This window comes from Budorcas taxicolor, chromosome 6 (genome assembly GCF_023091745.1).
Source record: "Budorcas taxicolor isolate Tak-1 chromosome 6, Takin1.1, whole genome shotgun sequence".
NCBI classification, from domain to species: domain Eukaryota; kingdom Metazoa; phylum Chordata; class Mammalia; order Artiodactyla; family Bovidae; genus Budorcas; species Budorcas taxicolor.
Window position 1 is genome coordinate 99,304,311 of NC_068915.1, and position 576,716 is coordinate 99,881,026.

Consider the following 576,716-nt stretch of genomic DNA (forward strand, 5'->3'; position numbering starts at 1 on the left):
CAACCAAGAATCAATTCATTAAAATTACTTTAAAAAGTTCAATCAGAGATTCCTTATGAGAAGTTCCAGCACAGTTCAGTTCAGTTCAGTCGTTCAGTCATGTCCAACTCTCCGCGACCCCATGAATTGCAGCACGCCAGGCCTCCCTGTCCATCACCAACTCCCAGAATTCATTCAAACTCATGTCCATCGAGTCGGTGATCACATCCAGCCATCTCATTCTCTGTTGCCCACTTCTCTTCCTGCCCCCAATCCCTCTCATCACCAGGGTCTTTTCCAATGTGTCAACTCTTCGCATGAGGTGGCTAAAGTACTGGAGTTTCACTTTCAGCATCAGTTCTTCCAATGAGCAACCAGGACTGATATCCTTTAGGATGGACTGGTTGGATCTCCCTGCTGTCCAAGGGACTCTCAAGAGTCTTCTCCAACACCACAGTTCAAAAGCATCAATTCTTCGGTGCTCAGCTTTCTTCACAGTCCAACTCTCACATCCATAAATGACCATGGGAAAAACCATAGCCTCGACCAGATGGACCTTTGTTGGCAAGGTAACATCTCTGCTTTTCAATATGCCATCTAGGTTGGTCATAACTTTCCTTTCAAGGAGTAAGCGTCTTTTAATTTCATGGCTGCAATCACCATCTGCAGTGATTTTGGAGCCCAAAAAATAAAGTCTGACACTGTTTCCACTATTTCACCACCTATTTCCCATGAAATGATGGGACCAGATGCCATGATCTTAGTTTTCTGAATGTTGAGCTTTAAGCCAACTTTTTCACTCTCCACTTTCACTTTCATCAAGAAGCTTTTTAGTTCTTCTTCACTTTCTGCCATAAGGGTGGTGTCATCTGCATATCTGAGGTTACTGATATTTCTCCTGGCAATCTTGATTCCAGCTTGTGCTTCTTCCAGCCCCGCGTTTCTCATGATGTACTCTGCATAGAAGTTAAAGAAGCAGACTGACAAGATACAGCCTTGACATACTCCTTTTCCTATTTGGAACCAGTCTGTTGTTCCATGTCCAGTTCTAACTGTTGCTTCCTGACCTGCATATAGGTTTCTCAAGAGGCAGGTCAGGTGGTCTGGTATTGCCATCTCTTTCAGAATTTTGCACAGTTTATTGTGATCCACACAGTCAAAGGCTTTAGCATAGTCAATAAAGCAGAAATAGACATTTTTCTGGAACTCTCTTGCTTTTTCGATGATCCAGCAGATGTTGGCAATTTGATCTCTGGTTCCTCTGCCTTTTCTAAAACCAGCTTGAACGTCTGGAGAATTTTGAGTATTACTTTACTAGCATGTGAGATGAGTGCAATTGTGCGGTAGTTTGAGCATTCTTTGGCATTGCCTTTCTTTGGGATTGGAATGAAAACTGACCTTTTCCAGTCCTGTGGCCACTGCTGAGTTTTCCAAATTTGCTGGCATATTGAGTGCAGCACTTTCACAGCATCATCTTTCAGGATTTGAAACAGCTCAACTGGAATTCCATCACCTCCACTAGCTTTTGTTTGTAGTGATGCTTTCTAAGGTCCACTTGACTTCACATTCCAGGATGTCTGGCTGTATGTGAGTGATCACACCATCGTGATTATCTGGGTCATGAAGCTCTTTTTTGTACAGTTCCGTGTATTCTTGCCACCTCTTCTATATCTTCTGCTTCTGATGGTCCATACCATTTCTGTCCTATATTGGGCCCATCTTTGCATGAAATGTTCCCTTGGTATCTCTAATTTTCTTGAAGAGATTTCTAGTCTTTCCCATTCTGTTGTTTTCCTCTATTTCTTTGCATTGATCGCTAAAGAAGGCTTTCTTATCTCTTCTTGCTATTCTTCGGAACTCTGCATTCAGATGCTTATATCTTTCCTTTTCTCCTTTGCTTTTCACGTCTCTTCTTTTCACAGCTATTTGTAAAGGCCTCCTCAGACAACATTTTGGTTTTTTTTGCATTTCTTTTCCATGGCTTTAAAGAGCCCATGTGGTCAATTAACCAGATTTTCTTTGCAAACTAATTAGTCTTAATTTAGATATATTTGATAAAAATGAGAGTAATGATAGAGAAAAAAGATTGCGTTTCAATGGATATTAGATTCTAGACTTGTGACTTTTCTTGTTGTATTTTGAAAATTTCATACATTTTTCGTCATCCAGTGATTCTTGCAGTTGATTTTCAAAATTTTCGTGCATGCACTTATCTCATATGTGACAGAAATTCAGAATGTCAAATCTTTTCAATGTTCCTGCTTTTTTAAAAAATCTTTTTTTCTTCTGCTTATGTCTATTTTTGCTCACAAAATTGATTTATTTCAAAAATTAGTATATGCTTGGTGTTCATTCCTGATTATTTCAGCCTAATATTTTGAAAGAATAAAAAAATGTACTATGGGTATATTCGATGCAAATGTAGTGTGCTGTGGTTCATTTTTCATACTATGTAAACCATAAAGTGGTCCTGGATGTAAAATATTTAGCAATGTAAGCAACAACATCTTTTAGCTTTTAAACAAAGCTTCTTTAAAAAAAAACAGTTTTTTAATTTGAAAAATACATACATGTTTTTAAAAAATTAGTCACAATTGGAGCCAGAGTATGAACATTAAAACTCTAATGTCGAAAAGATTGCTTGTCCACTCTCAGCATTTTTCTTTTTTAACCACAAAATTAAAAATGTATATGTTGATATTGAATAGGTTATTTCTAGATTTTGAAACCAAACTTTTCTCTCTCCTCCTCACCCCTTTCTCTCTGTTTTTATGTATTTATCATTGTTGGCTGCACCGGGTCTTCGTTGCTGTGTATGGGCTTTCTCTAGTTGTGAAGAGCAGGGGCTTCTCTAATTGTGATGCACAGGCTTCTCATTGCAATGGCTCCTGGTCGCAGAGCCCGGGCTCTAGGCACTGGGGTTTCAGTAGCTGTAGCACACAGGTTCAGTTGCCCCACAGCATGTGAAATCTTCCTGGACCAGGGATTGAACCCACGTCCCCTGCACTGGCAGGCCGATTCTCATCCACTGGACCACCGCGAAAATCATCTCTGCTTTTGTTTTTGTGTTTCGTTTTGCTGCTGTCCTAGCTGAAGTTTTCACTTACCTACTGCAAAATCCTTTGTTTTCCATGGTCTCTCTCCTTCCCTTAATAAATACATGTTGAGCATATACTATGAGCCAGGTATTCTATTAGGTGCTAAGACTACAATGATTAGCAAAAGAAAAACAGTGGCTGTGCTCCTGGAGTTAATGCTCGTGTTTAAAAAAATGATCCATAAACAAATAAGAGAATTTCATACTGTGATAAGTGCCTTAAAGGAACAAGGTAGCTCTGAATGAGAGTTGATACCCCTAATTTAAGGGGATAGGAGACTGTGCTCTCCTGAGAAGGAGATATATTTGAGCAGAGATCTTAATCTTAGGAAGGAGTTAAAGGGAGGCACTGAGAGCAGTCCTGCCAAAAGGAACAGCATATGCGAGAGCCTGGAGGCATGAAGGCGCTTGCTGCCCTTGATAATCAGAAAGGAGGCTGCGGTGGTTGGAGGACAACGAGGAAGGAGAGCTGGAAAGGCAGGTGGGGCAAGATCTTGCACAGCTCTGATGTCTCCAGAGAAGTCTTGGTGCTTATCTTCAGTTAACCATTAGGAAACCTCTGGAGGACTTTAAGTAGGGCAATGGCGATAGTTGTGTTTTTAACATATGCCTTGTGTTCCAGCGTCACAAATGGTTTGGAGGGGAGAGCAAGAGTGAAGCGAAGGGACTGTGGAGGCCGATATCGAGCAGATGGAGGCAGCTTGAGCTAGGAAGGTGGCCCTGAAAGGGAGGGGTGGGATGCTTGCTGCGATTTCAGAAGGTACAGCTGAGTTTTCAGGAAAGTGAGTGACTGCATATGAAGACAAAGAGGAGAAAGGAATGGGCAAAGCACAGAGTCGTGCGCTGGTCAGCTGAGAACAGAATCTAGCGAAGAGTCTGCGTATGTAAAGTGTCAGTCGCTCAGTTGGGTCAGACTCTTTGCAACCCAGGACCGTAGCTCCCATTTTGTCCATGGGATTTCCCAGGCAAGAGTACTGGAGTGGGTAGCCATTCCCTTCTCCAGGGGATCTTCCTGACCCCGCAATTGAACCTGATTGCCCTCATTGCAGACAGATTCTTTACAGTCTGAGCTGCCTGGGAAACCCCGGTGTATGTAAATAAAGCAATTATTTGGATGTCAAATATTTGTGAAACATTTTCTCAAGTATTTTACCACCTAGGAAAGTATAATTCATTACCTCTATTTCATTTTTTTTCTTTACTATTTATTTGGCTGTGTTGGGTCTTAGTTGTGGCATGCAGGATCTTTCATTGCAGCACACAGACTCTCTAGCTGCGGCACACAGGTTCAGTAGTGGCAGCACGAAGCCTTAGTTGCTCTGAAGCATATGGGATTAAACCCATGTCCCCTGCATTGCAAGGCAGATTCTAAGCCACTGGACCACCAGTGAAGTCCCTCATTATCTCTGAGTCTTAAGAGAAGAAACTGAAGCTCAGGAGGTTTTGTGCTATCCAGTATAGTAGCTCTTAGTCACATGTGGGTATTTATTTTTAAATAAAATGAGACTAAAAATCAAGTTCTTTATTCATCTAAGTCCCACTGCGAGTGCTCAATAGTCCTATAAGACAAGTAGCTATTCTATTTGACAGCACCTAATTATAGAATCTTTCCATGATGGCAGAAGTGCTGCTGGACAGCCTGATCTAAGTAACTCTACCTGATCTCATTGCTGTCATTCATGGAGTGGTGGTTTGAAGGCAGATTTGTTTGACTGCAAAGCCTGCTCTTTCTACTAGCAGGAGAAAGACATGGATACCAAGAGTGCTGTTTGATTCAGAGCCAAAGGCGTCCTACCCAAGGACTCACTGAGGATGGCCTGACCTGGCCAGAACCAACCTGAGAATGCAAATGAACCAGCCCTTAAGGGGCCAAGCAGGTTGTTCCGGATGAAATAGGAGCTGACGTTGTAGAAGACAAACAATGACTAATTCGTTGCCTTAGTCCACCCACAGTGAGCGTATAAGGCATAGTCTACTTTTGACAATGAAAGGGCACCCTACTAATAGTTACACCAGACAACAGGCAAAAAGCAGGACGGTGCTGAGCACACTGGGTCATCCTGCTAATGTAGCCCCATGTGTGGTATGAGTACACAGAAGTCATTTAAAATTTGCCTTCATTTTCTTGCAATTCTTATGTAATTATTTCAGAATAAAGACTGTAGAAAACTGAACACGCACCAGTCCCTCAGTGTTCAACAATGTAATTTTACAAGTTAAACATATAGCAAGAGTCTTTTATTTCATTAACCCAAACAAAAATATCTTCATAAAGTGACCAAGAAAATATGCCACTGATGAATGATGTTAAAATGAGAAGATAGCACAATTCGGACCTTTACTCAGCAATACCACTTGCCTGCCGAATGTTCTTGGTTAACATACTCAACTTTTCAGTGCATCAGTTTCCCCATCTGTAAAATTAATTTCTTATTGCTGCAGGACAAATTACCCTAAAACTTAAAATGCTGTTTAACTAAGTAGACCTGAGGCTCAGGGTCTCTCCTGAGGCTGCATTTGGGTGTCAGCCGCTGCAATCATTTCAGTCTTGGCCGGGCTGGGGGATCTCCTTCAAGTGTACATGCACACTCAGTTGTGTTGACCATGATCCCCTGGACTATCGCCACCCCCACCCCCAGCCAGGCTCCTCTGTCCATGGGATTTCCCAGGTGAGAATACTGGAGTGGGTTGTCATTTCCTACTCCAGGGGATCTTCTTGATCCAGGGATCGAACCCCTGGCTCCTGAGGCTCCTGCATTAGCAGCAAATATTTACCACTGAGCCACCTGGGAAGCTCTCCTTCAAGCAGGAGGCCTCAGTTCCTCCCTCTCTGAATCTCTCCATACAGTTTCTCCTGACATGGCAGCTGGCTCCTCCCAGAGCAAATGATCTGAGAAAAAACAAAGGCAGCCTGCACTGTGGCTTCCCAGGCGGCACTAGTGGTAAAGAACCCACCTGCCAATGCAGTAGACATAAGAGGCACAAGTTCGATCCCTGGGTTCGGAAGATCCCCTGGAGTGGGAAACAGCAACCCGCTCCAGTATTCTTGCCTGGAGAATCCCATGGACAGAGGAGCCTGGCGGGCTACAGCCCATACAGGTGCAAAGAGTCAGACACCACTGAAGTGACTTAGCATGCATGTGGCTTTTATAACCCAGTCTTGGAAGTGATAAATACCACTTCTGCCATCCACCATTGGTCACAGAGACCGACTGGCACAATGTGGAAGGGAACCGTAGAAGGGTATGAGTGCCAAGAGTCAAGGACCGGGGTCCCACTTTGCATCATGGCTACCACAGATGCAAATTATTTTGTTTGGCCTTTTGTTTCACCTCAAAAGTATAATAAAAGCCGAGGAATTACCAAAAGGTTGACAAATGGACTCTAGATAGACATTTGCTTTAAGAACAAAGAGTCCTGATGAATTATACATTGCATTATGCTTCTGAAATCCTAAAGAAAGAAGACATTGTATGAGAACAAACTGCCCATGATGCTCAGTTATGAATCATTCTTTGAGGAACCATTTGGGGATGCAAGAAGGAAACAAAAGAAGTAAGCCAATATGTACTACATGGACGCATTCCATTTAGTTGAAAAGATAACAACACTCCAGAAGCGCTTCATTGAAGGCTGCATATGTCTCCTTTTGAGGTGCCTCTTTTTTGCATGAGCATCACAGAAAGAATCACAGAGCTGAACAGGAGCCAGAAGATAATCTAGTGCTGGTCCAACCCTGTGGCCTGCAGACCCCGGGGAGTTTGTGAGGCTTATTCAAGTTACGGAACTGGTTTATAGCAGAGACAGCAGGAGAGCATCTCCTCCCAGTTCCCAGCCTACAGTTTACACACCTCTTACCAGCAGGGCTTCCCTGATAGCTCAATTGGTAAAGAATCCACCTGCAATGCAGGAGAACCTGGTTCAATTTCTGGGGCAGGAGGATCCCCTGGAGAAGGGATAGGCTACCTACTCCAGTATTCTTGGGCTTCCTTTTGGCTCAGCTGGTAGAGAATCTGCCCGCAATGCAGGAGACCTGGATTTGATCACTGGGTTGGGAAGATCCCCTGGAGAAGGGAAAGGCTACCGACTCCAGTATTCTGGCCTGGAGAATTCCATGGACTATATAGTCCATGGGGTCACAAAGAATTGGGCGCGACTGAGTGAACAGCAGGGCAAACTTGACCCACTTACTTTCTGTTACTTCAGTGTCCCTATCTATAAAATGGAGATAACATTAAAACCTACCTTGTTGGGGTTTTCCCAGCAGTCCAGCGGTTAAGACCCCACACTTCCACTGCAGGGGCTGAAGGTTCAGTCCCTGGTCCATGAACTAAGATCTCACATGTCCAGCAGAGAGGCCAAAAACACACAAATAAAATCAATCTTTTTAAGGTTGTTCTGAGGATAAAAATAGGCAAGTCATGTAAGTTAACATTTTCTTTTTGAAAAGCTGCTTCTTATTATGTTACCCATCATTGAAAAGGTAAAAAGAACAAATTTTAAACAAGGAAATATATGACCTGGATTATTTCTTTTCTTTTTTCTTTTTAATTTTATTGGAATAAAATTAAACATTGATTTACAATGTTGTGTTACTTTCAGGGGGCTTCCCTGGTGGTTCAGCAGTCAAGATTCCACCTCCTGTGTACAGCAAAGTGAATCAGTTATACATACACATATATTCATTCTTTTTCAGATTCTTTTCCCATATATGTTATTACAGAATATTGCGTAGAATTCCCTGTGCTATACAGTAAGTCCTTGCTGGTTAGGTATTTTATATATAGTAGTGCATTTATTGGAGAAGGCAATGGCAACCCGCTCTAGTACTCTTGCCTGGAAAATCCCATGGATGGAGGAGCCTGGTAGGCTGCAGTCCACGGGGTCGCTAAGAGTTGGACACGACTGAGCAACTTCACTTTCACTTTTCACTTTCATGCATTGGAGAAGGAAATGGCAACCCACTCGAGTGATCTTGCCTGGAGAATCCCAGGGACGACGGAGTCTGGTGGGCTGCCGTCTATGGGGTCACACAGAGTCGGACAGGACTGAAGTGACTTAGCAGCAGCAGCAGCAGCAATGCATTTGTATTAACCCCAAGCTCCTAATGTATCCCTGCCTTCAATGTTTCCTTTTGGTAACCACAGATTTGTTTCAAAATCTATGAGTCTGTTTCTGGTTTGTAAATGAGTTCATTTGTATCATGTTTTAAAATTGGAGTCCACATATGAGTGATCACATATGATATTTGTCTTTCTCTGTCTGATTTACTTCACTCAGCATGACAATCTCTAGGTCTATCCCTGCTGCTATAAATGGCATTATTTCATTCTTTTTTATGGCTGAGGAATGTTTTGTTGTATATATGTACCACGTCTTCTTTATCCACTCCTCTGTTGATGGACATTTAAGTTGCTCCCATGTCTTTACTATTGTAAATACTCTGCTGCAATGAACATTAGGATGCACATACCTTTTAAAATTATTAATATCTTCTTCTCCAAACATATGTCCAGGAGTGGGATTGCTGGTTCATATGCTGGTTCCATTTTTAGTTTTTTAAGAAGGTGCCATACTATTCTCCATAGGGACTGTTCTCCATAGGGGCTGTCCCAATCTGCAGTCCCACCAACAGAATAGAAGTGTTCCCTTTTCTTAGCAACCTCTCTAGCATTTATTGTTTGTGGCCTAATTTATTTGTAAGCCTGATATCTTTTCCTCTGCAGGGACAGTTGAGCAAGGGCCTTAACCAAGTCAATCACCTAGAGTGGAGGCTTGCAAAGAGGATTAAGGTCAAACTAGAAAAGCAAGTTCTATGCAAGTCTCCAGTTGAAAGGAGTCTAAGAGAACATCCTGGGAGGTGAAAAGAAAAACAGACTCAAGTGGGCAAATATGAGATCCATTTGTATTCGTCTCTAAGATGGGGTATAACTCTCTAGGATGTCGTTGTTTAGTTGCTAAGTTGTGTCTGGCTCCGTTGCAACACCATGGACTGTATCCCACCAGCCTCCTCTGTTTGTGGTGTTTCCCAGGCAAGAATAGTAGAGTGGGTTGCCATTTCCTTCTCCAGGGGATCTTCCTGACCCAGAGAATGAAACCATGTCTCAGGTTGACAGGCAGATTTTGACCACCAAGCCAACTGGAAAATCCACTCCCTAGGATCAGTTCAGTTCAGTTCAGTCTCTCAGTCGTGTCCAACTCTGCGACCCCATGAATCGCAGCACGCCAGGCCTCCCTGTCCATCACCAACTCCCGGAGTTCACTCAGACTCACGTCCGTGGAGTCGGTGATGCCATCCAGCCATCTCATCCTCTGTCATCCCTTTCTCCTCCTGCCCCCAATACCTCATCAGGTGGCCAAAGTACTGGAGTTTCAGCTTTAGCACCATTCCTTCCAATGAACAACCAGGACTGATCTCCTTTAGGATTGACTGGTTGGATCTCCTTGCAGTCCAAGGGACTCTCAAGAGTCTTCTCCAACACCACACTTCAAAGCATCAATTCTTCGGCTCTCAGTTTTCTTCACAGTCCAACTCTCACATTCATACATGACCACTGGAAAAACCATAGCCTTGAACTAGATGGACCTTTGTTGGCAAGTAATGTCTCTGCTTTTGAATATGCTGTCTAGGTTGGTCATAACTTTCCTTCCAAGGAGTAATCTTTTAATTTCATGGCTAAAGTCACCATCTGCAGGGATTTTGGAGCCCCCCAAATTAAAGTCTGATACTGTTTCCACTGTTTCCCCATCTATTTCCCATGAAGTGATGGGACCAGATGCCATGATCTTAGTTTTCTGAATGTTGAGCTTTAAGCCAACTTTTTTACTCTCCACTTTCACTTTCATCAAGAAGCTTTTTAGTTCCTCTTCACTTTCTGCCATAAGGGTGGTGTCATCTGCATATCTGAGGTTATTGATATTTCTCCTGGCAATCTTGATTCCAGCTTGTGCTTCTTCCAGCCCAGCGTTTCTCATGATGTACTCTGCATAGAAGTTAAATAAGCAGGGTGACAATATACAGCCTTGACGTACTCCTTTTCCTATCTGGAACCAGTCTGTTGTTCCATATCCAGTTCCAACTCTTGCTTCCTGACCTGCATGCAAATTTCTCAAGAGGCAGGTCAGGTGGTCTGGTATTGCCATCTCTTTCAGAATTTTCCAGTTTATTGTGATCCACACAGTCAACAGCTTTGGCATAGTCAAGAAAGCAGAAATAGATGTTTTTCTGGAACTCTCTTGCTTTTTCGATGATCCAGCAGATGTTGGCAATTTGATCTCTGGTTCCTCTGCCTTTTCTAAAACCAGCTTGAACGTCTGGAAGTTCACGGTTCACGTACTGCTGAAGCCTGGCTTGGAGAATTTTGAGCATTACTTTATTAGCATGTGAGATGAGTGCAATTGTGCGGTAGTTTGAGCATTCTTTGGCATTGCCTTTCTTTGGGATTGCAATGGAAACTGACCTTTTCCAGTCCTGTGGCCACTGCTGAGTTTTCCAAATTTGCTGGCATATTGAGTGCAGCACTTTCACAGCATCATCTTTCAGGATTTGAAATAGCTCCACTGGAATTCCATCACCTCCACTAGCTTTGTTCGTAGTGATGCTTTCTAAGGTCCACTTGACTTCACATTCCAGGATGTCTGGCTCTAGGTGAATGATCACACCATCATGATTAACTGGGTTGTGAAGATCTTTTTTGTACAGTTCTTCTGTGTAGTCTTGCCACTTCTTAATATCTTCTGCTTCTGATGGTCCATACCGTTTCTGTCCTATATTGAGCCCATCTTTGCATGAAATGTTCCCTTGGTATCTCTTTTTCTTGAAGAGATCTCTAGTCTTTCCCATTCTGTTGTTTTCCTCTATTTCTTTGCATTGATCGCGAAAGAAGGCTTTTTTATCTCTTCTTGCTATTCTTCGGAACTCTGCATTCAGATGCTTTTATCTTTCCTTTTCTCCTTTGCTTTTCGCCTCTCTTCCTTTCACAGCTATTTGTAAGGCCTCCCCAGACAGCCATTTTGCTTTTTTGCATTTCTTTTCCATGGGGATGGTCTTGATCCCTGTCTCCTGTACAATGTCAGGAACCTCAGTCCTCATTCATGCTTTTACGGGAAAGCCAGGTTTTTAAATTTTTATTCTATTTACATTCTTTTTATTTTTACATAAATAAATGTTATGTGGCAAGACGTTGATTTTAGTTTTGAGTCATAATCTTAAAAAGTGATTTTTGATCACAGACATCTATATGAAGTTCTGGAAAAGGCAAAACTACAAAGAAGGTAAAGATGATTGCCAGAAGTTAGTGGAGAGACATGAGTTGTCAGAGCACCGAAGATTTTTAGAACAGTGAAATTATTCTGTATTGTATTATAATGGTAGATATGAGGCATTATACATTGGTTCAAATTCATAAAATGTAGACCAAGAGTGAACCCTAATCTAAGTTATGAACTTTGAATGACAATGATATGTTGAAATGGGCTCACTGATTGTAACCACTCTGCTGTGGGATGTTGACTGTGGGGGTGGCTGGTGGGAAGGAACAAAGCATATATGAAAACTATTTTCTGCTCAGTTTTATTGTGCTTCAAAACTGCTCTAAAAAATAAGGTCTATTTGTTATGTGATTTCTCTCCTCTTAAGGTTTTATTATGAGTTTTTTTCAAAAATAACAAAAGTAGAAAGAATAGAATGAACCCATCAAGCCAGCTTCAGTAATTATCAACATGTAGTCAACCTTATTTGTACACCCATTCATTTCTCTCCACCTGCTCCACTGGGTTGTCTGGGAACAAATCCCAGACATCAAACCATCTCATCAAGCCAGGTGAGAAAGACTGAATCAAGTGTAGCAGAGACGCACTGTAACATAAGATTTCAAAAGTCTTCACCATTTTCCTCATTATGCAGTAACAGCTGAAAATGGAAAGTTCAAAATAACTTCATATTCAGTCATCTAAGCTAATCATGTGTACTAGTTCAATATGAATTGTTTTCATGTGTTTTGCCCTTTTAAAAATTGAACTATATAGTTGATTTACAGTTTTATATTATTTTTAGGTGTATAGAATAATGACTCAGTATTTTTATAGATTATACTTTTTACAAAACAGTGGCTATAATTCCTTGTGCCATACAGTATATTCTTGCTGCTTACATATGTTAGGTAGTAGTTTGTATGTGTTGATCGCATACTCTAAATTTGTCTCTCCCTTCTTCCATTTCCCCTTTGGTAACCACAAGTTTTTTCTATATCTGTGAGTCTCCTTCTGTTTTGCATATACATTAATTTGCATTATTTTTTAAAGTCTATATATAAGTGATATCACACAGTATTTGTCTTTCTCTTTCTGTCTTATTTTAGTAGCATAATAGTCTCTAGTCCCATCCACATTGCTGCAAATGGCAGAATTTTATTCTTTTTTATGACTGAGCACTCTTCCTTTGTAAAACTGTATACCACATCTTCTTTATCCATTCATCTGTTGATGAGCACTTGGGTTGCGTCTACGCCTTGGCTTTTGCAGATAGTGCTGCTATGAACATTGGAGTGCACATATCTTCTCAAATTTGTGTTTTTGTTTTCTTTCAGTATTTACCAAGGAGTGAAATCGCTGAATCATATGGTAGTTCCACTTTTAGTTTTTTGAGAAGCTTCCATACTGTTTTCCTCAGTGGCTGCACCAGTTAACATTCCCACCAGCAGTATACAAGGAATTCCTTTTCCCCACATGCTCACTAACTTTTGCTATTTGTAGGCTTTTTGACAGTAGCCATTCTGACAGGTTTGAGGTGATATCTCCGTGCTTTGGTTTGTGTTTCTCTGTGTGTGCTTAGTTGCTTAGTTGTGTCTGACTCTGCAACCCCATGGACGGCAGCCTGCCAGCCTCCTCTGTCATGGGGATTCTCCATGCAAGAATACTGGAGTGGGTTGCCATGCCCTCCCCCAGGGGATCTTCCCAACCCAGGGATTGAACCCAGGTCTCCCTCATTGCAGGAGACTTCTTTACCATCTGATCATTTCTCTAATAATTAGCAATGTTGAACATCCTATGCCTATTAGCCCTCCATATATCTCCTTTAGAAAAATGTCTATACAAATCTTCTGCCCATTTTTTGACTGAGTTGTTTGGGTTTATATATATATATATACATTGAGTTCTATGATCTGTTTATAGATTTTGGATACTGACCCCTTATTAATTATATTATTTGTAAATATTTTCATTCAGTAGGCTTTTTTGTCTTGCCAAGACCTTTGCTGAAACATTAAAAGCAAAAACTTTTAAGTTTAATTAGGTTGCATTTGTTTACTTTTGTTTTCTGTATTTCTTTTGCCTTAGGAGACACATGTGTGTGTGTGTGTGTGTGTGTGTGTGTGTGTGTGTGTGTGAAAGAGTGTTCTGCCTATGTTCTCTTCTAGGAGTCTTATGGTTTCAGGTCTCACATTTAGGTGTTTAAACTGTTTATTTTTGTACACAGTGTGAGGGAATGTTCTAATTTCATTCCTTCATATGTAGTTGTTCAGCTTTCCCAGCACTACTTCTTAAAGAAACTCTTCTCCATTGTATATCCTTGCCTTCTTTGTCATAGATTAATTGACCATTCACACGTGGGTTTATTTCTGGACTCTGTATTCTGTTTCATTTATCTACTTGTCTGTTTTTGTGCCAGTATTTTAGATTTTTTTCTTCTACATCTAAAATTTTTTGGATCGTTTTTACCTAAATCTACAGTATCTCCACCTTTCCCAACCTCCAAATTTAATTTTTTCTGTAACTCTCAAGACAAAAATCTATCTGTAAAAATTGGGAAATGTTATGACCACTGTAATGACAAGAACTCTGAAAGAGAAAAACAAAACACTATAAAATAGTGCCTACGTTTTGTTATGATCCTTAAAAATGTTTTAAGAAGTAAGTAAAGCCCAGGCTTTTATTATCATATTTTTTTTGGCACCAGGATATCTCTTTATGGGCAGAGTTCTTATTTACCACTTAAGTAAGCTGTTATGAAGCACTGCTGCTACTGCTAAGTCATTTCAGTCGTGTCTGACTTTGTGCGACCCCATAGACGGCAGCCCACCAGGCTCCCCGTCCCTGGGATTCTCCAGGCAAGAACGCTGGAGTGGGTTGCCATTTCCTTCTCCAGCACATGAAAGTGAAAAGTGAAAGGGAAGTTGCTCAGTCGTATCCGACTATATCCGACTCTTAGCGACCCCATGGACTGCAGCCTACCAGGCTCCTCCATCCATAGGATTTTCCAGGCAAGAGTACTGGAGTGGGGTGCCATTGCCTTCTCTGGTTACAAAGCACAGTTTGACCAAAAGTTTAAAATGCCAAGGTCAGTGACCTTAGCTTCTTGGAGACTAGCTAAGTAGCTTCACATGATATGCTTAGGAACCCACTTGATAAATCAGGGCAGGGCTGGAGATCCTCTTTTCGATAAATATTATATACATTATATTGTTATAATGATCTCCATTTAAAAATGGGTGTGTGCTTAGATGTTCAGTCATGTCTGACTCTTTGTAACCCCATGGACTATCGCCTGCCAGGCTCCTCCGTCCATGAAATTTCCCAGGCAAGGATACTGGAGTGGGTTGCCATTTCCTACTCCAGGGGACCCAGGGATCAAACCTGCCGCTCTTGCATTGACAGGAGGATTCTTTACCGCTAGCACCACCTGGAAGCCCTTAAAGTGTATTTAATACCATGTTTATCAGCACTGCCTACCAAGACTCACTAAAACTGGGGTAAGGAGATTTCAAAGATATAAAGCCAAAGCAATAAAGAAAAATGGAGACTGAAAAAAAGAAGAGGATTTCTCTGGTGGTTCAGTGGTTAAGAATCTGCTTGCTAATGTGGAGGACAGGAGTTCAATGCCTGGGCCAGGAAGTTTCCACATGCTGTGGGGCAACTAAGCTCGCGAGTCACAATTACTGAGCCTGCACTATAGAGCCCATCTCTGTAAGAGGAGAAGCCACCACAATTAGAAGCCCATGCACCAAACTAGAAAGCAGCCCCCCACTCACTGCAACTAGAGAAAGCCCAAGTGCAGCAACGAAGACCCAGTGCAGATATAAATAAATAAATATGTTTTTAAAAGAAAAGAAAGGGGAAATGAGAAAAGAACAGATAAAATGTCAACATTTTAGAAACTAGAAAGTAGACAGATGAATAATCACCGATGTAGAAAGCCGAAGTCAAATTGTTACCAGGAGAAAAGCCAAAAAAAGTAAACTATTTCTCATTACAATACACCTCCTCCTCTTCCTGATGCCACTGGGAAGTTGAGGGAACACCAGGCCCCTCTGCAGGTGGATGATAGGAGTAGGGCTAACAACTGGAGGATTGACTGAGATTTAATTTGTGAAGCAAATACACTAATTATAATGGTTTTGAACCCAGGTCTCCTGCATTGCAGACAGATTTTTTTTTTTTTTTAACCAGGTGAGCCACAAGGAAATCCCAAGAGTATGGGAGTGGGTAGCCTATCCCTTCTCCAGGGGCTCTTCCCGACCCAGGAATCGAACTGGGGTCCCCTGCATTGCAGGCAAGATTCTTTCCCAACTGAGCTATAAGGGAAGCTATTATGAGAAGCAAATACTCTAATTATAAGGAGTTCAAGATCCCCACGCACACCCTGTATAGCCAGGGTCGTTCCTCACTCTGGCAGAAGACAGGTTGATTCTCTTTGAATCGTGGAGACCAAGTAGCTAGAAACACTGTAAGAGAGAAGAACAAACCTGACTCCATATTGAATCTGCTCCTTAGCTCTGACCTTTGTATCCTATTGCCTGTGCTTAGTCAATTTGCTGTGTAGCTGAGTAACAAAACATTGCCTGTAGCCTGAGAAATACATAAAAGCCTTTTCTCAAGTCTCTGCCTCCCAGGCTTGACCTTTAAAGGTACAACACTTTCTATTCATATAGAGCTAAAAAGTTTCAGGACAGAGATTAGAGATTTTCAGGAACATAGTGACTAGACCTACCTGGGCAAGAACAGAGGATCATCACATTCCCCTTTCTTTTTAGTATAAAACAACTCTGAATTCTAACCTGAGTAAGACGGTTCTTTGGGACACCTAGTGAACCATCTTCTCGGTCCACTCACCCTCCAAATAAAGTTGCTATCCCTTGCTCCAACAAGGAATTCCTTGTCCCTTAATTTATTGAGCTGTCATGCAGTGAGCAGTATGAGCTTGGATTCAGTAACATTACATGGAGCTGAAACTGGTGGTGAAGGACTGAACTGAGGCAACTGTAGCAATCAATTCCTCAAAAGTGAGACTTCCAAATTCACTCCCCTCCACCGCAACCTCCATATGGCTTCCTGAGCATGAGCAATAAATCCTTAGACAGAAAATTGAAGAATTTCTCTCTAGGGAAGCTGACCAAATCAAGAGAAAAAAAGATATTGACCTTCAGGGGCCTCTAGTTGATCAGACAATGATGACGACCACCAGTCTTCAAGGCCTACAATGCACAGGAATTCCTAGCAGCTTTTCAGGGGTCATACTGCTGGTTGCAGAGCCTCAGATAATGGCTTTCTGATTGTCCCAGAGATTTCTTAAACTGTGCTCTTATGTTGAAATCATCCAGAGGAAATTCTGTTGTGTACAACTAAGAATCATAAAAATTGTTATTCAATGAAAACCGGAATGCTATTCAACATAAAAATTATGAAATGCATTGATGTATCCTCATATCCAAAGAGTTCCAAGGTATATTGTTAAACAACAAAAAAGAAAAGATGCAGAACAGTGTGTAGTATTCAAAAATAAATACTATGAGACATATAAGAAGGGTCCTTGCATTCAGTGAAATATATTAACTTGATAGGATGCTGAAATATTGCCGTATGTTGGGACTCAGATCATCACTATGGAAAGAAAGAAATCTTAATACAGAGTAGACCTATGTTCAAACCCTAGTTTTGGTGATGAATGCACATTTAGTCTTTGACAGATTTCTATCCTTATCTTCTCTGAAGCTTAACTTGGTGGTGGTGGTGGTGGTTTAGTCTCTAAGTTGTGTCCAACTCTTGTGACCCCATGTACTGTAGCCTGCTAGGCTCCTCTGTCCATGGGATTCTCCAGGCAAGAATACTGGAGTGGGTTGCCACTTACTTCTTCAGAAGCTTAGCTTAGAAACATGTAAAATATTGAAAATATCTAGTGCTGTCATTATAAGAAGTAAAAGAGAATATAGGAGGACTTTCCTGGTGGTCCAGGGGTTAAGACTCCACTTTTTCCCTGCAGGGGGTGCAGGTTCCATCTCTGGCCAGGTAACTAAGATCCTACATGCTGTGTGGCACAGTCAAAAATTTTTAAATTAAATATATATATATATATATATTTTTTTTTTTTCATAGAGAATGCAGGTAGAGCTTTGAGTGTAGTATCTCGCCAATTTCAGACTCTCAATAAGTGGTACCCACTTCATGTGTTTGTCAGTCACTCAGTCATGTCTGACTCTTTGCAACGCCATGGACTGTAGCCCATCAGGCTCCTCTGTCCATGGAATTTTCCGGGCAAGAATACTGCAGTGGGTAGCCATTCCCTTCTTCAGGGGAGCTTCCTGACCCAGGGATTGAAGCCAGGTCTCCTGCATTGCTGGCAGATTCTTTACTGTCTGAGCCCCCAGGGAAAAGCCCCAGGGAAGGTAGCTAAGGTACCCACTTACTGATATTCCCCCCTCGCTTATCACATGGATGGGAAACCCTAAACCCTGCTTTGGCGTTCATCACGTGGTGTGGGAGGGATTCAGAGGACAGCTGGAAGAGGCAATGGACTGGTTATCTATTTTACATCAAAGCAGAGTAGGATCATTGGCAATTCCACATTGAGCTAAAGAACCTTCACATTATGAAAACAGAAACTTGGCTGGCATCCCCTTTCTCTATTTCCCTCATCCCTCAAGAAGGTCTGGCTGTAGAAATGGACATCCTAAACAGTGGAGTGGGTAGGCATGGGGGACTTGGAAGATTCAGATTAAATAGCTAAGCCATCCAGGCTTGAGGTTGTATGAGGCTAAATGCCCCTTAGGATGGCAGTGTAGTAGACATGCTGGGAAACCAGCAAGGAGTAGGTACCCCCAGACTCCCAGAGCCTAGTCACAGGTGTGGCACTGCCATCTTAAGCCAGCTGTTGGAGAGTCTGCTCCACAAAAAGGTAGAACTAGAAGAAGAAACTCCTGGGTAATTCAGGCCTTAAAAGTTATGCTTGGGAAATGCTTATACTATTAAGTGAAGGGAAAAAAAAGACTAAAATGCTGTATACAGAGATACTTGTGTATGTGTGTTTGTGTGTGAGTATGTGTGTGTGTGTAGCTGTTCCTCAGTATTTTTGGAGGATGGATTCCAAGACCCTCTGTGGATACCAAAGTATTTGTATATTACCTCTGCATATCTTTCCATATACTTTCTCAACCATCTCTAGATTACTTATAATATGTAATACAAGGTAAATGCTATATAAATAGTTGCCAGGCATGCAGCAAATTCAAGTTTTGTTTTTTGGAACTTTCTGGATTTTTAAAATATTTAATATTTTTAAATATTTTCAATACATGGTTGATGGAAACTGTGCATACAAAACCTGCAGATAAGGAGGGCTGACTGTGCTCATGTGTATGTGTGTATACACATACATCCAAAGAGAATATGCCAAAAGATCAGTAACAATTTAAAGTTTAAAGCAAGATTTCAGAGAAATTCAAAACCTGGAAAAATAATACAGCCATTTTAAAGGGTAAGAGTTAATAAACAAACCAACCCAAACCTCATATAATTCACTTTAGTTTTGGCCAGAAAAAATAAATAAATAAAGGTAATTATTCTAACAACATGAAATCAATAACTCAGGCTGTTAGTTGCTCTGGAGGCATGCTGATTTCTGGGCTTTGAGTCTTGGTTTAGATAATTATCTTTAAGATCATTCCTGGGTGTGTCTGAAGAAGCCAGCAGGATAGTGAAAGCCAGAACTTCACAGCCCTGCAATTCTTATTTTTGTTTCCCCTTTGCACAGAAAGCTGATACTCTGGGTTCAGTGTTTTCCTTTGAATTGCAAAACAAAGAAATCTTTTCCTGATTAACATATTGAAATAAGCTTGGAGAAGTTAGGCTGTCATTACCCGCTTTCAACTTCCTCCTAGAAAGAGACACTATTTGTGCTTAAGGCTATTTCAGAGCAGCAAATAATTTTCAGCATGGTAAGCAGTCTATGAAAACAGGAAAAACATGTTTAAGTGGTAATGTTCTGCTGCTGCTGCTGCTGCTAAGCCGCTTCAGTCGTGTCCAACTCTGTGCGACCCCATAGATGGCAGCCCACCAGGCTCTCCCATCCCCGGGATTCTCCAGGCAAGAGCACTGGAGTGGGTTGCCATTTCCTTCTCCAACGCATGAAAGTGAAAAGGGAAAGTGAAGTCACTCAGTTGCGTCCAACTCTTAATGACCCCATGGACCGCAGCCTAACAGGCTCCTCCATCCATGGGATTTTCCAGGCAAGAGTATTGGAGTGGGTTGCCATTGCCTTCTCCAATGTTCTACTAGCTATAATTAAAAATAACACTTCTTGAGCAAAATATAAAATAACATTTGGTGTTCCAGCAGTTAGGATTTGGTGCTTTCGCTGACATGGCCCTGAGTTCAATTCCTGGTCGGGGAACTAAGATCCCACAAGTCATGCAGCATGACCAAAACAAACAAAACACACACAAAAAAGCCTCTTTTTTCCTTGCCTAGCTGAGCCAATGGTTTTCAGTAGCTGGAATGGCTGAATAAAATTGCTAATTAGAATAACTTGTCATCAAAACTAATGAAAATAGAAAGTATTCACTCTTTTATAAATTTTGCACCAACCTTGTGAAGTGTATAGTGTTACTTGTTCAGTTTTACAGGTGAGGAAACAGGCTTATGGAGAGATCAAATAGTTGGCTTACAGCTATTCACACGTCGGGTTTAAAGTGAAAGAGCCAGAATTACAAATTAGGACAGCCAGCCTGGGAAGCCCAGGCTCCAACCCGATGGATAACATGGCCTTGCCATAGCCAGTTCCCCAAAATAGCTTAATTGGCAGGTCCCCTCTCCTTCTCACCTCGCCATCTCCCAGTTCCCTCCTTCCATTGCCTCCACCACTGCCTACTACACTCTGACACTGACTTTGCCAGGACAAGTCTAGAACTATTGACAACTCACTCCGTGGATAATTTTTATCATAAATGGATGTTGAGTGTTGTCAAAAGCTGCATCTATTGAGATGATCATGTGACTGTTATCCTTTAATTTGTTAATGTGTTGCATTAACATTTGTGTTACAGCCTTTATTTGTGGATATTCAACCATCCTTGCAGCCCTGGGATAAATCCCACTTGATCATGGTGTATGATCCTTTTAACATTCTGTGGGATTCAGTTTGCTGACACTTTATTGAGTCAGCAAACAGAACGTTAAGTCAGGGAACTTTGTTCATAGGTGCAAAAATGATATTGGCCTATAATTTTCTTTCTTGTGTGATATCTATGTCTGATTTTGGCATCAGGGTGATGCTGGTCTTGGGGAATGAGTGTGGAAATGTTCCTTCCTCTGCAGTTTTTTAGAATACTTTGAGAAGGTTAAGTGTTAACTCTTCACTAATTGTTTGGTGGAAATCACCTGTGATACCATCTGGTTCTGGCCTTTGGTTTGTTAGAAATTTCTTCAATTACTGATTCAATTTCACTTCTGGTAATTGGGCTGTTCGTATCTTCTTCCTGGTTCAATCCTGGGATATTGTACATGTCTAGGAATTTGTTCATTTCTAGGTTGTCCATTTTATTGGCATATTGTAGTTCATAGTAGTCTCTAATGATCCATTGTAACTTCTTTTTCATTTCTAATTTTGAGTCTTTTTTTTTCTTGATGAGTCTGGCTAAAAGTTTATCAATCTTATTTATCTTTTCAAAGAATCAGCTCTTAAGTTTCATTGATTTTACTGTTGATTTTAGTCTCTATTTTACTTGTTTCTGCTCTGATCTTTATGATTTCTTTCCTTTTACTAACTTTGCACTTTGTTCTTCTTTTTCTAGTTCTTTTAGGTATAAGGCTATTTATTTGAGATTTTTCTTGTTTCCTGAGGTCAGCTTGTTTACTCTAAACTTTCCTCTTAGAATTGCTTTTTCTGTTCCACATAGCTTTTGGATATTTTGTTTTCATTTTCATTTGTCTCCAGGTATTCATTTACTTCCTTTTTTATTTCTTCAGTGATCCATCAGTTGTTTAGTGGCACATGTGCTTGTATTTTCTGCATTTTTTCTTGTAATTGATTTCTAGTCTCATAGTGTTGTGGTTGGAAGAAATACTTGATATGATTTCAATTTTCTTAAATTTACTGAGGTTTGTTTTGTGGCTTAGCATGAGTAGCATGTGATCTGTCCTGGAGAATGATCCACGTACATTTGAAAAAATATGTATATTCTGCTGCTTTTGGATGGAATCTTCTACATAGATCTATTAATCCATTTGGCCTGTGTCATTTCAGGCCATTGCTTCCTTACTGACTTTCTGTCTGGATGATTTGTTCATCGATGTAGTAGGGTATTAATGTCCCCTACTATTATTGTGTTATTGTCACTTTCTCCTTTATGTCTGTTAGTATTTGCTTACGCATTTAGGTGATTCTATGTTGGATGCATTTGTATTTATAATTGTTATATCTTTTTCTCACATTGATCTCTTGATCATATCATTTGGTAATGCTGGCCTGCTGATTGATGGGCTGGGCCTGCAGGCTGTGGGACTGTTGTCTTGGTGCTGGTGTCTGCCTGCTGGTGGATTAGGCTGTCCCGGAGGTGAGGACAGGCTTTATGGTAGTTGGCGCTTGGTATTTGGGGGCTGATGCCTGCCCACCTGTCGGTGGAGCTGGGTTGCAGGGTCTCTGGCTGCAGGGCCCTAGGGGTCCCGAGTCCAGTGCCTTCATACCAGTGTGTGGGTCAGGTCCTGGACCCTCTGGTTGGCACGGCTGTGTCTGTGGGAAGCTGTGGGCTCAGGGAGTTTTAAGGCAGTCTCTTCTGGAGGGCTGTGAGTTGCTTATTAGTTGCTTGGCCTGAGGTATTCCAGTACTGGGTGTGGAGTTGGGCTGGGTCCCAAGATCAGTAAGCTAAAGGGAGTATTCCAGAATGATGTTGACCAGCCCCAGGGTCCACGTGGGAGAGCAAACTCTCAATAATGGCTTCTTCAGTGTCTGTGTCCCCAGAGTGAGCTCCAGTTGCCTCTTGCTTCTCTTGGAGACTCGTCAAAATTATCTGGTAAGTCTGACCCAGGTTCTTTTCAAATTACTACTTCTGCCCTGGGCCCCAGGGCATGTGAGATTTTGTGCCCTTTAAAGAGAGATGTTTCTCAAATATTATATATTAATGCACATATATGGAATCCAATACTTTGGCCACCTGATGTGAAGAGCTGACTCCATGGGAAAAGACCCTGCGGCTGATAAAGACTGAGGGCAGGAGGAGAAGGGGGCAATTGAGGATGAAATGATTGGAAGGCATCTCCAACTCAATGGACATGGGTTTGAGCAAACTCTGGGAGATAGTGAAGGACAAGGAAGCCTGGTGTGCTGCAGTCCATGGTGTCACAAAGGGTCAAGACACAACCTAGCAACTGAACAACAACAACAAATGGAATCTAGAAGGATGGTACTAATGAACCAATTTGCAGGGCAACAATGGAGACGAAGATAGAACAGACTGTGGACACAGCGGGGATAGGAGAGGGTGGGGCGAATGGAGAGACTAGCATGGAAACATATACACTGCTGCTGCTGCTGCTGCTGCTAAGTTGCTTCAGTCGTGTGCAACTCTGTGTGACCCCATAGACGGCAGCCCACCAGGCTCCCCCATCCCTGGGATTCTCCAGGCAAGAACACCGGAGTGGGTTGCCATTTCCTTCTCCAACGCATGAAAGTGAAAAGGGAAAGTGAAGTTGCTCAGTCGTGTCCGACCCTCTGCGACGCCATGGACTACAGCCTTCCAGACTCCTCTGTCCATGGGATTTTCCAGGCAAGAGTACTGGAGTGGGGTGCCATTGCCTTCTCTGCAACATATACACTACCATATGTGAAATATATCACTGTATGACACAGGGAGGTCAAACCCCATGCTCTGTGCCAACCTAGGAGGGAGAGAGGGGGTGGGAGGTGGGAGGAAGCTACAAGGCGGAGGGGTCATATGTATACCTATGGCTGATTCATGTTGATACATGGCAGAAACCAATTCAATATTGTAAAGCAATTATCTTCCAATTAAAAATAAATTATAAGGAAAAAACTTCCCCCCAAAATAGAATGGTGTTTCTATGTCCCACAGCCCTCTGGGTCTCCTGAAAGCAAGTCCTGCTGGCCTTCAAAGCCAAACATTCTGGGTCTCATCTTGGCACAGGACCCTCAGGCCAGGGAACCCGATGTGGGATTAGACCCCTCCCTCCTTGGAGAGAATCTCTGCAGTTGTAACTATTCTCCTGTTTGTAGATCACCCACCTAGAGGTGTGGGGCTTGACTATACCTCAACTCATCCCACCTATCTTGTGGTTCCTTCTTTTTATCTTCAGTTGTAAAAAGTCTTTTCTGGCAAGCTCCAGTCTTTTTCACTGATGATTGTTCTGTGAATAGTTGCAATTTCTGTTTGCCCATGAGAAGAGGTTCACTCAGGGTCTTTCTATGCTGCCATCTTGGCTGATCCTCTGTAATCACATTTCTTTCTGATTGGATATTGTTTTATAGATAATTAAAATGGCTTGATGTTAATAAGGGCTTCCCAGGTGGCACTAGTGGTAAAGAACCCACCTGTCAATGCAGGAGATAAAAGAGATGTGGGTCAATCCCTGGGTCAGGAAGATTCTCTGGAGGAGAACATGGCAACGCCCACTCCAGTATTCTTGCCTCAATAATCCCACGGACAGTGGAGCCTGGTGGGCTACAGTCCATAGGCTCACAAAGAGCTGGACACAATGGAAGCAACTTAGCACCCACACACAAAGTTAGCATAGTATACAGGAAGTGAGAAAGTGGGTAATGCAGTAGAAAATTTAGGATACCTCAAGACTTAAACCAGATGCTTAGGACTAAAAAGGAGACGCTCTGGAGGAACTACAAATTATTTTCATTTGATTTAAAGAAATTTGAAAATTGCAGAACTGACTCTAATTTTCAATTAGCTAGATTGAGCCAGTGAATGCTCAAATTTGCTGTGAAACCAGAGAGCTGAAAGTCACTCAGATTCAAATTATAGCACAAATAAAATTTCATTCTGTGTTAGCTATGCCTCCTTGCGCCATTGTCTGAGGAACGTGGGCGTCTTTGCCCACAGCCTCTGAGCACTCAGGAAGTATGGTTTATAAATATCTCCAGGTGAGTTCAAATGGAACCGACTTCAGATGCAGCATTTTGCACCATTTCTCATTTCATACTATGAGTTACTGGGATGAATTAATTTGAATTTCCAAGTCCAAAAAAGATGATCTGAATTCATAGTCTGGTACAATTGCCAGATAAAATACAGGATGCCTAGTTAAATTTCAGTTTCAGATATGCAGGGACTATTTCCTTTCAGTATGTTACACTAAATTTTTTTTATTTGTTGTTTACCTGAAATTCAAATTCAAATGAGCATCCTGTATGTTCATTTGTTAAATCTGGCTACCCTACTTTCGTGGCACTAGTAGTAAAGAATCTGCCTGCCATTGCAGGAGACATGGGTTTGATCCCTGGGTTGGGAAGATTCCTTGGAGCAGAACCTGGCAACCCACTCCAGTATTCCTGCCTGGAAAATTCCATGGACAGAGGAGCCTGGTGGGCTATAGTCCATGGGCCTGCAAAGGGTCGGACACAACTGAGCACATGTACACAGACACATACACACACACACCTTCTGCTCGTAATAAGTACATAAAATTTCACTTGAACCACTGCTACCCTATCCATTCATGTGAGTGAAGAGAAACACTAGCTTAAGAGGTGGTGGAAAAATTTTATTTAATATTTGTCCGGGTTTTGATCAGAAAGAAAAGAAATGGAGTTTTTAAAAGTAAATAATACCTATGTGATGAATATTTTTACATTAGAACAGTCACCTGTTTTATAATTGCAACTAAAATCTGACTCAACTGAAACTACTGGGCTCTTCAGGAACTTCAAGTTCCCTGCAGTGACTGAGAACAAAAAGGAGAGGAAGTAGCAGCATCCCATGGAATGGGGGATGTTAGGATTCCTGAGAGGCTCAGCCTGCAAGGTGGGTACCATGCAAAGGAGACAGGTGATATAGGCTAAGACAGTGGTTTCAAAATTTCATCCCATGAAATATATTGCAAAGTGATAAAGGAGTTGATTTTCCTTAACTGCTGAAATGGAATAATGGCTCCCCCACCCTGCTTAACCTTTTTTTATGTAAACTTGGGAATAGACTGACAGATTTCAAATCCTAACTCCATTACTTATCAACCATGGGGTTTTTGATAAGTTACGTGACCCTTCTCTATATTTTATTTGGAGACAGTAGAGCTGAAGAGTGTGGAGAATTCAGTAAGTATATAAAAGACTTCCTGAATACTCAGGAAGTATGGTTTATAAATATCTCCAGGTGAGTTCAAATGGAACAGACTTCAGATGCAGCGTTTTGTACCATTTCTCATTTCATACTATGAATGACTGGGATGAATTAATTTGAATTTCCAAGTCCAAAAAAGATGATCTGAATTCATAGACTGGTACAATTGCCAGATAAAATACAGGATGCCTGTATTTTATATAGGCATATAAAATAATAAGCTGGTACACAATGAGGATTAAACAGTTACATAAAAACTCTGGATTCTCAATGCATTCTGTACAGCAGTGTGTAAGAACTTGGATTTTTAGGGTCCTCCTGGTCTTGATTTGACCACCAGCTCTATGACTTCAGACAAATTATGTGAGCTTCCTAAGTCAGTTTCCTCCTTAATGAGAAGAGGTCTAATAACAGTAAGTCAATCATACGATTAGTGAGAATTTCAGCTGAAATAATGCATGCCATTATTAAAAGCTCATAATGTTTGATACTGTTTTGTTGAATGTTTTCCTTATTTGACTTCTGGAATGCTGTAACATTCTGATTCTCTTCTTACCTCTTTGTCCTTTCTTTGCTAGATGTTTCTGCATTCTTTCCCTTTGCCCTGCCTTCCTCAATCACCTTTGTACATATTCTGTGAGAGAATCTCTGCAGTTTCTCTGCTCCAGCCCCCGCCTCCATGCTGGCAATTCCTAAGTCTTTTACCTTCAATTTTTGATCTTCCACTTATATCACACTCATATGCAACTTCTACTACCTTAATGTTTTACTTCAGAGTATTACTATTGTCTCAAAATGTACATGTCCAAAATAAAATTCTCATTTCCCACCTACTACTAATATCCATTAGGGTTATGGAGGAAGTAGTTGCTTTTCCCAGTCTCCCTGCTTTTGCAAAGACAACCATTCTCTAGTCATCCGCACTGTTAAAACCTTGTAGTCATCCTTGACACGTCCATTTCTATCAGCCTTCATATCAAGTCAATCACCATAGCACTGAGCAACCTACCAAAAACCAGGAAAGGAGAAGTAAAAATCTTTGAAAAACAAAACCAGTTTATTTCTTTTTAAAATTACTTAATTTATTTGCCTTTGTTGGGTCTTAGTTGTGGCAAATAGGCTCTAGAGCATGCAGGCTTAGTTGTCCCAAGGAATGTGGGATCTTAGTTCCCCAACCAGGGATTGAATCCACATCCCAAAATTAATTTCCAAATACATATCTGATAGAAAAACAAAATTATTTATTATTTAAAATTACCTTCCTGCCTCATACACACACTTCCAACCACCTTTCCTAGGAGGATGAATATTGGTTGATAATTGGAGGATCTTTTACTTGTCATCTTCAGGATAAAGGCTTTTCATCTTTTAAACAGTGGGAGTAGGAAATACCACTGAGACAACTAAGACACAGCCAAATTGTACTGCATAAAAAGAAACAGAGGGGAAGGGATAAATACGGTGATGATGGGGAGGTAAAGAGCTGCAAGGGAAGGCTAAGGAGACTACCTGAGTAGCAGGTAGCTGAAGATGGACCACAGGAGAAAACAGAAGTAGTCCTAACAAACTCTTCGATTAAGAGTGAGACCTTGGTTGGGTCCTAGCTGTACCACTGTGATGGTTAATTTTAAGTGGCAACTTAACTGGGCTAAGGAATGCCCAGACAGCTGGTAAAACATTATTTCTCAGTGTGTCTGAGAGGGTGTTTCCAGAAGAGATTGGCATTTCAATCTGTAAAGAAGATTGCCCTGATCGGTGTGGGTAGGCGCCATCCAATAGGGAAAAATAGTGGAGGATGAGTGAGTTTGTTCTCTTGCTTGAGCTAGGACAGCCATCTCCTCCTGCCCTTGGTCATCCACACCCCTAGTCGTTGGGCCTTCCTACTCAGATGGGGATTTACACCACTGGCTCCCCAGGTTCTCAGGCCTTTGGGTTTGGACTGGAACTACATCACTCAACTTCCCTAAGCTTCTAGCCACCAGACATCAGTTAGAGAGTTGGACTTCTCTATCGAACAAAATTCACTTAGATTACCAAGAACAAGAACCATGAGTATAGTTATTAGTTTTCCATGAATTAACTTTCATCCCTACAGAGCTGTAAAATAGCTTAATTGGATCAAAGACAGTTGCTATAGACTGAATGTTTGTGTGTCCCCTCAACACACAAATTCATATGCTGAACCTCTACCCTCAGTGTGATAGTATTAGGAAGTGAGGCGTTTGGGAGGTAATTAGAATGAGATGGCAGGAGGGTGGCGTCCTTATGAATTGGATCAGTGACCTTGTAAGAGTCATGCTAGAGCTGGTTTTTTCTCTCTGCTCTTTCCTATGTGAGGATACAAGGGGAAGTCAGCAGTCTACAACATGAGAGAGGGTGCTCTCAAGAACTTGACCACGTTGGCACCCTATCTTGGACTTCCAGCCTCCAAAACTGCAAGAAGTAAATTTCTGTTTTCTATAAGCCACCCAGTCTATGTGATACTTTTGCCATGAGGCCTGGCCAAAGACAACAGTCAAAGGTGCATCCCTCTTTAGTATCAGATAATCCTCAGCAGGACTGCTAGGTAATACCTAATGCCTATTACAAGAACAGCCAGAGACTTGCTCATTTCTGAAGCTTTGTCAGTTTTTCCTGACATTGGTATATTAATTTTCTTGGTGTTTTGAAACATGTATAAACCTCCTTGCTAATCTATGTTAATGATTGCATAGTTTTCAATGATTTATTTAATCCATATTTACACAGAGTGATACTTTTCATTCATTCTCCTGACAAGTGTGCCAAATGACCAGCCTGTCTAAAGCTGCTTTGCAAGTAAGGTAATTGAAAGTCTTTCCTTTTAAAAATCTCAGTGTCCTTGCATAAAATGTTTTCATTGTACCACTAACTCCTCCTCAAAGAGACTGGAAACATCTTGGCAGAATCAGTTAGTAAGGCATTTTGGCATTTGTTCCCTAAACAAGGCAGTACAATAATCTGAGTGGTGTGTTGCTGAAGCCAGGTTTATTGAGAAAAGCAGAAACACAGGTCCTTCTTAAGCATATTAGGTTAGCAACCTCTTCTGGTGCACCCGAAGATACTCTAATCAATTTCCTACTCTAGGCTGTTCTCAACTGCCTGAAGGGCACAGTGAAGGCCACAGCCCCTCCCCACTCCCATACATCAACCCATCCCAGTTAAATACAGAAAATGATACTAAATGATCAAGGCATTAATTATTGTTAAGAGGATGGATGAGACTGATTTACTTTCCATAATAATTTAGGCTATTAATTTGGGAAGCAAATCAATTAAATCTCTTAATATATGATAAAAATATTTTTTGTAAATCAAACTGTGAGCAAAGAGGGTCAACAGACAGTTCAGCTGAGTTCAGTTGCTCAGTCTTGTCCAACTCTTTGCGACCCCATGGACTGCAGCACACCAAGCTTCCCTGTCCATCACCAACTTCCAGAGCTTACTCAAACTCATGTCCATCGAGTTGGTGATGCCATCCAACCACCTCATCCTCTGTTGTCTCCTTCTCCTCCCGCTTTCAATCTTCCCCAGCATCAGGGTCTTTTCAAATGAGTCAGTTCTTTGCATAAGGTGGCCAAAGTATTGAAGTTTCAGCTTCAACATCAGTCCTTCCAGTGAATATTCAGGACTGATTTCCTTTAGGATTGACTGGTTGGATCTCCTTGCAGTCCAAGGGACTCAAGAGTTTTCTCCAACACCACAGTTCAGAAGCATCAGTTCTTTGGCACTCAGCTTTCTATATAGTCCAACTCTCACATCCAGACATGACTACTAGAAAAACCATAGCCTTGACTAGATGGACCTTTGTTGACAAAGTAATGTCTCTGCTTTTTAATATGTTGTCTAGATTGGTCATAGGTTTTCTTCCAAGGAGCAAGCATCTTTTAATTTCATGGCTGCAATCACCATCTGCAGTGATTTTAGAGCCCCCCAAACTAAAATCTCTTACTGTTTCCATTGTTTTCCATCTATTTGCCATGAAGTCATGGGACCAAATGCCATGATCTTCGTTTTCTGAATGTTGAGCTTTAAGCCAACTTTTTCATTCTCCTCTTTCACTTTCATCAAGAGGCTTTTCAGTTCCTCTTTGCTTTCTGCCATAAGGGTGGTGTCATCTGCATATCTGAGGTTATTGATATTTCTCCTGGCAATCTTGATTCCAGCTTGTGCTTCATCCAGCCTGGCATTTTGCATGATGTACTCTGCATGTCAGTTAAATAAGCAGGGTGACAATATACAACCTTGATGTACTCCTTTCCTGATTTGGAACCAGTAGACAGACAGTAGGTGGTACTAAAAATACATATAATTTTAGAAGTCTTTTGTAATATGCAGGAATAAAATAGATGCTGGCATCATGACTCATGACTCATGGCTAGGTGGACATGAATTTGAGTAAGCTCCAGGAGTTGGTGATGGACAGGGAAGCCTGGCATGCTGCAGTCCATGGGCTGGCAAAGAGTCAGACATGACCGAGTGATTGAACTGAACTGAATGAAATAATCTCTGAAACATGCCTGCTGATGATATTTTCTAAGCCAAAAACTAGGCTTTATAAAGTCTAGCAAAATGTGTCTTTTTGTTTTTTGCTATGAGAACATAAAGATATGGAAAAGATTTTTTGGATGTTGAAAACCATTATCATGGGACTTCTCTGGTGGTCCAGTGGTTATGAATCCATGCTTCTAATGCAGGTGGCACAGGTTTGATCCCTGCGCTGGGAACTAAGATCCCACATGCCACACCACCCAGCCAAAAATAAATAAATAAAATAAAAATAAAATATTAAAAGCATTATTATACATGGTTATATGTTTGATAAATACTCTTTACTGAAAGAAACACATGCAATTTGGGAGGATCTGGAAAAATCCAGGATATGTGATCTTCCTAACCAACAAGAGTCAATCTTTAAAGTGTTGTACTTCATTGCCTCAATTAAGCCATCATTTAAAAAATTCACCATTATTTTGTGTACTGCTAAGAAAAATACAGTGGTCAATTAAAATATAAAACAGCATTTTCTAATTACTTATTATTCTTATTGACTATAAGACACACTATGATTTTAGAGCAGTTAAAATATAAATTACAAGAGTTTCTTAAAGGAGACATGGTATTTGATATGGCTTGCAACAAACAGGAATTGTATTGCTTTTATTTCTCTGATCAGTAAGTCTTTTTCACAAAGAGATCTTATGGCTATTATTGCATATTATAAAGAAATGATTCCTATTGTAAAGTTTAACTAAACAAGAGTTTGTAAGTAAAACACAAGTGGAAAGGGTCAGCTATGGGACAATGGGACCCAGTGGCGAGTGCCCCCACAGTGATGGTGCAGGCTGTGATGGTTTGCCCCAGTGGGTCTAGCAATGTTGGCCATAGGTGGCTGGTTCGGTTTTGACTACGGTCCTAGCTGCTGCTTGGCATCCTTTGTTCCTACCAGTTTTCTATTCTGGGTCGCCCAGCTTTCCAAAGAGTTCTGTGAGTTCCTCATTATCCCTCAACAAATTCTTTGTCTTCCTAAGTCAGCCAGACTTGCATCTAAGAACCTTGACTGATACTTCTGGATTTCAGCAATTAATTGAGCAGAGAGAATTGATACAATTTGCAGCAAATCAGTGATTTAGCTTTTCTAAGGACAGTTACCAATGTCTTTCACTTCTCTAAATGACCATTTCCAAAAAGGATATAAATCCAACCATGAATGCTAAGTCTCTTCAGTCGTGTCCAGCTCTTTGCAACCCTATGGACTATAGCCCACCAGGCTCCTCTATCCTTGGGATTCTCCAGGGAAGAATACTTGAGTGGGTTACCATTTCCTTCTCCAGGAAATCTTCTCCACCTAGGGATTGAACCAGCCTCTCTTGTGTCTTCTGTGTTGGCAGGCATGTTCTTTACCACTAGTACCACCTGGGAAACCCAAATCCGGCCATGTTCAACAATTAAAAAATAGTTGAATCATGCAGTATCAAAAGCACACATACACCCACTCTTTTAGAATGTAATTTACGAAGTCATAGAAGGAATATACTGCCTGTTTTACAAAGGAGTTAAATCACCAAAATATACTTTGCTCAGTTACTATGATTCAGTGGAGAAACTAGAAATGGAAGGAATTCTTCAGTCATAATACATATGCACATTACGTGGTAGTAAATTGATTCCAGTTAATAATAGGAAATGCCAATTTCATTAGTTTTACTGTAACAAAAATTAGTTAATTTGATAGACTGATGATTTTCTTGTACTTATTTGCAAAGTTGCCCTACCCCATTTCATAATTTGTACCCACCTTACCAAAGCAATGCCAACATATCCCTTTTTCTTCAAAGTCCTCTGGGGTGTTGCAGCTTTAGTGAGTTTAAAAGCTGAATATTGCTTTCCTCAAGAAACACAGCTTTTAATCATATAAATGGCAATAATGGGTAACACCTGTAGAGTGCTTCATTAGGACCAAGCATCGTTCTATGTCTTTATGTATGGTAACCAGTTTAATCTTCATAAGAATGCTAGGAGGAAAACATTACCACCCTTATTATCTTCATTTTATAGATGAGGACACTGAGGCATGGACAAATTAAGTTAACTGACTGATGACTGTAGCCCACCAGACTCCTCTGTCCATGGGATTCTCCAGGCAAGGATACTGGAAGTGGGCTGCCATGATCTCCTCAAGGGGATCCTCCTGATCCAGGGATCGAACCTGCATCTCCCCTGGCTCCTGCATTGCAGGCAGATCCTTTAGTGCTAAGCCATCAGGGAAGACCCGAAACCGGGGTTGCCTGTACATAAGATTTGGTTCTTTCTATATAACTGTACTTGCTCCTGTGATAATCAGATGCAATTGATGGTACACTGTTATTTTCCTTTGCAGTTTCATTGAAAATAAGGATGTATACATAAGTTGTCTTTCAATAATTTACCACAAAATGTTTCTCTGGTTGCCTAAAATCATACATTTCTATCTCTGATAGGTATTTGGAGTTTCCCTGGTGGCTCAGACGGGCTTTCCTGGTAGCTCAGCTGGTAAAGAATCCACTTACAATGCAGGAGACCCTAGTTTGATTTCTGGGTGTACCCACTACACTATTGTTGGGCTTCCCTGATGGCTCAGCTGGGAAAGAATCTGCCTGCAATGTGGGAGACCTGGGTTTGATCCCTGGGTTGGGAAGATCCCCTGAAGAATGGAATGGCTACTCACTACAGTATTCTGGCCTGGAGAATTCCATGGACTAAGGTCTGTCTAGTCAAGGCTATGGCTTTTCCAGTAGTCATGTATGGACGTGAGAGTTGGACTGTGAAGATGGCTGAGCGCCGAAGAATTGATGCTTTTGAACTGTGGTGTTGGAGAAGACTCTTCAGAGTCCCTTGGACTGCAAGGAGATCCAAGCAGTCCATTCTGAAGGAGATCAACCCTGGGATTTCTTTGGAAGGAATGATGCTAAAGCTGAAGCTCCAGTACTTTGGCCACCTCATGCGAAGAGTTGACTCATTGGAAAAGACTCTGATGCTGGGAGGGACTGGGGGCAGGAGGAGAAGGGGACGACCGAGGATGAGATGGCTGGATGGCATCACTGACTCAATGGACGTGAGTCTGAGTGAACTCTGGGAGCTGGTGATGGACAGGGAGGCCTGGCGTGCTGCGATTCATGGGGTCACAAAGAGTCAGACACGACTGAGCGACTGAACTGAACTGACTGATACAGTCCATGGGGCCGCAAGGAGTCAGACATGACTGAGTGACTTACACTTTCACTGGTGGCTCAGATGGTAAAGAATCTGCCTGCAATGCTGGAGACCTGGGTTCAATCCCTGGGTTAGGAAGATTCCCTGGAGAAGGGAATGGCAACCCACTCCAGTATCCTTGCCTGGGAAATCTCATGGACAGAGGAGCCTGGCAGGCCACAGTCCATGGGGTTGCAGAGTTGGACACAACCAATCAACTAACACTTCACTGACAGATTATTAATACATCCATATGTATGGCTGAGTCGCTTCGCTATGCATCTGAAACTGATGCAGCATTGTTAACTGGCTATACTCCAATATAAAACTAAAAAGCTAAAACTAAATTTCTACCTCTGATTTACGGACTGAATCGACAGAGGGCAACAGAGAAAGACAGACAGATCAAGCGACACAAGCTATAGTGTGGGTGTCCAAGCAACCAGAAACCTTGGCTGAGGAAGATTTCTTCTTACACTGGCAAGCCGGGGACATTCCAGTTGGGCGCCTCTGTGCCTCTGATGTGGAAAGCAGCTCAAATTCCCACACAAGAGGGGAATGTTTACCAGTCTGGGAACATTCTGGGTACTCAGGGAAGAGGGTGATAAGGGATCCCTTCATCTTTGGGCAGAGGAGAAGGTAAAAGATCTCATAAAAATCATACAAATAGTTAGCACTCTTTCTTCCCCCTCTAGCAAATGCCTCACTCAGAGTTATAAATCATTTCAACATACTAGAAAATCTATAAATCAACCAAGAAACATTGGCCGAGTGTCTCCTGTGATTAGGCTATGTGCTCAGAGTTTACATAATGCCCTTTAGCAGATTAAACTCTTGTAAAACTAACAGGTGAGACCTTAGAAATATTTACATGCCAGAATTTGTACCACAGAACATTAAGTGTAATAAACTTTGAGAAGGTAAGCTCCTTGAATGAAGGAAAACGAAAGATAAAAATGAAAAGACACTGAGGAAGTCTGACACCACAGGGCTCAGTAAGGCCAGTGTGGTTGGTGTATTATGCTATCGTCCAGAGAAGGCAATGGCACCCCACTCCAGTACTCTTGCCTGATTTTCCACTGGAGTAGGGTGCCATTGCTTTCTCCAGACTATAGCATAATACACCTAAAATAAAAAAATGTACTAGTCATTACTATAACCCCCTTTTAATACATGTTAAAATCAATCTTTTTCATATCAAGTGAAAAACAAAGACACGTGAATACCTTTCTAAGGCTAATATAGACTGTTTATTAAAAAATGCAAATACTATATATCTTTCCCTGGTTATGCTGCACCTCTGCTATTCATTCATTTCTTCACTCACTTCTTCCACAAAAGTGTTGACTGCATGAGGGTGAGGGCCAGCACTGTTGCAAGGGATTGGGCTGTGAGGATGAATAGAAAGTCGTTCCTGCTATCTCGGTTCAGTGTAAGCTCTCAATGAGTAGCAATAAGTATACTGAAGACAGAAAGAAATGACCATCTGTGCTGAAACACAGGAAGTAGAATTTAAGGAAGGGCGAGATAAAGTAGTAAACCACTCTGTGCTCAATCGTTGTCATGCCCAGCTCTTTGCGACCCCATGGACTGTAGCCCACCAGGCTTCTCTGTCCATGGGGTTTTGCAGGCAAGAACGCTGGAGTGGGTTGCCATTTCCTTTGGCAGGCTAAATACCTGGGCCCACATTTCCTGGTCTGGGACTACTGTTTCTTCTGGCATGCGCTCCTGCCCGCTATTGTTCCCTCCTGCCACTGTTCTCACTACCTTTCTCATCATTTTTTTTTTCCCCCTCTCCAGCAGCAAAGGCAGAACAAAGTCAAAGGAGCTCTTGTAGGGACTTCCCTGGTGGTCCAGTGGTTAAGAATGCACGTGCCAATGCAGAGGACATAGGTTTGATCCCTGGTCTGAAAAGATCCCGCGTGCTGCAGGGCAACTAAATCTGAGCACCGCAGCTGCTAAGCCTGTGCTCTAGAACCCACAAGCTGAAATAAAAGAAGCCACTGCAATGAGAAGCCAGTTCTCCGCAACTACAGAGTAGCTTCTGCTCACCGCAACTAGAGAAAGCCCGTGCATAGCAAGGAAGACCCAGCACAGCCAAAAATAAATATTTTTAATTGCTCTTGGGTTGATTAGGGGAAGGAGGAAACCATTTGGGTGCCATATCAGCTCCCCTATTCTTGAGCCACGGGAGCAAGGAAGGATTGGCATCTGATGCAGAGAGGCTTTAGTCGTAGAATCATTTGTAAGCTGGAAAGGACCACAAAAGCCATCCTCCCAACTATCGACTTTATAGCTGGGGACACTGAGGCTTAATGACTTATCCAAGGCCACACCTAATTAGCGGCATTGGTGGAGCTAGAACTCAGGCTCCTTAACAAGACCTCAGATGGGAGACTCCATCACTGCCTTCATCAGTCTCTTCAACCTCATGTTCCTGAGAATCAGGCAGTGCTTCATCTCTGGTTCTCCAAAGAAATGAAGAACAATGGATTAAACTAGTCACCCTATAGTCGTCCGTTCCTTAAGGATAATCACACCATGACTGTGACTCAAAGGACTTATTTTCTCATATCTTTTGTTATTTTTGCTCTTCCCGGAAGACTGATTTTCCTCTCTATCCCTTTGAAAATATGACGACCCGATCTGAACTCAGAGCTTTAAAGATCTGTTTGATGATGGAAAATAATGTCTTTGTGCCCTGGTTTCCAGTGCGTCCTACTTTGACTTTTTATTTCTGCTTGTTATTCAGTTTTCAGAACCACATAACTTGTTTTCAATGGGTCAGTAATGACCTTGAGAGATTTTATATTGTTGATTTACTTCTATAAGTGTGTTCTACTAAATGCTGTCCTGTTTGTGTGATGGCCTGTCTCCTCCCTACCCCTCGTCCCATGTGTCAGCTTGTCAGTAATGACCAGGTGGTACATACGTGTCAAGAAAACTAATCACCTTCTAACAGGATTTGGAAGGGAATTAAGGCGGATCCTGTGCCCTTCCTGTTCCAACTTTAGCAGCTCAAGGTCCATGACTGCTTAGAGATTAGCTGGTTGGCAACCGCACCTGGTGGCATTTCAGAGTCCTGGTTCTCTCTCCAGACCCTAGGCAGTGGTTTTTGGAGAGATTTCAGTCTTCGAATTCCTTGGAGAAGCAGTTCATCCCAGGACGCCCAGTGAGGCCGACGCAGCTCCCATTTTTGCAGGTGGTGAGATCGGGCAGAATGCCTCCAAGCCGTCGGGTTCATCCTGCCCGACAGGTTTCTGCTTCTGGACGCCTCCTGAACCTCTGAGGTTTGAACGCCGAGGTGTGTCAAGCTGCCGCGGCCGGAGAGCCCTGAGAAGGGGTAGGGGCCGAGCGCGGTCAATACTGACCTGGCGGCCTTCGAGGAGTTCTTCCGGCCCCCCAGTGGCTCCGGGGCGAGTCCACAAGTTCTCAGCCCTCATTTTCGAGCGAGCAGCTCGACCCTCCTCCACCTCCTTGCTCCTCCCGCGCGCTCCAGCCCGCACCTTGCCTCGGAGCCACACCACCTGCGCGCTCGCAGGAGGCCGGGGCGGAGCCTCGGGTCGGGACCCATGACGTCACCCCGGCGAGGGAGGCGGGGCTGTGGGAACCGCAGTGCAGCGCAGAGGGGCGGGGCGGGGTGGGGCCTGCGGCGCGTGACCTGGCTGCAGGAGGCAGGAACCGGGAGAAAGGTGGAGGGGGCCGGGAGCGGCTGACTCCTGGGGCCGGGGGGCGGGGCGGGGAGTGGCAGGGCCCGGGCGGCGGGCGCGCCGGCGGAGCGCCAAAGCGGGTCAGGCTTGCTCCTGCCCTCCCGGTCCTTTCTCCTCCGCCCACCTGGGCCTCCGCGTGGGGACGCGCACCTGGCAACCAGCGGCCGCCCCCCGCCGCGCCCCCGCCTTCTCCGCTCCGGCCGGGCTCCCCGAGCCGGCCCCCGGCGCCGCGCTCGCTGGAGGCGGCCACGAGCGCTCGCTCGTTGATGCCGTTTTGGGGGTGACCCGGCGCGGCGGCGGCGGCGGCGGCAGCGGCGCCTGCAGGTGGGGTGCGGGGGGGGGGGGGCGCGGTGAGGCGTGTGAGTGGCCGCGGCTCGGCGGGACTTCGAGACCTCGCGCGCAAGCTCGGATTTCGGGGGCGCTGGAGCCGGAGATGTGGGAACTCAGGCACCGGGGAGGCGGCGGCCCGGGCCCCGGGGGAGAGGCGGCGGCGCCACCCCGCGAGGGAGAGGCGGCCGGCGGCGACCACGAAACCGAGAGCACCAGTGACAAGGTAAGTGGAGAGCCCCCGCGTCCCGGGCTGCGTCCCGATGGGGCCGGGACACCTGGGAGGGAGGGAGCGAGGGTGGGGCCCCGCGGAATGTCCAGTGAAGCTGCTGGCCGCGCCGCGCTCCCGCCCGGCTAAATTCAGTGGGAGCCGGACCCCAGCGACGGTGCGCTTCTCGGGCTGACCGCGGCCGCTCCCGGGACGGCTGCAGGATTCAACTTGACTCCAGTTTACTTTCTGCAATTCCAGTCCCTCCTCCCCGGGGTCTGGGGCCGACGCTAGAACCGGGATGGTCCCTCCCACCCTAAGAGTTCGCAGCGTCTCCAGTAGCCGCGCCTCACCTCTTCTCGGGAGAGTTAGGACTAAACTTAAGACACGTACCTACCCTTCTAACCTGTCATCGTACCTTGACGCTTGGCTTCTCGCGCTCCCCCATCAGCACTTTCGTTTCCTCTGTCCTTTCTCAGAATGATAGATTTCAGAGGTTTGAGAGTTTCCTACATTGTGACCCTCCAGCTTCTTTTGAGTCCGCGGCAGACAATGCACTTCTACCAGTGGATTTCATCTGACCTGATAACGTGAATTCATAAGGACTTTTAAAATTTCCATCTCTACAGATTGCCTTTACTTCACCTTGAAGAATAAGTAGATATAATGCTAGTATGCTTTTTAAAAAGTTGGAAAGAGACAGACTTCAGCTTATTTGGTAATACAGTGGTGCAAGTAGAAATTTGGGCGGCGGGGGGGGGGGGGAGTCCAGTTTTACAATTTTTTTTTATCCTTGACCGTTTAGGAAATTGGGCCGGGCAATAAGATTGTTTTATAAAATCTTCTGTTAAATTCCATTTTATCTTAGAAACTCAAAGCACGGAAGGTAATTCTGGACGCATTCTTTTTTGGAAGCAGGTACTGTAGTTTGTATTACAGAAGTGAAGTCGATTGCTCAAGGTCGGGTCAGTGGCCTCTTAGAACTAGAAACTGTTCCCGATTCCCTTTTTTCTTGTTTGTACAGTTGCTGAGAAGGGTTTCCCTGGTGGCTCAGATGGTAAAGAATCTGCCTGCAATGCAGGGGACCCAGGTTCAATCCCTGAGTTGGGAAGATCCCCTGGAGAAGGGAATGGCCACTCACTCCAGTATTCTTGCCTGGAGAATTCCATGGATAGAGGCCACATGCGTCCATAGGGTGGCAAAGAGTTGGACACAACTGAGACTCACAGTTCCAATTTGGGGAGGGTTCCACAGAAACTTGATGCTGATGAACTTGAGGTAACCAAAGTTGTAAAACTTAGGTGGGAACACATCCCACAACAGTGATTGTAGGAAAGAAACTTTAAAATCAATGGGAAGACAGATCCTTTTTTTTTCCCTTGACCCTTGAGAGGCAGGTGGAATAAAGTGATCTATGATAGAACTTGTGTCAAGGGATTACACAAAGTATAACAGTTTCTGGCTACTGAAGGTTGATGTTACAAAGCTAAAAACAGTGGGCTGAGAATAGTTTTTGTGAAAATTGCCTTGGAAACCAGACCAAAAATAGAATTAATTAGGTTGGGGTTTGTTTTGTTTTAGCACTGGTATAGTTTAGAACCAAGGAAATACCAGCTTCCCCATGATCACTTCCTTAACTGGGAGAAAATAACAAGCTTTTAAAAAGAAAAAACATGTTTAGGAAGCCATCCATAAAATAACTTTTGAAGTAATTAGTTTCTTAATGCCCTAATACTACATTTAAAACGAAAACTACTTCTCTGGTTTGATTGGAGCCATCAGAACTGTTGTCTCTAGCTAACTGTGAGTGGGTTAACGCTGCATATTTATTTATAAGTGCTGCACTGTTACGTTTTATTGTCAACCTTAATTTATCCATAAATTTACAAACATGCGAATATGTATGATCATGATGCACACAATATATGTTCTATGTTTCTGTTAGTTTTCATTAATACATAGCTAGCTGGGTTCTCTTTTCTATGAGTAGATGGTGCCATGTGTAACCACTTGTGTTAAGATTTCTAAATCATCAAGGATGAGCATTTTTCAAACCATGTCTAAAATATTGCATCCTTTTAGAGTTTATCGCAAGGAACTTTTGACTTGGCAGGCTCTGAGTCATTGAACTCTATCCTCTCTTCCTCCTTTCTTATCAGGGTGTATATTTGAATGCGGCTGTATTTCCAGGTCAAGGGCCATTATAAAGTCAGCCTGCACATCAGAGGCTGGTTAATATTTGGTTCATTTAAACTCTTCTAAGTGCCTTCTCTAGTCAAGTTACAGTAAAGGCGAAAACCCTTAACGAAATTAATGAAAGAAGTACAGGAAGTGTGTTCTATTCTGCTGTTATTGTACACTCCCATGCCATTTTGTAGTCTTTTTACAGTGGTGTTATTAACATGACCTTCTCTTCCTTCAGGACCTGGAGACTTATTCTGAGAGAAAGCTCTGTGCTCCAGGGCATTAGCAAGTGAAAATGTTCCCTGTTGCTGAATGCTGGAATAATACTTAAGAGATAGCAAGACCACTCCCTCAAGGAACCCCCCCAGGAGCCACACATAATTAGACTTAATAGATGTCTGAAGGAGGCTTCTTTACTTCGCTCTTAGCAAAGAGGGCATAGCTGGACACTATATGGAGACAACAGGAAAGGCTTGAAAGAGGAGATGAGGGTTGAGTTTCGAATTAAAAGATGCCTGGGGACTTGCTAGGTAGACAGGTGTCAGGGAAAGGCATTCTAGGCAAAGGGCACGTGGAACTATTTCTTAAATCAGCATTCTAGGCACAGTGAACTGAGCTTAGTTTGATAGTCCTGGAGTATAAACTATAGTTTGCAAGCAGTGGTTGGGAGTTTAAGGGTCTTGCGAGGGAGGTTAAGCTTTCTTCTGTGGACTCCTGGAAGCCACTGAGAAGTTTTTGCAGAGGCATTAGCCTGTCATTCTAGCAGCAGTCTGGAGAAAGTGTTGAAAGGGGAAGAGAACTGCCACAGAGAAACCAAATAGGCATGTATTGCAAATGCTATACATATGAAATAATGAGGGCACGTCCTAAGTCTAGGAAGAGTGGACAAGTAGGGGTTGAGAGACAGGAAGCATATTTTAGATGATGGTGATGGGACCCTAGACAAGGGTAAGACTAATAAAAGAGCCCGCTGGAGACACATTTTGGTCCACAACTTAAGAGACTTAAGAAAAAAGCAAAAAGGAATGGGCAGTTTTGCAGGGTTTTTGCAGGTGATGCGGGAGATGGGTGAGTTGAGGGGAGATGGGTGAGTTGAGTAGGGCAGGTACGGCATTCTCTAGGAAGTGGCTCCAGTTGGTGGTGGGAATGGGACTGAAGTCTAGAGGACTGATGCCAAAGCTCCAGTAATTTAGCCACCTGATGTCATGAGCCGATTCATTGGGAAAGACCCTGATGCTGGGAAAGACTGAGGGCAGGAGAAGGGGACAACAGGGCATAAGATGGTTCAGTGGTATCACTGACTCAAAGGACATGGGTTTGAGCAGGAGATAGTGAAGGACAGGGAGGCCTGGCTTCTGTGGAGGTTGCAAAGAGTTGGACAGGGCTTAGTGACTGAACAACAATAGAGACTTTTTTTTTGCTTTTATTTATTTATTTATTTTTTAATTTTTATTTTTACTTTATTTTATGGGGCATGTTTACAGTAGGCTGGAGATGTAAGGAAGACGCCAAAATAGAGAGCTCTTGAGAGCTAGAGGAGGAGGGATTGCTTAGAAGATTTTGTCATTAGTATTTAGAAATGAGGAAGAGGTGGAGAACATGGGATTTAGCCAAAGACCTTCATAGAAGCTGAGGTTTAGGCCGAGGAATGTGAGAGGTAAAAATTGGTAGTAATTGTAGAAAGTGCCAGTGAAAGCACAGAATAGCAGCTAGAAAGGACTGGAGGATTGAGTAAAAATTTCCTTTTTCAAACAAGGAAAGACAAGTATTTATATAAAGAAGTCAAGTGGGAGTGAAGATGCTGATGAGGGTGGGCCATTCCTAGGAAAAAGAAAGCAGATGTAGTGTGGAGAATACAGATAATTGGGGTATTCGGGGAAAGGAAAGAAGGAATCGAGGTTAGAAACAGAAACATTTTGAAAAACAGAAGGGGGAAATCAGTGTTTGATGCTTTAAATTTTCCCAATAAAGTACGGTCTGAGAGCTGCGGAGCTTCAAGAGATCTTAGAAAAAATTTAGTTCATACATATGTGTATATATGTGCATGTGTGTGTATTTTTAAATAATAAACTTGCCTTAGACTGTGTGTGTTATTACCCAAAATGACCTCAAACAGGTGCAGAGCTGGAACTAGAACTCAGCTCTGACTGGGATACTGTTGGAATGTCACTTTAGAGAGTGTAATGTCAGATGATCAGGAGGCCAGCGGTGGAATCATCAAACTCAGTGAAGATTCAGTTGAATTAAGATGACACAAATTGGTTTTGTACTGCATTATCATAGTTCCTAACTCAGCAGTGGTAGTAGCAATACTTTGGCCACTTGATGTGAAGAGCCAACTCATTGGGAAAGACCCTGATGCTGGGAAAGAACAAAGGCAAAAGGACAAGAGAGTGGCAGAGGATGACATGGTTAGATAGCATCACCAACTCAGTGGACATGAATTTGAGCAAATTCCAGGAGATAGTAAAGGACAGGAAAACCTGGTGTGCTGCAACCTGTGGAGTCACAAAGAGTCGGACACGATTCAGCAGCTGATCAACAACAAAGCAGTAGTAGTCATGATCGCTGATGCTTTTAGAGTGATTTAGAGAAAACAGTAATTTTGCATCTTAACTTTATTTGCTCCCTAACTGTGTGGGTTAGCAATATTTCCCATTTAATAGCTGAGAATAAGAAAGGGCTTCTGTGGTGGTTCAGTTGGTAAAGAATCTGCCTGCGATGCAGGAAACCCACGTTGGATCCCTGGGTAGGGAAGATCCCCTGGAGAAGGAAATGGAAACCCACTCCAGTATTCTTGCCTGAAAAATCCTATGGAGAAAGGAGCATGGCAGCTACAGTCCATGGGGTTGCAAAGAGCTGGACATTACTGGAGAGACTTAGCACTGGAAACAGTGAAGAGACTGAGAGAAAATGCTGAAATCAGGAATATAAACTACTATTCTTTCAAGTAAGAGCTGTTTGTTGTTGTTTAGTCACTAAGTTGGTTCCAACTCTTTGCAACCCTGTGAACTGTAGCCCACCAGGCTCCTCTGTGCATGGGATTTCCCAGGCAAGAATACTGGAGTGGGTAGCCATTCTCTTCTCCAGGGGATCTTCCCAGCCCAGGGACTGAACCTGTATCTCCTGTATTGGCAGGCGATTCTTTACTACTGAACCACCAGGGAAGCCCAAGAACTGTTTAGATTCAAGATTTTTAAAAGGCTTCCATCCTTTTAGGCACAGAACTCTGTGTCACTTGAGGCTTTCCATATGCTTGTTCGCAGTTTTAATGCTAGGTACAGGAATCTTCTGTAGAAGGAAATGGCAACCTACTCCAGTGTTCTTGCCTGGAGAACCCACGGACAGTCCATAGACTCGCAAAGAGTTGGACACAACTGAAGTGACTTAGCAGCAGGTACAGGGATCAGTGTGAACCTCAAGGGGCCTGTAGTGGAGTGGAGAAGCTGACACTGGTCATCTGACTCACTTTTTAGGGGACTAGATGTAAGAGGGGTGGGAGTTGTGATTGATTTAATGTGTTATCCTTTGTTGCATTCTAAACTGCTGCTTGCTGTCATTAGTTTAGAGACTTCTTTGGAGCCATCATCTTGAATGGTTTTCTTCCTGCCTTTTCAGTCCCCAGTGCCGAGAAGCACTTCAGTTCTCTCTCCCTGACACAGGCTCCTGTGTACTCTTCAGGAGTCCCCATGACCTGTGTGACATACACTAAAGTGACCATGCTTATTACACTGTGCAGTTTGGCATACGCATACGCCCATGAATTGATCACTGCAATAAAGATAGCGAACAAACCCGTCGCCGCTAGAAGTTTGCTCCTGCCCTTTTGTATTCCCCTTTTACCTTTTGATAATCACTGATTGGGCTTCCCTGGTGGCTCAGTGGTTAAAGGATCCACCTCCCAATCCAGGAGAGGTAGGAGACATGGGTTTGATCCCTGGGTCAGAAGATCCCCTGGAGGAGGAAATGGCAACCCATTCCAGTAATCTTGCTGGGGCAGTCCCATGGACAGAGGAGCCTGGCAGGCTGCAGTCCACAGGGGTCACAAAGAGTCAGACACAAGTGAGCACAGTAATCACTGATCTGCTTTCTGGCACTATAGATGAATGTGTATTTTCCAGAATTTTATGTAAATAGAATTCAATACATATATCCATATACCCACATATATGTATATGTATACATATCATATGTACATTTTGTCAGGCTTCTTTTTACGCAGCATAATTTTTTTTGACATTCACCCATATTGTTGCATACATTGGTAGTTTGTTTTGTTGCTGAGTAGTTTTCCATTGTATGGATGTAGCCCAGTTTGTCCTTTGCAACATTTGAGTTGTTTTCAGTTTGGAGCTATTACAAAGAAAGCTGCCATGAACATTGTGTACAGTCTTTGTGTGGACATATGCTTTCATTTCTTTGGGGCAGATACCTGGTATTGAAATGACTGTCATAGGGTGGACGTGTATTTAACTTTTTAAGAAACTGCCAGACTCTTTTCCAGAATGATTGTACACATTCCCACCAGCAGTGTATGAGAGGCCCAGTTTCAATACATCTTCTCTGAGACTTGGTATGTTCAGTTTTTATTTTTTTAGCTATGCTAGAAGGTGTGTCATAGTCTCTTACCATGGTTTTGATTTGCCTTTCCCTAATAACTTCCCTGATAGCTCAGTTGGTAAAGAATCCGCCTGCAATGCAGGAGACCCTGGTTCAATTCCTGCGTTGGGAAGATCCACTGGAGAAGGGATAGGCTACCCACACCAGTATTCTTGGACTTCCCTTGTGGCTCAGCTGATGAGAATCTGCCTAATACGAGACCTGGTTTCGATCCCTGGGTTGGGTAGATCTCCTGGAGAAGAGAAAGGCTACCCCCCTCCAGATTCTGGCCTGGAGAATTCCATGGACTATATAGTCCATAGGTCACAAAGAGTCAGACATAACTGAGGGACTTTCACTTTAACTCCCTAATAACTAAGATGGTGAGCGTTTCTTCATATGCCAGTTTACCGTCAGTGTACTACTGCCTTCAGTGAGATGTCTGTTCAAATAAAGCTTTGCCCATGTATTTTGATTACATCGATTGTTTTCTTATTGAATGTTGGGAATTCTTAATAGATTGTGGATGCAAGACCCTTATTTGACATGTGATTTGCAAATATCAGGTCTTCCCAGGAGGTGCTAGGGGTAAAGAATCTGCCTGCCAATGCAGGAGACACAAGAGTCATGGGTTCGATCCCTGGGTTGGGAAGATCCTCTGGAGTAGGAAATGGAAACCCATTCTAGTATTCTTGCCTGGAAAATTCCATGGACAGAGGAGCCTCTTGGGCTGTAGTCCATGGGGTTGCAAAGAGCTGGACATGACTGAGCACACAATCTCTCTTGCAGATATCTTTTCCCAGTCCATAGCTGTTTTCTCTTTCTCTTAACAGTGTCTTTTGAAAAGCAGAACATTTTAATTTTGAAGTGGTTTTATTTATCAGTTTTTCTTTTATGAATCCTACTTCTTTGTTGTCGTATTTAAGTCTTTGCCTAACCTTAGGTCACAAAGAGTTTATGGAATTGTATCAGTTCAGTTCAGTTCAGTCACTCAGTCACGTTCGACTCTTTGCAACCCCATGAATTGCAGCACACCAGGCCTCCCTGTCCATTACCCAACATTGGGTGAACATGATTTCACCCAAACTCATGTCCATCGAGTTGGTGATGCCATCCATCCATCTCATCCTCTGTCATCCCCTTCTCCACCTGCCTCCAATCCCTCCCAGCATCAGAGTCTTTTCCATTGAGTCAACTCTTCGCATGAGGTGGCCAAAATATTGGTTTCAGCTTTAGCATCATTCCCTCCAAAGAACACCCAGGACTGATCTCCTTTAGGACTGTTTGGATCTCCTTGCAGTCCAAGGGACTCTGAAGAGTCTTCACCAACACCACAGTTCAAAAGCATCAATTCTTCTGCGCTCAGCTTTCTTCACAGTTCAACTCTCACATCCATACATGACCACTGGAAAAACCATAGCCTTGACTAGACGGACCTTTGTTGACAAAGTAATGTCTCTGCTTTTGAATATGCTATCTAGGTTGGTCATAACTTTCCTTCCAAGGAGTAAGCGTCTTTTAATTTCATGGCTGCAATCACCATCTGCAGTGATTTTGGAGCCCCAGAAAATAAAGTCTGACACTGTTTCCACTATTTCCCCATCTATTTCCCATGAAGTGATGGGACCAGATGCCATGATCTTCGTTTTCTGAATGTTGAGCTTTAAGCCGACTGTTTCACTCTCCTCTTTCACTTTCATCAAGAGGCTTTTTAGTTCCTCTTCACTTTCTGCCATAAGGGTGGTGTCATCTGCATATCTGAGATTACTGATATTTCTCCCGGCAATCTTGATTCCAGCTTGTGCTTCTTCCAGCCCAGCGTTTCTCATGATGTACTCTGCATAGAAGTTAAAGAAGCAGGGTGACAGTATACAGCCTTGACATACTCCTTTTCCTATTTGGAACCAGTCTGTTGTTCCATGTCCAGTTCTAACTGTTGCTTCCTGACCTGCATATAGGTTTCTCAAGAGGCAGGTCAGGTGGTCTGGTATTCCCATCTCATTCAGAATTTTGCACAGTTTATTGTGATCCACACAGTCAAAGGCTTTGGCATAGTCAAGAAAGCAGAAATAGATGTTTTTCTGGAACTCTCTTGCTTTTTCCATGATCCAGTGGATGTTGGCAGTTCCTCTGGTTCCTCTGCCTTTTCTAAAACCAGCTTGAACATCTGGAAGTTCACAGTTAACGTATTGCTGAAGCCTGGCTTGGAGAATTATATAGCTTTATGTAAATGTCTGATCTATTTTGAATTAATTTTTGTAAGTAGTGTGAAGTATGGATCAAAGTTTTTCCTTCCTTCCTTCCTTTTATATAATTATCTAATTATTCCAGCATTGTATATTGAATTACCTTTCAACTTTGTTGAAGTCAATAGGCCATATAAGTGTGGATTAATTTCTAGATCCTTTCTTCTATTCCATTGGTCAGTTTTTGTGCCAGCGTCACAGTTACAGCTTAGTAACGTTTGAAAACAGTGTCAGTCCTTCAGTTTTGTTTTTATCTGCAGGTGGTTCTGGCTCTTAAGGTCCTTTTGCGTTTTCGTATCAATTTTAGAGTCAGCCTGTTTATTTCCACACAAAATAAAAGCCGATTGACATGACTGGGATTACACTGGATCTGCAGATCAGTTTGTGGAAAAATTGTCATTTAAATTTTCTTTCTGCCTCCTGGCTACATTGCTTCAAGCTGAGTCAACTTGTGGGGCTTTACTCAATCTTTGTGAGCCGAAATTTTTTCACTTACAAAAAGGATGTGATTATTTACTTAAATCTATAAGGTAATGTGAGATATAAATAAATCGACATTTGTAAAGTGCTTTTGAAGTTTGTTTCACTGTAGGAATGAGATTTTCAGGGTAATAAAGAAACTTTATTTCAACTTCCATTCATCATTTACCAGATACACTTTCATTGTCTTTATATATTTGCAAAAGAACAGCCCATAACCCTTCATAGTCAGAAGCCCTCGTTTCACGAGTGCTAAAAGGAGGTCCCAAGCAAGGTGACATGGCCAAAATCATTCACCTAGCAAGAACGGTTGAGAACTGTTTTAATCTCAAATGTTAGCATAAGTTTACAGACTCAGTTAATTCAACACATATTTACATAGTAAGTGCCAGCCGCTGGGCAAGGTCCTCTGCCAACCTCTAGGGAGTCAAAAGTGAAGCCAGTAGTGTTTCCTCTTCTCACAAAGCTTATGAACTACTGCAGAGGGTTGGGGCACATCACCTTTATTACCAAGTGGACTTTGAGGCAGTTTGTTGGAAAGTGCAGTGCTTTTATTTTTTATGGAAACCAGAGGCTGATTTTCTTTAGGGTCAAGTGTTTTGCCTTTTGTCATTGCTAGTTAAAGTAGAGGTGGAATTAGGACAGTCAGCCCTCATATCTGTGGGTTGTGAGTCTGGATTCAACCAAGTGTGGATCAAGATATTTGAAAAAAAAAAAAAATCCCAGAAAGTCCCAACAAGGAAAACTTAAATTTGTGGCATACTCACAACTGTATTTGGGCTTCCCTGGTGTCTCAGTTGGTAAAGAATTTGCTTGCAATGTAGGAGACCCAGGTTTGATCCCTGAGTGGGGAAGATCCCCTGGAGAAGGAAATGGCAACCCACTCCAGTGTTCTTGCCTGGGAAGTCCCATGGACAGAGGAGCCTGGCAGGCTACAGTCCATGGGGTCACAAAGAGTTGGACACGACTTAGCAACCAAACCACAACTGTTTGCAAGATGCTTCCCAATGGCTCAGTGGGTAAAGAATCTGCCTGCCAATATAGGAGATGTGGGTTTGATCCCTGGGTTGAGAAGATCCTCTGGAGAAGGAAATGGCGACCTACTCCAGTGTTCTTGCCTGGAAAATCCCATGGACAGAAGATCCTGGGAGGCTACAGCCCAATGGGTCGCAAAGAGTCGGATACAACTGAGTGACTAAGCACACACACAATTGTTTACATTGTGCTTACAACTGTTTACATCGTATTAGGTTTTATAATTAATCTAGAGATGGTGTAAAGTGTATGAAAGGATGTATATAGATTGTATACAAATACTGTATCTTCTTGGATTTTTGTATCTTAGAAGGTCCTGGAACTAATCCCCACCCTCCAGCCCCCATCCCCACCAGGTACTGGGTGACCAGTGTACTTGAAACTCCCGACTCCTAGTGTGGTACTCTCTCTGTAACCTGGTGATATACCTTATGGAGCCACTTCCATTAGTCACCATCTCCACGACCACTCACACCACGCTTCCAACACTCTGGGTTATTGACAGGGAAAAAAAGAGTAGCAGAGCAAAGAAATAAAAGTGATGTGTTCCATTGTTCCAGGTGTCGAAAACCTGCTGGCACGTCAGGCTAACCGCAGGTTCCATGATGTTGACAGGAGATGTCCTGCCTGGTGGTTTACTAGTCAACAGCTATTTGTTTAAGCTGCTCTGAGGTCAGCTGACTCTCAGGGTTACAGTGGGAACACGACATTTGCTTTATTTGTCATTTTTGGTATAATGTCACATTTAACTTTGTAATTATTTGATAAGAGATTTATAGTTAGTGATCAAAAGCTTATTATTCCTTTATGAATATTGATAATGCTACCCAAGGCATTTTATTTGGTACCCATTTTATTTGGTAAGCTACTTAATGAGGAATTAGATTTGAAAGTAATAATAATAATAGCTTATTGTTTCACTGACTGACTTGAGTCCTTGACATTAAATATTTCCAGTTTTTTTTTTTTTTAATGTTTCCAGTTTTTGTGGGTAAAGAAACAGTTGGAAGGGGTGATGAAATTTGCCACAACTTTGGTGCTAATGAGGGCTGAGTTTGGTTGGAGATTTCCTAAACATTTAGAATCTCCCTATATACTTTCATTCTTAGGATCAACTTCTGGCCCAACTCTCTGCTCAGTGCTCCTTCTGCTTGTATTCACCCGTTGTGAATATTCTCTTCCTTCTCACCCATTTCAGCTGCTTTCCCTCAATTTCTCCCTTTGTAAACCTCTCCCAAAGCATTTATGTCTGTGGCCCTCTTTAATGAAGATTGCTACCAGTGGTCATTATGGATGTGAGAGTTGGACTATAAAGAAAGCTGAGTGCCAAATAATTGATGCTTTTGAACATGGACATGGGTTTGGGTGAACTCTGGGAGTTGGTGATGGACAGGGAGGCCTGGCGTGCTGCGGTTCATGGGATCGCAAAGAGTCAGACACGACTGAGCGACTGAACTGAACTGAACTGATTTCACTAGGCATAATACCCTCCAGGTCCATCCATGTTGTTGCAGATGGCAAAATTTATTCTTCTTCATGTCTGAGTAGCATTCCTGTGTGTGTGTGTGTGTGTGTGTGTGTGTGTGTGTGCGTGCGCGCACCACATCTTTTTTATAATTTTATTTATTTATTTTCGGCTGTGTGGGTCTTCGTTGCTGCACGGGCTTTTCTCTAGTTGCGGTGTGCAGACGTCTCACGATGGTCACTTCTCTTGTTGTAGAGCATGGGCTCTAGGCACACAGCCTTCAGTAGTTGCAGTTTCCGGGTTCTAGAGCCCAGGTTCAATGGCTGTGGTGCACAGGCTTAGCTGGTCCACGGCTTGTGGGATCCTCCCATATCAGGGGCCAAACTGGTGTCTTCTGCGTGGGTAGGCGGACTTTTCACCACTGAGCCAACAGGAAAGCCCCAATACCACACATCTTCTTTGTCCATTCATCTGTTGATGGACACTTAGCTTGCTGCCACATGCTGCTGGCCATTATAAACAATGCTGCTTTGAACATTGTGGTGTGTGTATGGTTTTGAATTAGTGTTTTTCTTTTTTGTTTTTCAGAAATATACACAGAAGTAGAGTTGCAGAATCATATGGGAGTTCTATTTTTAGCTCTTTCAGGAACCTCCATGCTGGTTTCACAGTGCCTATGCAGATTTGTAGTCCCACCGACAGTGTCCAGTGTTCCCTTTTCTCCGTATCATTGCCAGCATTTGCTATTTGTGTCTTTTTGATGATAGTCACTCTGACAGATGTGACGTGATATGTCATTGTGGTTTTGATTTTCATTTCTATGATAATTAGTAATGTTGAGCCCCTTTTCATGTGCCTATTGGCCATTTTTATGTCTTCTTTGGAAAAATGTGTATACAGGTCTTCTACCCATTTTTTGATTGAGTTTGGGTTTTTTTGATATTGAGTTGTATGAGCTGTTTGTATATTTTGGATATTAACCCCTTATTAGTCATAACATTTGCAAATATTTTCTCTCATTCAGTAGGTTGTCTTTTTGTTTTGTTGATGGTTTTCATTGCTGTGCAAAAGCTTTTAAGTCTCCTTAGATCTCATTTATTTTTGCTTTTATTTCCTTGTTTTAGGAGACTGAGGTAGGCTTGCTTCACTATAATCTTTCCTCTTAAAACTGCTTTTTCTATAGTATGAATCTTGACTGTACCACCCCCACTGCTCCTCCTTTCCTTCTCCTTGTGGATTTTTCCTTGTATCTTTAGTTGTAGAAGATCTTTTCTGGTAGATTCCATCACTCTTTCTCCTCAGTAGCTGTTCTGATAATAGTTGTAAACTTGGTGTGCCCATGAGAGGAGGTGGGCTCCAGGATTTTGTACTCCACCATCGTGGCCAGGATTATCTCTTGAGGATCTAATAAAATGATGAAAGTTTGAATGTTTTGAATAATTATATGTATATTGTCATTCAGTTGCTAAGTCGCATCCCACTCTGCAACCACATGGCCTGTAGCAAGCCAGGCTTCCCTGTCCTTCACCATCTCCTGGAGTTTGCTCCAACTCATGTTCATTGAGTTGGTGATACCATCCAACCATTTCATCCTCTGTCATCCCCTTTTCCTCCCGCCTTCAGTCTTTACCAGTATCAAGGTCTTTTCCAATGAGTTGGCTCTTCACATCAGGTGGCCAAAGTATTGAAGCTTCAGCTTTAGGATCAGTCCTTCCAATGAATGTTCAGGATTGATTTCCTCTAAAGGAACCCCAAGATTGACTGATTTGATCTCTTTTTATATGAATATATATTTATTTATATATGTGTGTGTGTGTGTGTGTGTGTATGTATCTGTATATCTACATATTTATATCTGTCTATCTATTGATACCTAGCAGGGCCCTGTAGGACTCCTTGGTGCAGAGCCTTTGTGTGTCCCCCATTCATCTGATTACAGGAAATAGCCTTCATTCAGCCTCCCTGATCTTCACTGAGTTCCAACAGCCAGATTCAAGCAGTTGTTAATTAGGAAAGGGAGGGGATGCAAGACAAGGGAGAAACAGTCAAGAGAAACAGTAGTGCAGCCTTGGGGCGAGGTTCTGGTCCCCAGTAAGGGATACCCATGGCAATATCTTTGAGCTGTTGTGCACATACTGAAACCCCCATCAGGTGGGAGAAGTTAATGATTAATGAGGGTACGCTGCCCACAAGCACACAGACCCCAGACCAGTTGGAACCTGAAGGTTGATGATGCTGACCTTACTTAGCACCAGCCAGTCTCAAGAATGTCCACAAGTTGATCACACCCCATAACTATAAAACTTCTCACTACTCTAAGTTGGGACACATGATTTTGAGGGCATTAGCCTGCTGTGGCTTCCTTTGCCTGGCAAAGCAATAAAGCTATTATTTTTTAACTTCACCCAGAAGTCTCAGAGATTTAATTCAGTGTTGGGGTACAGAGGTCAGAATCAGCTTCACTATCTATGTATCTATCTAAAATGCCATGCCAATGTAAGATATTACTCCTATTGGAGATGCTTTGATTGCAATCAAATAAAAAAGAGACTATGTACCATTGTACATGAACAGAAGAGCCTGGTAGGCTACAGTCCACAGGGTTGCAGAGAGTCGGATACGACTGAGTGACTTCACTCAGACAGTCACTCATGTACCATTGATCAGAATCTACATTAACACAAACACTATATTTTCTGTTAAGCAGAGAAACAATAAATATTTGATTCTGTGGTAAATTTCTGATTTAGATAATATAGACTTTTCTTTTTGTGTTTTTTGTTTAAATTAATCCTTTAGGTTGATAGACTTTAGCAGGAACTTTACTAACTAGGATGTCCAACAGTGCTTGCATATTCAAGATAAGTTAATAGTTTTTTTTTAAGTTATGGAAATGAGAGTTGGTACTCTGAGCAATAAATAGATGTATTGGCAAGCATGCACTTTTTTCCCTTTTATTTTGCAAAGTGATTTTCTTTTTTCTTTAATTTTAGGAAACAGATATTGATGACAGATATGGAGACTTGGATTCCAGAACAGATTCTGATATTCCAGAAATTCCACCATCCCTAGATAGAACCCCCGAGATCCTCAAGAAAGCTCTGTCTGGTTTGTCTTCAAGGTATGATTGGTTGAAGGTCATCTAAGGGGTGAATAAGATAAGCTGTGAGGTTATCCTGGACCATTTCTTACATTGGTATAAGAAATTTCACTTTTTGTGAGTTTTAGAGCTATGAGAGAAGACTTACATTTTTCACCATACATGAGCGCAGTGTTGGAGGCTTGATATACATCCTTTCATTAATCTTTAAATTCTTAAGTTTCAAAGAAAACCAAGTCTGAGAGGTTAGCTGGTGAATGTTATAAAGCTAATAAGTTATGGACCTGGCATTTCTGCCCCTGTCTACTGGGTTTCTGATGCCAGTGACCCATTTATCACATCAGGTTGCCTTTTCTGATACTGGGACATCAAATAAAGAAAATTCTGTATCCTCAGTCCTGTGTTTTCAAATGCCAGATGGAAATAGGTAATTTTTTTCCTTCTAACGGAATTTAAAATCATTGTCCAGACTCCACAACACTTTACCATTTTGTATTTCTGTTATACCTTTAAATGTCTAATAACAACCTAATTTTATATTGCCCTCCATTGTAATATGAATTATAAAATTTATAAGGGCAAAATAAGTATAATCTGTTACTCAGATGAACATATAAAATCTTAAATATTGGTACAGAACACTCTTTCTTCAATTTCTTAATACTGTGACACACAATAAGAGGTCTTTTTTCCACCATGCCCCAAGAGAGACACAAATTATGTTTTAACTGCTGGAAAAATGGTATGAAGCAATTCTTGCCTCAACTGTGTGTGATGCACTCTGATTTCTCATATTTTTGATAACTGTTCTAGGTTCTTGGACCAAAAAATGCTGGATTACTAAATTGATTTTTGCTACCCATAGGTCATAACTTGAAGTTTGAAAACCACTGATTTAGTCATATCTAGTGGAGAAGGAAATGGCAGCCCACTCCAGTATTCTTGGCTGGAGAATCCCAGGGACAGGGAGCCTGGTGGGCTGCTGTCTGTGGGGTTGCACAGAGTCGGACACGACTGAAGCGACTTGGCAGCAGCAGTAGCAGCAGTAAATAAAATATGAGCTTTTCTGACTTTTAATTTCCTAGAAGATAGCCGTATTAGAATACATCAGTTCAAGACAAAGTTTTCATGTTTTTTAGCCAACAGAAAAAAATTTTGCTATCCTTTATTTAAAACGATTATTGTTTTAATATTTCTTGTTCCCAGTTGTTTTCATGACCTAGTTCACAGATATACCTTTGCTTTAAAATCTCACCTGGTCTATTTTGGATCTGGATTTTTTTCTATGTTGATGTTATATAAGAGTAATGCTGGATTCCTGTGTGTTGTTCATACCAAGATTTTCCTTACTATTTTTTTTTCCTGGCATAAAGCAACAAGAGCAGGTAATAGTAGCTGGTATTTATTGACCATGTATATTTGCTAGGAGCTTCTCCAAGCACTTTACTTGTGTTGACTAGTTTATTATCACATCAACCCTGTAACACAGGTATGGTTGTATTACACCTGTTGTATAAATGGAGAAACTGAAGCACAGGTATGTGTCATATCCAGGGTCATGTAGCAAATGACCTGGCTAAGTGATTAGAGCCACATTCTGAAGCAAAGCATCATACTCTATTTATGAAAGATTTCACTTTTAAAAAATAAACAGCAGGTAATAAATGACTACTTTGAATCTTCTCAAGAAACTTATCTGTAAAAATTAAATGTTTTAAAAATCTATGTTTTACACCTTTTAGCCTCTTTTTATTTAATACCCCAAATAGTCTGCCTTGCAAAGATTTAGAAGTTGTAGATGCAAAGGAGTAAAACTACTAATTTCATAAGAAATGTACCTGGATTGCAGGAAAAAACCCTGTAACCCTCCAGCTGAGACATTACTGATGAAAATACTGTGATGTTTATCTTTGAAACTTTTTTTTGCACTGTGTGCATATGTGTGCCTGTGTGTGTAACGTAAAAGCAGCATTGTACTCCTTTCTGCCTTGGTATTTCCATTTTTATTCCATGGTATTAGGAACAACATCCTTAAATATATGTAAATACTTGAATGGCTGCATGATAATATATTCCTTGTACAGCTATAGTTCAGTTTACTTAACTAAACAGATGTTGCTAGACAGCCAATTTCTAAATTTTCACGATTAAAACCAGCTCTGCTTTAAGTGTATGTTTTTATAGCTAACTTTTATTTAGCATCCATAATTATTTTCTTCAGATACAATTTTTAAATTTTTAATTGAAGGATAATTGCTTTACAATTTTGTTGTTTTCTGACAAATACCAATACAAATCAGCCATAGGCATACACATGTTGCCTCCCTCCTGAACCTCTCCCCCATCCCACCCCTTTAGGTTGTTACAGAGCCCCTGTTTGAGTTCCCTGAGTCATACAACAAATTCCCATTGGCTGTTTATTTTACGTATGGTAATGTAAGTTTCCATGTTACTCTCTCCATACATACCCTCTCCTTCTTGCCCCCCACCCCATGTCCATTAGTCTGTTCTCTATGTCTATTTCTCCATTGCTGCCCTGCGAATAAATTCATAGGTACCATCTTGCTAGATTCCATATATTTCTGTTAATATACAATGTTTATCTTTCTCTTTCTGACTGACTTCACTGTGTATAATAGGCTCTCGATTCATCTGCCTCATTAGAACTGACTCAGAGGTGTTCCTTTTTATGGCTGAGTAATATTCCATTGTATATATGCACCACAGATTCATCCATTTATCTGTTGATGGACATCTAGGTTGCTTCCATGTTCTGGTTATGGTAAATAGTGCTGCAGTGAATATTGGGGTACATGCATCTTTTTCAGTTTTGGTTTCTTCAGGATATATAACTAGTAGTGGGATTGCTGGGTCATATGGTGGGTTTTTTTCCCTAGTTTTTTAAGGAATCTCCATACCATCTTCCACAGTGACTGTATCAGTTTATATTCCCACCAACAGAAGGCTCCCTTTTCTCCGTACCCTCTCCAGCATTTATTGTTTGTGGACTTTTTTATGATGGCCATTCTGACTGGTGTGAGTTGGTTGGTATCTCACTGAAATTTTGATTTGCATTTCGCTAGATCTAGATGTTGAGCATCTTTTTCTGTGTCTGTTAGGCATCTGTATGTCCTCTTTAGAGAAATGTCTATTTAGGTCTTTTTCCCACTTTCTGATTGGGTTGTCTGTTTTTTGGTTTTGAGTTATATGAGCTGCTTGTATATTTTGGGGATTAATCCTTTGTCAGTTGTTGCATTTGCTATCATTTTCTCCTTCTGAGGGTTGTCTTTTCAGTGTGTCTATAGTTTCCTTTGCTGTGCAGAAGCTTTTAAGTTTAATTAGGTCCCATTTGTTTACTTTTGTTTTTGTTTCCATTACTCTATGAGGTAGGTAACAGGATCTTGCTTTGATTTATGTCACTGAGTGTTCTGCCTATGTTTTCCTCTGAGAGTTTTATAGTTTCTGGTCTTCCATTTAGGTCTTTAATCCATTTTGTTTATCTTTGTGTCTGGCATTAGAAGGTGTTCCAGTTTCATTTTTACATATAACTGTCCAGTTTTCCCAGCACCATTTACTGAAGAGGCTGTCTTTGCCCCATTGTATATTCTTGCTTCCTTTGTAAAAATCAGGTACCCATAGGTGCATGGGTTTATCTCTGGGCTCTCTATCTTGTTCCATTGGTCTGTATTTCTGTTTTTGTGCCAGTACCCTACTGTCTTGATGACTGTGGCTTTGTAGTATAGTCTGAAGTCAGGAAGGTTAATTCCTCCACATCTGTTCTTATTTCTCAAGACTGCTTTGGCTGTTTGGGGTCTTTTGTGATTCTATATGAATTGTGAAAATTTTTTTCTATTTCTGTGAAAAATGCCACTGGTAATTTGATAAGGATCCCATTGAATCTGTAGTTTGCATTTGGTAGTATAGTCATTTTCACATTATTGCTTCTTCCTACCCAGGAACGTGGAATGTTTCTCCATCTGTTTATGCCATCTTTGATTTCTTTCATCAGTGTCTTATAATTTTATACATACAATTCTTTTGTCGCCTTAGGTAGGTTTGTTCCTAGATATTTTATTCTTTTTGTTGCAAAACTGAATGGGATTGAGCCCTTAATTTTTCTTTCTGATTATTCATGGTTAAAATATAGGAATGCAAGTGATTTCTGTGTATTGATTTTGTATCCTGAGACTTTGCTAAATTCACTGATTAGCTCTAGTAATTTTCTGATGGTATCTTTAGGGTTTTCTATGTTTAGTATCATGTCATCTGCAAACTGTGAGAATTTTACTTCTTTCCTGATCTGGTTTCCTTTATTTCTTTTTCTTCTCTGATTGCTGTACCTAGGACTTTCAAGGAGAAGGCAATGGCAACCCACTCCAGTACTCTTGCCTGGAAAATCCCATGGATGGGGGAGCCTGGTGGGCTACAGTCTATGGGGTCGCTAAGAGTCGGACACGACTGAGCAACTTCACTTTCACTTTTCACTTTCATGCATTGGAGAAGGAAATGGCAACCCACTCCAGTAGTCTTGCCTGGAGAATCCCAGGGACAGAGGAGCCTATGGGCTGCCGTCTATGGGGCTGCACAGAGTTAGACACGACTGACGCGACTTAGCAGCAGCAGAACTTCCAAAACTATGTTGAATGATAGTGGTGAGAGTGGGAACCCTTTTCTTATTCCTGATCTTAGAGGGAATGCTTTCAGTTTTTCACTATTGAAAATGTTTGCTGTGGGCTTATCATATGTGACCTTTACTATGTTGAAGTAGGTTCCTACTATGCCCATTTTTTAAAGAGTCTTGCGGAATTTTGTCAAAGGCTTTTTCTGCATCTATTGAGATTATCATATGGTCTTTATCTTTCAATTTGTTAATATGATATATCACATTGATTGATTTGTGTATATTAAAGACTCCTTGAATCCCTGGAATAACCCGACTTGATCATGGTGTATAAGCTTTTAATGTGTTGTTGAATTCTGTTTGCTAGAATTTTGTTGAGGATTTTTGCATCTGTATTCATCAGTGATCAGTCAGTTTAGTTCAGTCACGCAGTTGTGTCCAGCTCTTTGTGACCCCACGGACTGCAGCACGCCAGGCTTCCCTGTCCATCACCAACTCCTGGAGCTTGCTCAAACTCACGTCCATCGAGTCAGTGATACCAGTCATCAGTGACATTGGCCTGTAATTTTCTTTTTTTTGTTTTATCTTTGTCTGGTTTTGGTATCAGGGCGATGGTGGACTCGTAGAATGAGTTTGGAAGTGTTCCTTTCTCTGAAATTTTTTGAAAGAGTTTTGGAAGGATAGTCATTAGCTCTTCTCTAAATGTTTGACAGAATTCTGCTGTGAAGCACCTGGGCTTTGGTTTTTTGGGAGATTTTTTATCACAGTTTCGATTTCAGTGCTTGTAACTGGATTGCTCATAATTTCTGTTTCTTCCTGGTTCAGTCTTGGAAGATTGAAGTTTTCTAAGAATCTGTCCACTGCTTTCAGGTTGTCCATTTAGTTGCCATATGGGCGCTCATAGTAGTCTCTTATAATCCTTTGTATTTCTGCATTAGCTGCTGTAACCTCTTCTTTTTCACTCCTAATTTTGTAGGTTTGGTTCTTCTCTCTTGTTTTTTTCTTGATGAGTCTGGCTAAAAATTTGTCTATTTTGTTTATCTTCTCAAAGAACCAGCTTTTAGTTTTATTCATCTCTACTATTGTTTGTTTCGTTTATTTCTGCTCTGATCTTATGATTTCTTTCCTTCTGCTAACTTTGGGATTTGTTGTTGTTGTTCTTTTTCCAGTTGTTGTAGGTGTAAAGTTAGGTTATCTATTTGATCTTTTTCTTGTTTCTTGAGGTAGGATTGTATTGCTGTAGACTTCTCTCTTACAACTGTTTTTGCTGCATTGGAAAAGACTCTGATTCTGGGAGGGATTGAGGGCAGGAGGAGAAGGGGATGACAGAGGATGAGATGGCTGGATGGCATCACTGACTCGATGGATGCGAGTCTGAGTGAACTCCGGGAGTTGGTGATGGACAGGGAGGCCTGGCGTGCTGCGATTCATGGGGTCGCAAAGAGTCGGACACGACTGAGCAACTGAACTGAACTGATAGGTTTTGAGTTGATATGTTTTCATTGTCATTTGTTTCTAGGAATTTTTTTATTTCCCTTTTGATTTCTCCAGTAACCTGTTCATTATTTAGAAACATATTGTTTAATTTCCATGTGTTTGTATTTTTACAGTTTTTTTTCCCTTATAATTGATATCTAGTCTCATAGCAGTGTGGTCAGAAAAGAGGCTCGATACTATTTCACTTTTCTTAAATTTACTGAGGTTTGATTTGTGACCTAAGATGTGGTCTGTCCTGGAGAATGTTCCATATGCACTTGAGAAGAAAGTGTATTCTTCTGCGTTTGGGTGGAATGCCCTGAAGATATCAGTGAGATTCACCTGATCTAGTGTGTTGTTCTAAGCCTTGTATTTTCTCTCTTATTTTCTGTTTTGATGATCTGTCCATTGGTGTAAGTGGGGTGTTAGAATCTCCTACTGCTGCTGTGTTACTGTCAGTCGTCTTCCTCTTGGATCTATCCCTTGATCATCATGTAGTGTCCTTCCATGTCTCTTGTAATAGTCTTTTATTTCAAGGTTGATTCTGTCTGATACGAGGATTGCTACTCCAGCTTTCTTTTGATTTCCATTTGCATGGAATATCTTTTTCCAGCATCTCACTTTCAGTCTATATGTGTCTTTAGGTCTGAAGTAGGTTTCTTGTAGACAGCATGTATATGGGTTTTTGTACCCATTCAGCCAGTCTGTGTCTTTCGGTTGGAACATTTAATCCGTTTACATTTAAAGTAATTATTGATATATATGTTCCTATTGCCGTCTTCTTGATTGGGGTTTATTTAACGTAGATCTTTTTCTTCTCTTGTATTTCCTGACTAAGTCCCATTAACATCTGTTGTAAAGCTGATTTGTTGGTACTAAATTCTCTTAACTTTTGCTTGTCTGTAAAGCTTTTGATTTCTCCAACAATTTTGAATGAGATCCTTGCTGGGTAGTTCTGGCTGTTTGGTCCTCTCTAGGATTAGGGTAGTTTGAATGAGATCCTTGCTGGGTAGCTCTGGCTGTTTGGCACTCTCTAGAATTAGGTAGTTTGAATGAGACCCTTGCTTGGTAGCTCTGGCTGCTTGGTAGTCTCTAGGATTAGGGTAGTTTGAATGAGGTCCTTGCTGGGTAGCTCTGGCTGTTTGGTACTCTCTAGGATTAGGGTAGTTTGAATGAGATCCTTGCTGGGTAGCTCTGGCTGCTTGGTACTCTCTAGGATTAGGTAGTTTGAATGAGACCTTTGCTTGGTAGCTCTGGCTGCTTGGTACTCTCTAGGATTAGGGTAGTTTGAATGGGATCCTTGCTGGGTAGCTCTGGCTGCTTGGTCGTCTCTAGGATTAGGGTAGTTTGAATGAGACCCTTGCTGGGTAGCTCTGGCTGTTTGGTACTCTCTAGGATTAGGGTAGTTTGAATGAGATCCTTGCTGGGTAGCTCTGGCTATTTGGTACTCTCTAGGATTAGGTAGTTTGAATGAGACCCTTGCTGGGTAGCTCTGGGTTCTTGGTACTCTCTGGGATTAGGGTAGTTTGAACGAGGGCCTTGCTGGGTAGCTCTGGCTGCTTGGTACTCTCTAGGATTAGGTAGTGTGAATGGGATCCTTGCTGGGTAGCTCTGGGTTCTTGGTCCTCTCTAGGATTAGGGTAGTTTGAATGAGATCCTGCTGGATAGCTCTGGGTGCTTAGTACTCTCTAGGATTAGGGTAGTTTGAATGGGATCCTTGCTGGGTAACTCTGGCTGCCTGGTCCTCTCTAGGATTAGGAAGCTCTGGTAGTCTGGGGTCTTGGGGTCAGAGCTCTGGCTCCATAGGCTCAGGGCCTGATCTCTGGCTGAAAATGGAGGTACCACGGGTGGTTTGTTATCACATTAAATGGGATTAAAACAAATACACAAAAACGAGAAACAAAAGGCATACCCAAGACAAATGGCAATTACAAAATCAGGCAAATAATAAGTAAAATAATGGAATTTGCACACATACATATACACTCATAAGCAAAACCAAAACAGTCCAAAAAAAAAAAAAAAGTGCAATAGATTGACCCAGTGAACAAAGGAAATCAAAAGTGATATCCACCAGTTAAGAACATAAGTAACTAAAGCACACACTGGAAAACAAAACTAAAGCAAGATGTTAACTGGGGAATTTTTAAAGCAGTGTAAACAAAGCTAACAGATATGGTGAGAAAAAGAGAAGAAAGAACTAATAGAAATGCAAAATTTAATCGAGGTAGCTAAAGATTTATATGTATTAAAGATTAACTGAAACAGGAAAAGAATAGCAGGAAAAAAGAGAAAGGAATAAATGTAGAAAAAATAATAATAAATTTTAAAAATTAAAATTAAAAAAGAGAAAGAAATAAAAGGAAAACTCCACAGAACTATAAAAGGCCAATACAGAGGCTGAAGTATGTAACAAAAATAAAAAATGTGCTTTAAAAAATTCTCAAAAGCTTAAATAGATTGAATAGTACTAATTAAATTGACAGCTACAACAATAGAGGGAATAAAAGGAAAAGAAAAAAAATCCAGAAGCAACTACAGAACAAGTCAAAATATAAAGATAATAAATGTTCAGATGTTTTTCTTGAGTCTCTGCCATCAGTGTCTGTTCCCTCGATGGGAGTCCCAGTTCACCTCGCCTCCCTAGGATGCCCTCCAATACTGCTGGTCTCTGGACCTGCTTCCGGCAGCTCATACTCTAATCCGGTTCTACTCCTGTGTGTTCTTGCCTCTGATGTCCACAGTTGTCAGAACTAGTGCGTTTTCTTTTGTCAGAATTCTCTTTGTCCTTTCATGTATTCCATAGCCGCAGAGTCAGCGTAGTTGATCATGTGGATTTAGTCTGCAGCTTGTACAGCTGGTGGGAAGGTTTTGGGTCCTCTTCCTTAGTCACCCTGCCCCTGGGTTTCAGTTATGATGGTATATCCACCTCTGCATGTGGCTTGTCCACAGGGGTTTGCTCCTAAGGCTGCCCTGGAGGACTTGGGTCTGCCCTAGTGAGGGCCAGGTAGGGGGTGGCGCAGCTGCTTGGGTCATGGGGCCCTGGCAACACCAGGGTACTCAGGGGAGCCAGAGGTTAGGGCAGCAGGAAATATTGTGCTCTAGAAGGATATGGCAACCCACTCCAGTATTCCAGCCTGAGAACCCCCCCCGGACAGAGAAGTCTGGCAGGCCGCAGTCCACAGGGTCATAAGGAGTTGGCTATAACCGAAGTGACCCCGTGTGCACAGACGCAGGACTCTTTCTGGTCTCTGGCACCTCTGTCCCCGTGGGGATCATGCACAGAGGTGGCACGGTTGCTTGGATCACGGGGACCCTGGCAGTACCGGCTATGCAGGAGCGCCGGCGGCTATCGTCACAGGAGATATGGTGCTATTAGGGGAGTCGGACATGACTGAAGTGACTTAGCAGCAGCAGGGCTTTTTCTAGCCTGTGGCAGCTATGCCCCCAGTGAGGGCATAGCTGAGCAGGAAGGTGGTGCAGCTGTTTTGGTCGTGGGAACCCTGGTGGTGCCAAGTGTGCAGGGACATGAACTGCCTCAGCCGCAGGAGCTATGGCCCTCAGTTCAGTCTCAGTCGTGTCCAACTCTTTGCGACCCCTTGGACTGCAGCATGCCAGGCCTCCCTGTCCATTGCCAACTCCCGGAGTTTACTCAAACTCATGCCCACTGAGTCAGTGATGCCATCCAACCGTCTTATCCTCTGTTCGCCCCTTCTCCTTCGACCTTCAATCTTTCCCATTATCAGAGTCCTTTCCAATGAGTTAGCTCTTCGCATCAGGTGGCCAGAGTATTGGAGTTTCAGCTTTAGCATTAGTCCTTCCAATGAATATTCAGGACTGATTTTCTGTAGGATGGACTAGTTGGATCTCCTTGCAGTCCAAGGGACTCTCAGAGTCTTTTTCTAGCCTCTGGTGGCTGGCGATCGGAAGGCCTCTTTGGCTAATGCTTCTCCATTGCTCTGCCCATTCAGGCACTTAGAGGGCTCCCCTGCCTGCGGTCCTCTGTTGCTCAGTGTGTCAGGCACATAAAGGGGCCCTGCTGACTGGGGTCCTACTCTGGTGTTCTGTGGATAAGGCACTAAAAGGGCTCCCCTGGTTGGGGGCCTTCTCCGTTGTTTGGGCATCGGGCATTTGATGGGCCAGCCTCTCTGTTGTTCAGCTGCCAGTGCAGGCGTGTGGAGAAAGAGGCTACGGTGATGGCCCCACCCCTACGCATGACTCGGGAGTATCCGCTTGCCTTCATGGCTGCCTGATTTTCCTCCGCAGGCATTTCCCACCACAGTCTCCTCCCTCACGTCCCCTTGGGCCAACTCCCCACAGTCAACAGCAGACCTCTCCCTGGGATTGCTCCACGATCCCTACACTTCAGCTCCCAGGTGCTGTGCCTTCTGGGAAACACACGTCCTTGTCTGGGGTACCTATGGCTGCGACAAGGATTGTCTGTGTGATTCTCATTCCATTTGGGCTGCCACAGATCAGCTGCTTCACTCTCAGCCTCAGTTGTTTCTCCTCTGGTTGTGGGGATCGGACCCCTGCTTCAGTTCCCCCACTTGCTGAGCTCAGGTCCAGTCCTATTAACTCTCCTTTTTGCCCCCCACTTCCTTCGTCATACCGAGTTTTGCGTGGTCCTATAATTTCTTTCCTGGTGGTCAGTTACTCCTGTCTGCTCTCAGCTGGGGTTCTGCAAGCACTTCTGTGTCTGAAGGTGTATTCCTGATGTATCCATGGAGAGAGATGTACTCCACGTCCACCTACTCCTCTGCCATCTTGTTCAAAGGCCACATAAAATCTTTAAAGTGAAATTCCTTGGGCAAGATTTATGTTCATTTTTAAGACTCTAATATATAATGCCAAAGAGAGCATTAGCCATTGATACTGGAAGGAGCTTGAAAAGTCTTCAGTCCCTTGGCAGGTGTCCCAGTCTGAGTCTTGACCTTTGCGTGGATCTGCGGAAAGGAATATTCATTAGCCAGCCAAGTGGCTGGCTTTCTCCTTTAGTGAAGAGCTTCTTTGGCAATGAATCTAACTTAGTAGTTCTTTCCAGGGGCGATGCCTTGGGTTTTGTACCATCCCCCACAGCCTGTGAACATTTGGCAATGTCTGGCTTCCCAGATGGCTCAGTGGTAAAGAATCCACCTACCTATACAGGAGCCGCAGGAGATGAGGGTTTGAACTCTGGGTCAGGAAGATCCCCAGGAGGAGGAAATGGCAACCCACTCCAGTATTTCTTGCCTAGAGAATCTCATGGACAGAGGAGCCTAGAGGGCTACCGTCCATGGGGTCACAAAGAGTCGGACAAAACTGAGCATACATGCACAGAGACGTTTTAGGTGTCACAGTGAGAGAGGGCGCTGCTAGCACCATCCTACAGTCCACGGAACAGCTCTTCACGGCAGAGAATGGTGTGGCCCAGACGTTGCTAGTGAAGGTTCAGAGACCATGAAGATACCCAGGCATGGTCCTGCTGTGCTCTTGTACTCTGTCATACCATCTTCCTTCTCCCTGGGAGCCTGCACACTTCCTGTCCACTTCCTCCTAAGGCTGGTAGATAGATGGGGTTTCTCCAACACCCTACTCTTTACTAGATGGCCCATCAAGTTCTTGTTTGTTCTTGAAGAGTGCCTCTGTGCTCTGATTGTTGGCTCAGATGAACTCCGTTGTCAGCCTCGGTCTTTGACAACTCATGATGCTTGTACCACAAGGAAAAAAAAATTTGTAGTTTTCTTACTTTTGAAATAAAAACACCTAAAGAGTTGTAGTAACAGTAAGACATTGTGCATCACATAGCTGATTTGAGCAGTAAATGTGTCGTTGCTTTAGATAGTTGCTTTTAAGGACACTGCTTGTTGTGCAGACACTTCAGTCACGTACAGTGCTTTGCGACCCCATGGACTGTAGCCCTCTAGGCTCCTCCGTCCATGGGATTTTCCAGGCAAAGAACACTGCTTAATTAAACACTTTTTAGAAATTGCATTTCTAGCTCACAGAGGTCCTGGAGACAGGAGACTTGAATGAAGCTCTCCTATATTGGTTCTCAGTTCCTTGATCTAAAACAATCTGTGAGGTGATGACTTGGACTCAAAATTAAGGCTTCCTCTAAGGTGATCATGGTGGCATGGTAAAGGAAGTCAAGGATTTTGAGTTTAGAACTAGACTTTCCTCTGGATTTTAGTAACAATGGTACATACATTTTGCATATCTCAGCTCTGTTTGGCAGAGAAGGCAATGGCACCCCACTCCAGTACTCTTGCCTGGAAAATCCCATGAGAGGAGCCTGATAGGCTACAGTCCATGGGGTCGCTTAGAGTCAGACATGACTGAGCGACTTCACTTTCACTTTTCAGTTTGATGCATTGGAGAAGGAAATGGCAAACCACTCCAGTGTTCTTGCCTGGAGAATCCCAGAGATGGGGGAACCTGGTGGGCTGCCGTCCTTGGGGTCACACAGAGTCTGACATGACTGAAGTGACTTAGCAGCAGCAGAAGCTCTGTTTGGAGTTAAGGGCTTCTCCCTTGAGAGGTAACTTTTGGTTACCTTATCAGTAGCTATATATTATGTTTAAATCTGTACTTTTATGTCCTTAACTTTGTATCAGGTTTTCTTGGGAGGTTTGGGGAGTCATTTAAATTACAATAAGGCAAGTAAGTCTTTGATCTTGTTGGGGAATTTTTCTGGGAGGAGTAACATTGGTATAATAAAAGAGAGTAGGTCTCTGTTTAAATCTCTGGTTCTCTGATGTTCAAGGCCAGCCCTTTAGTGTTAGAGGTGCACATGGACCTCGAAGTTCCCACCAAGGGCTGATTTCTGACACTTGGATAGTGTCCTTTGTCTGAAAAATGTTCTCAGTGATTCTGAGTGTGAGAATCAGTTATGAAGGAAGGCTAAGTACCTTTCACAGATTCATGCAAACAAGACAGGGTTATTACCCACAGACTGGCTTGTGGTCCTTTATTTACCTCTGACTAGCTCTGTGACCTAGCTCAGTTTCCTAATCCATTCATTCATCCTTAAAGAGTTCGTTCTATAAAGCCAAATGCAACCTTTCAGCTGTAGCTTTTCAGCACAGCCCCAAAGCTTTCAGTCTCATGAAAAACGTATGAGTCTACATGTGGAGTTAAGCAGGAGAGGGAAATAAAGTTGGGTAAGTACAATTTGACAAACTTGTGGAAAACCTTGAAAACAATTTAAAAGAGCTTGGATTTAATGTTGGCATTTTAGGTCTTGTGTGCAGAAAGGATGTGATCAAAAGGATTTTTGAGGGAAGAGTAGATCTGGGTATCCAGACTATATAGGAGAGTGACTGAAGACAGGGAATGTAATTAGTGTTTGAGGAATGAATGGAATCAGCTAATATTTCTGTTATGGAGTGGAGAATACTTAGAATAGAGTGTGCCTATGTGTTATCATATGTTGGGTCAAAATGTCTGTGATATAATTTAAGTGTTATAATTTCAATTAATAGAAACCAGAATTATTGAGTAGAATGCAAAATGAAGTAGAATGAATAAACTCAGAGGGCAGGAATTTTAGATTCAGAAAGCATTATCTTTCTATGTTGTGATTGTTGTTCAGTCGCTCAGTCATGCCCGACTCTTTGGAGCCCCATGGACTGCAGCATACCAGGCTTCCCTGTCCTTCACTGTCTCCCAGAGTTTACCCAAGTCCATTGAGTCAGCGATGCTATCCAACTATCTCATCCCTTATTGCCTTCTTCTCCCCCTGCCCTCAGTCTTTCCCAGCATTGGGGTCTTTTCCAATGAGTTGGCTCTTTGCATCAAGTGTTAAAAGTTCAGCTTTTAGCATCAGTCCTTCCAATGAATATTCCTTCTATAGGTGTTATTAGAACAGTTTGAGGTGTTTCATACAGCGTCTGCTGACATTTTTCATGACAGCCACAGAAAGAGTGCAGCCATTTGTAAGGTACACTAGGGGTATGTGTGATGCCCCTGTGTGGGGGGAGATGGGTTTCCCAGGCCCTTACTGACAGCAGAGGGTTAAGCAGGTCAAGTCACACTCAGCTACCAGGGACCAGCCAGGTTTTTTTGCTCAGGGGAGCTCTTCTCTAAGAACCAGCAAAGGCCCAAAGAGAAGAGAATACCGCTGAAGGCTCTGTGCTTCAGGAAAACAGGCTGAAAGAAGTTGAGCTGAAAGAAGTGACCTTCTGGTTGACCTTGTCCTCAATGCCTGGCCTCTCCACACCTTCCCCATTTTCCTGAAATTGCTGGTCTCTCCAGTTTCAGTTCTACATTGCCCTTTCTTGACTTTTTCTCATTAGAAGGCCGTGCTCTCTGTTATACCCTACTTTAACATCATTACCGTTTATATCAGCCACCCCGAAGGATGGACATCCTTTGAGTGGGCTATCACCTGGCCCCTCCTTCACTTCTGAATGACCTGAGGTGGTATGTGTAGACATCCTTGTTGGCCACCTCACTTCCCAGCCTCAGAGGATCCATCCTCATTCATGTGGAACATGAGCTGGCTTTTTCTTTTGGCAAACATAATTTTCACCTTTCCTTTAGCCCTCAGTGACTGAGCAATTGCTCTTGGTTTGCTTGGTTGCTAAATGTTGTTATTGTACAAGGCAAAGTAGGTGCATGGGGATTCCTAAAGTGTAGTTAAGGGGAATTTGTTAAATCTGGCAATTTAGTAGTGAAACAACATGCAAACATTTAAGAATACACCGATGCTAATTTTACAAACATTTCCTTTGTAGATGGAAAAACTGGTGGATTCGTGGAATTCTTACTCTGACGATGATTTCGTTGTTTTTCCTGATCATCTATATGGGATCCTTTATGCTGATGCTTCTGGTAAGTGTTTTGTGTTTGCCCAAGTGTCTCTCGCTTCCTTTTACAGCATTAATATTGAACTAATTTGAGTATGTCATGAAAAAGAAGGTGATTCAAGACTTGGTAACCGCAAATTTAGTTCCTTTAGACATTTTCGGGTTTATGAAATGGCCTTGACTAATCTTTTCCACTTGCAAATTGGCTATTTAGTGTGTTCTTTAAGCAGAGACCAAGTACATATAACAGATACACAACTTTGTGTCAGAAACTGTGCCAGGCTTTCAGTAGGAAGAAATACACACACGTCTTCAACATATGTGACTATCAGCTAGATCCCTGACTTCAAGAGACTCAGTCTGATGGCAGAGACATGTAGGTAGCCATATGAATAAAGAGTATAGTAAATGAGTTAAATAAACTCTGTGATCTTATTGGGAATACACAGTAAAAAACAAAAACAAAAAAACAAAATTGTGCCAGGCTCTTCCGGGGAATTGTGCAGTGGGGCCGAGAACAGCATACCTGTGTCTGCCCTCGTGGAGCTTACTGTCTACGTACTAAAGAATTGATCAGCTATATCATCACAGGCTGCAGTAAGCATCTGGACAAAAGAACAGGAAGGTAAGAGAGCAGAGGGGGTGCTGGTAGGCTTCCTGGACTTTATCCAGTTCTCAGCATCAGCACAGTGATTGAAGGCTGAGTAGGAGTCACGGGGTGAAGCAGAGATCTTGGGGGAAGGATCGTCACAGCCAGGGTTTCCCTGTGTATAAAAACCTTGATCACCAAAGAAGCATGAAGCATTTGAAGTCCAAAGTGGTAGAAGTAAGAAGGAGAAACACATTCTGTTCAACAAATTTATCACTTCCCGGGTGCTGAGCATGGTTTAGCAGTGAACTGTGAGGACCTGCTCCAGGGTTATGCATGATGTCCCTTCTTTTTATTATTTGTCTTCATCCATCTCAGTTATCTCCAGCTTCGCCTGCAGGAAGAAACAACCCATGGCAGTATTCTTGCCTGGAAAATTCCACGGACAGAGGAGCCTGGCGGGCTACAGTCCAAGGGGTTACAAAGAGTCAGACATGACTGAGCGAATAAGCATGCGTGCACACATCTCAGTTTAGTCCCTTCTTAGGATCTTACCTCCCTGTTTGTTTTCTGGCTGCCTGGACACCCTAAGAAATATGTTTACCTGCCTTCCCCTCTCCTGTTTACTCATATTCACAGCAATAAAGTTGTAGGAGCAATATGATGATTTTCCTTTTATTTTTGTTAAGAAAGTAAAAGAAGTTTTGAAGTGAAATCAGACACAGTTGAAAAAAAAATCCCATCAACTTCTGAAGTGACTTAGAATACCTCTTTAAAGGACCATGAAGCCCTTTCAGTTTTCTTTTCATCCTCTTGTTAACTTTGTACTTTTTTTGGCATATCCAGGTTTAAAAAAATGCGAAATTACTTTCTCTATCCTGTTAATTTGCTGACATTGCAGCTTTTTCTTACAAAGGAAAGATGGATAATGGACAGGACCAACTTAATATGAGGCTAGAGGGTGCTGAGTGTGAGAGCCAGGTAGGCAGGCGTGAGCACTGTTCAGGTGTGGTGTGAGGGGTGGGCCCCAGCTGCCAGTCCTCTGAGTCTGAACCCCCCGAGGACTCCCAGCGGTCTCAGGATGACATTTCAGGACTGAGTGGCTGCTGAGCGCTTCCCAGTGTTGTGTGGTGAGTGGTCAAGCTGGGGGAGGGAGAGGTGGGGTGATGGCAGAGAGCTCAATAAGGCTTTGGGGATGAAAGGATCTTTGAGTAGACCTTGAGGACCTGTCGGGCTGGAGTGAGCACTGTGAGCAAATGTTCCAGTGGCTGGGTGTGTCAGGAAAGGGTAGGTGGAACCTTTACCAGGAGCTTGGGGCCTTTGAACATGAAAATGTAATTAGGGATCAAATCCTGGAGGCCCTTGAGATACTCTGTGAAGACGTTCAGAATTTATTTTGTAAAGCAGTGGGGAGCCATTTAAAATTTTAGGGACCATTTGGATTGTTAGTCCTCTTTTGAAGGTCGTTTTGATCAAAGATTATAAACCACAGTATCCTGGAGGCACTGACTCAAGTTGGTTTGGTGGCTTCCCAGTGACAAATGACATTACTCTCCAAGCTGAACTATTTGGTGTGGTAACAAGGGCCAGAATGTGTGGCCAATTGAGACCAATTCTTAACCATTCTTTTATGACAACATTGAAAAAAACCTTAAAAAATATCCTTGCATATTTGGATTCTGATTTTTAAAAGAGAATCATAAGCACATTTAAAGTACTTGGGCTTTTTTGTTTTTCTAGTATGAAAGGAAAATGCCATTGTATTACAGGTTATTTCTTTGGTGAGTTTAACCAGAGAAGAATATTAAAGGTCTAGTTAAAATATGTTTGCACTGTTATTGCTGTTAACTTAGATTCACTGCACATGCATGCACACACATGTAGACATGCATATATGCATGCTTTGTATTTATGATATATATGTTAAGGGAACACGGATAGATACATGCATACACACACACTGTGGGCACTCAATCAATACTATCTGTATTTTAAAGTCTTATTTACCTTTATAACCCTAACTAGGTCCTTTATATTTTGAGAAGTACACATTGTACCTAGCTTGCATTTGTCTTATAATACCAGCATTCAAAAATGACTAATTCAGGAGAGTTTTATTAAAAACTTACATCTAGGAAATGATAGCTACTATTTTAAGATGGAACTCAAACTCACATTCTTTAAAAAAAGGCTTTTCCTCTTCAACCTTTATGTATAGTGCTTTAATTGTAGCAGTCACAGCTTGGAATCACACTTTTCAAGTGATGGAGTAACTGAAGCATATATTGTTTAAGAAGGAAATAGAAACGTGACAGATATAAGAGGTTCCCCATACCCCTTCCTGGAAACTCCCATAATAATTATTTTAATGCACATTATTTAAATAGTGCATTTCCCATTGTGAGAGTTATAAATATTTATTAAAATTACTTTGGAAGGACTTTCCTGGTGGTCCAGTGGTTAAGAATCTGCTTTGTAATGCAGGGGATGTCAGTTTGATCCCTAGTCAGGGAACTAAGATCTCACATGCCATAGACCTAATTAAAAAATATTAATAGTAAAGTTTCTTTATAAAATTACTTTGGAAAAATAAATAATTAAAAAAATCACTCCCAATCCCATCATCAGTGACCAAAACTCAATTAATACTGCCATTTGATATATTTCATCTTTTTTTCTTTTAAAAACCATGATTGTAATTGTATATAATGTGACTAAATGCTGTATCCTTTTTAAACTAAATATTGAATGTTTTGTGTTGCTCCATAGTCCTTGTAACCATTAGCTTTAATAGATTCATCTACTCAGGGGAATGCAGTACATCATAAGTTATTTAAAGCAATCAATGTGTTATTTTTAGACATTCCCGTTATATTGTGGTTTTTCTTTATTGTGAATAGTTTTATCCTGAACATATTAAAATGTAAAGCTTTTTCATATGCAGGGCTATTTTCGTCAAACAGATTCCCAGAGTGAAACTTTAGTTTGGATAATCCCTAGTAGGTACCATATGCTCAGACTCAGCATATGCAAATCTGAGCTTGTGTCCTACTGCCAGCCGTTCTGCATACCTCTGTCCCCCTCTCAAGCCTTCGCTGGTAATTACCCTGTGTTCTCCTCTCTCTCTTAGCCCCTCTGTTTCCTCAACCACCAAATCCAGTCAGTTCTACCTCCTTGACGTAGCTGATTTCCTGTACTCCGTCTTCTTCTGCCCCTCATCCACAGCCCTCTGGGTGGTAGTATCTTACCCGCCTTGCTGTCTCTTTTCTTGCTGCGTCTCCCATCGGTTCTTTCCACTTGTTAACCCCGGACACTCAGGTCTGATCATGTCCTTTCCTGATCAGCACCGACTCTTTTGCTCAGCCCTTCATGCTGTCTCCTGTGATGCTGTGAGCAGACTCATCTCTCTCTACTTCTCATCGCAGTGTTGTGTTCCTGCATCTCTGGACTGCTTCTAGCTCTGTCCTCCTCCTCTCCTGTGGACATGGCTCCGTATGTCTCCCTCCTTCCCCCAGCTGACCCCTCCTCACCCTCACCACAGGCTTCTGTGTCTGCCTGTGCTTGTATCCATGTGGCTGTTTGCACATGGTACTGCAGTTGTGTGTGTTCCCCCTGAAAGACGACTCCTCTCTGAGAACAAAAATCCTATGTTATTTCCCTGAATCTTCAGTAACTAACAAGAGTGGTGGTGGTGTTTGGTTGCCGAGTTGTGACCTACTCTTTGTGACCCCATGGACTGTAGCCCGCCAGGCTCCTTTGTCCATGGGATTTCCCAGGCAAGAATACTGGAGTGGGTTGCCATTTCCTTCTCTAGGGGATCTTTTCAACCCCTGGATAGAACCCATATCTCCTGGACTGGCAGGTGGTGTTTTTTGCTGCTGAGTCACCAGGGAAGCGCAGAGTAGGCACTTACGTATCAATTGTTTTTTAATGCTCTTAGCACATTAATTGGGCCAACAGAGGCCTGTTGGTGCATTGCTATCTGTATTGGTGGCGTGGAGTATCAGTTTCTGTGTGGTCACCCAGTTCTTACTCTGTTTTGAATTCTCTGTTTTCCATTTTCCCAGCAGTACCATATTAATTCTGTTGATAAGCTGTAAGTAACAACTATATACATATATGTGTGTGATATTAAAAATTCTTTTTTTCTCCTTTCAGTGAAATTCCATATATAGACCTAATGGTTGTTCTTGAACACAGGTATTCATAGAAATTGCATGAGTGCACTTGATATTTTAAAAGCCCTCGGTTCTATAAATAGCATAGCTTTGCCATTTTATCAACATGGAGCATTGTCCCTGTTCTGTGATTATTTTTGTTAAAAAAAGAAAGACTTGATAATATATGCAAAGGTGATTTGAAGGACAGTATTTAGATTTCCTCTTGTGTTTATAACACATTTATAACTTTTTCTTAAAAGAATTATTTATAGTAGTTTGGCATAATATTTTCTTACCAAGGGGACACAATTACTTTTTTAAGTATGTCATTGGACGTGTAATAGGTATAGTGGGGAAAAATAGCCTAAGAGTATCCTGGGCAGTAGGTTTGGGAAAGCTGATTTGTGGTGATCTTAAAAAGAAATCCCGAAGTGTATTCTTTAGCAGAGTTTGGTTAGTTCTTTCTGGAAAGGCCCAGATAGTACTTCAGGCTTTAAGGAGCCACATATGTCTCCATCATATCATCTTTGGGTTTTGTTTGTAACTGTTTAAAGATATAAACTCCATTCTTAGCTCCAGGGCTATACAAAAACAAGCCCTTGGGTAGATTCTCTAGAGGTGGGAAAAGCTAGTCTGCTATGCTGACAAAGGTTTGGATCTCTTAGTTTCTGATGATGAGTATTCAGCTTGCCCTTTGCTCTTTGAGTCTTGGAATTGACTTCAGCCAAACACTGGTTATGATGCTGTAGTCTCAGAAATTACCTTTATCTAGATTGCTGGACGCAGCAGTTTGAGGGACTGCTGCATAGACCATCAAAAAGGGATTCATGAATATAAACACATTTACTCAGCATGTGTGGGGCTTCCCTGGTGTTCAGATGGTAAAGAATCTACCTGCAATGCAGGAGACCTGGGTTCAATCCCTGGGTCGGGAAGATCCCTTGGAGAAGGGAATGGCTACCCACTCTAGTATTCTTGCCTGGAAAATTCCATAGACAGAGGAGCCTGGCAGGCTACAGTCCATGGGGTCTCAAAGAGTCGGACATGAGCGACTTTCACTTACTTACTTGGCATGTGTATTGGACCCTGTGCAGACAGAACTGCATAGACTCACTTGACTGGCCACTGGGGCTGCAGATGTCGAAGGCTGCTTATAATATGTCAAGGAAGCACCGCTTGGGTTGATCAGAGATGTGTGTTGCTGGCTGAGGGAGAGTTGGCATGGTGGGAAGAAAGAAAATCTCTTGCCAAACCCCTGAGTGACTCAGTAAGGATATTTTAGCCATTTGTCCTGATAGTATCTTTATCCTTGGCAAGAATACCAACTTGTTAAAAATAAACATATACAAGGAAATTTTCACATAGGATCATTTTCTTAGGATAACTCAAGAAACAAAATCGACAGAAGAAGCCACTCAACTTCAAGAAATGAAGCAGTAATGAGGGATTGATTAAGCCTAGTTAGCTGTGACCCCAGCCAGACTATACCTTTCAAGTTCTAAAGTACAGTGCCGCCTCCTACCCTGGGAAGCATCTCTCAAATGTTATGAATAAAACATTGTTTTGCTTACCTCTTTGGGATATCACTTGATTATAAAGAAGTTGAATATTGAATTTTTGCTGATGATCTTGAGAATAACTGAAAGTGGGTAGCTGAAGATTTTTAAAATACATGCGACGTTACTTATTAAATAATTTAGCATAAATATAGACATTAAGAACTGTTTGTTAATGTTTTCTCTTGGTTTCAGGTTCTAAGCATCCAAGTGAAATGCTTCCATGAAATCATCACCATAGGTTACAGAGTCTATCATTCTTATGACTTACCTTGGTTTAGAACACTGAGTTGGTAAGTGACTTAAAACTGTTTCAGATATGAAAATCTGATTCTTTTCTAAAGTTGGTAAGGAAGCATCCTGACCAGTCAGTATCGACCCAGTTGACCTTATAGATTGAGTATGAAGAAATATAAATAAAAAGAATGCAATTGAATGTTGAAAGAATAAAATCACCTTTAACTTTCCATTTCAACATAACTATTTTCAGATTTCATCTTTCACTCTTTGTACAGAGTGACTGACTTATATTGCATATACCCACTATTTTTGTCCTCTTTTTAAAAACTTCAGCACTATATTGGGCACATGTTTATACTCTTTGTAATTACAATGTTAACAGAAAGTTTCATTTTGTGAAGTGTTAAAAATATGTTAATCTTTTGGTTTATTTCCCCTCAGCTGACATGAGACCATACACAAAACCTGATATTTCTACAAAGACTGGAAGATGAGATATGAAAATAGTTGTGGGTTTTCTTTTTTTTTTTTTTTGTCTTTTTTGAGTGACAAGTTGATTCAGGAGAGGAAAGCCCAAGCTGCATGTCTGTCTCCCTCCTCCCCTCCCCACCTCACCCCTGCAGACTGGCCTGTGCTGTGCTTAGTTGCTCAGTCGTGTCTGACTCTTTGCAACCCCTTGGACTGTAGCCCACCAGGCTCCTCTGTCCATGGGGATTCTCCAGGCAAGAATACTGGAGTGGGTTGCCATGCCCTCCTCCAAGGGATCTTCCCATCCCAGTGATTGAAGGCAGGTCTCCAGCATTGCAGGCAGGTTCTTTACCATCTGAGCACCAGGGCAGGTAGGCAGACTGGCCTACCTTCTCCAAAGCACCCATAGGCCTGGGGCGGGAGGAGGGAGCAAGGCAGTGAGAGGATGGATGACCTTACCTTTGCTGCTCCTGGCTTGGTCTCCTGAAGGCCCTAAGATCTCTGACATGCAACAAGGATGGTTGTCAGAGGGAATAGGAAGGCTCTGATGGGGGTCAGTGTATAAGGCACCCTGCTAAACATTTTAGGGCAGTTACCAGCCCCTGAAACATTGCATATAAAATTATTCTATATAGGAAATATTGCATGTAAAATTAGTAAATAAGAATCACCAAACAATTTTGATATTTAATGTTTTATATATAAGTTTTTTCAGGTTTCTTAGTTATCAGGACCTTGACCATGAAACATGGTAATATGATAGTTCGTAGTTAACAGTCCATGTCTTTGAATATATCAGTAGTTGTTTGATTAGTATCAGTGTCTTTTTATTTATTTATTTATTTATTTATTTATATATATTTTTTTAAATTTTACTTTACAGTACTGTATTGGTTTTGCCATACATTGACATGAATCTGTCTTTTTAAAACAGGCATCACCTTTTGGGTTTACAGTAGTCAAAAACAGTTTCTTGGTTTTATGAACACCTAATTTTTCCTTCTGGAAAGTTTCTTCATGAGTGAGTGGCAATGTGTACAGAGAATGTTAGATAGGTAGATTAAGTATTAGTGATTCAGTCACTCAGTCGTGTCCACCTCTTTGCAGCCCATGGACTGCAGCACCACAGGCTTCTCTGCCCTTCACCATCTCCTGGAGTTTGCTCAGACTCATGTCCATTGAGTCAGTGATGCCATCCAACCATCTCATCCTCTGTCGCCCCCTTCTCCTGTCCTCAATCTTTCCCAGCATCAGGGTCTTTTTCCAATGAGTCTACTCTTTGCATCAGGTGGCCAGAGTATTAGAACTTCAGCTTAATCATCAGCCCTTCCAACGGATGTTAAAGTAGTTGGAGAGTAGCTAACCCATGCAGGATTGATTTTAAGTGTAAGGGGGGGAAAAGGTAGGTCAAGATGGGCTCCAGTGATTGTAGAGGCTTCACGGAGAAGGGGACAGAGAAACTGTTACTAGAAGTGAAGACAGGCTTTGGATGGAGAAGGATGTTTTAGGCTGGGGAAGCAGCACCCATCAGGTTCTAGATGGGGGACAGAGGAGGCACCTGCCACAGGTCATGAGATCTTCTTGGCTCTCCCGTGTGGGAGGGAATAGTGGCCCAAAAGTTGGACTGGGGCAGGACTTTCTGGCGGTCCAGCGGTTAGGACTGTAAACTTCCAGTGCAGAGGACATGAGTTCAGTCCCTATTTGGGGAACTAAGATCCCACATGCATGGGCATGGCCAAAAACAAAAAAGTTAGTTTGATGGCTGGATAGGCCTTGATAGCCTTACAGAGGCGTCACAGACAGTTTCCATATAGGAGAGAGAGACATGGTAATCTGGAAACGTGATGTGCTTCCCTTTGGGAACAGTGGGGTCTGATTCTATTCATGAGGACCAGAGGGAACCACCACCCCTCTCCTCTTCTACTGCTGCCTAGGACACAGTCTTTCTAAGGCAGAGTGTGGGAGGAACCCCGAGGCAGTGTTTCTCAGCATGTTTTCCTGGCTTACACACACTCCCATCAGCAAAGTCTTGTGGGTTCAACTTCTGCCTGGGGAAAAGGATAAAGCAGCGCTGGGAGAAGGGACAGGCCATTCATAAAGTTTTTTTTTTTCTTTCAAATTTTACATTCCCCATTTTATTTTATTTTTTTAAATTTAATATATTTATTTTAATTGGAGGCTAATTACTTTACAATATCATAGTGGTTTTTGCCATACATTGACATGAATCAGCCATGGGTGTGTACATGTGTTCCCTATTTTGAAGTTTTTCCCCAGAGATTTTTACCTGCAGCTAGCTCCCAACCCTCACCGCTACCTTTTTGAGTCACTTATTCAACTAGAGTCCATCCAGAGCATTGAGAAAAGGGGACAAGACCCAGTGTGGGCAGGACAGAGTAAGAGGTGAGAGGTCAAATTACTTCTTCCCTCTTTTCCCATTGGTCTTCCTTAGGGCAGGCGGGAATTTGACTTAGGAGCTCTATTATTAAAAAGCATTAGAGGGACTTTGCTGGTGGTTCAGTGGTAGAGGCTTTGCCTTCCAGTGCAGGGGGTACAGGTTCAGTCCTTGGTTGGGGTGCACTAAGATCCCAAACTTTAGCAAAAAACTAAAACATAAAAAAATAAAGCAAAATTGTAACAAATGCAATAAAGACTTTTTAAAAAATGGCCAATATAAAAAAAAACTTAAAGCATTAGGAAGAATGCTAATTCTCCTAAAGCTAGGGAATGCATTTTCATTGTAAACTTAATTCTGTGTGCGTGTGTGTGTCTGAGAGTGTATTAGAAACCGTGTGTGTGTGTGTCTGAGAGTGTATTAGAAACCGTGTGTGTGTGTGAGAGTGTATTAGAAACTGTGTGTGTGTGTCTGAGAGTGTATTAGAAACCGTGTGTGTGTGTGTGTGTGTGTCTGAGAGTGTATTAGAAACCGTGTGTGTGTGTGAGAGTGTATTAGAAACTGTGTGTGTGCGTCTGAGAGTGTATTAGAAACCGTGTGTGTGTGTGTGTGTGTGTCTGAGAGTGTATTAGAAACCGTGTGTGTGTGTATCTGAGAGTGTATTAGAAACCGTGTGTGTGTGTGTGTCTGAGAGTGTATTAGAAACTGTGTGTTTGTGTGTGTCTGAGAGTGTATTAGAAGCCGTGTGTGTGTGTGTGTAGTAGTTTCTACACTGTTTCCTGATTTTCTGTCTCTGGGATTAGATTTTGAGCTAAATAAAGGCATGAACTACTCAGTACATTTTTGTTCACTGGTAAGTTTGAAATTTTAAGTTTAAAACAAGGGGGAAAAAGCATTTTGGTGGAATATATCATGAACCTACCACCCTTATGGCAGAAAGTGAAGAGGAGCTAAAAAGCCTCTTGATGAAAGTGAAAGAGGAGAGCGAAAAAGTTGGCTTAAAGCTCAACATTCAGAAAACGAAGATCATGGCATCTGGTCCTATCACTTCATGGGAAATAGATGGGGAAACAGTAGAAACAGTGTCAGACTTAATTTTGGGGGGCTCCAAAATCACTGCAGATGGTGACTGCAGCCATGTAAAAGACGCTTACTCCTTGGAAGAAAAGTTATGACCAACCTAGATAGTATATTCAAAAGCAGAGACATTACTTTGCCGACTAAGTTCTGTCTAGTCAAGGCTATGGTTTTTCCTGTGGTCATGTATGGATGTGAGAGTTGGACTGTGAAGAAGGCTGAGCGCCGAAGAATTGATGCTTTTGAAGTGTGGTGTTGAAGACTCTTGAGGGTCCCTTGGACTGCAAGGAGATCCAACCAGTCCATTCTGAAGGAGATCAGCCCTGGGATTTCTTTGGAAGGAATGATGCTAAAGCTGAAACTCCAGTACTTTGGCCACCTCATGCGAAGAGTTGACTCATTGGAAAAGACTCTGATGCTGGGAGGGATTGAGGGCAGGAGGAGAAGGGGATGACCGAGGATGAGATGGCTGGATGGCATCACTGACTCGATGGACGTGAGTCTGAGTGAACTCTGGGAGATGGTGATGGACAGGGAGGCCTGGCATGCTGCGATTCATGGGGTCGCAAAGAGTCGGACACGACTGAGCGACTGAACTGAACTGAACTGAATGTTTAAAACTTAGTTTTGATTTGTGTCATCATCAAAAGTAGAAGATAAGTTTTGTGGAGTTTGAGGGGAAAAATGTTTCAAATATAAAGAAGCTAATTGTTTTAACCTTACAGGTACTTTCTGTTGTGTGTGAACTACTTTTTCTATGGAGAGACTGTGGCTGATTATTTTGCTACATTTGTTCAAAGAGAAGAGCAACTTCAGTTCCTCATTCGCTACCACAGATTTATATCATTTGCCTTGTATCTGGCAGGTAAGTTAAGGAAAAGACTCTGTATTGATTTGTAGCCAGTATATGTTACATGCTTATTTTATGTTAAATTCTAACATCCTTTTTGGTTACATTTTAATCCACTTTCTCTTTTTAAATGTCTCATATATAAAACTACTTTAATCACAGTCGAAATAAACTGCAATTTCTCCCTAATGGTTAAAAAAAGTACTTGGTGGCTGAAAAAAAGTACTTGCTTAGTAGTCTGTCTATATATTTGAAAATTTTCTTTGTAAATTATAGTAAAAGAACTTGAAGCATATGGATTATTTACCAAGTAATGATATAATTTACAAAGAAACTTTCACATATATATTGCTTTATTTGTTCCTAGGAAATAGTTTTATGTAGAATTAATCAGGGTACTTAGTTTTCCTGACATTTTTTATTATATAGTTATTTATATATAAATATATATATATGTTTATAGTAGGCTATCACATGATTATGATTTTAGATTAAGAGTCAGATACTTAGGATAACATTAGAATTAACAGATTTGTGGCTGTCCAATAGTTAGGCTCCATGCTTCCACTGCAGGGGGCCCAGGTTTGATCCTTGGTCAGGGAACTAAGATCTCAAAAGCCATGCAGCATGGCCAAAAAAACCAACAAACCAGATTTGTTTTCCATTGAAGTTGACCAATTATAAAAGAAATTTCTTTAAAAATTGATTTAGATATGTACTTCAGTAAAAATTATCTATTATTTTTATTTGGCTTTATTGGGTCTTAGTTGGAGCATGTGAGATCTAGTTCCCAAACCAGAGAGTGCACCTGGGCCCTTTGCATTGGGAACACGGAATCTTAGCCGCTGGACCACCAGGGAAGTCCCTAGGTAGGTACTTGTAAAAAGTCAGATTTCCAGTATGAATCCTGGTTCCACCGCTTACATGCTGAATAAACTTTGGGAAATGTAATTAACTAATCTGTGCCTTAGTTTCTTTGTAAAGCACTTAGAGCAGTACCTGGTGCTATTTAAATATTGAATATTATCATTCTTTTCACTTTTAAAGGCAGAAATGAAATTTATTTGTGAGTTTTCTCTTTAGCTCTTAATGGTTACTGTTTTAGCTCTTAGGGGTTTCCTCATAAATAAATTCTTCTCCAGTGAGTACAATTATGGAAACTTAATACAGTATGGATGACTCCTTTCCATTTCTCATTAAACAAAAATATATACAGAGTGTGTGGGAAAGTCCTTTAAAAGCATGTCATTTTAATTCAATAATTAAAATACATTCTTTTTTATAGCTGAGTAATATTCAGCTGTATATATGTAACACAATTTCTGTATCCATTCATCTGTAGGTGGACATCTAGGTTGCTTCCATGTCCCAGCTATTGTAAATAGTGCTATAGTGAACACTGGAGTACATGCGTCTCTTTCAATTATAGTTTTCGCAGCTTTTGTGCTCAGTAGTGAGATTGTTGGGTCATATGGTAGTTCTATTCCTAGATTTTTAAGGAATCTCCATATTGTTCTCCATAAAGACTATCCATTTACATTCCCACCAGCAATGAAAGAGGGTTCCCTTTCTACATCCTCTCCTGCATTTACTGTTTGCAGACTTTTTTTAGTGATGGCCATTCTGACCTGTGTGAGGTGATACCTCATTGTAGTTTCGATTTGCATTTCTCTGATAATGAATGATGGTGAGCGTCTTTTTATGTGTTTGTTCACCGTCTGTACGGAGAAGGCAGTGGCACCCCACGCCAGTACTCTTGCCTGGAACATCCCATGGACGGAGGAGCCTGGAAGGCTGCAGTCCATGGGGTCGCTGAGGGTCGGACACGACTGAGTGACTTCACTTTCACTTTTCACTTTCATGCATTGGAGAAGGAAATGGGAACCCACTCCAGTGTTCTTGCCTGGAGAATCCCAGGGACGGGGGAGCCTGGTGGGCTGCCGTCTATGGGGTCACACAGAGTCGGACGCAACTGAAGCGACTTAGCAGCAGCAGCAGCAGCAGCAGCAGCAGCAGCAGCAGCAGCAGCAGCAGCAGCACCATCGATATGCCTTCTTTGGAGAAATGTCTGTGTAGGTCTTCTGCCCATTTTTTGATTGGGTTGTTTGTTTTTCTGGTATTGAGCTGCATGAGCTGCTTGTGTGTTTTGGAGATTAATCCCTTGCAGTTGCTTGTGTGTTTTGGAGATTGTTTCCCTTGCAGTTATTTTTTTCCCATTCTGAGGGTTGTCTTTTAATCTTGTTTGTTGTTTCCTTTGCTGTGCAACTTGTTTCTTTTTATAATATTGTATACATGATACCCTCTCAACTGATTCTTTACAGTCATTGTTGCTTCCTCCCCTGAAATTTCTGACTGTCAAATCGGTATTTGTTCATCTTTTTCCAACTGATTTCTATCATTGGCATAGCTCGCCATTGCTCTTCTATAGAATCACAGAAGCTCCTTGAAAGTCATCGTTGTCATTCTTTCAACAAACACTCGAGTGCTTTCCAAGTGCCAGCGCTGTCCATGGTGGTGAGGATACAAAGGGAAGCAGGCCGTTAGCGTGCCTACCAGGGTCTGGCAACTGCTGAGACACGTGTCCCCTTGTTCACTGCTGGAATGTGAACAAGGACCTCTAAGACCGCAAAGAAGGGGAAGGAGGGCCTTGCTTTACTGGGGCAGGAAGGCCATTGAAGGCCTTGGAGAAGAGATGCTTGTTGTTGTTCAGTCGCTAAATCATGTCTGACTCTTTGTGAGCTCATGGACTGCAGCGCTCCAGGCTCTCCTGTCCTTCACTGTCTCCCAGAGTTTGCTCAAACTCACGTCCATTGAGTTGGTGATGCTATCTAACGATCTCATCCTCTGCCATCCCCTTCTCCATTTGCCTTCAGTCTTTGAGGGGGAAGTGGCAAGCCACCTCAGTATTCTTGCTCTGAGAACCCCATGAACAGTATGAAGAGATGATTGGTGAAAAACAAAGAACAAGCAGGTGTTTGCCAGGTGGAGGGTGGGAAAGGGCATTCCAGGTAGAGAAACCAGCTGTGCTATCTTGAGAATGAGAGCGGCATGTTTGGGACCCATGGGAGGTACTGAAGGTTGTGCAAGTAGACAGGAGCCCCATCTTGAGGAGCCTTGTATATCATAGGAAGACTTTGGGCTTTATTCCTAGGAAATTACCAGAGGATTTCAAGCTAAGAGATAATATAACCAGGTTTGTAATTCAATGAATGGTGAGTGGGAGACATTAATAGAGTGACAAGATAGGAAATTGTTGCTTTAATTTATACTAAATATAATGTATGCCTGAGTCATTCACGTTTATACTTAATACTAAGAGGGTCATAATTTTTTAAAAAAATTGTGTTTTTAAAAAATAAAATCTGGACTATTATTGATGGGAAAAAAAAAAATTATGGGACTTCGCTGGTGGTCCAGTGGTTAAGACCCTGTGCTTCCTCTGCAGGGAGTGGAGGTTCAATTCCTGGTCAGGGACTAGGATCCCACCTGCTATGTGGTATGCCCAAAAAATTTAAAACAAAAAAAAATTTTTTTTTTAATACTAAGTGCTGATTTTAGAACCAACTGCTGTTTATGACAATCTATGAAAAATTGCTTTTATATCCTAAATTATTGGCTTAAAATGTACTTTTTGTTGAGATAATTATGCATTTTCATGCAGTTGTAAGAAATAACACAAGATGCCTTATGCACTTTTCCTAGTTTCCACCGGTGGTAATATTTTGAAAAATTACAGTGTAAGATCACACAGGGATATTGACATTATACTAATGTACTTTTAAAACACAGTTTTTTAATTGAAATATAGTTGATTTGCAGTGCTGTGTTAGTTTCTAGTGTACAGTGAAGTGACTCACATATACTTTTTCATGTGCTTTCCCAGTTTGGTTTCTTACAGGATATTAGAGTTCCCTGTGCTATAGAGTAGGCCCTTGTTGTTTATCTGTTTTACATATAGTAAACTATATCTGCTAATCCCCAAATCCTAATTTATCCTTTCCCCACCCCTTTTCCCTTTTGGTAATTGTAAATTTGTTTTCTATGCTTCTGAGTGTCAGTTAAGTCGCTCAGTCATGTCTGACTCTTTGTGACCCCATGGACTGCAGCACGCCAGGCCTCCCTGTCCATCACTAACTCCCGGAGCTTACTCAAATTTATGTCCATCGAGTCGGTGATGCCATCCAACCATCTCATCCTCGGTCATCCTCTTCTCCTCCTGCCTTCAGTCTTTGCCAGCATCAGGGTCTTTTCCAGTGAGTCAGTTCTTCACACCAGGTGGCCAAAGTTGGAGCTTCAGCTTCAGGATCAGTCCCTCCAATGAATATTCAGCACTGATTTCCTTTAGGATTGACTGGTTGGATCTCCTTGCAGTCCAAGGGACTCTCACGAGGCTGCTCCAGCACCACAGTTCAAAAGCATCAATTCTTCAGTGCTCAGCTTCTTTACTGTCCAACTTTCACATCTGTACATGACCACTGGAAAAACCATAGCTTTGACTATATGGACTTTTGTTGGCAAAGTAATGTCTGCTTTTTGGTATGCTGTCTAGGTTTGTCATTGCTTTTCTTCCAAGGAGCAAGCATCTTTTCGTTTCATGGCTGCAGTCACCATCTGCAGTGATTTTGGAGCCCAGGAAAATAAAATCTGTCACTGTCCATTGTTTCCCCATCTATTTGCCATGAAGTAATGGGACCGGATGCCATGATCTTAATTTTCTGAATGTTGAGTTTTAAGCCAACTTTTTCCGCTCTCCTCTTTCACTTTCGTCAAGAGGCTCTTCAGTTTGTTTGCTTTCTGACGTAAGGGTGGTGTCATCTGCATATCTGAGGTTATTGATATTTCTGCCAGCAATCTTGATTCCAGCTTGTGCTTCATCCAGCCCGGCGTTTCTCATGATGTACTCTGCATAGAAGTTAAATAAGTAAAGTGACAGTATACAGCCTTGACAGACTCCTTTCCCAATTTGGAACCAGTCTGTTATTCCATGTCCAGTTCTAACTGTTGCTTCTTGACCTGCATACAGATTTCTCAGGAGGCAGGTCTGGTGGTCTGATATTCCCATCTCTTTAAGAATTTTCCACAGTTTATTGTGATCCACACAGTCAAAAGCTTTAGAGTAGTCTATGAAGTGGAAGTAGATGTTTTTCTGGAATTCTCTTGCTTTTTCGATGATCCAGAGGATGTTGGCAATTTGATCTCTGGTTCTTCTACGTTTTCTAAATCCAGCTTGAACATCTGAAAGTTCTTGGTTCGTGTACTGTTCAAGCCTGGCTTGGAGAATTTAGAGCATTACTTTGCTAGTGTGTGAGATGAGTGGAATTGTGCAGTAGTTTGAACGTTCTTTGGCATTCCCTTTCTTTGGGATTGGAATAAAAACTGACTTTTCCAGTCTCTGTGTTTCTATAAAATGCAACTTTGTAGTAAGCTAGGAGCTGCTGGGTTAAGTGATGAAACTTCTGATATAAATTATGCATGGTATTGTATTGGGTTGGCCAAAAAGTTCATTTGGGTTTTTCATAAGATGTTATGAATTTGAAAAACCCAAATGAACTTTTTGGCCATCCCAGTATATCTGTTATCACTTCACATGTGTCGTAAATATGGTCCTATTAAAGGATCATAAGCACCCACTTTGTGTTTCTCTCGTTTTGTAAATTCCTGGTGCCTAATGCAGGGTCTGGGATTTAGGTTCCTAACACACATTTCCTGGATGAAGGATCGAGAGGCTGAGAACATGCACATCTAGACATAGTGCTTTTTAGAGATAATTTTTTTTTTTTTTTTTTTTTTAGCCTCCAGATTTTGGTGGCTGGGTCTTGAGGCCTCATTGATTGTTTCTTGAAGTGATTAGCAACATTTATGAGCTTAGTCCAGCAAATAAAGTTAGACTTTAAAACAGGAGTGAGGAAATAGAAAGTATGTTCTGTTGAGATAGTTGCGCCTTTCTTTCAAATTATGCTGTGAAAAATGTCTGGACTTCTTCTAGTTGGACAACATTCCAAGAGGCCTGTCCAAATTTTAGTTCTGCAGTGGTCAGATGAGTTTTATAGGTCTTAACGGATATAAAAAGCAGAGACAACACAAGCTTTTTCATTGATGTTGAATTTTATTAAAATAAAAAGTACCTATATCCAGGTCTGACCTACTCACCAAGGCCCAGCAGGTTAAATGACTCATTTAACATTATCCCAGATAACTCACTGACTAGGACCCAGAAGCCATTCTGACACTTTAGATAATTTTGTTGTAAAATGAATTTGTCTCATAGTAAAACGAGTATCAGTGACAACATTTTCTCTAGAGTCTGGATATATTTTTAAAAGATCTCGGTGATTTGGATTTGAGGCTCTTTAGAAACAAGAGCAACCATGTGATTACATGTCTGGTAATGACAGGTGAATAAGCTTAAGATGTTGGACCCGTAATATCGCCTTAAGATCTCTTTAGCCAACTAGTGAGAAGCATATTAAAGGCATATTATGTTTAGTCAGGTCTTTTCCCTTGTATTTGTGCATGGCTAACTAGTTTGACTTCTTTTTTAAAACCCTTAAGGAGAGGTTATGAGTTGAATAGAATACTTTGAATTCAAGAAAAATCACTGGACAGTATAATATTGAAAATCAAAGTGAAAGTGAAGTCGCTCAGTCGTGTCCGACTCTTTGCGACCCCATGGACTGTAGCCTATCAGGCTCCTCCATCCATGGGATTTTCCAGGCAAGAGTGCTGGAGTGGATTGCCATTTCCTTCTCCAGGGGATCTTCCCGACCCAGGAATCGAACCTGGCTCTCCTGCACTGCAGGCAGACGCTTTACCATCTGAGGCACCAGGGAAGCTCTAAGGACAGTATAAGATTAAGTTATGGCTAAAATTAATACATGATTAAGAATTGTTTTCAAACATCCTGTGTATCTTTCATCTCAGAGAGGTAGATGAAATCTTTGAAAGATGTCACAAATCACTGTTCATAAAGGATTGTATCTCCAGAACCACGTCTAGTTTATATTTGTGTGTGTGTGTCTGTGTGTATAGAAAAGAAAAGAAAGCTAGAGCTAAGTCGTGCCTGACTCTTGCGACCCTATGGGTTGTAGCCTGCCTGGCTCCTGCCATTTCCTTCTCCAGGGAATCTTCCCAAGCCAGGAGTCGAACCCCGGTCTCCAGCATTGCAGGCGGATCCTTTACCAACTGAGCTATGCGGGAAGCCATAGCTTGTTTATTTTTGGCTGTGCTGGATCTTCAGTGCTGCGTGGGCTGTCTCTAATTTCCATGAGCAGGGGCCAGTCTCCAGTTGTGGCGCGTGGGTGTCTCATTGTGGTGGCTTCTCTTGTTGCATAGTATTGGCTCTAGGGCACAGGCTCAGAAGCTGTGTCTCATGGCCTTAGTTGCTCCATGATGGCTGTGAGATCTCCCTGGACCAGGGATCAAACCCGTGTCTTCTGCATTGGCAGGTGGATTCTTTACCATGAGTTACCAGGGAAGCCTTCCCACGTAACAGTTTTTTAATTAAACATGATTATAAACTGTCTACATATCAGTCTTGTTTTATACCTTAAACTCACTATGCAGATTAAAGGAAAACTTTTTCCGTATATTAGTTAATGTAATGGTTGATTTGTGTGAATTTCTACACTACATATTTAAACTTCTTTAAAACGCCTCAGTTGTATTCTAGTATCTGAATATGGCAACACATACATAAAGCAGTGTACTTCTGAATTGTTGAATACGATGTTTGGTACGTTTCAAAGTTTTGGTTAGTTAGCGAAGTGTAATGAAAAATACAGCCATGTACAAAAGTAATCGGTGAGTCAGTAACCTCCAGTGTATAATCCTGGGTCTGTCTTTGTTTTTTGAGTTAAGGACTGCATGTGTTTACTGAATCGGTTAACCAACAATAAGAAATTTAAAAACTTTATCATTTCTTTATATTTTCTGTCTCTGCAATTAAAGTATGAGCTCCTTGAGCGGAATGACTATCTTATCCATGTTTTGTATTTTGTGTGTATTGAGCATCTTAAGTGCTCAATAAATATTTTTCAATTGTCTACTTTTTCTGAAATTCCTTCTATCGGATCTTTTGGACTTTTCAATGTCTTTTTTCTTCTTCAATTCACTTGACTCCTTAGACATCTCATTCTTCTTTATGCTTTCTGAATGTACCTCTCTTAAGTCTATTGGGAAACTTGGTCTCCCTAACCTCCTGGGAATTCCTTGATACTGGGCCACAAGATATGTCCATCTTTGCACTGACACCACCAGGCCCAGTGCTGTGTATATAACTGGTAATCAATAAGTGTAACTGAAAATAGTTACATATCAAGACTGTATGTTTAGGAAACTTTTTCAGTGAACATTTTACTTTAACAGATCCTGTGATTTTAATTGGAAATATAACCATAAAAATCTTCTTTATTAATTGGGGAAAAAGTAAAACTATGGATCCAAATATGCAAAGTTATCCTTTCCAAAGATTTGTTGAAATATAGCATGTATAGGATTCTTTACCAGCTGAGCCACAAGGGAAAGCCCCCATTAGCCTCTGAACCAAGTGCTTCATTTAAACAGAAAATGGCTGTGAATGAAGAAGTAAATGCATGTGTCTCTTTTTTAGATTCTTTTTCTTTGACAATAATATTTAACCTTAGATATGCTAGGAAAACAGTTTACATCCTCCTCCCCCAGATTCCAAGAATGGTATTATTTTAATATATCCACGAGTCAGATAGTTATATCCTTTATTAGAGCACCCTAAAATTCTGTGTGTTACTGGTGGATTTAACCATAAAATTGGATCAGGTAAAACTGAGTTGCCAAGACTGTCCTGGATAAAATGATCATCAGGAAAGTATTGAATGAATCTGCTGGTGATTTTGTGTGAAGAAATGCTTAAGGGTGAATATAATTTCAAGAACAAGAAAACCATACATGCTGGAGTAGTATTTGTGAGGAGATAATTCATAATTAATGATGTTCAGAATTTCCCAAGGCTGCGCTGGGAGAGCCAGAAAGGTCTTATTTGCCAGAAGGGGAGGTTCTGGAGACTTTCAGCTCAGTCTTGCTTCTGAGTTGCCTTTACCCCATTAGCTCTGAAAGTGAAAGTCGCTCAGTCGTGTCTGACTCTTTGCAACCCCATGGACTATACAGTCCATGGAATTCTCTAGGCCAGAATACTGGAGTGGGTAGCCTTTCCCTTCTCCAGGGGATCTTCCCAACCTAGGGATTGAACCAGGTCTCACGCATTGCTGGCAGATTCTTTACCAGCTGAGCCACAAGGGAAAGCCCCCATTAGCCTCTGAACCAAGTCCAGTCTACGTTTGCCTGTAACCGTGGACCAAAGGCATAAAGCAGCATAGAAATTTCGTTATTTCTTAAGCCACAAAAGAAATCTCCCTGCTATTGAAGAAAAATTTCAAAGCAGTGATTTTAAAAGAAAGTCTTTTGCTTCCGTTGATTTTAATGCCATGAATTCCGTGTTTTAGTGCCTCCCCCTCCCCCGCTTCCATTCTTTCTCTCAAGAAAGAGACATGTGTCTCAGCTTGCCGCTGCTCAGAAATGTTTCCATATTTCTTTTGCAGTTGAACCAGTCAGGTGGCAAATAGGAAGTGAGATAGGATCTGGGAGCCAGTATGCATTCTCTTCCCTTAGTATCACCCTTTACACTGACATTTCAAATCGGTCATCAAAAAATAGGTGCAGGCAGCTGCTGTTTGATTCCGTGCGCTGGTCAGAGTAGCATCAACCTTGCTTACTCTAGTGGGTAGAACTCCCTTGGTAAGTACATCTTAGATATGCAAAGTATAGTGTTTATTTTACATGGGATAGATTAGTTGACCAGTTGTTTTCTCTCACAGAACTCATTTTCTAAAGATATTGCCAACTAGAATGCATGCATGGCTATTTAGTTGAAATTAAACTTGGTTCATGCATTTCTAACATCTACTTCTGTAAAAAAAATTATCTTCAGAACTTTACTGATGTAGTGGGCAAAAAAGTGTATCATAGTGCCTCCTCAGTATTTAACATAGAATTATTAGATTTCTGCTTCGTTAGTGGGCTTTCCAGGTGGCTCAGTGGTGAAGAATCTGCCTGCCAATGCCAGTGACGCAGGCGCGATCCCTGGGTTGGGAAGATCCCCTGGAGAAGGAAATGGCAACCCACTCCAGTATTCTTGCCTGGAGAATACCATGGACAGAGGCACCTGGTGGGCTACAGTTGATGGGATCGTGAAAGAGTCAGATACAGTTTAGCAACTAAACAACAACAACAAAAGTTCATTAGGTAGAATTTTTATTTAGTAAAATTTTACTGTAATTAATTTATAGACAGAAACACACATGCTGTTTGTGCATCTTGAAATTGTTAAGAGTATTTTGTTTTACTGTAATCATTATAATATGCTTCTGAGAATTTTTGAATCATTCTTAACCTGAATCTTGAGGATAATGGTTTATGGAACCACATGACTCTTAAGGGTCAATAGAATCTAAGGGTTTAACTCCTCCTTAGCGCCACGATCCACAGTAAATTAATAAAGTCCTTTGTATATTTTTCTTCATCTGTAAAGTGGAGATAATAATAGGTAACTACATCATAGGAATGTTGGAAGGATTAAATAGTTAATATTTATAAAAGGCTTAGGCAAGTACATGGAACATAATAAGTGTTTAAAGATGTTAGCTGCTATAATTATTATTAATTTTTATGTAGAGATTTAAACATTCTACGTATGTATACTTGATAGAATGATACAGTGAATACATTTTAGTGAACTGAAATTCAGGGTCCAATTTTCTATGTCTGTACATTAGCAAGGGACTGACTCAATTAATGTAGGAGATGTTTATTGAATTTACGGCATGGACTATATCAGGCATTTTGGAGAATACAGGATCATTTCCCTCAAGAAACTTCTATTTAAAATGCTTGATGTAAGAGTCCTGTCCAGGAGACCAGGGTTTGATCCTTGGGCCAGAAAGATCCCCTGGAGAAGGAAATGGTAACCTATGCCAGTATTCTTGCCTGGGAAATCCCATGGACAAGAGGAGCCTAGCAGGCTACAGTCCATGGGGTTGCAAAGAGTTGGACAAGATTTAGTGACTCAACAATAATGTAAGAGTAGGAGGGATGGCGTATGAGTGAGTAGCCAGTGTATAGCTAGATGTGGTATAGAAATGTGGTTTATATGAACTCATCGAATCTTAAAATTTGTAACAGATTACACAACAAGCACATGTTTTTGTTCTTGAACAGGTTTCTGCATGTTTGTGCTGAGCTTGGTGAAGAAACATTACCGTCTGCAGTTTTATATGGTGTGTATTAACCATTATTTTGTAGTTACTATATGTAATAAAACCTTCACCTTTAGTATTATTTTTTCTGTAGTGAGAAAATAGGATCTAATCTGCCAATTGCCTAAATGTCAGGGGTATTTGAATTTTGGATGACTAATATTTATAAATGTTTGAAGTTGAAAATTTTTTTGAGGACTCAAAATTTTTAACTGTTTCCAAAGTTTCCTAAAAATTTTTCCTTTGAGTATTTTCAAAGGCTGTAAAATTAAAGTCAAGTATCTGGATTCCCTAAATATGTAGAAATTTGAGGTGTTTCATAGTCTCCTGAACAGTTAATAAGTCCCAGAAACATCTATCATATATTTGTATGGAAAGGACCTATGTTTACTTGTGCTTAGCCTAGGCATAAGGGGAACAGAGCTTACATTTTCCGGGTAGCTATGGTTAGTTATACACTTGCATGATTTGTTTTGGCCAGAAGTATTTCCTTCAGTGTATCCTTGAACAGTGTTCAGTGTCTTATGAAATGAATCACTGTATATGATGACCTGTTATTTTCTTAAAAGGTAGCTAATGATGAGAGTGTAAAATGACAAATGTAGTATCTATAAATTCACGTATTTGCTAGGTTTGTTGTGAATTTGGGGTATAATTCCTATTCTTCATGCTTTGCTTTTCCCCATTAAGACATCCTGCTGAGCACCATTGCTGGAAAATTATAGTATTTCTTACATTTCTAATTTCTGGGGATCTTGAGAAAAAAAGAAATAGTTAAGTTCTCAGTGAAAATTTAGAAACCATCATGACAAATTAGAAATAATAGAATCTGCTATGAAAATATAAATGGTACCTATTGGGAAAAATCATTTATGCATATTGAAGCAACTGAGACAGAATTGGGTCACTTAAGCAGATGAAAACAAAACATAACAACCAACATAATACACAGTTTGCTGAAATGAAAGATAGGTTTATTATGAATAAATCAAAATCCTAAGAATTCTGAAAAGTCCTTTTATAACTTTCAGTGAAAGTTATGAGAGACTTCCCTGGTGGCCCAGTGGTTAAGCCTTCACAATGCCAATGCAAGGGTTGCAGGTTTGATCCTTGATTGGGGAACTAAGATCCTGCATGGTGTGCAGCAAAAAAAGAAAAAAGAAAAAAAATTATGAGACTAATACATAGAAATATCAGCCCTTTTTCTTCACATTCTACTCATATTAATGATGCTAAAAGTAGCTAAAGTGGCTGTCTCTCAGGATAGATGGAACTGATGAAACAGAGGCCTTTGGACAATTTAAAATGGAATACTGTCATTGAACAGAGCTCAGCTTTCAAGTATGAAAAGGTTGGATTTAAGGGCAATTGATCCCTGCTGGTTTGAATCATTTGAAGTTATAGACAACTCTTTATGGGAAAAAACCATAGTGAACTCAGGGAAAAATCGTTTTCAGCATTTCTAGTAACTAGAGAATGCATTCAGAGTAAGATTTTAGTTCTCATCTAAATCCATAGCAATACTGCACACTTGTTATGACCACTTTAATCTCATGATTCAAGGTGATGGTTTATTTTTTAACAGATGTGTAGCTCGTTGTTACCAACATTCCATTTTTGTATAAATTAAGGTTACTTTGTTGAATATTTTTCATGGTTCTCAGGTTTCAGGAGGCACCAAAATGAAGGTAATTTACTAATGGCATTTATTTTGTATGACCTTATCTTATGAAATTTGACCAGTAGTTGTGCTAGAAATTTGCATTTCAGAATTGCTGTTGCTTCGTGGCCTGCCCTGATCTCTTGTGCTCATTATTGTTGTGTTGTTGGGCTATTAACAGTTCGCATGGACTCATGTCACCTTACTGATAACAGTTACTCAGTCACATCTTGTCATCCAAAATCTGTTTGAAGGCATGATATGGTAAGGGGACAGTATATGCTGCTTTATATTTATATATATTTATAGCACTTTTAAAGCTCTCTTACCCTGGACAGTGTCTTACGGGGATTTCTACTAAAATGTCCTATTTGTTGTCACTCTATTTCATTAAAGTAAGTTCCCCTTAACTGTTTGACTGGATTCCCTGGTGGCTCAGGCCGTAAAGAGTCTGCCTGCAATGCAGGAGACCCGGGTTCGATCCCTGAGGGACATGACTGAGTGACTTCACTTCTAACTATTTGACAACTGAAGACAAATGCTTTGTTATCAACTGGAAAACTTCTTTTTTCAGGTTTCCAGTAAAATGCAGAAAACCCTCATAAAAGCTCCAAATAATTAAATACATTTTCAGGTGTTACTACACTTTAACATGACTCTTCTCTAAAAACAAAGAGTCGAGTTTAAAGAGTGTACTGTTTATGTGGAATGTAAAAAGAAGGGGAAAGTTTGCTTTTAAGCAGACAGTGAGATGGCAGTGCATTTTCTTTGGGTGAAAGGCGGGTTAGTTCTCCTCTGCCTTTGTATAGGTGTAGAGTGTCCAGGTTCCAAGTATGTGGAGTTACTTGCTAGTAACCTACTTGGAGTGGGTTGCAGATTGAGAAGGCATTTTTATTAGTTAAAAATTAGCTTAAGTTAAAACAATTATTATTAATTAAAAATAAGAGTGGAGAAAAACTTAAGATTTTAAGAAATCTGACCATATTTTTTCCACATTCTTTTAAAACACAGTAACTAAAAACTTTTATAATTGGTAAGTTTAGTCAAGATAAATTTGTTCCCTTGACAGGTTGGTGTTTTTTAATGTATGTGTGTGTGAAAAATTGGAATCATTTTAAGACTGCCTTCCATATACAAACTTTTCATTGATGGGAGGCAATCACTGAAATTAGTAGGTTCTGTACAGTTAGTAGGGTTTAATGCCCCTGTAGGCTAGGATAGAATTAAAACTGATAATTGGACAAGAGTTTGGTGTAACTTTATCAGATTATACTCTGACTGACTCATTTCTATTTTGAAAGGCTGCTTTTAAAAAATTCATTATCCTACTGTAACTTGTTTTTATTGACTGAAAAAAAAAAAAAAAGATGCATGATGTGAGAATTGTGAGTTAAGTTTTATTTGGAGCCAAATGAGGACTATATAGCCCAGAGACAGTTTCTCAGATAACTCTGAGAAAGTTTTTCAGGTAGCTCCGAGGAACTGCTCTAAGGAGGTCAGAGGGGAGGTCAGTATACACATGAGTTTAGTGAAGGGGACGCCTGCCATCAAGCATGCATTTTGGCAGAAGGTTGCTGCTAGTCACGAGGAGCAGCTGTCTCTGCTAGTGATGTTAGTGCTTTTCTAGATACGAAAGTGAGTCTGACATAAGCAGTTGGCCTCATAAAATCTTCTCCTAAAAAAATGTCTAACTCTCTGAGGGCCTGTTCTGCCAGTTTTACCTGGAGCACAGAGTGCCTCATTCCTGACCTTTGCCCTGAACTCCTTTCAGGATGTGTTAAAGGTCAGCAGAGGTCAGCAATGGCAGTGACTAGTGATCTAATCCTTGTAGAGCCAGATGGCGAGTGACAGTTTTTAGCTGGCATTCCTCATAAAATGGAAATTTGAAAGTCCATAGCTATAGAAATTGATTTTTAACTGTCAAATTGATTATTTAATATTTTCCCTAGCAGTAGTCTTCTAGTATGTTTATAGATTTTGCTCTGCCTAACTGCTAAATGGGCAGATTTGGTTGATATTTATTGTGTCTATTCATCTTTCAGCATGTGTTATGTTCTGGACTAGGCTGCAGTGTCATGCAAAGGGTTATTGCATTGGTTCATTGAGTCAAAACCGTGTAAATATTTGCCATTTAATCTTACAGACTTCTTTCTGCTGACTTTTTTTATTTTTTATTTTTTTTAAGGTTCCTTGTTCCAATTTCAAGTGTTATTTGCAATGACATAGCTGCTTACATTTTTGGGTTTTTTTTTGGAAGAACTCCTTTAATTAAGGTAATGGAAAAACACCACAAGCAAGCCCTTACCATAACCTAGATGATTAGCTACTGGAAAAAATTCCCAACAGTTAGGTGCTGTTACATGTTGCTGATTTCTCAGGCGCTTTGACTTTCCTTAGCTACCCTCAGCAGCCACAGTGTTGAGGGCAGAAGTCTGTATTTCCCAATGATTCCACCTGGGCTTTTCGTCAGCTGGTCTCTTGACTCCTCTGTCATTCATTCTCTTCCGTGAAGGCTCCTGTCATTTTCCTCTGGCTTCTTTCCCTTGGCTGTCACGTGTTGTTTTATTCTGCTCCCCAACATCCCTCTAAACAGGCCTGTCCTTGACTCTGCTTTCCTCTCAAGCCATCTCATTTGTCTCCTCCTTTACTGAGTTGGTTAAAGGTGCATAATGTACCAGCATCACATACTCATGTCCATTTGCAAGACTTTTATACTCAAATTCATTTAAAAAAAATCGAGGTTCTTCAATAAAAAACATCGATGAATAATGCAAGTGATAAGGAAAAGTGAAGCTCAGAGTCCAGAAAACACACATGAGGAAACCGTGTTGTTTTGTGTTAGATTTGGTTCCGTTGGCTTCCCAGGTGGCACCAGTGGTAAAGAACCCACCAGCCAATGCAGGAGACTTGAGAGACGAAGGTTCGATTCCTGGGTCGGGAAGATCCCCTGGAGGAGGGCTCGGCAACCCGCTCCAGCACTCTTGCCTGGAGAATCCAATGGACAGAGGAGCCTGGCAGGCTACAGTTTGTGGGGTCACAAAGAGTCGGACACGACTGAAGTGACTTAGCACAGTACAGTAGTCAATGGAGGCAAAGAAGGAAGTGAAGTAATTTTTAAGTTCCCATCTGGGGTTAAAAAAAAGAAATCAATTTCTCATATAAAGACAGGCCATTTTATAGAACTGGTTGCTTCAAAAAATAAACACTTTTCATGTTGGGGCCTTATAAAGGAATTACTTGGTTTATATATTGGGCCAGGTCTTTTGTGACATTCCCACAAATGCATTAAGTGGCTGTTTTGATGTTATGACATGAAGGCATTTTTGGAGGAACTGAGACAATTATTCGGATAGAAAACTTGTTTGTTCAGAGTGATGTGAGGATAGTTTATCATTCCCAGAATAGTGTATGGACTGCTTGTCCTTCAAAAACACCTTCTTTAAATTCTTCCCCACATAGGAGTCTGGTACATAGCATCAAGCTGAGCTGTAGGGACACTGGCCGGCAAAGTACATATTTTTAAAGTTTCTAAAGTTGCTCCAGCACAAGAGTGAGTGGTGAAGTAGTCAAGGCTTCTATACCAACTAAGAGCTTATTGACTCAAGAGCCCTCAGAGGCTGTAGAAGACTTACTGTCTGATTGTAAGCGTCAATTTCTAGTGAATTACCAGGCTGAATTAGTTGTATAATGCAGCCAGGTGTAATTAAGCAAGTTAACCCTGAAATCAATATGATAGGGTCAATTTAATTTGATAAGCTCTCTTTAATCAGCAGGCACTTTCGAATTTGAGTCAGCTGCTGTTTCATGACAACGATACTGAATTATCCTAAGAGGTAGTGTATACCAGTCGCTTACCTATGATGGAATTGTTGTCAGATTGGGCAAGAAAGGCTTTGTGCTTTGTAAACTTCAGGCTGAGACTTCATGTACTTTAGCATATTACCCATTTCTATGTCAGAATCTTCCCTCTGCTAATTTGTTTGGCTTCCGTCCTCGCTGATCCACTGAAAGGATTCTTACAGAGTCCACCAGAGTGCTTTCCTGATGATCAGAACCCTGTACCGAGTCCTTATTTTCCAGAGCATCTCAGCAGTTAGCACTGTCTACTCCTAAATCTTTTTCTCCTGCCCCTGCTTCACCAAGTTCAAGACTTTCCTCCACATTTCTCTCCCTGAATGCTCCAAGGACTAATAAACAATAATTGCAACCTGAAACAAATTGCAAAGATACACAAAATACCACAGTATCCTTAGAAGCACAATATATTTCTTCATAGAGAATGACATATTCTGACCAAAGGAAGGAGGATATGTGCCCACTTGTGGGGCTAATCTGCACCTGGGCTATGGAGTATTTGGCCATTTCAGAAAGAGGTCTGCTGTAAGCCTGGCGTTTGGGAATATGTGACGGTCCGGGGCTCTGTGGTGTCCATGTGTTGTTGTATGCATCCTACTTTTGATCAGTAGGCAATCAACACCGAGCATGTATACTTAGAAGGAATAGATCTCAGCCTTATTTCAAGAACTACATTATTCTGGGAGTTTATATAAGCATGAACATTATGGGACAATTGTTTCAGGATAGAGTTTATAGTCCTTTGAGTGATGAAAACAAATTGAGGCAATTTATAGAAACAGATATTCACAATATGTCAGATGTATGAGGGCCTAATATGTGTTAGACTCTCTAGAGAGATTCACACAAATAGGACACAATCATGGACTGAAGGAAAAAGCATTGCAAAGTCTTTTCAGTATGAGAAAAAGGAGAGGTGTACAGGGTATTATGGGAGTTCACTGAACATATGTATCTGTGTTTTCTGAGTGCAGTAACTCTTTTAAATTTTATTTAATATAAAAAATAAATATCTTTTTCAGTTGTCTCCTAAGAAGACCTGGGAAGGATTCATTGGTGGTTTCTTTTCCACAGTTATCTTTGGATTCATTGTGAGTTTTACTCGGATTTTTATTTTATATTTTGAGAAATGGTAGCAAGTTTATTAATCTATTCTAAACCTTAAGACATTAAACCAGAAAATGCTAATAATGTAGTAACTGAAGCCCACTCAACAGAATCCGCAGTCATACCTTGGAGATACTGTGGCTTCAGTTCCAGCCCACCACAGTAAAGCAAGTAGTGGGGTTAAAGTGAGTCACACGAATGTTTTGGCTTCCCAGTGTATATAAAAGTTACGTTTACATTTTACTGTTAGTCCTTTAAGTGTGGAATGGCATTATATCTTAAAGAACAACGTACATACCTTAATTTTAAAATACTTTGTAGCCCCCCCACCCCCAGCAAAAAGAAAAAAAAACCCTGCTAACTAACCATCATCTGAGCCTTCAGAAGTCATCGTCTCTTTGCTGGTGGAGAACCTTGCTCTGGTGTTGATGCTGCTGACTGAGCAGGATGGTGGTGGTTAAAGGCTGAGGGGGCTCTGGTAATCTCTTAAAATACGACAGCAATGAAGTACACCATGTTGGTTGTCTCTTCTTTCGTGACTGACTTCTCTGTAGCATGCAATGCTGATAGCATTTTGCCCTCGGCATAACTTCTTTCAGAATTGGAGTCAGTCTTCTCAAATCCTGCTGCTGCTTTATCAAACAAGTTTATGTCATAGTCTATAGCCTTTGTTGTCATTTCAACAGTCTTCGCAGCATCTTCACCAGGAATAGAGCTCATCTCAAGAAACCACTTTGTTTACTCATTCATCACAAGTGATTCCTCATCCATGGAAGTCGTATAAGGAGATTGCAGCAATTCCACCCTTATTCAGGCTCCACTTCTAATTGCAATTCTTTTCCTATTTTACCACATTTGTGGTTACTTCCTCTACTAAAGTCTTGCTGCTGGAAAAATGGTGCCATTAGGCTTGCTTGAGGCAGGGTTGCCATAAACCTTCAATTTGTTAAAAACACAAAACTTGGGAAGCACTGTAAAGCGAGTGCAATAGAGCGAGGTATGCCCGTATTCTCTAGCCCAGCAGCTCCCATCCTGGCCTGTGTCAGGATCACCTGGGGAGCTTCTCTAACATTCATGTCCCAGCCCTCTGCCAGCTCCGTTAACTCCCGCAGCTGATTCTCATACACAGGTAGGCTTGAGACCCTTTGTTGTATTCTGGTAGTTTCTAATAGCTGTGCAGCCTTTGGGGGACACAGATCCTGGGAAAGGTGGTGGCTCTAAGTAAAAGCAGAGACTGCAAATGATGTTGAAGACTTCTGCCTCCTTCACACTTGCCAGCTGCTTGACTTAATGGGCGTTTGTGGCTGTGAGCCCAGTTAACAGAAGAAGTTTGTTAAAAATAATTGATGTTCACTTTTAGCTGTGAATACGGATCTTGTTAATGTTTTTAAAAATAGTGTATAATAATTATGGAATTTAGGTTTTTTATTTAAAGGTGTCTTGTGAGAATCAAGAAAAGGTACAGAAAAATGGCTGGATATAAGATAAATATACCAAAAAATTACTGTCAGGAAGTTTAATTTCTAAGTCATGTCCCTTAACAGTTCTAGAATATATTCTGTAGCCAAATATAGGGTACTTACTAACAACATGGGGCTTTGAGAGGGAGCAAATGCACAAATAAATGGAAATGAGCCAGGCTGGATGGGAAAACCATCATAATTCCTTTGTTTATCAGTTTAGTTCATTCTCAGTGAAAATTCCAATAGAATTTTAAAAATTATTCCAGTGTTTATTTGGTAGAATGTTGATAATAATTGATAAATAGGATAATGGAAAGGGACCTGGTCCTATCCAATGTTTATACAGTATGAAGCAAGGATAACTGGAATATTATTAAGTTACATACTACTACAAGAATCTGGTATCATTAAAGACAATTTAGAAATTCTACAAGAACAGCCATATCACTGGATAGGACCAAGGATAGGACCAAAGAAAATAAAGAGCTATCCTATAAGAATGTAATGCATGACAAAATAATGAGGGAAATTATATATATATATATATTTAAATATATATAATATATATATTTAATAAGTAATTTTGAGGAAGCTGGTTATTTGGAAGCAAAATCACTATATATCCATTCCCATTATTATATTTGCACTTCTGTTAACCATTCTGGAGCAGTATAATGGTGTGAGTGTCTGTAAAAGAAAGGAAATGAACTAGCACTTTAAATTTATAACAGGATATTTTGCTTTTATATATCTTCTTCTGTGGCTGAGAACAGATAGCTTTAAAAATTGCAGTGATGCGTCCAGAGAAAGAATAATTTAGTAACCATTTTCTGGGTTTTTCACCTGTGCTGTTTTCTTAGCAATTTTGAATTACTGGTTATTTTTTATTGATGAAATTAATATAACCTTTATGTAAGAAACTTCAGCCCTGTACTGTCCCATATCTTTATAATTCTTAGCTTCTGTTGACATTAAGTATGTTCTTAAAAAAAAGTACAACCTTGCTATAATGCTTGTCTATATGCTTGTCTAAATGCTCAAATCAATTTTTTATCTTTTTCCCCTTCCCCCTTATTGTCATACTGAGATTATGATAACACTGATTTTCAAGAATTTTTGGTTTCCTGATGGCTTTTCAAAGTCTTTTATTATGTCACTTATGATCATTTAACTTTAAATATACACGGCAGAATGAGAATGCAAGGAAAACTTGGCATTCTGTTTCTGGCCTTTCTGACTCATGATATATATATCCATTAAAATTTTAGTATATGCATATTTCTGTTTCATTGAATGTTTTATGAACGCTTGCTTTGTCATTTAGGCTGCTTACCTGTTATCCAAATACCAGTACTTTGTCTGCCCAGTGGAATACCGAAGTGATGTAAACTCCTTCGTTACAGAGTGTGAACCCTCAGAACTTTTTCAGCTTCAGAGTTACTCACTTCCTCCCTTTCTGAAGGCAGTGTTGAGACAGGTAAGATGAACGTGGGAGGGATCCTCCCTCCCGAAGGTTAAGCTTCCTTTAAAAGTAAAATTAAGATTTTCACAAGAAATCAATTTCTACAGAATTGTTAGCTATAGAATACAAAAGCGGTTTCACTGACTGCTTGGCATCAATCGTATATCCTATTCCCTTGGGGTTTCCCCTTCTTGAACATACAATGAATATTGCTATCACAAACTAATTATCTGTTAGAAACTTATTTGGCTAATGGTTTGAATACTGGTGGTAATTTATTTTGTATTTGTCTTAGAAACATTTTTCAGCATCTTTTAGATTTCTACAAAGCAGTGATGAGTTATAATGAGTTTTATGTGTAACTGGTATAAATTGACTCAGTTTAAAACTTTTTTTTGTGGTGCCTCATGGCTTGCTAGATCTTAACTCTCTGACCAGGAATTGAACCCAGGCCCCAGTAGGGAAAACACTAAGTCCTAACCACTGGACCACCTGTTTCAGGGATTCTTTGAAGCATTTAATTGTTAAGTGAAGTTAATTTTTGAGAAAAAAAAGGTTAACCAACAAATTATTTCTCTACTTGAATGCTAGATACAGTGATTCTAAGAATTTTTTCAATGTTCAAGCCATCTGTTATCTGCTAGAGAATGCTCTGATTCTGTCAGTCTTTGATTGGGATGAGCCCATTGCTTAAGAGAACATATCCAAAGATTGGAGTTCTTAGTGATCTTTTGTAAATCACACCCATGATGCACTTTCTCAAATGTGTAATTTCAGTTTATTTAAAGTGGAATAAGAACTAAGAATTTACGAAATTTGACTGTAGAATTCTTCTCGATTTTTATGATTTCTTCTCCACATCTTTTATAATTGTCTTCCTGATGCTCATTTTGGCAGTCTTTTTAAGCATTTTACTTTCAGGTGTTTCCACAGCATTTAACTTAATTTTAAAAGAAGGATCAACTTTCCCCTCATTTTGTTATATAAAACTAAAGTTAAATAAAATGCACAATCAAAATATATATTATATGATTACAGAAACAACTGTAAAAGACGGTTTCAGAGATTAATTGATTTTTGGTAATCCTGCAACCCAAGTGATGTATAAATCTCTAGACAGATTAGAAAGCAGCCTGTTGGATTTTAGTACACCAGGTGCTTTCAGTGTGCTTACAGAGGGAACGGGCCGTGTAGGCTGAATAAACAAAGGATAGTATGAGCTTACAACATTTATTTTTTTCCTGTGATCTTGATAATTTGTGAAATTAATAAAACTATGGCATATGCTCTTGACTTACTGTTTATATCACGGTTCTTAGTTTAGGTGGCATGCTCAAATACATTTCTCACGCAGTTAGCTCCAATCCCTCTCCTTTTTTTATCTTTTAACCTCTTTAGGAATCAGTGAGCATGTACCCTTTCCAGATACACAGCATTGCTCTTTCCACGTTTGCATCTTTGATTGGTCCATTCGGAGGCTTCTTTGCCAGCGGATTCAAAAGAGCTTTCAAAATCAAGGTGTGTGTTTAGATTCTTTGTTAGAGTGTTATAGAATATAATTAGAGAATGTGAGAGGGTTGGAATTTGGTTCTCTTTTGGCCTCCACATTAAGCCCCTGGGCAAAAACGTTTCCACCCTCTGTGTGTCAGCCTCACAGAGTCCCTTCTTTCTTGTTAGGTTTTGGTCGTGCCGTGCCAATGCATCTTAAAGTTTCACGTCACCCTCTCTTCTTGAAATGGCACGTGTCACTTAATGTTGGGACAGACACAGAATCTTGGTCCTTCAGGTGTTCATCCAGGAATCTGGCCATGAATTGTGTTGAGTGCAGTGTCCGGTCACCGTCTCATATGAAGGGACGTGCAGGAGAATCCTGGGATCTGTGTCTGGATTCTCCAGATCAAGGGGCAGCAGACTCTTTCTGTAAAGGCCAAGCCATATGTTAATAGTAGTGCTGTTCCAAACTGCTCAGCTCCGAATTCTTCCATAGTGAGAGAGCTCCATGGACAAAATGTCAATGAATGGGTGTGGCTGTGGTTTAATAAAACTTTACTTACAGGAAACAGGCAGCGGGCTGGATTTGGTCTGTGGGACATAGTCTGCTGGTCCCTGTTCCAGATACTTAAAATCAGCCCTGTGTTTTAAGTTAGAATCTCATAAAGTGAAATAATGGCCTCTTATCTCAGCTTTCCTCACGTGGCTTCACTAAGACTGACTGTTGTGCCTTTGGGAGTTAGAGTGGCTTCTGAAGGTGGGGCAGTCAGGGCAGGCTTCTCTGAGGAGGTGATGTTTGAGCAGGGATCTGGGGAAAGGATGACAAGTCCTACAGAGAAATTGAAGGAAGGGAGTTCCAGTGAAAGCGCTGGAGCAGAGGAGCCCTCACAGAGGGGAAAATGAAGAAGAAGAGCATGGCCACGGTAGAGAGTAGATCAGGCTACAGAGTGGATGGGGCCAGATCCCAGGGAAATAAGTACCTGAACTCAGAGCACTTCCAATGGGGGACATCCTACCTTAGGTGCATATAATATACAGAAATGTGCAAGATGTTGTCTGCACTGATGCTCACCACCTACTTGGGGAGATTATTTATACCCACAAAGGACCACAGCAGTAGCTGTGCAAGACAAGAGGCCTGAAAAGTCTGCAAACAGTAGAGCAGGGTTGAGTCACCACGGCTCTCCTGTGCTTCGGTCAGCAGGGGAGAGATGGAAGGAAATGTGTTGGCAAAAATTAACCCAAGAATTTTTCGATCATTTTTTCAAAGAGAGAAATGTTATGTTTAGAATGGTATTTTCATGTATTTATTCATTGGATTGCCACTCCAGTATTCTTGCCTGGAAAATCCCATGAACAGAGGAGCCTAGCAGGCTGTGTCCATGGGGTTGCAGAGAATTGTACATGACTGAAGTGACTTAGCACGCACGCATAATTGCTTTACAATGTTATGTTAGTTTCCGCTGTGCAACAACGTGAATCTACTCTCTGTATACATATTTTCCCTCCCTCTTGAGCTTCCATCCAGCCACCCCCACCCCCACAATCCTACCCCTTAAGGTCATCACAGAGGATAAACTGAGTTCCCTGTGGTATATACAGCAGCTTCCCACTAGCTATTTTATTTGCTTTAATGGTCTCCAGTCCAAGGTTTCTTGTTGAATGATGAGATTTCTTTTTATGTCTGAAATGAAGGTATAATTGCTGTTACATTTTAGAGGTTTTTCAGGTTGCCTGAGTAAATGAGAAGAGCACTTGGTCATTTCCGTTCCCTGGGCACTGACACGTTTCCATTTCCTGGATAGATCTGTTCAAGGTCAACTTGGCAGAGGCTGATTAACCAGTCCCTCCATTTGGCCATTTAATGGACTAACATGTCCCAAATGAAGTAGCTGTTTTGATTTTCTTTTTTACCCCAACACTTTAAAAAAAGAAGAAGAAATATTCGTCACAGTAGTAAAATATTTATTTCAGCATAAGAACTATTAGGATAAACATGAGCTAGAACCAGTTGTGCATCTGTCGACAACACTAAAATAGCACCCTCCCAGTAGCTGCTGATAAAACAAGAGCAGGATATATGATTAGTATTAGCTGATAGCGGTTTTTGTTTCGAAAAAATTTTACTAACTGAAAAAAGTTAGTACTAGATTGAATGAATATTTAAATAGTGTTATTTGAAAGCTTTGGCTTGGGACTTCCGTGGCCGCCCAATGGTTAAGACCCCCCTGCTTCCACTGCAGCGGGTGTGGGTTGGATCCCTAAAAAGGAAACAACAACATAGAAAGCTGTGGGTCAGTTCAGTAATCACTCTAGCGTGATTCTAACATATTCCAAAGATATGGTTTAAATCTGTTGGATAGGTTCTAATAAGTTTGTGTTTGTGTGTGCTTAGACGTTCGGTAGAGTCTGACTCTTTGCGACCCCATGCCTGCCAGGTTCCTTTCTCTGTGGGGATTCTCCAAGGAAGGATACTTGCAGTGGGTTGCCATGCTCTCCTCCAGGAGATCTTCCCAACTCAAGGATCAAACCAAAGTCTCCTGCATTATGGGTGGATTCTTTACCGTCTGAGCCGCAAGGGAAGCCCTTATATTTAATAGGAAAATCCAATACTAAAGTATTTTCTTTGAAGTCCATGATGTCAAGGAGACATTTACAGATAGAAATTTTATAGCAGGTGATTTTTGAGAATTTACTAATATGTTTGTTGTTGTTGTTGTTGTTTTCTGAAGGATTTTGCAAACACCATTCCTGGACATGGCGGGATAATGGACAGATTTGATTGTCAGTATTTGATGGCAACTTTCGTGCATGTGTACATCACAAGTTTCATAAGGTACTTTTAGATTTTTAAAAAATGTTTTATTAGATGATTTCTTTGAGTGTTCATTTCCATAGGCATTAATTTGAATTAGCTACTTTTTTGTCATTGGTATTCCATAATAGTGAAAGGAATGGTGGCCCCTGGAACCGTGTCACACTGTTGCCTTGGGCTGTATGATTAAAGTATAATTATTTTTCTTAGATTTGAACAGCTTAAAAAATAGTATATGTCATAGTCTAATAGGACTGAGTTAACCTTCAGTCAGCATGGATGCATGGTACTGGGTTTGGAACAGGAGGAGATTTCATTTCTCAACTGTGGACACTGTGGTAGTGGTCAACACTGAGGGTTAAAAAGGACGGACATACTTCATCCAGCCCACTAGTTACTGCTGGAGTATCTGTTATGTGTTGGGGCATGTTCTCGGCACGGATATAGCAGAGGACAAAACAAACCAGTGCCCGTCTTCAACTTATTTTCTCGTGGGGGAGTTGGAGGGAGGAGGGGCAGGAGTGGACAACAAAGAGAGCTTGTTCGGTGGTTGTGAGAACCATGGAGGAAAATGAAGCAGCCTAAGGGGTTTATGGATGTGCACGTGTGTTGAGGGTGGGAGTGGAGAGGTGAGGCAGGGTGACTGGAGAGTGTTGCTATTTTATATGGGTGCTTTATTCTCATCATTAAACTTTAATGTTTTGGATCTGCCCTAAAATGCCAGTCTGGCATGTGAAGGCTAACCACATCAACCACATGATAACTTTTTAAAATCATGGTCTCTACTGGTGTCTGAGCCTAGAAAACCTGTAGGTTTGAATATTCCTAAACCTAGGAAATCTGTTATTTGGAGGAAAACTCACATTTATAGCCCCTAAATATGCATTGTAAATCTATACCCATAGTAGTGTGAGCATTTTTGTATTAACCTTTATTTTCCTTGAGCAGTTTTGTTAGGAGTTTATTTCATTAATCTTTTCAAAGAGTCAGATTCTGACTTGAACTTTCGCTGTTGGGTGTTTGTTTCCCATTTCATGATGTCGACTCTCACCTTTCCTTCATCTTTTAAAAAAAATTTTATTGGTGTACAGTTGCTTAACAGTGTTGTTAGTTTCAGGTATACAGCAAAGTGAATCAGTTATACACTTATTCATACGCTTTCAGATTCGTTCCCTGTATAGTTTATTATAGAATATTGAGTAGAGTGCCCTATGTTATAGAGTAGGTCCTAGTTAGTTATCTATTTTATATGTAGTAGTGTGTGCATGTTAATCCCACACTCCTAATTTATCCCCTGCCTCCAGCATTTCCCTTCTGGTAAACATAAGTTTGTTTTCAAAATCTGTGAGTGTTTCTGTTTTGTAAATAAGTCCATTTGTATCGTTTTTTAAAATTAGATTTCCCATATGAGTAATACCATGGTATTTGACTGACTGCACGTAGTGTGATAATCTCTAGCCATCTGTGTTGTTGCAGATGGCATTATTTTCTGTTTTATGACTAATATTCCATTGTATATCTGCACCACATCTTCTTTATCCATTCCTCTTTTGATGGACATTTGTAAATAGTGCTGCAGTGAACATTGGGGGTGCATGTATCTTTCTGAATTACGGTTTTCTCTGGATATATACCCAGGAGTAGGATTGCTGGATCATATGGTAGCTCTATTTTTAGTTTTTTAAAGACTCTCCATCCTATTCTCCATAGTGGTTGTACCAATTTACATTCCCACCAACACTCTCTCCAGTATTTATTGTTCGTAGATTTTTTGGTGATGGGCTTTCTGACAGGTGTGGTATGATACCTTATTGTAGTTTTGATTTGCATTTCTCAGATAATTAGTGATGTTAAGCATCTTTTCATATGCTTTTTGGCCATCTGTATGTCTTCTTTGAAGAAAGAACTGTTTAGATCTTCTGCCCATTTTTTGATTGGGTTGTTTCTCTTTTTTTTGGACCTAGAGCTGCATGAGCTGTTTCTTTATTTTGGAGATTAGTCCCTTGTCAGTCGCTTTGTTTGCAAATGTTTTCTCCCGTTCTGTGGTTGTCTTTTTGTTTTGTTTGTGGTTTACTTTGCTGTGCAAAAGCTTTTAAGCATAATTAGGTCCCATTTGCTTATTTTTGTTTCTATTTTCAATAGTCTAGGAGGGGGATCCAAAAAGATCTTGCTGCAGTTTTATGTCAAAGACTGTTCTGCCTATGTTTTCCTGTAAGAGTTGTATGGTGTCTAGCCTTACATTTAGGTCTTTGATCCATTTGAGTTTATTTGTGTGTGTGTGTGTGTTAGGGAATGTTCTAATTTCATTCTTTTACATGTAGTTGTCCAGTTTTCCCAGCACCACTTATTGAAGAGACTGTCTTTTCTACGTTGTATATTCTTGCCTCCTTTGTGATAGATTGGGTGCCCATAGGTGCATGGGTTTATTTCTGGGTTTTCTATCAGTTCCATTTCTGTTTTTGTGTTCTTTATCTTCCTTAAGTTTCAATTTTCTGTTCCTTTTCCAGCTTCTTGAGATAAAGCTTAGGTTACTGATTTTCAGCTTTCTTGTCTAATATATTCATCTAACACTATATATTTCTTAATAACTACTGCTTTTTGAGTGCTCTTTTTTTAATACTCTTTAAGTACTGTCATCCCACATTTGTATTTTCATTATTCAGCTACAAATATTTTTTGATCTCCAGTATTATATCTTCTTTGACATGGGATTATTTACAAGTTCATTGATTCACCTTCAAAGAAATGGAGACTTTCTCATTCTCCTTTATTGATTTTTGCTTTAATTCTATGACCAGAAAACATACTGTTATTTCAGTATTTAATATTTATTGAGACTTGCTTTGTGCTCAAGCCTATGGTCTACTCAGATATACATTCCATGTGTACATGAGACAAGTGCTGTAAGTCCACTGGGGGGAGTTTAGCTAAATCTTCTGTACTGATTTTTTGGTTTGGTTTTCCATCTGCTTGCTCTGTCAGTTATGAAGAGAGCTTTGTCAGAATCTTCCAGTTTCTGCTTTATAGATATTGAAGTTGTGTTAGTTGTATACACAGTGTATACACTGTTGAATCACTCCTAATGTCATATAATATTCATCTTTATATACTACCTGTTTAAAGCTTATGTTGTTGAATATAAGTATAGCTACATCAGCCTACTTTTGATTAATGTTTGCATAGTATTTCTTCGTCTATCCTTTTCTATCTTGTGTGCCTTTTCCCTTATATTTAAAGTGTGTTTTTCTTCTCACAAGTGCATAGCTGGGTTCTGTTTGTTTTTGTAACCCAGCTGACAGTCTTTGTCTTTTTGATTGGGGCGTTTAATCCATTTGCATATGACTCATTCACTGGTCCATTTGCGTGTCAGTGATCGGTGCTTAAACCCTTGGGGCGCTTTCTTTCCTGAGGATGGTAGCTTTTAGAGCGCTAACTCACACTTGCCTGCTTTTGATCTGCTGCTCTCTCAGTAGGAAAAAGTCAGGCTGAGCCTTGTTGTCCTCCATTTGAAAGTAGATATTTAGAGGATTAGAAATACAGTGCTAGAGCCAATGTGCAGCTAGCTGGGAGCACCTGAGGACAATTGTGCATTTAGCTGAACTTGCTAGAATAGCCTTCCCTTTCTCTGTGGGGCCTTACTCTGGGTTTATGTTATTAAGTTGCTGAGTCTTTTGAAGAAATATAAGACAAGCTGTGTCTTGACGTGAGTAGGCTACGGTTGTGGAAGACTTAGGGTTTCAGGGTTTTGGGAAATGATTTGAGCCACGTGCACAAAGGTGTGACCTATGAGACAGCTAATTCATGCTATTGTGCAGTTTTTTGAATCAAAGGTTTTCTCTGTGATATCCCCCTACAGCAAACATTTCTTGGTTGCTGGGTTTTCTACTTCTTATAATTCCATCTGAACTGAAGTTGTTTAGTCACAAAGTCATGTCCGACTCTTTTGGGACTCCATGGACTGTATGTAGCCCACCAGGCTCCTTGGTCCATGCAATTCTCCAGGCAAGAGTACTAGAGTGGGTTGTCATTTCCTTCTGCAGGGGATCTTCCTGACCCAAGGATGAAACCTGAGTCTCCTGCATTGGTAGGTGGGTCCTTTACCACTGAGCCACCAGAGAATCCCTTGAACTGAAGAGCCCTTATCATAAGTCATAAATTTAATTACCCACGTAAATGTCTTTCTCAGAATTCTGTGCCATTCTCCATCTATTACTTGTGTCTTGCTTCTTTTTCCCATTGGATTTCCTGAAAAGTAAACCTACTCTGCTTTTCCTGTTCAAGTGAATTGTAGGAATTGCAAAGAATAGTACATATGCATTACGGTCTGAATGAGGTGCATTCTGAAATTGGACAAAATAGCACTTTAGCAGAAAGTGATCTGTAGCTTACAAATGGATTGAGTGCTAGTCCAAAAGGTAGGAAATTGCACTCCCCTGCCTGTCACAGTGTCTCAGGATAGAAGAGTGTGAAGTCCTGGTTGGGACCTTTTCTGACTCAGAGTGCACCAGGGGAGGGTGCAGAGAGAAGGGCCAGTGTAGGGATGCTGGAGAAGCCTAGGGAGAGGCCCCTGCCTGGTACCTGGTGGAGAGCAGTCACAGCCCAGTGGATACTTAACACTGCCTGGGCTTATTTCCTGCCCAGTGGGAATGGGACTGCTGGGTAAGGTGGATAAGGCAGGCAGGGTTCTCCAGCTCCCTGTCCTCCTTTCAGCTAAAGCAAGGTGGGTGCGAATGTGTGTGTTCAGTTGTGTCTGACTCTTTATGACCCCATGGACAGTAGCCTGCCAGGCTCCTCTGTCCATGAAATTTTCCAGGTAAGAATACTCCAGTGGGTTGCCATTTCCTACTCCAGGGCACCTTTGCAACCCAGTGATCGAACTGGAGTCTCTAGCATATCCTGCATTGGCAGGCAGATTCTTTACCACTGGCACCACAGCTGGAGCAGAGCCCCTTTTATTTCGTTCCTGTTGTTGGGGTTTACCCAAGACCTTTTTTGAACAAAGGCTGTTGTTCCCACTGCAGATCCCAGGTGGCGGCTTCAGTGCAGGCTCAGCACTTTGTGTATTCTTTCAAAACACCTTCCTTGTCTGATGTTTCTTTGAAGCAAAAGTATTTATGTTTTCATGTTCTCTTCTAGTTTATCTTCATCTACCAGGAACTGTGCTCCTTTTCTTACAGAATGGTTTTTGTGTCTTGTCCAATCTCAGGTTTTGTTACCAACCTTCACTTCTCACTCAGGTTGCCCTTTTGAGAAGTTTTGTGGAATGCGTGGATCTGCACTCCATCGGTGCCTCGTGTTGACCCTGTCTTCTGTGTTTGTGCGTTTCTCTCATATCTATACTCCACGCCTCTCAGTGGAGAGTTCTAGGTTTTTTTTCCCCCCCGTGACACTAACATTAAAGTGAGCTCTGAGTAAGAGCTGTTTCAGTTAAGAGTGGTCCTTTGCACTTAAATGCATGACTTATTTTATCTTTTAAAAATACTTCTCTGTGGTGTTGGGTCTTTGTCGCTGTGTGCGGGCTTTCTCTAGTTGTGGTGTGTGGCTTCTGATTGCGGTGTCTTGTTGCAGAGCACAGGCTCTAGCGTGCACAGGCTCAGTAGCTGTGGTGCACAGCTTTCACCTGCTCCTTGCCATGTGCAATCTTCCCAGACCAGGGGTCGAACCCATGTCCCCTGCATTGGCAGGCGGATCTCTATCCATTGTACCACCAAAAGGGAAAGTGTTGGTCACTCAGTTGTGTCTGACTCTTTGCGACCCCATGGACTGTAGCGTGCCAGGCTCCTCTGTCCATAGAATCTGGAATAATGATGTGGGGAGCCATTCCCTTCTCCAGAGGATCTTTCTGACCCACGGATCAAACCCAGGTCTCCTGCATTGTAGGCAGATTCTTTACTGTCTGAGCCCCTGTTGTGCCACCAGGGAAGTCCTGAAGGCATGGTTTATTTTAAATACAAGTCTATGCTGCCTTCAGCTCTCTCAAAATAGTGTGAACTTTGTCTTTTCTGCTGTTTCCAGGGGTCCAAATCCCAGCAAAGTGCTGCAGCAGCTGTTGGTGCTTCAACCAGAACAGCAGTTAAATATCTATAAAACGTTGAAGACTCATCTCATTGAGAAGGGAATACTACAGCCCACCTTGAAGGTATAATTGGAGCCGGAGAGGGATGGACCAACAATAAAGAATTCTACAGGAAAGCACTGACAGATGACATTTTTGTAATTGTACAGAGAAACAGTTGAAAATGCAATGGATTGAAGTTTTGCAGACATGAATATTTCCTCTCTGAAGTTACTGTGAATATTTAACATTTTCTTGATCTAAGTTATGAAATAAGTAGCAAATGGAGGGCAAAATGTCTTATACTTTTCTAAAGTGTATTTTCTGATGTTAACTTCCTTCCCATTACTTGCTAAGTTTCGTCACTTAAAAGACTTGTATTTTAAAGAGTCACACACTATGAAATGAGTACATTGAGGATGTCTTGCGGTTGCACCTGGCGGTGTGCCCTTTTCACAAATATTTGCCTTTGTAGTCGGAGCCGTTCTTCATTTTCAGCAAAACATTTTATGTAAGGCACAATAGGAAGCTAGTTCTCCTCCACTTCCTCCTCTTTCAGTCTGAAGTATTTTCTGAAGGGCTGACTTGGATCCAAAAAAAGAATAACTGTCCACTTTTCAAAGAAGTAATTATTTGCCAGGGGAAAACATTCCACTTTTAGGTAGGTTTGAAATTCAAGAGAGAGGGGCTGAAGTTTCTACCACGATTGGTTTGCTCGAAGGAGCCGACATCAGACTACTTTCATAAAATGGTTTGGAAAAAAACAGGATCTTCTCAAAAGCTTTCAAGAGAAATAGGAGAATTCCGCTGGGAAGAACGGATATGCGCATGCTCCACCCGTCATCTCAACAGACAGGCAGTCAGGAGGCAGCACTGGATGATGGCACGCACAGCCTGCCTCTTGGTTGACTTCTCTGCCTTCGTTTCCCTGTGAGCTGTTCTCCGTAAGTTCTGTGCCCACGAACATCAGTATATAAGGTAGTGAGGAGGCGTGGTGATCGAGGCAGAGCAGGGGGTGCTCTGCTGAGTGAGAGCAACGCCCCCACCACCAAGATGCAGCCCCACATGCCTGGGCCCCAGGTTCCTGGCTCCTGGTGCCCGTGTAGCCCACCGGACCCGCCCCTGGGAAGAAGCGAGATCTGCCTGGAAACCCCATCCCAGACAGGCTCCATGGTTAGCAGCTAATTTTTGTCGCATTCCTTTTTCACATCATGTCACAAAACCCGAGGTCATCAGCTGGTGTTTTTTCCTTCCAACGACGAAAATCAAGCGGAAGTGATTCCCACCAAGAACAAAAAGCACACGAATGCCAAACCTTTCTTTCAGTGGACTGGACACTGGAACCAGAGGAGGATAAATTTCTTCTCGGTGGATGTCAGTAATCTACTGTTGCTGTGTGCTCACTACAACCGTATTTATTGTATCGAACTGTCAGCACAAAAACCTTCAAAAATTGCCGAGTGCTCCTTGGCTAAATGTTCGGAGAGGAGAAGTTGATATATTTTAAAGAATGTTTTGTTAATGAAAAGAGTACATATTTTTGTTTAAATCAGAAACAAATTTCAATTATTTTATATTTCTCTTCTACAACTCTACTTAAAATAAAAAAATTGCGGATATGCCTGGGTTCCACAGATGTAAACTAAGCAGCTTTATCCCGTGTACTACATGACTGTGGTAGATATAAACTCAGTCCCAAGAGTCTAATATCTTGGTTTGGCATGCACTCAGTCAGTTCATCACCACTGAATGTGTGCAGTCAGCGTTATTCCACACTATTCCATAAACACCTAGAACTGGCCCTGGAGATGTTATTACAGAAGGAAGTGATCCTTTTTAAAATCAGGTTACCTTCAGGTTAATTTTCAACATCGCTCTTTTTTACTTGCTGCATTAAAAGCCCCAAATGTGGATCATAAAAGAATTTTACTTACCAAGGTTTAAAAAATATTGTAATAGGAACTTCTGTTGAAAACTTGGTGATTTGCACAATAAGAACTTCTTGGAGAAAATGCAGTTTCCTCTGCATTTTTCTTTAGTGATGAGTGAAGTATTGCAGTATAGAATTATGAGAGCATTACTGAATATATGTATTATAAAATTGATACTATTATAAACAAAATCTGAAGCTAGAAATATTTGGGGTCACAGTCATAGCTATCCTCAAATATACTTTTAGAGTTGGGTGTATATTATTCTATATGTAAAAAAAAATTCTTAATTTTAACAGAGCTCTAAAGATTGACCTTTTTAGTGTACTTTTATAGCATGTATATTAAAATAGAATATATTTTAGCAAGAATAAAGTTTGGCAAAGATTGCCATAGAACCTTGACTTTGATCACTTTTATATTTGCACTCTGAAGAGGGTTTAAATTCCAGTGTAGCAAATGTGATGACAGAAAAAATGGAAGACTAGGAACTTCCTTTATAGTAATGGCTAACTGTTCCAATCTGCTGTTTGGAGAGGTACTCTGAGGGTCCTGACTGTTTAGTACAAATGTTTCCTCAGTGCTTTTCCCCTCGTGGTGATAGGTATACATTTACTGTCTGAGAATAAAAAGGCTACACCCACACACCCTTTTATTTTTATAGTATCTCTTCATTTGTAATTTGGTTTGAACAAAGAAAGTGTCACCTATCAGGGGAAAAGAAAAAGTAGAATCAGTGTATACCTACTGTATATGGCTGGAAGGTAGCTTATGATATGTGTTAATCCATTCTCTGAACCTCTTACTCAGACAGGAAAATAAACAAATCACGTTTGAACTCTGTTGTGTGTTTTCTCTTTGGAGAAGAAACATTTCATTCAGCAAATACAGAAACTGTGTATACTCCGTCACCAACACCTACAGTGACATCTTCAGGGCGGGGGAGTAAATAAACTCTGCTGATCATTAAACTTGGTTGTTGAGAGGTGATATCCTCTTGATAGAAAGAGGACTGAATGTCTTGGGTATGTCTTAGTTTGAAATTGCTATTTATTTTTGTGAATCTTTATTCATCATCACTAGAGCTCTAGGCTGCATGGACAGTGAGTGGTGTCTGTCTTGATGGCCACTGTGTTACCAGGGTCTGGCTCAATGCTGGCATCTCCCCAGGTCCTCAAGCTTCACATCCCCATTTGTGTCTCTTGAACAGCCTCTCCACTCTCATCCCAGTTTTTATTTGGTGTGACTCTAAGATGGGCTTCATTACTCTTAGTTCCTATGGTTAAGGGTTAAGTGAAAACTCCTATGAATATGTTGTGATTTGGGTTCAGCATAAAGGAGCTGAGCCTTGGTGTCCTTCCTTCTTCCTCTCTGCTCCTCTCCTGTTGGCCATCTCTGCTGGGAAGTGACTGTTTGGTAGGACTGAACAGAATGGTGTCCACATGTCTGGTCTCATCTGGTTTAGGTAGTTTTAATGTAAGTGGGAAGATTCCCCTGGAGGAGGGCATGGCAACTCACTTGAGTAGTCTTGCCAGGAAAATGCCATGGACAGAGGAGCCTGGTGGGCTATAGTCCATAGGGGTGCAGAGTTGGCCATGACTGAGTGACTTAGCAATGTAAGTGCTCCTTGAATGGACACCATCATTCTGACCTCCATGGACGAGCTGCTGCCCTGCACAGAGTCCACAGCCAGTTCTCCTTACCAGCTCTGAAACTTCAAGTTTAAAATTCACTCCCTGAGCAGGGGCTGTATTTGGGAATCTTCATGCAGTGGCTGCAAATAAAGGCAGATCTAGACAATTTAACCAAAATCAGAAGCCTGTCTCACCTTAATCCCATTGTCTTCCTTTTCCTGCACGGAAGGGGAGAATATTCTTGAAACATCAGATAACAAGGAGAGTCATTTAGTACGGGCTGATGAGTCGAATATTATCTGTTGATGGTGAAGTGAGTTTCCAAAATGAACTGAGAGAATACTCTGGTCCTTAAATGTGTACAGAGGACACGGGTGGGTAAACCAGCAGTCTTGTTGCCCAGAGAAAGAGATTCATTGAAGGACAGTCCACCTGAAGGTGTCCTCTTGGAAAAAGAATGAAATTTCAAACTGCTCTGTCAAACTTACAGGACAATGGGGTATGGATTTGGGGTTTAAGCTCTTATAGCCTCCTTTTCTGCTGTGTATTCAGCTGGAGTGTAGTGGATCCAGGTGGTCTTTAATTCAAGCATGTGCAATGTTCAAACTTCAGACAGGACCTAGAAAAGTGGTAAGTTTGGAGAAGAGTCTTGAATAATCTATTAAGTATATTTTTGATCAGTTTTAATCTCAAAACTTTGTGAGGGAACCAGAGGCTTCAACAAGTACAGGTAAGGTAGACACATTTGTATCATTAGCAATTTTGTTTTTCCCCCCAATATTGATACAGTTTATGTACCATAATACTGTGCAACCATTACCACCTGTGGTTTGAGAACATTCCCATCACTCCAGAAAAATCCCTGGTGCCCATTTGCACATAATCCTCACTCCAACCTCCAGCTTTAGGCAACCACTGGTTTGCTTTCTGTCTCTAGGAATTTGCCTTTTCTGGACACTGCATATACACAGACTCATACACTATGCGGTGTTCTATGTCTGGCATAATATTTTTGCATATATCGGTACTTCTTTCCTTTTTATTAATACTGTAAATGCTGACTCATTTACCTGTTGATGATTTCAGTTATTTCCAATTTTTGGTTCTTATGCAAAATGTTGACGTGTTGTGTGGGCATGTCTGCATTCCCTTCGGATTTCCAGGGTGAAATTGCTGGGTCATATAGTAAGTTTATGTTTAACTTTTAAAGAAATGGCCAAACTGTCCAAAGTACAATCTTATATTCCTACCAGCAGTGCACAAGTGTTCCAATTTACCTACATCCTCACCAAAACTCAGCATTGTCTTCTTTCAGAAATTTTATTGGAGTCTAGTTGATTTACAGTGTTATGTTCGTTTCAGTTGTACAGCAAAGTGAATGTTATACATATACACACTTTTATTTTTGGTGGTGTCTTTTTAAAGATGGCCATTCTGGCTGGTGTGCCGAGGTATCTCAAGGTGGTTTTAGTTTGCATTTCCCCAGTGGCTAATGATGTTGAGCATCTTTTCATGGGCCATTTGTATATCTTCTGTGATAAAATGTCTATTCGTATCTTTGCACATTTTTACATGTGATGTTTTTCCTAAGTTGTAGGAGATTATTATGTATCCTAGATACAAATCCCTTATCAGATATATGACTTACAAATATGTCCCAGCCACCTGGGAAGCCCTGAAGGCTGTTGAAATAACACCACAAGATTTAAAACATTAATAAACTTAGTTTATAAAGCAGCAGCAGAATTTGAGAGGATTGACTAATTTTGAAAGAAGTTCTACTGTGGGTAAAATGCTGTCAAGCAGCATTGCATGCTAAAGAGAAATCGTTTGTGAAAGCAAAAGTCAATAGTTGTGGCAAAATTCATTGTTGTTTTAAGAAATTGCCACAGTCACCCCAACTTTAGCAACTACCACCCTGATCAGTTAGCAGCATCAACACTGAGGTAAGATCCTCCACCTGCAAAAAGGTTATGACTCATTGAAGGGTCAGGTGATGGTTACATTTTTTAACAATATTTTAAAGTTGAGATATATACATTATTTTTTAGACATATTGCTATTGCACACTTAAAAGACCACAGTATAACATATGCCTTGAGAAACCAAGAAATTCAGGTGACTTGCTTTTAGATATTTGCTTTATTGAGTGGAAATGAACCTACAGTATCTCTAAGGTATGTCTATATAAAATCTTATACTCATTTTCTTAACTTTATACGTAAGTATTTCATTTTTGGGAATGATAATGTAAATGGCATTGTTTTTAATTTCAAATTTCACTTGTTCATTGCTGACATATAGGAAAGTGACTTATTTTTATAATATGAAAACTTTCTATTAATGCTTATTAATTAAAGGAGTTTTTGGTCACATTTTGAGGGGGTTTCTACATATAATCCTGTCACCTGGCAACAAAAAGTTTAATGTCTTTCTTCCCAGCTGTATACTTAATTTTCTTGTCTTACTGCATTAGGCAGAACTTCCAGTATGATGTTGAGGAGTGATGATGGACCTTGCTTTGTAGCTGATTTTAGTGGTAAAGCTGTAAGCTTCTCATCTTTGAATATCATATTAGCTGTAGATTTTTTGGTAGAGAGTCTTTATCAAGTTGAGGTGGTTCTCCTCTATTCCTAGTTTAATGAGAGCTTTTAGTGAATGAGTGTTGGACTTGGTCAAATGCTTTTTTTTTTTTTGCATTTGATATGATCATATTTTTCTTTTTCAGCTAAATGATGTGATGGATTACATTGATTTTTAAATGTTGAGCCAGCCTTGAACACTTGAAATATATCTCACTTGGTTATGGTATATAATTCTCTTTATGCATTGCTGGATTCGATTTGCTACTACTTTGCGGAGGATTTTGCACCTATGTTCATGAGAGAGATTGCAGTTTTCTTGTGATGGTTTTATCTGCTTTTGGTATTAAGCTAATGCTGTGTGCATAGAATGAGTTAGGAAGTGTTTCCTCTGCTTCTGTCCTCTGAAAGAGACTGTAGACAATTGGTATCATTTCTTCCTTTTTGATAGAATTTTCCAGTGAATCCACCTGGGCCTGGTATTGTCTGTTTCAGAAGGTTATTAAGTATTGATTTAATTTCTTTGATAGAAGCCTATTCAGACTATTTCTTGTATGAGCTTTGGCATATTATGTCTTTCAAGGAATTGGTCCACTTCATCTAGGTAGCAAATTTGTGGGCATAAGAGTTATTTATAGTGTTCCTTTATTGTCCTTTTAATTTCACAGGATCTCTGGTGATAGATTCTATTTCTTTTCTAATATCAGTAATCAGTGTCCTCTATTTTAAGGTAGATTGGCTAGAGGCCTATTGATTTTTAGTGATATTTTCAAAGAACCAGCTTTTGGTTTCACTGATTTTTTGGTACTGATTTCTTGTTTTCAACTTCACTGATTTCTGTTCTCACTGTTTCTCTTCTTATGCTTACTTTGGATTTACTTTGCTCTTCTTTAGGTTATTGGTTTTCGGTCTTTATTCTTTTCTAATATATGCACTCAAGTGGTATAAATCTCCCTTTCTGTTCCTTTCACTTACAAATTTTGGTAAGTTGCATTTTCATTCAGCTCAAAATATTTTAATATTTCTTTTGAGATTTCTTCTTTGATGCATGTATTTAAGCTCCATGTATTTTGGAATTTCTGGTTTATTTCTTTGTGGTCTGAAAGCAGACATTCTATTATTTCTTTTTTTAAGTTTAGATGTATTTTATGGCCCAGAATATGGTCTATTTTGGTGAATTCCATGGGACTTTGAGAAGAATGTGTATTCTGTTGTTATTGGGTGTCTGTGCATGTCAGTTTTACCCAGTTGAGTGATGGTGCTCTTAAGTTCAGCTGTGTCTACTAAATTTCTGTCTCCTGCATCTGTCCATTTCTGATGGCTGAAGTCTCCACCTATGACAGTGCATCCATCTGATTCTTTTTCCATTCCCAGGGTACTACTGCAGGCTGTCACTCTCAGCTTGAAAGTACATTAGAAAGTGGCCTGTCTCTAAATCAAAGAGACATTTTAACGAGGGCTCATAGGTGACAGAGAAGGGACTGAGGGTTGGCTGGTGCTGTTCTCTGAGAATAAAAAAGGGTTGGACACATTGCTGGAGGGAATGTAAAATGAGAGAACTGTTTTGGAAATCAGGTTGGCAGTTCCTCAACATGGTAAAGCGTTACCATATGATCCCAATGTAAACACAAATGTTTGCAACAGCATTAATCACAACAGCAAACAGTGGATGCAAACTACATGTCCATCAGGTGGTGAATGGATAAATAAAATGTGATATATCCACACCACAGACTAAACTACTTGGCCATAAAAAGGAAGTTCTGATACATGATACAATATGAATGAAACTCCAAAATATTATGTTCACTGACATAGGACAGCCCCTAAAGAGCACATACTGACAATTCCATTCAACCAAATGTCCAGAACAGGCAACTCTATAGACAGGGAGTAGGTCAGTGGCTGCCAGGGCTGGGGACAGGGAGGAGAATGGGGACTAATGGTGTGAGATTTCCTTAGGGGTGATGCAGATGTTCTAAAATTAGACGATAGTGACAGCTGCACAACTCTAAACATGCTAAACTCAGAGAGTCTTATTTGATGAATTTTTATAGGATGTTAATTCTCAATAAAGTTGTTAAATGACTAGACAATCTGTCATGGTAGATGTACAGGGGAACGTATTCTGGGCCTGGAGAGGAGCAGGGGAGAGCTGCCGATTGTCTGCACAACTAGGGGCCCCACGATGTGTTCAGCCTCCCCTCCTTGCCCACATGTCTGATGGGCATCATTGAGGGGTCGGCTTAGTATTGCCCGGAGGTCTGGAGAGGCCTCCCTTAGAAGGTGACGGTTGAGACATGACTGAGGCAGGGGAGTGAGGAAGTGGAGCACAGATGGGTTAGGAGCCTCAAGGCAGACGTTACAGTTCGGGGGAGAGCCTGGCAAGTGTGCAGAATGAAGGAGGTAGGAGGTGAGGAGCCCTGCAGGTTTTAAGAAGGACTGACAGAATCCAGCGTCTTAGTGGGCTTGCCTGGCTAAGAATGGACCATGAAATCCCACAGCTAGTCCCCAAAGTAAGGGTGAATTTACTCACACTGTATGTCAGCAAGTGCAAACTCTGGGTTGGAATACCCACGTTTAAAAGGAGGAAGATGCAGATCAACGCTATCACACCTACACAGAACAAAGGAAGACAGGCGAGCAGGCACACACGCCCAGAGCCCAGTCTAGGGGGCGGGGGAGGAAAAACCACCCTAGAGAAGATTATTTTCTGGGAAGGCTTTGTATTATGTAGTTCAGTGAAAATATGAGTTCAATGAAGGATCAGCGATGAAATGAGAGAATAATAGAATGATGTGAAAATGAAGATCGAAGAGTTGAGAAAACCAACTGTGATGAGATTGTCATTCTTACTGAATTAGAAACAGTAAGAAATGGAATAGACTCACTGAAAATACAACTATAGATCTTACACCGACTTGAAGGCAAGCCTCTCTATAGGCTAGAAAGTTCTTGAGGTTAGTTATGTCATTTTTGTATCATCCACAAGGCCCAGTGGAATATGTATCATCATGGACATAGAGATTGCTACCTTAGGAGAAGGAAAAATCTATGTGGATGGATCCACACTTGAGCCACAAGCATACTTGGTCACACTGCTGGGGTAGGTCTTGGTTTCTTTCTCTTGGCAGAACTGGCCTGCAGGGTCACACTGAGATGATCCTTGAGTTTATAGTCAGGCTGCTTAGGTTGACCTTTGCTCCCTGGTTTATTTCTTCCTAATCAGTTGGATCATAAGGCTGAGCACTGAAGAATTGGTGCCTTTGAACTGTGGTGCTGGAGAAGACTCTTGAGAGTCCCTTGGACTGCAAGGAGATCAAACCAGTCAATCCTAAAGGAAATCAACCCTGAATATTCATTGAAAGGACTGATGCTGAAGCTCCAATACTTTAGCTACCTGATGCAAAGAGCTGCCCCACTGGAAAAGACCTTGATGCTGGGAAAGACTGAAGGCAAAAGGGGAAGAGGGTGGCAGAGGATGAGATGGTTAGATTGAATCACTAAGTCAATGGACATGAATCTGAGCAAACTCTGGGCGATAGTGGAGGACAGAGGAGCCTGATGGGCCACAGTCTATGGGGTGGCAAAGAGTTGGACTCGACTTAACGACTGAACAGCAACAAATCAGGTTGCAAACAGGTGGCTTGGCTTTTATGTACAAAAAATATTTTAGGGTACAGGTTTTGTTTGAAATGTATAGGAGTGCTTGAGGGCAAAATCATGAAGGAATTGTTTTCCTATGAATAATAGTTCTGTGCTCTGGAATGCAGCTTGCAACTTACTTGCCTTTGCCTTTGTTTAACAGGAAGTGTGATAGTTGAAGGCCAAGGTTGAAGTTCCAACCCTTTATCTTTATGATAAAGCTGGGCATGATAGAAATAATATCCTAGTACGTTTTCACTGAGGTCAACACCACTGCCCCACAGCACCCGCCCCACCCCCACCGCCCAAAAGAAAGAGAAAATGGAAAATGGAGCCTGGAAGCCATTTGTAAAGATCACTGGCCTTGGAGTTGGGAAGTTTAGGGGCAGAGCAGGGAATTAGATTTAATAAGCAATAGGGCTTTGGGAATGTCAAAGCTTTCTCTGAATCCCTTTCTTCTTGGTGCTCAATGAAGGTTTGGGCTGCACGATTTCTAAGGGCTCTTCCTCAGCTGGCATTCTGCCTGCTGTGAATCTGCCTGAAGATGAACTTGCCATCAGTGGCTTTAGATATTTAGGCTTTGGAAAATGCACCACACCTTTTACATTCGTATTTCTAATTTTTTGTTGTTATTGTTCAGTCACTAAGTTGTGTCGGACTCTTTGCGACCCCATGGACTGTAGCACACCAGGCTCCTCTGTCTACCATCTCCCGGAGTTTGCTTAAATTCATGTCCTTTGAGTTGGTGATGCTGTCTAACCATTTTCTCTGTCCATGGGATTTTCCTGGGAGGAATACTGGAGTGAGTTGTCAGTTTCTCCTCCAGGGGATCTTCCCGACCCAGGAATTGAATCCACGTCTGCATCTCCTGCACTGTCCGGCAGATTCTTTACCACTGAGTCACCTGGGAATCCATTTCTAAATTAATGCTACACTATATTTAGAACACCTGGTAAAGCACTACACGTCCTATATTGTTATTCAGTCTGTAAGCTGCGATCCCATGAACTACAGCATGCCAGCTTCACGGTCCTTCACCATCTCCTGGCGCTTGGTCAAACTCATATCCACTGAGTCAGTGATGTCATCCAAACATCTCATCTTCTGTCGCCCCCTTCTCTTCCTGCCCTCAGTCCCTCCCAGCATCAGGGTCTTTTTCAATGAGTCACCTCCTCACATCAGGTGGCCAAATTATGTGAAGAGCCAACTCGTTGGAAAAGATATGTATTACCCAATTTAGTCTCTGTAACAATTTCAAGTATCATAATACAAAACTGACTTATGAGGAAGCTCAGATGTGGAGAAGTGGCCTAATGTCACACAGTAAGTGGCAGAACGAGAACTTAAACTTCAGACTGACCCTCAGTTGTCAAGTTCCTGACCAGCTCACCATTTTAGGCAGAACTATACTCCATAGGAAGGATTACAGTGTTTTTCAGTTCAGTTCAGTTGCTCAGTCGTGTCCAACTCTTTGCGACCCCATGAACCACAGCACGCCAGGCCTCCCTGTCCATCACCAACTCCCAGAGTTCACCCAAACCCATGTCCGTTGAGTCAGTGATGCCATCCAACCATCTCATCCTCTGTCATCCCCTTCTCCTCCTGCCCTCAATCTTTCCCAGCATCAGGGTCTTTTCAAATGAGTCAGCTCTTTGCATGAGGTGGCCAAAGTATTGGAGTTTCATCTTCAACATCAGTCCTTCCAATGGATATTCAGGACTGATTTTCTTTAGGATGGCCTGGTTGGATCTCCTTGCAGTCCAAGGGACTCTCAAGAGTCTTCTCTAACACCACAGTTCAAAAGCATCAATTCTTTGGTGCTCAGCTTTCTTCATAGACCAACTCTCACATCCATACATGACCACTGGAAAAACCATAGCCTTGACTAGATGGACCTTTGCTGACAAAGTAATGTCTCTGCTTTTCAATATGCTGTCTAGGTTGGACATAACTTTCCTTCCAGGAGTAAGTGTCTTTTAATTTCATGGCTGCAGTCACCATCTGCAGTGATTTTGGAGCCCAGAAACATAAAGTCAGCCACTGTTTCCCCATCTATTTGCCATGAAGTGATGGGACCAGATGCCATGATCTTAGTTTTCTGAATGTTGAGCTTTAAGCCAGCTTTTTCACTCTCCTCTTTCACTTTCATCAAGGGGCTCTCTAGTTCTTCACTTTCTGCCATAAGGGTGGTGTCATCTGCATATCTGAGGTTATTGATATTTCTCCCAGCAATCTTAATTCCAGCTTGTGCTTCTTTCAGCCCAGCATTCCTCATGATGTACTCTGCATAGAAGTTAAATAAGCAGGGTGACAATATACAACCTTGACGTAATCCTTTTCCTAACTGGAACCAGTCTGTTGTTCCATGTCCAGTTCTAACTGTTGCTTCCTGACGTGCACACACATATCTCAAGAGGCAGGTCAGGTGGTCTGGTATCCCCATCTCAGAATTTTCCAGTTTATTGTGATCCACACAGTCAAAGGCTTTGGAATAGTCAATAAAGCAGAAATAGATGTTTTTCTGGAACTCTCTTGCTTTTTCGATGATCCAGCAGATGTTGGCAATTTGATCTCTGGTTCCTTTGCCTCTTCTAACACCAGCTTGAACATCTGGAAGTTTACGATTCACGTACTGCTGAAGCCTGGCTTGGAAAATTTTAAGCATTACTTTGCTAGCATGTGAGATGAGTGCAATTGTGCAGTAGTTTGAGCATTCTTTGGCATTGCCTTTGGGATAGGAATGAAAACTGAGCTTTTCCACTCCCGTGGCCACTGCTGAGTTTTCCAAATTTGCTGGCATATTGAGTGCAACACTTACACAGCATCATCTTTCAGGATTTGAAATAGCTCCACTGGAATGCCATCACCTCCACTAGCTTTGTTCGTAGTGATGCTTTCTAAGGCTCACTTGACTTCACATTCCAGGATGTCTGGCTCTAGATGAGTGATCACACCATCATGATTATCTGGGTTGTGAAGATCTTTTTTGTACAGTTCTGTGTATTCTTGCCACCTCTTCTTAATATCTTCTGCTTCTGTTAGGTCCTTACCATTTCTGTCCTTCATTGTTTTTACATGATCAAAATTTTGGAGTCTTGACTAGAAGAATGTGACAAAAAATGGCTGTCTTAGAAACCCCAGCACTCCAGTGATGCACTCTTGGTCTGTGTGTGCTTTGAGCTGGGGAGGCAGTTTCTGGCAGAGGGCTGTGGCCCCAGCGGTAAGCCCAGTGTGGCAGGGCCTGTCTTGCACTTGGCAGGCTTCAGAGCGAGCCCCACTGAAAGCCCCGGGTCTGTGATTAGAAACCTGGCTCCAAGTCAGTTTCAGACTGGTTGCTTTAAAATTAGGAACACCTCATGTGTCTTCTCCTTGGACCAGTGCTTCTGCAATTCAGAGTTCCAGACCCTTGGGATTCCTAAAGACCCTCTCAAGGGTCAAAGGCAAGATGAAGATTATTTTCATGGTAATACTGAAATGTTTGCCTTTTTCAATGCATTGATATTTGTACCAAACTCAGATGTGAAACAACGGTGAGTATAACTGCTAGAATTCAAGCATGCGATCGGGCAGCAGTACCGAACTGCCACTTGTTATGATAGTCTTCATTGTCAAGCGCTCCCAGTAAAAGTATATTTCTCTTAAGAATGTCTTTGGAGAAGCTGTGAAGTTACTACTCTTCTTAAACCTTGAACCTAAAGTTACATGACACAAAATGAGAGGTACCCAGAAGGTGCCAGGTGCATCGGGTACAAGGTTCATCTTGAAGAGATGCACTTGCAGTTGAGTTGTGGCTGGCCTGTGGCTTTTCTCCTGGCATATCTTTCCTCCCTGAAAGAGCAGTAGACAGACCTCAGTTCTTGGGCAGCAGTGTTGTTGGGATTAACAAGGTGAGCCTATTGCTTCAAAGAAACAACAGTGACTGGTGCCAGTGAGAAAATTCTAGGTTTTAAGCAGAACTTAAAGAATTTTGGAAAACTTGTGATATCCACTACGGTGAGCTTGACTTAGAATTTCCTGAGACGGCTAGAGATGTTTTGATATTATGTATGACATGATTTGGGGGGATATATTACAGAATGAAACGCATCCTGGAAGATCTACACACATTGTAGCAGTGGTGATAATAGTTCAAACGGCCAGTGTTGTTTAGTTGCTTTGTCATGTCTGACTCTTTTGCGACCCTGTGGGCTGTAGCCCACCAGGCTCCTCCAGCCCATGGGATTTTCCAGGCAAGAATACTGGAGTGAGTTGCCATTTCCTTCTCCAGGAGATCTTCCTGATCCAGGGATGGGATCTGAGTCTCCTGCTTAGCAGGCTGATTCTTTACCACTGAGCCACCTGGGAAGCCCTCTAAATAGCCAGTGAGTGCTATAAAATTATACATGGGTAAAAGATCGATTCAAAGTACAAGACAGACTAATGGATTTTCAAGCAATGGAGTATAAAAAGTTCACTGATAAAATGGGTTGGCCAATAAGTCCATTTGGGTTTTTCTGTACGATGTTGTGGAAAAGCCCAAACCTTCTGGCTAACCCAGTAGTTTCAAATACCATATAGCAATCAATCTTTAAGAAACTTAAAGTTATTCAGAAACAATGACTTGAAAAGGCTATTAAAATACCCCTCCCTGCCCCCCTTTTAACCACATACCTGTGTGAGGCTGGATTTCCCTCATATGCTTCATCCAACATGAAGAATCACAAGAGACTGAACGTAGAAGAAAATGTGAGAATCCACCTGTGTTCAATTAAGCCAGACATAAAAGGTTTGCAAAATTGTAAAGCCATTCCACTGTCTTTACTAATTCTTTTTCTCTCATGGTTTGGAAAAGTTTTTTTGTTTTTTCCATAGACATATGTAATTGATGTTACTACATAATAGTTTCATCATTGCTATTTCTAAATAATATACATACTTTTAAAATCTCAGTTTTGATCTCTAATACAACGCCTACTAACAGAGACAGCTCACACAAACAAAAGTGATAGTTTTAAGGATCAAAATGGTTTGAGACCAAAGAGTTGGAAAAGCGCTACTTTAGACTCATCCCATGCTCACAGTCAGTGTTGACACAGGAAAGGCTGGTGCACCAAGAGGGATTAAATGCGGGGCTCCGGAAGTCACCGTCTCTGAATCCCAAGCCAAGGCTCTCCCAACACCATGGTATCTCTGAGTTCAGTAGCTGAGCTTGGTGCACTTCTAGCAAAAGTCAAAAGAACAATATATAAATAAAAAAGGAACTTTGCAAAGGGTGGGGGAAAATGAGAATATTGTTAAAGCAAAAGAGTCTAAGCCAGTGCTAAAGCAATTCCATCTCTGCTTCTTCAACATTCCAAATGGGCCGAAATGAGGGGTGAAGAGGAAATTTTACTTGAGAATCAAAAGGCAGACATGGGACTTACTGAAGATCATTTGCACATTTTCCTTTAAACCCTGAAAAAAATTTTTGCAAGTCCGTCCTTGACAGCAACTCTTCTTGAGGTCATTAGAATTATGAATGGTACTACATTAAAACAATGAGAACTGCTCTGGGTTTTCTCTTATCACCAAACTATTTTTGAAGAAATATCTATTGTCTTAGAAATTCTTAGCATTCCTATATCTTTTGGCTCTACACTGGAGTTGCACTGGGGGGTAATTTGTAATAAGTACAATATCCTCAAACGTGGACTCTACTATTTATACTTAAGATGAAATGGAAATTTTGTTAGTATATTTAGAAAGAAGACATTAAAGCAGCCTAAATAAACGTAAGTGTTTTCTACATTCCCCCTTTCTGGGAAGTCAGTTTTCAGACCAAATAAGCTAGTAACTATAAAAACAGATGTGAGTTGCTAACAATCTCAGATCAAAGGCTGAAATGGAAAGTCTAGCTGATGACAGAGGGCGCCGTGCTTCCGGAAAGAGAGCAGGACAGCAGAATATTCCTGATGTGAATATAGCAGGGGCTGGAGATAGACAGATATAATTTATCATTGCTTACATTTCACAATATGATGGATAAGAGAAAAAGCTCAGAGAAAAGGAGCCGAAACCATGAGATGTAGTCCTTTTCCAAAGGTTCATTCAAGTCTGAAGGTCATGTCTCCCAAGAGCCACTTGTCTCTCCCTGCGGCTGTGCACACCGTTAGCCCCGGGAGTCCAGAATCACTGAGAAACTCAGAATGCGGAAAGCCTGATTTTAAAACGTGGATTGCACTAGAACGGGAGCCAGGTCCTAGCAGCCAACACCTCTGCAAGCAGAGACTTTAAGCAGGCGCTTCTGAGAGATATATTCACAACTAGAAAAGAACTACACACAAGCTTTACTGGACCTCAATTTTGTTTTTCATTCTCTGAAGAGCTGGCTCAAAAACTTTTTCTTTTTTTCCTGGGGGTGGTAAATAGGAGGTATTTATCTGAAATGAAAAAAAAAAAAGTATCTGGACTACTGCATTTAATCATGTATTGTAATTGTGTTACTCTACCTTTTTGCATCAGAGACAGATATACAATGAACATTCAGTTATCACAGGTTGCACACTAAGATAGTAATTCTTCAGGCCTTTTACATAACCACCAAAAAACAGATATTGGATTCTGCAATATAGTACAAAAGTCCACAGTCAATCCAGTCTTAGCCAGTATCTTCAATTTACTTCTGTTGCTGTACAAATAATCGGCCATTACTAGGGCTTACAAGTTAATAACAGGACAAAAAAATATACATTGCACTGACACAAAAAGTCAGCTGTGTTAATAGTCATGCAACAAGTAACCAAACTTGCTGAAATTAAAAATACTTTCTAAAAACAGTTTTAATGGCATAAATATTTTATACACAGTTCATTTACCCAAACAAAATGTATTTAAATGATACAAAGCAAAAATAAGTTTCTACCAACTTTATACATAAGAAAGTGCAAAATAACTTATCTAGAGTGTTTTGCTATTATCCAGACGGATGGCTGCTGTGGGCAGCTAGTCTCCTCTTCAAAAGCATGACATTACCATGCCACACTACACACAGATGTTAGAAAACAGGGATGAATGAATGGATGGATGGACAAACCACTACAAAGATCAGGCAGAAGCCCTGTGAGGTACTCTCAGAGAAAGAACATGGACCACACAAAGGTGGGTGGGTGTACATGCTGAGAATATATGTTGATAAACAAATGTGCATGGAACAGAAAGACATCCAGAGAAACGACTAGTTTATGTGAGTGAGTGTACTTGGGTGTGTGAGTGATTTGTGATTTCTGCATTAAAAGCAAAAAGGAAAAGAAACCCCACTGAACAAAACGGTTGCCCACAGCACCAGCTGCCAGAGGAAATACTATCATGAGGGTTTTGGTTTCCACCTTCTAGTTATGGAAGTTGTGTCGGAAAGTTTAAAAGTGTTCATCTCATATAATTTCATATTACACAGAGGAATAACCTTTAAGTAACTACGTTCAGACATTCATATATTCAAGTCTTTAAAGAACATCTCTGCCGCTGGGTTTGGGGTAAACATGGTTCGTGGACACAAGGAGGACGCCTCTTTTAAAAAGTGTAGAATAACACTGCTACAACTCATCTCTAGGTCTGGACAGGGGCAAAGCCCACGGCTAGGTGAGAGCACAGGTCCTGCAACTGTTGAACACCCAGCATTATTTATTAGAAAGGAAGTTAGAAGGTTGGGGACGGAGCGGGGAGGAAGGTGGGAGAGAGGGAGACACAGGAAGGAAAACAGAACACACTTTTCTTCAAGTTAAAGTATTAATGCCAATAATCCTTTTATTAACAAGTATATTTGAACTTTTAGAAATGGAAGTGTTTTCCTCAATTTTGATATGTAATCATAAATAGACGGTAGGCTCAGACCTAAGTAAATAAAGGTGTAAATTTAGTAAGCATAAGGCACTAAAGCAGCCTTTATATTTTTCTCTTGGAGACCTAGTTATCAGGAAGAACAAATTTGTTCTTAAGCTGGTTTCAGCCCATTAGGTACAAGGTTACTATTGTACCAATGCCTATGCTTGAATGCATGTGCATATATGTGCATTTTAGTGCATAAGTGTGCCTGTCACCAGGGCCTAAGGATGAAAAATTGGGAACGCCAAAGCCGCTGTCCTTCGTATGATACTCCGAGAGGTGTGAAGGCCTGTCCTTCCTTTCCTGGGCCATAAATGCTTCAATGTTTTTCAAATCACAGGGCTTTTAGATTTGTTCATAATATTATCACTAAATATCTGAAAATGTTAAAATCTAGATTAATCGTTTCATTTGTTTTATATATATATTTATATATGTACATAACACACATTTAAAAAAATCCCACCACCAAAGCCTTTTTCTTCTGTAAACGAAACTTATCTCTTCGCCCCCACCAGCTTTAGTCTCCCTGGATTTGTGTGTTCTGTATCCAACTAGTAGAACAAATTAAATAACTAAATATTAAAATACTGTACTTATATTCATAGCAAAAACAAAAAAATAGACATTGATACAGTATAAATCTCACTGTTTTCAGGTAGATGGCATTAAATGGTAAAGGTTAAATATAAGCAGTTCTGACATGATCCAGTTTTACAACAAGGTTTACATGTTAATTCTGTACACTTTTTTCTTTTGTTTTAACCCTTTTTTGGAAAATAAGCTATAGTAGAACATTAGTGTCACCAAAGACACATACTTCTTATGTTCTATGCAAGAGAAGCTAATTTGGGTTACATGCAAATATATTTCCATCAGTTGAGGCAGGGCTGTTTCCTGCACTGCGTGGATTGCCTGACCATCAGGGCGCAGTGCTAAGAACAGATGCTTTGACCACAGGGCAGTCCAAAGAGAAGTCTACGTGGGGCCTTGTGACATCAGAACAACACCGAGGTGGTGTGTAGCCATGTGCAAGATGCCCAAAGATTGCCAGGGTATCTCAGGGCCAGACTCCTATTCTCCCACACTGTTTCCTAAAGAAGGTCCACATGACATTGTTTTGGTTACTAGCTTAGGTTAAGTGGAGATACCGTGGGCAACTTGAGAGAAAGGACATCAGGCACACGAGCTGGGCTTGAAAGGGGAAAGGAAAAAAGACCACAGATAATGTCTTTGAAGATTTAAAAAAAAACATATTTATAATTAATTGGTGAGCGATGTCAGACAAACCATAAGTATTTCATTGAATTAGTGGTTTAGTTGGAAGTCTCATGTTACAGGCTGTTAAGTCCTTATTTAGAAAAAAGGCCTTTGTACCTATTTACAATATACACAGTTACTTGCAAAGAAGTCAGATTTACAACCATTTTCTAAAAGCCTTTTTTTTTTGTAGTTGTTGATTTTTCCAATCGAGGATGAGTAGCTCTACAAAAATGAGACGCAAGGAAAGAACAGGTAACACGTGAGGATTTTCTCTTGGAGACAGCGATTGTTAAGGGAGAGTCGGATACTGAGATGTCGCTCCTGGGAACCACCTCGTCTTCTCAGCAGGTGCTGCTCCCCTGCACAGTGCCTGCCCCGTGACTGGACTCTACACCCGTGTAGTCAGTGTTCCCTTTGAATCCCACACTTCAGACGCGTGGTGTGAAGAGATGTGTAAACGGAGACTGTTTCGATGCCTTCCAAGCTGCGAGTTGTGACGGGGGAGGCGGGAAGCGGGGTCTCCAGACCGTGGTCTCCGATCAGCTTGGTGAATCTTCAACAATTCCGGGGCCCGTCTTCTGAACTCCTCTCATGCTGTAAGTTGTAGTAACAGTTCTGACAGACACGTACTGGGGAGGAGATTTTCAAGCGTTTGATTTCTGACTGAAATCGGCTGCACCTAAAGAAGAGGCAAAACCAGGTAGTTATGGATTTTTTCCCACATTGGACCATTGGGCCCCGAAATGCTCATTTAAAAACAGAATGGACAGCCTACAGTATAACACTCAAGACCATATTGTGTCAGAAGAATGCCAGAGGCTGTACTGGTACGGGTCATGTGGTTTTTGACCAAGGACCACGAGGAATGCTGTATTCCTTGTTTCATTCTATGAAGAAATGTGCTAATAAACCAAGGCAAGGCATTTATTTGACAAAAGAAGATTAAAAAAAAAGTTAAGATTCTGCTACAGGATGAAGCCAGGGGAACTGAACAGCTCTGAGGCCGTTCTTCCTGTGCAGGACGGAAGCAGGGCATTCTTCCTCATGTCCTGTAACCTTGGGCAGTATGCCAATGTCTTTACTTGGAGCCTGACTATTTTCCCTGGGCATTAGAGCTCTCACTACTCATTTTAGAAGATACTTTGGTCACTAAAGAGTTCTTCTGAGCATTTAAACACTTTGACTCACTCTTCAGTCATTTCTTAAACACGTAGTTTGACTTTTCTGTCAGGTCCAAATGTTCTCATTTTTTGTTTATCTTGACAGAATTTCTTGAGGTGGAATACACACTTAGAGATGTTCTTTATAGAAAGCATTCTTATTCCTGGCATAAAGCAGGGTATGACCCTGAATGTGGCACTCCGTCACTTTGAGCTTGGCTTTTCACAAGACTGAAAATTTTATTTCCTCCATTAATCTATCAGTAGAAGTGTCCAGAGAATAAGTGAAGCACCAGCAGCCTCGGGGGTTTAAGGGACTGGACTTTGAGGAGACCCTTAGGAATGCTGGCAAGCTCCCTTAGCAGCTCAAGGGTAAAAGATCATGGCAGGGCTATGCCCTCTGGGACAGCATTCCTTCCATGCTCATTATGTCATCCTCTGTCACTTGTTTGGTTGGTTTTTCAAATAAAGCCTCCATTCAACATTTGAGGGCCTGGGATAATTTAAAGAATCACCTACATGTAAACAGTACTTTGAAAATTAAACACTACAAAGAACAGATGTATGTCAGCAGACATATGGAGCAGCAGATGACCAGAAATTACCAGATCACTAGGCTTCACAGAGTGGGTGTCTCAAAGCACAGAAGCTCAAGACAGATACCTCTGCCATCATGGAAATTCCTGTAAGAAGTGGCTGGCAGCAACTTTCTGCTACCTCACCTTGAATCAGGCATCTCAGGAGAAAAGGTTTAAGACATTAATCTGAAAACAAATTTATAATTATGATAACACTTTTTACTAAACACCTATACTGCCAGACTTTGCACCTGGTGCTTTACAAAACTCATATGTGATTTCAGAGAGGGCTAGTAATGTGCTGAGATGACGCAATGGACAACAGCCCAGTGAGTACCCGGGCAGTGTAAACCCAAGACCATAGCCTTTCCAATAAGCCAAGGCCCTCAGTGACTGGCTCAGGAGCAATGATACACTTTGTGTTTTCTACGAAAGCATCTTTCGAGTAAGGCAATATACATATTAGTGAGTACTGCCTGGGGGATCTTTTCGGTTGTCTGCCATGAAAACTAAGGACTGGGGCTTCCCTGATGGTCTAGTGGTTAAGAATCTGCCTGCCAATGCATGGGACACGGGTTTGATCCCTGGTATGGGAAGATCCCACATACCTCGGAGGAACTAAGCCTGCGTGCCACAACTACTGAGCCCACACGCCCTGAGACCTGTATTCCACAACAAGAGAAGCCCACGCGCTGCGATGAAGGGGAGCCTGCACTGCAACTGGAGAGAGCCCATGAATGGCAATGAAGACCCAGTGCAGGCAAAAACACATGCATGCATGCATTCCTGCCTGGGAAATCCCATGGACAGAGGAGGCGGACAGGCCACAGTCCAAAGGGTCACAGAGAGCTGGACACGACTGAGAGACTAAGCAGGCAAATGTGTAGGTAAATGAATCTTGAAAAAAGGAAAGTAATGCGTGAACATGCGTGTGTGGGAACCCGGTGTATGACAGAGATGCCAAGGAGTCAGTGCATATGGGACAGCTGACTCTTCATACCCGGGAAATGTAAGTGATCCCCACCTCATGTCGTACCCCCAAATAAATTCCAAATGGATTTGAACCTAAAGACCCAAATGGGAAAAACAGAACTTTGAAACTTTTAAAAGAAAATGAACAAGGCCATCTTTATGACCTCAGGACAGAGAAAGATTTTTTAAGGCCAAAAAAAAGAAGCAAAAGTAATAAAAAGTAACACATGCTACTACATCAAAATCCTAAACCCCTGTGCCAGAAAAAGACATACATCAAGTTAAAAACACAAGCCATGGACTGGCAGAAGATATCTGCAAGACATATATAAGGCAAAGGATCAGAGCCCAGGATACAAAACAACTCATGTAGGTGGAAAAAAAACAAAGAGCAAACCCAAAGGGGAAATGGGCCAAGTTACCCCAGAGGAGACTCAAAACTGCCAATAAGCATATGAAAAGATGCTCAACCTCAGAGACGCTGCAAGCAGGAACAACACAATCTGGCTCTCAGATTGGCACAAGTGGAAAAGCTTGGCAGTTCCAGGTATGAATAAGCACTGCAAGAACTGACATATCCCGCTGGAGGGAGAGCAAACTAGCACTACTGTTCTGGAGAGTAATCTGGCAATAGCTAGTTACGCTCAGGGCTATGTCTGCCATCTAGCAATTCCTTTCTGAGGTATCTCCTCCAGGGAAACTCCAGCTTGTGTATGAAGAGGGCATTTATAATGGTGTGCATTGCAGTATTGCTTATCGTTCTGATAAAATGAAAGAAAATCCCTTGATTTTCAAGGACCTCCCTGGTGGTCCAGTGGTTACGAGTCAGCCTGCCAAAGCAGGGGACACAGGTTCAAACCCTGGCTGAAGAAGATCCCACCTGCCACCGGGCCACTGAGCCCATGAATCACATCTACTGAAGCCTGTGTACCCAGAGCCCCGCCTCTGCAAGAAGAGAAGCCACAGTGAGAAGAAGCCCGAGCACCGCAACTAGAGTAACCCGAACCCTCACTGCAACTAGAGGAAAGCCTGTTCACGGCAATGGAGACCCAGAGCAACTAAAGATACATAAACAGAAATTAATTTCTTAATTAAAAGGAAAGAAAGCTTGCATCTCATCTTACTTCTGGCAGAAGAGCTGACCGCAGTTCCTGCAATGGTGCCGTCTTTCCGTGAGAGAGAACCGCACGGAGCAGCCTGAACAGCTGTCCCCTCCTTCGTCCTTCACCCAGTGGTCAGCGGCGGAGCGGCCGGGCTGGTCGCTCACAGACCAGCTGAACACCCGGCCCCGACTGTCGCCCACGAGGATCCTGCTGTGGTCCCTGCAGGAGACACGGCAGAGTTACCGCCAGGCGGCCGCAGCTCCCTGTGACCCTGGTCCCCAGTGGATGTGTGTGCTGGGGAGGGGTCGAGCGTGGATAGGCACAGAACAGCATGGAGCCCGAATGCACACTTCCATCTCAACCCTCCATGCATCAAACCGTGCTATATCTCTGAAGAACAGAGAAGGCAAAGTTTTTTGGTTTTTGAAATTCACAAGTGAAATCCACACACTGGCAGGTGTCCTGGTGTGTCTGGTGCAGCCCCACAGGATAATACAGATGAAACCTGTGCTCTCCAGAGGTGGCTTGAGTGTGGGTGCCCAGGCTGGGCCCCAGGAGAGCTGGCCACTTACTTGGAGACACCCAATGCGGTGATCTCGGCAGGGTGAGCGTTGTCCTTCCGGTCGAAGGCCGTGTGCATGGTCAGCTTACTCCTGAACACCAGCTGCCGTTCCCAGCGATACCCTGGGGCAGAAAAGGGCAACGCATGACTGACGAAGCGAGGGGAGCCCATGTATGGTAGGTGGCCCCTGACAAAGGGCTCTCAAACCTCAGGGTGCTGCCGAACACAGCTCTGGCAGCCTCTCTGGTTCTCGGTCGCTGCTGCCTTGGTTATTAAAGGTCCAGCAGTCTAGCCTGACACTGACCATGGACTCAGGCCTTCACAAAGACAAACACGGAGAGGGGAAACCCTCAGTACTAGACACAAATTCTCCAGTTGAGGACCTGGCCCCTAACTCTATCACAGGTAAAGTTCTCTGTGAATAGAGTTTTATCTATTTATCCATAATCCATAGGCTACCCATTTTCAAAAGCTTTCATAATTTGTGAATGAATGAAGTTTTGGTTTGAGGTTATTTTTCCTTACAAAATGCCCAACACATTCCAAATGCTACTGTAGGATAGACTCTCCAAGGGTCTCTAGCTCCACTTTACACAAGAAGAAACGTGAGGCCCTCTCGGCGGGCGGCCTCGGTCACAGGGATGGGGCAAAGAGGAGCTGCAGCACTCTGCCTCAGTCCACCGACCCTCGCCAACCCACAAGGCTTGACAAACAGACGTGGGACTTCTGAGTTACCAGGCTTCAATCGGCTGTAATTCCGCGCCTCGATGGGATTGGGGTGGGGGTGGTTAAGGGGAGTCTGAAGATGAGGTCTGCTCTGGCCCTCTGAATAGTTCACAAATATGAAGCCGTCTTTCTCATCGAGGCTGAGCTGATCGGACCAGCGCCTGGAGTCGTCGGAGCCACTGTCGTTATACCAGGTGGCTGTGGCTCGGCAGGAGGCTGCCCGGGGCCGGTGGCTGGTGCTGCTGGGCTGGCTGGGCGTGTCCTTGGGGTCCTGGCTGACGCTCTGCTCGTCGGCTTCGGAGTCGCTGCTGTCCTCATCCTGGGCTTCTTGCCCTGGGTGATGCATTGGGGGAATTAGAGAACACACACACATCATGGTTAGATCCAGCTTTGTCCCACTCGTATTCTTCCTCTAGTGGTTAAGACACGAGAGACAGTATTTTAAGCTCAATATTACAATATGCAAAGTCGCTTCAGTTGTGTCCCACTCTTTGTGGCCCTGTGGACTGTAGCCTGCCAGGCTCCTCTGTCCATGGTATTCTCCAGGCAAGAATAGTAGAGAGCCCTCCTCCAGGGGACCTTCCTGACCCAGGGATCGAACCCACATCTCTCATGTCTCCTTCACTGGCAAGAGGGTTATTTATCACTAGCTCAACCTGGGAAGCCATAAAGGCAAATGAATTGCCAGAATTTTCAGTTAGGTATGATAACAAAATGGCAGAATTTCAGAGTTTATAGACTGTTTTGGCCCAAATCCTTAGATCGGCATTTATTCTTTCACAATCTGGCCAAAGCCTGCCTTTATGAATTTCTCACCACCCGCACCTGCCTCACGGCCACAGCTCAGCTGGACGTACCCACTTGGCTCTCCACGCAGCCCTGCTCCTCCTCGCAGCTAGTTTTGCACACGCGGGTTGGCCCTGCTTGGACCCATCTTCCCAATCTCTGTGTGTTCCGGTGTGACCTATCTCTCAAGACATATCTTAAATGCTTCTTTCTCTAAAATCTTATGTGGTTCCTGCAACAGAAAGTTAACTCTCTCTTCTGGGCTCCTTTAACAGCTGTATGGCTCTCACACATTTAAAATTATCACTCCAAACTATTACTTTTGGTCATTATTTCTACAAGACAGTGGTCAGTTGCAGAGCAGGAGTCCCAGCATGGTGCCTTCCACATAGCAGTCAATATAAATGACAGCACAGATGAGCAGACCATGGATAGAAATCTTAATTGAGAATTTCATTCCTCCTCCTCTTTCCATTGTTATTGTGCATTTCTTCAGCTCAATTCCCTTGCAACAGTCTACTGGAGGGAAAACCAGCTTTCCTGGTGGCTCAGATGGTAAAGAATCTATCTGCCCGTAGTGCAGGAGACCCGGGTTCAATCCCTAGTTCAGGAAGATCCCCTGGAGAAGAGAATGGCAACCCACTCCAGAATCCTTGCCTGGAGAATCCCGTGGACAGAGGAGCCTGGCGAGCTACGGTCCACGGGGCTGCAAAGAGTCAGAGCCTACTGAGCGACCAACACTTTCACTTACTTTCAAACATATGTAACTGGAACAAAGGAGAGAGCAAGTCCAAGTGAGCAGGGACCTCCCTGGTGGTCCAGTGGTTAAGAATTCGCCTTCCAATGGTGGAGATACAGGTTTGATCCCTGGTCAGGGAACTAAGATCTCACACGCCACAGGGCAACTAAGCCTGCGTGCCTCAACTACTGAACCCATTTGCTCTGGAGCCCATGAACCTGCGTGTGTCAATGAAGATCCTGCGTGCCACAACTACAACTTGATTCAGCCAAAAACAAACAAACAAACAAGTGAGCAAGCACCAGTCCACTACGCATATTTTTTAACTAGACGAATACTTAATGTGCCTGTGGTAAGATCCAACCAGTCCATTCTGAAGGAGATCAGCCCTGGGATTTCTTTGGAAGGAATGATGCTAAAGCTGAAACTCCAGTACTTTGGCCACCTCATGCAGAGTTGACTCATTGGAAAAGACTCTGATGCTGGGAGGGATTGGGGGCAGGAGGAGAAGGGGACGACCGAGGATGAGATGGCTGGATGGCATCACTGACTCAATGGACGTGAGTTTGAGTGGACTCTGGGAGTTGGTGATGGACAGGGAGGCCTGGCGTGCTGCGATTCATGGTGTCGCAAAGAGTTGGACACAACTGAGTGACTGAACTGAACTGAACTGAAAGAGTCTGCCTGCAATGAAGTAGACCCAGGGATCAAACCTGAAGATCTACCCAAAGGAGGAAATGGCAACCCACTCCATTATTTCTGCCTGGGAAATCCCATGGACAGAGGAGACAGTCCATGGTATTACACGGAGTTGGACATAACTGAGCAATTAACACTACTACTAACGTTAGTAATCTGGTTGGCTAATTTCAGAGCTTTTTTTTTTTTTAAACCCAATGGCTTATGATCATGAAAGTCTTCAAACAGTGGTCTTTGACACAGGTTTGATTTCCAGAGAGCCACTAGCTCTCTCTTTCATCTGGGGCCCTGCCCTTGAGTCCTACGACTCTGACATGGTCCCAAGTTAACCCTTGCTGTAGGCTGCTCTCTGCCTCTGCCACTCTTGCCTAACTTTGTCCACAATGTGAAAACATGAAGAGGACAAAGACATACAAATGTCTCTCCTCCCTGAATCTGACCCCTTCTTCTCTCCTTATTCGTATTTTCCTGTTTTTCACTTACAAGCTTTGTTACAAGGGAGAGGGACACACTTCTCATTAGACTGAACAGTCGATGTCTGACACACAACAGTTATTAACTCTCAAATACTGACTGAACTGAATTCTGAGTGTAGGTCTTCAAACACCCAGATGACTTTCTTCTTAGTGGAACTGCAACTGTATGTGGAAATTTACACGCATTAAAGTAACACAAGCATTACAATGTCCTGTTCATCGGTTCTGGCAAAGAAAGTAAAAGCTGCTGTCAGCTTACAAGGAGAAGGATTTGTGTCTTTCTGATAGTAAGTCTTTTCCCTTACAACTTCCTCATATTGTCAAACTCATGCTGAATTCTCAGTGTACAAAAATTAGATGATCTAGAGGTTGAACTTAAAGCCCCGTTCCTTTCTATGAAGAGTCTTGGACCAGTTGATCTAACTCAGCAAGAGGTATTTCTCTGGAGACTCAGTAACCCAAAGCACACCTTAGCTTGATTCTTTGGTGCCATTTCCAAACATTCTGTGTGTGTATATATACACTGTGTATATATTTCACTGGAAAATTTTAAAGTGCTTCACAAACAGCAGATACAGAACAAAGATCGGGGCTTCCCTGGTGGCTCAGTGGTACCAAGAACCTGCCTGCCAATGTAGGAGATGTGGGTTTAATCCCTGGGCTGCGAAGATACCCTGGAGGAGGAAATGGCAACCCACTCCAGTATTCTTGCCTGGGAAATTGAGGGCCAGAGAAACCTGGTGGGCTATAGTGCATGGGGTCGCAGAGTCGCACGTGACTTAGCGACTAAACAACAAGAATACAGATCAGCAGGCTCCTGTCTGATGAAGGCCCCTCCTGAAGGGGTCTAGGGCATGGACTCTGGTCTGTCTCTGTGAATAGTTTACAAACATGATGCTGCCTTGTCCCTCACATGGAGCTGTTCAAGTGATGGGGAGGACTGAGGTGTGGCCCCGACTCATCGGACAGTGGACTCTTGCACCTGCTTTGTATTTCTCAGAATGGAAAGCCCAAACCTCTGGTATTCTGGGAAGCTTGCAACTGTATTTATTGTGGGATGCGAAAGCTCACCATGAGACACTACCACATGGGGTGTTGCCTGATGAACCAGAGAACTCTGTGAGCCTGCCAGGGTGCTTTGCACACCAGGTGGTTAAGACCAACCTCAGGCTCTTGCTTACCTTGGTTGATGTAAGTTTACTCATAAGGATTAAAAAAAAAGAAACATGAAAATTACTGCAAAACTTAGAAAGTATTCAATACCGATTTGTGCTTCTGGACAGTCTTCCTGCATTTCGAGAACTTCAGCAGGCTCAGGGGCTGGTGTTTCAGGAACTTGCAAAAATTCCATTCTCCAAAACTGAATTTAAATAAGCATGGGGAAAAAAAACAAAACAACACAGTTGAACAGATTACAGAAACAATTTATGAGTTACTCCATGAAGATGGATTCTCAGGGTTAAATAGGTAACCTGATTTCTCTTATTATGTACAGTCAGGTTTCCCTGTATCTTGAAAAATGTGGCAGGGACTGCTTCCAGATTAAACAGTTCTCCCCAAACTGTGTTGCATGAGATGTCAGTGGGTTTTTCATGGTCAAGGGAAAGGAATGGGGTCAAAGAGATTTCAGAAACACAGTTAAACTATGTACACTTCCTTATTTCCTACAAAACCCCTGTGAGCCTTGCATACACTGATATGTACTTTACACCTCCAAGAAGGTGTACAGGAAGTAGGAGCCCCAGACGTGTTTGGCTAGGGTGCTCTTCATGATGCCTCACAGATGGAGTAATCTGGAATGCTGCTCTGCAGCCCTGCAGCTTTGGGGGTGTGCCCTTTGGGCGAGTGGCCACAGTCTAAGAGTAGAATGTGGCCGGGGAGTGGCCGATGGCCTCATTGTGTAGCTCTGCTTGTGACTGTGATTACAAGGGCAGCAACCATCTGCTCTCTCCTTTCACAGAGCACAATTAAAGAAGGACATAAAGAAAAATCTCCCGAGAGAAACACCCAAGTATTACAACAGACTAAAAAGGTAAACAGTCCGTGGATTCCATTTTTGGTAGAGGCCCAACGCATGAATGCATCGGCTTCCCTGGTGGCTCAGACAGTAAAGCTTCTGCCTACAATAAGGGAGACCCGTGTTCAATCCCTGGGTTTGGGAAGATTCCCTGGAGAAGGAAATGGCAACCCACTCCAGTACTTTTGCCTGGAAAATCCCAGGGACAGAGGAGCCTGGTAGGCTACAGTCCATGGGATTGTGAAGAGTCAGACACAACTGAGTGATTTCACTTTCTTTCTTTTCTTTTCAACACATGAAAACTAAGAAAAGGATAAATGGATCTAGGATTCAGGTAAAATCACCCAGGATCTGAGACAAGCAAGGAATGGATGACGTGAGGCCCCTGGAAGCATGATCGAGCTCTGTGATTCTCTGCAGAGAAGAGATGGTCCCCATTTTCCCTAAGAAGCCATCTGACGGGCTGAAAGGCCAATACTTGGGCAGCTGACATTTCTAGCAATCCCAGTGCGACAGGGAAACGGTGTCTCAGTGATCCTGTATCAAGTGGTCAATGCACTAACACATCTACTTAATGGGGGGAAAAGAGGCCGAGTCACTGACGCTCCCCACATCTGATAACCCAGTGGCCAAGGTCTACATCTGAGTGCCAGTTTGCTAAACAGCAGGACAACCTCCAGGTGTCTTCACCTGAGGACAGCTACAGAAGCTTTGGGTGAACCAGGGCAGCAAACACCCTGGCGCATGTGCTCACAGAGGACCTACCCGGACCACGCCATCCGAGTGTCCCGTGACGATGACGTTCTGCGTGTCCCACTCGTTCATCTCTGACACGCAGCAACAGACGATCTGCTGGCTCCTGCCTGTGAACGTGTTCACACTTACGACGGGGTTCCCATTGATGCTCCACACATGGATGTACGTGCCAGCGCAGGACACGATGTCCCCCTGAGATGGGGAAGAGAAACGTCACTCCCAGCAGAGGACACGCTCCTTTCAGAAGCAACTGAATCTTTGGTCTGGCTCTTGAGAACTCTCTTAAGTGCTTTGACTAGTGACTGGGTAGTTTCTGAGGTAGCCTGGAATCCAGAGCTTGCTGACTTAAAAAAAATACCCTGAACAGAGGCCTCTTTAAGAATGCAAGCTGGCATGAAGACTGGCCAAGGTGATCTGGTGATGGATTTGGAAGCCCTTCCACACACTCAGCAGAGCCCTGCTGCATTCCATGTCAGAGCTATCTGTAATCTGAGGAGGTGATAACCACTCTCTTACTGTTTACAAAATCTATACCTTCCACCCACTTAATTTTACAAAATGAGCCCAATCATAAAAGCCACGGGGTAGAAGCGAAATCTTTTACTTTGGTGCAGCTGGGACTCTCCTTCAATAAACGAAAAGATGAAATCTTGGTAACACTGTAATATCCTATTACAAATTTGTATTCACAGTAGAAGAAGAAAGCTAGTATGTAGGTCATTTCTTGGCACACGGAATTAAACCCTAAGACTCCCTGAGCAGAGAAGTCAGTTTTTCATGAGTTCCAGAGATAGGAAAAAAAAAAAAAAGGAAGCTTTTCCTTCAAATTCTACCAGTTTGGTGAAAAAACAACCCACTACCGTTAAAGGAACTAAGATACTTCCTGAAGCATCAATAGTGTGTTGGTTAGTGCGCTGGGCCCTTTAGACACCCCAAAGCTTCTACACCATCCCAGGCAGCCTCTCCTATCCCTGAGATAGTCTGACAGGCGTGATGCTAGGTCTGACTTCAGAAATGATCTGGTGGACACAGCCAGTGGGCGTAGGACAACATACAGGAATTGGAAGATGGTCATCAAAACAATAAATATGCCAGCAAATCTGGAAAACGCAGCAATGGCCACAGGACTAGAAAAGATCAGTTTTTATTCCAATCCCAAAGAAAGGCAGGGCCAAAGAATGCTCAAACTACTGCACGATTGCACTCATTTCACAAGCTAGCAAAGTAATTCTCAAAATTCTCCAAGCTAGGCTTCAACAGTATGTTAACTGAGAACGTCCAGATGTTCAAGCTGGATTGAGAAAAGGCAGAGGAACCAGAGATCAAATTGCCAACATCCACTGGATCACAGAAAAAGCAAGAGAATTTCAGAAAGACATCTACTTCTGCTTCACTGACTATGCTAAAGCCTTTGACTGTGTAAATCACAACAAACTGGAAAATTCTTCGAGATGGGAATACCAGACCACCTTTCCTACCTCCTGAAAAATCTGTATGTAGGTCAAGAAGCAACAGTTAGAACTGGACATGGGAAAATGGACTGGTTTCAAATTGGGAAAGGAGAACATCAAGGCTGTATATTGTCACCCTGCTTATTTAACTTCTATGCAGAGTATATCATGCAAAATGCTGGGCTGGATAAAACACAAGCTAAAATCAAGATTGCCAGAGAAATATCAACAACCTCAGAAATGCAAATGACACCACCCTTATGGTAGAAAGTGAAGAGGAACTAAAGAGCCTCTTGATGAAAGTGAAAGAGGAGAGTGAAAAAGTTGGCTTAAAATTCAAAAAACTAAGATCATGGCATCCAGTCCCATCCTTTCATGGCAAACAGATGGAGAAACAATGGAAACAGTGACAGACTTCATTTTTTTGGGCTCCAAAATCACTGCAGATGGTGAATGCAGCCATGAAATTAAAAGATGCTTACTCCTTGGAAGAAAAGCAATGGCCAACCTAGACAGCATATTAAAAAGCAGAGACATTACTTTGCTGACAAAGGTCTGTCTAGTCAAAGCTATGGTTCTTCCAGTAGTCATGTATGGATAAGAGAGTTGGATTACAAAGAAAGCTGAGTGCCGAAGAACTGATGCTTCTGAACTGTGGTGTTGGAGAAGACTCTTGAGAGTCCCTTGGACTGCATGGAGATCCAACCAGTCCATCCTAAAAGAAATCAGTCCTGAATATTCATTGGAAGGACTGATGCTGAAGCTCCAATACTTCAGCCACCTTAGGTGAACAGCTGACTCATTAGAAAAGACCCTGATGCTGGGAAATGATTGCATTCGGGAGAAGGGGATGACAGAGGGCGAGATGGTTGGATGGCATCCCCGACTCAATGGACATGAGTTTGAGCAGGCTCTGGGAGATAGTGAAGGACGGGGAGGCCTGGCGTGCTGCAGTCCATGGGGTTGCAAAGAGTTGGGCATGACTGAGAAACTGAACAACATCAAGAACAGAGGAAAGCTAGAAACAAAACAGCAGGACCCATGCAAGAGAGAAGGGAAGGGAAGGCAGGTGTGACCTGGTGCTTTTCCAAACCACTGTCTGTGGTGGTCTTGCTACTGTTCCTTCCCCTTCTCCCCCAGTCTACCAAGGTGGCAAGAACCAAACCAAAACCCAAACAAAAACCACACCGAGCAAAGCACTGCTGTGTCTACCTCTGGAACCACCTCTGACGACGAGTGTCAGCAACTGAGTTTTAATTAATGGGTTCAGTCTCTGTAGGAGACGGGAGGCTGCCACCCCATGATGCACTACACAAGACATTCTGCAATTACTCCAGGGCACCTCAATTAAGAGTGCATTTGAGCAAACCCTGTGGTTATGAGGGTTGAGAGTAAGGAGAATTAAAGGGCAGCTGCAAGGCAGCTTATGCCCAAAGTGTAGACTGCAGTAAGGCAGACTTGATGATGGCTACAAAAATGTAACAGAAATAGAAATCTTCTCATGAGTGACGGAAATGACAAACGAATCTTCAAAGGTAAAAATCTAACATGTCTGTAGTGTCTGCAGCAACTACTGCAATCCAGTGAGTGTATGCTGGCCCCAGTGACAACTAACTAAAATAAAATCTTCAGCATTTGAGAACAATCAAAAACTAAGTGCCTGAAATAGTGCAATTATGCATTTGACTCAGAGCAACACAGTGAAGAGCAGGGTGGTTCTGCTGCATTGACATTTCCATAAACCTCCTCTTAGATGCCTTTGCAGGAGCAACCGAAGGTGCTGTTTTAAAAAACATTTTAAGCCTTTCAAATATATATGAAAACAAATTTGACTCTCTTATCCCCACACGCTCCCCACTCATTCCTGACTCTAATACTCTTATTATTATGAGACAATCTAAGTGACATTAACTGGCCTTCCCTGGTGGCTCAGTGGTAAAGAATCCACCCGCCAATGCAGGAGGTGCAGATTCGATCCCTGGGTCGGGAAGATCCCCTGGAGGAGGGCCTGGCAACCCACTCCAGGATTCTTGCCTGGAGAATCCCATGGACAGAGGAGCCTGGTGGCCTACAGTGCATGGGGTCACAAGAGAGTCAGACGAGACTCAGCAAGTCCATGGCACAACTGCAAGTGCCATTAAGTGGGAATGAGTAAATTTCCTTTTCTTCTTTTTCTCTGAGTGACTGCAAGGTATTTGACTGAAAGCACAGTACTCAATACTCAGAATCTTCTGGTATAAATTAAAGATATGCCTCCTTTGAAAGGAAAGCTGCCCGTGGCTGATGGTATGACAAAGCTAGGACCACTCTGTGTCACTAGCATGATGCCTGGTGGGGCTGACAGCAAGGGTGGGAGTGAATATTTACAGCTAAGAAGTGATGAGCTTGGGGGTTCTCATTAACTGCAGACTGACTTGCACATGTGAGAATTTGTCCCCTGGACACAGAGACCTCATTCTCTCTAAACCTACCCCGAATGTTCCTTGCTTCCCAACACCCCAAACCAATGACTTTTCCCCCTCCTTGCCTAGTCTGCATGGAGGCTCCTATGCCAGCAAATTTCTTTTGTTCTGTTTCTGTGTATTTTTGAGGGCCATTTTTTTTCATACCTTTGGAATCTGTTTTGAAAGCCGTTTTACAACAATTTTTCTCTTGTTTGGGTACCCAAATATTACTCTCCTCACTTTATAAACACTTTGTACATATTTCATCAAACTTCAACAATTTTAACAAATCCCACAAATTCCTTGCTTTTAAAAAAGCGCATTCTACACTGTTTTATTTTGAACCAAATCTTGCTCTTTGAAGTATTGCTGCAGTGATTGGATTTTAAGACAGAATTGTTTCCTGGGTTACAAACTTTAATATCCATTTGCTTTTGCAAACAACATCTAAACCAAGTGGCTTTTATAAGATGTATGTCCATCAACTTGGAAAGCAGAGTTATTTTGTATTTATGCTGGCCAGAGTTATGTGTTCCTACACACAAAACAAGTGAGCAATTTATGACTTACGGTTAATTCATTGATACACAGAGCAGACACGGGAGCCCGGTGGCCTCGGAGCTGGGTTAGGAACGACAGCTTGTTCAGGTCCCAGATGATGCAGGTTCGGTCTCGGGACCCGCTGACGATGATGTGATAGGCTAACGACGCGGTGGCACAGGTGACCGTATCAGTGTGGCCAAGTAAGGCCTAAAAGGGGAACAGATGAGACCTGGTCTCAGGTGGCTGTGCTCCTTACTGGACTCCAAACAGCTGGGTGCGCTGTGAACTGAGAGGCGTGCAGCTAGCGCGGAGCGCCTTGCGCAAGCAGCACCTGGAAGGCCCTCATTCTTTTCTCACCACTGTCCCTGCCTCCCCAACCAGGGGTAAGAGAGAAGTGTGGAGGACTTGGGAGACGCCACTCTCCATTAGTATCTTACTTCTCTCCTGGCCTCAGCCCAGGATCTCAGAAGGAAGGGAGAGTCGCAACTGCAACCCAGCTGGGGTTTTCTCACACTTTCCGTCTCCACACGGAGATGTGTCGATCATAGTCCCCCAATTCAGAATTTAAATTCTGAATCTATTCTTTTCTGCTGTCGATTCCTCGAAGTCCATTCTACAGAACTACAATTGGATATGTTTTTTAAAAATGTAAGTGTGTGGTTGTAATACACGGTCCCAGGAAGATACAGTGAAAATGCAGCTCTGACGTGTCTGCTGAGCACCTGTTAAGAGCTGGACACACCTGGGTGTCTCCTGCACCCGAGAGGGACCTGTTCTCAAACCAGAATAAACACGTTTCTCTTTTGCTGGGATATGAAGAGAAACAGGATCAAGGGAAATGGTAGTGCATGAAAACAAACATTTTGAAGGAAAAGATTCAGATGACTGTTAGGAATTTCTGAGTATTTACTATTTATCAAATTTTGGTGATACACACACCCTTACTATATACTTAGCAAACCCAGAAGGCTGTTCGAAGTGAGAAGTACTTGGCACTGAGGGGCTAACAGGCATGCTAGCTGGCTGCGAAGCCCATTTTCTACACTGAAAATATCGCAAGCAGAAGTGTTTGGACCAGCAAACTGCACTGACAGCCTTGCACCTGCTCATGTGGAGACTGTCTCACAAGGACTCACCTTTAGACCCAGCAACCACTGAAGGTTCTGGACAATAGGGATGGTCACTGGAGTAAGCAAGAGGGGCTCAATTCTTTCTATAGGTATTGAAAACAGCACTGTTTGTCTGAGGCTGGTTTTAAAATAGCTTTGGAATCACACAGAACTGAATTTATATCCTGGCTTTACCACAAGGTGTGACATGGGCCTGTGTATTAAGTTCCCTAAGCCGTGGTTTTTCCAGGTGTTAATTAGCTCGGGCTGATAATGATCTTGTAGAAATGTCAGGATTGCAGTTTTACATTTTTTAAACTCCCAGCACAGTGCCCTGAACACGGCAGGTGTTCAGTAAATGTCAGATATTACTGTTATACTACTTTTAAAATGTGTTATCACAGAAAACACCTAGATGTAAACTCCATTAAAAAGAAACTTACAGTAAATTCACTTATAAATCAAATATTAAAAAGGTGATGGCTTCATGATAAAAGAATTCTTGTTTTGACTAAACATTTATGATAGAGTCACCTCATAACAAGTGATCAAAAATACTTGTTAATAACATCACCAATGGTTTTTCTGAATACATTTCATGAATTTGCCATGTTCTTAAGAATATTATAAATGAAGAAACAGAAAACCAAAAATCAACAACTTAATGGTATAGATGAATGAAAAGCATCCAGAAAAGAAGTTATGAATCAATTGCAAATATAACTGGTTTGCAAGAATTTAACCTACACATAACTCTGAGAAACACTGACATTACTTAAATATATTTTTAAAAAAACTGTATCACCTAAAGATATCTTGCTTCAGATTTTATAAAAGGATAGCTTGGATCATCTTCACAAATAGTATCCTCTAATTTTTCATTTACTTTTTTTAAGATCCGTTTCTAGCAAAAGAACATACATTTTTTGGTCTTGTCCATTAATGTGTAAATTGCCTCGGAATTAAGGAAGTTACTCAGTTTCTCTAGAGCATGAGCGGGTGGGCTGGAAATAGGTCCACCATCTCACATTCTGTTACCTGTTTGAGAGTGAGAGTCTTAGCCTTTTCTTTTGAGGTACTCATCTCCCAAACACACACGACCGTGCTTGTTCCACCCGTGATGACCAGCTTGGGGTTGGGGCAGATCGCACAGAGAATCTGGCCCCACTCCGACAAACATTCATAAACAGTCACTGCCTGTAAAATAGAAGAGATGTGAGACACACATGCCATCAAGCACTACAAGCTTCTGAGACACGACGAGCATACCAAATAAAAGAGAACCTCTGTTTGGGTCCCTCCTGGGCCAATACCTGCTGGGCTGGTTCCCTCAAGGTCTACTCTGAACTACACCCTACAGCCTCCTAACTATAGATGCTGTTGAAAATCATAAGAAGCACTTTGTTCATATTGGGGTCTCCAGTTTCTCCAGTCAGGGAAAAAGATGTTTAGATTGTGCGATGGAAAATGACGTTCAGGTTGTGTGATGCCGTGTGAGATGCAGGGGGTGATCTGGTGAAAGGATGCATTCGCTGTAGCAGGCAGAATGTAAAAGGAACCCATGAGTGCTGCTGTTCATGACAATGTGACTAAACAAAACTGTGTTATAGACACAGACTGTGTCCCTCATGCATTCAGGAGAGGACTGTCAAGGGGCAAATACGACCCCAAAGCATCACTTATGTATTGCCTCTCCAAGAGATGCTAATGGGACTCAAAATGGTAGCCGCAACTGCTTCTTAGGGGAAGGGCGGCAGGTTTTCTGCCACCAAAATGGTAAGTGGGACAGTGACTCAAAGGGAGGCTCTTCTGGTTGGCAGAAATATTGAACACCTGGTTGGCTAGGGCCCCCTGGAGGAGTTCTTAGAGTGGAAGGCAAACTGCTAGGTCCTGGTACACAACCTTCCAGGAGAGGCTTTTCTGCAGGAAATGGGACTTGTCCACTAGCTCCTCTATCCTGATCGGAGGCAGTGAAGCTCTCCCTTCCTCTGGGCTGGGGAGGAGCAGCGGAGAAGCCCTTGGCTTGAGCTATCCCCACCCCCATGAGGCAGGATGACATAAGTGAGCAAGCAACAGTGCAAACCTTGTCTGACTCATAGGTCCCCAGCCTGCAGCTGAGGTCCGCGTAGCCCCAAGCGAAAGTCTTGTTCCACGTTGGCGGGATAAGAACCTTATTCTGTTCTACCGCAAGAATGCCTTTGTCTGTACATACGATTTGTCCCACAGGCTCTTTGAGTTCTACAAAAAATAAATCAACATGTTAGAACCAGTACAGGGAAAACTAACCTCCTTATCCCACAGAGGAGGGTAGAGAGTGTTAGTTGTGTCTGACTCTTGTGACCCCATGAACTATAGCCCACCAGGCTCCTCTGTTCATGGGATTCTCCAGGCAAGAACACTGGAGTGGGAAACCATTTCCTCCTCCAGGGGATCTTTCCAACCCAGGGACTGAACTGGCATCTCTTGCATCTCCTGCCTTGGTGGACAGATTCTTCACCACTAAGGCTACCTGGGAATCCCACAGGGGAGGGTAAAGGGATCTCAAATATTCATACAAATCAAGCATCTTGACACCCACATTAATACAAAATGACCTGAGAAGGAAGTAGGGCGTGGCTTTCGATGGAGTCTTCTGCAGACCAACTGGGCAGATATCGACCCCGACTGGTGTCTCCAGCCTGCCTGGCTATGGACACTTGCTTGGGTTTGGCTCCCAGCCACCAGGCCCACCTTTTGATCCCGAGGACTTCCAGAGTGTTCTGGGATGCCCCCCAGAATGCCACACAGACCTCCAAACGACCTAGGCCTTTAGCCCCTCCCAGCCCTAGACTTCCTGAAGGAAGGCCAAGAACCCCAGCTCTGACCCAGGACTCTGTTGACCACACCAGTGCTCCAGAGCCATCTCTGGGCAGTGGCTGGAGCTGGCACAGGGCAGAGTCTGTGGAATGAGACAGGCGGCAGAGAGCTGGGCACCCATCCAGACTTTGATGCTCCAGTTTTTGGATTTACGTGACAACTTCAAGACTCTGCAAAACATTTTTTTTTTTTTTTCATTCAAAGGGGAAAAAAATCTACTTGGAAAAGTAATTTAAAATAACTTACAATACCAGTAGATGAAAGAAGCTTTTAAAGTTGGCATGTTAAAAATACAAGTCTTCTTACTGCTATTTCTAAATTGGCAGAACATGTGTAAATGAAGATGGCAGAAGCTTTTCTACAAGTTGAATTACGAGATTTGGTATCCTAGTTTTCAGTACCCTAGCAGAGAGGAGAAACCTGTTGGGTTTCTTTCGGATGCAAAATCCAACAGGCAGAAAGAAGAGAAGAGAAAAGGAAAAGGAGACTCTGTATTTGATGGTTTAAGCACTTACTACAAATGACACTGTTGCTGAGAAGCAAACTTGTTATTGCTTAACTAGGATTATTAAACAGTCCCACAGAATCATCCATCAAAAGCCCATTCCCTGTCATTTTACCTTTTACAGGTGTTAGCGAAGGCCTCAGGTTGTCTAGATGATGAAAAAAGATCTTGTCACCGGCAGACCCTGGCGGGACGGAGGCCCCCGCATTGTCTCCATTGAGTCGACTCCTCACTCGCTTGGGTGGATGAGGTTTTTTAAATAACTGGTAAGAGAGAAGACAACACATTTTATAATGAAAGCTGACATTTATTAATCAACCCTTTTATTTGCCAGATATTTTGTTGCTATTTCACTTAAGCTTCACAACAGCCATTAGGTATCACATTGTCACATTGTATACTTGACGAAAGAGATTTAAAGAGGCTCAGAAGGTTGCCGTCTGAGATCTCATACCTCAGTAAGTGGGGACAAGACTCTGATACTAAAGCTTGGGTTACCATCAAGCTCTATGCTACACTGATTTCATGATAATTTTTCAAAAGTAAATTAATCTCTTCAAATAACAGTCAGTTGAAAATTATTTTTCAGTGATGTTTAAAAATGAACCCATCCTTTACAGATCGATACCGTTCTGGGCAATGGAGAGCAGGCAGCCATTCTAACTGGGTTACATCTGGCGCCAACATGGGCTTTATGGATGTGACATCATTCCTATCTCATTTAGGTGCTACTAATTTGCTCAGTATGAATACGGCTGCCTTCTTTTTACTTTGTGATGATGTAAGAGAAGAAAAGATCTTTGTCATTTCCATTTAGTATTTCTAAGGGATTGAAAAGTATTAATGTACATTTAAGATGACTGTCTTTCAAATACTGTACGGTTTCTAAATAGGCAGAGTCATTTCTGTCAGAAAACTGATATTTGAGGAAGATATTTGGAAAATCTTAAGATGAAATGAGATTTAGGATGACTACAGCACCATCACAGTCTATTTATTTGACATTTTGGGTTTCCAGGAGAAAAAATAGGAAAAAATATGTTTATAAAGATACACATCTGAGGCGCCCAAAGCTTTAAAGATGTAATTCCCATTTTGTCTACATACATGGCATAGGATCAGGGTTCCGTTATTTTTTATAAATGTCTTCAGAGACAAGACTCAGAAGCTGTATTAAAATACCCACATACTTTCAAATATGCTCATGAATGAACCTTTACTGAAGACCTTTATGAAGTACCTGAGGATAGAGCAGGCCAGGCAAGCATATATATAAGGATAAATTAACATGACAACGATGACAAAGCTTAGCTATTTTGAGGGATGGTTACACTTGGAAGTACTCTCCATTAGTTCCTGGAATGTCCTAGAAATATGTTAGCATCCAAACCCTATCTCCCAGACTATCTTCCTCTTAAACTCAAAAGTGGGGCAAAAATCCTGCAACAGGGCATGTGTGTTCAGAATATCTGTTTCCCAGAAGGTTATGAAAAATGGTTCCTGCACATGTAACCCTCAAAGAAGGGAAAGGCTTAACTAAGGTTCTTCTGCTGTGATTACAGCTCATCAACAAATGTTCCACTTTGGAAGTAAACCTGACTCCTGCACTGGGGGATCAGATTGCACTGTGAGCGGCAGAGTCACAGGCGGTGACTTTTCCATATCGCGGCTTTTCCATAAACAAAGACTTATCATTGTTCTGTGTTCCCAGCTGTCAACTGTGGAAACCTCAAAGTCGGTTAACCTACAGAAAGGGAGTCCAGGAAAGATGTCCGAACAGAGAAGGACAGCCAGGGTCAAAATGCAGAGGCCAGGGCACTTGGGGGAAAGGCGGTGGTCTCAACAGCCGGCAACGCGAGGCTTCTGCACCGTGTGGCTTCTGCACCGTGTGGCTTCTGCACCGTGTTGTGGTTTCTTCTGGCACACCCTGCCCTCGTCGTGGGCCCGGAGCAATGGCGATGAAGGATGGGATGAGTTCCCTTAGTGACTCAAAAGGAGCCTCTTCTGGTTTGCAGAAACACTGAATACCTGGTTGGCTAGGGCTTCCTGGAGGAATTCTTTGAGTGCAAGGCAAAGTGCTAGCCTCTGGTACACAACCTTCCAAGAGAGGCTTTTCCACAGGAAACATGACTTGCCCACTAGCTCCTCTATCCTGATCGGATGTGGTGAAGCTCTCCCTTCCTCTGGGTTGTGCAGGAGCAGTTGAGAAGCCAGTTTCCTGCTGAATCGCGTGTGGGGACAGGAAAGCATGCCCTGCCACTAGTCTGTGAAGGAAAATCCTCTTTGACTAACACAATTTCTATTTATCTGGACTGTAAGAGGAAGGAGAATGTAATAATCTAGGGACCCACTGCAACTACTGGGCAATATTCACGGTTCTTAATTAAAAACTTGGTCCAAAGTTAATTACTATATGGTCATCTACCATCCATAGATATATTGTTCAGTCGCTAAGTTATGTGTGGACTCTTCCATGGACTAGGCCCGTGGGATTCTCCAGGCAAGAATACTGAAGGGCTGCCATTTTCTTCTCCAGGGGATCTTCCCGACCCAGGGATGGAAGCCGTGTCTCCTGCATTGGCAGGCAGATTCTTTACCACTGAGCCACCAGGGAAGCCCACAGACATAAGACAGAGCTTGAAAAATGTAAGAGAAAATATCGACGATAAGGGAAAAACAGCCATACCTGTTTAGGGATCTGCCCAAAGTTATTAATGAACCCTATGGTGGCTGTCTCCTTGAGGGGGTCATTTATGTTGTAGATATCCACTTGACCCTCATAGAAAAGGTGATGGAAGACATTTACAGCTTCTACCGCGGCAGGACCTTGCTGCTTATAGCCGAAGATTAAGTCGATCCACTCATGCAGATGGGCACTCACGTAGTCACATTCCAGAGCCTGCAATTTCAAAACACAGGTTCAGTCACTGGCTGACTTGTATTACTAACGTGGAAAGTAAAAGAAGTGACCACTGGCCAACTGGAACTAAAATAACTAAAAACCATACAAATCACATTAGTAACTTGAACACACGGGGAACAGATCGCTCAAGGTCCTCTCTGTTTTGTGGTCAGTGAGCCAGTGAAGCCTCAGTTCCACCGCAAAGCGCGTTCCCATTACCTCACGGTGCACCCGGATGAATTCTCGTGGGTCCCCTTTTGCCCAGGGTGGAAGGATAACGTCTCCAAGCTTGGTGCCGTTTTGTTTACAGCCTGTGAAATTAGACACATTAACAAGAAAATAAAACAGTGAGATAAATAGTAACATCCTATTAAAGTAACAGAGAAACAGTGGGCTAGATTCATTACCAGAACTATACAATGTTACCACCAGAAGGGACCCTCAGAGATCATCTACTCTGGTATTTCCCCAAAATTCCTCCTTAGAGAGATTTATTGAGCATTCGCAAAACTGTGGGGCTCCCACAGTCAAAGGGCTTCAGGAAATGCTGAACTATGCAAGGTTAAACATGTTTCTTTTCTATAAGGCTCCTCGGAGGTACTGCTCTTCTCTAGGAAGGGTATTGGATACAACATTTCTGCCATTTAATTGACCACAGGACTCCTTCATGAAGCATTTTATGGGGTTACTGTTTTGAGTTTGGAAGAAACTGCCTAAACCAATACAAGCTCCTTAAGACTGCTCATCTGCAAGACCATTAACAATTTCTCTGAAGCATTCATGCAGGCTTTTCCAGAATGCTTAAAGCTTGGTGAGTCAACAGCAGTGGCCAAGCACTGAATCTCTTTTCTGGATGGTTTTACAAAATTCTGCATTCACATGGAAAAGGTTGCTGAAAAAATACCTAACTCCTCGAGCCAATTTCAGTCTGGATTCTATCTTGGCCTAAGAGGACATAAAAGTATGAGTCATCCAGAAATATTTGCAATACATGTGGTTTCTCATATTTCTGATTCTTAAATTCTTGAGAAAACTCTGTAGAACCCACATGTATTTTGCTGCATTAAAAAATAAAAGTAAAATCTGAAACAATGTGACTTTTTTGGGACTGTTGTATCTTTTAACAGAAAAAACACTTGTAAAGACTATAGGACCACCTTGCAGGAAAAGAAATCAAGTTATAATAATTCATAACCATGCCATATTTATTCCACATAAACTGTTATTTTAAGTCACAGCCAGATAATCCCTAAAATAGTAAAGGTTGCATTTACTATGAGATCTATTGACAACAAAACACATTAAATGGGACTGGCATCTGAGGAAGTGGGTTCTGTTTCTTCTTTCAAAAAGTTAACTGAGCTTACAGAGCTTTCCTAGGCACAAATCGGATAATCATGGTAAACAAGGACTCTATAAATGATAATGTGGACTCCCTAGTTTCATGCAGTTGGTTAAACAGCTGCATTATAAATTTTCATAGAGAACTGTTCAAATTTCAGGACACAAAAGGCAGGTTCCAAGTAAGGGCCAGTAAAAAAACCTTTCCTTTCATCACTGAGACTTGATGGCTTCTTTACAATGTGATACAAGTAAGAGATTAAAAATCCATTTTATTGTTTAAAGGAATGTTTTGATTTAGTTGGAAAAATTTTCATGTAACTTAAGAAAAGAAATAAAACAATCAAGTTATTACAGCCTCTCTCCCCTCTTTTACACCCTTTCCCCACCCTCTCTGAAATGTCCTGTAGGCCTAATAAGAATAAGAAGTAAGAAATAACTTTTTTTGATAATAAGAAGTAATATTCCCCTAACTACCTGATAGAATAGTAGATGGAATCTACTTTCCCCAATTTTGCTCATAATCCCTAAATACTGTGTGATACAATGTTATTTTATCAGCACTGTCTGCAATTTTAAAATGTCGTTTAAAGGGGACAGTCTGTTGAAAACTCTTGATCTAATTCTGCTACTCTGCAGTTTCCCTCCATGTTTATCCAAGGGTACAAGAATAAGACCAGAAAAAGAACCTACGTGCTCCAGAGCCAGGGAAAAAACCCCAAGTGTTCTTTCTTTTGTATTATTAGCTCTCTTTTCTGGATGGAGAGACAAACGGTTTTGTTTGACTTCCTTTATATTGAGGTAAAGTTCACATAACATAAAGTTAACGATTTTAAAGTGAATAATTCCGTGGCATTTCATATGTTCGCAGTATTGTGCAACTATATCTAGTACTAAGACATTTTGACCACCCCAGAAAGAAATCTTAAATGTAAACAGTTGCTCCCCATCCCTCCCCTCCACCCCCGCCCCGATCCCCTGCCTCAGGCCCTGGAAATCACCAATCTGTGTCCTGTCGATCTGTATTTACCTGTTCTGGACATTCGGTATAAGTGGAGTCATTATGTGACTTTCTGCATCTAGGTTTTTTTTGCTGTAATGTTTTTGAGGTTTGTCTATGTTTGTGTGTTTACCATTACCCTGTATCTTATAATGCCTGAGTGATACCCCATTATATGTATATTCCACAGTTTGTTTATCCATTGATATATATGTGGGCTGTTTCTACCTAATGAATAATGACGTTGAGCATCTTTTCATATGCTTATTGGCCACTTGTATAACTTCTTTGGAGAAATGTCTATTCAGGTCCTTTGCCGCTTTAATTGGGCCACTTACCTTATTGCTGTTGAGTTGTACGAGTTCTTTATATTCTGAATACTAGATCCTTACAAGATATATATCATTTGAAAATATTTTCTAGCATTCTGTATGTCTTCTTTTCACTTTCTTCATAATGCCCTTGTATGCAGAAGTTTTCAAATTCTGATAAAGTTCAATATCCCTTTTTTTGTTGCTTTTGCTTATGTTTATCTAAATCCAAGATTATGAGGATTTATCCCTAAGTTTTAAGAGTCTTATAGCTTTAGCTCTTACTTGCAAATAGTGTTGTTTTTAAAGTGTGTGATTTCAAGGAGGGAAGGGGATTTGTTATGAAGGTGAGCGTGACAATTATACATGACCTTTCTTTCATTTACTTATTTAAAAGTGGATGATTGGGTTGGGTCTGTAAGTAGTCTGGTTAGAACATTCCTGCAACATAGATATTATAACAGACTGAGTATTTCTGGAATATGTTTTTGCACTTTTCCATATTTGTCTCTTTGAAAGTGGTATTCCTAGGGAAGACAGTAGCATTCTCCAAAGGTGAATTATAAGTAAACCTAATAAAACCCTAATGTGCATTCATATGCAAATGCTGGGTTCAAATGTGTTGTTTTTTCCTGTTTACCATCTACTCTTCCTTTGAGGAACTGCCATCCCTCCAAACTCTAAGTACTAGAACTTGGTGTCTTTAGCTGCTCAAGGTTGAGTTCCAGGTCCAATCAGAGATATCAGTACTAAGACAATTTTAGGACTTTTGCTGGGGCTACTGAGAGAGTCTTATTATCTTTCCTATTTCATCTGGAGCTACAATTTCACAAGGTTTGAGCTGCTGAATGGATGATTAAATAAATAAAAATTATAATACTCAATAAAATCAAATCACTCAAATATATTAGATGTGACAGTGTTGGAGAAGACTCTTGAGAGTCCCTTGGACTACAAGGAGATCCAACCAGTCCATCCTAAAGGAAATCAGTCCTCAGTGTTCACTGGAAGGACCGATGTTGAAGCTGAAACTCCAATACTTGGCCACCTGATGTGAAGAGCTGACTCATTTGAAAAGACCCTGATACTGGGAAAGATTGAAGGTGGGAGGAGAAGGGGACGACAGATGAATGAGATGGTTGGATGGCATCACCGACTCAATGGATATGGGTATGGGTAAACTCCAGGAGCTGGTGATAGATAGGGAGGCCTGGCATGTTGCAGTCCATGGAGTTGCAAAGAGTTGAACACGACTGAACTGAACTGATTCCCTGAACTACCTAGTAAGTTTTATGAGATAGTATAGTAATGGTTTATATGTGGAAGTCTTAATATGATACAGGGCATGAAAACAATATGAAAACAGAACAATACCTGGCATGAATACTCTAAGTAAAACAATGAAATTTTGATATGTTGTAAAAATAAATATTCAAAACACAGATCAGCAAGCTGTGTTCCAAGAAACTATAACCAAAGTCAAATCTACTTCCTGTAGCTGCTGGATAATACAAAGAGAGCGAAGTACCAAGGAAATGTCTCTCCTTTTTAGAAATGTTGATTTGGTTCTGTTTTTTTAGTACCCTAACGAGACGAAAAAAGGGGTTTACTTAGAGTTATTCAGAAATTCTAGTTTTAAAACTTGTCAGCATGTAAGCTGAGACAATACGGAATGATTTAAACTATATGTGAAAAATGTGGATATGCCACTCTTGGCTGTTAGCTTCAATCACATTAATTTTAAAATAAAATTTTACCTCACTTTCATTTTCAATGAAATAATGATATTCTGACCATTAGATATAATCTCTGTTAATTTTTTCATTTTCCCAAGACTCTGGATTGAAACAGCTATTTGGGGGCACAGATCTATTTTTCTTTGTTATATTTACTCTCATATACCCAGTAACCCAGCTGAATTTAACAGCAGCTATAACCATGAGGAAATAGTAACTGAGAAGGACCCGCAGGGCCTTTCCAAGAACAACCTGTCCACCCCAACCCCGTGCATTCCCCCTCCTTTGTCTGTAGAAAAGCCTTAGTCTCCCAGGCCTCCCCAGAGTTCCAAAGAGCAAATGTAATCAGAGAAGAGAGAAGCTGCAGAAACAAAGGAAAACAGCCCAGCAGCACAAAAATCACAGTTTAGCCAAAAATAAAGTCCAGGACTTTTAGTTTCTCCTCAAGGGCTATAAGCCTGAGCCACATCCTTGAGTTGTTTTGCAGATATTAAAACCCCCACCAGGTGGAGGAAGTTACCTGCATGCTGACCACAAGCTCATAGACCCCAGACCAGCTGGAACCAGAAGTTGATGACCCAAATTCCTGAAATACCACTTTGTTAGCACATCATCAACCAATCACAGAACTGAGCACAAGCTGATCACAAAGCCTGTGACCCTCTCGCTTACACGGACTCTTTAAAACTCTCCTCTGAAAGCTGTCACTGGGGGTGGTTCAGGCCTTTTGAGCATGAGCTGCCCATTCTCCTTGCTTGGCCCTGCAATAAACACTGTTCCATCCCTTCACCACAACCCAGTGTCAACAGACTGATTGGGTTTGCTATGTGTCAGGTGGGTGGACCCAAGGTTGGTCTGGTAAAAAAAGCTTTCCTTGTCAGTGTCTGCTACAGACTTCTCAGAAAAGTGACATTTCTGCTGGTCTTTTCCTGGATACCGTTCCTAAGACAGTGCCATGGTGCTACATACCAAGGTCAAAGTTGTTGGAATTGAACAGGAACTCAGGTAAGTAAAAAAATTCTGGGATGAGTTCCTTTACATCTGCCATGTTGTGCTTCGACGCTGAGTACCAGGCCTCGCGCACACTGTGAAACATCCGGTCAGCCAGGTCAAAGTGGCCTCCCTGTGGGCAGAACGAAAAGGCACCTCTGTGAGAGAACTGCTCCCACCTCAGCATCCGCGCTCAAGGGCTTGGAAACCCCAAAGAAATACATTTGCTGAAAATTCAGTTTCCCATTCTCCTATGCCAAATACACAAAATTTTAAATAATGACAAAAAAGAAGAAGAATTCTTTTTGGGGTTCTCCTTACAAAGGGTCTCTTGCTTTGTATCAAAGTGAAATCCAAGTACTACAATTTTAAAAGATTAGATTTTAGAGAGAGGGCAAGACTATAAAGAAATAGTTCTTCCATTGTTTGATAATGCTCTCCTAAAAAAAAAAAGAAAAGAAAGGATTCTTACTTACAAAGCAGAACTAGAGACGCAGACATAGAGAACACATGTATGGACACCAAGGGGGGAAAAAGGGGAGTAGGATGAATTGGGAGACTGGAATTGACATATACACAGGATTTACACTATGTATAGGGCTTCCCTGGTGGCTCAGATAGTAAAGAATCTGCCCACAATGTGGGAGACCCACGCTGGATCCCTGGGTCAGGAAGATCCCCTGGAAAAGGGAATGGCAACCCACTCCAGTATTCTTGCCTGGAGAATTCCATGCACAGAGGAGCCTAGCGGGCTACAGTCCATGGGTTGCAAAGAGTCAGGAACGACTGAGGGACTAACACAGACTATGTATAAAATAGGTAACCAATGAGAACCTACTGGATAGCACAGGGAACTCTACTTAATGGACTGTGGTGACCTGAATGGCAAGGGAGTCCCAAAAGGGAGGGGATGTATGGCTGACTTATTTTGTTATACAGTAGAAACTAACAACATTGTAAAGCAAGTACATTTCAATAAAAATTAATTTAAAAAAAAACTAAAAAAAAATTAAAAAGGCTGCTATTATCATATAGCCATTTACAGTTGAAAATATTCAGGTTATATATGTATTTGACTAATTTTATAAAATAACATGACACTGTTATTCTTATACCCATGAGAATTAAGAGGAGAACTAGGAAGGTGATCAAAAAGTTATAAATTGATAAAACAAACTCAAATATAAAAGGAATTTCTTTTGCTTACACGGCCTCACAGATACACCACTGCCTTCCCTCAAGCAAACTCCCTATGCTGTGTCTGAGTGAACACAGTGTGTTTGTCTTTACAATGAAGTTCACTGTGTGAAAATGCCCAAGTCCGTACAATGGCCACCAAGGCCTACCACCCTCTGGCCCCTGCAGCTCTCTGACCTCATCCCCTGTCGCTTTCCCCTGCAGTCACTCTGCTCCAGATACTGGCTTCCTTGCTGTTCCTCAAATATCTCAGGCACAGGTCTGACTTAGGGCCCGTTATGGGCTGTTCTACCAGCCTGCAGCACACTTTCTCCAGATATCCACACCAGTAACTCCCTCACTTCTTTCCAGCTCTGGTTCAGACGTCTCCTCTCCAAGGAGACCTACAGTGACCAGTCTTTCTAAAAATGGCATCATGTCCTTCCCCACCTCACATTCCTGTACTTCCTATCCCCTTTCTCTGACCTCTATTTTTCACATAGCACTTATCATATTCTAAAATATTTTACTAGATAATTATTTACTATGTTTGTCTGTCTCTCTCAACCAAAAGATATAAATTCCATCAGGCAGGACTATTGTCTTTATTCTCTGATTCCTAGGTCCTCTAAGCACCTAGGATAGTGCCTGGCGTTCGGTAAGTATTCAATAAATATTTGCTGAATAAATGAAAGAGAATTTGGAGAAAAGCAATTATAATAGGGAAGATAGCAAATGAGCTAGACAGACTTTTTACAATGTCTGATGAATCAGTTAAGGCTGAATTCCATATATGTGGCTGGAAAGCAAATGCTACTTGCTTATTTGACTAAAGGACCGTGGCACTTGTTTAGTGTAAACAAATCCTAGCTTATTTATCAATTTTGGTCCAGTGAAATTCCACTATCATTATGTTTTGACTACTTTTGTGACTAAAACTTCACAGGGCTTCATGTCAGGAGATAAACAACATTAAAGAAAATAGCAAAAACGATCTTAAATAGAAGGCGTGAACAACATGCAAAAATTCTAAACTTAAGAGTTTTACCTGTAGCCTTAGGAATATCTGTGTGAAGGGCTCCATTCTGACAAGGTATGAAGCCACAATCATGGCTGACGAATAGTGGGTCCCATAGTGGTAGGCTGGAGTTTCTCCTGGCCAAGAAAATAAAAGCACAATTGAAAAGGATGAATTGGGTATTGGGACTGGTATATATATACTATTGATACTATGTACAAAATAGAAAACTAATGAGAATCTACTGTATAGCACAGGGCACCCTACTCAGTGCTCCACAGTGACCCAAATGGAAGGAAATCCAAAAAAAGAGGACATATGTTTACGTATAGCTGGAAGACTCTGCTGTACAGCGGAAATTATCAACACTGTAAAGCAACTATGTGCCAATAAAAATTTAAAAAACAAGAAAAATGAGAATAAAAAAGAAAACAAAAGAGTAACATGAAAATAAAATTAGTGTTAATCAATAGACTTTGAAATGTTAATGTATGTGATAACTGCGACATGAAGTTCAGTCAGTTCTGGCAGTTGTAGAACAAAAACTTTTATGATGACGCTGAAACACATCATTTATGTATCTGGCAACTATCCATTTTAGTATAATTCTGTGACTTTCCCCCAAATTGAGCACATCCAGCAATTCATGTTTTGAGGCTAACTGTAACAGATAAGCCTTTATAGCAAGCCACCTTCAACTAAAGCAGGATAGTGACGTACAGTAATTCTTTAGTAGGTTCTGGCTTTGCAATAGTATACATTTCTCTGAATTGATGTTCTATGGGTATCATGCAATTTCTGTTACATATTCTCCTTGGCAGGGGGAAAAAAAAAGATTTCACACAGGGAATATTGTTAGGCTTAATTTTTTTCCTCCTTTATTTTGCCTATTTGAAGGGGTGAACATTAAGCAATAAATCATGAGTATGTAAATTGTGGTATTTTAGAAGGGACTCAATTAGTATTTTTTTTAATGCAAAAAGGTTGTAAAAAGTGCTCAATAAAATTAAAAGAACATATAATGGAAAACAATCTGAAAAAGAAAAAAAAGTATATTCATATACACATGCAAACTGAATCACTTTTTATATACCTGAAACACTAAATTAACTATACTTCAATAAAAAATATTAAAAGAGTCGATAAAGGAAAGCATAGTTCCTGGCCTAAACATGATTAGAATAAAGGCATATTATGATGGGAAATTTCTACCTTAGACAAAACAGAAAGACTTAGTTTTCTGCCAATACTTTACAAGCTACCAAAAAAAAGCCTTCCAAGCATGGCTGTCAGTTGGCATGCAAAACCTGATTTTTCTCCTTTGATGGTTGAGTATATGCTTGCATATGTAACAGACGCAGACATAATCATATACAAACAACTTGGGGAAAGATGGAAGGGCATCAGACCACTAAATAATGGCTTACTTTTGAAACCTGGGTACCAAGTCCTGTGACAGGAAAAGTTACTTACCATTAGGATCTTCCCAGTCTTTATATCGCTTCTTATACTGAGCTAATCGTTCATCTGTCTGTGCTCCCATAGGCTTGGCCAGGTTTCTAAATGTCTTGGGATTAGTAAGATCAACCTCCTAAAATACAAAATGAAACCCGATTACAAAATTACTAAACTCCCTCTATTTTTACCACTGTAGACAGAATGGCTATAGCCACGATGCTTTGTCAATGGGCTAGTATCGATGGGGTCACACCAGCAGAGCTGGACTCCAAGATAACGCCTTGCACCTATTGGCTATCCATATTTCTCAGAGAGGCACATGGCAGTTTAACTGATTCAGTATGAAGACGTCTGTTTTGGAAATTTATTTTTGCACAGGAGAAGGCACTTGGAACTCAGGTTTGGAGATGAGGAATAAGAGGGAAAATCCTTCCCAGTCTTGCAGGAGACTGTGGACACAAAAGCTCCAATTTGTCTTTACCCTCTGTCACCCGCCAAACCTGAGGATCGAATCTGCCTTCTACTCTCTCCCCCTCCTCCCATCTTTCACTCCAACTTCACTTCTGAGCATTTTCTTCCTAGAGTAAAAGCGAAGTGAAATAAACTAGAGCACTCACTAACATGGTCACCTCCAAAAGACAACATCATACCAGGCCGTGATTCCCAAATGAGGTGGATTCCTCTGGTCTACCAGAGATCATTTTAAAAGCTCATCCTTAGGTGACTTAATTGATATACTTAAAAGGAAACCAACATTTACCTCCTAAGTGTATTAAAAGCAGACATTTGAACTATGTACCCACGGGACACCTAATTTGTGTTCTTTTTATTTAAAACTCAACATTCAAAAAACTATGATCATGGCATCCGGTCCCATCACTTCAAGGCACAGATGGGAAACAAGTGAACACAGTGACATTTTATTTTCTTGGGCTCCAAAATCACTGCGGATGGTGACTGTAGGCCATGAAATTAAAAGACACTTACGTCTTGGAAGGAACGTTATGATAAAACTAGATAGCATATGAAAAAGCAAAGACATCACTTTGCTGACAAAGGTTTGTCTAGTTAAAGTTATGTTTTTTTTCCAGTGTTCATGTAGAGATATGAGAGATGGACCATAAAGAAGGCTGCATGCTAAGTCACTCCAGTTGTGTCTGACTGTTTGTGATCCAATGGACCTTAGAAAGCATCACTATGAACAAAGCAAGTGCAGGTGATGGAATTCCAGTTCAGCTATGTCAAATCCTGAAAGATAATGCTGTGAAAGTGCTGCACTCAATATGCCAGCAAATTTGGAAAACTCAGCAGTGGCCACAGGACTGGAAAAGGTCAGTTTTCATTCCAATCGCAAACAAAGGCAATGCCAAAGAGCGCTCAAACTACCGCACAATTGCACTCATCTCACATGCTAGCAAAGTAATACTCAAAATTCTCCAAGCCAGGCTTCAGCAATACGTGAATCATGAACTTCCAGATGTTCAAGCTGGTTTTAGAAAAGGCAGAGGAACCAGAGATCAAATTGCCAACATCTGCTGGATCATGGAAAAAGCAAGAGAGTTGCAGAAAAACATCTATTTCTGCTTTATTGACTATGCCAAAGCCTTTGACTGTGTGCATCACAATAAACTGTGGAAAATTCTGAAAGAGATGGGAATACCAGACTACCTGCCCTGCCTCTTAAGAAACCTATATGCAGGTCAGGAAGCAAGAGTTAGAACTGGATATGGAACAACAGACTGGTTCCAAATAGGAAAAGGAGTATGTCAAGGCTGTATCTTGTCACCCTGCTTATTTAACACCTATGCAGAGTACATCATGAGAAACGCTGGGCTGGAAGAAACACAAGCTGGAATCAAGAATGCTGGGAGAAATATCAATAACCTCAGATATGCAGATGACACCACCCTTATGGCAGAAAGTGAAGAGGAACTAAAAACCTCTTGATGAACGTGAAAGTGGAGAGTGAAAAAGTTGGCTTAAAGCTCAACATTCAGAAAACTAAGATCATGGCATCTGGTCCCATCACTTCATGGCAAATAGATGGGGAAACAGTGGAAGCAGAGTCAGATTTATTTTTTTGGGCTCCAAAATCACTGCAGATGGTGACTGCAGCCATGAAATTAAAAGACGCTTACTCTTTGGAAGAAAAGTTATGACCAACCTAGACAGCATATTGAAAAGCAGAGACACTACTTTGCCAACAAAGGTCCATCTAGTCAAGGCCGTGGTTTTTCCTGTGGTCATGTATGGATGTGAGAGTTGGACTGCGAAGAAAGCTGAGCGCCGAAGAATTGATGCTTTTGAAGTGTGGTGTTGGAGAAGACTCTTGAGAGTCCCTTGGACTGCAAGGAGATCCAACCGGTCCATTCTGAAGGAGATCAGCCCTAGGATTTCTTTGGAAGGAATGATGCTAAAGCTGAAACTCCAGTACTTTGGCCACCTCATGCGAAGAGTTGACTCACTGGAAAAGACTCTGATGCTGGGAGGGATTGGGGGCAGGAGGAGAAGAGGACGATAGAGGATGAGATGGCTGGATGGCATCACTGACTCGATGGATGCGAGTCTGGGTGAACTCCGAGAGTTGGTGATGGACAGGGAGGCCTGGTGTGCTTCGATTCATGGGGTTGCAAAGAGTCGGACACAACTGAGTGACTGAACTGAACTGAACTGGACTATAGCCCACCGGGCTCCTCTGTCCACGGAATTCTCCATGCAAGAATACTGGAGTGGGTTGCCATTTCCCTCTTCAATAAAGAAGGCTGAGTGCCAACGAACTGATGCCTTCAAATTGCAGTGCTGGAGAAGACTCTTCTTGAGAATCCCTTGAATATCAAGGAGATCAAGCCAGTCAATCCTAAAGGAAATCAACCCTGAATATTCGTTCGAAGGACTGATACTGAAGCTGAAGCTTCAATACTCTAGCCACCTGATACAAAGAGCCAACTCACTGGAAAAGATACTGATGCTAGGAAAGACTGAAGGTAAAAGGAGAAGGGAACAGCAGAGGATGAGATAGTTAGCATCACTGACTCAACGGATGTGAGTTGGAGCAAACTCTGGGAGATGGTAAAGGACAGGGAAGGCTGGCGAGCTGCAGTCCGTGAGGCCACAAAGAATTAGAGATGACTCAGCGACTGAACAACAACATGGCCCCCCAGTTTTGCCAACTTGTATTTTAAAAGTCTTGGACAGGAGAATCTGATCCACACTTACAAAAATAAGTCAAGTTAGTATTTGTCCTCTGAAATTCTATATGCAAAACACCTCATTTGTAGTTTGATTATTTCAACGAAGATGAGTAAAGCATATATAAGTACCAGGCCCTGCTCTAAAGATTGGGCCCTAAGAGGTGCCTAAGTTGGTCTTTGAGTTCAACATCCTCACAGCTGAGTAAGGTCAGACAAAAACCATGCTTACAACATGTTAAAGAAGGCAGCATAATACAGCTTCAAGGTGGTGTGGGAAGAGAGGAAAAAGAAGAAGAGAGAAAGGACAGAAGGTCCCCCAGAAGTGTGAGTGAGTATGTCCTGCTGGATGAAATACAGCTAGCCAGAGGAACCTGGCAGCAGGAGGTAAGGTGGGTACAGCCGTGGGGAGAAGTCCAGGCAGGGAGGGCAGCACGTGCAGAGTTGCTGAAAGAGAACGGGGTGGTCCAGACGGCAGTCCTGGGAGTGCAGCAGGGGCACCTAAGGAGCAGCTACTCTGCAAAGGGTACTATCCTGACATTTTAAAATTCTCTCCAGAGGCTTCCCTGCTGGCTCAGTGGTAAAGAATCTGCCTGCCAATGCAAGAGACATGGGTTCAATCTCTGCTCGGGGAAGATTCCACATGCCTTGGTGGAACTAAGGCTGTGCATCACAACTGCTGAAGCCTGTGCGCCCTAGAGCCCTGCTTCATGACAAGAGAAGCCATGGCAGTGAGAGGCCCGCACACTGCAACTAGAGTAGCCCCTGCTTGCCACAACTAGAGAAAATGCTGTGCAGCAATGAAGACGGAGCTCAGCCAAAAATCAATCAATCAATAAATGAAATTATCTCCAAATTGTGATGAAGATTCATGCAATACTTTGTTAAACAGAGAGATGACTCAATTAGATTTATTTCTGAAACTGGCTGCAGTGTAGAAGACAGTGACCTCCTCCAGTAGATCCAAATTTATTGGCACTTTAGGAAACTGAATGGATTATCATGAATCCAAGAAGCTGGCTAAGCATCCAAACTTTGTCCAAGCCTAAGCTAAAGCTTGTCTCATCTTCTTGGGAATAAGTGCCTGTTGAGAACTGAAAACTATAATGCATATAAATCACTTAAGCCACTGCAGCATCATTTAATTACTTTTGACAATGTGTTCCAATTTCACAGAAATGACGTGACATTTACCTCCGAGTCGTAATCCGCAAGGATCCAGGGGAAGACAGGATACTGCATGAGGTCATTATATGATCTTCCAGCCAAAGTGTTCAAGTGCATCAGATACTGAAAGTTGCTGATTTCACCTCTCTTGGGAAAGATAAATAAAGATTCATTTTAAAGCGATCAATTATTTCCACTATGTTTGCTTTTAAAAATTTATATGCAAAATGAGGCAAAGGATAGTTTCTTATAGATTTCAGAATAACAAAACACTTTTTTTCCTAAAAAGAACAAAAAACTTTTTTGTCTATGGTATACATTTTATAAATTATTAAAGTGCTTTTAACTGAATGACTTATACCTTCTGACTACAAATTATGAAGGATGCTTACATTTTCATTGAACTTACCTCCCATCTCTGAGTCACAGACTTCTCTCCAACCAGAGTGCTAAGCAACCCAGATCTACAAATGATAAATAATTAAATGAACTGCAGGCAACATACTGTTTTAGCAACATATTAATAATTTTAAATCAAAGTAATTACAAAGCTGAAAATTTTAAGTCAATGGATCCATGAATTTTTCAAACTATGGAGGACAACCTACTGGTAGGTCACGAAATCGGTTTAGTGGATTGTGGTCAGCATTTTGAAATATGAAATAACAGAACTGAATTGAAGAAAATAGAGAACAGAACAGTGGAAGGCAGTACACATAGTAAGGGAAAGTATTTTCAGAATTTTAACTAATTTTGTGTTACTTGGAATGCAACGTAGTGTATATCTTTTACTGTGGATCATAGCAAATGAATTTGAAACAAACACTGATCTAGTTCAACTTTCAACCTTTTACAATAATTCCTATGTAAACTGATTTACTGTTTATTTTTCACAATAAACTGTGGAAAACTCTGAAAGAGAAGGGAATACCAGACTACCTGACCTGCCTCTTGAGGTCAGGAAGCAAGTTAGAACTGGTCATGGAACAACAGACTGGTTCCAAATAGGAAAAGGAGAACGTTAAGGCTGTATATTGTCACCCTGCTTATTTAACTTATATGCAGAGTACATCATGAGAAACACTGGGCTGGAGGAAGCACAAGCTGGAATCAAGATTGCCGGGAGAAATGTCAATAACCTCAGATATGCAGATGACACCACCCTTATGGCAGAAAGTGAAGAGGAACTAAAAAGCCTCTTGATGAACGTGAAAGAGGAGAGTGAAAAACTTGGCTTAAAGCTCAACATTCAGAAAACGAAGATCATGGCATCTGGTCCCATCACTTCATGGGAAATAGATGGGGAAACAGTGGAAACAGTGGCAGACTATTTTTTTGGGCTCCAAAATCACTGCAGATGGTGACTGCAACCATGAAATTAAAAGACGCTTACTCCTTGGAAGGAAAGTTATGACCAACCTAGATAGCATATTAAAAAGCAGAGACATGACTTTGTCAACAAAGGTCTGTCTAGTCAAGGCTATGGTTTTTCCAGTAGTCATGTATGGATGTGAGAGTTGGACTGTGAAGAAAGCTGAGCGCTGAAGAATTGATGCTTTTGAAGTGTGGTGTTGGAGAAGACTCTTGAGAGTCCCTTGGACTGCAAGGAGATCCAACCAGTCCATCCTAAAGGAGATCAGTCCTGGGTGTTCATTGGAAGGACTGATGCTGAGGCTGAAACTCCAATAATTTGGCCACCTCATGCGAAGAGTTGACTCATTGGAAAAGACCCTGATGCTGGGAGGGACTGGGGGCAGGAGGAGAAGGGGATGACAGAGGATGAGATGGCTGGATGGCATCACTGACTCGATGCAGATGAGTTTGGGTGAACTCCGAGAGTTGGTGATGGACAGGGAGGCCTGGCGTGCTGTGATTCATGGGATCCAAAGAGTCGGACACAACTGAGCGACTGAACTGAACAGAACTCAAATTGCTTTAAAGAGATTCAACTAGAATAAGTGATATAGCAAACAATATTTTGTCCACAGTAGGTACACATCATTCCTAAAAGAGATGTTGAAAAAGTGAATGAAAATATAAATATTTTATGACAGGAAAGTCATGGCTTTTCACAAAATTATGGACTTTTTTTTATAGCAGACTTTTCTAGAATGCTATAAAACCCTTAAGGTTTAACAGCTTTGTAACATGGATAATTAATAATCTGAAGTTTGTGAATTGGTCACAGAACCAGTAGTAAAGCACTTAACCATATATTTTATCATCCGAAAGGAAATAAAGAGAGGTGTAAACCTGAGTTCATAAACATTTCTAGCTCAGGAGTACATATACCACTTTTCACTTCCAGAACAATTCTTCTTTTCAGGTAAACTGAGTGCAAAGGATACTAGGAGGTGCTAGTAGTAAAGAACGCGCCTGCCAATCAATGCAGGAGACAAGAGACTGGGGTTCAGACCCTGGGTTGGGAAGATCCCCTGGAGGAAGTCATGTCAACCTACTCCAGTATTATTGCTTGAAGAATCCCATGGACAGAGGAGCCTGGCGGGCTATAGTTCACAGGGTCGCAAAAGAGTTGGATACGACTGAAGCGACTTAGCACTAAAAAAGAGCTATGATCATTTCTCAACTTTGTAAGAAAGGGAATAACTGAAAAGGAGATTAAAGTTGGAAATGAATTTCTGCTTCTTGCCTTTGAGCTTTGAACAGTTCTTTAAGAACTGCCAACTCAGCACAGAACAATGAAATAGCAAGTTGGAGATTATCTAGGCAGGCAAAAGGACTAGTAAGTTGCTTAAAGTAGAAAAAAGGCTAAATATGCTTTATGAGAGCCTTTTGCTTCCTGTATTTATCGTAACAACAACACAAATGATTAGGACCAGAACACGTTTCTGAAGTTAACAAAAGCATACATGCAGTATCTGTATTTGTTAAATGTTAGCTAAAGAAAAATAAAAAAAATAATTTAAAGAGAAATACACAAATTTAATATGTATAGATGCAAACAAACTCCAGTGTTCTTGCCTGGAGAATCCCAGGGATGGAACCTGGTATGCTGCCGTCTATGGGGTCGCAGAGAGTCAGACACGACTGAAGCGACTTAGCAGCAGCAGCAGTAGCAAACTGGTATCACATTTTATTTACAAGTTTACAGAATGTCCAATAACGTTTTAAGATATTTTTCTGCATCCTGTAATAATTAATTTGTAGCCTCAAAGCACTGCTTCTTTTCCAAAGGATTATAAAGGGCTACTAATACAAAAGGAAATGTATACTTACAAACAAATCATTCAAAAAATTAAATTAATTAACTGATTAAGTTAATCAGTAAAAATTAAAAAGTAAATATAGAAAGCTGGTATCTACTGAGATAAGCAAACTTATCCACTAATAAAAGAATACAAATGTGTGTAATTTTTATAACAAGGAAACCTGATAAAGATAAAATATCCAGAAACAAGAGAATGCCTTATATGTAATGATGAATGGCTAGTAAATAAAGGCAAAGTTTCTAAAGAATTTTTTAAAAACAAGAGGAAATATTTATATATAATATGAATAGAAGATGCAGAGTAAAAGTGTCTATTTATACGATGGACTCAATTGGGCACAACTGTGCATATTCTCAAAACATTAAAGGAAAATGATCAACATGTGAGACATCTGACATTGGTCTGACATGAGTGATCATGCATACATTCTCTTATTTCTAATTTTCAGTACTGTCAAATTGTTCTACAAACCACTGGGGGTTGGGGTGCAGGGATATTCGTTAAAATGTTAAATAATACTGTCCAGATATAAATGATCCGATTTCAGTATTAAACTATAATGTGCAAGAGGCACATGACCTACCCCTGCTCCACGCTGGTGTTCGGCCGCTGCCCAGACACAGACTCTGAACTGTCAGTGAGAGATGGCACTACAGCCAAAAACCTGGAAGATTTAAAAATAGCATAAAATTGGAAATGCCGTGTCAGTCAGGATCTAATAGGAGCATAAGAAAGAATGACTCATTTAGGGCTTAACTGCTTATTTACCACCATCACCTCGACTCCTCAGTAAATGGCAGGCAAAGGAAATATACGGTAATTAGAATACTCTAACAAATAAGGGTAAGAGGATGGCTTCTAAAGGCAAATATAAAGACCCACAGCAAATTCTGACATTTTAGAGTTTTACGTATGTTGCCGCGTTACTCAAAGAAAAAGCCTTGACACTGATTCACAGAACTGAGTTAACTTAATGATGTCCTAAAAGAGTGACTGAAGCTAAACACTCACATGACAGCAAGCAGCGCTAATAGCTAAACAAATGACAGGACAGAGACACCACTGACAAATGAAAACACATATACGAGAAAAACCTTTATGTGACACTGTTATGATTATTTTCAGAGTTGCTCCTAATGTCAACATATATTTCTTAAGGGCAACCAAGAATTGTGGGAAAATCCTTGGAATGAATGTGGACCTTGAATTTGGCACACACGCAGAAATCTCTCAGCTAAAGACAAACTCATCTCCTTGTAACAACTTTTGGTTGGGAAGAGCAGATAATTTACCCATGTTGAAAATGATACCACCCTTAGAAATGAATAAGACAGGCAACTAACATTTCAATCGTTTACTTAGTTCTTCCCAATCAACATCCACAGGGACTTTATCTATTTCTCTCATGCTCACAGGTAGTACTGCTGTACTGTAGTGATAAACAGTGTTGCTTGGTATTAGTCACTCCTCACTGGAAACACAAAGCTTCCCTAACAGAGGGACTGCCAGGATTTATATTATATTATATTTATATTATATTATAACTGGACTTCTCAGGTGGTGCTAGTGGTTAAGTAACCCGTCTGCCAGTGCAGAAGACAGAAGCGACTCGGATTCCATCCCTAGGTCGGGAAGATCCCCTGGAGGAGGGCATGGTAACCCACTCCAGTATTCTTGCCTGGAGAATGCCAAGGACAGAGGAGCCTGGCAGTCTGGGTTGCAAAGGGCAGACACAACTGAAGTAACTCAGCATGCATGCACGCATACTACTTTTCAAAGAATAAGGGCTCTCTTATTACCTACCATCAATTCATAAAAGCTTTATTATTCACACATCCAACAGAAGAACTTTCAAGCACATGAACATACACTATTTTTCTTCTAGGTAAACACAGTTTACCAAAAATGAAATATGGTCAGATTAAATCAACTGCTTTATTTGGTTGTGCTACTTTTTCAAGGATGAAGGTATCCAACTTACCTTCCAAAGTCAGAAAAGTCTCACAAGAATATAAATTCTAAGGAAATTCAGGCTCTGCATTCAATAGCAAGGTATGGCACTGTCTTCTTTTTGGTAAATATGAACAAAGCCTATTCTGAACCTAAAGTCTTATTTTTTAAGCTATAGTTTCATCATTCCTTTATACTTAAAGAGATATTTTGACGAAGTCTAGTGTAAGTTACCAGAAGGAGAAAAAAACGTTCTTTCAAAAGAGAAGAGCATCAGAAGAAGCATGTTTCAAGAGGCTGGCAAAAATGAAACATTTTCTTCAAAGAAGTTAATTCAAGTATTTAATTGATTTTTAAAAAACAAGCTGAACTGGTAATGCTTTACACCTCCCATTGCTTCCCATAATATAGCATTATGAAGTAGCCCTAATAAACTATACCTTTGATAAACTTTGTTTCTGATTCCTTTCTGAAAAGCAAGGAGGTAGTTTCGTCCATCTCCAGAGAAAACTTCCACAGCAATAGGCTGAAGAGATCAGAGGGAAAGACATTAAGAAAAAATGCAAGTAAAGGTTACATATTAACTTTTACACTATGAGTTTCCATAACACTGAAGAAGTTAATCTGATGACTGGAAAACATTTTTTGAGTCATGAATTCCTAGCAGATTAAACTACAAAACAGATGGAATTTGTCCTGCTTAAATTGTTTCTAAAATCCTTACTAGAATAATGGTAAAATAATTACAAAATTATAATTTTGTACATTTATAGCAAATGCAATTTTTATGCAACAAATATAAATCTGGATATAGGGAAAGATGGGTAACAAAGATATCACTCAAAGTTTTAGGATGCTTTTTTTTTAAGGGATGTATTATAAAGCTATGCCACATGTGACACGAGCTTGTCGATATACAACCAATTCCAAAACTCTAAGGAATAAGGCGGAGCCTATCATGTATACATACTCTAAATAAAGGAACATGACAAAATGTTTATTTCTACTAAATCAACCAACCTGCAGGAGATATCTCCGTTTATGCACTTCCTTGATATCTTCATATGCAAAGATGCTGCATGTTCTCTTGAGCTGACTGGGGCCTTGCCTGGCTCCTCTAGGGATAATCGGCTCATGCATACTAGAGGCAGCCCGGAAAAAGGAGGCAGCAGAAACAAAGTAAGAGGTAAACTCACTGTTCGACAAACGGGGGTGCTATTTTCAACATGTGAAAAGAAGCAGGACACACTATATCTGAATATATAGTTAAAAAAAAAAAAAACTTTTAAGAGAGTAATTTGTTAGCAATTCAGTATACATTGTCAACAAAGGTCTGTCTAGTCAAGGCTATGGTTTTTCCAGTAGTCACGTATGGATGTGAGAGTTGGACTATAAAGAAAGCTGAGCTCCGAAGAATTGATGCTTTTGAACTGTGGTGTTGGAGAAGACTCTTGAGAGTCCCTTGGACTGCAAGGAGATCCAACCAGTCCATCCTAAAGGAGATCAGTCCTGGGTGTTCACTGGAAGGACTGATGCTGAAGCTGAAACTCTAATACTCTGGCCACCTGATGTGAAGAGCTGACTATTGGAAAAGACCCTGTTGCTGGGAAAGATTGAGGGCAGGAGGAGAAGGGGACGACAAAGGATGAGATGGTTGGATGGCATCACCAACTCAATGGACATGAGTTTGGATAAACTCCAGGAGTTGGTGATGGACAGGGAGGCCTGGCATGCTGTGGTTCATGGGTTCGCAGAGTCAGACACGACTGAGCGACTAAACTGAACTTTAAACCAACACAATCAGAAAACATCACTTTAAATAATTTTATTCGCAAGAGGAGGCCCATAAAAGTCATCATGTGGCCCTGATGGCTGCTAAAAATGATAATGTGAAACTATCTCCTAGGAATGAAGATGACCGTGTCCTCATTCACCATGTACATTAGGTGTTCAAAATGTTAGAGGAAGAGAAGAGCACGTTGATTTTCTAAATCTTTAGCTTTTTATCTTCCTTCTTGTTTTGCCTGCCTCTGGGTTTTCCATTACCCAGTATCATGTCTATCAAGGGACTGGCAGAAGAAAAGGAAGCTGGATCAACTCAGCCAGTTAATTCCTGCCTGTGCATAGGTCACACTGCTTCTAGGGTACTCAGAGGACATGGGCGTGCTTACATTTGTTGGAGTTTTGTACAGCTGCCTGTGTTTTTGCTATAACAGTGTTTGCACTGACATTTGAAAAAAGAACACTGTACACATTCAGAATAACTTATACAGATGAAAATATCAGGAACTTGTATTATATCTAATGCTGTTAGTGCATAGCAATAAATTTTATTTAGTTTTCATTTTGATAAATAAGGCAAATTTGCCCCTTATAGCTTTTTTTTTTAAATTTTCCCTGCTTTTTTTTTTAATTTTTTAATATTTATTATTTTTTTAATTTTAAAATCTTTAATTCTTACATGCGTTCCCAAACATGAACCCCCCTCCCAGCTTTTGAATATGTAATGACAGATGCATACAAACTGAGAGATAGCATTACTTAAAACATAACTTTTCATTAAAAAGACAAAAAACTATGCAGGTATCTTGTTTGCTAAAGACAGCTATACTTTGTGTTTCTTCATCCATTTACTTACTTCGGAGGTAAGGTTTCAATATCTCTTATTTCTCTGGTTGCTGTCATTGTAAATCCATCAATCACATAGAAATGCTCTTTACCAAAGAGGAGTAGCCCCTCACTGGTATCAAGGCCCTGGACTCGAGCACAGCGGTACATGTGCTGGATCTATTAAGAAAACCAGAAACATTCATTAGTATAGTTTTTAAAAACTCAACTAATTTCTTTAAAAAAAAAGAATACAAAGGAAGCAAAACGTTTTTAAACATGGATTTGATGGGCAAACAAAATTTTATTAAGATGTTACTGTGTGATGGCACCCCCTGAGCTAAGCATATTAATCTGAGAACAAACATAATAAACAGAGTAGCTAAGATTGCAGTCTTGCGTTGCAGTTTGACTTCAGTAAAAGGAAACAACCTTCTATTCACATCCATCCACTCAATCCACTTATCCCAGGATTCACTGAGTACTAACTCTGTGCCAGACACGTGTGTACGAGGTTCCAGAGTCAGCGAACAAGTTAGAAGAGGAGGGAGACAGACAGAAACTTTGCAGGAAGGGGAACTGAGGCACATATGTGGGGAGCTTCCGACTGAGCCCTTGGCCAGGCAGGACACACAGAGTGAGAAAGGTATGCAGAGCCTGACATTCCCGAGTGACTTTCTAGTTTTGTCATTTAACTAGAGATTTGGTCAGATTTCTTCATGTCTCTGGGCTTCTGTATCTTCAAGTAAATTTCAAATATACCTCAGTGGCATGTTGCAAGAGTGAGAGAATATATAGAATCATGTTAGCAACTGCTGGCTGTCTTCTCTTCCACGCAGCTTCCTTTCCTCTTCTTCCATAACAGCCTCTGGAATTCGTCTCTGTTCGCTCCCCACTGGATTCCGCCTGCCTGGCAGACTGTGGTGCCATTGTAAAAAGCCAAACTTGGAAGAAGCTGTATTTTCCTCATAGAAGGACGGACTTGCTAAAGCCCTCAATGTTACCATTGTTTTCGTTCCAACAGGCAGGATCTAGTTCTTAGCAAAAATTCCTTCTTGCTTATACTTAGTTTAACATGAGTCAAGGAAAAAAAATCAGCAACTGAATCAGAGTCAAACAACTGTCAAATGAATGTCAGTCTAAATGCACTTCCTGTACTATTCAAGCTTAAAGCAATTAGAGCAAAGGCTGTACTCACAAGATCAGAAGTTTAAAACATGACAGTATCAGAAAATAAATTTTCTAAAATATACAAATATAAGTTTCAACACCACATGTGAACTACAATAAAAATTTAGAATGTTACAGCGAAAAAACCTGACATACTTCTAAAATAATTCTATTTTAAGTAAAACAGACACAAAGAAAATGCTATTTCCTAAGTGCATATCTTAAAGAGTTTTCAGATGCTTAAAATATGATGCAATCAGCATCCAGAACAAGAAACAGAACATTCCAAAGCTCCCAGACGCTTATCATGTGCTTCCTTCAGACCTACCGTACTTTTACAGTTACAATTTTTTTTAATGTTTTCATTCAAGATTAATCAGGCTATATATTTGAACAGAATCTGAAAAAAATTAAGCTCTAATTTCTAGTTACTATTTCTTAGTGAGTAATATTTCAAGGGTTATAACACAATCTACTATAACAGACAAACACAATCTTTAAAGACGTGATACTGCACATTCAATTCCTTCATTCTTTTATCCCTTTATTCATTCAACCAAACACTCCTTCATCCAAGGTTTACAGAGTGTGTATCAGCTGATTAAGAGCTGTGCAAGGCACTGGGGTAGAAATAAGAAAACAGTGTCTGCCTACAGAGAGTTCACTCTCTAGGGGAAGAAACAGTCACAGGAACAAAGAATCATAACACAATAAAATGAGTGACAGACATAAAAGAAAGTGAAAGTATTAGTCCCTCAGTCGTGTCTGACTCTTTGTGACCCCATGGACTATAGCCCTCCAGGCTCCTCTGTCCATGGAGTTCTCCAGGTAAGAATGCTGGAGTGGGTTGCCATTCCCTTCTCCAGGGAGCGATAGATAAAGGATTTTTATAGTTACAACTTTTTTCTCTCTCTCTTTATGTTTTCATTCAAGATTAATCAGGCTACATATATTTGAACAGAATTAAAAAAATTAAGCTCGAAAAGAGCGAAAGACATAGGGCTTTATAAAAGCTTAGAGGAGGGTATTTACGTCTGGGCTGGCAAAACCCTGAAGGAAAAGTTCCTATGTGTTGAGTACTAAGGACTCCAGATAAATGAAGCTGTATCAAATGCGGGTTACAGGGATAGAGGTTATGCAAGTGACAGACAGGGGCATTTATGCAGAGAATGCAGTGAGTAAAACGCAGAGTAAAGAACCAACGTCATGGATGGAGTGAACTACAAGGTACAAAGTGCTACAGGGGCTCAGGCTACATGGCAGAGTCGGTAAACTAAGCCTAGAGGGGTCGCAGGTTATAAGAGATTGAGAGCAACAAAGGAAGGCCAAACAGTCTTCTGTGAGTGAAGCTGAGTGTAGGGGTGAAATATGAGGCTGGGGGTGATGGGCTTAAGGCTTCAGGGTGATGGGTTAGTTGAAGCTGCTTGAGTGGTTAGTGCAATTACAGAGGGGTAGGGAAAGATACAGGACCAAATGACTGAACAGGTTGTGTACATGGGATTGAAATAGAATTAAGGGGAGAGATGCAGTCTGGTAAAGGGTACACAGAGGAAAACAGGGAACTAGGTGTCAATGTTAATCCTGCATCTGATGCCACTTCATGCTGGTCGGTGTCCGGAGAGGTGAGAAAGTCCTGCAGATGAGAGTGCTGAACCCAGAAGGGGGCTTAATACTGATTTCACTGCAGAGGCTGCAATATGTCTCTTTGGCTGCCTGATAAATACCCTTCAGCTGTCTTGTAAAAGGGAAACAAACCACTCAGTGCAACCCCTCCTGTCCAGAAGCCCAGCACCTTTTCGCCCTCCTCCAACAGGCGCAGCAGGGTGGCGTTGTCTGTTTTCTCCTCCTCTTCTATCGAGCTGCCCTCAGCTGTCTGGTCCTGTAACTGCTCCTGCGTCTCCTCATCGCCTCCGTCCGGTGCTGACCGAGACCGTTTGAGAGGTGGCTTGACCAGTCCTGCAGGACAAGAGGCAAGAGGGCCATGTGGTCTCACGGGGGCCACTGGGGAGCAGTTTAGTCTCAAGGAGTCCCTCATGTACAATTTGAGAGAATTCAGGAAGGCATGCACACACTTCAGTGGCCAATAGCACAGGCTCTAGGGACTTCCCTGGTGGTCCAGTGGTTAAGGATCCGCCTTCAAATGCAGAGGACATGGGTTCGATCCCTTGGTCAGGGAACTAAGATCCTAAATGCTGGGTAATACCAGGGCAACTAATACCATGAGCTGCAATTAGAGGGCCTGTGTGCTGCAGCTACTGAGCCCACGTGCTCTAGACCCATGAGCTATAACTAGAGAAACTCTGCAACAAACAGCCTGCGTGTCGCAATGAAAACCCACCGCTGACCAAAAAAATCACCACCACCACAAAAAACCCCAGAACCAAAACAAATAAAAACCACCAATCACTGCTTGTCCTGCCCCTGCCAAAAAAAAAAAAAAAAAACACCCCAGAAAACCCACCCCACTAAGCACAGATCTGGTATTAAACACTTGTATGACCTGGGAGTATTATCTGCCCTCTCTGAATCTCAGAGGATTCTCATTTATAAAAACAGGACAAAAATATCATCTCTCCTGGATACCTGGAGGACTGTTGGAGAACTAAATGAGGTAATTCCGATCAAGTGCTTAGGATCGTACATGACAAATAGTAAACTCTCAGCAAGGGTCAGATGATGATGATGATAAACAGAGAGATTAGCAGAGTGAATGGTAACAGGAGTGATGCTAATGGGTGGGTTTTACTGAGGGGATACCATCAATAAATGGTCAGAAACAAGAATAAGGACCGCAAGTTATAAACATGATTGTAAGAGATCCCACCGACATGGAGGGCCCATGAGGGCTATTTTAAGACTCACGTTACAAGTGGCAGTATGGTCATTCAGACATGAATGAATCTGTTTAACTCATCAGATCATAAAGAGTAAGAGCACAATTCTTTTTGATACAGAGCTGGATACTTTAATTTGCCCAATAAGTTAACATTTTACTGCCTATATTTTGATAATTTTATTGATAATCACAGGACATGAAATTAAAATCTGATGAAGGTAACCACTGATATCCCGAAGTATAGGAAACAAACAGGCTCTAGGACTCTATCTCTAAATCTCACATTTAATATTCTTTAGTTTGTTTCCTCAAAAGTAATGTCACATCTATCTACTATAGTTGTTCTAAGAATTTTGGAAAAACATATCTGCTAGAATCCTACCCTTTGAACCCAAGTTATCAGAGGTTCTGCTTTGTCTTGGGAAGAACCTTATTTTCACATAGCAAAGACTACAATAAATAAGCTGGAGAAGGAAATGGCAACCCACTCCAGTATTCTTGCCTGGAGAATCCCATGGACAGAGGAGCCTGGCAACTACAGTCCATGGGGTCGCAAAGAGTCAGACATGACTGAAGCGACTTAGCACGCACACACAATATATAAGCAAGAAAGAGCAAGTCTTGCTGAGGACATCCAGCAGGGGAAAAACTTCCAGCTGCTTTATTTATAGTTTGATGAATCAAAACCTCCAATTCCATATCTATCATAATATCTAGCACGTCACAGTAGTGACACCAATATTAGTGGTTTTAGCTCAATTAGAAATTAGGAAAACTGAGGCTAAGAGAAGCTAAATGCCAATGACCCAAACACATCACCACAAACTCTGTGAATTATATACCTTGGTTATAGCCATTAAACACAGCTTTGGACATATCTCAGTGACTTTGCTGATGTAGTGTCAAGAAATAAGAAGGCTGAAAACTCTCTTTAACTACTAAAAATTTCAAGGATTCTATGAAAATATTAGGTCACTTATGAAATATTTAGTAGTTCATAGTCATCATGAGAGAAAACAGGTATGATAGGAGAAGCTGACCACAACTATAGATAAATGCTTTTTGTTGACATGGCCATATACTATTAGATTTTTATCAATGAGATCTGCAAATAATTTTTTTTGCAAATAATTTTTAACTTACACTTTTATTTCACATTCAAGGGCTTTATCTATAGACTATACCAAGACTTTTAAATTTATGTACTTCAGAGGCTTAAATTCTTGCCTGGAGAATCCCAGGGACGGAGGAGCCTGGTGGGCTGCCGTCTATGGGGTCGCACAGAGTCGGATACGACTGAAGCGACTTAGCAGCAGCAGCAGAGGCTTAAAAAATAACAATGGATTGATTTTACTTTTTCAGTATCAACTGAGTCCCCATTGTGTGCTAGACATGTGCCAAAATCTATAAAGGGATGAGAGAAGTAGTCTCTGCCTCTGAGAAACTGATAATTTAGGAAAACATAAAATCACTGAAGTTGCTGTAAAAGATATGACTAAAGTGCCACTGGAGCCGGGGGAGCTGAACGAGAAGGCTCCAGCGGAGGACAGGTGGATCAGTATCTTAGGACAAAATCGGGCAGGTCCAGCTCACAGAGCAGCTGTAGAAGAGGGCAGAGGGTGCAATCTACAGACGTCCAGAATCAAAAAGCCCACGGCCGTTTTAGTCCAATCCCTGATCATGTGCAGGTCTTACGAGGCTCACAAAGCATAGATTTGCAATAATATGTTTTAGCTCATAGGAGAAAAGACCATTATTTCTTACTGTTGGCTAACATGCACTAATGACACATTTAATGGTTGTTTTAATTTTATAGATCTTCACTTAGTTATTAGGGCCTTAACTTAAAATATCAAGTACCACAGAGAATTCTGCCAGATACAGTGAAAAAAAAAAAAAATCAAGCCAGTGGGTACATGACATTCATCTGTAGGCTATAAAGAAGAGCCAGTCTCTTTAGTTTTGATATAGAAATCAATCTTTAAGAAGGTTGATACACTAAAATATGCATAGATACTTTTAAGGCTGGCCCTACTGTTTATTATATATAAATAGTCGCTCAGTCATATCCAACTCTTTGTGACCCCATGGACTATAACCTGACAGGCTTCTCTGTCCGTGGAATTCTCCAGGCAAGAATACTGGAGTGGGTAGCCATGTCCTTCTCCAGGAGGGTCTTCCTACTGTTTATAGTTGCTAATATTTTTCACATGAATTGAAATAGAAGTGATTTTAATTAAATAGTGATTTTAATTAAAGTCAGAGAGGAAGGCTGCTGACCTTTGACTTTAGCAATCGTGTCTTCACCATGTTCTGGTTCTTGCTGAGCAGCTTCTCCTTCGGAGCTCTCTACGATGGCATCCTGCACAATGGCTGGGTTGCCGGAGGCTAGTCGCATGTAGTATTCTTTACTGTCATAACTTATGGCTCTTCTGTATCGAGCAGGTTTCTATGGAACAGCAAAAGGAAAGTGCTCAGCTAATTCATCTTCAAGAATTAATAGACTGTACATAGTAAAAGCACAGACTTTTGGGTTAGGTTTCTCTCTTTTTAAATTGCACTGACTTTTAGAAGACATATATGAAACAACAATATTAGCAGTTTTGACCTTTCCAAAAAGAGAAATACATCATCTTTTGCCAAATGTTTCCATGTTAGTATAGCACAGTCTTCCTGATGCAGCGGTACAGCAGAGAGAACACCCAGTGTCAGAAAGCATCATGTTGTAAGGGGATGTCTGGTTTGTGGAGAGCCTGGAATTTTGCTTCTGCCCCAAGTAAACAGCTTAGGCCTAAAGGGCCATCCCTTTGGTAGGAACTACCTGTGTGTGTACTGCAGATATTTGGAGGTAGAAAGCCAGAACTGCCCTTTTCCTCCTGGTATTCCCATGTCTCACCGTAACACTGGGAATGGCCCAACCCTCCAGAGTCCTGACCACATGGAATTCACTGGCTTCAGGCCAGATGAGACCATCTGGTTCACCTGCCACTCCAGCTTCTGTCTCTAATTTGCTAAAACAACCCTGTTGTTTGTTGTGTAAAAGAATGTGATCCAGAAACTTAATAAATGAGTGTATCAAGAACATACATAAGTCCATTTTGAAGAAGAAATTAATTACCCAGAAACATCAGAAGAGATTTAACTTTTTGGTGTTTAATACAGAACATTTTTTTTCAGAATATTTAATATTTATCTTAAAAAACAGGTTTTCCAGTTGACCCAAACTTTTTTCTTAAAACAACAGACAATGAGAAATTAAGGTTTAAAATTTCCTATAAAAATGTAAGACCAAAGGGAAAAGTTTATATGTTCCTTGACCAGAATGACCCAGACTTTGAATTAACAATTAAGAAAAAGATAGAGTTTGAAACACGCTTAAAGACCTTCTCTTTCTAAACATTACTTTCCTTCCCCATTAATAAGAATATCTAATTGAAAATATTCTATAGCTTAACTCTCCATCAAATAGTTAATATGTATTGTCTACTAAAATGCTTATTTTAAGTAAACTCTTTTAAAAATGATTTTGAAGTAAAATGGAAAAAAGTGTCCAACTGGATGAAATATTTAGACTAAAATACTGAACCAATTTTGAGGTGAAAAGATACCTAACTCAAGCCACCGTTACCCTTAACTTCAGGTATAGACTTAGTATGAAGAGAGCTGCAAGATAACTGATGAATGATATGCAGCAAATGAAAACTGGACTATGTAACAGAGAAGTATTGAAATGATGTGAAATAATATTACAATTATGGAAGGGTGAATCTGATGAATTAATAATATTGTAGTATTTTTTTAAATGAAAGCAGGGTAGTTAATTTTGTATTATAACAATTCTCTGCACAAGATTTAACAATTATCTTCAACTCAAAATTGTTCATTTTTAAAAAGATGAAAGCATAGTTAGTGATGGGCAAGACAATGAATTAACAGATGTGGGACAACATCTTCTTGGATACTGACTTCATATCTGATTTGGAACTAAAAGGATTCTCCCCCAAATATTTTGAGGTAAATTTCTGTGATGCAAAAGTTCTGCATTTTTTTTTTTTACTGCTTATGTATTGAATATTCCTGCAAAAAGAAAACAATTATATAAATTTAAATTAAAATCAAATTGTATTTAAAAAGTGATCATACATTTAGTTTCCACTTAGTTCCTTCTGATTGAAAAAGTAATTTTAAAAGAGAATACACTGCATTCTCAAAATATATACTGTTTAGTATCTAGAAGAATTAAACGAGAAATTGAAAACAAACTTGGTGGTGTCAGGCTGCCCATTACTAACATGCCTTGGGACTTGTTAGTTTATGTGTGAAGCGGTGCACTTCTCACGGTGAGAGCGATGGGTATTCAGCCTGTTAGTGAGGTGCATAGGGATCCTAGAAAGCTAACTGGAACAAAGCAAGAGAGACGAGACCATCTCTCAGCAGGAATGAAATTCACTTTTTTCAACTCTACGGAACTTACAGAAATAGCACACTGGAAGTTATCCCTTTAGGTTAGTCTAGTCTACCATGCACTAATATAAAATAAAACAAAACCAAAACAAAGAAATTAAAAAAAAAAAACTGTTAAGTATTTTGCATTCTTTTATGGTATTTTGTGGTTTACCTTTTGAGGAATGATATCATCAGGTGTCTCAGGCTGTTTACTTGGGATCTCAGACTGAAAACAGGGTATTAAGTATAGACACATCAGAAAAAAATAACAACAACACAAAAATAAAATACTCTTGAGGATTGTATGAAATATGGAAGATGTACTCACACAAAATTAATATGATATCCTAAGCTGCTTGAAATAATCACTTAGCATCTTGTGATTATTTTCTCAATTATCAAAAGTAGTTTTAAAGTTAAACATAACTGCTAAAATTCTCAAGGTTACTGAACAAGACAGACTTCAAAGTCACACAGACAAAACTTGAGCCAGGCTGCCAGTGTCACGGACAATTTATAGACAACTCTCTATATGGCTTCAAAGGAAAAACAGAGAAAATTGGATAACAGAACCTAGTTCTAGCTATTATTAATATCTTGCATCTAACTTTTACTGTGCTTGTCTCTTGATCTGTTTTGCAACAGAAGCGACTGGTTTGAACTGGTATCTACAGTATCCCAAACCACAGAAATCACTAAGTGCTTGTTAGTGAAAAAACATCTTCCCCTAAAAGCCAGAGGACCTACTTCCTTTGCTGCCTTCATAGCTGAGATTCCAGAGAGGCTGAAAGTGGAAGGAAGCTTGGATTATCAGCCTCCAAACCAAAAGTTTCTCTAAACATTACTTTTTAAACAATAAGGTAGCTGCTTTATATTTTATTCTCAGAATGAAATTGAATAACAAGAAGGCAGTATCTGTTGAGCTGCAGCATGTGGCCTGTGCATGTAAACATACAAACGGATAGCTACAGACAGACAATGACACATCTAAGCAACCTTTCAGTTCTTCTTTTCACAGTTTATATTTGGAGATGACTTCCAGTACCTGGCCTCACAGTAAATATGAGCAGGCAAAATGCTTTCATAAATGCTTGCTTCCCTTGGCAAAACAAACATGGAACTACTGCGCATACTTTCAAATACTTAATATGGTTTAATAAACATCTCTCCTTAAAAGCATACCTTACATTGACAGATAATCTTTAAAACACACATCCATGTTCTCAATCGTGGTAAAGGTTTGGGTTACATGAGTATCACTACGCATTTGTTGAGACTCACTGAATGGTATACTTAGGAGTTATATATTTCAATATATGTAAAATTCATGTCAATAAAAAAAGAATTCTGAACAAATACTGAACTCCATTGCTATACATGTGGAAGTGTTTAGGGGTGAAGGGTACTGATTTCTCCAACTCATTTTGAAATTAACTAAAAAATAAAACAAGACAGACCACTGGAGAGACGTGTGATAAACCAATATAGCAAAATGGGCCAACTGCTATTGTCAAACCCAATTCTGATGTTCACTATATATCCCCAACTAGAATGTGGGCAGGGCCTGACACGTACACAATGGTATATTCCCTGGAGCATATGATGGAGTGCTGGTTTAATACACATTTGCTCACTGAGCCACTAACCGAGGTTCTTATTTTACTAAAAGGTACAGTGTTCAACATCAAAGGTATATGTATACCAATAATTTTCATATATCATAGTTCTATTTAATTTAAAAAATTTATAAATTATTATTATAACTATGTTTATACAGAAATTTAAATTTTTCAATGTCAGAATTTCTAGTAAATAATTTTATAGTTCCTTTACTTCTAAGTTTTCTCTGTTGTTGGCAATGGAATTTCCTGAGCTGCTTAGTTCATACATAGCATATAAAAATATATGCAGAGGAAGCCACAGGAGACTCACTTAATTACAAGAAAAGGAACTTAGGTGAGTTGTTTACCCTTCTGCCCTGAGCAGCTCAACATTAAGGGAAACAGTGAGGGTTTTATCCCAATAATATTTGCAAAGAACAGCAAATTTGTTTGAGACTATTATTCTGTGAAGGGGCTTGCAGAATTAAAACCTGGTTTTAGTACTTAAATATAATTTTTAAGTGGCAAAGTTTGGAATTTTATTCTCCTTTCTCAGGATTCAGAGAAGCTAGCTGCTTAAAAACCACCAGGTTTTGTATTTGCATCATTTCCCAGGCTCACATCTTAATATTTATAAATAATATTACCACTTAAAATACAGAATTACAGTACAAATCAGTATATCTATTTTAGATTTGAAATCGACCCTCTAAGAAAAGTCCCTGTGCAAAGGGGATAAATTACTTTTAAGTGGAATTAGAAAATTTTCCACATGTACATAACTTTTCTCAGGACAAAATTAATTTTTGTTCTCATTAAAATAATTTTAGTTGATAAAACTTCAAAGCTTTTAATCCTGTGGCAAATGAAACACTAAAATATTCTCTACATTCTACAAACAAACATCTAACTTAAAAATAAAGATAAGCTACTTTTTAACAGTATGTAGCTTTTGCCAGGTTTAAGAAACAATGACCAAAGAAATAATCACTTGATTATTTCTAACACATCAAAGATTTTAAAACAAGAAATAACTTTGAAATCATCACTGTATGTTCACCTCAAGCAACAGGAATAAAGAGTTAAATGTTACTTAAAACAATGATTCTTTTTAATAAATAAGGTGAAGATCAAATCATTTGTCCTTACTCCAGGCAGAACCTATTATACCTCTCAAGAGGCTTCAAAAGCAATTTTTAGTACCTGTTATACCTGAAATACCTCTTAGGTTGTGAAAAGTACTGCCTATATTTTATAAAGATGAGTACAAGGAGAAGGGCGCATTTCCACAAGCGTAAAGGAAAGACGTGACTGGTCTCTGATTCTGGGAGGCAATATTCAAAATGGTTCAGAGTAGAGGAGGATTTACTGTGAAACTGATAAAGCTTATACCTCAACAGTCCTCACTTCCCATGGGCTCCTTTCAAAGCCCTGCAAGAGAGGCTCTAGCAATTTTTTATTCATAACACCATACTCTTTTTATTATAGAGCCTCCCCAAGTTACAGAAACTTTACACCCCATAAAATTTGAAAAGCCCTTTGTAGTGCAAGAATAATTAGGAAAATTCTATAAGAATACTGAATGGGAAGCAATGGATAAATTCTAATTTAGGAAAAAAGAGCGCTGACAAGTCCATTCATTGAACACTTAGTAAGCTCTATATACGCTTCAGCATTAGAGAGAAAAAACCTAATATATGGGACTTTCCTGGTGGTCCAGTGGTTGGGACTTAGCCCTATAGTGCAGGCGGTGCAAGTCCCATCACTAGCTTGGGAGCTAAGATCCCATATGACTTGTGGCCCCCCACCCCTCAATAAAAGCCTAAACACAACATGTAGGCAATGTTGTAGCAATATCAACAAAAACTTTAAAAAAATGGTTCACATCAAAAAAATTCTTTGAAAATAAAAAAAGAGAAAAAAAAAATCTAGTATATGGTTTCTCTCTGAAAGAAATTCACTGGATGTTGATAATGTCTCAAAACCACCAGAGATTGGAATCTTTTTTTAAGACTGATTCAACTTCTGAGGAATTATCAACCTATAGTTATTATATCTTGCTCTGCTACTTAGTATTATATTTTGTCCTGCTACCTAGAAGAAATTCCTTAATTTTCTAGGCTTCTATTTCTCATCTGTGAAATTGGGATAATAACATAACTATACTTCAGAGGGCCCTGAAATTTTAAGTAAATGCTCTGCAGAGCACCAAGCTCACTGTGCCTGGTAAGTATCTGTGCACTCTCTCTTTAATATTTATCATTTATTTACCTGTGCCAGGTATTCGCTGCAGCATGTGGGATCTCTTTTAGTCGAGGCATGCATACTCTTAGTTGTGGCATGTGGGAATCTAGTTCCCTGACCAGGGATCGAACCCTGGCCCCCTGCAGTGGGAGTGAAGAGTCTTAGCCGCTGGACCACTAGGAAGTCCCTGCTCTTTTTTATTTTACAATAGAAGTTAGTGAAATAGCATTTGCTTCTACTTTTTGGAATTTTCCTTGATGTCAATATTGCCAGATGGCATATTCCATAAAAAAAGTGGACATTTAATGGCATTTCAAGTCTACAGATTTTGAACTAGCACCACCAAAATCATTATTCATTTGGAAAATTTCATCATAGCAGATTAACCCTGACTCTACATGAACTAAAGCAGCATGAATCCCTCAATCTGTAATTGTCTCCCCTTCCCACCTGCTTTTTCCTTTTTTGTAAATGTATCTCTAACATTTCTCAACTGCCTTGTATTTCGCAATATGTAACCCATTTGTGGGGGTAGAAAAAAGCTCCATATAGTGCACACTTATTTCTGAGACTGTTTATAGATTTCACAGGCTGGTGAACTCCTTTGATAAAGTAAAATGCTAATAATATTAAGGTTCTAAGTGTGAACTCTGAATAGGTTATTATGTTTTTATCTGATATAGAACTTCAAACACACTTCTGTAACTTAAGGTTTGGGGAGGTAAGGAGGGGGCAAGGGATAAACTGAAGATTGGGATTGACATATACACACTGAAACTGAAGTGGCTCAGTTGTGTCTGACTCTTTGCTACCCCATGGACCGTAGCCTACCAGGATCCTCCATCCACGGGATTTTCCAGGCGAGAGTACTGGAGGGGGTTGCCATTTCCCTCTCCAGGAGATCTTCCCAACCCAGGGATTGAACCCAGGTCTCCTGCACACTACTACATATAAAATAGATAACTGATAAGGACCTGCTGTAGGGCAGGTATAGAGTTCCTTGTATAGCACAGGGACTCCACTCAATACTCTGTAATGGCCTGTACGGGAAAAGAATCTAAAAAAAGAAGAGATATATTTATATGTATAACTAAATCACTTTGTTGTACAGCTGAAACTAACTACACTGTAAATTCACTATACTCTGATAAAAATTTTCGAAAATACTTTTGTAAAACAAATGACACTGTTATAAGAAGCAATGGAGTACACATGGTTAAAAAAAAACACAAAAACCTATGGTTATGTAACCCAAAAAGTATATACCTCAGTTATATAGTGAATGGGCTCATATTTAAGAGAGCACATTCATCTTCTATTTTCATATTCTTAAATGTATTCAATTTGAATAAGTGTTGACTTCATAAAAACATATTTTATCAAATTGCTACAAGCTTAAATTCTTATTCAATTATTTACTTTGGAAAAATGGGTGAATAATCAGAGACTGTACTGCTAGTCTGCTCTGACAAAAGTAGGTGCTATTAGAAGGCAGCAAAAATATGGGTGGATTTTTTTTCCATAGAGTGCACTAGTATGAGAAATTATAGTGCTTTAAATTAAAATTTACAAAGTATGGCATTTTTGACAGAATGAAATAGCTTTAAGAAAAATAAACTTTAGGGAGCAATCTTTAAAAAATTGTAAACAACTATATATTAGCAGGTCTAAGATCTATGATATTCTAAGTAGCAACAGGACAAAGTGGAGTCAATTAGCACAAGATAAATGAAGCCAGGGTTTTGGTTGAAAAAAAAAAAGAGGCACTGGAGCAATCCAAGTTGTCTCATGTTACACCATCTTCTCACTAGAAGACACATGTGCCGGGTCTTTTTTTATAAATCTTGGTTTCTTCCATTGTTGAGAGAATCATGTTTGAGTCAAGAATGTGAAAGTACTTAAACTGTGTAGGGGTTTCTCTTCCTAAATTTGCAGTGAAGTAAAGACTGGGGAAGATGGCATTTCCCCAAACATTTTAAAAAAAAAAAAGCATGATTCTTAAATCAAGATCAGTTTATAGACAACATTTTTCTGGTCAGTGCAAAAATCTGAATGAAGGCTTTAGCAAGGGCAACTTGTCTGAATAAAAAGGAACTTAAGGGCAAATGCTGTCTGTTTTATACCGGCGGAACCTGTGATGAAGCTTCTCAACATAACTGGGATGATCTAGACACTTGGGCTACTATTTTTCTTTAACTGCGCTCTGCATTTCTTCAAAGAGTACTGCTTAGTGGCCGTGTTATCTTATTTACTTAACAGTCAGATAGTGCTTATTCTGTGCTAGACACTATTCTGAGTACTTGACTAATTTTAATCACTTTATCCTTCTAATGGCTTCTAAGATGGAACTGCTATTTTTCTCCATTTTAGGAGTGAAGAAAGTAGAAGCTAGGGTTCAAGTGGCTGACACTAGGTTATCAGCTACTGAGCGGGCAGCTCAGGGTCTCCAACCTAAGCTGTTTCACTGTGCTATCTCCCTGCTTGTCTTTTCATTCCATCGCCACCATCCTGACAGTGCCAACGTAATACAGTTCATCGAATTTTCTAGATCAGGTATTTTACATAACTGATCTAGTAAGAGAAAATGCTTGCAAAAAAAGAAGGGCAACTTGAGACCGCCACGACAAACGCTGACTTTTGAGCACTCACCGCCACGTTGGTTTCCTGCTCCGTTTCTGGCACGTAAGGGTAATGGTTATAAAACATATCATTTCGCACCATTTTTTTCCTCATTCTGCAGGGCCCCTCTGTCATCTCCAACATCCACTTGTCGAGATGGGAACCAATGGGGGGGCCCCAGAGCCCCCGCTCCCGCAGCAGCTCGTACTCAATCTGGCACCACTCTTCCGTCACGTACTTCAGGGCATTTTGCTGACGCTAAGGGAGTAGGGGTGGAGGGGAGTCCAGGTTGGTTTTCAAGCAAAAGCAGGAGCAACAATTAAAAGTCTATAAACAGCTTAAAACCAAGTTAGTATTTGGTAACAGAACCCAATTCCATGCCACTTCAGTCAGTATCATAAAAGTAAAATTACACTTATTTATGGCTGAAATAAGCTATTTTGTGAGAAGATGGGGTTTTAGTCATGGCCCAAGGGGATTATTTTAGCGCCAAGTTCCGTGGAAGGTGTGTACAGGGCAGCCTGTGCAGTACACTCGACCAGAGTGTAGAAGAAACTTGTAACTCAAGACACAGGGAAGATGGCAATATTATTTATGAAAATAAAATGTAATGGCTTGTCCAGTGAGAGATAAAGAAAGACAAGAGTTTAAGGCTCAATCCCCTTCCCCACCCCAGATTGTAAAGCAGTTACCAGAACAAGAATAAAAGAAAATCAAAAAAGCCAGGTCAAGAAATACTGCCAACACACTAAGATACCTGCTGATCTCCGTAACATTTCCCGTACTTTTAGGTAAAGAATATACACATGCAGTTCTGATAGGGAACTTAACATTTATATAAGAAGAAAAGGAAAATCATTCTTACTTGGCTACTGGGAGGGATTCAAATCAACTTGCTACAAGGGAAACTTTTGACTTGTGGAATAACTTCTTGCTATTGTCAAATGCCTAAGTGTGTAACATTTCAACAGTAGATGCTTAGGACTAACTTATCTAATGATTCATGAAATATAAGCATATACTTTTAAAGTCTAGGAATAAAGATCTCTTTATATAACTAACGCTAATGGTTATTGAAGAAGTCTTCTTGATGTTATATGATACCATATAGTACTTATGTGTTCCTGACAGGAAAAATCACCTGGAATAACTAAGTATCTAGTATCATGCCCATAAAATATTAGCAGCTTATCATTCAGAAATCCTCAAGGCATACAATTTAGCTGCCATGGAAATAAAATACTTAGAATAAGTTGTCAAGTAATTATGAATTAATCAAGAATATTTCACTGAAGTTTTTAATGACAAAATTACCAAGCACTTATAAAAAAAAAACTTTTTATGTTTTAATTTTTTAGAATTTTAAGAGACTTCTCAGAGACTTTGATGCGCATGTTGATGGTCTCTGTATTAAGTCTGAAAGAGGGATCTTCTGACAGTTTAATTTTTATTAGGAACAAACACAGGAAATATGATGGTCATGAATGTTATTAGGGTTCAGCTGTGCTGATCTCCAGCCTGTCAGTTTTTAATGCAATTTGCCCAAAGATGTTCCACTCTTTCTGTCTTAAAACCAATGGCCAAAGTAGCTGCTGCCAGGAATAACTAAAAGCATCACCTCTGATGATGAATGCAGTTCAGCAACTTACTCTTTAAAGGAGTAGGAACATAACAAGGGGAACAGTCTTTTCTCACGTGAAAAATGCAAAACAAACCATTATTATGGTTTTGACTCTTACCTCCTGATACTCCTTATATTGTGTGTCTACCAAGTCACGAACAACAGCGATGTGTGTAAACATCCACTGAGAAATCTCCTAATAATGGGTGGAAAAAGAGTCTTATTTCATGGATTTTCTGAAAAAGAAAATGTTAACTAGCCTTGAGATAAGGCAGTTAGTTAAAATTCTATTAAAGCCATCACAACAACATCCCAGATATCCCACAAAAAAACTGTGAAGGATGAATTATCTGATGAATCTGATGGAGGCTTATGTGATGGACTCAGACCCCAACACCCCAACCCATACTGCCCCTTCAAGGAACGGCTCACTGCCACAGCTTCTGGGTGTGCTGTCCATACTTCAGGGATCATCTCAGCTGCAGAGAGCTGCGGTGTACCCCACAATCACTGCCTGACTTAGGGGCAAGCGGGCTGAGCCATTTCAGCTCAGTACAAGTTAACTCCGCCAGGTCATTTTGGTACCAAGGCTCCACTTGGGGCTACCTGGTCTGTCACCAGACCTGCACTGTACCCTGACATTTCCCCTAACCAGTCCTGCTTTGTTTTTCTTCCTACCACAAATATCAAGGGCACCCCTAATAAGCAGCCTGCACACTAAACTCTCTCTCAGAAGGCGCGTGCTAGGGAGCCCGACCTGACACATGGAATGACTCATACACATGGTTTCTCCCAGATGCTTTTCACGGCTGCCACTGAGATTCTGAGATGGCAAAGAGAGTATGATGAGGAAGAAATTAATGCTGGGGGTGGAGGAGTTAAAAAAAAATAAAAAATTGGTGTGTCTAATAAAATTATTTAAAAAGTCATTTTGTTATTGATTTAAAATTTATATAACTATTTATAACAGAACTATTGAATGCTTGAAAAAATTGGGAAAAAACTATAGTCTGATCATATATCAATATCTGAATCTCATCTCATATTCATTCATGACATGGATCAAATACACAACATTCATAGTGCAACTATATCATAATAAAATGGGAGAAGACCCTATAACCAGAGTTATCTGTCCGAAAGCAAAAATACTGAGAGTCGATTCAAATCATATGCTTGTATGTGTTAAGTGTATTATATAAAACACTGTAACTAAACCTTGAAATACAAAGTTCTAATATCATTAATAAAACTAAACGATGTACCTGGGTGGAAAGGCTGTGTTTATGAAGCCCACTTTCCTTTCGATTCCTTCTTGATCCTGTTAACTTGGAAAGACCAAAGCCACTGCTGACACGGGACAATTTGGATTGTGTGGTGGGCACTAAAGCTTCTCCTCGACTTATGCACTTCTTTTCATGGGCTACAGAATTAAAATTAAGAGTATTTTACAGTTTCTCCACGTATTTACTTGCCTTACTTTTAATAGTTTCTCATCATAGTTACAAAGCACATTTCTGTAGTTATCAAAAGCATCTGTAAATGCTGTCTTAGATACGACATCTACTTCTCTTGTGTAAGGATAGCTGCTTAGTAATTATTGTACTGGCTGGACTCACATTTGGGTGAAACCTCATAGCTCTGCAATGCTATGCAAATTTATTTTACCTGTCATCAATTTCTATGTTAATAACAATTCACAATGCCCTACCTAAAGTCTATGGTGTTGTGTATACTTTGGAATTTAAAAAGTTTGGGATTTTAAAAGGTGATACGGTATGTATACTATATGTTATACAATACCATCTGAGGATCTAGAGTAATAAACCATAATGAATAAAATAATATTTAATATTTCTGCAACAAAATGTATGAATATTCATGCCTAGTAGGATAAACAAAGATAGGTTAGGTTTTGCCACCAAGTGAGTTCTGGCATCAAATCAATAATAACATTTTGGATTTTTAGGGTTTTGGCACTTTAGAATTACAGATAAGGGGTATGGAGTCGTAGCCAAGATGGTGACCATACTGAAGTTGTGAGCAATATATTATCTACCAAGCTCATAGATACCTTGATGTATAACACATCTCAGATTAAAAAAAAAAATCTAAGAAGAAAAGCTTAATTTCAGCATAATCATTGTGAAAGTGCTCAGTAGTGTCCAACTCTGCAACCCCATGGACCGTACAGTCCATGGAATTCTCCAGGCCAGAATACTGGAGTGGATAGCCTTTCCCTTCTCCAGGGGATCTTCCTAACTCAGGGATCAAACCCAGTTCTCCCGCATTGCAGGTGGATTCTTTACCAGCTGAGCCACAAGGGAAGCCCAATACAATATAATCATTCTAGAATGGGCTATCCTGTATTGATTTTCATTTCTACTGCCATCATAATATTCTTTGGGGAAAGTTTTAATTTCATATCTAAAGGGCACCCATATAGGATAGTCATGTGTAAGTCTCTTGGCCACATGGTATCTGTAAACATTCTTACCCAGATGATTCTGCCAGCACTTCAAACTAGCTTCTTCGATGAGCGGCCTTGCTATAGCTATGTCCACATGGCCTCTTTCATTCACAGGTAGAGTGACTTTGAAAAGCTCCTCCAAGACTTGTTTCTTACTATGAATTAATTCCGTCCAAACTCTGTTGACAGCTTTTATGAGAAGCTGACGCCCTAGGAAATGAAAAACAGCAACTGATCAAAAATAATACAAAGGTAGTTAGTATTTTTTAAATTGTTTTACATCTAAGAATTTCAACTTAGATGTACAGCAATTAATCATCCAAAAAAAAAAAAAAAAAAAAGCTTTACATTATAGCCAGCTCAGTTAAAAACAGAAGAAAGAATGAGAATGATTATTCAGATAACCAAAAACATGGTTGGCTACTTGGAAAATTTAAAGTAACTTTCTATTCAAGAAAAAAGAGTGCATTTTAATTTATAAAACTGGAAATTACATATACATTTTATTATCTAGCTTATTGAAAGGGAAGAGTATTCTCCTCACTTAAAAGTAAATTTTAGATTTAAATTGGGTTGGCTAAAACTTTCCTTTGGGTTTTTCCATACGATCCTATGGAAAACCTGAACACACTTTTTGGACAATTCAATATTTAAGTACACTCACTAATAAGGTAGCTGTTCTTGAATAGTTTGCAAAAGGAAAGAAATAATAAACATTTTTAGAGTTTTTACTACTAAATTCCATCTTACTTTGGACTACTGCTCTAGATCAGTCAATATTTGGCAAGCAGCAGGATCACTTGGGAGTTTGTTAAAACAGATCGCTGGTCTCCACCTTCCAGAGTATCTGAGTACTGCGTACTCAGCAGATCTGAGTCAGACCAGAGAATCTGCTTTTCCAACAAGTTCCCAAATGATGCCAATGTTTCTAGTTTGAGCCCTTCACTTTGGGAACCAGTTTTCTAGAGTTAGTTCCTTGGGAGGAAACAATCACTGGAATTCAAGAAATTTTAGTGAAATAACAGAACAAATTAATGCTTAAATGAATGACAGAATAAGAACTGGACAAAGGATAAAATCATATGTAGAACTACCACACTACATTGCTGGAGAGACAAACACTCCTGTAATTATCTAATCTTTTCAACTGAACATTGTTGGAAATTAGAAATCAATCCACTCGAAGACTTCAGTGCATGGAACTTAACAAAATCAGTGGGAGAACTAGATTAAAAAAGAGAGGAAGAAAGAATAAAAATGGCAGTGCTGACAACTTGTCTCAAGCAATATTTGCCTCTACTGTGACTGGCTGAATACTACCAATAGCTGGCTCTCTTAATGATAAACACCAATTTAATGTTTGTGCTACTACTTGTGCAAATGTACCACCAAGTTTTCCAGTGTTACTATGAAATGTGGAGGGCAAGCATTATCAGTGGTTAGTGGTTTACCCATCCTAGCATAAGGAGATATACAGCCAGCATGTCAGTGTATGTTGGTGGGTGTATTGGTATATGCTCAGGTGTGCCCTACGGGGAGACAGATTGTCAACGTTGGCAGTTTCTGAAAGTTAGTTTTTTTGGCTATATCCTAACATGTTATCGACCGGGGGGATTTCTGCAGAAACTAATGCCTGTGGCCAGTGATTTGTTATGTAAGTGAATACTGAAACATCTCTGGTCAATAATGTTTGGGTAACAAAAGATGTATTAATACATTTCTGGTTAATAAGCTGTTAAAAATCAGAAATGAGTGGAGATAAAGGTGTGGGGGGGAAATTGAGATAATTACCTTCACTAATATCTTGGCTGTAACCACCATCTGGTTCAATGTCCGAGGGGATCATAATATGCCATGTAGTCATGCGGGCTTCTGCTTCCAGTCCAAATCCATCCACATTGCTAGAAAATTCCAGGCAGTTTAAGTTCTATGAAGGAAATTATTGTAGCTGCAAACTGTAATGACTATTACTCTGCAGACACAAGTGAATGCTGGCTCTGTCACAAAGTTCCATTAATGGCAGACAGACATTGGGCAGATTCACAAAACAGAACTTCTAATTTATCATGGAAATGTCATTTTTAAGGAGTGATATCACAAATCCACTTGACTAAATGTAATTAAATTAAATTACAGCATTAAGATGAGCATACTACTTCAGAGGCTTTTTGATGACTATTAACATTTTTTACCTAAAAATTACAAAAAGTTCATTTATGAGCATTTTCCTCATATGTCTGTGCTCTCTCTCCCATCTCTATGTCACCACTCTGTGCTCCAGCAGCAGTGGGAATACGTGCAGTCTCCTATGCATCGTTTTCTTTTTGCCCTCTGGGAAACCACACAGGTGAACACTTTGTTCTGATATCACTTTTCCTCATTTTCTTGGGACGGCTAACTTCCTCCTCTCTCCCGGGCAGAGGCCACCTGTCACATGCTTTCTCGCTGAGCACCGCGCTTCTAGCAGAGCACTTAGCACATCCGACTGGCTGTGCTCACTCACTGGTCCGCCCTCCTAGACTGCGAGCTCCAAGACCTGCCACAGGACCTGACTTACTCATATTTCTTCCCAGTCCCTAACTCAATGCCTGGCCCCCAGAAGACACCAAAGAGATATCCGTCAAAACATTCAATGGAAAAATACTAATTTTACCCATATTGCATTTATTTACTGCATTCCTATCCTTTTACTCCTCTTCACCTCTGAAAGCGGGAATCTAACTTACTTTAAAAGTAAACAATCTTTTTAAAAGTATATATGGCACGTGATGAACTAAAAGAAAAGATATGAAATTAAAGCAAAAGAAAAATCATTATCTCATTGCAAAAATTCAGTACTTGTCTTTTACCTTCTCATGAAATTTTAAGTAAAACTGAGATTACAGAAAAAAGAAATGCTATCATCAAAAAAGTATTAATAAAATAAAGACCAGTTTAAACTGAACCTAAAAGTTACCTCCCAACATGCAGGTTAATGAGGCAGTGAGCCAGACAGCTGATGAATTCTTGGTCGTGGTTTCCAGGGCCCAGGATCAAGTTCCTGTTGACAGTCAGGACCCTGAGAGAGTCAAGCAGGGCTACTTGCTGCGGGACGGTTTTGTGCGCCCGGGAGAACTGGTACAGGATGGTCCTGTTGAGGCAGTGATAGACCGCATCCAGTGACAACCCCTGGGATCTCCTCTTTGACTAGATAAATGAGAGATACTTTACTTAGCAAAATGGAAAAAAACAAAAACAAACCCCAAACCCTGCTTATCATTCACACATGAACATTTATTAGGTTTACTGTGTACCAGATGCCATGCTAAGTACTGGGGTGCCGAGTTATTAACAAAAAATACAAACCACTTGCTATTATTAGGTTCTGAGCCCAAGAGACACATAAATGTGATGTCAGGAGATGAGTGCTATGTGTAAATAAACCTCCTGGTGAGGAGAGCTGCCAGCCCTCCTGGGAGTGAAGCAGCCTCCCTGAGAACACGAGGAGGTGCCAGCCAGATAGCGTGTCCTTCCCACAAGTTCTGTCGGGGTGATCCGCATCTACAAAATTACACACACAAATTACCTGAAACATTAGTAAAACTCTGTCTGGCGTTATACTTTCATCTTACTTGAGAACTTTTCTCTGGCTTACATACAAGTTTATTCTTAAATTCTTGGGTGACATGAAAGAACCTCTGCACCACGTGCTAACAACACATGGCAAGGGTCTTTCCTACTTGCTACATCGTGTGTTGAATGAGATTTGTCGCTTGTGCCAAACCAGGCAAAGGTACCCCAGACAGGCAGTAAAATGACATTTTCAAAGAAACAGGGCTCCTATGGACTTTGTGAAGATTCAACTGCAAGAAGAGAATACTCCTTTAACAGCAAATCCTCATGCTCTGTAAACCTTTCATCATACTATGAAAATCTATCAAATCCTGTTAACATAAGGTCTTTAAACCAAAGGGAAGTTATCTAGCTATGAGTGTAGGAAAGAGTGATGTCAGTGGGGAAGACAGTGGGAAGCCCACAGCTGGAGAGAAAGAGGATGCCAGGCCAGGAGGTAACGGGGAAACGGTTATGATGCAAAGGTTTTATTCACTTTTAATAAGCTGAGCTTCACAGTAAACGCCAACATTCATTATCTTATTAGTTACAATTATTTCCAACAATTTTGACACCCGAGGAAAAGATTCGCAATAGGAAAACATGTACTCAACAGCTAATATGACAATGGATTACCTGTGCAATTAGTTGAATTATAAAATCTATAAGAAGTTTAGATTCTTTGTTGAACATGCCTTGCCAAAGCTTGTCCACCACACGTTGTGTGAAATAAAACACATTGTTCACCAATACCTGGTAGCTTCCTCCACTGGTGATAGGAAGAGATGCATCTTCTCCTAAATTCCAACAGGAAAAAAAAAAAAAAAAGTCTAAGAAAATGGATATCGACCAGACCCTTAAACAAGTCAGGCGAAGGAAAAATGAGTACACCTACTATAATCAGAAATAAGACTCGTAACTCTTATGGACCACTTGAAGCAAAATGATGTTCATGGCCAGAAGTCATGATAAATGTTGAAAGAGATACTTTCTGCAGGATAAAAATGTTATGGATACAGACTGTGAACTTTCTATCTTATGACAGTCTGTGATAAGAAAACAGTTCTTCAACTTAAACTCAGTGACAGATGGTCCCCCTTTGAGAGAAAAATTATCAGTTTATTAGCTGTAAATTGATACTGTGTAACTAATAAAGGATAATGGAAACCATTAAACTGTCTCTTTTTGAGTATATCTTTAAGCACAACGAAGTAATTTTGGCAGAAGAGAGGTCCAGAGGAATTAGGAATAATCAGTGGTGGTGGTGCCAAGGGGTACCTTTTGCCCCCTCCATGATCCTTATCAGCACTGTTTCACTTCCATAGTTGCCCCAGGGTCTTGAGTGTGCCTGCTGTGTACATACTGCCTCAAGGCTAATCCTTCTGGCTCCGCCTCCAATGGAGAATGACCTCTTTAAGCCCCTCCTTTCTAGAAATTTGGAGTTTTTACTGATTGCAATTATTCCTGCCTAACTCTAAATTACTACATGATGCAAAACTTTTCATTGTGTGTCTTTATGTAGTAAAACTGATACTATACAAAGATTCCCAAGAGATAAAAACAAATACAAAAGTTTGACTTGACACTATGCTTTGAGAGTTGCATGTTATGACAAAATTAAAGATTTTCTTGGCAAATTTACTTTATAAAATAATGATAATGTAATAGCATGGAGGTTCTATGATTCATATAATCACCAGAAATTCAAGTAGCAAATATGCTAAATCATTACTTTTCCTTCTCCTTTCAATTTTATCAGTTTTATGTTAGTTCCACTGTGTTTTATAGTTTTAACTAGATAGAGACAGAAACACATTTTAATGTGCTTTGAATTTATGTCCTAAAAACCATTTCAAAGAATAACATAGATACCCATGACCCAATAATTCCACCCGAGGTATATACTCAACAGATATATATTAAATATTATACAGACACGTGACCCCTATAAGAACATTGACAGCAGTTTTATTTCTAATTATCTCCAGCTAGAAACTACTGAATGTCCATCAACAACAAATTGGATAAATTTATATATTCATATAAAAGGACATTACACAGAAATGAATGGACTCCTGCCACATGCAACTATGTGGATAAATCTCATGAACACAGAATTGAGTGTAAAAAGCTGGACTAAAGAGAATACATGTTGTGTGATCCTGTGTGGATAAGGTTCAAGGACAGGTGAAATGAATCTGCTATTTTAGAAGCTGAGGCAGTGACTCAGAGACTAGTAACTGGGTCAAGGAAGAGGGGAGTTTCTGCGGGTGCTGGTAGCGCTTTTCTATCAATTGCTCTTACAGAGGCATGCTGTCTGGGTGGTCATTCACAGAGTGCTACATTTATAATTTGCTTGTTTGTAACTATACTACAATAAGTTTATTTTTAGAAGTATTAGCTAATTTATAAAAATAGAGCCTGTTCGCATAATATGGTTTTAAACACACTTTTTTCTCTTTGCTTGTCCCCTTCCTGCCACCTCTGAATGTACGAAAGTGCACAAGCAGCTTAAGTAGTCCCCGTTGCTGATCATTAAGGCCAGGTTCAAAGGAAAATACCAATACGATGCGAAAATGCACAGGAAAGAAGGAAAAAGATGAAGTTAAAACAGTGGTATACTTGGAGTTTAAATAAAGAAGGGAAGTGATTACCAGTATTTTTTAACAAAGTGAAGATAACATAATATTACCCAGTAAAACATCAGCTGCAAGCAAATGATCCATCACACTATCCAAAATGTAAGTCTGAAATTCTTTTTGCTGAGTTCTTGTCGATCTCTCAGGGGAAGCCTAAGTAATAAATTTTAGAATTAGAAACAGAACCAATTCAATGAAGGTAAGGCTCAACCACAGTAACATTACCATAGTCATATTAAAAAAAAGCCCCTACTGGTAAGTAATAAAATATGTCATGAGGGATGGTATGTATGTGTATACTCTTATTTTTCTGATCATAGATTAAAAAAAAAAAAATTGAACAGGCATATTGTCTTCTGAATCCATTCCTCCAAAAACAGTATTCTCAACATTTTGAGTATTTAATAAAATTTTCGTATTTATTATTATAATCTCACTTTCAAAAGAAATCAGGCAGTTTTTAATGATATACAGGTAAAACAAATCATAAGGCCATGTAAACAAACAAAAAAGCTCAGGAATCTAGTAACTAAGAAGGTAAAGTCAATGGGGACAGGAGTATGTGTATCAAAAATTAATTAAGCACACAATTTTGTTTGGAGCTTCCTAGGGTCAAGAAGGAGGAGAAAAAAAGGTTTACAAAGCTTTTTATTATCTATAAAATATTAAAGGAAAAAAAAAAAACCACACTAGTGAGCCAGCAAGGATGTTTTCCTAGATGGTTCTGAAAAGAATGTTCTCTGTGGTTTTTTTTTATAAAGCGGACAATGAACAACTCAATAGGTAATACCTTTGATAATGGTTTTATATAGTACAAAGATGGTTTTTAAAATTATTGTGAATAAAAGCTTAGGGCATAAAGTTAAACTAGAGTTCTCCGATGGTATTTCTCTAGGTAATTAGGGTGATACAATCCAGGTGCATAACTCTGAGGTCTCTAACCTGAGAGGTGGCAAAGCACTGGGAACACAGGGATGAAAGGTAGGAGAGATCCTTTTGTTATTCTCTCAAATGTCAGTCCTGTTAGCTGGCTTTGGACAGGAGGTAGATATTGAACCATTCACTAAACCAACATGAAGTTGTTTCTTAAAAAGAGATCTGGATTTATAGTTATAAGCAGAGGCGTGATGCTTTGCCAATGAAATTAAACAATCTATTTCTTCTCGCACAGACTGGTCCGGGACTTTGTTTATAACCATGACATGAAAGTGGGCTACAGAACACTGTTTTGCTTTATGTATTAAAATAATACATAATACTTTATGTATTAAAATAAAAATATGCTCTATTGGGGAAAAAACCCGTTTCTTTCTATTCTGATTTTCAAAGCGATCCTAATAAAGGTTTTTTAAAAAAGTAGTTAAAATCGGAATTCTATATTCAGATCAAAGATATATTCTAAGGATTCAAAAACCAACCAAAGTTTTAACAAATGTTTCTCTGTTTTTGTGGTAAAACACATTTATCCAGTTTTAAAATAATAAAATATGGGCCAAGTAACAGTTAAAAGAATATTAGTGCTTAGGAGTTTGGTTTGGCAAGAGAGCAATCTGGGAAAAAGCGAAGGTCATGTCATGTTGTTTTTAATCTTAATCCATTTTCCTGTGCAGCTGAACAGACAGCAGGAGAGCTGGGGCCAAGGCCAGCCCATTCTTCAGGCTGAGAGGCCTCGAAGACCCGACCCTTGCCAAGGGAAGGGAAAGTAAAGACACTGAAGTGATAAGCCGAAGATTGATGAGTCTATGAGGACTATCTTTTAATTAGATTAGAGGCCATTCACAGCAGGATTTTAATACCCCTGAAGTCAGCAATACTTATTCAGGATTATAATCAACTCAATGTGGCTAATGAGAAAGAGTGAGTAGGGTTTATATAGCCTTAATTAACAAGAGAAAGTTTTGGAGTCTGTAAAACAGGGAACATAGTACAAAGAGAAGTAGCTAGATCTGTCAACAATATTTATTTTTAATTCATTAAACAGTATTCTATAAGGATTTAAGGCTGGCTCAGGAGAATCTCAGGGATGGAGGAGCCTGGTAGGCTGCGGTCCATGGGGTCGCTAAGAGCCAGACATGACTGAGCAACTTCACTTTCACTTTTCACTTTCATGCACTGGAGAAGGAAATGGCAACCCACTCCAGTGTTCTTGCCTGAAGAATCCCAGGGACGGGGGAGCCTGGTGGGCTGCTGTCTATGGGGTCGCACAGAGTTGGACACGACTGCAGCGACTTAACAGCAGCAGCAGCAGCAGTTACCACTAGGACTTCCCAGGTGGCGCTAGGGAAAAGAATCCACCTGCCAATGCAGGAGACATAAGAGGCACGGGTTCCATCCCCAGGTCTGAAGGGAGGATCCAACCCTGGAGGAAGAAACGCTAACCCACTCCAGGATTCTTGCCTGGAAAATTCCAAGGACAGAGGAGCTTAGCGGGCTACAGTCCATGGGCCACAAAGAGTTGAACACAGGTGAGCAACTGAGAACAATCACCAAAAGGTATTTAATTGTCTGCTCACTGAAGTTGTGTCATGAGTGATCATGACCCAGAATTAACTCTGTTCTTGGCTCTAACCTCCAAGCTCGAATGTTCTTGCTGAGGCTCACAGCGGGCTAACTTTGAAAGGACTTAAGACTTTGTGAGTGCATGCATAGTTCTCTCCATTTTTTTTAAAAACAATTCACTGAACACAATTATGTGCCAGACACTGCTGAGTTTTATGTACCTTATCTCATTCTGCAAAATACCCTTTTGAAGTAGATACTATCATCTCCACTTTTGAGATGAGGTAACTGAGGCTTAGAGTGGTTAAGTCAGTTGGTCAAGTCAAAACTAGGTTTCAAAGCTCAGTTTCTTTGATGCCAAAGTTCAATGCTTTACTTGCCCTACTCTTCCAGCCCTACTGAAAATTTCCAAATTGAAGTTAACAGATGTACAACAAGAGCAACTCTGCTATGATCTCTCTGTCGTGGTTTTCCAGATAAGCCTGGTTGGCTCACCAGACAACCAGGATGAGTTCAGCCCAGAACGAAGGGAGGATAAGCACTGTGGTATGCTCTGGCCTCTGGCTGTCAGATCTATCTTCCCAGAGGAAATGCAAAGCCAGCCAATAACATCTGTCTTCAAAGAATCAAAGCGCCCTTTTTGAGGCCTGGGGATGCCAGGCAGAATCTTCCGGGACACAGGCCAGACAGCCGACGTGCGTCTGCAGCCCACAGCCGAGAGCACTGTGGCCTGGGGAGGAAGGCCTTGAGTGCACTCCTCAAGGCCTTGTCTCTGCAGGCCTGTCTCTGTAATGGGACGAGCCATCAGAGAAGAGGGTCTTGAGCTTTGTCATCCTGATCGCAGTGCTCCTCTTCACTGGCTTCCCTTCTCCCAGGTATTTTATAACAGTGCCTGCCCACTTTTCTACTTCGCTGGGGGATAGGGGTGGGGGGTGGGGCTTGTTTATTGCTCTGCAGTCACATGGCTTTCACTCTGATGTGAATGGGGAGGTCTTGAAGATGGCAGGAGCAGGAGGCAGTGAACCCCTCCGCTTCACCCTTTCTTTCTTCTAGGTCTGTGTGGGTACCTTATGACTGTTCTCAGGTACTTTCCTCCCATGACCACATGCAACAAATCCATGTGGCCCTCCATGAGACCTGGTTGTTTGGACAATAAAGAATCTGTCTGTAATGCCCAAGGCTCGAGTTTGATCCCTGGATCAGGAAGATCCCCTGGAGGAGGGCATGGCAACGCACTCCAGTATTCTTGCCTGGAGAATTCCAAGGATAGAGGAGCCTGGCGGGCTACCATCCATGGGGTTGCAAAAGAGCTGGACGTGACTGAGCGACTCACATTTCCACTTTCTCCATGAGATGCCTGGTGGTGACGACAGGGACACTGGGGAAGACGAGCCAGGGAAAAGCAGCTAGAGGCCCAGGTACAAGACAGGCCACTTGGTTTCTGAGTAAGTCTTATGTGCCAGGTGCTGTGTTATGAATCTTAAACGGATCATCTTAATTAAGTCTCACGATGGTCCTCAGAGACAGATTCTATTTTTATATTCTTTTTGTGTGTTCCAACAAAACTTTATTTATAAAGGCAGGCTAGATTTGACCCACGGGATACAGCTTGCAGATTAGGAAGTGCTTCCTAAATGTGCACAAATCACCTGGGAATCTCGTATACCATTTTAAAGGTGGGGAACTAGAAGGGATGAAGAGAACTGAGCTGAGTCAAGGTTACACAGCTAAAAGCAGCATGTTTAATTTCTCAAAATAGTTTTGCTGGGTGATTTACCTATTATTTATTTAACTCTCACAGAAATCACCTAGGGGAGATAGCATATAATATCATTCTTCAGAGAATGAATTTGGCTCGGTGAGATTAAAATGTTTATATAATAAACATCAGGGCCAGAATTCAAACCAGGCTTTGCTACAACAGCACACTGCCTCCCTTGTATTTGACCTGATTCACACTGTGGCCAGTCTAGATGAATGCAGATCTTTTATTTTTCTAGACTGCTAGTAAAGATAATTTCACACATTCTTTTGTAGATGTAGTGAAATAAGCAGATACTCTTGTGATAAAATCCCAAATAATCTGAAGACTGAAAATAGTCTGGCATGAGCATATCAGACTGAAAATCAGTTGGTTCAAACCCCTTCTTCCATGAAGGTAAATGGCAAGTGTATAGTATAATTCTCTTCTTGAGCTTCTTCAGAGATAAAGACTTCATAATCATAACATTAAAAATCATATGACTGTAACTTATTTTTTCACACTATAGGAAAACAGGGAGTGCAATATCCTTTTCACTATTTTTTGTATGTATGTTCTGTGTGTGTTAGATTTGAAGCATAAATTTTAAGAAGTATAATATTTTTCTCTGTAAAGGTCTTATGCCTTTTTTAAAAGAATATATTTATTTATTTGGCGGCACCAGGTCTTAGTTGTGGCATACAGGATCTAGTTCTATGTGTGACCAAGTCAAACCTGGGTCCCCTGCATTAGGAATATAGAATGTTCGCCACTAGACCACCAGGGAAGTCCCTAAAAGCATGTATTTTTAAAAGCAAATTTATATATCTTTTATTAGATAGTATCATGTCTTGTTTGGGAAAGGCCAGGGATGCAGTTATAGTTAAATGATTCAAAATTACTTTAAGAACATGTCAAGACACTGAGCTAATTTTGTGAGAGATAAAAGGACACATGAAAGTTGGTCCCTAACTTTAAGGATCTATTTGGGAAATTCAATCTTGACACTCTCTGGTTCTTCCTAAAACATCATCCTACAACCTCTGACACCCTAATGCAATCAGATACAATTATACTATAGGGCAAATTAGTAACCACAATAATGAGAATGTTACCTCGAAGTTAATACATACCATATCAAGCTTTCCTCACTGAAAAATACAGAAAAACTAAAATAAGAGACAATTATATAATTTATCAACTGATAGTTAGGTATTAGGATTCCTACAAGACTGATATACAGAGTACATCATGAGAAAGGCTGGGCTGGATGAAGCACAAGCTAGAATCAAGATTGCTGGGAGAAATATCAATAACCTCAGATATGCAGATGACACCACCCTTATGGCAAAAAGTGAAGAAGAACTCAAGAGCCTCTTGATGAAAGTGAAAGGAGAGTGAAGAAGTTGGCTTAAAGCTCAACATTCAGAAAACTAAGATCATGGCATCCGGTCCCATCACTTCATGGCAAATAGATGGGGAAACAGTGGAAACTGGATGATTTTATTTTGGGGGGATCCAAAATCACTGCAGATAGTGACTGCAGCCATGAAATTAAAAGATGCTTACTTCTTGGAAGGAAAGTTATGACCAACCTAGACAGCATATTAAAAAGCAGAGACATTACTTGGCTGACTGAAGAACTGATGCTTCTGAACTGTAGTGTTGGAGAAGACTCTTGAGAGTCCCTTGGACTGCAAGGAGATCCAACCAGGCCATCCTAAAGGAAATCAGTCATGAATATTCATTGGAAGGACTGACGCTGAAGCCGAAACTCCAATACTTTGGCCACCTGATGCAAAGAGCTGACTCATTTGAAAAGACCCTGATGCTGGGAAAAATTGAGGCCAGGAGGAGAAGGGGACAACAGAGGATGAGATGGTTGGATGGCATCACCGACTCAATGGACATGAGTTTGGGTAAGCTCTGGGAGTTGGTGATGGACAGGGAGGCCTGGCATGCTGCAGTTCATGGGTTTACAAAAAGTTGGATGTGACTGAGCGACTGAACTGAACTGACAAGACTGACAGTGTTATTACTGGATATATGCACTTACCCCATTTCTTCTATGTATGTGTATCTTATTTTTTGGCTCAGTTATGCTTTCTTATACCTCTTCTGAACCTTATTCTGTTATTTCATGATAAACATTTTATTTTGCATAAGATGCTTCACATTCTTACCCCAGGCACTAAAATACTAGCCATCTTTTTTCTTATTTTTAGTTTCCAAAGAGGACAAGTTCTACCAGGCATGCTTGTCCACATGAATTATTGATGAAATCAATTATTTTCCTGCCAATATTAAACACTGTGGTCCTGGTTAAAATGCTTAGCATGACTGTTATCTAAATTATACTACTGATTTCTTTTAATAGATCAAGCTGAGATATTTCTACATGAATAAGATAAAACATCTGCTGGAGTTTCAAGGTTTCAAATAAAAAATTAACTGTTTTCTCTTCACCACTAGAGGGAGAAGAGAAAGTGCAGGGTCAGTTGTCAAACAACTGTCAAGCAGCATGCAGGAAGTTTTTCAGAGAGAAAAGCAGTTAGTCTTTTGCACTGAAATCTTTCACGAAACACTATTTTCAGAGCCCGTGCATGTACTGCTTGACCCTGTTTAATATGCGCTGGCCAAAAGAATGAATGAATAAGCAACTAATTATATCTTAGATTCCCTGATTTTTAAATTTCTCTTTGAGATTTTCCTATATGAACATTTGGTTTTCAGGGATGGTCAACTTCTAGAGCCAGCAGTGTGGCCACTTAGGGTTTGTTTTCTGAAACATCAGCTAATTCTTATCAAGAGAAAGAGCAAGTGCAAGGACTAAACGTTTGTGTCCCCTCCCCTCAAGTTCGTAAGTTATGCCCTAACCCTCAATGTGTGGATATTATAGGGTAGGGCTTTCTGGAGGTAATTAGGTTTAGATGAACCATGATGCATGCATGCTTAGTTGCTAAGTCATGTCTGACTCTTTTGTGACCCCATGGACTGTAGCTCTTCAGGCTCCTCTGTCCATGGGGATTCTCCAGGCAAAAATACTGGAGTGGGTTGCCATTTCCTTCTCCATGGGATCTTCCAGACTCAGGGAGTGAACCCACGTCTCCTGTGTCTCTTGCATTGCCAGGCAGATTCTTTACCACTGAGCCACCGGGAAAGCCCTGAGAAACCACCCGGGAAGCTCTGGGAAGGCCATGAGGGTGGATCCCCCATGAGGGGACTCAAACCCTTATAAGAAGATGAAGAACCACCCGAGCTCTTTCTCTGCCCTGTGAGAGCAGGACAGCCGTCGATAAGGCAGGAAGAGGGCCCCCACCATGACCTGACCAAGCTGGTGGCAGCCTTATGTCAGACTTCTCTGTCACCAGAACTGTGAGAAATAACTGCCTGCCATTGAAGCCACCCAATTTCGGGTAGTTTGTTATAGCAGCCTGAGTTTAGATACCAAGCACCCTACACGTTTGCTGCCTTGAGGAAAAATTTAAGAAGCACATATTGAGCACCATGTTTTAAGCCCCATAGGACACTGAAAGCAGTAATACCAGAAGTGATACATAAGACAGACTGAAGTAGGGAGTTAACAAGCTGAGGAGACAATGCTGCTGTATGAGACTAGGGGGGAAGCAGCTGGTACACTAGGGTCCCTGAGCCAAACTCAGCCTATGCTAGTACTTGTATATAAAGTTTTATTGGAACACAGCTATGCTCATTCATTTATGTATTGCCTGGGGCTGCTTTTCTAACTGCAATGGTAGGTTAAGTAGTTGTCACACACTGTACAGCCCATAAATCTAAAAATATTTGCAATTTGGTCCCTTACAGGAAAAGTTTGTCAATTCCTGGTCTAGGGAAGGGGCAATAAAGGACTGAATTAAGGACATGCAGGGACTTAGCTGGCAGTGCAGTGGTTAAGACTTCACCTTCCATCGGAGAGGGTGCGGGTTCAATCCCTGGTCAGGGAGCTAAGACCCCACATGTCTTCCAATCAAAAACCCAAAACATAAAACAGAAGCAAAACTGTTATAAATTCAATAAGACTTTAAAAATTGTCCACATTAAAAAAATCTTTAAGAAAAAAAGGACATGCCAAGAGGAACAGAAAGAAAAGAAACAAATTAATAGCATATACATTAGCACACTTGGGATTAAAAAATTCCCATAGCCCATGATAAGTTCTGCCTTTACAACCCAGAGGAATTAGAAATCTGAAAGGTATTTGGCATAAAATTTGCTTGGCTATTAATGCTCTCACTATAAAAACAATTTAAGAGGTGTTAAGTGCATCTCTTTGTCTTTACCTCCAACAAAAGATCAATCAGTGGAGTCTGCTTGCTGGCAGGCGTAAGACAGAGGTTGTCTATTATTAAGACCCGCATGAAGTCGAAAACAAATTTCTTAGCTGGGTGATTGGTCAGGTATGTCTTGACGCCCACGTTGCAGTACTCTGATTGGCTTCTGTTCATCCCTGTGTCTGCTGCAAAGGCTTTAAATTCTTCAGCTGGAGATCCAACTTCATCATCGAGATCAGTCACCTAATAAAATCAAGAGGAAACGTACCCTAGTCACATTTGATTTCATTTGGTATTTTTACTTCCATGTTTCCTAAAAACCAGACTGTAGCACCAACAGCATTTTGCTTCAACATTAACCTCCTATGAAGCTATTCAACACATCGCATAGTTCACTTGGCTTTACTCAGACACTCCTATCAGGGTGGTAATCGGGCACCATAGGGCATGATTACTCAACACACATTCTTTCTAATATCAAGCTACTGACTGGCTGCTAACCATATAACTGCTTTATGCTGAATTTTTATCTCTACTGTGGATAACTGCACTTGAAATAAATTAAATAATAAAACGAGAAGGACTATTTTATGTGCATATTACAAAACATACCTACTGAGAAGCCAAGTGTTACAGAAGTTCAAATAAAGATCTGGCATACTAATGATTGTACCCAAGGGCTGATCTATTTTTTAGGTTAAAAAAAAAAGCAAATAAATGAAATAAAACAACAACAAAACTAGTACCAATTTGGAGTCGACAGAAAAAGAAAGGTCAAGAAGACAGATTATAAGATGCTGACAAGGAAAAAACACTGCGCTATTACTAAAATCCTGTTTTTACCAAAAATGTGGATTTTAAAGTTATAAACAAGCCACAGTATTAAGGTCATGTGCTATATTTGTCTTTCTCCTAAAAATTTCCACAATTTTTAGCATGAGTATTTATTTCATCTTTCTACATGAAGAAAAAAATTAGTATGAGGAAGGTACTTTCTTCCAGGGTCTAGAGTAAGTAGGAGAAAAAGGAGGAAACATCATGAAATTCTGAAGTCCCATGGAGGAATAACTGTCTTTTGGGTTTGTTTTAAAAGACAAAAGAAGTATCTATATGATACATGTATTAGCCGCTCAGTCATGTCCGACTCTGCGATCTCAATGACTGTAGTCCACTGTAGCCTGCCAGGCTCTTCTGTCCATGGGATTCTCCAGGCAAGAATACGGAGTGGGTTGCCATTTCCTTCTCCAGGGAATCTTCCTGATCTAGAGAGAGAACCTAGGTCTTCTGCATTGCAGGCAGATTCTTTACTGTCTGAGCCACCAGGGAAGCCCGTATGATATATGAGTAGTCTAATAACTTTCTACTAAGTTAGTGTAAAATATGAAAAATAACAGTTGAACAAAATGGAAAAAGTTGAACGGAAAGGACAAGCATGCATTTCATTTCTTATAAAGACAACCAAATCCTGTAATTAGTTTGTAAAGACTAAATCCAGGAGATGCCGAATTCCTGAGATAAATGAAGTGGAAATAAATCTGGTCCTATTAGAGCTCTGTAATCTGAGTTCACAACACTTCAGCTATTGCCACATATAATAAGAAATGGATCCACAGCTACATGAAGAGGAAAGTCACTCATGAGAGACTTACAAGAATATGGTATATAAGAACAGGAAGTAGCGTTCACTGCTGAAATTTTAGGGGAAGGCAGATGAAGGGTGTGTCTGGAGACAGACACTAGATAATGATGCGAGAGGTGGAGGAGAAAGTTACAAAACGATAACTTAGTCAGAGGCTTAAAAGATTGGCAAAAAAAAAAAAAAATCTGCTAACGATTGGAGCAGTCCAGTTTTGACATTTTCTTCCCCCTTTCCTACCATTTCTGAATAAGGGCGGATGTTGAAGGGGAAGACCGTGGCTGCCAGTGCACACAGGAAATCAGGGTTCATCCACATGGAGGCCAGGTCCGGGACATTGTGATACAAGTATCTGAAGAACTGCATCAGGGTCACAGGATACTCCCGGAGCCAAGATCCTTCTTCTTCTGATTGCCAAGGCTGCCAGGGGACAGGAGAGGAGACGGCACGTTAGAGTCACTGACATTGCTACAAGTTACTCACTACTCTTCTAAAACCTGATATACCGATGGTCCAGAACTCTCATAAACCATACACTGGGTAAACACACAGGCCAACAAATTGGGAAATAAGCTAAAACAAAGGCAACACCCCTAGAAACTCTCAAACCGAGAGGATGTTTCTTCTATTCACTGGGGTACTCATACTGGGCTTCTCTGATAGCTCATATGGTAAAGAATCTGCCTGCAATGCAGGAGACCAGGGTTCAACCCCTGGGTCGGAAGATCCCCTGGAGAAAGGAATGGCAACCCACTCCAGTATGCATGCCTGGAGAATCCCATGGACAGGAGAGCCTGGTGGGCTACAGCCCACGGGGTCGCAGAGTCAGGCACAACTGAGTGACTGACACGGACTGGGGTACTCACAGCTCAGTAACTGGAGTCAACGGTTTTGATTATTCAGCGTTATCAGTATGAATGTGGTGGGTGCCAACCATGGCTGTATTGCCATCAAAGTCGCCCCATCCTCCATCGTGCCAGAGAGTAAGGAGTAAGATAAAATGCGGAAGTTACTTCACCTTTTGAGTTTCACACTGTCATATAAAAAATGAGAACAGTGTTCTTAACCATTATGCAACTGTGATACTGTGATTTATAATAAGAAATATATATTTAGTCTTTGTCCCATTTCAGGCACAGAGATCCTCAAACTCTTGGCATTTCCTAAGTGATAAGAGTCATACATGTGTCTTTTTGTTCAAGATGGTGGTGGTGCTTTAGCAGCTATTCTCTCATTTCTCAAGACCAGCATTCCACGTGGGGACAAACATGCAGGCTTACGTCTTGACTTGGGCTGTGTCCAACTTTTGTGACCCTAAGGACGGTATCCTCTGTCCATGGGATTTCCCAGGCCCCCAGGCCAGAATACTGGATTGGGGTGCCATTTTGTCCTCCTTTTGTTCATTATAAGGAGCCCTTTTCAACCACACTTGAATTTAGGCTGATGGGCTCTTGCCAGGGGAACCAACCATGTGATTAGAAGGTTGGAAATTAACCTAATCTGCTCCTCCACAGCCTACAGGGAGGAAGAGTTCAATCACCAGTGACCAATGACTTTAATTAATGTCTGTGTAATGAAGCTCCATAAAAAGTCAAGATTCATGGGTTTCAGACAGCTTCTGGACTGGTGGGCACATGGAGGTGCTGGGAGAAGAGCAAAGTCGGAGAAGGCGTGGAGCTCCACTTCCCTCCCCACCTTGCTGTATGCCTCTCTTCCAGCTGGCTGTTCTGTAGTTAACCTTTTGTAATAAACTGGTAATCTGGCAAGTAAAATGTTTTCCTGAGACACAGGAACCTGTGATTTATAACTGGTAAGTCTGAAGCACAGGTAACAGCCTGGACTTCTGACTGGCATTTGAAGTGGGGCAGGATTGGTGGAGGTGGGGCAGGGGAGTATCTTATGATACTGAGCCCTTAACCTGTGGAACTGGATGCTCTATCCTGGCAGACAGTGTCAGAACTGAACTGAATGGTGGAACACCCAGGTAGTGGGGCAAAATCTTCTTTATACTTGGTGACTCAAAGTGTCAGAAGTAAAGCAGTGGTGTAGTAGAAGACGGAGTAAAAGAGACATACAGGAGTTTTATTTTCCTTAAAAGCATTACCACAATAACAATGATGATGATGCTAAAAAAAGAAGACTCTATATGAAAAATGTTTATCTTCTGATACTTGCCCAGAGAGTCTTTTTTTTCAGCTTAGATTTTTATTATTGTTTATGAATAAAAACCAAAACCAGAATCCCAAAGCATTCTAAATTAACACATTTAATAGCAATGTTCTTTTCTTAGATTGCATAAGAACAGTTTTGACTAAAATCAGATTTTTCAGGTACTTGTAATCCAAAGAGTTTAGTTAATAATTCCTCTTACAATGTGATCCTGAATTTTGTAAAAAAAAAAAAAAAAAATTAAATCATTATTCGCAGCATTCCTGTGAGAGATATAAACATAAATTTTGTCACTTACTATTTCAATGCTTCATATCTAAGTTAGAAATGACTAAAAGAAAATGAAAACACAAAGTAAAACTTGCACTGATAACATTTTGAGCCTCTAAATAGAAGTGATTTTAAAAGTTCAAGTAACATATTGTTGCAATTGCATGTAATACAGTATATTTATTATATAAATGTATACACTGAAATAAGTGTTTTATAGCACTAACAGCATCAGTTAACACTTAATAAAGCTTGTATTCTATACCAGGTACACTTGTAAGCACTTTGTGTACATATTAACTCATAAATCCTCACAAGAGTCCTAAGAGGTAACTTTTATCCTCATTATCATTTCATACATAAGGAAGCTGAGGCACATGAGGTTAGTATGTCTGGAGGATCAGAGTTGGGATGTTGAATCCAACTCTTGAGTTCAGGATCTTAACAACTGCACAGTCTGTCCTTACCCTAAATAAAATAGAGGGGGTGAGGTTCCAGAGACCACGTAGTAAATAAAGACTTAGGTTACCAAAGGATTCCTCTATTATAAAGGAATCCCAGGCAGGAGGAATTACCGACAGGTGTCAGAGTCTCTGGGGACTTACTGAATTCAGCATGCTTCGGAGCATGCCCAATAACAAAAAAGCAGCTTCTGTGCACACATTATGGATAGACGAGACCACGGTTCCACTGGAGGCAGGAACTCCAAAGATAAAGGTCCAGATGGAATCTAAATCAAACTGCAGAGGTGAAAGTGAATCAGGATTAGGTACTGTCAATTTTTCTCGGTAGAGACCCTCACAAGTTCTAATGTTCTAAAATTTCTTTGAAATTAGTTTCTTTCAAAGTGAGCAATGAAGAGGAGATAGAGACTTAATGCTCTTCCCTCCTATGTTTTAAAACTCATTTTCACACTTATAAGACAAAGTGAATCTTATGCATCAGTGTCCTAGTTATCTATGTTAAAAACATCCTTTTCTTTTTTTTCCTAAGGAAAATAATTAGCTAGGTGATGAAATTAAAGAATTAATGGCTTTAAGCAGGATCTCTTCAAAAAGCACAGTGAACTTCCTCCCCATACCCCACTCTCAGCAATGTTCTAATTCACTTTTAGATTACATATAGATTAAGATTTGACCAAATAAAAGTCAGTTTGAGGAGATTTATTCATAGTAGTTTTATATAACATTTTGACTATGGTGTCTGTAACCAAACTCTGCTTTGCTCATGCATCTGTAGCATGATTTAACGTAAGGGTACAGACAGTGTTTTCTTTTAAAAGATTTTGTCGATTACTATGGCTGATTTGAATAGCATCTTGGGATTATTATGGAAGTGTAATTGAGTTTAAGACTAAATTCCTACATCTCTGCAGTGCTACAAACATAAGCTATATATAGATATCCACATAGTCTTAAGATTAGAAAATCAGGTAAAGACTTACTGTTTTCCTAATGTGGACATTACCTATCATTAAGAATTCAGAAACACTTTTCTAACCAGAATTTGCACTAAAAATCCTTTCATACCTACCCAATTTGTGGAATGCACAGTACTTCCTTTGCTTTTAATTCTACAGAAATTAAATTATATTTCTAGATAAAATCACATTACTCGAATTCTTTTGATCATCATTAAAATATCATCCAAAATCTTCCCATGTGTATAATCACACAGAATAATCATAAAGAGAAAAAGAACAACAGGAACACAGAACTTCTTTTTGGGAAAATTTTCTACAGTATTTTCAGATTTCTATGCCCCCAGTCAAATCCCAAACGTGAGATAGGGATGGGACCAGTTGGTTTTTACTGTAATGAACTCAACACCCTGCAGTGAGTTTTTGGCAAATGTAATTACACTTACACCCGACTAGGTAATTCCTACCTGGCAACCCTGCTTACATCGGCTGCTGACGACAGGCACACTGACCTGCAGGTTCTCAGGCAGCTCACTAACAGGCTGCTGCAGAAACAATGCCATGAGGAGGAAATAGAGAGCAGGGACATTAGTGTGTTTAGGAAGGAATGACTGAAGAACCGGAAAGCCAGGAAAGTGACAAGCATCCCGGTTAATCTCCCTGACAGTTGATCGTCCGCCAGCACTCCTGCCCACATTGAATCCTAAGAGGAAATACAACAAGAAGGATGAAATTAGTCATTGATTACCATGTTACACTTACACAGAAAGGAGTAAGTCAGTATGTGACATTTCCATCTTGGACATTCATATTAACATAAGCAGTTAACTACTTGACTTTGGAATTAATCTTCCAGTCAGAAGTTTTACTTTCTCTTTGACTTTGGGAAACCTGTGTATTAGGATAGGGCTTCCCTGGTGGGTCAGATAGCAAAGAATCTGCCTGCAATGCACCCAGATTCCATCCATGGGTTGGGAAGTTCCCCTTGAGAAGGGAATGGCTACCCACTCCAATATTCTTGCCCAGAGAATACCATGGACAGAGGAGCCTGGTGGGCTTCCAGTCCATGGAGTCACAAAGAGTTAGGTCTTAAAACATAGTTGAGGCAGTCAGATACAAGAGGTAAGATAAATTCTACTCATTAAAAGAATGACATCCAGGGACTTGGTTAAGACTCTGTGCTTCAAATGCAGGGGGAATGGGTTCGATCCCTGGTTGCAGAAGTAAGATCCCAGCTGCCAGGGGCAGTGTGTAGAGGGGAGGAGGTGGGGAAGGGGCATGGCCAAATAATTAAAGAAAAAAAGAAAAAGAAGAAAACACCAACCAAGAATGACCTCCAAAGAGCTCTAACATTCCTAAGAAGAAAGCAATATTTAAAAAGTAGCCAGATTGTAGGATACTACTAAAAATGTAACTTAAAAACCCGATAGCCATAGTAGAGTTAGTATATTTCATTTGTCCTGAATATTATGAACTAATTAGCCTTAAATGACCTACAAATTTAGAGATAGGACAAAATGAATATACAAAATAATCTTTCCTTGCATAATCTGTAACTCTGCGGCAAAGTCTGCTGGCCAAAGGACAGCAAATCTGGGCCCACTGTGACTGTGGGTATCTGGACATCCAAAGTGTGTTCTAGAAGCACAGCTCTGCCAGGAGATAACTACTTATCTGTGTGGTTTATAGCACCAGCCTTTCCATCAATCCTGCTTCCTCTGTTACATAGGTAATTTGGGGAAATAACTCAATTAGTTCTTTCACCAACCCCACACCTAGTACACTGCTCAGTACGGAAGGAATATTGGCTAGAGATTCAACGGAAAATTTTTACAAATAGCAACCAAAGATGAAAGACTGACTTTTACTCTGAAGCAATTTTTATTTCAATGAATATCCATGTTTCCCCCCAAATTCTTTTTTTCTAAGACAAAGTAGCATATACTTGCTACTATTTAAAATAATGAAAGAGAAATTTGTGTCTAGATGGCTTTTTAAAGAGGCCAAATAAATTGCTCAGTGTGATACTAATTAATCCTCTGGAGTATATGTTCTTCTAATTAACAAAAAAGTTGTATAGCAATTTACCAAACTCTTCATATATCGTCTCATTTCTTAAACAATGAGCATGTGAGCAAGAAATTGCTATTATCCTTTTATCCTTTAATATAATGTGGAAAATATGCAATTTGTTCAGTCATGAAGTTAATGAGGGGTGGCACTAGGACCTGTGGCCCAATGGAGCCTGTGAAGTTACATGGTCTCCCTTGCGTGTGTGTGTTAAGTCACTTCAGTCCTGTCTGACTCTTTGCGATCCTATGGACTGTAGTCCACCAGGCTCCTCTGTCCCTGGGGCTCTTTAGGCAAGAATACTGGAGTTGGAGTGGGTTGCCATGCCCTCCTCCAGGGGATCTTCCTGACCCATAGATCAAACCCAAGTCTCTTCCATCTCCTGCACTGGCAGGTGGGATTTTTACCACTAGTGCCAGCTGGGAAGCCCTGATCTCCCTTGGTCCTCTTAATAACATCACTACGTTCCAAAAAACCCAGCTGCATAAGAAATATTGGGTGATATTCATTTGCAGTAAATTCTAAATGAAATCATAAATATAAAAAAAGTCTGAGCCTTAAGATATCAAAAAACAAAGTGGTATTTTATACATTAAATAGAAAAATAAATTTTGACCAAACTATAGGTCCTAAATGAAAAGCAATACTAGCATTTATTTTCCTTTCCAAATTTTCACACTCTATTTCTACCCTATAATTGATCTTAAGGAGTATCTAATATGTTTTTAACAACTGAGTATTAATTTAGATTTACGCTATAGCTGATTTAGCTGGAGTTGGTGAAGGACAGGGAAGTCTGGTGAACTGCAGTCCATGGGGTTGCAAAGTGTCGGATGTGACTGAGTGACTGAACTGAACTGAATGAAGCTAGAGCTACGTATGGAAGGTATTTTTATAAAGAAAAATGGACGAAAACTAATAAATGTTGAGTAAAACATTCAAAAACATACTGTTCATCAGCTCAAAGAGAAACAGAATCCACTGAGATGGTATATCAATATATAGAGATAAATTTCTGTACACGTACTCAAGTATGTATGTATGTATCAGACAGATATTCAGAGAAAATGATATTAAATTGAGTTTAAATGAAACTTAAATACCTAGATTCCTCTTTTAGAACCAAAGTGGTATACATAATGTACAGGCAGGTGTCAAGGAAGGACAAATAAGTTCTTAGACATGAAGTTTGGTTGGTCAGATCCTGATATTACTGAAGTGGTACAGGACAGAAAAAAACCCCACAGAATTGACAAAAGACAGATACCCAGAAATATTACTCTATGACTCAGAGACCTTATGTATTTAGCAGTCTTACTTTCCTAATTAGAGAGAAATTAATTCTTAATTTATACTCATTAGGTTTTCCTATAAAATACAACTTATATAACATAAAATACATATACCTGTGTCTGGAATCATGACAGTAAATGATATGACATATGTTAAAGAACTCTGCAAACCACAAAGTGCTAGGTGAAACCTGGGTGTTATTTTGGCTTCCGATGAGAAGCAGTGTTGTCAGTCAGCATTAAAAAAACTCCCACAGAATTCTACAGAACTCACACTGAATTATGCCTTTTGTTGTTTATTCTCTTAGTAGCTACTAGCTACCATTAAGGTCAATAAACTACATTTCTTGCTACAAAACTGTTGATAAAAGTCTCTATAATGATAATAATAAAAAATATTTATTTTAAAGGAGCTCATTTTCTTGAGAAATCATTTCACAGTGAATTTCTGAATTTGTTTCCTTATCACTCACAAAGTTCCTTCAGACATTTTTCACGTGTAAAATAACAGGAAAAATAAGTGTAAGCTCTTTCTTCCTACCATTTGTTTTAACATTTGACAGCACATGTTACACCAAGGTATTGATACTTTTACATTTTTTTCTTAACAGACAAATTACATATTAAAATCTGATCCCAAATTTTTCCATCTGACAAGGGTAAATAGTTATTCTTAGTGCTTACTGCAGAATATAATTATATATGATTTTAAATTGTAATGTCATAAACATAATCTTAACATACCTTACAAACTAAATGACCATAATTTTCAATAAAAACATTGCATTAAATATGCATTTTACAAAATAAGATCATTAACATGAATAGGAATGTATATATTAGTTCACATGAATCTATATAGGAAACCATAATTTTCTATTATTATTTAAATGCTCAGTTCAATGTTGTAAACAGCATAGAGTCAGTGAGCAGAGAGTAAGGAGCTTTGGCTGACATTCTGATGAGCTTAAATTTTGAGTGGTAATATAACATAACTGTTAGAACCATGGGCTTTGGATGAGTGACTTGGACTCAGATTTTGACACTTCTTAGCTGACAAGTGACATTACCCCTATGCCTTGACTTCTCATCTGTAAAATGGGTATGATGGTATTTATATCTCATAGGGTTACTGTAAAGATAAGTTACTGTGAAAATGAAAAGTGAAACTGGCAAGGAATAAGCACACAAATTATTGATTGCTACTATTAATTGCATTCTGATAATTTGTAAATTATTTACTTATAGGTCAGAAACTAAACAAAAAGAAATCATAAGAAAATTACTTGAGTTTTCACATCTTGATATCCTGTCTCTGACTTCAGTTTGACTTGCAATTAAAAAAATTTTTTTTTAATTTTATGCTTTTTATTCTGTCATTAAAGTTCTTGACTCTTAATGGTTATTAGATAAATCAAACAGTATAAGCTTACCTAAAATTTAAAAATACAACACAAAGCTCATTTCAAAGCAGCCCACTATAAAAGTCTCATACCTAATACAGTTCCGATCTTATTCGTCAAGACGGAATCTGTCTGCTCCAGCCAGCCTCCACCACTGAGTCCCTCCTTGAACTTGATGAGAATAGACTGATTGCTCAGTAGGACAACAAGAATCCTCATGGCTGCTGTGACTGTGGTAGAATGCAAGTGTTCTTCCATAAACATCATAATCCAGTCAAAACCCAGCGTCCTGACCAGCTCTTCACAAGCTCTATTCAGACAGATGGATTACACAAAACATTAATTTCAAGGATTGGGATTTCAAATTAAAAAGAAAACTGAGACCAGCTTTTGTTCTTGAGATACTATGAATTTCAGGGTTTAAAAAAGAAATCTATTAAAAGTCAGCAGCAAACAATATGTATGTATACTTATAGTTAATTCATGTAGCTGTATAGCACAAACCAACAACACTGTAAAGCAATTATAGTCCAATTAAAAAATAAATTAAAAACAAATCAAAGGCAAATCTTTCTTTTGTCTATAATGAATTAACTAGCAAAATCAACTATTACCATCAATTCTCAAAAGATTTTACTTACTGCAAATTAATGCTTGTCTTTTCTTTAGATGTGTAAACCAGTTTTAGTAAGATATCCAGAAGTCTGTTCCTCAAAAGTATAAGATTAGCAGATACAAGACCTCCAAACTCTTCTTCAGTTCCTGCAATGAAAAGAAATACATTAAATTGCCCTAGCAGGTAAACTAGGATAAAATATCCAACACTGGTCTAGGAAATATCACTGAAATGTATCTTTCAGAAAACATTTTCTCTAGGAATACTTTCCACTACAATGAACACAGAAAAAGGGTTTATTAAACGTTTCTCTTTAAAATCATTAAAACTGTTCATTTACTTAGGTGCTCAGTGGTGTCTGACTCTTGGTGACCCCATGGACTATAGTCCACCAGGCTCCTCTGTCCATGGGATTTTCCAGGCAAGAATACTGGAGTGGGTTGCATTTCCTTCTCCAGGGAATCTTCCTGACCTAGGGATTGAACCAGGCTCTCCTGCATTGCAAGCAGATTCTTTACTGTCTGAGCCATCACGAAAGTTTATCTAAAAAAGGGACAGTAAAGACTGTGAACCCTTTTTTATATTAATATTCCTTTCTTGTACTTACAGGGCAAAGTGATCAAATAAGGATCACATGAACAAAAACAGCAATGCAAATCCTTAATTTCTAGTTCCTTTTTAAATAGCTAATTTTTTCAAATTTAAAAATGAAAAGAGGAAGCATAAATCATTCAATAATTATAATACATAAAGGAAAGCTAGCCTTAAATAGCACAGACCAGAGGGGAAGGCACAGAAATGTACCAGAGAACTTGGGGAAGGAAGGGAGGAAGGCAGGAAGCCTCTGGCTCTCAGTGGGTAGTCCTGGAAGCACAGGGCCTGGGATCCATGGCCGAGTGTTCCAGGCCCAACTCTGCCACATCGAGCTGTAGGTTAATAAGTCACAATAAACATGACTTCGTTTCTCTAATATATAATTGAAGCTCAGGCTAAAACTGAACGACCAAGGTTATATGCTTTTACTTGCTTGGGCAAGGGACCATTTTCACCCTTAAACACTTGTCTTTTAAAATGCTAATTTAAAAAAAAAGCTAATTTAGTGCCTTAATCACTGGGGAAGGTGCTTTAAGTTTACCAAGGAGAACTCGAGATTCCCTCCCCTTCTAGCAGGCAAACGATGGGTAATTTACAAATCGCCTTATTGAAGGCATACCACACAACTTACACTGACTAAGGAATTACTTCCTTTCAGTTTTTTCTTTCGATAAAATGACAATCTACACAGAAATTAAGAATTCTCCTTGGTTTTCATGCCTAGTTTTTTCACTGTCAGTTATGTTTCCCCTAATTTTCAGATACAGTTTTAAACAATGAACTCAATGAAACTTTCAGGTTAACTTCTTCCCATTCAAACTGATGGTTTACTCCCCACTGCACTGCCCTTTCATGCTATTTATTTTATTTTGCATTAATTATTGTATCATTGTTCAGCATTATTTAAATCACTTGTTTGTAGGTGTATCCTGAAGACTGTATAAACTCTTTGAAAGAAAAAAATTATGGTTTTAATTTTTGGGAAACATACGTAAGACAGTCTAGTCCACACAAATAATTAATGTCATAGACTAACAAGACCTGCAAATCCTTTTGGCTTTCTCTAGTTTTTCAAAAGGCAATGAATTGATAAGAAGAACACTAATCTAATCAGCTTGGCAGATCAAGAGAAAATTTTCCTAATTTATACATCCCAGCTACTGTGCTCTTGTAAAAAACATTTTTTTTATAACACTAGCTGTAGTTACAGAATTCAATGATCAGCAAGAAATATGGAGACTACAGAAATATTTTTTCCTGTGTCTTTTTTAATACTTGAAATAAATTTGTTTTATACTTTCAAAGATTTTAAAGTACTCTCCTTTCTAATTCCTATTTACTTGGTTTATATTAATTCAGAACTTAGAAATAATCCTTGTATATTGAATTGATAGAACAACGCAGTGGTTAAAAGCTTAGAATGTTGGTTTAGAGTTGTAGTTATTGATCTCAATGTCCAGTATGGAGACTAGAGAAATACTTTCCCTATATCATTTTTTTATACTTGAAATAAACATGTTACATAGGTCCACTAAGATTTTAACAGTAGTCTCCTTTCAATTCCTATTTACTCAGCTTATATTAATTCAGAACCTGGAAATAATCTTTGAATATATGGTAGAATAACGCAGGGGTTAAAAGCTTAGAATGCTGGTTTGGACTGCTATAGTTTAAATGCAGTGATGTGATCTCAGTAAATTGCTTTTATTTAATCTTTCTAGACCTCAGTTTCCTCACTTTTTGTAAAACTGGTAATAACAGGACCCATTTCACAGGGTTGTTATAAGATTATATAGAGCAATTAAAATTGTCTGGAAAATACTAAGCACTAAACAAGCGTTACCCATTGATTTGATCTATATGCTTCTCACCCACTGCTACTTTGCTTTACCCAAAGAAATACCAACTTTGTTCCAAATGAGTAGGAAGTACGTGCTTTATATGTTCTGCTCTGTGATTTGCAGGAAGTCAGCCTCTCAAATCTCTTAGTTTCTCCTTTGAAAAACATAATTATACCACTTTCTCTTCTTACTCATGAAGCACCAGAGAGGCTGTGCTCTGAATGATATAGCCAGTTTGGAAGAGAACTCCCAGATGGATAGGGTTGTGAGAGTTTTAAAGGAACTCTTTTATGTGACATGATTGGGGAAGAATGTAACAGGATAATGATGTAAATAATGCTGAATAAATGTAAAATACTGTGAATTTAATCACAGGTTAATTTAAAAGGTCCTTTTAGTGTTTTCCAAGCACAACTCCCAATCTACAATACATGATAGGAAAAATACATTCGAGCAAGGGAAAAATATGCTTCAAGGGAGGAAAGTTTATAAAAAAAAAAGTGGTTGTCATTGGCTCAGGAATTACAACTTACAAAAATTTTGTTTTACACTTACATGATTCTAGTAAAATGTTCTCTCCTTCAATGATTATTAAATATTTAACAGGGAAATTAAAATAACAGTAATATAGATACAATTCATTTTAGTAAGAATCTGTGTTTCTGAAGATTTATATAAATTAAAAAAAAATAAGGTTCAAAAATTATACCGGAAGAATTTATTGTTTAAAGGAACATTGCTATAAATCTTGTAAAAATTGCAAAGACTTTATTTTTAAAGCAAATTCACACCCTTATTAAATTTGTAGGTAATTCTGTATTTCTGTGTATTGTAGAGGCTTGGTCTAAGACAATAAGTCTGTGAAAGATCAAGAAAAGTAATTCAATGAGAAAGGTAAAATAACAGTGTCATACAATTCAGGTCTAACTTGTGTCAGAAGAAGGCACAGTAGTTAGGTTCCAAGCTCCAGAACTGACTCACCAGTGTCAGGCTTCTCTTCGTGGTTTATTTCCATAACTACAAACTTCTCACAAACTGCAAAGGTTGGTAAAGTAGAAGAAATGAACTGGCCAAACCTTTTAATACAAGAAAAAGGAGGTTATGGATTTTATTTTTTCTCTCTTCAAAATAAACACGACACTAAGAAATAAAAAAATAAAGCAATGAAAACCAAGAGACCACTTCTTATTTTAACTGATCTTTTATAGATTTTACGTGACTGTATTTCAGCTGCTTCCCCTAGAACTGTTGCAATTAACACTAGAACAATTAACATTAATATGCTATAATGTTTTAAAATACATACAGGGAAAAATAAACTTCATCAGAAATATGAGTCCTTTAAGGCACCTATCCAAATTATTTCAAAAATTCACCAGTATGGTCTCAAATAAAAATGTCCTAACATTACCTATATGGGTCTACTGTAGCCTAATAGTTAAGTCTGGGTTTTGAAAATACAGGTAAGATTAAAATCCTAGCTCTATCAGTTTTTAATCATGTTACTTGGGGCAAGTAGCTTAACCTCTCAGGGCTTTAATTTCTCAATCTGTAATGTAGAGAAAAATAAAAGCCTGGATAGGTTACAGTGAAAATTTTAGCAACGTAATCATCATAATACCAGGATAAGACCTACATAAATATTACTACTAATAATGACAATCTCCAAATTAACCTTTCAACTCCAGTTTTAGATCTGTTGCCAAGTTAAAAAAAAAAATGCTTTCAAGGTAACTGAATGTAAAGTGAGTGATTTACATGCTGCACCAACTGGAGACCACTGGGATTACCCTAGTCAGCGAGCGTGATGTCATCTGTAATACTTGAGCAGCAACGTGACAAGAGGTGATTAAGTGCAGTTAAAAGCAATTTTCTATTTGGAAAATAACTTAGGTAGTTTTTTTCTTCCATTTCTAGCCAAGATGAGAATTCTCAAGTGCCTATTATAACTGCTCTACAGATACTCCATAAATGTGCCTGAAGCCATATTTCACATTAGCAGCAAAATAACGCTCATGTTAAAGAAAAGGTATGAATATGCAACAATAACATACTATCATCAGTTTGGGTGATAAAGATCAAATACAAAAGACACGGCATGTCCACTGCGGGTGTGTATGCATGTGCATATGTGTTCCTGCACATACCCTTGAGAAGCAGCAAAGCCTGGTCTTGGAAGAGGGCTGGGGACCAGGAATTCCTACAATGAACACTTTTATGTCCAGGACAATCAGTCTCACTGAACTAATTCTCACACCCATTCTCCCAATATTCTATTAGTCACTAGTGGCAACAACCGGTTTGCAAGATACATGCCTATTTTCCATGATCTACAAGTATCCTGAATAGTATTAACTTTGCAGGTATTATCCAGGCATAGGAAGCAATTACATTCACCTCAATCATCTTAATCTCATTGGCACTTTCAGTGAACAAACCAATGAACACAGAAGTTTTCACTACCTGAGTAGATCATTGCTGTTGGGGAAACCCTGCAGTAAGAAGCTCAGCACGTTACTAATAGCAGCAATGGTAGGCTGGGATAGAGACATATCTCGAAGAGTCAGTAGCAGCTTTGGGATTAGCTGGAATTCCCTCATCAACTTGGCATTCTTTGAAGCTTCACTGTAAGAGAAAGAAGATTTTATACACTGTACTGGCATCACTTCTGTAACTGAACAACTAACAATTTAGATATCAACCAATACCTGGACTCTGTGAGCAATTCAATAAAGTGTTCAAATAGGGAGAGATGAAGTTCATATGGAGCATGGAGCCAGACCTAAAATAAAAATGAAGAACAGTGGTATATTTAGGGTTAAAAAATACCCCAAATCGCAACCCAATAAACACAAATGCAGTACATATAACTTATTCCACTTAGACAAATTAGATAAATTAATTGAATATAGCCACTTTCTTAGTTTTTATTTGCTGTCACACTATAAAGCTGCTATTATATGGGACTTCTGTTTCTGTTCATACAGAGATAATTGCTATGAAAATAACTCTCCTAGAGTAAACAACTAGAAAGGCAAGATCTACAGAAAATCTCTCTGGGCTCAATGACTGAATACTATTAGTGAATACTGAATATAACATAGTGAATAGAATGATTACTGGACACAAACTGAATGGCAGGAATCCTGTGTAGGTCCAAAACTGGAAATAACCAATGCAAGGTAGCACCACAAACAATTCCTAAAACTCACAAAGGGCTGGGACTAGTCTGCACTCCCACCAACATGTGTAGAGACTTCAAAATACATGGGAAGGTTGGGAAGAGGTCTCAGAAGTGTAATACCTTAGTAGGAGGGCTAAATAACCACTAAGGATGAATGAAAGTCCATTCAAACAAAGCTTAAAAAGATGTTTCAAAACTGCAATGCCAGAGCAAAGCCTCATTAAGAAAACAAAGTAAAATTTACCAATCAACAATGTAAAACTTAGCATCTGATCAACAGTTACCAAGTATGCAAATAAAAGGGAAAACATGAGTCATAAGTAAGAGAAAAAAAAATCATTACAAATAGGCCCAGAAATAACAGAGATGGTAGAATTATCGTGACCTTGTTTTTTTTTGTTTTTCTTTTTTAGTTGCACTGGGTTGTTGCTGTGCAGGCTTTCTAGTTGCGGTGAGCACGGGCTACCCTCTGTAGGGGTGTGCAGACTTCTCACTGTGATGGCTTCTCCTGTTGCAGAACACAGGCCACACCGGCTTCAGTAGTTGTGGCATGTGAGTTCTGGAGCATAGGCTCCGTAGCTGCGGTGCACAGGCTCAGTCGCTCTGTAACATGGGGATCTTCCCGAACCAACGATTGAACCCTTGTCTCCTACACTGGCAGGTGGGTTCTTTACCACTGAGCCACAAAGGAAACCCTCTGCATACCTTTATCTCCATGCTTTCACAAATTTTTTACTATTTGCTTTTCTCATCTAATGCACTAAACGCCTTGAGGCATGGACTTTTCTATTTTTTCATTCCATGGATGGAGGAGCCTGGTAGGCTGCAGTCCATGGGGTCGTGAAGAGTCGGACACGACTGAGCGACTTCACTTTGACTTTTCACTTTCATGCACTGGAGAAGGAAACGGCAACCCACTCCAGTGTTCTTGCCTAGAGAATCTCAGGGATGGGGGAGCCTGTGGGCTGCACAGTCTATGGGGTCGCACAGAGTTGGACATGACTGAAGCGACTTAGCAGCAGCAGCACCTAATACAGTGCTGGGCTCAAACACATTAAATAGTTATTTTCTAATAAAACGAGAGGTTTGTGTATTAGAATTTGGAATATCAGGCTGAGAAATGTGTACTTTACTGTGTAGGACAGAGCACTGAAAATTTTTAATAAGTTACATGATTATATCTTGGAAAGAATGAGGTGAAAAAACATGTAAAACGGACTGAAGAAAGGGGAAAAGAAGTGATCGCTATTTCAGTAAGAGGAGAACTGATTAGGGCTTGGATTAGGATGCAGCAGGAGAAACAGAAAACACAGGACACATGAAAGGCGGAAGCAGAATCTGCCTTAATTCGTGCTGTTTATAAACACTGAAGGAGGAGGAAGCTCATTTTTCAACTTCAAGTCTCAATGAATGGGAGAATTGGTGGTGCTACTAATAGAAACAGAAGTTCAAAGGAAGAACTAACTTGGGGAAAGGATGTTATGTTCAGTGCAGGTGTTGCTGGGACACGGAAATGGAAACATTTAGGAAGAAGTTAGAAATACGTCTGGATTCAGATATCAAGCTAAAGATTTAGGTTTGCAAGTCTCCGTAGACATGAGCCTGTGGGGCTGGGTGAGAATCTAAAGGAAAAAGAACACCACAGAGGGAAAGGATAAAGAAGTGAAGATGGACACTTTTCAATAAAGTAATGAAAATTTCATACAATGTAGGAGACACAGGTTCCATCCTTGCATCAGGAAGAAAGAAATGGCAACCCACTCCAGCATTCTTGCCTCAAAAATCCCATGGACAGAGGAGCCTGGTGAACTACAGTCTAGGGGGCCACAAGAGTCGCACATGACCTACCGACTGAACAACCACAAAATGAAAATTCCATCACCAGAAAATGATGGGGAAAGTAGTGAACAAGATAAAGAGGCAGGTGAGTGATGCCTAAAAGCTGACAAGAGGAGGACATGCGAGAAAATGGAAACATGGAAACGCAGCATCATATGCTGTGGAGGCTGGGGTACCAAGAGCAGAGGAGAGCCATGAATTTTTATTTAGGGGGTGCTGCTAATAAGCTTCCACATAAAGTTTCAGTACGAAATTTATGCCACACAGTCTTTAAAATAACTGACAAGATGGAGCTTATGAAAGCTACAAAGATGATTTAGGGCCAGACATCACAGCAAACTCTTGAGTACTAGACACTATTCTGGGCTGTAGGGGTACAAAGATGCAGACAGACATGATCTCTGCCCTTGTAAAGCCTCCAGTCTTGCGGGAGGAGATTTTATATAGTGATGTGAGTGCAAAGTGCTGTGAACAAGAAATTAAAGACAGAAAGAATATGCGTGATTAAGTGGTGCCTTGAGAGGACAAAGTGGAAGCTATTATGGTAGTAGGTCAGTAGAAATAAAAATCTTGTTATTTTGCCGAAATGAATATTTCACTATACAGCTATTAGTAACCAAAACTTTTTTTTGCTGAAAATGCATCTGCCTCATGTCATGCCAATGGCAACAGCAAATTGACTATAGTTAGGTATATGCATTACACCATTTCACTGTTATACTATTGGTACCATGGATTATCGCCGGTAAAAAGCACAATCACTACTCTGTTTTGCATGTTTTACTGATGACATTAACGTGAGCATCATAAAATTATAGAATAAAAACATGTCTTAGAAAACTCTTTCATAGTTAACTCTATAAATACACCAAATAAGGAATCAGTTCATTGATTATGTATTACCAGTTAGTGTTTATCTACATACTTCAAAATCACAAAGTAGATCCTGGAAAGCTGTTGAATTTGGAATAATGGAGGTCTCATGTCCACTGTCAACAGTTCCCACCAAGGAAAATGTGAGATGGAGAATGTGGCTGTTAAGAAGGGAGCGTTTCTTCTTAAACAGCATTGCCAGCAACTGAAAGAAAATACCAATGCTTGCTGATCAATCATCGTACACACAGACACACACACACGAGAACCCTAAGGAGAGCAATTCCTGAGAATTCTACACTGATTTCTAATCTTTCATCATGATAACATAGTATTATAGGAAATCTGAAAATCAGGGTAATCCCATTATTCTCTTATTAAACTATCCACTTTTATATAAACTCTACTTGTACATAAATACCTTGAGTTGCTGTTGCCATCACATGTATATAATTTTCTATTCCTGTTCTCTACATAACATTTTGTCAAAAGGATTGTTTTCTTTTGCAACACTGTCTCCATAACTACAATTTTAAAAGGCTGAATGATATATGGAATGGCTATAGTATTATTAGTATTAGTCATTCTCATATTATTGGAACATTGAGATTATTCCTATTTTTTCATGATAGACAATGCTGCAACTGTTATTTTGAGAGTTTTGCAAAACAAATTAATTAAATTAATTAAATTACATTAAATCTACTGAAAACATTATAGTAAACATTATCTACTACCAATGAACTAACTGCTAAAGTTAGAGAAGGCATTTATACTTCATCTACCCTAGAGGAATTTAATCTTGACCCAAATACTTTTGTCTCTTGTTAAAAGTAACTTTGCACCTAAACCTAGCAGAGACTGTAAATACATGAACAGGGCATATTTTTAGTCTCACTTGTGTTTTCAGGACTAGCAATGACAAACTTAACATACAGTGGCTCTCACATCCCCTAGCTAACTAACACGGGAGGGGAGGGGGTAAAAGATGACATGGTGTGAGAAAGACAAAGAAAACCAGGAGAACCCGGAATTATGACTGATTTAGCCATTTCTAGAGCAAGTGATAATACGATCCTATTTCTTTTTCTTTTGCCCATGCTGTGGAGCATGGAAGGAACCTGTTCCCCATGCATGGGAAACTCGAAGTCTTAACCACTGGATCACCAGCGAAGTCCTGACACTATTTAATTCCTATTGTCATAGAGAAAAATAACTGAACTAACAACCCACATTCTTATTTGAAACATGTTTTATTTTAATAAGAACTACCAACTTTTAAAGTTTACTTGGACAATATAATTCTTCCAGAGTTTGAAAAAATATGAATTAACAATGAAAATTATAAGATTTGTAATGCAAAGTAAAGTGAAGACCAAGCTTTATTGTTACAAACCTGGTAGCCCCGGATTCTTTCCATTTCTTTGCTGGCTAGTGGGTTACTCTTGACCACACAAACCAGGGCCTTGACTGCTGCGTACAGCCCTTCCACATCAGAAGCCATGGCCACCAGGCCCAGGATGGCTGCGGCTCCACCAATGTACTGCAAAGTAGTGGCAACAGGCTTAGGAACAAACGTTCTTACTCCTGATTAAAAGACAGTGGAAAACAGTTAAAATAAATTCCCCATTGTAAACAAGAACTGAATACATCATCTTAAGAACTATTCATTAATTATGCATTATTTGTTTTTAGTCACTAAGTTGCATCCAACTCTTGCGACCCTATGGACCATAGCCCTCAAGGCTGCTCTGTTCATGGGATGTCCCAGGCAAGAACACTGGAGTGACTTGCCATTTCCTCCTCCAGGGGATCTTCTTGACCCAGGGATCGAACCCGCATTTCCTGTGGCTCCTGCACTGGTAGGCTTGAGAAGCCCATAAAAAAGTCAAACAAACCGCATTCAACATTATTGCTCAAAGCGTCTCTCAGTTACGTAATATGAGTAACTACATCGGTAATCTTGAAAAGCATGGTAAACACAGTATTGGAACTAACTTTGTAATAATTATCTATGTTCTTCACCTTTTTTTTTTTTTAAGGCATTTTTTGAATGTCATCTGCCTACTGATCAAAATTGAGTTTCTTAAAAAAACAAAGCCAATATGCATTTTATATTTCTGTGTGTCTTGTAGCATTCACAATGCTTTTATATAGCATGGAGTTAGATTTTGAAAACTACCGTCTAAGGTAATTAGGGCCAGCATTACCAGTTTATAGATAAGAAAAACTGACATCCACAGAGTTCCAATGTCTGGCATAAATCCACAGTGACAGATGAAGGCTTAGAACCTAAATCTTTGAGCTCTTCACTCACTGCTTTTTCTACTATACCACAGATCAAGAAGCAATAGTTAGAACTGGACATGGAACAACAGACTAGTTCAATACTGGGAAAGGAATAGAAGGAGGCTATATACTGTCACTCTGCTTATTCAACTTAATATGCAGAGCACATCATTTGACGTGCCAGGCTGGCTGAAGCTCAAGCTGGAATCAAGATTACAGGGAGAGATATCAATAACCTCAAATATGCACATGACACACTACTCTAATGGCAGAAAGTGTAGAGGAACTAAAGAGCCCCTTGATGAAAGCAAAAGAGCAGAGTGAAAAAGCTGGCTTAAAACTCAACATTCAAAACACTGAGATCATGGCAAACGGTCTCATCACTTTGTGGGAAATAGATGGGGAAAAAATGGAAACAGTGACAGATTTTATTTCCTTGGGCTCCAAAAATCACTGTGGATGGTGACTGCAGCCATGAATTTAAAAGTCATTTGCTTCTTGGAAGGAAAGCCATGACAAACCTAGGCAAGGTATTAAAAAGTAGAGAAATCACTTTGACAACAAAGGTCCGTACAGTCAAAGCTATGGTTTTTCCAGCAGTCTTGTACGGATCTACGAATTGGACCATAAAGAAGGCTGAGCACCGAAGAAATGATGCTTTCAAACTGTGGTGCTGGAGAAGACTCTTGAGAGTCCCTTGAACGGCAAGATCAAACCAGTCAATCCTGAAGGAAATTAACCCTGAATATTCATTGGAAGGACTGATGCTAAAGCTGAAGCTCCAATACTTTGGCCTCATGTGAAGAGCAGACTCATTGGAAAAAGACCCTGATCCTGGGAAAGACTGAAGGCAGGAGGAGAAGGGGACGATGGAGTATGAGATGGTTGGATGGCATCACTGAAGAGTTTGAGCAAGCTCCAGGAGTTCGTGATGGACAGGGAAGCCTGGTGTGCTGCGGTCCATGGGGTCACAAAGAGTTGGACACAACTGAGCAACTGAACAACAACAACAGTGCTGCCGTATTTTTGCAAAGAACGTAGAGCAGAGCTCAGGAAATATCTCCTGAGCTGAACAAAGAATTACCATGGGCTTTAGCATAAAGGAAACTTTTAGCAATACAATATGGTCAAAAAAGAAAAAGTTCAGAGACGTGGCTGCTGATGGAACAATAATTGCCAAGGACTGATAAACATGTAGGACACTGACTGGCATAACACTTTTTGTTAATTTTAAAAGGAATACACACTATATACTGGGCTTCCCTAGTGGCGCAGGCAGTAAAGAACCTGCCTGCAATGCAGGAAACCTGGGTTCGACTCCTGGGTTGGGAAGATTCCTTGGAGAAGGAAATGGCAACCCACTTCAATATTCTTGCCTGGGAAATCCCATGGACAGAAGAGTCTGGTGGACTCGCAAAGAGCTGGACATGACTTAGAGACTAACACTTTGATATTACATACTGATTTGCAGATTAGAATACATAATTGCTAGTTTTGAATTTTGGATGGCCTGATTTGGTTATGTTTCAAAATTCTACCTAACCAAAATGATCAACTCTTTCTGAGCAGATATGAGATCTGAGGCTCTGTAGAGCTGACTTTAATTATACTTGGATCCACAGGGCTTCTACTCTGAAGCTCTTATTTCTAGCTCATTTCCAAAAACAGAAGCACCACACATGTCTTCACTGTGGCACCAAATCATGTAGCAATCATCAGTATTTCCAAGTCTTTATATCTGTCCCTCAATGGAGTGTGACTATCACCTTGAAATTATGTAGCAGCATACAATCAGTGCTCATCAGCACTGACAAAAGACAGGGGTAAGTTGACGGAATTTTATAAACGGTTATAATTTTTAAAGTTCACTGGAGTTTGGGATTGACATTAATCTCTGAATATTGTAAGAACATGACAGGTCAGCAGTATAAAATATGAACTTAGGACACCACACTCAAATGAGAAAGTTAAAGGGATTTGAAGGCAAATAAAGAAGTTTGAGGGCTTCCCTAGTGGCTCAGTGGTAAAGAATCCACTTACTAATGCGGGAGACATGGTTTCAATCCTTGGGTTGGGAAGATCCCCTGGAGGATGAAATGGTAACCCACTCCAATATTCTTGCCCTGGAAACCCCATGGACAGAGGAGTCTGGCAGGCTACGGAGCATGGGGTCACAAAGAGTGACTCAGTTGACTAAATCACCAGCACAAAGAAGCCTTAAAGGAAAAGGCAACGTGACTCACCCAAGTATCCAATCAGACTAGCCCCAACTGTCCGTGCGGGCCCGTTGAGGTGTCCTGCGGAGTTGTGGATCAGCTTCACAGGAGTGGCGTTCTCATGGGAGGAAATGCCTAACTGAAGAACAGGAAAGGAAAAAATGTCATCAGAGAGGAACGGTCTCAACATTCTGACTGGAAAAGAAAAAAGAACACGAATGGGGAACATAACTTTGCTCTCTCGACTTCGCAGAGTGTTAAAAAACATGAGTGTTCATTTTTTAAAAACGTGCAAATACTTGCAAAGGTGTGGAAACTCGGAGGAAGCAAGTGAAATATTAATACAATCCACCGAGAGAAAGGTAGTGAGGGGGTCTTGGGGAACAGCTCTGGAGTCCTGAATGAAACTCGTTTGTGGTGTAAAGTTTCTCAACACTCACTGCCTCCATTTCTGATCAGTGAATATCATATAATGAATATAAGGCACTGTCTGCGTCCACCCTAACAGGGGCAAGGGGAAAGTTTACAAGTTCGAGAGGAAAGCAAAAAAAAATTGCTTCACACCATATGCAAATAAATGTCACATAAATTGCTCAAAAGTTTATGGATAAAACATGCCCACACAAAAGAAATGTATTTTGCACAGACATACACAACTTGCTTTTAAAGCAAAAAAATCTAATTCATAGATGTAATTCTGTTGTTATCTGTAGAACTAAATTTATGTGGTTTATGTTTCTCAGAAGAGAGATATATCTATTCACAGGCAAGCCTCTGGCTTAAGAGCTTGTCAGGACTTACTATTCCCAAATCCTTTCCTTCCAGCCTCTTGATTTCCTTCCCCTCGGCTTTGCCTCCCCTCAACAGCCAAAATGTCTTGTCAAGGTCACTGACGACTCCCCCTTCCTAAACCTGACGGTGGTGCTCAGCCTTCACCCTTCTTGACTGCTCTGACACATCCGCCACAGTGAATCACTGCCTTCAACACCAGGCTGCTCGCTTCCTCCTTTCGTGCTGGCTCTTCATCAGCCCCCCGGGGCCGGGACACTGGAATGTGCCAGATCTGTCTGTAAACCTTTCCTCTTCTCTACCTGCATCTCCTCTTTGGTGACTGCACCTGGTCTCGTGGCTTTACCACCACCTAGGGACAACCCTGGCATTCAAATCTCTCCCCTGAACCGACTCCTATTTTCAGTGGCTTTGAGAAGCCTCTTAATGGAGACACCAGTTTTCCAAAACATAATTCTCAATATCTCCCTCACCGCCCCCCAAATTACTCTTCCTCTAGTTTTCTTCGGATCTGCACAAGGGACTCCATTTTCGCCTGGCCTACTACCCAGGCCTTCTCTCCTGTTGTTCTGGCCACACCTGCCTCTCTGGCAGGCATGTACTGTCCCCTCAGGGCCTCAGCACTAGTATTCCTGGAATGCACACTCCACTCCCCTCCCCTCATACATACATCATTCTTTGCTGCCTTCTCTCTCTCAAGACTGCTCCAATTTCACCTTCTCAGGGAGGCCTCCTCTGACCCTTCCACTGAAACTATCAGCCTCTCTCTCTCCGCTTTCGGGCTTGGTTTTTCTACCTAGCACTCTTCGTCTTCCAACATACTCTATGATCAGGTTATTCCCTTCCATCAGAATGACGTTAGTAAAGGCAGGGATTTACTCTTCATCTACTGCTGTGTCCTGAACAAAATGGTGCCCGGTGTTTAGAAAGTTATCCAGAAAAAAATTAAAATAGCAGTTATGTTCTTTAGTTTCCTAAGGTTCAATTTCTTAATTGCCAATGAAAATATAAGAATATAAACTGGACACTTGGAAGGAAATTCTCACCCTTCCAAATTACACTAAATGGCTAAAAATGTTGTGGCTTAAATCCAAAGCAAAATAAACCAAAGTAATAGATGAAAAATGCTGTTTTTAGCAACCACTCCTGCTTGGGGGGTGCCAGAGAAAGCTCTGGAACACCTTTGCAGGGAGTATTAGCCGCGGCCCACTGGGAAATCATTCTGCTTACCTGCTTAGCGATGGCTTTGCTGTCGAGCTTGTTGTATACCTTCCGGATTCTCGCCACTGTCAAAGCAGACACGGACAGTGCATAGAGGCCGAATGACACCTTTTCCTCTGGTACTAATGACACAGGAGATGGGACCACACCTTCAGATTTTGCATCTTTACCTTCAAAAGAAGAATAATCCTTTTCAAAATTATCAGCTTTTCTTTGATCCTAAGACAATTTTTTAATTCTTATCATTATTTATTTATTTATTCTTTTTCTTATCACCATTTTTAAGTGGGTAGCCTTGAAAATCTTTTAAAGTGGAACAAGGAGCTAAAATTTAGAAACTGTCTTACTTAATTTCCAGCTCTTCATTTATTTCTTTAATTAGAAAATAAGGAAAAACTACCCAGTCACAAAGCTTTGCCTGGAGAAAGAAATGGCAACCCACTCCAGTATTCTTGCCTGGGGAATCCCATGGACAGAGGAGCCTGGCAGGCTACAGTCCATGGGATCTCAAGAGTTGCACATGACTTAGCAACTAAATAACATAAAGCTTTGCATCCCAAGTTTTACTCTTAAAATATACTTAATATGTAGCACAATGTAAAGGAAGAAGAAGAGTTCTAAGTATTACCAAAGGAATTACAAAACACTTTCTCTTGGTTCCAAGGAACAAGGGAATGCGTGGAACACCTGTGAACTTTGTAGCATCAGGTCTCCTTCCCAATGAGAGCTCTCATACACACCTCTCTTTATTCCTCCAGCAGACACAGCAGAGTAGTTCTGAAGAAGGTGACTCAGTGTGAACCTCTGCTTGCTCACTTAAAAGCTGAGTGACCTATACATCTCTGCACCTCAGTTTCCTCATCTGTACAATGCGGATGGTAACAATAGTCCCTAAGTCCTGGTGTTTTGAGGAGACAAATGGATACTTGTGAGGGGCCCAGAACAGCTATGTCCTTCTTGGGTATCAATTTATTCAGCACATATTAAGTGCTCAGTCAGTGTTAGCTATTATTAGATATTATCTGTATCAAGAAACTAAGTGAAAGCACAATTACGTAGTCATAGTACTATCATCATTCATAGTATACTTGACCCAAGTCTACTTAGAACTTTGGCAGAATGAGAACGAGGGAAGGGAAGGTAGCATCTGGAAAGAGCGCTACCAAAGAACTGAGCTTAACATCAGCGCTCTGATTCTAAATTCCTTTTGGAATAAAGGATAACAGGAGTGGACTGCAGGAATAAAGAGACGAGGCAAACTGATGCTAACTGTTCCAAGCTAAAGAATGTTATGTGTGTGTTTGTCAGGCTCTTCCTTCCTTCCTTTTCCCAAAGGACATACACTTTAAATGGCTTCACGTAATAGGAGAAATGACAGAGAGAAGAAGGTTGGGGTTAGACTGTTAGAAGTATACACCCACATCTTGGAGCCAAGAAGAGAAACTGGAAAACTAGATCAGACGTGAAGATCAGACATGAAGACAAGAAACAAGGATGGACGGGATGATTAGTGGAGGAGAGCATTTTGAATAGCAGAGAGAGGTCAACAGTTTCATGCTGAACGCAGAGGAGAAGGCCCCTTTATTAGACAAACGTAATGTATAATCTTATCTACACGTATGCGCTTATTCACACATTTATATCACAGGAGGTAAGTCTTACACAATTTTAAGAACAAAGAATAAGTTACTCACATGGCATACATACGGCCTGAAAGCTTCCCACATAATTTGGTCCTAGTTCATAAATGGTAGTAACATTTGAAGGAGGTAATACTTCTTCTAGAAAGTGTGTAGGTCCCAGGCGCCAAACCAATGAAGCAATTTGGCGCTGGGCAGGCGGAGTACCAATGTAGGCATAGACTGTGCTAACAACTGGTGGATTGGCAGAGCCTGAGCCCCCGGGAGTACTGTGAACATAATGAAGCTGGAAAGGAAAGGAAAGCAAATTTGTGAGATTCAACCCCAAATACTGTCACTAGGAAAATAACCACTTTTCAAATGTAGGTTTTCATTATCCCAGGGCCATACAACTTTACAAATATACAAATGCTGTTGAGTCGGGAAAGGTAAGAGCAGGCCAAGATTCTAGAAACTGACGCGCAAGACGGAAGTTTGTAACTGAACTCTGTAAAACAGATAAACCACCTAACGCTAGAAAGGGCAACAGACAAATATAGGGACCCTACTACTCTCTGGTTTGCAAATGAAATTAATGATGCTGTTATGGAATTTTCAGGTTGATATAAAAAGAACTTTCCAACTATGGTTAGGTAGGCAGTCTTACAATTAGTTATAACACGTGCAATGTGAGTCTGTTGAATAAAATTGTATTAAGTGTTTTATTAAGAATGAGTAAAGTGCTATACAAATATTAGAAAATTGAGTATTAAATAATTTATGTTGTTACTGTCATTCAGTTGCTCCAATACTTTGTGACACCATGGACTGCAGCATGCCTCCAACTGTCTCCTAGAGTTTGCACAAACTCATGTCCATTGAGTTGGTGATGCCATCCAACCATCTCTTTTTCTGCCACCACCTGATCCTTTTGCACCTCAGTCTTTCCCTGCATCAGTGTCTTTTCCAAAAAGCTGGCTCTTTGTATTATGTGGCCAAAGTACTAGAGCTTCAGTTCCAGTATCACTACTTCCAATGAATATTCAGGATTGATTTCCTTTAGGAATGACTGGTTTGATTTCCTGGATGTCCAAGGGACCCTCAAGAGTCTTCTCCAGCACTACAACTCAAAATCATCAATTCTTCGGTGCTCAGCCTTTCTTTATGATCCAATTTTTACATCTGTATATGACTAATGGAAAAACCATAGTTTTGATTATACGGACGTTTGTCGGCAAAGTGATGTCTCTGCTTTTTAATATATTGTCTAGGTTTGTCATAGCTTTCCTTCTGAGGAGGAAGCATCTTTTAATTTCAAGGCTGTAGTCACTGTCTGTAGTGATTTTGGAGTCCAAGGAAATAAAATCCGTCACTGCTTCCACTTTTCCCTCTTCTAATTCCCATGAAGTGATGGGACCAGATGCCACGATCTTAGGTTTCTGAACGGTGGGTTTCAAGCCAGCTTCTTCGTCTTCTCTTTAGTTCTTACTTTCTGCCATGACAGTGGTATCATCAGCATATATAAGGTTGCTGAAATTTCTCCTGGCAATCTTGATTTCAGTTTGTGATTCACTCAGCTTGGCATTTTGCATGATGTACTCTGCATATAACTTAAATAAGCAAGGTGACAATATATAGCTTTGTTGTACTCCTTTCCCAATTTTGAACCAGTCTGTTGTTACTAGTTCCGGTTCCCACTGTTGCTTCTTAACCCACATACAGGTTCCTAAGGAGCCAGGTGAGGTGGTCTCATAGTCCGATCTCTTTAAGACTTTTCCTCTTGTTGTGATCCACACAGTCTAAGGCTTTAGTGCAGTCCGATGTGAAGCAGAAGCAGATGTTTTTTGGGAACTCCTTTCCTTTTTCTATGATTCAACAGATGTTGGCAATTTGATCTCTGGTTACTCTGCCTTTCCTAAATTCAGCTTGTACATCTGGGAGTTCTTGGTTCACATACTGCTGAAACCTATCTTGAAGAATTTTGAGCATAGCCTGTGAAATGAGCACAATTATATAGTAGTTTCAACATTCTTTGGCATTGCCTTTCTTTGGGACTGGAATGAAAATTGACCTTTTCTAGTCCTGTGGCCACTGCTGAGTTTTCCAAATTTGCTGACATGTTGAGTGTAACTAAAATGTTAAATGCTGTTAAAATACAGCATCATCTTTTATGATTTATAAATTTTTTTTCCTTAATTTAATTTTTATTTTATATTGGGGTACAGTTGATTTACAAAGTCGTATGAGTTTCAGGTGTACAGCAAAGTAGTTCAGTTACATGCATACATATATCCACTCTTTTTCAGATTATTTTTCCAATATAGGTTTTTACAGAGCATTGAGTAAGTTCCCTGTGCTATACAGTAGGTCTCTGTTGATTATTTATTTTATATAAAACAGTATATATGTTAATCCTAAACTCCTATTTTTTTGTTTTTATTTTGAATTAAATTGGATGACAGGAGACACAGATCTTTTCAGTAATTATGATATACAAAGGAGCCCATGGAAAGACATTTTTTGAGTGAAACAACTGAGGTTGAGTGCATCTAACTTGTTCCAGGTAAAGTTCTGCTCTGGTGAGTTTGCAAATTAGATTTCACCCCAGGGCTGTCTGGGCCCTAAACCTCTTTCCTTCTGTCACACAACACCCTGTCATAGAAGAGAGACCAGTACTAATATAGATGGAACATTTAATAACATGTTGATTAAATTATTCATAGTCTGTAGTAAATCCTACCTAGTTTATATTTCAAACGTCTTTTCCATGAGTTCTCCATTTCATTCTAAGGGAATGAATTCCATTCATGCTTTTCTAGGGAAATAGGTTTTTTTTTTTCTTAATGTCCAATTTTCTTTTTTTTAATTATTATTTTTACTTTATTTTACTTTACAATACTGTATTGGTTTTGCCACACATTGACATGAATCCGCCACGGGCGTACATGAGTTCCCAATCCTGAACGCCCCTCCCACCTCCCACCCCATATCATCTCTCTGGGTCATCCCCGTGCACCAGCCCCAAGCATCCTGTATCCTGTATCGAACATAGACTGGCGATTCATTTCTTACATGATAGTATACATGTTTCAGTGCCATTCTCCCAAATCATCCCACCCTCAAATACAGCATCATCTTTTATGATTTTAAATAGCTCAGTTGGAATTCTGTTACCTCACTAGCTTTGTTCATAGTAATGCCTCCTCAGGCCAACTTAACTTCATATTCCAGGATGTCTGGCTCTAGGTGAGTGACCGTACCATCATGGTTATCTGGGTCATTAAGCCCTTTCTTGTGTAGTTCATCTGTGGAATCTTGCCACCTTTTTATAATCTCTTCTGCTTGTGTTAGGTCCTTACCATTTCTGTCCTTTATCAAGCCCATCCATGCATAAAATATTCCCTTGACGTCTCTTTGCCATGACCCATCTGTCTTGGGTGGCCCTGCATGGTATGGCTCATAGCTCCATTGAGTTATGCGAGCCCCTTCTCCATGACAAGGCTGTGATCCATGAAGGGGGTTATAATTTATACACACAGTTTAATCTCAGTGAAAAATATATTTTCAGATTTTAAATTATACTACTGTTTACTTACAAGATGCTTAAACTGTCATTCAATTATTACAATAAACATATAATTATAGAGCGTAAGAGATCAGGAAATCAAGTAGCTTCTTACAGTACAGGCAGTTCTCATCTGTTGACAAGTGTGTATAACATTTCCATAGATCGTTTTGTCTTAACACTGTCCCAGCTTCAGATCACATCTATTACTCTGTGCATTAAAGAACAGCTCCCTGTGATGTTAAGAGTATGAGTATGAAGACCTAAAGGTTAGTTTCAGAGGACTGTGACTTCCCATAGGCATAGTGATGATGATATCAATATATCAATAATAAATTTCCTACTTCACAATCCAAGAAGTTAGACATTTTTATTTTCAATAATATTAATACTAAAAATAATGAAGGAGCAACCTTCTAAAGAATCTACAAGCCCATTTCAAATGCAATCCTGTATACAAAGAAAACATATGACTATTCCCACAGAGTTTGTTTCAGGATTTATCATGTTGAAACAATGTCACAGTAAAATATCATTAAGGAAGGAAATGTATTCAAAGGCGGCCCATTTCACTACTTTTTAAACTTCAATTCAGAAAAAGGCCGAATTCATCTTTCTTGCTTCTTTCAAGTGATATCTCTATAAAAATGGATACCATCTTTTCAAAGTTAAAGAACTTTAAGAGCTTGCTAAACACAGTTCCGTAGAAAGTAACATGCAAAATTCATCCTGACTTAAAAAAGGACCTTTGGATTCTTTACTGGTTACATCAACTCTCTTGCCTCTCTTCTGAAAACTGTAGGACAGCTATCGAGAGTAATGTGTATGCATTCATTCATTCAACAAACAATAAGGAAACACCCAATATTATTTTCAGGGACTAATCCTGTTGATCTGAAAATAAATATAAATAAAAACAACTCAAACTCTAAAGGAAAACAGAATCTACTGGACTGCACACAGTAGTAAAAATGAAGTGACAAAATAGTGTGTTCATTGTTTATTGAGACATCTAGGGGTTTCCTCTTGGCTCAGCTGGTAAAGAACCCACTTGCCAATGCAGGAGATGAGGGTTTGATCCTCGGGTCGGGAAGATCCCCTGAAGAAGGAAATGGCAGCTGGCTCCAGTATTCTTGCCTGGGAAATCCCACAGAGAAGCCTGGCGGGCTACAGTCCAGAGGGTTGCAAAGAGTCAGACATAACTTAGCGACTGAATAACAAGAATAACAAATCTGGTTTCCAGCCATCCAACTGGTTTCTCTATGGTGAAAAAGCACTTACCAATCCGGCAAGTGCTTGTCCTTCAGCGCTCAAGCACTGTGCTATTCACTAACATCTTCAGCACCTTGTAACACCTCCTTTATTTCTAACAAAGTGACATGAATTAGCCAGCCACATGACTCTCACATACTGTTTTAAATGGGCACTGAAGGACACATTAACATTAAGCCAGTATTTAAAAAGAAATACCCTTGCAAACATACACATACATGCTCTGCACACACCACTGAACTGTCTTGTAAGGTGGGTTTCCAAGCACGCTCACCTTCACAGTGCTGACAAGCTGGCCGTCAATGTAGAGAGCTGCAGTGCTGTTCTTCAGCATCCCTTTGCTCATCACCAGAACCAGGTGATGCCACTGTCCCTCAACGATCAGTTCTCCACAACGGAAGCGAGCACAGCATGGCAGAATCTCATAGAAAGAGGATTCTTCACTAAAATCATCAACTGAAGGAGGAGAGGGAAGAAATTGAAAACTCATCATCATCCTCATTCTAACAGTTATTCACATTGAGACTTCCACTCTTGGTTGGGCTAATATCTTGTTGTTGTGCAGTCACTAAGTTGCATCTGACTCCTGTGACCCCATGGTCTGTTTCCTGCCAGGCTCCTCTGTCCATGGGATTTCCCAGGCAACAACACTGGAGATGGTTGCATTTCCTTCTCCAGGGGGTGTCTTCCTGACCCAGGGATTGAATCCATGTCTCCTGCTTCAGCAGGCGGATTCTCTACCACTGAGTCACCTGGGAAGCCCAGACTATTATGATGATGATGTAAATAAAAATACCTTATTCATTGAACAGCTTTACTGTAGTAAAAAGTAAAACCTGGGATATATTTCGCTCATTTCTGCTCAAGATACATAGTCATAATTAAAGTTATGATAACTAATGAAATGAAAAATAAATAGACTGTAAAGTAAATTTATGACAGATAAAAAAGAGATTAGTTGAATACTACCCATCATAGTCTGTTATAAAAGATCTTTTAAAATCATAGTTTAACATGCATTCGATTATAGAGTTGGTTAGAAAAATAAAAAAGAAAATTAAACAGTTTATTTTTGCTTTCTGTTCTGTTCAGTGATACAAGGGGCGCAACTATTTGTTCTTACTTTGTAGTTGTACAGCCTTGACCTTTAGCTGATGACTGTTGGTAACAAAGTGATTTGTGGAGTGGAAAAATTTTTCTTTTTTAATTGGATAGATATTTTCTTTAGCTCTGGGGATCTGCTAACATTTGCAGTCATTTCTTGACTCTAGTCTGGTTTGCCTCTGCTACCGAGTATGTTGCCAAATTATGCCAGGATATAATGGGCTAAGTACTAACTTAATGCTAAAGTAGTTAAAATTAATTTATCTTTTATAAGAATTCAAAAGAAGATGGGACAGCAGCAGAAATCCAGATGTTAAAAACTCATTCCTCCCCACAACCCAAGAAAACTTTTAAAAAAAAAGCTAATCTTAACCATTTACCTTAATGCAGACCCAGTGGTTTTCAGGACAAACTCATATAATATACCGACAATTAAAAGTTTGTAAGAAACTTTATTTGAAGAAACAAGCACAAATAAAACATCGTACTTTTGGAATCTTAAAATATTTCCATACACTGAAAAGCCAAGATTTTATTTTTAAATGATGATTCAGAGTATACATCTATTGATGAGGTCTAGTGTCATGGACTAAGGGATGCAAAAATAAAGAGAAAAGGTATGGGTGAAACCAAGAACTCTTCCCTCTCCCTTCCCTGGCTAATAGACTGAATCCTCTTGAGAGTTGTAGAAGATGAAAAATTTTTCTGAGAGCTTCACATTCTGACTCAGGCTTAAACTAAGATATACCCAGCATTCAGTAGTATTTCAGGATATTTAGTGAGCCAACTGGTTCTGATAACTTTAAGTTACCTAGGCATCTTAATGAACTGTAGCTATTCAGAGGATAGATGCTTATAAAAGTAATATCGTTAATATTACTAATGTATATGTTACTACAATTTCCAATGATATATTAACTACTGTAGTCTTACAAATTATATTCAGTGAATGATATAGTTAGAAAACATTTTTTATTGAAATATTCCCAGATCCAATCCAAACTTTTCTATTAAATTCTATCCTCTTTCCAAATTCTCCATTATTATTCACTTAACTCATTATTCCCTTTTCAATTTTTAGGTGGTAGGGTCCAGATTACAAAAATAGAAGTATCATGAGTGGGAACTTAAGACTTCTGGTAGGATAAACGGACAAGAACAAAATAAAAATTAAAATCTATGAAGTCCAGGTAAGTGGTAAAGAATATAAACAAAGGCTATGACAGTGGGCACAGGGTAGAAAGGAAAATTCAAGCAACATTAAGGAGGGACAGTAGAGTAAGACTGAGTAGAAAGAGGGGTAGCTTCCCAGCTGAAGTTTCAAGGATGATTTGAGGTATTTCGATAGGATAGCTTGCTCCTTGGAAGGAAAGCTATGACAAACCTAGACAATATATTAAAAAGCAAAGACATCACTTTGCTGACCAAGTCCATATAGTCAAAGCTATGGTTTTTCCAGGAGTCATGCATAGCTGTGAGACTTGGACCATAAAGAAAGCTGAGTCCCAAAGAATTGATGCTTTCAAACTGTGGTGCTGGAGAAGACTCTTTGAGAGTCCCTTGGACAGCAAGGAGATCAAACCAATCAATCCGAAAGGAAATCAAACCTGAATATTCATTGGAAGGACTGATGCTGAAGCTCCAATACTTTGGCCACCTGATGCAAAGAGATGACTCACTGGAAAAGACTCTGATGCAAGGAAAGATTGAGGGCAGGAAGAGAAGAGGAGAGCAGAGGATGAGATGGTTGGATGGCATCACCAATTCAATGGACATGAGCTTGAGCAAACTCCAGGAGATAGAGAGGGAAGCCTGATGTGCTGCAGTCCATGGGGTCACAAAGAGTCTGATACAACCAGCGAATGAACAACAAAAGACAGGATAACTGCTAATGAGGCTATTATTTAGCAAGACAGGAAAACAGAAGGAAATACAGATTTTAAGAATATTTCTGTTGACTTTTATTCACATTAAGATGTCTAGTGCACAGTGAACAGATGAGGACAAAGCCTGGAATACAGACAAATTAAATAATTTTAACTTCACAGTGTCCCTGAGGTTACAAAGGCATAATGCTAACAGAAAATTGATGTTTTCTCATGAAAAGCTGGTTGAGTACAAAGACTAAACATAAAAGCTTGAAGAACAGGAATTTTAGGAGGAAGGTGGAAGAGAAAGCTGTTGAAGGAAACTGTGAGAGAGGTCAGAGACATAGTGAAAGAACAGAGGGAGTAGGTATCTCAAGACTGGAGGTAGTCTTACTTAGGAAGAAAATAGAAACAGAATCAAATGCCACAAAATGGGCAAATAAAGGATTTTAAAACAATTCCTGTATTGATGCCTAACTCTGTGCTGATAGTGGTTAAGCATCCTAAGACAAGAAGCCTTACTATCTAACTGATGAGTTAATATTCATATTCAATTAATAAGTGAATAGTGACTACAGGTGAAGCAATATATGCTATTATTTTATTTAATTAGTTAAAAGACAAAATTAGACGATAAAAAAGAGGTATGTTTATAGACAAATGCTTACATTCAGAGCAAAGAAAATTCAGTGAACTGATATTTTGATATTATTTTATTTATATCTTTTGGAAGATCTTTATGAATGCCTTGAGTTTGAAGTCAGCAATGTAACGGTATGGCATGTTGGAGGGAATTAAGAGAATTAGGATTATTAAATGGTCAGTATTAAGCCTTGAAGGTTAGCAGTGAATAAAGCAATTAAAATGTTATTGTGTCTAGCACAGAGTGGCACATATGGTAGGCAGGTGCTCAATGAATATTCATTAGTCAAGCAGAATTCACAGCCAATGAAAATCCTTACTAAAATGTATTAAATAAGCATCCTGCTTTCCTAGCAAAAGCTGTGATTTCTTGGCGAGCAGAGATGAATCCTTATTTTAGGACCTCTCTCCACTGTTTTCTATCTAAGTCTCTTTTGAAAATGAAAGTGCCCTGAAATTTCACCAGTAAACAATCTTCAAGCTATCATAGAACCTATTCTATTCCATAAAAATTTAAATGAGAGAAGAATTACCACTGGACCTCAAAACTGAATATTAAAATGAAGTTTGGTACTTTTAATAATTGCCAGGAATCAAAAAGAAAAAGGCAGATACTGACCATAATTTTGGAGTAGTTCCTCTTTGGTGGAGACAATCAGAGACCGATCTTTTGCAGAGAGAACTATGGCAAGGCATACATAATGGTGCTCAGAAGAATTTGCTCGGCGAACAACAGTAAGGAGTCTGACTGGGTGGTTACTGGGAGGAGAGCTAAAATGTTCAATGCAAAACCAGCTGGAGTAGCTTAAGCCAGATGGAGGAGGGAAGAATCGTTCGCCTAAAGTGAAAATAGAAAAATAACAATGAGAGAGTTTGTGTTGACTCATATTTGTATTTGAAAAAGGTGCCAGAAAGAGCAAAATCTCTAGATAATATATAGTCTGCTGAAAAATAAAAAAAGAATCTCATAAGCAGAGGAAGTAATACTTACCGGAACCAATGCCGCTGACCACAGCCCCATCGATAAGACCTGTTGTGACAGCATTGTTTGTAGGGGCATTATGAGGGGCCAGACTGGGCAGGAACAGGCAGCTATTAAGTAAAAGATAAAGTACATTTTAGAGGGCAACTGTTTTCTTCTCTTATTGCTATGTACTTACCACAGTGAAATAAACTACCATTATTTAAGGGTAATCAGAGACAAGCGATTATGGAATAAGTTTGGATGCCTAACAGTCTTTCCCTTCTTTTAATTATGAGAATATCCAAAGACACTTTAAATTAAAAAAAAAAAAAAATAGTATAATTTGCACATGGTAAAATGCACCAATGTATAACCCTATTCAAGATATTGGAACAATTTCATCATCATATTTATAGAGAAAGTCCCTTGTGGCCCTTCCTAGTGAGTCACTCTCCTCTGCTAACAACTGTTCTGATTAGTTTCGCCCAGTCCCAGATGTGTTTTAATTCACTGTCCGACAATAATCCACAACAATGTTCTTAAAACACAATTTATGTATAAGAATCCCACAAAAAACTAGCACAGATATAGATCTTTTAGCATTTATATTGGTTTTGAGGCTAAGTGACTTTATAAATATACTCTTCTAGATTTGCTACAGATTTCTTTTTAAAAAATGATTAATATATTTTATTCTAGAACCTATAAGCAGAGGAGTGTCTCTATTTTTTTTTTTTTTTTGGCCTCGCAACTTGCAGGATTCTCAGTTCCCCAACCAGGAACTGAACCTGGGCCAGCGTAGTGAAAACTAGAATCCTAACGACTAGGCCACCAAGGAACCCCTCCTAGACTCTTTATTGTTACTTCCACTACTATAGTTTTTTTCTGCCACTTGCAAGTATTTACTCATTTAATGTGATAGTAACTGAATATGTATAATGTGTAAGCTAGTAAGTTAGGTCATTTGAGGGAAAAAAAATGATGACAAAACCTAGCCAAAGATCTTTTAGAATAATTTTAATTTGTATGTTATCTGTAACTTTATTCTACTAAATCAGGCATTGATAAACATTTTCTTGAGCAGGCCTGAACATCAATATTTTATGCTTTGCAGACCAGATAGTCTCTATCACAATTTTGTATTCCAGCATGAAAATATTCTCCAATTATAAATAATATATATACATAAATGAATGTGGCTATGTTAAAATGAAACATAATTTACAAAAAAAGAAATTTCAAATACAGATTTGGACTGTGGACCTTAGACTGCTGATTCCCATACCATACCTACCTATTTAGCATAATAATTAAAAATAATTAAATCTAAAAACTTTAAAATAACATACTCAAGAACTTTGAAAATATATAGCATATACTGTATTGTACTTGAGTAAATTTAAAACCAAAGGTCTATTTGTCAAAGGCAAGACTGAGGCATAAAATAACATAAGGTTTGGCTACCTTGCAAATTTCTTACCCAAACCCTTCAAGGGATGTGTCAAATTCAACAAAAGCTGGAGTAACTGATGACCCATGAAGTCTGATGTCATGTGGGGTTGTCATGGAGACCAGACATTTCACTCTGGTCAGGGGTACAGTACTTCCTTCTGCAGATTTCACTAGGCTCTTGCTTATCCGGTAATGGTTATCTTCATGTAAGCTGAAAACATTATCCGAACCCAGACCTTCCATGGATGTGATCATACTACCTGTAAGTCAAAGAAAATCTCTTGGGAAGGATATCATGTAGATTTCTAAAACGATGACTTTAACAAGACTGATTAATTTTTAAATACTACTCAGTTTCAATCTACACAATAATTTTACTTTTAAAGTCTAAAGTTTTAATTTCATTTATGTTCATTGTCAAACTTAAGTATCATCATTTTTTACTTTGTTATTTATTACTAAAGCAATAAAAACACTGCAGAAATGTTGGAAACTACAGAGTACAAGTATAAATCAGATAGAAAAAGAATAAAAATCACCAATGATCACTAAGCCATTGGTACAGTAAAATTTAATTATAAGCTACAATTAATGATGTTCATAGAAACCAGATTATACTTTTATTCCACAAAGTTATTTATCTTTGAGAAGAAAATATTTGAGAAGCATTATAAAGGAAACAGTTCATTTTTCTTAAAAAAAATCAGACATTAATAGCAGAAACTTGCTCCTCCCATTTCCTCCCCATTTTTGATTCTTCTAACTATTAAACATGTGATCACAAAAATACTTGAGTTGAAAAATCCCTATATGCATGCAAATGGTAAACAATTTAAAGAACAACAACAAAAAATTTTATACAAGCTGTTCTATTCTTTTAGGAATACATCACAAATGTCATGGAGAACATATTCCCTCTCAAGATGAAGCCTATGAATTTACCTGTTTCCCTCTTAAGGGTGCTAACCATTCAGGCAACCATAAACATCTTTCAGTATTCTCTTAGAGAAAGGAACTATATTTGTCAGTTCTAAGGAATTATGTAAAGTACAAAAACAACAAAAAAAATATATATACATGCAGGGGATGTATATTAATTGACAAGAAAAACTGAAATACTCTCGTCTTCCAATAAAACTGTGTTCGAACTCGAAAGATCTTCAGGTTTCCAGAACACAGTATTTGCTCATCATTGATAAACCACAGGAAATATTAAGGTTGAAATAATGATTAAAGGCTGTTCAGTCTCTTTGATTCTCACCTGCAAAAAGGGCTGAACTACATCCTTTAAGAATGGGCATTCTAATTTAAAAAAAGAAAAAGAGGGAAAAAAAGGGCATTCCACTCTTCTAAGTTTTATTCTTTCCTGCTTCACTAGTAACGGTCACTTCAATTCATCAACACAGAGGCCTTACCTATGGCTAATAAACAGACAAAATAAACTGTAATATTAAAACCCAACAAATTACAGAACTAATGCTGGGAGGAAACCCAGGGCAACTGAACTCTCTAGTGAGAACACTCTCCCCAGAGCTTTCGTGTGGATGGAATCTGGTGCTTTTCCCTGGTCCATGATGGACAGGTAGGCAGGTCCTACATTCTGCTAACACACCCTTCCATCATCCTTCTATCAAAAACTTCTATTCCTTAGAGGCTCTTCATTAGCAATCCTATCACAGCCCTCTCTGTGAAACTGCCAGTTTTTTTTTTAAGTATATTTTTATTAAAAAAATATTTTTTTAAGTGTTTTACTGAATTTGTTACAATATTGTTTCTGTTGTTTACGTTCTGGTTTTTTGGCCATGAGATATGAGGGATCTTGGCTCCCACATCAGGGATTGAACCTGCTCCTCCAGCGCTGGAAGGTGAAATCTTAACAACTGGACTACCAGGGAAGTCCCCGATCTACTACTGTTGGCATTTCACTCCCCCTTCTTCCCTGTACTAACTCTTGCCAGTGTACTGGGGGATGTCAACCTAATACCCCACTTCTATGATCACCTTTCCTCCAACGAGCTTCGCCTCTGCTTCACTCCAGAGCCAAAATTTGGGCACACTCCTATTCTTCGCTTGTCTCACTACTCCAGTTTTGACTGCTATTATCCTATCTCCTTCTTCCAGTTCTCATTCCTACCCTCTCAGTACATTTGCTTTTCAGCCAAACCACTCTTCTCCCTCCCAGTGATCGTTCCTCTTCTCCCAGCCTCGCACTAGCTTCTTCCTCTATCTATCCTACTCTCCTTGGTGTAACTCCTCAACTATTTTTATTAGCATTTAAAATTTCTTGTTCTCCATGTCCTCCCGCACCAATTGTCTTGCAAAGCCTCAGTCCTTTAATAGTCCAATCAACCACTCTGGTCCAGGCAGCAAAAGTTAATTGAGAAAGGCAGAGAAATTATGGACTCTCTGAGAAAGAGGCATTTCCTCTTCCAAACCAAGGGTTATTCTTTACATAGTTCTCATCTTCTCTGGATGTTGCTTGCATCAGTGCTTCTTCAGCCATCCCTATCAACTGCTTCTCCAGTCAATCAATGAGATTTATGTTTTTCTATTTAAATAACAATGAACAAAACCCAACAAACCCTTTTATTCCATAGTCGAACTTCTCTTGAAATAATATTCATCCTCTACAGGATTTTCATTTATAAGATAAACCCAGGAAAGGGAATTTCAAAAGTCAACTTACTTCTCATCTCTGGCTCAAAACTCAGTGAACTTGGTTTGTGGACCCTATATTGTTTTAGCAGTTTTTTGTCCCAGGCACCACAATTTAATGGACTTGCCAAACGCAAAAACTCCCTAAAGAAGAGAAAAGCAAAGTTATTCCTTGATTGAGAACATTATATAATTCATAAGCTAAGCACACAAAAAAGTGATTTAATGAATTATAACAAACCAAAAATGCTAAAGCAATCCAAACAGTTTTATAATACACAATGTTAATTTTATGTTTTAATCACAAACCATTGAAAAGAGCAAAAAATATTGTGCCAACTTAGAAAATGAAAACTGAAGAGCATGTTCTCCTGGAATGTGATGGGTACAAATATAATGAAATGTTACGGGATTATACAAATAGAAGCCCTTTATACCTAGTCATTTACGGCATCATGTAAAAGGAAAAAAATAAAATAAAAAAGACTTTTTTGAATTTTCAAGTCCCTACAGCAATATACCCAAACATTTAGAAGTCAGGTACCCTTTGTCAGTTTTTCACAGAGACAGCGCAATATAATTAGCTTGTAACTTATGGCTTATTGACAGGTAGGTGCTTGTACCACCATGCAGCCTTCTCTTCTGATAATTCATTCACTGTGAAAACCAAGCCTGTCGAAATGGTTGGTTTCCATTGCTTACTCTGTTTATCTAAGTAGGCAATATAAGTCATTTAGTAAATACAAGTATTAGGTGTGAGATAGTCTCTCTCACTCACTCATTCACTCTCTCTACTTTTAAAGCAGCAGATCACCGAAAAGGATCAGGGGAAATCTCCATGCTGCTTTCAAAACTTTAGGTCTCTGAATACATTCATAATGTGATGGTCAAAGTAAGTGTAATTAGTATAATAATGAACTGTACACATTAGTTAGTGTAATAAGGACTACCACACTGCCTGGTACAATACTGTTTAACAAATATTAACTACAAAGGTTTTTCTTAATCCACCATTAGCTTGGAGTCAGTTAAAAAATATTAATTACAAACAGAGTCCAACCATTTTTAAGAAAGTTTTGAAAGTTTATGAAAAAGGGGTACTTTAACAGCAGAAAAAAATTATTTTATAAAGAGAGCAACTAATATTCTGAAAGTAATAAGATATATCGGTGTATTTTTTTTAAGGTGAGACAAGTTGATTTACACATTAAATACGTTTGGTTAAGTAACTTAAAGGAAAGTCTTTTTTTAACAAATGTAGTTTTACCTGTAAAACACAGACGAAAATAACTTTTTTATATTAAAAAAGTTATTCAAATATACCTATTTCTTGAATGGCTAAATTATGCAAGGTACATTCATATCATGGAACACAACTCAGCAACAGAAAGAAACTCTTGATATACAAAAATTTAGATGCATCTCAAAGGCACTGTAATAAGCAGAAAAAGCTTATCACAAAAGGTCATAAACTGTATGATTTAATTTATGTAACGTTTTCAAGGTGACAAAATTATGAAGCTGAAGAACAGATTAGTGGTTTCTAGGGGTTAGAGATGGCAGGGGTTAAGGAAGTGAATATGTTAATATAGGCGTAGCACTGGGGAGATCCTTGTGACATCTTAATTGTGTGACTGTTGTTGTTTAGTCACTGAGTTGTGTCTAACTCTGCAACTCCATGGACTGTAGCCCACCAGGCTCCTCTGTCTATGGGATTTCAGGCAGGAATACTGGAGCAGGTTGCCATTTCCTCTTCCAGGGGATTTCCCAACCAAGGATCAAACCCATGTCCTCTGCGTTGGCAGGGAGATTCTTTACCACTGCCACATGGGAAGCCCTAATTGTGTGATGATTACATCAATCTGACCCAAGTGATAAATGGCAGGGAACTATAGTGTACATAGATACATAGTACCAATGTCAGTTTCTTGGTTTTGATGCTGAACTGTAGCTACATAATATGTCACCACTGGGGGGAATGGGAGGATGGACCACAGAACCTCTCTTCACAGTTCAGTTCAGTTCAGTTCAGTCGCTCAGTCGTGTCCAACTCTTTGCAACCCTGTGCATCGCGGCATGCCAGGCCGCCCTGTCCATCACCAACTCCTGGAGTTCACTCAGACTCACATCCATTAAGTCAGTGATGCCATCCAGCCATCTCATCCTCTGTCATCCCCTTCTCCTCCTGCCCCCAATCCCTCCCAGCATCAGAGTCTTTTCCAATGAGTCAACTCTTTGCATGAGGTGGCCAAAGTACTGGAGCTTCAGATTTAGCATTATTCCTTCCAAAGAAATCCCAGGGCTGATCTCCTTCAGAGTGGACTGGTTGGATCTCCTTGCAGTCCAAGGAACTCTCAAGAGTCTCTCCAACACCACAGTTCAAAAGCACCAATTCTTCGGCGCTCAGCCTTTTTCACAGTCGAACTCTCACATCCATACATGACCACAGGAAAAACCATAGCCTTGACTAGATGGACCTTAGTTGGCAAAGTAATGTCTCTGCTTTTGAATATGCTATCTAGGTTGGTCATAACTTTTCTTCCAAGGAGGAAGCGTCTTTTAATTTCATGGCTGCAATCACCATCTGCAGTGATTTTGGAGCCCCCAAAAATAAAGTCTGACACTGTTTCTACTGTTTCCCCATCTATTTCTGAATCTGTAATGATTTTAAAATTTAAAAAAGTGCTTTTTAAAAGAGTTCATAAAGTGTTCATAACTATCAAGTAAATGCAAGTCATATAAATATAACATGACTTCATTTTTAAAGCAAGGTGAGTTTGCTGGATTCTAGGAGGAGAAACAACCAACAACAAACACATCTCTTTTACTAATAACCAGACTTATCTGTTTCTATATTTTGAGCATTTTGCCCATTTTGGTGGTGTTCTGGTTTTGCCCACAGGTAACTGAATATATGTTTATAAAGCAAGAACTCTTGACTACAAAGACTCTGCAAACGGCCATCACTCATGGCATCTTAACTGAATGTGAAGAGGAGAACGCACTGACCTGAGCACCATGGGTTCCAGTGCTTGAGAGGCTAATCGCTCGAACATGCGCTGGAGGGGTGGGTGCAGCGAGTGGTCCTCGTCAGCCAGAGCAGCACTGCACCGCTGCAGCAGTCGTGCATGGAGACCAGCTTCACACATGACCTGCTGGTTTCTTTCCGTGTGCACCAGGGATTGTAAAATATTGGCCACAGCAAGTTGAAGGTCCAAGGCATGCTGGAGTTAACAAAGAAATCCATGATACCAGGGCACTCTTAATAAGATAGGTGATAGTTCTCTCCCTTTAAAAGGTGAAGCACACCTTTCAATATGAGGTGCCTCTAGATGCTTCGAATTACATTTAGATGATTAAGTAGCTGGCACAGAGGCACAAAATAATCCCAGAACAGGACATTTTCTTAGAAGCATATCCAGCTAGACTACATTCTCTTTCAAGTCCATCATATTACATGACTATATACAAGTAACAGTACTTTTGTCTAAAGTCTTTTTCACGGTAGGTAAATAATCACATTAAAGGCCTCTAGTTAACATTCGTGACACTTTAGGCCTGAGACCATACAGCATTTTAACAAAACTGGTCACCCAAACTCTAGTTCACCCAAACTCGAGTGCTACAACTAAAAATACATCAACAGCCTGAAAATGGTATCTTCAGTTATTTCTCTCCCTGTCTTATTAACAATTATCACTGCTGAGCAGGATTTACAAGGAGAAACAGAATTATTTTAGCACTAAAAGTAATCGTCTTGCATTTTAACAAATGGGCGGTCCAAAGATGGCAGAGGAATAGTACGGGGAGACCACTTTTTCCCCCACAAAATCATTGAAAGAACATTTGAACGCTGAGCAAACTCCACAAAACAACTTCTGAATGCTGGCAGAGGACATCAGGCACCCAGAAGAGCAGCCCATTGTCTTCGAAAGGAGGTAGGACAAAAGATAAAAGATAAAAAGAGAGACAAAAGAGTTAGGGACGGAGATCTGTCCCCGGAAGGGAGTCTTAATAGAGAAGTTTCCAAACACCAGGAAACCCTCTCACCCGCAGGTCTGGGGAAAGTTTTCGAATCTCGGAGGGCAACATAACCGGGAGGAAAAATAAATAAATAAAACCCACAGATTATATGCCTAAAGGCAACTCCCAGCAGAGAAGTACCCCAGATGCTCCTATCCACCACCAGCAAGCGGGGGCTGAACGGAGAGGAGCAGGCCTGATTGCCCTGAGGGCAATCTGAGGGAGCTAACATGAGATAGCAACCTAAACTGGGGGATAGCCAGAGAGAAAGAAAGAAAAAAAAGAGAGAGAGAGAGAGAGAGAGAGAAAGAGAGAGAGAGAGAAAGAGAGAGAGAGAGAAAGAGAGAGAGAGAGAAAGAGAGAGAGAGAGAAATATCTCGCGAGCCCTAACCTAAGGCACTGCCAGCCTGCTCACAGAACAGGACTGAGTGAATACCAGGGAAGAGCTAGCGGGCTGCGGACTGGGGGCCCATCCCTCGCCAGAGGCAGGGGGCAGGCAGGCGCCAGCCAGAGCCAGTAAGGGGCAAACTCAGCCCCAGAGAGGGCATCCCCTACCAAACTGCAAACAGGCTTCCAGTTTCTAACCAAAGACTTCCTGAGATTCTGGACGGCTGACATCCACCGGGAGGGCTGCAGCCAGAGATCAGCTCCCCAGAAGACACACACGGCACATTGGGGCACACCGTAGATGGGCGTGCCCGGAAACCAAGTGGCTGGGACCGGGGAACAGCATAAAACGCAGGCCCAACCCAGTCTGCACCTTTGTGGAGTACCGGAGAACTTGAACCTGAGCGGCTTAGACCTGGGAAGTGCAACCCTGGGCCTGCTCCCTGCAGAGCAACCTGAAGCCTGAGCAGTATAGACTGGGAAAGCACACACGCTGCAAGCAGGGGCAGACCCAAGTGCGGCCGAGACATTGCGAGCACTCCCCACACACGCCAGTGATATGTGTTTACAGTGTTCTTCCCCATGGCACAACTGAACAAGTGAGCCTAAACAAGAGACCACCTTTGCCCTCATGCGTCAGAGCGGAAATTAGACACTGAAGAGACCAGCAAACAGAAGAAGCCGAATAAACAGAGGGAACCACTTTGGAAGTGACAAGTGCAACAGGTTAAAATCCCTGTAGTGAACACTGACTACATTGGACAGGGCCTAAGGATATTGAGAAGTATAAGCTAGAACAAGGAATTATCTGAAACTGAACTAACCCCACACTGCCCGCAACAGCTCCAGAGAAATTCCTAGATAGATTTTTACTGTTACCATTTTTTTTAATTAAAAAAATTTTTTCTTTTTTAAAAATCCTCTATTACTCCTTTAATTTTCATTTTTATAACCTATTATTACCTTGCAAAAAAAAAGACCCTATTTTTAAAGCAAACTTCATATATATTTCTTATACTTTTTGTGATTGTTATAGGGAATTGTTTACTGGCTAGCTTGCTCTCTCCCCTTTTGATTCCCCCTCTTCTCCTCCTGGTCGCCTCTCTCTCCCTCCTCCCTCTTCTCTTCTCCATGTAATTCTGTGAACCTCTCTAGGTGTCCCTCACTGTGGAGAATCTTTTCACCATTAACCTAGAAGTTTTAATATCAGTGCTGTATGGATGGATGTATTCTTTCAGGCTACTGTAAGAATAAGACTGAAAACCAGAAGCAGGAGGCTTAAGCCCCAAATCTGAGAACACCAGAGAACTCCTGACTCCAGGGAACATTAATTGATAAGAGATCATCCAAAAGCCTCCATACCTACACTGAAACCAAGCACCACCCAAGAGCCAATAAGTTCCAGAGCAAGACATACCACGCAAATTCTCCAGCAATGCAGGAACATAGCCCTGAGCTTCAATATACAGGCTGCCCAAAGTCACAACAAACCCACAGACATCTCAGAACTCACTACTGGACACTTCATTGCACTCCAGAGAGAAGAAATCCAGCTCTACCCACCAGCACACTGAGGCAAGCTTCCCTAACCCAGGAAACCTTGACAAGCCACTTGTCCAACTCCACCCACAGGGAGGAACCTCCACAATAAAGACGAACCACAAACTGCCAGAATACAGAAAGGCTACGCCAAACACAGCAATCTAAACCAGATGAAAAGGCAGAAAAATACTCGGCAGGTAAAGGAACATGATAAATGCCCAACAAACCAAACAAAAGAGGAGATAAGGAGTCTACCTGAAAAAGAATCTAGAATATAATAATAAAAATGATCCAAAATCTTGAAAACAAAAATAGAGTTACAGATAAACAGCCTGGAGACAAGGATTGAGAAGATGAAAGAAATGTTTAACAAGGACCTAGAAGAAATAAAAAAGAGTCAATTAATAATGAATAATGCAATAAATGAGGTAAAAAACACTCTGGAGGGAACCAACAGTAGAATAACAGAGGCAGAAGATATGATAAGTGAGGTAGAAGATAGAATGGTAGAAATAAATGAAGCAGAGAGGAAAAAAGAAAAAAGAATTAGAACAAATGAGGACAACCTCAGGGACCTCTGGGACAATGTGAAACGCCCCAACATTCGAATCATAGGAGTCCCAGAAGAAGAAGACAAAAAGAAAGGCCATGAGAAAATACTCAAGGAGATAATAGTTGAAAACTTCCCTAAAATGGGGAAGGAAATAGTCACACAAGTCCAAGAAACTCAGAGAGTCCCAAACAGGATAAACCCAAGGTGGAACACCCCAAGATACATATTAATCAAATGAACAAAGGTCAAACACAAAGAACAAATATTAAAAGCAGCAAGGGAAAAACAACAAATAACACACAACAGGATTCTCATAAGGATAACAGCTGATCTTTCAATAGAAACTCTTCAGGCCAGAAGGGAATGGCAGGACATACTTAAAGTGATGAAAGAGAAAAACCTACAGCCCAGATTACTGTACCCAGCAAGGATCTCATTCAAACATGAAGGATAATTCAAAAGCTTTACAGACAAGCATTTTAACAAACAAACTGTACTCTAAAACATTTGTCACTGAGTGAAAGTTGCTCAGTCATGCCCAACTCTTTGCAACCCCATGGACTATACAGTCCATAGAATTCTCCAGACCAGAATACTGGAGTGGGTAGCCTTTCCCTCTTCCAAGGGATTTTCCCAACCCAGGGAACAAACCTAGGTCTCCTGTCCTGCAGGCGGATTATTTACCAGCTGAGCCACAAGGGAAGCCCAACAAACAGACAGGCATGTGTATCATTTAACAAACTGTACTCTAAAACATATGTTATTACTATTGATTAAAAAAGTTAAGACTCAAATAGAAGAATCCTGTTTTTCCCCTTTATCTATTTCAGTATGTGACATAGAAAGGTTCCGTATCACTTTTTTGGCCCCATCCCCTTGCTTGTGCAGTCACACCTTTCACTATTAAAGACAGGAAGGCACTAATATACACAAGCTTACTTCTGGCTGTGTCACAGACCCAACAGAGGCCAGGAGATCCAGCATAGCAAGCATGGCTCCAGGATGGATGATGACGGCATCAGAACTCGAGAGAGATGAAGTTGCCACGTGTGATTTCAGGTCAGCAACGTTTTTAGGAGGGTAGACGGGGGGAGTAGAAACAGAATGATATGCGTGCCTGTAAAAAAGAAAGAAGCGTAATCGGGCATTTAATTTCCATCACAGTCTCTGTTCATTTTCTTCATCTTCTATTACTTTAAGGTTGAGAAATTAAAAAACCTATATATTAATAATTCTTAGCGAGTCACATACAGACAATTTCACTATCAATTCTTCTGGGTCTTATATGTTTTTACCATTTACTACTGGAATTGTTTCATTCAAGAATGGCGCATGATGACTAGTTGACACTGCTCTAAGGTATACTTCAAAGTTGCTCTTAAGAGTAGATCCTGAAAGTTCTCATCACAAGGAAAAGAAGTATTTTTTCCTTGAATCTATATAATGGATGTTAACTAAACTTACTGTGTTAATCATTTTGCAAGCCATATGAATACACATCCTAAACTTATGTAGTGTAGTACATCAATTATATCTCAGTAAAACTGAAAGAAAACAAAGGAGGAAAAAAAAAGGATAACATATGCACCAGAAGATATAAAGAACAGGTTAAATTACAGTGATTGAAAGCTCTAGAAAAGATGACAGTTCTGATAATTTATGATGAGAGTACAGGTTATACTAAATGTCTCAGTGAGATTGTTTTCTTTTTAATTACCTATGTGTTTTTAACCTTTCCTTGAACCAAGGGCAATATAATCAAGAACAAACACGATCAAACAAGATGGCCTACTCTATAACTGGTTCAACTGAGTCAAGGTTGGCTTCAAATCCTGGCTCTGTGCATGTGCGCTCACATGTCTGACTCTTTGGAGACCCCATTAACTGTAGCCCGCCGGGCTCCTCTGTTCATGGGATTTTCCAGTTAAGACTACTGGAGTGGGTTACCATTTCCTACTCAAGGGGATCTTCTTGACCCAGGGAAAGAAATTCCGTCTTTTGTGTCTCCTGGAATGGCAGGTGGATTCTTTACCAAAGCACCTTCTGGGAAGACTGGCTACCTGGCAATATATGTATTAAGCATCAAGGGAGTTTTACTTTAGGTTACTTAACACTACATTCATCCTTTTTTTCAGAGAAGGAAATGCCAACCCACTCCAGTATTCTTGCCTGGAGAATCCCGTGGACAGAGGAGCCTGGTGGGCTGCTGTCCATGGGGCTGCACAGAGTCAGACACGACTGAAGTGACTTAGCATGCATGTATGCACTGGAGAAGGAAATGGCAACCCACTCCAGTATTCTTGCCTGGAGAATCCCAGGGACAGAAGAGCATGGCAGGCTGCCGTCTATAGGGTTGCACAGAGTTGGACACGACTGAAGTGACTTAGCAGCAGCAGCAGCATCCTTTTTTGCATTATCTTCCCTACCACTGAAAATATTCATTACAATTTTTTCAATCTTGGGATATGTCCCAAATACCCATTTCATCTCATCAATGATATCCTCCTTCTAGTTCATATTCTTCTTCTACAATTCATGAATTTTGCACATTTTGTGTCTTGGCACCAGGACACAGATGCTTGTGGCTTCAACCTATGGGAGCTCTTTGTTCTAGTGAATCGGTTTCAGCATAATTTGTCTAATGCTGAGCTCTGTCACCAAGAGCAGTGCAGTTTCAGCTCTCTGGCACAAGAGCAGCTTGGGAAACAGATGCTTTAAGTCACTGATTTAGTAGCAAAGAATTGGCACTGCCACGGTTTTTTTTTTTAAGTACCATTCTCTTTTTAACAGAGATTCTAGGAAAGTATTCAGCTTCACTTAAAAAAACATGCTCTCCCATTTATTTAAAGTCAGCATTATCCTCCACCTACTCATTTTTTCATTCTCTTTTTCTTTTTCTGTTTTTGTTCAGAAAGATTTAATTTCTAAATTTACTAAGGTAGATTTCTAAATGCTCATTACCAACAGGTATACTCCTCTTATGTTTCTCCCCTTAGTCTTACTCTTTTCACTTGGAAAAAAAGATCCATGATTTCTCCACTGTGTAATAGGGACTCCAAACTTAAGAATTTCATAAAACTTGCTTTCATTACACACAAAAAGTAGCCCAAATGTGAGGGTAAGAAACACAGATTCTAATTGTATATTCTAATTACAGGCCTTCTCAAATTATTTCTGAGGTGCCCGATATAAATTAGAACTTAAATTATGGATATGTATCCCTAGCTAGGAAGAAGTCCTTTATGCCTTTGGAAACTGAACTCTTTACTAATATTAACTATTATAGTGGTAAACTTTCAATCTTTTATAAAATATTCTAAAGCAGGAATTACATTTATTCTTCTCAAACAAAAAAAATACTGTAAACATCATAGAAATCTAAAACATGATATATATTAAGTAAAATGGGGTCTATTTTAACAGGCGTTATATAACAATTAATTCTTACTAAGTCACTTAAGTGTATCACAGGTATTACACTACTTTTTAAATTTAGAGATTAAGGTAAACTTATTAAACAGATAATTATCAAATAAGACCTAACCATTTACAAAGAATAGGATAAAACAACATTTTAAGATTTTGTTAATTTTTATGTTGCAGTTACTTTTAAGGACTAAAGAAACTGCAATTTAACATTTCAATCTAAATTCTCATATACACCTAAGACTTATCTACCTCTTTGAGGAATATATATTTAAATATTTAAATTCTGAATTTGCTCTACATCAATTATCATCAAGTGTGTATAGGCACTGAATAATGGGAATCATGTCTGAATGATAGCTAGTATTTGCCACTGTTTTCCATACTGTAGATTGTATTCTGAGAGTCTTGGTTACTATTTTATATTTTGTTTTCACTTCCTCTAACTCTGATTAGATACTGTTCAGCTATAGTTCTGTTTCATTATTCCTTCTGAATAATGAAAACAACTATGCTTTTAGTTTTCCAAAATAAGTTTTCTTAGTTCTTCAACTCTTAAAATATTTAGAGAAGACTCTTGAAGCTTTTACATGCCAGACAAGTATCACAATTTCAAATTTTCCTTAGTATCTTAATCTCCGCAAGCCATAAAACTAACACAATGTTGGCTTTCCCTTTTGCCAAAAGAAAAAGAAAAGTTTTGTCACAAGAAAAAAGATCCCCATAAACTGATGTAATCTGAGATGTTCTTGAGATATTCTAACTTTGAAAGTTACTATGTTGTGAAATAAAAAGATTTCTTTCAGCTTATGATTTTTACCACTGAGCAAATGTATGTAACCTGACTAGAATGGCAACCTGAAAATGTCAACATTGATCTTATTATTAGTATGAATGGCACTGGGAACTCTTGAGGGTAACATCAGATTGTAAACTGGATTAGAATTCTCATGGATGAGATACAACTCAAGCTACAACTGTCAATTCAGTGACAGTTTCCCCTTAGGTCAAAGACAGCGCATCCTTACATGTAGCCATCCTGCAAATGGTGACAAAATGTTTTTGATCTAAGACCTTAAATACCTATCATACAGAATAAAATGCTATTTTTTCCTTTGTCAAACTACTATTTAAATAAACAGTAAAATCTGATAGAATTTTTAAATATTTGTCCCTTTAATCTGTGAATTTCTATTCAAAATTTTTTGTAAATTCTGGTTAATATTTAATGATGTAACTGTTTTTAAACACAGCAATTTTTAAGCCTTCCCCATGTATGACAGAGTCGTAAATGTGATTTTTTTTTAACTAATTAAAACTATTTGGTAACTTAAACTATTGTTCTGTGAGACAGTGGGCACACATGAATCTTCCAACATAAATAATATCTTTTACGCTAATTACTTTAACAACAGAAAAACACGCTAGATCAACTCAAACTGATTTTATAATTTCTTGAATTAAGAACTGCTCTTTAAAAAAACAAAAAAGAAATAGTTTTTAAATATAAGTACATTGAACAATGCTAAATTCCTTTATGAATATTCATGAGCTAATAGAAGAAAATGAGCTGTAAACTCCAGTGGACATTTAAGAGAAAAAGGAAAATATAAGCCCATATACCTAATGAATATTACTATTAAAATATATTAAAATACTAGAGTACTAAATTATCAACAACTCTATTCAACTTTCAAAACATGAACCACAGAAATAAAATTAAACAGCAGAGCAGAGCCTCAGGCTCATTTTTTAAAAGCCACAATGTGAGAATATTAATACAAGACCTAAGGACTAGTACTTGTTTATGAGGAAACAAGGGAAGGAAGAAAATCTGGTGCCAAGTGCACAGACTATGATCATTTTAAGTACAGGTTAAAAAATGGAATATCAGATGAATCTTAACTATACTTTTGTCAATCAACTGCTGGTTCTTTACGTGTACATGCTCAGTTGCTCAGTCCTGTCCTACTCTTTGCAACCCTAGCCAGGCAGTCATATTCAACTCTTTGCAACCCTATCCTGGATAAAGCTATGATAAAGTCCATGGGATTTTCCCAGCAAGAATACTGGAGTGGGTTGCTATTTCCCCCTCCAGGGGATCTTCCCGACCTCGGGATCCAACCCCAGTCTCCTGCATTGCAGGCAGATTTTTTAGCCCTGAGCCACTGGGGAACTTTTCAGTCATAAGATTTAAGTATGTGGTAGACTGCATCAGCTTAGAAAGAGATTTACACACAACTGATGAAAGCAGGAGCTAGGGCAGGTTTTTTTGTTCACTTTTTCAAAGGTTAGCCAGTTCAGTCTTCATAACAGCATCACATTTCAACTGGTTGAACCTGATTGAGAAAATACACATTTCCTCAGCCAAGGCTGGCATGTTCATTTTGGAGTAATACTAAAAACCAAAGAATGATGCCATGCACATTTAAAGTGAAAAGAAGCAGAAAAGTATCCTACCTAAAGGTGCATTATATTATCTTTTCTAAATTAATATTAATAAAATACATATTTGCTCTAAAAGGCACATTTTAGTCTACAGTTGGATGACAAAATTCTACATGCCCTTCATATCTTCATAGCATTAACACACTTTACTCTCATAAATACACTCAGCTGAAGCTGAAAATTTTAAAAACAAAGAACTCAAATAGAAAGGGAAAAAATATCGAAGTTATTCAACTGTTGCTGTTGTTTAGTGGCTAAGTGGTGTCTAACTCTTTTGTGGCTCCATGAACCGTAGCCTGCCAGGTTCCTGTGTCCACGGGACTTCCCAGGTGAAAATACTGGAGTGGGTTGCCATTTCCTTCTCCAGGGGATTCTCCTGACCCAGGGATTGAATCCGTGTCTTCTGCACTGGCAGGCGAGCTCTTTACCACTGAGCCATCAGGGAAGCTCCAAGTTACTCAACACAAAGCACAAAATCCACATTAATATATCAGTAAGCACAGGAGAAAAAAACCCATGCAAACAAAGATGGATTGCTATTATTAGATCAGTACCTTTTCCTGGACAAAGCTGGAGTCCCCCAAGGAGAGGGAAGAGAAGACTCACTTGTCAGGCAAGGAGGGATCTGTTCTGCACGACTACAGACAACAAAACAGACAGGGGGGGTCAGAGAGGTTAGAGCAAAACACCAGGAGGGCAGCTGGTTAGTTTCACAAGCAATACCAGTAAAAGTTTAATAGGGAACAACCTCCGTACTCAGGGGAACAAGGAACAAGACTACAACACATGCACTGAAGGAGACAGAGAAGCATGCTTAAGGCAGATGCTTATCCATCAAGGTTAACATTTAACATGTTTGTTAAACAGACTGCTGTGGGCCTTGTTTTTTTTGACAACGCAAACTAAAAATAAGGTATGCTAACTAGGATAAGTTAGAAAACAGGGGAAAAGAGGTTGAACCTAAATACACAAATTTTAACTTTAAAAACATTTTATTCCCTGAACACTACACTCTCCCATGTCTTCTATAAGTTAACAATATATAACAATAAATATGCATTTTTATTTTCAAGACAGGAAAAATTTGAAAACTTTTTTTTACATTACCTGTATTTTCTATCTAAATATTAAGGTCTAAGAAATATTAAGAAACAAGAAACATCTCAGTAGGTAGGTCAGAGTTGATAATTTTACAGTTAGGGATATAACAGAGTTACTTGCTTTATTGACAGGGACATTATATTAACAGAAACAGTTCATTTGTTTCATAAGATAAAACAAATGTTAACTGTTAAAAGTGATCATGCTTGGGGAAAATGAGCAGCCCAATCACTCTTACATTATTTTCAAAGTGAGAACTTGATGGAAAACACACTCCTGAAAATAAGGGATTTAGATAAAGCAGGCTTATGATCTTAGAACCCTAGATTTCCCTCAGATTTTATCTTGATATATTGTAATCGTTCATTTATGTGTTTGAATTTTTGTACTGAAGCTAAAGGATGGACACAAACAGAGAAGCCTTGTGCTGAGCGGAACTCTCAATGCCTAGCATCGTCACGTGGCACGTGGTAGATGTTCGTTAAGAAACTGTTTAATGAAGGAATAAGCAAATTAAACTCATAGACTCTTGAACTATCAGTATCTCCCAGGAAGACACATCACTTTTTGAGGATTATAAAATGTAGATTCTGTGTTGAGACTACATCATCTGTCTGAAAATACATTAATCATAACCACGTTCTCTTGATAATTTAATTAACATCAATTAAGTCTGCATGTACCTACTGTTCTTGAGGAAAAAGAGAACACAGGAAACACTACCATGAGACATAAACATCATAGAAACTGTTCTATTAGGTGCCCTGAGAGCTTAACTCTAACCCTGGTTTGACAAATATTACACAGATGTCCGTGCTGAAAGGCTTAACATCAGGGCAATAGTAATGTTCACATATAAAGTGATAGGTAAGTGAATGAGAGAGAAGATCCATGTGTTTTCACTTTAAGCTAAAATATAATTCAAGCCTTAATGCTGAAGTCATATATAACACATCCTTAAATTCAGAGTATGGAGCAGAGTCCTACCTGTCAAAAGAATCTGTGGCTACTCTGTAGAGATAAATAAAGAGTTTACTGCAGTGCCGCAGAGTGGGTGACACCGAGTCCATTGAGATGACGTCTTCCTCCAAAAGTCTTTGAAATGGCTGAGTATTTGAAGGGAAGACATTCATGGGGCTGATCTTTCTTAGGTCTGAGAAGCAGCCAAGAAATCGAACAGCATCTGCCAGCTTCTCATACTGAATCTCTGTTTTGAAGAAGTGTGAGTTGGCCGGCTCATAGCGCATCGCTGCAGTCAGTGTGCAGAACACCATGTGGAGAAGTTCAAACGCTTGGTTCTGGTTCACTCTCTCCCACCCATTCTTGGGGGGCGAGCTCAAAGACCTTTCCATAGCCACGAGCAACGATGTAATGTACACAAAGCCTCCAACTTTCCTAAAGACTGTTCTGGAACGGTGACTTTCTCGAAGGACCGACAGGAGGGCCTATGGAGGACAAAAAACAACACAAACTTATAATTCAAATTAAAGAAAAAAAAAAACCCCACAGATGAATGTCAAAGGGGAATGCCAGTCTGTGAATATCTGATAAGAGTATTTTTGTTATTTTCCCAAAAAGCAATTTTATGAAGCATGTAAAATATTTTGCTAATTAAAAAATTCCATATTAAAAGCAGGAGAAAATTTTAGAAAACACACCACATATTGCTTTTGATAGAATAATGGCTATAACCAAATCCTGGGTGAAAAAGCTTTTCCTATGTATTGGATGAATAAGGACATCAATGAAGTCATTTTTCATTTTTACAAAGTAACTTTGCTAAGTAAGTAAAATACATGTTCTAGTACAATATTGGAGAAGGCAGTGGCACCCCATTCCAGTACTCTTGCCTGGAGAATCCCATGGATGGAGGAGCCTGGAAGGCTGCAGCCCATGGGGTTGCTGAGGGTCGGACACGACTGAGTGACTTCACTTTGACTTTTCACTTTCATGCACTGGAGAAGGAAATGACAACCCATTCCAGTGTTCTTGCCTGGAAAATCCCAGGAACAGGGGAGCCTGGTGGACTGCCGTCTATGGGGTTGCACAGAGTCAGACATGACTGAAGTGACTTAGCAGTAGCAGCAGTAATATTACACAATCATGAAAACTTATGACTCTGTGTATATAAAATGATTTATTCTAGAAAGGATGAGAGAGATGATCAGGCAGCCAAGACCTGCAGTATTTCAATTCATATAAAATGACCATATCCTGATACTTTTGAAAAAGGAGTCACTTCATGGAGTTACTTGCAGAGTGAACTACAGCCAGAGGGCTGAAAGCATGTTCATCCCCAGAATAGCTACAAGGCCAAACAGGTAAGACAATCTTTTATAACTATCAGTAATCCTATGCATTGGACACTATTACTATATGAACTGCCATACTTTTAACTGTGTTCATTATTAAAAATAATAAAATAACTAACATTTTCTGGGGCACTTACTATGTACTGGTGGTGGTGGTTTAGTTGCTAACTTATCTCTGACTCTTTTCGACCCCAGGGACTGTAGCCCACCAGGCTCCTCTGTCCATGGGATTTCCCAGGCAAGAACACTGGAGTGGGCTGCGATTCCCTCCTCCATGGGATCTTCTTGATCCAGGGATTGAACTCATTTGTGTCTCTTGCATTGCAGGAAGATTCTTTACTGCTGAGCCACCAGAGAAGCCCTGTATTAGGTACTTCTTTAAGTGTTTTAATACATTAGCTTATCTAACTTTCTAAATAACCCTATGCAATGGGCATTATTATTATTCACACTTCACAGACGAAAAATTGAGGCTTCATGTGGTTAAATAATTTTCCGAAGACCACACAGTTTATAACATTTCCTAGGTGGTACAGTGGTAAAGAATCTGCCTGCCAAGCAGGAGACGCAAGAGAAGTGGATTCGATCTCCACTCCAGCATTTTTGCCTGGCAAGATCCCATGGACAGAGGAGCCTGGCGGGCTACAGTCCATAGGGTCACAAAGAGTTGCATAGCTTATACAATGGCAGAGATAGGAATTAAACTCAGGCAGTCTGATTCCTCTACTCATGCACTTAACCATGAAACTATACTGCCCCAGAGAGCAATTCAAAATCTGTTTGCAGATACACAGGCTCCTTTTCCCTGTTTCAGCAACTGAAATATAATATCATTATTTAGGATCCTAATATTATTTAAGACAATTTAAATCTTCCCAGTTGTTACGTTTGAAAAGGTCATTTTATTTTTAATAGTATTTGAAAAAGGGAAAGACTAAATAGGCCTTTTTCAAGTATACTACTTTAGAAATTATGAGATTTCATTGTACATACCTATACTTTATTGGAGAAGGAAATGGCAACTGACTCTGGTATTCTTGCCTGGAGAATCCCATGGACAGAGGAGCCTGGCAGGCTACAGTCCATGGGGTAGCAAAGAGTCGGAAATGGGTAAGCAACTAACACGCATATTTTATTATTTAAAAAAATAATAATGTGCAATCTGTACATGTAAATAAAATTTAGAAATACAGTGTAATCCTTCCATTATTCAGCAACTAGCAAGTTTCCATTTTGTGTCTGTATTTTCTCAAATTTAATAAACTATACTCGTAATACCAACTTGTATTAACACAAAACTTCATAACTTTTTGATATTTTTAAGCATCATATAACCTAGCCTGAAGGCTAAATGCAAGGGCTTAGAGTTAGAACCCTTGGGTAGAAATTCTACTCCAACATTAAAAAGCATTTCACTATGGTCAGTTACTTAACCCTTCTACGCCAGTTTCCTCTTATGTAAAACCTAAACAATAACAACTTACTTCACAGGAAATACATGTAAAACCCTTAGCAAAGTGCCTAGCATAAAAGTTCATCACTGTCTTCAAATACACACTGGGAAAAACTGGACACGTGTTATTTTATATATGAGGAAGTATGAGTTAAGAATCAAAGTATTACGTACAAAAACATATCGATGGTTAGAATTATGATAAGGGTCAGAAAAACAGTGCTTATTAATCCTTAGACCGAAAATAGTCTATGTTACATTCTTTCGGATAAGTCCACCTCCTACTGCCTGAAAACTGCCATTCCTAGGTACTTTTGACATAATCACAGCATAATCTCAGTATCTGAAAATTTCAAATACCATGTATAAGCTACTATCCTTTTAAAGTCAATAATTAATGATAATGCAGTGAATACCAAAGTTAAAAGGAGCTGTAGGTCCTAGGGGGTTCATTAGACAGAATCATCAGCTATATATTACCCACATTTGCAAAAATCTAATCCTTAAACTTCAAATTTTTACATTAGCAGAATTATAAAATACTACATCTCATGGAATTTCGGCCTTGTTCCCAAATAATTACAAACTAAATCACATAGGCCTGTGGTTGTGTCAACCGAATGGAGGCAGTGAGAATCAATGGACATCAACTTGAGAAAACTCCGGGAAATAGGGGAGGACAGGGAAGCTTGGTGTGCTGCCATCCATGAGGTCACAGAGTTGGGAACAATTTCATGACTGAACCACAACAGCAAAGTGAGAAGCAATTCTGAGTGGAGCAAAAACAGAAATTGAAACCAGAATCCCAAATCTCCCTGTCTGTCTTCCAACACAACTTTATTCCATTAAAGTGGTGGAATGCTGGAGCCAGCTCATACTGGTCGTAAGAGCCACCTGTTTTCTTTTTGGAATATTGCCTACCAGTTGTTTAAAAACATAACCATAATTAAAAATTAAGTTCTATAAATTAAAAACTGAATAAATTGTTTTAAAACCAAAAGTAGCAAATCCTCAGAACTCAGTACTTCTGATTTTCTGCATTTTATTATTTGTGCTCTTGAAATACTGTACCATGGGGTGGTAATGTACATCTCTTCTCAAGCCACATTCATTAACACATCAGTTACCTGAAATAGATCACAGCAGGAGTCCTCATTCCATGGGAATCACTCATGCTGCCCATCAGGACCCTTCTCTTGCCTTCCTCCAGCCTGAGGGAGGCAGTTATTACCACGTACTAGAACAACACTGCTTTACAATTACAGATCAGTCAGTTGCCTCTATCTACCAATATTTTATAAATTGAACTATAACGGTATCAAGAAAGGAGGAAAATGTATGCTTAAAAACTTGGCAACCTTAACAGCTTTTGAGGGCACTTGTATTTTCCCAGGTGATCCCTTCAAATACACAGATTTTCCCCAATATTGATAAGCATGTAGATTTCCTCCTTGTCTAAGAGATAAATTGTGGTCAGATTAATCACGCTTGAAAGTTAAAATGCATATTTAAAACAGTCACACTCAAAACAGAATGAAACATACAATAGCACAAAGATAAAAACCACAAACTTCTCATTACTGATGAGAAGCATAAAGCAAAAGTTTAATAAAAGAAATGCATGATTGTAGAAGGCAACTATACTTCCTGTCATGTCTGTGGCATGAAAAGGGCAGGGGTCTCAGGAGAGGAAGTCAGATGGAAAAGAGAAAGTAGGCATTCCGAGGGCTCTTGGAGGCCAGGTTAGAGACACTGGCTTTTCTTCAGCTATTATTATTTTGACATTATTTTACTTTTTTATAGTTAAATTCATTTATTTTTAATTGAATGGTAACTGCTCTACAATATTGTGTTGGTTTCTGCCAAACATCAACATGAATCAGTCATAGGTATATCTATGTTCCTTCCCTCTTGAACCTAACTCACATCTCCCTCTGCATCCCTCCTCTCTGAGTAGTTACAGAGCCCTGGTTTGAGTTTCCTGAGTCACGTAGCAAATTCCCATGGGCTACCTATTTTACATACGGTAATGTTTCCATGTTACTCTCTCCATACATCATACCCTCTACCTCCTCCCCCACCCCAACTGCGTCCATAAGTCTGTTCCGTGTCTCCTTTGCTGCCCTGCAAACAGGTTCATCAGTACTGTATTTCTAGATTCCATATATATGTGTTAATACACGATATTCGTTTTTCTCTTTCTGACTTCACTCTGTATAATGGGCTCTGGCTTCATCTACCTCATTAGAACTGACTCATATGCATTCCTTTTTTTATAACTGAGTAATATTCCATTGTATATATGTACCACAGCTTCTTTATCCATTCATCTGTCCTAATTTTTTAAGGAATCCGCATACTGTCTTCCATAGTGGCTATATCAATTTACATTTCCACCAACAGTGCAAGAGGATTTCTTTTTCTCCACACCTCCTCCATCATTTCTTGTTTGTAGATTTTTTGATGATGGCCAGTATTCTTGCCTGGAAAATCCCATGGATGGAGGAGCCGGTAGGCTACAGTCCATGGGGTTGCAAAGACTGGACATGACTGAGTGACTTCACTTTCACTTTCATTCTCACCGGTGTGAGGTGATAACTCACTGTAATTTTGATTTGCATTTCTTTAATAATGAGTGATATTGAGCATCTTTCCATGTGTTTATTACCCATCTGTATGTCTTCTTTGGAGAAATGTCTGCTTAGGTCTTCTGCCCACTGTATGACTGGATTGTTTGTTTATCTGATATTGAGTTATAAGACCTGCTTATATATTTTGGAAATTAATCCTTTGTCAGTTGCTTCATTTGCTATTATTTCCTCCCATTCTGAAGTTTGTCTTTTCACTTTGTTTATAGTTTTCTTTGTTGTGCAAAAGCTTTTAAGTTTAATTAGGTCCCACGTGTTTATTTTTGTTTTTATTTCCATTACTCTGGGAGGTGGGTCATAGAATATATTTCTGTGATTTATGTCATTGAGTATGTTTTCCTCTTAAGAGTTTTATAGTCTTACATTTAGGTCTTTAATCCATTTTGAGTTTCATCTTTGTGTTTGGTGTTAGAAAGTGTTCTAATTTCATTCTTTTACATGTAGCTGCCCACTTTTCCCAGCAGCACAGATGACAAGACTATCTTTGACTCATTATATATTCTTGCCTCCTCCTTTGTCATATTTTGACATAATTTTAGACTTGAAGAAAAACCACAAGGATAGTTCATAATAGTTCTCAGTCATTTAACAATTGCCACAGATTTTAGTAGTGAAAATTGTTAAGAACACACTTCTCGGCTCTCTGCTCCTGCCGTTCGACAGACAGCCATAATTTCCATGCTGTGCCAGCTGCATCCCTGAGACAAGATGGTGAAGGTTGGAGTGAATGGATTTGGCCGCATCGGGCGCCTGGTTACCAGGGCTGCTTTTAATTCTAGCAAAGTGGACATCATCGCCATCAATGACCCCTTCATTGACCTTCACTACATGGTCTACATGTTCCAGTATGATTCCACCCATGGCAAGTTCCATGGCACAGTCAAGGCAGAGAATGGGAAGCTCGTCATCAATGGAAAGGCCATCACCATCTTCCAGGAGCGAGATCCTGCCAACATCAAGTGGGGTGATGCTGGTGCTGAGTACGTGGTGGAGTCTACTGGGGTCTTCACTACCATGGAGAAGGCTGGGGCTCACTTGAAGGGTGGCGCCAAGAGGGTCATCATCTCTGCACCTTCTGCTGCGGCCCCCATGTTTGTGATGGGCGTGAACCACGAGAAGTATAACAACACCCTCAAGATTGTCAGCAATGCCTCCTGCACCACCAACTGCTTGACCCCCCCTGGCCAAGGTCATCCATGACCACTTTGGCATCGTGGAGGGATGTATGACCACCGTCTACGCATCACTGCCACCCAGAAGACTGTGGATGGCCCCTCTGGGAAGCTGTGGCATGATGGCCGAGGGGCTGCCCAGAACATCATCCCTGCTTCTACTGGCGCTGCCAAGGCCGTGGGCAAGGTCATCCCTGAGCTCAACGGGAAGCTCACTGGCGTGGCCTTCCGCGTCCCCACCCCCAATGTGTCTGTTGTGGATCTGACCTGCCGCCTGGAGAAACCTGCCAAGTATAATGAGATCAAGAAGGTGTGAAGCAGGTGTCAGAGGGCCCTCTCAAGGGCATTCTAGGCTACACTGAGGACCAGGTTGTCTCCTGTGACTTCAACAGTGATACTCACTCTTCTACGTTCAATGCTGGGGCTGGCATTGCCCTCAATGACCACTTTGTCAAGCACATTTCCTGGTACGAAAATGAATTCGGCTGCAGCAACAGGGTGGTGGACCTCATGGTCCACATGGCTTCCAAGGAGTAAGGTCCCCGGACCTCCAGCCCCAGCAGGAGCACGAGAGGAAGAGAGAGTTCCTCAGCTGCTGGGGAGTCCTGTCCCACCTCCAACACACTGAGACTCTCCCGACCTCCACACGTTTCCATCCCCAAGGCCCTGAGGAAGGGAAGGGGCTTAGGGAGCCCTGCCTTGTCATGTACCATCAATAAAAGTACCCTATACCCCACCCCACAAAAAAAAGAACACACTTCTCAAACTTACTCTGAGGATGTCGGTCTTGAGCTGCAGCTCTGTGGGTGGAGCCGAGTGCATCAGTCCCAGGAGCGTGCCCATGTCATCGTCCCCATTGGGAGAGAGCACCAACTGCTGGATCATCATCAGGGCGTGCTGCCGACACTGTGGGTACCTCACTATATTATGTGCACATCTTGCGCCTCCAAATTCTCGAAAAATTCCTTGGAGGAGGGAGACAAAACAACAACACAGGTTAACTTAAAACATTCTAAGTCAGACGAACTCAAATCTGATCCATCTGTAGAAAGAGTAACTTAAAAGAAGGCACATAAAACCTACCCAGCGATTTTATTTTTTAAAGTAAAATACAAAATCTCCTTTTAAATTTACAATTACAATACAAAACTGTGGGATGTCAGCAAAGGCACATACAAATTTTCTCTAGGTTTCCTTTATGTGAGAATGCCCTGATATGTTCCACATGCCCAATTCCTCCAAATCTCAACCCCTCAGAAATTTCATAGGTGGTTACCAAAATGACCAGTATTTTTATGCAGAGGCTTTACCAAGAATTACTTGAAATCAGTTTAGTAAAAGGCTTTTAGATGAACAATATACAAATAAATGAGATTTAAACTGAAAACAAGGCTTCCAAAACAGTAGAAAGAAAAAAGGGGATAAGTGATTCTTACAGTGAGAAAAAATTATAAGGAATCACACATTTTAAGTTGCTAGCGGACACAAAAATGATAAACTCATAACACTGTAAATCAACTGTACTCCAATAAAAATGTTAAAAAAGAGATAAATAAAGGTGGCTGAGCCCCTATTCATTAAAAAATAATAATAATAAACTCTATAATAGAAAGCATTGATTGCTGTACTGTTCCAAAGGCTTTATGTAGATTGACTTATTTAATCTCATCGCTTACCTGCTTACAGATAAGCAAATGAGACATGCAGAAGTTGAGTAAGGTGTCAGGTCAGTGATACAGAGAGCAAGCAGCCAGCAGAATATATGTCTATACAGCCCTGTTCTATAGCCTGTGCTTTTGACCATGGATGATACTGTTCTTACATCAAACACCATCTTCAAGTATTAAAAAAACACACAGACCAAGTGATCCAAATCATCAGTTAGTATTTCCTCCAAAGTAACAGCATTCTGTCCTTTATGCTTTTAGAGTACCTCGTATATGCCACTAATATAATAGCTCATCTTAAACTGTCTTAGCTTTATTTGTTAAAAAGCAGGAGGGATATTTTATAAATACAGTTGGACTGTTCATTTCAGTTCAGTTCAGTCACTCAGTTGTGTCCAACTCTTTGCCACCTCATGGACTGCAGCACGCCAGGCCTCCCTGTCCATCACCAACTCCCGGAGTTTACTCAAACTCATATCCATTGAGTTGGTGATGCCGTCCAACCATCTCATCCTCTGTCGTCCCCTTCTCTTCCTGCCCTCAATCTTTCCCAGCATCAGGGTCTTTTCAAATGAGTCAGCTCTTCGCATCAGGTGGCCAAAGTATTGGAGTTTCAGCTTCAACATCAGTCCTTCCAATGGACTGTTCATTAATGACAGGTAAAAAAAGGATTAAGGAGAAGTTGAGATTAAAGATAAAGCAAAAGTAAAGTCACTCAGTCGTGTCCAACTCTTTGCGACCCCATGGACTGTAGCCTACCAGTCTCCTCTGTCCATGGGATTTTCCAGGCAAGAGTACTGGAGTGGGTTGCCATTTCCTTCTCCAGGGGATCTTCCCGACCCAGGGATCGAACCCATGTCTCCAGTATTGCGGACAGTCGGAGCCACCAGGGAAGCCCTAAGATAAAGCAAAAGATTTACCAAATCCATTTTTCCCCTGAGAGAAGCAAGTTTTATTCTTTTCAGTATTTCCCTAAGATTGTAACATTATAATACTCTGATTTGAATTACTGAATAATTAAGAAAATCACAATGCAAAGCAAATGGTTTGGGAAAATATTTAAATAAGCAAAGTTATCTGACAAAGAGTCTGCATTATGTAAGTAAACAAATAACACAAGGCATATTATAAAAAGCAATAAAACTATAAGAATACATTCTGAAGTAATAATAATAGTATATATTTTATCATTCATAAACTTAGGAAGGTCAAAAGTATTGCATGTCTACAGATGGGATAGTACCATCACTGAATCAATAGAATTTTCTCTAAGTGGCAAGAGCATCTCAGAAGTAAGAATCATTAGAGAAGACATAACCACAGGTACTATCTTACCAGTGCACTTGCTAGAAGCAGCTTCTCTAATTACCTGCATTTGTGTTTGACCCTTGAAGAAGCACTGTCAAAGTCTCCATGACTAACAAAGCCAGGTGTTTTTGGTCTTCAAATGAACTATTATTTCTTGAGTCCCCTGGGAAAAAGAATCAAAGGTCCGAATCACAACACTTGTCAGCTTATTTCTTTCTGGATTTAGGTTTTTTAAAACAAATTAAAATTTTATTTCTATTAATTTTACCACGAATACAAATGACACAGCATTGGGTTGGCCAGAAAGTTCATTTGGTTTCTTCCACAAGATGTTAAAACTCGAACTTTTGGGCTAACTCAATATAACCTTTAAAAAAATGACACATATGTCTAAACTACCAGCTACCAAAAGTAAAGTCAATGTTTATAGATTTTATTTTGGTATGTCTACAAAGCTACAGTTATCTAAAAAATATTAAAAGGGAAAATGACAAAGTAAAACATATCCTTCTCACAGACGCTTTCCTAAACAAAGAAGTGTCAACAAAGAAAAATGCTAGGTTTTAATGCACCAAAGAGGAAAAAAAAGTTTGTAAGTAGTACTGTCTATTCAATGTAATTCATTCAATACATTTAATACTAAGTGCCAGACACTACTACACTTTTATCAGAAAGGACAAACATCAAATTTAAGGTACTTAATAAATATGTGCATAAACATCACTAAAAAGAGATACTAAATTAATGTGCTCTCTATAATTAATAAACATTTTGAGGCACCTAAACATTCCAATTGTTTCTAGAAGCTTTTTGTTATTCCCTAACAAAGTAGAAGACACTAATTATGTGGATCATAAATGGTTTTCTCAGTTTTCCCTTAAATTCTCTTCCACCATGACTTAATCTGTCTCCTCCCCTGCCTTCCCCCAATTCCCTAACAGAGGCTGAGTAAACAAATTTTAACTTGTGGGGAATATTCACAAGGATGTCACAATTATGCAGATTATCAAGTAATTCAAATCTATAACCAAATGAAAGACAAAACATGAACAAAACACCCTGCCCAAACTCCTCTGCCAAATAAAATTAAACGTAGGGAAAATGCTTTACCTTGTTCATTTAGTGCCTGAGTTGGATCCTTCAAGAGGGCAGCATATTTGTGCAAAAGGTTTACCATGACCTCCAAAAGGCCCACCTCCCTGAACACATCTTTAAATATGTAGTCATGTCGTGTAAACTTAAGAAGTGTTTTCATCGCAATAATGCTACAGTGGTAAGAAGAGCTAGACTTTAAGAGGATGCTAACACTAATAAGTTCTTTACAAGGGATATAATTTAAGCTAAAAACAACAAACTCCAGCATCTCGAAGTACTTGTTTTGTACTTCTGGGAGTTTAGAAATTTTTTCTGCAAACTGTGACAGTGTGTGCTGTGATTCGAGGATGAAATAGTTGGCGTTGTCTGCCATGTAAATATTTGTGATGGCGTCGAGAATGATGTGGGCGAGGAAGTTGGTTTTTGCTTTTAAAAATGCATTCTGAAGAACTGCAAAGGCCTGGATGTTTCTCACACTGTGACCTAAAGTAGAAAACCAGAACACAAAAGTAGGTGTTATATGATATTTTCATCATGGCAAAGTAATCTATTTAAGCAGATCATGAACTGTAACATTTATCATCTATTTGCTAAGAACACTTCCTGTTTTCACAAAAGGTCTTCTTTTTCTTCATTAGTTCAGTCATTTAATTAAAAATGAGTAATATTGATTAAGCTTTTAATGCAGTATTATCAATATTCTGATTCCAGAAGAGTATACACTGAAACATCAGACGGTTTTCAAAAGAATAAAGCAAATTATAGGCCTAGGCTTCAGAGTTTGGAAATGTGCAGGAGTGTTGCTTTTTACTATCTGTAACACTGTCCTTGACTATAAGGACAGTTACCTCTCAATCTGAAAAGACTTTTAGGCTGAAGAGAAAAGCAAGAATGGCAACAGGAAACAGGAGAGGAAAATACCCTTGAGTTCCAGCTTCCATTTTTAATTACAACACTACAGCTTTCATAAATTTTAATATGGAAATTTACTGTTTCAAGCCACAAGTACAATTTCCTTACATATACATTTGTTAAAGCAATTTATGGCCAGCTACTAGCTATATTTATAAATACCTGATTTTCAAACACATCAACTGGAAAAAAAAATATGTATACAATAGCTCTTATAAGGCAAATCACTGAAAATACTTATAAAGAAATTAACATAGAAAGTATGCAAGGCAAATGAAAACAAGCCTTTGCCTACAAAAATTGTCCTCAGGTTCACAACCGGTAGGAATATAGAGCATTTGCAAGAGTGATCAAAATATCAACACAGTGCCTTACAGAATAAGCTGGATTTTTGAAAGAGGATGAACACAGAGCTAGGAAAAACAATAAAATGGGTTAGAAAGACTGCTAGGACATTGTAGCTTGAACATTATCTGAAAAGGCAAAAATTTAAAAAATCTCTTCAGTCTATATATGGTTTTTAACTTTGTTTGTTTATAACATATAACCTTATTCCATGTGCGGCAAATGCCAAATCTTTATTTCCAGTTCCTTATTAATTTTATGCTTGTTCTTATTGAGGATATCACTAACTTTTTATTATATGCAGGTAGTTAAAAACCAAGCTTAGATAGAATGATGAACATACAAATGCAAAAATCTGACTACATGTGATAAATAAGGTTAAAGAATACCGCTAATCAATATTTTGCATCTTTTGGCTATGTGACAATATCAATTCTCAGCTTTAAGAAAAGAGTTTAAAAGAGACGAACCTGATGTAATGCGAAAAAACTGGGTCTTTTCAAGTTTCATTTTCATTATCTGATCTTTTCTTTAAAACCTAATTTTAAGTGATGTCACTGACAAAAGATAAGGTACATTACCAACTAACCTCAATGGGCTTCCCTGGTGGCTCAGACGGTAAAGAGTCTGCCTGCAATGCAGGAGACCCAGGTCTGATCTCTGGGTCAGAAGATCCCCTGGAGAAGGGAATGGTTACCCACTGTAGCATTCTTGCCTGGAGAATTCCGTGGACAGCGGAGCCTGGAGGGCCACAGTCCATGGGTCACAAAGAATCGGACCCAGCTTAGCAATTAAGTATGCAGCACATATACAATGAAACTAAACAGAATCTAATAACATGGCTTTCTATCAGGAAACATTATCTAAACGAATGACTTAATTATAGTTCCAAAACTGGTGGCATACAAGTTTGAAGTTTATTTTAAATGCTTATGATATTAGGAGTAGTTATTTAGGACTGTCATAGCCATTAAACTACTACAATATTTAATTTGGGGAAGGGGGAATACTTAGATCTAAAGGATGATTAAAAAGGCTGCTCTACATAAGACAGGAAAATCCCTTAAATACTGACATATATGTGCTCTAATAATTTAATTAAACAGATGTATCCTGCATAAGTTTCAAAATTTGCATTAACTGATTAAAATCTATTTGGCACACAAATAACTAAAATAAGAGTAAAGTAAGGAAATCATTATAAAAGATGACAATCACCGTCTCATTACTCTCAAGCCTATACAAGCAGAAACAAAAGAAATGAATTATTCTAAGGTTTAGAAGAATAAGTGTATATACAAGAAAGAATAGAGCTTTCCTATATTCAGAACCTAATGTAAAAGTTTAGGTTTGAAAAAAGAGTCTAAATGGTACAAGCATAAGCAAAATGCAAAATGAATCAAGAATAAAGAAACGTAGACACTCATTTAGTAAACACACTGAATATTGTTTTTCAGATTCCAGGTCACAGGAGTTAGAATTCCATGCAACACTGAGAGGATAGCGCTGAGGAACAGAAATGAATGGAAAGGTCAGCAGTTAACAAGACCCCTATATGAACATCTCTCCCACCTCCTTCCCCATCTCGCCCCTCTAGGTTGTTATCGAGTCCCAGTTATGGCTGATTCATGTTGATGTTTGGTAGAAACCAGTGCATGCTGTAAAGCAATTATCCTTCAAATAAAAAATAAATAAATAAAATTTGAAAGGACAAAAAAAAAGACACTTATAAGGGATCTCCCTGGTGGTCCAGTGGTTAAGAAGCCACCTTTCAATGCAGGGGAGATGGGTTCATTCCCTGGTTGTGGAACTAGGGTTCCATATACTATGGAACAACTAAGCCTGAGCTCCACAACTACTGAGCCTATGGGCTCCACAACTAGAGAGTCTGTGTGCCTTAATGAAGATCCACATGGTGCAATTAAGACCCAATGCAGCCAAATGAGTGAATTATTAACAAACAAAAAAGACACCTATGGTAATCCAGGTGAGTGATCTCTAGGGCCTCAACTAAGGTGGTGGCAATAGGGCTGTTACCAGAGGAAGGAAACTAATAAATGTTTAGGAAGTATAAGACAGAAAACAGTGAACAAATTATACATGTGAGTGACCAATCAAAATGGCGCCTGGCTGTAAACAATCCTCAGGGTTCTACTCCTGCAAGCCAACTGAACATCAGCCCTGGCCTCATCTGTATCCATGATAGAACCAGCATAGATAAAAATCCCTTCAAAGTAATCCCATGATGAACAATGCAGGGCACTCTGGTTACTAGTGTGAACAAAAATGAAGAAAAGGAAAAAAACATTATCCTTTTACGTTGCCTAATATGTCATGAGAATTGATGTGTTATGAGAAAACATTTGTAATGGTGAAGTCACAGAAGAGTTCTGAAAAAGATAGGTATCGTCTTTTTTTATGAAGAGACATATTCTCTATTAAAACATATATTTAAAACACTCTGTGTTTAGGGAACAAATGTGGAAGCTATAGAGAGCTCTGAATTACAGAGTACCACCTTGCAAAGATGTTACTAGCATAGTTAAGGTAAAAAAAAAAAAACCCACCATGGAGTGGTTACTAAACAGGACCACTCCATTTTTCTTTAATTTTCTTCTTTAGAAAAAAAAATCTATCAGCTGGTGAGGATAAAAAGGTTTATAAAGTTCCTACTATGTAAGATAGAAACAGGAATCATTTTCAAGCTTTTACACAAACAGATATATTTACCAACTGCACTAATAACTCAGTTTACTTTTTTCTTTTAAATTTTATATTTCTATATTGTTTCACTTGATCTAAAATCAGCAATAAAAATAAGGTAGCTAAATTGTATCCACGTATAGAGCAACATAAGGTAGATATATTCATGTTTTCTCTTTTAAAAGTAATTATCACTGAATGGGTAAAAAACGTCCTTGGTAACAGGAATTTTCTTTTCATAAATAATGAAAGGGAAACCAGTGAAGTTGAAGAAAACATGCCCCAAAGTAGCCTGAAGAAATAATTGACAAAAAGTAAGATAAATAGTATCACCTCTATCAGAATAAACACAGCTCCAACTTACAAATAGTCCAAGCCAAAGAGTTAAAATTTGTAAATGACCATCCTTGCTTTATTCTAGCAATGTTACATAAACACAGCATTGTCACAACCATATTTCCGCATTTCCATCCCCGTGAAAAGACCATCATCTCCTCTATAAACTAACAACACGCAATCCAAAATGAAGTAACAGAAACAGTTTTATTTACATTATCAAAAAAATATTTAGGAATAAATTTAAGAACAAGAAGGAAAGTTCTTTACAGTGGACATTTATAAAACATTGATGAGAGAAAATACCAGGACCCAAATAAGTGGAAAGCTGTATACTCATGAATTGGATGACGCAATGTTGTTAAGATGTCAATTCTCCCCATATTTATTTACTACTTCCCAATAAATATCTCAGCAGGCTTTTTCTGTTTTCAATAACCGATATGAAGATTACTAAATTTATGTGGAAGTTCAGAGGACCCAGAATAGCCAAAATAATTTTTAAAAGAACAAACTTGGACAACTTAAATGATTCCATTTCAAGACTATAAAGATATGGGAATCAAAACTGAAGCAGCATTGGCTTCAGGACAGACACATTAACGAAGCAGAATTGAAAAGACTTCCAGAATATATAGCTATACAATCTTTTCGACAAAGAGTCCTAGCACATGCGCATATCTGTACTGGGAAAACAAATAAACCTTACTTCCAGCCATATACAAAAATTAACTTAAAATGTATCATAGACTTTAACGTAAGGGTTAAAAATGTGAAACTCCTAGAAGAAACCAGAAGATAATTGTGAATGTGGGTTAAGTAAGATTTCTAAAATATGAGGCAAAACCCATAAAATAATTCAAAAGTGCTAACCTGGACTTCATCAAATTTGAAACTTTCGGTCTTCAAAGATACTACCAAGAAAAGGCATGTCAAAATTAAGAGAACATACTTAGGACTTATCCAGACTATCTAAAGAACTCTAAAAATTCCAATAAAACCAACAAAGCTATCAAACTCTGGACACAGAGATCTGAACCAAAGTCGAGACACAGACAGCAAATAGGAATATGAAAAAAGCTTGAAATAATTTAGAAAAAAGTAAAAAAAAACGAAACAAAACAAAACAGAAAACCAACATATACTATTACACACTCAAATATCTAAAATTAAGGTTAATACCACCAACTGTTTTGAGACTATAAAACAAATTCTCATTACAGAGCTGATGTGAATGCACAATGGTACAGCCACTTTAGAAAATAGTTTGGCAGTTTCTCATAAAGTTAAGTATACATTGACCATATGAATCAGCAATTCCACTGCTTGGTTACCACCCCAAAGAAATGAAAATGTATGTCCACACAAAGACCTGTTTTATACAAATGTTCCTAATATTTTATTCATTATAGTTAAATAAACATCATCAACTGGTGAATGGATAAACAACTGCAGGATATTTAAACAATGAAATACTATCCAATATTAAAAAAGAACTTCAGATACATCCAGCAACATGGAGAAATACTAAAGCCAGATACACAAAACTACGTAATTTAGGAGTCTAGTTTACGTAATTCTAGAAATAGCAAAACCAAAGCAAATCAGTGGTTACCAGGGTTAAGAGTGATGAGAGGGGACTGAATATAAAATGGAACAAGGAAACTTTTAGATGGATCAGTTCAGTCAGTTGTGTCCGACTCTTTGCAACCCCATGGACTGCAGCATGCCAGGCTTCCCTATCCATCACCAACTCCAGGAGCTTACTCAAACTCATGTCCACAGAGTCGGTGATGCCATCCAACCATCTCATCCTCTGTCTTCCCCTTCTCCTCTTGCCTTCGATCTTTCCCAGCATCAGATTTAGATGGATGGGATATTCCCTATCATGATTATGGTGGTGACTGCACAACCACAAATATTTACCTAAACTCAAACCCAACACTTAAAAAGGATACATTTTAATATATGCAAATTATACTTCAATACTGCTGGCAAAAAAACCCATATTTCATAATCTCTTTATGTGAAATAAAACCATTAGTATCTCCTTGAGTCTAAACAAGCCATGAGAAAGATAATTTTAAGTCATAGATGAAACTCAGAATGATCTAGCTTGATCTATTCATTTTATTGAATATTACATCAATGTTTCTGAAGAAGTTGATATTTAGAAAGGTTATGCCACTTATAGGTAACCTGAGTTTTGACTCAGGGCAACGTCCCTTCTAGTTAACCTTGTTTTCATAGACATATGTCGCTGAATTCTCAAAATAATCCCTAGAGGTGCTAGGTTATATGTGAATCATCTCTGTTATAGATGAGAAAAATCAGGCAGAAATATGAGGAAGGTTAATTTAGCTGCATTAATTCTCTCATTACAAAATTATACTACTGTGTAACTAAATATTATCTCAGTGTCACAATCAGATTGATTAACCAAATAAAATAATGAAACCTAAAATAAAAATTATATTATTTAGTTATGTTTAGATGAATGCACAGAAAGAATTAACTGTGGAAAATTTAAGCTCGAGTCTATAAATTAGAAGCATTAATTTAATATTGTTCCTTAATATTAAATAAAATATTGAACAGCTCTGTAAAATACTTTTAGATTTTATTTATTTAAGAAGCTCTGTATAACCTATAAACTGAGGGCACATCTTATGGAAGTTAGTACAACAACTTCAATTTAAGTCATGACTTTTCAATATAATTTTCTCCAGTAAATTAAATTTAGTGTATTCTGGTATATCTATTTATTCTCATAGGCTTAAGAATTTATAACTGCTGGGTCCTACATTATAAAATACATAGATAATGTGCTGTGAAATTGAAATAACCAGATATGATGATATTTTCTGGCTAAATTTTACATGCAAATATCACCACAGTATTGAATATTTAGTATGTAACAATAATGCGAAAAGAACTATTAGAAGCCTGTGGGTTCACATTCTTTCAGAATGGGAAAGTGAAGTCGCTCAGTTGTATCTGACTTTTTGCGACCCCGTGGACTGTAGCCCACCAGGCTCCTCCATCCATGGGATTCTCCAGGCAAGAATACTAGAGTGGGTTGCCATTTCCTTCTCCAGGGGATGTTTCCGATCCAGGGATCGAACCCAGCTCTCCCAACCTCTGAGCCACCAGGGAAGCTCAGAATGGTTAGTATGCATTAAAAAAACTACATAAACTATAAAACTTGCACTCTTACATAATTAAATGTTATTAATATACAATAAGTTTTCTTAGTAGGTTACTAGGTGAGAAAAGCCAAAGCTAGGAAATCTGAGCTATAAAATGTATTCTCTGACCTGAAAGTATGTAATGTAACTTCTCTGTACTTAGGTTTCCTTGGGAAAATACTAACTGTTTGCACCTGTGCTTTCTATATACATCTTATAGAGATAGGCATAGAGAGAGTGACTTGCATTCCAGGCACGAAAAGCAGAAATGTGTGGGGTGCCAACATTCAGCAGAGGCATGTTTGAATTATTAAACTGTTTGAATATTAAAATGAAATACTAAAATATAAATTTCATTGTTTTTATGATATTTTCATATTATTTTCAAGTATTTTATCTGCTAAAGACTTATTCAAGAAATTATACCATAAAAAGCACCAACCTTAATGAAAAACAGCATATTACCTTTATATAAATAACATAAATAAAGAGCAATCAGTTGGATACATTTATTCTTTCCTTATTTCTCTGAGTGGCTCAGAACGGGGCAGGTGGGTGGGGGTGGGGGTTGGGGGAAGACTCACCTTTGCCTGCAGGCTGAGGTACTGCAAATCCAGGCAATAAAAAGGGTGCCCCTGTGGTAATACCAGCTGGTTTTAGTTCATTGACACCATATGTTGTTAGGGAAGTTATCAGATTAACCAGATCTTTCAAGGCATCTTTGGATTCTGCCTCTTTTGCTTGTTCCAATCTAGGAAAAGTATGATTTAGCAAATATGTTTTCTCTTGTGTTGTATTTTAAAATTTAATACATAAAGAAAATTTCAATTTTATATGCAATAAATAAATGTACAGACTACTATAAGAAGTTTTTTCCTACATTTTTTCCCTATATAAACACATGATATTTTTATAAAGCTACAAATTTAATTATGAGATATGATGGTATATTTGAAAGAAATTACGCCAATAGTCAGAACACCTGATAAATGTTGATTTTGCCATTAACAGTATTATTTTAGGTAAATCATTAATCTTTGGTAGAAAGTTTCTTAATATAAAAGGATTAGATTAAATATCTCTTAAGTTCCCTAAGGCTCTAAGGTTATAAGTTTCATTGTTTACAACCAAAAATCTTATTAACCATTTCTTTCCTAAGATGTTTTCTCCATTAATAATTTTAAACAGTGAATTCTAGGGGAATATTTGTAAGACTTCATCTGCATTTCATTAATTAACTCAAATACTGGCATTAGAGTACATTTAAATAAAGTTCTGAGAGTCTAACAATTTTTTAAAACAAACTTAATTCCTTTAAACTTGTCTTTTCTTAATGTGAAAAGTTATGTTTTAACAATAAATATTTTTATACTATACACAGAATGCTGTAACCTGTTTTTTTCATTAATTTGTGTTATGCACATGCTTCTCCATGTTAGTATAAACTTGTCATAGATATGCTTTTTAATGGCCATGGAGAATCAACCATAGATGTGGAGAGTGGGACAGCTAGTAGCTATCAGAATTCAGGAGCACTAATACACATAAAACTTGGTCTGCATTTAGAATATTATCTTTAGGATCAATAAACACATGTTGAAATTATTGCAACAAGTTACCAACATTTTTAAGACTCTTGAATTCTCAAAGGAGGGCATCAATTAGTAATATTAAATAGTTATTTCATAAACTTTCACATCTCTTCATTTGTAAATTAGGATATATGTGCAAAATTATATTCTTAGAGGTTGCCTACTATTAAGTAACAGCAAGTAGGTCACACTGGTGTTAGAACTTAAAAGTTTACAAAACAGTGGTGGTTTACAGTAAATCAAACAACTTAAAACTGATTAATGGCCTGGGAACAACTAGCATGAATATCCTCTTCCTAATAAACTTGTAACCAGCTGTTTTTCCAGTATATGCAAGGACCATTTGGGATGAAAAAGAAGGCTAGTAAAACACTTTTAGATTGACTGCTGCTGCTGCTGCTGCTAAGTAGCTTCAGACTACTATGTTTTATATATACATTTTCAGCATCTCATTCATTCTGCAAAATTATTCTTGCTACTAACTGTATTAATAGCTTGATAGCACTGATATTACCATTAAGGAAAACCAAAAATATAATTAAGCACAAAGAGTTTACACTTCAGGAAGATGTTAATTAGTTCACTCAAACTCTTCTCCCTCAGCTGCTAAGGAAGAGCAGATTTCTTCTTCACATCTAACCACTGAATCCACTTGTGCAACCTACATTTTCCAATTTAACTCTAAATTCACTCTTTGTACTCTCTTGACAGAATAGGAATAAAAAGAAGTGATTAAAGCTAAGAGTATAAAGTATACCTTACATAAGTGATTGGCTGATTTCTTTTTCCCTATAGCCCAAACTACTTCACTTCCTTTGATGAGAAGACTGAGTAGACAATTAAAATACATTCTTATATTGTGGGGTTTTACCTAAGCAAGAGATCACAAAGGAAATTATATCCTTGCCATATCCGAAAATCATCCAGAAGAGTTTGGGAAACATCACTGGAATCTTTGAGGAAACAAGAAAGCCCAGCAAACATCTCAACAATTTCTAGGGGAGACAGGTCATCTGACTGCTGCATATTCTGAACACATGTAGATAAACATTCTTTTTCTGTAAAAACAAAGAAAATAAAGAACTGAATAAATATGTGTGTGTGTGTATATATATAACTTATGTCAACTGCTTAAGAAAACTTCATCCTTAACTGGTATTTAATGACACATTAAATTTTAGTATATTTATAAAATATGGTAAGATAAATGGTACACATTCTGAAAGCAAATATAAGATTCAAATTGACTAAGGCAGCTATACCTCTAAGTAGTAAACAAAGAGTAATACAGGAAGTGTTGAAAATCAGTTGACGTTTATAATAGTTTTTACATTATATTTAGAAGTTTTATTATTAAAAAAGATGATTGCCTGCTGCCAAATGATATTTTTGACCTTTATATTAATATAATAAAAAATGGAGAAACATAAGATACAGAACTACTTCAGGAAATAAAATTTTCAAATTTTTGTCTCTACTATATATGTACTAGTTTAAAACATAGTTATATCCCATGACTTCTGGGACTGGAGGCATTTCAAAGAAGACTTTCCCTCTTTTATCTTTAAAAAAATTTATTTGTCTCAAGAAATCCAGGGTCACATAACAATAGCTAAGAAGATTTAACACAAGAACAGAGGTAAGAAACATTTAATGACTGATAGACTTTAGGTAAATGAATAGATGTACTAAAAGCTATTTTGAAAGATTTTTCAATTTGTGTGTGTGTGTGTGTATATATATATATATTCATACGTAAGTGGACTATTTGAGATGCTACAATTGTCTCCTATTTCTCTTACTGACCCATTTTAAGGGACAGTTGACACATATTTATATATATGAGCTAAAAAAATGGACAATTTCTTTTCAGTGCTGATAAAGAATCTACTTAATTTTATTCATGCCTCATTGGACAGATTATCTGTCTACTTACGAATATCTTCAGAAAGAGTTTGAACTATAGGATCTCAAAAAATCTCTTTTCATTCAGCAAAAGAGGAAGGAAGAAGAGGCAATGAAGTGGAATCTGCATTATTATTACGACATCATTTACTTAAAGGTAAGGTTATTTTAACTCTCCTGGATATCCATTATTGAGAACATGAGAATTTTTTACATTTGAAACACTTCACAAATAATTGTTTTCTCCGGGCAAATATAGTTCTTCATTTAAAATAGAATCTTTGGAGAACTGAACAAGAGAAACAAATTAGCCATCATATGAGGAGAGAAAGGCGGAGAAAATTCAGAACATCTAGAACGAATACGTTATGAGATATTCACCGTGAATATACTTCACCACGTTGACACTGAGACCATGACGGGATATGGTCATAAGGACTTCTCCGGCACTCTTCCTCCAAGGCAGGTTATAGGGAGGGCACCAAGAGGTTATTGCACTGAATAAAAGCTGGAGATCGTCTTTCTGAGCCAGCTCCTCGGCCGGTGAAACAAAACTGCAGAGTTTCACTAAGATCTAAAGAACAAAGAAAATGGGTACATAAATTAATGAATGATTGGGGGAAAGGCAGGGGCTAGAAAAGGACTAGATCTGATTATTCAAAACTCTGCAAGTTCAGGGTCAGTGTTGAGTGCTATCATTAAAGCCACAATGATGAGCGCTCTAAGTTAGGCAACATTAAAAAAGACACCTATAATTTACAACTGTGTTATGGTAAGACAGTTAACCACCTCTACTTTTATCAGCTTATTTTTTTTTTAAAGTTACATGTTTACCATCTTTACTTCACCATGGTGGGTTTTTTTGGGGGGGGTACTCTTTTGCCCTACCCTGAAATGGAATAAATCAACAGTAACTTTCAAGGTCAACATTCCAGTTTTAGAATGTTAATTCTTAGTTTGCCATAGGTGAATTGTAATTTTCTTCTCTAAAAAGGACACTTTTAGGGAGACAAGAAAATAACATGTTTTTAAAAGTAAAAGTATTTTCAATTTTTCCCAACTTCTATGCAAGTAGAAGGGGACATTATAATAATACAGTCATCTTAATTCAGAATTATTAACTATATCTAGTAGCCAAAAATCTGGAGAAGGCAATGGCACTCCAGTACTCTTGCCTGGAAAGTCCCATGGATGGAGGAGCCTGGTAGGCTGCAGTCCATGGGGTTGTGAAGAGTCAGATACGACTGAGAAACTTCACTTTCATTTTTCACTTTCATGCATTGGAGAAGGAAATGGCAACAGTGTTCTTGCCTGGAGAATCCCAGGGACGGGGGAGCCTGGTGGGCTGCCATCTATGGGGTCGTACAGAGTCGGACACGACTGAAGCGACTTAGCAGCAGCAGCCGCCAAAAATCTTCTAAAGCATAACTCAACACTTGTTAAACTCTGGAATGAAAACTTATTCCTTACCTATGGTTTGGAAAATACACATTGCACAACCATTTATGGCATTAAAGGCCTGCTACTTGGGGAATGAAACTATGGTTTCTGCCCTCCAAAAACCTTTCTTCTTCTAATCTCAGTTTGGTGGCAGAAAAAGTTAACTTTCCTTCTCTGTGCTATATTTTCTCATCAAATATTTTTAAAATATATAAAATAAATAAAATAAAACTGGAGTATTTTAATATCTGGGGGAAACTATTATATAGAAAAAGTATTTGAAGTATCATATTTCATCTGAGAAAGCTAGGTCTGCCTTTTCCTATTTCTTTCAGTGCAAAATTTTACTCAAATATAAGAATTTCTAATTCATAGCTGATAAATATCAGGGAAAAAAAGATTAAGAACTCAGTGAACAACGAAATATTTATAAACTCTCTTAAGTATAGGCATTCCCCCTTCCCCCCCAAAAATTGCCTAGAGACACTGCTGAATACCAAATTTTTATTAATACATGTAATATGTGTACCTCTTCCCACATGTATTAAATGTAACAAAAAGGTATATGAAAATAAAGATAACTGCAGCAAATATATATATATATATATTCACATATGTACATATACTCATAACAGTCTATTGTTGATTATACTTTTCACTGGTATTCACATGCCCATATGTGATTAGAGGGATAGATGTCATTTCTCTAATTTGTAACATAAAAACAAACCTGAAAATAAAATGTTTTTTTCCAAGTCAAATCCTTGTGCTCAAAAATAAGTTGGATTTAATTCCTTGCTGTTGACCCTTAAGATAACTAATTCTTCATCTTCCAAGTCAAAAGAATTCTTACAGATAATCTAGTATTAATAACCTTTTTATTTTACGCAGGAGAAAACTGAAGAATCTACTCATTCCTCTTAGGCCCCTACACTAAGCACTTGTATTCGTAGGGATTCTGTTACAATGTCCGGCCAAGTGTGGCAGAGCAGTAATTGGCCACATTAATGCAAATACAAAAAAAAAAAAAAAAAGCCTACGTGAAGCACTACCAACTGCTAAGGTCTCAGGAAACCATCTGTCACAAAATATAAACACAGGGATTTTATCTATAATAAACACTATGCATTCTGAAAGCATTTAATAAGTTTGTGTCTATAATAAACACTGCATTCTGAAAGCATTTAATAAGTTCGTGTCCATTGGGTTTTTTAGACAAAACAATGTCTGGACCGTGATAACAAATGAGAAAAGCTAAGCCGATGCACTGAAGGAACCCTGGACTTGACAGTGGGAGAGCAGGGTTCTGATCACTGCCGGGCACCAGCTGTGGAAGAGACATGACTATAAGTTTCTGTAAGTGTAAATGAAGCGTTTCACTTAAATTCTCTGTTGCATCCCATTTGGCCTTTAATATTCCTTTAACATCCAATGATTCCAATATGCTAAAATGAATCCTACATTCAGTTCAAAGTCAGCACCCACTGCTTTCAGATATAGAAAAAAATTAAGTTTTAGAAGAAATCTTTGCTACTTAGTTACCAGCTTCTGTTTGTCTAAGGTGTTACTTCTTCAGACGGACTTTACTGAAACAGGGCTCTAGTCTCAACCCACTCTCTTCAATAGCCATGTCTTAAAACAGCTTTAATTCCTAGGTGGTTTACTCTTTTACTTCTTCCCATTGCTATTCTCTTCCATTCTAATTGAGAGGTTAGATAAACCTGAGTTCTAATCCCATTTCTGCCATTCCATCACATTATTATTTCAGAGGAAAACAAGAGCTCTGAAGTCATGGAAGGTCTTGCAAACAAGATAGGGATGTAAACTGCTAGCACAAAAGTATTTAATAAACCAAGTGTTCAATAAATATTCATTGAATTAGCATTTTATTGATAATCCTGTCTTTTCATTTCTAACCTGTCTTACTCTCCCCCATCTTCACTGCTGTGTAGGGGCTCAGTCGCACAGATGAGTCTGACTCTTTGCGACCTCACGGAATATACACTACAGGGCTCCTCTCTCCATTGGATTTTCCAGGCAAGAATACTGGAGCGGGTAGTCATTTCCTTCCCCAGGGGATCTCCCCTACCCAGAGATTGAGCCCTTGTCTCTTGCAGTTGGCAGGAGTATTCTTCACAGTTGAGTCACTTGGGAAATCTAGTGGTAAAAGACCCCACCTGCCAAAGCAGAAGACATAAGAGACGTGAGTTTGATCCCTGGGTTGGGAAGAACCCCTGGAGGAGGGCATGGCAACCCACTCCAGTATTCCTGCCTGGAAAATTCCATGGATGAGGAGCCTGATGGACTACCGACCGTGGGGCTGCAGAGAGTTGCACACACTGAAGCAACTTAGCACACACAGACCTCAGCAAAGTCCAGTCGTTCCTGGAGCAACAACCCGAGTGTAACAGGTGCCAGCATCACCTGTGCCCTGCTCTGCTGCACCTGATGCAGATCCAGTGTCCTCTCTGTTCTTTCTCCCTGCTCTCATCGATGCTGAAAGCGGTGGAGGGAACACTTATAAGAAATCAAACTTATTTATCAGAAAAATGACTTTTTGCATTTCAGGTCTACCATGTCTAAAGCAGAGAAGCACAGCTTTAGGTATTATTTCACTGACTCTTCCCCCAAATCCTTTAGCCAGGTATTATTTTCATTTTAGAGATGAGAAACTGGCATCTTATTTCATAAAATGGGACTCAAACAGGTGTGAGTCTTCTAAATGGAGGCATAAAAACACATAACAATTTAACCCTCTTAATCATTTTTATGGACAGCATGTTAACTACATGCACACTGTCATGCAAAACATCTGTAGGACATTTTCCTCCCGCAGAACTGAACCTCTGGATCCCCTGGAAAACAATTCTCTTTTCTCTCACCTCCCAGCCCCAGGCAACCAACACTCTACTTTTAAAAGTCTGACCTCTTAACTTATAAATAAAATCATGCAGTATTCATCTTTGTATGTCAAACATATATTTTTTAAATACCATATTTCCCATGGATAGATTATATTGTAAATGTTTATAGTTTGTTTGTTGTGAGAATTTTCTCCCAAGAAAGGATATCAAATGATGACAATATTTCCAGACTAGCTAACAAAGGTTCACTTACTCTGCTAATGCAATTATTAAAAGAAGAGTGACCACAGTGGGAAAGAAGGTTCACAGACAGGGAGCAGAAAAGGTGGCAGTAGCCACTAAAATAAACTGTATTTTCTAAGTTAAGTACTTACTGGCTAAGGACTTCCTATATTTAGACAGCAACAAGACAGAATTTCTTGACACAAGAAGAAATATTACCCTAAAGTTAACAGCATTGTTAATAAAAGTGTTCCTTGCTTTGTTCATTTTAGAGATGCTTTTACAATATGAAAGGTAATCTTAATGATCGAATCTGTTCAGAATAACAAACCTGTGAATCCCTTGCCCAAATATTCCTCAAAAGAAATGGGCAAATTCAAGAAATATGCCACTTAGATGAAATAAAGTCAATTTATAATAAACAGCAAGAAACACTATAGAAAATGGGACAGGCAGAACATCTACTTAGACTGTACCTGTTACACCTGAAATAAGGTGGTCTAGATGAAGAGACACACAGCACCTTTCATACCTGTACAAAAACTTTCTGGAGTAGCCCCCGACGTTCTGCTAGAGGTAGCTCATTCTGTGCACCTCCAACTGCCTCAGGCACATGTGGAAGGTCAAAAAACAGATATAAACATTTAACCAGGGTGGAAGGCACTGACATTGTTGTCATGCAGTCCACGGTTTTCTGGAAAACAAATGGATAAATAAAGTGAGTAAACAGACAGAGAGACATAACTATACTATGAAAGTGAAAGTCGCTCAGTTGTGTCTGACTCTTCGCGACCCCATGGACTGTAGCCCACCAGGCTCCTCTGTCCACGGAATTCTCCAGGCCAGAATCCTGGAGTGGGTTGCCATTCCTTTCTCCAGGGGATCTTCCCCACCCAGGGATCGAAACCTGTTCTCCTGCATTGCAGGTGGATTCTTTACCATCTGAGCCACCAGGGAATCCAGTAACTGTACTTGGTACAGCTACATAAGCTCACAAATTTTAAGCCAGAAAATTATACTTCAAAATACCTTTTCACACGCCTGAACAAATATTTAAAATACTCCATGAATGACAAATACCCATTTCCTATCTGGACAAATTTGCTTTCATCAAATATTGAGAACTTTGTTGCCTACTAAGATACCTATTAAGTTGACTATTAAGAGGCAGCATGTTCCAGAGAAGATTAGCTTTAAGATTTAGAATAAAGGAGCTTAACCATAAACTTGGGGAAACTAACTTTTGTTAGGCCTCATCTTTCTCTCCTATAAAATCTATATAATGGTATATATCGCTTAGGGTTAATATGAGGTTTATGTAACAAATGCAAAGACACATTAATGTACTAAACTATGTATCAGTTCCTTTACTAGTACTTTTATTTTATTCTCATCGCAGATTCTTAGGTTGGAAGGGCACTTGAAGGATATATCCATCACTGACACAGAAAATTTGTACATTATTTTCAAAGATTGCTAGAGGAAGAAATTTTAGACCTTATGGTGAACATTTCAGTACTGTTAAGAAGTATGGGAGGAAACAAAGAAGCATGCTATAAAAATTATCAAAATCTTTCCATGGTACAATTTGGAGTAACTTTTTCCATGTTGGAAATCAACACGCTAGCATCATGTGTTGATTAGTCTATTAACTTTTTTATTAAACATTTCCTGAACGCATAGCATATGCCAGTGTTTTAGGAACTTGGCGTGAAATGATGAAGGAATCCTGACTTTCACAAGGCTGTAGTCTACCAGCAGAAACAAGTTCATCAATAACTATGATTTACTCTCGAGTATACAATGGTAGTACATTCAGGCTAGTAAAATAAGGGAATAATCAACAGGGCCAAGAGTGGCATGAAGGATAGGAATTGAAACAAGAGGGGAAAGGTCACCTGGAAGATACACAGAAGGTAAGGCCATTTTGTACAACATGTTTCAGGAACCGGAGTTCAAAACTGCTGACTCCTGAAAAACCACAATAATGTCTCACCTTTAATGTGTGTTTATTATATAACAGGCTTAAGGCTGAGCACTTTAAATACATGCTCTCATCTGTTTTTCAAGTCAACCTTACAAGATAGATTTTATTACTGCGTGAGCCTTGATTTACAAGGAAGGCTCACTACTCACATATCCTGCCCTGGCTTGGGGAGTGGGTATATGCTCAATGCCCTCTGCAGGTGGGCACTGGAAACCTAGTGAAGTGTTCCAAATAAAGGAGTAACTGAACCAGATTTCAGAAAATCAGTTGCTGGTAGTACAGACTATAGGTTAAAGAGCAGGAAAGCGAGAGTACTTTGGAAACTAGTACAGAAAACCCCACAAGACAGATGGGGCCTGAGCTACCGCAGTAGCTGGATGAGGGGAGCAGCGCGCCTAAGGAACAATCCTGCCTACCATCTGGCCCCTTCCTATGCACCCACCATCACTTCCCTCCGCCAACACTCCAAAGTCCTCTGCTGTTCTCACCTACCTTTTATTATTTCTAGATACCCCATGTCTCCATCTGACTCTCAGTTTAAACGTCTGTTCATACCTGAAACGTAAGTCCTCATCTTTCCTCCTCCTTTCACCTGCAAAATTTACAACTCCCACAGTTTCCTTTCCACACTACTACATGCAGCCCACGGCTGCATTTCACGGTGTTAGCTTCATCCACTGCATCTCTGTCGTCTACCTGCTGACTCAGGACCATGTGTGAGTCATCTCTGCAACTCACTGCTGCTAACAAAAAACAGGATGCAGACCAAAATGTCAGCTCCAAGTGTAACACTGAGTTTTCTTTCAAAACGTCTCTTTTGCCAGTTAGATTATCACTGGCTGCCCCTTTGTATCAAGTAAAATGACATCACTTTTCATTTCCATCTTATGACAAGACCGATTGAAAGTACAACTGGATATCCAAACTGGTAACTGGCAACACCTGTAAATTTTTCTTAAGTGATTCTTTTCTTCTGATTCTTTTCTTATGCTTATAAATTGGTCTATCCATGTGTGCACATGTAAGTTAATACACATTTACTGACTTTCTACCATGTTCTAGGTGTTATGGTAGAGCACAGTCCATGCTCACAATTGAGAAAGGAAAACGGAACATCTACAGAAAATATGAATAAAACTTACATATATTCCAATTAAACACAATTATTTTACATGTTATGCTTAGCCCAACCACATTTTGGTACAGTAATTTAGAGTCACGTACAGCTATCATCAATAGCAAGCAGAACTGGTATTTTGATAGTCATCTGATATGGCCACAAATACATGAAAACAATGGTCTACTTCAGGACCATATGAAAGGTTACTTAGTACTCAGGGTGAATAAACATCCCCATGTGTGCAGGACTGAGGAGTTTCCTGGGGTATGGGCCTTCTAAGCTAAACTAAGGTGAAACTCGGTCAGCCTTAGGTAAATCAGGATAAATTGAGTCTTACTCCTTTTCTGCTTTAAAAAACAAATCACAACACAATATTATAAATCAACTGTACTCCAAAATAAAATAAACAAAAAACAAAACAAAATCCAGCAAACAAAGAGGGAAATAGGGTATTCCAAAAGAAAAACATTCCAGTGGGCTAGTAATTATTCCAGTGGGCTAGTAATTATTCCGGGCTAGTAACTGGTTTCAGGACATCGTTACCAAGAAATGCGCACTGTTTCTCCCATGGCCTGTCATGGTAGTCTGATCAATGTCACACTTACTTTTGTGATCCACGAGGTATTTGAAAGCCTGCTGTAATTTAGACAAAAGTCGTTCTCAAGATTGGTTTGAACTTTGATAGGTAATTCTACTCCAGATTTTAGAAGGTTGAATAAACTTCCTTCACCCCCAAAACATCGCAGGTCACAATCAGGTATTCAAACAGCACATAAATGACTATGTGCCATATGTATCATGACAGATGCTTAAAGTTGATTTAAAGGGGAAAAAAAGCAAACTCTGGAATAAATCAAGTGGAAAGGTAATACATATTATCCTGAAAATAGCTAAGTGACCTTGGATGAATCTCAGATGACTCTTCTGAGCCGAAGCTTCCCTAACATGGGTCACAGAAACTCTGGGCTGGGCCTGGGGAGCCAGAGTTCCTGGGCTCCTTCCGGCCAGCTGCAGGGAGTTCATCTCTTTGCCCAGTGTGCTGTACAAACGGGACCACACACTCTAATGACAAAGACAGAAAACACTGTTCTAAGTTAAGCATTTCCTCATGTGTAAAATGGAAATGTTAACTTCCTTACAGAGGTCTTGTGAGAAGCACAGAAAAATGTGCAAGGTGAAGGAGGAGAATACAATGATTATCATAAAATCTTACTTAGATATGATGATAAATCTAATTCGACAAAATCCCAAGAGGATAAAGAGAGATGCTTCAAACACGAAAAGCAAGATCTCACCTGACCAGAGGATGCTAACAAATTAATTGTTGTCAGAAGCATCCAACCTCTACTGGCTTCTTCACTCTGATTGATTTCCAAGAACTGGACTATGGCCCGACTTGCAGCCTCTATAAAACCAAAGGAAAATCATTAGGTGGAGATAAATGACATGTAAATTATGTTAAAGAGAGTAATATTTTATTGGTATATATGCAGATATTATCATATAAGTACAGAAAAATAAAAAGTCAACTGATACATTTTAAGAAAAAGTATGTCACAAACTAGTCAAAAATAGTCATGGAAGAAGGGAAATTTGAGTTAAATTTGCCTGGAAAACAAGTCCATGTCTGTCTGGAAAACAGAGGAAGGGAGAGAAGCAGAGATTAGGCATACTGCTTTAAAACCAAAGTGTGGCCAGAGGAATGATCGAGATAAAGAACTGTAATAACACAGGGTTTGTTCACATTCTAGAAGAGCATATGCTGAGAATATTGTTTAATATCAATAGCAGTGATAGAAAGTATCTATTTATGAAGGAAGGTAAGCTAAGGGGCTGTCTGTACTTGACTCTTTGGGCAAGAGGGAGCGAATATAGTTTCTTTAACAAAGTAGATGATGAAAGGATTATTTTAAAATGATTAATCTAAAGTGATGTGTATGACAAACTAGAAGGGCAAAGACACTGATGGTGAAAACAAACTAGGAGGTTCGCTCAGTGAGACAAATAAGGGGTGACCTGAGCAGCTGATATTAGGAAGATAGAAACAACGAGGGAGTCATTCACAGAACTGTACTGTTGGAAGAATCTCTGAAAGTCAGTTTAGCTGATTATAAGGATAAGGGAAAAGGGATAAACCCCAAACCATGCATTTAATTTTATCAGTATAAAGTTCATTAATTTTCATACTGCTATACGAGACGAACTAAAGTCAGAAAATAAATCCAATCTGTTCACTCTAAGCCAACATGCTAAGTTACTGAACACATGTCATAAAGATGTAGGATGCAGAATAGATAGAATTTAGATTAGGACTTCCCTGGTGGCTCAGATGGTAAAGCATCTGCCTATAATGTGGGAGACCTGGGTTCGATCCCTGGGTCAGGAAGATCCCCTGGGAGAAGGAAATGGCAACCCACTCCAGTATTCTTGCCTGGAGAATCCCATGAACAGATGAGCCTGATAGGCTATAGTCCATGGGGTAGCAAAAAGTCACACACGACTGAGCAACTTCACTCACTCACAGATTACTTTAGAGGTATTGTTTTCTTCCATTTAAGACAATCAAGATAAAAGAGTTTTATTCAATAAGGGAATAATATGAAGCTTATGTATAAAACTGCGCTCAGCATATTTTATATACTGCCATTTGAAAGAACATTTTAAAGGGAAAAATTTTTTAGCTACTTATTTGTATTGACTCTTAAGTGTATAAGAAGGATTGTTTTAAGTACTTGTAGATTTAATTCATTTCATCTTTACAAGAACCCAGTAAGTTACTTTCTATTCTTATACCCCTTGGTGGAGGTGGTTGCTTAGTTGCTAAGTCATGTCTTTCCTTGTGACCCCATGGACTGGGAACCTATCAGGCTTCTCTGTCCATGGGATTCTCCAGGCAAGAATACTGGAGTGGATAGCCATTCCCTTCTGCAGGGGATCTTCCCAACCCAAGGACTGAAGCTGTGTCGCTTGCATTGCAGGAAGATTCTTTAACGACTGAGCTACTCCTTATTGCAACATAAATTGAGAAATGGAGAGGATAAGCAATTTGTCTAGTCAGGGACAACTTATATTCAAATCCAGGCTGTCTAGCTTGTAAAGATAAAGACAGTGATAAAAAATTTTTATTGGAAAAGAGAAGTCAACTAAAGCCTGGCTTACTTCTGATATTCAGTATCTCATAAGTGTTGAAGTTATTGTATTCATGCTAACTGATTTAGTCTCTTGCCCCTCTCTAGAAAATAAAACCATGGCAGTCGACCCTTGGTTGCACTGTTCAGAGCCTGATCCCCTGTATGGAGCGCATTATTGACACTAAGTAGAAGCTCAATAAACACCTGTTAAATGAGTGAATAAACAATCCAGGGAGATCAAAAAAGGACACATGGAATCCAACTTCTCATGAACACTAGGAGGTTTGGATAATTTGGATTTAAAGGGGGAGTAATTCATAAAAAGCAACGTTCAAAGCTGATTAAATAGAGAAAGAAGAAAACAAAAGAATATCACTGAGGAATCATTTTAGCAATCATGGTTTAAAGTAAAAGTCACTCAGTGGTGTCCGACTCTTTGCAAACCCATGGAGTATACAGCCCATGGAATTCTCGAGGCCAGAATACTGGAGTGGGTAGCCTTTCTCTTCTCCAGGGGATCTTCCCAACCCAGGAATTGAACCCAGGTCTCCCGCATTGCAGGCGGATTCTTTACCAGCTGAGCCACAAGGGAAGCCCAAGAATATTGGAGTGGGTAGCCTATCCCTTCTCCAGCGGATCTTCCTGACCCAGGAATCAAACCAGGGTCTCCTGCATTGCATGTGGATTCTTTACCAACTGAGCTATCAGAGTTTAAGGTCATTGGTAAAAACTAACCTGCAAATTTTTCCTGCAAGCCTACAATGGACCCAGGCATCTGTTATTACATGTAACAGGAGGAGTCTTTCCCTGATAAGAATTAAATGCTCATGTAAGGAAGACTGCTCCTTCCCAGTTGGCTAAAATTCTCAATCAAAAGCTGGCATGCTATGCTTTCATTTCCTAGGCTTCTTCAAAACTAGGCAACTTTGGTTTTAAATTGTGCAATTCTATTTCATAACTCAATATCTTAAAAAAAATACTTGCAGTGTTCAAATTGATTATTTCACAGTTAAACCAATGTAACAGATTTCTAGTTCATAAAAAAAAACAAAACACTGATTACCAAACCAACTTGTCAACACTACCTATGTCTTTCACAGAGAGAAAAAAGATTTTGAAGAACTAAACCTACATTAAAAAAGGAAGTTATCGGCAGTAAAAAAAAAAAAAGGAAGTTATCTTCCTGGTACAGAATCTAGAAACCTATAGACAAGACACATTTTGAGTGACTCTGGATTCCACTTATATTACTTAACACTATTAACAATGATTGGACAAATGTATTTTCACTGCTCTTCAGTAAGCTGCCAATTACCAACAATGAATGCCGATGCTTATTTTGAGACACAAAATACCAAAAATGTTTCCTGGTTTGAAACAGTTCCATATATCTGATTATTGGCATTTATAAGTGTGTGGGGGGTTTCCTTCATTTTCATTGACAAAGAACATACAAAAAGACAATGTATTTACAAAAATGTTGTTATTAAAGATTACAACAGTTTGGTAGATTGCTGAATTGACTGAATGAGATACTAATTAGGAAAATAAACCTTGAAAAGGATCAAGGCAGTCTAATTATTAATGGCATCCATTTAACAATTTTACCGCTTTAATAATAACTGCTCTTTTTGAGAAAAAGATGGTGAAGATGAGTTACATCAGCAATAGCATATAATGGTGTTATCTGGATTTGAATTATAGGAGTGTACAAAAAGGTCTGGGGACTTCCTAGGTGGCTCAATAGTAAAGGGTCCACCTGCCAATGCAGCAAACACTGCAGACGTGGGTTCAATCCCTGGGTTGAGAAGATCCCCTGGAGTAGGAAATGGCAACCCACTCCAGTGCTCTTGCTGGAGAATTCCATGGACAGAGGAGCCTGGTGGGCTACAGTCCATGGGGTCACAAAGAGTGGGACATGACTGAGTAGCAACTGAGCACAAAGAGGTCTGGATAGTGGTTGTGGCTGAATGATAGGGTGAGACTGGAAACTCTCGTTGACAAATAAACTATCTTCACATAACAAATGTACTCAGAAGAACTAATTTACTCTTACCTATTAATTTCAGTTGTTATTCAGTCACTAAGTTATATCCGACTCTTTGAGACCCCATGAACTGCAGAATTTCAGTATATTGCTATTCAAAACAACTTAATGGGATCTCTCAGTTTTTATTTTAAATGAGTCAAGAAGCTCACTGTAAAAGTATATAATATTTAGTGTTCTCTTTAAAATAACTATGTAGACTAGAAACGTCTGTAAATTAAATTAATTAAACATCTGTAAACCACAGAATTTCTTAAAATTCTGAAAGAAAAACACTCTTAGTCAACGAAATGCTGTATAACGAACTATGGGGCTTCCCTGTAGCTCAGATGGTAAAGAATCTACCTGCAATGCAGGAGTCCTGGGTTCAATATCCACATTGGGCTGATCCCCTGGAAAGGGAATGGCAGCCCACTCCAGTATTCTTGCCTGGAGAATCCCATCGACAGAGGAGCCTGGCGGGCTACAGTCCACGGGGTCACAGAGTTGGACACGACTGATTGGCTAACATTACTACTACTACTATGAACTATGAATTGCTCTAATTCTTAACAAATGCAAATTTAAATGCTGACTTAAGATTATAAGAGTTAATGGAAAGAACATGTTAATATTAGCCCATCTTGAGAGTTGCCAATCATTTGATTTAAACTTTAGCTTTCATCCTGCATTTCAATGCATATAGTTAGGCTAAAAATTACAGAAATGGAGTTAATAGAGCTCATTATTAGATTAAGTAAGAACAGAACGCAGACACTTTTCAAGGAAATATAAGTTCCCAGTCTACACTGAGAGAATAAAAGTAAACTCAATCAGACAGCATTCAGAACAAGCAGAACACAAAATATGTTAGTAGTAAGTGTAATGCAGTAATTTGGTCCTTTTAAGTCCATTTAAAGCATAGTTATTTTCAATTTTTTGCTTCAGGATGATAATGTGAGGCACATCAATAGTACTATTACAGTTCTCTCACTAATAATGTAACCAAGCCCTAAAAACCCCTTTCCACCATCCCCCATTCTGGAAAAAAAAAAAAGGAACCCACTTTCATGTTAGTAAGAAAACAGTATTTGAACTCATAGCTTCCATGCATCTTTCCATTTGACAATACTTAACCACATCTTGGGAATGAAATTACCTGAAGGTGTTGTGGCTTTGAAATCCTTGGAGGAGAGCGGGACACTCTGTTTTTCTGTTTAAAAAAAAAGGCTAGGTTGTCTACTTTGGGATTCACTACATTATACTAATCATGCCACAAGATGTTGGACAAGGTGCCAACTGAGGTCGGCATCCCTGGCTTCTCGATCACTGGGCTACTGCCCGGTGGGGACCGCACCACTGGGAGTGACAGTGGCACCTCGCATGCAGCAAAGTCCTTAATAATGAGCTGAAGATGCCATTTTTACACAGGTGGGAATTTTCTGTTCCAGTGATGTAAATCGACCACGTGATGTTAAGCACCTTAAGAATTAAGTAGCTGCGTAGGCTGAACTAGAAGAGGCAGAGGAAAGTCTTAAGCCATGCCCTGTACACAATGTGGCCACAAAAGTATATATTTTCTCAAATTAGATGAGAGTTACTACATATTTTTAACAAAACTACAGGAAGGCAATAACTAAGTCAGAATTAAGAGACCAAGAGAAGAGGACTAATGTATTACAAATCAGCCCACGTACTCATTCTGCATATTGATCTACCTAAAACTTTCACCTTTTACTAACTTCTGATGGACAGGTCTAAACAACAGAATTGCTGATAAGCATGGTTCCTCCTGATATATCTATAATGCATGTAGGAAGTGATCTGGTAAAAAGACTTGATATGTGAAAGGTGATTAGGTAACAAACAAAATAAGTATTTCACACCAAGTTCAGAGTCCTGGAAAAATAAACTTGCTCTGATGCACAAGAAATAGACCCGATCTTCAAAAGACGAACAGAGGGTTCATTCTATCTGCCTTTTTTTGGACAAAAATTACGTGCATGTATATCTTAACAAAATTACTTTCAATGATAACTTCCTATAAAAGAATACGTGAGGTATTGCAAGCAGCTGAACTCACAGAGGCAGAAAGTCAAATGGTGTAGCCAAAGGCTGGGACGAGGAAGCGAAGCTGCTGATAAATGTGTATGAAGTTACAGCTACTTACTGAAGATGAAAAAGTTCTTGGGACCTGCTGTACAACACTGTATTTACAATTAACTGTATTGTACATGTAAGATTTTTTGAAGAGGGCACATCTCGTGTTATGTGTTTTTACCAATATAAATCAACTGATCAATCAATCAGAGAACCAGAACAGGATATACAAGAAGAAAATTATTCAGGATGCACCTAGCACCTCAAAATCTAGAATTTCTTTCCTAGGAAAAGATCAAAAAAATCTCCATGAAAGTACTTTGGATAACAATATTGATCAAACTTCCAATGTTCAAGGCTGAAAATGAAAGAAAAGAAGAAAGATTCCAATAGCAAGAGTTCTTACTTCAAGGCTAACTTAGGAGATACTCCAAAAACTATGCTTTTCTCTCGTTAGCTGGCTTTTCTAACACTCCTCCAATTTTCAAAGCATGATGGGGAGGGAGGGAGAGCAGAGAAATCCTATGGCAAAGTCAGTAAAAAATTTATTGAGCACCTAGATCATGGCATCTGGTCCCATCACTTCATGGCAAATAGATGGGGAAACAATGGAAACAGTGACAGACTTTATTTTATTGGGCTCCAAAATCACTGCAGATGGTGACTGCAACCATGAAATTAAAAGATGCTTGCTCCTTGGAAGAAAAACTATGACAAACCTAGACAGCATATTAAAAAGCTGAGATATTACTTTGCCAACAAAGGTCCATCTAGTCAAAGCTATGGTTTTTCCAGTTGTCACGTATGGATGTGAAAGTTGGACCACAAAGAAGGCTGCGCGCTGAAGAACTGATGCTTTTGAACTGTGGTGTTGGTGAAGACTCTTGAAAGTCCCTTGGACTGCAAGGAGATCAAACCAGTCAATCCTAAAGGAAATCAATCCTGAAAAGTCATTGCAGGGACTGAAGCTGCAGCTCCAATACTCTGGCCACCTGATGCAAAGAGTCGAATCATTGGAAAAGACCCTGATGCTGGGAAAGATTGAATGCAGGAGGAGAAGGGAACGACAGAGGACAAGTTGGCTGGATGGCATCACTGACTCTATGAACATGAGTTTGAGCAGGCTCCGGGAGATGATGATGGACAGGGAAGCCTGGTGTGCTGCAGTCCATGGTGTGGCAGAGTCGGACACGACTGACTGGCTGAACAAGTCTATGACGTGCATTCTTTTTAGGTGATAAAGGTGTGGACACAACAGACAATAAAGTTAAATAGCTAAATAAACATGACACTTTCAGATGATGATGGAAGCTCTAAAGGAAGCATTTAAGATGACTGAGTAACTAACTGGTATGGAGACAGAGGACGAAAGATCAATCGAGAAAGGGTAATTTGAAAAGGTTTCTCTTCTGCAGGTAAAACTTACAAAACTGCACTGAATCTCACTGATTCTGAATTAATTTCAAAATTAATTTTCAAAGTTAATTAATTTTTGAAATTAATTTGAAATTAATTTCGAGAGTTTAAAACTAAAAATGACAAGGAATTACACAGTATGAAAAAAATATACCATAAAATACCTGCAAACAAGATGTCGCCAGTGGAGGGTGTGGACAAAGGAAGGGAGAAAGGGGCTCTATGTACTATTTTGCAACTTTTGGTGAGTCCCAAAGTATTTCAAAATAGAGTTCAAAAAGAAAAAAAGGTTGTGTAATGACTACTGTAATTAACAATGAGACATGTTCTCCTCCATTTAAGATATTTTTCATTATTTCTAAAAAATAGCCCTACAGATATAAAATTGTAAAGAGATTTAGGAATAACAAATCTCCAATGCAGAAAAATGTTTTTCCACAGACATGCAGATTAAGTATTCATAAAGACAGCAACAGACAAGAGTATAAATAAGGTTTGGAGTTTTTTTTTTTTTTCTAATCTAGAAACATCACACCAGAAAGAAATGGCAATGACTGGAGTCAATAAGTGACTAAGAAATTTCCCTTCACACTACCTAATTAAAATAGCCAAAAAGGCATACGAAACACAAATCTTATATTTTAGACAGACTTTTCACTTCCATAGGAGCAACTGAAATCGATAAAAAAAGTATGCAACTCCATTTTGGGTGGAGGAAGCGAACAGACAGAAAGGTTACCTTAAACTATTTTAATCATCTCACTAGACTTGCTTCAAGGAGTACAAATATAATTAAAACCGCCTCACCTTAAAAGCTATGCATCAATTCATGTAACATACTGCTTCTGATTAATAAGAGATTTTGGTTCTCAATCTAAAAGTACTTTAATGGCTGTTGCTCCAAAGACTCCACAATGGGCCCCCTGTTAAGATGAAAGGTTGAGCACACGCACTGATCTCTTTTCCATCCTGAAACCTTGCTGCTATAAGCTGAATTGTGTCTCCTCAGAATTCTTATTTGAAGCCTTAACCCCCTAATGTGATGGAATTTGGAGATGGAGCATTTGTGAGGTAACTGGGTTCAGTCTTTGGGAGGGTGGGGCCCTCACGGTGGGATTAATGCCCTTATAAGAAGACACATCAGAGAACTCTCTCTCTTCTGTTGGTGAGGCCACATGGGGAAAGAAGCCATATGCAACCCAGCAAAAGAGATCTCATCAGAAACCAATTATGCTAGCACCATGATCCCAAACTGTCAGCCTCTAGAACTGTGAAGAAAAATTCCTGTTGTAAAGCAATAGCAAGGAAAATACAAAAGCAATTTACTACAACAGAACTTTCCAGAGGCTAAAGAACTGGTGGCACTGAGCACCTTAAGAAGCAAAAGTGCATGGGGGACAGAAGGATTGGTGAAGTAATAGTATGTGTAAGAGCAGCCAGAGCCCAGATCCTCGCTGTGTGGGTACTGGACTGGAGACTTAGTCACTACAAGGAAAAACAGAGGGTGTCTGGACTGGGGTGGAAGGGGGACAATGACATTACAGCAAGCACAGTTGTGGGTGCATCACAGATACAGTAGAAAGCTCATGTACTAAAAGCTGAGGGTCCTCAGACCTTTCTCCTACTTAGCTTCTCAAGTGTTCAGAGTCAGACATATACTGTCTAAGTAAAGACTGGACATACTTTCCCAGGGACTGTCTAGCTCAAGGGAAAGATGGTCTAGAGAATGGCTCAGCAAGATGACCCTGGGTTGAGGCCACAGCTGCAGGCTCCACCCACAAGCTACCTGGCAACTTTCCAAGGTTCCATTCTAATACAGCAGCAGAGGGCCAAGGGTGAGACATGTGAGGACATTCTTTAAAAGACTGAGACAAAAATAGCTAAACAACAACAAAAAACCTGAAAGAAACAGACTAGTGAGAAAGAAAAAACAACCTTAAAAAAATAAACAACAACAAAAAAAACCCACAGAGAGCTAAGAGAAAAACAGCACAATAAAGGTGGGGGAAGGGGGAACCTCTCAGAAATTAAAAGTATCATGTCACAAAAAACTAAATTCATAGAAGGAATAGATGGCAAAATGGAAAAGCTCTTTTAGCAAGTAGAGTTTAAAAAAAAGATAGAAAACAAGTGAGGAAAGATAAGAAAATGAAGAGACTTAGGGGTTCATCTGACAAGAAAGAAAAAAGAGAAGGGAGGATATTATTATATAATGATTCATGAAACTTTCTCAAAATTAAAGGATATGTATTCCCAGGTCCAGTGTACTCAGCATAATGTACAAAAATAAGTCCACTCCAAGGCATGTTATCATGAAATTTTAGAACAGCAGGGTCAATGATAGGAGTTTAAATATTTCTATAAAAAACAGAATCAAAACAAAAACAAAATAAAGGCCATAGAGAAAGAACTGAGAATCTAGATAGCTTCAGATTTCTCAACAGGACAGGAATCTAGAATATTACGGAGAAATGATTTTTAAATTCTGAGATAAAATGATTTTGAATCCAGAACCTGACGTAGCCACTGAAAGGGGGATAAATGTCATGCGAGCCATGAGGTTTTCCAAAATGACCTTGAGGCATCACCCTGGGCTGCCTGGAGAAGGACCAGCTAAGACCTACCACTGTCCATGCTCCCAGAGGTGCTGCACCCAAGCTCAACATCCTAGGACCCTCGCAGCTTCTATTCTCTGCAGGAGGGCTTGTAATCTCCTCTGGGCCCCCAAATATCTTGGAACTAAACAGCTAGCATTCTCATACAACTCCTACAAACATCGAATAAGGAAAGACTCACATCCAGAACTCAAAGTTTAGATCACAGTTTGCATCTTCACCGTTAAGAATGCATTTATGCTCTGGGCAGGCGGAATATCCCACGCACACTTCTCTGTGAAGTGATGAGGGTGATGGACCTGTGACTTCTTTTGTCCTGTTGAAGCCTGGTTCTATGAGTTTCCCCCTTTCTGCAACAAAGCCATCCTATGTGATGTGATAAGGTCTGTTCGAAGCCCTGGTACCTGAAAGCTTGTCACCCTAAATTTATCGCCTTCCTTGGATAAGAGGAAGGAATTCATCTTACACAGCAAGAGTCAAACAAAGTTTCACTCACAGATTTCTAAAAACAAACAAAAAAACCCAAAATCAAAAATGATAACTGTAATGCATCTTTTCTCAGGAAGCTGCTGGAAAAGATATGTTACCAAAAATGAGGAAGTTAATTTGAGAAAAAAAGACGCGAGATTCGGGAAACCAAATCTCTATCTCAAAGAAGTGGAAAGACATCCCAGGATGATGTGAGTTAAGATGTAAAAATGACAGCCGTCCAGCTGGCCAAAAGAGCAACTACCACAGATCAAAGCAGGCAGAAGGTTCTGGAAGAGCTATTTGCAAGAAGATGAAATTGACAAAACATCAGACACCTCAGTCATATTAAGGGGAAATTCAGAAAAACATAGGAGTAGGGGAGGAAGAATGTATTAATGAAAATGTAGAAAGCCTAGTTTGTTTTTTTTAAAAAAAGGGCAATTATAAACTAGTGATAGAGGTGGAGAAGTTTTCAAGAAAGGCAGTATAATCAGAGAATACCACATGGCTCAACTTTGCATAGTGTTTTCAGACACAATATTATAATGAATACCGAGCTAATCAAATTGTGATAGACTGATATGAAGATACAGAAGTGTGCATCTGTGTGGTACTGGTGGTGAGCTTAAAAGTCCCACTGCTCTTGTGGGAAGTCAGAAGATAGAATCTAAATATGAAAAATCAAGGGCACCCATTGTAAGCACGTTACAGACAGAAGTAAATATCAAAAGCAGTTAAGAGATGTAAAAAGTCACTGCATCTTAAGAGTGAAAAATGAGGATGAACCAGGATGGTGGAAGGGAGATACTGTTTTTAATAAATCTATAAACTAGTTGACCCTTAAAACCATGCATCTGTATACTTTTCAAACTAAAAATAGAAACCAAATTTTAAAATAGTATTATATAGCAAAGACAGTACTGTTATTATTGGAAAAATAGTAATTCGATGGATGGAAAAGGTAAGTGATGTTCCAAACAGATAGTAGAAGCAAAACTTAAATTACTGATTTCTTGGTCTAATGCTTCAGTAGGAAAGCAATCACTCAAACAATTGCTACAAAACCAAAACAACGAGGTAAAAATTAAGGTAAAATCCTTCAAACATATTGCTGCTTTAGAAAATGACTAATAGTAATCACAACCAAAACAGCATATTTTAATTCTGATTAAAAGGAATAATACATTATGAAATTTAAAATTACCTAATTATGAGCAAGAACAGTTACTCGGGCAGCGATTACAAAAGGCCTACTGTGTAAAGGCCTGTGGTAAAGACTGCAGGCTACGGTCTACTGGAAAGAAGAAAGATGGCCTACTAGAAAGATACATACATAAACATCACTTGGGAAGCTAAATAGATAAGAAGAGAGAACTGTTTCTTTGATTAAGGGAATCAAGAAACATTCTGTCTAGGAAGTGTGACTTAATCCAAGCTGAGATTTAGATGTACTAAGATAGGTGGATGGGGGAGATGCTTCTTCCTTGGTGATGTATCACAGGGATAGAAAAAAAGAGCACACACAGGACTACAAGCAACTCAGTTTGGTTGAAATATACGGAAATATAACAGAAAAAGATAACAAGAAATAAAAAAGGGTAGGCAAGGCAAGTGCACGCGTGCACACCATGTGTGTATTTCCAGAGTGTTTGTGTGTGTGTGTGTGTGTGTGTGTGTGTATTTCCAGAGTATATATGTGTGTGTGTGTGTTTGTGTGTGTGTCTACAGACCCTGAGTGTGTGCTGAATGTCATGCTAGGAATTTGGATCTTGTTCAGAAGGAAACAGAGTGTGTTAAAATGGTGAGGGCTGGGGTGGTAGTGGTCCATGGGAAGCAGACCCACTCCACTTAAGAGTAGCAGGTGCTGATACCAACAGAAGCCTGTGAATGTAAGAAAGGGAACGGGAAACGGTATTAATACCTCTGAGCTTAGCACTGGGTCAGTTTTCTGCTTGGTTTTAATAGCACTTTTACCAAACTGTCCCTTCAAATAAATCAGTTTTTGGTGGTTTCTGTGACAAATACCTGTGGATTTGTTTGATGCTCTCCTTCGAATTTCTGTCACCATCAGTCGTGAGACTTGTGTTGTGAACTGCAGCAGATCAGAAAATTTTTCTGTCATTGTATTTGGCGGAGCATTTCCAAAAACCTGTGGATGACAAAGACATTTTTAACACAGCCCTGTCAACTTTTTTCTTCTATTTTTAAAAGTGCTTTTAAAAGTGTGGTGTGACTTGAAAAATCAAGTTTAAAAAAAGTATATGCTTGCACAGTTATTTCGGATCTGAGTAAGGTTAAAATACAACTCTTTCAATAAATCACACCTAGCCACATTTCCTTATGCATGTAAAATAATTTGTGGAATGAATGAGTAAATAAATAAATCTAAAAGCCAAAAACCACTTATCTATCAAGTTTGAATTAATCTTACTAATAAACTTAAGAAAATATAATTTCTCCAAAGAAATCTAGATTAAGAAATTAGAGGAAAGTGGTAAATTCCTTTGATGGCAAAAAAGAGACATATCAGAAGGTAAAAAGCAGGGACTTATCTAGTGCTAAGTCCTAGGCTAAAATAAAGAATTCACTAAACTTGTATATCAGACTTTCTAAATTCTAACCTCAATAATTCCCAAAACAAGACAGCCAAAAGATTCGAATAAAGAATATGAATGAGGGCATTAAATATACTTAAAAAAAAAACCTACAATAAATGTACTTAAGAATAAACCAGGGCTTCCCCGGTGGCTGAGTGGATTAGAATCTGCCTGCCAATGCAGGAGACACGGGTTCAATCCCTGATCTGGGACAATCCCACATGCCTCTGAGCAAGTAAACCCGCACACCACAACTACTGAGCCTGTGCTCTGGAGCCTGGGAGTCAGAACTACTGAAGTCTAAGGCTCTTGAGCACATGTTCCACAACAAAAGAAGCGACTGCAATGAGAAGCCAACACACCCAACAATGAACAGCCCCTCTCGCCACAACTAGAGAAAAGCTCATGCAGAACAAAGACTCAGCACAGCCAAAAATAGATAAAATTATTAAAAAATAAATAAATAAATCACTCTTAAACTGGTAAGGTTCAGCAAAGACAATAAGAAAACAAAACCTGAACAGACTGTAATACGTAAAGAAAGAGTACTATAATAGCTATATAACTGGATGCGTCTGGAATATTATTTTTTTAAAAATATCTTTGTAGTTAAAAGGGACTTCTGTGTCTCCTAACACTATAATGATAGCTCTCTATTAAAAACTTAAACAATATTCTGTATTCTTATTTTCTCTTCAAATGTCACTAAAAGGGAGGAAAATATATCTCACTCAGCATTGTATTCCTTGCTAAGCCAGCACCCTGCCTTTTAAAGGGATGTTCCCTAAATATGGTTGTTTACATGCTGCCTGCCTGTACAACCAAATTCTAGAAAATCTTTAGGTAGCATGGAAGGACACAAATTATAAACAAAAGCTTCCCAGATGGCTCAGTGGTAAAGAATCTGCCTGTCAGTTCAGGAGACACAGGAGATGTAGCTTCAATCCCTGGGTCTGGAAGATCCCCTGGCGGAGAAAACGGCAACCCACTCCAATATTCTTGCCTGGGAAATCCCATGGACAAAGGAGTCTAGTGGGCTACAGTCCATGCTGTCCCAAAGAGCTGGACACATCTTACTGACTGAGCACAATAAACAAAAAGTAAGAAAAAAAAAAAATATATGCAAATTTTAAAAAAAATCAAGGTTAGGCACATGGACTGGAAAAAGACCTCTGTGTTTGCCACATTTTAGTCATGAAGTTGGGATCAAATACACAGGAAAAAAAACGTAGTGAATTATATGGTCCACAAGGTCCTTGGGTAAGAAAAACACATACTTAAGAAAGTACTTCTACTTTTCATACTATAAAAATTTCCTTCCAAGGATCCTAATAAAAGAATATAACTTATAATATCCTTGTAATAGAAATGTTTCTTACATTATTACAATAAATATCATGTTTCTTACAATCATACTCAAATAGAGCAGGAAGTACCTAACAAACAATAATAAATCAATTCTACAGGGTGTACTTTTATGCAGGTAGTCTGTTTGTTAACTTGACACAAAATTTTAAATTATTTCAAAGAACAAATAAACTGTTCTCTTCAGGATCTCCTTAATAAATTGTTTTTCTGCTGGAATTCTGATAGTATGTGCTTATAGTAACTCTCTGATGCCTGTTAAATAAGATCCGTGTTCTTTAAAAAATTAGAGCTAGATTAGAAATTGAGAAGCTTAACAACACAAGCTTGAATAGCCATCCTACCTGCACCCAGAGATGAATATGTAACTGCCTACTAAAGATGTTTATAAAATAACCATATATTTTGCTCAGGCAATGCTTAAGCAAACTTAAGTTTTTGTCAAACTGATTTGAAGTAGATAACTATTCAAACTATTCAGAATAAATTGATGTATATTTTGCTCTTAAGAATTAAAAAGCACTATTTTATTCCTAAGAGTAATTAATGCAACTTCATAAAATAGTTCATTTCTGGGATAGTATAAGCAAAGATATTCAAGCAGTTTTCATGCTAAGTGAATAATATACTGTTAAAAAATGTAACTAACTTTTCATACAAATCCTGATATTTACCGCTGTTATTTCCACAAGGAAATTTTTTCTTTCAAAAGCTATCTTGCTTGAACTGACCAAACCAAAGTCAATATTATGCAGAAAGGACCGTGTCGTATTTCCTCATCTGAAAAGAAAAATGGTTGCTTCTTTGACATAAACTATCTTTAGTCTAGTGATCCTACACTACCGATTAATTCACTCTTTCATTTGTTCACTCATAAATATTTACTGGTCTCCTATATACGACAGGCAATACTCAGAGCCACGAATGTAAAGGTAAACAAAGACTTGTGGATATAAAGGTGAACAAGGCAAGTGCTCATGGAACCTACACATTAGTACAGGAGATGAATGGTAAGTTACTCACAATTGAAAATTATGTCGGATAGTGATGTGTTATAAAGGAAGTAAACAGGGCGCTTGAAAGGGAATGCCTGGAGGGAGACAAGGTTGTCATAAAAGCTCTCTGAGACACAGATGCAGAGAACAAACAAATGTATAAATACCAAGTGGGGAAATACGGTGGGATGACTTGGGAGACTGAGACTGACATATATATATTCAGCTCAGTTCAGTCGCTCAGTCGTGTCCGACAGTATGTGACCCCAGGACCTCAACACGCCAGGCCTCCCTGTCCATCACCAACTCCCGGAGTTCACTCAAACTCATGTCCATTGAGTAGGTGATGTCCCCTTCTCCTCCCACCTTCAATCTTTTCCACCATAAGGGTCTTTTCAAATGAGTCAGTTCTTCGCATCAGGTGGCCAAAGGATTGGAGTTTCAGCTTCAGCCTAAGTCCTTCCAATGAAAACCCAGGACTGGTCTCCTTTAGGATGGACTGGTTGCAGTCCAAGGGACTCTCAAGAGTCTTCTCCAGCACCACAGTTCAAAAGCCATCAATTCTTTGGCATTCAGTTTCCTTTATAGTCCAACTCTCACATCCATACGTGACCACTGGAAAAACCATAGGCTTGACTAGACGGACCTTTGTTGGCAAAGTAATTTCTCTGCTTTTTAATATGCTGTCTAGGTTGGTCATAGCTTTACTTCCTAGGACTAAGCGTCTTTTAATTTCATGGCTGCAATCACCATCTGCAGTGATTTTGGAGCCCAAAAAATAAAGTCTGACACTGTTTCCTCTGTTTCCCCATCTATTTCCCATGAAGTGATGGGACCAGATGCCATGATCTTCGTTTTCTGAATGTTGAGCTTTATTTTTCGATAATACTGAAAGTGTCAGGTAGTAAAGAGATTTTTTTGGTGACTGACTTTAACAATCAAATCTTAAAATACTGGGTACATATTCACCACCTTCCACAAATAGTGGGAAACAGACAATGCTTCAATCATGCACCTGTGTGCCACAGAGAGGGAAGCTCACAGCTGGAATTATCTTTATGCCCTCGAGGTCTCTGGTCAAAATTTTCCTGTTCTTAGTTCCCTCATCTATCAAAGCGGAGAGGTGAGAGACAGAACTGGTCGGCAGTACATCCACCGCAGAGGGATGGTCCTATAGAACAGACATTCATACCCAGATGAAAACAACAATACAAGGAACAAAACTTCTGGCAAATTAAAAAAAAATAACAATAATTATCATAAAATGAGCCTTTACAGTATGCACAGCACTATTCAAGTACTTGACAGATAATGGCATTCAAATCTCATTAAATCCTGCACATTATTCCCCTTTTACAGATAAGGAGGGGAGACAGCAGGAGGTGGTAGCAAGAGAATTCAAAACTAGACCTGTCTGATTCCAAGCTGTGCTCTTAGTCACTCAGAACTGTACTGTCTTAATTCAACTTCGCAGGAACCCTAGCACTACAACTTTGCTCAGTGTTCATCTTAAGAGGGAATTACCATGGCTTGACTTGTGTTTAGAAGGGTCATTTTTAACATCCATCTAAATAAACGTCAGAAAATTTCCTAGCTGCTTCTCAACTAAATATTTTTGGTATACTTGGGGAGAACAAATGAATGGTGTTTTCTAATGGAATGCAGAAAGCAGAGGTTCAGCATGTATTTGTTACTGAATGAAGCTACTCAATAAAGTTTTATTGTGCATGAGCGTGACTAGTCGTTTTCATCTCTTCAGGACCTCATGAATAGCCCATCAGGCTCTTCTGTCCATGGAATTCTCCAGGCAAGAATACAGGAATGGGTAGCCAATTCCCTTCTCCAGCAGATCACCCAGAAATAGAACCTGGGTCTCCAGCAATGCAGGCAGAAAAGGTTAGTTGTGAAGGATAAGAAACAGACACTGGATTCAACTTAGATGTTTCTTGAATATAATTCAGAAGCAAATTCAAAAACAAGGGGAGTTTCTAAAAGAAGATCCAGGGAAAAGATTATAATACACACAATGAAGTCTGATAACACATACCAAAGTAATTAACAATGGTAGTTCATTTTTAGATGACTAAAAGGCTATTCGTTTTTTAATAAGTTTAAACGAAATATTTTCTCTGTAAGCTTTTGTTCTTGGGACTAAAGGTTAATTATCTTTGAGAATGCTGATTAAATATTACCCAGCTATTCTCAGACTTCACCATAATCCTTCAGTTTGAGAGAATCTGTGAGAAGGAGGAGGCCAGCAGTGTCTTTGCCGGACTGTGATGATGACTACAGGAGGCAGCTGAAGAACCCAGCATGAGTCCTGGCCCAGGAAAAGGACTCAACACATGCCACTTCTCAACTGTGTGTCTCTTAAAGGCCAAAATCACACACTGAAATAACACTAGGGAACACACTTTGGAAACGATTCTGCAGATAAATGTCCGTGCCTAACTGTAATGTGGTTTATTTGCCATTTAGCATGAATCCAGCAAAGTCTCAAAAATCAACAACACAGTTCATTTTTGGCCATCATGGTAGGAAGTCTGGAGCCTTACTGAGCTATTCATTCATCCAAGCTGTTTCTTACTAGTGGAGGGTGTTCATGTACAAATGGCCAAACATTATTTAAATAAACATGGTTATCGATTTCCGAATTTAACAGATATAATATCTAAGGACAATTTTAGTCTGTAAATGATAGATAAGCCATGAACTCAATAGAACATACAAATACAACTTATATGTATTTTTTTAAATTGGTCACAATGGTACAAAAAAACTTTCTCTCTATTTATATTTGGTACAAAGACTCTGAAGAAAATTATGCCTATACACAAACATATAACTGAATTAGCTATACACCTGAAATGAAGAGCACTGCAAATCATCTATCAGTTCAGTTCAGTTCAGTCGCTCAGTCGTGTCCTTCAATAAAAAAATAATTTATAAAAATGCTAAGTGGCATCTGGCCATGCAGGGTTACTACAGACCTTCAATTTGTAAAAAAAATGCAATCAAGTGAAGTACAATAAAAAGAAGGAAAAAAAAAAGAGCTGAATGAACCTTTATGATATTTAAATCACTCACTGTATTACAGCTTTAAGGCAGGGCATATATATGTGCTTTTGACCTAATTTTTAAAAATATTTATTTTTAATTTATTTGACCACAACAGGTCTTAGTTGTGGCACGTGAGATACAGTTCCTTGGCCAGAAACCGAACCCGCGCGCCCTACATTGGGAGTTCAGAGTCTTAGCCATTGGACCACCAGGGAAATCCCATACATATATATATGCTTTTAATTAACCAACTAAAAACTTCTGGCTTGAAAGATGAGAGACTTTCTTTTTCTTGGCAGCGCAGAACCAAGAAAACTAAGACAAACAGTCTAAGCAATAAAGAATAACCACTAAAGAATCTCAATCTTGAAGAAAAAAAAAAAGGTCAAGTTATTTGGATTATTCTAGTCTAAGACTCACTTAATTGACTGTGGAAGCTTAACTGATGAAATGTACGGGACACACATCCACGATATGACTTACAAATTTATGTTAACAGCTGAGAATAACAATTGTGCTAACTACTCATAACATTATCATCACCTTGTCAATGTTCTTAAGTCTGAGAGAAGGAAATGACCTCAGACTCCTTGGTAGCCAATAGTAAGTACCTTGTGACAATGATACAAAACAAAAACAAAAGCATTCAAAATAAAGCCAACTTCCCAGAACTGGCTGTAATAAAAATTAATGACTGCTACCTCAACAGGGTTTTAAAACAATAGCTTTTCTGTAATCAGTTCTCTCATTTTCAAAATGGCTATCTAAAATTTAAACCTTTCCCCACCTCTCCTTGTGTTCCTACTCTATCATCATCTCTTTCCATTACTCAGCCTTTTATTTCAGAGAGCAAAAAAATGATCACGCTCTGTTCCTGTTTCATCCCACCCAATTTCAAGAGTGATATGTGAGTTAGATCTCTTACTGTTATCTGTCCCTCTACTCCTGACCTTCTGCTTTATCAACCCAGTGAAAGCTCAGCCCCAATAGAGCACACACAGCTATCTGTCTTCTCTGCTTCCACACACATACTGCTTTTTAAGTGAACGAGAAAAATCACACGCCTGCATGGGTAAGATCCAGTACAAAGGTACTATCTCCAACCTTCACTGGGCCCTAAGTCTTCTGTTGTCCCTTTTCAACTATCTTTCTCAATTCCTTTTCATTAATATTCCAAATTATCACAATTTCCTAAAGTCCCCTATCCAACCTACTGACTCCAAAGTTTTCACAGACATCTTCTATTGAAAACTATAGGAAACAGAGGTCATGGAGCAAAATCTTATTCAACTTTCCACCACCTTCACTACAAATCTGTGTTCATACCCAACAAAACTACAGGCTTTCCTACAGCACACAGTGTCTCTCTTGTTCAAAGCTCACGTGTACTTGCTCAGTCGCTAAGTCATGTCTGACTCTTTGTAGACTGTAGCCCACCAGGTTCCTCTGCCCATGGGATTTCCCAGGGAGAATACTGGAATGGGTTGCCATTTCCTCCTCCAGGGGATCTTCCCAACCCAGGGATCCAACCCGCATCTCCTGCATTGCAGGCGGATTCTTTATCACTGTCAAGACTCACTCACCCACCTGTAATTTGACTCTCTTCACGAAACTTCACTCTCTTAAACATCGGATTTCCCCCTATGCTTGTTTCTTCCCTTCTCTTTATGATCATGCCTGGATCTATCCCACTTTTAACAACACAGCAAAACACCAGAAATATACAAACACAAACTCCCTGTTGCAGGAGTCACCTCCATCGATCTCTTCCATCCTCATTTTCTTTCACATTTCCACAAGCTGAATCCATAGTCTCTTCTCATCTCCCATTCACTGCTCAACATACTCCTTTCTGATGCTGCCATTCTAGTAACTTTCCAACTGGCAAACCTCAAGCACATGTTTAGGTCTCCATTTGCTGGTCTCTCTATTGCACAGAGATGAATGCTTTTTCTCGCAACTATTATCTCTTGAGTTCCATAATCACCCTCTCTTGATTCTGTTTGTACTGCTACTGACCAGTTCCTGTGCTGTGTCCTTTATGGGTCCCCCTTCTTTCATTAAACAACCATATTCTCCATGGTTCATCCTCGCCTACTGCTCCTGGCGTAGGGGGTGGCATGAGTAGCGTTTGGTCCCCTTCTAGGGTTCCAACGACCACATCTCTGAAGTGGTCCCCAAAGTAAGTACCTAGCCACATCCCCTCACCTGAGCTTCTAACTGCCTACTGAATACCTCCACCTGGGAAGCTCACAGTGTGGACTCAAGGCCCCAAACTGAGTCTATCACTTACACCTCTGTTTCTCAGCTCCTAGGAAAACATCCACCCAGTTTCTCAAATTAGAAACATAAGAGATAGCCTCACTTTGGCCCTTTCTTCTTCCTTATTCTATTGCTGAGAATACCTCATTGGCTCTGCACACCTCCAAGAAAAAGTATTAGCTCTTTCAGTTCAGTTCAGTCGCTTAGTCATGTCTGACTCTTTGCGACCCCATGAATCGCAGCACGCCAAGCCTCCTTGTCCATCACCAACTCCCGGAGTTCACTCAAACTCATGTCCATCGAGCCGGTGATGCCATCCAGCCACCTCATCCTCTGTCGTCCCCTTCTTCTCCTGCCCCCAATCCCTCCCGGCATCAGAGTCTTTTCCAATGAGTCAATTCTTTGCATGAGGCAACTCTTAATATGCCATAAAACCTGTCATGATGTAGCTCCTATCAATCTTAATAGTCATTTTTTTTTACCCCTCCTTGACATAAAATCAACTTCTTAGACCACTTACAGATGCTCGCACACATCAGCATGTTTGTGGAATTTACTTTGATTCAGGCTTGAATTTCTTACTCTAACTACCTTCTTGGTTAATTTAGCCTAGTTAGTTCTGATCTGGCTAATGCCTACCTTATAAGGATTCAAGAATCACATCACATTCTCAAAAGACATTTCCCTGCCCTGACTCCCCCATAGACTTTCAGGTAACTCTCCTTTCAGGGGTGCCATAAGATTCTTCTGTGTCTCTAGTACTATATTTCTTTGTTATTCCATTATCTGTTTATGTGTTCATCTCTTCTCCAACAGAATTACATGTCATGTTTATCTTCCTCATGATACTTCTGATTCACAAAGCTGGACTTTATCTTATCTCAGAACTCCAGTGCAGAGCATGGTGTATAGCACAACTTCTATTTGTCTGACACATATTCACGGAATGACTCAGTAGCGCACAGTCACAAAATACACGAAGAGACAATCACACAAATTAACACAGAATGTGTAGAGTCTGTCCCTCCTCTCTGCTGTCAAATTAGCCTTTAGTTTGGTATGAATAACACATAAACTGAATGTATTTCAGCATATATTCAATATGAAATCATTTCAGCATAAATAGTTAATAATCTTTCCTTCATCTTGTAATGTCATAAAAACAATAACAGACACAAAAGTTCCCTAGGACAAACAATTGTTAAGTGCGTTAAGTATATTTTCTTACTTAATCCTCACACCAACCCCACAAGGTGGATATTCTTATTTACAGCTGAGAAACTGAAGGTGACAGCCCCTCCCAAGGCCAGGAGACACCTGAAAGTCTAAACCCCAGAGAGGAACAACCAAGAATACTGACAGCTACAAACTGGAGACTAAGTGAAAGTCTATCTACTGAGCATGAAACATCAGTCTTGTTCTTCAATTTAGCTTTAAGGAAACACCAGCAGGTATATACTCTGGAAAGAAATCAAATCAGTCACACCTGAAAGAAATCAACCTTGAATATTCATTGGAAGGACTGATGCTAAAGGTGAAGCTCCAATACTTCAGCCACTTGATGAGAAGAGCCCACCCTTCGGAAAAGACGCTGATGCTGGGAAATAGTGAAGGCAAAAGGAGAAGTGGGTGGCAAAGGATGAGACAGTTATAGCATCACTGACTCAATGCACATGAATTTGAGCAAACTCCAGGAGAGAGTAGAGGACACAGGAAGCTAAAGTGCTGCAGTCCATGAAGTCACAAGAGAGTCGCACACGACTTAGGGACTGAATAACAGCAAAATAACGCTTCAGGCAGGAGACTGAAAACTACGCTTTCCTGGAATATCAACATATCCTAGGCTAACGGGTCTCCACATTTTATCCAGCCAGATCATCTTACCACTGGAAAAGTCTCACCACTGCACAAATACTTTTCAATCAGTGTTTCAACACCTCATTCTTAAATATCAATGTATAAGACAATTATCATCAGACATCTGAAGATTACTCCAATATGAAAGAAAGTAATATAAACAAAGAAAAACAGTAATTTGGAGCAAATAACAAGGAAAGAGGCATGAGAAAATTTGAAAAAGCTTTAATATTTTCTGAGGGATAAGGAGATATTGCACAATTTCAAAAAACTGTTCAAAGAAATTAAAATATGATAGCACAAGGTTAATCCCAAAAAGTTAATACTTGATTGATAGAGTTGCAGAAAAGGGGAACATATAAAACAAAGGGAAGAATATTAAAGAAATATTTCAAAATATTTTCCCAAAAATAAAAAGTACACGCTTGCAAATTCACGTGAAGCCTCCATAAAATTTCAAAATAATGAGAAAAATAATCTAGAAAATTTCACACAGAAAGACTAACAGACACAGAGAACAAACAATAAACAGATCAGTGAGACTGTGAGGGGAGACAGTGAGTCATGGACACAGGAAAAAAGAAAGACAAGGGAGGGGAGAAATAGGGGGCAGGGGAGGCCAAGAGAGGAACAGAGAGAAACAGGAGAGAGACGTGGGAAGAGAGATAGAGAGACAGGGAGAGACAGGCAGAGATGGGGAGAAAGAGACAGAGAGGGAAGTAGAGAAAGATATGAGGAGGACAAAGACAGATCAAAGGAGAGTAAAAGAGAGACGGGGAAGAAAAAGAGACACGAAGAAAGGCAGAAACTGAGACAGTTAGTTTACAAAGTCTGACGAAAACAAGAATGGAAAATAGTGGTGGTTTGTTATAAGGTTCATCTATGAATAATATTTACACCAGGGTCAACAGAGGATACACACTGAATCTTCCTTAAATGAATGCTATACTCGTATGGGAAGAAAAAGGAGCAGGGTAGCATGGATGAGTGAAAGCATGTGTGCATGGTTTGGAGGGATGCAGAGGTAAAAAAAAAGCTAATTATTCTATTTCTCAACAAGAAGTCAATTAAAACTGAATAATCAAGAAATAGCTGTAACAGTATGCTATGCAAAAGCTGAAAGAGCTAAAGGTGGCAGCAACAACCAGCAGTGGAGAGGACTCTATAAGCCTGTGGAAGTATCTGACTTTTTACACTATGTTCATATACATTTTTGATAAAAACTTTTAAATTATTCTGAAAGTCCCCACTAAGACTGCTACATGTGATCAACTAGACGAAACACATTAAAACATTAGTTCTATTTGGACTAACTATCCTATCACAAGAACTCTTCTAGAAAATCCAAACAACAAAGTAAACTGTGATGACTCTTCAAAGTATCTAAAGCACTGCGGCAACTGCACCATTTGATGCCATAAACCATCACTTCAAAAGATAACAGAAATAACATAAGTGGTCATTTACAACCTCTCTCTCTCCCAAGGATCAACCATTAGAGGAACATTTTACAAAATGTTCACAATCTTCCTTTGATCTATTAGAAATAAAAGGACTTCATTCTGACCAGATCTCACATCAAATCGCCTTATAGCAAACTGAAAGGAAAGAATGAATGTCATCAAGCTTCTCAAAAATGAACTCATTCTATCATTTATTTCCCTACCTCTGACTTATTGTCAATTCAAAGAACTGATGCCTTCAAATTGTGGTGCTGGAGGAGACTCTTGAGAGTCCCTTGGGCTGCAAGGAGATCAAACTAGTCAATCCTAAAGGAAATCAACCCTGAACATTCACTGGAAGGACTGGTGCTGAATCCGAAGTTCCAATACTTTGGCTACCTGATGAGAAGAGCCAACTCATTCGAAAAGACCTTGATGCTGGGAAAGATTGAAGGCAAGAAGAGAAGAGGGCAGCAGAGGATGAGATGGTTAGGTAGGATCACTGACTCAACAGACATGACTTTGAGCAACCTCAAGAGAGAGTGGCAGACAGGGGAGCCTGGCGTGCTGAAGTCTATGGGGTTGCAAAGAGGTGGACATGACTTAGCAACTCAACAACAACAACACGACTTATTGTAATCTCAAGATTCCTTCAGTACCACCCCATCCTAAAGCCAGGTGCTTGGCAGCCTGGACTCACCCTGTTAAACACTGGCAGCATCATGTACAGCTTCTCTTCTTGTTCCTTCTGGGTCATGTGCCGAGGAGGGTGGCACAGCTCTGTGAAGAGCCGGCGGAGGTGCATCAGTCCTAGGGCGTTGTCTTGCGGGCTGCATTCCTCCTGCCTCGGCCGCCCCATGATCCTCTTCACCATGTTCATCTTGGCTGGGTGGTAATAAACTCTTCTAAATCTGCAGGGAGATGTTCATACACAAATCGTCAAAATATCATCTTGACCAAGTTCAGCATGCATGGCAGAGCTTCTTAAAAAGTCAGGAAAACAAAAAAATTCTGTCTAAAATATTTTTTCTACTTTTTAAACAGAAAAAATAGAGGCAGAGCTAATTTTGATAAATCTCTTTAATTGACAAATTACAAATTGTGCCACTCAAATGTTCTTTGTGAACCTGGCCCCAGTTTGGATAAACTATAAAGCATTAAATGTAAAAAATTAATTGTTGCTGGATGAGCAATAAACATTTCCAATTAAGGCAGTCATATTAAGTTCAACAAATAAAAGGATCATAAATTTTATAATTAATATGTGGCTTAATAGTTGAGTATATGGAAAAAGATGAAAAGAACTTAAAATTCATCCACACCCTCCCAATTAACTGAAACAAACAAATCCACAAAGCTTTCTATTTTTAATCATTTAACATTTTTGTAGATGAAGGATTACACTTGGTATACTCACTGAGGAGTTTACGTGGTAGTTTGAGATATGCAAATGAAATGAAATGATACCTCTAAATATATTATAAATCATAAGTGAAAACTGACATGTAACTTTAAACTGTTTCTTTAGACTATACCTTGAAACCCTTTGCCAGGTCAGGTTAATTCCGTTAACAGATTATGACAATCAATTAACAAAAGAGAATATAATATTGCAAATTGATTATACTTCAATAAAAATATTTTGAATGAAATAGAATATACTGGAATACATGTAGAAAGAGCAATAATTATTTCATAAAATTTATTTTAGGTAAGGGTGCATTCATGTGTATTGAATCACAATATAAAATGTATCCCTGGCTAGAGCTGCAGTTAAGAAATAAATAAACCAACCACTGGGTTAGAACACACACCAAAATCAATAACACTAAGCTTTCAGAAAGCATCATCAGCCCTTTTCAACAACCATGAACTGTGCCAGCTATTAGCTAACCTCAGACACAAAAAACAAGATTATCTTACAAAAGGAACCAGGAGGGCTGGGAGGACATTATGGATATACCAAACTTGGGTAAAAGGCAATTTGCTTTTTAATTTGTAGAAAAGCAGGAATAACTTGAAAATTTGCAATTTTGCCATATAAGCCAGTATGGCATTTCTTAAGAAAGGCGAAATCACTGCTTCATTTACCAAACATCTATTGACTTTTTTTAAGCCATAAGAAGAACTAGTAAACATGTCTGTCCTTGAGAATTTTGAGTGGATTCCACATTTGGCTGTGGGCAAATGTTTATGCAGCCTAGCTGCACTACACCAGGAGGTCACCTGTGACTCATCACAGGTAAGGAGCAGGAAGACACTCTACTCAAGGCTGGTCTGTGCCAAGGGCCCTCTACTCAAGGAGCACTCAACACCACTAAGCTGTCCAGTCGTGGGGAAAGTGCTCAGACCACTGGCACAGGGCTGAGGAGGCCCTCTGAACTACAAAATGACAAGTGAAAGTCAGTCTGGTTCAAACTTGCTCGACACATTTCATTCTCAGAAAAATGTGTTAAGTTCTCCAAATGTAAATTATATTTCAACAAATACATTCCAGTAGCCCACTAGGTAAATGTTAGTTAGGTAACATTTCAGATTATGCATAGATCTGTTCTGTTTCTTTAACCTGTAGCTGCAGTTTATAATCTAAAGTGTGTGGATAGGATTTAGGGGATTCATGATCCTTTAACACTTCAAAAAACATTTTTAAGAGTCTCCAGCTTTCAAAGGCGTCTATGTCATTAAAAAGTCAAGCATCTTTCCTTATTTATACAGCATTAAAGCACTTTCTGACCATTTCCTTTGGTCGTCATTCCAATTTAAGCAAGTGAACCAAGGAGGGGATTAATTCTGCTTGTGAGTGAGACGCCCCCCCCCACCCCGCCCCAAGACAAGAACAACTTGCTCAAAACACACAATGAAAAAGAACTGAGTGAGAACCTAAGACTCTGACCTCCTGATCCAGCCCTTTCTGCTTACCGGTATTCATGTGCCTATTTCAAATTACAGAATTTTGGTAACTCTGACTCTAGAATATTTATTTTGCACCAAGAGGCAACTAGGGTGTAAAAGAAATCTTTTTGACTTTTCTGAAGATACATTAAAAAATATCACTAAACACACAAATAATCACACAAAGACAGAAACTAGCTAGATGTAATCAAGCTATCGTACCACTGTTATTTAATCTCTGTCAGAGTCAGTCAGCTAAAGGGATTTACTGGTATTTCTTGATTACTCAGATAATCTCAGTTTGGGGGAAAAAATCAGATTCCTCTTTTCTCCTAATTTACCAAGAAACACTTAAGCCTATCATATTAGATTGCTGACTCATAGCTTTGTCTGTACTTCAGTGTTTTTTAAGTTAAGGTATAATTCAGATACAGAACTATCTTGTTTAAAGTACTCTTCAGCAGTGAAAGAGCAGAGAAGAACGGGTACTTTTGGTCAAATCTGTACCCACATGTCCATGTAAGTTAGTTAACTTGAGGTGAAAGATTCTTAATTCCCTTGAATCTTGGGTTTCTCTGACCTGTGAAATCTTTCCTCATAGGCTTTCTGAAATGCATACATAAAATAGCATCATTTCTATGAGGTGTCAAGCACACTATGTTCAACAATTTTTAAATTTCTTCCTTCAGCTTGATCATGAAACATTTAATTCCTTTTCATTTACATTTTAGTTATTTAAGGAAAATAACAAAAGGAAGGGAAACAATACAGGCCCTTATAGTACTATGTTTTATTAGAGATGTACAAAACTATAAATAAAAAATAAAGGAAAAATTTATTTCTTAAATGCTCAAAAAGAGGTTCATAAAGCAATAAAGACGAGACAGACAAAATGTAGTACTATTAAGAACAAATCATAAAAGTGATTATTTGGGGGTTAGTTATTAGGGATTTTCAAAATATTTACAAAGATTATTGTGCATAAGAACTAGTTTTCTAATGCAAACTCTATTTAGTTTCACAAGAGAAAAGTGTGCTGCCAACAGAGGGTTATTTAAATAGCAATCAGATAATTACTGCATGAGCCCAGACAGTATTTTTTATTCTAATCTCTTGTGTTAATGCTTGAAAATCTTTTGGAATTGCTTGAAGAATTTAAACAGTTTATCATTTTTAAATTATGAAAGGGTAGAAAAAGTAAATAGCTTCAACTTGCAAAAATATATTTGACAAGTTACTAATGGCCTTTGAGTAGCTCAGCTAAAAACTGAAAAGTGTTTTTTCTGAGTAAACTCCTTAATTTCACAAGAGAAGAAATAAAGAGCTCACAGGACTTAGGGAAAATCTTAAAGTTTCATTCAGTTCAGTTCAGTCGTTCAGTCGTGTCCGACTCTTTGCAACTCCATGAATTGCAGCACGCCAGGCCTCCCTGTCCATCACCAACTCCCAGAGTCCACCCAAACTCAAGAATTATAATTCCACAGGTTTTTTCTTAAACTTTCTGGAGAAAAAACAATTGTGTTTTTGCACTGTGAAGGCAAAACTTCCTACACTTTTGAAAAAAGAAGACAAAATTCTGACAGGCTCCCAGCAAACTGTATATATAACCTGGTATTCTAAACCCATACATTGAAAAAAAACCATTAATACTGTCCTGAATTAGAATTTTAAAATTCTACCTACTGAAACACTGTTTTTGCCTCTCAAGAACAGCCATATCAGAGTTTAGGCCCAAGTATGAGACATGACAACATCAGCCATCTCATTTATACGGCAAAATACAATTACTTAAGACCAATACCCAACATGAGCTTCCCTGGTGGCTCAGTGGTAAAAAATCTGCCTGCAACGCAGGAGACAGGTTAGACCCTGAGTCAGGAAGAGCCTCTGCAAGCCACTCCAGTATTCTTGCCTGGGAAATCCCATGGATAGAGGAGTCTGGTGAGCAAAAGAGTAGATAACGGTACTCACAGTACAAGATGATTTACTGCATTATATATTTTATAATTGTTTGTAACAAAAAATCAGAAATAGCCTAGACCTTTAGTAGATGAACAGGCAACTTCTGGTATATCTATACTATGGCATAGTTTAGTTCCCAAAAGTTAGGAGGAAAAAAGAACTTAAATTTTGACAAAATCAGGGTTTCAACACCTAAATGTAAGGAGTTTCGAAGTCATCACTCCTGTACTTACAGAAGGAACAGCTGAAGAAACCGGAAACCAAGGATTTTTCCCGGGAACCCTCAGAGAACTGGGACTACTACAGAGCAAACTAACCCTCAATCTCGGGAGACAAGTCAATCCGGAAAGTCGCAGGTGGAATATGTTTATCTGGAACAGAAATCCCTGGAGCCCTTGACTGTGAAGAACTGCTAGGGGTTAACAGTGGGCTATCAAGGGCCACAGTCTTCAGGCTCTCCCCACAACTCCTGACCCCTCCAGACTCTTTCACAGAGATGAGCTGGGAAAGATGCCCTCCGGGCTCTGGTAGAGGGAGGGGAAGAGCAATCTCTTTGAAATGTTCCCAGAGCAACTTCACAAGAAAGCCCTACTTCCCAGGGTCAAACACTATCTTAGCCTTGTCTCACTTGAGGGAAGGGCATATCTCACTCTCCTCCTCCCCCAGTTCCACCACCCCTAGCCTTCCAGTCTTACCTAAGGGGGTTAAAGGAAGAAACAGCCTGGGAGAAATACTTGTGGAGGTCACAGCCCAGAGTTACAAACCCACTGAGATTTAATCATCAGGTTACAAAACTGTTCCCTCTTCCACACTTTACAACCACCAACTGTGCTGTAAAAAAAAAAAAAAAATCAAAGGGAAGTGCAACAAATCAAAGGCACCATAACAATTACGAAGAATGCTTTGATGAGCTCAACATTAGACCAAATAAGGCCATGGAAAGAATTAGTAAGCCTGAATATAAATCAATTAGAAGATTCCAGAAGGAGAAGAAAGAGAAAAGCTTCCGGAAGGAGAACAAAGGGAACAGAGGCATGCATATTCAAACTAATAATGTCTAAGAACTTTTCAAAATTAATGACAGACACCAAACCACAGATACAGAAAACTCAGAGAATATCAAGGAAGGTTAAATACCTCAAATACCACATTTAGGCAGATCAAATTCAGACCATACAAGGTCAAAGACAAGGAGACACTCTTGAAAGGGAGTGGGATTAGGGGGTGAGGGGGAATAGGAAAAACTTACCTAAAAGAACCAGGACAAATATTACGGTGGACCTCTCATCCAAAATGTGCAAGCAAGAAGATAATGGAGTGAAATATTTAATGTGTTGGAACAAAAACCAACCAGTCCAGAATTCTATATCCAATGAAATTGTTAGGGGAAGCATACTGATTGAAACCGCCCACCCTGGCCAGGCACTATAGTAACCATTTGCATAAGTTGTTTTACGACAGGAGGTCCTGCTAAGGAATACGGAACTAATAAGCCAACCCCAACTGGAAGAATTCAGGAAAGGTCAAACGGAGACACCACATGTCCGACCACCTCCCAGAATCCTTCTCTCTGGCATCCATCTTGGCTGAAAAGGCGTGCACCACCAGGAAGGACTCTGACTCAGAATGATCTGCTAAGGACAACCCGGAAACTACTCCCATCACCATAAAACCTGATACTGCAAGCCATGTGGCAGAGCAGTTCTCCTGGGTTCCCTTACCTTACTGCTCTCCACCCAGGTGCCCTTTCCCAATAAAATCTCTTGCTTTGTCAGCGCATGTCTCCTCGGACAATTCATTTCTGAGTGTTAGACAAGAGCCCAGTTTCGGGCCCTGGAAGGGGTCCCCCTTCCTGCAACAAAATTACCCTCAAAAGTGAAGGAAGAATAAAAAATTTCTCAGACAATCAAAAAATGTCATATGTATTGTACCATGATATGCCATGTCAGAAATATTAAAAGTTGTTCAGGGAGAAAAAAATTAATATAGACTGAAAAATTGTACAGGCATACTATGCTTTATTACGCTTCACAAATTGAGTTAACTTTTTGCAAAGCGAAGGTTTGTGGCAACCCTGTGTTATCAGATGATGGTTAGCGTCTTTCAGGAAAAAGTATTTTTAAATTAAGGTGTGTACATTTTTTGGACATGTTATTGCACACTTCACAGACTACAGTATAGTGTAACTATAACTATTATATGCACTGGGGAACCAAAAAATTGGTGTGACTTACTTTATTGCAATATTTGCTTCATTGAGGTGGCCTGGAATATCTCCAGGGTATGTTTCTATTTACATAATAAAGAGAAAGGCATCAGAGAAGGAATAAATTATGGTAAAAAAATATTTTTTACGATCCTTAACTGATCTAAAAGATTGTTTTAAAAGTAATGACAGTAATAATGCATGAGGTGATTATAGTTTATGAATTAGTAAGATGAGTAACATTAATGTCATAAGAATTGGGAATACTCCTGTAAGATATCCATAGTATGGTGGTTTAGTTGCTAAGTCGTGTCTGCAACCCCATGGACTATAGCCCACCAGGTTCCTCTCTTCATGGAATTTCCCAGGCAAGAACACTGGAGTGGGCTGCCATCTCCTTCTCAGGGATCTTCCCAACCCAGGGATCAAACCTGTGTCTCCTTCATTGCGGGAAGACCCCTGCACCGTGGGCGAGTTCTTTACTGACTAAGCTATGCGGGAAGCTGGAGGGCAGATGAATATTAGTCAAAAACGTACACTCTAGGGCAACCACTAAAACTGAAAGGAGTTAAAAAGAAACCATGTAAAATACTCAGTTAAAACCAGAGAAGGCAGAAGGAACCAAATAACAAATGGAACAAATATGAAAGCTACACACAGGACAGATATTAATCTTACTATATCGAAACTCACTCTAAAGGTGACTAGATTGAACACACCAATTAAAAGACAGAATGTTCGGCAAATTTAAAAACTTATCTCAACTTTATGGTGTCCACAAGAAAGCTGCTTCAAATATATTGAATAAATAACCAGATATATTGAAACTAAAGAGATGGAGAAAGGTATACCATGTTACTTCAGGTGAAAGAAAGCTGGGTTAACTATATTAATTTTAGACAATGCAGTCTTTACAAGAAAAATTTCAAGGATAGTTACATATTGACAAAAGGGTCAATTCTCTAAGAAGACTTTACAATCCTTAACATGTATAAGCCTAACACGGAAATCCCACAGGAGGCAAACATGGACAGAACTGAAGGGAGAAAAAAACAAATTCACTTTTGGAGCTGGAGACTTCAACAGGTCTCATACAACAACTGACAGATCAAATGTGCAGGAAATCAATACAGACATAGCTTACTGAACAGTACTACCAACTGACTAGAACTAGAGTTGATATTTTCAAAACACTCCATCCAACACCAGCAGAATGCACATTCTTCTCCAGCTCACATGGAATATTCACCAAGGCAAATCACATACTGGGCTGAAAACACACCTTAGCAAATTCAGAAGAAAAGAAATCATGCAAAATATGCTTTCAGATCACAATGGAATTAAACTAGAAGTCAGTAACAAAAGACAGCTGGAAGAAAATAAACAACATGCATCTAAATAACATGAGTCAAGGAAGTGTCAGGAGAAATTTTAAAACATTTTAAAATGAATGAAAATATAACTTGTCAAAACGCATAAAATGCAGTGGAAGATGTTCTTGGAGGGAAATTTGAAGCACTGAAAACATATAAGAGAATATGCTCGGTCACTCAGTGGTGTCCAATTCTTTTACGATCCCATGGATTGTACCCTCTAGGCTCCTCTGTCCTTGGGATTCTCCAGGCAAGAATACTGGAGTGGGTTGCCATTTCCTACTCCAAAGGATCTTCCTGACCCAAGATTGAACTGTGTCTCTTGTGTCTCTTGCCTTAGCAGGCAGGTTATCTACCACTAGCAGCACATAGGAAGCCCATTTTAAGAGAATAAATATGTAAAAGTAGCCTAACCTTTTATCTTAGGAAACTAGAAAAATAAGCAATTTAAGCTTAAAGGAAGCAAAAGGAAAGAAATAAATTTTAGCAACAAATCAATGAAACTGAAAACATAAGAACAAAGAAAATCAAAAACAACAAAGTCTGGTTCTCCGAAACGATGGACAGAATTAGTCTCCATCTACCCTACAGATGGTATCCCTATCTGGAGTGCATTTTCCCTACAGCTCTCAGTTTTCCTCTGAAAAACAAAGCAGGTATCATACCACTTCTCTGATTTACAACCTCTGCTGATCCCCTATTGTCTAAAAATAAGCCAAAGTATCTTAATCTGATATCTAAATTCTTAAACACTCTGGCCCCATTTATATTTCCAGACTTCTCTTTCACTAAGCCACTGGCTTCATGCTAAATTCTGCTTCTTCAGCCCTCTATGCATGTGTGTGTCACCTTCTTTCAGCCAAGGACGGCCCCTCTTCCACTTTTCCTAGCAGATAAGCTTTAAGGTCACCTTCTCCGAGAGTGGGAGTGTGTGTGTGCTCAGTCATGTCTGATTCTGCCACCCCACGGACTGTAGCCTGCCAGGCTCCTCTGTTCATGGAATTTTCCAGGCAAGAATACTGGAGTGGGTTGCCATTTCCTGCTCCAGGATATCTTCCCAACCCAGAATCGAATCCGAGTCTCCTTGTCTCCTGTGTCTCTTGCATTGGCAAGCAGATGCTTTTACCACTGAGCTACCTGGGAAGCCTCCCTTCTTTCCCAAGCCTCCAAGCAGAATTTGTGGCTTTATCCTACCATGGTTCTTTAGTTATTATAGTCTGTCAATAAGAAAGACAGTATAGCATACTGGTTAAGAAGGCTTTGCAACTGATCGCCTAGATTCAAATCCTTTTTGCTGTTCAGTCACCAAGTCGTGTACGATTCTTTACGACCCCATGGACTGCAGTACACTGCATCCCCCGTCCTTCACTGTCTCTTGGAGTTTGCTCAAATTCATGTCCATTGAGTCAGTGATGCTTATCTAAACATCTCATCCTCTGCCACCCCCTTCTCCTTTGCCTTCAGTATTTCCCAACATCAGGGTCTTTTCTGATGAGCCGGCTCTTCGCATCAGGTGGCCAAAGTATCGAGCAGCTTCAGCATTAGTCCTACTAATGAATATGCAGGGTTGATTTCCTTTAGGATTAACTGGTTGGATCCCCTTGCTGTCCAAGATTCAAATCCTAGTTGCACCATTCACTAGTTGTGTAACTTCAGCAGGTTGTTCACCATCCTTGTGCATCAGATTCCTCACATGTGAGAAGAAAGTGACTAACAGAACCCACCCCAGAGCAGTGTTGCAGTGTAATTCACCAAACGAGGTGCTACCCAGAAAACACTTTAGGGTAAGGTCTGGCACGAGTGTCCAGCAAGCAACAGCTATTAGTGCTATTCTACTGTAACAAGTGTAGACCAATTAGTGGTTATTTACTCCCCTTAACTTAGAATGTCTTCAATGGTAGGAACCAGATATTATGTAACTTTGTATCCCCAGTTCGTAGTAGATGACAGGTAAGTAAAAGTTAAAAAAGACTTACATATATATACACACCGAGTATCTGGTAGTATTATATTTTACGTGCATACTGAATTCTAGACATGCTAGCTTTACTATTCCTCACAAAAACTTACATACACGCTGACTATATGGTAGTACTTTATTTTATGTACAGACATTCTGAATTCCAGAAATGCTAGCTTTACTATCCCTCACAAAAAATTACATAGTACACAGAAAATTTAAAATTTTTTTTACAATTTATGTGTCTGAGTTCTCATTGTATAGAAAGTCTTTAGAGTTCATAAACCTTGATGTTCTTGAAAATCTCCAGAAAAAAATTACACTGACAGCCAACCATTTGTTCTTAATTGAAAAGTAACCAAGTTGCTTAAATAAAGATCACTGCTTTCTCCTTAATTACAGTATCTCTCAATAAATTATGAACTTCCTAAAAGCAGGCTATGCTCTCCAAATCCTTAACAACTACTTGAGGGTTTAGAATAGAGTTAGAAATGAACAAATGAATGGAGCAGCAGTTCCCACAGCTTTAAGGTAAAGGTCAACTTTCTAGGCTCTTCATTACCTGGCCCCAAGACCCAACCCCCCTCCTTATTCCACCCAGACTTTGCCTCCTGCAGGTCTCCCTGCTGTGCCTTCACAGACCCTGCACCTCCTCCTAGGGTGGGGGTGGGGGTGAGGAGCCCTGCCCCCCTAGCACTTCTACAAGAAATCATCCTTCAAATCTCAGCTGTCCCTCGTCTAGAAAGCACTCCCTAATCTCAGTTTAATAAGAGAGATACATACAATACTGTGCATATCTCTATCATAGCACTTCTCACCTTGCTATGTAACTGTCATTTTGCCTTTTTCCAATACCAGACAACTAATATAAGACTATGGAAGGCAAAGATCATATTTCTATGCAACTTCTTTCCTCAATGTCTAACATGGTGCCTGGCAAAACAAGCAATATATGATTAACAAATGAGTAAAAAGTGATGAATAAAGTTTAGATGAGGAATGAATTAGAGGCAGCTCAAACCGAAAATAATAATAACCAAAATAATTTAAAATAGGCCAAAGAGGAGAATTTTCTCTAAATTCCTTATTTACTCTAAAACAAGAAGGCTTACAAGACCACTTTGTTCTTTATGATTTGTTTAAAATCCATTTTATTACTTGAGGGGACTTCCCTGGCAGTCCAGTGGTTAAGATTCTGAGCTTCCACTGCAGGGGGCGTGGGTTCGATCCCTGGTGTAGACCCAACATGCCACGAAGCGTGGCCAACAGAAACAAGAAAGAAAAAGAAAAAATAGTAAACCATTACCATCTGACCATTTTTGTTGGGAGCATTAAAAAAAAATATTCAGAAGAAACTACTATAAATTTAGAAAGTAAGAACTATGAATGTGAATGCAGAAACAGAAGAGAAAAAAATTCACTATGAGCAGGTTTGGCTGGTAAACAGAGGATGACAAAACAAAAGGCAATAAGTGAATCCTCCACAGGGAATTGGGCATCAACAACAAGCCGAGGATGAGGAATATCCAAAAGCAGCAGCAGGTCCCCAGTATCAGTAGCAAATCACCACGGAATGAACTAGAAGACATGCTGTGTTCTAAAGGCAATGAGAGGAAAATGACGAGTGTGAAAGCTGATGCAGAATTATATTAGCAAAACATCACAAATTTTAAAAAGTAATAAAATGCAGATATCAACAAAAATAATAATGGTCATGAGGGTTTAAACTGCCAATTCTTATACTTTCATTTTTATGAAAACAACAACATTTACATATTCAGATAAATTTTGCCCTACCAATTAGTTATCTTAGAGGGCTATGTCCACATAATTATGGTGACATGGTTCAAAATACTTTAAAAAATTCCTCTTTACAGACTGCTTTCAAGGCGTTTTATAAGCTACATCTAAAACTCAGTGTCATCAAATACATGCTTTACCAAAAATGGAATTACCCCATGGCCCAGCTTGCTCATTTGCCTTAGTTTCCAAACTTCCTCCATGTAACTTCTGTAGATTACTAAATATCAGATCCCTTCAAAAAGACTGAAAATTTACCACTAAGAATCAAAAGAATGCACCAAAAACTCTGCAGCTGATTACGGGGAAAAAAATTCTGCACAGTTTCAGAATGATGCTATTGTTGACATTTGTTTTAAGTGTCTGCCTACTATGTGCAAGTTGCTGTGTGGGTATCAATTCCAGTTTTTAATCCCTCCTTGGTGTAGCTATATTTTTTTCCAAAATTCCAAACAGATCAGTATACAACCTTCCACAAAAGTGACACAATTGCCTACAAGGAGACAGAGTCAAAACCCTTTGCAAGGTATAAAAGACTCCTCAGAGTCTGCTGTGCATCCAGTTCCAAAGCTCTGTTTTCTGCACTATGCCTCCTTTCAGCCCTGGCTCACACCACATCACCTAACTGCTATTCCCTGAATAGGCCATGCAATTTCAAACCCTTGATGGTTTTCCCACCTGGTCTTTGCTCCTCCTGAAATGGCCTACTCAGATGTTTTTTATTGCCCGGCAATCTATCATGAATAGTTCAGGACCGTGTTTAATTCCAAAACAATATAAACCTAACTCTACAGAAGCAACTTGATCATTGATTCAAAGAAATATTTTTCAAGGCAGGCACCCCGCACACCACCTCAGTCTTTCTCTGCTCCAGCCACCTAGCTCTGCTTTCAGTAGTTTATATTCACCATGTCCTTGCCACCAACACAATTAAAAACATTAATCTGAAGAAACTGTTGGAAAATATCTTTATGACTTCAGGATAAGGAAGAATGTCTTTAAAAAAAATACACACATGTTCACACATGTTATACACAAACATACATGTTCTTCTCAAAATTAAACACTTCTGTACATGAAAGATTAACAGAAAACACAAGCCACAAATAGGGAACAAAATATTTGCATCTATAAATAACAAAAAAGCAATAGATCCAAAATATGTAAAGAAGGGTTACAAATCAATGAAAGAAAGGCAGATCATCCAAAGAAAAACGGACAAAAGACAAACAGGTATTTCACACAAAAGGAAAATGAATGACTACAAACATGTCAAAGACTGCGTAATCTTATCAATAAATGAAGGAAATTGAAATTATAATTTCCTGTCTGCTCTTTGCCCCTTTTAAGAATGTCTGCTCATTTACCCTGTGAGCATATATTTCTGCCCTATCCCAATTCCACAAATACTCACCCCTGTCACCTAGAAAAACATGTACTCGATATCCACAAAGGGCTTCCCCCATAGCACAGCGGTAAAGAGGCAGGAGGTGTGGGTCGGGAAGATCCCCGGGTCAGGAAGATCCCCTTAAGGAAGATCCCCTTAAGTAGGAAATGGCAACCCACTCCAGTGTTCTTGCCTGGAAAATTCCATGGACAGAGGAGCTAGTGGGCTACAGTCCATGCGGTCACAGAGAGTCAGACACGGCTGAGTGACTCAGCACACAATAGCTACCATCGAGACTTTCCACAAGGGTTATGCTAACAATCGATAGCCAACGACCTAGTCTAAGCCCATCTAAGGCTATTTTTCAACCTACTCCATATAGTAAAAACATCTTAGGATTTACGGGGGGTATTTCCAGTGAACAGGAAGCTCCTCCACCATTCCTTGAAAGTGAATCAACCTAGTGTAAGGTCATTGACCTATGTTATTTATGTTCAACTTTCTAGTATTTGCTGTGGTACCTGAAACATAATAAATGTGTTATGACTAGCTGGAGAATAGCTGGATTGATGGAGCAAAGCAGGAAATCTTGCTGACACCTTATTTGTTAACTTTTCCAGAAACTCTGCTATCATCATTATTTTAAATACTCTTTATTCACTTAATGGAGGTATATGAATGACAACTAAGAAACCTATGAAATTTTTAAAGAAACACACATTAAAACATCAAATAAATCTTAGATGATAAAAATCTTAAGGACTAAAAATAGTACTTGTTACCAGATATAACCCTCTGCTCATCAGAGTATTATTGTTTCCTTATAATTTCTGGCATTAGATCTTCTCCAAGTGAAATACAAAAATGTCCCATGGTTAAGGGGTACATGTGTATTCTCACCACAGAGTTTAGGGATGAGGGTTGAAGATTTAAGAAACTGAAAAGAAAGGAAGAAAAGAATAAGAAAGCTACATTTCTCTATTCTTCCACCACAGTAAAACCTAAGAATGAGTACCACAAATAGCCATGTCCTAACTACATCATTTCACTGTTGATCACATGTAGCCTATTTTAAAAAATCCCCTTGGGGAAGAATGAGAGGAGAAATGCTATTCTTATTAGTTTTCTATTTAACAGAATTTATAAATCCATCTGAAACATTAACAATCATATATAAAATATACAGTTATTCTTGGGAAGTAACTTACTAAAGTGAATAATTGCACAGTGCAACCCAGTTTACCATATTTTTCTTACAGTCTTATCCTCCTCTTAGAAGGAATGCCATGTAATAAAATACAAAAAAAGGACTCCCTGATGCTAGGGAGAAAGTTATTTCTTATGTTTATATTTGCTTATTTAACTTATATGCAGAGTACATCATGAGAAACGCTGGGCTGGAAGAAGCACAAGCTGGAATCAAGATGGCCGGGAGAAATACCAATAACCTCAGATATGCAGATAACTCCACCCTTATGGCAGAAAGTGAAGAGGAACTAAAAAGCCTCTTGATGAAAGTGAAAGAGGAGAGTGAAAAAGTTGGCTTAAAGCTCAACATTCAGAAAACGAAGATCATGGCATCTGGTCCCATCACTTCATGGGAAATAGATGGGGAAACAGTGGAAACAGTGTCAGACTTTATTTTTCTGGGCTCCAAAATCACTGCAGATGGTGACTGCAGCCATGAAATTAAAAGATGCTTACTCCTTGGAAGGAAAGTTATGACCAACCTAGATAGCATATTCAAAAGCAGAGACATTACTTTGCCAAGAAAGGTCCGTCTAGTCAAGGCTATGGTTTTTCCAGTGGTCATGTATGGATGTGAGAGTTGGACTGTGAAGAAAGCTGAGAGCCGAAGAACTGATGCTTTTGAACTGTGGTGCTGGAGAAGACGCTTGCGAGTCCCTTGGACTGCAAGGAGATCCAACCAGTCCATTCTGAAGGAGATCAGTCCTGGGTGTTCTTTGGAAGGACTGATGCTAAGCTGAAACTCCAATACTTTGGCCACCTCATGCAAAGAGTTGGCTCATTGGAAAAGACTGTGATGCTGGGAGGGATTGGGGGCAGGAGGAGAAGAGGACGACAGAGGATGAGATGGCTGGATGGCATCACCGACTCGATGGATGTGAGTTTGAGTGAACTCTGGGAGTTGGTGATGGACAGGGAGGCCTGGCGTGCTGCAATTCATGGGGTCACAAAGAGTCGGACACGACTGAGCAACTGAACTGATTTTTTTTTTAAACATTCTATAATAAAGTCTAGCTCTAAATATTTTGGGGGAACAATCTAAAAAAAAAAAGCAATGATGCTTCTTTTCGGACTGGAGGATCAAACACACCTGGCTATTCTCATTCTGTTCCTTTTATATTTCACAATTAACATCTCAACTAGAGCTGGAGAACAGGGGTAAAAGGCATACAACTAAAATCTCCTAGTTCAGATATCTACTAAAAGATTTAGCATTGGAGGTTAAAATTAAATACATAAATATTAGCTACCTTATCTCAATTGTCTAGGCTTTTGAATCCAATTGCTAAAACAGAAAATATCAGCTATAAGAAATAAAACTTTCTATAAATGAAGGGTATAAAGTTTCATTTTTCTAACCACCTTCCCCCGGCAAAGAATATGTGCATGTGTACTTTTAATTGCTCAGTCGTGTCTGACTGCTGTGACTCCATGGGCTACAGCCCGTCAGGCTCTTCCGTCCATGGGATCCCATACTGCACTGGCTTGCCATTTCCTCCTCCAGGGGATCTTCCCAACCTAAGGATCTAACTGAGTCTCCTGTATCTCCTATATTGTAGGCAGATGGGACTTGAACCACTGGGGAAGAAAGTCCATATAACATTCTAAAAATTACAATTTGTACTAAGCAAAATATGCTAGGTAGGGAATAGCAGCAGGCACAGACTTGAGATTCAAGGAAATATAGATTATTTTTCAGATTTACTTTTCTTTTTGAAATTACATCAGGAAAGTTATCCTATGGTCAAAACTGAGTCATTCCAAGACATTTTAATTAATTTTTGTTTATGCATAATCTATGCTTCTAGTAGAATATACATTAATTCATTCAAAAATACTGAGAGCTACACCAGGCTTGAGTACTTGAAATATTTGGACTGGTTCTTCAAAGTAATTATCCCTACAATGAAACTTGCTATTATTTATCTAGATCTTTTAAATTTTCACTTATCTTTAATTTTTGAATGATTAATTTTTTAAAGTATTTAATATACTCAAACTTCAGACAGGATAACAACTCATTTAATTTCATATCTAGATTGCTACTAAAAAGCAAAATTGAACACTTTAAACAAAATGAAGGAAGAAGAGACCATGAAACAATTTAATTATACTTTTAAATGGATTTTTAATTTGAATACAATATAAAGAAACTGATCAAGAATTTCCAACATATTTGTTTCAAGGATCATAATGGCTACTAGTTAAACATAACATAAATATATTTAAGGAAGATAAGAGGTAACAATGAAACTTGCTGAAACTTCATGAAGCTTGAAAATTAAATCATATAATTTCAAATTTCAAAGACGCGTGTATGTGTGTGTGTACTCAGTCACTTCAGTAGTGTCCACCTCTTTGTGACTCCGTGGACTGTAGCCTGCCAGGCTCCTCTGTCCTTGGGATTATTCTGGTAAGAATACTGGAATGGGCTGCCATATCCTTCTCCAGGGGATCTTCCAAACCCAGGGATCAAACCCATATCTCCTGCAGCTCCTGCACTGGCAGGTGGATTCTTTACCACTAAGCCACCTGAGAAGCCTTCAAAGACAGTCCTTCACCAAACCTTGGTGATAAAACTAGTTCTTACTGACCTAGTAACAAAAAACTAAGTTAAAGATGAGAGAGAGACCCGTAAATGTATTGGGAACCTAATACATGATAAAGGTCCCAGGAAAGGGTGTGATAGTTAAGTAGATAGTATTATAGTATTCGGAAAGTGACAAACTCAGAATAAAATAAACGAGACTCATACCTATAGCCATACACAAAATGTGGGTAAAATTACAAAGAGAAGAAAATATATGAGGATATCTTTATGAATTCGTATTAATTCCTTAAGCATAAATTCAAAGCTGTATGCGATATACAAAAATAAAATGAATGTGGTTACATAAAAATAAAATGATTCGGCTGAGTAAAGAGCACTGTGAATCAAGCAGAAGATAGGTAATACAACGGGAGAAGATATTTCAAATGTCTAAAATGGAAAGCATTAAAATTTAGAATTTACAAGGAATTCCCAAATCAATGAGAAAAACATAGCTATCCAAATTAAAAAAAAATATGAGCAAGCATACTGGAAGGCCAAACATATCAAGAGATATTTTAATTTACTCAGTGAAAGAAATGCGGACTAAAATACGGAAATGCTACTTTATGTCTATTAGATTAGCAACAGGCAGAAAGCTGGAAAATGCCCCGTGTCTCTGGAGATGTGGACAGGACGCACGTATCTGACTGATGGGGAAACACAGACGTGGAGGAGCTAAGGGCGTAAGCTGTTCAACACTGCATTCGGCTACTCAGCACACACACCAAAGAAACTCTTGAGGGTGAGAACTTGAACTGTATGCGTGATGCCTGGGGACTTGGAGGCTCTCTGGAGGTTCCTATCACTGCCCATCACTAACAAACTGAAGAAGCAGAACAGGGGTGGGGACTTCCCTGGTGGTCCACTGGTTAAGATTCTGTGCTCCCAAAGCAGAGGGCCTGGGCTGAATCCCTGGTTGGGGAACTAAGAGCCCACATGCCCTCACATCCTGCATGGTGTGGCAAAAAAAATAACAAAGAAAGACTTCATTAGAAGAAATTTTTAAAAAAAGAACAGGATTGACAAAGACATAGAATCATTCATATTCAGTTAAAAGTATATATTTCACATGAGTGCATCTTAAAAACATAATGATAAGTGAAAGGAACTAAGAAATAGGATGATATATATACAACATACCAGTTCTTGAATACTAGAAATACACACAAGACAAATATTTTACAAGAATATATATGAATGAATGATAAGACTATTGTTTCAACAGGGTTTTTGTCTGTCCCTCACTAAAAATACAGCCCTTTAGTTTTGAATTTAAAATAAGTCCAACAAATCAGTTAATTATATAATAACTATGTATTTATAACTGAAATTACTTATATAACAACTATTTCATATCTTGAATGACTCTCAATGAAACCATATTTTATGTTTTTTCCCTAAAGCGATTCTTAGCTATTCCTCAATTTAGTTTTTTTATCCTCTGACATTAAAAAATTTCCTTAAAGGAAACTTCATCTCCTCCCCAAGCAACAAGAAAAAAAAACCAAAAAGCTGGTATCTGTAGGAATATTCGGCTGAAAGTTTTCTGGGTTCTTTGGTTTTTATTTGTTTTACTATCTGTGACTGTTTGAACGGTCAAAACAAAATAAAGCCTGGATAGAGTCCTCCATCCTCTTGAGGAAGAGGCTGGCCCTAGGGTGGCCAGTGATGATAACTTACCACATATTATATGATAAACTATAAGGAAATAGCACCTAACTCAAGAGAGGGAAAAGCGAAACTAGTCAACTTCCCTCAGATCCACTATTAGGGAAAAAAAAGGGGATGGGGTAGGGAGATAAAACTGGTTTCTTTATTACATCCAAATCAACTGTGCAGTTTTTAGTAACAAAATAAATCTGAGCTTCTTCCAGTCCTCAGAGAAGCTTATGCATGGTTTCCATCAACAGAAAATCACATTGGGAATATCAAGGTGGTTCTGTAGTATTTGATAACTTAGATTTGGCTTTAATTAAAAAAAAAAAAAAGGCAACCTTCAATTAGTATCTTTCAGTCATTATAACTTTGACATCATCTACCTTTATCTCTATGGAGTTATGATTCAGGATGATGCCTTCTGCCCTATAATATTCCAAATCAAGAGTAAAGTCTAAAATAGCTACTGTTGCTCTGGGTGAATCCCTGGGATACAGCAGTTTATATCAACAACTAGCACATGTAGCATTTAATTTGTTGTGAAATGACAGCTCTTTTAGGATATCTGATTTCACAGAGCTTAGAGTCCCTGGTGTGATACAGGTGTGGCATGGGATACCAGGGAAGTATTGATAAGATACCAGGGGAAAGAAAGTACAGCAGGGAACCCTAATCAAGCTGCAGAGTGGCAGGGTTGTAGGGAGGAAGAGGATCAGGAAGGACTAAGCACTTTTTTTTTTAAGATTTTCAACAACAGAAAAAAATAAATGAATGGACTTCCTTGCTCATCCATAGGCTACTCTAGCCAATCAGGTTTTTGCAGCTTTGTTGTCTGCATGTTAATTCTTCACACACAAACTTTTCTACACATGATTTATAATCAGTTTTTCCAAGCGGAAAATACCAGCCATTCTGCCCTTGAATCATTTTAAGAGTCTAGAGGGACAGCCTTGGCAATTAGCAACTGGGGCTGCAGTTAATCCCTAAGGAACTCCCATTTCCTGCCTCTGCGTCAGTTTTTGTCTAGGAAATAGAGTTAAGATCCATAGCCAAGTACGATGCTAGTTATCCTCACCGAAATGTATTCATTTATTTCCTACCACAAGTGGTACAATGCCTAACTTATAGGTTAAGAAACTGACATCCAGAGAGGTTAAAGCAACTTGCCAAAAAGATCCAATAACAAGCATCAGGTGAAATTTGAATTTGAGACACATACATTGAAGACAAAAGCTCTTCTTATTAAGTGGAAGCTGTCTCTTTGCCTTGATGAAATAATTTTATTTATGAAAGCAACTGTGATTTTATTTTCTAACTGTTCCTAGCAATGATAGTACTATTTGTTCTCTCTAAAAACATTTGGACAAAATTAACACGAGTATTTTTGTCCACAAGAAGTTAAAAAAACATGCACACACAAAATCCATGTTTACTCTGTGTATCTCCCACCAAGGGTGTAACCAGCTGGCAACAAGAAATTTGGTTCATGAGTAATATCTTGGCTGAGAGTTCTTAGAATCGCACATCTGACAGACCAGGGAAATGTTACATACACCTAATCACATTTTTCATTTGAGTTTCCTGTTCTCTTTAGTTCAAGTCCTTCCCAGTCCTTATACCAGGCACTCAAACACATAACGCCAAATATGGAATCATATTCAGAAATAGTAAAGAAATAACTTCCTAGAAGAATGCATCGAAATAAATTACAAATAAAAATATATTACTAGCAACTAAATACAACAATGTATTATGTAGTTTAACGTGTTCTGAGCAATTCTTTCCATTAAAGAAAAATAAGACGATAACCTCAGAAAAAAATCTACTCCAACATCAGAAACTATTCATCTTATTCGTCTATGATTAAAATAATATACTATTATATTATCCTTAAAAGATGATGACTTTTGACTTGAGGAGAAATTTAGGTGTCATGGAATGATTTCCCTGCATATTCACTATAAATGTTCATGTCAACTATTTCTGCCTCCTCTGTTCCTTAATCCTGTTATTAGGCTCAGCTTAGATGGATCTAGCTTACGCCAGCTCGTGAAAGCTTGATGGCCAAATTTTCAGAAATTGTAGAGAGTCAGTGTCAAACTGTAATAGCCTAAAACCAGCCATGGTGAGAACATTTTACCAAAGAAGTCACCAAACACTAAAAATGGGGGCTCCGTGGGGTCTTTTCTTGAAGAGACAGTTGCTAAACATTTATCAGCAGACTACCATGCTCAGGCCTCACTAGCACTTTAGGAGTTTATACTTTTATTTACTTTATTATATCTCTTTTTCTTTTTAAACTCCAACTTACTGCTTCTATTTATTTATTTTTTCCCAAAGCCTACCCCTGAAAATATTTAGACTTAACCTCAAAGAGTTACAATATCATGACTAAGGATCTAAATTAAAAATATTCTTTCACCAAAACAGTCTCACAGGAAACGTCTCCCTGAATCCTTATCTGATTGGCCTGATTTAGCTACTCTGCTGTTTTGAAAGCAAAATCTATTTCTTGTGAGATTGCTAAGAGTAAATTTTTATTCTGATATGAATATTTTGCTTGAAGCTTATATATATGTTCCTCATAAAATATAAATGTATCAATACTAAAAATTCTACAGTCTTTTTGTCTAAGAAAATAATAAATGACACAGTGTTGAACATCACAGACCTGCATTAAGTATGAATCAATATAATGCCAAAAAGAAAAAAGACTAATAGACTAAAAGTTTCCCTAGTAGCTCAGACGGTAAAGCATCTGCCTGCAATGCAGGAGACCTGGGTTCGACCTCTGGGTTGGGAAGATGCCCTGGAGAAGGAAGTGCCAATTCACTCCAGTATTTTTGCCTGGAGAACTTCATGGACAAAGAAGCCTGGCAGGCTACAGTTAATGGGATCGCAAAGTTTTGGACACGACTGAGTGACTAACACACACATGGACTAAAAGTCTATTAGTCTGCTTTTACTGAAGCAAGATGGTTGCAACTTCTATAAAGGCACTGAGAACTGAATGAGGCAGAATGTTTTATCACAGGGGCTGGGAAACAAAGAGCAGGGTTTCCACAGACTCTTTTGCAAATAGGTTCTTGCTGCAACATAGGTTCAGCCAATCAAACCTACTTGCCCAAGATTCTGAAAGGCAGAAGTGAAGCAGAAACCACACTCTTGCTGACATTCACATTGTGAAGCTACAGAGATTTCAAGATTCAGTCATTACCTTCTGGTTGCTGGGAGGCAGGATGCAACACATACATCTGGCTGCCTATAATACTGTGTGTGTTCTAGAGCAGAGTTTGGCAAACTTTTCCTTTAAGGGCTGGATAACAAATCTTTTGCCAAGTGGTTTCTGTTGCCAGTGTAGTGTGAAAGCAACCACAGACAACAGGTAAATTAAAAAGTATGGCTGCATCCTAATAAGTTTATGTATGGAACTGAAATTTTGTAAAATTTTCAGGTGACACAAAACACTATTCCAATCTTGTGTACTGCTGGTCAGAATGTAAGATGGTGTGCTGCTGCTAAGTCGCTTCAGTCGTGTCCAACTCTCTGCGACCCCATAGATGGCCTCCTACCAGGCTCCCCCATCCCTGGGATTCTCCAGGCAAGAACACTGGAGTGGGTTGCCATTTCCTTCTCCAATGCATGAGAGTGAAAAGTGAAAGTGAAGTCGCTCAATCGTGTCTGACTCTTAGCGACCTCATGGACTGCAGCCCACCAGGCTCCTCTGTCCATGAGGGGGCCCACTGTCCTCTCCGGTAAGATGGTGTAGCCAGTAAGGGACAGAATGGAGGTCCCTCAAACAATTACAAATAGAGCTATCATATGATCTAGCAACTCTACTTCTGCGTATTTATCTGAAGAAGATTAAAACACTAACTAAACACCAACTAAAGACATACACACCCCCCATGTTCACCTCAGCATTATATACAACCAAGATATGGAAACAACCAAAGTGTCCACTGACGAATGAAGAAAATGTGTATAAGAACTCAATGAAATATTATTCAGCCATAAAAAGAAGGAAATTTGCCATTTGCGACTTCATGGGTGAGCCTTACGGGCAAATGCTAAGTGAAATAAGTCAGACAGAGAAAGATAAGTGCCATTTGATCCTACTTATAAGTGGAATCTAAAAAAACAAAAAATCAAGCTCCTAGGTACAAAGAACAGTGTTGGTTGCCAGAGGTGAGGGGTAGGGAGTGGGCAAATTGGTGAAGGAAGTCAAAATGTACAAATTTCCAGCTATAACATGAGTTAAGTCATGAGGATATAAGGACCAGCATGGCAACTGTAGTTAATAAGACTGTATTATATATTTGAAAGTTGTTAACAAAGTAAATCTTTAAAGTTACCATCATAAGAACAAAAATATAACTATGTGTGGTGATGGATGTTAAAAAGACTTATTGTAATAATGGGCTTTGCAGTATATACAAATACTGAATCATTAGTGGTACACCGTAAATTATAAAGTGTTGGACATCAATTATACCTCAATAATAATTTTTTTAAAACCTATCATTCTTCTTTTGACTGGTTCAACCATTTAAAAACTGCAAGAACTCTTCTTAACTGAAAGGACACAGATAAATTCTTGAAGCCAGATTTTGCCTGTTGGCCACAGTTTACTAACCCTTACAATCGCATCCTGATCTACAGAGAAACTAGCAGCTCCCTTGATGGTCCAGCTCCATGGTATTGCACGGGAGATGTTTGTAAAAGGCCAACTGTGAGCTTAAAATCTGTTTCTTCAGCCCTTTCTATCTCTCCATAAACCGAGGAGCTTGGTAGGTTATAGTCCCTGGGGTCACAATGAGTTTGGACACGGCTAAGCACACACATACACCCTTAATAAGTCTGTTCCTGCTTAAAATGGCTAAAATGAATTCTGTTCTCTGCAACTAAATCATGACTGATTCACAGTACTACTATACATTCTTTAGTATCAAGCATCCAGTGGTCAAAGGTTCAATGACTTTATAAACATCATTATTTTTACAATTATTTTATATGAATCAGGATCAAAATAAAGAGGAATTATTGCTAATGGCTAATGATGTCCTTTAAGTCTCTCCACATGGGATTTGCCAGTCTGTACAGGGTATATTCCGCTGCGTATGGGAAGAACTGTGTGCTCATCTATTAAGCAACAATTATGTGCCTGGCAGTGTTCTAGGTGTTTGGAATAGAGAGGTGGAATACAGGCATTGTGCTAAGTATGTGTCCTTTGGGAGCTCAGATTCGCATGAAGGAAAGAAAAACTAAATAAATCAATACACAAGTCTGGTGGTAATGGCTGCAAGGAAAAAAGCAGCAAGCTTTGAAAATAAAATGCTCCGAGGTTGCTTGCTTGAGTATGCACAGTCAACTCAAAATGCCTTTCTGAGTTCACAGCAGAATAGAAACGTGAATAAATGAGGGAGTAATCCGTAAGAATTTCTAGGGGAAGAATTTTCCAGGCTGAAGGACAAGCAAAATCAAAGGCTGGAGGGGAGAACGTGCTTAGCATGGTTGGAGAATCCTAATGAAGCTGCGAGGTTAAAGTGGGGGTGGGGGGAGGGGGCAGTGTTAAACTGTTGATTGTCTGCACTGAGATTCAGTGTTTACTTCTCCGGCTGCTCTGAATCCACTGATACCAAGGCGACAGTTCTGTACACTATCTCCTCCACTCAGCTAGGTTTTCCTACTCTTTTCTGCATAAAAAGTGCATCTGTGTCTTTTCCTGCAGCCTCACCTGGCTTGCCACTCTGAGACCTCTATGCCACCTACTTTGGGAGAGCTCTGTTTAAGACATCTGCACACTTCTCCCTTTGTTCTAAAGGTTACAGCTCTTCTTGCAGTCTGACGCTTAGTTTTCTCCTCACTTCACTCAAGAATTCTTCCCTAGTCTTCATCCTTTTAGTTAGCATTAGGAAGGAGAAGAGAATACAAATGCTTTTACTCAGTTATCTTTATGTGGAAATCCTTTATCTACTGTAGATAAATTAAGACATGCATTAAGAGTAGATCTATAAAAACTGGTAACTGTTGTTTAAAAAAATTAGCACAGAATATATTTTAATACATATTAAAGTATCTATAAAGAATATGACATTGTAAACTACAGTGATTTTCTACTGCTGCTGCTGCTAAGTCACTTCAGTCGTGTCTGACTCTGTGCGACCCCATAGACGGCAGCCCATGAGGCTCCCCCGTCCCTGGGATTCTCCAGGCAAGAACACTGGAGTGGGTTGCCATTTCCTTCTCCAATGCATGAAAGTGAAAAGTGAAAGGGAAGTCGCTCAGTCATGTCAGACTCTTAGCGACCCCTTGGACTGTAGCCCACCAGGCTCCTCCGTCCATGGGATTTTCCAGGCAAGAGTACTGGAGTGGGGTGCCATTGCCTTCTCCAGATTTTCTACTATGATACTTATATTCAAGTTAAGAAATGATAAAAGGCCAACCAATGGGTACCAATATCCAAATGAATATGCAGTGAAAGTAAGTAAATGTTGAAACAACAGAAATAAATGTTAAGTAAATATAGCATTATTACTTCCAAGAACATAAGCTCTGGCTATGTTAATAAAGGCTGACTTGGTTTCTGATTTAAATAATTAACTGTCAAAATGCCTTGTACTTAGTATAAATCTATCTGCATAAAAAGTACTCTTTCGAATCATCTAAAGGTACTTTAAAAATGTCAGCTCTTTTAAAGGCAAATATCTTTCTCGAGCTCAGTCATTCAGCTTAGTAAATAACTTGTCTTCAACGGAAAGTTTCAGTTTCAGTTCAGTTCAGTTCATTTCAGTTCAGTCACTCAGTCATGTCTGACTCTTTGCGACCCCATGAATTGCAGCACACCAGGCCTCCCTGTCCATCACCAACTCCCAGAGTTCACTCAGACTCACGTCCATCGAGTCCGTGATGCCATCCAGCCATCTCATCCTCTGTCGTCCCCTTCTCCTCCTGCCCCCAATCCCTCCCAGCATCAGTCTTTTACAACGAGTCAACTCTTCACATGAGGTGGCCAAAGTACTGGAGTTTCAGCTTTAGCATCATTCCTTCCAAAGAAATCCCAGGGCTGATCTCCAAATGTAAAGTATAGTTTACTAAGTTATTAAAACATTGATTAGTGAGTTCCAGTGATTATAAATAGTATGAAATTTTGTATGTGTTAACTTTCATTTCCTTGTTCATTTCTAACACTTCCTCTAACACATCCAGCAACTCTGTTAAGTGTTAGTAACATAAAGTCAAACAGATCACCTTCTAAGGGTTCGTAGTTAAGCTAAAAGGTATTACAGAGGAATGTGATAGCTACCATAATAAACAATAAGTAAACAAGATGCTATGAGAACACAAAGGAACATTTAACAATCAACAGAGATGATGATGTTTGAACTTAATCTTGGAAACTGAATAGGAGTTCATTCAGCTGACAAATAGGCCTACCCTTATTTTTGGCCATATACAGACCATGTGCATACTCAACAGATCATATGCGTACTCAAGAGAGGGCATAGACATGCTGCTGTCTCCCTCCAGTAGGTTAGCAGAGCTGGAGCACAGGGGAAAAGCCGGAAGTGAGGTTTGCGTAGAATAGGTAGACAAGGGCAGATCATAAAAGGCCATTCAGTCTGGGTTAACAAAAAATGCCCATTAAGCAAGAGGGTAATGTATGTTGAGAGAATACTTCTAAGCCTAGAGTGAAGCGTGCAATGGCTACTTTAATGATCCCTCAGTGATAAAGCAGTGCCAGTGGAAGTGGGAGTGAGGGGCGATTGGATGGGAAATGTCACCAGCGCAGGGTTAGCAATCTGGGAATGAGATGTCTTTCAGGATCAAATGAAAAAGACAAAGAAGAATTAAGATTTCCAGCCTGAGGTACTGGAAGAATGATAGTGTCATCATCTAGGTAGGGCCCATTCTTTTATATACAGCATATGAAAGCGCCATGAGAAAATGTAAGGCGAAACAGAAACCCAGGAGGTGGGCACAGAGGAAAGAGCAGATATACAGTTACATGACACATCTAAAACAAGAGGTAATGTACCAGATAATAAGCAGAAATCTTCAAGTTAAATGACTGTGATGTTATTTTTAACTTTCCAAATAGAAAAAACTATAAGCATACTTGCAAAACTTTTTTTTAAAAAGCATTTTTATCTACCGAAAAAGATTTTGTGAAATTTAATGTATTACTAGGGTTAAAATAAATAATGCAAAGAAGACAGAGTAAAAATAATAAATATCCCATCACTGGGCCTCAGTTGGCCTTCCCAGAATCAATCATTGTGCTTAATTTCTTGAATATTTTTGCAAAGCTATGTTATATGAGTATAAGCACAAAGATAAGTATATAATATGTATGCTCCTTTAATAGCCTATTAAAAATAAATGAGAAGATATATATATGTACTTCTTAAACATGATATTATATTAATCAATTTATAATGGTAGCACTTAAAATCTAGTCAATTAAAAATGGTATTTCTACTCACAAGTAATTTTCAATCTTAATCTACCAATAAACTCAATGGTAGTATAGATTAAAAATAAAAGCCCACTAATTTCTTTTCCCATACACTGACCATTAGGGGATTCCTTGAACGAAAGGTTCTGAATGTGTGAACACAATAGGGCCCTTTCCCGTGTTGGTATTTTTACTCAAGACTTGAAATCTGGGTTCCAACTAGAAAGAGGGCGGAAAAGATTATGAATTAGTCTCTTAATTCAGAATATTTTACTTGACATGGCTAGCCCAGGTCCACTAATTTTCTTACACAAGAGGGATTTTCAACCCTGGTTGGACACAGGAGTTAACTAGGGACCTTGAAAAAGGTCTCTGATGCCCAGGACCCAACCATTTGAGTTGAAATCTTTGGGGCTGGAGCCCAAGTACTGCTTTCACAGGTTCTCCAGTTGATTCTAACAGGCACCCAGGGTCGAGAACCACTGCCATAGAAATAAGGTCAGATTTTATGGAAGGCACTCTTAACCTTTTTATCTTGTTAGTAAATAATGTTCAGGACTAGGAAATGTACTTTTTAAAAACTCTTGGGCAGAGGTGGCTGCAAACCATCAGGGTGTTGCTAAGACAGGACAACGTGACACAGGAAATCTCACAGGGCAGCACTCAGCGGAGTTTCATCTTACGCTCCCAGGATAAGCCTAACAGCACAGGACAGTCCTGCTCTGGATAACTGCATTCTGGAAGAAAATAGGACCAAATCGTGGAAATGCCTTTAACTCTCCTCAGCTTACAAAGAAGTTACATACTTAGAGATAATCAGACTTGTATTAAAATTTAATGACCGAAGAGCCAGGGAGAGTAACTACTGCTTGACTGCAAAAAGTCGGAAGCGAAGTGAGAATATTAGACTACCAAGAAGTTGCATATTCAACACCTCTTTTATAGGGATTCTAATCTAGCGAACATGGAAGAAATTAAGCCTGTGATGTCCAATATGGCAGTCATTAGCCATACTTTATAATAAAGCATACATAAACAGTATCACTTCCCACTCACAGATATAATATTCCAACCATCTCATCAAGACAAGTAGGAGGACAGCGATCAGTACAAAATGTTCTTCTGCCTCTCTGATATTGTCCTAGGGCTTCACTGCTTTTTCAGAAGAGCATAACTAATTGCAAACCATAACCAGAAAGATGCACCTCCTTTGTTTTATTCACCATCTCCAGTTTCATTAGTTACTGATATATCCGAGATTCTTTGCCTTCCTTTGAACCTCACACTCCTGCTCTGTGGCCATGGGAATCACAAAAAAATACTACCAGCAAAAAGCTAATTCTGCATCCCACAGACAAAACAAACAGAAACAACAGCGTTCCAATAGCAACTGGAGAATGTTGTCCCTTAGGACTCCAGGGACATGAGCATAAACCTAAGATTTAATACCTAATTTGTCATCTGGAGCTTACACAAAATAAAGACAACGATCTCCCAGATGAGCTTCCATTGTGGATAAACAGTCTGGCTTTAATAATGAAAAAATGAACAAACACATATAAAGAGACTAGATGTCATGGTGTGATAGCTGTCTATGCAGTCACACTCAATTTTTAGGAAAAAAAAAAAAAACTGTTTGATTTAAAAATCTAGCCCCTCTCACTATGATTCTCTGTTCTTAATACATCCCTGAGAGAAACAATCTGCTTGCAATATCTCATCATATCTTCCATAAGTCAAATAAAAATTACTGAAATTCAGGTTGTACTTTATCTAGGAAGACAAGATTCATCCATGTAAAAACCTCACATGAATACAAATAAAAAGTAGGAGGCAAAATAAATCCTCAGTATAAGACAAAACCAAAGCCTGTCTTACCATAATTACATAGGTCTGATGTGTGAACACTAAAGTCTGAGTTCATTAAAATTCCATAATTCAAATATTATTAAATATTTGAAAAATCAATAAGCTGGAAGTTTCTTATCAAGTATGCTTATCATGTACCTGGAAATCTGGCTCTTAGACATTTGCCACTAAACAGGGGTTGGAAAAGTATGGCCATGTGCCCATTCTGGTTTTGTAAATAAAGTCTTATTGGAACACAGCCACATCCATTCAAAAATTTATGTATTGTATATGGCTATTTTCATCGTACAAGAGCAGAGTAGTCACAACAGAGATCATATGGCCTAAAATATAGCCTGTCTAGCCCTTTACAGAAAAAACTTTGCCAATGTGTATACTTGAGAAATAACTTAGGATGACACAAAAACTATGCACAAAAGTCTGCTATTGTTCTTTCGTCACTAACCACTGTCAGACTTTTTTGCAACCCTATGGAGCCCAGCAGGCTCCTGTGTCCATGGGCTTTCCCAGGAAAGAATACTGAAGTGGGTCGCCATTTCCTTCTCCAGGGGATCTGCCCAACCCAGGGATCAAACCTGAGTCTCCTGCATTGACAGACGAGTTCTTTACCACTTAGCCACCGGGGAAGCCCATACACAAAAGTTTACAGAAACTCTATTTGTTATTGCCAGAAAAATGGAAACACCCGAAATGTCCTTCCATGAGTTAATGGATATACAAACTGTGGCACACACATGTAACTCAACAGCAAAAGGGAATAAACCCTTGATACACACAATAGGTTGAACAAAGGCATTATGCTGAATGAAAGAACAGGCTCAAAAGGTCACGTACTGCATGATTCCATTTATGGGGTACTTTTAAAAAGAGAAAACTTTATTGATGAAGACATTAGCATCTGCCAGGCGCGAGAGTTGGAGACAATGTGTATAAGAAGAATAAGGAAGTTTTAAGGGTGATAAAAGTGTTCTAGGTCTATACTACGGTACAGGTTATCCTAATCTGCTTATCTAACAAAGTTCATAGAACTATATACCAAAGAAAGATATAGTTTACTGTGTGATAATTAGAAAAATAAAAATGTTAAAAAAACAGTATGGTAGGTTAAAGAAAAACAAGAAACTCATAAAGAAACAGTCTCTAGAAATTTAGGCCAAAGAGTGAGAGCTTACTAAGGAAGATAAGATCATCAAGTATGGTCTAGGTCACTGTACTCTTGGGTTTTAGTTCTAGTTTTTATCACTGACTCACTATAAAGCATTAAATCAGAGAGAGGACTTCTCTGATTTTTGTGCACACAAGTTGACAGGTGAAATCTGAAGATGAACATAAAACCCTCAATGCAATTATTTCCCCTGTCAAATACAACACATCACATGAAGATATACTGCAATTCACGTTACCTTGGAGTACCCCATTCAGCTCTCCAGAGTAGCCATAAATACACAGGTGTGTTTTATATCAGCGTTGTCAGCCCTTTTTCCACACTCAACATCTTCAAGCTCTCTAGAAAATCTGGCATCTTCTTTCATACACACACTGGAGATTCTATCACAGATGTTTCAGCGCTGTCGTTTCGTCGCTCAGTCAAGTCCAACGCTTTTGTGACCCCAAGGACCACAGCCCGGCAGGCTCCTCTGTCCATGGGGTTCTCCAGGCAAGATACTGGAGTGGGTTGCCATGTCCTTCTCCAGGGACTCTTCCTAACACAGGAAATGTACCTGTGTTGTCCTGAACACTTCCTGTATTTCAGGCTTAGTTCTGTATGAGGTTTCTAATCTTTAGGGCAGTCAGTCCTGCAGACTGCCTGTGAGTAGTGTGTAAACTAACTGACACCTACATTTAATCAAAAGATAAATCTAGCAAAAATAATAATAATAATTTTCAGTGTAAATAAGAGGCATGGTAATTAGTTCTTTCACAGGCTCAACAATAAAGACAGCTTATAAAATAGTTATATATTTTGTAAAGCCAATAAAATAAAAAGTTATTAAATAGGAAAAAACACGAAGATTAAAATCCTTGTACCAGTAAGAACAGTCAGACTAAGTGCCTCCATTGTGTATAATTAATAGACCATGTCTCAAGTTACAATCTGGAAGACAAAGAACTCAGGAATGACCATTAATTGTAAATCACCTACACTGACATCAAAGAGTAAAAACATTTTTAAAGGGCAAAATAAATTTTTCATCATGACAGAAAACACATTAAAAGTCTCTAGAATCTTCCAGTGACTTTAAAATGTCAACAAGTTATGGGACTTCCTGGTGGTCCAGTGGCTAAGACTCTGAGGACCCAATGTACGGGGCCTGGGTTCGATCCCTGGTCAGTGAACTAGATCCCACAAACCTCAACTGAGACCCAGCACAGCCGAATAAATAAATATTTTTTAAAAATTAAAAACTAAAATGCTAACAAATTCTTAAGATACTTTCAAAAAGAAGAGCCCATTTCCCTTTCTTCTGATGGGGAACTGCCGACAAATAGGATGCTGGAAGTAATACTATGTAACTTCCAAGACTAGGTCATTAAAAAGAACTCAAATCCTAGCCCTGCCATTTATATTATTAATAATTCCTCTCTCAGGTCTATTGTTAGGATTAGAGATAATGCATGAAAAGCCTTTTACAAGGTGCCAGAACATTAAAAGCTCAACAGATAGCTTCTAACCAACCATTTACAGTTCACAAAGGCTCCTGGAAGGTGGCTATTATCAAAAAAGATGAAAAAAGTTTATTATGTAGTTAAATGAATGAAAGTGACAAATTGCTGAAATCAAATGAAACTACAAAGAGTAAAATATTTTCAGGAAAAAAAAAATCCTTCTTTCTATTAGGCTGAATCAAATAAAATGCCATTTTTGTTATGTCAGAAAGGGTAGAGTATCAGCAATTTCATAGGGTTAAAACTGGCAGGGACTCCCCTCGTGGTCTAGTGGCTAAGACTCTGCGTTCCCAAATACAGGGCACCTGGGTTCAATTCCTGGTTAGGAAATTAGATACTATATGCTGCAACTAAAGGTCCCACAAACCTCAATGAAGAGTAAATAGTTTTTAAAAAAATCCTTATTGCAGTTATACAAAAAAAAAAAAGGGTAAGCAAAGAAATATTATGGAAAAGATGTCTTCTTATTACTGAAGACTGAAATAAATTTATATCTCACAAGTTATAACATAAGGAAAATAGAAGCCAAGACTGCCATGTAATGAACTAGTCAATCTTTTTCTCATCACCATTTTAATATCAGTTATTAATCCAGCCTATTCTGAGATCAAACAAAAGTTAAATATATTTGTATACCGTTACAGCATTCTCTTAGCAGAAATATCCCTAGGAGGCATTAAAGGTGAGGGAAATAATGGCTTACAGAAATGCCTTAAGAAAAATTCACAGATTTTAGATTATAGTGCAATATAAAACATGTTTTTCAACAAGCAAGAGACCACTTTCTCCAAATCAGACAAAAGATGGATCTTATAATTGGAAAATTAGCACCTTGAAAAAAAATACAAATTCTCATTTATTTAATTAACATTCCCTAAGAGCCAGATACCGGATATTGCCATCTAGGTAAACACACAGAAAACACTGATAATTTGACTATATTCATGATAGAAAGGAGAAAATATTACTCATTATGGGCTCCTTTTAATTTGTCATTTTAAATGGCAAGTATTCTGACTTACTGGAGAAGGCAATGGCACCCCAACTCCAGTACTCTTGCCTGGAAAATCCCATGGATGGAGGAGCCTGGTGGGCTGCAGTCCATGGGGTCGCTGAGAGTTGGACACAACTGAGCGACTTCACTTTCACTTTTCACTTTCATGCATTGGAGAAGGAAATGGCAACCCACTCCAGTGTTCTTGCCTGGAGAATCCCAGGGACGGGGGAGCCTGGTGGGCTGCTGTCTATGGGGTCGCAAAGAGTCGGACACGACTGAAGTGACTTAGCAGCAGCAGCAGCAGCAGCATTCTGACTTAATTACATTCGATAGTAATGGAATTATTTCTAAAGATCATATATCCTATGCTTAAAATCCAATTCATATCTTATTTATGAGTTAAATTTTAGGTACTCACTGAATATTCAAACTCTATAAATACTACTGTCCACATTTTACAGAAGACGAGACTGAGGCGCAGACAGGTTATATAACTATAACTAGCCCAAGGTCGCAAGAGTAGTAAGGGGTAGTAGAGCCTAGAGTTAATCGGGCTGTCTGGCTCCAGAGTTAGTGTTCCTAGTGACTTTATCATTCTGCCTCTCATATTCAACTTCATTACAAACTCTCAGATGCAACTTGATTAGCATGGATCCAAATGCAGCCGACTTTCTGGTACCAACTCTGTTCTCAGGCACAGCATTTAAAAATCTCTGACTCATTAATTCGTAAATAACTCTTCATTGATCTTAGCTTATTGCATGGAGTAACAAAAAACAAACTGGCAAATCATTTGTTACAAGTGGGTAACAAATCTGAACCAAAGATCACTCACATGGACAAAGACAAAATATCTACTGGTTCATGCATAGTGTGATGACCCTGATTTAGACAGACACAAGCGATCAAGCAACTGATAGGAACAAAAAGAAAATCTGGTATAGAATACACATGCAAAGAGTCAGAGATGACCCAGAAAAAGTATTTTGGGGAATGAATGTTTGAGAAGTGATTTTGATCATTATAATGTTCAACTGTGGATTGGCAAACTACAGCTCGTGGGTCAAATGTGAGCCAAATTTATTTTGTAAATAAAGGTTTATTTCAACATAACTGTGTTCACATGTATTGTCTAAGGCTCCTTCTGTGGAACAGCAGAGTTGAATAACTTCAACAGATTTTTGGCCCACAAGGCCTAACATATTTACATGGTGGCCTTTTACAGAAAGTTTGCTGAGCTGGTGTGTTATACTTAACAATATTAAGTAGAAAATAAATGTAAAAAACATGATCTGATCTTAAAAAAGTGATTCTTACTTTATATAAGCATTAATGAATATCAAACTTATTCTAGGCTAGAGACTTGCAGTTAAATACAAAATATCATCAAAATCAAGCTATCATCAATCACAGTTCAGTACATTTCAGTAACTCAGTCATGTCCAACTCTTTGCGACCCCATGGACTGCAGCACACCAGGCTTCCCTGTCCATCACCAACCCCCAGAGCTTACTCAAACTCATATCCATTGCGTTAGTGACACCATCCAACCATCTCATCCTCTGTCATTCCCTTCTCCTCCTGCCTTCCATCTTTCCCAGCATTGGGGTCTTTTCCAATGATTCAGTTCTTCACATCAGGTGGCGAGATTATTTGGGAGTTTCAGCTTCAGAATCAGTCCTTCCAATGAACATTCAGGACTGACTTCCTTTAGGATTGACTGGTTGGATTTCCTTGCAGCCCAGGGGACTCTCAAGAGTCTTCTCCAACACCACAGTTCAAAAGCATCAATTCTTTGGCAATCAGCTTTCTTTATAGTCCAACTCTCACATCCACACATGACTACTGGAAAAACCATAGTTCTGACTAGATGGACCTTTGTTGGCAGAGAAATGTCTCTGCTTTTTAATATGCTGTCTAGGTTGGTCATAGCTTTTCCATCAATTATAAGACAATTGTTATCTTAGGTACCACCAAGAAAATAAACTGCCAATTACAAAAAAAATACAATTTCCTAATAGGAAAATATAATTTCCTATTATATCTACTGTAAGATGACTCTAGTTTCAAAATTCTACAAATGAGAAAAAAACATTTTTTAGAATTAATGGAATATAGTGTATCATTCCACAATGATATAAATTCATAAATGAAAGGTAACTGGGTTGTGATAAATCTACTCAATGGGATTTTCCAGTTTATCACAGGGTACTTGAGGTTCTTCTGTAATACTGTGCCAATGAATTAGAGGCAGACTGCACAGATTCGAATTTAACACTCTATCTTTGCCTTCAAAGTATTAGATTATCCAATTTTATATCTGACAATGAACAATTTAATACACAATTGAGAATTCTGTGTTAATAATTACAAAGCTTTAATACATAAGAGTGGTGTTGGAGAAGGCTCTTGAGAGTCCCTTGGACTGCAAGGAGATCTAACCAGTCCATCCTAAAGGAGATCGGTCCTGGGTATTCCTTAGAAGGACTGACGCTGAAGCTGAAACTCCAATACTTTGGCCACCTGATGCAAAGACAAGGAGATCCAACCAGTCCATCCTAAAGGAGATCAGTCCTGGGTATTCATTGGAAGGACTGATGTTGAAGCTGAAACTCCAATACTTTGGCCACCTGAAGTGAAGAGCTGACTCATTCGAAAAGACCCTGATGCTGGGAAAGATTGAGGGCAGGAGCAGAAGGGGACGACAGAGGATGAGATGGCTGGATGGCATCACGGACTCAATAGACATGGGTTTGGGTGGACTCCGGGAGTTGGTGATGGACAGGGAGGCCTGGTGTGCTGCGGTTCATGGGGTCGCAAAGAGTCGGACATGACTGAGCGACTGAACTGAACTGAATTCATTCTCCTGCTCATTAGAGTTCAAACATATTTCAAAACAAACCTTATCTCAGTGTTTCATTATTTAACAGATAATCTTCTTTGAAAGCAGCAGAGTTATAACAGTTTAAGAAAAGCAGAACAAAAACGGTGTATGGACATTTAGCATAGAAGAGTTTAGGACACCATGCTAGACACTCCTACGTTTCTGTGTTATACGTCTGTATCTATCCTTCTCCATAACACTGATGAGAATGGGGAAAGAGCACTGAAGATAACACCTGTTTCAGAGTGGCTTGCCTGCTCAAAGATACACACACCAACGAATTAAGTGCAAGGAAAGGGAAAATAAGGAATACTGTGTATTTACTAAGCATCAGACACTGTCCTGGGCACTTTGGAAAACTTAATTCATTTAATCTTCAAAACAACTCTCCTCTTATTCTTTTTAGCAGATAAAAAACTGAGACTCAGAGAGGTAGAATTCCAAAGTCATACAACTAGTAGGTGGCTAGTTATTCATTCAACAAGTGGTGGGGTGGAGCTTTAGACTTTTTTCTCATATACCATTCAGTTCAGTTGCTCAGTCATGTCCAGCTCTTTCCGACCCCATGGACTGCAGCACGCCAGGCCTCCCTGTCTACCACCAGCTCCTGGAGGCTACTCAAACTCATGTCCATCCAGTGAGTGATGCCATCCAACCGTCTAACAATCTCATTCTCTGTCATCCCCTTCTCCTCCCACCTTCAATCTTTCTCAGCATCGGGATCTTTTCCAATGAGTCAGTTCTTCACATCAGGTGGCCAAAGTATTTGAGTTTCAGCTTCAACATCAATCCTTCCAACGAATATTCAGGACTGATTTCCTTTAGGATTGACTGATGGAATCTCCTTGCTGTCCAGGGAACTCTCAAGAGTCTTCTCCAACACCACAGTTCAAAAGCATCAATTCCTTTAGGCACTCAACTTTCTTTATAGTCCAACTCTCACATCAATACATGACTACTGGTAAAACCACAGCTTTGACTACAGGGATCTTTGTCGGTAAAGTAATGTCTCTGCTTTTTAATATGCTGTCTAGGTTGGTCACAGCTTTTCTTCCAAGGAGCAAGCGTCTTTTAATTTCATGGCTGCAATCACCATCTGCAGTGATTTTGGAACCCCCCCAAATAAAGTCTCTCATTGTTTCCATTGTTTCCCCATCTATTTACCATGAAGTGATGGGACCAGATGTCATGATCATATACCATACTACCATCAAATTGAAAGGGAAAAAAGCACACACTCTTTAATACATGCTAGAAATAAACCAAACTTTCTGTGCTGCAGTTTTATCTTTTGTTTTTTTTTACAAAGCAAAGCAAGAATGTTGCCCACACATGCAAATTCTGAAAGCTAGAGTTCCTAGGGCATTCCCTCCCTAGAAATGATCTCATTCATTCCACAACTTTGAATACCATCTGTATATCTCATGTCAAACCTCTGAGCTCCAGGATTGCATAACCGTCTGCCATCTGACATGTCCACTAGATGACTTACAGACATCGCAAAATTAACATTATCAAAAATAAACTCAATTTTCCTCCTCACTGAGCTCAGGTTTTGCTCAAGCCAAAAAAAAAAAAAAAAAAATCTGAGTATTGTCCTTACTCCCCTTGTCCCTCACACTTCATACCAAGTCCCACTGGTTCTACCTACAAACTAGACCTCAAACCTGTCCTCGTCTCTCCCACCACTTTCTCCCATCACTGTAGAACACACCTCCATCTTCATTCATGTGGACTACTATAACGACCTCCTTTCCGTTCTCCCACTTCCTCTACTGACTTTGCTTTCTGCAGGCAAAAAGTTTGGGGTTTTTCTGTTGTTGTTAGTAAAAACTGTAACTTCAAAATCCTTCCACGGTTTTCAATATGCTGAGTAAAATCCATACTCCTCATTATAGTCTCTTAAACTAGATAGTATGATCTCTTTCTGCCTCTCAAACTTCATTCCACTCTCGCCCGGCATCCCCAGGCATCCTTTCCACACCAACTGTTCACACTGCAGGGCGATCCCTTTGCCTGTGAGCTCCTGGCAGGGAAAACTCCTTCAGTTTTCAGCTTCAAGGTCACTTCCCCTGACAACCTTTTTCTAACAGTGTGGCAGTATCTGTCTCCCCATAATTCTCCATCACTTCGCTTTATTTCCTCCACAGATGTCTATTATCTATTACCTGCTCTCCAACAGATAAACACCAAGTGGAAAAACGTCTATTCTACTCACCGATACATACCCAGCCTAGTAAAATGTCTGATTCATATTACAGACTCGAATTTTTCTTGAATGACCAAGTTATATACATATATTAGGCTAAAAAGACTAATTTTTGTACAATTAATTTAAACTGTTTTCAGCTACAAGTTTAAAAATTCTCATTTTCTTAACCATATGTAACTATGGCTTGCCTTAAAGTAATGAATTCCATGGCACATTCATTTGACACACAACATAAAACTTAGATGACTTTACTTCCAGAATCTAAGTGAAAGAGTTACAATAAAAATATGAATATTTGAAAACAATTAGCTCATTTCAGTAGTCATATTAATTTATAATCTAGTTACTTTGTATCATCAAAAATAAGTAAAATATTTTAAGGGAATATTCTTTTTTATTTTTGGTTGTGCTGGGTCTTTGCTGCTTTAAGGGGCACGCAGGCTTCCCACTGCAGTGACTTCTCTTGTTGCAGAGCATGGGTTCTAGGGTGTGGGGGCTTCAGTCCTTGCAGTGCATGGACTCAGTTGTTGTGGCTCCCAGGCTCTGCACACAGGCCAATGGGTGGTAGTTCCTGAGCTGAGTTGCTCCGCGACATGCGGGAACCTCCCGCATCAGGGACTGAACCCTTGTCTTCTGCACAGGCAGGCGGATTCTCTACTGCAGGGCCACCAAGGAAGCTCTAAGGGAATACTTTTAAAATTTATTTCCATCTGAACAAATGTATTTCATAAGGAGGGAAAATGACCTATTTTGGTCACCTTCAAGGGAGAATCCCAAGTGACTCAAGAATCCACCTGCCAATGTAGGAGCTGCAGGAGACACAGGTTCGATCCCTGCGTTGGGAAGATCTCCTGGAGGAAGAAATGGCGAACCACTCCAGTATACTTACCTGAAGAATCTCATGGACCGAGGAGCCTGGCAGGGTACAATCTGTGGGGCTGCAAAGAGTCAGACACGACTGAACAAGACTGAACAAGGGAGAATCATAAATGACTGTTCCATTCTGTAGTGGTCAGTTACAAACTATACCCACAAGTTCTTTGATACTCCTTTCAAAGATAGAACCTCTTCTTAACTGTGAGTTAAGGACAGACTGTAATGGCAGTGACTGTATGTGATCATGTGATGAAAGGCACTGTGGGCTTCTTCCTTATTCCCTCTCTTGGATCACATGCTCTGAAGGAAGCTGACTTCCATGTCAGGAGGATACTCAAGTAGCCCTATGGGGAGGTCCATGTCAACAGGAACAGATGCTTCCTGTTGACAGGCCTTCTGTTAACACCTAAATGAGTCAGCTATAATGGAAGAATCCTGGGGCCCCAGTCAAGTCTTCCAATAGTTTTGACCAACATCTTGATGACTACAGCCTCAGGAGAGATTCTAACTCAGAACGTACCAGCTAAACACTCCTGAATGCCTGACCTACAGAAGCTATAAGATAATTAAAAAAAAATTTTTTTTAAGTTTTAGGGCAATTTATATCACAGCAACAGGTACACATTCATTCATTCAATAAATTATCAGTCTGTGCCTATTATGTCCCAGTTACCAGGCCCCATAGACACAGAGGACAAATAAGACACTATCTCTCTCATATGATGAGGCATGTAGGATCCCAGCTCCCCAACCAGGGACTGAACCTGCACCCCCTGCATTGGAAGGGAAAGTGCCAACCACTGGACCACCATGGAAGTCCCAGTAAAAGTGCTTTAAAAAGGCAAATAACAAGACCCTACCTGTATACCTAGCACATGTCAGATTTCAAAAAAACAGAGAGGGAGATGAGAAGTTTCTGCAGAAGCAAGAATGGATGAGGGTATAAATATCTACATGTAAAGAGTGAAGGAGAGGACACTTAAAGGGACTGAATAGAGTTGAGTAGAGGAATGAGTGATATCCTATACTCTGGGCCTCACCTAAAGACAGTAGGGAGACATGAAGAATTTCCAAAAGGAGAGTAAGAAAATTAGTTCGTCATTCTACAAAGAGGACTCAGGTTGCAGAGGCTGCAGAGTAGAAAAGGGCTCCAAAGGAGCTCTCTCTAACCCAGACAGGAAAGCGCAGCCATTCAGTTTAGGTAGGATGATGGCCTGAAAACCGTTAGCAACGAAGGACCAAAAGTAGTATGAAATCAATAGACTAAAAGGTACAAAAACAGAACTTTGGGACTCTATTTGAAATCATATGTCATCTACATTTCAAAACTCAAAACAGGGAAAAATAACAGTACTATAAAAGTATTTTGAACAAACAAAAAATTTAATTGGTATGTTACATACCAAATTAATAAAATTCACCAGCACATTCTGAAAATAGACATGAATTTTAAAATCATGACTGTCCAAATAAACAGGAGCTATAAAGTCAACATGATGAAAGCATCAGTGGTTTCACATCATTCTAATTCACCTAATCTAAAGTTTTAAGTCATTTATAACTGATAAGCCCAACTCTTTATATATTTCTAACATGTTTTATTGCTGATATCAAGTACAGTTCTATTTTTTCCCCTTTTAAGATAAAAGGACTAAAAGGATATTGTATTACCTCTCCTTGAGTATGTGACTCAAGTATGTCAGAATACAGCTCAAGAGTTCTATTTTGTTTTTCTAAGGCTTGACTCAAATTCTTCAGGATTTCAGTGCCCATAAATTTCAGCTTAAGAACTGGTTCTAAATTATAAATAAGTTCCTTTAGAACAGAGATCTTGTCTTTTTTATTCCCTACTGTATCGTAACCACAGTAGAAATTTAAACATTATTTATTGAATGGATTTGCCGTAAACTATACATTAGCAGTCTATTCCTACACACACACACACACACACACACACACACACACACACACACAACTAAAATATTTACTGATTAAATGATGTCTGTGATTTGTTTCCATGTAATTTAGGGACAGAATAAAGTATATGAGGATACAGGTAAAACAAGATTGGCTATTACATAACATTTTAAAAATTGTGAGACCTATTAGAAAAAAATTGAATAATTGAGTTATTGAGGGAGGGTGTATCTTTTTAGTGTACTGATTCATGGGATAGAATTAATTACGCTGTAACAAACTTTTCAAGGTTAAGTTTGCTTTCTTAGATGTTCTTGTCCTTAATTTAAAGCCCAGTATTCTTGTTACAAAATATTTTTAGTTCACAGTTCTAAATCCCAAATAACTTATTTTAGTTGCAATATTGGGGAACATATTATTCAATATTCAAATTTACTCTGAAAAAAGTGATGAAAATAAAGTCTGTATCTCAACAGAGAAGGAAAATAAGAGCTGATGTTCAAATTTTCTCAACGTTTTTGCAGTTTGAAAGGACTAAAATTAGGTTGGATATTCATAACATTAAAGAAAAGCCTAATAAACAGTCATTCAGACCTAGCTTAATGATTAAGTCATTACCAGGTCCTTATTAAAAATGTATCTTGCAAAATACCAGTATTTTCTTTTATGAAATTCCTAAAGAACTTCATTAAGTAGATTATTTCCAGAACTAAGATAAAAGTGACATTTAACAAAAAATTAAAGAATCAGTTAATAGATTATATGAATAATTGGTCTTTCTCATTTTTTTATTCTTTCTGTGAGCAAGTACAATTAACATTTCATTTTTTTGTCTTTATACTTTTCCCTCGAATTTCCAAAGAAAGTGCAATATCAATTAAAAAACCCCAATTGCTTGCTTTAATATTAATTTTTCTAGTATTTTAAGTTCAAGAGAACTCATTATAAAGTTGATATTTACAGTTCTTTTTGGAGTACTGTCAACTAAATGAAATTATTAAATGCAAAATCTAAAGCTATAGTAGAAATAGTTTAAAAGGCACACATTAAGAATAATAAATTAGTCAATATTAAAAACAAAATATTTAACACAGTAATCAAAATAACCTTGTTCAGGCATGAGTATGAACATAAAGACCAGCGGAATAGCAGAGAGTGCCTAAAAATAAACCCTCACATATATGCCCAGTTGATTTTCCACAAAGGAGTCAAGACCATTCAATAGAGAAAGAACTTTAAAAACAAACAAACAAACAAAAGGTAACGGGAAAACTGGAAATCCACATGCAAAAAAAACTTCATTTTTTTTGGACTTCACTTATATATGTTATACCACATATAAGACTTCATATATGTTATACCACATATAAGAATAAACTTAAAATGGATCACACACCTCATCTGAAAGCCAAAACTATAAAATTCTTACAAGAAAACATAAGAGCAACTTTTCATGATCTTGGGTTTAGCTACATTTCTCAAATCTGATACCAGAACTAGAAAAACAGATAAATTGGGCTTCCTCAGAATGAAAGGGCACCATCTAAAGAGTGAAAAGAACTCACAGAAAGGAGAAAATATCTGCAAATCCTATCTGCGATTAAGGTTTAATGACCAGAATATAAAAAGAATATCAAGAAGACAACCCAATAAAAAAGACTGAGCCATTTTACCAAAGACATACAGTCAATAAACACACAAAAAAATGCTCAAAATCAACAGTCATCAAGAAAATGTCCATCAAAACCATGATGAGATAATACTTCACATCCACTAGGATGGTGACTGTCAAAAAATAACAAGTTTTGGCAAAGATGTAAGAAATCAGAATTCTTGCATAGTGCCAGTGATACTGTAAAATAATTCAGTCACTGTGGAAGACAGTATGGCAGTGCCTCAAAAATTTAACCACAGAGTTACCACATGACTCAGCAGCTCCACTCCTGGGTGAGTAGGTGTGCGTGCACTGTGTGTGTATTCAAGAGAAGTGAAAGCAGAGGTTCTAACAGGTACTTACACACCAGTGTTTACAGCAGCGGATTTCACAACAGCAAAAGGTGGGAAAAGCCAAAATGTCCATCGATAGGTTAATGAATAAACAAAAAGTGGAATATACATAACAGTGGAATACTATTGACCCATAAAAAGGAACACGGTTCTGCTACATGCTGCAACATGGACTGAAGCTTGGAAACACATGAAGTGAAATGTCAGACACAAACAGGAAAAATTTTGTAAGATCTCACTTACATAAAATATCTAGAATACGGACATTCTTAGAGACAGAAATAGAGGTCACCAGGGGCCAAGAGAAAGGAGAATGGGGAATTATTGCCTAATGGGTACAAAGTTTCCATTTGGGATGACAAAAGGTTCTGGAAATGGATAGTGGTGATGGTTATACATCTGGAATATATATAATGTAAACTGTACACTTAAAAGTAGTTAAAATAGCAAATTTTAGGTTATGTACCTCATAATTTAAAAATATTAAAGCATATAAGATTCAATATTATTCCTGAAATACAGAATTTAATTAGACCTAATGCTTATCACAACAAAAATTTTAGGTTAATACAAATTGATACAGTACTACCTTCAAGGTATATAGCCAACATTAATAGTATGCCCATTAACTTCACTGGCCATACTAAAAACGAAGCTTATAAATTAACCCAAAGAAAGACATTTTTGTTTCTATAGAAAGAACCTGGCATTCAACATGAGCTAAACTCAGAAATACTGCATGGAAATAAAAGCCAAGTTCACTGTAGGCTTGAAGTCCTGAGTTGGCTATTTTTACTTTGTTTCTATTTCCACATGGACAACCCTCTCTTTAAACTTGTTTAAAAATGGGACTCCCAAGAAAAAATATATGTATTAAAATTTTAATAATCAAAACTGTATAATTTTCATGTGTGCTAATCTCAATTAACAAGAATTAGGAGAAAAGGCCTTACATGCTTTTGGCAAGCAGCACAAAACCAATCACTTAATATGCTATTTTCTAATCAGGAATGCTACTATTTTCCAAAAACTAAAAAAGAATCTGTTTCACAGTAAACAATCTTGAAATTACATTTGCTGTTTTTAATTCACTAAAGTAGAGGCCTGTCATATATTTAGGGGTTAGGTATTAATTATAAAAATATCATAATGCTGGATAGTATAACAAAATCATCTTTTTGTGGACAAGCTCTGATTTTATAAGAGGGATGAGAAACATCATAAACTAAAGCAAAACAGAAAGAAAAAAATGACAAGAAATACAAAATACAAACAAAAGATAACACTTAGTCCATTTAGACAAGTTCACAGAAATGGGTAGAGGGAAAACAATGAATGTACATCCATGCAGCAACGTTGCCCTGTGATCAATCCATTCCTCTTCATCCGCTTCTTGCCGACAAGCTTTCCCTCTTGTCATGAGTCCCACCATTGTTATCCTCAGTGAAAAAGGAAGCTAAATGTGAGCTTTAAACTAAAATGAAATGAAAAAAATCCCAGAGCTTTCATGATCTCCACTCATTCTTTCAAATTAATCATGGCCTCTCGATAAACTGAAAATGAATATACTGAATTAATAAAACAATTTCCATCGAAGCTATGAAATGAAAGCAATATAATTCCAGTGAAAAGAAAATTGCATTAAGCAAGTCAGAATTTTTGAGTGTTTTCTGTGTAATGTTTTGACTCTGGATAGCATGATAAAAGAGGCTCCCCCGGTGAGATCTGAGATAATTTGAGGACCGAAATATTTAAGGACAGTAATACATTGTTGTCGGAAAAGAAAAAACAGGTATCTATGAGCTCAACAATAAATAAAACAATATAGATAGATAAATAAAAGGGCTCTTATTACAGTAGGATGTTAAATAACAGCTGATAAAAATAGGAGTGTTGGAGTTTGAAAAAAATAATTTTAGAACCATAACAGACAAGATCAGTTCAAGCGAGCTTTCATCAATGGATCCTACGTATAGTAAGTTTTGATGAAGAGTAGGATATTTTATTTGTCTTAAAGTATCTACTCACCAATCACTTTATCAGTTTACTACAGTAACACAGTGGAGAAATCAGACAAGGAAACAGGTGGTCAACTTTATATCACAAGTGAACAGCAGATGGATACTGTGTACCTCCAGATAAGATGTGCTAAGAAAGACACAATCCTTTATGTAATATTCCATCCAGGAATGCATAACCAGAATCTTATCAAGGGAAAACATCAGATAAACCAAAGATAAGGAATACACTGTATTAAAAAAAAAAAAAAAACTTGGTCATGAAACAGCTGCAAGAGCCTTCTTGGACCCAATCTTGAAGAAACTGCTATTGAACAATATATTCAGTGTCTATTTTACACAAACACGAGATGGAACCTCTGGGAAAAGAGATCCTTAAAAGGAACGAATGAAAAGAAAAGGGAAGGAATGGAAGAGAGGAAGGGTGGAGTACTGAAAAGTGAGGAAGGAAAAGTAGAGACAGTAATGGAAAGAAAGGGAGAAGAAAAAGTTTGCTCTCTAAGATTTCAGGGCGAAACATATATTGGTCTCATAACAAGATGTCTACCTTTTGAGAATTAACTAGCTTTCTTAATTGCTCCTAGTGGAATAATTCCTTTATGAAATTCTATGGTCTTTATGAACAGCTGACATTATCAGGGGTTACTTGTGGGCAGTATTATTCATAATAACCTGTGAGTACTGCAAAATAAACCTAAGGAAACATGGAATCATGTTTCTAGTGCTTTCGTTTTACAGACTCTTTTCATTTCTCAGTTCAAGGCAAAAATATAGAACCGTATACTATATAAAACTACACATATAACATATACATATATACCATATATGTATATTATAATCAAAAACTATAAAATATATATTTATAGTTAGATTCTAGGAGTGCACTTTTGTACCCATACTGTAGATTTCAGATGTCAGTAACAGATTCAACTAACTTTCATGTTGCACTTTAAGCTGCACAATAAAAACATTTTATTGTATAAATATAAACATTTCTTGTAATTTTGTACTAAGCATATAAAATACAACAGATGAAAAATATACATTAAAGAGTTCACTACACCATTTAATTCCTCCAGGGCAAAAATCTTACTTCTTCAAGCTCTTTTCCAGTTTATAAAAATTATCATTTTTTCCGAGAACTGGAACATTTTTATGAACCTGTTTCTTTAAGGCAGTAGAAACAAAATCAAGAAGGAAGAAAACAAACTAAATAGAAGTACTGAGGATTTACTAAGTCCCAGCATGGTCTCCCCTCCCCACAAAAAAATGTTTTAATTACCACATTTAGCTTTTTAATAACAAGTAACATTTGTCCTTCAAACTTTAATTTAAAAATCTTAGCTGTGCATGCACTCACATGTGTGTGTTTGTTATGGGTGTGGAGGTAAGGAAGGGTAGGGAGGAAAAAGAGACAGAGTTAATAATATCAAAGGTCAACTCAGTTGACAGATGGGCTCTTTTGCTTGGATTTCTATTTACATATTTTCTTATGTAAATAAGGGCTTCCCAGGTGGTGCAGCAGTAAAGAATCCACCCACCAATGCAGGATATGCAGGAGACCCCGGTCTGATCCCTGGGTCAGGAAGACTCCCTGAAGAAAGAAATGGCAACCCACTCCACTATTGTTGCCTTGAGAATCATGGACAGAGGAGGCTGGTGGCTTACAGTCCACGGGGTCGCAAAGAATAGGACACGACTAAGCTCACGAGCATGTAAATATATGGCCAGTAGTATAGCAAGAACTATTATTTGCAACAAAGTTGTTTAACTTACTCTCCATATATATTGCTTAAAGAATTAAATGACATCTAAACACTGAAATGTTTGATCTATCTTATATCCACTGGGAAATATCCTCTGAGGTCTTTGTACTCACAAAGGCAGTTTGGGCACCTCTTTCCATTTTATAGGGCTTCCCTGGTGGCTCAGAGGTTAAAGCGGCTGCCTGGAATGTGGCAGACCGGGGTTCGATCCCTGGGTTGGGAAGATCCCCTGGAGAAGGAAATGGCAACCCACTCCAGTACTCTTGTCTGGAGAATCCCATGGAGGGTGGAGCCTGGTAGGCTACAGTCCATGGGGTCACAAAGAGTCGGACACGACTGAGTGACTTTACTTTACTTTTACTTTCCATTTTATAAATAATGGGGGAAGGGGAAATCATCTTAGACTTTTGATGAAAAGATAATCAGATTCTTATTGAACTCCTTACCAATCTGTAATGCTAATGATGGATGCTCTTAGCAGTTGCTGCCTTATACCATGTCTTAACTTATCAAAAATAAATATTCCAATTGGCTAACAGATTACCAGTCCTTAACTCTTGAGTGAGATATTATTTTTTCTACCTTCAAACTGCAACTTTAATTAGCTTATTTTTATTCTTTCATTAAAAAAAAAAAAAACTTTGAAAATAAAACAAATTCCTGCAAGCCTACATCAAAAGCCAAAGCATTCAGGCTACAAATAACTCATAGCCCCACTGATTTTAGCTCAGAGCCCTGAGAGATCAGCGAATCATTTTAGATATACACCAGCACAAATTATTATAAAATGTTTACACTTATTCGACTTTCTTAAAAAGCAGATTCCTTTACTGTTATTTTATAGCATGTACAGAATATTTCCTAGGAAATCATCATGGCAGAGATTTCATCAATGTAAAAAGCAGCAAAAATAACTAAATGCTATGTCTGCATTCTATTTCCTAGGCACCAGCTAAGTTTCTTGTGTAGGACTTAATGCTGAACAAAGATAGTTCACATTCCTTTAACCATTTAACAGGATCCTTGCAACAATTCTTTGTGAAGAAAAGCAACATGTGTAAGTACTTGCCATATGCCAGGCTCCACATTCAGCATTTTATATGAATATCTCCTTAATTCTAATAATAATCACATGGAATTGATATATCAATCCCATTTCTACTGAAGAGAACACCGAGAATAAGAGAAGTAGCCCAAAGTCACATGGTGGTAAGCAGAAGATCGAGGCTGCTGGAGAAATGCGTCTGCCCAGCTCCAAAGCTTCTGCTCTTTCCCGCACCCTGTGCTGCTGCACCATCACGAAGGAGGAAACGGTCAGAGGCAAAGGACTCAAACCAGGCTGCTTAGCTACAAGGGGGTAAACAAGATTTCAACCCAAGATTTCTAATTCTGAAACTTTTGTCACTACAGTACCTGGTACTTCCCACTTCAGGACCTAGACAACTATTCTAATACAGAGAGAATACAGAGAAATAGAGACAACTCCGGGAGTTGGTGATGGACAGGGAAGCCTGGCGTGCTGCACTCTACAGGGTCGCAAAGAGTCGGATACGACTGAGCGACTGAACTGAACTGATGGACAAAGTATAAAATCATGGCTCCAAATTTTCCCCCCGAAAATTTGTAAGAAGCAGCACACATTAATATGACATCTGTACTTTCACTGAAACCCTTGTAACATAGAAAAGGCCTGATGCACACACCTCTCTTTGCTTTTCCAACCTCAGTTAAGCTGACCTGGGCTCACTTCGCAGAAAAGACTTCTTAGTTTGTTCAACCACTCAACACAGAATTGAACACCTAACCCTCTAGGAGCTGGGGACTATGATTCCCTAACCCTCTCCTCTCTGTTTATCAAGTAACTATCTGACACCAACCCTCACCTCAGTGCCATATGCATTCCCTTTAACATCTTTCTTTTCCAAACTTCTGCTCCATTAACCTGAAAAAAACCTTTCTTAATTATTCTCATTTACTAACTTTAACCCAGTAATAACTACTTCCAGTCACTATTTAATTCCCCTGGAGATTGTTCTTATGTATCTTGTGCAGCTTTCTACTCCTGTGACAGGAATATTTTCCAATATCACAAAGAAGAAACAAATGCAGAAGGTGGATTTCTATAAAAAATTTGTTCTGGACTCTCTTCAAAAGGTCACTATCATAAAAAAAAAAAAAAAAAACAGAGAAAAGGATAAGAGAAACTAATCTAGATTTTTAAAAGAACAAAAAGACATAAACTCCAGTACTTTGGCCACCTCATGCGAAGAGTTGACTCACTGGAAAAGGCTTTGATGCTGGGAGGGATTGGGTCTAGGAGAAGAAGGGGACGACCGAGGATGAGATGGCTGGATGGCATCACTGACTCGATGGATGCAAGTCTGAGTGAACTCTGGGAGTTGGTGATGAACAGGGAGGCCTGGCGTGCTGTGATTCATGGGGTCGCAAAGAGTCGGACACAACTGAGCGACTGAACTGAACTGAACTGAACTGAACTGAAAGTGTAGATCAAACCAACCTGTTGTTTGAAAAAAAGTATAAAAGAAACCTTGGGGATGGTTGGAAAATTTGGATATGGGCTAGATTTAAACATGACAGTATGGGATGATTATTATTTTCTAATATGTGATAATGATACAGTAGTCAGAGAGAAGAGTGTCCTTATTTCTAGGAGGTGCATGCTGAAGTATTTACAAGTGTGAAGCATCATAATGGTTCAAATTACTTTCAAATGGTTCAGTGATGCCTCACTCTGTGAAATATATACAAACACAATGAGAATGCAAGTGGCAAAACACTGGTAATTGTTGAATTAAGGTTAAAGGTATTTGGATGTACACTGCATTCATCCATTGAGCTTTTCTGTACACTGGAAATTTTCAAAACTCAAAGTTCAGTTTAAAAGGAGGGACATAAAACCACTGGACAGTCTCCACTTGCTTTCAGATTTCTCGTATTTTTGTTAGACCAGAAGTAAGAAACTTCCCGCTGATCTACAAAGGGCTAACTGATAAATATTAGATTGGTTTACTACTCCAGCCAGGTTGTAAGAAGGATATACAAAATTATAATGCTTTCTTTCCCCTCTAAAAACATTAGACTTCCTTGGTGGTCCAATGGTTAAGAATCTCCCAGCTGATGTAGCCAAAACAACAACAAAAAAAATTAAAACAAATGTTTTTTATATTAATACTTTAAACATAAAACCATGTGATTTTCTGTTGTTACCAAAGATGAAAAATTATGGTTGTACTGTACAAATCTTTTCTTAAACCATGGGAGTTTACTGTCACAATCAGAACATCATATACCAAGGTAAACAAATGGGTAAAGGATCAAACTATATATTTCTAATTAAAATCTGTGAATTATTTGCATATATATTACACAATCTCATATATGTTCTTCACTTTTCTGGTAATTATGTGGTAGATACTTTCTTATTCTTAAAAGGTTCAACCACTCTTAAAGATCCTGCTCTTAGGCAAATCATACAGAAGGAAGTATAATAAACTGAAAGAAAATATAAAAAAGAATGGCTAAGGCCACGGTTCTATGCTTCTTTAAAATTAAGCTACAAGATATGACTTGTGAAAGACATGAAAAATTAATTCATTTAATTAATAGACTATTCCCACTATTAAATGAGACTTGAAACTCCCCATTCCAGACTCATAAACTATTAACTGTGGGAAATAAGTTTGCCACAAAGTCCCTACATTTACAAAGGTAAGAAAAAACAAGGAACTAACTCAAATCAATAACCTTGAAATGTAACTAAAATCTCAAAAATGTTCTTGTGGATAACGGATTGCTTCAGTTACTAAAGATATTTATTTTCTTCCTACACACAAGCCCTTGGAGAATCTGCCCTTTCCCCACTCACTGAAAAGGCAATGCTATTGTGAACACATAGCTGGGTTGTTTGAACGACTGCACGGGTGTTGGGCATCGTTCATAACGTGAGACAAATGAATCCTCTCTCTTAGCAAGTTAGAATTTAGAATATGAGAACCAGGATAATTAGCTGTGGGGGCCGAGAGCTTGCTGAACCTCACACCCACAACTGACCACTGCATGTTAAGAAAACAGAATAAACCATTTGGTAGAGAGACACAAAAACAAGAATATAAGCAATTCCGGAAAAAGAAATGGTGAATAAATAACCAAAAAAATTCCAGTTTCCCGGAAGCCCGGCTGCCCTTCCTGTACTTGAGTTCTATAGTATCTGATACTAGATAATTGTTCTTGACATAATCCTAAAAAAAAAAGAGATAAATATGGACTTCTATGTAGGTACAAAATGTGCAAAGGAAATCACTAAGTAAAATTAGCATACTAAATATCAAAAGTATGGTTAGGACACAGCAAAGCCTAGGATTCAATTACTTAAAAATCAATAGATTCTTTCCCCAAATAGAATATTAAGTTTATACAAGGTCACCTGAGAAGACAGAACAAATTGTTCTCCAAACATTTATTGGTATGTATTTTCTTACTTTTCTCAGCAATAGAATATTTGAGGGCTATGGTTGATATAATGAACATTCACAGACTACTGTCTTCAAATAGAAATTTGAATATTATAAGAATGTTTCACAGTCTTCTAAGGAAAAGAATTGAATGATGTCTTTCTTCATGTGTAAGAGAGGCAGGATAGAAGAGAAGGTGAGTCTGAGCCCTGGTGTCAGACTCCTACATTTAAATCCTGGTCGTGCCATTTCCTAATCTTGTGGCCTTTGGCAAGCTACTTCTCCTGCTTGTTTCTAACTTATAAAATTAGTATAATAATAGAAGCAAACTCACAGGTGTGTTACAAAGAATAAATGATGTCATATATGCAAAACCCCTAAGAAACAGTAAATGTTATTATTTTCATTATCATTCAGGGAAGGGGATGTTTTATTATACCTGTGATGTATAAAACTGAGTTCCTTGAACAAGGCCATTCTCTAGCAGGCTTAGGAAAGGAAAAACATCAAAATGTATGATTCAAAAACCAGGGGAGGGACCTCCTTGGCAGTCCAGTGGTTAGGGCTCCTTCCAACGAAGGGTGTACGGGTTCAACCGCTGGTCAGGGAGCTAAGATCCCACATGCCTTCCACCAAAAGGTAAAACAGAAGCAATATTGTAACAAATTCAATAAAGACTTTTAAAAATGGTCCATAAAAAAGAAAAAAATCTTAAAAAAAAAAAACCTAAAAAAAAACAGGGGAGATAAAGGTAAGTCCACATTTGAAAAGCATATAATCTCTTTATTAGGGCCTCTGTACAATAAACTAAGAGTTATTCTTTCATGGGGGATACAGTTTGTCTTTGGATAAAAGCTTTTATAAAAGCATTCCTTCAACAACCTCTTACCACAAAAGGAAGCCCACCTTTTCCTGAATGCTCACTCAGATACAGCAAAACACAAGATAATCTACTTCTGTTAGAGGAAGGCAAAAATCTTTAGATTTTTTTAATTATAAAATATTTTTAAAAATAAACCAACTACTAACTCCACTGTCACTAAGTGCAGATTCTGACTGGTTCAGAAGTAACTACAAAAATTCATTGTGGGGGAGGAGGGGGTTGGGGCTAGACAATTACACAGTTAAGAAAAAGCTAGCGATACTATAGAGAGAAATAGTTCTTGCACCATGAACACATGACACAGAATTTGCTTCCTACAAAACATGCATTACAACCAAACATAACAGCCAAATGAAAGGTCAAAAACTATTTCGATGGAACCAAGGAAAAGAAAGGAAGGAGGGTGGAAGGAAGAAGACAGAACACTGTTGCAAATAATTTCAGCAATCTGGAGGGCGAAAGAACTGAAACATCCTAATATGTATTTAAAAACCCAAAATGATTACGCAAAAATTAAAACAAACAAACCACTGAGGTGGAACACAAGACCAACAGGATTATGTCCTTTGTAAGACTAGGTGAAAAACAGGCAAGCCTTCTCCCATTCCTTTCGCCCAGGTCAAAACAAAACAAAGAACAGAGTGGCTGGTAGTTAAAGTTTAAAAAGAAAATGAAAATGAAGTTAACATCCTAGTGTTCCCAATTTTGTGGGAAAAAAAATATATATACATATGTGTGTGTGTGTGTGTGTGTGTGTATATATATATATATGTATTTAGTGACTACAAAATCTCTCTTCAGACCTCCAGCAAAAACGGCACATCCACCTCCTCCATGACCTTTTTTCTCCCTTCTTTCAAGTCAATAATTTTAGTGATGGCTCGAAACTCACAGCCATTTATGTAAAGCTCTATTCTACTTTTCAAAAATAAAGTCTATATGCTAATAAAATACATAATCAACTGAATACTAAGGGTTCTATATTATCATTAACAAGACATCATTTTGCTTGTATTCTAACCTTCAAAAACATAAGTAAAAATAACTTAAGGCCAATGCTTGTACCAAGAAATGGCAACTAACGTGAATTTAGCTTTTACTTACTATGTGCCAGGCACAGTAGTAAGCACTTTAGTATCATCTCATTTAACCCTTACGAAAGTGAGAGTGTTAGTCGCTTAGTTGTGTCCAACTCTTTGCAACCCCATGGACTGTAGCCCCAGGCTCCTCTGTTCATGGAATTCTCTAGGCAAGACTAGAAATTCATCTAACAGATGAGGATACAAGAAGAGAAATTAAGAAATTTGTACTAGGGCAAACAGCTGTAAGCAATGAAGCCAAGATCTAAACCAGGAAATATGACCAAGTTTGGAAACTGAATACATATTACACACTGCAGTTTTGCTCTCATATCTGCTTTCAATATTTCATACAATTTTTTAAATCATACTGTTAATAAAGACATGCATAATTTGACCTCAAAACAGGAGCTAAATAAGGGATATTCAGGATCAAAATAAACTCAATTGATATAGTCATAGAAACTGATGTAGTCATAGACAACAAACCAAAAGTCTAAGAAAAAAAAGAGAACAGTTTCACACCACGTGTTAAAGCATGCTTAAAATGATTCGTATTTCTAAGTCCCAAACTTTAAGTATCATTTCTTAAAGAAAAACTACATTAAATTTTTAAATCCCAATACTCCAATGAGTAGTGCTACTTTACTTTTCAACTTATTTTTTCTGATTAAACAAACTTTTAAAATATTATAATGTAAGTTTCACATTAAGTGTATCCGCACTTTTTATTATGCTTTGAGTTCCCTTTCTTGAACTTTTTAAACTCTCTTAATACATATTTCTAGAAAGAATACATTCTATAGACTTTCAATAGTGGGCAACAATTTTGTAAACTATAAAAATGCTACACTATTTTTTGAGTCTAAAGCCCAAAATCTGGTCATAAATCTATCTATTCTCAGACAAAATTAAGACATAAAGGCAGCAAATTATAAACAAAACTCTTAGCTCAACGTCCTCATAATGCAAAATCATAAGAGCTTAAGTTTAAAACTTCCTCTTTGCCATAATCAATGCAATAGAACTTTTCTAAGCAAAGAACATTACCATTTGTTCAACTATGAAAGCTCACTCCCCAGTCTACTCTATGTGATCAAAAGGAAGTTTTAAATTGAAAATTTTGTATTGTTTCTATTAAACTACATCCCACTAACAAGTAAAAAGGGCTATCACATAGAAGGCCTACTGAATTCAGACTCATGAGAGGACTTCAACTTCCAAGCCTACTGAGATTTAAAAGTCTCATCATTCCTAATAACTAAACCAAAATAATCTGTATTAATAGTAACTCATAAATAATTATAATTTAAAAACATAAAATCCAGTCACATAATCAGATGCTTTAGAAGTACAATCTACTCTAACGGAGTTAAGACCATCTTTTCTCAATGAATTTGACATTTTCTTAGACTAAATTTACTAAAATACTGAAATTCCATGTGCTAAATACATGCATACGCACATACACACCCACCTTATATTAACTAGTACTGATAAAGTCAACTAGGTCAAATTTCGTTTCCAGAAACAACTATACTGCCTTCCAAAACAAAGATTACAAAAATGAATCCATAATAATACTTTTCAATTACTTCTCCATCAATATAAATATTGAGAACTGCTAGCTGGTAAATGAAGTTTATATGACTGTGGGACTACATTGTATAAGTGGGCATTTCCCTTAACTGATTTGGTGTACTAAGTGTTCTCACAAATGTTGGATAATTTCTCACACTTTATAACCTAGTTGCAGAAAGTGACCACAGAAAAGCTAATAAAATTAAAGTAATCTTAATAAACAACGACTTCCTACTCTTAAATATTTTAGGGAAATAAAGATAGGCCTTTGGATATTTTACGAGAAATAGCAGGTTAACAACTCAGCAAAGCGTACAGACAGGTACCCCTTGAATTCTACATAGGATAAGAAAATAACAAATTTTATGAAAGGAAACAGAATTAATTCCTTTTTGCTAAAAAAAAAAAAGGAAATGATAAGAGTTACATTTCTCCTTTTTTTAAGGGTGAGGGGGTACTTTTTTATTACAAAACTATATGGCACAAAGGGGATAAACTTATGCTTAAAGACTAAAGTGTCCTGAATAATATTAAAAAATTTATGTATCTTTCCACTTAGCATATTTTTTTCTTTCTTCATTCTTGTACATCAATACTATGCAGGGAGTTTCAAAGTGGCTTCCAATGACCTCCCGTCCAGGAATCCACATCCCTGTGTAATCCTCTCTCCTTGAGAGAGATATATATACAGAGAGTGTGTAAGTGTGTCTGTGTGTGTTTGTGCTTGTGTCCGTGTGTGTGTGCACGCACACACATGTGTGCACTCAAACATTCACCTGAGTCTGACTCTTTGCAACCCCATGGACTGTAGCCCACCAGGCTCCTCTGTCCATGGGACTTCCCAGGCAAGAATACTGGAGTGAGTTGCCAACTTCGTTCTCCAGGTGACCTTCCCGACTCTGGGATTGAACCCGAGTGTCCTGTGTCTCCAGCACTGGCAGGCAGATTCTTTCCCACTAGTACCACTTGGGAAGCCCTCTCTCCTTAAGTGTGGACTGGACCTAATGACTCACTCCTAGAAAAGAGAATAGGGGAAAAGCCATGGGTTGCCACTTTAAATTACAGTTAAATTACAAATGGGTTGCCAGTTTAAATCACTAAGTGAAGTCGCTCAGTCGTGTCCGACTCTTTGCGACCCCATGGGCTGTAGCCTACCAGGCTTCTCAGTCCATGGGATTTTCCAGGCAAGAGTACTGGAGTGGGTTGCCATTTCCTTCTCCAGAGGATCTTCCTGACCCCGGGATCGAACCCGGATCTTCCATATTGTAGGCAGATGCTTTACCGTCTAAGCCACCAGGGAAAATCACAAAACCAAACAAAAAAATAAAAGGCTCATGCGACAAGAACCAGTAGGCTGCTGGCAAACAGCCGACATAAGGAACTGGGGCCTTACGACAGACAACCAATGAGGAACTGAACACAGCAATAGCCCTGTGACTAAGCTGGAGGCAGATCCTCCCCTGGGGCTTTCAGATGTGACCACAGCACTGGTAGACACACGTGCAGAATGCAGCTCTGCCAGAGACCCTGAGCCAGAGGGCCAGCAAACTACACTCACCCCAAGACCTGAGAGATAACGTTTGATGTTTTAAGTCACTGAGCTTTGGGGTAATCTGTTACGCAGTGCTAAGGGTTGGACTGTGTCTGCTCAAAACTCATACGATGAAGCCTAACTCTCAACCCCTCAGAATGTGACCTTATTTGGAGACACAATCTTTATAGGGGTAATCAAGTTAAAGTGAGGTCATTAAGCATCTGCCTGCCAAGCAGGAGACCTGAGTTCAATCCCTGGGTAGGGAAGATTCCCTGGAGAAGGAAATGGAAACCTACTCCAGTATTCTCACCTGGAGAATTCCATGGACAGAGGAGCCTGGTGGGCTCCAATTCATGGGCTTGCAAAAAGTTGGATACCATAGCAACTAAACAGCAACAGCAAACACGGGGTAACCTTACAAAATGAAGAAATTTGAACAGAGACAGACACACATAGAGGGAAGATGATGTGAAGAGACATGGAGAAAAGGAGGTCATCTACAGGTCAAGGAAAGAGTCCTGGAACAGATCCTTCCCTCACTCATCTCGGAAGCGACCACTCCTGCTGACACCTGGACTGCAGACTTCTGGCCTCCAGACTCTGAGACAATGAATTTCTGCTGTTTAAGCCACTCAGTCTGTGTTAATTTACTGTGGCAATCTTAACAAATTAATACATGTAGCAAAAGAGAACTAACAGACAGTGAATTCAAAATAACTTTTATTGACAATACCAAAATTAGCCTCAATAGGACCCAAGTAGATGGCCGAAGTTTCTAAGTCTTTACTCTGAAAAAAAGACATGAGGTCATAATAGAGGATCTTGGACCACAGGATTTTTTAAGTTAGCTAGGACTTCTGCAATCATAAATCTAATTGACTCATTTCAAAAATTGTCACTGCTGCTGCTGATATGCCAGAAACTACTCTGAACGCTTAACATAAATTAATTCCTCACAAGAACACCCTGAGGTCCCACTATCATCAATTGTCATTTTTAAGATGAGGAAATTGATGTCTAGGAGTTAAGGTCATACAGCTGAAAAGGAGCCAAGATTCAGTAAATTAAAGTACAGAAAGAATGGGGCTTCCCAGGTGGCACACTGGTAAAGAAGCTGCCTGCCAATGCAGGAGATGTAAGAGATGTGGGTTTGATCCCTGGGTTGGGAAGATCCCCTAGAGAAGGAAATGGCAACTTGCTCCAGTATTCTCATCTGAGAAATTCTATACAGCATAAAAAGGAAATGATGCTATAAAAACATTGCCTGGAAAATTCCATGGACAGAGGAGCCTGGTGGGCTACAGTCAATGGGGTCACAAAGAGTTGGGCACAACGGAGCACACACACAGAGAATAAGTGACTTCTCCCAAATCATAGTTAGTAGTTGCTGCTGCTGCTGCTAAGTCGCTTCAGTCGTGTCCGACTCTGTGCGACCCCATAGACGGCCTCCCACCAGGCTCCCCCGTCCCTGGGATTCTCCAGGCAAGAACACTGGGGTGGGTTGCCATTTCCTTCTCCAATGCATGAAAGTGAAAAGTGAAAGGGAAGTCACTCAGTCGTGTCTGACTCTTAGCGACCTCATAGACTGCAGCCTACCAGGCTCCTCTGTCCATGGGATTTTCCAGGCAAGAGTACTGGAGTGGGGTGCCATTGCCTCCTCCGAGTTAGTAGTTGAGGGGAGCCTAAACCAAACGGTCCTTTCTTCTACCTTCAAATCTTTTCTCAAAAAGTTAAATAGAAAAGCCTTTTCTTTCACTTGCTATATTCAATCTTTGTGACACTGCTACCTTAGAAATATATATATATTTGACTATTAATCTCTATCTGCTCTCCTCCCCTGACTACACAGTTACTCATTTTCCTTTTCTACTCCCTGAACCTTAAAGCACTGTCTTTCAACTCCTAATGCTTTTCATGCATTTGGGTTAATCACTTTTATATACTAGAACCCAAGACTTCACTTGTGCAGAGTTTGGAAATACAGCTTTAGCTTAATATTCGATCCAATTAAAATACAAATACACCTGGAAAGAGTACTACTATACCATGTTATCAGTCATCTACATTTTGGTAAGAACATGTCAGAGCCTTTTCAGAGAAACAAAGATCACAAAACAGCCAGTGCCAACTTTTCCAGGGAATCAGAGTTTCTTTTCTGGACTATCTGGGATTAGGTGCTTAAGAGTAAGCCTTTTTCTGGGAGTCTGAATTACAAGATACAAATGCAAACAGATATAAATTGTGGGCAGTATGGTGACCATGCTTCCATGAGAGAGTTCAAACGTGAAGAAAGCCAAACGCAAGGAGAGTGAGATAGATGTGCAAGAGAGGCATACTGCTGGAGAGACACCTGACTGCATTTGCTTCCTGGGTTCCCTGTGCACAGCCCAGCTGTCCCTGGGTCCTTCTGTGTGCCCTGGGACACATCCACAAGTCTGATAACATCCTCTTTCTGCATTTTATTTGAACTGAGTCAAGTGCAATCAGTAGAGAACTCACATGATCAAAAAGATAACCTCTCTACAGCTGAAGAGCATCACTGAAGGACTAGGAACCTTCCATGTAAAATACAGCACCATGGCTACAAACGCAAGAACTGACTGGAAGAAGCCAAGGTTTAAACAGCTGTATGGAAGGCTTCCCAGATATTGGTGGAACAGGGAAAAGGAGCTGCGATTTGGAAAGACCCCATGCCCTCTATCTTCCCATTTGGGATTTTTCAGTTGTTCTAGTAAAGAATATCCCATCAAAATATATATATATATTCCATAACCTACACACTTGCTAGTGGGTGTGTAAATTATGAAAGCCACTTTAGAGATCAATGTGGAAATATCTAGAGAAGGTGAAGATGCAGATTTCACACAATCCAGCAAGTTTACTACTAGGTGGCTACTATGGACTGAAACGTGTCCCTCCCAAAACTCACATGTTGAAGCCTTTACTCCCAACACGACCAAACCTGGAGACAGGGTCTTTGGTAGATTATTTAGGTTAAATGAGATAATAAGAGTGGGGCCCTAAACCGATAATGATAAGAAGAGGTTACGGAAGCTCTCCAACTGGTTCTCCTTCTCTCTGCCTTGTGAGGACGAAGCTAGACAGAGACCACCTGCAGGTCAGGAAGAGAGCCTGAACCAGTGTCCAATCATGCTGACTACCTGATCTTGACCTTCCAGCCTCCAGAACTGTGAGAAAATCAATTCATGCTGTTTACAAAATACGATAAAAATTAAAATTTTTCAGTAACAACAGACCAAAGTAAAATACTAAAACTCTGGCAACTAGGTAGTGAAAGTATTCAAGTGCCTCACACTATAGCTCATTATTCAATCTAGTCACTCAGAGTTGCTACAAAACAATGAAGAGTTCCAAAGCCTGTGCTTACAACTAGATTTTCCCAGGATAAAAAGGAAATGATGCTGCAAAGCTTAATTTTATTCTATGTAGGTGTCTACAATAAAAGTACAATGCTTTAAAGCCAGGATTGAAACTGGAATATAATTAAATCTAATACATTCTCTTTTTTTCTTTCCTTTTTTTCCTTTCTTTTTTCTTTTTGGTGCATAAAACAAAGTTATTCAAGAAAGGAGGCTTGCCTCGTTCACCTAATCATCAGTGGTAAAGATGGATTAAAACCCAGCCCCTTAGAGTCACAGTTCAGTGGTCTTGCTGCTGCTGCTGCTGCTAAGTCACTTCAGTCGTGTCCGACTCTGTGCAACCCCATAGACAGAAGCCCACCAGGCTCCCCCATCCCTGGGATTCTCCAGGCAAGAACACTGGAGTGAGTTGCCATTTCCTTCTCCAATGCATGAAAGTGAAAAGTGAAAGTGAAGTCGCTCAGTCGTGTCTGACTCGTAGTGACCCCATGGACTGTAGCCTATCAGGCTCCTCCGTCCACGTGATTCTCCAGGCAAGAGTACTGGAGTGGGTGCCACTGCCTTCTCCAAGTGGTCTTGCTACAATGCAACAATGCAACAAAGCCCTTCCTGGCTTCTTGTTCAACAGACAAAACAATCCTAAAACTGACCTGATTCTGTGTTCTGGGCTGGCATGAACCTGCGTAGAAACAACAGGAGTGGCAGGCACTTTCTTCCTGAAGCAGATGTGGAGAAGTATTATACCTGCGATGAAAGGAAAATAAGAGAAAACCTAGTTTATTTTCAGAATGTTTTCGCATTATGAGTAGTTCATTTTCTACTAATTTTCTTTTTACCTCATTATTTCTTGCCAATAGTTTAATGATATGACAGCACTTAAAAACAGATAAAATTTGGTATTCAAAATCCAAAGAAGAGGAACTTCCCTAGTGGTCCAGGGGTTAAGAATCTGCCTTGCAATGCAGTAGACGTGGTTTGATTCCTGGTGGGGGAACTAAGATCCTACATGCTGTGGGGCAACTAGGCCAGCCTGTTGCAACAAAGACCCCACAACGAAGACACAACACAGCCAAACAAATAAATATTTCAAAACCCAAAGAAGAATACAGTCATTCAAAGCTCCATCTGGTTCAGCTTCTTCATTTTACTGGTGAGGGAGCCGAGATCTGGAAAAGTTACTTAACGCATTAATGACAGCAGTTACTTAGTGGCAGAGCTCAGTTCAGAACCTAATTCTTGACACTTTAGTCCAGTATTCATCTGTACATCATAGATCACAATGTCTCTTTTTGGAGAATCAAATATGAGCAAAAAAGAAAAAAAAAATCATGTTATTTCTCTAGGAGTATTTGTCAAGCATCTGAAGATAAATGTGGTATACAGCTAAATTGATATGTTCTAAATCCAAATAAAAAACACTGCTTCCTCACCCAATAGATATAATCCAACCTCAAGATAATTAGCTTGCCTTCTATAGGATACTTAGGGCTTCCCATGAGGCTCAATGGTGAAGAATCCGCCTGCAATGCAAGAGCCACAGAAGACATGGGTTCAATCCCTGGGTTTGATCCCTGAGTCAGGAAGATCCCCTGGAGGAAGAAATGGCAACCCACTCCAATATTCTGGCCTGAGAAATCCCATGGAGTACAGTCCATGGGGTCGCAAAGGGTCGGACACTACTGAGTGACTATGCATGCACACACACTGCACACACACACACACACACACACACACGCACACACACACTTACAGGATATTTAACTGTTTCTTTTATTTACCATTCAGTATTTCAATATGAAAACACCAGCACCATGAATCATTCTGGTCTTTCTTAACTTTGCTTTCAACAAGTTCTTTTGTTACTCAATTACTTCTTCAATTCCAAAGCTCCTTCACTCAAAAATGACAAGCTTGGACTAATCGTACAGGCCTTCTAACTCTTAAAATAGTTATGCCTAAGAATAGCTTCATCTTCAATGACATTTTCCTTTTCTGATCAACTATGTGTTCTGGCATGTTTGTTAATCTCTGTGATCATATTAGTACAACAGCTCAAACGTCAGTAATACTGCCCTCAAATACACAGTTAATTATCATTCAAAAACCTATGGAACAGAAATCTAGCTTTGCTGTCTCACTTCTTATGAAAAAGTATTTTTTTTTTTTAATCTACCTCTTTGGTGGTTTCTAAGAAAAATCCTGAATTATTTTCTCAAATCATTCATTCTGTCATTCATCCAAGCTGTTACTGAGTGGCTTGTCAGATGGCAGACACAGGCTTAATGAGATTTAAGATTTTTAAATAAGATCCCTCCAGTGAAATGGTAAGTAACATTAGGAATTCAAGTGACAGTGAGAAAGTAGGCAGAAGTGATGACATGTCTCCTAAATCCCAACATCAGACTATGCCTTCACTGCTTTTTTAAAAAATACATTAACTACTGACTTCCATAAAACATGGTGTTTGTAACATGCTTTAAATTTAAAGCAAGTAATAGAATGAACCCGACTGAGCAACTGAACTGAACTGCATAGAATGAATATCCATGTACCTGCCATCCAACTCAAGAACCTAAATATAAGTGACTGGTAATGTGTCACTGATTTGCTCTTCCCTCCACCCACATCTCTCAACTCTTCAGTGCTCTGTAATTGCTACCCTATATTCTGTGCTTTGTAGTTGCTGTTTTTCAGTCTCTAAGTCAGGTCCGACTCTTTGCAATCCCATGGACTGCACCACACCAGGTTCCCCTGTCCTTTACCATCTCCCAGAGTTTGCTCGAACTCATATCCACTGAGTCGGTGATGTTATCTAACCATCTCATCATCTGCCACCCTCTTCTCCTCCTGCCCTCAATCTTTCCCAGCGTCAGGGTCATATCATTGTTTTGAGTTTCAGAAAGCATACCACATATGAACATATCCTTCAACCCCGTGTTTCATTTTTTCACTCGGTTTTATGTTTTCAAGTTGAATTCATAATGTTGCATACAGTTGTAGTTCTTTCATCTCAAGGCAGAATAATTCCACATTGTGTAAATGAATTGAGTTATCCATTCTCTTTCCAATAGCATTTTGTCTTCTTCCCAGGTTTTGTGTTTTTGTTTTGCCATTATGAACATTACTGTTATGAAAGTTCTCATATGCATTTGTTCCACATGTGGCATAATTTCTCTTAAGGATTTGCACAGGAGTTGAGGAATATGTGTATTTTGAATTTTCCATAAGGTCACCAAGTTTTCTTTTCCCTAAAGTGAGTTTAGCAATATATAATCTCACCAGCTCGCAGTTCTGTTCAGGTCAGTCGCTTGGTCGTGTCCAACTCTTTGCGACCCCATGGACTGCAGCGCTCCAGGCCTCCTTGTCCATCACCAACACCCGGAGCTTGCTCAAACTCATGTCCATCGAGTCGGTGATGCCATCCAACCATCTCATCCTCTGTTGTCCCCTTCTCCTCCCGCCTTCAATCCTTCCCAGCATCAGGGTCTTTTCCAGTGAGTCAGCTCTTCGCATCAGGTGGCCAAAGGATTGGAGCGTCAGCTTCAGCCATCAGCCCTTCCAATGAACACCCAGGACTGATGTAGTTATCAGCAGCACTAGGTAGTCCACATTGACCCACACGTTCTCTTCAACATTTAGTAATGCCATCCTCTTAACCTGGGGGTATAAAACCATCTAACTGTAGTCTTTGTATTTCCCTGTTCATTAATGATACCAAGCATTTCCTCAGGTTTACTGGCTAACTCATATTTCCTCTTTTATGAAATGCCTATTCATTTCTATGAGCCATTTCCACCTCAGTTTTTTGCCCTTTACTTATTATTTCATAGAAATTATGTGTTTTGTATGCTGATTATTTGATTTTACCTGTTTTGAATTAATGGATACAGGCAAAGATTGAGATAAAGACACAGAATCAAAAATAGCAGGGAGCTGGACAGAACCGGAAACAGTGAGCTAGAATACCAATGCCTTGCTCAGCCCATGTTTGTATTTTAACATAATCTACAGATGTCTTCAAGTATCAGAAATTTTAAATGGTACACTATTAATCCTGTTTTGTAATCTTTTGATAAAAATTCAGTCAAGAGCAAATGCTTTGATATGATTTTAGCGTATGCTAATTACAATATCCAATATAATTTCAGGTATCCATTTTATATAAATCACAATTGAGATGACATTTTAGACAGGGTTCTCATTTGACTCTGACATTTTAGGTGTTTTTATTGCATGCTTTGGTTGCCTCCAATTTACAGTAAATTTATTGTCAAAAGGTTGAGTCTGAATGTATACGCACGTAAGTATAAAAACTGAGTTTCAAAACTAAATTACATAAACTCGAACACCAGAGACCTGCATTCTAGCCTTGACTAGACAATTAGCTATACCTCCTTGGCCTAACTATGTCTTTAAGTTGGTTTTATTATATCTATAACATGAAAATGTGCTGGTATTAGTAAATTCTAAGGACCTTTCAATTATATTCTTTGGCTTAAAGATCTGCAAGAAAATAATTTTTTCCAGATATCTTCCAAAATTTTAGGAATCTCTTTCCAGGTGTTAAATAACAAAAAGAGTAACAGAAAGCTAAATATCTGGGGGGAAAAACTGTAACAAGCAGGGCTATAGCCCTCCTATGGCCTCTCAGGATTCTTGGCAGATCACCTGACAGACAGCATCATACAGGAAGACAATCAAAAGCCACGTAATTTGAATCACTCTACAGTGCTGCCATTGATTCCTATATAGTGAAAGTGAAGTCGCTCAGTCGTGTCCGACTCTTTGCAACCCGTGGACTGTAGCCCACCAAGCTCCTCTGTCCATGGGATTCTCCAGGCAAGAATACTGGAGTGGGTTGCCATTTCCTTCTCCATGATTCCTATATAAGCAACCAAAATAATTCTGGAATCACACTTACCCACTTATCTGAATCTGCACTCTTCTACTACGCCTAAACATTCTGTGTGTGCACGTGTGTGCTCAGGTGTTAACTACCTCTCTGCGACCCCATGGATTGTAACCCGCCAGGCTACTCTGTCCATAGGGTTCTCCAGGCAAGAATACTAAAGTGGGTTGCCATTTCCTTCTCCAGGGGATCTTCCTGACCCAGGGATTGAACCTGCATCTCCTGCATCGGCGGGTGGATTCTTTTACCACTGAGCCACCTGGGAAGCCAAACTTTCTGAAACCATGTTGAAGTCTAACTCTTTCACTTTAATACTAGCTGTTATGCCCCTCCCTACTAGTCAAGGACATTGCTCTAGTTAAGTCCCACTTCTCTTTCCTACATCATCAATTTCCTAATTCTGTCCACCCAATAAAGCAAAACCACCGGAGTATATGTTTCAATTTCTAATCATTAGAAATCAAACAACATCAGTGGCTAAACTTCTGACCCCACCCACACTCTCAGTTATGACCAATGTCTGATTCCCTTATCAGTGAAAGTTAAGAAAACAGTTGTCCTTGTTCTGTCTTCCAGTATTCTTTAGTACAAACTGCTCTCCAACACACCACTGAAAATTCCAAAGTCACCCATTATTGACATATATCTTGTAAAATTAAAAAACCAGTCAGATCGCCTCTTTTTTAACCTATCTGCAGCAACAGGCATGATTCATCAAGCCCTGATACACTTTCTTTACCTGGCTTTTCTGCTAGTTACTGCCGGTTTCATCTTATCTCATTGGCCACTCATCAGCTTCCTTTGCTTAATTTCTCCTTTTCTCCATGACCACTCAAGTTCCCACTTTCTTTCTAACCAATCAGCAAAAACTACTGGCTCTATCTACAGAATATATCCAGAATCTGACTACCCTTCATATCACCTACCTAGCTGCTGCTGCTGCTAAGTCGCTTCAGTCGTGTCTGACTCTGCAACCCCATAGACGGCAGCTCACCAGGCTCTCCTGTCCCTGGGATTCTCCAGGCAAGAACACTGGAGTGGCTTGTCACTGCCTTCCCTGCACCTACCTGGAGACTTGGTATAATAGTAACTATCATCTTTCTCATCTCTCACTGGGATTTTTTTCCCATAATTTATTAACTGGCCTCCCAACTACTACCCTTGACCTATTTCAGTCCTTTTTCATCAAAGCAGCCAGAGTGATCCTGATAATCTTACAAAAGTCATATTAATTAATGTACCCAAAATCTCCCAATGGCTTCTCATCTCATAAATACCAAAATCTTTAAAATAGCAAAAAGGAACTTCGGTAACTTAGTTCCTCCTTGCTATTCCTTATACAGGTAGGCATCCTCCTGCCTCAGAGCTTCACACTTGCTGTCCTGCCTCAAAACTACTCTGAGATGAGTATCCCCCCCCCGACCCCCACCTCACATTCTCACTATTTTCAGATCTTTGCTCAAGGGTCTCCCATGTGAACTCTTTGCTATTCATTCTACTTATGTAACAATTCCACTCCCAGCATCCCTAATACACTTTCCTGATTTATTTCTCGCCAATGTCACTAACATTCACTTATTTCACTTCTATTCCTGCTTGTGTATTTCCTCCCTGGCAAAAGAGAAAATCCACAAGGGCAAGAGCTTTGTTTTTCTTAGTGCTACATCTTCATTGCTTGGAAGGGGTGGGGCCAGCACATACGCATTCAATAAATATTTTTTGAATGAAGAAATGAATAGTTTACACCCTTAGGGCTAAACAAGACAATCTTCCTGGGTTTACAAAAGAAAATAATCTAAATAATCAGAGGAAAATAGCTAGATTCCTGATGTGTCAATAAAAGAATCATTGGAGTATTTCTTCAACAGATAAGAGATAACAATTCAAAGACTTCAGGAGATGTAGCCAAAACTTCCATAAACCTACAGCAACCACCACAGTAAATGGTTCCCCTCCCCTGGCTGTCCACAGGGTGAGATTTATTTCCCATCTATTACCATATTCAACAATGGTTAGTGTGCAGAGCTGCAACACCAACATGTAGGAAAATATTATAAAAATGTTCATTCCAAACTTGTTCCAGACAAAGAACTGAGCCCTTTATAAATAAGGAAAGCCTAAAAATACAGGACAGATATTTTTTAAGTGCTTCAAATATTTTGTTTGGAAATAATTTCAAATGCACAGCAAAGCTCCAAATACAAGAATACAAAAATAACCACTCAGACTCAGTCACCAATTGTTAATGTTACCTTGTTTTATCATTTATCCTCTTTTCTTGCACTTTCTTTCTCTTCACATAGACAGACTCAAGCTGTTTTTCCCCCCTCCTAAAGCAACTGAGGATGAATTATATATTTCATGGCCCTTTGCTCCTTTGCTTCACTGTGCATTTCCTGAGAACAGAGATATTCTGTCATAACCGTAGTACAGTTCTCGTCAGTAATTTGAACATTGCTGTTGTTCAGTGGCTCAGTCATGTCCAACTCTTTGTGACCCCAAGGACTGCAGCACGCAGGGCTTCCCTGTCCTTTACCGTCTCCCAGAGCTTGCTCAAATTCATGTCCATCGAGTTGGTGATGCCATCCAACCATTCTGTCCTCTGTCGTCCCCTTCTCCTGCCTTCAGTCTCCCAGCATCAGGGTCTTTTCTAATGAGTCAGCTCTTTGCATCACGTGGCCAAAGTACTGGAACTTCAGGTACAGCATCAGTCCTTCCAGTGAATATTCGGGATCGATTTCCTTTAGGATGGACTGGTTGGACATCCTCGCAGTCCAAGGGACTCTCAGGAGCCTTCTCCAACACCACAGTTCAAAAGCATCAATTCTTTGGTGCTCAAATTTCCTTATGGTTCAACTCTCAAATCCATACATGACTACTGGAAAAACCCCAGCTTTGACCATATGGACCTTTGTTGGTAAATTAATGTCTCTGCTTTCAATATGGTGTCTAGGTTAGTTAAAGCTTTTCTTTCAAGGACAAAGCATCTTTTAATTTCATGGCTGCAATATCTGCATTTAAGATCAGTACTCCAACTTATTTCAGTTGACCCAATGGTATCATTTTATAGTATTTTTCTCTGCATCTGGTATATAATCTAGTCCAGGGCCAAGGTCTACGTTTAGTGGTTATCTTTCTTAAGCTGCCCATGATTTCAGCCTTCGTTTTTTATGATTTTTTTGTTTGTTTGTTTAAAAAACATAAGCTACTCCCCTTTTTATTAAGCAGAATGTTCTTCGTGTGGGGTTTGTCCAGTGGTTCCTCCAGACTCATGTTACATAGTCTTGGCTGGAATACTACATAGATGACATTGTATCCCTCAGGGCATCATATCTAGATTCACCAGGATTTCACCAATATATATTACCCCTATTTTATACCTTGTATATAATGTGTGGGGAGACACCTGCTTCTCACCAATATTTCTCCCTAGATTTTGTTATGATTCTTATCTGTCATTTACTATAAGGGCTGTAAAATGATGATTTTTCTCCCTCTAGGATTCAGAATTCTACCATAAGCAAGAGACCTCCCTTCTCTATTTATTCATTTATTTATCAGTTTATTAACATTATGGATAAAAAATTGCTATTTTTAATGATTCACAGTTCGTTATTATACTAATTTGATGACTGAGAAAGTAGGATCTCCAACAGGCTTGTAACATGCTCCCGTTTTTTTTCGAAAACATCTTCCTATTTTCTAGCTTAAAAAAAAAATACAAAGATACAGATTCATCTGGTATGTACTCTTGTAATCAGCCATTCCTCTGAGAAACTCCAGTTCCTTTGTGTTGGAAATAAGATTAATATCAGAGACCACAATGGTGAGTTAGCTATGCCCACTGTTCTTTATCTTTTTCTTGGACAGAACTACTATGAAATGCATGCATATAAATATATATAGACACATTTGTTCATACACACATACACATGTGCACATACACATACTGGTTTCAAAAATAATACATTCGCACTGATACCTTCAATTTCAATCCATACCCACAGGATTCATTTTTGCCTTCTCTTAATCCGTATGGGTATGTCCCTCCTTCCTCAGGTCCTAGCTTCAAAAACCTGAAAACATTGACTCAATCCATAACACACTGAAAGATTAACCAGGGTTACCTATTTAGCCACAGAAAATAAACGCTATAGGAAAGAGTTCAAGATTTGTGTGTAATCCCTCCCTCTTACCTCCACCCAGGCTGAGGGTAAATACGTCAAAAGATTACTTAGATTCACTCTTTCTTCCAAAATGTATCTATAGATTCAATGCAATGCCAATTAAAACTCAGGTAGCTTTTTTGGGGAGTGGGGGGAACCATCAGAATTCTAAAATTTACATAGCAAAGACAAGAAACTAGAATAGCCAAAACAAGTTCAAAACAAAGCAAAACTGAAGTACTCATATTACATATTATGTGATATCACAAGATTTATTATAAACCCACAGTAGTAAAGACAGTGTGGTACTGGTGAAAGAATAGAAACCTAAATCAATGGAAAAGAATTGATATCAGAAACAGATGCAAACATATATGATCAACTGATTTTTGACAAGGATCTCAAGCGACTGAATGGTGAAAGGAAAAACCTTCACCAAACAGTGCTAGAACAATTGGGCATCTCCATGCAAAAATCCAAAACAAAAGAATCTCAACCAACCCGTATCACATCACATCCAATCCTGAACCCAAAATGTATCACAGACCTAAATGTAAAACCTTAAACTTCCACAACTAGAATAAAATAGTGCTAAATTATTGTGACTTTGGGTTGGGCAAAAAAATCTAATAAGATATAAAGCACAAACTGTGGAAGAAACTAACTGGAGAAATTGGATTTTATCAAATTAACTTCTGTGCTTCAAATGACACTGTTTCAAAAATGAAGACACAAACTGGGAGATGGTAGTTGTGAAACAAATACCAGATAAAAGACAAGTATTTCCAAAATATATAAAGAACTCTTTATTACTCAATGGTAAACAAGTAGCCTAATTTAAATAAGAGCAACAGATGTCAATACATCTAAAACAAAAAAAAGATGTAGATGGCAAACAAGCAGATGAAAGGGTATTAATGTCATTATTCATGAAAAGCAAACAAAGGCCATGCTTTCACTTCTCTCAAATATATACCTAGAAACGGAATTTACAGCTCATAAAGAGTAAGTTAAACTGTACAGAAATTAACCAACTATTTGCTAAAGTGGCACTACCATTTTATCAGCGAAGTATGAGAGGCAACTCCACACCTTCATTAATGTTAACATTGTGAAACTCGATTCTTAGCCATTCTAGTGAGTGTATAGTATTAATAGTATCACTGTATGGTTTTAATCCACGTTTCCTTGATGATTAGTGATGCTGACTGAGCGTCTTCTATGTACTTGTATCTTTCTATGTGTAATGTACTGACCATTCATATATCCACGGTGAAATGTCAGTGCAAATTCTTCTCCATTTTTTGATAGGATTCTTGGTCTTATTAAGTTATGAGAGTTCTTCAGATACTCTGGTTCAAATGTTTTGCTGGATACATGTTTGGCAAGTACTTTTCCCTGCCTTTGACTAGACTTTCCATTTTATTTTTTTAACGGTTCAGCATGTTCACTTAGGGAGAAGGCAATGGCAACCCACTCCAGTACTCTTGCCTGGAAAATCACATGGACGGAGGAGCCTGGTGGGCTGCAGTCCATGGGGTTGCAAAGAGTCAGACATGACTGAGTGACTTCACTTTCACTTTTCACTTTCATGCATTGGAGAAGGAAATGGCAACCCACTCCAGTGTTCTTGCCTGGAGAATCCCAGGGATGGGGGAGCCTGGTGGGCTGCCGTCTGTGGGATCGCACAGAGTCAGACACGACTGAAGCAACTTAGCAGCAGCAGCAGCAGCATGTTCATTTACAGAAAATTCATTGAGCCATATACTTACAATTTCTTCACTTTTAGTATATACTTAAGGAATGTGTATTAGTTGCTCAGTTGTGTCCAGCTCTTTGCAACCCCATGGACTATAGCCCACCAGGCTCCTCTGTCCATGGGATTCTCCAGGTAAGAATACTGGAGACGGTTGCCAGTTCCTTCTCCAACTTAAGGAATAGGTTCATTTAAAAAGAGAGAGAGGGAGATAGATACTGAAGGGCCCTTTGAAGGATGACAAAATCATCAGCAGCTAATAATTTAAAGATGATGTACATGGTCTGCAAATACTAAAAATTGGAAAATACACCCATATACTCCTGTTTAAGAGCCCGTCATAGCATCAGGCTTCTATCAGATGCTCAGGCATGAAACCTAAAATTAGCAAAGGGAAATAATATATATAAAGACTCTCTCCTGCAATTCCTCACTGCAAATCAACCTCTGGATTCTAGACATTTCAGATTAGGATACATTGTACTTGTTGTCAATTATAGCTGTAAATGGAAACTTCATGTTGATGAGATAAGCAAAGAGATTCAACTTTAGTATAATTACATTAAAAAACTAATTCCTGAAATGACTTTCAATAAACACCTGAGTGTCAAATACATACACTGAAGATTTTTTTAAACACTACATGTACTTAAAAAATAAGCAACAGTGATTTACTGTATAGGACAGAGAACTATACTCAATATCTTATAATAACCTATAATGGAAAACAACCTGAAATATATATAAACACACATATAACTGTATCATTCTGCTGTATACCTAAAACTAACATAGCATTGTAAATCAACTACAGTGGTGGTTTAGTCACTAAGTCGTGTCTGACTCTTGCAACCCCATGGACTGTAGCTTCCCAGGCTCCTCTGTCCATGCGATTCTCCAGGCAAGAATAGTGGAGTGGGTTGCCATTTCCTTCTCCAGTGGATCTTCCAAACTCAGGAATTGAAACCGGGTCTCCTGCATTGCAGGCAGATTTTTTACCAACTGAGCTACAGAAGATTCAAATTCAACTGGCTTCCCTGATAGCTCAGTTGGTAAAGAATCTGCCTGCAATGCAGAAGACCCCAGTTTGATCCCTGGGTTGGGAAGATCCCCTGGAGAAAGGATAGGCTACCCACTCCAGTATTCTTGGGCTTCCCTTATGGCTCAGCTGGTAAACAATCTGCATGCAAGGCGGGAGATCTGGGTAATCTGATCCCTGGGTTGGGAAGATCCCCTGGAGGAGGGCATGGCTAAGCATTCCAGTATTCTTGCCTTGAGAAGTCCATGGACTGTATAGTCCAAGGGGTCATAGAGAGCTGGACACAACTGAGCGACTTTCACTTTCGTACTTCAATTAAAAATGACATGTATATGCTTTTGTTGGCAGCACAAATAGCTTTATATGTAATTACTGTTTATTAATCCTTAATCATCCACAAATTATTTCTCCTATTATAAGAAATAAAAATAATATGCTGGCATGTTTCATATTAATGAAAATACACACTTTGTAGAATATAAAATATCAAGTAGAACATATTTTTTGAAGCAAAACAATAACATTGCTCTCCACCACAACACTAACTCTTCTTTTCTCCTAATCCAGGCCCCAAAGTTGATCATTAACAGTCCAGGACATGCTAGTGGTAAAGACACCACCTGCCAACACAGGAGATGCAAGAAACGGGGGTTTGATCTCTGGGTCGGGAAGATCTCTGGGGTCAGAAATGGCAACTCACTCCCGTACTCTTGTCTGGAAAACCCTAGGAACAGAGGAACCTGGTGGGCTATAGTCCATGGGGTCGCAAAGAGTCATGACTAAACATGCACGCTACTAGGGTATTTGGATATACGTGTTTTTTAGACATTTTCTCTTTCTCAAATGAGTACATGTAAATACACACAGACACACTCCATCGCAAATACAGGATATATGGCATTTTGGAATTCTATAAACCAAAATTTCAAAGTTTCTAAATGAGGCCTTTATGATTGAAGGACTATAAAACAAGAAATCAAAAGGGGAAAAGATCTCAGTCAAGTAAAACAAAAATAGGCTAAAATTTAATACAGCCATTGGATGTGACTTGAAATCTTGCTTAAATTTTGAGAACTCATAGAATATACTATTTCTGTAGCAGACACTTTTTAGAGTGACTAGAGAGCCTGCAATCCTTCCCTTTTCTATGCCATGATCAATGGCCTTGAAGAAAAACATCAGAGAAAAAACTAAGAGGGAGAGTCATGAAGGGAATGATTATTTGAATGAACCTCTCACAACAGGGCCATGGTCTAAAAACGTCCCTCACCAGAACTCTGCCAGTGCCAATGCAAACAAAAATATAAAGCCTATTAATAATTGGGTGGGTAAGATGACCCTCATCACAGATCAGGTCACACTCCCTCTCCAGCCAGCCTAGTCCGTGCTCAGAGATTTCATGAAAATAATCACAACCAGGTGGCAGGAGAAGCAGTTACGCAAGGGACCACGATGCTGACTCACTAAGACGGACCTCACTGCTCTACTGTCGAGAAGCCACTGGCGTGAGTCCCCCACAGGCACCACCTCTCCACAGGCACCCGGCTCCTTGGATTACAGACACGGTAATGGCTGACCCTCGCTGGAAGAGACAGCAGTTCTGAATCTGCCTCTGCCAGCACCACTATGTAGGAATAACCAACTGCATCCTATAAATCTCCTGGCTGGGGCTCAGTGGTAAAGAATCCGCCCGTCAATGCAGACGACACAGGTTCGATCCCTGGTCCTAGAAGATCCCACATGCCACGGATCAACAAAACGCCACAACTACTGAGCCTGTGCTCTAAAGCCCTGGAGTTGCAACAAGAGAATCTACCACGATGAGAAGTCAGCACACCGCGAGAAGAGTAGCCCCCACTCACGACAACTAGAAAAAGGCTCATGCAGCAACCAAGAGCCAGCACAGCTAAATTTTCCAGGCAATACTGGAGTGGGTTGCCATTTCCTCCTCCAGCGGGAACCTTCCCCACCCAGGAACAGAACCTGCATGTATGTGTCTCCTGCATTGCAGGCAGATTCTTTATCACTGTGCCACCTCAGAAGCAAAAAGGACTATCTAAATAAAATAAACCACATGGCCTCTGATCCAGGAGTTCATTTCAAATGGCAATGGGTGGACAAACAGGGCCTGGTAAGTCTTATCAAGTAGGTATTTATTCAGACACAGCTGTCCCCATAGTAGGAAGCAATGCTTACACCTAGAAGTTTGATGTAATAGTTGCCAGAGCTAAAAGATTCTGAATCTGGGGTGCCGTCCTGCAGGATATAAAGTAGGCTATGAACCACCAACCAATATATGCCATCTCTCACCTCCAAAATATCCTGGAGGTAGCAACCAAACAGCAGTAGTGGAGTGGTATCTTTTCTTCTCGCAAAGTTTTGCTTTTTGTCTTATGAACAAAAATTCTTTATAAGTCTGCTGACCTATAAGTTTTTTTTAATTTTTATTTTTACTTTGTTTTACTTTACAATACTGTATTGGTTTTGCCATACATTGACATGAATCCGCCATGGGTGTACATGAGTTCCCAATCCTGAACCCCCCTCCCACCTCCCACCCCATATCATATCTCTGGATCATCCCCGTGCACCCGCCCCAAGCATCCTGTATCCTGACCTAGAAGTTTTAATAACCAAGAAATACTTCTACCAGGAGACCAGAAAAAGAAAAAGAAAGAAAAACACAAACTTTACTGCAAGCTGAACTTATCAGGTTCAGGGTGATTTCCTTATGACAACAACAAAAAAAAAAACAGCAAAAATGAAGGCTACAGGATGGGATAAGAATGATAGTCCATCAGCACTCCCGACAAAGGGGGCATGGGTTCAACCCCTGATCAGGAAACTAAGATCCTGCATGCCGCATGGTGTGGCCAAAAGATTTTAAAAATTAGATTAAAAAGAATGACACTTCATGACTAACAAGGGGAAGAGTGGCTGCTACTCCACCTGTGGGGGCTGGAAAGACCATGAGGAGCACTCAGGGGAATCCACTGCAGCATGTTCTGGAAGTGCTGTGTGGTGTTAAGGTTAGTGGAAGCTATCACAATCCTATACAGTCAGAACCACCAGGAGCTCAGAGCCTTTCAAGAATGAGGGGCTGGGTCAGTGTGTGAGGAACAGAACGCTGATAAGCTGAGATGCTCGCAAAAGGTATGAAATCGGAAGTGGAACAGGTTAGGGGGTCTGCACTGATGCAATATTAAGGACTCTAGCCGCTATCACTTTATTAACTTCCTAATCCCTGGTGTTTGATAAGTACCCGCATCTTACCCTTTAAATACATTTTCTTTTTGTGTCCTTTCCCCCAAACATGCACAGAGCAAGTTTACAGCAATTGAAGTTGTAAAATATCAAGAAAGAATCACCATGGAACCAGGGCAGCATGACATCACCCAGAATCGGCAGCCCTATGGCACTGCCTCTGGCGTGCATTTAGACTTTCTCTCATTTAGAGAAGTTGCCTCTGTGGATGGGATAAATAGGGTTATCTTGACATTTATACAAGCGGGGAGGGAAGTGAGGGGAAAGACCAGAGAAGGGAAAGGGGTAGTTAAGCTACTAACGGGTGACCTTCTAGACACCAGCTAGGAGGGCTGCCCGCCTTTTGACTTCCCCTTGGCAGGGGTCTGGAAAGAAGGTATAAAAACTGCTGCTGTTGCTAGGCTCCCAAGAGCTGCTCTGGTTTCTTCTGCTCAAGTCCCATTCATTCAATTCATTATTCAACTTCCAGTATGGTTCCAAAAATACCTTTTAGTCCCCCTTAAGGTGGTATCAGCTGATTGAAACCTCCGAAATGCTACTACGACTTCTTCTAGCAAGTAAAAAGGTATGGAAGGTTCTCATTTTAACATCAAATGACCCTAACTGTACATTTTCCTTGCTTCCTCTTACCCTGCTCAAAAACTAAACAGAGTGTACTTTTGCCTTCAGAACTGTGACATTAGAACTCTCATGCCTAACACGCTTTTTCATATCCTCCTATGTTGCAAGAAAGTACATTTACCCCAAAGCTTCAGTCTGTTCGTTTTAGCACCAGTTCCCTGTTAAGACATTGCTCTCAAGTGTCAGCAGTTCTCTGCATCTCGTGATCCCACGCGAGTGCCAGCAAAGCAAAGTGAATGATTACTGATTAACAATGGAAATGAATTCTGCCCTTAAAAGATGGTATATAAAACAGAATACTGAAAAAAAAAAAATGTCAAGCCGGGCCTGTTTCTGCTTCTCCTGTCACTTAAATCCTAGATCACCAATAAAGACTTCTGACAGGAGATGCTTTAAGTTTCAGCCCTAATCCTCAGTTCTGGATGGAGTCACTATTAACATTAACTCATCCCGCCTTTATTCCCTGGACGAAATGACTGGAGTTCCGAGCTGCTTCTGGTTCCCACCGTGTTCTACTCTGGCCCTCTCTGCTATTTCAGGCCTGTTTATCCCTTACTTACTGTAACTAGGCCTCTGACCTGACACTTCTGGAGATTCCCAGTCTGGCCCCTGTCTGGTCTCTTCCTAGGCCTGGGATGCCTACTTTCGATTACCAGTTCCAACTCCAAGGACTGACAACAGGCCATTATCTGTAGCCCAGTACCCAGAGATAGAATTCTCTGACAGCCAGCCATATAAATATTTGTATACATTTATGATATGAAGGCAGAAGGAGAAGAGGGCGAGAGAGGATGAGCTGGCTGGCTGGCATCACCAATTAAATGGACATGAACTTGGACAAACTCTGGGAGATGGTGAGGGACAAGGAAGCCTGGCATGCTCCAATCCACAGGGTCGAAAAAAGTCAGACATGACTTGGCAACTGAATAACACAACAATACATTTATGAACTTATTCATTCATTTTTCTCTCTCTCTCCGTCCCCCCTACAATTCCATATGCTTCTTCACCTTGAATTCCCATTAACAACAGATCAAGAAGATTGCTTTCTGCCTGTTCTGTCCCTGACACAGGCTACCAAAGGGAACTCTTCCTCAACACCTGTAGCTTAGGTGGTGGTGGTGTTTAGTCGCTAAGGTGTGTCCAACTCTTTTGCGACTCCATGGACTGTAGCCCACCAGGCTCCTCTGTCCATAGAATTCTCCAGGCAAGAATACTGGAGTGGGTTGCCATGTCTTTCTCCAGGTGATCTTCCTGACCCAGGGATCAAACCCACATCTCCTGCATTGGCAGGAGGGTTCTATACACCAAGCCACCAGAGAAGCCCAAAACACCCTACTAGTCGATAAACACAAGGCAAAATGCATCTCACGTGATAGATTAATTTCATTAACTTCTAACTTTTCACCTGGCAAATTATTTTCCTCTACTCTAATTTTATACTATTAGAACACTGTTCTCAATCTAACACTATGCTTAACATCTATCTTTTAAAAATTCACTTTACTGCTTGTTTATGTTGGTAGAACTTCTCTATTTCAGGCATCTGGCCAATTTATCTTCTAAATTGCTGTTCACTGACATTTTCTAGTGAATTCAAGTCTCATGAGGAAAATAATAATCAAATTTAGCTTTAATTGTAACTCCAATAAGCCACAGCATTCTTTACTACTTTGCCATATTTAAACTTCTTTAAAAATAAAAACAGGGCTTTTTAAAAATTGATTTCTTAATGATAACAGCTGACAAAATGCAAATGTCTAACGCAAAACCTGTGCATGGTACTTACCTTTGCTTAGAAAAATAAGGTTAAAATTTTTCAAATACAAATCAGTATCACCACTATGGTATGAAAGAGCATTTCTAAACTTTAACAAAAATGCAAGAAGGCATACCCAGGTATGATTACTATCTATATCGCATACCTGTTGTTAAATAACAAGACCAAAGTAACAATTAGCTACTGGAATGCAACCCGTCTCCTTCCAGTAAAACAGCACTTGCTTAAGAGAACTTCACTGGACTGGAATGATGCTTTGTCAGATGACATTAGGATACATGAAACAACTATTAACCACTGCACTAAAGTGGGTGTCAACAGCAGAGCAGGAAGAAGGAAGGCTAGAATATGGGGATCCTTTTAGAGATCTCTTAATAATACATGCATGCTTCAGTGTCTGACTCTTTACAACTCTATGGACTGTAGCCCACCAGGCCCCTCTGTCCAAGGGATTCTCTAGGCCAATACTGGACTGGGTTGCTATTTCCTTCTCCAGGGGGATCTTACTGACCCAGGGATCGAACCTGCGTCTCTTTATGTCTCCTGCATCACAGACAGGTTCTTTTCCACTAGTGCTACCTGGGAAGCCCTCTTAATACTGGCAACAGTCAATAACTGGCTCATTTCTGATGAATGTATTAGGCTGAAAAAAATTAAAGTGCATCTGAAAAAGGAATAAGCTTTGTAAGAAAGATATAACACTCCTAGCTGTGAATAGAGATCACTATAGTATTATCATCTCAGAAATGCTATTCAGCACACATTTCCCCCTTTCTGTTTCCCAACTACACAAGTGTGTGTTGGTGCTACAGTGGCCTAAAGGCCTTTCCAGCAGCTGCCATGTCTTGTCAGGCTTCTCCATACCCTCCTGAAAGCATCAACACCTATGCCAGTGCGTGTGGTGGTTATGCAAGCTAACTCGAGCTGGGAATCACCGAACTTATTTACTCTGGTGACTCAGATTTAGATCTAGGTCTCTGTGGGGAAGGAGGTGGAGAACACAACTGCATGTTATGACCCCATTCTTCATTAGTAATTATTGTATAACTAAGGCAAACTCAGCGCTTTCTGCTTTTTCATAAAGTTTGACAAAGGGAGGAAATGTTCCAGGTTTGCCTAGGTACAAGTCAGCATCTGCTATACCAAGTGACCCTGGACAGAACAAGTGCCCTGTACAGGGAAGTGTTTTTTTCTATTTTCTCTCTCCATGTTCCCCTGATGGCGTTCCCAACCCCTGCCTCCACCCCGCCCTCCCCACCACTGTCCTTTCTCTTCCTTCTCCAGCCTTCCTTTAAGCTTGCCACCAGTAAGATACCTCTTTAGCCACACTGAACTTCACAATGGCAAGTTCCTCAATGCTATTTCACTCCAAGACAACAGAAATACTTTGAACACAGCCAGACATCAGAAATAATAAAACAGCAATACATCAGTTTTCATCTTGACCAAAGAGAGAACATCTAATTTATTTCAGAATGTAGTAAATGAAATATATAAAGCACACCTGTCATCAATCCAACAGATCAAATTATCCTTAAAAGAATATAAGCTATAGAAGTCATTTAGTACAATTTTCATGGTGACCTACTTGTAAAAAGCTTCAGCAGCAAAACTAAGGCTTTCATGTGTTTTGACTATCCCTATCCCTTCTCCTCATTTCTTAAATAATAAATTCAGGCGAATTTTTTCCCAAGAGACCTCATCTGACTCATTAATGGTGAAATCAGTTGATTTTATTACTTTCTATAATTCTGAAGTAAATCTCACAGGATTCACCAAGGAAACTCAATCAATTCCCCTGATATTCAGATCAAACCTCATCTTAGGGTTATCTGAATCATTTCAACTACAAGTAATCTTTCTACCAGCTAAGTATCCGCAGAACTTCTGCACCCCTCAGAGACTAACTGTATACTGTTCAAACATTTATGTGTTTATCTTATCGTCATATTATAAAGTTATTGAGAGCAGAAGTATCCATGTCTTAAACATTCATGCAAATACCAGAGCACCCAGGACAGCAAACAATAAAACATTTAATAAGTAATTAAGAAAAAAAGTACACAATTATTAATAAACACTACAGCATCATCTGAGAACATATTTACAGTGTATTATTTTGGGAAAGAAGAACTAGGTTCCCAGAGCAAGTTGAATCCTTTATATTTGGATTAACTTAGTCACTAGAGGCATCACACCAATAAATCAGGCTGAATAAAATTATTAGGCAATCAACACACAATGATATTTCTAAAAATAACTGAGTTTATTTTTATTTCATACTTGTTTACTTAACTGTGGCATATATCATCTAAATCACTGTGTTTTAATGAGCAGTGTGCCACAGGAAAAGAACTTGGGCTTTCGAGTCAGAGAGATTCAGGCTTTAATCAAGAAGATCTGATTATGAATTTACTGAGGGATTTCTAGGACAAAGAGAATAAAGCAACATAATAAAACATATATTATCATTCTTTCACTTGATAATGAATAGTCTTAGAATTCCTAGGAGTGACAGTAAACATTTATTTTCTTAAGACTTACATCATTTTCTGACAACATGCTTATTACCTAACTACATTCATTCACTCAGTGCATACTGAAGGCCAATTACATGCCAGTGTGTGTCTATTTAGAGAGAGAATAAAATTTGCTGAAATATATTATACAATGTGTGGTAATGTTCTACAGCTGTTTATTCAACTATACTAAGAACATCCCTTCTATTTCTGAAATCTCCTCTGTATTCAACAAAATGATAGCAGGTAGTTAATAAATACCATCCCTTGACTAACTGCCCAGTACTTCTTTCTTTACTACTCTATTACTTGGTAAGAATGAAAGTTTCCAGTAAGCAAATATAGTAGTGATTAGATTTTAAAAAGCCAGGCCACTTTATAAGATTTGGGGGTATTTTGGAATTTTACTGAGAGTCTTTGAGGTATCAGACATTGCCAATGGTAGTTAAGTTGTATTTGTGAAGAATAGGTATTTTCATAAACTAGGTACAACACTTTGTAACTATGTCTATATAATCATGCCAAGTCATTGTTATTCATATCCTCTATGCCTTATGAAATTTTTCCTTATGAAATTTTTTTGTTCACATGATGACCTATTACTTTCTATGGAGAATAAGTTAAATAAAAACTGACTAATCCATTTAAAAAAAAAAAAAAAAAGCCCAGCCAAAAGGAATTAAGAAGAATGACATGTGATTGATTTTATCTGACTAGAGCCAGGGCTGTGAATGACCTACTTGGTTGAAAATAATCAGCCATTTGCCTAGTTACCTGTTGTTCTTTTTATAGAAAATTCAAGGAAGAAATTCCCTGGATTCTGCTGCCTATGTAAACAAAGCCCAGAACCTAACCTCTTCACTCCCTGAGGAGTGAATATCACAATATCAACATTCTTATATTTGTCAACATTTTAAGAATAGCAAAATCACTGTGATTTTAGTAATGAAATTCAAATAAGTACTGTACTTTACTCAGATAAGATATTACCACTGGCCAAGAGTGACAGGTGAAGAGTATGTGGGACTCTACTATTTCCCCAACTTCCTGAGTTTATTTCTTCAAAATAAAATATATGTGTGTATATATGTATATATAATATACATACCAGCAAGGTAATGCAAATTAAATAAATGTTAGGGAAATTAAAACAGTAAGGTGCCCATCCAAACTCAAACACTCAAAATGTACTAAGAAATCTGGAAATTTTGAGACGATACCTGTAAGATTATTTTACAGTATTGAGTCCTATAGACAATACTTAATCACCTCCTAAATTATATGATTTATAAAGCAAAATGTATGTGTATGGATGCATTACCTAGAGCAAGGCAATAAAACTAAAAGATTCTGTGCAAATAAATTAGTTGCCACCCCCGACACCTGGAAGGAAAAAAAGATACAAAATAATTTTGGCATGACTTTCTAACATCAGATAATGACTGTGTATCATATTCCTATTTTTCTTAGGCTGCTGCTGCTGCTAAGTCACTTCAGTTGTGTCCGACTCTGTGCGACCCCATCATCAGAAGCCCACCAGGCTCCCCCATCCCTGGCATTCTCCAGGCAAGAACACTGGAGTGGGTTGACATTTCCTTCTCCAATGCATAACAGTGAAAAGTGAAAGTGAAGATGCTCAGTCGTGTCTGACTCTTAGCAACCACATGGACTGCAGCCTACCAGGCTCCTCCGTCCATGGGATTTTCCAGGCAAGAGTACTGGAGTGGGGTGCCATTGATTAACTGGCCTCTTTGAAGACCACACTGGCTGGAGAACAGAGGGACATAGCTAGGAAGAAACATTATACAGGAAGAGGAAGCTGGGCCTGGCAGATTCACCAAGTGTTGAGGATATACCTATTACACATGTCAAAAAATCAGAATGTAACATGATGATTCTCACAACACTGGTACCAAGGGTTTAAGAAACAAGGAAAGTTGAAGAAGCATCAGAACTCAATGATCACTGTTATCTAAGGGACCTGCAGTAATGAGGGCTGCCAACAGATGAAGAACCAAACAGCACAGCAACAGCTTCCTGATGGCCCAGTAGTTAAGAATCCGCCTTCCAGTGCAGTTCAATGCCTGCTCAAGGATCTAAGATCCTATATGCCTCAGGGCAACAAGCCAAGAGGCACAGAAAAGATCCCGCATCAGATCACTGGAGAGCCCACATACCGCAACTAAGACCTGACGCGGCCAAATAAATAAATACACATTATTTTTTAAAAAGAGGCCAAGGCAGAATAGGAATTCAAATCTCTTAATTTGGGGGCCTCGGAAGTACCATTGTAAATAAGCACTTATCTTTTATAAGTAGTAACAACAAATACTTTAAAGGGATTAGGCGACACACAAAAGAATCAAACAACCATGATTAGTTTATTAAAAAAAAAAAAAAGTTCTGGTTCACTGGCCTTTTAAACTCCACCATCAATCAGCAGTGCTTTAAATCCATTGTGGCTTCACATGTGTCTAGTTGACTCAAAGTTACTAATCTAGACCTGAAGTCTTATCAAGACGCATAAGTACAGTACTGCCTAGGTCTCTTTACTGAGGAGGGATTCTGTTTTCAACAGTAGATACTTAGGAATATCTGCTATTGAGTTGGCATAATGATAAAAAGGGTTGCCGCAGTACAAGTCTCAAGTTTGCTCAGGTACAACAGCATCTGATCATAAAACAATGTATATTAAACTTAAAATAACTAACTGCATTAACTCTGTACCAAGTCATACTCTCTGGGGAAGGAAATGGCAACCCACTCCAGCATTTTTGCCTGGGAAATCGCATGGATAGAAGAGCCTGGCAGGCTACAGTCCGTGAGATTGCAAAGAGTCGGACACGACTGAGCAACTTCGCACAGCAAGTCATACTCGAATATACTACACACGAATAGATGCAGGTGACAAAATTTTCTTTTTAATAAAGAAAATTTATGGGAAAGAAACAAATTTAAGTTGTTAATAATTTTCTTTTAAGAAAACCAACGTGCAAATTTAATACTAATATCATTCCACTGCTGCTGCTGCTAAGTCACTTCAGTCGTGTTCGACTATGTGCGACCCCATAGATGGCAGCCCACCAGGCTCCCCCATCCCTGAGATCCTCCAGGGAAGAACACTGGAGTGGGTTGCCATTTTCTAGAGAAGTAAAACCAAGGCCCAACTCATAAATAACCATTAAAACAGCAACAAAAAAACCAAACCAAATTTCAGCACTCACTGAAATCACAGTGTAGTTGATCAAAATACAAACAGTATCCCCATTAACTGGGCTAAGATACACAAAGTATTTCATATATAAAAAAAAAAAAACTACAGGGCATATTATCACTAGACTTGTCACAATGGATTACAACACTATGACGATCAATAATCCAATATTTATGATCTATTACACACACAAAAATCTATGAAGTGAAGTGAGGTGAAAGTTGCTCAGCCGAGTCCAACTCTTTGTGACCCCATGGACTATACAGTCCATGGAATTCTCCAGACCAGAATACTGAAGTGGGTAGCCTTTCCCTTCTCCAGGGGTTCTTCCCAAATCAGGGATCAAACCCAGGTCTCCCGCATTGCAGGCGGATTCTTTATCAGCTAAGCCACAAGGGAAGCCCAAGTACACATTAATTTTTTGGCTTAACAAAAAAAGGAAGAAAAATGACTCATATCACTAAAAGACATTACTTTAAACTTTCTGCCTCAAGTCTTGCAACTTCTGCAGATACAATACCTATCATCTCCCAATGTCCCTCTCCTGCAGGTTCAAAGACATGCAGGAATATCAGACAGAACAAGGAATCCTGAGATGTAAGGATGGAGATTTTTGGAGTTATCGATACCATTAACAACTGCATGTTTAAGATGCCATATGCAGGCCACAGCTAAGACCAGACTCAGCCAAAACAAACAAAAAAGATTAACGCAGATGTTTCAGAGTTGAGGGTCTCTGTTCTGGAGCCTGACATTTCTATAAACTCAGTACAAAACCCCAAAGCTCTACATCCATCCAGTCAGGTAAAAATCGCAACCATAACTGCCTGTTCAACCAAATGAAACACACTACAAAATATCATTGACTTTATTTCTGGTACTACTTTTTTCACACTCTGCAAGGCTCCTGCTTCAGTTGTTTATAGAAGTGATATTCTAGACCTTGTGTCTTGTTTATTAAATAATCAGTGTCTTGCTTATTAAAGATCTGGGGGCCCAGTAATAAAGTAATCTCAAAAATTCTCACTAAAGAAAGGAAAACAGAAGTGTGAATGTTTTCATTCTACATTAGAATGAACCAAAACACTGTACAAGGAACCCTATCTATTTAGCTTGGAGAGAAATCATCTACATTGCTTTATTATTACATTTGTTTCGAAGGAATGAATGAGTGAATTTCCTATGTATTTGGCACTTCTTGAGCATGCAATCAGAGGAAGGATAAGATCACAGGGAAACATGCTAAGGGATTTGGAGGAAGTCTGCCCATGGGCTTACAGGAAGAGAGGAAAAAGCCAGCAGAGGCTAGCACACGGATGTGCACTCAAGCATTCACCAAGTATTTACTGAGCACCTATTATGCACAGCGCACTGCCCCAGCACTAAATGTACAGCGGTCAGCAAAACAGAATCCACTTCCACGTGAGCAATACTGTTGGGTATCTCCTATCCAGTTTTCAATGATTAACCCCATTTTCAGCAATTCCATAATTCAGCAGGCATTCATCTAATGAAACAGGAATTCAGAGGTTTAAAAGAAAAATCTAAGATCTCCATCTAGGGGGAGAAGATAAAGACAAATAAAGCAGCTTTTAAGTAGAGGTATGATAAAGGGTGCCAAGAGGACCCACAGGGGAGGGCCGACCATGCACCATTCCTGGACAAGGACCAGCTTGCAGGCAGGAGAGGGTGGCACACCGTAGGAACTTCAAGCAGGAGACAACACTTCTCTGTTCACGCACTGGACACACTTCAGGCTCAAACTCACCGAGAGCAGAAATCAGAGTCCTTAGAGTACTGGCCTACATAGTCTGTGGGCCTCCACCACCCTGACCTCAGCTCTCACCTCCCTCCAGCCCACCCGACTGTTCTCCCAACACTTCAACACCCTCCTGCTTCAGAGCCTCAGCACCTGCTCTTCCCCCAACTCTAAAACTCTCACTCCATTAAATGCATCAAGTCTCTGCTCAAAAGTCACCTTAAGGGAGGGTAACGCATGTCATACTGTTACTTGAAACTCAGCTTTCTAAAGACTGAAGTCATGCTACAATTATTCATGGGTTCATGCTCCTTACAACACCTGGGATGACGTCAAAGACCACATGTTTAAATTATTTCAGTCTACTATTTTCCCTTTAAGTCCAGCTAAAAATTGAAGAAATGCTTTATAATTATTTTGAGGCTTTTTAACCCTAAATTTTCCTTAAAGAAACAAAACTTCACCTAGTTTTTTTTAAGTCACATTTTAAAAAACGTTACGGGTTAAGTATTAGAATTCTCCAGTGATGGTTTCATTATAAAAGCTTTTTTAAAAAAATATTTATTAAAAAAAAACTCATTTACTTATATGGCTGCACTGGGTCTTAGTTGTGGCACGTGGGAACCAACTTCCTAACCAGGGCCCTTGTTATTGGGAGCGCAGAGTCCCAGCCACTGGACTTTTATAAGGAAAAGTCCCTATAAAAGGAATTTTAATACATGAAAGCCAACTGTACAATAAGAAACTCAAAGAAACAGCCTTAAAGTGTTACCGCCTTCATATTGAGAACGTGACTGATGACCAAGCCAAAAAATTATTTAGCAGTATCTGTCACAAACTTTCTACATTGGTTCAAATGCTGCGGAAAGCAAGAATTAAAAAGTCAAAACCATTAAAGGAGACCTTTACACATATAACAAAACAGCTAAAATTTCAATAACTGACAATACTAAATGCCAACAAGGGTACAGGAATAACCGAAATTCTCTTACATTGACACAGATAGGAATTCAAAACAGTATAGTCATTTTGGAAAACAGTTTGGCAGTTCAATATGAAGTAACTAATATTGATAAAATATACACTTTCATAGGACCCAGTAATCCCATTCCTAGGTGCATCTCAAGAAAACTGAAAACATTTCTCCTGTCCATAGACCTGTTCATAATGGTTTATAGCAGCTTTATTCCTAACTGTCCAAAACTGGGAACAACTTAAATGTCTAACTCATGAATAAATGAACAAACTGTGGTACCTTATTGTAATGGAGAGGTACTCAACAACACAAAAGAACAAATTTAGTGGTGTGCTGGGGCTGACTGGTACAGCTTATGACAGGCTACTGTTAAATTTTCAGTTTTGCAAGCTGATTTAGGTAGCTCAATGTGGGCCATGATGAGCATGTTTACACTGCAATAATTAGCAGATGCTACCAATCTGGGATTTTTTTCCTTTGGAGGACAGGTTGTTACAAGTTTATCAGCATTCCATTGATGAAACTACTGACACAAGAAACAACTTAATGAATATCCAAAGTATTACGATAAATGAAAGACATCAAGACTACATACTGTATGATTTCATTTCTGTTATATAGACATAAATTTCTTGTCTACAAAGACAAGATAACAGGGATATTAATTAGATTAACAATTAGCAGGGGCTAGAGGTAGAGGGCGGAGAAGGTAATAGCAACCCACTCCAGTACTCTTGCCTGGAAAATCCCATGGACAGAGAAGCCTGGTGGGCTGCCGTCTACGGGGTCGCACAGAGTCGGACACGACTGAAGCGACTTAGCAGCAGCGGCAGAGGCAGAGGGACCCACTCCAGCCTTCTTGCCTGGAGTAGCCCAGGGACAGCGGAGCCTGGTGGGCTGCCATCTATGGGGTCCCACAGAGTCGAACACGACTGAAGCGACTTAGCATCAGCAGAGGCAGAGGGAAAGGATTCACTACAAAGGGGCAGGGGAGAACTGCTTGGAGTGATAGAAATGTTTCATATGTTGACTGTGGTGGTGATGAGCCAACTGTATATGTCTGCCAAGACTTTTCACCACATATAAATTAATCTCAAAAACCTGACTACAAAAAAAATGTAGGAATAGGAGTTATTTATCTATTAATCCTTTAATGGATGACAAATGATACAAAGGAAGAACTGGAAACTAATCTGAAGGCAGATTTTAACTCACATAAACAGAAAAAATACTTCAAAACATTTTTGAAAACGTGAACTTGTGGTCACAGGAAGTATTAAAAACAGAGTCTGGATAATCCTGCCAAAGACACAGTAGAAATGGCCCTACTTTGAGTGTCATTTCAGACTAGTACTATTAAGAGAGGTTAGTATCACTAAGGTCTCTTCCTACGCAGAGTCAGAGGCTCTAAAACTCCATAGTATTTTGTGTTATGATAACAGCAGATCCACTTTTCTATGGTAGTCAAGCATCAAATACTAATTTTAACATCAAGCAAATGCTATCATTGACATAGAGAGGAGTACAGCCTTATTATTAGGAGTGCTGGCTCTGGTGTTATAGACAGTCTGGGCTGAACTGCTGGCCCACCAGTTGGCTGTCACTTTGATTGAACAAGCATCTCTCAGTATCTATTTCTACATCTGTAAAATGGGATTAACATTTTCCTAAGGCTTCAGTAAGAATGCATGAAAAAAGACTTCTATGAGCTAAATCCTCAATAACAAGCATTTCTTAGACATAACTGGAAGGGAAAGATAACAAATTATCAAATCTAATCCTAAGATTTTTAATTTTCCAAATACAGATTTATTCTTTAATTATATATCCAGTGGCTTATAATTTTTTGCAGAGCCAGATCTTTTTGAAAATGTGTTGACTCTGGACTCTTTACCCAGGAAAAAATGCAAATATATGCTACATTCTGCATATGATTTCCAAGGATTCAAGGACTTTCTAGAGCACATGCATGAAATTGAAAATGCCTAATGTAAACTCTTAAAATTGCAACGCTGAGTAGTAGAATTTAAGAATCGTCAAAGGAGAGAACCCAAATAATACTGAAATAGTACACTGTCATTAACTCTTAAAAAAGAAAGAAAAAGATTTTGCAAGTAAGACCAGAACATCATGTTTGTAATTCATATCTCCTTTTTACAGAAATTTTAAACTAGAAGCATAACATTTTTTACATGAATCAATATCAACTCATAAAAAGACACTGGTAGTAGAAACCTACCAGCAGAAGAATGAAAGGTTCCAAGCATTAACACGCACCACTGATGTTCAAATACCATAGGAAGGGTTCCCAAATCAATCTAATACAATATGTATTTTTAAATATCTTTTAGAGAAATCAAACTAATTCCTATGCTTAGAGTCCCATGTTCACGTTAAAGTTTTATTTTCAAATCAGATTTATATTTTTCTTGACCTATGCACTACTAGCACATCAAGCTTTTTTTGTTTTTTAATCAACATATTTTTGGTCCTGTTTTATGTTGTTTGTCACACCGTCTGATGGTGGAAACTGTTCCAAACCTGCTATCAAGTAATTTCAACCTGGAAATCTGCTGCTATCTCAAAGCAAAAGGTTTTTTTTTCTTTCTTTTTTTAATTGTTTGGTTTTCAGACAACAGAAACCACTTGGCACTAACCAACTCATGCCCATCACGGAACAAAAAATAGTTTTTCGTATGCAGCAGCACCATTTTCCCACAGGAAACAACCATTTTTAAGGCACTGGAAGTACAGACAAGGGTTCACATATATAGTAAACATCCTTTCAATCGGTTTTATCAGATTATTTCAGAAAAAGGAAAACCTAATAGCGTGGATGTCGGAATTCAATGAAAAAAAAAAAAAATCAATGAAACGCTGCCCCTGAAGATCAAACACTGACCAGGTCTGCTAAATGGCTTTTGGTCGAAAAGGTCACAACTGCTATTTAAAGCCCACCGTAACCGTGAATGTTTGCGATGCCACCGCATCCCCGGTACAAGAGGAAAAAAAAAAAAAAGGCAAACACGCTCCGCGGGAGCATCTCCAGTTGCTCGCACAAACGAAGGTTTCCAGCACAGGGCGTGGGGGTTTGGCGGGCGGGGGGTGGGGGGTGGAGAGCAGGGCTGGAAAATAAGCCAGGAGAGGCCCGCAGCCGCGGAGACAGCGCCCGAGGGATGGAGGCCTCGCCCGGCAGTGCCCGGGGCGGGGGGGCTCCGCGAGCCGAGACCCCGCGGGGTCTGGCGGAGGGGCGCCGGATCGGTCCGGGATCCCTGGACCGCCAGGTTACGCCCCCACTGCTTAAACGCGGTAACGTCCAGCCTTCGCCTCCCCCACCCCCCGAAACACCCCCAGCATCGCTCCCCACCGCCCGCAGCCCTTGACCCCGACGCCGACAGGACCACGACGGCGCCCTCTCCAGGCCGCGGTGGAGGACACAGGCCAGGCCGCCAGCCCCGCAGCGGCGGCGGCGGCCCCGGGGCAGCGCGATCCCGGGGGAGGATGGCAGCTGGGCCGCGGCCTGGCCCCCCCCCCCCCGCCCCCAGGGGCAGCGTGCGCAGGGCCGCGAGTGGGCAGCGCCTCCGCCCCGCACGAACAAAGCGGCCGCGGCGCGCTGGGCGGGGGGCCGGGGGGCACTCACCGGAGGGCGGGTGGGCGCGGGCTGGCCCGGCCGGGAGCGGAGACCGTGGCGGGCCGGGGGGCGCGCTGGAGACGGGGAGGGGGCGGCGGGCGCGGCGTCCACGGCGGGACCCGGGAGCCCCACGGCGCGGGGGGAAGATGGGGCTGCGGGCCGCGATCGAGGCTGCGGCCGCGGGGTGCGGGAGCCGGTCGGCCGGGGCCGTGCAGCGAGCGGCGCTAGGCGGCCGGGGCAGCGACGCCGCCGCCACCGCCTCCTCTGCCTTCTCCGGCCCCGCTCCCTGCTCCCCCGCGTCGTCCTCCTCCTCCTCGCTGGGTCCCCGCCGCCGCCGCCGCCGCCGCCGCCTCAGCCTCGGCGCTTCTCGGGCTTCTCCTCTCCATCAAGGCCGGGCCGCCCCGCAGGGACCATCCCGGGAAGTGAGGGGCTGCTGCCGTTCCCCGCAGCGGTTGGTGGCCATCTTTAATCCTCCTCCTTTCTCCACCTCCCGCTGCTGCCTGACTGACTGACTGACTCTGGATCCTCCTCTTTCCCCTCCTGCTCCTCCTACTGAGCCGGCCGCAGAAATTGCAGCGGCTCCTTCCTCTGAACCCTCCTGCCTTTCCTTCCTCTTTCCCGACTTCCTTCCCTTCCCTCGGCTTCCCGCTTTCCCCCTCCTCACTCTGACCAGCTGGCTTCGTCTCCCCCTTTTGCTGGCAGCGGGCGCTCGAGTCTCTCAGCCTGACTTTGCCCTCCCCCCTCTTTTTCACTCTGGTCCCTCTCCCCTCAGCCTTCCCTTTCCAGAGGCACACACCCCAGCTTCCTTCCTTCCCCACGTCCTGCCCGCAGCCAGCGACTCCCGTTCCCCTCTCGCAGCCCCTGCCCCTCGCCCGCGGTGCGCTTGCCCCCCCACCCCTCGCGCCTCGGTCCCAATTTCTCAAAAAGACTCAGCTGAGAAAGGACAGCTGGGCGCTGCTCTCCTTAACCCTACACCCATTTGCTGGATGCTGTCAGACGGACGGCAGGCTGCGTTCATTTTACTCCCGCTGGAGTACAAAAGGACTGCCCACTCTAAGCTGTTTTACTACGCAGCTTTGAAACTCCTGGAGGCTGTGGTCTTTGGGCTTCGACCCCGTAGAGGACAGAGGAATTCAAGACCCCGATCTCAGTTGCCTTCCTTCAGTGACCTTGAACTGGTCGCTTTAAGATTTTAGGGTTATTTTTCCCCTTCCTCTAAAGGGCATCATGGATACCTTTGCAGTCTTAACATACGCAGTGTTTAGACCCAATTAGCACGTTTTGGTAAACCTTAGAATTGCTAAGCGATTATCAGTTTGCCCCTCTGTGTTTGGTTGCTAATCAACCCAGTGGACAGTGTGGGGCATACTTTACTAGCAGTGGAGACAAACTGAGTCAGCAGTTCTGAGTGGACAGGCTTAGAGGGGGGAAGTGGTCACCTCATCGTTCTAATGACAAACTTGTTTTTCCTAACACTGCAATCTACAGAAGCTTGTGAATTTCTTCTACTAAAGATGAAGCAAGCTGGACTTGCTGTTTGCTTCTGTTTAACCACTTGGCATTTGGCAAATTGGACCCATTTGTAAGGATTCACTCATAGATTACTTCAAGATTCAGCACTGTTGACAAATACAAGGGATATTAAATGTGAGCACTTGGGGGTGGGGGTGGGGGGTGGGGGTCACAGTGCCTATCCAAAAAAAAAAAGCACCTTGCCCTTTCCGAATACGACGATGAGGTGTATTCAAAGGTTATTCCCTTCAATAGGCCAATTACAGGGGAAAATGTTTTTAAATATAGTTTTATAATTTAAAGTGATTTTTTAATTTAAATGTTAAGTTATTATAAAAATGTGTTACAAACTGAAAAGAAGGTGCCAAAACAAATCTAAAAATAAATTTTAATAAAAAATATTGGTATGCTTTGGAAGGTGGAGTTCTAATCTTCCTTGATCTTTACAGAGTAACTGGTACCTTGTTAGATTTCAGATTTCAGTTGCCATCTTTCAATACTAGTAATTCTCCTATTTGAAATCAACGTGTAGAAGCATGTAAAACTTTTAAACCCAAGTAAAGTCTTTGAGACATCTTCCCATAACACAGTTTAGAATAAATTATTGAAAACAAAGCACCTACATTTTGTAAGGTGATATGTGTATGTGTGTGTTTTCTTTTTTGGTCTTTAGGTGTTTATTTAGATTTTGTGTTTCTCCAGTCTATTACTAGACAAAATTACTACAAAATTCTTGATTATTTCCTTATGAGTGACTGTTTTTAGACAATAAAATGGATAACATGAACATTGATTAAGAAAGACAGTTGTCTTAATCATGAGACCTGCATGCATTTTAAAAGGATTTTCAGTTATATAGAAGGTTTCAGGGAACTTATCAGATTTTATTCACACTGAGAAGTTACATTCATTTACACTTCAATTGTGAGCATTTTTCTGTTGAAGAAAATACACTGCAATGATGTGTAGGGATAGTATACAAATACACCCCTTGTTAATGTCTTACAAACAAAATCTCACAAAGGTTTTCCAGTGATAGAAAATAAATACTGACAGAAAGATAAAATCTTGAAAAAAGTGATAAAAATGTAGCAAGTTTTCTCCACTTTTACTGAAGCCATATAAACATAAGCTCTGAATTAACGGGGATAGTGCCCAGGAAAAATCAGGCCCTTCATATTTACTTTTTTGCAGCTCTGTTTCAAATCCGTCATCATTACAGCCCTTACCTTCTTTAGTCTTCGTTGCTGGCTAATAGTTTCTCTGTCATCTTAGGGTTTGGTAACAAAAAAAAAAGGTCAGATCAGGTTCTCCGGCAACATGGCTATTGTTGCACATGTATTCACTCTCAGATAAACTCAAGGTCTTCTATAAAACAAAGAATTGTATTAAAGTCGGGGAAACCCTTTGTGCAGAGGCCAGATGGAAGGAGATCGAGGCATGTGCAGCAAAGTCCTCTGGGAATAGAGCAAACACGAAGGGCTATTTCTAAGCAGAGGCTGGTCCCCGACTTACTGTTCATGAATAAAGTGATTGTGGAGAATCGTAATCAAGAGGATATCTGTGACAAATAAGACCCATATTTGTTTTTTACATGATTGAGAATTCTACGAACATGAATAACCAAAGCGTAACTTTGGCTGATGCAAAAGTAAGAAGAAGAAAATGAAAAATAGTAGAATTTTGGAAAATTGTTAGAATAAATAATGGGTCTTGACAATTTGTTATGTAAACAAGTATTTTCTTTACACTTGCATTTAACACTAAATAAACTTGAACAGGTAGAATTATCCCAGAGATAAAATGAAAAGTAAGTTATAGAATTTTAAGATGTTTACTACTAGAAGACTAGAAGGCTAAATTATGCTGGAACACAAAAATGCAAAGGAATTGAAGCTTCAGTCAGCATGTTTTCAAATTACGTAACTACTATTTTTAAAATATATGTCCATTTTCCCAGGCTATTAGATACAATAGAAATGCCATATTGTTTTCCCTTGCTTGACAGAGCCAGATGGAAAATAAACTGGGCAAGCAAATCAGAGTCTCTCGGGATCAGGGGAATTGAATGACTATAAAAAACATACCCTAGACAAGAATATGGTCTTGGGCAAATGTTCAGTTTTATTCTCATAATTTCTGTTCTTTTAGAAAAGACAGTATTTCTGTTCCACCTCTTCCTCTTTAGATGGACTGTCTGAACTCTCAAGTGAATAATGACAAGCCATATTTATCTGCACTGATTGAAATTTGGTATCATTCTTCACTCCTCAATTTAGAGAACTCCTTATAATTAACTGATGAGCTGTCCTCCAGACAGTGCCATTTAGAGTCATTACTGCACTCTAATTGGGGAGAAATGCTTTTAGAAAGTTCTAATTAGAGACTTTTTCTGTTCTTATACATACATTCAAAAGAGGTACTGGAATCCTTTGTTTTGCTGTGGTTTTTTTAGGGGGGTGGTCAGGTTGTAGCTTGGAGCATTGTTTTTGTAATTTTACTCAGGTTATACAAGTAATAAGTAATACAAGGTAAAGCTTTAAAATTTGAAGAGTCACATGACCACATGAGGAAATTGAATAGTAACAATTTTGTTGTTGCTCTTTATAATGATCATAATTATAATAGCAATAGGGTATTTTGAACACTTCGTTGTTAATGAATTGTATTTCTACTTAGTTTGAAAGCTCTCTTAATTTTCAGTTCCTTATATTTCTTTATAGAGAGTTTAGACTTTTAAAACAGTGGACTAGATTTATTTTACTCTTTAAAAGAATTTGGCAAAAAAATTCAAATGGCTTATTACAGGTCACATAGTGTATATTTGGTGGTACCCTGAATAAAACCAAGATCTGACGCACTCTCAAGTTTAAAAACTTCAGAAATGAAAGGTGTAATCTTACAGATAAGAAACGGAAGCCCAATGAAATGTTTAACTATGTCACCTTAGTTTAAAAATAATTTAAATTTATTTCCAGAAGTACTGTTCAATATTGATCTTTCTCAGAAATAAAGCTAAGGGACAAAGTAGAATATACTGAGTTTTCCTGTTGTTTATAAAAATGAGAACATTTGGAAAAAAAAAAAGTAGGATTCAAGAAAGTTCAGGTTGACTTTAAAACAAAAAGTGTGTGAATTATTTTTTATCTGAACCATCCCCATTCTATATTGATTTTCAGATCAAAAAGTATAAAATTAACTCTCTAAAGTACTGTATAATTTAATAGGTTGTCTAAATTATAAGTCTAAGGATTCCTAGTAACAACCCTCTATCAGTTAAATAAAGTAAAACAGTGCCATCTGCTGACCAGAATGAAAAAAGTACCTTGTCTTTGACACATCTCTAAGAAAAAGAAATTCAAGAAATTAATATTAATTTATTCCACATATTTTTTAATCATACTGTAAATCACTGTGCTAATGATGTAAAATTAATCAGCCTCTTATACAGAAATTTCAGATTATATTCTATTCTAGCTTGTGGTTGCTATTAATATTATGCGAAAGCCAGCCAACAGTTAAATCTGATCCTACCAGTAATGTGGCCATTTGGCTAAAACCACATTTAATTTTATGAATAAAATGTGAATGAGTACATGACGTTATTAACTTGGAATTTTGAATTTGATAAACTTTATATAAAGATTTTTGTTTCTAAATGTACAATCACACTAAACATAATTTGAAAAATAGAAAATTTTAAAGTTGGATTCTTGACCTAAGTATTTCACTTTGCAAGTATGTGAGGAGCTGCTAGGCCAGAAACTTGATTGACTGCAAGAAATATAAATAAGACCTAGTGTATGCCCTCATGGAATTCATGGTCCAGTGAAGGAGACAAATGTACACCAAAAATTATAATGTCTGAAGAATGATAACAGAGCATATACAGAACAGAGGATGGTACAGAAATACCTCATTCTTCTCTAATTGGGCACATATCATGATCAAAATTCATATACATTAAGATATAATAAGCATTTGTTCTTTTTCAAAAAATATTTACTTTTCTTTATTTGTTTGGCTGTGCCAGGTCTTAGCTGTAGCAGGTAGGATCTTCTATATTCCTTGTGGATCTTTGAGTTGGGGCTTCTGTTGTTTAATTGTCGAGTCTTGTCCAACTCTTTTGCATCCCCAAGGACCATAGCCCACCAGGTTCCTCTGTCCATAGTTGCGGCTTGCAAACTCTTAAAAGCAACATGTGGTATCTAGTTCCCTGACCAGGGATTGAACCCAGGTCACCTGCATTGGGAGCTCAGAGTCTTAGCCACTGGACCACAACCAGGGAGGTTCCCAATAAGCATTTGTTCTTGGGGTCAGTTGTGATAAATAATCCCCTGACTTGCACAAGAACTTTATTTTAAAACTGTCTCCTTGGGTGGTGTTTTTGTCCTATTGCTTTACTCAGAAACCTCCGAAGGGAACAGCCTTAACACTTGAGTGTCTCTCACTCCCTACATCAAGTCTACTGCTCAGTATTGGCAATTTTACTCCCTAAGCATCTCTTAAAAATTAATCTTCTTTCATTTTCTCTAACTGCTCACTATCACAACTGTAGTAATGTTTCATCTCATCTCTTATAAATTCGCTTGAATCCCTTTCAATCCATGGTTCCTGCTTAAAATCTTCAGTGCTTTTCAGGGCCTGGCATGGTTGGCTGACCATCCACCCACCTAACATCATCAGCTCACACCAGGATTTCTTGCACTTTCTCTGCTGCTGTCATCCTGGCCTGGTTTCAATTCCTCTGTCTTGGCATGTTCCCTCTGCCACAGGGCCTTTGAACAGTCTATTCCTGGTCCCTCTATTCTTCACTACCTAAGTCACTCAATCAACACCATTAAAAACTTCCTTAGAACCACTTGCCTTCCTTCATAGCACTCATCACAGATGCAGTTTTACTGTTTTATATGTTATTAAGTGAGATGTCTGTCAATTCAATGAGAACAATGATTGTGTCTGTTTTGGCTCTTTATTGTTCCAGTTTTATCAATAAAAAAGCATCATTTTTTTATTGATATAAAAATATAATTTTTCGTTATAAAAACTTTGCAATTCATATAGAAAGTTTTGACTCATGCAATTAAGGACTACCATAACTTAAAAAGTAAACAAAAAAAAAAAAGGATGAATAAAATAAGCTGGATTGTTGATTCCAAAGGCACATTATTTTCTCTTATTGAAACACTAATTTAGTTTATTATTTTTCCCTGCTTCTTTCCTGTATGTCACAATAAGACTAGAAACTATATTTGTTTTCTTTAAGCTCTGCCTACTGAGTCTGATTATCTTAATCGGAATGCTTGCTAATTTGGGAGTGCGCTATCTTCAAGACAATATTATACTGGGGAAGGAACTGCAAAGTTGAATATGGACCTAATTTTTTCTAGATATTCTCTGTCACTGAAATGTTCTGTGCTTCCTCTTTTATTCTTCCTTATCTCCTGACATTTCTGCTCTCATTCTATGCCTTTCAAAATCAAGTTTCTTTTTACTGAACTTTTGAAATTTCCAGCCAATGGGATGGGAGTAGTAGGACACGGGGCTTCCCTAGTGGCTCAGCAGGTAAAGAATCTGCCTGCAGTCGAGGAGACACAGGTTCAGTCGCTGGGTTGGGAAAATTTCCTGGAGAAGGGAACGGCTACCTACGCCAGGATTCTTGCCTGAAGAATTCCATGGGCAGAGGAGCCTGGCCGGCTACAGTCCATGGGGTTGCAGAGTTGGACACAATTGAGTGACTAACATTTTCAGCAGGACACAATAACAAATCAACCAAAACACAACCAACAGCTTCTTTGTTTTATTTTTAAAGTTTCTCAATAGCTTGGGTTTTCAGATAGAATCAATCACTAACAGATCAAATTCTGTTTTCTTGCCTTGTCAAGAAATTAAATCATTCCAGATCCAAATTGAGGTTATATAAAATCAGTTGAGGCTACATGACATCAATCAATGCAATAACATATCAATGTTTCTCTAAATAAATCAAATTTAATTTAATGACATATTGATGGCTAATTTTATGTGTCAGCTTGACTGGACCATGGGGTACCCTGTAAGGGTATTTCTGAATGAGGCTAACATTTGAATTGGTAGACCTAGTAAAGCAGATGCCCTCACCAATACAGGTGAACCTCACCAAGTCTGTAGAAGGTCTTAACAGAATAAAAAGGCTGAGTAAGGGAGAATTTGCCCTCTGTGTGATAACCTTCAAGCTGGGACAGTATCCTTCTCCTCCTCTGGACTGGAACTTATACAATTCACTCTCCTGGGTCTCCAGCTTACTAACTGCAGCTCTTGGGGCTTTTCAGCCTCCACAAAAGTATGAATCAATCCCCTACACTGAATCTCTTCATATATATACATATATATATATGTATTTCATATATATGTATTCATATATATATACGTATGGAGGACCAAGACTAATCACATATCATGACATTAAAGAGGTATCTATTAATGCAAGGATCTTAACACTATTTAAACAGTTATGTTGATTGACTTTGGTTTTAAATTCCATGCAATGTCATCTTGCATATCCATCTACTTATAAAATAAGATTGAACACACACACATGTTCACACACAATCATTAGTCCTTTAGTTCTTGGTCTCTTCATTATTCAGAAGAAGGGAGCAAGGAATCTCCCAACCTCCTCCTTTTTTCAAAGGAGTGTCCTATTTATACTCTGTGTGCGCGTGCTAAGTCAGTTTCTCTACTCAAATCCCTAGTGGTCATTCAATTGCCTGTTACTCTAACACTCTGTTGAAACTGCTCTCACCCAAATCACCAGTGATCTCCCAATGCAACATCAGATGATTTCCATTTTCAACAAGAGCGTCTCTGCCCTTATTTTAGAAACACTGATACTTTGTCTTCCTGACACTATCTTCTTTAGTTTATATGAGTCTGCTTCTCCTGGATTCCTCTCAAATTGTCCCCTCATTCTTTCCCTCCTTTACCACATCTATTTCTTCTGCTTGATCTTTATAGTTATTGCTTCCCAAAGTGACACTGTCATTCTACATGTCCTTTCGGTCTTTCTTATGAATTCAGTTCTATATACTGATTACATAACTTGATTTCCCCAACCTAGGCCATTCCCTGTACTTTTAGCCTGATATCCAATTACTTGTTAGATAGTCTTTTAAATTTATTTTTAACTGGAGGATAATTGCTTTGCAATGTTGTGCTAGTTTCTGCCGTACAACAATGGGTATCAGCCATAAGTATACATATGTCTTCTCCCTCTTGAGCCGCCATCCCAGCCCTCCAGTAAAATGCAAGCAGAAAAACTGTCACTTCCCAGCAGACACTTAAGAGCCAGAACACACTTTGCCATGCTCTTTTTGCTTTATGCCAGTACAGTCATCAATATTCTAGATGCTTCATCAGCTCAGGTGCTGGCATGAAGGTGAGGCCAAAGTGGCATGACTGAAAATAAAACTTGAAGATTACAGTCACTGAAGTTTGGGGTCATTTGTTAACATAATACATTCTAGCCTATGCTGACTGATCCAGGACTGGAGGAGTTTAACCAAAGAATTGTATCATCATTCATGTAATTAACAATGTGCAAAGGCAACAGATATTCTCAGATATACAAGTCCTATCTGACAACCTTTATATGACTTTTAAGAATTAATACCTTAAATGTTTCTCCAACAAATATTATTATATTATATAATATATAATTATGTATATAATACGTAAGCACAGGCGGCTGCGACCAGTGCACTAAGCATGGCTGAGAGGAGCTACCCCACATCCAAGGAGCAGTGGCTGCGTGGGCGCAGGAGGTCAGGAAGGGCAGCAGTGAGGAAATACCCCTCATTCAAAGTAAGGAGCAGTGGCTGTGCTTTGCTGGAGCAGCTGTGAAGAGATACCCCACACCCAAGGTAAGAGAAACCCAAGTAAGATGGTAGGTGTTGCAAGGGGGCATCAGAGGGCAGCCACACTGAAACCATACTCACAGAAACTAGTCAATCTAATCACACTAGGACCACAGCCTTGTCTAACTCAATGAAACTAAGGCAGGCCCGTGGGGCAAGATGGGTGGGTCATGGTGGAGAGGTCTGACAGAATGTGGTCCACTGGAGAAGGGAATGGCAAACCACTTCAGTATTCTTGCCTTGAGAACCCCATGAACAGTATGAAAAGGCAAAATGATAGGATACTGAAAGAGGAACTCCCCAGGTCAGTAGGTGCCCAATATGCTACTGGAGATCAGTGGAGAAATAACTCCAGAAAGAATGAAGGGATGGAGCCAAAGCAAAAACAATACCCAGCTGTGGATATGACTGGTGATAAAAGCAAGGTCCGATGCTGTAAAGAGCAATATTGTATAGGAACCTGGAATGCCAGGTCCATGAATCAAGGCAAATTGGAAGTGGCCAAACAAGAGATGGCAAGAGTGAAAGTCAACATTCTAGGAATCAGTGAACTAAAATGGACTGGAATGGGTGAATTTAACTCAGATGACCATTATATCTACTACTGCGGGCAGGAATCCCTCAGAAGAAATGGAGTAGCCATCATGGTCAACAAAAGAGTCTGAAATGCAGTACTTGGATGCAATCTCAAAAATGACAGAATGATCTCTGTTCATTTCCAAGGGAAACCATTCAATATCACAGTAATCCAAGTCTATGCCCCAACCAGTAACACTGAAGAAGCTGAAGTTGAACAGTTCTACGCAGACCTACAAGACCTTTTAGAACTAACACCCAAAAAAGATGTCCTTTTTTAGGGGACTGGAATGCAAAAGTAGGAAGTCAAGAAACACCTGGAGTAACAGGAAAATTTGGCCTTGGAATGCGGAATGAAGCAGGGCAAAGGCTAATAGAGTTTTGCCAAGAAAATGCACTGGTCATAGCAAATACCCTCTTCCAACAACACAAGAGAAGACTCTACACATGGACATCACCAGATGGTCAACACCGAAATTAGACTGATTATATTCTTTGTAGCCAAAGATGGAGAAGCTCTATACAGTCAACAAAAACAAGACCAGGAGCTGACTGTGGCTCAGATCATGAACTCCTTATTGCCAAATTCAGACTTAAATTGAAGAAAGTAGGGAAAACTGCTAAACCATTCAGGTATGACCTAAATCAAATCCCTTATGATTGTACAGTGGAAGTGAGAAATAGATTTAAGGGCCTAGATCTGATAGATTGAGTGCCTGATGAACTATGGAATGAGGTTCGTGACATTGTACAGGAGACAGGGATCAAGACCATCCCCATGGAAAAGAAATGCAAAAAAGCAAAATGGATGTCTGGGGAGGCCTTACAAATAGCTGTGAAAAGAAGAGAAGTAAAAAGCCAAGGAGAAAAGGAAAGATATACGCATCTGAATGCAGAATTCCAAAGAATAGCAAGAAGAGATAAGAAAGCCTTCTTCAGGGATCAATGCAAAGCAATAGAGGAAAAGAACAGAATGGGAAAGGCTAGAGATCTCTTCAAGAAAATTAGAGATACCAAAAGAATATTTCATGCAAAGATGGGCTCGATAAAGGACAGAAATGGTATGGACCTAACAGAAGCAGAAGATATTAAGAAGAGGTGGCAAGAATATACAGAAGAACTGTACAAAAAAGATCTTCACGACCCGGATAATCACGATGGTGTGATCACTCATCTAGAGCCAGACATCCTGGAATGTCAAGTCAAGTGGGCCTTAGAAAGCATCACTACGAACAAAGCTAGTGGAAGTGATGGAATTCCAGTTGAGCTGTTTCAAATCCTGAAAGATGTTGCTGTGAAAGTGCTGCACTCAATATGCCAGCAAACTTGGAAAACTCAGCAGTGGCCACAGGACTGGAAAAGGTCAGTTTTCATTCCAATTCCAAAGAAAGGCAATGCCAAAGAATGCTCAAACTACCGCACAATTGCACTCATCTCACATGCTAGTAAAGTAATGCTCAAAATTCTCTAAGCCAGGCTTCAGCAATACGTGAACCGTGAACCTCCAGGTGTTCAAGCTGGTTTTAGAAAAGGCAGAGGAACCAGAGATCAAATTGCCAACATCCGCTGGATCATGGAAAAAGCAAGAGAGTTCCAGAAAAAACATCTATTTCTGCTTTATTGACTATGCCAAAGCCTTTGACTGTGTGCATCACAATAAACTGTGGAAAATTCAGAAAGAGATGGGAATACCAGACCACCTGACCTGCCTCTTGAGAAATCTGTATGCAGGTCAGGAAGCAACAGTTAGAACTGGACATGGAACAACAGACTGGTTCCAAATAGGAAAAGGAGTACGTCAAAGCTGTATATTGTCACCCTGCTTATTTAACTTATATGCAGAGTACATCATGAAAAACGCTAAGCTGGAAGAACCACAAGCAGGAATCAAGATTGCCAGGAGAAACATCAACAACCTCAGATATGCAGATGACACCACCCTGGCAGAAAGTGAAGAGGAACTCAAAAGCCTCTTGATGAAAGTGAAAGAGGAGAGTGAAAAAGTTGGCTTAAAGCTCAACATTCAGAAAACGAAGATCATGGCATCTGGTCCCATCACTTCATGGGAAATAGATGGGGAAACAGTGGGAACAGTGTCAGACTTTATTTTTGGGGGCTCCAAAATCACTGCAGATGGTGATTGCAGCCATGAAATTAAAAGACGTTTATTCCTTGGAAGGAAAGTCATGACCAACCTAGATAGCATATTCAAAAGCAGAGATATTACTTTGCCGACTAAAGTCCATCTAGTCAAGGCTATGGTTTTTCCAGTAGTCATGTATGGATGTGAGAGTTGGACTGTGAAGATAGCTGAGCACTGAAGAATTGATGCTTTTGAACTGTGGTGTTGGAGAAGACTCTTGAGGGTCCCTTGGACTGCAAGGAGATCCAACCAGTCCATTCTGAAGGAGATCAGCCCTGGGATTTCTTTGGAAGGAATGATGCTAAAGCTGAAACTCCAGTACTTTGGCCACCTCATGTGAAGAGTTGACTCATTGGAAAAGACTCTGATGCTGGGAGGGATTGGGGGCAGGAGGAGAAGGGGACGACCGAGGATGAGATGGCTGGATGGCATCACTGATTCGATGGATGTGAGTCTGAGTGAACTCCGGGAGTTGGTGATGGACAGGGAGGCCTGGCGTGCTGTGATTCATGGGGTCGCAAAGAGTCGGACACGACTGTTTGACTGAGCTGAACTGAACTGAATATATATAACATATAATTATATATTATATAATTATAATATATAATGTAATTTATAAAGAGCTATAAATTCTTAATATAGTAACATTTTGGAACTAAGTTCCATATTATATTAGCAAAACTGAGAAAAACTTACTAAATTCATTGTATCAAATAGAGAGAATTAGAAATACATCATTTTACTCTGAACTGAAAATACTAAGTAAGGTTAAATAATTATTTTAAAATTCTTAAAGTTAGTTAAAATGCAAGGTTCGATCCCTGGGTCGGGAAGATCCCCTGGAGAAGAAAATGGCAACCCACTGCAGTATCCTTGGCTGGAGAATCTCATGGACAGAGGAGCCTGGTGAGCTGCAGTCCAGGGAGCTGCAAAGAGTTGGGCATGACTGAGCAACTAACACTTACTTTAGTTAAAGAGGGAAAAATAAAGAGATTTGCATTTTGTTCCCTTTCTAGATACCTACTACTACTACTAAAAATAATAAAAAGATTGAAAAACAAACTGGAAGGGGGAAAAAAACCCCATCATTTTCAATGAAATAGGGAAATGATACAAGCGTAAATTGTAAAATAGGAAGCAGATTTACCAAGCAATGAAATGAAATGAGGGAGGAGGCTGAGTGCTGAGAACCAAAGCAAGCCTTGAGTAGGACACAGATTTCTTCCCAAGGAAGAGGCACAGTCCTGAAACCCTGTGATTAAATAGCAAGATCTGGGCCTGGAGGAGTCTCAGGAAGAGTGGAGTGTTTAGTGTGAAGGGGTGGTGGAACTAGAGAAGAGGCAAGGCTGGTGTGCCATCTTTACAGCTTCCAGCCTGTTCTCTGAGCCAGAGTGATTGCTAGAGCAAAAGCTGAATGAGGAAAGGAAGAGAAGAGCCAGCAGTCTCATTTCCCTCCCCACCCCTCAGCAGATCTCTGCCAGTAACTCATTGACAAGTACTCTGTGTCATGGCAACCGTAGCTTGAAGGAAGGCAGGGAAACATACATCTATCACAGTGTCTGGGGTAGAGACAGGCAAGGGAGAAGGTGAGTGCGTCTTCAATTTGTGCCACTACAAAAAAAGAAAAAGAAGTAGGATAAAATCTAGGGGGAAAAAACTAAAATGAAGATAAGCTACAAAAAGGGAGTGAGCATACAGTGCAAAATAAATCTCCAGTAAATAGACCAAGAGATAAAACATGCCTTTTTCATGGTTTCTGTGTGGCTTGGTGGCTTAGATGGTAAAGAATTCACCTACAAAGCAAGAGGCCCAGGTTCGATCCCTGGGTTGGGAAGATCCCTTGGAGCAGGAAATGGCAACCCACTCCAGTATTCTTGCCTGGAGAATTCCACAGACAGAAGAGCCTGGCAGTCTACAGTCCAAGGGGTTGCAAAGAGTCAGACAAGACTGAGTAACTAACACTTTCACTTTCATAGTCACTGTTGTAGGTTGAATAGTGTGACCCCTAAATTCACGTCTACACAGAACCGCAGAATGTGAACTTCATGAGAAATAAGTCTGTGCAGATGTAATTAGTTACCATGAAATCATGCTGGATTAGAGTGGGCCCTGAATCAAATGACTGATATCCTTACAGTAACAGAAGAGGACAAACAGAGACACACATAACATAGAAGTTCATGTGATCCTGGAGGCAGGGATTGGAGTGATTATCTTCAAGCCAAAGAATGCCAAGACTTTCAGGGAGCCCCCAGAAGGTAGGAGGAAGCTAGGGAGGGTTCTTTTCTAGATCCGTCATAGCCCTGCTAACACCTTGTTTTCAGTCTTTCAGTCTCCAATCTATGAATCAGTAAATTTCTGTTGTTCCAAGCCATCCAGTTCGTGCTGCTTTGTTATGGCAGTCCCAGGAGACTAATACAGTCTCCAAGAAATTACGTACAGCATGAGCGTGGTGGACAGATTCCAGGGTAGCCCTCATGATCTCTGCCTCTTGGTGCGCATGCCCTGGAATTAGCTTCTCTCCTTGAATGAAAGTGGTGATGTTGTTTAGTTGCTGAATTGTGTATGGCTCTTTTGCAACCCTATGGACTGTATGTAGCCCATCAAGCTCTTCTGTCCAAGGGATTTCCCAGGCAAGAATACTGGCATGGGTTGCCATTTCCTTCTCCAAGGGATCTTCCCAATGCAGGGATCAAACTCACGTCTCCTGCATTGGCAGGCAGGTTCTCTAAACCACCAGGGAAGGACTCATGATTTGCTTCCAACTAATTTAATTCAGTAAATGGGATAAGATGTATGTGATTATTATATGTGATTATATTACATTACTTTATCTGGGGAGAGAGCAAATTAGCCAAGATGGCATGTTGAGGCTCTCTCACCCACATTTTGTAAATAATGCTGTTTAACAGCTGAGATCATTTATAGCACTGCGCATGCACGTCACTAGGTACTCACTCAGTCAAGGGTTGTGTCCTATGTGGATATGTGAGCTCCACCTAGAAAAGTGGTGGCATTAAAGCTGTGTCATGGCTGTGTCCGCTGAGACAGCCATGAGAGGAGAGAATATTGGATGTTCAGTGCTACGGCTGCTGCATCAGCCAGGAGAGAATAAACGTGTCTGCAGTTCCTGTAGCTCCTTGCATCTTCTTCCAGCCTTTTAGCTCATTCCTTGCCAACCCTGGGTTCAGCAAACAGTGTGGAAAGTGTGAACAGGGAGACAATTGGCATCACGAACAGGATCAGTGAGACATATTGTAACCCATCTTGTTAGGAGACTCTGTCTCACTGGTTTTGAAGGAGTGAGCTACCATGTTGCGAGCTTCATGGGATATGGAAAGAGCCACAAAGCAAAGAGGTGAGGGTGTGATAGCAAAAGATGAGGCCCTCAGCCTGGCAGCCTGCAAGGAACTAAATTCTGTAAACAACCATGCTTAGCTGGAAAGCAGACCCTTTTCCAGCCAAACCTCACATGAGATGGCAGTCCCCCTGGCACCATGATGGCAGCTTCTGAGACTTGCAAGAACAGAACCCAACTAAAGCTGCACTCAGACACCTGACCAACAAAAATTGAGAGAAGTATGTGCTGCTTCAAGTCAGTAAGTTTTGCTATCATTCTTACTAGATAACTAGTACAACACTGTAGAACTTGAAGGAAAGTCAAGAGTTCAGAATAACAATTTTAGACATGGGAGGAGGAAATATTGAGATGGAAGTTCTCAGAAAATAAATTAAATAGATAAAAACCGCATTAGCAAAATACAGTAAAGAAAAAAAAAACTTGACTGAATATAGAATCTCGAGAAATCAAATAATGCCAAATGAAAAATAGAGCAATATAATAAAAATAACAAATTTGATATTTTAAAAAAAGATACCATATAGGCATCTAGGAAGGAAGTAGTTTGGAAGCAGAAATGGAAATTGAAGAAGAAAATAGAAGTTAAACAAATGAAGCTAAGCAAATGAGAAAAAAAAAATTAATTAGATGATACTTTCTGGAAAGGAAGACCAGAATTTGCAGACTGAAGAAGTAGACTTTGTCCAAGTGAAAAACTGATGCAGAATGACATACACCAAAAAGGATCCTGGTACCAAAAGTATTCAAATTGTTGAACTTAAAGAATTAAGATACAGTTCTAGGAAAAATCTATGTAGAAAAGCAAGTAGCAGTCAAGGCGAAAAAAAAGATCTGGCTGTGTTTGAATTTCCCCATAGTAATACTTGAATGCCAGAAGAGGAAGAATGTCTATACATTTCTGAGGGAAAGAAAGTGTGACGCTAAAATTTATTCCTAATCAAGGTGTCCTTCAACTCTCAAGAGTACAGAAGTTCAGGGGATACACTGTTCCATAATACTTCTTTAAAATAAGGGATATCAATGAAATTTACTAATATTCAATTAAAAGCTGCATAAAACATAGAAGTCAAGAAAAAAGAAACTGAAGTGAAAGGAGTGATAATGAACACTGAATCCCTTTAAGGCCACTCCTAAAAAGTGTCAAAAATTCTGGTTGCAGAATAAAATGTAAATGTTATTAATTTTGACATTATGAAATTAATATTATGAGAATCTGCGAGAGGATGTTGCAAGAACCTGTAAGTGCAACCCCCCACCCCCGGCTCAACTTCTGAACAAAAAGGCCATGGATACTATGACAAGTTTCAAGATATAGTTTAGAAAATCATGATGCCAACCTTCTAATAGTTTTCTTGACTCTTGAGGAAACTTCTAGAAATGGAATATTTGTAGTAATAAAGAAGGATTTCAAGTTCACCAATTTCTTCAACTTCAGTCATTAAAGTTTAATTAAATAATTTATCAAATCCTTCAATCCCCATTTTATAAGATTCTATTTACATAATTGAGGGAAGAATTGTGAAAGTAAGCTAACCAAAGTTTAGTGGTGGCTTTGGGGCAACAAAACTTGGGATAAATTTTGCATATTTTCTTTGTATTTTTATGAATTACTTATTTAGATTTTTAAAATGATAAATGTGCATTGCTTCTATAAAACTAAATTTTCTTATAAATAAACCTTGTTAATTACTATGCAATTAAAACCATAATATAGACACCTAATAAAAATAGAATGAAGATAAAAATAAATTAGTAAGGGAATTCCCTGGTTGTCCTCTGGTTAAGACTTAGCACTTTCACTGCTGGGAGCCAGGTTCAATCCCTGGTCAGGGAAGTAAGATCCCACAAGTTGCTCAGCATTGCTACTAAATAACTAAATACATAAATTAATGAATTAATGATTGAATAAATGTCTACATCCAAAATTAATGTATATGTTGTTTATAAAGAAATGTATATGGAATAAAATGATATAATACGTTTATAGAAATATTTGCAACAGAATACTAGGCAAATGCAAGCAATAAAAAAGCATAATTACCATAAGAAATGAACACATTTGAAAAAAAGCCATCTACATTAAACAAATTTATTTTTAAAAAAGAGACAATTCACAAGAAAAATGTAACTTAATGAGACTTCATGTGTATTATAATGTGTTAGGTAAAAGCTACTTGAATAAGAGAAGAAACTGGCAGAAATACAGATGAGAGAATTTAATTTAGAGTAGGTAAAAAAATTCTGAAAGGGATGGGAATACCAGACCACCTGACCTGCCTCTTGAGAAACCTATATGCAGGTCAAGAAGCAACAGTTAGAACTGGTTGCAACAACAGACTGGTTCCAAACAGGAAAAGGAGTATGTCATGGCTGTATATTGTCACCCTGCTTATTTAACTTCTATGCAGAGTACATCATGAGAAACGCTGGGCTGGAAGAACCACAAGCTGGAATCAAGATTGTCGGGAGAAATATCAATAACCTCAAATATGCAGATGACACCACCCTTATGGCAGAAAGTGAAGAGGAACTAAAAAGCCTCTTGATGAAAGTGAAAGAGGAGAGAGAAAAAGTTGGCTTAAAGCTCAACATTCAGAAAACGAAGATCATGGCATCCATCACTTCATGGGAAATAGATGGGGAAACAGTGGAAACAGTGTCAGATTTTATTTTTTTGGGCTCCAAAATCACTGCAGATGGTGATTGCAGCCATGAAATTAAAAGACGTTTATTCCTTGGAAGAAAAGTTATGACCAACCTAGACAGCATATTCAAAAGCAGAGACATTACTTTGCCGACTAAGGTCCATCTAGTCAAGGCTATGGTTTTTCCAGTGGTCATGTATGGATGTGAGAGTTGGACTCTAAAGAAAGCTGAGCGCTGAAGAATTGATGCTTTTGAATTGTGGTGTTGGAGAAGACGCTTGAGAGTCTATTGGACTGCAAGGAGATCCAACCAGTCCATTCTGAAGGAGATCAGTCCTGGGTGTTCTTTGGAAGGACTGATGCTAAAGCTTAAACTGCAATACTTTGGCCATCTCATGTGAAGAGTTGACTCATTGGAAAAGACCCTGATGTTGGGAGGATTTGGAGGCAGGAGGAGAAGGGGACGACCGAGGATGAGATGGCTGGATGGCATCACCGACTCGATGGATGTGAGTTTGAGTGAACTCTGGGTTTGGTGATGGACAGGGAGGCCTGATGTGCTGTGATTCATGAGGTTGCAAAGAGTCGGACACAACTGAATGACTGAACTGAAGGTAAAAAAAAAAATTAATGTACAAGATATTATAAGATTGATTTGTACCCTATAAACAAAAATTTTCATTTTTCAATGCCAAAGAATATCTATAAAATAGGATTGTGTATTAAGCGAAAAATTTTTTTAACAATTTCTGAAAAATACAGGACCATTTCCCCTACCATAATACAATAAAGCTAAACAAGTAAAATGTAATGAAAAAGAAACAGAGAGGGACTATTAAATCCTTATAATAATATTTTGCTAAGAATTGTGGGTTAAAAGAGGAAGTGAAACTAGCGATTATATACTAGCTAGATATTAACAATACTACCCATATTAATATAGGGATTGAACTCAAAGCTCTCCTTGGAGAAAGATGTATAATGTTTGATGTATATACTCTTAAGAAAAGAAATAAAGGAAGGCAAAAAGACAAGAAGGAAAGAAGGAAGGCGAGAAGTGAGAAAGAAAGAAAAGAAAAAGAGAAAGAAAAAAGGAAAGAAGAAAGAAAAAAAGTGAAATATATTTAAGAACCAAGAAAAGTAACAATAGACAACTGTATATTAATAGGTAAATGAAATGAAGAAGGATAATTAGGTATTACTAAATAAAAATAGTAGTTCAGTTCAGTTCAGTCACTCAGTCATGTCTGGCTCTTTGCGATCCCATGAATCACAGCACGCCAGGCCTCCCTGTCCATCACCAACTCCCGGAGTACACCCAAACCCATGTCCATTGAGTCGGCAATGCCACCCAACCATCTCATCCTCTGTCGTCCCCTTCTCCTCCTGCCTTCAATCTTTCCCAGCATCAGGGGCTTTTCAAATGAATCAGCTCTTTGCATCAGGTGGCCAAAGTATTGGAGTTTCAGCTTCAGCATCAGTCCTTCCAATGAACACCCAGGACTGATCTCCTTTAGGACGGATTGGTTGGATCTCCTTGCAGTCCAATAGACTCGCAAGAGTTTTCTCCAAAACTACAATTCAAAAGGATCAATTCTTTGGCACTCACCTTTCTTTATAGTCCAACTCTCACATCCATACGTGACCACTGGAAAAACCATAGCCTTGACCAGATGGACTTTGTTGACTAGATTACTTTGTTGACAAAGTAATGTCTCTGCTTTTTAATATGCTGTCTAGGTTGGTCATAACTTTCCTTCCAAGGAGTAAGCATCTTTTAATTTCATGGCTGCAATCACCATCTGCAGTGATTTTGGAGCTCAGAAAAATAAAGTCAGCCACTGTTTCCATTTTTCCCCATTTATTTCCCATGAAATGATGGGACTGGATGCCATGATCTTCGTTTTCTGAATGTTGAGTTTTAAGCCTACTTTTTTGCTCTTCTCTTTCACTTTCATCAGGCTTTTTAGTTCCTCTTCACTTTCTGCCATAAGGGTGGTGTCATCTGCATATTTGAGGTTATTGATATTTCTCCTGACAATCTTGATTCCAGCTTGTGGTTCTTCCAGTCCAGCGTTTCTCATGATGTACTCTGCATAGAAATTAAATAAGCAGGGTGACAATATACAGCCTTGATGTACTCCTTTTCCTATTGGGAAGCAGTCTGTTGATCCATATCCAATTCTAAATGTTGCTTCCTGACCTGCAAAAAATAGAAGGATTATTACCAATAATTAAGTTTAGGAAATAAGCCATTCTATTTTCAATAGAAGCTTAATGGAATGAGTTTGGTACTTACAGCATACCATAACTGATAAAGCTGGAGAATCAGGGTTTCATCTGGGTCATTAAGGATTGCTGAAAAAGACTGCTGAACTGCACTCCCAGTGTCAACATTGCATATCATGAAGATGGAGATTTAGGAGGTGACAACAAGAGGGCCTGAATTCAAGAACACAATATCAAAGATTTTATACAGGAATCGAGTATCTTGGTTTGGAAGCTACCCCTGCTATCATTGCCATTTCTTCTTTGCTCTTCACCCCTCGCTTTGCTCTTGAAGAAAAACCCAGTATCTGTATAACTGAGACAGGCAGCAATAACAACTAGATTAGATGGGACCTAATTTTTACCCAGAACCCTGCCCCAAATAGATCTGGAAAATGTGGTTTTCAGGCTTTCAGATGCTACAGTATAGAATGTGATGTGTGGAGCAGGCTGGAATGGATGCTGAATACTAGTTAACTATATCTACCACAATAGCTAATACTTGCTGAGCAGTAATACTGGGCACTGTTTTAAGAATTGTGCCTCTATCAGTTGATTTAATCTACATAATATCCCTATAAGTTTGGTACAACTATTAACCACTAGTTTACAGGCAAGAACAGTAAGTGCAGAGATCAAGTAACTTACTCCAAGTTTCATGGTAAAGGGCTGAGTCAGGATTCATACACAGTTAATCTCTAACTCTAGAACTTGTACTTTAAACTGTTACATTCAATATCTGTTTTTGTTCTTTATTTGATAAAGATCAACACAAATTTAAAACTTTCATCAAAGTGGATTAAAAAGTAAAATAATGAATGTATAAGATTAGGGACTCTTATTGAGCACAGGAGATGACAAATCCTTGCTCCATGATGCTACAAATGGTACCTTGATGGTATTAAATTTAATGAAATGGGTATTTTCATTTTCTTAATGAGGTGGATATTTCTAAGAAAATTTAGTAATCTAAAACTGATGCAGCAATGAATTTGGAAACCTGAGTGTATCAGTACCCTTGGTAGAAAATAAACACTCCTCGGAAAGGGATATGGCTTAATTTATTAAACCACTACTGTAAAATCCTCAAGGAACTGATCATTCTATATCACACCATTTATAAAATTTCTGAGCCACATTATGAGATATAGTGAAAGCGTCACATTGTTTTTCTGCCATTTAACTTTACCACAATGCAATTAACCACCTTATTTCAGGGCCTCGACTATATAGCAGAAAAGTAACCATTGTCATGTGGACCTAATTCCCTTTATCATTTCCTCCTTCTCTCTCTCCCTCTCCTTGGCATGGCATTTACCTTCAAAGGCCTTAAATAAAGTCATAATACGGCCGTGTGAGCTGTCTCCAGCACCCAGGTTGGCGTCTGCCTGGGGGTTCAATTCCTATGGCAGTCTCTCTTCATTGTCATTTGCTGGGTCCAGGTTGGCCTTATCTGGTTTCCTGGTCACTTAACTCTATTACTGTCTTCTGCCCAAATCCCTCTCTCACCTGTGAAACCTCTCCAGTCGTCACAGTATTCAAACTTCCAGGAAGAAATACTTTTGGAGGCTGTCTCATTGCTTCTTAGGCTATAAACGGCTCTCCAAGGGTCCGACTCACTTTGGGCCTCCTAGACATTGGGCAGAGGTCTGACCTAGTTGCCTCATATCCTCAAGCAGAGCTGAGGAACACTTCTGTGCTTAGCGTCTTTCAGGTGCAACCAGACCTGAAACTGAGCACAGATCTCTTCTGGTCTCAAGCCTGTAATGTTTCCTGGGAGGTCATCACCATCTCCTCTCTCCTGTAGGACCTTAAGGGTTGGAATGGGGTCCACATGGGAGGGTCGGGGAGTACTTGATGCTTTCTTGAAGACCATACCAATGTCTACACCTTGCTTGCTCTCTGTCCTCCTTGTAGTGGACAGAGAGAGGACAGGAAGAGACTCTGTCCTGTTAAGAGACTATTAGAAACCTGGAGTCAAGAATGTGGTGGTCAGGAGACTCCTTGGGCTTATCAACAGTGAAACTGAGTGCCAGTCACTTGGTCATGTCCAACTCTTTGTGACCCCCTGGACTGTAGCTCACCAGGCTCCTCTGTCCACAGACATCTCCAAGCCAAGAATCCTGGAGTGGGTGGCCATTCCCTTCGCCAGAGAATCTTCCCAACCCAGGGGTTGAACCCAGGTCTTCTACATTGCAGGCAGATTCTTTACCGTCTGAGCCACCAAGTATATGCCCTGTCAAAATATTTTCTTAAACTTAGATGTGGCCTTTCACTTCCTAAATTAAAAACCTGGTGCTTCTGAGTCTCTGCTTCCACTAGAATAGGAAACTGAGGAGGAAAGGAGTTTTCTGAACTTGTGGGCTAAAAATGAACATCAAATTATTTAAACTGTTCTTAGGAATTAGATACGAAAAGTTGGAGAGTTCCATTTTTACCAATTTATCATAATGAATACAGATAATATGCAAACAATGTAGATAATATTAGCATATCAATGATCATTTTATTAGCTATAATTGATATGTTTATAATAGTAAATAAATATATCAATGCTAGCAATTTATTTTAAAAATAGACCAGGTTGTATCACAGGAATGCAAGGTACATATTTGTTACTTGCCTGTGTTTTTGTGTAATTTTTTTTTAATTTAGCAAGAAATTAATGATCAAGTCACTTTGTGAAGGGGTGTGGTACCAAAAGGGCTTTCTAGGTGGCTCTAGAGGTAAAAAACCCGCCTGCCAATGCAGGAGACATAAGAGACTTGGGTTTGATCCCCGGGTTGGGAAGATCCCCTGGAGGAGGGCACGACAACCCACTCTGGTATTCTTGCCTGGAGAATCCCATGGACAGAGGAACCTGGCGGCCTACAATCCATATCATCACAAAGAGTCAGAGATGACTGAAGGGACTTAGAATGCATGCATGCTCAGTACAAAAAACACAGTGTTTCATAAAATATCTAACACAGACCTCAAGGATCTTAAGATCTGGTTGGAGAGTCAGATGATACTAGTTCGTTATATGTACAAGAAATATTTTAAAGCAGTACATTCGTTTTTCCAATAAATTATATAAATATGCTCTAGGTGTTCATAGAATATCAGATTACTGTAGAGTGATGTGTGTGTGTGTGTATGTGTGGTTGAGTCATGTCTGACTCTGCGACCCCATGGACTACAGCCCGCCAGGCTCCTCTGTCCATGGGATTCTCCAGGCGAGAATACTGGAGTGGGTTGCCATTTCCTTCTCCAGAGAATCTTCCTGACCCAGAGATCAATGTTGCGTCTCTTATGTCTCCTTCATTGGCAGGTGGATTCTTTACCACTCATGCCACCTGGGAAGCACAGAGTGATAGGAAGGAATTTACCAAGAGGGGTAATATGATTTCAGTCTTAAAAGATAAGCTGGGTTTGTATGAAATGAGGATATTTTAGATAGGCAATACAACAGGTAAAATTATGAAGGAAGGAAGAAAAGCTAATTATATACATATTAGCGATTCAATGAGTGAACTTTCTATGACAAAAGAAGGAAATGTTAAGGTTTAGAGACACTGTGACTTACAAATTTTGCTCCTGAGGTACTATGGATTTAAAAGATATCTTGTGTATTATTTAACATGCTCAGCTGGTAAAAACAATTTAGAGTATGTCAGTCTACATAAGAGATATGTTTATTCTGTGTGAATAACAAGATTTATTGACTGTAAATTCAGTGTACTTCTCCCCAACGATTACCACCAGGGTGCGGGTCAAGTCCCCAACCTGCTTTCTTTCGACTTGGTCTCTCTCAAGACTTGGCTTCAAATGTGGTCAACTCTTCTGCTGCCTACTTTATCTCTATTTTTAATAGAGATAATAATACCAGTCACTGTAGTATTTTTTAACTTCAAAAATTTATTTTTATTAAAAAATTATTTATTTGTTTTTTGCTTCCCTGCGTCTTTGTTGCTGCACGCAGGCTTTCTCCACCTGCGCTGCACGGGCCTCTCGTTGCAGTGAGTTCTCTTGTTGCCGAGCACCGGCTCTAGGCACGTGGACTTCAGTAGCTGTGGTTCATGGGCTTAGCTGCTCAACACGTGTAATCCTCCCAGAGCAGCGGTCAAACCTGGGTCCCCTGCACTGGCAGGCGGATCCTTAACCACCGGACCACCCGCCAAGTCCCTCTCTGGAATCTTTTCTGTTCTTATCAAGGTATGATCCTTATCAGTCAAATGGAGATAGAGTTGTTGCTGAAATTATACACAAAATGTTAAAACTTTCACAAAATGAACTTGGAATTGAGGAAGAATAACTGCTGCAGTGACAGATTTTTGTTGCTGGTTTGTCACCTAAACGTGAATTGTTTTTCTAATTGGGCTGTGGATTTCTTGGGGGTCGAAGAGTAGACATGGTTCTTTGTGTGTACTATATGATTAATGAGAACTTCCACAACATCTCTAAAGACAGTTACTGAACTGGAAACACATAGCTACTTTATTTCTCAGGGGCTACTGAGAGAAGAATCCTTACCCACTATTCTCACCTTCCACTTCTCTCATGCCGCTGCCAGGTGGTCATGTGTTCCTCCCCCTACTTCCTTTTTCTTTCCTATTTTTAAAAGTATTTATTTATTTAGCTGTGCCAGGCCTTCGTTGTGGCATGTAGGATCTAGTTCCTTGACCAGGGATCAAACCTGAGCCCCCTACATTGGGACTGCAGAGTCTTAGCCACTGAACCACCACAGAAGTCCCCTGGTGCCTACTAACTCTCTGATCCAAGGGTACTAGCCTCTCACTTACACAGGTCTGAATCTAAAGGGAGCTTGCTTTTTCACCCACTCTGCTTTTCCTCTGCTTCCTTTGTCCATTCCTAGAGGGCATTGCAAAAACATCTGCTCCTACCTTGCATCAGCTTTACCTCTTTTATTCTTTCTCAATCTCTAATTTTCTCCTTTGTTGTTATTCCCAACATATTGCACTTACTTACTCTCTAAGTATTTGTTGATTGATTGGTTGGTTCTGCATAATGCAAAAAGGTTACCGACTCTATTTAAAAAATAATGAGATTTGTGACTTCCCGAAAGCATAAGTAAGGAACAGATAAACTCTTGCATGACAAATTGAGAAAGTAAATACTTTATCTTATTAGATTGCTTCCACTGAGATGCAAATGAAACAAGTGATAGATCACCACCATCAACTAAGTTACAAACACTGCTTTGGTCTATAACAACCATTATTATATCTGCAATCATTTTTTTTTGTTTTGTTTTGTTTTAAAAATTACTGTCTTGGTCAAAGGGAACATGAAAAATGCCCATTGGGTCAATAATGTGTTCTTTTCATCTGACTCCAACTCCTAACAGTGGTTGCAAATGTGTTAAATGTTGGTCAGTGTGGGGCTCCATCAGGAAATAAGAGGTCAATGCCAGCATAAAGAGTAGCAGTCATAGTAGTAGCCACAATATCTTATCCATTTGCTATTATTCTATTAGCAGATAGGCTATGGACTCTAAAATGTTTGAAATGGGAAGATCTGGATTTTTTATTAATTTTAATTCAGTTGGTGTTTTTAGCTATAGTAGACTGGCTTCACTCGTGTGTGTGTGTGTGTGTGTGTGTGTGTGTGTGTGTGTGTTAGTTGCTCAGTCATGTCTGACTCTTTGTGACCCCATGGACTGTCGCCCGCCAGGCTTCTGTGTCCATGGAATTCTCCAGGCAAGAATACTGGAATGGATTGCCATTCCTTTCTCCAGAGGAACTTCCCAACCCAGGAATCCAACCCTGTTCTCATGCATGGCAAGCAGATTCTTTACAGTTTGAGCTACAGGAAGGTCTGTTCACTCATTCTCTTCCTCAATTATATTCGCTATCCTTACCATTGGACTTCCCAGGTGGTGCTAGTGGCAAAGAATCTGTTTGCCAATGCAGGAAATGTAAGAGACATAGGTTCCATCCCTGGCTCAGAGGATCCCCTGGAGGAGGGTATGGCAACCAGTTCCAGGATTCTAGCCTGAAGAATCCCATGGATAGAGGAGCCTGCCCGGCTATGGTCCATAGAGTCACGAAGAGTCGGACATGACAGAAGCAACTTAGCACATCCTTACCATGGCTTCATGGAGGCAAAATGAACTTCTAACTCCATAATTTGAAGCATCCCTCTCAAATTTTAGAAATATAATGAAATTGACTGAGTAGGTCATTTAGTTTAAGCATTGTTTATGCTTTCATTATAGGATTATTAATTACATCAGTGGGTCTCTTTGTTCTGTTTTTCAAAAGGTAGTTTATTTTATTTATTTATTTTTGGCTGCACGGGCTTTCTCTAGTTCCAGTGAGCAGGGGCTACTCTGTAATTGCAGTGTGAGGGCGTCTCATTGTGGTGGCTTCTCTTGTTGGGAAGCACAGGCTCTAAGACACATAGTGAAGTGAAGTCACTCAGTCGTGTCCAACTCTTTGTGACCCCATGGACTGTAGCTTATCAGCCTCCTCTGTCCATGGGATTTTCCAGGCAAGAGTGCTGGAGTGGATTGCCATTTCCTTCTCCAGGGGATCTTCCTGACCCAAGAATCGAACCTGGATCTCCTGCATTGCAGGCAGACCCTTTACCTTCTGAGCTACCAGGGAAGCCCCTAATGTGGGGGAAGCCCAGCGATACTGGAGTAGGGAGCCTATCCCTTCTCAAGCATACTAAGACACATGGGCGTCAGTAACGTCAGCTCATGAACTCTAAAGAGCTGGCTCAGTAGTTGCGGAACACAGGCTTAGCTGCCCTGCGGCATGGAGGATCTTCCTAGACAAAGGATTAAAACTATGTTCCCTGCATTGGTAGGTGGAGTCTTAACCACTGGGTTAAGTCTTAACCAAGGAAGCCCCACATCAATGATTTTTTAATCACCAGATTAAAAAGTCAGGGACCATGACTTGTTCATCTCTATTTATATAAAAAGTCTGGAAATTAGAGATGCTCAGTAATTAATTGGATGAATACTTAATTAATTGGATGAATAAGTGCCTATGAATGGAAGAACTGGGAACAGAGGACAAAAGGCGCTTCTGTCAGTTCAAGATGTGATTAAACAGAGGGAATCTGGACAAGCAAAGCCCATTTGGAATAAGGGCATTTCTTCAGTTTGGTTGAAAGTTTTAATACATACGTTAGGAAAGATCGAATGTAATCAAATTTGAATCCCAGATTGAAGGCCAGATTTAAGAGTTTGTGTCTTGATTCTGCAGATAGTAGGGCTTCCCTGGCGGCTCAGATGGTAAAGAATCTGCCTGCAATGCAGAAGATCAGTGTTCGATCCCTGGATCGGGAAGATCCCCTGGAGGGGGAATGTTTACCTACTCTAGTATTCTTGCCTAGAGAATCCCATGGACAGAGGAGCCTGGCAGGCTACAGTCCCTGAGGTTGCAAAAAGTTGGACACCATTGAGAGACTAACACTTCTACAGATAGTAGGAAGTTAGAACCATTTGTAACAGCAGAATGACACAAAAGAAACAGTGCTTTAGGAAGAGGAGGTGAGTGAAGAAGTTTACATATAAAGGAAAGAAGGGCCAGGACTAGAGTGGTAGAAGCAGAATAGCAAAGCAGGGAAGATGGAAGACAAGCTTTGAAGGATGAATTATCAGGATTTTTGTTATGTTTAGATTTGAAGAGCAAGAGAGAACTATGTGAAAGATAATTGTTTTCTGATTCAGAATCAGGATAACAAAAACCTGTTAATCCCATTGCTAATAACAGAGGAAATAGGTACCAGCTTGGGAGGGGAGAAGGCATTGGAAATAGATTTTAGGAACTTTAAATTTTAAGAAGGTTGGAAAATATATGAGTATAACTATGCCACACAGGCTTCCCTGGTAGCGCAGATGGTAAAGCGTCTGCCTACAATGCAGGAGACCCGGGTTCGATTGCTGGGTCAGGAAGATCTCCTGGAGAAGGGAATGGCAACCCACTCCAGTATTCTTGCCTGGAGAATCTCATGGATGGAGGAGCCTGGTGGGCTACAGTCCATGGGGTCTCAAAGAGTTGGACACGACTGAGCAACTTCACTTCACTTCTTCACACCACACACAGTTTAAAATCTGGGAGTAAAATTCTGAAGAAAGAATTGAATCAAAAATAAACATTTGGTAGCATCTACATAATTTCTCAAGAATGGAAGAAATCTGTAAGGGAGATACTGTACAGGAATTGTAGCAATAATAATTAAACTCTTGGATCATCTTGGTCAAATCTGGTTATTTTTTGGAACAATGCATATGGAAAGATAGATGATCAAATTAATCTTTATAGTCATTTCCCACATTAGCAAACAAGTTAATTTATTTGGTTGGTTTGTTATTTGAGTTATAATTAACAGACAATATTATATTATTTTAATATATTATTCAGGTGTACAACATAGTAATTTGATATTTTATAAATCATGAAATAACCATCACAATAAGTCTACTTACCATCAGTCACCATACAAAGTTGCCATGATATTATTGATTATATTCCCTGTGTGTACATTACATCTCCATGACTTATTTATTTTATAGCTGGAAGTTTGTGCCTCTTAATCCCTCCTAACCTATTTTGTCTGTCTCCCACTCCCTCTGGCAACCACTGGTTTATTCTCCATCTCTATGAATCTGTTTCTGCTTTGTTTGTTCATCTGTTTTCTGTTTTAGATTCCACATATAAGTGAAATCCAATGATATTTTTCTTTGTCTGACATTTCAGGGAGCATAATATCCTTGAGGTCCTATCCATGTTGTTGCAAATGGTAAGATTTTGTTCCTTTTTATGGCTCAGTTAGATTCCATTGTGTATATACACTGCCTCTGCTTTATCAATTCATCTATTGATGGATTCTTAGAGTGCTTCCATGTCTTGGCTGTTGTAAATAATGCTGTAGGGAACATAGTGATACACATCCTTTTTGAACTAGTTCTTTCATTTAAAGGAACAAGAAAAAGAACAAGCAAAGCCCAAAGTTAGTAGAAGGAAGAAAATAATAAACATCAAAGCCCAAATAAATTAAATCAGAAATGAAAGAGGGAAAATTACAACTGATACCACAGAAACACAAAGTGTTGTAAGAGAATATTATGAACAATTATATACCAAAAAATTAAGCAACTTAGAAGAAATGGATAAATCCTAGAAATGTACAAGCTTATGAGCCTGATTATTTAACTTATATGCAGAGTACATCATGCAAAATGCTGGGCTGGATGAAGCACAAGCTGGAGTCAAGATTGCTGGGAGAAATATCAATAACCTCCGATATGCAGATGGTACCACCCTTATGGTAGAAAGTGAAGAGGAACTGAAGAGCCTCTTGATGAAAGTGAAAGAGGAGAGTAAACAAGCTGGCTTGAAACTCAGCATTCAAAAAACTAAGATCATGGCATCTGGTCCCATCACTTCATGGCAAATACATGAGGAAACAATCGGAATAGTGACAGACTTTATTTCCTTGGGCTCCAAAATCACTGCAGATGGTGACTGCAGCCATGAAATTAAAAGATGCTTCCTCCTTGGAAGAAGAGCTATGACTGACCAAGACAACATACTAAGAAGCAGAGACATCACTTTGCCAACAAATGTCTGTCTAGTCAAAGCTATGGCTTTTCCAGTAGTCATGTATGGATATGAGAGTTGGACCATAAAGAAAGCTGAGTGTCAAAGAATTGATGCTTTTGAACCCTGGTGTTGGAGAGGACTCTTGAGAGTCCCTTGGACTGCAAGGAGATCAAATCAGTCAATCCTAAAGGAAATCAGTCCTGAATATTCATTGGCAGGCCCGATGCTGAAGCTGATGCTCCGATACTTTGGCCACCAGATGCGAAGAACTGCTTCCTTGTAAAAGACCCTGATGCTGGGGAAGACTGAAGACAGGAGGAGAAGGGGATGACAGAAGATGAGATGGTTGGATGGCATCACCGACTTGATGGTATGAGTTTGAGCAATTTCCAGGAGTTGGTAATAGAACAGGGAGGCCTGACATGCTGCAGTCCATGGGGTTGTGAAAAGTCAGACACAACTGAGTGACTGAACTGAACTGACTGATGAGCCTGAATCATGAAGAAATAGAAAACCTGAATAGACCAATTACTAGTAATTAAATTTTTAATAAAGAAGTCCAGTTCCAAATAATTTCACAGGTGAATTACACCAAACATTTAAAGAAGAGTTAATACTTATTTTTCTCAAATTATTTCTCAAAAAGTATAGAGGAAGAAACATTTCTAAACTATTTTGCCAGGCTAATACTACCCAGATGTCAAAACCAGATAAAGATACCATAAAGAAAGAAAATTACAGGCCAATATTTCTGATGAACATTGATGCAATAATTCATCTCAACAAAATATTAGCAAACCAAATTCAAATGTCAGCTAACTTACACAAATTTTATAATTCACTTCAGATTTTATTTTTGTTCTGAGGGTTCCCAGGACAAAAAATAGTATCACACAGTAGGCTGTTTGAATGTATTTGTTGAAATCTTTCTAATTTACACTTGGAGAACTTACACACTTTTCTGAGAAGGAAGTATGTTTAAGATTAATTCCTAGCACCAGGTGATTTTATCCATAAACTCTTTAATATATACTACTAAACTATAAGTTTTTTTTCTGACATAAAGACACTGCTAACATCATATTAAATTCAATTAACATATTTTCTTAATGTTATTTATTATGCAATCCACGGTTTAGTTTCTCCAACTTGATAAAAAATCTCTTTTCATGGTTGATTTATTTGACTCAGGAAGCACATGAAAGTCACAGTTATTATCACTTATTATATTATTTGCTCTATTTAATCCAGAACAGTCTCACCTTCTTTTTTCCCTCTTGCCATTGATTTATTGGGGCAAGTGGATCATTTGTCTCAGGTCTTGAGGAATGATTAATATTCTGTATTTTTCTGCTTATTTCCTTGTGGTATTGTCTAACTTGTCTCTAGCTCCTATTTTTCTTAAACTAGAAGTTAGTTTGAAAGCTTCAATTGGATTCAAATTGAATTTTTTTTTTGCTAGAGTATTTGTAGTGTTTATTTCTTATTATGTTATACCAAAAGGCTTGTAATAAGTGGTTGCCCAACTTTTAGTGATGGCTAAGTTGGATCCTTGGTTTTGGTGGTGACAAACTGATACTCCCATTGTTAAATTTTCCTCTTAGATTTTTCTCCTGATGGCCTTTTTCTCATTCTATCACTTTTTTAACATTTACTTTCTGTAATTTTTCTTTAAATAGCTTTCCTTCATCAACTGGGACTATTTTAAATATATGACACAGGGTTGATGGGATAAAAGGTTCTTTCTTTCTCTTTAATTGCCATTTTCAAAATAAGAAGTCATGGCTCTAATTGCCTCCAGTGAGTTCTGATGAGTCTTGCTACTTTTTTGTTTTTGCTCTCTTGTTCTCTTTTCTGGAATAGTGTTATGACTCCTACATTTTTATTAAATTATTTTCAGTGAACTGAAGTTATTGTTTTTGCACTCAAATTACAGTATTCCATCTTTGGCCAACCTGGCTCTTATCTCATTTTGATATAACCCTAGTATAGTTTGGTGACTTTTTTTGGGGTCACAATAGAATATCTAAGGCTTATCTTATAAATTTTTTGGTCTGAATCTGTCCCTTTCCATAAGGATCTCTAGTTTCTTTTTAATAAGTGGATGATATTTAGTGTTCACAATCTGACACTATGTTGGGTCACTGATTTTCGATCTTTTCAGTAGACAGAGCTAGCCAACTTCTTATCACCGAAAAATATAAACATACCCAAAAGTTCACCCAGGTGGCTCAGTGGTAAAGAATCCACCTGCCAATGCAGGACATGCAGTTTTGATCCCTGGTTCAGGAAGATCCCCCGGAAGAGGAAATGGCAACACACTCCAGTATTCTTATCCAGAAAATCTCATGGATCTGGCAGGCTACACTACGTGGGGTCTCAAGAGTCAGACACAACTTAGCAATTCAGCAAGCACAAAAGTTGAGAGAGTAGCATAATAAATTCTTCATGTGCCGTCATCCAGTTTTTCAACAGATATCAGTATTTTTCTCATTTGGTTATATTTGGTTCCCAACACTTTCTATAAAAAGTTCTTGGCAAGTGACAGGAAGTAGAATGCCATAAATGAGAAACCACAAATGGAAAGCAAAAATAAACAAATGGAACTATAGCAAATTAAAAAGCTTTTCCACAGTGAAAGAAACCATCAACAAAATGAAAAGACAACCTACTGAATGGAAGAATGTATTTGCAAATGATATAGCCATTAAAGGATTAATATCCAAATTATATAAATAACTCATATAATTCAATATCAGAAACCCCAAGAAATCTGGTTAAAAAATGGGCAGAGAACCTGAATAGATATTTCTCCAGAGAAGACATTCAAATGGCCTGCAGGCACACTCAACATCAGTAGTCATCAGGGAAATGCGACTCAAAACTACAGTCAGATACTGCTGCATATCTGTTAGCATGGCTATCATCAGAGTCAATAAATATTAACAAGTGTTGGTGAGAATGTGGAGAAAAGGGAACTCTTGTCCATTGTTGGTGGGAATGTAAATTGGAATGTAAATTTGGAAAACAGCTTGGAGTTTCCTTAAAAATTTAAAATAGAACTACCATATGATCTAGCGATTCCAGTTCTGGGTATTTACTTGAAGAAAACAAAAATAGTTGCTTGAAAAGCCATATGCACCGTTATGTTCACTGCATTACTACTTAACGATAGCCAAGAAATGGAAGCAACCCAAGTGTTTATCAAAGGGTGAAAGGATAGAAATCTTGCCATTTTGGACAACATAGATAGACCTAGAAGGTATTATGCTAGGTGAAATAAGTCAGACAAGAGAAAGACAAATACCATATAATATCACTTATATGTAGAATCTAAAAAAAATAAAGCAAATGAACAAACAAAATAAAACAGAAACAGAGTCATAAATACCGAGGGTAACTGGTGGTTGCCAGAGGAGAGGAGGGCAGAGGTTTAGGTGAAAGGGATTAAGAGGTACAAACTTACAGGTACAAACTTAAGAGGTACAAAGTCACAGGGAGGTAAATAATACACAACTTAGTAACACTGTAATAATTTTGTATAATGACAGATGCTATTAGACATCATGATGATCACTTTGTAATGTATTTAAATGTCAAATCACTAGGTTGTACACCTAAGAGTAACATAATAGTATATATCAGCTCTATTTCAATAAAAAATAAGATAAATTATAGGCTCTGTATTTTAAGGATTTATTAAAAATTAATATATTGACTATTTATAAATTTTAATCTAATTTGCCTTTATAACCCTTAATTTGAGATTAAAGGATAAGGAGATTTGGAGGAAGATGCGATTGGTATTAAAATCAGATGTCAGTGTAGCATTTGTGCTTTGATTTTTCCAGTATAGAGAAGGAAGATTAATACTTTCCAAAAGTATTAGTGATTTATATTTTATCAATTTTTCTGTTTCTACAGTATGAAACCCTGGAGGGCAGAATATACTTTTGGATACCCTTCTGAGCCAGAATCCAGCAAATTGGAGACATTTAATAAGACAAATCAGAGATAATGCTGATACATTAAACCTAAAAAAGAGAAGCACGGAAAATGAAATTGACAAAATGAAATAGTGAGGAAAGATGGTTGCAGATAAATTGGGCTATCCAAAATTAAAAGTCAGAAAACAAATTATCATTTGTCAAGTATAAATTATTGTTCCCTAAGAAGAGGTGGCAAAAATACACAGAAGAACTGTACATAAAAAAATCTTCATGATCAAGATAATCACGATGCTGTGATTACTCACCTAGAGCCAGACATCCTGAAATGTGAAGTCAAGTGGGCCTTAGAAAGCATCACTACGAACAAAGCTAGTGGAGGTGATGGAATTCCAGTTGGGCTATTTCAAATCCTGAAAGATGATGCTGTGAAAGTGCTGCACTCAATATGCCAGCAAATCTGGAAAACTCAGCAGTGGCCACAGGACTGGAAAAGGTCAGTTTTCATTCCAATCCCAAAGAAAGGCAATGCCAAAGAATGCTCAAACTACCGCACAATTGCACTCATCTCACATGCTAGTAAAGTAATGCTCAAAATTTTCCAAGCCAGGCTTCAACAATATGTGAACCATGAACTTCCAGATGTTCAAGCTGGTTTTAGAAAAGGCAGAGGAACCAGAGATCAAATTGCCAACATCCACTCGATCATGGAAAAAGCAAGAGAGTTCCAGAAAAACATCTATTTCTGCTTTATTGATTATGCCAAAGCCTTTGACTGTGTGGATCACAATAAACTGTGGAAAATTCTGAAAGAGATGGGAATACCAGACCACCTGACCTGCCTCTTGAGAAACCTATATGCAGGCCAGGAAGCAATAGTTAGAACTGGACATGGAACAACAGACTGGTTCCAAACAGGAAAAGGAGTACATCAAGGCTATATATTGTCACCCTGCTTATTTAACTTCTACGCAGAGTACATCATGAGAAACGCTGGACTGGAAGAAACACAAGCTGGAATCAAGATTGCTGGGAGAAATATCAACAACCTCAGATATGCAGATGACACCACCCTTATGGCAGAAAGTGAAGAGGAACTAAAAAGCCTCTTGATGACAGTGAAAGAGGAGAGTGAAAAAGTTGGCTTAAAGCTCAATGTTCAGAAAACGAAGATCATGGCACCTGGTCCCATCACTTCATGGGAAATAGATGGGGAAACAGTGGAAACAGTGTCAGACTTTATTTTTGGGGGGCTCCAAAATCACTGCAGATGGTGATTGTAGCCATGAAATTAAAAGACGCTTACTCTTTGGAAGAAAAGTTATGACCAACCTAGATAGCATATTGAAAAGCAGAGACATTACTTTGCCAACAAATGTCCGTCTGGTCAAGGCTATGGTTTTCCCAGTGGTCATGTATGGATGTGAGAGTTGGACAGTGAAGAAGGCTGAGCGCCGAAGAATTGATGCTTTTGAACTGTGGTGTTGGAGAAGACTCTTGAGAGTCCCTTGGACTGCAGGGACATCCAACCAGTCCATTCTGAAGGACATCAGTCCTGGGTATTCATTGGAAGGACTGATGCTAAAGCTGAAACTCCACTACTTTGGCCACCTCATGCGAAGAATTGACTCATTGGAAAAGACTCTGATGCTGGGAGGGATTGGGGGCAGGAAGAGAAGGAAGGGGACGACCAAGGATGAGATGGCTGGATGGCATCACCGACTTGATGGACGTGGGTTTGAGTGAACTCCGGGAGTTGGTGATGGACAGGGAGGCCTGGCGTGCTGCGATTCATGGAGTCGCAAAAAGTCAGACATGACTGAGCGACTGAACTAAACAAATTATATTTTGCAACTTATTAAAGCCTTCTATTAAACAACATTGCTAATTTGTTCTGGTGATTCTCTAAATCTGCTTTAACAGAACCATAGTCATGGGAACTGAACCAAGGTATTATGACAGTAACATGGGATAATGGTGCTGATGTTTTTATATATTCTAAATTTGTGGTGCTGATAAAGAATTTATTGTGGTGGCTAAGTCTAATATATGATTTATATTGCATCAGCAGCAGAATTGCAACTGAAATTGCAAAGTATCATGGCTATTTTTAAAATGGCTTTTCTATATCTTAATTCTTATTCTAATTGCTTCAGGAGTTTTTTTGTCGTGCTTATTCTTTGCCAAAAATACAATGTGGTATTTCAATTGAGAGGCTCATATTATTGCCATTGTTGGAGGTTTTATGCAGATTAGGCAAAACAATGTGTATGTTTTGGTAAGCAGGTTTAAAGCCTTCTCATGACAAGTTCCATTCTTTAAGAATACTTCCCTCTCTATATTGGAAAAATCAAAACTCAAATGCTACACTGACATCTGATTGTCATACCAATCACATCTTCTTCCAAATCTCCTTATTTTAAATGAAGTGTATGATAGTTGCATAAAAAGTTAAAAGTTTGTTAACTTTTAAAATTAAATCAAAGCTATAATTCAAATGAGCTTTGGAGAAAACTAACTCTTGTCTGATTAGTTATTTTAATTGAGCATCTACAGCAATTATTGTACTTTAATATTTAAAATTGACAGTCAACCTCTCATGTCATATAGTAGGAGAAGTACAGACACTATTCTTCAATACCTTCTTCAGAAACTGTAGCCCTACTAATGCAGAGTATATCATGTGAAATGCTGGGCTGGATGAAGCCCAAGCTGGAATCAAGATTGCTGGGAGAAATAGCAATAACTTCAGATATGCAGATGACACAACCTTTATGGCAAAAAGTGAAGAGGAACTAAAGAGCCTCTTGATGCAAATGAAAAAGGAGAGTGAAAAAGCTGGCTTAAAACTCAACATTCAAAAAACTAAGATCACGGCATCTGGTCTCATCAGGTCAGTTCAGTTCAGTTCAGTCGTTCAGTCGTGTCCGACTCTTTGTGACCCCATGAATCGCAACACACCAGGCCTCCCTGTCCATCACTAACTCCCGGAGTTCACTCAAACCCACATCCATCAAGTCGGTGATGCCATCCAGCCATCTCATCCTTGGTCGTCCCCTTCTCCTCCTGCCCCCAATCCCTCCCAGCATCAGAGTCTTTTCCAATGAGTCAACTCTTCACACGAGGTGGCCAAAGTAGTGGAGCTTCAGCTTTAGCATCAGTCCTTCCAATGAACACCCAGGACTGATATCCCTTAGAATGGACTGGTTGGATCTCCTTGCAGTCCAAGGGATTCTCAAGTGTCTTCTCTGACACCACAGTTCAAAAGCATCAATTCTTTGGTGCTCAGCTTTCATCACTGTCCAACTTTCACATCCATACATGACCACTGGAAAAACCATAGCCTTGACTAGACACTTCATGGCAAATACATGGGGAAACAAGGAAAACAGTGACAGACTTCATTTTCTTGGGCTCCAAAATCACTGCAGATGGTGACTGCCGCCATGAAATTGAAAGACACTTGCTCCTTGGAAGAAAAGCTATGACCGACTTAGACAACATATTAAAAAGCAGAGACATTACTTTGCCAACAAAGATCCATCTAGTCAAAGCTCTGGCTTTTCCAGTAGTCATGTATGGACGTGAAATTTGAACCATAAAGAAAGCTGAGCACTGAAGAATTGATGCTTTTGAACTGTGGTGTTGGAGAAGACTCTTGGGTCCCAGTCAATCTTAAAGGAAATCAGTCCTGAATATTCACTGGACAGACTGGTGCTGAAGCTAATGCTCCAATACTTTGGCCACCTGATGCGAAGAACTGACTCACTGGTAAAGACCCTGATGCTGGGAAAGATTGAAGTCAGGAGGAGAAGAGAATGACAGAGGATGAGATGGTTGGATGGTATCACTGACTCAGTGGACGTGAGTCTGAGCAATCTCCAGGAGTTGGTCATGGACAGGGAGTCCAGGTGTGCTGTAATCCATGGGGTTGCAAAGAGTGGGACGGGACTGAGCGACAGATCTGAACTGAACTAGTGCCAAAGAGCAAGGTTAGTGATGACCAGACAGTAGATATGCAGGAAGTCAGGCTGTGGCCTTCTTGAGTGCCACCCCTCTTCTCACTACTGTACTGTGTACCATGGTGCAGGAGGAGGTGAGCAGGACATGACTGCCGGTTGACTTGTGAACTGGCTGTGGGCAGTTGAAGGCTCTTCATCTGCTTCTGGTCCTTGGGATGAAACTTCTGTCCACTGTTCCCACAGTGGGAGCCATTTTCAAGGACGTGTAGCTTTGAGAGAGCAAGGTGTTGATAAGACTGCAGCCACCCAAAGACAAGCCTCTATATAGTTCCCTTGCTTATTAAACATGCCACATACCTGGCCTGGCTGCCACTTTCTTTGGTCTCTCCCTGACCTGCACGAATGGCCGCTAGTTCAGGTTTTACCTGGGAAGCTCTCGAGGGTGCCATCCAACAACAAAAAGTTCTGTCTCATTCTTCCATCTCTCCTTGCTCTCCATGTTCCCAGCCAGTTTCGAATTTCATCAGGAAGAAGTCCTGAGGTTGTGAACCAACATACAGTGAGACAATTTCTTTCTATTTTTTAAAAAGTGAAATGTTTATCCTAGAGCAGTATAAAATTGGAAGGTGAGAGTTTTAACTTCAGTTAAGTTGGCTCCTATGTGCTACTGAAGATTGATGAAGCCTTATTCTAAGACCCATTCTCATCTTCATTCCCAATTTGCTCTCCTCTGTTTCCTGCCCTCAGGCTCCTCATCAAGTTCTTCTCTTTCTTGGGTCCTGAACCCTCCCTGTGGAGACTCCTCTCTCCATGGAATTAGAGAATCTTTCTTTCTTTTTTTTTTTTTTTTAAAGATGGAAGAATCTTAAGGGACACCTGACAGACCCCAGAGCATTTCAGTGCCACTTATCAGCTCCCTATAGCAGATTTTGGCTGCCAGGAGCCTTACTTTTTTTTTTTTTTTTTTTAATAAAAATCTGTATTAATTTTTATTGGAATATATTCACAACACTGTGTTAGTTTCTGCTGTACAGCAAAATGAAACAGCTTCATGTATACATATATACCCCCTTTTTGGATTTCCTTCCCATCTCAGTCACCAAAGAGCATTGAGTAGAGTTCCTTGTGCTATTCAGTAGATTCTCATTGTGTGTGTGTGTGCTCAGTTGCTGCTTTCCCAGGCAGGGGTGATGGTGGTGTTGGTCATGACAATGATGTATGATGATTATTATAGACCACAGTATCAAGCCAGTAGTAAACAATTCATTAAAAAAAGAACCCCTCTGTCCCAAGCACTATACTAGGAATTTACATTTAAAGTTAACACAATTGTCTTGTGAGGAGAACCATTTTCCCATCTTAAATATGAAAAAAATACTGTAGTATAAGTGAAAAGTGAAAGTGAAAGTCACTCAGTCATGTCTCTTTGGACTAAACAGGCCATTGGAATTCTCCAGGACAGAACACTGGAATAAATAGCCATTCCCTTCTCCAGGGGAGCTTCCCAACCCAGGGATCAAACCCAGGTCTCCCACATTGCGGGTGGATTCTTTACCAGCTAAGCCACCAGGGAAGCCCACTGAAGTATAAGGTAATTGATAAAAACTGTAGTAAGAATAAGTGACTTGAATGTATGCGCCATCTATACTCCATGGTATCACCTCTGAAAAACATCAGTTTATTTCGACATGTGAATGATCCACGAATCAATACGTAGCATGTGCTCGTGTGTGTGTGTTTATATGTTCATGCTCAGTCATGTCTGACTCTTTGTGACCCCATGAACTGTGGTCCACCATGGGATTTTCCTGGCAAGAATACTGGAGTGGGTTGCCATTTCCTACTCTCCAGGGGATCTTCCTGACCCAGGGATCAAACCCACATCTCTTGCTCCTCCTGCATTGGCTGGTGGATTCTTTACCACTGAGCCACCTGGGAAGCCCAGGTTTCCACCTAGGGAAGCCCATTAGTTATTTTTTACATAGTAGTGTATATATGTTGATTCCAATCACCCAATTCATCCCCTGCCCCATGTTTGTTCTTTATATCTGTGTCTCTATTTCTGCTTTGCAAGTGAATTCATCAGTACCATTTTTTAAGATTCCATCATATAAGTGACATTATATGATGTTTGCTTTCCTCCTTATGACATATTTTACTTTGTATGACAGTCTCTAGGTCTATGCACATCTCTGCAAATGGTACTATTTCATTCTTTTTTATGGCTGAGTAATATTCCATTGTAGATCAGTACCACATCTTCTTTGGGAGGCTGCTGTCCAGAGCTACAGTGAGTTGGTAGATGCTTGCCTTCATTTCAGACTCTCCACCTACTATGACTAAGGCTCTTTTCTTCCAGAATTTACCTAAGATGTGAAGCATACCTTACATATCTTGGTTTTCTTCTAGAAACCAGTCTATTCCAAATATGAAGAATTTAGGTTATTCATATAACTATTCATATAACGTCTATACTAAGCTTTAGGAAGTAGTATTGTTAGAATAATTAACAAGGAGACCATTAGACCAAGGTATCTCTAAAGTCTATATAGCCTATGTAAACAAATTAAAACTTAAGCCAGAGTCAATTTCTGCAGATGTCTGAAGATCAAGAAAGGGCAACCTGAAGACAGCCAATCATAAAGAGCCAGCTAGGCTTAAGGTAGTGCCGACCTGCCGGGACTTCCTTGGTGGCTCAGATGGTAAAGCATCTGCTTACAATGCGGGAGACCTGGGTTAAATCCCTGGGTCGGGAAGATCTCTTGGAGAAGGAAATGGCAACCCACTCCAGTATTCTTGCCTGGAAAATCCCATGGATGGAGGAACTTGGTAGGTTACAGTCCATGGGGTCACAGAGTCAGACACGACTGAGCGACTTCACTTTCCTAGTCATTTTCAGTTTGGTGTTGCCCAATTTGAATCACTGTATGCTCAAAGAAAAATATACATGGTTAGATAGCCAACTCAATAGACAAGAATTTGAGCAAATTCTGGGAGATAGTGGAAGACAGAGGAGGCTTGCGTGCTGCAGTTCATGGGGTTGCAGAGTCGGACCTGACTTAGCAACTGAACAACATCAAAGCTCAAATAAGCTTTTCAAGAGTTTAATCTCCCTTACTTTATATTTTAACTAGAGTACATTAATATTATTAATAGTGTGCTATTATTATTGTGCTAAGGGAACGCAGAGGTGATGAATTATTTACGTAGGTATTTAGTAGTGTTGGACTGGGTCAGCAATAATACCAATACTTTAAGTCTGGGTGCAGTTTTCCTTCCAGTAACATGTGATGAATTTTTGTTCATCTTGCCCCAAAATATTGACCTCAAGCAACAGATATAATACAGTCCCAAGAGACAGAAACCTGGGAGTGAAGGCTCTCTTCTTGTCAAGTCTAATTTGCCATTAATGTCCTATTAATTCTACTTCACAGTTATCTCTTGACTCTGTTTTCCTTTTCCCAACACCTTTCTTATATTTTAGGGCTTCCCTGGTGGCTTAGCTGGTAAAGAATATGCCTGCAATGTGGGAGACCTGGGTTCAGTCTCTGGGTTGGGAGGATCCCCAGGAGAAGGGAAAGGCTACCCACTCCAGTATTCTGGCCTGGAGAACTCCATGGACTGTATAGTTCATGAGGTCTCAGAGTCAGACACAACTGAGCTACTTTCAGTTCACTTGACTTCATTTCTTCTTATACCTCAGGGCCTATAGGATAAAATTTTGAACTTTGAGTACAAGGCACTTTATCCTCTGACCATTGCCTGCCTACTTTGTGGCCTCATTTGTAGCCAGTACTCATTTGTGGTCATGAAAATGCAGGTCTCAGGTTTCCTTCTGCAGGAAGCATAACTGACTGATGGCCCCAATGCTGTTCTGGATTCATGCTTGTGTTCACATAAAGGCCAAGTTTCCCACAGGCTTCTCTCAGCCAAAGTCTGAGTAGCACGAGGATTTGTTCTAATGCATGCCCATTCTTTGGGGCTTCTGGGTGGTTCAGTGGTAAAGAATCTACCTGCAAGGCTGGAGATGCAGGAGTCATGGGTTCGATCCCTAGGTTGGGAATATCCCCTGGAGGAGGGCATGGTGACCCACTCCAGTACTCTTGCCTGGAAAATCCCATGGACAGAGGAGCCTGGTGGGCTGCAGTCCATGGGGCTACAAAGAGTAGGACACAACTGAAATGACTGAGCACGCATGCATGCCCATTCTTATGAGTTACCAGATCCTTGAACAGGTAATTTTGGCCAGAGGACTCCCCTGACTTCTGCCTGGCTGAAACTTTCTCAGAACTATGCCACATCCAAAACCGTGACTGTACAATCCTTGTCCATCTCCTCTCTCTCACAGGAGGTAGACCTGCACTGCAATCTGAAGGCTTTCCCTACCTCCTCAGGTTCCTTCTCCTTCACAGGTGAAGGTGTTAGTCACTCATTTGTGTCTGACTCTTTGCGACCTCATGGACTATAGCTCGCTGGGTTCCTCTGTCCATGGGATTCTCCAGGCAAGAATACTAGAGTGGGCAGCCATTCCCTTCTCCAGGGGATCTTCCCCATCCAGGAATCGAACCCGGGTCTCCTGCATTGTAGGCAGATTCTTAACTGTCTGAGCCACCAGGGAAGCCCATTCCTTCACAGGGCTTTTTTCTCAATAAATCTTTTGTACATCTAATCTCATCTTAGCATGTCTTTGTAGAGGACCAAAATGAACAATAGTGGTTCCAGGAATGATTTGAAGAAACAGCAGGGGCAACTGGGGATTTTTTAGCTGCGAAATGAAATGTTTTCTGCTTTACGCTCTACCAGTAAACAAGCCTTTTCCAAATAAAAATTTCTGAGCCCAGGTGAAACAAAGCCACCTATTCTGAAGCCATCAGCTACTTCCTCCCCAGTAAGCAATAAGCTCTGAAGAGTCGGGAGGATGTAAGAGGTGATCATCCACCACCTCTTACGGTAATCAAGGAATAGGATGTGAATAATCAAGAAAGTAGGATTGGCCCCAGATAGCTAGATGCATATGAAAGATGATTTCAGCAAGCCCGGATGCTTGAATCTTCCCATCCATGAGCTATCTGTGCTCAGTTGTGTCCGACTCTCTGTGACCCCATGGACTGTAGCCTATGAGGCTCCTCTGTGCATGGGATTCTCCAGGTAAGAATACTGGAGTGGGATGCCATGCCCTCCTCCAGGGGATCTTCCCAACCCATGGATTGAACCTGGGTCTCCTACATTGCAGGTGGATTTTTACCATCTGAGCCACCAGGGAAGCCCCTTCCCATCCATAGAAGATTGCTAAATCTCTTCATGTGAGAGATCTGGGTTTTCCTAATTAACAGTAATCTTTAGATTTTCAGGTTATCTGCCCCTTGCTGCAAACTTATATATACCCTGGCTCCTCCCCTGCCTCCTCAGAGTCAGCTCTCTCAGGATCACGTGATATATACTCTCTCCCAGCTTCAGTCCTAACATTCCTACTGAATAAAACCCAACATTCAACTTTTAGGTTGCACGTATTTTTTTAGTTGACATAGCTAAGGAGCCTGATGCTGGGAAAGACTGAAGGTAGGAGGCAAAGGGGAAGACAGAGGATGAGATGGTTGGATGGTATCACTGACTCAATGGTTCAAATGAGTTTGAGCAAACTCTGGGAGCTGGTGAAGGACAGGGAAGCCTGGTGTGCTTCAGTCCATGGGGTCACAGAGTCAGACACGACTGAGTGACTAACAACATCAACAAGCCAAGGAGCAAGGAAGGGATCAGTGTATGGAAAATTACGAAGTAGAAACATCAGGGGATAAGGGAGGATTCTGACTAAACTGACTTGACAGGATTCTTGCTGAAGACAGGCCAGGGTGAGCAGATATCACCTGGAGATTGGTAAGAAATGAGGAATTTGATCAGATATGGTGGGAGACTCTTGCTGAACTGGTTGATGCAGGCCCAGGCAGGATAGACACTGAGGCCTAAGGTCAAAACCTAATTGAGAAGAGGACTTAGAAGAGCCTGACCAAAGTCTGGCCAGATAGTTTTTGTTAAGCAGGAAAAAGCGATCCCAAATGTACTGCTGCCTTTTCACTGCTAATGTGAGTAAAAAAATATTAATCTTGGGTAGACTACAGAATCCAGGAAAAATCACACTAGGATTTTATTCAGAGACAGTAGTATTAAGTGGATCTTAAGGGCAATCTTAAGGGGAAAAGAAAATGTTATAGGAAATACACATGCATTTTTTAAAAAATTATTTTTTTTTTTCATTTTTGGCTGTGCTAGCTTCACCAATGCTTGGACTTTTCTCTAGTTGTGGTCTGTGGGCTTTTCATTGTAGTGGCTTCTCCGGTTGCAGAGCATGTGCTCCAGGACATGCAAGCTTCAGCAGTTATAGCACATCGGCTCAACAGTTGTGGCTCTCTGGCTTGAGAGCACAGGTCAATAGTTGTGGCTCAAGAGCCTAGTTGTGGGATCCTCCCAGATCAGGGATCAAAACTTTGTTTCCTGCATCAGCAGATGGTTTCTACATCACTGAGCCACCGGGGAAGCCCCAATATGTATTGTTTTTGAAGGAAGCATAAAGAGGAGAAGCAGTAAAGCAGTTATATCTTCAATACTTTAATGACTGGGGAAGCAGTAGCTAAATATTTTAGTTAGTTAGTTAAGTCGCTTGGTCAGTCGTGTCCAACTCTTTGCGACCTCATGGACTGTGGCCTACCAGGCTCCTCCATCCATGGGATTCTCCAGGCAAGAATACTGGAGTGGGTTGCCATTTCCTTCTCCACTTTGTTCTAGGAAAATGAATTATGTTGCTTGCTGCATTCACAGTCCTTGCACAATTCTACCATCTCCCTCATTCCCATACTCACAGCACATATGATTCAAATTATCCAAAGCAGTTGTATAATATAAAATAGCCCCCTTGGCTACAGACATTGGGTTAGGAGCACTTGATCTAATAGTAGCTGGTGTGTAGATCTGTTTGTAACCATGACTTAGCATGAATTGGTGATCTGGGTCAATTATATTCTTATTCCCACTTACATGACTGAGGAAAGAGGAATCAGTTAATAGCGGGTTTGAAGCCAAATATGTGTAGAGGGCAGCTCTTGAGATAGATTTGGAGCTGTAAATGAGCTATTAGACTTAGTTCTATGAAAAGTCAGGACAATCTGAGTTATAAGCAGAAGCGAGTAGGTGGAGAAAAGTTCCGAAATACATAGAGAAAAAAAAAACTTGGTTTTGGTATTATAGATTAAAAATGGTTGCAAATTCTTTGACACTTTGTCACTTTGGAATTTCAAGAGATTGTTAGCTTCCAGTTCCCATTTCTTTAAGTACTTACTCTAGAAAGTAAGCAACATGCAATGTCACCAAAATGCTCATGGAGGAGTCTATGTGGAGAATTAAGGCCTGTGATCAGTAGCCTGGGGTTAGCTCCCAGCCAATAGCAGCATCAAGGCTGTCAGGCAGGTGAGTAAGCCATCACGGGAGTGGATCCTCTAGGTGTTAGTGGAACTGCACCCACTGACCCCACATGGACCAGGTTAGAGCCGCCCACAAGCACCTCTGTTCAGACTGTGAGTTCATGAGCAGAATAATTGATGATGGTATTTTTACTCTTTATCATTTTTCATTGTGGTAAAATACACATAGCATAAAAGTTATCCTCTTAACCATTTTTAAGTGTACAACTCAACATTAAATATATCATATTGTTGTGCAATTGTGATCACCATTTGTCTTGAGTTCTTTTTATTGTACAAAATTGAACAATGGCAACCTCCATTGTACTTCCTCTCTCTATTAATTTGTTCTAGGAACCTCATGTAAGTGTGTATTTGTCTTTTTGTGACTGGCTTAGTTCACTTAGTGTAATGTCCTCTCCCTCTTGAACTACCCACCCTCCCATCCCACTCCTCTAGGTTGTCACGGAGCACCAGATTTGAGCTCCCTGTGCCGTACAGCAAATTTCCACTGGCTATTCAATTTTATATATGGAAATGCAAATGTTTCAATGCTACTCTTTCAATTTGCCCCGCCCTCTTCTTCCCTCTCTGTGTCCAAGTCTGTTCTCTATATTTGCATCTCCACTGCTGCCCTGCAGACAGGTTCATCAGTACTATCTTTCTAGGTTCCATATATCTGCATTAATATACAATATTTGTTTTCCTGTTTCTGACTTCACTATGTATAATAGGCTCTAGGTTCATCCATCTCATTAGAACGAAGTCAAATGTGTTCCTTTTATGGTTGAGTAATATTCCATTGTATATAAGTACCACAACTTCTTTATTAACCATTAGCTTCAAGCTTCAGTTTTATTCAGTCTTTCATTTGCTACCTCCCATTTGCCTATATGCTGACCTCTATTTACTCTCTGAAATGGGAAATAAAGAACATTGAAATAACTAGATGGTAGAGAAGATCTCAAGCGTTAAGACAGAAAACATCATTGCTAACCATTGCCTGAATATTTGAGTTAGAAACATGAATGATCATGAAGAGTGTTAATATGTGAAAGGGCTTAATATGTGTATATGTTACATGTGTTTTGGTGCATCACTTAGACTGTAGGAGCCTAGAGAAATAGTCCTTGACCCCAGCTACCCAATATTAGCATCACCTGGGGAGCTTTTAAAACTATTCATGCTCAAGTCTACCCCCTAGTACCAAGTCATAATATCTGGGGGTGGAATTTCATCAAGATATTTTAAAAAAATTCTCCAGATGATTCTAATGAGTACCCAGAGTGGAGAACAACTGGATAGGAGGATAGAAACTATGTTCATACATTTTGGACATTTTGCCCGAGGCCAACTACACTCATTAAAATATTGAGGACTTCACTGTTGAACTAGGTCTTTTAGTAACAGATGAGGCTTCAATTAGATAGCTAGCCACTCTATTCTATGGTGCTTTCAGTTTTCAAGTTCACACAGATAAGATGAACAGTATCCATGACAACGGCAGATGTGATTCATCCATTCCCTAGTTTTCTGTTTCCTCTGGGACCTTCTGTTCCCTCAGATGACATTTGGGGCAGCTCACGCACTCCAACAGCCATCTGGCATAGCTGGTGATTCGAGCTCTTCTTCATCCATGTCTTTTTGACTTTATAATCCTATAAGGCTATGACTAACCTATGATATCAGTTCACTGTGCTTTAAAAATGACACTATATTTGCATGTTATACTAAAATATACTGATTGATTCATGTACTCTTCAGACATTTACTGAATATGTGTTTCAAGGTTAGTTCTTAAAGGTTAATCCTTGCCCTCAAGTATCTCATATTCTAAGTGATGATGATGTTAGTCCCCTCTTTTATACCATCAAATATTTAAAAAATAATTTTATTTTAATTTTTACTTTATTTTTAGCTGTGCTGAGTGTTTGTCGCTGCACAGTCTTTTCGCTAGTTGGTGCCAGAGGGGGCTCTCTAGTTGCTGAGCACAGGCTTCTCATTGCAGTGGTTCTAGGCACACAGGCTTCAGTAGCTGTGGCGCATGGGTTCAGTAACGGCAGTTCCTGGGCTCTAGAGCACAGGTTCCATAGTTGTGGCCCCTGAGCTTTGTTGCTGCATGGCATGTGGAATCTTCCCAGACCAGGGATTTAAACCGTGTCTTCTGCATTAGCAGGCAGATTCTCTACCAGAGACACCAGGGAAGGCCCTATCAAATCTATTTTATATTGAAGTTTTCAACTTTGTATATGGTGCTGTTTTAACCAAAGTTATCCCAGGAAACAGGAAACACATATATATGGTGCTGTATTAACCAAAGTTATCCCAGGAAACAGGAAACACATTGTATATATAGAGAGAGAGAGAGTGAGAGAAAGGTTTATTATAAGGAATTGGTGAACAGGATTATGGAAGCTGGCAAGTCCAAATCTGCAGTGAGGACCAGAAGGCAGAGTTCAAGTCCAAAGGGCAGCAGGATGGATACCCAGGAGAGCTGATAGTGCAGGTGAAGTCCAAAGTCAGTCTTCTGGAGAATTCCCTATTGCCCGGGAAGGTAGGCAAGCCTTTAGCTGACCTGATGTAGTCTAATTGGAGGGCAAACTGTTTACTCAAAGTCCACTGATTCAAATGCTAATATCATCCCAAAGCACCTTCTGAGATGAGTTGACCGTAAAGTGAACCATCACAGGTGCTTAGAGAGGTGATGTTAATGATGATGACAATAATGGGTACATAGTATTGTGTGCTTAACGTGTACCAGACACTGTGGTACTCAGTGTACACCTTTTAGTCCTCACATCAACCCTATGAGGGGATTACTATTGTTATCATAGAGATGAGAAAACTGAGACCTTGTAACAGTTAAATAATTTGTCCAAGTCACAATATGTAAGTTTTAGATTTTTTAAAAAATTTGCTTATTTGGTTGTGCGGGATCTTAGTTGGGGCACGCAGGATTTTTAGTTGCATCATGTGGGATCTTTTTTTTTTTTTTTAGTTGCCTTATGTAGGATCTAGTTTCCTGACCAGGGATCAAACCTGGGTCTCTTGAATTGGAAGCATGGAGTCTGAGCCACTGGGCCACCAGGGAAGTCTCTGTAAGTCTTGGTTTTAGAATTTAAACCCAGATCCACCTGGCTCAAAGCCCTTGCCCTTAACTACCACAAAGCTCAAAATAGATGTTTTTGAAAGTTTCTTTTCTGTTATCCTCTGAAGTATACTCTTGAGGGAATGACATTTTGTTATACCTTACAGAGGAGAATTTTTCATTATTTGCAATGCTTTATTTCATACTAGCTGGAAACACTATGGGCAACAGCATTCTAATGTGTTAAATTCAGAGCGAAGACCCATCACTTCCCACTGGACGAGTTTTATTAAAATAAAGTGTGCCTCCACATCTTCCTATTAAAATGGAGAGGAAATATTCTCACTAAAGGTTTATAGAGTGCCTTGAGATTCTCAAGTGAGAAATACTTCAAGGGGAGGTGTTGCTGTGCTGAGTTAAATAAATGAGTCAATTAACTTCACTTGCTCTGATCAATGTAAAATGTTAATATAGCTTCTTGGCTCTTCTGATTTAATTGCATAGGTCATATTATGAGCATAAAAGTAATGTTGTCTGGAGAGCTGTGCTGAAAATCTGTTTGAATGGGAGTCATGATTTTACTCTTCATAAGAATGGGGAAAATTGGCTGAGTCACACAACTCATGCTTCAGTATAACATATTTCATGTGCCTCCTTCACGTCATAGTAATTTTAACTAATTATTTAGTTAATTGGCAATTAGTCCTTCAAAAAACTTTTATTAAGTGCTCCTAATGTGACTGGAAGCTAACATCTGTTTAGAACTTTATAAAGCAGCTTCACACACATCCCATTACTCCTGCCAGAATTCCAAGATGGAGAATATTAGTTCTTTTTCCTAGGCACTTATCAATTTTGCCATGTTTCTACTCCTTTTCAAAAGTTAATTTTGTCTTAATACAATATTACTGACAAAGCTGAAGATGCAGGCTCTCTTTGACACAAGTTGATAACTGCTGGTATGTATGGTTTTCACTGACATCTTCCTCCTTGGTCTTTCCACTCCAGTCAGGGAGATTAGTTTTTATACATGCATGCACGCACGCTTGTATGCTCAGTAGTGTTGACTCTTTGCAAGCCCATGAACTGTAGACTGTCAGGCTCCTCCATTCATGGAATTTCCCAGGCAAGAATGCTCGAGTGGGTTGCCATTTCCTTTTCAAGGGGATCTTCCCGACCCAGAAACTGAACCAGTATCTTTTGCATTGCCAGGTGGATTCTTTATCACTGAGTCACCACGGAAGCCCTGAGATTAGTTTTTATCATCTGTAATTCTTTAGCTGAACAAATCAATAGTATATTGGTTCTTGCCATTTCCTATAGAAAATATCAGTCATCAGAGCAGAGTATCAGATTTTTGGGCCGTTATTTTTGAGAAAATGTTATAGGATGAGAAGAAAAGCTTTATTAAGTTTATATTGGTATTTAAATGAAGTGTGAAACATGAGAGGATCACATTATAAAGGCATGTGATAGTATTTGGAAAAGGAATTCAAATATGATCAGCCAACGCTTGCCTAGCCTAGGCCCTATATGTCACAGAAATAGCAGTGACTGGAAATGTCTGTGATAGGTATAAGGCCCCTTTCTGAACTGGATTTTCCTCTCCTCTTTGTATTATTTTAGATTTTAGTATTTTTCATTATTTATTCACTTTTGGCTGTATCACATGGCTTGTGTGGAATCTTAGTTCGCCAACCAGGGATTGAACCTGGAACTTCAGTAGTAAGAACACAGAGTCTTAACCACTGTATCGCTATGGAATTCTCTCCTTTCCTCTTTGAAGATTAATATTGTATTCACCATTTTCCACTAACCATACCATGTTTTGCTTTCAAAAATGCTGTCAGTTAACTGCTTAGTCATTTCCAATATGCTAGACTATGGATTGTACATTAAGAAGTCATGAGATCATTGTGACTGGATAAAGAAAGATTTCAGTTAGTTATTTACTCTAGTAAGTTGACTTCATTTTTATTCATACTTAACATCAACATTCCTGGAGCCCCTGAGCATCAGTATCTGTTTTAGGATTATATAGATGTATTTATCTTTCCATATTTTTTTGGCAAATTTTCCCTATTTTTCTGGCAAGATCATAAACACAGTGAAATTAATTCATATGAGCTGAAGCCTTGCAGATCTGTGTCATTTTATTTTATTAAACATTTTAAAGTTAATGAGAAAATCTCTTGCCCACCCTTTGGGGAATATTTTCTATATGCCCCAGTTGCCACTTGCCTATACCCACCCTTTTCTACTTCACTCTGATGAGGTGTTGACTGGGATTCAAGAAGGCATTATCTGGGCTTCCCTGGTAGCTCAGATGGTAAAGAATCTGCCTGCAATGCAGGAGACCTGGGTTCGATCCCTGGTTTGAGGAGATGCCCTGGAGGAGAGTGTGGCAACCCACTCCAGTGTTCTTGCCTGGAGAATCCTCAAGGACAGAGGAGCCTGGCGGGCTACAGTCCATGCTGTCACAAAGAGTCAGATTTAACTGAGCAGCTAAGCACAGCACAGCAAGGCATTATCCAGAGCACATTTTTAGAGTAGAGCATAGGTAGGACAGGCATGAATTAGACAGCATGTTCCTGTCCTCCTTCTCAGCTTTCTGTATGAAATTGACAAAATAAGATCTGAGACTTGAACTTGACTTTGCAATGGAGATAAATGAAGCAGACCTTCTGATTCAGGCTCCTAAGGCCCATCTGGTGTAGACAAGGGGTTTCTTCTTCATCTAATCTAGAAAACTTGGGTTTAACACAGGAGTTTGTAACAGGACCCTAGGGTAATATTTAATAATAAGGTGACTTTGTTTTGATTCATCTTATGCTCTTATACCTCCTTTCCAACACTGCGGGGAGAGGTGGGTAAAGGAAGGTTTGGGTACTTATGTATGTCAGCAAAGACCACCATCAGTTCAGTTCAGCTCAGTTCAGTCGCTCAGTCATGTCCGACTCTTTGTGACCCCATGAATCGCAGCATGCCAGGCCTCCTTGTCCATCACCAACTCCCGGAGTTCACTAAAACTCAGGTCCATTGGGTCAGTGATTCCATCCAGCCATCTCATCCTCTGTCGTCCCCTTCTCCTGCCCCCAATCCCTCCCAGCAATAGTACCTTAAATTTATCTTACTGGGATCTATTAAATTAACACTTTGGTAACATTTTAATGGACAATCATACCAGGTATACTAACAGAACCTCAAATTAAGCTCATGTGGTTCATTTCCACCCCAAAACTCAAACCAAAGTCTTGAATCTTATTATTTCAATTCAATGAAAGGTCATACTTGCCTTCTTCAGAGGAAAAAGAGAGAATGGGAAAATACATGCATTCAGTAGAGGCTTAGAGTAATGTACCAATCAGTAAACTGGGATTCTGATCTCTGGAGAAATAGGTAAGGATGGAGGTGAACAGTTAAAGAGAAAGTTTTTTTCACTGGATGCCAGCATTCCTTACTCTAGATGTAGTTTGAAAAATGGGGTGTGGCACAGATAAACACAATAAACACTGAGACACAATACAAGTACAAACAAAAGCAAAGAGCAAAATACAAGTACTGAAAAGCAAAGCAGTGCTTACATTTGAGTTCCTTCCTCCTACCCAGTGCAAATCTGGCTAAAAGTACAATTACAACCACTACCTTTGTAGATAAAAATAGTCAATAGCATAAATATACCCAATGAAGAGTTTGGAATTTCAAGATCTGAGTTTCTAACCTACCCTATTATTATTTATTTATTTATTTAAAAATTTTTTATTGGAGTATAGTTGCTTTCCATGTTGTATTAGTACCCTATTGTTTTAGATAGACGAAAATAAATCTTTGTAGATTAATAATGACACTTTGTTTCCTTTCTCCCTAAAGCAGAACACTTGACACTACTCACTTGTAAGGATAATCTCATGTGAGGATATGTAATATCCTATATGTGTGTGTGCATATATATATCCCATATAAGAATATATTAGAGTAACAGTTAAATTTAAATCTTCTCAGAGAAGATACAGAAACAAAGTATTTGATAACATTTATTAAGTACTGCTGCTGCTAAGTCGCTTCAGTCATGTCCGACTCTGTGCAACCCCATAGATGGCAGCCCATCAGGCTCCCCCATCCCTGGGATTCTCCAGGCAAGAACACTGGAGTGGGTTGCCATTTCCTTCTCCAATGCATGAAAGTGAAAAGTCAAAGTGAAGTTGCTCAGTCGTGTCCGACTCTTTGCGACCCATGGACTGCAGCCTACCAGGCTCCTCTGTCCATGGGATTTTCCAGGCAAGAGTACTGGAGTGGGGTGCCATTGCCTTCTCCTTATTAAGTACTATCTTCCATATATTCTATTTTTTTGTTGTTGCTGCTCAGCCACTGAGTTGTGTCTGACTCTTTGCCATCCCATGGACTACAGTACACCAGGCTTCTCTGTCCTCCACAGTCTCTCTGAGTTTGCTCAAATTCATGTCCGTTGAGTCAGGGATGCTATCTAACTATCTCATCGTGCCATCTCCCGCTTGATCACATTCAATTTGCTTTGATTCATGGACCTAACATTCCAGGTTCCTATGCAATATTATTCTTTACAGCATTGGACTTTGCTTTCGTCATCAGACACATCTACACCTGAGGGTGTTTCTGCTCTGGCCCAGCCAGCTCATTCTTTCTGGAGCTATTAGTAACTGCCCTCTGCTCTTCCCCAGGGGCATACTGGACACCTTCGGGCCCGAGGGGCTCATCTTCTGGTGTCATCTTTCTGTCTTTTCATACTTTTCATGGGGTTCTCCAGGCAAGAAAACTGGAGAGGGTTGCCATTTCTTCCTCCAGTGGGCCATGCTTGTCTCCACTATGACCTGTCTGTCTTGGGTGGCCCTGCACAGCACGACTCAGAGCTTCATTGAGTTATGAAAGCCCCTTTGCCATGACAAGGCTGTGATCACATTTGCTAAACTTTCACCACCACTGTGTGGCTAGCTAAACTTTACAGATTAGGAAACCTGGGCTTTGAGATATTACTATTTCAGAGATCATACAGTTAGTTAAGTGATAGCCCTAGGATTTTTTTTCTGTGCTGTTCTCCTCCAGATCTGTGTCTTCCTATTTGCTATGTGCTTTATTGTTCTTCAGTCCCTTAGTTGTGTCTGACTCTCTGCGACCCCTTGGACCGCAGCACACCAGGCTTCCCTGTCTTTTACTATCTCCCAGAGTTTGATCAAACTCATGTTCATTGAATTGATGATGTCATCCAACCATCTCATCCTTTGTTGTCCCCTTCTCCTCCTGCCTTATATCTTTCCCAGCATTAGGGTCTTTTCCAACGAGTTGGCTCTTCTAATCAGGTGGCCAAAATATTGGAGCTTCAGTTTCAGCATCAGTCCTTCCAATGAATATTCAGGGTTGATTTCCTTTAGGATTGACTGGTTTGATCTCCTGCTGTCCAAGGGACTCTCAAGAGTCATCTCCAGCACTGCAATTTGAAAGCATCAAATTCTTTGGTGCTCAGCCTTCTTTATGGTCCAGCTCTCATATCTATGACTATAGGAAAAAACATAGCTTTGACTATATGAACCTATAGTAGGTGTTTATTAACCTCTGAAGGTAAACCGGCTCTGGCAATACAACAAAGTTTTAATAGAATATCATTAATAATTACAGCTGGATTAATGTCATAATATTCTTATTTTTAGTAACAAAGCAAGTTTGGGGAAGAAAATATAAAGGAATATTAGAGAATGACAAACATTAAATTAGATAATACTATGAGGAAGAACAACATTTCTGGAATAACATTTAGTGCAATGATTACTGCATAGGGTGAGGCTCAAGAAATGTTGAATAAATTAATGAAAGAATGAATGAAAAGAATATATGTGTGTGCACACATGCTTACCAATCATACCAGTAAATGATAGACTTAAAAAAAAAATGAAAGTGTAATGTATTCAAATATATTCACATAAAACTCAAGTTCAACTTTGGAAAAACCTAATGGGAAGCCATGTTTAACAAAGCTTATTTTTTATCATTATTCACTGTCATTACGCCTTTTTACAGCTTCCTTAAAATCTCAAGTTCCTCAATGCAATGCTATAATGATTTAGAAAAAGAAAATCTGAAAGATGGTGTTGAAGAGTAATTAACATTGAACTGGTTGTGAATGCAAGCATGAAACAACATCCCAGGGGTGGCAGATTAAAAAAAGACTTAATGAAGAAGAGAAAAGTAATGATTATCAAAACAAGAAAAGAGAACACACTCTAGGCTTCAGGTTATAAATCTTTGAAATACCATTGAAAGTTTCAGACTGGGTTTGGGACATCTGAATACTCCTGTTTATTTGTTTGGTTTTGGGAAATGTAATCTTGGGTCTACAGAGCAAGTGTGGCTTTGTAAAACAATCACTTTAAACCATATCATCCATCTCCTCCTTCCTCCATGTTTATATGCTCTCATTCTCTATGAATTCCCTCCTGTATGAGTGTCTCAAGCCAATCATCTTGAGAGGCTGAGTCTAATGTTAAATCTCATGTGGGTAGAATTTTGTAGAATCATTAGGAGTGTTAGAGTTTGCTTTTGTTAGAAAACTCAATGTTTTAATTTTGCTAGGTTGTTAATTCAGTTTTAAAGTAACACCATCTTTGCTGGAGAGATACTGAAACTCTTTATCTCCAGTTTTGATCTTTTGTGAATATTCCAGTGCCAGATTTTTTGCTTCTCTATAAGGACTCTTTTTATTTAGGTGTTCTGCTAAAACTTTTGGCTTTTCCTCCAACCCCCTTGGGCTTCCCTCATAGCTCAGTTGGTAAAGAATCCGCCTACAATGCAGGAGACACCGGTTCAATTCCTGGGTTGGGAAGATGCGCAGGAGAAGGGATAGGCTACCCACTCCAGTATTCTTAAGTTTCTCTTGTGGCTCAGCTGGTAAAGAATCCACCTGCAACGTGGGAGACCTGGGTTCCATCCCTGGGTTGGGAAGATCCCCTGGAGAAGGGAAAGGCTACCCACTCCAGTATTCTGGCCTGGACAATTCCATGGACTATACACTTCATGGGATTGCAAAGAGTTGTACACAATTGAGTGACTTTCACTTTTCCAACCAACTTTGAACTGTCCCAATAAATACCCTGAAATGAATTTTGGTATAATTTTCCTTATCTTTCTTTCTTCCTTCATGATCTGTTACCTTGTATAATTTTCCCTTTGAAAACTTAAATATCAAAAAATTAAATTTTAATATTTAAATACTTCTACTCATTGCTGTAGTCTAAATTATCCCTGTTAATTGCTTATCCAAAATATTCTTCAGGAAAATGAAGGTAATCACAAGGTTGTTGTAAGTTTTAAATGAAATAATGTATGCAAAGTGTATGTAGCATAGAGTAGATTCTTGAAATGATATTTAATAACTTCCTTATTAGTTGAAACTTAATAGTTTCCCTATTTAAAACATTTTTTTTTTAAATTTTGACTCCAGGATAAAATCTAGAAATTCAGATTTGTATTCAAGATCATGGAAGTTTTACCCTAACTACGTATATCAAATTATTTTCCATGAGTATCTAATTGTTATTTGATTATACAAATCTCTTAATGCTTTAAATAGGCCATATTCATTTCAACATCTCTTACAACATTCTTGTTCTTATGCTTGCTGCTGCTAAGTCGCTTCAGTCATGTCCAACTCTGTGCGACCCCATAGACAGCAGCCCACCAGGCTTCCCCGTCCCTGGGATTCTCCAGGCAAGAACACTGGAGTGGGTTGCCATTTCCTTCTCCAATGCATGAAAGTGAAAAGTGAAAGTGAAGATACTAATTGCTCTTTTTGACCATATGCGTTAAACTCCAGTTTTGCCACATCTGTAGAACTTCCTTTAATTGTTCTAGGTGTAGATGATACAGCAATGAATAAGGGGACAACGTCTCTGCTCTCACAAAGCTTACAGACTAGCAGGGGAATAGATAACCAGATGGAGAGAGAAATTAATCAAATGCAATACATACATACAATGAAATATCATTCAGCCTCAACAAGGAGAGAAATTCCACAATATGTTTCCATATGGATGAGCCTTGAGAATAATATGCTAAGTAAAATAAGTTAATCACAGAAAGACAAATACAGTACTGTCTGATTCTACTTCTATGAAATACTTAGAAGAGTCAGTTTCATAGAAACAGAAAGTAGAAGGGTGGTTTCCCAGGGCTGGATGTGTTCAGTTGCTTCAGTCCTGTCTGACTCTTTGCGACCCCATGGAACATAGCCTGCCAGGCTCCTCTGTCCATGGGATTCTCCAGGCAAGAGTACTGGAGTGGGTTGCCATGCCCACCTCCCCAGGGGCCAGGGAAGTAGGTGGAGAAAAGGAAGTTGTTCAGTGGATCTAGAGTCTCAGTCCTGCAAGATGGAAGCATTGATGTGCATGCAGTCAACTGTGTTTAGTACTTAAAAAGGTTAAGATGGTAAGTTGTATGCTCTGTATGTCTTACCACTGTAAAAAAGAGAAATAAAGGAGATCATCTTAGCTAATTATAGGTATGATTAATAAAAAATAAAGGGATTCCCTCATAGCTCAGTTGCTAAAGAATCCACCTGCAATTCAGGGGACACTGGTTCCATTCCTGGGTCTGGAAGATCCGCAGGAGAAGGGATATACTACCCACTCCAGTATTCTTGGGCTTCCCTTGTGGCTCAGCTGGTAAGGAATCTGCCTTCTCTGCAGGAGACCTGGGTTCGATCCCTGGGTTGGGAAGGTCCCTGGAGAAGGGAAAGGCTACCTACTCCAGTATTCTGGCCTGGAGAATTCCATGGACTGTAAAGTCCTTGGGGTCGCAAAGAGTTGACCTGACTGAGCCACTTTCACTTTCTTTTAATAAAATAAAGCAGAGTAACAAAACAGAGGTCCAGAGAGGCAGTGCTATTTAGAAAGCCCCTGTAAGGGAATTACTTTTAATACTTGAAGGATAGCAAGCCTCAGCCAGAAGCATCAGGAGAAACGGTTAAGTGCAAAGGTCATATGCCTGTCAAGTTGCTTCAGGTATCCTGTACCCAATTCTTTGAGGTCCTATGGACCATAACCCACCAGGCTTCTCTGTCCTTGGGATTCTCCAGGCAGGAATATTGGAGTGGGTTGCTGTGACCTCTTCCAAGGGCTCTTCCTGACTCAGAGGTGGAACAGGTGCATTGGCAGGCAAGTTCTTTACGACTAGCGCCACCTAAAGGTCATGAGGCCAAAACAAATTTGGGCTGCTCAAGGAAGAGGAGGAAGGTGGCATGCAGAGTGCAAGCAGTGAATTTGCTGAGGAAGGCCAGCACTACATGCTATAGGGACTAGTGGGCTGTGGAAAGGAGACTGAATTCTACTTAAGTGCAGTAGGAATTCAGTAGAAGCAGTGGATGATATAGTCTGATTTACTAGTTTTAAAATTTCAGCTAGCTGTCAGTGGAGATGCACAGAGAATGCACTTGTGGGCATGAGGGGAAGGAGAGGGTGGGATGGATGGAGAGAGTGGCATGGAAACGTGTATATTACCATACGCAAACTAGATAGCCAGTGGGGATTTGCTGTATGATGCAGAGAACTCAAACTGGGACTCTGTGACCAACTGGAGGGGTGGGATGGGGTGGGAGGTGGGAGAAAGATTCAAGAGGGAGGGGGCATATGTACATCTATGTTTGATGTATGGCAGAAACCAACACAATATTGTAAGGCAATTATCCTTCAATTAAAAATAAACTTTTAGAAATGTAAGAAAAAAATTCAGCTAGCTTTAATAAAGTGGAGAAGGAAATGGCAACCCACTCCCATACTCTTACCTGGAAAATCCCATGGATGGAGGAGCCTGGTAGGCTGCAGTCCATGGGGTCTCAAAGAGTTGGACATGACTGAGCGACTTCACTTTCACTTTTCACTTTCCTGCATTGAAGAAGGAAATGGCAACCCACTCCAGTGTATTGCCTGGAGAGTCTCAGGGACAGAGGAGCCTGATAGGCTGCCGTCTATGGGGTCACACAGAGTCAGACACAACTGAAGCGACTTAGCAGCAGCAGCAGCAGCAGCAGCAGCAGCAGCAGCTGTAATAAAGAAACAGATTCATAGAGGTAAGTATAGAAGCTGAAACAACAGTTATAATGAATTTACACTGGACTATAGATGATGGTGACTTGGACTAGAGCTGAGAAGGAGTGAGAATGTCAGAATCGGGATACATTTTGAGGCAAGGATAATTGGACTTGTGCATAGATTGGCTGTGGGGATGTATAAGGAAGAGTCAAGGAAGACTGTATGCCACTGGCCTAGACACCTAGGGGAAAGCTGGGAGAGAAACAGGTTTGGGTTTGAGGGAGTAAGCAGTGAAGGTTTCAGCTTTAACCTCCTAAAAGTCTTTTCTTAAAACATCTGTATTGAGATATAATTCACATGCCATATAATTCACACATTTGAAGTGTACAATTCAAGGACTTTTTAGTATATTCAGAGTCATGGGATCATCACCATCTAAGTTTAGAATATTTTATCCCTTCACAAAAAAACCCTCTACCTATTCCCCTGACCCTAGGCACCTGCTAACCTACTTTCTGTCTCTATAAATTTCTCCAATTTTGGCATTTCATATTAAAAAATGCCACAATATATGAACCTTTAATGACTGGATTCTTTCCCTTAATGCTTTTAAGTTTCACCCATATTGTAGCATGTATCAATCAATCAGTACTTGAATCCTTTTTATTGCTGGATAATATTCTAACACAGGTATATACTAGTTATTATTTCCTTTAGTTTTTAGACATTTGTGTTGTTTCTACTTTTGGGCTACTATGAATAATGCTGCTATGAGTGTTTGTAGACAAATTTTTGTTCGGATATATGTCTTTAGTAGAAAATCAAGAATGGAATTGCTAGGTTATGTAGTAACTCTGTGATTAATATTTTGAGAAATGGCCAAAATATTTTCTAAAGTGGGTGAACCATTTTTTTTTTCTGCCCATCAACAATTGAATAGGGTCTTAATTCCTCCACATTCTTGCCAACACTTGTTATTGTCTGTATTTTTCATTGTAACCACCCTACTGGGTGTGAAGTGGTATGCCATTGAAGTTTTGATTCGCGTTTCCTTAATTACTAGTGATGTTGAGCATGCTTTTATGTGCATATTGGCCATGTGTCCCATCTGATACCATCACTTCATGCATGATAAATGGCGAAAAAGTGGAAACAGTAACAGATTTTACTTTCTTGGGCTCCAAAATCAATGTGGACAGTGCCTACAGCCACAAAATTAAAAGATGCTTGCTTCTTGAAAGAAAAGCTGCGACCAACCTAGACAGCATATTAAAAAGCAGAGACACCACTTTGCTGACAAAGGTCCACATAGTTAAAGCTATGGTTTTTTCAGTAGTCATGTATGGATGTGAGAGCTGGACCATAAAGAAGGCTGAGCACTGAAGAACTGATGCTTTCTAACTGTCATGCAGCAGAAGACTCTTGAGAGCCCCTTGAACTGCAAGGAGATCAAACCAGTCAATCCTAAAGGAAATCAACCCTGAATATTCACTGGAAGGAATGAAGCTGAATGCTGCTGAAGCTGAAGTTCCAATACACTGGCCACCTGATACAAAGAGCTGACTAATTGGAAAAGATTCTGATGCTGGGCAAGATTGAAGGCAGGAGAAGAAGAGGATGACAGAGGATGAGATGGTTGGATGGCATCACCAACTCGATGGACATGAGTTTGAGCAAACTCCGGAAGATGGTGAAGGACAGGGAAGCCTGGTGTTCTGGAATTCATGGAGTTGCAAAGAGTCAGACATAACTTAGCAAATGAACAACAACAAAAACAACAAGAATTGCCCATTTCTATACTTTATTCAGAGAAATATGTATTTAAATCCTTTATTTTAAAAATATTTATTTATTTGGCTGTGTGGGATCTGAGTTGTGGCATGTAGTTTTTTTTTTTTTTTAATTGTTGTTGTGGCACACAGAATCTTTTTAGTTGTGACATTTGGAATCTTTATTTGCAGCATGTGAACTCGTAGTTGCAGTATGTGGGATCTAGTTCCCTGGTCAGGGACTGAACCCAGGACCCCAACATTGGGAGTGTGGAGTCTTAGCCACTGGGCCATTTGGGAAGTCCCCCTTATGCATTAAAACATTTTTTTTAAATTGTTGAGTTGTACAAATTCTTCACATATTCTGGATACAAGCCCTTAGTCAGACATATTATTTGCAAATATCTTCCCCCATTCTTTGGGTTGTCTTTTCACTTTTATGGTGGTATTGTTTGCAATACAAAAGTTTTAAATTTGCATGTAATCAAGTTTATCTATTTTTTCTTTTATTTTTTTTTTTGCTTTTAGTGTCATATCTAATAAATGGCTAGGTCAAATTTTAGTTACGTATTAGACATCCAAATGGAGACAAGCAGCTGCGAATGAGTCTGAACTTTAGAGCAGAGATCAAATTGGACAAACATTGGGGAGCAATGGACTAGACTTCATGGAATCACCTGGACTTTATGGAATCACCCAGAAATAGAGCATAGGAGTCAAGTCCTGAAGGATAAGCATTATCCATGGCATGGGGTTCAGTGCACGCCCAGAGTTCTAGCGTCAGCTACCAGCAGAGAGTCTACGTTACTGAGCAAACATGAAGACTGCCCAGTCAGGGGTAGGCAGGGAAGAGTTTGTGAAATGGTTTCTGCTTTGTGGCACTGTAAAATTGTCTCCTCTAAATAAACCAGATTAGAATCTTCTCCGCATGTTCTTAACTTCCTAAGGAGCTGATCCAACCCCTGTATGAGATGTCCATGCTGGTCAAAGAAACAGACAGAATCCATTCCAGCTTGTTTAAGTTAACAAAGAATTTAGTAGAGAACATCAGGGCTTCACAGGTGGCAAAGTGGTAAAGAATTTGCCTGCCAGTGCAGGAGATGCAATGGACAAGAGTTTCTTCCCTGGGTTGAGAGAATCCCCTGGAGGAGGGCATGACAACTGACTCGAGTATTATTCCTGGAGAATCCCATGGACAGAGGAGCCTGGCGGGCTAGAGTCCATGGGGTCACAAAGAGCAGGACGTGACTGAACACAGGCACAAACAGTCAGGTAGCTCACAGAACCCTCAGCAGAGCTGAAGACATAGGCACCAGGTTAAACCACCAGGAATCGCATCCAGAACCAGCCACACACTGGCTGGATAAGCATATTGTTGCAGCTGCCTCTGACCCCAGAAACACAGTGAAGAACTTGCCTCATGTGGAAACTGCCACCATCATCACTACCACAGCACACACTCTAGACGCAAGGAACATAACTTCTCTAACATTGGTATGTTGGTGTTTAGTCGCTTAAGTCCTGTCTGACTCTTTTGAGAGCCTATGGACAGCAACCCACCAGGATCCTCTGTCCATGGGATTTCCCAGGCAAGGATAGTGGAGTGGGTTACCATTCCCTTCTCCAGGGGATCTTCCTGACCCAAGAATAAAACCTGAATCTCCTGCACTGGCAGGAGGATTCTTACCACTGAGCCCCTGGGAAAACCCCAGGATTGGATTACATGTCTCTAAAATTGCTTTCAGTTCAGTTCAGTTGCTCAGTCATGTCCACGTCTTTGCAACACCATGGACTGCAGCATGCCAGGCCTCCCTGTCCATCACCAACTCCCGGTGATGCCATTGAGTCAGTCCATTGAGTCAGTGATGCCATCGAACCATCTATCCTTTGTCGTCTTCTTCTTCTCCTGCCTTTAATCTTTCCAAGAATCAGGGTCTTTTCAAATGAGTCAGCTCTTCGCATCAGGTGGCCAAAGTATTGGAGTTTCAGCTTCAACATCAGTCCTTCCAATGAACACCCAGGACTGATCTCCTTTACGATGGACTGGTTGGATCTCCTTGCAGTCCAAGGGACTCTCAAGAGTCTTCTCCAACATCACCATTCAAAAGCTTCAATTCTTTGGCACTCAGCTTTCTTTATAGTCCAACTCTCACATCCATACATGACTACTGGAAAAACCATAGCCTTGACTAAACATACCTTCGTTGGCAAAGTAATGGCTCTGCTTTTTAATATGCTGTCTAGGTTGGTCAAATCTTTTCTTCCAAGGAGTAAGGATCTTATAATTTTAAGTCTGCAGTCACCATCTTCAGTGATTTTGGAGCCCCCCAAAATAAAGTCTGACACTGTTTCCACTGTTTCCCCATCTATTTGCCATGAAGTGATGGGACCAGATGCCATGATCTTCATTTTCTGAATGTTGAGCTTTAAGCCAACTTTTTCACTCTCCTCTTTCACTTTCATCAAGAAGCTTTTTAGTTCCTCTTCACTTTCTGCCATAAGGGTGGTGTCATCTGCATATCTGAGGTTATTGATATTTCTCCCGGCAATCTTGATTCCAGTTTGTGCTTCATCCAGCCCAGCATTCTCATGATGTACTCTGCATAGAAGTTAAATAAGCAGGGTGACAATATACAGCCTTGACATACTCCTTTTCCAATTTGGAGCCAGTCTGTTGTTGCAACCAGTTCTAACTGTTGCTTCTTGACCTGCATACAGATTTCTCAAAAGGCAGGTCAGGTGGTCTGATATTCCCATCTCTTTCAAAATTTTCCACAGTTTATTGTGAGCCACACAGTCAAAGGCTTTGGCATAGTCAATAAAGTAGAAATAGATGTTTTTCTGGAACTCTCTTGCTTTTTTGATAATCCAGTGGATGTTGGCAATTTGATCTCTGGTTCCTCTGCTTTTTCTAAAACCAGCTTGAACATCCGGAAGCTCACGGTTCACGTGTTGTTGAAGCCTGGCTTGGAGAATTTTGAGCATTATTTTGGTAGAGTGTGAGATGAGTGCAATTGTGTGGTAGTTTGAGCATTCTTTGGCATTGCCTTTCTTAGGGATTGGAATGAAAACCGACTTTTTCAGTCCTGTGGCCACTGCTGAGTTTTCCAAATTTGCTGGCATATTGAGTGCAGCACTTTTACAGCATTAGCAATTTCATTGAGGTTCTGCTCTACCCTCTACCTGAACTCAACTTCATTGAGATTTTACTTTACCCTTTAAAGCAAGTTACCCAACTGCCCTTGCCGTTAGGGAAGTATCAATAGATGCCTAACATTTAGCCTGTTTCCTCTTGTTATGAATGGAAACCTCATGTGGGTGACTCTGACTGGTGGAACCAAGGTCATTTTCTTGTATCCTGGATGCCTAGTATAGTGAGAAAATAGATTTTCCTAATTTTATCCTGGGGATTCAAAACTCACAATGAAAAAACTCATACAATACAAAGGATATTGTTAAAAAGTGGTGGGAGACCAGGTGTGGGACGTCTCCACCATGAGGTGCTGTGCACACTTACCAGTTACAGAACGTCACTGTTACCTGTGGGAGTTTCCTGACCAGACACTGTCTACTTGATAAAGCTTACTGTTAAAATTCCTCTATGGAGAAGTGACAATTTCTCCATCTAAATATAACCTAAGGTGAACTATATTTGTGAATTCACAAGTTTATCAGCTATTTGTTTTTATTTTAGAACAGGCCTCAGCACTGAACGTTAAGTTGCTATACACATGGAGTGTTATACACATTTTAATATATATAAGCAACTCAGTGGCTTTACATTATTGAACATTAATAATTTCCCTTCATAGAGAGAGACATTTTATGATGTTATTCAATTTAATGAGATCTGCATGCATTATTTGTGTCTGTGAAATATTTGGCAAAGAAAAGTCACCATAAATAGAACTCACCATTGATTATAAATCTTCAAAAAAGCAGTTGAATGGGGCTTGAACAAAATAAGAGTTTTGCTTTGCTTAGTCACTGATTTTTTAAATTTAACTTCATTGAGGTATGATAGTCATAAAATTAAATAAGCCCTCTTTAAATGTGATAAATTTTGATAAATACGTCCATCCAAATAATCATCAGCCACAAACAAGAAATAGAACATTTCTATCCCCTCCAAAAATTCACTTGTGTGGCTTTGTATCGTTCTCACTTCCTCAGCTGCATGAAAACACCAAACTACTTTCTGTCTCTACAGATATTGATTTTTTTCCCTAAATTACTGTGGCATAATTTACATACAAGATAATGCATTCACTTTAAGTGTGCAGTTTGCTATAGCTATTGATTTTCAGAATTAGTCTCTATGTTTTCTCTTGAATTCTCAGCTATAGTTTATTGAATTAAAAAAAACTTACCAATCATTGGTTATATACAAAGGCATTCAATAAGTTCTCTTTGTTTTCTATACACACAGATTCATACAAAATACCTCCATACTTTCTGTACACAAGCTATGTGATATCACAATATTCTTGATCCATAAACTATTCTCGAAAAATTTGCTGATACACAGGCTAGTGAAAGCTGACATAAAACTAAGCTACTGATTTAGAACCAAGCTATTATTAGCTACTGCCACATGCTCATGAATCATAAGGTCCCTGAAATATGAATGTTAATGGTATTCCTAGCTAATCACTCCTATAAAATTATGTTAAGGAATGTAGAGTATAAATCTTAAGCAAACAAATGAATAAACAAATAGGCATAGTTGGTGATTTAACGCTGGATGTGTGTGTGTATGGAAGAGGATAGATAGAGTATGTGGCACCCAGTGACATCCACTAATTGATGCTATTAGCATGTTTTATGAGTTATTGATTTTTAAATGTCTTCTTCCCAGTTTAGAAAGAGAATCAGATCGTAGAGGACCATGCCAGCTAATCTTTTAATTTTTTAATCAGGTAGGATGGATAGAAGCAGAAGAGACCAAGAAGAGATGGAAAGAATACACAGAAGAACTGTGCAAAAAAGATTGTAATAACCCAAATAGCCATGATGGTGTGGTCAATTACCCAGAGCCAGACATTCACACATTCCACTAGTGTGAAGTCAAGTGGGCCTTACAAAGCACTGCTGTCAATAAAGCTAGTGGAGGCAATGGAATTTCAGCAGAGCTATTTAAAATCCTGAAAGATGATACTATGAAAGTGCTGCACCCAGAATGTCTGCAAATTTGGAGAACCCAGCAGTGGCCACAGGACAGGAAAAGGTCAATCCTCATCCCAATTCCCAATAAGGGAAGTACTAAAGAAAGTTTAAACCACTGGATAATTGCCCTCATCTCTCATGCTAGTGAGGTTATGCTCAAAATATTGCATGCTAGGCTTCTACATTATGTGAACCGAAAACTTCCAGGTGTCCAAACTGGGTTTAGAAACCAGAGATCAAATTGCCAACACACACTGGATCATAGAGAAAGCAAGGGAATTCCAGAAAAGCATCTACCTCTGTTTCATTGACTACAATAATGCTTTGACTCTGCAGATCATAACAAACTGTGGAAAACTCTCAAAAAGATGGGAATACCAGACCACCTTACCTGTCTCCTGAGAAACCTGTGTGCTGGTCAAGAAGCAGCAGTTAGAACCTTGTGTGGAACAACTGACTGGTTCAGTATTGAGAAGGGAGTACGACAAGGCTGTTTATTGTCACCCTGTTGATTTGACTAATAAGCAGAGTACATCATGAGAAATGCCAGGCTGAGTGAGTTATAAGCTGGAATCAAGACTGCTGGTAGAATTATCAACAACCTCAGATATGCAGACAATACTACTCTAACAGCAGAAAGTGAAGAGGAACTAAAGAACCTCTTGATGAGGGTGAAGGAGGAGAGTGAAAAAGCTGGCTTAAAACTTAATATTAAAAAAAACTAAGATCATGGCATCTAGTCCCATAAATTCATGGCAAATAGAAGAGGAAAAGGTGGAAGAAGTGACAGATTTCCTCTTCTTGGGCTCTAAAATCACTGCGGGTGATGACTGCAGCCATGAAGTTAGAAAATGATTGCTTCTTGGCAGGAAAGCTATGACAAACCTAGACAGTATGTTAAAAAGCAGAGGCATCACTTTGCTGACAAAGGTCCATATAGTCAAGACTATGGTCTTTCCAGTAGTCATGTGAGGTTGTGAGAGCTGGACTATGAAGAAGGCAGAGTGCAGAAGAATGGATGCTTTTGAACTGTCATGCTGAAGAAGACTCTCGAGAGTCCCTTGGACAGCAAGGAGATCAGAGCAGTCAATCTTAAAGGAAATTAACCCTGAATACTCATGGAAAGGACTGATGCTGAAGCTCTAATACTTTGGCTACCTCATGCGAACAGCTGACTCACTGGCAAAGACCCTGATGCTGGGAAAGATTGAAAGCAGAAGAGGAAGATGGAGAATGAGATTGTTGGATGGCATAACTGATTCAATGGACATGAACTTGGGCAAACTCTGGGAGATGGTGAGGGACAGTGAGGCTTAGTGTGCTCCAGTCCATGGGGTTGCAAAGAATTGGACATGACTTGGTAACTGAACAACAGGATGGATAATGGTTTAAGTATAAGCCAGCTCCTTGAACATGAAGCGAATAGAATGATTTCCCAATTTGCATGTGAGTTACAGTAACAATTGCTGGAGCAAATTATTATAATTTAGAAATCTGGAGCCCCTGAGGAAATTTTGAAGGAAGGGGAGCCTACACCATTTAAAATTCACAAAATAAACAAGAATAGCAATCATATAATCAATCAAGCCATTAGACAATTAATCTACTGCTTCTTTTTAACAAACATGTCTTGTGAATGTATTGTATGTGAAACACCACTTAAGGCCATGCTGAGAAGCTCAGTCGTGTCCAACTCTTTGCTACCACATGGACTGTAGCCTGCCAGGCTCCTCTGCCCATGAAATTCTCCAGGCAAGAATACTGAAGTGGGTTGCCATTTCCTTCTCTAGGGGACCTTCTCCATCCAGGGGTTGAACCTGGGTCTCCTGCGTTGCAGGCAGATTCTTTACCAACTGAGTCACCACGGAAGCCCGCTTAAGGCCACTGTGATACAGAAATGCAGGAAGGAGAGAACAGTAACAATTGTAGCAGAGTGCTGAGCACACTTGGAGATATATTCAGGGTGCCATGGTAGCAGGGACAAAGAATACTGGATTTAGGTCAAGAGAATCAGAGAATATGCTTCAAAAGTTGAGGTTTTTGTTTACTTCAAGGACGAGCAGAAATTAGGCAAATACAGGAAGTAGAGTTTGGCTGCATCCCTAAGAAGCTTCTTGTTACTAAAACATTATAACTTCTTCAATGAAAAAAGATAAGATGTTAGAGACTTTCAAGACTGTAATAGTAAGGTTTCTTTTTCCCCTGCAGAAATTTCAATAATAAAGATATCTTTATTGTTAAAAGGGTATTTTTATATTATAAACAACAACAACAAAATCCAAATGAAAGCAAAACAGTTTCTCATTTAGTCTTGGCTCCGTGTAGCCTCAGTTCCTTTTTTGCTGAGTCCTGACCTCACAACTGTGCTTGCTACTTTGATAACAGATGCTAACTGGAAAAGACTCTGATGCTGGGAGGGATTGGGGGCAGGAGGAGAAGGGGACGACAGAGGATGAGATGGCTGGATGGCATCACTGACTCGATGGACGTGAGTCTGAGTGAACTCCGGGAGTTGGTGATGGACAGGGAGGCCTGGCGTGCTGCGATACATGGGGTCGCAAAGAGTCAGACACAACTGAGCGACTGAACTGAACTGAACTGAAAGGTAAACAAAAGAGCCAAAAAAACCGAAGTCCATGGAAAGATGTTAGCTGAGCACTTGGCCATACCCTCAAAAGCAATCATTTTTCTTCAGGCATTGTTCTGCATGGGTTTCCCTCACCCTCACGTGTTTGTGTGTGGTAAGTTGCTTCAGTCGTGTCTGACTCTACGTGACACTATGGACTGTAGCCTGCCAGGCTCCTCTGTCCATAGGATTCTCCAGGCAAGAATATTGGAGTGGGTTGCTATTTCCTCCTCCAGGAAATCTTCCCAACCCAGGGATCGAACCCACATCTCTTGCATCTCCTGCATTGACAGGCAGGTTCTTTACCACTAGCGTCATCTGGAAAGCCTCCTCGCTTCTCCTACTAGTGAGCTATTCATTCCCAAGAGATTGACTTAAAATTGATAGCAGTTTACACAATGCAAAGTAGGTTTCATAATTAGTTGAATGCACTATATCTAATCCCCATTATGAAAGTATATTCTCTTGGAGATATGAAGTCTGGTGTCACTGGAGCACAAAATATGTCTGGGAGCAGTTACTTTCAACAGTGAGAATGATAAAGTAGCTAGATCCTGGCGACCTTTGTGTGCTGTGCTAAGGAATTTGGATTTTATTCCAAAAGAGAGGCAATTGAGTAATGAAGTACAGGGAAAACTGAAAGAGAGCACAAAGATATGGATTTTGAAAAAGCCCCCATGCAGCAGTGTAAAATATAGATTATGTGTTGGGTGTTGGTGAGAGAGACCATTAGGAGTCTATTAGGATAATGAGGACCTAAAGTATGGCAGTAGGAAAGGAAAGGAAGGAACAATTTAGACAGATAAGAACACTGGATGATTTTACTTAGTGACAAAGGAGATGTTGAGGGGGTGTGTGTGTGTGTGTGTGTGTGTGTGGTGTGGCAATGCTTGTGACTGTGTAGAGGGAGTTTAACTGCTATCTTTCCATCTTAGTGAGATAAGAAAGATAGGAGGAGAATCAGAAATAGGATTTGTGGAGGGGAGTGATGGAAGAGGATGGCTCATTCCTAAATTTAATTTATAGATGAAATATAAGAGGAAATGCTCAGCAGGTATGCCTGAAAATCAGACAATTATATTCTGGATAAATAGGATATTAGATAATAAATTTGACTGAAAAATTTCATCAAAACATACACATGGTTAAAAGCATCAAATGATCAGTAATGGCTGAGAAACAAACAAACAAAAAAACATGATTACAGTGTGGCAGTTACGGATGACTTGCCTCTCAGCCCCAAATCCAGCTGCCTTTGCCGGCTCTGGACCCTCGAAGCATTTTCCCTTTGCAGCAAGCATGGTGTTGAGCGTTCACAGCAGAGGGCACTGGAAGAACACTGGAAGAGGAAGGAATTTCTCTCACTGTTTCCTGATGCTGCTTCAGTCCGCTGCTGCAGCGTGGATGGCTTTGGTGCACTCCAGCACCGAAAGCGTGAGTGGCCTTCTCCAGGCTCTGGCTGGGCTCGCAGCCTCTCCAGCACACAGTGGCCAGCCGCTTCCTGGGACACCTCCCCTGGCAGGTTGGCAACAAGTTCTTAGGTGGAGCATCTCCTAGTAAAGGAAAGTAAAAGTGTTAGTTGCTCAGTCATGTCTGACTCTTTGTGATCCCATGGACTGTAGCCCACCAGGCTGCTCTGTCCATGAAATTCTCTAGGCCGGAATACTGGAATGGGTAGCCATTCCCTTCTCCAGGTGATCTTTCCGACACATTGATCAAACCTGGGTTTCCTGCATGGCCAGGCAGATACCATCTGAGCTACCAGAGCCTCTGCTTGCCTATGAATGCCCTCCTTTGGCACCACAGAGGGTAGATTTCCAGCCAGCCCTTGTGGCTCAACTGATAAAGAATCTGCCTGCAGTGTTGGAGACCTGGGTTTGATCCCTAGGTTGGAAAGATACTCTGGAGAAGGGAATGGCTACCCATTCTGGTATTCTGGCCTGGAGAATTCCATGGACTGTATAGTCCAGGGGGTTGCAAAGAGTCAGACACCACTGAGCGATTTTCACTTCCATTATTTCACTTTCCAGATGACAGATTTCCAGAAAGTTCTTCTGGCATGGCACCATGGCAATAGCTCTGTCATCCAGTTAGCCATGGCTGTGCCCTCTTCCTCAAAGTCTGGTTCTCAGCTCTAAAACACTCTAGCTCAGCCCTAGGCAGAGGGGCTGCTCATTTTTTTTTTTAACTGGTTATTCCTATATTTTTCAGAGTCCTCTTCAGTTCTTATTGTCAGTTTTTGTTACTTCAATCCCATTATAGTTATTAGCATTCTGTATTTAACTTTCCATCTTCAGATACTAGGGGATTTCGCTCTCCTGATACAGGCTTCCTTGGTGGGTCAAATGGTAAAGAATCTGCCTGCAATGCAGGAGACCCGGGTTTGATCCATGGCTGGGGAAGATCCCCAGAAGAAGGGAATGGCAACCCACTCCAGTATTCTTGCCTGAAGAATCCCATGGACAGAGGAGCCTGACAGTCTACAGTCCATGGGGTCGCAAAGAGTTGGACACAACTGATTGACTAACACACACTCCCTTTGATGGAACACTGACTAATATAATCATCTTTTCTAGTCCTTACAAAACTAAAGCCACCCTCCAGCGGCAACAAGTTTTTATTATTTTAAACACTATTAAAACATTCTTATTTTAGTTTTCCTGATGGTTTTATGGACTACTCTAAGACGATGAGGATTTAGTGTATTTCGATATCATCCACTCAGGCTACCCTGGTGGCTCAGTGGTAAAGAATCTGCCTGTAGTGCAGGAGACTGGGTTTGATTCCTGGGTCAGGAAGATCCCCTGGAGAAGGAAATGACAACCCACTCCAGGATTCTTGCCTGGAGAATCCCATGGATAGAGGAGCCTGGTGGGCTACAGTCCATGGGGTCGCAAAGAGTCAGACGTGACCGAGTGGATAAGCAACGACAACAAATACCATTTACCACCTCCATCACTTCCATATTTCTCCCATCCCATCCCTCCCTCCCTTCTTCCCTTGATACAAATATCACCTTTCTCAGTTGCTCCACTGGTCACGCTGCAAAATATCAAACTGCGTTATCTAATCTCCATTTCTTATTCTATAACCTAAAGAAAGCACATGTTTTTCCTACTAATCTTGTATTGTGAAAGCACTGTCACTTTTTCCCTCATTGCTTCACCTTTTGCCTCCCTTTCATCTCCATAAATGCATCAGCTCTGCTTTTAGGTTTCTTCATTTTGAAAGGCATTTTTTTAATCATATTTACTTTCTTTTAATTTATTTGGCTGTGCTGGATCTTAGCTTTTTTTAATGGATAAACTTTAATTTGGAAAAATTAAAAACTAAAGGAATCGGATATAGGTAAATTCTTAACCCTGAAGGCCAGCACACAACATTCAGTCTTTCAGCTGTTAAAAAAATGTTGCTCTCTGAGCCAAGTAATGCACTATGATGATGTTTCTTTTTTTCTCTAAGTTTACAATGTCAGGATCCAGTGTTATCCACCAGAGAATAACTCTAGTATCAAGTTCAAAAGATTTCTTTTTATCTTTTCTTCAAACTCATGTCATATTTTAGTTTCTTTCAAATTTAAACTGGCTTTCTTTTGTAGTTTTTTTTTCCTTCCTGTTGCTGATTTATCTCTCATTCTTTACTTGTGCGATGTGCATCGATGCACAGTCTTGAGGTTTTTCAGCTGTTATCCATACTATAAATTATGTTGAATTATCCCCCATCCTGGGTTCCCTTGGAGATCTCCTGGAAGAGCTTTCTACTGTCCTTTTCCAACTTAAGCTCTTTATGTTCTCTGCCTGTTGAACAACTTGAAAGTTCTCTTAACTGCTTTTCTCCCCAAATGGCTCAATTTCTTCTTTTGTCATGGTTTACTTCCCTGTTTTGTTGGCGCACATCCTCAGACAACTTCCTGAAAAAAGGTTTAGTGTGTGTACATTTTCAGAGTTGCCACATGTTTGAGAATGTCCGTATTTTGTCCTCACATTTTATTAGTAATCAGATCAAAATATTTTTTTTTTCTTGAGAACTCTGAAGACATTGCACCATTATGTTCTGACATACAACACTGGATTTTACTTTTCTTCTCGGTCTCATGAACATTCATAATGATGTATCTCTGATGAAGTGGGGGGAGGGTGACAGGACGGTGTGTGGGTACTTTTTCACTCATTCTTCTTGAAACTCAGTTGGTTCTTTTATTCCATGCTGCTTCATCAGTTCCCACCCCCATCTATGTCTGATTCCTGAAACTTTGTTGAAATATATCACGTGTTGGCCCTTGAGCTAGACATTCTCATTTGTCTCTCCAGATTCACTTTCCACCCTTCTTCATGCTGTGTGCTCCAGGAGGGTGGTTTCTACAGATGACAGCAATAAGCTTCATTGCCCTCTGGATTCTAAAAGTTGGGTTTGGACAATGGGAGGCATCAGCAGGGTATTGAAATGAGGGGAGAGGGTCAAATTGATGTATTTATTTCCTATGGAAATCTCCCTGCTGAGCCATGTATGGGCAGTGGTTGAATTTCTTTACAGAGGGTCATAGCTCCTGTGAGGCTTAACAAGTATTCGTAAGGCATAACAAGTAGGTTTTTGGAATTACTCCTTCTTCTTGTCCCTTCAGACAGATGGAAAATAGTTGCTTCCCACAGTTGCTTGACCCAGGATGCTTCATTATTCTGTTGTTGTATTGGATTTCCCTTATTACTGACCTTTTGTAGATTACCTATGTGTTAAAGTCTCTTCAGTGTCCGTTTTGGGGGTGCTATTTGGTGTCTGGGAAGAACCTGACTGATACAGTTCCCCAAGTTGTTTTCTTCTTGGTAGATGAACATATGCACTGAGAAGAGATCATACTGCTGCTTAATCTCCCATTATGACTACTATTTGAGAATATAAGTGAATCAGAGTATAGGTAATAGGTAAAGCTTGGATAAGGATCAAGTTACTCAAGATTATGTTTTGTGGCACATGTTGCATTTCCACCTGTCTTATCAGTGTGTATATCAGTAATTTACCTTTAAAAAGTAAATCAGCTGGATGTCAGCAAATTTAGTTTGGCTCAAACTGAGATACTTTTTAGGAGATACTTTTTTAGTGACATTATCCTGGTTTAGGTAAAACCAGTCATTCTTTGGTTATCTGCAATTGCCGAAGTCCCTTACAGAAAATGATGTATTGGGTTGACTCACTGTATCCACAGATGTAGAACTTGTGGATATGGATGGTCGAGTGTAATTCATTAATTTAGCAGATTTTTCATTCATCAGTTCAGTTCAGTTGTTCAGTCGTGTCCGACTCTTTGTGACCCCATGAACTGCAGCATGCCAGGCCTCCCTGTCCATCACCATCTCCCGGAGTTCACTCAGACTCACGTCCATGAAGTCCGTGATGCCATCCAGCCATCTCATCCTCGGTCGTCCCCTTCTCCTCCTGCCCTCAATCCCTCCCAGCATCAGAGTCTTTTCCAATGAGTCAACTCTTCTCATGAGGTGGCCAGAGTACTGGAGTTTCAGCTTTAGCATCATTCCTTCCAAAGAAATCCCAGGGTTGATCTCCTTCAGAAAGGACTGGTTGGATCTCCTTGCAGTCCAAGGGACTCTTCATTCCTAAGTATGTGAATTCTGATTTTGGAGATTATAGGTTGATTACCTATTAGCTTTTTGTACTTTGAATGTTAGTTGTTACTATGTATAAAATAGAAAATAATTTCATTTACATTGAAAAATTTAACTGGAAGTTTCTTTAAAGAATAATTTCATTTCTTTATTATTGTTGGCTGTGGCGGGTCTTCATTGCTGCCTGAGCTTTCTCAAGGTGCGGGGAACAGGGGCTCCTCTCTAGGTGTGGTGCTTGGGCTCCTCATTGGGGCGGCTTCTCTTGGTGCGAAGCCTGGCTCGCGGGCACACGGACTCAGCAGTTGCAGCTCCCGGGCTCTAGAGCACAGGCTCAATAGTTGTGGTGCACAGGCTTATGCTCCATGGCAGGTGGGATCTTCCTGGATTAGGGGTCAAACCTGTGTCTCCTGCATTGGCAGGTGGATTCTTCACCACCAAGCCACAGGGGAGCCCTGGAAGTTTTTATTACTGCTTCTGCTGTAGCTAACTATATGTGTGTGTATGTGAGTGTGTGTGTGTGTGTGTGTGTACATTCTAAAGGGCTAGATATATTTCAGAATTGCATTCCTATGGTTATTTTAAGAAAAGATTAGGAAGAGTGGAATTGAAGTGTATGAAGGAGAACATAAGCGATCCCATCAACTTCATGGAGCAGGGTACGTCCTAGCAGAAAGTTAAGTGCACAGTCACAATAGATTGAGGGGTGCCCAATATGGCTCTCTTTGGTCTAAACTTTTCTTCTTGCTTGTCTTCCATGACATCATTTTCTATTCTACTCTTCTTAAAGTTCTCTTTATTTGAGTCATTACGTTGGTGAGATGATGAAGCTGGGAGAAGGGAGAAGGGAGAACAAGTGCAGCTAGGTTGGCACCTGGCTTCTCCCCAGATCCCGAAGTCCATCCACAGGGGTCAAGATGATATCAGCTCATAATAAAATTGCCTCTCCCCTGGCAGAGTCTTCCCAGGTGGTGCTAGTGGTAAAGAACCCATCCACCAATGCAGGAGACGTAAGAGACACAGGTTCGATTCCTGGGTTGGGAAGATCCCCTGGAGGAGGGAACGGCAACCCTCTCCAGTAGTCTTGCCTGGAGAATTCCATGGACAGGGGAGCCTGGCAGGCTACACTCCACAGGATTGCAAAGAGTTGGACACGACTGAAATAACTTAGCACAGGCTAAGAGAGAATGGTGCATTAGACTATGATCATTTTACCCCTAGTTTTCTATTCTTATTATCAGGAAGGCCTAGACATCCATCTTTCCCTACTCACTGATACTCATAACCTATCAGCATCTCCGTCGTATCTATTGGGGTAACTCTATTATTCCACTCATGCCTATTTATGTCAGTTACCAGAGGATCCCCAGACGTTCATGTCACCTCTCCTCTCGCACACTCAAATCCCCACTGAGTTCCACATACTTCCACTCTGCTCTCTTTCCCTGCCCTTCTCCAACTCCTAAAATTCTTCCATGGTGCCCTCTAGAATTTTAATTCCACAAGAATGAAAATCTCCTGTATCTCCACCTGTTTTCTGAATAGCCCTTTCACCTCCTTGCTGTGAAAGAAATCTGGCACAATCCTGAAGTTTCTGCTTCCCTGACAGTAGAAACTTGACCCACCAAGTGATGGGTGCTTTTCTTCTTCAGATATCCTACCACTGAGCTGTGGGTGGGAAGGTATCTCTCTCTCCTTTTTTAAAACTCTTTTCTATTTCTACTATAGATTACTTAGCAATTATTTCTGTTTAGTAATTCCCCCCCCCCCCCCCCCCCCCCGCCCCAGTTTTTGGCTGTGCTACACGGCATGTGGGATCTTAGTTCTCTGCCCAGGAATCGAAGCCATATCCCCTTATTGGAAGCTCAGAGTCTTAACCACTGGACCACCAGGGAAGTCCCTAGGTGTCTCTTTCTTATACCTTATTGCTGCAGTCACACCTTCCTTCCCTTTTCTGCCCTACAACCTTCTCCAGCCATTTCCTCTTATCTTCTACAGTTTTACTCATGGCTCATTCTTGCTACCTATAGGACACTCAAAATTTTTGCTAATTTTAACATAGACAGAAGGAATCTTTCCAACACCCTGATCTGTTAGTCCCTTGGACTCTTCTTCAAAGAGCTTATTTCCAGCTTAATGCTGCCCCTCACTCTTTTGGTTATATCCTAGACCTTGTGAATACCAATAAATGCAAATCCTTCATAATCTCAGTATTCATGTACCCTAATCTCTAACCAACACTTCTCCCAGCTCACATCCAGTCATCTTTGGAGCTCCACTGGGACCTACAGTTCATTCATTTAAACTGTCCCTCTGCTTGTGACATCTTCATTACCTTTCTTACCCAGGTTCAACCGTAGGCAAGCATAGTAATCTCCCTCACACTTATTCTTGATTCCCTTATCCCATCTCCCTCTTCTTTGCACTGCCTCATGGAACTGCATTTAAGTTAAATCCTTCCTTCTCTGGACCATGGATCTGAGTATTGCTGGAGAAAAACGAGACCATAATGACTGCTGCTGCTGCTGCTGCTAAGTCGCTTCAGTCGTGTCCGACTCTGTGCGACCCCATAGATGGCAGCCCACGAGGCTCCCCCATCCCTGGGATTCTCCAGGCAAGAACACTGGAGTGGGTTGCCATTTCCTTCTCCAATGCATGAAAGTGAAAAGTGAAAGTGAAGTCGCTCAGTCGTGTCCGACTCTTCGCGACCCCATAGACTGCAGCCTACCAGGCTCCTCCATCCATGGGATTTTCCAGACAAGAAAATCACTTTAACATCGATATATGAACTTTAATGCTACCAAGTAATTGTCCTGGCCCACTTTCTTAGACAACTACTTCATATTTTCACCTCTGCTTTCAAAACCATAACCCTCTTCTTTCTTGCCATCACTCTCAACTTCATCACCACGAGAAATGAAGGAGTAAAAGCAGAACTTCCATAGAATGTCCACCACATATCCATCAGCATCTAAGCACTCAGACTCTGCTTTTCCGTCCTCACTTTTTCACTCCTCTCTTCCTTCCCTTCTTCCTTGTTTCTTGCCAGCCTGCTCTCCTGCATTTCTCGCTCCCTCTTCTTTTATTCAACATGTATTTATTGAAACCTTCCTTAAGGTCATGCATTGTTCCTTATGCTAGAGATGCATATAATAATGAACAAAAGAGAGCAAATTTCTGCCCGTATGGAATTTACATCTTAATAAGTTCATAACAAGCAGACTAACAAACAACAATATAACCATAAATCAGAAAGACCCCAAGATTCATTGCAGCACTATTTACAATAGCCAGGACATGGAAGCCACCTAGACGTCCATCTAGGTTGGACAGATAAATGCATAAAGAAGTATATACAATGAAACATTGCTCAGCCATAAAAAGGAGTGAATGTGAGTCAGTTGACCTGAGGTAGATGAATCTAGAGCCTGTTACAGAGTGAAGTCAGTCAACTAGAGAAAAACATTAATATCGCGTATTAAGGCATCTATGTGAAATCTGGAAAAATGGTACTGAGGAATCTATTTGCAGGGAAGGAGTGGGGATGCAGACATGGAGAATGGACTTATGGACACAGCAGGGGAAGGAGAGGATGGGACAAATGGAGAGAGTAGCATTGACATATATACACTGTCATGTGTAAAACAGATAGCAAGCGGGAAGCTGCAATGCAACACAGGGTGCCCAGCTGAGTACTCAGCGACCACCTAGAGGGGTGGGATGGGGGCTGGGAGAGAAGATCAAGAAGGAGGGAATATATATATGCACACACACTTACACACACACACACACACACACTTATGGCTGATTCACAATATTGTATGGCAAAAACCAACACAACATTGAAAAGCAATCATCCTCCAACTAAAAAGTTTGAAAAGGGTGTATTGACGCCTCCAACTATTGTTACTGAAAATAAATAAATAAATACATCAGAGAACAATTGGCATCTTTACAATATTGAATCCTCCAATCCATAAGCCTGGCTATCTCTTGATGGGATCTTCTTTAATGCCCTTCTTCAATAAAAATTTGCAATTTCTTCCATTAAAAAATACCAGCAGATGATAGATCTATGGAGCTAAATCAGGTTAAGGTAATAGTAGAAGGAGGTAATAGTGGAAGGTAAGGGGGCTGTTGAGGATAAGGTGGTCAGGGCAGGTCTCTGTGAAATAAGGCAGAGAATAAGCCATGTGACTATCAGGAAGAGCTTCTCAGCTGAGGTTAGAGCAAATGCAAAGGGCCTCAGGCATGAGTTCATTGGGGAATATGAGGAACTGCGCTGCTGACAGGACAACCAGAGCAGAGAGAAGGCTATGGAAGTACATCGGTGAGGTAACCAGTGGCCAAATCATATGTCTTAAAAAAATTTTTTTTTATTGAGGGATAATTTGCTTTACAGAATTTTGTTGTGCTCTGGCAAACCTCAACCTGAATCAGCCATAGGTATACATATATCCCGTCCCTTTTCAGCTTCCTTCCCATCTCCCTCCCCATCCCACCCCTCTAAGGTTGATACAGAGCCGCTGTTTGAGTTTCTTAGCCATACAGCAAATTCCCATTGGCTATCTATTTTACATATGGTAATGAAAGTTTCCATCATGTAAGTCTTTATGTTACAGATTCTTTCAAGTTGGTCGCCAGCAATGATACTAGGCAGGTTCTTCTACCTGGTGTCACTGAGCCCGCAGAACCAATACAGCTCACCCCGCCAGTCCCTGGGCCCAGACTGTGGCTCCAGGATGGCTGACTTGCTCTGTTTGGGGTAGTTTGTCTTGAGCCGTTAATATGATCGTCTTGTGCTCTTTTGTTTAAGGGGACACCAATCTCCAGTTTGTCTTACATTAAGTGGATAGAACCCCATCCCCCAATCTTTGTAAAATATCTCCTCCGAGTAGGGGTCCAGGGCATTCAGGGACATACAGGAAGGAATGAGTGTGTGTTTGTCCAATTTGCATCTAATGACTCTGCAAATGCCCATTCTCAGGTCTTCCCTGATAACCTCCTCATTTTACAACTCTTTTGACAGAGTTTGCCTGATCTGGTGTTCAGAATCCAATAAGTGGTGCTGGTGCTGGTGTTGGTTAAGAATTCCATAGTCTTTCTTCCTATGTCCAGTGCCCACTGGGGCTCCTTGGAGGTCAACTGGAGAGCCAGCTTAAGAGACCCCAATCCTGTCATTTTTCATGTATTTGGACCATCTGTCTTCAAGGGTGGAGAAGGAAATGGCAACCCACTCCAGTGTTCTTGCCTGGAGAATCCCAGGGATGGGGGAACCTGGTGGGCTGCCATCTATGGGGTCGCACAGAGTTTGACACAACTGAAGCGACTTAGCAGCAGTACCAGTCTTCAAGGGTAGTGGCCCGGACCTGCCACTTCAGCCACACTTTCTTGACTTCTTCTATATCTCGGCTATTAAACTCCCCGTTGGCAACCTTGACCAGGTGGGTGGTAGGAGTATCTGGTTCTATTTCCATTTTCTGAAGTTTACTCCTAAGGTTGGAGGCATTCCCTGGGGGCACTCTAGGAATGCCTAAGGCTTTTCTGTTGGTTCCTGATACATTTCTTTATTTTATTCCAATTGACAGGTTTCTTTCCTGCTGCCTAGATTCCCTTTAGGATTATATTTTTATAGCAGGTCAACCTCTGTCTTCTGCTCTCTTCTCCATCGTCTTGGTGGTCCCAGTTGGGTTCCTTATCTGGCACCACTTGATTCCCCAGTCTGAAAATAGCGTGACCTGTATTGTTTTTGATCTCTTTGTCAACTTCCTCTTTGCCTGGAAACCCAGGCCCTAGCTTCATGACTTTGTAAGCTGAGGCCACCTGAGATCACTCTGAATTTTACCTAAGGCCTCCACCACTGTACCCCTCCAGAATGTCCTCAGAGATCAGCCATCCTCACAGAACTTCCCAAAGCTTCCACCGTCCTCTCACTGGAGCTAGAGTGAGCCTGGAGCCTAGCGCATTTCCCAGGCAAGAATACTGGAGTGGGTTGCCATGCCCTCCTGCAGGGGATCTTCCCCACCCAGGGATAGAACCCTCTTATGTCTCCTGCATTGGGAAGTGGGTTCTTTATCTTTACCTGGTGGATAGGTGCAGGTGAAAAGCCCAATGTCCATCTCACTAGAGTCACAAAACTTTGTCACCCTCCTGAGTCGTTCCCCAACAAGAGTCTTCTTGCCCAGTGTCCTTTGAGACTGAGTTCAGTTCCGAAGCAAAGGAAAGCTTTATTCTCATTCCTTGATCAGAGCATGGAGAGGTGCAGGACCCCACACTAGAGCACTAGACCTCCACTACATACGAGGGTACTTTAGAGGGATCTCCTGGAGTAGGGGTCGGGTGGGGAGGGTTCTCCGTGGACTGGAGCAGCTGTGCTGGCCATGCTCCAGATCCTGGGGCCACGTGGAGCATTTTCACACACTGCTCACTGCTGCCATCTTGAATTGAAGTGTGCTCAACGCTTCTGTGCATGTTCTGCAAAGCTAGGACGTCAGTGCGGCAGCTTCTATGCTGGGAACTCATCCAGTGTACTAGGTGCAAGCCTCCGCACACAGGCCTGCTACAGGCAAGTGAAACCAGTTATTGTCGTTGTTTACTCGCTCAGATGTGTTTGACTCTTTTGTGACCCCATGGACTGTAGCCCACCAGACTCCTCTGTCCATGGGATTTCCTAGGCAAGAATACTGGAAGGGGTGTGCCATTTCCTTCTCCAGGGGATCTTCCTGATCCAGCGATGGAACTTGCATCTTCTGCTTGGCAAGGAGATTCTTTACCACTTGGGAAGCCCAAGTGAAACCAGACTAAGCACAAAAGAAGAGGTTAGACCTTATCCATCTCATTTTTCCTGGGGGCCCCTGTGGCCTTTGCCAGTGACGTGTGTGGGTCGTGGACTGGACTTAGCATTTCTGAGTGTTGTGGGAAGCCATGGCAGGGTTCTGGGCTTCCCTGGTGTCTCAGATGGTAAAGAATTTTCTTGTAACTTCAGAGACCAGGGTTCAATCCCTGGGTTTTAAGTAAATGAGTGAGATGGTCTGATTCACAGTTTCAACAGCTCACCCTAGTGGTTGCATGGAGAAAAGCATGACAGGGGAAAGGGGGCAACTTCTGGAAGCAATAGACATATGGGCTTGACAACTGTCCTGCATGCTCCTAAAGTTTTCATCTTACCCGAAGCTGAGAATTTGAAGGGTTTATAAACCAAAGGAAAAGGGAAAGGAGCTAACAGAAGTGATGAGGGCTAGGAGAAGCCAGAAACGTTGCGGCAAAAACCATAGAAATAGTCAGAGGGTTCCAGCAGAGTTAAGTTTAATGGCTGTTACCATTTTTTGTCTCTAATAAATATGAATGTTGACCACAAATAAAGCTTTCACAAGTGGAAATTTCACCTGAAATTCTAGGAAGAGGGAGAAGGTCCAGAATCCTGGAGCTGAACAAGTAGAGTGTACGAAAATCTAGTCAGAGACTCCAGGATAAACAAAGAATGGTGGAAAGAGGGTGAAAAGGATGAGGAAAGCAAGGTCTTGAGATGAACACAACTTTGCCACCTGAATCTACCTTTGCTGCCCAACCTGCTAAACCTTGCTACGGCCAGCCACTGAGAACAGGTGAGTGTACCGCAAGACAGCAGTCCCGATTTCATGTTTGTTACTGGTTCTCCTCCAACGTGGCAAGGATAAATGATGGAAATCAGTGTTCTCATCCTTGACTTCTCTCTATCAAGCTTCCCCCACATTTAGTTTTCTATGAGAATGCAAAAAACTTGGGTACTTTTTGTGACAGTGAAAAGGTCTGATGGCATCTTTTGATATCTAAAGTTTCGAGAGCAATGTTTCAATGCATATTTCATCTTGACACTCTTCTGCCCTGTGGCTGCACTTCCTGGGAAGGGACTACTGCTCTAGTCATGATTAATCAGTAACTGACTTACTTTGTAATTGGAAATGCAGTACAAGCCTGAGAATGATAATGCAGCTTCAAAGGCCTTTGTTTATGAAGTGTTTTATCATAATGTAAAAATAATCTACTTGTTTTCACATAAACCTGTGAGGCAGGTTATTGTCACTGCCATTCGAAAGATGAGAATGTGGAGCTTGGATGACTCCTACAAGGTCATAAAGGGAAGTTATTTGTTTAGTTGGGACAAGGACTCACAGTCCTGTTTTGCCAGATTATTGTCCTTCGAGTCACATAGTGACAAATGGAGTGACCACGGATAAAATGTTAAGAAATGAGGCAAGCACAAAAGTCCATTGATGCAAAGAGCTGGAAGGCAAAATGGGCCATTTTTCATGCACAGACATAGCCTGTGCCATGCTTTTAAGCCACTAAGGAGAACTAAGACAGAATTACATATTTGCTTTTTTCATTGTTGTTGCTGTTTGTGCTGCCTCTATTACCTGAATACTGTCCTTGCTTTTGGGTTTGTCAAGTGACTTCACTTGGCTCCTGTCACTGGTAGAAACCATCAAAGAGAACTCGATGCTTCCATGATGTTCCACGTTTCCTACTCAAAGGGCAAAGGGTGAGTGCAAATTTAACAAGATAAAAATAAGATCAAAATGCAATAGAAGGTTTGACAATCTCATTCTGCCTTTCCTTTTTAGAATCCTGTGAGATCTATTGCTCTATTGAGAGAGAAGGATGTTGAGGGTGAGAACAAAAGAAAATGGTTTACCATTTTACTCGATTTCTTGACATGGTGATTAACAAAAGGGAGTCTTTACATATTAGGTATGTGAATCATAGACCAAGTCTGAAGTGGGGCCAAAAGGAAAGGTCTGGCTTTATGATCCAGAGAAGAGAACTATTTTACTGAGATGTGATGCTGAAGATTTATGAAGAATGTCCTTATTGTTCCGTATCAATGGCCATTCCATCCAGGAGTGATGGGTAAGAGCAAGGGCAAGCTGAGTGGTGACAGCTCCAGATGAGACAGATTGAAAGGTGTAGTGTGGGGAGGAGCACAGTTTGTAGACATACAGGTGCAGGACTCACCTATAATGGAGTAACAGAATAGAGAACCATTTCTCACCTCTGCACCATGAGAGTAAGAATCCTTATCAGTAGGAGAAAGAGTGAGTGCAGTGTAAATGTGGAAAAAGTCTTGGGAATCCCATGTCAAGCCAAGAGATGTAAGAGAAAATTGTCCAGCCTGCCCTACTTCCCTTGGGGAGAAAATCGTCTATGAGAGAGTCAGGGAGTGTGGTTGACTGTGGTGGAATTTTTCCTGAACTTCAGGGCAATTAGTAACTAAATATTTTGGGGGATGAAGAGGAAACTAGCCATGGGTCGTCTCCTTCTGTTGTTTCCCCAAGGTATCTTCCACATAACCGCACATACAATTTTGCAATTGTCTGTGTTCTCATCTCTCTCTCATATGTCATATCTATATCTCTGCACAGCTGTATGCTCTCCAAGGACAGGGGCCTTGTCTGGCTTGTTCAGTTTGGTGTCTCCAGTGCTCAGCACTTTGTACTTGGCACTTAATACATTTGGTGGTTGTTGGTTGTCTAAAGGGGTGAATGGTGGATCATGAAAAGGGAGCATACAGGTTGGAGAAAAAGTAAATTTTGTTTCCTGAATCTAATCCTATTGGCGATCTTCGAAGAGATATATATCTTATAATTAAGAACCAGGCTGCCTTGGTTCCAAATTCAGTTTTGTCATCTCCAAACTGTGTCATGGAAGGACATTTTTTTTAACCTTATCTGTGAATGGTGACAATGATACCCACTTACATTAGTGGTTATATCAAGAATTTAAGTTTGGCTGCAATCAGAGAAAACCTAAATAAGAATAGTTCAACTAGATAAAGATTTACTTTTATTACCTAATAATGAGTCAGTGGGAAGAAAGATAGTCCAGGGCTGCCTGGCAAGTCTAGTATGAAATCAAGACCCAAGCTCTTCCCACACTTTGTTTCAACCAGCCTTGGTGTGTGTGTGCGCGTGCCTTTTACAATGGTCATGTGGTGGCTGCTAGAGCTCCAGCAATTGCATCTGCTTTCCAGGTGGAAAAAAGGTGATGAACAAAAGCAAAATCCACATGACAATAAGTTGCCTCCCTTTAAAATAATTCTCAGAAGGCTCAGCCAAAAGCTTTCCTTTATAACTCATTGGCCAGAATTGTGGCTCATGAATGCCCATCTGGACAGAAATCTGGGAAATGTGTTTTCTGTCTTTTAGCTGGGCATATTGCTCTTCCTAAAATAAAAAGGATTATGTTGTTAAGGAAAAAGTGAGGATTGCAGATTGGATAGGCAGCTAATGATATTGGAACACTTAGGAAATGGCTTGTACTCACGTTTAAAGTAGGCTTGTGATTGTAACTGAAAATGTACTAAATATATAGAAATGGTGGCTATGTAGACTTGAATATTGGATTTACAAGATATACATTTTGGGTAGCTTCCCAGCTCTTGGGTATTTTCTGTGAACCTGGATCTTTATATATAATCACTCATTTAATCCTTAACCACAACTCTGAGAAGTACCTACATATATCATTTTCATTTTGTGGATGAGAAAAACTGAGAGTTTAAGTAGGCTGCTACCACAGCCATCAAATGGTAGAGCTAGGTGAGATTTAAACTTAGACAATCTGCTTCCATAGTCTGTGCTCTTAGTCGTCAATTTAAGTGAGAGAATGTCTTCCAACAAAAGTGAAATTTAAAAACCTCCAAATTTTCTAGTTCCCTGGATGGAATATGTTAAATATGAAATCTTACAAGTATAGTTAAATTTGTTGTGTGTCTTTGATGTCATGTTCAAAATAAGGAGAATAAATAGCAGATGGTGATATCTGTGAGAATATAAACCCAATAAGGGAAAAGACTGTTATTTTTTCTGGCTGCAGAAAGCGCCTAATTTAGTGTCTCAAATATTATGAAAGTACTTGGCAGATCACATTTGTTTGTGAAGCCCACACTTCAACTTTCCTAGCTACTGAGCCTCAGCCCATAAATATGCTGCAATTTAAGAGTTTCCTTTATGGATGGAACTAAAATTCTCATCATTAGTCAAAATGAAAATATGCTGTTTATAAAAACATTTAAAGCTGAATGATCACCAAGCAAACAGTTCACAAATGAAGGCACATATAATCAGATTGCATGCGTATATGTATACATACACTGGCATATATACATATTTTGCATGTATATATTATAAAGGCTCCCACTTATAAAAGAAAACAGTAGTCTGATTATTTTTAGAACATCTTTTGGGAGAAAATGATATTACCCAAGCACACTTCAAGGATGACACAGAGGGTAGGTAGTGACTGATGAGGAAGAGTGTTATCTTCCTTGTTATCTACACAAGGTCAGGCAAACCAAAGCTTTGAGTCATTTCAGCCTTAGTATGAAGGCAATTGAAATGCAAATGTGAAAGGGAAGGTGGAAGTAGCCATTGCTGCCGGTGGACTTGCCAGTGACCAAATGATGATCAGTATTAAACCTGTCTGCGAAGGTAGGAGATGGGGTGGTACTTAGCTCCTTTTCACTCTTTCTTGACAACCTACAACCAATCAGTGGTGGTGGTGGAGGGTGGTACCTACAACTGCTTCTGATTGACTGCTTTCACATCCTGTGAAAGGAGGAAGGGGAATCAGCAGGTGGGTTTATAGGAACAGTTTCATATGCTGGAGATGGGATGCTATGTCTAATATAATTAATCCACAGGGGAGGGCGTTCCTTCTTTCTTCCCTTTCTTTGGATTTTGCTGGTTAGTATCCAAAATGTTGACTCTTCACTCTGCCCTCAAAGAAGCCCTTCTGCCAGGGCTGGTGGCTACAGCTTTCATCCACACACACTCAAAGACCAGTAAGTATTTCTTGGATTAGTGTGCTGCTTTTCTTTCATGGTTTTGAAGGTTGTTCTTTTCTTTGTGTTTGGACATCTACTGTCATAAAAGTGACTCTGAGGGTTGCTAATTCTACTCCAGCCCTCTGTGGTACTTGTTGCCAGGTTCATAAACTGCCATTGTTTTTGGGTGGTCAGGGGGTCATTTGCTGCTCTTGGGGTGGGAGAACTCTGTAGTGAAACAAATCTCCATGAAGAATATCACTTCTTGTAACATATTATTCATGCTGTTACTTGAAATTATTAGAGCAAAGATCTTAGCTAGACCAAAAAGAAAAAAAAAAGAAAAGGAAAAAACAAACACTGAAGTATAGGAAATCAATTGCTTTTTGATTTCAGTAGAGAAAAGCTTTTTTTAAATCTTGTTATTTTGTCATTGCTTTGCAGTTTTTGAAAATGTGTGTAATTTCCATGAAAATGCATATTTCCTTAAGGCAAGCACAGATGGATGAGTAACAAGAGGACATTGATACCTACTTCTTTCTTTCAAAAGAAGTTTACTTGGTATGCTTTGTCAAAACTTTGTAAAAGATATACATTGATGTTTGGAATTTTTAAGACATCTACTTTTAAAACTATAAAAATCAGTTTCATGGATCAGAGTTTTTGTTTTTCTGAGACTATTCAAGTGTATTTCCATGGTAACAGGATAGGAAATGTTGAATAGGTTAGTCAAATCTGATTATTCTATTAAAAGAAAACAACTATTTATGTATTTTGGAGCATTGTTGTTTTTAGTATCTCTTTTCCCCTTAGAAATATGCACGCCTTATTAACTTGGATGGTATGAATTAGCAATTTGTCATTGTTTAGGCTGGGTAAAATTTTCCTAGCCAGGTCTTAAATCAATGATAGAGTAAGTAGGTGGAGAAAACAAGATTGTAGAAGGAATATTTCAATGAATAATGAGAATACACTATCTTAAACTATTCACTCATTCTCTGGGGCTTCCCAGATGTGGCTCAGTGGTAAAGACTCCACCTGCAAATGCAGAAGACTCAGGAGACATGGGTTTGATTGCTGGAAGATTCCCTGGAGGAGGAAATGGTAACCCACTCCTGTATTCTTGCCTGGAAAATCCCATGGACAGTGGAGCCTGATGGGCTACAGTCCATGGGGTTGCAAGGAATCAGACATGCCAGAGCAGCTGAGCATGCGTGCAGGCATACTCATTCTCTACCCAGAAATAACTCTGAAGCATATTTGCATTCAGTCAACACAGTGGTTATTAACTTTCCATTTTATCTACTAATAGTGACTGTTCATTCTACAAATATGATTGCAAATCTGTCTTATCCCAGGGACTGTGCTGAGCACTAGTGATATAAAGATGAATCAGAAAGATTTCTACCTTCAGTGAGCTCAAAGCCTAGTAACATGATAGGAAGTAAATCACAGTAAGATTTGTAGTTAGTGTGTAGTTAATGTTCTTGTATCAGTTTAGTCAGTTCAGTTCAGTTGCTCAGTCGTGTCCGACTCTTTGCGACCCCGTGAATCGCAGCATGCCAGGCCTCCCTGTCCATCACCAACTCCCGGAGTTCACTCAAACTCACGTCCATCGAGTCGGTGATGCCATCCAGCCATTTCATCCTCTGTCATCTCCTTCTCCTCCTGCCCCCAGCCCCTCCCAGCATCAGAGTCTTTTCCAATGAGTCAACTCTTTGGGTATACATATGAACAAATTGTGTAGGTCGCTGTTTGTAGGAGTCAAAAAGGCTTAAGGATTTACTTAGCAGGTGACATTTAAGTTGAGTTTTGAGGGGAGGAGTAAGAGGTTTTTCTTCTTTTAGAAGAAAGAAATAGTCCCCGGAGCAGAAGGGAAAAACATGGTCAGAAGCCTGGAGTTGTGCGACGTCCTCTGTATGTGTATGGACCTGGAGCGTCTGAATGGCCTTAAAGGTCTGGTGTATTGACCTGTGTGTCCTTGTGGAAAGCTAACCTAGACAGTGTGGAGGTGTGCCAGGAGTGTTAGGGATGGTGGAGCGGCTAGGGACAAGGCTGGAAACCTAGCTTGGAACCCTTGACCTCTGCCCTCAGAGGCACCTTGGGGGTTAGGCCGAGAAGCAGCAGGCCAGCAGATAAAGTACTTCATCATTTCTGAAGCTTTCTGAGCTAGTTTTTACAAAATGGTGTCATAATACTTGCCTCTCAGGACTAATGGGAAAATAAATTTAGGAAAAACATGAAGAGTACCTAAAACCCTCCTTGGTTCATAGTTAATCTGATACTTTCCTTTTCCTATTAAAATGCTGTTTATAGGTAACTTCTGGAGCTATTTTTGTTAAGTGAATAAATCCTCTAACTGAATCTTTCTGTTTCTTTATCTGCTTTATAAAGATGACTCGGATTAGCTGTAAATTGTAATAACCTTCCAAATTTCTTTGATTATAGAAACATGAGTTTGGAATCTGGAAATTAGAGGATTTAGATCTTTAGGCTGAGTTACATCTAATATTCTGATGATGTTTGGACTTAAACTCAAGTAAAGTTTTTGCAAAATTTATTTCTTTTAGCTTTTTTGTCAAGAAGTAGGAATAATATTTTTCTGAGCTAGTTCCTATGGAAAGCATTTAGGAATCTCCTATAGGAGACATTTAATAATGTATGCCAAACTGATTTGAAACGATCCATACAAAGTAATAACGATACCTCACAAAATCTTTAATTATGTAAATGTGGGTTAAGTTACTTTAATTCTTAATAACACATTTCAGCAATCTCTTGGGGTAGAAATTTCTTCATGAAAATGCAAGTGTTTAAAAGTTTTGAAAATTTCCTTAAAGATGATAAATACTTAGTTCTAAAACTAGTTTAGAGATTATTCTTTTTCATTTATTACAGTTATGCTAGGTGATAGAACTAAAACAGTGCTTTTGATATTTATTTTATAAAATCCCAGGGTTCTTAATACTTTGGCCAAGATTTATTGGTCAGTTCTACAGTCGTTAGTACATCTCACAACAGCTAGTTTCAAAACAGTCCTACATTTCTAGAGACTGCTGTTAATTGTTTATCATCGTTACATAAGGATTAATTTCTGATGAATTTCATAATAATGAGGGTTGGTATAGTCCACAGTTACTGAGGACTGATGTTACACATTTACATGCGTCTTTATCAGTTACTCTATTTGAGTTTATTTGTTGAGTAGCTGATGTTTTTTCTTTCTGGTTGTGATTTTAGCGTTCTTTTTAAAAATATTTATTTATTTGGCTGCATCAGGTCTTAGTTGCCGCATGCAGGATCTTCATTGTGTCATGGGGGAATCTCCCATTGCGGCTCAAGGAACGCTCTAGTTGTGACAGGTGGGCTCAGTAGCCCTGCAGTGTGTGGGGTTTTAGTTCCCAGACAGGGATTGAACCCATGTCTCCTTCACTGGATGGCAGATTCTTAACCTCTGGACCACCAAGGAAGTTCCAATTTTACTGTTCTTGATAGCTGCCGTACATGTGTCTGTTAGCTTCATGAAATTGCTTATGTTGCTGTAAAGTTGGCAATAACCAGTGCATTTTAGAATGTAAACTACTTACGTCCAGTGATCAGTTTACAGAGGTAGTAGTTACTCAGGTTTATTCTTGAGAGTCCTGTGAATGGCTCGTATGGACAATTCTTTTTTTTTACTTCCTGTGAGACATGCAGAGTATTTTAGTTGTGATGTTGAGATGTTGCAGAGGAAATGTTGCCATTATTACATGGCCAGGGTACCTTTTAGAATTTGCTTGAAACTTTTATAATGTAGTAAAATAGTATCATGGTTTATGCATTGCTTTAGTTTTATTGCCTTAACTGAGAGATTCTACTATTATCTCCACAGGAAAGCAAAATATTTTTCAACAAAATGATAGTAATATTAGTAACATTAGTATCAACAGTCATCGTTGTTTTTGCAAAAGGAGTTTAGAAGCCATCCCTAGCCATCTAATTTAGCATTTTTTGTTGTAATGTAAAAGAGAAACTCTAAGGAAAATATCAGTAATTTATATGCAATATATTTGTTTTACTATTGATCTCTGAGATCTCTTGTAATTTGACCTCTCCAGTAGCTATAAAATATAAGAAAAAATAAGATCATAATGATAATGCTTACTTAAGGCAGCATGTAGTTTTAGAGTCAATTTTAATGAAAACATTGTAATAATAAAACAGGAAAAGTCTCCTTGCTATGCGGATGCCTTCAAATGGTAATTACAAATAATTATGAATTATTGTTAGATACTGGTTAAATCTAGTACTTAGCCTAAATTTTTTCATTTTATGTTTCTTAATGAAAACAGCCATCACTAAAAGATTCTATTCTGTCTTCATATAATGGTAATAGAATTTCCCATAAGGAAAATAAAAAATTTCTAAAAGGAAATTCATAGCTAAAATATACATTCAGTAACACTGAATACTCATTTTCCTGGCCCTTGACAAATAATGAGTGAATGAATACTAATTGAGTGTCTTCTCTGGGCCCAACCCTGTTCTAGGCATGGAGGGTGTAAGCCAAGCCAAGCTGCTGCTTTTATAGCTTATATTCTATAGCTGGATGGTCTACTGTCCAACACTTGCCAAGACTCCAGTTGATGGAAGGATTGTTTACCCTGATGATCAGCTGTTTTCCCAAGGGGAAACTCTGAGCAATGGCTGATTTCAGATTGCGGCATTTTTAATGTGTGCAAATTGCATGTGGAATTAGATTGCAACCCTGTGGTCATGCTGGAGAGGCTTCATGGGTCCCTATGGAAGGAGAGCTGCTCATCAGAGCTCTAGAGGTCTCCATCAGTGGTTCTTAAACTTTAAAATATATAAGAAACAACTTTGGAAATTTCAGACCCCACATGGAGAAATTCAGTTTCTTTAGATTTCAAGAGGAACTTAGGAATCTGCATTTTTTCACTCCTTTAAAAATTTATTTATTTATTTTTGGTTGTGCTGGGTCTTTGCTGTCCACAGGCTTTCTCTAGTTGTGGTGAGCGGGGGCTCCGTTTTGCAGCCTTCACGGTGCACAGGCTTCTCATTGTGGTGGCTTCTCTTGTTGCAGGACACAGGTTCTAGGGCACATGGACTCTGTAGCTGTGGCCCTGGGACTCTCGAGCACAAGCTCAATAGTTGTAGTGCAGGGGCTTAGTTGCTCCGAGCCATGTGGTTAATCTTCCTGGACCAGGGATTGAACCCGTGTCCCTGCATGGGCAGGTGAATTTTCACCCACTGTGCTACCAGGGAAGTCCAGGAATCTGTATTTTTAACAAGCAGCAGGTGGTTGTGATGATGATATGGCTGCAATCATATTTTGAGAAACGCTTCTATTTAGATTTTATATACGTGGACTTTAATACTATTATAAAATTAATCTAATTTTACTAATTACTACTACGTTACTAATATCCTCCTTCTGGAGGAGGGCATGGCAACCCACTCCAGTATTCTTGCCTGGAGAATCCCATGGACAGAGGAGCCTGGCTGGCTACCATCCATAGCGTCGCACAGTGTCAGACACGACTGAAGTGACTTAGCACGCGTGCACTAACATTACAAACTAACAGACAACTTTAGCTGTTCTTTGGTGTAGATGAGATATATGACTCATGGGAGAAATTAATTTTAGCGTGAGATGTAGGAAGTGTTTGTTTTCCCTGGAGAATTAGAGTATTCTATCAGAGAGAATAATGTAAAATGTGTCACTGACCACGCTTCCCTTTCCATTTTGGCACTCAGTTAGCTTTGTATCAAATGATAACTGAAAAATAGCCATAAATTTGATCATGACAGGTATTCTAATTTCTCCACATCAACCTCCCATCATGCCACTGAAGTCTCTAATTGCCTCTTTCAACTTATACTTCTCTGTTCTGATGATAAATATTTATTCATATTTAGCAATTATACTCATATAAGCAACCCCAAACACTCTGTGAGAAATGGGATATATCATATGCAGAATACTTTATAATTCATACTTTTATTAGTACAGACAAGTATTTCTTCCAATTTAGTTTAGTTTAGGTATCACTATGCTGAAGAGAAAAGCTTGTTTCTTCATTTTGCAGTAATCATGTTTCTGAATTTATATTGTTTTAGGAAACATTGAGAATGTGGATAATAAATATAGGCATTTGTAATAACCATCATGCCTCGGGATACTTCATTAGGTAAATGTGGTATGACTCAGGCAGTGTACTGAAGTGATGAGTCCTGGACTAAGAATCACGAGTGTGGGATTTAGTCCTAGTTCAATTTATTTTAATGACGTGAAGGTTGCATTTGGAATTAGATCACAACCATGTGGTCATGCTGCTTGTATAGTCATATAATCACTTAATAACTCTGGAAAAATTGCAACTTCTTTGAACCTCTGTTTTTGTCTCCATGAAATCACATGGCTTTGAGTTAAATAATTTCTGGGATCTTTTAAGGCTTATTTATAGATTATCATAATTTCCTTAAGACTTATATGATATAAATTCTCTTTAAGTGTGGATTTAAAAACAGATAAAAGCATATATGTAAATGGGATATTTTTTTAAGTTGGAAAATTCATCTTCAATAATTGATCTTGACATTAGGAAATGGGCAAGACTCAGTTTTGTGTAAGTTGCTTCTTTTACATGAAACTGAAAGTACAGATTATGTGTTGGTAATACCTCTTCTTCCTTTCTAGTTCATAGTGGCTACACAAAGGAGGATATGAGTACCTATGCTATCAAGAAAATTAAATTATATTCAGACAGATGTTAAGCTTCCACCTTGTCTCAGTACCTTTCTGCCCACTCCTCTTATATCTTGTCTACCTTTCACACATTTAATCATCCTTATTTAATTCTTCAGGCTAGAACTGAGGTGGAGATGACAAACTACCAACACGGTGATTTTTAATGATAACTTCTGTGAAACTAAAATCAGACTGGAGAATGTTTCTTTTTCTCATAATTGTTCACTTGAAAGATTAGACTTATGAAACACACTTTTTGGATGACTAGAAAACACACTCCCATTGTGCAGTGTTATAGCCTTGATGAGAACCTCAAAGTATTATGAAGTTCAAGGCCTCTTGATAGCATTTGCTGAATATACGATGCAACCTTGTTGCCTAGAGAAGGAGAAAAAAAAGACATTTTCAGCACTTACAATGGCTGGAGCATCCTTTTGTTTCTTCTATAATAAAGCTGCAGCAAGTTGAAGCTGATAGAATATGTCCAGAAACAGCCCAGTTTTTATATATCAGGTTAGTAAAATTATCTCTCATCAAGAATACACAAACTGGAACAGGCACTAATTAGTCTTTTTTTTTTTTTATTGCACTGGGATAACAGGAATTATCATCAACGAGAAGGGCCATCAGATATTTTACTGACATGTGCATGTCCTTTGTCAAGCTTATAGTTCTTAAGAATTATTTAATGTAGGCCTAGGGAACCACTTTGGAGGAGTACATATTATTGTGGCTGAAATTTATGGCCTTTTTTTTTTTCAGTTGGACATTTCATAAAAGATTCATCAGTGATTAGAGAACAAAATTTTCCTTAAGAACTGTCAGGAGCTGGCTTTTAGCAGACTAACTGGGGCAACCACAGCTTTTATTAAAAAATTATTTTGAGTCTGTGCATCCGCTATTGCCTATAAAATATTTGTAACACATGGTTTCTGCCATTAGGGAGCTGGAAAGACAAGATGTCAGTTCATAAAAGTGTGACTAAGTTGTTAAAAAGAAAACTACAAAGGATATCTTCAACAAAGTATAGGAAGTGCTAAAGGAGTGATTCAGACAGTAAATCCTGAATGTACAAGATGGACAAGTTACTGTGGATGAGAGAAATCAGGGAGGCATTATTGAGGAAGAATTTCAGCTGGTAGTGATTTTATGGCCACTGAGGAAGAGGTGTGGCATTTCACAGAGAAGGCAATGGCATCCCACTCCAGCACTCTTGCCTGGAAAATCCCATGGACGGAGGGGCCTGGTGGGGCGCAGTCCATGGGGTCACTAAGAGTTGGACACGACTGAGCCACTTCACTTTCACTTTTCCTTTAATGTATTGGAGAAGGAAATGGCAACCCACTCCAGTGTTCTTGCCTGGAGAATCCCAGGGACGGGGGAGCCTGGTGGGCTGCCGTCTATGTGGTTGCAGAGTCGGACATGACTGAAGCGACTTAGCAGAAGCAGCAGCAGTGGCATTTCATGCAAGCAGATAGTTTATGCAATATTAAAGTGAGGGCAGAGTGGACATCTAGGGAGTAGATCAGACTCACTTATGGAACAGGGTTTGGTTATGGTAGATGGTTTCTGAGAGACAACATTGGAAAGATAGATTGAAGTCAGAGAATGATTTCATGTTTAAAAGCTGGCTCAGCTGTTGGAGTTCTGTAATATAGGCGATGGAGAGCAACCAACCAATCACTTAGGAAAACCTAACTGTAGGATGCAAGAAGACTAAAGCAGTGGTTTTCAAAGTACTGTCCCAAGACTCTGGACATGTCACAGATATTTTTTTTTTCAGTCAACTGTGAAGTCAAATCTTTGTTCATGATAATACTAAGCTATGGTTTACCTCTTTCACTGTGTTGACACTTGTGCTTATAATACAAAGCAGGAATGGGTAAGACCACGGTGGGTAGCATCTTTGCATGAATCAAGGTGGTGACACAGATGCTAATAGTTATTAGATTCTTAGTCACCACACATGTACAGCGTCAGTTTTGCTTATGAATGTCCCTGATGAAACTGCGAGAATGATTAATTTTATTAAGCCTTACTCGAGTGTGTATCTTTTTAGTGTTCTTTGTGACAAAATGGAAAGTTTGCACTAAGCATTCTTCTGCATACTGAAATACCATGGCTTCCTTAAGGAAATGCACTTGTTTTGAAGTAAGCTGGCTTAGCCACTTTTTAAAACGTGAAACATCATTTTCATTTGAGATAAAGGCAAACTATGGTCATTCAGAGGAGATACTGGGTAAATACGTTCTTAGAAACAAAATGGATGATTAGTTAGTTTGATCGGGAGAATCATTTCTCGATGTATACATATATCAAAACAGCATGTTATATACCACATTTGTTTGTCAATACCTTAATAAAGCTGGAAAAATAAAATTGGTTAATCAAACAAACAGACAATCAAGGAAACAGACAATCAAGCAAGCTGAGTCTGTCATCTAAAGGAAGACTTACTGACAATATTTGTTGCCAATTACAAAGTTTGAGCTTTCAGATGAAAATTAGAATTTGGAAGACTTTTATCTGCCACACTGAGGCTGACAGCTTCCAAATACTTAGACACGTTTCTGTAGAGATCAATATTGATATTAACTAATGTGATTTATATTGTGTAGGATGAAATTTGTCAATATTTGGAAGCTCTGTGTAACTCATGAAGTAATACTTTTCAAGTGGGCCTGTGCATGACATTACAAAATAAGGCATGGGTTAAAAAAAATCCATTTAAAATTTAAGACAAACCAAATTTGGTGTATTCAAGTTCAAAAAACTTGATTAATATGATTTCAGATTCCACATTGCAACTAACCTTTAAGAAACTACCACATTTTGAGTTTTGCTGGTAGTACTCAGGTAGTATCCACAATTGCCTCCACCTTTTTTTTCGACTGCTTATTTGTGTGATGAGGGATTATCTTTATATATCCAACCACAAGCACGTATTGCGATAGACTGAATGCAGAAGCAGATGGGACGGTTCAGCTCTCTCTTACTGGTCCTTCTCTATAGAGACTGGCTTCTCTAGTGACTCAGCAGGTAAAGAATCTGCTTGCAACACAGGAGATACAGGAGATGTGGGTTCAATCCCTGGGTCAGGGAGATCCCCTGGAGGAGGAAATGGCAACCTACTTTGGTATTCTTGCCTGGGAAATCCCATGGACAGAGGAGCCTGGAGGGCTATAGTCCATGGGGTTGCGAAGAGTCAGACATGACTGAGAGACTAAGCTTGCACACACATAGAGATTGGCCAGACTGTAAAACAGTAGCACTTATGTTAATACATTTTTTGTAAATAACCTCCCATCCCCTGAATTTTCCCATCCCCATTCTACTCTGTTCATCTTTGGTATGTCATAGGAAAATTTTAGAGCAGCCAATAGTAATATAGAAATAGGTGAAAGTCAATGGATATCACCTTTATAAAATGTTTGGAAAATATAATTATTTTCATAGCAGCATAATCTGTGTTTACATATAGTAGATCTACGATTTTTAAATTAAAATTTATTTTAATATGAAAATGTTATAAAATTCTCTGATCAAATTTCCAATAAAATAAATACCAATAATTGTCACCTAAATAATAAAACCTACCCCAAAGTGTTATTGTAAGAGGTAAATGAGTTAATACATGTAAAACCTTCAAGAAAATGATGGTGCATAGTAAAGACTTAATAAATGTTTTAAATTATTATTATGTCTCTTTTTTACTACTTGATGAGCTCCTTAGGAAGTGGGTGATTTGCAAGGAAACTCTAAGGCATTCATGTCTTTCACTGCTCATGTATCTGCCCACATAAACAAGGTAGTGAAGCAGTTACTTCTGTTTTTCTTTTGTCTGATAAATCTCATGTGAGTATCTCTCCCTGGTAGATTATAACCCGGAACCATGTCGCCAAGGGATTCTTGGAAATACCATTCCTTGGACTTCAACCCCTCTTGTGTAGGAGCGGGAAATGGTGCTGAGTTGCTAACAGATATTATGAACCACAAGGGTTAAATGAATTAAACACAATTAAAAATATTAATTTTGGATTTCTTAAAGTCTTAAATATGCAAATAGGCATTGTAAAACTCCAAAAGGGGATTAGGTTACGCTTTCCAAACATGTTTGACACAGAGCTCTTTTCTCCAGATTACTTATTTTCCATGGAGCACCTGGGCTGGGAAGAGTCTATTGTTTTCTCTGAACATTCTGGGATCAATAAAGCATTATGACACACATTGACATTGATGAACTAGTCACTAAGGGTGAGATGTCATAGGATCAGAGCTTTAATTCTTGTGATGCTGTCAGTTTCCTAGGAACATAGGACATTTCAACACTCAGAACCATTGGGAAACTGCCAGTTTGTAAATACCTCCAATTCCCTCCAACCTACCCTGTTCGCCTTGGTATTCTATGGGCAAATGTTAGAACAGTCAATAATAATATAGAAATAAATGAGAGTCAACTGATACAAATGTCATAAAATATGTTCTTACGATTGTGATGCCATGTTGGTGTTCAGTCACTCAGGTGTGTCTGACTCTTTGCGACCCCATGGACTGCAGCATGCCAGGCTTTTCTGTCCTTTAGCATCTCCTGGAGCTTGCACAAACTCATATCCATTGAATCAGTGATGCCATCCAACCATCTTGTCCTCTGTTGTCCCCTTTCCCTCCTTCCCTCAATCTTTCCCAGCATCAGGGTCTTTTCTAATGAATCAGCTCTTCGCATCAGGTGGCCAAAGTAGCGGAGCTTCAGTTTCAGCATCAGTCCTTCCGATGAATATTCAGGGATGATTTTCTTGAGGATTGACTGATTTGATCTCCTTGCTGTCTAAGGGAGACTTAAGAGTCTTCTCTAGCACTGCAATTTGAAAGCATCAAATTCTTCAGTGCTCAGCTTTCTTTATAGTCCAACTCTCACATCCATACATGACTATTGAAAAAACCATAGCTTTGACTATATAGACCTTTGTTGGCAAAGTAATGTCTCTGCTTTTAATATGCTGTCTAGGTTTGTCATAGCTTTTCTTCCAAGGAACAAGTGTTTGTGATGCCATGCTGTAGTTGAATTTTGAATTAGTTATCAGTATCTTCTTCAGCCTTCATTTCTTAATCGATCCAGTATGTATGTAAATGTTTGTATGTTTGTGTGTTTGTGTGTAGATAGAGTCCAGGTAAGGTTCTGGACAAGGAAATATCACTTTGGACCACTCCAAATAAACTGCACTGATGATGCTGTCAGTCCAGTAGGGCTGGAAGGCAGGGCTTGAGCCTAAGAGGATTCTTCTTAAACCTTGGCTCCTCCTACCTGCTTGTAGTAAAACATGAGAAGAGAGATGAATTGAAGAAAGATGTGCTAGCAAAGAGGGAGCAGAATTTAAAGATCTGAAAAATTCTCAGCCTGTCTGTATTTCAGAAAATGTGAAAGTATCTTCTAAAGAACACCAAGATATATGAAAAGATAATCAGCCTCACTGCTGCTGCTGCTAAGTCGCTTCAGTCGTGTCTGACTCTTCATGATCCCATGGACTGTAGCTTACCAGGCTCCACCGTCCATGGGATTTTCCAGGCAAGAATACTGGAGTGGGTTGCCATTTCCATCTCCAAGCACATTCACACTACTGTGCAAAACATCTATCTACCTTTCTCATCATGTAAAACTGAAACTCTATACCTATTAAATTCTAATTTTCCCTCCCCAACTCCTCTAGCCCTTGAAAACCACTGACTCTTTCTATGATTTTGACTACTTTAGATACTTCATAGGAGTGCAATCATACATCATTTGTCCTTTTGTGACTGTCTTATTAGCATCATGTACTCAGGAGTTATCCACATTGTAACAAGTGACAGGATTTCTCTCTCTTTGAAGGCTGCATAATATTCCATTACATGTGTACACCACATTTTCTTTATACATGCAGCTGTCAAAGGTCTTTTGGGTTGCTTCCACCTTTTGGCTATTGTGAATAATGCTGGATGTAAAGATTATGTGTTTACTCCATGAGATGATTTTAGAAGAATATGCTGGTACTAAAGTCAGTGGATTATTTTAAGTTTTCATGTCAGTGATAATGATGTATAATAGCTGCCTGTCAATACTATGATGAATAAATAGTTGGAGCAGTAAAAGAGGACTTTTAAAACAATGTAAAGAAGAAATTGCAAAGACTGTATTTAACAGCATAATTGACATAAATCATACATCAGTTCTTATCATATAATTCATCTGAACTTTTATAACTGGTGTCACAGAGAAGCTTTCAATGGTTTTCTGTCAGTGATACTATTACTATAATGTATAAAGTCAACTGCTAGTTTTCTTTGGAAACATTAATTGGAAATGAAAGTCTCAGAGTTATTTGCATTCTTTTTGCTCTCTCACGCTCATCCTTGTTTAGTTCTTTGTTACTCTAAAGTACATTTTTCCTATAGGGCTCCCTTTGAGATGATGGAATACTCCAGATCCAGTCCTTATACCTCTTCTCCATCTACGTTTTCTCATCCAGGTCCATGGTTTTAAATATCGTCTGTATGGTAATAGCTTGTGGAGCCTATTCCTGCCTCTTCCTTGAACTGATAACCACATATTAAATTTCTGTCTCAATTTCTACAGACATCTCCTAATTTGTGTCCTTGCTTCACACTGCAGCCAATTCAATCCTTTTTAGATTTTTTTTAAAAATACTTATTTATTTGGCTATGCCAGGTCTTATAGTTGCAACATGTGGGATCTAGTTCCATGACCAGGGATCAAACCTGGAACCCCGTGCACTGGGAGCATGCAGTCTTAGCCACTGGACCATCAGGGAAGTTCCCTAAGTTTTTAAAAAATAGACTTCATTTCTTAAAGAAATTAGAGGATCATAGCAAAATTGAGTAGAAGGTACAGAGATTCTCCATATGTCCTCTGCCTGTACATATGCATGGCAGCTCAATTCTTTTTACTCATGAGCCATACTATGTTATATTCCTGTTTGGGGTGCTCCATATCATATATGGATTAAAAACCACACTTCTCTCCTATGATGCTCCTCATGACCTGAATCCTGGCTTCCTTTTCATTTCCTTTTATTATTCCTTACTCTCAAACTGCTCCAGTCACATGACTTTCTAGCTATTTCTCAAACGCACTAAGACCATCCCTATTTCTGGACTCTTGTGTTTGCTGTTTGTTTTATGGAGACTGCTCATTTGCTATATCTTTACATGGCCCCCTACCTCACTGGTTCAGGTATCAGCTCATTTGTCATTCCCTGGGGATCTTCTCTAAAAGAGCAACCCCTGTCACTGTCTATCCTCTTCCCCAGTTAATGTGCATCATAGATTCTCAGCTGTCTCATCACCTGACATCATACAGGGCTTTCCTGGGGGCTCAAATGGTCTCCTGTAATTCAGGAGACCAGGGTTCAATCCTGGTTCAGGAAGACATTGTGTTACTTTGTGTTTATCTGTCTCCCCCAGTAGAATGCAAGTTACGTGAGAGCAGGGACATTTCTAGTTTGTTTTCAATGAATCCTCAGTTGCCTGAAATAGTGCCTAACACATAGTAGGCTCTTTATATCATCTGGTTAAATGAATGAATATAAATACATTTGGTGCTATTGTTTGAAAGTTGCCTAGTGCCATGTTTTTTTTGTGCTCAACTGTTCTTTCTTCTACTCTCCCTTTTTATTCTCATAGCAAGTAGTTAGGTTTGCACCAATCAGTTTTGGATCGTTAGTATATTTCTTTGGAATTTAATAAGATGCAGTTGTGATATTCTTATAGTTGTCTCTAATGACACATTATTTCATTTCCTCTTTCATTACCCATGGTCAGGCTTCAAACCTTTATATTTGTGGATTCCTTAACATATCCAGCACACTTCTTAGTGGAATGCTTTCTCACGTATCCACTGAGAATATAGGTGCTCTTAAGTATGAATTCCCTCATATTCTGTTTTTTTTTTTTTAAATTTCAAATTGTATTTAATTCTTAAACTTTCTTCTTTTTCCTTTTAAGCAGAGAAAAAGGACTTCAAACCTTTTTCCAAGTTTAAGCTTTCTTTTTTAAAACATTAAATTTATTTAGTTATTCATTTGGCTCTACCAGGAGGATCTGTGATATTCATTGTGGCAGGCAGGATCTTTAGTTGCAGCATGTGAACTCTTGGTTGGAGCATGTGGGATCTAGTTCTCTGACCAGGGACCAAACCTGGGTCCCCTGCACCGGAAGTGGGGAGTCTTAGCTACTGGCTCACCACGAAAGTCCTCAAGTTTAAGCTTACTTAATCCTTCTTTTAGCTCTCTTTTCTACTATCTCATCTTCACAGCTCTTTCCACTGAGCTCAGATATGTTTACCAACCTTCCTCGTACCAACTCATCTGCTGTCTTTTAAGCCACTGCTGTGGCTCACCTTCCTCACACCCATTACTGCCCAATCTTTTGAAGAAATCAATATTTCTACTTCTACACTTATTCATTTCATATTTCTACACTTTCATTTCCATTTATTCTTTGTACTGTTTTTCAAATTGCCATACAGCTGAATTGTCATGTCGTGTTACTGCTGTACAGCGAAGTGATTCAGTTATACAATTTTCTACATTCTCTTTCATATTCTTTTCCATTATGGTTTCTCATAGGATATTGAATATAGTTCCCTGTTCTGCACAGTAGAACCTTGTTGTTTATCCGTTCTATTTATAATAGTTTGGGTCTGCTAATCCCAAACTCCCAATCCAACTCTCTTCTACCCCTTCCCACTTAGCAATCAGTGTATTCTCTATGTCCCTGGTTTGATTTCTGTTTCATAGGTAGGTTTATTTATGTCATATTTTAGATTCCACATATAAGTGATAACATATGGTGTTTGTCTTTCTCTTTCTGACTTCCTTCACTTAGTGTGATAATTATGCTGCTTTATAATATCCACAGGCTTCCCAGGTGGTGCTAGTAGTAAAGAAACCACGTACCAATGCAGGAGACATAAGAGGTGCCGCTTTGATTTCTGGGTTGGGAAGATCTGCTGGAAGAGGGCATGGCAACCCACTCCAATTCTTGTTTGGAGAATGCCATGGACAGAGGAGACTGGCAGACTACAGTCCATGGAGGCACAAAGAGTGGGACACGACTGAAGCGACTTGGTACAGCACATAATAGCCACAACTTTTATCCCCAAATCACCTACTATCATCTAATTTATCAAATCCAATCCTTTCTTCTTCATCTTCATGCCAGATGACCTTTCTTTGACATTAGACTTTTGGGATCCATTGTATATGTCACAATCCCATCTCATTTTTATGACCTTCTTTAGCTTCATTGTTCCTTTTCACACATATTTGGCTATCATATGTAATTACTTCATGGGTTCCTGTCTTTCATATATGAAAAAAATGGGTGCTACCTGAGGTTCTGCACTCAGTTATTAGTGATAAAAACACAACTCAGACCAGCCTAAACAATAACAGATTATGTAGAGATGGGCCTTTTCATGGACTCTAAAATCATCAACAGACTCTGCTCTGTTCCTCCATCCTGTGGACTCCATGTGGAGTTGACCACTGACAGCTCTAGGCTTACATGATTCTCATAACTAATGATTCTGGTGAAAAGAAAATAATCTCTTTTCTGATTACTTTATATCTTAGCTGTAATACTTACTGGACCTACCTTGGGTTCTGGAATCCTCCCTGAATTAATCACCTTAGTCAGGGAGGTGGGGAAAGGATTGGAATTAACAGGCCTAGGTCACAAACTCCCATAATTGGGATTTTGGGCATATTTTTTCTTTGAAGGATGTGGCCTAAAAGAGGGAGCACGATAGACTCCCAAAGAAATACTGAACAGCTTCTCTTCCTATATTTTACATGGTATCCCTGTGCACTGTTACCACATCTCTTAGCATCTTTATGTTGATACGTTGCAAATATTGTAATTCAAGTGAGCCTTTCCTGTAAAGCCATTGGAAAATTAAATGGAGCTAGAGTTACTGGTCTACATGGTTCTTATGAGGAAAGCTCAAGGCACAGTGTCCAAGGTGAATGCCACATTCATGCCTGGTTTGTAAAGTATTTCTGGATTCCCTGGTGGCTCAGATGGTAAAGAATCTGCCTGCCATGCAGAAAACCTGGGTTCAGTCCCTGAAGAAGGACATGGCAACCCTCCACAGTACTCCTGTCTTGAAAATCCCACGGACAGAGGAGCTTTGTGGGTTACAGTCAATGGGGTTCCAAAGAGTTGAACACGACTGAACAACTAACACTTGTCATTTTTCACCCAGAACTGTCAAATGAATGAAATAACTGAGTAGGTACGTATTACTCAAATCCAGGTATACTTGGAGAACTTCTTTCCTGTATCCTCAGGAAGCCCACCTAAGGCAGGTGTGAACTAGGGTCTGACCCTGAAGCTGAGGAAAGGCTGGGAGGAACTAGATGGGGCTTCAGGGCCCTTTTCAAGCAGGCTGGTTTTCAATTTAGACCTGAGTGCTAGGGACAGACTAGCAAAGCATGTATATTCACTGGGAAGAGCATAGGATGGTGGCAAGGAGGAGTCCAATATGGAAGGGACAGTACAGGTGGGGATGGAAACTGGATAAGCAGTGACTTGGAGTCTGCACCCAGGGCTTATTTTTGCATAACAAGTACCAGGTGTGGTTGAAAGTAAAACTTTGCTATAAACCCAAAATATTGTGAATGCTCAAAGGCAGGCTTTTGTGTACCTGTTCCTACCAGTTGCATTTGTATTCTCCTCTTTGTAAGGATTGAATCACAAATAAAACAACTAGGTTGAATTAACTAATTCTGTCTTCCCAACTGTACAGGTATCTTCCCGATTATACAAGTCTATAATCCTAGGAGTATTCAAGAATATAATGAATAAGTAAAGGCAGAGATTTTGTCTATTTTCCCGCCATTAATTCATTAACCTAGAATAAATGGCACCGTGCACAAAATAAATATGTGTTGAATTTGAAAGAATGTTGTACATGGAAAAAATAAAATGTGGGCAATTTCTTTTACTCTCTCAGAATGAAAGAATATTAAAAGACATTTTTTAAAAAATCTGACATGAAAGGGGGATGCTAACAATTTGACTTGAAACTCGGAGAGTTTATCACTGTTATAAGAAAATTGTGATAGAAACAGGTCAATTCCTGATGTTACTTTTCGAACAGGTTTGCCTTCAATTTACTTGAATAGTTCTTGGACTTACCTTAGAGAATAAAGGATAGATTCATGTTTTTATTTTAATATTTAATTTCAGTTAGCTGTAATTCTAAAAATATCAAGACTTTATCTGGTACCATTCTGTGGAAGACTTTTACCAGATGATGGCATGAGGTGAGAGGTTCTCTTAAAATCAGTTAAGTAGGAAACCAAGAATTTCAAGTTGTCTTTTTCAGAGTTGGAATCATTATTCTTGCTGTTGTCAAGTTGTAAGACCAAATTATATCACTAGGTGGCATAAGTTGCAAGTTGAAAGGCCATAGTGTTACCAGGTATGAACTGTAATAGCTGATATATTTACTTGCCCTCTAGTTCATTTTTATATGTCGGTATATTCCCTGAGTCAGGAAGATCCCCTGAAGGAAGTCATGGCAACCCATTCCAATATTCTTGCCTGGAGAATCCCATGGACAGAGGAGTCTAGCATGCTATATAATCCATAGGGTGACAGAGAGTCGAACATAACTGAAGCGACTTAGCACACACATATGTTAATCTTGGAAACTCTCACCAAGGAGAATATAAATTTTGTTTGGATGTTTACTTAAATACATATAATAAAATAAAAAAACAGGCAGCCAGCTCTTAGTTTAAAAACAATTAAAGAAAAAGAGAGCTATAGTTTTTATTAATTGAAGCCATTCACTTTTGAGTTAAAAAAATGAGGGGGCATCACGGGGTAAGTAAAGTCATCCCCAGGCAAAACTGCAGGGTGGCGGATTAATCCCTCTCTCTGTATCCTGTAGGCACCAAAATAGATAGCTCTCTATTTTCCCCACTTGCTCTTGGAAAGTCCCTTCTCCCAGCTGCTGCTTTTCCTGTTGTCCCCAGCTGCTCTGTGGTCACCACCGTGGACACTGAGCAAACTCACTTTACTTCTGCATTCGTCAGAACATGCCTGTTCGGTGTTTCATCCTCCTTAGTCAGAGCTTTGTGTTCTTTCCTTGTATTGGCTAATTCAGAACAAGCCAGTGCCCATGTATGGATGGGGATCAGGATTTAATGGGAGCACTAGCTCAGCTTTGTTTCATTCTCCTCTCTTAGATAAAGGGTGTTTGCATAGAGGTTCGAATGGTCAGGATTCGAACAGGAAACAGAAGGCCTGCTCAGTGGGGGTAAGTGAAGAGAATATCAGTCAGTGGTAGGAACCCACCCTGGCACTATTGACAGTGATGCCACCATCACTATTCCGTTTGCCATTCTTCAGACTTAAATAAAAGAAGGCAGTTACTATAAACTCGAGGCTCCAAACTGCTGCTGCTGGTGTGTATGGGCGATGACCAGGATTAAATATTCCGGTTTTCCTTTCCTTTCTTATTCTGGCTTCCTGGTGTTGCTTCTCACTGGGGAGCCTGTGAATGCGGTACATAGAGATCAACGTCCCAAGCTGCAGAACGGGGCAGAGCAACTGGAACGTAAATGTGGAGGGGCAAATGAAAGCATCCAGCACAGGGAACTTCTGAAATCAGTATTTCTTTTTCTAGTAGAGCCTCCAAGTTGGGAATTTCAACTAACCAGCTTATTGGCAAATGGGGTCTTAATGTATTACTCAAGTTCCAATAATATACTATTATTATTATTTTTGGTCTTGAACTATACTTGATGGATATCACATAGCTAGTGTCTATTTATTCATGATTGTCTTTGTACATCAACAAATACGTAGGTAATTCAGGATATTTTATTCTCAGAGGAGATCTCTTTGGACGTGTTCTCCTCCACCATCATTAGTAGTTCTTAGTATATCAAAGAACATAATGCTGTATACTTCCATCTTCTAAATAGTCTTGAGAATGCAAATATAAGCACAAAGCATGTGTTTTATACCACAAAGATTTTACAATTCCAGTTTTTATATAATATACCCCAAACCTTTTATTTTTAAAAAAATATATTTATTTATACGCTGTGTTCGATCTTAGGTGTGGTTCCTGGGCCCCAGAGCACAAGGGCTCAGCAGTTGTGGCACGTGGGCTTAGTTGCCCTGCAGCACGTGGGATCTTAATTCCCTGAAAGTGAAAGTGCTAGTCGCTCAGCAGTGTCCGACTCTTTGCGACCCCATAGACTGTAATCCACCAGGCTCCTCTGTCCATAGGATTCTCCAGGCAACAATACTGGAGTGGGTTGCCATTTCCTTCTCCAGTGATAAAGTATGAAGTGAGTGAAATGAAGCCAGTCAGTCGTGTCCTACTGTTTGTGACCCAGGGACTGCAGCCCACCAGGCTCCCCTGTCCATGGGATTTTCCAGGCAAGAGTACTGGAGTGAGTTGCCACTGCCTTCTCCCATGTATAAGTATGTGTGTGTATATATATATATATATATATAGACTTTCCTGGTGGCTCAGAGGTTAAAGTGTCTGCCTGGAATGCAGGAGACCCGGGTTCGATCCCTGGGTCAGGAAGATCCCCTGGAGAAGGAAATGGCAACCCACTCCAGTACTCTTGCCTGGAGAATCCCATGGAGGGAGGAGCCTGGCGGGCTGCAGTCCATGGGGTTGCAAAGAGTGGGACCCGACTGAACGACTTCACTTTCACTTTCATATATACATACACATGCTCAGTTGCTCAATCATGTCTGACTCTTTACGACTCCATGGACTATACCTCACCAGGATCTTCTGTCCATGGAATTTTCCAGGCAAGAATACTGGACCAGATCTCCATTTCCTGCTCCAGAGAATCTTCCTAACCCAGTGATCTAATCCGAGTCTCCTTCACGGACAGGAGGATTCTTTACTGCTGAGCCACTTGGGAAGCCCTGTATATATATACATCTATATGAGAGAGAGAGAGAGAGAGAGAGAGAGAGAGAGAGAGAGAGAGAGAGAGAGAGAGAGAAGAATTTCTACTGTGCGAACTCAAGCTTGCTCAGGTGACTGGGTTGTGGTTTGAGCCCCTTGATGAACTGACTGTTTTTTCTCTCCATGCAAAATAGTCCTGGCACTTTTACAGTGAGGAAATATCGCAGGCCATGACAGAGATTGAAACAGGGACGAATTTGCCTTGGGCATCACTCAAGATTGATTTGGGAGATTCCGCGAAGGGTTGAGCCCAAGCGCAGTTCGATATTCTGCATATAATATATAGTTCCACTCTGCCGGGTTTTAAATAAAAATAATTAAAATACAAAATGGATTTTCTTGCTCTTTTTTTTTCCCCTGGCCCAGATTGTTTTTCTGTGAGAAAAGATGAGCATGCCCCCAGAGAATCTGGTAGCAAAGATTTAGAAATGCTTCACCACTCCAGACTGCTTACTAGTTTACTGAGAGGAAACTTTGCAAATAATTAGCATTTTGGTCACCCTCTGACTTGGACCCTTAGATTCTCCTGGTATTAATACTTACTACCAGGTTGCCAAGCATCTGAGGTAAAACTAGGCCTTCCTTGGCACTCTTATTTTTTACTCTAAACTTTCTCCAGGCAAATTTACGTACGTCTATTGCCCCAGCTACCAAACATACACAAATAATCCTCAGTTAAAAGGTTCTCCTGAAATTCCAACACAACTGCTTCATGACCTACTTTTCTAATCTCCTTTTCGGATAAGGCCACTATAATCTACCTGTGAATAATCCGGCATGCCACCTCCTTCCTTCCTTCTCAGTAAGTCACTGGTTTCTGTTGGAAACATGGTCTTCTCTCGACTCTTTACCGCTTCCCATGGATCAGATCATCATTTTCCCACATGGGTCCTGTGCTCTGGTCACTCTGAATTATTCTGTCCATAGACCCTCATGCTTTTGTGCTGGCCTCCCAATCTCTTCATTTTATCCACTCTCACTAATTAGTTCAGTGTCTCTGTGATAAGTGTTGGTTCCTCAGTGATATGAAGCCATGACTGAAATAGCTTCTTTCTCTTGGTTCTTATGATACTCTGTGTATACAATTTCCAATATGTTATAGCAGTTACAGTTGCACTATACTTGCTCATTTCTATATGCATCTTCTCAAAATCCTGAACCTCTTTGAGAGTTAACACTTGGTCTTAATATCTAAATATCTCTAATAATCATAATCAGTGCTGAATAAATGTGAATTACTAAATAAATGATTTTATGTGGCATAAGAGCATCCTCTTGTCATGTGAATGAAAGACTATAGTCTGTTGGTGAGATCAAATGGCCTCACTTAACATAGAGGAGACTGGAAAATATAGTCCAACTATTGTGCAACATTTGGTGAGTAACTGGCTTGTCTGCCATAGGAGCTGTGTTTTTGGGAAGATATATATTTGGAAATATTAGATGCTCCTTTAAAATAAAAGAAACATCATTATGTAGTGAATCCTGATTATTATTATTATTATTTGCCTTAATTTTGTCTTTGTCTGATACTAATATCGCCTTACTAGACTTCCTTTGAGTGATTTTTATCTGGAGCATGCTCATTATTGTTAAAAAACTATCTTCATATTGGTCATATTATGTGTCTTGTAAACAGCAACTAACTGAACACTTTTTATAAATCTAACATGACAATCTTTGTTGTCAAACTTAAATATTTAAATTTGAATTTCATGCCTAATGTAATTTATGACATGTGTGCTAAGTTGCTTCCATTGTGTCGACTCTTTGAGACCCTAGGGACTGTAGCCTGCCAGGCCGCTCTGTCCATGGGATTCTCTGGGCAAGAATACTGGAGTGGGTTGCCATTTCTTCCTGCAGGGTTTCTTCTTGACCCAGGGATTGAACCCGTGTCTCTTAGCTCTTCATTGGCAGACAGGTTCTTTACCAGTAGCAACACCTGGGAAGTCCAATTTATGACATATTTGGATTTAATTCCTCCATGTTACTTTATTGTCTTTATTTGTCTTTATATGATTCTTTTTTCTTCTACCTTCTTTTGAATAAATAAAGATTTAAAAAAATCCATTTCCTTTCAATCAAATTATATGCATCATTACTTCCCTAACTGATGCTTAACTGTTTTTCAAAATGACTTTACCAATTACGTTCTCACCAGCAGTGCATGAGAATTTTCTTTTCTTTACACTCTCACCAGCACTTGGTATTGGTTAGCTTCTATTATTTTTGGTCATCTGAGAGGTATGCAATGGCATTTCAAGGTGTCTTAATGTGCATTTATCTGATTGCTAGTGAAGCTGATTTGGAGAAGGCAATGGCAACCCACTCCAGTACTCTTGCCTGGAAAATCCCATGGATGGAGGAGCCTGGAAGGCTGCAGTCCATGGGGTCGCTGAGGGTCAGACATGACTGAGTGACTTCACTTTCACTTTTCACTTTCACGCATTGGAGAAGGAAATGGCAACCCACTCCAGTGTTCTTGCCTGGAGAATCCCAGGGATGGGGGAGCCTGGTGGGCTACAGTCCATGGGGTCACAAAGAGTCGGACATGACTGAAGTGACTTAGCAGCAGCAGCAGTGAGGCTGATTATCTTTTCATATATTTAGTGGCCGTTAAGATGCTTTTTTTTTTTTTTCTTCTAAAGAAAAAGTGCTTTTGTCTTTAGCCCATTTTTTTCTGTTGGGTAGTTTGCTTCCTTCACATAGATTAGTAGCAGTTCTTACGTCCTCTTTATGCTAGTCCTTTGGGGCTTCCCTGGTGCCTCAGACAGTAAAGAACCTGCCTGCAGTGCTGGAGACCTGGGTTTGATCACTGGATTGGGAAGATCCCCTGGAGAAGGGAATGGCACCCCACTCCTGTATTCTTGCCTGGAAAATTCCATGAACAGAGGAGCCTGGTGGGGTACAGTCTATGGGTCATAAACAATTGGACGCGACTGAGTCACTAACACTTTTGTCAATTATGCATTTCACAATTGTCTTTTCCACTTTTTTGCTCATTTCCTTCTCTTTCTATGGTGTCTTTTAATGAGTTTTTAGTTATAATGTTGTTAAACGTATCCTTTTTCTTATAGTTAGTATTTTTTTGTATCTTAAGATGTCTTTCCCTTCCCTGAAATCTTGAGGATATTTTCCTATATTATCTTCTGAAAGCTTTATAGTTTGTTTTTCTCAAAGATCCTAACTTATTTTGAAGTGACCTTGGTCTGTGGCAGGAGGCAGAGCTTTTTAAAATAAAGATACCCAGTTACCTTAGACCTTATAATAATACCTTTGTCATAAAAAGGAAACACCCATTTCCCTCAGTTTGTAATAACCTCTGCCCTGACTTGTAATAATGCCTCTGTCATTTGTATTTTTGTGCTAATTTCTGGATTCGCTTTTCTACTCCATTGATAATCTATCTGTCTCTACAGCATTAACAGTTGTATTTATCTAGCTGTATAATAAAAGTTGCTTTCTTGTGGCAAATTTATTTCAAAATCCATCCAATGTAGCTTAACACATAAGGCTCTAAGTTCCAGGGGTCAGCATGTATCCTCAGGGCAGAAGTCATTCGGGTACCAATTTATCACACTGTATTTCTGTTTACTTTTTAGATTCTTGGCTATGTATTAAAAGAATCAGTAGTGCAAGTCATATCATATTGGTGTTTTGTCTGGAAAGACCTCCCAGGGTGTCTTCTCCAGGTTGCCGGAGGCTAAAACTTCTCATTTGGCAAGGAGAAACAATCTTCTTTGAGCATTTCCAAATTTTAAGAGGAGAAATTGCTGTAAAATTTCTGTGTGAGTATGAACAGGGAGAGGAGGATGGAGAAGTTTAATTTTGTGACTTATCCCCATTGTCATTCAGTCAGTTATTCTCAGGTCTTAATAGTCTCCGTGAATTAAAATATTACATTTAGAATGAGATATTTTCATAAAGATACTTAGTAGTCTTAGTAGTTTACCAAGACTGTTTTTCTATAACAAATACTGAGTAAATTTTTCTTGGCTGACAGTAGTATTTCAGAAAACAACTTAAAAAACATTTATGTAATCTTTGCCATGTACCAAACACTATTCTAAATGGCTTATGAATATTAGCTCACTTGATAACTTGTACAACTTGGTAAAGTACATAGTGTTACACCAAATGGATGTACTAAGATATGAAGTAATTAACTGGGTTGCCTAATTCTAACAGCTCATAAATGGTGGAGCAGGAATTTGAATCCAGACAGCCTGGCTCCAGAGTTAGCACTTTGACCCACAATACTATGCATAACTCATCTCATGTTCCTATGGAGTTTGTTGCCTCTCACAGGTGAAAGTGAAAAGCGAAAGTGAAGTTGCTCAGTCATGTCCGACTCTTTGTGACCCCATGGAATCCAGCCTACTACGCTCCTCCGTCCACAAGTGATAGAAGTCTTAATGATAAAAAGATGATAGTAAACTCTGAAAAGAGAATAAAAAATCATCTAAAGTTATTTCACTGTCTATATTTGACACGATTTACAAAAATTTGGCAGTGAGATGTCTTGTGTAAGCTTGAGGTGGAGATAGCATACCCACATTATAATTTATTCATCAACATTTTTGAGTACCAATTGTATGGCAAGGATTTTGCTACATGCTGAGGTTAAATATATGAATAAGATATGCCCATCCTCTTTCAATTCTCACTTCTAGAGTCTAGCAGAAATTTCTCCAGAATGGCAGAAATGAGTTCCAGTGAACAGAGATACAACTCTGTAGGAACTTTCTTAGATAAGTATAGTTGGGGGTGGGATGTGTAAGAAATAAAAGGTAAATGATATAAAAGGAGAAATAAAAAGAAACAAGCAGGAAGATGGATTGTTATGATCACTGGAAGACTTGTTTCTGTTTCACCTGTACTAGTGGCTTATTTCTATGTCTCTGGGATAGGGCCCAACGAATTTTTTTTACCTCTTCTTTGAACATTGTAGATAAGATATGTATATGATAGGTAACTTTGAGCATGTTGGTTTTCTTCCTGTTTAGCGAGGAAGGAAAAAGAAAGATGAGAAATCTCAGAATTCACTAATTGTCATTTTTCCTGGAACATGAAACAGGGAAAGCAAAATTGCAAAATGTTATAAGGTAATAAGGCAAAAGATTATCTGCAGTGTGAATTGGAGAAGGAAATGGCAACCCACTCCAGTGTTCTTGCCTGGAGAACCCCAGGGACGGGGGAGCCTGGTGGACTGCTGTCTGTGGGGTCGCACAGAGTCGAACACGACTGAAGCGACTTAGCAGCAGCAGCAGCAGCAGCAGTGTGAATGTGGCTGCTAAAACTTCTCAGTCCAGTTGAGTAATCAGTGTGTAGGTGACTTTGAACAATTAGTGCTTGGGGGCTTTTCACTACCTAATTCTCAGAACTGTAAAAATAAAAGTAATACCAAAATAAAGTCAATTAAAGTATCAAAAGCTAAAGTTGATAACTAAGTACAGCTTCTCTGAGTTTTTAAGTTTTTGTTTAGTTGTAAATTTTGTATTTTTGTACTGTTTTGTGAACAGTTTCATGTCATGTAAATACTTCCAGAAAGATCTACATAATTTGCTCATTATATAGAATTGGCTCTACCAGTCCATAATTGGTAATATGGTATTATGGTTAATAATTAGTTTCTTGGGTTCCTCTTCTAAAGGGGGGATAGCTTTATGCTATTTTTTCTGCCCTTTCCTTTCTCTTGGCTCCCTTTCCCTCTGGGACAAATATCACATAGAAACCATTTAGGAGGTATTCTTGTGAGATAAAAACATTCATCCAAGTTGATTTAATTAGAATATAATTACATTATTCATATTCATACTAAATAAAATGTGTTTATCACTGCATTTGTTATATCTCATATTAGAAACCATGTAGAAAACTAGTAGAAAAATGAAGAAAAGAATTAAACCAAAGCTTTCAAAGAAATGTATATGAAAATAGTAATTCTTAAAGGGGATATTAGTAACAACATTTATAGGTGAGACGAAACAAAAAGAGATCAGTAGCATCTTTTTTTTTTTTTTGACTAATAGCATCTTAGTAATCAGGACAGTGGATGGAACTCAGGTACGCATCATTATAAAAGCCCTTCAAAGGGTCAGGAACTTATCCCACTTGGAGCTTCATGCATGATTCTAACCTTATATGACAGGTATGGTAACGAAGCATCAGCAAAGACAAACACAATGATAAACGATCTTTAGGTCAGAGCTCCTTGTGGAGACTAAAAAAATGAGGTCAGTGCTCATTCTTGAGAAGCAAATGAAAGGTGAATATGACTAATGCAGATAAAGTTTTGAGCATAAAAAGAGTATATAAAAGGAAACTCTTCAAGGATATAATAGTTCAAAAGCAGGAGGGCATGAAATAGAACAAAGAAGGGACTGACGTTTAAAGAATATTGTTAAGAGAGTGCAGTTCAGGTGTGGAAATAATGGCCAAAGGGCCATGGAATTTTCCATCTAGGGAGAAGGAATTTGTTAGATAATTAGGTAAAATCATGGAACAAATTGGAGGGTGTTACAAGTATTACTCGGACGGTCTTTCATGAAGAATTTTTATTTTATGTTTTAGAGCTTATCTTATAGTTTGCTCAGAGGTAAAAGATCACATCCATGGGGCAATTGATAGTATGTTATATGCTACATTTAATTAGCTGCAGACAATCAGTTATTGTATATATGAAATTCTATTTTGAAGGTTTTATTTACAAGCACATTTATATTCTAGTGTTAAAGAAAACCTGCCAGCGGTGAAAGCTGTATTTTACTAATAGTAGAATGAATAGGAAGACATTCACAGAGGCTACTCAGATAGATCTGGGAGGAGACCAAGGTCAGTGTATTCTATTTCAGTAATACTGCATCCCAGATGGCTCAGTGGGAAAGAATCTGCCTGCCAATGCAGGAGCCGCAGGAGGCGTGAGTTTGATCCTTGAGTTGGGAAGATCCTCTGCAGGAGGAAATGGCGACCCACTTCAGTATTCTTGTCAGGAAAATCCCTTGCTACAGTTCATAGGGTCACAAAGAGTTGGACACAACTGAGCACACACATATGTACCTGAAACTTGTATTTCCCTGAGTTAATCCAGCTTAAAGGTACAAACCTACTTAAGTTCATTACAGTAAAATATGCTTTCTTTTGATATTTTACTATTTACTTTTTCATTATTTCCATTGCCCTTCATATTTTGTCTATACGTTTTTGGGCATCAACAGAGAATGTCTCCTGTGATCTCACTTTTTTCTTTTTATCAGTAAGTGATGCTGCTTATGTAAAGGTATTTTGCTAGCTGCTTCCGGTGTCCACAGCCTCATGCTCGGCACTGTCACTGGGCACCACCACCAGGTCCCGCTGCTGTCGTGGTGGGAGGGTGTCGCTCTTCCATGTTGGGTTTGTTTAGTCATGCAGATATCAAGCTAGTGCTTAGAGGTTTTGGTGAAGATCATGCATGAACGTAAACATGACTGGGACTGAGTCAGTGGGTCACGACAATGGCTTATAGTATACACTTTGCTTTCTCTGTCTGTGACTAAGGTTTTCTCTGTCTGTGACCAAGTCCTTTATGTTCTTTGAATATGTTCTTTCTCAAGAGGCTTGCTTCTCAGTCCTGAATGTAAGTGGGTTTCTGTATATCCCTCTTTCACCCATTTCCCCAGCTGTCAGAATGTTTAGCAATGCCTGAAGTCTGAAAATGAACCAGTCAGTTAAGAGCTGGGTGATGGGATTGAACGAGGAATCTTAAAAACACCACATACATACACACATACAAAACAATAAAGAGGAAAAGAGATGAGAAGTAGAAGGAGAAGCAGGAAAGGACAAAAAAGAAAAAAAAAAAGAAAGTGAAGATTAAAGGCAAACAATAAACCAGTTTCGTACTCGATTTTCCTTGCTTGTTCTGCACTTAGTCTTTCATTTATAATCTGACTCTAATGTTTCTTAGTTTAATATGCAGCATTTTTCTTCTATTGGTATCAACATCTGTTGTTTCTTGTCAGATAGAGTCAGATAGATCCCAACAAAATCTTTATATTTTACACTTTATATAGTAGATGCAATTTCATGGTTCAAACAAAATTCAGTTTTCAGCAGTGGCTACCTTACCATCTAGCTTGATTCTCTTTTTATTTCTGAGAGAATGCTAGAAGTACACTCCTTTGGTTACTGAAGAGAAAGAAATTCTCTTTACAGCTATTTCCAATTTTCATTACCCACTGCTTTCTACAATAATATTTTGGTTGGTGGCTAGCTGCATCTTTTTCATTTTGGTGTAAAATCATTTTTCCTTGGAAGTAAGTTGCCATTTCAACCCAGTTGAGCACATGTTTCAGTGACATCAATAGAGCTGTGAGCCACCAAACACTGGCAGGGCATGATGTGTGAACTTGGATTCTTTTAATTTCTGGAAGGTAGGGCTGCACAATTTCACAGGCAAGGTGGCACAAGCCTCAAACTGATATAAGCAATTTCGAAGGCCAGTATATCTTTCTGTTCTCAAAGAGTAGGAGCAGGTCACATTGATTGGCTGATGACCTTAGCTGCAGAGTCAACACTGACAGCAAACAGAAAAATTAGGAAGGCAATGTTTAGTTTCTGTGGCATTAGTAAAACTTACTGAAGTATTTGGGCTTCTTTGGTGGTTCCAACCATAAAAAATCTGCCTCCAATGCAGAAGACCTGTGTTCAGTCCCTGGGTTGGGAAGATCCTCTGGAGAAGATAATAACTATTTACTCCAGTATTCTTGGTTCAGTTTTAAAACTGAGATAATTATAATTCACATATAGTTATAGTAAATGATACAGAGTGATCTCTTGCACACTTTGTCTAGTTTCCCCGGTGGTTTTAGAAAAGGCAGAGGAACCAGAGATCAAATTGCCAACATCCGCTGGATCATGGAAAAAACAAGAGTGTTCCAGAAAAACATCTATTTCTGCTTTATTGACTACGCCAAAGCCTTTGACTCTGTGGATCACAGCAAACTGTGGAAAATTCTGAAAGAGATGGGAATACCAGACCACCTAACCTGCCTCTTGAGAAATCTGTATGCAGGTCAGGAAGCAACAGTTCGAACAGGACATGGAACAGCAGACTGGTTCCAAATAGGAAAAGGAGTACGTCAAGGCTGTATATTGTCACCTTGCTTATTTAACTTCTATGCAGAGTACATCATGAGAAACGCTGGACTGGAAGAAACACAAGCTGGAATCAAGATTGCTGGGAGAAATATCAATAACCTCAGATATGCAGATGACACCACCCTTATGGCAGAAAGTGAAGAGGAGCTAAAAAGCCTCCTGATGAAAGTGAAAGAGGAGAGGGAAAAAAAAAAAAAAGAGGAGAGGGAAAAAGTTGGCTTAAAGCTCAACATTCAGAAAACGAAGTTCATGGCATCCGGTCCCATCACTTCATGGGAAATAGATGGGGAAACAGTGGAAACAGTGTCAGACTTTATTTTTTTGGGCTCCAAAATCACTGCAGATGGCGACTACAGCCATGAAATTAAAAGGCGCTTACTCCTTGGAAGGAAAGTTATGACCAACCTAGATAGTATATTCAAAAGCAGAGACATTACTTTGCCGACTAAGGTCCGTCTAGTCAAGGCTATGGTTTTTCCTGTGGTCATGTATGGATGTGAGAGTTGGACTGTGAAGAAGGCTGAGCACCAAAGAATTGATGCTTTTGAACTGTGGTGTTGGAGAAGACTCTTGAGAGTCCCTTGGACTGCAAGGAGATCCAACCAGTCCATTGTGAAGGAGATCAACCCTGGGATTTCGTTGGAAGGAATGATGCTAAAGCTGAAGCTCCAGTACTTTGGCCACCTCATGGGAAGAGTTGACTCATTGGAAAAGACTCTGATGCTGGGAGGGATTGGGGACAGGAGGAGAAGGGGATGACCAAGGATGAGATGGCTGGATGGCATCACGGACTCGATGGACGTGAGTCTGAGTGAACTCCGGGAGTTGGTGATGGACAGGGAGGCCTGGTGTGCTGCGATTCATGGGGTTGCAAAGAGTCTGACACGATTGAGCGACTGAACTGAACTGAACACCTATAGTGTAATAGCAACCAAGGCATTGACATGGATATGAGTTGAACATTTTAGATTTCCCCAGTGTTATGTTCACACACAGACATGCCCTTGTATTGAGTGAATGTGTGTGTATTAAGTTCTATAAGTTTTATCACCTCATAGGTCCATGTATCCACCACCACAGTCTAGGTACTGAGCAGGTCCAACACCAGAGAGATCCCTTGTATTGTCCTTTTAAAACACATCCACCTCCCTCCTGCCCCCACAGCCTTCTTTGTTGTTGTTGTTTAGTTACTAAGTTGTGTCAGACTCTTGTGACTCCATAGATTGTAGTCTACCAGGTTTCTCTGTCCATGGGATTTCCCAGGCAATACTGACACGGGTTGCCATTTCCTGCTTTAAGTGGGGAGTCTTCCTGACCAAGGAAACAAACCCTTATCTCCTGCATTGCAGGCAGATTCTTTACTGCTAAGCCACTGGGAAAGCCTGCAGCCTTCTTAAACAACCACTAATATGTTCCTTATCTCTATGTTTTGCAATTTATATAATGTTATACAAATGGAATCATAAACTAGGTAGCCTTTTAAAAAATAGACTTTTCTATTTTTTAAAATTTTTATCAGAGTATAGTTGCTTTACTCTATTGTTAGTTTCTGCTGTACAGCAAAGTGAGTCAGCTGTACATATACATATTAATATATTTCCTTTTTAATGGTTGGAAGACCTAAGCACACATTTCTCCAAAGAAGACATACAGAAGACCAAGAAGCACATGAAAAGTGCTCAACATCACTAATTATTAGAGAAATGCAGATCAAAAAACTACAGGGAGGTAGCACCTGACACTGGTCAGAATGGCTATCATCGAAAAATCTGCAAATAATAAATGCTGGAGAGAGTATGGAGAAAAGAGAGATCTTTTCCACTGCTGGTGGGGATGTAAACTGATACAGCCATTATGGAGAACAGTATAGACTTTATTTTTTTATAACAGTTTGAGGTTCACAGCAAAATGGAGTAGAAAATACAGAAAGTTTCCATATACCCCCTGCCCCAATATATGCATAACTTCCCTCATCACCAGTGTCTCCCACCAAAGTGGCACATATCAATACATTACAATTGATGAACTTATGCTAACAGATAATTATCAGCCGAAGTCCATAGCTTATAAGTCCATAGTTTTTATATTTTACAGAGCATTCACTTTTGGTAGTATGGATTCTATGAATTTGGAAAAATGTATAATGACATATGTCTACTATTAGAGTATCACATAAAATAGTTTCACTGTCCTAAAAATCCTCTGTGTTCTGGCTCTGCATCCCTTCCTTTTCTCCGATTCCTGCAACCATGGATCTTTTATTTTATTTTTATTTTTTATCTCATTATTGATTTATTTGGATGCATTAAAAATTTTTATTGAGGTCTAGTTGACTTATTAGTTTCAGCTGTACAACAGTGATTTAAAATTTTTTAGTGTCACCACAGTTGTGGCTTTTCCAGTATATTGTATAGTTGGAATCATACATATCACAGTTGGATTTAGCACTTGGATTTTTTCACACTGTATAATTCTCTGGAGATGCATCCAGGTTGTTTCATGTATGCACAGTTTCTTGCTGGCAATATCTCACAATTTATTTAACCATTTATTTGCTGAAAGACATCTGAGCTGATGTCATTTCTGGCTGTTATACATAAAGCTGCTTCATGTTTTTATGTACAGGTGTTTATGTGACTGTAAATGTTCCTTTCTCTGGGATAAAGGCCAAGGAGTGCAATTGTTAGATTGTATGATATTTGAGTACTTAATTTTTAAAAAATTAAACCTTTTATTTTGTATTGGAGTTGACTGATTAACAACGTTCTGATAGTTTCAGGTGAATAGCAAAGGGGTTCAGTCATACATATACATGTATCCATTCTCCCCTAAGCTTCTCAGGTGGCTCAGTGGGTAAAGAATCCACCTGCAGTATTGGAGATGCAGTAAATGCAGGTTTGATTTCTGGGGCTGGAAGATCCCCTGGAGGAGGAAATGGCAGCCCACTCCAGTATTCTTGCCTGGAGAATCCCAAGGACAGAGGAGCCTGGCAGGCTACAGTCCATAGGATCGCCAAGAGTCAGACACGACTCAAGTGACTGAGTTTGCATGCATGCACACATTCTGTCCTAAACTCCTCTCCTATTCAGGCTGCCACGTAACATTGAGCAGAGTTCCCTGTGCAACAGAGTAGGTCCTCTTTGGTTACCTATTTTAAATATAGCAGAATGTACCTGTTCATCCCAAACTCCCTAACTAGTTTTATAAGAAGATGCTAAATTGTTATCCAGGATGACTGAATGATTGTAATCCCACAAACTATGTATGAATGATCCAGCTTCTAGCCTTTGGTGTCACTTTTTAAATTTTTAGCCATTGTGATAGATGTGCAGTGAAATTACCTGGTAGTTTCTTTTTTTTCTGTATTTTTTTGTTTTTAAAATTGAAATATATTTGATTTACAATGTTGTGTTAGTTTTAGGTATACAGCAAAGTGATGGTGAAAAGAATCTGAAGAAGAGTATGTATATATATTCTTTAGCCATTATAGGCGATTGGTTAATACAAGGTATTGAACATAGTTCCCTGTTTTATACAGTAGGTCCTTGTTGTGTAACTATTTTATATATAGTAGTGTGTATCTGTTAATCCCAAATTCCTAATTTAGTTTTAATTTGCATTTCCCTAATGGCTGATGATATTGAAAAAATTTGCCTCAGTTCAGTTCAGTCACTCAGTCGTATCCAACTCTTTGTGACCCCATGAATTGCAGCACTCCAGGCCTCCCTGTCCGTCACCAACTCCCAGAGTTGACTCAAACTCACGTCCATCGAGTCGGTGATGCCATCCAGCCACCTCATCCTCTACTGTCCCCTTCTCCTCCTGCCCCCAATCCCTCCCAGCATCACAGTCTTTTCCAATGAGTCAACTCTTCGCATGAGGTGGCCAAAGTACTGGAGTTTCACCTTTAGCATCATTCCTTCCAAAGAACACCAGCAGCCTCTTTAGAATGGACTGGTTGGATCTCCTTGCAGTCCAAGGGACTCTCAAGAGTCTTCTCCAACACCATGGTTCAAAAACATCAATTCTTTAGCGCTCATCTTTCTTCACAATCCAACTGTCACATCCATACATGACCACAGGAAAAACCATAGCCTTGACTAGATGGACCTTTGTTGGCAAAGTAATGTCTCTGCTTTTGAATATGCTATCTAGGTTGGTCATAACTTTCCTTCCAAGGAGTAAGCATCTTCTAATTTCATGGCTGCCATCACCATCTGCAGTGATTTAGGAGCCCCCCAAAATAACACTGTTTCCACTGTTTCCCCAGCAATTTGCCATGAAGTGATGGGACCGGATGCCATGATCTTCGTTTTCTGAATGTTAAGCTTTAAGCCAACTTTTTCACTCTCCTCTTTCTATTTGCAATTTATTTATTTTCTTCTCATGGGCTTTCATAAAGCAAAATTTTAAACTTTGATGAGGTCCAGTTATCAGGTTTTCTAAGGGCTTGTGCTTTTGGCACCAATTCTAAGATCTCCAACTACCTCTAGATTCCAAATAATTTCTGTGTATTTTTTTTCCTAAAAGCTGTACAGCTTCAGGTGTTATATTTAAATCTGTAATCTACTCTCAGTTAATTTTTGTATACTATTATTTACTTTGAATTAATTTTTGTAGAAGTTAAAATGTTTAAACAAAGGTTTATTTTTCGTTGTCAAGGGATGTCAAATTGTTGCACAGTCATCTGTTACAAAGGCTATCCACTGAGTTGCTTTTGTAACTTTGTCAAAAATCAGGTAAGCATATTTATGTGGGCCCATTTTTGGGTCCTCTATTTTGTTTTATTGGTCTATGTGTTTATTACTGAAAAAGTCTCTTTTCGTGATCTAATTTGATGAATGAGTGTGCTTTAAATGAGTTCACAATGACTTATTTTTAAGATCAATAGTTTATGGTCAAAAACATTTTTCATGTTTTTAAAAATTAAACTGGTAAATCCAAAAAGCTGAGAAAATGAAAATAACTAAATTTATTGGGAGTGTATTATTTGCCGGGAACTACTCTAAGTAATTTTTTCTTGTATTATTTAAGTTGCACAACAGCCCTAAGCTGTAGGTACTATCCTTATTTTATAGATGATGATACTGAAGCACAGAGGAGATAAAGGTTATATAACTCTCAAGTCAGAATATGCCCTGTGATTCTGGAGATAGGACTGTTATTCACAGGGCTTGACAAGTTCTTACAGAGAGTACATATTTATACCTTGTAGGATCCCAGGTGATATTTCTCATGAAATCTATCTTTTAATGCTGTTATGAAAGTTTGCACTTATATTTTGCTGACAAGCTGACCTAACATAAGAATAAGGATGTAGTTTAAAAACAAAATGTTTGTTTTTAAACATTTTTGTTTAAATATTTTGTTTAAATAATTTTTTAACCTAATAATTTTCTGAACGATATCTTTGAATTATGTCTAGAGACTTTATTTTCCCTTGCTACTTGATGAACTTTAGTTTGATAATATCCACCCATTTTTATACAAATTATAATCAGAAGCCACAGAAAAAAAGCTTATTATCTCTGGGACTCTAGACAATATACTGACCTACTGGGGTTACTCAGTAAATGTTTTTGACCATTGTTTTATTTGAATTACACCTTGGATACATAGGGCTTGCCTGGTGGCTCAGACAGTAAAGCCTCTGCCTACAATGCTAGAGACCTGGGTTCGATTCCTGGGTCGGGAAGATCCCCTAGAGAAGGAAATAGCAATCCACTCAAGCACTCTTACCTGGAAAATCCCATGGACGGAGGAGCTTGATAGGCTACAGTCCATGGGATTGCAAAGAGTCGGATACGACTGAGCGACTTCACTTACACTTGGATACATAGAAATTGTTACATTAATCTTTTTGAAAGGTTCATTTTAGTTCAGTCACTCAGTCATGTCCGACTCTTTGCGACCCCATGAAGAGCAGCACTCCAGGCCTCCCTGTCCATCACCAACTCCCGAGTTCACTCAGACTCACGTCCATCGAGTCAGTGATGCCATCCAGCCATCTCATCCTCTGTCGTCCCCTTCTCCTCCTGCCCCCAATCCCTCCCAGCATCAGAGTCTTTTCCAATGAGTCAAATCTTCGCAAGAGGTGGCCAACGTACTGGAGTTTCAGCTTTAGCATCATTCCTTCCAAAGAAATCCCAGGGCTGATCTCCTTCAGAATGGATTGGTTGGATCTCCTTGCAGTCCAAGGGACTCACTGTCAAGAGTCTTCTCCAACACCACAAAGGTTAGACTTTTTAAATAATGAAAAGAAAAGTGACTTTTCATTGAGTGGATGTTTAGTAAAAATTTTATGAAACTCTTTAAATGAATTCAATGAGTTGAATTGTCAATATTATTGTCAAAATTATTGTGTTGTAAATATTGTTGTTGTTCAGTAGCTAAGTTGTTTCTGACTCTTTGTGATCCCATAGACTGCAGCACACCAGGCTTCCCAGTCCTTCACTATCTCCCGGAGTTTGCTCAAACTCATGTCCATTGAGTCAGTGTCTAACCACCCATAACCCCCTTCCCCTCCTGCCTTCAATCTTTCCCAGCACCAGGGACACCAAAATATTGGAGCTTCAGCTTCAGCATCAGTCCTTCCAATGAATATTCAGGGCTGATTTCCTTTAGGATTGATTGGTTTGATTTCCTTGAAGTCCAAAGGACGTTCAAGAAAATATTGTTGTTTTCTTAAAAAATAACTCTTTTAATGACTCTTTGTTATTTTCTTATTGTTATCAAAGTATTTTCTTTCACTTTCATGGTGATGCTGACATAAGGCATTTTTCTATTATTTTATACTAGAGATTGTGGCAGACCAATTAATGACCCCAGCAATATCCATTTTTTAATCCCTGGAGCCTGCTACTTTATATGGCAAAAGGGACTCTGCAGTTGTGATTCTGTTAAGCATTTGAAGATGGGAAGGTTATCCAGGTTATCCTGGGTTATGTCAGAAGGCCCTAAATGTAATCACAAGAGAGCTCATAAAGAGAACGTGGAGAGGGACATCCCTGGTGGCTCAGTGGTTGAGAATAGGTGGCCTATGCAGGGGTGACAGGTTTGATGCCTCTGGGAAGATCCTATATGCTGTGGAGCAGCTAAACTCGTGCACCTAAACTATTGAGTTTGTGCTCTAGAGCCCACAAGCTGCGACTGCTGAGCCATGCTCTGTAACAAGAGAAGCCACTGCAATGAGAAACCCACACACTGCAACTAGAGAAAAGCCCGCAAGCAGCAATGAAGACCCTATGCAGCCATAACTAAACAAAAAACAAAAAAGGACCGTGGAGAGGGCTTTGTGAAGAAGTAAATGTAATGATGGAAGCAAGAGACTGAGGTGATTCAAGGAAAGAGACATGAGTCAAGGAGTTCAGATGGCCTGTAGGAGCTAGGAAAAACACAAGAAAATGGATTCTCTCCAGAGCCTCCGGAGGATATCAGCCCTTCCAACCCCTTGACTTTATTCTATTTATTTATTTATTTTTTGAGGTTTTACTATTCTTTTAAAAATCAATTAATTAATTTTATTGGAGGCTAATTACTTTACAATATTGTAGTGGTTTTCCCCATACATTGACATGAATCAGCCATGGGTATACACGTATTCCCCATCCTGAACCCCACTCCCACCTCCCTCCCCTTCCCATCCCTCAGGGTCACCCCAGCCCTGAGAACCCTGTCTCATGCATTGAACCTGGACTGGCGATCTATTTCACATATGATAATATACATGTTTCAATGCTATTTTCTCATATCATCCCACCCTCACCTTCTGTGGGTGGGATGTCCAAAAGTCCAAAATTCTGTTGTTTACATCTGTGTCTCTTTTGCTGTCTTGCATATAGGGTTATTGTTACCATCTTTCTAAATTCCATATATATGCATTAATACACTGTATTGGTGTTTTCCTTTCTGGCTTACTTCACTCTGTATAATAGGCTCCAGTTTCATCCACTTCGTTAGAACCGATTCAAATGTATTCTTTTTAATGGCTGAGTAATATTCCATTGTGTATATGTACCACAGCTTTCTTATCCATTCGTCTGCTGATGGACATCTAGGTTACTTCCATGTCCTGGCTATTGTAAACAGTGCTGCGATGAACATTGTGGCACATGTGTCTCTTTCAATTCTGGTTTCCTTAGTGTGTATGCCCAGCAGTGGAATTGCTCGGTTGTAAGGCAATGGCACCCCACTCCAGTACTCTTGCCTGGAAAATCCCATGGGTTGGAGGAGCCTGATAGGCTGCAGTCCATGGGGTCGCTAGGAGTCGGACATGACTGAACGACTTCACTTTTGCTTTTCACTTTCATGCATTGGAGAGGGAAATGGCAACCCACTCCAGTGTTCTTGCCTGGAGAATCCCAGGGAAGGGGGAGCCTGGTGGGCTGCTGTCTCTGGGGTTGCACAGAGTCAGACATGACTGAAGTGACTTAGCAGCAGCAGCATGGCAGTTCTATTTCCAGTTTTTTAAGGAATCTCCACACTGTTCTCCATAGTGGCTGTACTAGTTTGCATTCCCACCAACAGTGTAAGAGTGTTACTGCCGGGGTCCAGCCCTGGTGGATCCAGGGTAATTCAAAGGGGAGATGGCGTAGGCGAGGAAAACTTATTTATTTAGAAATATAAAAGAAATTAAGAAGAAATAGTATAGTAGGAAAATTTAGTGGAGAAAAGAGGCTGAATAACTTGGTTTATGTGGAGAACTAATAAAATCACAGGACAAGAGATTTGCACCATCTACGTTGGGCCACTGGCACCTGTTTGAATAGTGGAGGGTGCCCCACCTTGGGCTCCCTCTCACACGGATCTTAGAAGCCAGGGCAAGTAAATAGACATGGTGAGCCTCCATGCCCCAGATGGGAATTCAGCCTGAAAATAGAGTAAGAAAAGAAGACATGGGGGAAACCAGTCTTTCCAGTGACTGGCCCATCCTCTATTGTCCAGCAGGCTTTTTATACTTTTTGGTTGTACATAGAGATCAATGGATAATACAAAATTATGCAGCGTCAGCAGCCCTGACTCTTATCGAGACCAGGCTTTCTCTCTGCATACCTAGTTGTATACATAAGTCTTAGTGATTTACATCATGTTCCAGCCAGAAGGCCAATTAACATTTTACGGCCCTTTTCTGATAAGGGTTTGTCAACCAGAAGACTTATTTGCCTTAACAGTGTTGTTCTTCCCAAAGTCTGGTGCTACTCTTAGAAAGCACTAAATAAAGTTACATTCTTACATAGCAAGGACACAACAATTTATAACAATGAAAGAAGTACAGTGATTTATAACAAAGAGAAAATTAATTAACTCAAAAGTCTAGTATTGCTAACATCAAAACTACTATATTCCTATTTCTGCATCCTGATTACATTGATTAATATCCTCCCAGGTGCCTAAAAGATAAAGGATATGGAGGCCTGGTGGCAAACATTAACTCAACAAACTCTTTACCAAACTAATTCTTAACTCTAACAGGCTCTATATCTTTAAGATGTTTTGAGCTTCGTGCCTCTCACAGTTGGGGGCTGTAAACAATCCACAAATTGTAAAGTCGGGCAGACCGGTCAGATAAGTTAGAAAGCCATCAGAGGGGTTTAAGCTGAGACATTCTTTTTATATGCAGGAGACTGTTTTAACTGGAGCCCTAAGTTAATTCCTTTTAGAGGCAGGAGAGTGGAAAGCACAGTACAATAAGGCAGGCAGACTCTGGTTTTTGGGGGTAGATGCTCAGGAAAACCCAGGGGGAACCCCTGAAGCCTGACTCGTCTTGCCCATCAGGCCTCTCCGCATGACCTTGTCATGGGTGGGATCTCCCGTGCTGGCTCCTGGCAGGTTCCCTTTTCTCCACACCCTCTCCAGCATTTATTTCTTGTAGACTTTTGGATAGTAGCCATTCTGATTGGTGTGAAATGGTACCTCACTGTGGTTTTGATTTGCATTTCTCTGATAATGAGTGATGTTGAGCATCTTTTCATGTTTGTTCAGTTCAGTTCAGTTCAGTTCAGTCGCTCAGTCATGTCCGAATCTTTGCGACCATTATTCATGTTTGTTAGGCATCTGTATGGAGAAGGCAATGGCACCCCACTCCAGTACTCTTGCCTGGAAAATCCCATGGATGGAGGAGCCTGGTAGGCTGCAGTGCATGGGGTCGCTAGAAGTCGGAGATGACTGAGCGACTTCAATTTTACTTTTCACTTTCACTTTTCACTTTCATGCATTGGAGAAGGAAATGGCAACCCACTCCAGTGTTCTTGCCTGGAGAATCCCAGGGACGGTGGAGCCTGGTAGGCTGCTGTCTCTGGGGTCGCACAGAGTCAGACACAACTGAAGTGACTTAGCAGCAGCAGCAGCAGCAGGCATCTGTATGTCTTCTTTGGAGAAATGTCTGTTTAGTTCTTTGGCCCATTTTTTGATTGGGTTTTTTATTTTTCTGGAATTGAGCTGCAGGAGCTGCTTGTATATTTTTGAGATTAATTCTTAGTCAGTTGCTTCATTTACTATTATTTTCTCCCATTCTGAAGGCTGTCTTTTCACCTTGCTTATAGTTTCCTTCATTGTGCAAAAGCTTTTAAGTTTAATTAGGTACCATTTGTTTATTTTTGCTTTTATTTCCATTACTTTGGGAGATGGGTCATAGAGGATCCTCCTGCGATTTATGTCAGAGAGGGTTTTGCCTATGTTTTCCTCTAGGAGTTTTGTATTTTCTGGTCTTACATTTAGATCTTTAATCCATTTTGAGTTTATTTTTGTGTATGGTGTTAGAAAGTGTTCTAGTTTCATTCTTGTACAGGTGGTTGACCAGTTTTCCCAGCACCACTTGTTAAAGAGATTGTCTTTTCTCCATTGTACATTCTTGCCTCCTTTGACAAAGATAAGGTGTCCATAGTGAAGTCACTCAGTCGTGTCTGACTTTTTGCGACCCCATGGACTGTAGCCTACCAGGCTCCCCTGTCCATGGGATTCTCCAGGCAAGAATACTTGAGTGAATACTCCTCCTTGAAGAATACTCCTTCTCCAGGAGATCTTCCCAACCCAGGGATCGAACCTGGGTCTCCTGCATTGCAGGCATATGCTTTACCATCTGAGCCTCTGGGAATTTATTTCTGGGGTTTCTATTTTGTTCCATTGATCTATATTTCTGTCTTTGTGCCAGTACCATACTGTCTTGATGACTGTAGCTTTGTAGTAGTCTGAAGTCAGTCAGGTTGATTCCTCTAGTACCATTCTTCTTTCTCAAGATTGCTTTGGCTATTCGAGGTTTTTTTGTATTTCCATACTAATTGTGAAAGATTTGTTTTAGTTCTCTGAAAATATACCATTGATAGCTTGATAGGGATTGCATTGGATCTATAGATTGCTTTGAATAGCCTTCTAATTTTCACTATATTGATTCTTCCCATCCATGAACATGGTATATTTCTCCATCGACTGGTGTCATCTTTGATTTCTTTCATCACTGTTTTATAGTTTTCTATATATAGGTCTTTTGTTTCTTTAGGTAGATTTATTCCTAAGTATTTTATTCTTTTCGTTGCAATGGTGAATGGAATTTTTTCCTTAATTTCTCTTTCTGTTTTCTCATTGTTAGTGTATAGGAATGCAAGGGATTTCTGTATGTTAATTTTATATCCTGCAACTTTACTATATTCATTGATTAGCTCTAGTAATTTTTTGGTGATTTCTTTGGGTTTTCTATGTAGAGGATCATGTCATCTGCAAACAGTGAGAGTTTTACTTCTTCTTTTCCAATCTGGATTCCTTTTATTTCTTTTTCTTCTCTGATTGCTGTGGCTAAAACTTCTAAAACTATGTTGAATAGTAGTGGTGAGAGTGGCCACCCTTGTCTTGTTCCTGACTTTAGGAGAAATGCTTTCACTTTTTCACCATTGAGGATTATGTTTGCTGTGGGTTTATCATAAATGGCTTTTATTATGTTGAGGTATGTTCCTTCTATTACTGCTTTCTGGAGCATTTTTATCAAAAATGAGTGTTGAATTTTGTCAAGGCTTTTGCTGCATCTATCGAGGTAATCAAATGGTTTTTATCTTTCAGTTTGTTAATGTGGTGTATCACATTGATTTGCGAATATTGAAGAATCCCTGCCTCCCTGGGATAAAGCCCACTTCCAACTCCTTGACTTTAGCTATGTGAAACTGATTTCAGACTTCTGGACTCTAACACCATAAGAGAATAAATTTATGTTGTTTTAAGTTATCAAGTTTATGGTTACAGCAACTGTAGAAAGCTACAATTGTTATATACACAGGTAGAGTGATGGAATATTGCAAATGAGATTTGAATCACATCAAAACCAGAAATTCCTGAAATTTAGCTTCAGATGTTTGGTTGATTGCACTATTATTTCCATTTTGATACACATATATAAGAAGGTGGTCTGCTCCACCTCTGAGGCCAGGAAAACCCATGAAAGGAGAGCCCATGGGATCATATCCAGGGGAAAGGTTGGCATGGCACAACAAGTACAAGCCAGGGAGGAACTTTCAAGATGGCAGTTCAGGGGAAGACTTCTTTATGATGAGTCAAGTCTTAAGCAAGAAGAAAGCTAAAGGGCAAGGTAAAGATGGAAGAGAAAAGCAAACAAACTAACAGAGTATCAGTGGAGGGAGAAGTTGAGCTAGGCAAGGTTATAAAGAGTGTTAGTTGCTCAGTCCTGTCTGAGTCTTTGCGACCCCATAGACTGTAACCAGCTAGACTCTTTGTCCATGGGATTCTCCAGGCAAGAATACTGGAGTGGGTTGCCATTTCCTTCTCCAGGGAATCTTCCCAACCCAGGGATCAAACCCGGGTCTCCTGCATTGCAGGCAGATTCTTTACCATCTGATCCAGCAGGAAAACCCTGGTTATGAGAGTGAAAGTGAAGTCACTCAGTCATGTCCGACTCTTTGCTACCCGTGGACTGTAGCCCACCAAGCTTCTCCGTTCATGGAATTCTCCAGGCAAGAATACTGGAGTGGATTGCCATTTCCTTCTCCAGGGGATCTTCCTGACCCAGGGATTGGACCCAGGTCTCCCACATTGCAGGCAGACGCTTTAACCTCTGCACTGCCAGGGAAGCCCTCAAATGCAAGAATCCAAGTACTAACATCAAAGATTTCAAGGGAGGAAAGGAAGCCAGGTTGAAAGAAGAATCGGGAGGAGGCGGGAGGGGGGGAGCAAAACGGGTGGCCTTACAGATGTCTCCTGCCACCTACAGATACTCAGGCATTATGGGACTTTTCCCTGGGTCTCCAGAGAAGGGAGGACTGGAACTCGACCCTACCAGAAATCAGACCAGACCAGAACCAGAATTCGAGTTCTCTGCCAAGAGGAGGTGATCAGTCTCCAATCCTCAGCTCAGGCTGAGGGCCCTTCGACCAGATTCCTGCATCCAGGACCGGGGGACTAGAAAAACAGGGAAGGATAGGAAGGGTTAAGGATAGGAAAGAGAGAGGGAAGGGGAGAGAGGTCAATAAAGTCTTTTGTTCCTTACCGGTCGGGGCACTCTGGTCAGTTTTCCACGTCAGGAGGAGACCAGGGACAAAAGGGTCCCAGTTGTGCCCGCTGGGTCTGGTCCATTGGCAGGCAAGCTGGCCCCTGAGTACCCCAAGTGGTCAGGATGTCAGTCTCAGTGAAGAAGAATCCCACCAGAGTCACCATTTGTTGCAGGAAGAGGGACACCTTCCAGGGCCTGAAACTGGGCTCTTGGTCCAACACTCAGAAATGAATTGTCTGAGGAGACACATGTGCTGACAAAGCAAGAGATTTTATTGGGAAAGGGCACCTGGGTGGAGAGCAGTAGGGTAAGGAAACCCAGGAGAAAGTTGGTGTTAATTAAAGACCCACCAGAACCATAATGAAAATGGCTCAAGGTTGCTTTCACTTTGATCACCTAGCAGACAACTATGTAAATTAGCTCCATCAGAAAAGTACATAAATGAATGTATACAGTTACCTGATGCCTCCCTTGTTCCTGAAGGATCTGCCACCTAGCCCCTGTGATCAATGTTGCCCATGGGGAATTTAAAAACCACCAGTTCAGAGGAGATGCGAAGCCTCAGATTGTTCTCTGCCTTTCAAACACTTAGTCTGAAGATGGAGACCTGATAACATCAGTGGTCCACTTACTGCTAGTAAAGACATTCTTGCCTGTGCCTCAGTCATATATTTTTGTATTTTATTTTTTGTTGGGTTGTGGGCCTCCAGCAGACCTGGATATGACCTGCCACCTAAGACTTCTAAGGGTTAAAAAATAATATTTAATATAAAATCCATTTTACAGTCACATTTTAAAGAACAATTGAGTTCATTTTGTTGTAGCTTTCCTCCTTTATTTACCCATGAGGGGACAAGGATCCACTCACTTTTGAACTTGTCTGGAGTTCTTGTCAGGTTAAAAAGGAAAGTTGAAAACCCTCTGTTATGGGTTGAGAGGGAGAAGAAGACAGAGCAAGGGGTACAAGAATGTCTTGCTTCTTCTTTTCCATGTTGTCCACAGGGAAACTAAGTCCTTTCTCACATTCTGCTTGGTACCAAACTACCATGGCACCGTTACAATAGATTAGACTTAGGTCTGAGGACGGAAGGTACTCAGTGTAGTACTAAGAGAGCAGCCTGACATTATCAGGCTTCCTATGGAGGATAAGGAAGTCTACTTAGAGGAGCCCCATGGTTGAGGCCAAGAGGATGCAGTGTGGGGCCTAGAGATGCTTTAGAAAAACAGTGGTATTTTATCAGATACCAGTGCAGCAGACCTAGGATATCAGGTGAAATAAAGGACATTTTTTAAGGAGGTGAGGAAGATTTGAAAAGCAGAAACAAGAGTATATCAGATATCCCTTATTCTGGTGCCACAATAATAAGAAAGGTCCCCAAGATTTAGATAAAGCAGAAAAGGGAGGACCTACACAAGTGGTCCTTGAGAACACACCCTGAAGACTAATCAGAAAGAGCCTGCAGTATTCTTAAAGACTGAGAAAACATCAATGGTCAAATGAAGGTTTTTGTTTTGTTTTGCTACTGTATAGGAAGGAGGATCAAAAAAGAATAAAGTCAGTTATAAAATAAATTTACAGTAATTTCTTTTTGCACAATTGAGTGGGAGGTTGCATATTTTGACCTTTATCACCCAAGGTTAGTCCTGTAATTTGTGTTTTTAAATCCACTTTATCTGCTCCAGGACTGTATGCTTTACTCTCTGTCTTCTCTCTTCCCTCTCTGTACTTCTTAGTTATCTCAAGATTAGTCATCATTGACTTCATACTTGTTAAACCTAATATTCTTTCTATAGTCCTTTTATGTATGATTTCTGTGTTGGTCCCAGGACTAACTGTCCCCAGATTGCTTCTCATTCATATACTGATCTGTGTTGTAAGCTGGGTCTGAACCTTCTCTGTGGTCTGTGTTTCCTGGTCTCCCATATGACTTACCTATGACTGGGCTGAGACAAAGGGAGGAAAGGGCTGAATACTATATGGGAACTTTTCTGCTAATCCCAATATATGAATCATCTCTGGGTCTGATTGTGTTTTTTATTTCTTGGTTTTCAGACACATTTTATTGTTTTTTCCAAAGGTCTATACATTGGATGTTTGCATTATGTTACAATGAACCGTCCACTGTCATCCTTAGCACCAACCTAAAACATGTTTCTTAATGATTGCATAGCACTTCACTTATAGAGAACAGACTTTAAATGTTGATTGAGTAAGACATGGAAGCAAACTAAACATCTATCAACAGATAAATGGATAAAGAAGACGTGGGCTACATACACAATAGAATATTACTCAGCCATAAGAAAGAATCTGCCTGCAATGTGGGAGACCTGGGTTCAATCCCAGGGTTGGGAAGTTCCCATGGAGGGGAGAATGGCTACCCACTCTAGTATCCTTGCCTGGAGAATTCCATGGACAGAGGAGCCTGGCAGGCTACAGTCCATGCAGACTTAACTGAGCAACTATCACTATCACTATAAAAAAGAATGAAATAATGCCATTTGTAGCAACCTAGATGGGCCATATCTCTAGATGGGCCTAGAGATAATCATAGTAAGTGAAAGGTCAGAAAGAGAAAGACAGACATCATGTGATATCATTTATATGTAGGATATGTACACAAATGAATCTATTTATGAAACAGAAACAAATTCATAGACAGAGAAAACAAACTTACGGTTACTGAAGGGGAAAGAAGGTGGGGGAGGGATAAATTGAGAGTTTGGAATTAGCAGATATAAACTATATATAAAATAAACAACAAGGTCCTACTGTATAACACAGGGAACTATATTCAACATCCTGTAATAAACTATAATGGAAAAGAATATGAAAAAGAATATGTATATATGTGTAAAACTGAATCACTTTGCTGTACACCAGGAACTAACACATTGTAAATCAACTGTACTTCTATAAAAAAATGTTGATTGGCTAAATGAATAGACAGAAATATGGGATGAGGTAATAGAGACACTGTCTTCTGAAGGAATGATTAAAATCAGCTTTTTGCCAAGATTCTGACACCCTGTTGAGAGTCACTCTCTGTGTTACTTATAGAAGAGTGTTATATACCCAGGTGTATTCATGTAGAAAAATGGTGAGAAGCATTGCACCGTGAAAAAGAGAGCTTCCTGTACAGATCTGATTCTTGACTCACTGGAAGGAGTAACAGGACTAGACTGAAAAGTAAACTTATCCCCAAATAGTACAATTATGGAGATAGTTTCTCAAAAACTTCCTTCTAAGTATCCATCAGGGCAGAGGAGTGTAAACATATACATCTGGGCCTGAACTGGACGTAACAGTGATATGGTTCAGGAAGCTAATCTACCCTACACTGAGAGTTTATTTTTAGAATGAATTTAAAAGCAGATACTCTGCCTGTGTGCTTGTTTTACCAGGAAGGTCTTTTGCTTTGAATCATGTTGTTGTTCTCAATGCGTGGCCTGAGTTTTACTCTGAGACTGTCTATCCATAGCTGCACTGTTCCCCAGCAGCTGCTCTACCTTTTTCCTGGTTCTTCCTTGAAAAGGACAAGACTAGAGTATAGGTGGACAATTTGCTGGCAGCAGATCTTCCTCTAAGAGAACATTTTGACAGAGAAAGAGAGCTTGAGGCCATCAGTTAAGTTCAGTTCAGTCTCTCAGTCATGTCCAATTATTTGTGACCCCGTGGACTGCAGCATGCCAGGCCTCCCTGTCCATCACCAACTCCCACAGTTTACTCAAACTCATGTCTGTTGAGTCGGTGATGCCATCCAACCATTTCATCCTCTGTCATCCCCTTCTTCTCCTGCCTTCAATCTTTCCCAGCATCAGGGTCTTTTCAAATGAGTCAGTTCTTCTCATCAGATGGCCAAAGTATTGTAGTTTCAGCTTCATCATCAGTCTTTCCAGTGAATAGTCAGGATTGATTTCCTTTAGATTTGACTGGTTTGATCTCCTTGCAGTCCAGTGGACTCTCAAGAGTCTTCTCCAACACTACAGTTCAAAAGCATCAATTCTTTGGTGCTCAGCTTTCTTTATGGCCCAACTCTCACTTCCATACATGACTACTGGAAATACCATAACTTTGACTAGACAGACCTTTATTGGCAAAGTAATGTCTCTGCTTTTTAATATGCTGTCTAGGTTGGTCATAACTCTTCTTCCAAGGATGAAGCATCTTTTAATTTCATGGCTGCAGTCACCATCTGCACTGATTTTGGAGCCCAAGAAAATAAAGTCTCTCACTGTTTCCATTGTTTCTCCATCTTTTAGGATTTGAAATAGCTCAGTTGGAATTCCATCACCTCTGCTAGCTTTGGTTGTAGTAATGCTTCCTAAGGCTCACTTGACTTTGCACTCCAGAATGTCTGTCTCTAAGTGAGTGATCACGCAATCATGGTTCCCTGGGTCATTAAGATCTCTTTTGCATATTTCTTCTGTGTATTCTTGCCATCTCTTCTTAATATCATCTGGTTCTGTTAGGTCCATACCATTTCTGTCCCCTTTATTGTCCCCACCTTGGCATAAAATGTTCCCTTGGTAACTGATATTCTTGAGGAGCTCTCTAGTCTTTCCCATTCTATTGTTTTCCTTTATTTCTTTGCCCTGATCATGGAGGAAGGCTTTCTTATCTCTGCTTGCTATTCTTTGGAATTCTGCATTCAGCTGGGTATATCTTTCCTTTTCTCCTTTGTCTTTAGCTTCTCTTCTTTTCTCAGCTATTTGTAAGGCCTCCTCAGACAACCATTTTGCCTTTTTTGCATTCCTTTTTCTTGGGGATGGTCTTGATCACTGTCTCCTGTACAAAATCACAAACCTCTTCCCATAGTTCTTCAAGCACTTTATCAGATCTAATCCCTTGAATCTATTTGTCACTTCTATTGTATTATCGTAAGGGATTTGATTTAGGTCATACTTTAATGGTCTAGTGGTTTTCCCTACTTTCTTCAGTTTAAGTCTGAATTTTGCAATGAGTTCATGATCTGAGCCACAGTCAGCTCCTGGTCTTGTTTTTGCTAACTGTGTAGAGCTTCTCCTTCTAAAGCTGCAAAGAATATAATCAATCTGACTTTGGTATTGACCATCTGGTGATGTCCATGTGTAGAGTCATCTCTTGTGTTGAGATGTTACAAGCATCTCAGGTGCTTGTAATTAGGGACAGGAGAGAAGAGTTTGTATGGGGATGGGGGAGGTCATTCTAAGATTAGCATGGATTCTTGTGGATTTTCTTCTTAGTCTCATCCTGATGTCTTATAATTTTGGATGATACTGCTTTTGATTAATATGAGTCAGGCTTCCATCATGGCTCAGCGGTAAAGAATCCACCTGCAGTGCAGGAGCTGCAGGAGACATGGGTTTGATCTCTGGGTTGAGAAGATCCCCCAGAGGAGGAAATGACAACCCACTCCAGCATACTTGCCTAGAGAATCCCATGGACAGACAGACAGACTGACTCTACAGTCCATAGGGTCACAAAGAGTCCGACCCAACTGAAGTGACTTAGCAGCAGCAGCAGTAGCAGCAGTATGTCACAGCTTTCCCCTTCAACATTCTAAATGTCTCCATCATCCTGTTATGATACTGCCAGAAAGAGAAAATAGGATCTTGCTAGGTAACCTGTGTGTCCCACCCTCAAATAGCAACTGGAAATCTAATTGCAGCTTCACCATCTGCTGTGATGCTGTTACAGTGGTCCCAGAGGACAACAAAATGTCACGTATATGTTCCTTTTATTAAGGCTGATATTACTTGCTGTGCACATCAACTTTGCTCTTACCAGCTATGTGCAATCTTGTTTAGCAGAGAAGTGCTGAGATGGGGGAAATAGAAGCATGGAATACACTGTAAATCTGATATGCAAATTTTATCCCAGTTGCATTATTTGCTAAAGTTCATTTTGAGGCACTCTGGGATTGATTAATTTTAAGGGCAATACAGGATGTTGTCTACTGAATTTAGAGGCCCTGTGGGATAAATGAACTTGCCTGTTTTCTTATTACCAAGGGAATTTTTAATGTAAAATGGAAGCATAACAGTTAGAGTAGAACATTATAGTGTCTTATTTTTACAGGGGCATAAACTATACTTAGAGATGAGCTTATAGGATTAACGGGCCTCCTGCAGCATAGGTCAAGCTAATAAAATAAAAAGATGTTAAGTTTTGTCTATTTGTACTTTTCAGTGCATTACAAGAGTGCCTTGTACATTCTGGGCAGAAGATTCTTTTTTATTTCTTTTTTCTGTATATCTATCTTTTCAAACTCTTCTAGATTTCCCCAGCAATAACTTACTATTTCTTTATCAAAATTTATACTCCATAATCTGCAACAATTCTTTGGCAATTGGTCTTATGTTATTTTAAAATCGGTATTTAGATTATGTATTATTGCACAGCTAGTATCTTTTCTTACTAACTGGATTATAAGCTTTCAGAGAGCAGGGACTATGGTTTCCTTTTGTATTACCCAAGGCTTCCCTGGTGGCAGACCCAGGTTCAATCCTTGGGTCGGGAAGATCCCCTGGAGAAGCAAATGGCTACTCACTCCAGTATTGTTGCCTGGAGAATTCCATGGATGGAGGATCCTGGAGGGTTACAGTCCATGGGGCTGGAGAGTTTGACATGACTTCCACACTTTTACTAATGTTGTGCTCAATAAATATTTGATTGAGTTTCAATTTTAGACATACCTCACTTTATTGCATTTTACTTTCTTGCACTTCACAGATAGTGCATTTTTTCCAAATTGAAGGTTTGTGCCAACCTTGCATCGAGCAAGTCTATCAGTGCCATTTTTCCAATAGCATTTGTTCACTTCACATCTCTGTGCCACCTTTTGGTAACTCTTGCAATATTTCAGACCCTCCACCAGCAGAGATTATGGCTTGGTGAAGGCTCAGGTAATGATTAATATTTCTTAGCAATAAGCCATTTTAAAATTACTTTTTAAAGACATGATGCTATTGCACATTTAATAATGTACTTTTATATGCACTCAAAAACCAAGGCATTCATGTGACTCATTTTATTGCAATATTTGCTTTATTGTGATAATCTGGAGCTGAACCCTTAATAGAGAAGAGGCATGTATATGGCACATTTTTAAAAACCAATACAACAAAATGGAGTTTCAAAATATAAAATTACTTAGGAGCCAGGGGTATGTCATCAGATTATTTTCTTGTTCACGGATAACTACCCATGCCAATTCATTTCTTGAATATTGCTGAGAATTTAGCTTTTAAGTGCTTTTGTGTATGGTGGCAGAGAGCATGGGTAAATTTGTTTGTTAGTTCATGAAATTATTTTATATTTACCCTGGACACACAGGAAGACATATTTCCCAGTGTCCCCTTGAACCTAAGCACTGTGTCACTGAGCTCTTCTAATGGAAAGTGAAAGTGAAGTTGCTCAGTCGTGTCCGACTCTTTGCGACCCCATGGACTGTAGCCTACCAGGCTTCTCTGTCCATGGGATTTTCCAGGCAAGAGTATTGGAGTGGGTTGCCATTTCCTTCTCCAGGGGATTGTCCCGACCTAGGGATTGAACCTGGGTCTTCCACACTGCAGGCAGATGCTTTACTCTCTGAGCCACCAGGGAAATGATATACCACTTCCAGGCCTGGAGGCAGATGATTCCCTGTGCAGTCTTCTCTGATTTCCTCCCCTAACTAGATAGTGCGAAAGGGAGGCTTTTAATATGGTGGAACACACAAGAGCCATGTCCTGAGTCCTGAGCTGACTGCTTAAAGAAGCAGCCCAAGAGATCTTATGGCCAGGAACTTTAGCTCTGGATTTTGTAAGAGTGAGAACATTGTATTATTGTATAAAGCTGATGAGACATTGGGGTTGTCTGTTACAAGTTAATGTTGGATAATACATGTAGAAAAATCAGTGATAGGCATTGAAAGGTTAAGAGCTAGAACTAAAGGAAAGCAAATGAAAGGATAGAGGAAGGGAGATTGGAACCAAATAAAGTGGTCTTCAGCTGGGCTCCATGGGAGGGATGATCAGAAATAAAACGTTATTGGAGGTGTTAATGGCAGTGGGAATTTTAAGAATGAAGGTGCCAAGTATTTTGTAAAATAACTTTTTGGAATGTTAATTGGAGGATAATTGCTTTACAATATTGTGTTGATTTCTGCCACGTGTCAACATGAATCAGCCATACGTATCTATCTACCTCCTCCCTCTTGAACCTCCCTCCGACCCCACCCCCTACCCCACCCCTTTAGATTGTCACAGGGCTCCAGGTTGAGCCTCATGCATCATATAGCAAATTCCCATTGGCTATCTGTTTTACAGATGGTAATATATATGTTTCAATGCTACTTTCTCAGTTTGTCCCCCTCTCTTTCCCCTGCCGTGTCCACAAGTCTTTTCTCTATGTCGGTCTCTCTATTGCTGCTCTGCAAATAGGTTCATCAGTACCATTTTTCTAGAGTCCATAGATATGCATTAATATATGATATTTGTTTTTATCTTCCTGACTTACTTCACACTGTATATAAGCTCTAGGTTCATCCACCTTTCTATAACTGACTCAAATTTATTCCTTTTAATGGGAAGTGCCAAATATTTCATTAAATTTTTAATTTTATAATGTAATACTTGATCCATAGAAAAGACTATATGTTGCTGTTTAGTCACTAAGTTGAATCCGACTCTTTTGCAACCCCATGGACCATAGCCCACCAGGTTCTTCTGTCCATGGGATTTCCCAGGCAAGAATACCGTAGTGGGTTGCCATTTCTCTCTTCAGGGGATATTCCCGACCCAGGGTTTGAATTCAAGAATCTACTGAATAGGTAGGTGGATTCTTTACCTCTGAGCCACCAGGCAAGCCCCAAAGAATATATAGGTTAATCTTTGAAATGTAATAATACAATGAGGCCTGTGGACCTATCACTCGGTCTAAGGATAAAAACAATATCATTGTTGAAGCTGAGTTTGTATGGGTAACATGAAGGAAAAAAGCGAGTCTCGGGAGATTGTATACTAGATGATAACATTTTTTAAATAAAGTTCAAAAAATTGTAGCAAAATGATCAGATATTTAGGGATACATACATGTCTAGCTTTTCAGTTGGCATGCTATGGTATTTTGCCCTAAATCTTCAGCAAAACCTTTTTTGAATTTTGATGGTACATTGGAGGTTAAGTTGTGAAATTTAACAAGGGAAGAGTGATACATAAACAGTGGACTGTGGCCTTACTTCTCAAAGTGTGTTCTGTGGACCTGCAGCTTTGGCCTAACTTTGGATCTTGTAAGAAATGCAGAATCTGAGCACCAAGGAGGATACTGAATCAGGATCTGCGTTTTAACCAGCTCCTAGGTGATTAATGCACACATAGTCATATATTGAGAACTCATATTTAAGAAGCTCTGGACTCCAACATACTCTCCAGAATCATTTTTTCTCTTCTCCTGAACTGGCTCCATATATGCTCCATAGATGGTCCTCATCAGATAGTTCCACGTGGGGACAAAACAACAGGGTAGGAGGAACTCTTGTCTTTGAAGCTCCTATCTAGAAATACAGATAAATTTACAATTAGTCTTCCTTTCTTGGAGCTTCCCTGGTAGCTCAGAATCCCCCTGCCAATGGAGGAGCCACAGGATACGTGGGTTCTATCCTTGGGTGGGGAAGATCCCCTGGAGGAGGGCATGGCAACCCACTCCAGTATTCTTGCCTGGAGAAGCCCATGGACAGAAGAGCCTGGCTGGCTATAGTCCATGGGGTTGCAAAGAGGTGGACATGAAGGAAGCAACTCAGCATGCAGGCATCCTTCCTTTCTCATCCCCCACTTGCTGATTCTCTGTTACAATCAGGTTTATGGTAGCAGGAGTTACCAACTGAAATAAGCCCCTAACTCACTGTAATTGCCATTTAGCCACATGTCAATGGCATGCCTACTTTCAGGGAAATAGCAGTTGGAGTGCCTGTTATTGGTTATACTCCCGCTGAATAAAGTCATGTGTCAGACCTGGGGTTGGGGTGAAGGAGGGGTTGGAATGCAGCAGTAATGTGGTCCCTTCTCAAGGAGCACCTCTGTCTATTCGAGATGCTGTGTGTATTTCTCACACTAATGAATGGCCTTTCTGGCTGCTAATGCATGCCAGAAAGCATGAATTTGATCCAATTTTTACCATGTGCCAGTGGATCCTGTTGGGGAAAGGGCTAAAAGATGAGATAAGACCTTTCTTTAACTAGATTTTAAAAAAGGACCATCACTTTAGTTCTGTAAAATGAGTTGACATGCGGTATTAGATTTACGGCTCCTATCTGTCATGGGCTTTTCTGGGAAGAATAATGAATGCTAAACTTTATTAGGAATATAACTCAATCTTAATATCACCAATGTGTTGGTAGATCAGAAGGAATGTAATTGTTTTATCAGAATGACTTTGGTTTGTGAAAGTATAATTAATGGAAGGGATAGCTTATGCTATCAGAATTTCCCATTTACATTTAAAAAATCTAACAATGAAATATAGTAAAAATAAATCATACTTCAGAAGGTAAAAATAGATTGAAGAATAAATGAGGCAGTTTCTCATTAAGCATGATAGATAGCATACATACATTCACTACCATCTGCACTGAAAACTTTGTAGAGATCAAAAAAAAAGTTGTAAGTCACGAGGACAAAAGGACTAGGAGAAAGGAGAAGTACAGCATATTAATAATTTGGAAGGGGAAAGCAGATTGTTCGGGTTATCTATAGCTGAACAACTAACTATTTTAAAAGTTAATGGATTAAAACAACTATCTTACCCTTCACAATTTTTACACTGGAATATAATTGCTTTACAATGTTGTGTTAGTTTCTGCTGTACAACCGAGTGAGTCGGCTATATGTATACATATATCCCCTCGCTCGGGTCTCCCTCCCACTCCACATTCCACCCCCACAGTTTTTTACAGTCAAAAATTTGGGCACAGTTCAGTGGAGTGATTCTTCCATTTTATATAGCATGACTGTGATCCCTCAGGGGTACTTATCTGGCAGGAGGGCTAATCTGGCAGAGGACAGAGGATGAGGTGGTTGGATGGCATCATCAACACAATGGACATGAATGTGCGCAAACTCCAGGAGATAGTGAAGGACAGGGAAGCCTGGTGTGCTGCAGTCCATGGGGTCTCAAAGATTTGGACACGACTTAGCAAATGAACAACAACAACAGCAGGACCAATCTGGACCATCCAAAATAATTTACTCTTGCACCTTAGCAGAGGCAGCTGGGATTTGGGGCTCAGCTGGATCTCTTACCCTTACTGGCATGTTACCTCTCCTGCAGATGGTTGACTTGTTTACCTGGCATCTCAGGACACCTACAATGAGTTTCCAAGAGAGAGGACATGGAGGTGTCACTCTGTTAAGGCCTGTAGCTGACAACTGGCATATTTTCAATTTCTGCCATATTTTTTCTCTTTTTAAATATTAATTTATTTTAATTGGAGGATAATTACTTTACAACATTGTGATATTTTTTGCCATGCATCAACATGAATCAGCCACAGGTATACATGTGTCCCCCCATGATAAACCCCCTTCCCACCTGCCTCCCCACCCTATCCCTCTGGGTTGTCCCAAAGCACTGCATTTCTGCCATATTTTGTTAGTCCAAGTAGTAGCTTCAGTATAACAGTGAGGCAAAAATTTATGACCTTTGTTAATCTATTACCTAGACATATGAATAATAACAAACTTAGAAGATAGGAATTTGAAACCCATGCTAGCAGTGAAGGAAACACAGAGGTTAACTGAGCCTGCCACAGAACTCTACAAAGGCTTAGGAGTTTCAGCTACTTCTGAAAAGAGGGACAGGGTACAAGAAGCCCTGAAAACAGAAGGATTGGTTAAAAGCCCATACAAAAAGAGACCTCCTGATCTTCTCCCACACTGAGCCCTTCACCATGCTGATAGAAGACAAGAGCTTTAATTTCTGGAGACGTTGAACCAAACAGACTCTGGACGTGGGCACAACTCAAAGCAGGGCAAGCGTTCAGAGAAATACACCAAACTAAAACCTAAATGTTGTGCCATGACCTTCCCTTCCTCTCATTACCTAAGTCAGCACTAATGATACTGCCAGACTCTTAGTTGAACTGGCAGTTCTACTAAAATTTACCAGTCCAAGAGAAAATGTCTGCCAACAGATGTTGACAGTTGCAGGCCCGGTGAAATGGCAATGTGAGATCCACATCACTCATGCAGCCAACAGGTCCCATCTAAGTCAAGAGTGTCTACTCAGCTTTCAGTTTCTCACTCTTGAAATGAGATGAACAGGCAATCAAAGACAGAAACATTCAAGGCAGCTTCTTAAAATGCAAAGGCCAAACCAAAGAAGTAGAAATAGTGTAAATAAAAATATAAAAATGGCAAATAAGAAAGCTGCAGTTAATATCCCTAAATAGATGGGAAAATATCTTCCATACATGAAACAAACAACAACAAAAAAATTGAGTAGACAAACTAGAATTCTTAGAAATAAAACCTATGAAATTTAAAAATTCAATAGAATGCTAGAAAAGTATATTTTATTTTAAAATTTTAGAACCTTTATCTTTTTAAAATTGGAGCATAATTGCTTTACAATGTTGTGTTAGTTTCCACTGCACAAAAAAGTGAATCAGCTGTATGTACACACATATCCCTCCCCTTTTGAGATTCCCTCCCATTCCCCGCCTCTCTAGGCCATCACAGGGAATGAAGCTGGATCACTTGTAGTCATATGGATGAACCTAGAGTCTGTCATACAGAGTGAAGTAAGTCAGAGAAAAACAGACATTGTATATTAACACATATATAGAGAATCTAGAAAAATGGTACTGATGAATCTATTTTCAGATCAGGAATATAGATGCAGACATAAAGAATGGACTTGTGGACATGGGGTGGGGAGAAGGAGAGGGTGGGATGAACTGAGAGAGTTGCCTGGACATACATGGACTACTTTGTGGAAAATAGATAGCTAGTAGGAAGGTATATTTGAGGACATTTTTTGAGTAAAACAAAAAGGTGGGAAATAGTTGAGAGAGTATAAGAAAATGAAAAAGTAAGCTCAAGAGGTCCCATGTCCAGATAATAGGATAAACAGGGAGAACAGAGAGGACAGAAGAGAATAAACAATTGGGGAGATACAAAAAATATATCTGAAGGATATAAATTACCAGTTTGTTTAGGGACCACGAGGAGACCGCAGAACAAAGGGTGAGGCGAGGATCCACACTATGGTACATCAACAAGAAATTTCAGAAAACTTGGACCAAAGAGAGACTCCTAAAATTTTCCATGGAAAAAAATGTTGTTCAGTCACAAAGTCAAGCCTGACTCTTTGCGATCCCATGGACTGCAGCACACTGGGTTTCCCTGTCCTTCACTATCTCCTGGAGTTTGCTTGAACTCATGTCTACTGAGTCAGTCAGTGATGCCATCCAACCATTGCATCCTCTGTCATCCCCTTCTCTTCCTGCCCTCAATCTTTCCCAGCATCAGGGTCTTTTCCACTGAGTAGGCTCTTCACATCAGGTGGCCAAAGCATTGTAGCTTCAGCTTCGACATCAGTCCTTCCACTGGATATTCAGGCTTGATTTCCTTTAGGATTGACTGATTTGATCTCCTTGCTGTCCAATGCACTCTCAAGAATCTTCTCCAGCAGCTCAACTTGAAAGCATCAATTCACTGGCACTTAGCCTTCTTGATGGTCCAACTATCACATCACATGACTACTGGAAAAACCATAGCTTTGACTAGATGGACCTTTGTTGGCAAAGTGATGTCTCTGCTTTAGAATATGTTGTCTTAAGTCTGCCATAGCTTTTCTTCCAAGGAGCAAGTGGCTTTTAATTTTGTGGCTGCAGTCACCATGTGCAGGGATTTTGGAACCCAAGAAAATAAAGTCTGCCACTGTTCCCACTTTTTGTCTATCTATTTGCCATGAAGTGATGGGACTGGATGCCATGATCTTAGTTTTTTGAACATTGAGTTTTAAGCCAGCTTTTTCACTCTCATCAAGAGGCTCTTTAATTCTTTGTTGCTTTCTCCCATTAGCGTGGTATCATCTGCATATCTGAGACTGTTGATATTTCTTCCAGCAATCATGATTCCAGCTTGTGATTCTTCCATCCTTGCATTTCGTATGATTTACTCTGCATATAAGTTAAATAAGCAAGGTACCAATATACAGCCTTGATGTACTCCTTTCCTAATTTTGAACCAGTCCATTGTTTCATGTCCAGTTCAAACTGTTGCTTCTTGACTTGCAATGGAAACAAAAATGGCTAGGATTCAAAATTGCACATATCATCTCATGAACAACACTTGATGCTAGAAAATAATGGAGTGACATATTAAAAATTCTGATTGAAATGATTTCCAGCCTGTAATTCTGTACTCAGCTAGGCTATCAATCGAAAGGGCGGAAAAAAGGCATGATACTTTTAGTTGGTTGAAATGTGATAGAATGTATTCAGGATCTCCAAAAGTTGAGAGTGGTCATTTCTCTTTATGCATTTGTTTTCAATAAGACTTTACAATTCCCAAGGCATAGGATTTTAATTTTTAATTTGTCCTATATAACATCTGCATAAGGTAGGCATTTATGAATAGTGTTTATGGATACATGGACTCTGCTCTACTTTAAATAATAATCATTTAAAGTGCTGAATGCTGAATAAATAGCATTGCTTTGAAATGCATAAAAGTAACTTATTTTCTTAGTTGTTATTTCCTATTATCATATCTAGAATTTATTCTCAGATTTTTTTTTAAATAACATGTCTCTAGGAAAAATAAGATCTTTTGTCTTTTTATTCTCACTTGGTCCAATTGTTTTAAGGATTTTGTTATTTGAATGTTTAGGAGGAGGAGTAGAATGTGAGGTTCATATTTGTTATAACAAAATAATTTCAGACCATTTATGATGATCTTGACCTGATAACATTGAGTTTCAACAAATTAAAGACAATGTATGAAATTTTCCCACTGTAATTACTACTCAGACCAGTAAAATCTGGTGCTTAATTACTCTCAGCATTACTGTTGGTATATATTGGCATGTATGCCAATAGGAATATATATAACTAAAAGCAATAGGAGCTGGTAATGAATAAAGGAGTAAACTGATTCGTTTGTACAGTGGAGAAAGATGGCTCTTGTTCCTGGGAAATGGCTCAAAGAGAACTTAGGGATCTGTGGGAGGGTCTGGAAAGCAGAAAAGACATTTGCTAGGATTGTCCATCATAGCAGAGATCAAGAGGGACAGGAAAGGAAAAGTAGACTTGGATCAGATGTAGAAATATTTGGGGTTTTGAGAGACTACAGACTTCAGAATGGTAGGAAGGAAAAACTGACCTCAGCTGTCTGAGCAAAATCAAAGAAAATAGGAAACCACTCACTAACCAATGCTTACCCATCTGTTTTTATTCTGCATATAGGTAACTGTGTGTGCTTTCTTCTTTTTGTAGTAAAGTTATTTATTTTTTCTTATGTGCTTTTAATAAGCCTGACTTATGAATGTGAGATATTTGCTCCCCATTGTGATAATTACAGGGTATGTGGCACAAGAATTTTATAGCACTACCAAGAGTCCAAAAGAGAGCCTTCTGTGACCTCACACATGCTAATTAACACACAGCCATATGATGGAGGGGTTTTATCACTTACACTCCCAAGGCAGTCCCAAAGCTGATTGTTACCTCTGTGCATTTACCCCTGAGCTGATCTTTGACGCCTGCTGTGGTGTGTTGGGACCTGTCCAAGTACAAAGACTGGAGCATGTGGGACCATGAAGAATGAATGCCTTTGTGGTAGAGATGCCAATCATCCTTCCCCTCCACACACCCTTTCCTTAGGGAATCTGCCTTCCTCTAATCCCTGAAAGGGGGCAGCCTTATGTACTGTAGTATGACTTCATCCTCCGTGCTGTGGCTGACTGCAACATCGATGGACCCCTGACCCAGGCTAAGCCTGGAATTTGGAGTTGGGATACAGAGCTTGATTCAAATAAACAGTGGTAGGCATCGGACCCAGGAGATCATGTAAGCTTGGGACTCATGGCCTTGCTGGCCACATGCAGTCATGGAGAGAGGGGAGCAGAGGAAAGAAGCAGAGGCTGAGCTAATGCTTATCTGACTGCTGCCTCACGGCATATGTGATAGTCACTGGCTTTCAAGTCCAATTCTTATTGTTGCTGCTGCTGCTGCTGCTAAGTCGCTTTAGTCGTGTCCGACTCTGTGTGACCCCATGGACGGCAGCCCACCAGGCTCCCCCGTCCCTGGGGTTCTCCAGGCAAGAACACTGGAGTGGGTTGCCATTTCCTTCTCCAATGCATGACAGTGGAAAGTGAAAGTGAAGTCGCTCAGTCATGTCTGACTCTTAGTCATCCCATGGACTGCAGCCTACCAGGCTCCTCCATCCATGGGATTTTCCAGGCAAGAGTACTGGAGCGGGATGCCATTGTCTTCTCTTATTCTTATTGTTAGGTAGTTAAAATAGGAAAAAGGAGTCCAGAATGATGGTGGCTAAAAGACAAGGAAGGGAAAAGCCTGGAAGGGAAAAGCAAGGAAGGTCTGAGGACTGGAGTGAGAACCTCAGGTAAAACAAACAACACTCCTGGCTAGCCCAATTTACTAGGGCAGACCCAGGGTGAGGAGAAAAAAAATATAAAAAGAGGAGCCAAAATTGGGCCGGGGGACTCTCTTCTCTTTGGGGTCTTTTGGGTCGGCCCGCCCTCACACCTCGAGGATATATTCTCCTTTGCTTTCTAAATAAAACTGAGCTGTAACACGGAGCTGTGACACTGGTCCATCTGAGGGCTGTAACTCTGGTCCGTCTGTCTCTTCAAGTTTTTATTGTAATGAGAGAACCGAGGAAATTACAAACTCCCCAACATTTTTCATAGGAATCCTGACTGACTTAGATCCTTTGAGGATGTCATCTTAAACTCTCCACTCCCCATAGCTTGAGTAGCATCTGCTGTTTTAACAGTCAATTCACATTCACTATTCCATTCAATTTTTCTATCCCAGCAACAAGGCTGACTAACCTGATGACTAGTTAAGCTAAAATATTGGCATGGCCAAAAAGTTTATTTGAGTTCTAAGCTCTTACGGAAAAATTGAGTAACATTCTGAACAGCCCAATATATTTGGAGAATGCCCAGCTGATTGAAATCACAGTTTCATGATTACTTGGATTTTGTCTGTCTCCTTTAGAAGATTGTGAACTTCCTGAATTTTTAAAGAAGGAATCTACCCTGATTTGTTTCATATAATAGCGGGACAATTACTTTTTGAAATTGGCTATTGCCTGAGCTGTAGTAAACTCAGCTTATGAGAAACATGCTTGACAATGCTTTAAGAGAACAAGATTCCTAAAACTAATTTTTGACATGTCCTCAAGAAGTTCCCTTTATAGTTTATTTATAGGAATATCTAGGGGTGTGTGTGTGTTACAACCAGAGCATCCTTGGCCCAAACTGTTGACTGTATTAAGGATATCAGGTCCTTTGTGACTTAGAGAAGAATTAGCTTTAGGGTAATCAAACTGCCTCTCAGCAACAGGAGAGAGGAGGTGAGCCTGGCAGTGTGTGGGTAGAAGCCTTTGGTCGTTATGATTCCCAAATAGCCATTCTAATTCCAAATGGTGTGTAGGGCAGATGGTGAGCTTTTCCAGCTTAAGTATATCTGGATGAGCATGTATCGCCTTAAATATAATTATTTGGCAATTGTTGACTAAAATCATTTAGAAAATAAACTGTCTTTAGAGCTAGTTTTCACATTTCCAAAGCTTTAAAAAATTGCCTAGACAATAACACAAATGTAATATCATTTAATTAGGCTGTCCGTTTGACTTTCCCAAAAGACTTTTTTCTGGCTTTTCCTGTAACACGTTATAATAACATTACCATAATGGAATTTAATTATTTATTTTCCACATGCATTGCTCTGATAATTGGAAAAAGTCAGAAAATTCAGCCATTGAAATTGAGTGACCTTTACATTTGGAAAACGAATTCATTTGACATAAATATAGGAGTTTTCATCATGTCACTTTAAACACATAGAATTAATGGTTAATTTTTTATAAAAGGAAATTGCTTACTTAAAATATGCATGCCATATTTTCTTTCCATCACTCACTCTATTTTTTTGCCTCCTCCTACCCAAAGTTAATACATTTTTGATACTTATTTTTGCATTTGAGATTTTAAAGATCCTAGATATCAGGCCCATGGACGGAGGAGCCTGGTAGGCTACAGTCCATGGCGTCGCTAAGAGTTGGACACGACTGAGCGACTTCACTTTGACTTTTCACTTTCATGCTTTGGAGAAGGAAATGCAAACCCACTCCAGTATTCTTGCCTAGAGAATCCCAGGGATGGGGGAGCCCGGTGGGCTGCCGTCTATGGGGTTGCACAGAGTCGGACACGACTGAAGTGACTTAGCAGCAGCAGCAGATATAAGCAATATAAGTAACCAATATTCAGGAAATTGGCAACAAATGGGTCATAATTGATACATGATTTATTCACCTTCCAGCTCAGGTTCCTCCAAGATTTACTATTCAAGAACAGCCTAGGGCTTTCAGTTCAGTTCAGTTCAGTTGCTCAGTCAAATCCAACTCTTTGCCACCCCATGAATTGCAGCACACCAGGACTCCCTGTCCATCACCAACTCCCGGAGTTCACTCAAACTCACGTCCGTCAAGTCGGTGATGCCATCCAGCCATCTCATCCTCTGTCATCCCCTTCTCCTCCTGCCCCCAATCCCTCCCAGCATCAAAGTCTTTTCCAATGAGTCAACTCTTCGCATGAGGTGGCCAAAGTACTGGAGTTTCAGCTTTAGCATCATCCTTCCAAAGAACACCCCGGACTGATCTCCTTCAGAATGGACTGGTTGGATCTCCTTGCAGTCCACGGGACTCTCAAGAGTCTTCTCCAACACCACGATTCAAAAGCATCAATTCTTTGGTGCTCAGCCTTCTTCACAGTCCAACTCTCACATCCATACATGACCGCTGGAAAAACCATAGCCTTGACTAGATGGACCTTTGTTGGCAAAGTAATGTCTCTGCTTTTGAATATGCTATCTAGGTTGGTCATAACTTTCCTTCCAAGGAGTAAGTGTCTTTTAATTTCATGGCTGCAATCATCATCTGCAGTGATTTTGGAGCCCCCCAAAATAAAGTCTGACACTGTTTCCAGTGTTTCCCCATTTATTTCCCATGGAGTGGTGGGATCAGATGCCATGATCTTCGTTTTCTGAATGTTGAGCTTTAAGCCAACTTTTTCACTCTCCTCTTTCACTTTCATCAAGAGGCTTTTCAGTTCCTCTTTGATCAATGCAAAGAAATAGAGGAAAACAACAGAATGGGAAAGACTAGAGATCTCTTCAAGAAAATTAGAGATACCAAGGGAATATTTCATGCAAAGATGGGCTTGATAAAGGACAGAAATGGTATGGACCTAACAGAAGCAGAAGATATTAAGAAGAGGTGGCAAGAATACACAGAAGAACTGTACAAAAAAGATCTTCAAAACCAAGATAATCACGATGGTGTGATCACTCACCTAGAGCCAGACATACTGGAATGTGAAGTCAAGTGGGCCTTAGAAAGCATCACTACAAACAAGGCTAGTGGAGGTGATGGAATTGTTGAGCTATTTCAAATCCTAAAAGATGATGCTGTGAAAGTGCTGCACTCAACATGCCAGCAAATTTGGAAAACTCAGCAGTGGCCACAGGAATGGAAAAGGTCAGTTTACATTCCAATCCTAAAGAAAGGCAATGCCAAAGAATTTTCAAAGTACCAGACAACTGCACTCATCTCACACACTAGTAAAGTGATGCTCAAAATTCTCCAAGCCAGGCTTCAGCAATACGTGAACCATGAACTTCCAGATGTTCAAGCTGGTTTTAGAAAAGGCAGAGGAACCAGAGATCAAATTGCCAACATCTGCTGGATCATGGAAAAAGCAAGAGAGTTCCAGAAAAACATCTACTTCTGCTTTATCGACTATGCCAAAGCTTTTGACTGTATGGATCACAATAAACTGTGGAAAATTCTTCAAGAGATGGGAATACCAGACCACCTGACCTGCCTCTTGAGAAATCTATATGCAGGTCAGGAAGCAACAGTTAGAACTGGACATGGAACAACAGACTGGTTCCAAATAGGAAAAAGAGTACATCAAGGCTGTATATTGTCACCCTGCTTATTTAACTTATATACAGAGTACATCGTGAGAAACGCTGGGCTGGAAGAAGCACAGGCTGGAATCAAGATTGCTGGGAGAAATATCAATAACCTCAGATATGCAGATGACACCATCCTTATGGCAGAAAGTGAAGAGGAACTAAAAAGCCTCTTGAATAAAGGGCTTTAGGAGGTCTCATTCTCTTCTTTTTTTCCTTTAAATTGCGAATTACATCGATTTGTGCATTTAGAAATCACTAGGAGATCCAACCAGTCCATTCTGAAGGAGATCAGCCTTGGGATTTCTTTGGAAGGAATGATGCTGAAGCTGAAACTCCAGTACTTTGGCCACCTCATGCGAAGAGTTGACTCATTGGAAAAGACTTTGATGCTGGGAGGGATTGGGGGCAGGAGGAGAAGGGGATGACCGAGGATGAGATGGCTGGATGGCATCACTGACTCGATGGATGTGAGTCTGAGTGAAGTCCGGGAGTTAGTGATGGACAGGGAGGCCTGGCGTGCTGCGATTCATGGGGTTGCAAAGAGTTGGACACGACTGAGAGACTGAACTCAACTGAACTGAACTGGACTTAACTGAACTGAGTGTCCTAGGCTGAGCGAATTTACTTTCACTTTTCACTTTCATGCATTGCAGAAGGACATGGCAACCCACTCCAGTGTTCTTGCCTGCAGAATCCCAGGGATGGGGGAGCCTGGTGGGTTGCTGTCTATGGGGTCGCACAGAGTCGGACACGACTGAAGTGACTTAGCAGCAGCAGCAGCAGCAGCAGTGTCCTAGAACTCATTCCTTGGTATTTCCTTACTTCTATTTCAGCCCCTAGGTTATTGCCTTGTTTGGTTTTCAGTTTTTGGCCCTTTTGAAGAAAGAAAGACAGCATTTATCTGTAAAAGGACAGCCAGGCCTGAAGGCATTAGTACGATCTCTCCAGCTGTGGGCAGGAACCGCTGCATGCTCCCAGAAACCAGCGTCTAAGTGTTAGGACCAGTTCCAACAAGCCTTACTTCCTTGCTTACCTTAGAGTTTTACCATTAAACCACAAGACCTCCCAAATTACCCATCATTTCAAAACGATTCTCCTCTTCTTCCTCAGGACACACCCTGGTCTGATGGCATCTCCTGCCTCTCCCAGTCCATCCAAACCTTCCCCCTCTTCTCTCAGGAGCCCAGGGTCCATTATCTGGAAACTGCTCAACATCCTCCAGCCCTAGTCTCATTGTCCCCATTATAGTCTTGTTCAAGTGACATCAGCTTGCACTAATATTACTTTCTCTGCATCACTCCATGGGCAATTGTGTTTTCTCTTATTCAGTGTGAACTTTAGGGCCTGGAGGTAAGCAGGCAACCTCTTTTTTTTCTTCACTGCCTACAAACCTTCCTTTCTTTCTCATTTCTCCTTTAGCTCCTGACTTCAGTTTACCATGACTCTCCTTCTAGCTTTTCCTCTCACTCTTGGATGAACATAACCACGTTCACTCCTTTCTCTCCTCCACTTCTCTTACTGCTCTGTTCAGTTGATTTTGACTTTCTTAGTTCTAAGATCTCTCCTTCCTCTCCACCTTCCTGACCCATGTTTATGTACAGTTATATCCTCCCTGGGTACCACTACGGACTGCACCTCCACCAGCATCCCATCCCCTCTGTCTTTTCTTCCCAGCCTCCCGACTCCCCACTCCTGTACCTCCACTTTGATAATTCAAACTCTTAAAGACTTATTAACTGACCCTCCATGTTTTTGTTATTCATAACCCCTTAATCTCCTCCCTCTCCCTTTAACCCAACTTAAATTTCATATTTTGATACCATAACCATGCCCTTGCTAACATTTAAATTCTTTTGACTTTCCTACCCCTTGCAATTGTATGCACCTGACCAAACTTTAGCCCTCCTTAAGCCTAGTTATTTGTGTATCCTGGCTCTATAAACCAGAGCAGCTGAACAGTGTTGGATAACGTCACACTACAATGCTGGTCAGCCTAGCTTCAGAGTTATGACCCCAGATTTCAAAAGCACTGAACGCTGCAGAAACTCCCGTTTTCCTTCTGGTAAATTCCCCTTCATCCTCTTTAGATGACTATCTGATATCTTCTCTTCTCCTTGCCAAACTCGACATACTGCTTATTCTTTCTTACTCTCAATTGATGACAAGGCCTTATCTTTCCTAGAGAAAATAAATGCAGTCAACAAGAACTACCGAATTTTTCTACTACTTGCCTGTCTTTATAGACACATATACTACCTTCCTCCTCTATTGCTCGTGACTTGTATTTTTGATCAGTTTGCTTTCTCAAATTGTTCTTAGGTTTGTCACTGCTGGAGAAGGCGATGGCACCCCACTCCAGTACTCTTGCCTGGAAAATCCTATGGATGGAGGAGCCTGGTAGGGTGCAGTCCATGGGGTCGCGAAGAGTCGGACACAGCTGAGCGACTTCACTTTCACTTTTCACTTTCATGCACTGGAGAAGGAAATGGCAACCCACTCCAGTGTTCTTGCCTGGAGAATCCCAGGGACGGGGGAGCCTGGTGGGCTGCCGTCTCTGGGGTCGCACAAAGTTGGACACGACTGAGGCAACTTAGCTGCAGCGTAGCTTGTCACTGCCATTTCTTTAGCACATCTCTAATGTTAGAGTAATGTTACAGTGCCCCAGAGTTTTTCAGCTTTCTTATCTTCTCTGGCTACATGTTCTCTGGAGAGTCTGTTTGGTCTCATGGCTTTAAATAATATCTAAGTGCTCCCAAATTTTCAGCTCCACCCTGAACTCTGCCCTGAAAATCAAGAAAAGTGCATCTGTTTACCTGATGCTTACTCAACATTTTTACTTGGGTATCTTTTAGGCTTCTTTAACCTAACCCAGGTGGCTCAGTGGTTAAGAATCTGCCTGTTAGTCCAGGAGCCACAGGAGACACTGATTTGATCCCTGGGTTGGGAAGACCCCCTGGAGAAGGAACTGGCAACCCACTTCAGTATTCTTGCCAGGATAATCCCGTGGACAGCAGGAGCCTGGTGTGCTACAGTCCACAGGGATGCAAAAGGTCAGAGGCAACTGAGAGACTGAGCATGCATGAACCTAACACGACCAAGACAGAAGTGTTCATTTTCTTGGGGGGAAAAAAACTATCCTCTAGCAATCATTACACATGTTAGGAAATGGTACCATCATCCACCCAGTGATCATTCAGACCCAAACCATGGAATTTATTTTTAAATCTTCTCTTCTCCTCTCTGCCCACATTGAACCCATCTGCGAGTCCAGTTGCTCATGTTTCTGAGTTTTATCCTGAATCTGACCACATCTCATCATTTTAGGTGTTACAAATCGAGATCAGATTGTCACTATGCACGCTGAAATGGTCCCAAAGTATTGTAATTAATGTTCTATGGTTACCATTTGCTTCCCCACATTAGAATGTAAACTCTTCAAGGGCAGGGACTTTATCTTACCCTCTGTTGAGTCCCCAGCACCAGTACCTGGCGCACAGTAGGACATCAATAGATATTTTCTTCTGATTAACATTGCAGCCTATGAAATTTTTCAGCCATTATTAAACTACCTGTGATTTATTAAAAATGTGTATTCTGAAAATCTTACAGATCAAATTGTCAAGTTGCTGCTTCCAGTTTTAAAAAGCTAATCAATCATTTTGGTTCTTAGCTCTCAGCTAGAAACTATTCAAATGGCATGACTATGAAGAGTTCATTTATAGGTTGAAGGATATATGCATGTTGACATTTAGATTTTGCCTGCTTGGTCTCCAAAGTGGTTGTAAAAATGGGAGACAGTCCAAATGTCTGTCAACAGAATAGTGGGTAAATACATTGTCATAGTATTTAAAAAGAAAGTCAGTATTATAAAAATAAAGAAATATATACGTTTGTATGTATATTAAATATACATACACACAAATATGTAATTATCTCTGTGCACAGACAAGCTTCTGTTTTACATCAACAGGGTCATATTATAGATGCAGTTCTTTTCCTTTCTTACTTTTCACTTGCCTTTCTCTTCTCTACTTGTTCTTTACCCTCCACCACATAGTTTTCTGAATCCCAGAATAATAATCTGCTGTGTTGTCTTCAGCATGCTATTATCATTATTAAAGCATATGCAGCATATGTGTTATACTTATTCAAAAACATAATTACAGAGGAACACTTTATTATGGATTGTTTTACAAAATGGCATCACATTATGTTTAGTCAAGTGCATTTTACTATATAAAAAATACTTTTAGTAATTTGTCTCAAATCCTTCCTCTACAAATTGTACAGGGATTCTTGCCTATTCTTGCCATAAAAAATTTAAGAACCCGTTAAAATACTCCTGTGACAACGGTGCCACAAAAATGAGAAGAGAGGGCTGAAGAATTGTATCACACTTCCAAATAGCCTTTGATCAGTAGTTCAGCAAAGAACCCGAAGTTTAGTAATGCGATTAGTATTGACTTTCAGACCAATTGCAGGGACAGAAAGCCTTAAGATATTTGTATTTATAAGTCTGAGGGCCTCTGCAATATTGTCAGAGTGGTAAGAGCTCTGGCTTCGGAGCAAAACCCATTTTCACTTACATTCTGCCGTTGTCATGCTGGCTTAGTGAGTGAAGTCGCTCAGTCGTGTCCGACTCTTTGTGAGGAGCTCCTCCTTTGTCAGGCTCCTCCATCCATGGGATTTTCCAGGCAAGAGTGCTGGAGTGGATTGCCATTTCCTTCTCCAGGGGATCTTCCCGACCCAGGAATTGAACCCGGGTCTCCCACATTGCAGGCAGACGCTTTACCATCTGAGCCACCAGGAAAGCCCTTTGGCAATTCATTTAATCTCTCAGGGAAACCTATTTTCTGGATAAAAAACAATTGGGGTTCAAGTTAGTTATCAGGATGATGCTCTAACTTAGAAAAAATTTAAGATATTATATTCTGTGACCTGCCAACTAGAAGTAGTATTTGTCATACCAACACCATGAATTATTGTTTTGGGTCCTAGGAGTTTATAGTTCTTAGATTTATAGTGTGATTTACAAAAGCTAGTTGTCATTGTTTTTGTTTTCTCATATATCAGTTGAAGGATAAATTAGGCATATTTGAGTGATGGTTCATCTCTGCACTGTCCAGTGTGGCAGCTCCTAACCACATGGGGCTATACAATACTTGAAATGTGACTAGTCCAAACTGATAGGGGCTGTCAGTATAAATACACACAGCATTTCATGACAGAATTAAAACAGATAAAATGTCATTAATTTTAAATATTGATTATAAGTCTAAATGATACTTTCTGGGTATATAAAGTTAAATAAAATATTAAAGTTAATATCACCTTTTAAAACTAAAGATTTTATACGTATCAAGAGCCACTCAGCTGAAGGTATGACCTTAGTGGTATTTTTGTACCAGCAAAGCATGCTGCCGACCTTCAGCTGACACAGGCCGGGATTTGAGAGCACACAGTATTCCCCATCCACCAAGGGCTCCTGTAAGGTCATATTCAGCAAAAGGTCAAGTCTTTCCATGTCAAGTGAATTATTGAACACGCGTGGTACTAAAGGGCTAGCAGGCTGAAAATACTCTGCTGTTTTTCTTAATTAGTTGTGGTGGTTTATGTTTCTTAAAGCGGATAGTTTATATCATGGAAATTCAGGATGGCTCACACACTCTGTCTTGTTCTTCCTTTGATCATCCTGGCCAGTCGTCAGCTGTAATTCCTGTCTGATTTCATGTTCCTGCTTTCATGTCTTTAGCTAAGTCTTTCTTGTAAGGACCTCTTCTTAAATCCTGCTCTAGCTGTGTCTCCCCAAGCCCACCTCCTCACTGAATGTGCCGTGTACCGTCCCTGCTGGCTGGTCTGATTTTAACTCTTAAGTTGAGTCCAAATGTTAATAGCCTTTATTACCACAGAAACTGAGCTCTGATAAGTATCTTGTCTTTTATTTATTAATTTTTACTTACCTAGTATTAGACTTTACGGTTACTATACCATACTATACCAAAAAGATATGACATACCTTTTACTATATAAAGGTATGTTTGGTATAGTTACTATACCAAACCAAAGGATAGGACACTGAAAGATGAACTCCCCAGGTCAGTAGATGCCCAATATGCTACTGAAGAAGAATAGAGAAATAACTCCAGAAAGAATGAAGAGACAGAGTGAAAGCAAAAACAGCGCCCAGTTGTGGATGTGACTGGTGATGGAAGTAAAGTCCTATGCTGTAAAGAGCAACATTGCATAGGAACCTGGAATGTTAGGTCCACATAACAAGGTAAATCGGAAGTGGTCAAACAGGAGATTGCAAGAGTAAACATCGACATTTTAGGAATCAGTGAATTAAAATGGGCTAGAATAGGCGAATTTAATTCAGATGACCCTCATACCTACTACTGTGGGCAAGAATTCCATAGAAGAAATGGACTAGGCTTCATAGTCAACAAAAGTATTGAAAATGCAGTACTTGGGTGCAATCTCAAAAATGACAGAATGATCTCTGTTCATTTCCAAGGCAAAGCATTCAGTATTACAGTAATCCAAGTCTATGTCCCAACAACAAATGCCAAAGAAGCTGAAGTGGAATGGGTCTATGAAGACCTATTAGACCTTCTAGAACTAACACAAAAAAAGATGTCCTTTTCATCGTAGGGGACTGGATTGCAAAGGTAGGAAGTCAAGAGATACAAGGCAAGCTTGCCCTTGGAGTATAAAATGAAGCAGGGCAAAGGCTAACAGAATTTTGCCAAGAGAATGCACTGGTCACAGCAAACACCCTCTTCCAACAACACAAGAGATGACTTTACAAATGGACATCGCCAGATGGTCAGTATAATAATCATATTGATTATTATCTTTGCAACCAAAGGTGGAGAAGCTCTATACTGTCAGCGAAAACAAGACAGGGAGCTGACTGTGACTCAGATCACGAACTGCTCATTGCCAAATTCAGACTTAAATTGAAGAAAGTAGGGACAACCACTAAACCATTCAGGTAGGACCTAAATCAAATCCCCTATGAATACACAGTGGAACTGACAAATAGATTCAAGGGATTAGATCTGATAGACAGAGTTCCTGAAGAACTATGGACAGAGGTTCGTGACATTGTACAGGAGGCAGTGATCAAAACCATCTCCAGGAGAAAGAAATGCAAAAATGCAAATTGGTTGTCTGAGGACGCCTTACAAATAGCTGGGAAAAGAAGAGAAGCAAAAGGCAAAGGAGAAAAGGAAAGATATATCCCTCTGAATGCAGAGTTCCAAAGAATAGCAAAGAGAGATAAGAAAGCCTTCCTCAGTGATCAGTGCAAAGAAATAGAGGAGAACAATAGAATGGAAAGACTAGAGATCTCTTCAAGAAAATTAGAGATACCAAGGGAACATTTCATGCAAAGATGGGCACAATATAAGACAGAAATAGTATAGACCTAACAGAAGCAGAAGATATTAAGAAGAGGTGGTTAGAATACACAGAAAAGCTATCCAAAAAAGATCCTCATGACCCAGATAACCACGATGGTGTGATCGCTCACCTAGAGCCAGATATCCTGGAATGCGAAGTCAAGTGGGCCTTAGGAAGCATCATTACAAACAAAGCTAGTGGAGGTGGTGGAATCCCAGTTGAGCTATTTCAAATCCTAAAAGATGATGCTGTGAAATTGCTGCACTCAATATGCCAGCAAATTTGGAAAACTCAGCAGTGGCCACAGGATTGGAAAAGGTCAGTTTTCATTCCAATCCCAAAGAAAGGCAATGCCAAAGAATGTTCAAACTACTGCACAATTGCACTCATCTCCCACTCTGGCAAAGTAATGCTAAAAATCCTCCAAGCCAAGCTTTAACAGTACATAAACCATGAATCTCCAGATGTTCAAGCTGGATTTAGAAAAGGCAGAGGAACCAGAGATCAAATTGCCAGCATCCGTTGGATCACAGAAAAAGCAAGGCGTTCTAGAAAAACATGTAATTCTGCCTTATTGTCTATGCTGAGGCCTTTCACTGTGTGGATCACAACAAACTGTGGAAAATTCTTCAAAAGATGGGAATATGAGACCACCTTACACGCCTCCTGAGAAATCTGTATGCAGGTAAAGAAGCAACAGTGAGAATGGGACATGGAACAACAGACTGGTTCCAAACTGGGAAAGGATTATATCAAGGCTGTATATTATCATGCTGCTTATTTAACTTGTATGCAGAGTCTATTGTGCGAAATGCAAGACAGGATAAAGCACAAGCTGGAATCAAGACTGCTGGGAGAAATATCAGTAACCTCAGATATGCAGGTAACACCACCCTTGCTGCAGAAAGTGAAGAATTAAAGAGCCTCTTGATGAAAGTGAAAGAGGAGAGCGACAAAATTGGCTTAAAACTCAACAACAAAAAAATGAAGATCATGGCATCTGGTCTTATCATTTCATGGCAAGTAGATGGGGAAACAATGGAAACAGTGAGAGACTTTTTTTTCTTTTTTTTTTTGCTCCAAAATCACTGCAGACGGTTACTGCAGCCATGAAATTAAAAGATGCTTGCTGCTTGGAAGGAAAGCTATGACCAACCTATACAGTGTATTAAAAAACAGAGGTCTGTCTAGTCAAAGCTATGGTTTTTAGAGTAATGTATGGATGTGAGAGTTGGACTCTTTTAAAGAAAGCTTGAGTGCTGAAGAATTGATGCTTTTGAACTGTGGTTTTGGAGAAGACTCTTGAAAGTCCCTTGGACTGCAAGGAGATCAAACCAGTCCATCCTAAAAGAAATCAGCCCTGAATATTCATTGGAAGAACTGATGCTAACGCTGAAACTCCAGTACTTTGGCCACTTAATGCAAAGGACTGACTCATTAGAAAAGACCTTGATGCTGGGAAAGATTGAAGGCATGAGGAGAAGGGGACGACAGAGGATGAAATGGCTGGATGGCATCACCAACTTGATGGACATGAGTCTGAGCAAGCTCTGGGAGTTGGTGACAGACAGGGAAACCTGGCGTGCTGCAGTCCATGGAATTGCAAAGAAGTGGACATGACTGAGCTACTGAACTGAACTGAATTGTTCTTACTTCTGGAGCGACTTTAATAAATGTTCTGCTTATCATCAGAATGCGACTCTTAGAGTTGCTATCTTTTAATTCCCTTCTCTTAATGAGAAATTGGAAAAGGGCATGGCAATCCACTCCAGTATTCTTGCCTGGAGAATCCCATGGTCAGAGGAGCCTGGCAGCCTAGAGTCCATGCGATTGCAAAGAGTCAGACACAACTGAACGACTAACATGCATACGAATGAGAACACAATGCTGTAGGTTTCTGTTTTTGGAAACATTCACAAAGGTCTTAGGATGGTGACTGTCATGCTACCACTGAGTATAGTATAGTAAAAGTGAACACAAATCTCCTATGACAACCGAGGCACAATTTACATTTCAGAGCCCTTTTATGAGTTCCATAAAATTACAAAGGCTGCAGCATATTTCCTCCAATGCTGCACTGAGATTCTGTGAGGGAATTTCTCGAGGCCTGCAGTCTGAAGCAATTTGAAGAGCTTTTTCTTAAATTCTTTACATATTTTTATAAGACTAGAGAGAATACTAATTTCACTATATGTGATATACTTGAACAATACTGAGAACTGTAGAATTTCTCACGTATAACCTTGATGATACTTGGCACCCAAGGTTTCCAGTTATTACAACTGTTAGACCAATGCTCTGTAAATATATGTGTAATTTGGAATCTTCTCTATCTGTATTTGTATATTTTTCTTTCAAGTTTCTTTCTTTTTTTTTTTTTTAGTTTGTGATGCTTTTTTTCCCTGGGCTGACCCTCATTTTGTATCATTTGGTCCAGCCAGAGTCTGCACTCATACATTGATTGTCGTAATTGCTTCTTTAGCTCTTTCATCTTACTTCTGAAATAGATATGCTCATCATTCTTATTTGTCAGCTTTATTTACTTGCCTGTACTGGGTCTTGGCTGTAGCCTCCGGGATCTTCCTTGCATATGCTGGATCTTCGTAATGGTGCACGGTGTCTCTAGTTGTGGCTTGCAGGCCCCAGAGCTGGCGGGCTTCAGTAGTTGCAGCCCTCATGTTTTCAGTTCCTCCATAGCATGTGGGATCTTCGTTCCCTGAGCAGGGATTGAACCCACGTCCCCTGCATCGCAAGGCAGAATCTTAACCAGTGGGCCACTAAGGAAGTCACTACGCGCATCACTTTTGCTGCAGTGACTTGTACTCTTAGATGGCCTGTAGCCTACCAGGCTGCTTGGTCCATGGGATTTTCCAGGCAAGAATACTGGAGTAGGTTACCATTTCCTTCTCCAGGAGATCTTCCCGACCCAGGGATTGAATCTGGGTTTCCCCCATTTTAGGCAGATGCTTTACCGTCTGAGCCAGACTGGGAAGGAAGGGAAACTAGTTCTAGGCATGCTTATTCCTTAATAATATGAAATGTCAAGGAAAAGTACTCTCCTGAAGCTTGAAGTGTCCTTATTGACATCATCAGATTGGGGATTAAAGACACAGATGCCACTCATCAGTGTTATTGTCTGACTTTTACAGTCTAGTTGACATGAGAAGAATGTCTGGGATTTCAGTTCACTTCTTCGCCTTGACCTCTGGCAAAAACTTTAGAGGAGGCGAGAGTGAGTTAGCAACTATATTTTTAGTTATTATCCAAGAGTTAATATCTGTGCCACCTGGCCCATGTAAAAAAGAATGCAGTTCCCCCAATTTTGCTCCAAGTACCAGTAAGATCAATGCATTTTAATGCATGTATGCTACTCATTGAATCATGGCTCACTCATATGTCAGAAATAAGCTGATGCTTTTCAGAGGTGTCACCACAGAGTACAGAAAGTCCAGCCATTCAAATCAATCTTTGTTGGTATGGTTTTTAACATTTACCTTGTACTTCAGTTTTTTCATGTTTAAGATGGGAAAATGGTCTCCTTCTAAGTTTCTTGTGCTGAGTGGGATGCTAAATGTAAAGTTTCTAGTGTAGTATTTGGGACAGATGAGTTTTTTACTAAGTTGTATTACTATTGGCTTGATGTTGTGGTCTGTTACAATTATCATACATCATTATCACCTCCATCAGCACTCTTGCCTGGGAAAGCACTGTCCATCTTTGCCATTCTTCCCCAAGGGAAAACCTAACACAATGGCAAAACCCCAAGTCGTTTATAACGGATCCGCAAAATGCTTTAGGCTCAGCTGTGTGACCATCCTGTAACATGGACTGAGAAGGTTAATAGAAGTTGATGTCTTCGCTAGAATTGTCTCTCATATTATTTATCCCAAACACTTTCTCATCTAGAAGCTAGCAGAAGGTATTCATCACACACACCCACCTTTTCTTGGTCTGTCATTTAAAGTTGAACTCGTGCCCCCGAGAAGGTCTCTTGCTACAGACAGTGTTTAGAAACTGTCCTGAATAACTGGCTCCAATCCTGAAGAAAAAAAACAAAAACAACTTTATATTTCAGAAAAAATGGTCTAAACCATACATCTGTATGTCTTAAATGATAAGCTGATAGTCTGTTGGGTGGTCATGCAAACATTTGAGGACATTTATTATTATTAAGTTAACTATGTTCTCTTTGAATATTGAAACTTTTCCAAACTATTCAACACTAGAAGATTAGATTGGGGTGATGGGTATTTGGAGAAAGAGGTAATTTACTATTTTCATCACATCACATTCAGGGCTGCCTACTATCAACATAACTTATTTCCGTTGATGGGGAACTTGATTGCATGTCTAAGGTAGGATTTGTCAGGTTTATCCCCTGTAAACTTCTCTTTCCTCATCTCCCTCTTCCATGTGGTACTCTTCAAAGAAAGTTACCATGTGCAGCCGACACTTAAGAGGTGGAAAGTTAGACTCTACTGCCTCGAAGACAGAGTATCAATATACATTATTTGGAATTTTTCTGCATGGGAGATTTATCTAATTTCCCACATTAGTTTGTTTATTCAGTTGTTTATTCATACTGGTATTGGTGTGTATTATAGTGAATTTTTACATTATTGGGAAGTAGAAGACCCAGAATAAAGCAGGAAAGAAGAAATTAAGAAATACCTTGTCTTGCTGCAAGTTTATTCTCATTTTAAATACTCATGAGCAGAAGTTCGAACTATTCTCTTTTCCTTTACTAGTCAGGGTGATGTGTATAGGTGATTTCCACAATTTTACAAAAATAAAAATATATGTAAGGAGTTAGAATTTGTGTTGTAAAATAAAATATGTTTGTATCTGAGAACTCATCTCCTTAGACATTCACCGTCATAAAATATTGTGAGCGAAAGACACCAAAATATAGAAAAATATAGTTTGTATCAGAATCTTAGCAAAGACATTAAGAAGTTTGTTCATCACTAGGTATAGTAGATAATTCAAAGCAAGGGAAATTTGCTAAATTCTCATGAAACAAAAATTTAGTAATTGCTTCATAACTTTTCTTTATAGCTAAATCTCTTCTTAGAAGGGGAACTTACAGTTCTCATTGCATATTTTCTATCTCAAATAGGGGACTTATGCTTCTGATTCCATGATGATGACTAAGAATGATTGTATCTGTTTTCAAACCTGTTTTTACTGGTTAAACTTATGTTTTAAAATTCTATGCTTTAATTAAGTATTATAAAAATCTGGTAGGGTGTGCGTGTTCCATCGTGTCTGACTCTTCCCAACCCTAGGACTGTAGTCCTCCAGGCTCCTCTGTCCATGGAATTTCCCAGGCAAGAACACCGGAGTAGACTGCCATTTCCTTCTCCAGGGGTCTTCCTGACCCAGGGAACGAACTCACATCTCTTGCTTCTTCTGCATTGGCAGATGGATTCTTTACCACTGTACTACCAGAGAAGTTTCATAAAAATGTACCTGAGTGTATTAAAACAGTAGTGGTTCCTAGGAAAGCTGAACTTAATATTGTGGAAAGACTTGCTAAATGCAATTTGCTGAATTGGGTAAAAGATTGAACTGGGTAAAAGATTGAGAGGAAAACTGTAAAATGAATTTATAATTCATGAACTGCAAAAAAAATTATGCATTCAGATTACTTAAAAAGTACTTTACTTTCTACTCTGTTTAAAAAAAAAAAGCTCAAACTGAAAATCATAGATGTCATATTATATATAAGGTGACTACACATTTTGTATTGCCTGAAACTGCTTGCTTTATGATTGGTGATCCAGCATCCTATTTATTTAGCACTTTTACTGAAACTAAGTACTAACAGTAATATTTGCATCTAAGCCTGGAGTGGGTTAGACCTCTATTTTGTGTTGGAAGCTTCTGCCATGGCCTTTTTACTGATGTGTGAGATGCATATGCAATAAACAGAGATGACTTGTTGGACAAGTTTTATCTTATATAAATATTGACGGAAGAAAAGCACCCTGAAGGAAGTTAAAAATGCAATACTCTGAAAATACTGTGTTGAAACATTTACAGATTTCTAAGTGAAGAATTACTGTCTGTAGGGAGTAACAATATTTTTTAATTTAAAAAACATGCCTACACAGAAAAGTTCATTGAATGTATCAATATTTTAAAGTTTATCGACTATAAAATGCAGTTTTGAAGATGATTGTAAGCAATTTTGTGAGATAAAAAACAAAATAAAACAAATAAGTCAGTAAAAGCATATTAGAAAAATTACATTAGTTAGAAAAATACCAGTGACCAATATTAAACAGATACGGCTAAGAAGCCGCTTGAAGCATGTGAATGCAAACCAAGACCGTTTAGTTGTTCTGTTTATTGTTTTAAAACATTAGACAATTACATTGAAAATTTTTAAATGTTTGCTTTAATATTTGTACGCACATTACTTTTTAGCAAGAAATAAAATTTTAAAAAGCTACTTTTCAAAGTCTGTCAATATGTAAATATTTCAAAAAATCATGCAACTTTAATTACTTTAGTGGCCTCTTTCACTTTCAAAAGTCCTAATCTGAATGATAAATGACATGGGTACCCACAATATCGATGTGAACTCCAGTAAGTGATTCCATAATCGAAAAAGTCCTTTGGTCCTCATTTTGTAGATTGCAGAAAAATCGTACAATTTTATTTCGAAACAAATATATGTTTAACATATCTATGCATCCTTTTTTTTTGCTTGTAATTATCTGTTTCATTAATTAACAGACTCGGTTGGAATCAGTTTCAGTGTGAAGAACAAAACCAGTTAGAAACTGGGTAGAAATTAATCTCAATATAAAAAGTGGTATGCAGTAAGGCTAGGATTTGATTTAAAATCTGTGCTGTTATTCACAAATCTGCATGGTGTATAGCAGTTATAATGCATTCCTCTGTAGTAACTGTACAGCATATTATCAGACATGCAAAATGAGTCTTCTATGGGGACATACACAGTTCTGTTTGAACTTCTTTTATTTAAAAAATAGCCTCAATTCTGTTGGATAAGTTAGATACATGGTCTACTTATATAGTCAAAGAAGACTCTCAAGAGTCCCTTTGACTGTAAGGAGATCCAACCAGTCCATCCTAAAGGAAATCAGTCCTGAATATTCATTGGAAGGACGGATGATGAAGCTGAAACTCCAATACTTTGGCCACCTCGTGCAAAGAACTGACTCATTTGAAAAGACCCTGATGCTGGGAAAGGTTGAAGGTAGGAGGAGAAGGAGACGACAGAGAATGAGATGGTTGGATGGCATCACCAACTCAATGGACATGAGTTTGAGTAAATTCCAGGAGTTGAAGATGGACAGGGAGGCCTGGAGTGCTGTGGTTCATAGGGTCGCAAAGAGTGAGATGTGACTGAGCGACTGAATTGAACTGAACTGAACTTCTAAAGTGTTAATCTGAATAAATTTTATCAAATAACCTAATATATGAAACGTAATCCATGAATTATAGTGGAATTGTTGTTCAGTCACTAAGTCATGGTCAACTCTTTGAGACTCCATGGACTGTAGCATGCCAGACTCCTCTGTCCTCCACATCTCCCAGAGTTTATCCAAATTTATTCCCATTGAGTTGGTGATGCTATCTAACCATCTCATCCTCTGCTGCCCCCTTCTCCTTTTGCCTTCCATCTTTCCCAGCATCAGGGTCTTTTCCTGTGAGACTGGCTTTTCACATCAGCTTTGGCTCTATCTCTTCATTCTTTCTGAAGTTATTTCTCCACCAATCTCCAGTAGCATATTGGGCACTTACTGACCTGGGGAGTTCATCTTTCAGTGTCCTATCTTTTTGCCTTTTCATACTGTTCATGTGGTTCTCAAGGCAAGAATGCTGAAGTGGTTTGCCATTCCCTTCTCCAGTGGACCACGTTTTGTTAGAACTCTCCACCATGACCCATCCATCTTGGGTGGCCCTACACAGCATGGGTCATAATTTCACTGAGTTAGACGAGGCTGTGGTCCATGTGATCAATTTGGTTAGTTTTCTGTGATTGTGGTTTTCATTCTGTCTGCCTTCTGATGGATAAGGATAAGAAGCTTATGGAAGCTTCTTAATGGGAGAGATTGACAGAGGCTGACTGAGGGGAAAACTGGGTCTTGTTCTGATGGGCAGGGCCATGCTCAGTAGATCTTTAATCCAATTTTCTGTTGATGGGTGGAGCTGTGTTCCCTCCCTGTTGTTTGACCTGAGGCCAAACTATGGTGGAGGTAATGAAGATAATGGTGACCTCCTTCAAAAGGTCCCATGCACACACTGCTGCACTCAGTGCCCCCAGCCCTGCAGCAGGCCACCACTAACCCATTCCTCTGCTGGAGACTCATGGGCAAGTCTGGGTCAGTCTCTTATGGGTCACTGCTCCTTCCTCCTGGGTCTTGGTGTGCACAAGGTTTTGTTTGTGCCCTCCAAGAGTCTGTTTCCCCAGTTCTGTGTAAGTTCTGGTGGCTCTATGGTGGGGATCATGGTGACCTCCTTCAGGAGGGCTTATGTCATACCCAGGTTTGCTGCATCCAGGGCCCCTGCCCCTGTGGCAGGCCACTGCTGACCCGTACCTCTGCAGGAGACACTCAAACACAGTTCTGGCTCAGTCTCTGTGTGGGGGTCTCTAGGTCCTGCTATGCACAAGGTTTGTTTGAGCCCTCCGAGTATCTCTGGTGGGTATGGGGTTTGATTCTAAACATGATTTTGCCCCTCCTACCATCTTGATGGGGCTTCTCCTTTGCCCATGGATGTGGTGTATCTTTTTATGGTAGGATCCAACATTCCCCTGTCGACGGTTGTTCAGCAGTGAGTTGTAATTTTGGAGTTCTAGCAGGAGAAGATGAGCACATGTCCTTCTATTCCACCATCTTAAAACCTGAACAACACTCAGTTGTGGATGTGACTTGTGATGGAAGTAAAGTCCCATGTTGTAAAGAGCAATATTGCATAGGAACCTGGAATGTTAGGTCCACAAATCAAGGTAAATTGGAAGTGGTCAAACAGGAGATGGCAAGAGTGTATATTGACATTTTACAAATCGGTGAACTAAAGTAGACTGGAATGAGCGAATTTAATTCAGAAGACCATTATATCTACTACTGTGGGCAAGAATCTCATAGAAGAAATGGAGTAGCCCTCATAGTCAACAAGAGAGTTCAAAATGCAGTATTTGGATGCAGTCTCAAAAATGACAGAATGATCTCTGTTCATTTCCAAGGCAAAGCATTCAATATCACAGTAATCCAAGTCTATGACCCAACCAGTAATGCTGAAGAAGCTGAAGTTGAATGAGCCTATGAAGACCTACAAGACCTTCTAGAACTAACACCCCCCCCCCACCCCATGTCCTTTTCTTTATGCTGCTGCTAAGTCGCTTTAGTCATGTCTGACTCTGTGTGACCCCATAGACGGCAGCCCACCAGGCTCTGCCATCCCTGGGATTCTCCAAGCAAGAATACTGGAATGGGTTGCCATTTTCTTCTCAAATAGAAAGAAAGTGAAGTCGCTCAGGGTCTGACTCTTTGTGACTCCATGGAGGATAGCCCACCAGATTCCTCCTTGGAATTTTCCAGGCACGGGATAATGAAGTGGGTTGCCATTTCTTTCTCCAGGGGATCCTCCCTACCCATAGACTGAACCCAGCTCTCCCGCACTGCAGGCAGACTCTTTACTGTCTGAGCCACCAGGGCTCTTTATAGGGGACTGGAATGCAAAAGTAGGAAGTCAAGAGATACGTGGAGTAACAGGCAAATTTGGTCTTGGAATACAAAATGAAGCAGGGCAAAAGCTAACAGTATTGTCAAGAAAACACACTGGTCATAGCAAACACCCTCTTCCAACAACAAAAGAGAAGACTCTACACATGGACATCACCAGATGGTCAATACTGAAATCAGATTGATTGTATTCTTTGCAGCCAAAGTTGGAGAAGCACTATATAGTCAGCAAAAACAAAACTGGGAGCTGACTGTGGCTCAGATCATGAACTCTTTGTTGCTAAATTCAGACTTAAATGGAAGAAAGTAGGGAAAACCTCCAGACTATTCAAGTATGACCTAAATCATATCCCTTATGATTATATGGTCGAAGTGACAAATAGATTCAGGGGATTAGATCTGATGGACAGAGTGCCTGAAGAACTATGGACAGAGGTTTGTGACATTGTACAGAAGGCAGTTATGAAGATCATCCCCAAGAAAAAGAAATGCAAAAAGGCAAAATGGTTATCTGAGGAGGCCTTAAAAATAGCTGGGAAAAGAAGAGAAGCAAAAGGCAAAGGAGAAATGGAAAGATGAATGCAGAGTTCCAAAGAATAGCAAGGAGAGATAAGAAAGCCTTCCTTAGTGGTCAGTGCAAAGAAAGAGAGGAAAACAATAGAATGGGAAAGACTAGAGATCTCTTCAAGAAGATTAGAGATACCAAAGGAACATTTCATACAAAGATGGGCACAACAAAGGACAGAAATACAGAAACAGAAGATATTAAGAAGAGGTGGTAAGAATACACAGAAGAACTATACAAAAAAGATCTTCATGACCCAGATAACCATGTTGGTATGATCACTTACCTAGAGCCAGACATCCTGGAATGAAAAATCAAGTGGGCCTTAGGAAACATCACTATGAACAAAGTTAGTGGAGGTGATGGAACTTCAGCTGTGCTATTTCAAATCCTAAAAGATGATGCTGTGAAAGTGCTGCACTCTAAATTTGCTGCCAGCAAATTTAGAAAACTCAACAGTGGCCACAGGACTGGCAAAGGTCCATTTTCATTCCAATCCCAAAGTAAGGCAATGCCAACGAATGTTCAAACTACTGCACAATTTTACTGATTTCACATGCTAGTAAAGTAATGATCAAAATTCTCCAAGCCAGGCTTCAACAATATGTGAACCATGAACTTCCAGGTGTCCAAGCTGGATTTAGAAAAGGCAGAGGAACCAGAGATCAAATTGCCAACATCTGTTGGATCATCAAAAAAGCAACAGAGTTCCAGAAAAACATCTATTTCTGCTTTATTGACTATGCCAAAGCCTTTGACTGTGTGGATCACAGCAAACTGTGGAAAATTCTTCAAGAGATGGGGATACCAAACCACCTGATCTGCCTCTTGAGAAATCTGTATGCAGGTCAGGAAGCAACAGTTAGGACTGGACATGGAACAACAGACTGGTTCCAAATTGGGAACGGAGTATGTCAAAGCTGTATATTGTCACTCTGCTTATTTAACTTATATGCAGAATACGTCATGTGAAATACCAGTCTGGATGAAGCACAAGCTGGAATCAAGATTGCCGGGAGAAATATAAATAACCTCATATATGCAGATGACACCACTCATGTCTGAAAGTGAAGAAGAACTAAAGAACCTCTTGATGAAAGTGAAAGGGGAGAGTGAAAAGTTGGCTTAAAGCTCAACATTCAGAAAATGAAGATCATGGCTTCTGGTTCAGTCACTCATGGAAAATAGATGGGGAAACAATGGAAACAGTGCAAGACTTAATTGTTTTGTGTGTGTGTGTGTGTGTGTGTGTGTGTGTGTGGGTGCTCCAAAGTCACTGCAGATGCTGACTGCAGCCATGAAATAAAAGACGGTTGGTCCTTGGCAGGAAAGCTATGTTCAACCTAGACAGCATATTAAAAAAACAGAGAGATTACTTGGCCAGCAAAATTCTGCCTTGTCAAAGCTGTGGTTTTTCCAGTAGTCATGTGTGGATGTGAGAGTTGGACTGTAAGGAAAGCTGAACGTCGAAGAATTGATGCTTTTTAACTGTGGTGCTGGAGAAGACTCTTGAGAGTCCCTTGGACTGCAAGGAGATCCAACCAGTCTATCAGAAAGGAAATCATTCCTGAATATTCATTGGGAGGACTGATGCTGAAGCTGAAGCTCCAATACTTTGGCCAACTGACTAACTAGAAAAGACCCTGATGCTGGGAAAGATTAAGGCGGGAATAGAAGGGACTGACAGAGGATGAGGTGATTTGATGGCATCCCTGACTCAACAGACACGAGTTTGAGTAAGCTCTCGGAGTTAGTGATGGACAGGGAAGCCTGGCATGCTGCAGTTTATGGGGTTGCAAAGAGTCTGACATGACTGAGTGACTGAACTAACTTCACATCAGGTGGTCAGAGTATTAGAGCTTCAGTTCCAGCGTCACTCCTTCCAGTGACTATTCAGAGTTGATCTCCTTTAGGATTGACTGGTTTGATCTCTTTGCTGTCCAAGGGACTCTCAAGACCTTTTTTCAGCATCACAGTTCAAAAGCATCAGTTCTTCTGTGCTCAGCCTTCTTTATGGTCCAACTCTGATATTCACATATGACTAATGAAAAAGTCCTTTTTTGACGATATGGACTTTGTCGACAAGGTGGTGTCTCTGCTTTTTAATACACTGTGATAGCTTTTCTTCCAAGGAACAAGTGTCTTTCAATTTCATGGCTGCAGTCACTATCTACAGTGCTTTTGGAACCTAAGGAAATAAAATCTGTCACTGCTTCCACTTTCCCCCTTTTATTTGCCGTACAGTTTTGAGACCAGTTGCCATGGTCTTAACTATTTGAATGTTGAGATTTAAGCCAGCTTTTCCACTCTCTTCTTTCACTCTCATGAAGAGGCTCTTTATTTCCTTTTCACTTTCTGCCATTAGAGTGTTATCATCTGAATATCTGAGTTGTTGGTTGAGTTGTATGATTCCTATCTTTAAGTATCTTAGATTACAATAAGCTTAATGATAATTATTGTCATTTAGGCCTATGACATAATTTTATTTTGTAAGTAGAAAATGTTTCAAGAAGCATCTAGGTCTATGGGCCCGTATTCCCCTGGGGAGCTAAGCGTCAATTACATAAAAAATTTAAAAATTCCGATAGTGTTATATCCTTTTTTACATTTAAAATAAAATCCCATGAGTCTGTTCTCTATGTCTATGTCTCCATAGCTGCCCAGCAAATAGGTTCATTAGCACTGTCTTTCTGGATTCCATATATATGCATTAGTATATAACACAGAGAACAGACATACAGGCATGGGGATGGGGGGAGGAGAGAGGGTGGAACGAATGGAGAGAGTAACATGGAATCATATTGTTGTTGTTGTTCAGTCACCCAGTTGTTTCTGACCCTTCGTGACCTCATGGACTGCAGCATCCCAGGCCTCCTTGTCCCTCACCATCTCCCGGAGTTCATGTTCATCGCATCTGTGATACCATCCAGCCATCTCATCCTCTGATGCCCTCTTCTCCTTCTACCCTCAGTCTTTCCCAGCATCAGGGTCTTTTCTAGTGAGTCGTGTGTTTGCATCAGGTGACAAAATATTGGAGCTTCAGCTTCAGCATCAGTCCTTCCAGCGAGTATACAGGGTTGATTTCCTTTAAGACTGACTGATTTGATCTCCTTGCAATCCAAGGGATACCGCTCTAATGGAAACATATACACTATCATATATAAGATAGATAGCCAATGGGGATTTGCTGTATGGCTCAGGAACGTCAAACTGGGGCTCTATAAGAATCTCGAGGGGTTGGATGGGATAGGAGACGAGAGGGAGATTTAGGAGGGAGAAGACTTATGCATACCTATGGCTGATTCATGATGTATAGCAGCAACCAACATAATGTTGTAAAGCAATTATCCTGCAATTAAAAATAAATAAATTAAAAAATCCCAGTCCAAGTTTATTTAGTAAAGATGCTATCCTAATTAGCAGCCTGTCTGGAAGAAAACAAAAATCTTCTCTCCACAATATATATTAAATTCCAGATGGAACAAAATTAAAAAAAAAATATTAAAGAAAATAGGAAACATGGCAGAAATAAGATAGAAAACTTAAGAGCATAAAGAGAAGAAAGGCAATGTAATTCATCATATAAAAATAAATATAACTTAATATAACAAAGGACACAAAATGATAGTGTGAAAAGAGCAGTAATGGAAATCACAGATCAAGGGTTATATCCATAATATAAAAAGATTCCTATAAATTGTAACATATGCAAGTGCTCTTCTGCACTATACAACTAACATGTGCAGATTCCTGGAAAGTTTTCAAGTCTGTGCTTAATTAGTTCAGTTTGTGGAGGAGGTGTCTATCTCTCATACAGAGCAGGTTAGCTTCCTGTCTAGGCAAAATGCCAGGCAGGCTGGTACATTTTTTACAACATAATGAACAACTTACCTCTATTTTCTCTGATACCTACAGCATATATTTTTGAACCTTAGCCAAAATTACAGTCTAGATGCCACACAAATGCAGTTAGAGAAAACATTTTATGCTGACCAGAAAGCTGCTTTGAATCAAGTTCTTTTAGGACGTGTGATGTTTGAGAAAGAGTTCATTCCATTCTCTGGTGGAATTGTCAGGGACTAGCATTCCTAGGCTACAGTATCTCATCCGCATATTCTCTTATGCCTTTCTCTGTCTTTATTGAGTGGGTTATAATTGAAACCTGCATGTGAGCATCATTTCTGTGCCATTTATAAAGCTTTAATTGATTAAATGACACATTTGTACCATGTCAGCCAGACTCTCTATTATAGAAAGGAAATGAATTAATTCCTATTCCTATTTATTTCCAGAAATAAGGTTGTTTTTGCTGGTGAATTTGTTTTTCTTTAAAAAAATTATTCTCACCAGGAAACT

At 39.8% G+C, this 576,716-nt stretch overlaps 2 protein-coding genes, 1 non-coding gene and 1 pseudogene across 3 annotated transcripts; 3 read left to right on the forward strand and 1 right to left on the reverse strand.

Annotated features, from left to right (window-relative positions):
* Positions 1-37,542: 37,542 nt before the first annotated feature.
* Positions 37,543-110,257, forward strand: CDS1 (CDP-diacylglycerol synthase 1). The gene is made up of 13 exons (XM_052642124.1): positions 37,543-37,662; positions 52,647-52,774; positions 67,568-67,664; positions 74,140-74,237; positions 78,850-78,989; positions 90,222-90,280; positions 92,101-92,183; positions 94,105-94,192; positions 96,797-96,865; positions 99,669-99,821; positions 101,205-101,324; positions 104,030-104,133; positions 110,128-110,257. The coding sequence occupies exons 1-13, from the start codon at positions 37,543-37,545 to the stop codon at positions 110,255-110,257; spliced, it is 1,389 nt and encodes a 462-aa protein (XP_052498084.1).
* Positions 110,258-128,468: 18,211 nt separating this feature from the next.
* On the reverse strand, positions 128,469-376,742 carry WDFY3 (WD repeat and FYVE domain containing 3). Its single transcript, XM_052641586.1, has 67 exons — positions 376,663-376,742; positions 317,036-317,246; positions 304,783-304,906; positions 297,315-297,368; positions 292,294-292,403; positions 288,424-288,585; positions 283,747-283,939; positions 282,332-282,518; positions 280,453-280,619; positions 272,400-272,867; positions 271,351-271,452; positions 269,086-269,279; positions 261,717-262,174; positions 260,183-260,266; positions 254,694-254,871; positions 250,259-250,473; positions 247,281-247,393; positions 244,623-244,854; positions 243,170-243,270; positions 242,798-243,016; positions 238,839-239,020; positions 233,803-234,034; positions 232,118-232,278; positions 230,126-230,237; positions 226,990-227,180; positions 225,646-225,798; positions 222,406-222,479; positions 222,161-222,322; positions 220,679-220,773; positions 217,288-217,408; positions 216,739-216,956; positions 212,349-212,584; positions 211,067-211,201; positions 208,263-208,442; positions 206,396-206,629; positions 197,908-198,007; positions 195,852-196,012; positions 194,581-194,810; positions 193,416-193,525; positions 191,652-191,834; positions 190,420-190,577; positions 189,273-189,350; positions 187,564-187,791; positions 181,242-181,295; positions 178,904-179,072; positions 175,580-175,743; positions 172,649-172,797; positions 171,031-171,151; positions 170,451-170,536; positions 168,644-168,724; positions 165,240-165,294; positions 164,858-164,977; positions 160,491-160,608; positions 159,048-159,154; positions 156,803-156,956; positions 151,665-151,756; positions 151,230-151,442; positions 148,659-148,806; positions 147,266-147,420; positions 146,221-146,379; positions 144,101-144,280; positions 139,645-139,827; positions 138,126-138,222; positions 134,172-134,495; positions 133,447-133,558; positions 132,896-133,093; positions 128,469-129,740 (listed from the first exon to the last, which is right to left on the reverse strand). Exons 2-67 carry the CDS (start codon positions 317,213-317,215, stop codon positions 129,617-129,619), a joined length of 10,638 nt encoding a protein of 3,545 aa, XP_052497546.1. The 5' UTR covers positions 317,216-317,246; positions 376,663-376,742; the 3' UTR covers positions 128,469-129,616.
* Positions 267,851-268,851, forward strand: LOC128049385 (glyceraldehyde-3-phosphate dehydrogenase-like; annotated as a pseudogene).
* A 134,634-nt stretch (positions 376,743-511,376) lies between the features above and the next one.
* On the forward strand, positions 511,377-511,449 carry TRNAS-GGA (transfer RNA serine (anticodon GGA)). The gene has a single exon. It is a non-coding gene; the product is annotated as a tRNA-Ser (tRNA).
* The last annotated feature ends 65,267 nt before the right edge of the window (positions 511,450-576,716 follow it).

Excerpts from the sequence above, each read along its gene's own strand:
- CDS1 (XM_052642124.1), top strand. The coding sequence starts at position 37,543 with ATGTGGGAACTCAGGCACCGGGGAGGCGGCGGCCCGGGCCCCGGGGGA. Across the intron at positions 78,990-90,221 it reads ATTTGCCTTGTATCTGGCAG|GTTTCTGCATGTTTGTGCTG; the intron begins GTAAGTTAAGGA and ends GTTCTTGAACAG. Across the intron at positions 92,184-94,104 it reads CTGTTTGAAGGCATGATATG|GTTCCTTGTTCCAATTTCAA; the intron begins GTAAGGGGACAG and ends ATTTTTTTTAAG.
- WDFY3 (XM_052641586.1), bottom strand. The coding sequence starts at position 317,215 with ATGAACATGGTGAAGAGGATCATGGGGCGGCCGAGGCAGGAGGAATGC. Across the intron at positions 254,872-260,182 it reads CCAGCTTTGTCCAGGAAAAG|GCACGCATATCATTCTGTTT; the intron begins GTACTGATCTAA and ends TCTTTTTTACAG. Across the intron at positions 175,744-178,903 it reads CACGATTGCTAAAGTCAAAG|GACTGGTCAAGCCACCTCTC; the intron begins GTCAGCAGCCTT and ends CTTGTCCTGCAG.